Source organism: Myotis nattereri (genome assembly GCF_964212035.1).
Source record: "Myotis nattereri genome assembly, chromosome: 16".
Classification (NCBI taxonomy): Eukaryota; Metazoa; Chordata; class Mammalia; order Chiroptera; family Vespertilionidae; genus Myotis; species Myotis nattereri.
Window position 1 is genome coordinate 28,132,246 of NC_138091.1, and position 576,716 is coordinate 28,708,961.

The 576,716-nt window shown below is 43.2% G+C and overlaps 1 protein-coding gene and 2 pseudogenes across 3 annotated transcripts; all 3 read right to left on the reverse strand.

Moving 5' to 3' along the window:
- Positions 1-100,928: 100,928 nt before the first annotated feature.
- CA10 (carbonic anhydrase 10) lies at positions 100,929-470,484 on the reverse strand. Its single transcript, XM_081110646.1, has 10 exons — positions 469,854-470,484; positions 468,279-468,915; positions 396,249-396,323; positions 319,855-319,997; positions 179,691-179,876; positions 122,144-122,239; positions 118,460-118,532; positions 106,692-106,846; positions 104,331-104,505; positions 100,929-102,201 (listed from the first exon to the last, which is right to left on the reverse strand). Exons 2-10 carry the CDS (start codon positions 468,337-468,339, stop codon positions 102,179-102,181), a joined length of 987 nt encoding a protein of 328 aa, XP_080966772.1. The 5' UTR covers positions 468,340-468,915; positions 469,854-470,484; the 3' UTR covers positions 100,929-102,178.
- Positions 243,341-244,047, reverse strand: LOC308532571 (kunitz-type protease inhibitor 2-like; annotated as a pseudogene). Its single transcript has one exon. The product of its transcript is annotated as a kunitz-type protease inhibitor 2-like (transcript).
- Positions 260,147-260,796, reverse strand: LOC308532572 (kunitz-type protease inhibitor 2-like; annotated as a pseudogene). The gene has a single exon. The product of its transcript is annotated as a kunitz-type protease inhibitor 2-like (transcript).
- Positions 470,485-576,716: the final 106,232 nt, after the last annotated feature.

The window sequence follows — 576,716 nt, forward strand, 5'->3', positions numbered from 1 at the left end:
CTCTCTCTCTCTCTCTCTCTCTCTCTCTCTCTCTCTCTCTCCCCCCCTCTCCCTTCCTCTTTCTAAAATCAATAAAAACATATCTTCAGGTGAGAATAAAAAAATTATGGAACTCATGAAAGGTGACATAGTACCTGATTATGAAGATTTTATTGGACAACTTATTGGTGTTCAGCTAAACTCAAAAAGATTTATTGTACCACATGCAAGGGAAATTTTCTAAAATCATTAAACTGGTTTCTTTAATGCTGATGTTCTCTACAGATTGGCACAGAAGAGCTGTAAAAGCATTGCTTGGTTCCCAGAGAGTATTTGAACCTTTATTTCCAAAGCACCCCTTTGGATGTGCACATCCCCTTTATTAACTCTGTTTCTGGCTGAAAAGGTTTCCTCTGGGCCCATTTGAATGCAAGTATCCTAAGGGCAGGACTCTGTCTTGTTCACTCAGGAAGGGGTGAGTGTAGGAAGCAGAGAATAAGGAGCACTTTTCCTGGGTGTGGCTGGGGGGGAGGGGGGGGGCTGTCATCAGCCTGGGGCAAGGGAATTGCTTGGGATCAAGCTGCACTCTGGAGTTGAAGTTCACATCATGCAGCTGGGGCCTGACTCTGATGCTGAAAACCACCTGCTCTCATCACCATGCAGACCCTGGTGGAGAGAGGCATTCATTTACAAGAAGGGTGCCAAACAGCAGGTGTGTGTCAACAGGGACTTTGGACTCAGGAGAGGAAACAAATCTCGTTTTGGAATTAATGTCATGACTGACTTTAGAGCATATAAACTTGTTAGTAATGAATCTCCTAGCAGAGTGAGGCTGTGATGAGCAGGTACACTTGACATTTTTCGCTACCTTCTCTCCCCCATCTCACCCTCTTCTCCCCACCTGGGGATGACCGGCCTGAGATAGGAACCAGTCTGTTTTGTGTGTGTGTGTGTGTGTGTGTGTGTGTGTGTGATTCCAGAGAGGAAGAGGGAGAGAGAGAGATAGAAACATCAATGATGAGAGAGAATCATTGATTGGTTGTCTCCTGTAACCTGGACATGTGCCCTGATGGGGAATTGAACTGTCATAGGTCTGATGCTCAACCACTGAGCTGTTTTTCTTTTTAATGCTGCCCGGGGAAAGGTATGCTAAAGTGACTTTGACTCCTCAGCCTACTGTTTTAACTGTTGTTCTAGCCGTACAGTTACACCCTAGGTCTGACTTGTATCCCTCATGCTGTGCTTAGGGACTGTTAGTTTCAGATGGCAGAGGACATGAACAGCAACAGGTCTACCCTTGTAAAGGCTCTGGTCGTGATTGTCTCGTGGTCTGTGCATCCCCAGGACACATTCACACCAATACCTGTCCCCTCTTCCTTGTGCCCTCCCTTCTCTCCACCACCATCCTTACCACCTCCCTGTTAAATCAGACCAGCGAGTGGTGACAGGAAACAGGATCCTGCTGGTGGGAAAGTGGTGTAAGCTGTGATGAGAAGCACGCCACTAAATTTTAAGAGTCTGAGTAGCCTGGCTTTGAAGTTCGGTCTGATTTATTTATGGGCTGGTCCCTGTCACCCAGAGTACAGCATTATATCAGCCAGCATGGTGAAGGTGCCCCCCGTGGTTTATGGCTGTGATAATGGAGTTGTTACTGGCCCCAGGTGAGCTGGAATTTATCAACGCCGGGTTCCTGACTCTGAGATATCACCTAACCTCTGTAAATACAACAACAGCAGCAACAACAACAATGAATAGCTCATGCCTGCTCAGCCTTTCCTATGTGCCCACTAAGCCTAATATTGGCACATATGTTACCACTGAACACATTAGTTCATGCTCCTCAAATTGTCTTGCAAGATGGACATCATTCAATCTCTAATTTCCAGGTGAGAAAACCGAGGCATGTTGAAGCCACGCAGTGTCCCCAAGGCCACGCTTGGTCAGATGTGAGCTGAGAATTCAAACCCAGACAGTGTGAGCCCAGAGCCTGGATTCTCACGGTTCTTCAGCAACCACAGGAAGAAGGGGACACTCTCACTTTGACATTGAGGGGCTTCTTGTCCTCAGTACACTCTGACTTCTGCGTGTATATGAGCGTGTGTGCGTGTGCATACATGTTTGCAAGGGCAGCTGCAGTCAGCTCGGGAACATCCCAGGGGAGGATGCTGGGTACCTGAACCTTGGCCTGTTCAATCCCACTTACTTGTTCTTTAGGGTGGGTTTCTGGAATCACTTTGCAGGGGGAAGTCAGAGGCAGCTTTCAGGGTCATCCCCTACCCACACTCCACGGCACCTTTCTCCTGGGTGCTAATCCCCACCTCCTATGGTTCCTCCTATGCAGGTTCCATCAGCTCTTCCGTGGGAACCCTGATCTACATCATACGAAGGGCTTCAATACACACACCTCGTTTAGCTCTCACAGCATGCTGTGAGGGAGGCCTGGGTTCACACAGGGGAGGCAGAAAGCGTGACTAATAAAAACAAGCCAAGGGATTTAAGAGACCCAGTGGTTCCCAGGCCAAGCTACAGTCAGATTGGTGGATATTAAAGTAGCTCAAGGAAGACTGGGTCCAACAGCAGGGGAACTGGTTAAATGAATTATGGCACACGCTTATAATGGGCTACCAGGCAACCATGAAATGAAGGATCAAGAAGAGTAATTGGCAACATGAAAAGTTGGCTGCTATACATCATTTAGTGAAGAAAACGTCACCAGAAAGTATATACAACATGATCCCATTCTTATAAAGGCACATGTTTATATATGTGTATGCACCTATATGTATATTTATATGTATACGTATTACCATGTATAGAAAAAAGGTTAGATGTTTGTATTCCAGAATATTGACTGTGGTTATTTTGGTGGTAGGACTGTGGATGATTTAGAATACTTTTCTTTAGTGTGTTAGAAGTTTTCTATAATGAATGTGTAGTTGGAATAAAAGAAACATGTATTAAAAGAAGAGAAGCCATTCAAAGGGAGGTATTTAGTGTCGAGACCAGAAAAATGGGGAATAAAAAGGTGCAATGTATAGCATTGTCCTGGCCATTGAGATCGGAATTTGAGGGCTTTGAGAAGTCCAGGCCCGATTGTGTCCAGAGATGGATCATGAGCTGGGCCTCACCTTGGCTTCCCAACTTCCCTGGCTCTGACTCCACACTCACTAGGATTTTTCCCCCATGAGGGAGTTTATTTACTTACAGCAAGTATAGGAGACAGGAGATTCATATCCAAAGCGCTGTCTCCTGGAGGGAGGCTTAGCCATTGCTCATATGCACTATTTGATCAATTACATATTGATGTCTTCTTTGCAGTTGCTTATCCTATTTACAGCTGGTCTGCAAAATACTGGGCCACATTTTCACATTTAGCAAGAATAGCATTTAGTGAGAACGGTCCATGCTGTGGTGATATAAGAGTTCTGCCACTACGCCTCCCATCGCATTCAAAACAGATTCTTTTAAGTTGGCCCTTATGCTCCCTCTATGTCTATGGACATCCCCCATCCCCGTGACTTACAAAGGTCCCTGCTTTCCTATTTATTTACTTTAAGGATCTGATGAAAGCTATGGACCCGGTCTTCCCTCCAAAATATATATGCATGTGTGTTCTGCATACAATTTCTTGGAGTTCATGAACTCTTTCAAGCCCATCTATAGATACTGTCACCCCTACCCCCAAAGTCAAGGACCCCGCATGTCTGGTGGACTGTTAGGGAGAAAAGAGGATGGTGTGTTCCTCACTGGGATTTTTAGTTTGAACTTGTCTGCCCTGACAGCAGGAAGGATTTTGTGCTGGTTTAGGGACTAGAGCATCCTAGTTACAAAAAAGAGGGACAATGTCCCCCATGAGAACCAGGCATTTTGGCATCTGGTTTATAACTGGTCCCTTGTGAGCTTGGTTAATGGGAGTCTATCCAGGAGCGATTGGTCTGTCAGGTCTTGGGCCTGCAAGGTGAGGACTGGACTCAGGGATGTGGTGGTGAGGCTGAGGCCATCTCTGGCCAGAGCTGGTCAGCTGGTCTTTCCCCCGCAACACTGCTGCCTGGGAGAGAGTGTGATATACTGGAAAGGGCCTGAACTTAGAACTGGGCGGACGTATAGTCAAAACCTAGCTCTGTCATGTCTTAGCAATGTGTGTTGAGCTGCTAGTTAACCTGTCTGAGACTTGCCTGTCTTGTCCGAAAGTGGGCATACTAATACATTACAGAGTTCCTCTGGAGATGAAATAAAATGGAATGCAAAGTCCCTGGCACCTGGCTGGCATGTATCAGTAGTTTGTTCTTGTTTGTCTGTAATATCGGGGAGGATAGGAGTAACAGACAGTATCCCTGCTATCCCCGAACTTGGATCCAGAGAGATGACGTGTTTTGCTCATGTTGACACAGTGTAACCATAGGGGAGGTAGGGAGCATGACGAATAAAAATCAGCCAAGGGATTAAGAGACCCGATGGTTCCCAGGCCAAAATCTAGTCAAATTGGTGGATATAAAAGTAATTAAAGGAAGAGTGAGTCCGAGAGTAGGGGAACTGGTTAAATGACCATGGCTCAGGTCTTCACCTTGCCTTCGGTGGCTTCCACTCCAATATGGCCTTGGGTCAGTCTAGAGTGGGAATTGGCAAATTATGGCCCACGGGTCCAACTCTGGCCCGCTACCTGCTTTTATAGGTAAAGTTTATTGGAGAACAGCCATGCTCATTCATTTATATATTGTCTACGGCTCAACAGCAGAGCTGAGCATGCATGGCCCACCAAACCTAACGTATGTACCATCTGGCCCTTTACAGAGAAAGTTTGCTGATCCCTGGTGTACAGTGTCGTTGCCTTCTTAGGTGGGAGGAATTTCAGAGTGGGGAATTGCAGAACCAGGAAAGTGAAGAAGGGAAGGATTTGGGAGGAAACACTGGCTTCTGGGGAACAAAGGGAGCAGAATCAAGGGAGCATATAATCCTTCAGCCGACCTGGTAATAGCCCCAAAAGACTAGCCAGGAAATACTAGGAAATCGATAAATCTGCTCCCTTTAATTCCTTAGTCTCTCCGGGGGATGCAAAGCCATTTGCAAAGATTATGAGAAAATAGTTGTTGAGTGCCTGGCAAAAGGCCAGGTCTCGAGATGGTCCTTCCGAAAGCCTGGCTGGCAACAGGGCTGTCATCTATTATTTGTCTTCCCTGCCTCTGGGCTCTGACTCCAGGAACTGGAACGTGATGTGTCTTGGAAATCCATCATTGTCTATAGCCAATTGGTCCCCAAACCCTGCCTACTCTAACTCTTTAAATATACATTTTCCCCTCTCGTTTCCATTGCCACAATCCTAGTTCAGGCCTCGTCGTCTCTCACTAGGATTATTGTAATAACATCTGCCTGCCCATCCATCCATCCATCCATCCATCCATCCAGTTGTACTAAGTACCTGCCATGTGCTATATACTGGCTCAGCCCTGGGGCACAAGGCTGAACACAACAGTCTTTGCCTTCAAGGATCACTACCTAATGGTCTTTAATAACTGATTTCCACGTCCAGCCTCACCTCCACCCAGGTTCTTCTTCTTCCCTGTTTGCTGGGTGTTCTTTTGAAAGCACACATTCAATCCTGCTGTTCCTCCAATTAAAACCCTTTAGTAACTTCCCATTACCCATAGGACAACGTCCAAAGTCATTAGTGAGGCATTTAGGCCTTTGCAAATCGACCCCCACTTATATTTTCAGCCTTTCCCCCACAAATACAAGTTTTAGCAAATAACTTCTAGTTTTAATTCAAGCCCAACATGAAGTTTCATTCTATATTAGTCAGGGGAAGTAATGCTATGCTCTGCCGAGGTAACAAATAAACCTCGAAATCTCACGGCCTTAACACAATAAAATTTTATATGTTGATTATATATACTTGGATGTGATATTTCTGGTTGGGTGGCTTTCCTAGTCAGCTCTCTTGCAAGCAACGATGCAGAGATTCAGGTTCTTTCCATCTCTAAAAGTGATTGCAAGTTCATTCTGGAGTCATCCAGCCAGCAGATGAGAGGATCAAAGTGCTAGGAGTGTTAGGAATCAGACCTTATATCACTCTGGCTCCATTTCATTGGCTAGAACTCAATCCTGTGGCCACAGTTAACTGCAGAGCAGTCTGGGAAAGGTAGTTTAGCTGTGTGCTCAAGAAGATAAAGAAATGAATGGATTTGATGAACAGATAGCATTGTTTCTGTAATTCAAATTTTGTGTCTTTGAACTTTCTATTTCTTCTGCTTAGACTCGCCTTCCCCTGCTTCTTTGGGCATGTGAGCATCTCCTTATTCTTCCGTCACTACTCCTGGGAAGCCTTTCCTAGTTCCACACAAGTCCCAGTCCCTCTCTTTGGTCCCACAGCACTTAGTCTATTGTTAACATTGATCAGGTTTTTCTATGTGCCAGACCCTGTTCTGAACTCTTCATATCCATAACCCTTATGATCTTACACAAACTCTATGAAGTAGTTACTACTAGTATAAGTAGTATTTACTATAAGTAGACAATAATCCACATTTCAAACGAGGAACCCGTGGCTTACCAGAAAAAGCAAATGTCTAAGGGCTTTATTATGGTATCACAGTTCATTGTACTGACTCATTTTCCAGTCTGTTACTCCTCTGGGACCATGAACCCCTTACATGCAGGAGCCTAGCTTTATGCATCTTCTTTGCCTGAAAATGACATGTCCTCAGGAACTATTTATTGCATGAAGACATGTCGCATTCAATACATTCATATATTTATTGATCACTAAATTTACTTTCTATGGATTCATAATGGGGATCATTATTTATTTATTGCCTGGTTGGTTTAAGAACTGAGTCATCAGTCAGTGATGGATGGCTCATTCTTTCAGAAGGAGCACATGACCAGCTGGACCCTTCAGTGGTATCTGCAGATGCCGCAGCAGAAATCTGCTCCTGACACAGCACTTGCCTTGCAAGCTGTTCTCTCGTGGCCATTGTGAGCTTCGCGGGATGATCTTCAAACAGCTGGGCTGCACTGTGACCCTTCATGTGTCAAGCTCAGATATGTTTGCTCCTGACCCCAAGATTTGAGACAAATCAGATGCCACACACCTTTAATTTCACCTTTAGGAAAGCTTTGATACCATCATTTTAGTGGGTGGACAACAGCACTTTTTTTTTTTTTTTTGGCTCAGAGAATGAACAGTGCAGTTAAGCTGATCCAAATGAATTAAGCCTGAATTATGTCCTGGGAAACAAGAGTCTGGATGATACAATCTCTCACATAACTCTTAGTTTTCACCTTTCCTGAGGGGCTCTATTCTTTCAGAAGTCTCAGAGCAATGGTAGCATCCCAATGCAATGAGGTCAATCCCCTACCACAAATCCATAGCTTCCTCTTGAAATGGGATCTTGAGACAATGCGTCGGAGAAACTTGGGTACGGAGTACCTGTGCACATCTGAAGATAGTTTCTCCAACAACACTGACCAAAATGTATTTCAGGGAACACTAGGCCTGTGAAATGATCTGTGAAGTAAGTTTGGGAAATGCATTTCCTATCTCCCCTTAGAGATGCCCAGTGTATAACAGCAAGTAAAAGATTTGTGATCTGGAGCTGAACAAGGTTATAATGATTAACACAAATCCTCCAGGAATGAAATGAACACCCATGGAGTCACCCATCAAAGACCTCCATGCACAGGTATGAGCAAGGACCGAGGGAAGGATGTGTTGTTTACTTTCCCCACTAAGGGTAGGCATTGCTCTCCAAGGAGTAGGGTCTTTATGAGTACTTATCAGAATTAAAAAATCATTTGGTAGTAAGGATGTGGTCAGGGGATGGAATGGTGGCAAAGGAAGGTTGTGGGATCAATAAGGACTGTACCCAGTATGAGGCTGCCGGCTTTACTGAAGGGACCCAACAAAAATCCTCTTTCTCGATAGCAGTGTAAGTGGCAATGGCACCTTGGACATTGAATTTTTGCAGCCAAGCTTCTGCTAGCAAACAGTGAGTAAGAGCCTTTTTCTGTTTCCACAGGGTTGAAAAAAAGATCAAATCTTAGGTTGGGCAAAAACATCCTTTAACTGAAGGATGTTGAAGAGGGGTGAGGGCATGTGCATTTTCACTTGACCAAATTGCTCTTATAATTTCAGAGAAATGTCAACTACAAAGCCTTTCTTTGCTGTGGCCCATCCAACCACCAGCAAACTGCCTACAGTGCACCAGTGAAACTACCTAACTACCTAAGTGTACCTGTGTAACTACCTATATTGCATTAGTCTGATGGTCTACAATGTACCAGTGTAACTGCCTACAGTGTGCCGGGGTCTGTGGTAACTCCTGGAGATTTGGGGATGAATAAGACATGGCCTTCCCAGGAGGATCTCAGAACCCAGGATATTTAGGAAATGGAGTAAGAGCTTTTTCTAACAACACTTGGGTGTTAGAAGGACAAGATGGGGGCATGTAACCTACCCTGGGAGTGTCAGGGGAGGTTTCCTGAGGGAGGTGCTGCCTGACCTGGGCTTTGAAGGCTGTGTAGCATTAGCCAGACGAACATGTTGGCAGATGAGCAAGGAGAGCATTATGGGCACAGCTGAGAACAACAGCACTGAAGGGTGAAACAGTTGAGTGGGTGACAAGAAGCCCGACAGTGTTGCTGGGAGGAAATGTGTTCCATCCTAAGGAACTAGGACTGCCATTTGCCTAAGGCAGTGTTTTTCAAAGTTTGATCCTCATACTCTGCATCTTAGGTGCTTGTTTAAGATTCAGGGTCTACAGAGCTTTGGGGGAGGCACCCAGAAAATGCATTTTAAAGAAGCTCTCAGGTGATTCTGGTGTACACGAAAGCTGACAGCTGTCACTTTAGGGGACAAGAGTCACTGAAGAGTTCCAAGTGGTAACAGATGACTGTGGTTTAGAGAACTCTCCCTGGAGTGGAGTGTATGGTAGATTAGATAAAAGCAGGGAGACCACATAGGCATCTCTTGAAATAATTCTGGTGGAAGTTGAGTGCAACCTGAACACAGGAGGGGTGGCCAGGATGCAGAGGCAGGCTGATGTGGTCACAGAGGCAGGAGTACAGGTAAGCACGGGACACTCAGCCACTGTTTCTATAGTTTCTGCACTAATTTACTCACCTGGGGCCTAAATGGCCAGTCCTGGTTTAGAAAAAGACCAAGTGTGGACTCACCTAGTTGATGGGGGTCATGAGTAGGGTCAAATGAATTGGGAGTAATGGTCTTTGGAAGATGTGGTAGGCGGTAAAGGGATTCTAAGTTGATAGAACCCGGAAGCCAGACTCAATTTCAGTGTCCAGGTTAAATATGATAATACTTTAGGATGGTGCACGTAGATGGCGGGGTCTGAGAATCACCTGCTAGCAGGATGCATGTGCACGGAAGTGTGCACTAGGCGGCAGAGGACGTCATCTTCACGTGTAAAAGGAAAGGTGTTCAATGTTTGTGGAAAAGGCCAAAGACTTCTGCACAGAGTGGGGGAAATCAGAATGAGCCTGATGCAGACGTTTGCAAAAGGTGGGATTTGAGTTCTCTTTCTCCGGGAAGGTATCTACTGTTAACAGTTTGGTGTTTAACCTTTCAGACCTTCTTCTGTGCATGTATATATGTATTTCTTTGGAAATACATGGTTTCATTTTGCATGTGCATGTGGTTTTGTATGGTCAATGGAAGGGTTTTCTTTTTTTAAGTGTTATTGGGATATAATTGACATATAACATTGTATTCGTTTAAGGTGCCCAACATAATGATTTGGGCTCTGAATATGCACATCATATTTGGTACATTCTCATTGAAACCGAGTGTTCCTATTTCTATTTCTTTACCACTTACTTTCTTATAAGTCCAAGGATCTGGCAACCGAGAAAAGCCATTTATTGGAGAGAGAGCCCACTGGGAGAAAGAAGAAAAGCACTTGATAAAGAATTTCATGATTTAGAAAGAATATAGTTATCATTTCAGCCCTTGAAAGAGATGTGAAGGTTACAGCAGATTTGTCCCAACCACATCTCTTCACGCAGGCATCAACACAGGTTACTTGTAACAATACCAGCCAAGGAGATGAGATGCTGGCTAAAAAATAATTGGAAGGTCTAAGCGAACCATGAAACGAGGTCATTGAGGCATCTCTGGCTTCTCCACCCACGTGCTGATGGGAGAGTTGTGTGGAGGTTTATTTAATTGAAGGAGTCAGGGTGGAAACCACTGAAAACCTGCTGCTTCTATTTATTCTCTGGGTTTCTATGGGGAGATGAGCTCTGAGTGGTGATCCTTTTAACGAAGGACATATGAGGAAAATAGCTCCCTGGTGGTCAGGGAGGAACTGGGGAAATAGGAAATAGTTGTGTGGTGATCAGGGAGGAACTGGGCTTGGGTGGAGTAGGTGGCAGCATTTGAAGGATGACAGTCCAAGGATGACAATCCCCGCCATTGGTGACCTGTCTCATCTTTAACTCCACCAACCTGTCATCTGGTTCTCTCTCTTGTCACTTGTTGAAGTGGAAATTTGTTTTGGGGCCACTCAGGCCCATTTCTGGTTTTTTTTTGTTTTTTTGTGTGTTTTTTTTTTGGTAACAGCACCAGAATTTCCTTCTGGTGCCACCTCCTCCCTCCCTCTCAGGCCACAGCTTTGGATGGAGGTGGCTTCATTGCTGGCTTTGGGTGGATCATGTCAGCACACCTGGCCAATCAGAGCACGGAATTCTTCTAGCCACAGTGATTGGCTCAGGGGTGGGCACACCCCAGGATTTAATGGGCACCACAAGGAAAAGAGGCACCCTCTGCTGTCTTGGACCTCAGTGATGGAAGGATGGGATACTAGACTACAGGAGCCACTTTGCCCAGCGAGGGGATATGGAATTCTCAAAAAAAGGCTTAAATGAAGAGAATTTACTGTCAGGACTATTTACCAAGAGGCGGGGGAGATTAAGGGACCTGAGAAACCATGGTGAAGTGCCCAGGAACTAGTAACAGTGGGATTAAGGGACCTGAGAAACCATGGTGAAGTGCCCAGGAACTAGTAACAGTGGGATACTCTTGGTACCCTTAGTCTTGAAAGGGTGGGGGGAGGGAACAATGATACCAGAGCCTGGCAAGGGGTGGAGCCATGGAAGAGGACTGCAGCCACTGCCAGATTGACAGGGCGAGGGGCCGTGGTGATGGGTTAGCGGGAAGTGAATACTCTGCCCACCCCTCCCCATGCCTTCCAATCTTCTGCTGGTACCTGCATTGGCTGGAGACAATCCAAGTCACAGGTCAGACTCCCAGATGCAGACTCGGGTAGAGAAGGGCAGAGAATGAATCAGTGGAGAAAACCAGTACAAGCTGCCTGATACCCTACTACATTGGTCAGTTAGGAGAGCCAATAATCCTCCTTATGGCTTAAGCCAGTTTGGGGTGGCTGTACTATGATTTGTACTGTGAGAGTCCTCTTTAAAACATCAGTCTCATTAGCTAGCTCTTCTTGTAGTTAATGCCTATGCCTCATCTTCCCTGCTAGATGTGAACTCTTCGAGGGCGGGGCCAGTCCGTTTTACTGAAGTCTCAGTTAGGTGTCTGGCACAAGTAGATGCACAGTAAATGCTTCTGAAGTGAATTGAGCTGAATCCCAGCCAGGGGGAATAGCTCATGCAAAGACACCGGGCACCCACACCACAGCCGACCGTGATGTGGGTGTTGAAATGGGTGCACTCACTTCATTGCAAGGTGGTAGGACATCCTGGCTGCTTCACCTTCACCCCTGCTGTGAAAGCAGAGAAGACTCCAGCTCCCTGAAGAGGAACTTGGGCAAGTGTCTGGGAGGGTGAGAGAGATCAGAGGGAAGGGCATCTGTGTTCTAGGCCATGGGGAATAATTCAGCACCGTGGACTGGGGGGGCAGTACAGCCACCGTGGGATTTCGAGGGGCAATGAGGGGTTCAGCAAGAAAAACTGGAGCAGAACCTGTGTTAAAAGAGCCAATAGAAATCATCTGGCAGAATCCCCAACATGTGAAACTGTAAATGTAGGGTTGGGGTGGGAGGGCAGGATGGATGAATCTAAAGTACCAGCATAAAGTTGATGATCCAGTATAACATGCTAATACCTCAAGAGATAAAGAAATTGCAAGCCAGAGGAGGGTTCTGATTGGCCTGTCTGGGTCTGATGTCCATCCCTTCCACCAATCACAGAGGTCTCGTGCTTCTTTGCGCACCAGTTACCAGAAGAGGTCAGGGAGAGGCTACTGGGAAGACAGAAAGTCTGTATTTTGATATTTCTAACCATATCAGTCAGTCTGAAGCCAGTGTCTCTATCTTATTTTTCACAGATAGCATTGCAAAGATTGCATACCGGAGGGGTAGTCTGGGGTTCTAATTGGCCATAAATTGCTACAGGCAAGAAAGGTGTGGGATATTATTAAACAGTTGACTGGAAAAACAGAAGGAATCCAGTCAAACTCTGACTGCATTCTGAGCATCCCAGTTACTATGCCTTAAGGCAGCGTTTCTCAAAGTGTGGTCTAGAGATCCCTGGAGGACTCTGCAATCCTTTCAGAGGCTCCTCAAGGTCAAAACTATTTTCCAATTAATACAGGATGTTATTTGCTTATGTCATGCTCATTGTCTCATGACTGCACTGTGGAGAAGGAGAGCGAAATGGTCCAGAGACTGTCTGGCATGTGATCATGCTACAGACTGAATGCAGAAGCAGGTGTGAGAACCCAGCTCTTCTGTGAAGCCGGACATCGAAGAGGTCTGCAAAAATGTCAAACAGTGCCATCTTCTCACTATAGTGTTTTTTTTTTTGAAAGTAGTTATTTCACATAAGAACAAATCGTTTATGTTGACCATGCAATGGTTTTACTGTTCTTTTGGAGATTACTTAATATATAAATATTTAAACATTTCTCAGTTTTATTTTCTAATATGGTAAATATGAATAGATAAAACCTACATAAGTAAAAGCTCTTTGGAGTCCTCATTAATTTTGAAAATTGTAAAGGGGTCCTGGGACCAAAGTTTGAGAATTGCTGCCTTGAGTTTGAGTTAAATCCCCAGCAACGAACAGGGGAAGAGTTCATATTTTGCAGCTTGTGTTTTCGTTGCCGGCTGTCTGTTTTTATACTAAGGTTATACCCAATGAGCGATAGCACTGCCTATCCTGTGGAGATAGCCCCATGCAGTGAGTAGTGGAAAGATCATGCATGGAATTTAGTGAGACTGTCCTGTCTTTAACTCCCAGCTCCTTTGGGCAAGGATCATGATCAAATTACTTACTGTTTCTGAACTGCAATTTCTCATTGCTAAAATGTAGATGGTAACAGCGCCCCATCTCACCAGAACTTCACAAAGATTAAGTGAGCTGTTTGTGAAAGCATCTAACCCTTCGGCAGGGGCTCCATAAGCCTCTGTCTCCTTTCCTCTAAGATCTCTCAAAGGATTGGTCCCTTCAGATTCTCTAACAAGAGTTCTTGTCTGAAGTGGTTCTCTGAGATAGCTCTGCCTGATCTCTGGCATTTTCTGGTCCCATAGTCTCTTGCCCCCGAAGAATCAATTTACCAGATCATGGCGTCCCCCCACCCCCCCTTTTTTTATATAATATCAGTGTCATAGAATGATATTTCCCGAACTTGCTTATTCATGGTGGATATACTAGTAGTGAAGCCACAAGGGGAGTTTTATATATAGAAATATCTTCAGTGAATTTTTTATAAACACCCCTCCTTTTCCTTTGGGATCAGTATTGGCTTAGTGGGGAGGGGAAAAGGCCCCAGTTGGAGAGTTACCTAGCAACTGTTGGAATTCAGGTGACATCTGCTAATTAGATTGGTATGGAGTTGCCTAGCAACCAGCAGTCTCCTGGACCTCACTGCAGATTTTGGTGGAGGGCATCTCTATCGCCTCCAGAGGGTTCCCCTAAAGTTGCTTGTTCACGAAAATTTCCAACCAAATTTATCCATCCTGATGGTCGCTTGCTATCTCTCTCTGTCCCTCCTTCCCTGTTTTCTCTGTTTCTCCACATTAATCAATCAACCTGGCAGCTAAAAGTTGAACTTTTTTGTAAAAGAATATGTTTTTATTGGTTTTAGAGAAGAAAGGAGAGGGAGAGAGAAACATTGATGTGAGAAACACTGATTGGCTGCTTCTTGTGCGCCCCCTACTGGGGATTGACCCTGCAACCTGGGCATGTGCCCTGATGGGGAATTGAACCAGCAAACTTTCAGTGCACAGGATGCCACCCAACCAACTGAGCCACACTGGCCAGGGCAAAAAAGTTGAACTTTTTAAAATATCTGAGAGGAAGGGAGAGGGAGAGATAGAAACATCAATGATGAGAGAGAATCATTGATCGGCTGCCTCCTGCCCACCCCTTACTGGGGATGGAGCCCAGGCATGTGCCCTTGACTGGAATTGAATCAGGGACCCTTCAGTCTGCAGGCCGACGCTCTATCCACTGAGCAAAAGTTGAACTGTTAAAGGAAGTAGCAAGACCTAGTGGAAAGAGCATGAGTTCTGGAGCCAAATAAATATGGATTTCAAATCCATTCTGCCACTTACTGGTTCTGTGAGTTACATAAGTTATCTCATCTCTCTGAGTCAATTTCTTCATCTGTGAACCGTGAGATAATAGAGCCAACCTCAGAAGGCTATTGTGAGGTTTAAATTAAATACGCCCCAGAGAGCCTGGCACATGGCCACACTCACTGAACATTATTTCATTTCACTCCTCTTTGCAAATTAGATATTCCCAATTCTGTGAGGAATCAACCACAAGGATTAAAATATTAGAAAATCTAGAGTATATTATAGTTTTTTAATACAGAATACCATATTACATAAATCTATGGGGAACCACTTCTGCCACCGGTTCTTCAAAACTAGACATTTAGAAATGGAAAAAGAGAACAAGATATGTTTGAACATCGGTGAAGGTTTCTTTCTTTCTTTCTTTTTTTTGGTGCCAGTTTTTCCATAGAAGATGCTGTCGGATCATGAATCTGTTTTTTACATCAGAAACATTAGGATGCTGTGGTAGATGGAATAGTAGTTCCTTAAAGATGTCCATATCCGAATCCCCAGAATCTGTGAATAATCCTCTTTATACGTGACAAAAGGGATTTTACAGATGTGAGTAAGTTAAGGATCTTGAGAGGAGGCAATTACCTTGGATTGTCATGGGCATCCTCATGAGGGACAAAGGGAGGCAGGAGAGGAGAGGATGGAGGCAGAGGTCAGGGGGGGAGGGAAAGTTGAAGATGCCACACTACTGGCTCTGAAGCAGGAAGAGTCACAAGTCAAGGGAAGCCATGGTGCCTTCTTAGAAGGTGGGCAAGGCAAGGGAACCAATTCTCCCCTAGAGCCTCAGAAGGAATCCACTACTGCTGACACCTCGATTTTAGCCCCGTGAGATTCATTCCTGACTTCGCATCCCCAGAATTGTAAGATAATAAATGTATTGTTCTTAAGCTACTAGGTTTATGATCATTTATCCCAGTGGCAATAGGAGGCTAATACAAATGCTTTGAGATCTGGGGGGCAGGAGAACTTAGACACCTGGAAACGGAAGCCCCCCTGCTCCCCTGGCTGCTCTTAGTGGAGACATGTTGATTGTTTCCCTGAACTCATTTTCCTCACCTGTTTATTCAAGTGACTGTCTAAACCAGGATCTCTCTTGGGGCCCTACCAGTGTGACTTTTTAAAATACATAATTTTTTTTTTTATTTCAGAGAGGAAGGGAGAGGGAGAGAGAGATAGAAACATCAATGATGAGAGAGAATCATTGATCAGCTGCCTCCTGCACACCCCACATTGAGGATCAAGCCTGCAACCCGGGCATGTGCCCGACCGGGAATCGAACCATCACCTCCTGGTTCATAGGTCGATGCTCAACTACTGAGCCAGCTGGTCAGGCCCTGTGTGACCTCTGTATGACTCTGCTCCAGGACTGTCTAGTGTAGACAGTTGGAGTGAGTCGCTAAACGTGTCGCTAGGTTCTTTGGAGGGTTTGTGTTCATTCAACAAACTGGTACTTAATAGGTGCCAGGTGCTGTGCTAATTACTGGGGATACACAGACAAATAAGCTATTTGTGCTCCTACAGAAATCGTGGTCCAGGGGGAGAGGGAGACACAGTGCTGGGCCAGGGCATTCACGGTGTGGTGGGGTAGGGCCAAGGCTCCTGACTGGTGTGAAGGCAACATCAACACTTCCAGAAGAGGTGAGGATGAGGAGTGCTTAGCAGGAGGAGAAATGAGTGAGAGGGGTTACATCTGCAGAGCCTGTGTAACCCGGACAAGCAATGGGTCTGTGCTGCCTGTCACTACTTGAGCCAATGAGGCAGAGACAGGGTTGAATCCTATATGAGCATTTATTCCCATACTGCTGGCAGTATGGGAGAGCAGCAGGTTATCCACAAAAATCTGCTCTGCAGCCCACCATAAGCCAGCTGCTTATATAGCACAAGGGCAGTTTACAGATAGGCAAAAGGATTAGGGGTCTTCAAAGGGCTTAGTGATCTGCAAGGGCTGGGGTTGCATGGGGAAATAGCCAAAGGGAGTGCTAAAATTGACAGGGAGGCAGGCTGGAGGTTTGCAAGGGCCTGCAGGTATGCAAAAAGGGCTGTGGCCTTCAAAGGGCTGGCCATTCTGGTTTCTGTAACAAATCTTTGTTCATCTTTCCATGATAATAGGCAGCTCCAAATGGGGAGGAAGGGCTGCATCTCCAGGTCAGCTCCAGCCAGGGTAGAATGTGCCTTCTTTAATCAGAATAAAACAATCATGGTTAACAGAGCGTGATTAATATGTCTTATACTAGCTGGTTCCCCAACATTCTATTTCTGCCCCTTTTCACCTGTGCAAAGGCCGGGACACACCGGGGCTGGCCACCTGGGTTACACCAAAGAGGAAATGTAGCTGCATGAATGAATGGAAGAGGGAGCCATGGGCTCAGGCAGGAGTCAGAGCCTGGAGGGCCTCCCAAGTCACACCACAGGCAGCAGGGAGCCCCAGAAAGGGTTACCATGGGGCACTACAGGATAGACAAGATAATCCTACAGGCGCTGTGATTATTTTTCACTCTGGTATTTTAAAAATAGAAAGACTATGAGGTAAAGAGACTTGCCAACAACATGTGGATATTAAAAAAAAAGCAAAGGCCTAGAGAAAAATGGGTCAAAGCCTTAACTCTGGAGCTAAAATGTCTGGGTTTAAATCTTGGTTCTCTCGCTTGAAGCTGTGTGACTTTGGGCAGATCGCTCAAGCCTCTGGTGCCTCTGCCTTCTCTGTAAAATGGGGTAATAGCAGAACTGTATCAGAATTGAGTGAATATAATAAAATGCCTAGAACACTGTCTAGAATACAGCAAACGCTTTGAAGTCTTTGCTGTTATAATTCCTTATAAGCTCCCACACATTAGAGTCCTTTCGAACAGGACCCTCCAAAACGCACAGCTTGGTGTGAGGGAGGCAGGTCTCTTAGGCCATGTCCAAGGGGCCTCATTACTGCATGGGGTAAGGTTACCAACTTGTTAAAATACCAGTTCTCTGTTAACTGTTTGGCAACAGACTCCCAAGAGACCATTAAAGTGGCACTCTGGTGTACTTCAAGAGTGTTGTCTGTATACAGCTGTGCCCAACTGGCTAGGCCTGGAAGGGTAACCCAAGGCAAAACTTGTGGGGGCCATACTTATCTTTGGCTTCCTCTACTCTCCTTTGAGCGGCTCTGCTAGGCTGTTTGACCTTAGACAAGGTGCTGGCTTCTTTGAGCCTTAAGTTCCTCACCCATAAACGGAGGATAATGACAATGCTCTCTTCATCTAACTCAAAGAACTGTTCATTCACTGTGTTCATTACTTAGTGCTGCAATAACAAATTATACCAAAACTTAGTGGCTTAAAGCACCTAATCTTCATTATCTCTGGATTTCTATTAGTCAGGAATCTGGGCCTGGCTTAACTGGGTGTAGGACTTTGGGTCTCTCATGAGGTTGTCCTCATGCTGTAGGCCAAGGCTGTAGTCATCTCAAGGTTCAGCCGGGGCTGGAGAATCCACTTTCAACACCACCCACAGGCCCTTGGATCCCATCTAAGTCTGCCAGGGCTGCTGTGACAAAACACCACAGGCTGGGTGGCTCATATAACAGGAGTCTGTTTTCTCAGAGTTCTGCAGACTGGAAGTTCAAGATCAAGGTGCTGGCAGGTCTGGTTTCCCTTGAGGCCTCTCCCCTTGGCTTGCAGATGGCAGCCTTCTGTGTCCTCACATGGCCTTTTCTTTGTGCATCCTTGGTGTCCCTATGTCTCTTTATAAGGATAGCAGTCATAGTGGGTTAAGGTTTCATTTAACTTCCATGACCTCTTTAAGGCCCTATCTTCAAATACAGGAATAATTGGGGTTAGGGCTTCAACACATGAGTTTTGGGGGACACAATTTAGTCCATAAGAGTTCTTTACAACCTGCGCTTCTCCATAAATTGTCTCAGTGTCCTCACTACATGGCAACTGGTAATCCTAAAGGGAGTCAGTCTGCATTCCCCAAACACTGTCTTTTGTAACCTAACCTTGAGATTGACTTTTTGTCACTTCCGTCATATCCTATTGGTTAGAACTGAGCCACTCAGTCCAGCCCACAGTCAAGGAGGGAAAACTGCATAAGGGCACGCATACCAGGGGGAGGGGCCATGGATCCCACCTCAGAGGTACCTATCACAGTTACTCATACAACAAGACTGTGCTGAGTGCCTACTGTGTGCCCCTGGTGAGGCAAAAGCAAATAAGATCAACAGGACTGTGTATGTCCTAGAGCTTGCGTTCTGGTAGGAGAGGTAGGCTGAACTGTGGCTTCACTTTCCAAAGTTTTCATGCAGTGGTCCGAAAATATTTCATGGCAATTCCAGAAATAAAGAACCTGTACGTTTGAAATTGCAGTGTTTTTCTGACCATCGAGATGACATTTCACACCGTCCTGCCTGGAACTGAAGCATCCCTTTGTCCAGTGTGTCCACACCCATTAGTCACTTAGTAGCCATCTCAGTTATCAGCTGTCACAGTGCCGCAGTGCTTGTGTGGAAGTCACCCTTATTTTACTCAAATAATGGTCCCAAGCGCAAGAGTAGCGACGCTGGCAATTCGGATGTGCCAAAGAGAAACCGTAAAATGCCTCCTCTAAGTGAAAAGGTGGGTGCATGTAATAAAGTATTTTGAGAGAGACCACGTTTGCATTTATTACAATATATTGTTATAATTGTTCTATTTTATAATTAGTTGTGTTAATCTCCTCCTATGCCCAATTAAACTTTACCATAGGTATGTATGTATAGGAAAAGTCATAGCGTATTTAGGGTTCGCTGCTACCTGTGGCCTCAGGCATCCATTGGGGTCTTAGAATGTATCCTCTGCAGCTAAGGCTGGTATTAATAATGCCAGCCACATAGCATGGTCAGATTTCATCTGTCTCATCCCCCTCCACCCCCCCCCCCCAAAAAAAAAAACACACCAAACAAACACCAACTAGGAACAGAGACTGGGCATGATAATAATAATAATAATAATACACACAGTGCATGCTTATATAGCACTTTTTTCTGTTCTAGATACTGTCTGGAGTGCTTTATAAATGAACTCACTTAGTCCTCACACCCACCTTACCTGGTAGGATACTAATATTACCTCCACTTTACAAACCAGGAATTGAGGCACGGAGCCGTTAAATAACTTGCTCAAGGCCCCCTGAAGCACTTGCTAGGCCCTGATGATTTCTGAGGGAGAGAAGGCTGGGCAGACGGCCAGCATCGCACAGGCACCGCAGAATTCATGTTTTCTCTGCATCCTCCCCTGGTCTCGGGGAAGGTGCTGCGGCTGCGGTTGGGAGGGAGGCAGCTTCATCAGTAGGCATGGGCTGTAGCCGGTGCTCCTGGATTTGTTCATGAAGTGAAATTTCGTTGCGTTTATTGCAAACAGGCAGCTCGGTTTCCTGTTAGCTTGACTCCTTCCCATTAAGTTACTGAACTTCGAGGCTTGGGGAAGATGAGCAGGGAGGGAGGTGAACAGGGTTAAAACAAGACTGTCTTCAGCAAGTACTGAATCCCCGGCAGCTTTTCCCACTTAGTCTGGGCGCACTGATAGGATGGGAAGATGGGCTTCGTGGCTTTGTCCTGCTCGCAGCTTGGGAGATGAGGGCTGGCTCTCCGGTTGGGGAGCTGGCTCGGGGAGCAGCCATCTGCTGCTGAGGCCAGAGGGGAGGCTGGCAGAGCTCTAGGCACAGGCCGGCTCAGCCAAGAGCGATGGAGCGAAGCCACATGGGGTGTAAACTTGGGTTTGAACAAGGAGTCTGGTCAAAGAGTGGGAGGGATTCCCCCTCACTGAGGTCCTCCCCTTCGACTCACTTAGACAGCGGGGAAGGAGCGACCACACATGCAGGGCCTGGTGGGGGAGGCATGGTGACAGGCCCCATCAAGCCTTCTCTCATTTGATCTGCATGCCAACCCTCCAGCATGATTTTATTATTTTACTTTATAGAAAGGAAACTGAAGCCCGGGGAGATGAGGCGAATCTTGGAACAACACACCGCAGAACCAGGATTCAAACCCAAATCTGCTTGACTCTAAGACCATTCAGAGACCCTCGGTCCCCAAGGCCTGGATTGCTGGCATTCTTCATCCTTTTCCATATCTGCCATATTCTCTTTGCAACCCCAGGAGATAATTTGATTATTGATCATAACTAGCATGGTTGTAGCCATTTCTGTTGGTGGCCCAATACTGACCCTGGCTCGATCCCTCCCGAGCCAGCACAGAATTCCCACGCTGTCCCCAGCCTCTGTTCTTGGCGCACACCTAGAAAGAGATCTTTCCTTCTTTCTGTTGGTACACAGTCAAAACGTCATTCCCTCTTCCCTCTGCATTTCCAACTACCTGTTTGAATGTGAGGCAGCCAGCCCTGGGGACCCAGGCCTTTGAGGCTTTGAGGCAGCCGCTGGCTTTGATGTGAGCACTTGGGGACTTCCGATCAGCTGGTAACAACACCTGCAGAGCGTGTCTAACCACACGTCGCAATGATCCTCTCCAGACTTGCACTGTCTTTCCTTAGAATCTCCCCCCTGGCCCCCTCCATCTCCCCGCCTCCCCCTCCCCCCTGCACCCGTAGCACTGTGGCTTCCACCTGGGAGCTCATTGCCTCCTTAGTTCCTTTCTGCATCGCAGACGCCGGTCCCCTCAGACCTGTGCCCTTGGCAGGTAGAGATTCTTGATCCATTCAAGCGTGTCTTCCAGAAAAGACTTCAACTTTTAAAAGACATCCTGTGTCTATGGATGCGGATTTTCACGACCAGCTTCCAGGGGCCCTCCTTGACTGCTTTTACCCGAGGGAAATTTCTAGACCTTACGCTATGCATGCCTGCCTCTCTGACAGCTTACCTGCACCCACCCCCAAATTGTAAGGTTGATCTCCAAAGAGTTCCATAACTTCCTTCTGATGTTTGGGAGATATTCCTAGGACGATATTCCAAACGGAGAGGAAAAAGGCAGGTGGGGTGGACAGTGAGTCTGAAAGTGGGGCGGATGATACCCTTGAAGGTCGAACTTTACCTCCTGATCACCCCATGGCCTGAAGCTAAGTTTGGGGCCCCTTGGATCAGTTGATTGAACCATAGTGTCTGTGCAGTGAAAGGAACATGTTTTGTCAGAGGTAGGAAGAAACCCCTCTACAGGCAATTAAACAACGAGGATGTCCCCATAGGTGAGTTAGAAACTCACCCTTTATCTAGACTCATTTTTAGAAGCCCAGAATGTGGGTCAGTGCTCTGTGGAATTCGGGGAGCTAGCCCTTCCACACTGGGGCGCCATCTGGAGAAGTATGTGGATGCTTCAGCTATGCAACCTATTTTGGGGTCCCCAGTATGTCACCATAAGGATGAGATCCAGAGAACATGACCTTTAGTAGAACAGAGTTCATGAATTCTCAAATATACAAAAGTAAATGTGAGGAGGGTCTTAGGAGGTATAGAAAGTTCAAGAACCTGACTGGAGTCTGGAACCTGTTCCAGAGAAAGGTGGTAAGAATGCCTGGGGGTGGAAGGATACAGGGGAGAGAAAAGGATTTCAAAGAATGGGGATTTTTACTATTAAATTGCAAGCAGTTTTTCTTTGAAATAAATCCCCACCTGTTGCACCAAACCTTCAGTAAATTCTTCTAGACACATGGCTGGAGGTGCGGCTTTGGGCAAGGTCATGAAAAAGAACTCTATTGCCCAATAGAATTGGTGAAGGTAGAGGAAAGAAAAGCTGGGGAAGGGAATTCATAAATGAGGCAGAGAATTTGGTAAGAGTAGGGATTGAAAGTCAGCAGGGGTCAGTCATGACAACATTCATCTTTGGGGAGTCATAGAAATCTTGGGGAGGGCATCAGACTTCCACAGGATGTGGGTTAGGCACTGGGGCCCATTTAATTTAAATATGTTTTTTTAAAATTGATTTCAGAGAGAGAAAGGGAGAGGGAGAGAGAGATAGAAACATCAATGATGAGAGAGAATCACTGATGGACTGCCTCCTGCATGCCCCCTACTGGGGATCGATCCCACAACTCAGGCATGTGCCCTGACTGGGAATGGAACCCTGACCTCCTGGTTCATGGGTTGATGCTCAACCATTGAGCCATACTGGCTTGGTTTACTTAAATCCGATAGCTTAGAAAAACCTCTTCTCATCCCTGTGTATGCTTGGATGCACATAGATAAGAAATAGGCCATAACAGCCCAAACTGTTTACATCTGGGGAGCATTACTTTATATGAGTGACTGGGAAGTTGAGGGAACCTTCACTTTTTTCTCTAAACTTCAGCATTATTTCAATTAAAAACATATAAATCATAATATACCATTTTATAATTTAAAAATGAAAAAGGTACAAATTACCCACAATATCACTGTCTAGATGTGATAACTTTTATCATTTGGTATTTATTCTTCCTGATGTGCTTCTGGTCATATGTAAACACATATGTGGATGTGTAAAACATGAGATTATACTATTCTTGATGTGTAGACTGCTTTTGAAGCATAATAAATCTTAGACTTCTTTCCATGTCCTCAAAATATAGATATGCACCACCATCTTTTCATAGATGCATGATATTCCATTGTATATATGTCCTATAGTTGATATAACTGACATTAAGACATTAAGATTGTTTCCATTATTTTCCTGCTATACAGGACTCTGCATCGAATATCTACGTAGATGCATCTTTTCATATTTTTAAATTATGTTCATAGGAAACATTCTGAGAGGTGGAATTACTGGATCGAAGAGCAATCATGCTAAAAATGTTGTTACATATCCAACAGTTCTCCAGAATGCACCAATCCACTTCCACCAGCTATCAGCACTCACATATATTTTGGGCATTTACTCCAGACAAATACACATTATTTTGCCCTGAGGGGGTTTACATTCTATTAGATGGCTTGTTAACACACACTAAGACTCTCTATTTATTTAATAAGCACTTACACAACTGCTTACCATGTGGCAGATAGTTTTCTAAGGACCTTAAAATATTAAGTCATTTAATCCTCACGACAACCCTATAAGTCAGTACTATTACTGCTCCCATTTTACAAATGAGGAAGCTGAAGCACAGAAGTTAAGTAACTTGCTCAATCAAGGTCGTACTTGTGATAAGTGGCAAAGCCAGGAGCTGAAGCTAAGAAGCACCCTCGCTCCGGAATCCGTGTTCTTAATCCTGTACACAACAGGCAATAAACCTCTCAGCACTGAGATGATGAACCAGAGCTTGGAAAACCCACATTCAATCATAGGAGCTGGGAAGGAGATGGGCTCCCGTCTGCCCATGCACCCCCCCCCCCTCCCCGCCCTTTAGAGCTAGGATGGAAGGGGCCTCCAGGGGTTGAGAATAGAACAGAGGAGTGAGGATCAGGGGATATTTTCCCTGGAATTTTTCATCCTAAGGCTATCATGGGAGGAAACACAGGGATGGGTCAACTAGTTGAGGCTTTATGGCTGACACATGAAGATAGAACTTTTTGGAGGTTTGAGCTGTGCATTGATTCTGAGGAAGGAGGGAGGCTAGAGAATGAAGAAAGAGGAGGGGAGAGGGAAAAGACGAGAGAGAGAGAGAGAGAGAGAGAGAGAGAGAGAGAGAGAGAGAGACAGACTCCAGCTTGAACAAAGATGACCAAGCTGCAGGTGGGTTCAGTGGGAGACAGGAAAGGCAGCTGATTTAAAATCGTGGGAAGCTCTGAGTCCAGGCAAGAAGCTGGTCTGAAGACAATGGGAAGCCATTTGTTGTCCAGTTACCAGCTGGCTACAAACGAACACGCCATGTATCAATCTGCTTTTATTATTATGCTTCTAATGGTGGTTAGCAAGACAGGAAGTAGGAAGAATGATGGCATAAGCTGAAGAACCCAGTAAACCTATCAAATGGCCTGGCCTTGCCGATTCTCCCAACCTGCTTTGGTGGGTTTCATCTCATGGTGGCGGAGCCCCCAAGGAGGTAGTGGAGTCAGCTCCCTTAAGCGCTCCAGCCAAAGCCTAACTCTTCCCCAAAAGTACCCAGCTCCGCCTTGTTCCCACAGTGCCCTTTCTGTCCCAGATGCCAATTGCATTTAATTAATCCACAGGTGAAGTGTCCACACAGAATTCCATTTTAATGAGCATACTACAACTCTTTGTGTAAATGTGCTCTGAGGAGTCCCATTGCCACCACGTGGAGATGCTAATGACAGGGCCCCTCGATGTTTTCCCAATAGCTTTTAGCTGCAAAAGCGTTTGGGCAGAATGTCCTGAGCATCCTGCTCAGCTGTATTCCCGGGGAGCACCTCATGGGCTAGAATTGATCCTCTTGTAACTTTTCTGAGTTTCTTTACATTTACTCTTGAACCCCAGATGCTGTGAAAAGCTAGCAGTGTCTGGAATGAAAACAAGACTTACGCTATGAACTATTTTCTTTCCTCTGGGCTATGAAATTTCAGACTTTAAGATTATTTTGTCTAGCTGGCTCATTTTATAGGTGGGAAATTTATTATTTTTTTTTTTTAGCTTGAACTAGGACCAGAATCACCACTAAGGGCCTCATTAGCGGTTCCTAATGCTAGAAACCCATTAGAATCACCTGGGAGCTTTAAAAAAGTACTAATGTCAGGTCACCCGGACCAACTAAATCAGATTTTTGGTGGGCCTCCAGCATTGATAATTTTTTCAAAGCTCCCTGTTATGAGTGGAAGTTGTCCCCCTCTAAACTCAGATGTTGAAGTTCTAAACTCTGATACCAAAGCATGCAACTGTCTTGGGAAGGAAGGGGGGCCTTTAAAAAGGTAATTAAGTGAAAATGAGGCCATAAGGGTGAGCCCTGATCCAGTATGAACAGTGTCCTTATAAGAAGAGGAGATTAAGTCATGGGTCATGGGCCATCCAGACCTTGTGAAGACAGCAGCATAAGAAGGCCATCTACAAGCCAAGGACAGAGCCTCAGAAGGAACCGATACTCCCAACACCTCGACCTCAGGCTTCTAAGACCCAGAATTGGGTGAAAATGACACTCTGTTGTTCAAGCCACCAGTCTGTGGCACTTTGTTATGTGGCCAGAGTTAACTAATACACTTTCCAAGGAATTTGAATGTGCGGTGAAGGTTGAGCACCAGTGGGCTAGTCCAGAACCTAGTCCTTAACAGAAGCTGATTAATTGGATTTTTAAAGAAAGGATTGGGTTTTCTAATTCTTTCCAGTGCTCTTGCCGCATCAGGCCCACAAACATCTACATCTACTGGAATAATGTACAAATAGTGTCATTTTTCAGTATTACATTTCCCCCCTTTCTCTGCTCAAGGCAAGGGGTTTCCTCACTGTTCTGAACACTGTTAAGTATTCCTGCCTCTGGGCATCTTTTCTTCTTGCTAGCTCTCATTTTAGCTTCCTTCTCTACCCTACTCGAGCTGTCCTTCCCCACTCGGTCTCCTATAGCTGTTATCAACTGTGGGATTAACTTGGCATTGAAATAAGCACTGCCCTTGATATTTATTCTATTGTCCTCTTACCACCCTCACTGGGTAGACCCTGCCCGACATCTTTCTGTTGTTAGATTCTCAAGGTCAATTAGCTGCCAAGTGTCTTCATTTGCACAACAGAAACAACATGTACTAAATTCAATTTATCATCTCAGTCCCCAATGTCTCTCTCCATCTTTCCATATTTCCTGTGTCTGGTAAGGACATCTCCATTTCCTAATAGAGGACTTCCACACTCCTCTGACTGGGACCCAGAGGAAGAAACACATCTTATATCATAACTGACAAAAGCTGCAAGAAATATTACTTGCCTGTGATGCATTCTCATCTATTCTGTTTTATTACCTTCGTTTTTTCTTTATTTGAATAACGGCCAAAGAAGAAGTGTTTTGGATTCAGATTGATCATTCCTTCATTTATGCAGCTAATGTTTATGGAAAGCCTGGATGTACCTGGTATTTAGATGCTGGTGTGACAATGGGGGGGAGGGGAGGGGGAGGGGAGAAGGGCCAGGAAAGAAGACACAATTCCTTGAGTTTACTTTATCAAGGAGACAGGCCTTGAACTTGTAGTTTCAAGATGACTTGCAACAGTGTGGTGATTGCGGCGGGGGGTGGAGGAGGGAAGGTGCAGGGGAGTGGAGGGAGGTAGAAGAGGACATAGAGGGGATACATGGTGGTGGGAAAAATAAAATAAATTTTAAAAAGATGAGTTGGTCCAATCCAGCAAGTCAGGGGAAAGGAGAGAGTCGTCTAGAAATCATATCCACTGAGCCACACCAGCCAGGGCTCAGCTTAACCATTCTAAGTGGACAGTTCAGTTGTGTTAAATATAGTCACATGGTTGCATAACATGTCCCCAGAACCTTTTCATCTTATAAGATTGAAACTCCATATATCCCTTCTAGTTTTGAACTCCAGAAAATGCAAGGAAAATATGCCCTGAAGGGGATGAGCTAAGTGTGCAAACTGTGTGTCTTACCAAAGGGGCAGAAAGGAGGAAATGAACTAAATTCATATTCGTGGAGCACCTCCCAGGTGCCAGTTCCTGCCCCACTATCTATCCAGGTACTCTGCAGTTCTGAGGCCCCACACTTAACATGTTCGCTGATCTTGTTGACATGAGGATGCTACAGAGGGCTGCAATTTTTGTATGTTTTTGGCTAAAGCCTGACTCCCTAAAGCTGCTATCTGTGGCACTTGCCAGTTTTTTCCCAGGGTTCTGAGCTCCAGTTCTGCCCACCAGTCCAGTTCCCCAGACCCACGGAGAGAGGAGCAGGGGGTGTGGTGGCGGCTGAGAACCAGGACTCATCATCCTTAGCAGCCGTGCTGATGGAAGCAGAAGTACTGCATTCAGTCCTGCGTATCAGACTTTTGACTTACTTATTCTTTGCTCCATGTCAACAAAGCACTTGGACGTGACATGAGAAACAGATACTAATCAACAGTTTAAATAACTGATAAGGAAATTTGGACAGAGGGGAGAAGAAGGCAAGGCGATAAGAAGATGGAGCTGAGTAAGGATGCTGGCCATACATCCCGTGTACAGTTCTCTGGCTCCAGGGAGTTCATTTTGTTTGCTTACTTATTTATTTTTATTGATTTCAGAGATGAAGGGAGAGGGAGAGACAGATCAATATCAAATAATGAGAGACATTCATTGATCGGCTGCCTCCTGCATGCCCCCTACTGGGGATCGAGCCTGACACCCAGGCATGTGCCCTGATCGGGAATGGAACCATGACCTCCTGATTCATGGGTTGACACTCAACCACTGAGCCACACCAGCTGATCTCCATTTAAATCTCCGAACTTCAGCGCTGTCATTTATAAATTGGGAACCAAACGACTTACCTCAAAAGGTCATGAGAATCACATTATGAAAGCACTATATCAATGAATTGTTGTTATCCTAACAGAGATTCCTTCTTAAAAAACCCAATCTAACCAGCTTCCGTTAACAATGAATTAGATAGACAAGATTTTCAGGCAAGCAGGCACTGACTCAGCCTTTTTGAGTTGTGACTGCTTCTTCCCAGTGGGTTACTGGGAATATCAGCAGGACAGGATGTACACTCTTTTGACAAATCATACAAAGGAACTGAGGGCCAGTTTTAAATATCCAGGCCTCCAGGTATCACTTTTCCAATATTTCCGAAAATTGTTTTATGAAAGCTCTCTGGGTGTCTCTGTAGGAAGGAAATCTGTGCTTCAGTGGGAAAGTATACATTGTTTGGAGCATCCCCTTTTAGGTTATTTTACTCTGATTCTATGGCGGCTTCGAAGCCTGTTCTCAGTTGAATTGTGTACCCCACCCCCAATTCATATGTTGAAGCCCTAATCCCCAGGGACCTCAGAATGTGACCTTATTTAGACAGAATCTTTATATTGTTATTATTTATTTTTAATTAGTTAAGATGAGGTCATACTGGAGGAGGGTGGGCCCTTGGTCCAGTGTGACCGGTGTCTTTACACAAAGGGAAATTTGGACAAAGACACTCACAGGGAGGACACCATGTGAACACGAAGACAGAGATCAGGGCTGTCTCGCCCAGTCCCGACCGAGGCAGGCTGGCCGGGGGGAGGGACCGCGGGAGGTTGGCAGCTGGGGGAGCCGACAGTAAGCTGGGTTGAGTTGAGGGGGAGGTGGGCTGGCGGTAGGGAACTCTGCTCTCCCTCTCTGAGCCTCAGTTTTGGCATCTAGAATATGGGCATGGCGACCCAGTTGCTGGCTCCTGTCAACCCAGGTGCTCCAGGAAGCAGAGCCCCAGGCTGGACTCATTAGAGGGAAGGCCTGGGAGGTAAGGGCGGGGCTGGGGAGTGCCCTGCATCATCCGGCAGCTGGGGGTTCGGCAAGGCTGCGAGGAGTCCCTGAGCCACGTAGCCTGCACTTCCCACCAAGCAGCCTGCCCTGGTGTGCCCACTGCACTGTCACTGCCGAGGACCCCCCGGGGCGGGGCGGGGGAGGGGGCGGGAGACAGGCCGAGGCACAGGCATGGGGAGAATCTCCCTGTGAGCTCTGCAGTGAGAGGTCTAGGGGGTCTCCCCTGCCAGATCACAGGGCTCTGCTGTCCCCAGAACCCGGTCAAAGCCCCAAAAGGAGGGGCAAGGAGGGGTGTATTTTCTGAGGCTGCCGCTCCGATGACTGCAGACTGGCCTAAACAAGCAGGAACATGTGCTCTCCCCGTTCTGGGGCCAGAATCTGAAATCAGGGTGTCTGGGGCTGTGCTCCCTCCAAGGGCTCCATGGGAGGGTCCTTCCTACCTTTTTATCTTCTGGGAACTCCTGGCCCCATCACTGCAATCTTCAGTTGACCTGCCTCCTTGTTCACATGCCCACTCCCGGTTGATCACGTGGCCCTGCCCCCTTAATCACGTGCCCATTTCTGTTGAACACTTGACTCCGCCCCTTGTTCAAGTGCCTGGTCTCGGGTGATCCTGTGGCCCCACCCCCTTGAGACCTTGGATGGTCTCTGTTTCGGGGTGCCGCCTCCCTGGTTGGCTGTCTGCCCCTGCTCTCACACCGGTCAACAGTCCCTTTACCAAAGTTTTTCCAGAAAATCGTCTCTGTGCCAGCTCTTCCCTGCTGGGATTGTGACAGCTGGGATTGAAAAGGAGGCAGGAGAGCAGTGACCCACCCAGAGTCCATGCAAGAGGTCCAGAGGCCTGTGCAGTCCCTGGAAGGCTGGGGGAGGGAAGGGTGTTGAGGCGGGGCGGGGGTTCTGACTAGGAAGCAAAAAGCCCTCAGGGCAAGTGGGGCGCACACACAATTACCCCACACTCCAGTGAGGAGCAGCTGTGGCCCCTTGTACAGGTGACGCTACTGCAGCACAGAGAGGGTGAGCAACTTCCTCAAAGGCACACAGCAGTAAAATGGCAGAGCTAAAAATGGAGCCCTGGGCTGCCCACAGCCTGGGTCTCCTTCACGTTTGTCCTCTGGGTAGGCAGCCCCTCACCCTGTGGCCATTTGCTCTGATGGACTTCCCCTTCCCCACAACCCCCTCCACTCCCAGCAGACAGGGGTCCTGTTGTTGCACCAGTGCCTCTGGGCGGCGGCTCTCCTTGTCCCACGGTTTCTCCCAGCCGGTAACCTTGGCGGACTGCATTGGAGCATAGTATGGAGAACGCCCCGCCTCCCCTTGCCGTCTGTGGCTTAGAGCACAAAGTACCATTAGTTTTCCTGTGTCTGGCTTCCGCCACCTACCTCCCCTGGCAGGTTTTGTTTTACCTCAAAAAGAAATTGATTTGGGGTCTGAAAACTGGCTGACTTCCTGCATTCGCTTTGTGAGACCTGGCTCTGCCCCGGTGCCGCCTGGTCCAAGTCCCTGGTGCCACCCCACCTTCGTGGCAGCATCTCTCATCTCCCAGCCCCCATCCAGTGCCCAGCACCCTCAGCGCTCCCCTGCAGCTCCAGGGACCTGCTGAGCCAGGGCCCCAGCCTGTCACCAGTCCCCCAATCCTGCCTGCAGCCCCAGGGTCCTCAAACCAGTTTGGGAGGGGCCGGTGGGTTGACCCCTTGACAGAGGGGTGCAGACACCAGGTGTGCCCTTCGGCCCCCCCCCCCCCCCCCCCCCCAGCCCTCCCGCCCTGGAAACGATGTAAGCATCGACTCTGTGCTGACGTCCAGCTCCTGGAGGGCTCGGCCTATGCAGTGCGGCCACCAGAGGGGACCCATCTGCAGAGCGGCAGGCGGAACAGGCCTCCCAGGGCGGCGGGATGCCCACCTGGCCCCAAAGGCATCCTTACCCCTTCTGAAGGGTAACCAGGTGTGGTTTCCGCCCAGCCCAGCTGCCTCCCTTGGGTGGCGGCGAGGCTGTCGCCCTCTGCTGGCCCATTCCTGTTACTGCAGAAGAAGGCGCGCGTCACCCCTGCCGCCCAGCACATCATTCCCATTTCACAGGCCAGAACCAGGGCTCGGTGCTACCCTCAGCCTGGATTGGGAATCAGGATGGTCTCTGCAGCTGATGTGCATGGTCCCCGTTTTCACAAACCCAGGAGGCTCCAGGGCCCTCGGTGCCTTTGTCACTGTGGCTATGTCGCTGTATTACCAGAGGTCTCTCCAGGGCACAGGCTGGGACGCGGTGGCCAGGACTTGTACGCAGCCTCTAGGATCCGAGCCTCTGCTCTTTCCTCCACATGCTGCAGGGATGTCCTGCCGGGCGCTCCGCTCAGAAATAAGAGGGTAGCACATGTCCGCCCGCCGCCTGCCTCCTGTCCTGAACATGGTGTGGGCTCAAGTTGGGTCACTTTCTTCTCCTCTGGTCACTCAGGCTCAACGGGGCTCCCCTCAGGTTCAATGTGCCTCTCACCTCAATTCCCGCTGGGCCCACACATCAGTCTTTTTTTTTTTATTAAAGTTTTAAATATTTATTAGAGAGAGAGACAATTGGGGCAATGCTCTAACCGACTGAGCTACTCAGCCAGGGCTGGATTGTCTTTTGGTGGGATGCTAAATCATGGCTTAAGGATAAAGGCTGGCTGGAAGTTTTAGGTCTCTTATAGTCATGAGGATCAGTAATTCAAGAAGTAAACACAGACAGTAACATCCTCTCCCCTACCTCTTTCCTTGCTCCCGCCGTTAGCCCTCTCTTGCCGTAGCTAAACAACTTGAAATCCTTCTCCATTCTTCTCTCGTCCTATTTCCAGCTTCTCAGTCATCCCCGCCCCCCTTTGATCTTGAGGTGTCTCTTTTGAGGGAGTGGTTCTGCTTTCTCTGCATTAGCTTAGCGTCACCTGCCTGCCCCCCAGGTGGAGGCAGGCTGGAACATTTAGAGCAGCGGTTCTCAGCCTGTGGGTTGAGACCCCTTTGGCGATCGAACGGCCCTTTCACAGGGGTCGCCTAAGACCATCCTGCATATCAGATATTTACATTACGGTTCATAACAGTAGCAACATGACAGTTATGAAGTAGCAACGAAAATAATTTTATGGTTGGGTCACAACATGAGGAACTGTATTTAAAGGGCCAGAAGGTTGAGAACCACTGATTTAGAGTCTTTGTCCTCTGGGCCTGGGCTTGAGGCTCTAGTGTGCAGACTGTGTTTGACAAAGATGTCAAGATGTCACTGGTAAGTGGCTGAGAGTCACGGTGGATGGGGTGTTACTACCTGTCGCACTGTCTGGGGCTGCAATCTAGCAAAGCGCGGAGGGTATAATTAATGCCGCATGTGTACTGTCTAATGGCATCGTAAATCTGCCTGTGAGGGCTTCTTACGGGCGTTTTCTGACTCTTGGTCCTAGCTTCACGGGTCCCCATGCCTGCTTTCCAGGCATGTCATCACTTGGCAGGTTATCATTTGCAAAGTGAGAGAGACACCTATTAGCACGGAGCCCGGTGAGGTTACATCAGCGACTTCATTATACACCGTGCATCTCACAGGTTTGTAATTACGCAGTGAAAAAAAATAAAAAACAAATTGCCAAAGGCAGCCACTTGACATAGATATATAGTTCCAGTCTGTAAGAATTATTGATATAATTTTGTTTTGCCTTCTTTGATTAAAAAAAGTAGATTAAAAAAAAATCAGTGAGCTTTGTGTACATGGAAATCCCAATACAGTTTCAATGCCTGATGTTTATCAGTGTAAAGTTGTATCTTGGATCATAAAAAAAATATTAATTTGCTGCTCTTGCAGCAATGGAAGTAGAAACTCCCCCCCGCCCCCCACCTGCCCGCGTTCATTTATTCTTGGGGATCTTTATTCTTCTAGGATGCTGTGGCTATAGATTGCGTTGTGAATTCAGAAGATGATGGTAAGATCTGAACTTGCTCAGGAGCAGGCAGCTGGATCTGTGTCCCCACTGGGGGCAGGTGTGGACCCTGTTATCTAAATCCCGGCTTCTAAGTTTGAGTCAAGCAGGACAGGACCCCAGATTGCTAGCATGCCATCAACTCAACCAGAAAGTCATGTCTCTCAGCCACCTACAGGTCCATGGCCAGGGCCAGCCCAGCAGAGTCCAGTGACCAGTGGGAAGTCTGTTTTAAGTCTTCAGGGCCGGCACCCCCTCCTTCCCTCTCTCCTCTAACTCCTTCCTAGAAACGGAGGCCCATCAAGTCCCAGTCCCTGGATATCCTCCCTCGATTTACTGTTTATGTCAGCATGTCCCATTACACCTCGGTTACAATGAGGACAGTCCCTTAGAGGTTTCTTTTCGTAAGAGATGTATCTATTAAATATTTTCTTGTGACTTCTGGCTTATCCATCAACCCCAGCAAAATTGCTGGCTAAAGATACTCACACTTTAAAATCTTCATTTTCTCTTTCTAAAAAAGGTAGTGTGCAACTTTATAAATCATGTATACCAAAAGGAATCATTTTCACACCTTATGAAGATCTAAAAATAAATTATTATGTCTCTTCCCTCTTGCAATCTGAGTATGTATTTATCTCCTCAGGAGCCATGGTCTGAAAAGTCCAGAGTCAATGGAATTCTCATCACTGATGTTTTATTTCACCATTGTTTACACAGTCATCTCTGAGCTTAGATTTTAGCTAATTTCTCTCTCATGGTCATTGAGTGAGAGCTCTGAATGCTCTGCTCTCAGGTTTCACTGTCAAATAATTATTAACCTGCAGGCCAGCCCTTCAGTTGACTAAATGCTTGCTATTTTCTATGTAAAACAAATTTCAATGAGACACCCCCTCACACCAGTTAGGATGGCTATTATCACAAAGACAAGAGATACTGAGGATGTGAAGGAAAGGGGACCCTCGTGCACTGTTAGTGGGATAACAATATGGGGGTTCCTCCAAATTAAAACTAGAACTATCATATGATCCAATAATTCCACTTCTGGGTATGTATCCAAAGGAAATAAAATCACTATCTCAAGGAGATATCTGCACCCTCATGTTCATTGCAGCATTATTTACAATAGCCAAGACATGGAAAAACCCAAGTCTCTGTTGATGGAGAAATAGAAAATGCAAATGTAACACACACACACACACACACACACACACACACACACACGAATGTTATTCAGCCATAAAAAAGAAGGAAGTCCTGCCATTTGCAATAACAGAGGTGAAACTTAAGAGCATTATGCGCTAAAACCGGTTTGGCTCAGTGGATAGAGCGTCAGCCTGGGGACTGGAAGGTCCCAGGTTCGATTCCGGTCAGGGGCATGTACCTGGGTTGCGGGCACATCCCCAGTGGGAGATGTGCAGGAGGCAGCTGATCAATGTTTCTCTCTCATCGATGTTTCTAACTCTCTATCCCTCTCCCTTCCTCTCTGTAAAAAATCAATAATATATATATATATATATTAAAAAAAAGAGCATTATGCTAAGTGAAATAGGTCTGACAGAGAAATGCAAATATAGTATAATTTTAATTATATGTGGAAACTGAAAAAAAACCAAACTCATAGGAACAGCTAGTAGATTGGTGGTTGCCAGGGACTAGTAAGAGGTGTGGAGGAAATGGGTGATGGTGGTCAAAGGTGGACAAACTTCCAGTTTTAAGATAAGTTCTGGGGGTGTCATGGATAGCATGGGACTACAGTTAACAACTATATTGTACTAGTATATTGAAAGTAACTAAAAGATCAGATTTAAATGTTTTCACCACACACACAAAAAGAAACTGTGAGGTGATAGATGTATTAACTAACCTTATTATGGCGATCATTTTGCTGTATCTATATATATATAAAAGCCTAAGCGACTGAACAACTGAACGACCGATCAACCAGTTGCTATGATGTGCACTGACCACCAGGGGGCAGATGCTCAATGCAGGAGCTTCCTCCTGGTGGTCAGTGTGCTCCCACAGTCAACCTCCTGTGGCCAACCAACCTCCTGTGGTCCCTCCCCCCAGCCGGCCGGACCCAATTAGCCACCATTGGGATTGGGTGAGACAGCCCCAATTGGCCCCGATTGCTGGCCAGGCCAAGGGACCCCACTTGTGCATGAGTTCGTGCACTGGGCCCAGCAACCAAAGGGCAGAATGATCAGAATGACTGGTCAACCAGTCGCTATGATGCACACCTACCACCAGGCGTCAGGACTGGGCAAGGGGCCGATCCTGCGATTGGAGGATGATGGGGGTCAACGCCTGAGGGCTCCCAGTATGTGAGAGGGGGCAGGCTGGGCTGAGGGACACTCCCCCCGCCTCCACACCCAGTGCACGAATTTCGTGCACCGGGCCCCTAGTATCTTAATAAAGCTGTATAAAGGGGGGGGGATAGAAGACAAGGGTACTGACAAAGGTACAGTGAATAGATTCAATAAGGGTGGCTGAGAGACCCAACACCCAATGCTGACATGGCTATGGAACATTTGAAGTTGTAGCAGGTGTTGGAATTCAGGGCCCCGGCCAAAGTTGGTGGGCTTGAGATGGGGGAATGAGAAGCAAAAGCTGGAATCTTAGGTGAATGCAGGAACTCAGGGCTAACCCCCAGCATGCTCCTCCGCCAGGGCCAGGGCAGAGATGGTCAACTTGATGTTACAGTACAGGGAGGGTCTGGGGAATGCTGGGGCTGTCCCCAGTCTTGACAAGGATTTTATAGCCTTTGATGTCCCGGGAACGTGTGCACATAAAGCCCAGGATCCGCCTGACTTGCAAACATCCTGCAGTGCAGCCAGCTGGACGCTGTTATTAAGTCTTACCCTGAGAGAGCTGGCAGATAATCTGGCAATTAAAATAATAAGAAAATTAACACGGGCATGAAGAAAACATCTCTTCTGAAAAATACAGGAAGCAGGCCAACATTTGTTAAGTGAACTTGAAAATAAAAACATTAAAAGGTCTGCCTGCACATTTGCATCATAGAAGCGGTGCGTGAAGCAGTTTATTTGAAGACAATGGCTTTTAAATACACCTCTTCTGTCCATTAGCATTTAAAACAGACAAACAAACAAGCAACCGAACAAAAATCCTGCACCTGGACACACCCCAAGGGTTCTAATTTAATTGGTTTGTGATGGAGCTTGACCATTGGAATTTTTTTTTTAAAACTTTCCAGATAGGGCTGATGCATACTAGGATTGAGAATCTTGCCGAGAGTTACTGGGCTCTGAAAATAGTGGTTAGTTCTGGCAAGGGCTGGAGTTAATTATATGACAAAAAGAAGGTATTAAATGACATCAGTGGCCACCAGAATATGGCAAGGGATCTATTTGCAGTACAGCCAGACTTATTAGCATGGACAGCTGTATTTTGTTCTTCCACCAGTAGGCTGAGTGGTGGGAGAGGAGGTTGTGAAACACCCATCCCAGGTCATGCTACCGGGGAGTCACTACAATATAGCTCCTCTCCCCTGTCTCTCCTTCTCGTTCCAAGCTAACATTTAATCATCTGCTTTTTTATTTTAATTTTATTTTTTTTAAAATATATTTTATTGATTTTTCACAGAGAGGAAGGGAGAGAGACAGAGAGTCAGAAACATCGATGAGAGTAACATCGATCAGCTGCCTCCTGCACATCCCCCACTGGGATATGCCCGCAACCCAGGTACATGCCCTTGACTGGAATCGAACCCGGGACCCTTCAGTCCGCAGGCTGACGCTCCATCCACTGAGCCAAACCGGTTTCGGCTCATCTGCTTTTTTAAACAGTACTTTATTGAGGAAAAATTTACATACCCAAACTGCACACATTTTAAGCACGCAGCTAAATGCATTTTTACCACGTGATCATCACCTAGATCACGATATGTTGCAGAATTTGCCAGGTGACCGGAACACTCACAACGGGGACTCAGAAGATTCAGGAAAAAAAAAGAAACCTTTATTCAAAGCAGCGCTGCTGGCTCAGGAGATCTGAAAATCCACAGCCTGAACCCCCTATACAATGAGATTACTCCTTATATATATTCCTAACTTCTTTGTTTCCTAACTTCCGGGCTTTTGTGGTGGACTTTTGCAGTCCTCCCCTCTGGCTAAGCTGTTAAATTCTTGGTCTGTGGCCCTTGTGAACTGGGAATATTTAGGAAAACAGATTATTGCCTATGGAAGGGACAGTGACTTAATTATAGGCTAACCAGAATGTTCACTGGGATACTGGTTACTGGCACAGATTCAGATTGCTACCCACTCTCCCCCCGAGGTTGCCCTCTATCTATATTCCTCCTCAGATATAGAATATTTCCATCACGCCATAAAGTTCCCTTTTGTCTCTTTCCAGGTGATACCAGTCCAGAAGGGACCATTCTTCTGATGAAAAATATGCTGTCACTTGAGGTTTTCCCCTGTCGACAAGGTATTGCTTTTTTTGTTGGTCTTTGGTTTTCAGCAGGTTAATTATGATGTGTCTTAGAGTGGATTTCTTAGGGTTTATTCTCTTTGGGACTCACTCAACTTTTTGAATCTGTAGACTTATGTCCCCTGAAGAATCTGGGAAGTTTCTTTAAGCACTTTTTCAGCCCTGCCTTCTTTCTCTTCTCTGTCCAGGACTCCAATGACATGCGGGTTAAATCTTTTGTTAGAGTCCCACAGGTTCCTGAGGTTCTGCTCATGTTTTCTCAGTCTATTTTTCTGTTATTTAGATTGTGTAATTTCTATGGTTCTATCTTTCTCTTCATTGATTTTTAAAAGTTCTCTCTATTCTGCTGTTGCTGCCATTGGCTGAGCGTTAGTTATATTTTCATTGTTATGTTCTTCAATTCTAAAGTTTCCATCAGGGTCTTCTTTATGTCTACTGTTTCTTTAATGAGACTTTCTTTTAAAAAAGATTTTTATTGATTTCAGAGAGGAAGGGAGAGGGAGAGAAAGGTAGAAATATTAATGATGAGAGAGAGTCATTGATCGACTGCCTCCTGCATGCCCCACACTGGGGATCAAGCCGACAACCCGGGCATGTGCCGGGATCAGGAATCAAACCATGACCTCCTGATTCATAGATCAACATTCAACCGCTAAGCCACGCTGGCCGGGCTGCTAAGACGTTCTATATGTTTGCTAAGGCTTTCCTCCCCCCATTACTCCCTCTTAGTTTTGAAATGTGCATAATTGCTTGTTGATAGTATTTTTTAATCATGGTGCATTAAAATCATTGTCAGGTTATATTCTAACATCTATCATTTCAACATTAAAATTTATTGTTGCTTAAAAAAATTCTGTTTGAGGTAGTTCTTGTTCTTGGTCTGACGGGTAATTTTTCTATTAAAACATGGACATGCCCTAACTTGTTTGGCTGAGTGGATAGAGCGTCGGCCTGCGGACTCAAGGGTCCCAGGTTCGATTCCGGTCAAGGGCATGTACCTTGGTTGTGGGCACATCCCCAGTGGGGAGTATGCAGGAGGCAGCTGATCGATGTTTCTCTCTCATCGATGTTTCTAACTCTATGTCCCTCTCCCTTCCTCTCTGTAAAAAATCAATAAAAATATAAAAAAAATGTTAAAAAAAACCCTGTGGACATTTATATACTATGTTCTAAGACTCTGGGTCTTATTTAAACCCTGTATTTTAACTGCCTTTCTCTGATACTGCCTGGACTGGGAAAGGGGAGGTGCCATCTCATATGAACAGGTGGAAGTATAGTGCTGAGTTCCACACTTAACCTTTGTTGACATCTGATGGGCAAGCTCTTTGTTACTGCTGAGTAGGGATGGAAGTCCAAGCTGACCTATCCTGGCAGGGGCATTGGAGTGTTTTGTTAGTCTCATGAGGGTGGGAATCTAGGCTCTCCACCGGGCCTTTTCTGTTGTGGGTGGGTGGGGCCACAGATGTTTTTCTGTGGTGTTGGTTGAAGTAGAAGGGTAATTATCTACAAGGTTTCTCTATGCGAGGAGGTCCCTTTCTTCTTCCTTTGGGCAGAGGTCAGGCTTTTGCTAGGGTTTGTGTTGTTGGTGCCTGTGGACGTTTCTGCGTTGCCGGTTATTTGGTTCTAAGTCTGAGACACACGAGGCAAAAAGAGAAAACAGGGAACTCATCACTGTGTGGTTCCTCGGGTCTTGAGATCCCTAGATAGTCAGGCCTTTTTCCACCTTTCAGAACCTTTTATTTATTTGACATAATGCATATTATTTTTAGATATATGTAGCAGGAGAAATAGGGGAAATATGGCTACTCGATCATCTTGGAAGTAGAAATTTCGTTTTTCATTCATTTGTGAAGCATATTTTTGCTGTATGTAGTTCAAAGTTTTTTGTTTGTTTGTTTTATGCATTTAAAATATGTAATTCCATTGTTCTCTGGCTTCCACTGTTCCTAATGAGAAGTAGTTCATGGTTTTCATTACTTCCCTGAAACACGTCCTTCACTTTCTACTTAAGATAACATTAAAGAACCATCTGAATTTGGCAACAGTGCATTTTCAGCTTTCTATGCATGAGATCTCTCTCTTTGAAATGATCTGTTTGCAGAATCTGCACAGGGCTGGAGAGCACCCTAGCCCAGTCCACTTTGTGAGGGGCACAAAGAAGGAGGGAAGTCTACCACCAAGCTCTGCTGACACAACCCAGCCCCTCTGCCTCCTCCTTCTTTTTCTCCTTCATGTAATCTGCCTGTTTTATACCAAAGGTGATTGGCAAGGATGACATCCAACTGCTGCTCTTCCTTTCTCTTTTTGGGTAACTGAGAGTTGGTATTTCTAAATTCCCTAACAGAGATTTTATAAATTAACAAGTTCAAAAAAGAAAGCCTATGGCTCTCACAGGGATCTATTCACTGTTCCATTGTAATTTGTAGGTATTAACTAGCCTTTTGGTTTTCTAGTGAATGTTTACCAAGTTCACAGAGGGAAGACATACTGTCTTGTGACAAAGAGCCAAGAGTTCATCAAGGGCTCCTGTGTTGCAATTAACTACTGTCTGAATCTTTACTAGATGTTAAGTTCCTTGAAGGCAGGGACTGTGTTTGGTTCACTCTTATATTCCCTGTGTTTGGCACAGAGTAGGACTCAGTAAATATTTATTGAGTAAATGAATTGGCAAGAGACGAATTTTACCAGCCAGGAATAGCAATGCATATGAAACAGAGTTGTAAACAGTTGTTTAAAACATGCCAAGTTAAAGACCCAGACTGAGGGGGAAGCCGAAAGAATGGACCAAGAGGCTGTGTCCTCCAATCATTATTGTGCATGGATTTTTTTTTCTCACTTGAGGACTTAATTCTACGCACAGGCATCTTTCAAAAAAGATAAAACCGCCAAGATAATGACTCGCACATTATGGGAATATTTGATAAGCCATTATGTTTCTAGGAAATTATCCATGGTAACTGGAGAACCAGATAGGAATCTGAACGAATTTGGCCCCAAAGCAGGCAAGAACCAGAAGGACAATTGTGTGGTCCTAGGAGACATCTTGGGCGCCGGTTCACTAAAAACAGTTTTGAACATATCAGATGTTCTGGATGAGAGCAAAAAGGAAGTGGGATAAAAATTTGGAGGCCAGAATTCCCTTTTGTAACCGAATCAAGAATGATGTGGCCAAAGAGAGTCAGCTTATGATCTTGACAAGACAGCTGCTTACCTCGATGCCCCTCTGCGGGCCCTTGGTTCCTTTTCTAAGCCTTGGTGGCACAGGGATTGGCGAGGGGCATACAAGTGATTAAAAAGCTATCGTCTGTTACTTCCCCCCTTTTTATACTGTGATATTTATTAATTTATTATTAGTAATTTTACGCAAATGGAATTCAACAGAAGAAACTTATGGCTGTCTGCATTTGCTTGGCCATTACTTTTATTTATCTTATTTTATGAGTATTCTGGAAATAAGTTTTTGTCTAGACTCAGGAAGGGGGGTGTTTATAAACTAATCTTCCCCAGGTGCCAAATATGCTAAATGGAACCAGTGAGTCTCAGCCCAGTGGGAAATAGTGAAAAGGAGGAAAAGGTTTCCTCTGGAGAGAGATGAAAATCTATGCCATTTGGTGGGTCTCAGAGAATTAAGGTTAGCTCATCAAGTTTTCGGATTCTACCTTCCCCAGGTAATAACACATGTATGTGTACACAAATCGTAGATGGCCGATAATTTACAAAGGTGTGCTTTTCAAGATGATGAAGAACTACACTCTTTATTTTCTGAGGACTTAATGCAAAAAGAAAAAAGTATTAAGCAAGCAAATGAAATGATTGGATAGTCATTGTTACTTCTGGGAACTCTTCTTTGTTGTTAGCCAGGGAGTGTCAGGACATACATTTTCCTGCCTCAAGAGGGAACTCCAGGCAGGAAGAGACTGCCCACCAAGGGACTATCCTCCCTGTTGTGAAGTGAATGTTTGTATTTTCTCCAAATTCGTATGTTAAATCCCTAATCCCCAGTGATAAGGTATTTGGAGGTGGAGCTGTGGGGAGGTGATCAGATCATGAGGGTGGAGCCCTCATGAGTGAGATTAGTGCCCTTATAAACAGAGAACTGAGAGAGAGGACTTTCCTGTGTAGAGGAAGGAGAGTGTTAGTAAATAATCTGTCAGGATGCAGCAAGAGGACAGCTGTCTACAAGCCAGGAAGAAAGCTCTCACCAAAGTGCAACCATGCTGGCACCCTGATCTTAGACTTTGTTCTTTAAGGTATTTGTTATAGAAGCCTGGGTGAACCAGGACACCCATCACCTGAGTAAATGAGGGTGATCACTGGCAAGAGCGACATCAACACAGAGTCCTCAGGTCAGAGAGACTGAGAACTGCCACATGGCAGACATGGCCACCACATGGCAGAGCAGGCTGGGAAACCAAAACGGTTTGCAGCTGCCAGTTGAAGGCCGACTAGACTTGATGTTTGAGATATGTTTTTGCCATTCAAGGTATGTCTCAAGAGCAACAAGAACCCCCGCCATTATAGCATATACTTTTCCCCATAAGTATAACTGAACAATTTAAGTGACTCTTATGAAAATGATTGATTGCTCACTCAATGAGCAATTTTTACTCTGGCTATAACACATCCTGGAGCACTTTTACAAATTGTCTGTATTGTTTTTATATAGAAGGCATGATGGAATCCTTTAGTTTATAGATCCTGGCAAACTTGACATTCTACCCTAATGTATGTAGTGTTTCGATTCTCTGGTAAGAACCATTATTTTCTCAGACATTCCTCACTTTTTCTTCATTTTTATCGTCAGTACCAGTAGCTGACTTCCTTTTGGGAGCCACTTTTCATACAGGAATAAAACTTTCATTTTTTCATATAAGTTTTGGTGGCTAAGACAACAAAGAAGAGAGTGACCGAATCGTGTTGAGATGTTGATACAGGGGTTTCATTAGCGTTATTCACTAGCTAAGCTGGTAACTTGGTCCAGACCACTGATCCTGCAGAGTATAGGACTGAGATTGATGTCTTAAAGGTACTACAAAATAGTACATGCCATGGACCTTCTGTACCAGTCATGGTTGGTCAAAACTGTCAATACTAAATCCTAAAGGCTTGTAGGTGACAAAAGTCTTCTGAACTTAAAAATTGTACTATATTGAATGGCTGCAAAGGAAGAAGATAAATAAGAGGCAGCATTTATCAAGAGCAACCTGAAGCATAAACAAAGGACAGATAGGGACGCCCCCCGGGGCCTGCTGGTTGACGGTGACCACTGGCTTCGAAGTGCATAGGACATGAAAGCTCAGGAGAGCCCCCTGCATGTCCTCTGTCATTCGTTGTGTATTGACAAGCAGTTCCTCCTATGGAGGAAGAACCTAGGCATTCTCAAGAAATTATTTTGTCACTTTCACAAAATTTCAAGTTAAAAACAATCTCTTTAGGTATTTTATGTAGATAACCAAGCTGAGTGAATAAAAAAAAAAAGATTATTCTAGTCAAGACTCCTATCCCCATAAAAAACAAATTAGAGGACCTCCATCCCCTCACAGAAGTCTGCTTCAGTGAGTTTTTAAAAATCTTTCCTGTCTGGGAGCCCTCCCCATGAGACGGTACAAACCCTGGAAGCTTTTTATGGGTGTATGTGTTTGACTTGCTTCAAGAAATCCAAAAATCCAGAGGTTGAAAGTTACACACAGTCCAAAGAGTATTTACATTGCAAGAGGTTCCTTTGAAAATCATTGCTCAGAGGGTGGGTGTAAGGGGGAGAGATCAACCAAAGGACGTGTATGCATGCATATAAGCCCAACTAATGGACACAGACAACAGGGGGGTGAGGGCATGAGCAGGGTGGGGGGCAAAGAGGCGATAAGGACACATATGTAATACCTTAATCAACAAAGAAAAGAAAGAAAGGAAGGAAGGAAGGAAGGAAGGAAGGAAGAAAGAAAAGAAAAGAAAAGAAAAGAAAAGAAAGAAAGAAAGAAAGAAAGAAAGAAAGAAAGAAAGAACAACTCAACAGAAGCTTTGGCTAACCACAAATCAGTTTTCGAGCAGCTTTCCGGTGGCAAACCTCGTGTGTTGGGTCCAGCACCTGTTTATTCAATGCCCAGCTTGTCCTGGATCACAGGCTGGTGCTCTCCACTCACTTCACTGTGGTCCATATGGGCTTTGGCACTCAGTCCACTCATGATGACAGTGATGCCAGCTGCCTCTTCAGCAACTCTGTCCCCCTGTGTGACTCAGTAGCCTCAACAACGCTCTTCCTGTTCAAGAGTGAGATCGCAGGGGCTCCGTAAAAGTTTCCCTCCTCTGTGCCCTGGTGCCCAGGGGACTCCTCTTGGCAGACTTCCGAGCCTGCCTGTGGCATCTGGATCTCTAAGCCTCGATGCTGTGCTGGCCTCTCTGCTTGCTTCCTTACAACTGTTGACTCGGAAGGTTCCATGCTTCCAAGTGTCCTTGGCATGCCTTCCACTTCCTTTTGTTCTACAGTTCACACACCACGTGGATCCACCTTGCTCCCTCACTCATCAGCATGCTCCTGCCATCCCAGCCTGATTGGGGGCCCCGTTTGCCCAGGCACAGGGTTAGAGGCGCTGACCTCCAGATGACCGTCCAGATGCTTGTGGGTTCCAATGACATGGGCCTTTTCCAAGCGGACACAAGACCACTCATGAGCATGCAGTTGAGGGAGTGATGGAGCAGCTGCTCATCTGAATTCTCCTCAGGAATGCTGACCAGGTCGCTGGCAACACTTGCTTCCCTCTCTCATCCAGATACGGACGCTGATGGACATGATGAAGTGAATGGAATTCTGCACCAGGGAGAACGTCCATTCTCACTTCATTCACATTTGGCTGCTAGTTGTCGTTAAGGCTTGGTATGAAGTCCCTCTGCAAGTATTAGGAGCACTACTGCCTGTTAGTGAGATTGTATTTTGGAGTTTTCTTCCCTATGTTGGAGATATGTTCTCTCCCATACTGAATTGTCATACCTTTGTCCTGGCTGCAAAGAACACTGGGAGAGCAAGGGTCACACTCCTCCCTGGGGGAAGTGTTGGTTCTAGGCCGAAGCTTTCCTAAACTCAGGGAGACTATTCAAACAGCACTGGGTGCCAGAAATTACAAAATGTATCCTTGGTACTGACTATTCAGGCTATGGGAGTCTGTTCTGTGCTTCAATAACACCTTGGAAATAGTGATAATGCCTTCTACTCCTCATTAGTGCCTTAGACGCTCGTCATCTCACGTAATGTATTATTTAAAAAATTACTAGATGGAAGAAAAAGAGCCTACAAAGAAGTCCTGCTTTTTTAAAACTATGTTTTTATTGGTTTTTTAGAGAGAGAGGAAGGGAGAGGGATACAGGGATGGAAACATCAATGAGAGAAAAATATCGATTGGCTGCCTCCTGCACGCCTCCTACTGGCGATTGAGCCTGCAACCCAGGCATGTGCCCTGACTGGGAGTTGAACTAGGGGCCTCTTGGTTCATGGGTTGATGCTCAACCACTGACCCACACCAGTCAGGCAAGAAATCCTACTTTTTAACAGATTATTTTTATTTCTGTTAAAAGTGTGCATGTGTATAATTTTGAAAAGTCAAGTAGCACTAAAAGACTTATTTTTAAAATACCCAGCTTTCCCTTGCTTAACAGCTCTCCTCCATCTATCCAGAAGCAATCCCTCTTCACTTTAATCTTTTTTATCCTGATATTTGCTTCCATATTTATAAATAATATAAATATACTCTTCTCTGTTGATTAGTTACCTTTAGACATTATTTATTGTATTCTTATTATGGGGAGATGAGAATTTAAAAACTCTACTACTGCTTTCTCTCTCTTTATATGTACAATATAATTCGAGAATTACATAACTATAGTGAAGTCATTATTTACTTTTTTAAGTATAATTATTTGATATTGTCCACTCTTGAATTGAGTGTGCTATTTTATTTTCTACTTGAACAAGTTGTTTTTCCTAGAATTAATAATTATCTTATTTATTTTTATTTCTTTTACTTCCTAGAATTTCTGGCTAAATCTTCCCACATCTTCCCTATAAAATTGCACTCAGTTCAATTTTCTGCACACACTTGTCAGATAACCTATCAGTTAATATTGAATCTTTCTTGGAGTCTGCTCTCCTAGAGTTCTCCTTCCCTTGTTTTAGTCATAACTATTTGGTCCCCGGATGGATTCCCACACTGAACATTCCCTCTGCTTATCTTTCATGTTGAGTCTCCTATTTCTGGATCCCATGTACTTTTTTTTCTTAGTTAACTCCATCATTTTGGTGGAGCACATTCTCATGTCGTATTCTGAGAAAAGTAAGCATGAAAGATTATTGTCTGAGATCCTGTCAGTCTTATTCTACTTTCAAAATTGATTGGTAGTTTAAATGGATATAGAATTTTATGTGGAAACCATTGCACTCATTTGGAAGGTATTGCTCTATTTTCTTATAGCTTTTAGTACTGCTGTTTCAAAATCGGATACTATTCTCACTTCTGAGTTTTTGTATGTGACTTTTTTTTTCTCTCTGAAAGCTTTTAACATCTTCTGAGATCTTTTTTTATCCATGGTATTCTGAAATTTCATGGTATTATAAAAACACAAGTGATGTGTTTCTATTCACTGAGTGTTGTATACTTGGGTCCTTTTAAGCTAACCACTGTGTCCTTTAGACCTAGGACATTTACTTGTAGTATTTCTTGGAAAAAATTTTTCCTCATCATTTTCTTTTCTTGTTCTCTCTTTTTGGAATTCCTATTAGGCAGATATTAGGGCTCTTGGATTGATTCTCTACTTTTATTATCTTTCCTTTCTTAATGTCCATCTCTTTTTTTGTTAAATAATTTAAGAAAACGACACAATGCTTACATGTTAAGAGCTTATTATCATTCTCTAATTGTTCTCTTTGAGATGTCAGCCTTCTCTGCATAATTTACCAAAATGTAGTTGAAGAAATCCATTTTGTAGTTTCCAATGATGTAGGTCCCCGTGACAAATGTTCCCTGAATTTAGTGCCAAGAAGTTTGTCTCTCCACATGACATTTATATGCTTTCTGACGTAGGCACCATGAACTATATTGTCAAGAGGTTTTGTTTGTTTAGACTTATTTATGTTTTGCCTTCCATGAAGCTCAGAGCCAAATGCTAAGTTGCTATAATGCTTTTTTCTCTTTTTTGTACATTTATATATTTCCTAATTCCAAGTAATCTCCAATTTTTCTTTTATGTCTCAATTAGTTAGGGCTAATGCTAGCTGTTAAAAAATAAATCCCCCCAAACATTAGGGGCTTAACCACAGTGGACATATCTCTTTCTCATATAAAGTTCACAGGTATTCCTGATTCCAAATCTTAAATGGTGATTTAGGAGCCCAGAACTCCTCCCTCTTGAGATTCTACCCTCTTGTTGGCCTAGGAGTCCTCTCAATTCTAGCAGCAGATGGGGAAAGACCTGGAGGATAGTGTATGGGCTAGACCAGGAAGTGGCACACTTAATTCTGCTCACATTTCATTGGCTAGACTTCAATCACCTACTGCACTTCCACCTGACAACAGGAAGCTAGGAAATGTAGACAAATAGTGGATTGGGGGGAAAAGGAAACATTACTTGGTGAAAAGCTAGTCAATATTTGCTGTTATGGACTGAATGTTTGTGTCCTCCCAAAATTCATATGTTAAAGCTTTACCTCTCAATGTGATAGTATTAGGAGGAGCCTCTGGGAAGTAATTAGGTTGACATGAGATCATGAGAGTGGGATTTGTGTTCTTATAAGAAGAGACCAGAGCCTTCTCTCTCCCCCCCCCACTCCTTTACCATGTGAGGATACAGTAGGAAGATGGAGCTGTGCAACCCCGGAAGAGAGCTTTCCACCAGGAAAACCAACTCGGTCTGCACCTTGATCTTGGACTTGCCAGTTGGTCCAGAACTGTGAGAAGTACATTTCTGTTGTTTAAGCCACCCATGTTATGGTATTAGGCTGTAGGAGCCCAAGCTGACCAAGACAGGAGCCATATCTTTCCTCTGGTTACCAAGGACCATTTAGTTCTTCCCACAAATCAAAGACTCTTTCTTTCTTTCTTTTTTTTTTTTTTTGGCATAGGAAAAGATGGAAGTTTATTGAGAAACAAGCACAGACTCCCACGTGGGGAGGGGGAGAGAGTCCCACTAAGTCCCTTTTTTTCTAAGATTTATAAAGGCTGCAGTTCTTTGTGAAAGACACTTTCTTCACGGGAGGCCACCCAAAGCCTCAAACATTCATGTCTTCAGGTTGCAAGTGCAGGAGCTCTGGCTGATGAAGGTATTTCTCTCCACCAGGTCTGGACATGGCTCCTGTGGCCCACAATGATGAACTAAAAGGATGATCATCATGAGCCCTTCTAACTCCCAAATGCAGTGCACAGCAGGGACCAGGTAATGCACAAACTCTCCCATTTAGAAAAGGGAAATATGGGAACTACCCGTAGCGAGTGCAGAGCAACAAGGATATTTATCAGGAAGGTGGTGTGAGGTCCCCATGTCTTCGAGCAAGGGGAGTTCCTTGCATTAACCTGCTCTGCTTTGGATGAAGAATGTCCCTGTCCATTGCGCTCTGTGACCCTCCTCTGCCCTCCATGATTCTACCTTGTCCCCTTTCCTGCACAGCCCTGTGAAGTGGGCTTTGAGAGGATGCCCCTTCTTGGGGTCTGTAGAGCTTTCCTCTCCTGGTATCTGGTCACACAAATCTGGATAGTCCTAGGCTACTTTGGGCCAAAAACTCAGTTCTCTTCTGATTCCTCTGATTTCAGGAAGCCCCAAAGACCAGGAACCATGCTCCAATTCCTTTCCTAGCCACAATTCTCAAATCTGGTTTATTTCTTTGCATCCTGGTGCCAATTTGATGCCATCTGCAACAATAAGCTCTGGGAGCAAGGCCTCCTCTTAATCTAATCTTTGTCCTAGGGTGGGGTCTTGCTGGGTCATTTTCCTTTAAAATTTCCTTCATTCTTATCTATTACTGTCTGGGCCCTCCAGAGGCCCCGAATTCAATCTCTTTCTTTCTACTCCCTCCCTCTCTCTTCTCATTAAAAGCAGGAAAAAATCTGGGTCTTTTTTCAACCACTTGCCTAGAGCTGCAGGCTCAGTGGGCAAATGATCTGCCTGCCAAGTTATGGCAGGTGGCAGTTCTAATGTTTTGCTGTGGAATATTATGGACCTCACAGATTCCTCTTATCCTGCCATTTGATTGCTAAGCCAATGCTGGGTCTTTTATTATGTTTGTATTCCTCTTCAAGTTACCAACTTCTGTATTAAGTAGAGCAATGCTGGCTGCTCTGAGAAAGAAGCCTTCAAATCTCAGTGGCTCATCACAATAGGAATTCCTTTCTTTCTCATGTAAAGTAGGTATGGAAATGGATATTCTTAATCATCAGGAGGTTCTCACTCCAGCCAGGTCAGGAACCCAGAGTCATGCCCCTTGGGGGCTTCAGAGTCCTCTGGGTATACCCAGAAGATGAAGAAGGAGTGGGGATGGTTATGCCTGGTGTTCATGAGTCAGTCTGAGAAATGGCATCTATGCCTGCTCACATTTTATGGGCTAGAACTCAGGCATTCCTATTTTGCATGAGAGGTCAGTCCTAATTGCAAGAGAGGCTGGGAAATGTGGTCTAGTTTATGCCCAGGAAGTAGAGGAAATGGGTTTGATGAAGAGAGAGCCAGATTTGGGCAAGCATCTTTACTTAACTACCTTGTGCATGTAATTGAATATTGCGACTTACCCTAAAACCGCGGCTTGAGAGCCACATGCGGCTCTTTGGCCCTTTCAGTGTGGCTCTTCCACAAAATACCACGTGGGGGCGCGCACATACAGTGCGATTGAAACTTCGTGGCCCATGCACAGAAGTCGGTATTTTGTGGAAGAGCCACACTCAAGGGGCCAAAGGGCCGCATGTGGCTCGCGAGCTGCGGTTTGCCGAGCCCCAGTTTGCCGACCACTGCCCTAAACCCTTTTGGAAAAAGTCATGTTATAAATTAATTTAAAAAGACACACAACCTGCGCCCATACCAGTGATAATGAATGATCAGACCATCAAAAGGCTTCTTTTTAAAAATTATTAATTTTTAATTTTTTTTTATTTCAGAGAGGAATGGAGAAGGAGAGAGGTAGAAACATCAATGATGAGAGAAGATCGTTGACTGGCTGCCTTCTGCACGCCGCCCACTGGGGATGGAGCCTGCAGCCCAGGCATGTGCCCTTGACTAGAATCGAACCCAGGACCCTTCAGTCCACAGGCCGACGCTCTATCCACTGAGCCAAACGAGCCAGAGCTCAAAAGACTTCTGAGCATCTAATTCCAGTCTAGAGAATTTCTACAGGGACAACTTTCTTCTTCCTTTGCAAGTGCCTCATTCTTCTGCATCTCCTTCATCAGTGATCAACCTCTCATCTAGCTTGGCTTGCATTCAGGGGCAAGGCTTTGGTCTACAGACTTTCATTTGGATTCAGCACTGTTTCTTGCAGTTTCTTCTTGGACTCACACTTTGTATCTGGTCAGCACCGTCCCTCTGTTCCTACTTATGTGGGGTAGGAGATTTTAAAGGCTCTGGACTTCCGAGATGATCAGCCCTTGGCACAGCCTTTGGCAGGTGGATTTCGGTGGATGGCAAGATTCTTGTTCTGAGCTCATGTCATCCATCCTCCCCCACGTCCTGTCCCTTGGTCTGGCTGCCCTTGCAGCACTCAGGGGCTACCCAACTGTCTCCTGATGGGCCATCTGTAGGCACATTTGCTTCTTGGCAAACTTCTTTGCATAAGCAGCTTTTAAGCATGATTTGTGTAGTTCACCCAGGTTCCTGGTTTTCAAATCATATCTGGCTATTTACTGTTCCTCTTTGATTCGCTATTTTCTCCACAATTGAAATCCTTTTATTCCCTTGTCAATATACTCTTCTGAGCCTTTTACATAATAAAAAGCTTGGGTTTCAGCATTAATCATTGTGATTAATGTGATTCCACTAATAACTTTTTCTACTTGGGAAGGCTCCAATTATGACTATATTTTGAGTTTGGCCTTGGGCCAGTTTCTAACCCGATGATCCAGGTGTTCACTGGTTCCATGATTCAGAGGCATGGACTTGAACCTCTCCTGTGTGCACTTTCTCCTGCAGATTTCGGGCAGAGCCAGTCCTCCAGACCTTCTGCTGCTCCACCCTTGGATGAAATGAGGATGTCTGCCTGGGGAGAGGTCTGCCTCTCTCACACTGTCTGTTTGCTCAGACACTGCCTAGTCAATGACTCTTGATGTTTTCCCCGAAGGTGAAGTCACGCCACATTCAGACTCCGTAATTCTCTGCTTATCATTCACCCTTATAATTATTAATGGAACTTTGCCAGAAAAAAATATATTTTTTAAAGAATGTTCTTCCAAGAGAATAAATTCTCCACAAACTGAGTATAAGCTCTTCACAAACTCTGGACCACTTTCAGACACAGTAGAAGAAATAGGTTAGCTCTTCAGGGAGGTAATAGGATATAGGGGAAAGAACAGGCTCTTCAAGGTCAAGATTAGTTGTGTGACCTTGAGAAAATTATTTAATTTCTATGAGTGTCAATTTCCTCATTTGTGAGCAGGAACTATGATGATCTATCTTGCTGGAATGGGATGAGGATTAAATTGAATTATATATCTAATGTGGTTCCATTTCTAGTAATATAATAGTACCAGTAGTCTAAAAACCTTCCCATTAGAAAATACCTAGAAATGTTAAATAGAATATGACAACTCTAGGCAGCTACTGAAAATCTCTATTGGCCAGTAACTCTGATGCAGTGACAGGGTGGGTAGGCAGAGCCAAAAGAGAGAGGTAGGGGGTAAAATTTCTCTGCATTGAACAGGGTTTGCCCACAGTGATGTAGCTAGTAAAACAGGGCGCTGATGCAGAGGGGAGCAGGTCCCTCTTGCACACCACAAATAGAACACTCTTCCTTTTTCCAGTTTGTTGGAAAGCGGGGTTAGCTAAGTGAGGATGAAGTTCCTGGATGGGGAGAGTGGGAGGAAAGAAAACACCATAGTGTTGTATATCTGAGCAAGACTACACATGTTTCTCTAAGCTTTTCTAACTCTTCCTTTCTCCTCACGTTTCTTTTTGTCTACTTTCAGAAGCTCTCCCTGCAGCAGTGGAGGCAGAAGTTGCTCCTGTCTTTCTTGTTCCTCTTGGAGATCATTTCACCTTTGATTCTTGGGGGACCTCTCACCTTAGACACAGCTGTGCTGGTCATGCACAGCCTAGGAACACCATGACCTTCCAACCTTGTCTTTATAGGGGATGGAAGAAGCTATTTTTATTTCTCCAAAGCAATATGATTCTTGGAGCAATGCTGCTCATGGGTTCTCGGTAAAAGACCACTACAGGAATGCATCCTTGTCTGCCAAGAACTAAGGGTGGGGAACGGGGTCCTGGAAAGCATTAGCGTGTAACTTGGACATACACCAGGTAAGGCTGAAAGTGGAAGTATAACTTGCCAAGATCTTTGCAATGATTGATTTAAGCTCTCTCATTTTACTGATGAGAAGCAGAAGTAAATGACTTAGTTGCCCAAGGTCACGGAGCTAGTGGCAGAGCCAGAACTTGACCCCAGGACTTTTGACTTGAATTCATTTGCTCTAATGATACATCATGCATGACCGGCCTCTTAAAACTCCAGCTGCCTGATGGTTGCCATAGAAATGCCAGACCTTCTAGGTGTGTTGGATGGGGAGGGGAGATTATGGGTGCTTACTCAATGTCCATTCTCCATTATTAACAGAACTCCAGCTAAAGGGTAGTGGTATGTCCATTAAAAGGCCACATTTTCCAGGTACTTTGCAGATAGGATGACATGTACAGTTCTGGCCAGTGAGCTATAAAAGGATGTCACTGGAGAGAGCCTCTAAGGAATTTCCCTTATAGCAGGGAAGACCGAACTAATGTGTCGTTTCCCCTTTACACTCCTCTTTCTGTCTAGCATTTAAATGCCAACATTAGAGGTATCTCATCACTGTGAGATGACCCTTAGACCAAGAGAACTGCATGGACTTTGGCTTTGACACACTTGAGCTGCTGAACCAGTCAGCAACCACCTACTTTCTGACTTGATTACGTCACTATAAACTGATCTTTCTGTTAGTTGCTGTCAGATATAGTTCTCTAACACTGTCCAGAAAGGAATCTATATAGTTATGTACTCAAATTCCCCAGAAAATAGCCTTTTGCATTATTAAGCAGCACTGAATATGTTAGCAAACAGATGACTAGAGGGTAAAATTATCCACATTACTAGAGGAATTTTCACATTACAAAAGGATCACAGGATCCCTTTCAATTGCATCTTTTTAAGTGTTTGTTTATAGACCATTTCATACTTGACAGAGGAGAAACTAAAAGCTGAGCTGTTCCATGATATTGCTGATTAAGAATCAATCAGAAACAAAGGTAAAACAACTCTGAAAGTATTATGATCAAAAGAGACATTCACATTACTAGTTAAACTCCTCTTCTTTTTTTTTTTAACCAGGCAGGAACTCAAATGCAGACGCCTGGCTATCCTAATAGAGTCGAATCAAACACATTTCTCATGAGGTGTCATTCATCCCATGAAACTTACTCTTCAAGTATTTCCTCCCCATTTCTATGGAAAGCCCCTGTGTCCCCCTGTGCATCCAGGCTTCCCATCACTATCATCTTTTCTCCCCCCACCTCAACATTTAATCTGTTGTCAAACCTTGGGTGGGTGGGGTAGGACATGGAGAAAAGGATCCCAAAGTGAATTTATCCAGTTGTTCTCTGAAACCTCAATCATACATGTTCTTTGGTATGGCCACTCATTAGCTGCCTGCATGAGAAGTATCAATCTGTGTGATGGTGACTTTGGAGGCTTACATGATTGCTATGATGTATTCGTTTTGGAGACCAAACATCGCAATTATAGCTAACAGTCGATTTTTAATTGGGACACAGAGGTAAAAGGACTTTCCGTTGCCATAGTTTCAGAGGCACAAATGTGGTCAGCTGCCTAAAGCTGGATTTATTTTCAGATGTAAGACATTACTGACAGCGAGCTCTGGTAACTAGGGGACATCTGCTGTTCCTGTAGGAGTGAGGGGTGATCTTGAAGCTCAGCTAAAATCAGGCTCTTAGGTGAAGCACATTCTGCAATGGTGTTTGTTTTAATGCCTTCAGTTTCATATCCTTCTATTGCGGGTACATGTCTGAAGAGGAAATATTAACCTATCATAACGAGTACTTTGCCAATAGACTATTGTTCTGAGTGGCAGGAAAAAAAAAGAAAGAAAGTAAGGAAGAAAAAAGGCAAGGGGCAGCCCTAGCCAGTTTGGCTCAGTGGATAGAGCATTAACCTGTGGACTGAAGGGTCCCGGGTTCAATTCCGGTCAGGGGCACGTACCTTGGTTTCAGGCTTGATCCCTGGTTGGGGTGCATGTGGGAGGCAACCAATTGATGTGTTTCTCTCACATCGATGTTTCTCTCTCTGTCTCTCCCCCTCCCATCCACTCTCGCTGAAAATGAATGGAAAAATGTCCTCAGGTGAAGATTAACAATAACAACAAAAGGCAAGGGGCGGTTCTAAACAAGTCAGTGATCACAGCCCCTGGGTCTTGTTCCCACCGTTGGAGAATCTCATGTCAATGGCTAAGAGGACAGAAGGAAGGAGAAACTTGCATTGAACACTAGGAAGGCCGACTGCCACTGTACATGTGGGGAAGCATAGACTTTCTGCTAAATAAGGGATCGAAAGAAGGACTGATTGGATTCACGACTCCTTTTATGCCTAACACCAGCTTTTCTGGGAGGTGAGTAGAAGAGACTTCATCAGAATTCAGTGACACCCCTTCATTCTGAGGGATGCCAGCTGGAGCCAAGGGTGGGCTGCCGGCAGTTGGAGAGTCAGCTGGATCCTGCAAGGAGAAACCCATTAGGTATCCTGTGCCAGGCTGGTACCTAATCACAGATTGCACTTGGCACAGATGTCTGTCAGGCAAAACACGGGGGCACTCCCCAGCCAACTCTTGGCGGCCACTCCGGCGCTGCAAAGAAAGAGGTAAACACAGAGATGAAACTTCTGCTGTGGTATCTCACAGCGCCAGCCTCCTCCCTCCGTGTCTGCCAGATCTCTGGGTCTCGGCAGTAAATCTGAAGTTCATCTCTCTTCCCTTCATCAGCGCGGAAAGACTGGTTAAAAACTGGGCTATAAAACTCTCTCAAATTCCAAAGGAAGGAAATCGCACAGGTCATATTCTCCCAGTACAACACCCTTCATAAATAAAAGTGGAAATAAAACTCAACCACTTGAAAATGAAAACAAAACAAGACAAACGCAAAACGTTCACCTAAGTAATTCTTAGGTCAAGGAGGATGTAAGAAGTACAATTAGAGTCTAATTAGCTAATTATGACATTGAGAACATTACATATCAAAACGTATAGGACGTGACTAAAATTGTACCCTGAGAAAATGCATAGCCTTAAATACCTTCTTTTATTTTTTAATACCTCACTTTTAAACAAGGAATAAACTGTATGCAAATATTAAATTCAATAATTAGGAAAACAGAATATACCTAATATAAAGCAAACAAAACTTATAGCAGAGCTTAATTTTGTAATATAATAGATGAGTTGCTAGCAGCTCCAATCAAGAATTAGGAGAAAACCTAAGCACACAAAATGAGAAATTAGAAAGAGGATATAATAACAGATATTAAAGGGGATATAACATCCCACTACATAGAAACAAATTTGAAATTCAAAGAACTATCTGATTTTCTGTGAGAATATAAATTATCATAATTGACTCAAGAAGCAGAAACTATCAATAGTCCATTAACCAGGGAAGAAGTTTTATTTTATTTTTAATTTTCCAGTTTTATTGCAATATTATTGACATATAATATACATAAGTTTAAGGTTTACAATGTGATGGTTAGATAAATGTATATACACAATAAGGATAGTCAACACTTTCATTCCCTCATGATGTGTGTGTGTGTGTGTGTGTGTGTATCCTTATTAAAGAGACTCCAGAGAGCTCCTTTGCCCCTTCTGACATGTTGAGGACACAGTGAGAAGACAGCTGTGTATGAACCAGAAAATGGGCTCTCACCAGACAGTGAATCTGCCCACATCTTCATCTTGAAATTTCCAACCTCCACAACTGTGAGAAATAAATTTCTGTCGATTAAGTCACATGATCTATAATATTTTTGTCACAGCAGCCAAATGGGCTAAGACAAGAACATTAGTGGTTACTAGTAACCTAACAATATCAGATGCTTATTTTTGACAAATGCACCCTGCTGATGTAGAAGGTTGACAACAGGAAAAACTGGGTGAGGGCTGTTCTAGAAATCTCTGTACTTTGTAACTTTTCTGTAAATCTAAAACTATTCTAAAAGCAAAAGTTTATTTACACAGAGATGTTATCAATGTTCACAGACATTGTGATGATGAAAGACAATACCATAAATAGAATACTCAGCACATAGCAGATAGCCAATAAAGAATATCTGTGATTCGCCCAGCTGGCATAGCTCAGTGGGTGAGCATCAACCTATGAACCAGGAGGTCACGGTTTGATTCTCAGTCAGGGTACATGCCCAGGTTATGGGCTTGATGCCCAGTAGGGAGCCTGCAGGAGTGATTCTCTCTCATCATTGATGTTTCCATCTCTCTCTCCCTCTCCCTTCCTCTCTGGAATGAATACAAATATATTTTAAAAATATACAAATCTGATTCTCCTCATGCCCCTGCTTAAAACCCAGGCATAGGCCCTGACCTGGAATTGAACTGGTTCATAGGTCGATGCTCAACCACTTAGCCACACTGGCCAGGATCTAGTCCTTTCTTCATCTGTTTCTTCAAGATCTTGGGCAAGTGGCTTTGTCTATCTAAGCCTCTGTTTTATTTGCACACCAAGACTCCTTTGAACCCTTCCAACATTTTCTAATTTTTCCACAAGTTTTGGAGGCAAGGATCCTTGCCCTATTGACAGGGAAGACTTGGTGTTCTATTAAATGGAGGCATTTATTTTGCTTTCTGGCTGGTTCTTAGTTCTACCCTCTTTTTCTTGCCGGGATGGATTTCTTGTCTCTCTGCTGGAATCACCTTCCATCTATTCCCCCTTCACTTCTCCCTTCTTTGTCCTCCGACTGAAAAATGATGGAGAAACAGGCCCGTGGTGGGAACCAAAACTCCCTGTGGCGGAAGGAGACTCTGCTCAAACCACCACACAGTTCTTCAACCGCGTGCCTGTGGAAGTATCGATTCTGATTTTATTTTCTCCTTTTGGTTAGGAATCTTAATTGAACTGTGGGTAGCCGCGATTACCACGGGCTCACCCCTATTAAGCCCCAGACACACTCCCCTGAATTTTCTGCTCAATCAATACCACCTTGTTTCAACGAGAAGAGAAAGGTTACAAATTTTATATATAAAGGTGGGTATTGAAAAATTCCTCTGGTTGGCTCCAGGTCAGCCTCCAATTCACAGCACGTTATGAGAGTAATTCTTTCAGAGCGAGATTTTTCCGTCTATGGAAGTGCCTTTCATGGGGTAGGGGGGCCATCTGGGAAGCCAGCAGGCAGACTCTCCTTTGTAGAAAAAGCTGATGGGGGTGGGAAGAGCAGCCAGACCTGTCTGTGTCCAGCTGGGTTTGGAGGGAAGAAGAGGCTGGTGGTGGTGTGGACACTCAGGCGGGGGCTGCCAGATGCCCGGAGGGAATCTGCTTTCTGTTTTCTCCCTGTTCTCTAACACACAGCAGGGAACAAGCCTTGGTTGAGTCCCTCCTAGCTAATGGTCATACAAACTCTATTTCATTTAATTCCCCCAACGACGGTTGAGCATCCACTCTAAGCCAGGTGAGGGGTGTCCGATGGCCATGCATCTGTGTCAGGAAGTTGAATTCCTAAAACAACCCTATACATTGGGTTTGCTCATCTCTAAGACTCCGATTGCTCTCTTGTTGTAGAGCTTGTAAGAACTTTGCTTCTGGAGTAAGATGTGTTAGCCTGGGTCCTCCAAAAAGCAGACACCAACATGAGTTAGACATGCAAGAGACTCACTGGGGAAACCCTGATGAGGGAAAATGGGAAGGGAGCCAGAGAAGGCTGAGAGAGCCATTAAACTGTGGTGACCCCTATGAGGAAGAGAGGGAAAGAATGAAGGAAGGAAGGACAGAAGGAAGGAAGGATGGAAGGAAAGAAGGAAGGAAGGAAGGGACAGTGGGGGAGAGGGAGGAAGGAAGGGAGGAAGAAGGCTGCAGTATAATCCTAAAAACATTTCAGCCAGACTGATGGGGAATCTCAAATCAAAGTCGCTCTGACAAGAGTCCTGCATGTCCCAGGACCAGGCCTGTCACACTCAGTCATTGACAAGGAACAGCCCAAGGCACATGTCACTTTGTGTGAAAGTGGGGATGGATTTCAGAGCACAGCATCCAGGCTATTGGTCAATTACCCGCCCAGGAGTAAGGGATCTGAGAGGTACTGCCACAGTTCAATTCTTATTCTGCCCCTCGCTATCTGGGTGACTATGGGCAAGTCAAGCCAGTTCTCTAAGCCTCATCTTTCCTCACCTCCAAAGCAAGATAATTCACATCTCATGGGAGTATAGGGAGCAATAGAGGAGATGATGCATATAAAAAGCATTTACACAGTGCTTGGTATGCAGTGAGCTCTTGATAAATATGAACGATTATTAGTTTTTATTATGTCAGTGGTTGAAGCTTTTTTTTAAAATGCAATGTTCCTTGAAACTGAAATATACAAAACAGATGGAACATTCTAGTTGAAGGGGGATGAGAAGCCATGTGCGCTGGGCCTTCCCCACACCTCTGCTCCAGCCCTTGGAACATTTCTGAGGAACCTTAGGATTGGAGACACAAAAGATCGACTCACATCACACACACACACACACACACACACACACACACGCGTGTGTATTGGAATTCTTTATGTTGATAGTTTAAAAAGTATTTAAAAGATTAATATACAGTCAGATCGATCTGTTGAGGTTCTGTGGGTTTTAATACACGAATAGATTTGTGTAACCACTACGATGAAGGAAAGACAGACCATTTTCCTCAGTTGCCCCTCCCCCACTCCTAACGCTTGGCCACCACTGTTCTGTTCTCTAGCGCCATAGTTTTGTCTTTCTGAGAAGGTCAGATAAATGGCATCATATAACATTCAATCTTTTAGGACTGGCTTCTTTTATTTAGCTCAATGCTTTTACGATTCATTCAAGTTGCTGTGTATCACTAGTTCATTGCTTTTATTGCTAAGTAATATTCCCATGTATGGATTCAGCACAGTTTGTTTATTTATCCTCCTGTTAAAGGAAATTTGGGTTGTTTCCAGTTTATGACAATTCCTGGCACAGAGTTGGGGGCAATCAATAAATGGTCGCCGCTATCATGGAGGCCGAGAATGGGGGCCCACATTTCTGTGACTGTAAGTGATCCCCATAGAGTGTCTTCTTTTTAAATAAACCCTACATTTTGGTTTTTAGCTACAATTATTTTCCTGCTTATATGTCACTGGATGCAATGAGTCAAAATTCATTTCCTTTGGGTCTGTGTGGCTAATTGGGGAGGCAGCCACTTGGTAACATTGTTTCTTTCTTAATTTCTCTCTAAGCATCTCTCCCCAAAGTCAGACCTCCCCCTCTCTCCCCAACCTCCCCAAGTCATAAGCAGTGGCTTCAGGACTAAATTGTATTATTGATGGTAGCTACATGCACACCTAGGACTGTAGCTCATAGCACTAATTTCTCTCCCAGATGCTTCTATTTCATATTCCTAAGTCACTCATCGGCACTGTGCCCTTTTATCCATCCCAGCTGACACTCTTCAAGCATTTTAGTGACTCTGACCTCATTCTTTATTTAGCAATTTCATCACTTCAGTCCCATGCCGGTAAAAATTCATCTTCACGAGTATCAACATCATTAGGATTTGTCTGAGTAATGAAGACACAAATGCTATTTAAAAAACTACAACTGGAAAAGTGGAGCTGGTTCAGCTGACGGCCTTCCCTCCCGTTGAGCCCCCGAGGGTTGGCTATTCAGTCCGTCTGGAGCAGAGTTAGTTGTTGGGAGCTGGAGAGAGGCTCTCCCTAACAGAGTGAAAAGAATTTGGAGTTTCCGGGAGCCATCCTATAGGGTGAGGACCAGGAGGAATCAGGGAAGGCTAAGTAAGCAACAGAGAAGAGCCTATGGCATGTGCTAGGCTTGGAAAAAAAGAGAGAAGCTCAGAGATGACCCCCTGTTCAATTCTGGACAATGGAAGAAGAAGTGATGAGCGACCAATCCTTAGGAATGGAATTTCACTCCTTGCCTTGTTTGCTCTGTGATACAGTAGTCACACCTTATTATAGGGCTGGAGATATAAACTAGTGAGGGACCACCCCTCCTGCCCTCTGGGCTCTAATTGGTTGAGAATAGATATCAGGAGTGCTAGGTAGTAAGGATGGTCTAAGAACAGGCTGTCTGGTGGTCAATGTGAAATTGTCCATAGAGACTGGTCCATCCCTTCTGTTCTTGCACTCCTTAGTAACATCTAACACACGTCCCAGGGACTTCTGAGAAGGACTTTATCCTGGAAAACACCAGGGCTGGCTCTCATCCCTCTGTCAACAGGCCCTGGGACAGAAGGTGTAGATGCTGGATGGAGACAAGATTAACACTTGGATTTTATTTGGTGAAAGTAGGAGTTTGGAGTCAAGAGGTGAAGTTCCCCTTCTTGCTCCCCACCATTTCTTTACCACCAAGAACCCACATCATGTTGAGGAGCGCTCTACACTCCAATTGGATGTGGAATGAGAGGTGTTATGGAATGAATTATGTCGTTCCCCCAATTTATATGCTAAAACCCTAACTCCCAGTACCTTAAAATGTGACTGTATTTGGACATAGTGCCTTTAAAGTGGTGATTAGGTTAAATGAGGTCACCTGGTAATTAAGGCCATTTGATAACAGAAGTATTTTCCTGTTTCTTTTTTCTAGTTTTATTAAGATATAATTGACATAGTACCACATATAAGTATATACAGGGTGTCTCAAAAAATGTATAAACTCTTTGAATACATATAAGGCCAGTGTTTATTAAATACAGCTTATTTTCAAGAAGTAATAGAATCAGCTATTAAAGTATGTATACATTTTTTGGGATATATATATATATATATATATATATATATATATATTACAGCTTAATGATTTGACTAACATATATTATGAAATTATTACCACAATAAGTTTAGTTAACATCGACCAACTAAGATAGACCTAAGAAAAGAATTGTTTTCCTGGTGATGAGAACTCTTAGGATTTACTCTGTTAATAACTTTCATACTGTCATACAGCGGTGTTAACTATAGTCATCCTGTTGGACATCACAGCCCCAGGACTTGTTTAACTTATAACCAGAAGTTTTCACCTTTTGATGACCTTCCTCCAATCCGCCCCCTGCTCCTCGGTACCCCGCCCCCCCCCCCCCCCCCCCAAGGAAAGGTATTTTCTCATCATGACCCTGTTCAGTGTGAGTGTTGCTGGGTTGTTGCACCTGGGCCAGCCAAGGCATACCAGAGGCCCCCTTGGTTGTTAGTAGGCGAGGTGGGCTTTCTGACACATTTTCCGAGAGCAAGAATTGCCCAGAATCGAGCAGGCGGTCGCCTCTGCGCCTCTCTCAGTTTTTCCGTCCTGTTTCTGCCCTCCATCATTTTCCTGGCCCAGAGCCTGGTTGCTCTTCCTTTTGCGCAACATGCGTCATTTCAATTTGCAATTTCAACATGGGATAAGGAATTTTCCAGTAAATCTGGCTTTAGTGAGACAAATTAAAATCCAATTAAAGAAATAAAAGAGTGAACGGCGAAGTGCTTATGAGAGGTTGTTGGGGTTTGGGGTGGGGATTGGTTTGAGCTCACAGAATAGCTGAAAATTACCCATGGGAGAGGAACTCCACAGTGAAGGCTTGGCAAAGCTGAGAACAAGGGGTAATTACAGGCGGGAGTCTGTGACCTGCTGGATAGAGAAGATGAGAGGAGCTGGTTGCAAGGGAAATGCATTCGATTAAAAAGCAGCTTAACCTCTCCACAAAGCCTGCTTTGGAAAAAAAAAAAAAAAGGAAAGAAACTATAAAGCTGCCGTGGAACTTACCAGGAGGCAAACGAGAGAGAAGGTGCAAGTGGATGTACTTGTTGTATATTCTCCCAGGAGCGCTTAGAGGAATGAAATTGAGTTTGACAACACTGCTTGAGACCCTGCCCTGTTCTAGGTACAATGAAATTAAATAAAAAAAGATATTTTTATTGATTTCAGAGTGGGAGAGGGGGTGAGAGATAGAAACTTCAATGATGAGAGAGAATCATTCATCAACTGCCTGGCGCCCCCCACTGGGGATTGAGCCTGCAACCCCGGCATGTGCCCTGACCGGGAATCCAACCGTAATCTCTTGGTTCATAGGCTGATGTTCAACCACTGAGTCATGCCAACAGGGTTGAAATTAAATTTAAAGGGGAGCCCTAAACCTCAGTAATTAAGATAAATGACATATTTAAATATTTAAAAACATAAAACAATCTATAATAATAAAAGCATAGTATGCTAATTAGACCAGTTGTCCTTCTGGACGTCCTTCCAGATGAAGCTGGGGCTGCGAGGGAAACCCGGGTCCCAGGTGCCTGCTGGTGGCCAGAGGAAAGCGTGGGTCCCGGGTGCCAGAGGGAAGCCAGTGCTGGCAGCCGCGGGAAGGAAGACCTACTCTTGACCAAATTTCATGCATTGGGTCTCTAGTGCAAAAAAAAAAAAAAAAAAAAAATATTAAAAAAGACAGGCTCAATATTCCTGATTTGTCCTTTTGCTTCAGGCTTTGAGGTGGCTTGGCCTGGCACTGTTACTGACCTTGCCTTTGTTTAAAATTTTGGTATTTTATTCATCTTGGTATTTTTTGCATTAATTTTGATTTTTTTTTTTAAAAAAATCAAATGCATTAAAACATTGTTTATCTCGATGACAGTTTTTTTGGTGCCTCCTTAAAGTTTGAGTTCAGGGCCAGTCCCAGCACCATGGGACAGAGAGATGGTGTTTGTCCTCAAGGTGGCCCCTTGGGCCCGTCCTGAGCCTTCTGGAATGAGAAGAGCTATCACTTCAAGGTGAAGGGACTGTTTTCTTTAAGTAAAATCTTGTGGGATTTGGGAAGCAGAGTAGCATCAGGCCCAGCGACGAAGTGTGACAGAGCTTTGGCCGAGGGGCATGTGTCCCCACTCTGGACCCTGGGTGACTCCGTGGGGTAGGGACTGAAGGGAACACAACCTGTGGACACTGGAGAGGTTGGCAGCTTTGGGAGTGTAGCCTCCTGGAAGCACCAGTGTCCATTGAGTGCAAGAATGAGTGCAATCTGTGGTACATACTGTGTGCTTGGTTCGACACCCTGGTTCCCCAGGAGGAGGTTTGGAAAAGATCTGGCTCACTGCAAAGACACGATATCTTCCAGCCCCTTTGGTTTGTTTTGGTAAAATATGCATAACATAAAATTCACCATTTTCGCCATCTTTAATTGTGCAGTTCTGTGGCATTAAGTACCTTCACATTACTATGCAACCATCACCACCATCCATCTTCAGAATTTTTTATCTTCCCCAAGTGAAACTGTGTTCTCACTAAACAACAATTCCACATTCTCCTCTTCCCAGCCCCTGGCCACCACCCTCTTCCTGTCTCTATGAATTTGACTATTCCACGTGCCTCATACAGGGGGATCAGGCAGTACTTGTCCTTTTGTGACTGGCTGACTTCACTTAGGATTGTTCATCCTTGTAGCATGTGTCACAATTTCCATTTATTTATTTATTTATTTATTTATTTATTTATCCTAGAGAGAGGAAGAGAGGGAAGGAGAGAGAGAGAGAGAGAGAGAGAGAGAGAGAGAGAGACATTGATGTGAGAGAGAAACAATGATTGGTCACCTCCGGAATGTACCCAGACCGAGGATTGAACCCACAAGCTGGGTATGTGCCCTGACTGGGAATTGAACCCACAACCCTTTGGTGTACGGGATGACACTCCGACCAACTGAGCCACACTGGCCAGGGCAGGATTTCCTCCTTTTATCAAGCTGAGCAATATCCACTGTATGTATATATCACATTCTGTTTATCCAGGCATCCCTTGGTGGACATTTGGTTTGCTTCATCCTTTTGGTGATTGTGAATAATGTGCTTTGAACAAGCTCCCCCACTTTTGCAGAAATAAGAAGGAACTAGGCCCTTGTGGGGCTGTACCTGTGTGGATTCTACTTGACTCTTCACCAGGCTTGGCTTCCTGGGTGGGGTCAGCACCCACCCCTCAGACCCTTAGAAGGACCTGTTGTGTTCTAGGCACTCGGTTTGGTGTTGCAGATACAAAATGCCCCTCCCCGCGAAGAACTCAGTGTAGTGCAGCGGGTGGGGCAGATTCATCAACAATTGATGTCACTTGGGTTTGGGCTCAGTCAGAGAAGCAGTGACTTCTGTTTATTCTTTTGGTCCTTGAATGAGTTGGTGACTCCTGTGAGGGGAGAAGGTTTAGCTAAAATGGGTTTTATAAGAAATGTGGACTTGCAGGGAATTTTGGAGTCTCAGTTAACACCCCTTTTGCATTTACAGACCATGCACGTTAGGTGGTCCCTCCAGGACAGTGAATAGACAGTTCTGACGCTGAGACTGCCGAGTTTGACGCTTCCTGCTCCTGAGTCAGAAAGACAAGGGGGCTACCTAGGAGGGGCCTTTGCCCAGGCATCATGCCCCCCATCTCACTGTAAACACACTGCACCCCGAAAGGAGAAGGGCTCCAGAAAGTCCTTGAAACTGAGGCTCTGTTGGCCAATTACATGGGAAAGCTTTAAGGCTGAAGGTAAGCCGTCCAGCCTATTTAAAGTCATATACCCTCTTTAATGTGGATGATAAAACCTTAATTAAAGCAGTGATTAGAAAACAGAGGCATAATGACCACTAATAAAGTAGTTTATAGGGATCGATAGCTTTACAAAGAGCAGCCGGTCTGGTTGCGGGTGAGCAGACAGCCCCGAGCGCGGGCTCTGGCAGGGTAGAAGGATTAGAGGAAGGGTTTGCTGGAATAGAGAGATAACATAAAAGGCAATTTATAATGTGTGACTCCGAGCAGTGAGCTAGGGAAAATGGAGAGCTGTGATGTGGATGGCATTCCTTGTACCTTTGCATTGTGAATGAGCTTTACAAGATTGCAGGCTAGAGCAAGGATTTGGCTACTTGTGTGCAAATGAGTGTTATCTGCATTATTTTTCTTCTTTGTTGTGGTCCATGTATCTCAAGGTGAAGGCGGCAGGATGAATAAAACCACGTCTGAGAAAGCCTTTGGCGATTGATGCCATGCTAATAACCACCATAGTAATAAAGGCCAGAGCAATAATAATAATAATAACAATAATAATAGAGTAAGAAGGAGCACCTAAGTGCCAACCCCCTTCATATTTCATCTTTAATCCCAATGACTCTCCTGCCAGGTATACAGTATCACTTTACCTTTACCAAGTGATGTAGAGGATGCTTACTGAGAAACAGGGAAGATTTTCTGGAACATGGATTTTTAGTTCAGGATCTGAAAGGCAGTAAAAGACTTGGTTCAAGCGCACCCCTCCCCCACCAATCTGTTCCATGACCTACAAGGCCCTAGAGCAGTGGTTCTCAACCTTGGCCGCACATTAGAATCACCTGGGAATCTTTTTAAAATCCTGATTTCTGGACCTCATCCTCCGGAAATTCTGTTTGTTTGTTATGGGGTGAGGCCACAACATTAGTAACAAAGAAACAGAATTTCCGGAGGATGAGGCCCAGAAATCAGGATTTTAAAAAGATTCCCAGGTGATTCTAATGTGCAGCCAAGGTTGAGAACTGCTGCCCTATAGCATCTGGCTCCTGCTGACCTCTCCAGTCTTACCTATCTCTATTTTGTCCTTATTCATCCACAGCGGCTTTCCTTCTGACCTTCAGACATGCCAAGTTCTTTCCTGCCTTCGTTTATTTATATTTGTCGTCCTCCTCCAGAATAATCTTCCCCTAGATCTTTTCACAGACCCCTTTCCCATCCTCAGCTCTTCACCCCCGTAGAGAGGCCTTTTCCATCAACCCTACCTAATCCCCTCTTTCTTCAATTTACCTTATTGCCCTATTTTGGTTTCTTCATTGCACTGAGCAGCTAAGAGTGTTTGATTTATTCACTTTCACTTATTTGGTATCTGCCTCCCTCCACTAAAATATGACCTTTTGTGAGTTGGTGTCCCCAGGTTCTGGAATAATTAATGAATGCCTTGCACATAGTAGGGGCTCAGTAAATGTTTGTGGAATGGATGAACAAAGGCTACTTGAGGAGCCTGTTTACCCTGTGATCCAATGTAAGACTCCTGTTCACCTTTAACTTATTCCCTTAACTCTCCATGCTTTTCCTGCCCCCCCCCCCTTAATTCACTGAATACAAATTTCACAAGGATTTGGACCACGATGCTGAAACACTAGGGACGAAACATTGCACAATCTAATGATTTTAAGAGTTCCCAAGTCCTAATTAGGGTGGTGCATGGCAGTGATGCTAAATGAAATGTACTAGTCTTATCAGGTCAAAGCCCAGCTTTGTAGGGCAGCCCCAAATAGAGGCTGCGCTCTTTTTTTCTTTAGCGGGACAGTCTAGGGCAGTGGTTCTCAACCTTCCTAATGCCGCGACCCTTTAATACAGTTCCTCATGTTGTGGTGACCCCCAACCATAAAATTATTTTCGTTGCTACTTCATAACTGTAATTTTGCTACTGTTATGAATTGTAATGTAAATATCTGATATGCAGGATGTATTTTCATTGTTACAAATTGAACATAATTAAAGCATAGTGATTAATCACAAAAACAATATGTAATTATATATGTGTTTTCCAATGGTCTTAGGCGACCCCTGTGAAAGGGTCGTTCGACCCCCAAAGGGGTCGCGACCCACAGGTTGAGAACCGCTGGTCTATGGCGTCTCCAAAGGTGTATCAAGGTTTAATAGACAAATAACATACTCCGTGGATTGTGCAACGAGAGAGATGCTTGCAGGCTCTCTGGGGTGTGGCTTCCGGATATTGAAGTTTCTAGCAGGTGCACTCGGGGCTTGGATGGATGGTTTCAATTAGAATTTAATTAGCATCAATCAAGGCAAACTCCAGGGGCTGCCAATTCATCTGAAGTGCCCCTGCCCCAACTCCCTCCCAGCTCTCCCCTCTCCCAGGGCAGCTCTGAAACAAAGCTCTCTGTATGCACAGGCATGAAAAGGAAGTGGCTTTCCACTCAGTTTGTCGTGGAGCTAGAAACTCTGAACCATCACATCCATGGCCATTGGGAGACCAGCTGGCCTGTCTCTCCCTGGCCGCCTTATCAGACTTTATTCTGATAGGTGGCTGGGCCTGCCCCAGGTCACACAGCCAGTTGCATGGAAACATGCACTTTCTAGCACCTTCTCGCCATTCACAGCCACGCTCCTGAACCACCTGTGACAACACATCCCACAGCGCCTTGCTGCCAGCCCTCTTGGCCTCTGAACTGGCTATTGCCTCATTCCTAGATTTAACTCAGAAATTGCCTCTTGTTGCTTTTGAGACCCAATGCTTTAGGTTTTTCTTTATTTAATCTTTAATAAAAAATTATAAGTTATAGCTTTTCTTTTGTGTGGATCACTCTTTCTGTGCGGTGTGGGCTTGAGAGAGAAGCCCCGTCCATCGGCGTCTGTGGTGATTTTGGCTCCCATGGGGCATGCTGCCAGGAGTACTGTTTACCTGGGGATTTCATAGACCTCTGGGATACTGGAGAAGAGTACTTTGAACATGATGCTTGAATCTTGGGAAACCAAAATCAAATTTCTCCAGCAGACAGAGGGAGACAAACTATATTATCTACCCCTGGGGGAAGTTCTTTTTTTTGGAGCAGGGGAAGTTCTTGAAATTGGTTAGAATTTCTCCTTGAGGGTGAGTTTCCTTCTGTCTTGAGATCAAATGGATTATTAACAGGGAGAGAGACTTTGGAAGTGGCATGGACAGTGACACTCAGATGCCCTCTGACCCAGCTTCAGAGGAAAACTTGGCTTGGGTTCCTTAGTGAAGGACAGACACAATGAGACCCCCTTCTTGGGAATAAAGTCGGCTACCCTGATGCAGTATAATGAAGACGCTGGGTGGGTGTGGGAGCCAGACAGACATGGGTTCAAGTCCTACCTCTACTGCTCACCAGCTGTATGAATTTGAGCAACTAAAATTTTGTTTTCTTCTCAGTCTCACTCCTAACACAAGGGTCAGAATTCTTTCCTCACAAGTCTATTGTGAAGATTAAATGAGAGAATAAATGTGACATACTTCCTATGGTGCCTGGCCCAGAAGGTCCTAAATAAATGGTTGTACTAAGGCTTATCTCTGCTGCCCAGGTGTTCTCCTGCATCCTGGACCATGGTCTGCTCTGGTACTGGCCTGGGTGCTTGTAATGTACCTTCTTTCTTGACCTTGGACTTTACCTTCTTGTTCTACCTGGATCTGCTCTATTGCCTGACTTTGATGTTTGATACATGGATTCATCTTTATTTCAGATCTGCAATGTCTTATATGTAGCCATTAGCTACCTATGGCTACTGAGCCCTTAAAATGTGATATTAGAGTAAACTAGACAGTGGTTTTCAAAGACTTTGTATGAAAAACGAATGGAAAATATCTCTGTGCCGAGCCGGCACGGCCATGGGTGAACCTGAGTGGGGGCAGTGAAGGATTTAGAAAAGACAGACAAGAGAAGAAAGCTGGGGCTGGGTGGGACGCTGTTCTCTCTGATGGAGAGGCAGCGCCGCAGCCTGCAAGCTGAGTCTTTATTTTATAGCCAGATTCCATGAGGCAAAGTAAGGGCGTGGTCAAGATGTTTACAGCATTCTCCCAGGTTTCCAATCTACTCAATTACATACACCTGATCAAGCTCTGTTTCCTTGCTGCACCTCCCGCAGCCTGTGTCACTCAGCCACGTCCAAACACTGTAATCGCTCTCCACATATCCCAATAATTTTCTTATATTGATTACATATTGAAATAATAATATTTGGAATGTGTTGTGTTAAATAAAGTATAGTATTAAAATTAACTTTACCTGTTCCTTTTTTTTGAAATGACAACAAAGAAACTAAGTTTATTGGGGACTTACTATGTGGTAGGCACTGGCTGGGCAGGCCACATTTGAGTCATTTAATCTTTACAACAATCCCTTGTGTTTCTATTACTCATTATTTAATAGTTAAGGAAACCGAGGCTCAAAGAGTTGATGATAATTCCTGAATCACCTGTTTCTTTTTACGTTTTAAAAGGGGACTCCAAGAAAAATTAAATTTACATGTGTGCCTCACCTTTTATTTCCATTTGATGGTGCAGCTCTAGACTGGAGGCTGGCAAACTGCTCTTGAGCCAGATCTGGTCCTCTACCTGGCTCTGTATGGTTTATGAGCTAAGAATGGGTTTTACATTTTAAATCACTGAAAAAAATCACAAGAAGAAGAATATTCTATGAAAAGTACACGAAATTCAAATTACAGTGTCCCTAAAAAAGGCTTTATTGGGACACAGCTATACTTACTCTTTACATATGTGTATGGCTGCTTTCATGATGCAACGGCAGAGTTAAATTGTGGTAACGGAGACCACATGGCTCATGTGTTATTTGGCCTTTTACAGAAAAAGCTTGCCAATCCCTGCTCTCTCTCATTCTCCTGATTTTGGATCTTTCTTACCTCCTGACCATGGGCCCTGGATTTTATCCTGAATCAGTCTTGCATTTCTATTCCTTATCCTGGATTCTAGATTTACCAAGCGCCCATAACTCAGCTTTTTGACTCTGTACCCACAAGCTGCATCCCCATGCAACCCCAGCCTGGACCGGATGTCGTTCTCTCCCAGTCACTTGCAGCTGCCCCACCAGCTCACGTTGAGTTGACGTATGTGATACGTGAGCCGTTCTGCTGTGGGGTTGTATCCTCCCTGTTGCCATCTTGGTGTTTCGCTGGGCGTGGATTGGGATTTGCCATAAAACAAGCGCACATGAATGGAAAACACCAGTTTCCGAGGATTGCAAATGGTTGCAGAAGACTGACAGATGGCAACGCTGCCATCGTGATGGGGGCGGCCATCTGCTGTCACCCGTGTGGAGGATGTCGCTGAGGGAGCAGAATGTGGGGAGTGGAATGACAACAGCTGTTTCCAAGCTTGAATGTGGTGCCTCCACGGAGCACAAGATGGTGACAGCTGACAGGAGAGGTTCTGCATCCCAGGAGAATCTTCACCAAGGGCCCCTTCTCACCTTGCAGCCCACCACCACCATAACCCCTCTTTCTGTAAGAAAACCTTATTATTATTTTACTGTAAAAGAAATACATAGTTATTGTTAAAAACCAACCAAACAGTCAAAAGAGGCATTGAGTCTTCCATCGGATTTACACACACTTTGGGCAGGGAGGTTGCTGGGGCTCCAGTTGGAGTTGAGTTTGAGATTATACCGACTCTCAAACTATCTCTTTTTTTTCAATAATCTAAGGATCCCTTACGAGTCTTGACCTTTTTCCTGGTTCTATTTCCTTTGGATACATTCTTTGTCAGGAGATTTTTTTTTTTTTTTTGATCTTCATTTAAAAAGCCTTCATGTGGGTCTTTGCCACCAGTTTGCTTCACTTGCCTGGGTTCTCTGAATCCCAGTGGGAGGCACAGATTAGGTTGAGGATTCTGGTGAGCTTGGCTGTAAGCTCTTTGGGGTCAGAAACTCCGCTGTTTTCAACATGTACAGTGCAAGCCTGTATGGCAGCACGTGTGGATATAGGGACCTCTTTCCCCCTCTAGACCCAGCCGATAACATGAAATTGCCCACGCCCGGTTTTGCTGTACGTTCCCTATCGTCCTTCTTTCTCCCTTATGCACTGGTTTCCACACTAACCTGCCCATAGTCTTAGGTGCCCTACTCATTCCTTCAGGAACCCCATTCAAGCACTGCTCCGGGCCTCAGGACCTGTCCCATGCACTCGTACCTCTCCCGTGTCCCATTTGTTCAGGGCTGAGGTCTTGGTGAAGGAAATGGAAAAACTACCAGGATCTAAGTTGCTGGTAGCCAAGAGATATTAAAATACAACCACAGGCCTCCTGAGCGACAGAAGCATAGCTGTGGTTTCCATCTCAATGAAGCCTTAGATTTCTAATTGTTGTGTTTACACTTAGAATAAAGTCCCCTTTCCTGGGGCATTTGCAAAGGGTTTGTTCCTTGCCACTGCATGTTGCTTGAGCAGAGCAATCAGCATTCTTCCAAATAGCACATCGTTAATTTCAGACACCCTCTGTGTTTTAAGGAGGTTTCACAGAGTCTGTTTCCTTAGGTACTAGGGAGCAGAGGGTCTTGTTACTAGTACTCTCTGGGTCAAAGAGAAGTCATCTAATATTTTTTTTTGTGATGCATCATCTCCACCGCTCAAGGCAAGCACATGAAGCTTCCGCCTTCTTCCTTGAGGAGAATGGGTGTCTCAGCATTTTTATCTGCATGGTTTTCCAGCTATCTAAATTATTTATCCATTCAATCTTTTATTCATTCAATAAACATCGATTGATATCACCTATCAGTTGACAAATGTGCTGGGACTAGGAAATCCGATTGAAAGATTCCAGTTCACGTGGACATCCTAGTGGATGATGACATAGTGTAATAAACTATAAGAAAAACATCATGTAGACCAGCGGTTCTCAACCTGTGGGTTACGACCCCTTTGGGGGTCGAACAACCCTTTCACAGGGGTCACCTAAGACCATCGGAAAACACATATATAATTACATATTGTTTTTGTGATTAATCACTATGCTTCAATTATGTTCAATTTGTAACAATGAAAATACACCCTGCATGTCAGATATTTACATTATGATTCATAACAGTAGCAAAATTACAGTTATGAAGTAGCAACGAAAATAACTTTATGGTTGGGGGTCACCACAACATGAGGAACTGTATTAAAGGGTCGCGGCATTAGGAAGGTTGAGAACCACTGATGTAGACAAAAAGCAATGCAGAGCCCTAGCTGGTTTGGCTCAGTGGGTAGAGCACCAGCCTGCGGACTGAAGGGTCCCGGGTTAGATTCCGGTCAAGGGCACATGCCCATGTTGCGGGCTCGATCCCCAGTAGGGGGCGTGCAGGAGGCAACTGATCAATGTTTCTCTCTCATCATTGATGTTTCTATCTCCTTCTCCCTCTCCCTCTCCCTTCCTCTCTGAAGAAAAAAAAAAAACCCACGCAGAGAATGAAAGCAGGGTAATGTAGTTAACAGGTAGCTATTTTGCATTGGATAGCCAGGGAAGGTCATCCTAAGAAGCCAATATCTGAATATCCAGAAGGGGTCAGTCATGAGGAGGTCGGGGAAATACAAGGGCCCTAAGATGGGATCAAGCATGGTATATTCAAAGGACAGAAAAGAGGCCACTGTGACTGGGGCACAACGAGAAGAGAAAAACTGGGAGATGATGAGGACAGAAATATGGGCAGGGCCACATCAGGTAGGACTTGGTAAACCAGAGGAAGAAGATTATTCTAAGTGTTATGGATACCCTAGGAGGCCCCTCTCTTTTAAAAAAATAGCTTTCGCCCTAACCGGTTTGGCTCAGGGGATAGAGCGTTGGCCTGCAGACTCAAGGGTCCCAGGTTTGATTCCCGTCAAGGGCATGTACCTTGGTTGTGGGCATCCCCAGTAGGGGACGTGCAAGAGGTAGCTGATCGATGTTTCTCTCTCACCGATGTTTCTAACTCTCTATCCCTCTCCTTTCCTCTCTGTAAAAAATCAATAAAATATATTTAAAAAAATAAAAAAATAGCTTTCTTAAAGTATAACTTGCACACTATAAAGTTCATTTGTAGTATGATTTGCATACCACAAAATACGTCCAAGTGTACAATGAAATGCTTTTTAGTAAATGTACAGAAGTATGCAGTCATCACAACAATCCAGTTTTAAAAGATTTTCATTTCCCAAAAAGTTCTCTCCAACTCCTCCACAGTCATTCCCCATGCCCATCCCTAGCTCTTGGCAAGTATTTATCTGCTTCTGTAGATTTGTCTTTACTGCATCTTCCATGTAAAAGGAATCACGTAATATGTGGTGTGTTGCATTTGGCTTCTTTCACAAGTTTTTGAGGTTCATCCATGTTGTAACCTGTATCAGTACTTCATTCTTCATTTCTTTTTCTTTTCTACTGCTGTTTGGTATTTATCCACTCACCAGTTGATGAACATCAGGGTTGTTTCTAGTACTTAGTTCTTATAAATAATAACAAATAACAAAAAACCTGAAGTTTTTTTAAAAAGTATTTTTATTGATTTCAAAGAGAAAGGGAGAGGAGATTGAGATAGAAACATCAACAATGAGAGAGAATCACTGGGCCAGTGGTTCTCAATGGGGAATGATTTTGCTTCTCCCCACCTGGGGCACATTTTTGATTGTCACAATTTGGAGGGAGTGTTACTGGCATCTAATGGGCAGAAGACAGAGTTGCCGATAAACACCCTCCAGTGCATAGAACCCACCCTCCACCCCCAATAAGAATTATTCAGCCTCATATGCCACCAAGGTTGGATTCAGAAGCTCTGTCTCAGATCTAGCAACCAATGATATCATTGTAATTTAAACCCTTGGCTGTCTCTTAACTTGCATTCATTTTCTGTCTCCCATAACTCCTGACTCTGAGGAGTCCCACTAAATGTAGCCCTAACCCCAGAACTCTACATGGTTTGGTCACTGTTCCCACTAACCTCAATCTTGTAAAAGAGACTTGGATAGGAATGGGGTGCACCAGAGCAATGCTGTCTTATTTTCCAAGCAAGCCCAGGGAGAAAGAGGCTAAGACAGAAGCTATTAGGATGAAACATAGGGTAGTCCTGTTTAAGTGATAGAGGTGAAAAAGGATCTTGTCTGCAGCAGGGAAAACTAGGAGGCCCATTATGTGAAAGGATTGGAGGTGGGGGAATGGCTGCGCAGCTGAACCACATAGGGTAATTGATATGAAGTAGCATGTAAGGAAACCAGTTAGAGTGGCTTTATAGAAGGTGGGATTAAGTGGCGACATTGCTCAACCTATAACATTGCACAGAGTGGAAGGTGGGGCAGAGGGGAGAACCAAGGAGACCAAGAGAGCAGAGGTGGCAGATGGACCTGCAGAGGCAATAGGGCTGTAGTATTTGCTATATTCCCTATTCTGTAATTTACATCCCCGTGACTATTTTGTAATTACCAATTTGTACTTCTTAATCCTTCACCTTTTTCATCCAGCTCCCAACCCCTTCCCATATGGCAACTCCATTTGCTTTATAATTTGTTTTCTCTTTCTCTTTTTCACACACACACACACACACACACACACACACACACACACACACACAATTTTTTCCCTGAACTCTTCAACACTAGTTTGCAGACATCATGCCCCTTTATTCTGAAACAGTTCAATGCTAAGAATAGGAATATTCTCTTACATGTCAACTTCAGTAATTTAACATCAATACAACATTTTATCTAATCTACCATGCATATTTCAATTTTGTCAATTGACTTGATAACGTTCTTGATAGCATTTCTTTTTCTTCCTCCAGTATAGGAACACATGTAGTTTCAAGTGTTTCATTTAGTTGTCACATCTCTTTAATCTCCTTTCATCTGGAGTATTTTGCAGCCTTTCTTTGTCATTTATGACACTTTTGAAGTACAATCCTGTTTTTGTGTTTAATAGATAGTTCCTCATTTCGGGGGTTTTCTGATGTTTCTTCATGGTTAGATTATGCATCCCAGCTTGAATACTAAGTGATACTGTGTCCCTCTCCAGAAATCACATCTGGAGGCACCTGATATCTATCTGCCCCTCATGGATGATGTGAGTTGACTATCCAGTCAAGAGGTTGTCTGATCTCTCATATGCACACATTCATCTATCTATCTATCTATCTATCTATCTATCTATCTATCTATCTATCTACACTAGAGGCCCAGTGCACAAAATTTGTGCAGGGGGGGAGTGGGGGGGTCCCTTAGCCCGGCCTGCACCCTCTCCAATCCAGGACCCCTTGGGGGATGTCCGACTGCCTCTCGCAATCCAGTACTGCTGGCTCTTAACCGCTCGCCTGCCTGCCTGCCTAATTGCCCCTAACCCCTCTGCCTGCCTGCCTGGTCGCCCCTAATTGCTCCCCTGCTGGCCTGATCTCCCCTAACTGCCTCTGCCTTGCCCTGCACCCGGGATCCAGGATTCCCTCCTCTGGCCAGTCGCAGGCACCGAGGACCCAGGACCCAGGCTTCCCTTCCTCTGGCTGGCTGCAGACACCCAGGACCCGGGCTGGCTTTGCCTGGGCTGGCTGCAGCTGCAGGAGACCATGGGTGGGTGGCTTCACCTGGGCCATAGCTCCAGGTGCCCAGGACCACGGGGTGGGTGGCTTGTTCCTCACCTGGGCCGCAGGCGCAGCCGCTGGTGCCTGGGGCCACGGAGATTTTGTGGCATGCGGATTGTCCCTCTTCTGGGCCAAAGGTGCAGCTGCTGGCATCCAGGACTGTTGGGCGTGTGGCTTGTCCCTCTCCCAGGCCATAGGCGCAGGCACAGCTGCTGACGCCCAGGACCACAGGGCAGGCGGCTTGTCCCTCTCCTGAACTGCAGCCTGGCTGTTCCCCATTCCTCTCTCGTGAGCTCATTTGTGCCCCATTCCTCTCCCCCCAGTGTTGAGTGTCTGAGCCATTACAGCATGATGGTGTGACGGCGTGAGGGTGTGATGACCATTTGCATATTAGCTTTTTATTATATAGGAAGCCTGGTCTAACCAATGGAGGATGATTAGCCACATAAAAGAGAAAGTAGGCTTTGCAGTCAGCAGGTGCATTCAACTGCCAGACATGCAAATGGTCATCTGGCCTCAGCTGGCCTGCACTTGACCACAAAAACATGAATGAACTCAACTGACACTGCAGCGGGTGCAGAGGAGCCATCCCAGCCGAGTCTTGCCCATATTTCCAACCCACAGAAATATCTCTGGGTCAAGAGGAGCTAGCACTTGAAACAACCTTGACCACGTTAGAACCTGATGCAGATCATGAGCTCATGGACTTTGAGCTGGACGCTATGACTAAATAAGACCTTGGGAGTCTTGGGAGGGAGCGTACTTAATGTACTTTGTGGGAATCACTGGGGCAAGAGGGAGGGCTGTAGTTGCTCCTTAGAATAGAGGCCCCCAATGGTTCACACCTCCTTGTCTCTTCCCTTAGCAGTGTGACGCTGTTGCCCGTCTCATCCAGAGACGGAATCTACTTAGCCATCTTCTCTGAATCTGTGTGGCCTTGTGACTAATTCTCACTAATAGAATGTGGCAGAAGTGACATTTTGAGACTCCTGAGGCCTGGACTTAAGGAGCCTGGCAGCTGCCACTGCCATTCTCATGCCATGCATCTGCCATCATGTAGAAGGCCAGGTACAATCACTGGGAGGAGAAAGGCCAAGCAGGGAGAGGCATGGAACATTGGCTGACAGCCCCAGGCATCTGCCAGATGTGTGAGTGAAGCCATCTGGACCAGCCAGCCACCAGACAACTGGCCAACTGACCACAAACAGAGAAGTAAGCCCAGCCGACACCACAAGGAACAGACACAAGCCATTCTTGTGGAGCCCTGCCAAGCTGCCAACTCACAGAATCTTGAGGGAGAAATGCAGCCAAATCCATGCATAGCTCTTAGTTTTGCTGAGTTTCTGTGTCCATGGCCTCTTAATGCCAAGCCAGGGAAACAAAGATGGCACCAATATGAAGTTTAAAGACCCTGCCTCCACCACTTCCAAGTTTACCTTCTGATTTTGGTCCAACCCTCGGTCCTTTCCTGTTCAATAGACCCATGAGGCTAGAACTGAGGGTCCTTTGGACATAGTTACAATGCAGAGTACTGGGCCTATTCAACTTCACCCCGAGGTTAAACCTACCACCAAACTGAAAGACGTATTACATAGAGTGAACGCCTATGGATGAAGGAAGACCCTGAGCAGGGCTTGGCATTTTGTATGAATTGGTAAATCCTGGCATCTCCTTGTAAAACTCAGAGTATGGGTAGGTTAGTCAAGAAACCCATGCTGTTCCTTTGCCTTTTGCTTCCCACATTAAAAGTCATGGACAAGATTTTATCTTAATTGAGATGGAAATACAAATTTTTATTCTCAATTCAAGAAGGGGACATCCATCAGAGATAGGCAAAAATGCGCCAGTCTCCAAGGAGCAGCAGTAATTTCAACTGGAAATATTTTTGCTTTGGGGAAGTTTAAAGAAAGGTTGCTTTGACATTTTCCTCTCTCCTTTTCTTTCCTCTGTGTCCATCATTAGATGTTTATATTGAAGGTTTCGGTAGAAGAGCACGTTTTAGGACAGCTTTCCTCACTTTTCTGAACATTTATCTTCCTTTGCAGAGGGGGGTAAACCCCATGAGTGCTTAATTTCAGATTTCCTGCCCTTCCCACTCTGTTTTCTTAACTTGTCTCCTGAGGATAGAAAAAGCTAGAGAAAAATGTTGGTTTCTGATGAGAATAATGCTGTGTGTGTGTGTGTGTGTGTGTGTGTGTGTGTGTGTGTGTGAAAAGTCTTTGTTGCATAAGGCAGCCGGTTTTGTTGCCAAGTTATGTTGGGAACCATCCAACTATTGATCCATTTATATCATTGTGTAGCTCCTCTAAACATGGCAGAGTTCCCCAGACCTCAAAAATACAAGTGCATTAACTGCTAGTACTAAACTTAAGTCGGAGAGAACTTCTCATTGCTAAAAGTCCTCTTGCTTTTAATGTGTGTGCATTTGGCTACTCCCGGATGGCTCCTCTCTGTGGTCTAGCTCAGCCAACAGAGTGGAGATTGAGATGAAGAATTTGCTTTTCAGGCAGAAGAAACAGCGTGCGTCCTCCCTGAAGATAACGGTGCTCTTGACAACCGAGTAGTGTGGTAAGACCAGAGTGTAGGATCTGTCTGCAGGGTGGACAGGGCCTGGGAACGAGGCTGGAAAGGCCAGCAGAGGCAAGGTTGTGAAGAACCTTTTGTTCTTTGCTGAATAGTTTGGAAAGAGTTCCATGGGTGAGGGAGCATCATTGCAGAATCGAAGAAGGATACGATCTGGCTTCATTTTGGAAAGCTTGCTATACTTGCATATTTTCTCTACCTCTTATGACCTGACTAGGCATCATTGGCCAGATCTATGGGGGCTGCCATTTGGAAGAACATCTTGTCTCCTTATCAGTGGACCAGATTCTCACCAGGCTTCCCTAGCGCCTGTTATGGAAGGAGATACATCAAGGACAGATAATGTCAGAGTCCAGATGGGGCTCTGTGGCTGGAGGACCCAGTCTTGAAAGGTATTTTTTATTTTATTGCTCTTGAGATTAGAAGGAAGGCTGCCTTTGCCTCAAATGTCAAGGCATTCTGTAGGTGAATTTTCTACTGGAGGTGAATCGATGCCAATTTGAATTTGTCCAGTAAACTCCGGAAAACAAAATTAAATGATTGGCCCTCTTTCCCCTGGCAGCGACAGTGAGCTGAATACTTTGCCTCATGCCCAGACACCTGGACGGACAGCTTCTGGGGCGAAAGAGAAGTGAACCGAGAAAAGGGATGAAACCCAGGCAGGATTCTAAGACCAAGCACAACACTCCTGGGGCAGAGATTTTAAAACAGAAGTGTAACTGACATCTGTAAAATTCTTGTCAGTTAGGAAGACACTGTCGGAACATGTAGCCAAAGGTACCATGCATGGTGGTCTTCAGTTACTGGTATTAGTGTGATTAAAAACCCTTAAAAAGTTACAGGTTGGGAATGTTTGAAAATTACTTCAAATTTGGTTTTGACTCCTTGATCTCCTTTTAGATGAAAAGTTTGAAGTTGTGGAGTAGCAAAGTTCTTGTAAGACCCTTTCCCCAGCCTGGCAAACGTGTCAGTTTGGTGGTAGAAGCCATGCGTGATGGGGGTTACAAGGCTTTAGTGCGCTTTGGAGTTAGACAGGCCTGGCTTAGACTCCCACAACGTTGTTCACATGGAGTGTCCTTGGGAAAGTTACTTCCTCTCTGTAAGCTTTAGTTTCCCATCTTTAAAGTGGAGTCAACACTAACCTCCTAGGACTGTTATAAGGATTGAATCAGAGTGATTACAAAGTGCTCACTATTATATTTGAGACGTAACAAACACTCAATAAAAGGCAGTCACGGTGATCGCTGTTGGTGTTTTTGAGGCTCAGGTTTCCCAGCACCAGTCCTGCATTGTCCTCATTTGCTGCCCACACCATCTCCTTACTGCTGACCTTGAAAAGGTCGTCTCTCCATTCTCACCTCTGCTAAGTGCTTCCAGGTCTGACACCAACTTGCTTGACCGGAGCACTCAACATGTACCCCAGTCTCCTGAGACTTGGATTTCAGCACATCTTTCTACCCTGACTTTACTGCTTGCAAATCCTGGTAATGACTCTCCCATCACCTCCCACCCACCTCCTGCTGTAGAAGATCCCGAGACCGCCTTTCAGGTGAATCACCTGTGATAGGCAGAGGGTTGTGTACTCTCCCATCCCCGAAGGTGTTCATGTTCTGATTTCCAGAACCTGTGACTATGTCGTGTTCCATGGGAAAGGGGAATTAAGGTTGCCAGTCAGCTGATCTTGGGGGGGGGGAATTTATCCTGGATTATCTGGGTGAACTCAATATAATCACAATGTCCTTATAAGGGAAAGAGGAAGGTAGGAGAGCAGGATCAGAGTGACAATGGCCACTGTTAGCTTTGAGGATGGAAGGGGCTATGAGCCAAGGAATGCAGGCAACCTCTAGAAGCCAGAAAGGGCAAAGGAACAGATTCTCCCCAAGAGCCTCCAGAAAAAAATCTTGATTTTAACCAGATGAGACCCTTTTCAGACTCCTTTTTTTTATTGCTTAAAGTATTACAAAGGGTATTACATATGTGTCCTTTTTTCCCCCCGCCCTTGACAGTCCCCTAGCCTCTCCTACCCCCCAGTGTCTTATGTCCATTGGTTATGCTTATATGCATGCATACAAGTCCTTTGGTTGACCTCTTACCCCCCTCCCTCCTGCCCCTCAACCCTCCCCGGCCTTCCCGCTGCAGTTTGACAATCTGTTTGAGGCAGCTCTGCCTCTGTATCTATTATTGTTCAAAAGTTTATAATGGTCTCTATTATCCATGAACGAGTGAGATCATGTGGTATTTTTCCTTCATTGACTGGCTTATTTCACTTAGCATAATGCTCAGACTTTTCAGACTTCTGACCTCCAAAACTGCAAGATAATAAATCTACATCCTTGCCCTAGCGAGTTTGGCTCAGTGTGCCCTGCTCAGCACCGCCAGGGGTGAACCTGAGAGAGGGCGGTGAAGGATTAAAGAAGACAGACAAGAGAATAAAGCTGGAGCTAGATGGGACGCCGCTCTTGGATGGAGAGACAGCGCCGCAGCCTGCAAGCTGAGTCTTTATTTTATAGTCAGATCCCACCAGGCAAAGTAAGGGCGTGGTCAAGATGTTCACAACGTTCTCGCGGGTTTCCAATCTACTCAATTACATGCATCTGATCAAGCTTTGTTTTGGCAGCACTTGCTGCACCTCCTGCAGCCCGTATCACTCAGCCACCTGGGACCACAGGTTCGGACCATAAGGTGAAGCTTACAACCATAGCCTCTGGCTACAATTGTGCTGGGAGGGTTTTGCCCTCCAAGCTGGGACTTGCACGTGGCTTTGCCACAAGAGGACAGTGCCCTCTCATTAGTCCGAGGCTTGAACCTGTCCAAACGCTGTAGCTGCTCTCCACAGCTCAGGGGATAGAGCATCGGCCTGTGGATTGAAGGGTCCCAAGTTTGATTTTGGTCAAGGGCACATACCCTGGTTGTGGGCTCATTCCCCGGAGGAGGCATGCAGGAGGCAGCCAATCAATGATTCCCTCTCATCATTGATGTTTCTATCTCTCTCTGCCTCTCCCTTCCTCTCTGAAATCAATAAAAAAATATATAAAAATAAATCTGCATTCTTTTAAGCCACCAAATTGGTGGTAATTTGTTATAGCAGGAAGTGAATGCTCTGCCTTTTTAGGCAAGCTATTTGCTTTCTGGTGGACCTGCCCAGAGTTGCAGACAGAAAAACAAGGTAACATGGATTTCAGAATAAACACTTCCAAAAAGACATGGTGCACAGGCAGTTTATTACAAATAGGATCAACCCAACAACCCCCAGGTATTTATTCCTATTATGAAGCGAGAAAACTTTTATCAGCTTTCATTATTCTCCATTAAATACAATATTTTAATAATTTAGCATTAATTAACCTACCATAGTCATCCATATTTTCCCTGCTGTCTTTGGAGTTTAACCTCCACTATTACGTTTTTATCAGACAAAAATGATTTAAAAAAAAATCTCTCAAGTAATAGAAGCATAGGATATTAATGGTTTTTAAAATAACATTTCATCTCCTTAAATAATGGGCCACTTTTATCACCTGAAATATGATATGACCACATGCTATATAAAACAGGTGATGGCAAATCGTTCAGGTAGAGGTGGGTTGCTGATGGGGAGAGGCAGGATCCCAATGGTTAGCCTCATTCTCTGTAGGCAGCCTCTGCAGCCTCTCATTGGAGCCCCGGAGAAAACATTGTTCCAGAGTTGAACTTTCCATTTGACAGATGGTTAAAGCTGGGAGGTGGGGCATAGTCATTTCAAGGGTACGTGGCCAGTTAACACCAGAGGGGAGACTTAAGCCTGGGCCTCCGGATTTGGCTTCCAGACTGTGGCTTTCCCCCATCCTACTACATTGGCTTAAAACTACATTTTTCTTTTGTTTGATTGTTTTTTTTCTTACAAATAAAGTGAGGGACACAGGCATTCTTTGGGGGTGGGTGGGTATTTTTTAATTAAAGAAGTTTGTATCAGGCTCAAACATGTATCGCCGCTAAAGTAATTTCTTCATTCAATTACAATGCTAGGTGAGGAAACGGAGCCCCAGAAAGGTAAAGTGACATACCTTCTATCCACTGTCAGCTCAGATCTCAACTAGCAAATGCTTCTTCCCATTCGAGGCAATGAGAACTCTCTTCCTTTGTTACAGGGTGGGGACTGTCGGAAAAATCAGAAGAAATATGAAGGTTTCTCATTGATAGGAACACACACAGACAGCCAACGTTTTGTGCTTGGCAGATTACATTAGAAGAAAGGCTGGCTTTCCATTGAAATCGATGAAAAAGAACTAAGTCCTTAGGGCAGTGGTTCTCAACCTTGGCTGCACATTAGAATCACCTGGGAATCTTTTTAAAAATCCTGACTTCTGGGCCTCATCCTCCGAAAACTCTTTCTTTGTTATGGGGTGAGGCCACAACATTAGTAACAAAGAAACAGAATTTCTGGAGGATGAGGCCCAGAAATCAGGATTTTAAAAAGATGCCCAGGTGATTCTAATGTGTAGCCAAGGTTGAGAACCACTGCATTAGAAGAAAGGCTGACTTTCCACTGAAATTGATTAAAAATAACTAAATCCTTAGGGGCTTCTCTTTGAGCAGGTGAGATTAGTAATTAGGCCCCTTAGTAAGAGGCCAACTTGGGAAAGGATGGAGGAGATAGCCAAAACCCGAAGGAAGAAGGATCCATCCCAGACCAGCACTGAGCCTGATCACCAGCCCTTCCTGAGAAGGAAGCGTAGACGTGGTATCAAATTCACGTCTCCTTCCACTCCACTTGCTACACCCGGACATAGGAAGTAGTTCTTATTCCAGAGCGAGGCTCCAGCCACTCTTCACAAACCCACCTGGGCAGTTCTGTGCCTATCAGGGTTCACACTCAGCTGGGACATACCTGTATGGCTCACCAGCAGGCACGTTCTGATTGGCTGGAACCCGTGCCATAGCTGTCAGTAGATATTCTGAATATTCCCTTGATATAAATATCAGGGCCAGTCAAGATTCTGGTGCCTTTAGTGAGCACGCTAAGCCAGCCTGATCAGTTGTAGAACTTCTTAGTAAAATGTATTTTGATATGGGTGTTCTAGTAAGCGATGGAGCCAGAATCCAAAGCCCTTCCTAACTGGCTTCTGCGGTGTTTCCAGTGATGAAAAGCATTTTTCAATTTGATGGGCTTCATCTGCATTTTATTAGTCTATTTCTGGGGGAAAAATACCATTTGTACATCATTTTGCTTGCCGACTTGTCTTTATTATTCCTTCCCCACCTCGTGCGGTGGGTCCAGGATTTGATTTTCTCTCGGCTCTTGGCACATTTCTCATCGTCTCTCAGAGCAATTTACCCTTCGTGACAGTCCATCTGTCTCTCCTGCCCCGCTTATGAATACTCTGCCTGCCCCGATTCCCTTATTTCCTTTTTAATATCATCCGTCTAGTCTTCCCTGACCTTTTCCAGCCCTTCAGCTGTCCCATGGCTCCCCATCAGCCCTGTTTGATTGGTCGGAACCCCACAGATGGCTCTGACAGCATTTCTCTTGTGACTTGACCCGTCACCTTCGTTTCACTGTCTCATTGACCTTTACTTGTAGTTTAGTGGTTTGTGTTTTTCTCTTATTAAAATGAAAGAAAGAAAGAAAACTACCAACATTCAATGTGAGGCCATTGTCTGAATGTTAGCATGTGAGAGTGGATCTGGGTGTGTGTGTATCTCCCCTGCTGGGGCTGGAGGGAGGGACTGTGTAGACTTCTGACCTTCAGGGCCACCTCTGCAGCTTCGATGCGTTGATGGTCATTGTTGATGAGCATCACCTGGGGTGAGGGTGGGGGATGTATACTTAGAGGTTTACAACAGCAGGTCAGCAAACTTTTTCTGTAAAGAATCAGCTAGTAAAATTGTCAGCTTCTCAGGCCAGACAGTCTCTTTGGCAACTGCTCACCTGTGCTGTTGTAGTGCAGAAGCAGCCAATGACAACACGTAAAGGAATGGGAAGGGCTGTGTTCCAATAAAACTTAATTGACAACACACAGGCAGGGGGCCAGATTTCGCCTGAGGATCTTAGTGTGTTAACCTTTGTTTTATTTTGCCTTCTAGCTTCTTATCTTTCTTTGCGTATTTGTGCATTTGTTGTTTACTTAACAGTGCTTTTTCAGAAATAAATTAGCCTTGTGAGGGAGACAGTGGCAGGGAAATGGGAGCTTAGTGCAAGAAGATATGTGCTGGGCATATTGCTTTTAAAATTGCTATTTTTCCATGTAATATATTATAAATACTCTTCTTGTCAGTGAATATTCATCTTAGCATCATTTGTAATACTGGAAACATTCTATTTTTATTGTTTATTTATTTATTTTTACTTACAGTTTTATTTTGTACTGGTTTCAGGTGTACAGCGTAGTGGTAGACAGTCATATACTTTGCATAGTGTTCCCCCAGATATTTCCAGTATTCCAACTGGCACCATTCACAGTTATTGCAATATTACTGAGTATATTCCCTAAGCTTTACTTACATCCCATGACTATTTTGTAACTACCAATTTGTACTTCTTAATCCCTTCGCCTCTTTCACCCCCTCAACCTTCCTCCCCTCTGGCAACCACCAGTTTGTTCTCTGTGTCTATGAGTCTGTCTACATTTTTTTTTAAATCCCATTTTTAGATACAGTATATTTTGTATACGGAAAGTGTAGTCATGCTTTTTACTATAAGACAATTATAGGACAGTTCATTACCCCATGAGCTGTGGACCTGACTTTGGTTGGAGGCAGGTGAGAATGGATAATGGGTGATTCAGAGCAATGGGTCAGAGTAGTGGGCTTCAGAGTTAGGCCGAGCTTGGCATTATTTCTGAGTCTGCCACTTACAAGCCATTTGATTTTAGGGGATTCATTTAACTTCATTTACTCCTAGTTTCAGCAGCAGTAAAATATGCATAATAACTTAAACTTCATAGTGTTGTTGTGAGGATTAAAGTATATGAAGTATGTAAAGACCTCAGCACAGGGCCTGACACAGAGCAGTTACACAGTCAAGAGTATGCACAATAAGCATTCATTAGTGCCATAAGATTTACTGAGTAGCTATAGAGTTTCAGTCACTGTGACAAATGCTTAGGCAAAGAAATGACAATATGGACTCACCCTCAGGAAGTTCACAGATAAGTGAAAACACAGCGGCAGAACAAGGCTGTAAATGCTGTAATATTGAGGAATGCACAAGGGACCAGGGGCCGGGGGGAGATGGTGCATAGACTTTCTGGATGGCTGTGTCCCATGAAGGACACAATCATCATGTACTCTTTTTCCTAGGAAACAGAAGAGGCCAGTGTCAGCTTCCCAAGTCCCTGTGTGCTTGCTCTGTGATTTAGAGCACACATCCTCCATTCCTTAATTCCTTATTGTGCCGCACCAGCACAGCCAAGGGTGAACCTGAGAGGGGGCGGTGAAGGATTTAGAAAAGACAGGCGAGAGAAGAAAGCTGGGTCTGGGTGGAATGCTGCCCTCTCTTATGGAGAGCTAGAGACAGCGCCACGGACTACAAGCAGTGTCTTTATTTTATAGCCAGATTCCATGAGGCAAAGTAAGGGCTTGGTCAAGATGTTTACCACATTCTCGTGAGTTTCAATCCTACTCAATTACATGCACCTGAACTCTATCAAGCCCACATCACTCAGGCACGTGGGGCCATGTGTTTGGACCATAGGTTCAAGCTTACAACTATAGCTGTTGGCTATAAGTGTGCTGGGAGGGCTCTGTCCTCCAAGCTGGGACTTGCACGTGGCCATGAGAGGACTGTGCCCTCTCATTAGTCCAAGGCTTGAACCTGTCCAAACACTGTAGCCGCTCTCCACACCTTATCTGCTGTAGACATTGTTCAAGGCAAAGAGAGACTCAGCCTTATGATACTGGGGCCAGCCCATGCCAGCCAATGGGCCATGCACAGACCTGACAGAACATTATTCATTGGATAGAAACTATTCTAATATGAAGGGACCTTTGGAGTTACATGTACATAGCATTGCGATTTGCATCAAAGAGATTCCCTTGGATAAACTCCATTTCTAGTTGAAAAGGAGAGAGAAGCCATTGCTTTTGATTGACAACCAAAGGTGAACTGACCCATCTGGTCCAGGAGGGATGTTGGGACAAGCCAAACAACAGAGCTGGAACATTACACCTGTGCAGCCATACCCGAAGGGAGACATGACCCTCTTCTAAAGAGTGAGGATTGGCCAAGGAACCTTGTACTGAGCTCTATTTTGTATTAGAAGCATAGGGCCGATCCAGGACGGGGACTGTTCCCTCGGTGTCTGCACTTAGGAGGAGCGCGGGGATATTTATCTAGAGGTCAAGGACTGAGGTGGGGAGGTTTCTTTGGACAAGGCCATCCTTAATCATACAGCACATGTGTCTTACAGCTGATGTGGTGAACAGGTTTACTCTCGTAGGCCAATTTTGGTCTGTTCAGATTTGCTACCAGGAGCATTGCATTCATTGGCAGAGATTCAAGGGCCATGCACAGGCTCAGTGGCACAGGAGCCCATGATTGGGCTCATTGAACATCTGCAATGAGTATCCTTATTCATATTTGTGCACGTGCATAAGTGTTTCTCCAGAACAAAATTTCGAATTGGAATTTCTGGGTTCAAGTATATGGTCATTTAGAATTACTCCTTGCAGAAATACTCATTACAGACACTCAGGTTGCTATTGGACGGCTTCTGCTTCCGCACTAGGGGCTGGCCCTGCCCCAGCACAAGTGCTGGGGGCATCTTGGCAGTTTCTATTATCATTCTAAATGGCGTTAGCTCTCTAGTCTACAGGGAGAAACCCAGGCAGGCCTTTCACATCAGATAAGGCACCTGGAAACCGCAACCAGGCAAGAGGATGCTGTGCCCTGAGCTTTCTCTATCCCTGTCCCAGAAAAAAGGAGTGTCCTGTAAAAAGTGGAGCTGAAGCATCACCTTCATAGTGAGGGCAGCACAGCTGTCAGACCCCTGACTCGGGATGTCTGCTTCAGTCCCGCACTTCCGAGTCCACCCTGACAGGCTTCGCAGCCTTTATCCCGAGCCACTCACCTGACCCGCTCACACTGACTCTCCAACCTGTGCCCAGTTGTCTTGATTTCCTGGCTTCTCATGCTAGGGTTTGTTTTCTGGCTCCCGCAACCTTTCACAACCTGCTGGGGAACAGAGGGAAGGCGGTGAGGGGCACAGAGGGTGGGGGGAGGTGGCCTGGAGAGATGCGTGGGGGCTGTGTGCAGTGTATATAAACTTGCGTTCAACATTTTTTTCTAGTGTGTACATCTGTGTTTGCAACTATAGTTTTCGTTCCTTGGGGATGGAACCAATTTCCGTTCCTCAGAGTGAACAGCACAGTGAAGACTGTAAATCTTTATTGAATGAAAACAGTGAGGTAAGAGGAGGGAGAGCTAGTGTGAAATCCCTTCACATATCTGGGTATCACTTGGATAATCTTAAAAAATAAAGGTTGAATGGTAAGTTCTCCAAAGCAGCAAAGTCTAAGGCCGGAGTCGGTAAACTTTTCCTGAACGCACCCAGGGAGTAAAAATATTTTAGGCTTTGCAGGGCAGATGGTCTCCGTGGCGACTGCTCAACTTGGCCTTGCGGCACCCTTAGCGGGCACAGAACAAGCCAAGGTGGCTGTGTTCCAGTGAAACTTTATTTACAAAAATTGGCAGCAGGCTGACCCTGCCACAGAGGAAGGGGCTTAGGTGTACATGGCCTTGACCCCCCCAGCGTGGACACCAACTGGTTGCCTTAGGTAAGTTAATTAATCTTCCCGATCCTGAGGTTGTTGAGCCATAAAACTCAGGATGATATTACTTACTTTGCAGGAATGGTGGTTGTGAGAATTAGATGAATATATATCAAGGACTCCTCCCAGGGCCTGGCATATGCGGAAACTGCAGATTTTATCATGCAGCTCTGTTATCCAAGGGGCCTCAGAGTCTAGGAGTTCTGCTGGTGTTTTTAGCTCAGGCTTTCCTGAGACACAAGCTCCTAGATGACATTTTCTCTGAGAAACAATAAACAATTAGTGGATTTCTTACCGGAATTTGCACCAGGAGGAAAGATAAAGGGACTCTTTGGGGACAGTGTGCTAAGTGGGTTGGAGAATTTTACTTTCTCAAATGCCTATTCTGGGCCCTGGCCTCTGGCAGTTTCCAGTGACTACAGTGTTTGGACAGGTTCAAGCCTTGGACTAATGAGAGGGCACAGTCCTCTCGTGGCAAAGCCACGTGCAAGACCCAGCTTGGAGGGCAGAGCTAATTATAGCCAACGGCTATACTTGTAAGCTTGAACCTATGGTCCAAACACATGGCCCCACGTGCCTGAGTGATGTGGGCTTGATAGAGTTCAGGTGCATGTAGTTGAGTAGGATTGAAACCCACAAGAATGTTGTAAACATCTTGATCACGCCCTTACTTTCCCTCGTGGCATCTGCTATAAAATAAAGACACGGCCTGTGGGCGCTAGCGCTGTCTCTCCATCAGAGAGGGCAGCGCCCACCGAGACCCAGCTTTCATCCTCTTGTCTGTCTTTTCTTAATCCTTCACGGCCCCCACTCAGGGTCACTGAACCAGGCTGAGCTGGCATGGCACATAAGGCGCCCTGGGGCTGAGTATGCCATGGCCGTGCCGGCTCACCACAGGCCCTCTCCACCAACACCCCTGCCCCAGCTCCTCCCTGGCCTCAGCAGGCCCACTTCGTGCCCTACATGTGCCACTCTGGCCCACACTTCTGCCTTAGGCATTCTTTCCCCAGGCCTCCATCGGAGGTCTTCTGGTCTGGCTTTTTGAGATCAGGTAGGGCATTGACTATAAGAGATCAGGTAGCATCATGTAATTCACGGCAAGAATGGGAAACTGAGCCAGGTCTGTGGGGACCTAGGAATGATGAGCTGATGGTGGTATTGGGAGGCTATCGTGTAGGGTTTGAACACCTCACTCTGAAGTCAAGTTCCCTGGGTACGAATCCTGGCTATCCCCCATTCACTGTGGGACCCTGAGCAAGCAATTGTTGGTAGAGGCTGTAATTGCCCTTATGATGCAAGACTGAGTGAAGATTAACTATGGCTACTTCTTCTATCCAAGAAGTGTGTGATTTTTGAAAAAGTGGGGACTTGGGGGGTGAGTAATATAGCAGCTAGCTTTAATTAACCTTACTCCTCCCAGTCACCGGCTAGATACCCCCTCATCTATACCTATTGATGATGTCCCACATGTGTGCCTCATTAGCTCTGAAATGGAGAAAAATATCTACTAGTATGTTAGTATGTGGGGGGAGATGTCCCTTCTCTTTTGGGGTTCCATTCTTAGGAAAAGATGGAAACAGCATTATTTATAGGCATTTTTAAAATATGCTCGGCATTAGAGACAGAGAAGCATTTGATCAGACTGTCAAACCCCAGAGGGAAGGTAGGGGAGGGTGAGGGTAAGAGGGAAAGATCAACCAAAGGACTTGTATGCATGCATATAAACCTAACTAATGGACACAGACAACAGGGGGGTGAGGGCATGAGTTGGGGAGGTCGTGGGGGGGGGGGAGGTTATGGTAGGATAAAGACACATATGTAATACCTTAAAAAATAATAAAAATAATATGCTAGGCATTTTCACACATGTTAATTCCCCCAATTCTCTCAAAATCATGATAGTGAGATATCATTTAGTATTCACTCTCCCTGATTTACATAACAAGACACTGTGGCTCAAAGAAGTGAAAGCTGCACAGCTGGGAGCCATCAATTTACTAATAATCTGGAGGAGAGAGGCAACCCACAGGTGCAACAATTTAAGACTTTCCAAATGGCATATGAAGAAGAACAAGGTCACGTGAAGAAAGGAAGAAAGACATGTCTGTTAATGCAGAGGCGACCCAGAGTGGAGGACTGAAAATTCAGACAGCCTCACCACGCTTTTCACCCTCTGCTTCATGTAGTCTCGGTGAAAAAAATGTTTTTAAGAGAATAAAGATGATACCTTGCCTTCTTTTAAAATGTTTAAATTTTTTTAAAATTACAGTTTACATTCAATATTATTTTGCATTAGTTTCAGGTGTACAGCATAGTAGTTAGATAATAATATACTTTAAAAAGTGTTCCCTGCTATTTCCAGTACCCCCCTGCCACCATACATATTATTGACTATATGTGACTATTTTGTAACTACCTATTTGTAGTTCTTAATCTCCACTCAGTCCCCTAAACCTGCTCCCCTCTGGCAACCATCAGTCTGTTCTCTGTATCTATGAGTCTGTATCAATTTTGTTTGTCATTTATTTTGTTTTCTAGATTCCATATGTCAGTGAAATCATATGGTATTTGTTTTTCTCTGGCTCACTTACTTCCCCCTTAGCATAATACCCTCTAGGTCCATCCATGCTGTTGTAAATGGTTAAGATTTCATTTTTTATGGCCAAGTAATATTCCTTTACATATATATACCACCACCTTTTTATCCACTTGTCTATTGATGGGCACCTGGATTGCTTCCATATCTTGGCTATTGTAGATAACGCTTCAATGGACACAGGAGTGCTTATATGCATTTGATTCAGTGCTTTGGGTACCCAGATTTCTTAGATGAGAAGGCTGAGGCTCACAGAGGTGAAGTGCCATGCCCAGGTCATGTGACCAGTAAGATGGAGTTCTGGGATGGCACCCATGAAAAAGCCCACACTCTTTTTCTTCTACTGATAGTTGAAGTTCCCTTAGAAAGTGGCCAATCTCTAGTCAGAACGTCTAGAATCATTCCTGCTCAATTTTTTAACTAACCCATGATGTAGCCATCCACAGAAGTGTGTGTGTGTGGCACTAATTATTTCTTGAGGTTTCTGGTGCCCAGAGTCACCAGATTTCTCCTCTTTTCCATCAAATTCTACAATCATTTTACCTTTCTTAGTGTCATCAATTCTCCCCAATGCTGGATTTTCTAGGAAACCTGGGTTGTGTCCACTTGAGTGAAGATTAAGCTGTCTGAGTTCTGGGAATTGGCCATTTCTGCCGCTCTCTCCTTGTTAGTGCCCAGCTTCCTCTTGAAAAGATTTATTATCCACTTTTCATCCTTGGCCTCAGCATGAGCATTTGAAAGATCCTCAGTTATTTCCATGCTTTCAGACACCGCAGGAAGGAGTGGGTTCTCTCAGATGCCATGCTTCTCCTTATAATTGGTTTGCATCTGTGTCATACACACTCCTCTTCTGAATGATTCTGTAGCAAGAGTATAAAATGGTTTGACAGTGTTTTCCCCTTCCAAATTTACAGGAAACAAAACAACTGCTCTGGGCTCCAATGACTTCTGTCCATATCTGGGAAAGAAAATTGGAAATGGCATGGCCGAGCTGCCTACTCCTGGTTCAATCTGCTCTCAGGCAGGGAGCCCTCGTACACACTGCTGGTGAGAGAATAAGCTCACTTCTCTTTGGTGGGGAGCTTATTTTCCCACCACCAGAAGGACGGAGACAAGCTGGGGGGAAAGTCTTGCTGGATGTCTCCAGGAGCGATCTTGTCAGCCCTAGAGTAACCCTGGCGTGCGGAGGGACTCTGAAGCTTCAGGGACAGAAGGATGGAGTATAATAAGGTGTAGTGTTGAACAGCCGGAGTGACCTGGGTTTGAATCCTGGCTCCACCACTTACTTAAAGTAGGCTATGGGGCAAGTTGCTCAAAGGTTCCGAGCCTCTCTGTTTGGCTCACTGTGCTTGGGGACAATCCATGTTTTCATCACAGAAGACTGTGGGAGGATCAGATAAAAGAATGCCAGTAACGTGCTTAGCACAATGCCTGGGAAGTATTGATGGGGAACATAAGAAATTAAAAAAATGTAGCTTTAGCTATATAGTTAATAGGCTTGGTAATTAATGCCTGTAGAAAGCTATTGTTCCAGGGACTGGAATGTGTGACGGGGCCTGCCCTGGCTTCAGGAGACAGGCAAGCCGTTTGACTTTTGTGCCCCAGGAGGGCTGCAGTGACTGCAAGTGCTCCAGAGAATGAATCACCCGTCAGCAGATGAAGGGATGCTGGGAAAAATCACCGAATGCAGCTTTTATCTGATTGACCATTTTCCCTGAATTCCAAACCCCTTACCTACAATTTCCTCCCTATTAAAAAGGGTTAGCTCCACGCAAGTGGGTGCCGCTATCCCTAACCTTGCCTATTCTGAGCCATGGTTACTTATTATTTTCAGGTTGAAGTGAAATTCACATAACAATAAGTTAACCATTTCAAAGTGAACAGTTCCATGGCATTTAGTGCATGTACAACATTGTACAATCACCACACTACCACCTCTCTCTAGTTCCAAAATATTTAAAAAAAATCCTCACCTGAGGACATACTTAGAGAGAGGAAGGAGAGAGAGAGAGAGAGAGAGAGAGAGAGAGAGAGAGAGAGAGAGAGAGATCGGTTGCCTTCTATACTCTCCCTGACTGGGGATCAAACCCATAACCCAGGCATGTGCCCTGACTGGGAATTGAATGGGCAATCCTTAGGTGCACTGGACAATGCTCAATCCTTTGGTGCACTGAGCCACTCAGGCCAGACCCCAAACCTTTTGATTACCCCAAAAGAAAACCCCATACCTGTTAAGCAGTTGCTCCCTATTCCCCCAACCCCCAGCCCCTCATAGCCACAAATCTGTTTTCTGCCTCTATAGATTTTACTTATTCCAGACATTTCGTATAAATGAAATCAGACAATATATAGCCTTTCGTGGGCTACATATGTAGGCTCTTTCACTTAGCATAGTGTTTTTGAGGTTTCTCTACATGGTAGCATGTACAGTACTGCATTCCTTTTCATGAATACATAATATTCCATTGTATGGAGTTACCACATTTTGTTTATCCATTTACCCATTGATGGGCAATTGGACTGTATCCACCTTTGGGCTATTGTGAATAGTGCTGCCGTGAACATGGGTGTACATGTTTAGGTCTGTTTTCAGTTCTTCTGGGTAAATACTGGTTACTTTCACTCATCTCTGCTGCGTGTTTCTTACTGATATGGGTTGTGTAAGGTACCATGTACCATGACAGAGAGACGAGGCCTGAGGGCTCTGGTGCCAGGCTCTCTCCTCTGTTACTAGTTGAGTGATGTTGGGCAAGGGGCTTGACCTCCCTGTACCTCTGTTTTCCCTTCTGTAAAATGGTGTCCGTGACAACAGTTCCTACCTTATAGGAGAACTAGGGTCCCTAGACCTGCCCGGCGATCAGGGCTGATCAGGGCCTTCCGGCTGCCGGCTAGGGCCTTCCTTTGTTCTGCACTGCCCCCTGGTGGTCAGCGCACATCATAGCAAGCGATCAAACTCTTGGTCTTTGGGTCAAACTCCCAGGGGGACAATTTGCATATTAGGCCTATCTATCTATCTATCTATCTATCTATCTATCTATCTATCATCTATCTATCTGTCTCTATCTCTATCTCTATCTCTATCTCTATCTCTATCTCTATCTCTATCATCTATCTATATATATATTGTGATAATGAAATGGATTGGTCCCTGTAAGGCACAAACACTGTGCTTAGTGAACATTAGCAACCACCGTTACCTTCTTCCTCCTGGAAGCTCCTTCTCTATTATTTTTTTTAATTTAAAAAAATGATTTCAGAGAGGAAGGGAGAGGGAGAGAGATAGAAACATCACTGATGAGAGAGAATCACTGATGAGAGAGAATCACTGATTGGCTGCTTCCTACACACCCTCTACTGGGGATCGAGCCTGCAACCCTGGCATGTGCCCTGACTGGGAATCCAACCATGACCTCTTGGTCAGAGGTTGACACCAAACCACTGAGCCATGCCAGCCGGGCTCCTATGTTTTTTTTTTTTTTTAAATTTTGTTTTATTGCTTGAAGTATCACAAAGAGTATTACATATGTCTCCTTCCCGCCCCCCCCCCCTCACTTGACATACCCCCGGCCTCCCCTACTCCCCAGTGTCTTATGTCCATTGGTTATGCTTATATGCATGCATACAAGTCCTTCAGTTGATCTCTTACCCGCCCCCCCCAACCCTCCCCAGCCTTCTCGCTGTAGTTTGACAGTCTGTTCGATGCTACTCTGCCTCTGTATCTATTTTTTTTCCATCAGTTTATAATGGTCTTTATTATCCATAAATGAGTGAGATCACGTGGTATTTTTCTTTCAATGACTGGCTTATTTCACTTAGCATAATGCTCTCCATTTTTATGGGTGAGGAATCTTAGACTCAGAGGCACAAGGGTCACCAGCGAGTACATTGCAGAGCTTAGGTTTGGCCATGCTAGCCAGACCCAGAGCACTTTCTTCTTTTGGTTTGTACATTGCCACCTCCTCTGGCCTCCTACCACCAAACCCAGCTGATTTTTCCTTCCTTCATTTTCATCGGATCTGTACGAAGCCTCATCACGTCTACAGAACCCGCCAGGCTGCTCTGGCCCCGGATCTTAGCCCCAGCTGTTCTGCTTATCTGGACTACCATCCTGCCTCCCACCTTCCAATCCTGCCTCCTGGCAGGCCTGGTTCCAACCCTCTTCCTTTACGAAAGCTCCCCACTGCGCCTTTCAATCAAGCGGTGGTACTTCATTTCTGACTCCCTATCATTCTCAAAGTTGTCTTCTGGCCCCAGCGAGCAAAAGCATTGTCTGTGTGTGAATTGCAAGAAGGCATTCATTCTCTCCAGGCCGATGAATTGCAAAAAGATGGCCCCAGTCATCCTCTCAGCTGGGCACTTCCGTGCAGTGCGCAGACTGTGCACCCAGACTTGGCCAACCTGCCTGTCTGACAGTTTTGAAAATAGTCTTCTGAGTGTAAAACGTCCGAAGCCACATAGATTGCATGAGTCCCGTGTTCATTCGTTGTTTCCCTCAGCTAGACTTTACGCTTCTTGAGGGCAGGAACCACAATATGCACTCGTGTTCCCCACTTTTCTCTGCCCAGAGCTGAGACCTCAGTGTCCTGCTAATGAAGGGACTTGGGGCACGTGCTGTGCCAGCCCGGGCTCTGAAGAGGCCCAGCAGAACTCGGGCAGGTGAGGTTTAACATCCACAGGAGACCTTGGGGCTCTATCCCATCCCAGGCACAATGACCACCTCATGGATTTGGGAAGCCACCCAGCACCCCTGTCCCCCAGGCTGCTTCCTCTCTGGAAGGCTGGCTCCTGCCCTATTCTCCCGACCACACTTGGTGCTTCATCAAGTGGCTCAAATGCCACTTCCCTGGGGAAGCTTTCTTTTCCAGAAGCCTCTGTCGGAATCAATTTCTCCCTCCTACGATTCTCTAGATGGTCTTTCCCTTCTAACCACGATCCCTGACTCTCACAAATGTTATTTTAAATTGATTTTAGAGAGGAAGGGAGTGGGGGGGGGAGAGAGAGAGAGAGAGAGAGAGAGATATCAATGAGAGAGAAGACTTATCAATGGGCTGCCTCCTAAAAGTCCCCTACTGGGGATGGAGCCCATAACCCGGGCAGGTGCCCTGACCAGGAATCAAACCAGTAACCTCTTAGTTCATGGGGCGATGCTCAACCACTGAGCAACACCAGCTGGACTCTCACAAATACAGGCCAAGTTTTCATCTCTAAAATCTGTGTGCATCAGGGAGCTGTATTCCAAACTACACTGGGCCTCCTCTCCCCTTATACTAGGTTCTTTGAGGACAGGGTTTAGGCTTGGCACACAGTAGGCTCTCACTCATTCAATGGCTGTTGAATCGAAGTCAGCCAGGGTCCCTCGCTGCACCCATTTTTCTGCTGGGCGTTGTTATGCACTGCAGTGGAAGCATTTGCATCCATTCTATTAGCCGTACCTCACACTGTTTAACACCTTCCCGAGCGTTTTCTCACCTCTCTCTGGTTTTGTTCTCACAACTTCTAGAATATGAGAAAAGAAATGATTATATCTATTTCACTCAGAAGGCACCTTAGGTCCAGGAGGCAGACATCTTATCTCACTGGTGACAGGGACCCGGCCGCCACTCACTCAGGTGTCCTGAGCTCCATGCACCACGAGGGCACCTCGGCATTTTGGCTCTAGTTTCATCCTCTGACATCTTGCCTGAAGTGAAGCGCTCATTATCCTGAATTCCCACGGAGTGTGAGCCCTGAGGTCCCGGGCCGACTGGGTGTGAGGTTTGAGTATCCTTGTCAATTCTAACGTTCCATGAGCACAAATCTCTGGATTCATGTGTCAGGACCCAGTCCTAAAGGCATCATTCTTTCCTCTCATCGACTCTCCATTCTACCTTCTATTTGAGTATCTCTTCCAGGGGCAGGCTCCAAGGTAGCCTCTATGTATTTGGGACCATTCGGCAAATATCTTGGGATGGAACAGTGGGTCTCTGCCTTCGTTGACATTAGATTCACCTGGGGACTTTATTTATTTATTTATTTATTTATTTATTTATTTATTTATTTAAATCCTCACTGGAGGGTATTTTTCCCCCCATTGATTTCTAGAGAGAGTGGAGGGGGAAAGGGAAGGAGGCAGAGGGAGAGGGAGAGGGAGAGAGAAACATTGACATGAGAAAGACACATTAATTGGTTGTCCCTACCCGGGCTGGGGAACCTGCAATTGAGGTACATGCTCTTGACCAGGAATTGAACCAGAGACTCTTTGGTCCCTCTAAGCACTGAGCCAAACTGGCCAAGGCCACCTGGGAACTTTTAGAACTACCAATGCTCGGTGCCTTTATAACAGTGGTTCTCAACCTTCTGGCCCTTTAAATACAGTTCCTCATGTTGTGACCCAACCATAAAATTATTTTCATTGCTACTTCATGACTGTAATGTTGCTACTGTTATGAATCGTAATGTAAATATCTGATATGCAGGATGGTCTTAGGCGACCCCTGTGGAAGGGTCGTTCGACCGCCAAAGGGGTCACGACCCACAGGTTGAGAACCGCTGCTTTATAAGCTCCCCTGGGTAACTCCATGGGCAGTACATTTTGAGAATGGTTCTCTGGGCTGATGACAGAGCAGAATCACCTGTGGCTTTAAAAAGTCTGTTGGCCTGGACTCGTACTCAGAGACTCTAATTTAATTGGCCTGGAGTCGGGAAGGGCAGCCTGTACCTGGGGCCCACTCTAAAGAACAGGACAAAATGACCACAGCCTCCGGGGGCGGAGCCCTTTCATTCCAGCAGCGGCTAAGAGCACATCCACCCGAGGCTTCTCTAGTATCAGCCTCTTTTGTAACTTTCTGGCTGATGCTCAACAACTGTGTGATCTTGGGTAAGTTTATTCACCTCTCAGATTAACTTCTTTATGTATAATATTAAGCCAGGAACTACTTGGCAGAACTGCTGTGAGCACCAAATAAAAAAGGTGTGGCCCTAGTTGGTTTGGCTCAGTGGACAGAGTGTGGGCCTGTGGACTGAAGGGTCCTGGGTTCAATTCTGGCGGGCACATTCCTGGGTGGTGGGCTCGGGAGTGCAGGAGGCAGCCAATCAATGATTCTCATCATTGATGTTTCTATCTCTCTCTCCCTCTCCCTTCCTCTCTGAGATCAATAAAGAAATATATTTTTTAAAAAAGTGTGTAAGCCAAGGCTGGGTAGCTCAGTTCATTGGAGCGTCATCCCCATGCACCAAGGCTGCAAGATCTGTCCCTGGTCAGGGCACATACATGAACCAACCACTGAATGCAGAAATAAGTGGAACAACAAATTGATGTTTCTCTCTCTCTCCCTTCCTCTCTCTCAAATCAATAAATTAAAAAAAGTACATGTAGAAAATGTATAAAAGAACCCAGGACCATGCCTAATATCTACCTGATACAGAGAAGGTACTCAACAACTCTGAATTGAAAAGAATTAAATCCTCCCTCCCATAGGAAAATTCTATGTATCCCCAAACTTTTTTTGAATACCCACTATCAGAAAAGCATTCTGATATGTTTCTGTTCTTCTTTCTGTGCATAGGAGGGAGAGATACAACAATAGATGCGGAAATCATCTGTCTTAGGGGAATTCTTTCCGCACTGCTCCAGAAGGCTGTTTCTCTAGCAAGTCCATGGAGTGCCGCCCCTTCAGATGATCTGCTTAGCTTTGCTTTTTGGTCTCTCCCACAGAAAATGTCTCAGATTTACCCTCACCCACTCCCTAGCCCAGCCTAAAATTCCTCCAATCACTTAAAAAATATTTTAACATTGATTTCAGAGAGAGGAAGGGAGAGGGAGAAAGAGATAGAAACATCAATGGTGAGAGAGAATTATTGATTGGCTGACTCCTGCACGCCCCCTACTGGGGATTGAGCCCACAACCCAGGCATGTGCCCTGAGCAGGAATATAACTGTGATCTGGTTTATGGGTGGGCGCTCAACCACTGAGCAACGCTTGTTGGTCCCTCCAATCACTTATAAGGGTGGGCTCAAATTGCCCTTATCTGAGAGCAGAGGCTGGGTACTTTAGCCCTCTTGAGGTCTGTCTCTAATCTGGAGACTGGAGGCCGGAGGACCTGTTGGCTGGATATTGCTATGGTATAGGCCTGAGATAATGAGGGCAGGGACCAGGGCTTGTCACAGGGCTGTTGGGTTGGGGGAGGGAGCACCGCCTGGAAGAGACACCATGAAGTTAGAACTGACAGGGCTATAATTTGCCTGTAACTTTTAATTGCGAACAGAGCTTATCTTTCTGAACTTCTGGTCTCCTAACTCATAGCTTTTTTTCCATTTGTTCTTAATGATCTGAAGTCTTGGAAACATTACAATCTGAGTAATTAGGCACGATGACCTGGGGTGGGTTTTGGAATGTTGGTGCCAAGTCATCACTTCAAATACAAATGCTTCTTGTATTTAAAAAAAGCAAGATTTGTTATTCCAAGCCTGGACTGTTAATGGAAGATCTGGGGAAGGAGAAAGCAGCCGGGGAACACTCAGAGACCACCTCAGATTGTTACTATGTCCAGAGATAGGGATGTGATTCTGAAAAGGCAAGACCTGTTGGATAACGCTGGTCTCCTGGCTCCCATGGATCCATCTTACAGGTGAGCCCTCCTCGGAGAAGGGCCTTCAGACAAAGATGTGGTTCCCAACTGGGCTGCACATGGGGATCACCTGGGGATTCTTATAAAACACCGACACTTGGCTGCCACCCGACATTCTGACTTCAGTGGTTGAGGTCCAGCCTGGCACTGGGCAAAGTTTGGGAACGAACGAGCAGTTGATTTGCAGTGGTTCTCACGTGGACTCACCTGGAGGACTTGCTAAAACACGGCTAGCTGGACTCCACCCCGGGAGCACCAGTAGGTCCTTGGTGCACTCTAAGAATTTGCATTTCTACCCAGTTTCCCAGTGATGCTGGTAGTCAGGGCCACACTTTGAGAACCATCGGCTTAAAAGAGCTGGGTCTGGCTTTACTACTTATGAGCCATGTGACCCTTAAGTATGACACTTCATCCTAACAAGTCCAGCTTCTGCAATTATAACATGGGGCAGCAATGGTGATGACCTCCTTGGTCGCTGTGTGGGTCAAAGGAGATGGTATTTGTAAGTTGCTTGGCACGGGGTTTGACCCATAGGGAATGTGCAACCCATGGTGGACTTTATTCATACGATTCCTCAGCTGGGGTCTTGGCAGATCTGTCCTTATGTTCAATGTGCTAGTTGGTGAATGATGTTATAGTGTGTTTTTGCTCCTGGACATCCTACTTGTAGGCTTTCTGGGACAGGAACGGGGATACCCTCATGAGCTACAAGTGCTCCGGGGTCCAGCAGAGTAGGGGCCCAGCCTGGAGGTGTTGGCTCTTGTTCATTGACGATCATCGGTCAGACTCTTCACCCGACAGCGGTGGCTGTGGGCTGGGACTGAGTGTGCGCTTCTGCCCAAACTCCACGCCACTCTCACAATTCAGACACATTTAGTGCAGTGAGTTGTAGTTGTCCTGATGTCGCCTTGGCAACCAAACTGCTACCAAGGGAAGTGGGAACAAGGCCCCAGGTCGTCTTGGAAACCACAAGTTGTGTCTTTGCGAGGGGGGTTGTGCATCTCCACACACTGTCTTCTTTTTCTCATGTAATTTGCCCAGAACCCTCTTCAGTGTGTAGTTACCTCCCTCCCCCCTTTCACTGAGGAGGGAAGTGAGGCTCAGCGTGTATGTCCCCTCTCGGTCTCATTATCCTTCCCTGGTGATGGGATGCCCACGGGTGCCTGCGACTATAAAGGCAAAACCAGCCGGACTGCACACACTGCAGAACCCAGCGACACAGCTGCCCGCCCCTCCCCAGCACCCACTGACTTGAAATGTATGACTATTTCTTGTTCCTTGATGGCTCCACTCACTCTCAGGGGCTTTTGGGTGCCTGTTTAGAGTACACAAATCTACCTGATCTTTTCCATGTCCACGTAGTTTGAGGGCAAAGTGCCCTACTTCCATGGAACAGTTGGGAGAGCCAGTGAGTGGGGAGAAGGGACATTTGGGATTGGCCCAGGAGGTGGGGAACAGGCCGGTTTCCTCCATTTCAAGTTCTGTTCAGAGTGAAATTCTGCCTATTCCCAGGAACCCCCAGGTGGAGCCTGGGTTTTCTTTTTTCCTCCCTGGATGGAGAACCGAGTGAGACGGGGAAGGATGGTGTGGAGAGGCCGGGGAGGTCATGTCCAGGTCATTTCTAGATAAGACACTGGCCCAGGTCAGAGAGGATGCTGGTGAAACAACAGAGCCCAGAAACCCAGTCCCCTCCCTCCATCCTTGCTAGCATGCCTTCCTCTCTGCCCTGACGCACACAGGCATTTACCTGTGTGCTGTCTGCGGGTACCCTGTTGCTTTCGTCTGATATTAATCTGATGCCCCTGTTGTGATGGGTGCTAGCCCCTCCTTCTGAGGGAGGTACGGTATGGCCCAGTCCAGATAACTCGTGATAGGCAGGCCATACACATGCCCTATAGGCACCATATATAGAATATTTAACCGCTTTACGTAGCCATAGAGCATTTCGGCCTCACAATTCGTGCAGGCAGTTATTAGCATCCCCGATATACCAGTAGATCAGAGAAGTAAAGCAACTTGCCTAGGATCACACAGCCAACAGGTAAGTGGCAGAGTAAAGATCTGAAGCCAGGCCTAGTTGACTTACCAGCCATGTGCTCCAGCCATTATATTATATGACTGCCTGCCCTTGCAGGTAAGAAAGATTCAGACTCAGAGAGGAAGCAGCAAGCCACACAAAGAAAGACTGCTAGCTGCCCAGCCTACACCTTTGCAAACAGATTTGGTTTTCTGGAAAAATACGATTGCTCAGAAAAAAGCGCATATGTCATCATGGCCAAGCCCATCGTCTAATATTGGTGAAAAATGTAAAAAAAAAACCCAAAACCCACACACACAAAAAACGGACCCAGTGTCTATTTCAAATAAGAATTTTCTGGCTATTGATTTTTTTTCATTGTCAATATACCTACTCACTTGGCTGAAGTTTGTCATATGCTTGTGAATGTTTCCATTTGCACAGACCCTGCATACCCATGCTTTCCCTCTTGTGCTAAAAAGGAGAGATGAAAGTTATTTTTAATTCGGCCACCGAGGAACACCCAAGCCTTCCCTTCCAGCAGTTAAGCCTATATGTTTTCTCAACAGGGTGTTAATTACCTGGCTCTGGGAGAGACCGGACAGGCGGTTCTGGCGGCTCTGGCTGCCCTGCCGGCCACAATGCAATTGCTTAGGAACGTAGCAGGACTCCGGGGCCTCAGCGGGGAGCATCCTTTGATAAACTCAGACATGGGTCCTGGGTAACTTGTTAAACACATTTATTGATTTCTTGACAGTAACCAAACACAGTGAGTGACCATTATAAACAAGGAAAGAAAGGCATTCGTTTGTACTTTGTGAGACCCAGCTGCACCCGGAGAGAAAAGACACCCCTTCCCCAGGAATTTACAAGGCAAAGTGCATTCCTTCAAGGGAGCATCACAGGGGGCGGGGGATGGCAGTTTTAGAACGCAAGGAATCCGTAGCCTGCTAGCTCAGGCTGGAGCTCCCCTCGTATGAATGATGGAGCCACGGAGGGTAATTAAAGTTATACTTGCTTAGCAAATGCATTCCTGATTGCCACAAACTCAGTAAAAAACGGGCTGCAAATGAACAAAACACGTAGATGAAGGAACAAGTGAAACCAAAGAATGCAGCTGCATGGGGCCAGGGCTTAGCCTGTAAGGAGGGAGAACAGACCAAAGCCAGAAAAATAAAATTAAGTCGTTAAAACCCATTTATTGAGCTGTTAACAATAACCAAACACAATGTATGATCTTTGGAAAACAAGAAACAGCAAATGGATCTGATCTTGGCAAATCCTACTACAGATATGTGACAAAGGGGAAATAATTCAATTTCTTTATAGTCTGCGGTGATATATATATACAATGTGTATCTCTTCAATGTCTGTCCTTTTTTTTTTTCTTTTTAAATGGTTGAGTAAACAGAAGAATCAGAATCTAGAAATAAGTGTCCTTGGCCACCTCTGTCCTGGCTCACCTGCCACCAGCACCCTCCAAGGATCCTAGGACACTATCTGAGATTACTCGATGCAAAGCACAAAGTCTGCTTGATGCTGTCAGAGCCATATTTCCTCCTCTCTGTTTTGGAAGAATTCTGTATGTACAAAGGCTGAAAAGTCTCATTGGGTAGATTTATTAGTTCAGGAAAACAGTATCAAAATTGTAATCAGGTTAACTGGTTATTTTCTTCTAAGACCTCTTATGAATGAACCTTTTGTTTCTGAAAACTTGACTTCTCATCTTGAAGGCTGTGCATGTATGTGTGTAGATATGTTTGCAGGTGTGTGCATATGTATGTGTGTGTGTGTGCGTGTGTGTCTTCTGCCATGGTTTTGCAGACACTTTTCATGAAGATGGGGCCAATCCAAAGAGTGAATGAGGCTTGAGAAAAGGGAAGGAGCGAGAAGAAAGAAGGGGACATTCCAGGTTACGTCAGTTCACAGTTGTAGCATTTCGCTGAGATGGAATTCTTCTTGGGCTAGTTCCCTACTTGAGGAGCCATTCATTTACTGGAAAGAGAGAGAAAGAAACACACACACACACACACACACACACACAATGTAAAAACAAGGCATAGTTGAACTAGTTGGCACAGAATTTGGGGGACTTACTACAAAGGAGAAGGAACAGGTCTGTAAATGCCTGCTTACTTTTATGTATCCCTAGAACTCCTCTACTTCCCCAGGAACCTCTATTCAAAATTATTGCCCCCATACCCGTCACATGCAGCTACCATAAATTTAAATTAATGAAAAATTAAATAAAAAATTTAGTTGCCTCACTCTACTAGTCACACTTCAACTGTTCAATAGCTACATGTGGCTAGTAGCTACCCTGTTGAACAATGCAGATATAGAACATGTTTATCATCACAGAAAGTTTTGCTCTAGACCACGGTTGGGCAAATGACAGCCAACAGGTCAAATCCAGCCCAGTTTTTATAAATGAAGTTTTATTGGAATACAGCCACACCATTTATTTACATATTACCTATGGCCTCTTTCACACTATAACAGCAGAGTGTGGCAGAAAATTCCACATTCAAATAGGTTTGTGAAATGCTACATATCCTATTGCTTCCTCTTGAAGACTGGCATAATTATTATCATTATAAAGGCTTGGGAAGTCTCCCAGTGATAAAATCTATTTAACCCTTTTTAAATCCAGATTTTTCAAACATAGTTGACCAACATCTCTTTTACTCAACTTGCTTTCTGAACATTATCGCTGTAGAGCATTTTGAGAACTAACCCTGCTGGTTCTTTCTCAGACAGGTCGATAATTCTACAATCAGTTCATACTAAGCCTTTCCAGATGATGATTATTTAAACATAGATGTAATGAGATGAATTGTATACCCCCCAAATTTATAACCTAACCCCTAATACCTCAGAATGCAACCTTACTTGGAAATAAGGTAATTACAGATATAATTAGCTAAGATGAGGTTACAGGGGTGGGCCCTAATCCAATATGACTGGTGTATGTCTCAAAAAGTCTACACCCTGCTGTAGACTATATGTGCTGGATGGATGGGGTCATGTCTGTCTGTATCACACTGCATCATCGTCACCAAGCTAAGTGCCTGGCACATAGTAGATGCACAATAAATAGGGGTTGAGTAAAGAGAAGGCTTAATCAATGGGTTGAGTATTTATTTGTCAGCAGCTGTGGCTTGAAGGGAACAGAAAATTATAGTTTTGGCACTCTACAGGTGTCTGAGAAAAAAGAAAGAGGAAAATGTGGGGAAGTAGGAGAGATGAAGTGGGAGGCCAAGGGCAGTGGTGATAGCTGCTTCGAGAAGCTGTCGAGAAGCCCCATATTTGAGCAGCACGTTATTCCTACAAAGGGCCTCACCATCCAGGCTCTCGTTCATTCCTCACAACAAGTCGTGAGGCAGATGGTATAGGGACTATCATAAAAAAGTGAGGTCTACTGGGTAAATGATTTGGCTGGGTTTGCATAATTTGTTAGTGACAGAACCATGTCCGGAACTTGGGTGTCCTGACTCTGGGTCAAAGGCGTCTCCACAACACCATTCTGCCTTCATCGTCCTTCCATGTTGAGAGCTGAACACCATGATCAAACACATACTTAGTGTGCAGAAGGAAAGAGCGAGGGCTGGTATGGACCAGAGGGTTACAGGAGGTGGGAGTTGTTTTGAATGTCTCCCATAGTAGGAATAATTGTCACTTCTAGGGACATAGCACCAGAAAAGGATGCATTCACACACATTACCTCCTTGTATCCCAACGGCCTGGCATCCTGAGCATTCGCTCACCTTTTAGCAGAAAGGGGCTCATCATGCACATAAATAAAAGCTCCAATGCTTCTAGCTGTCTGTTCTAACACATGACCTTGAACAAAATCAGCCTCTCTGGCTCTTCTGTACAATGGCAATGAAAAGGCTGTTTTGCTGAACCAGAAGCAAAACAGAGGAATTTAAAGTTTGATCTCTATCTCTAATATATAGGTTTTATCAACAGGAGAGCGCCATGCACATGGAAGGTGGTGGTCTATATTATAATTTATAATCATGATTCTGATAATGGGAGAAAACGCCAGGCCTTCAAGGACAGGTGTAAGCTGGAGGACTGAGTTCTGGCCTGGCCCAGTGCCCTCTGAGCCATGTACTAACCTCTATACTGAAGCTTCTGGGCCCGGTTATTGGGACAGTCCTTCCCCTGTAAACTGAAGTTGATGTTGGTGCGGATACAGCGGTTGTTGAGGGGCTGGACGGGCCTGAAGTTGTCACTCATGCTCAGAAAGATCTGAGATGGCTGATTCTGGCTGAGCAGGCGTAAGGAATGCATCTGAGGAGAGAGGAACAGCTGTGAGATCCACCCATCCTATTAAATACACCAGGGAAGAAGACTGTGTAGACTGGCCACGCCAGGCTAGGGCCATGTGAGCCCCTTGGAGACCCTGGCTGTGTGGATTCAGCTGAGCTGGGGGCCCACGGATGCTGCCATGTGTGGAGTGAGCCTCGCTTGTAGCTCAGTAGCTCATGGATGCCTCTGAACAAGTCGATTACTCTGTTTTATCCTCAAACACACTCTCTGTCAAAGGAGGAAATCCAACTAGCTGTTCTCCAGGGTCTCTTTCTCTTATACCCCATGGTTCAATAATTCTCAACAATTCAGGGAATTATTCCCGCACATGGGTATTATCCAAACTACAGTGACTGGTCCAGGGGCCAGAGCGAAACTAAGCTGGATTAGTTTGGTTCCTTTTCTGTGAAATCAAAGAGCTGGACTGAAATGTTTGCAGCCAAGTTCCACCCCAGGACTGAGAAGCAAAGTTTTGAGCAGGAGAGAAGAATGAAGCGAATGGGTGGCAGGAAGCAGAAGAGAACAGAGATAAAGGGTGTCTGGGGTTCTAATCCCAGCGAGTTCCTGACATCACTTTCTGATATTAAATTCCTTAAGATGCCCAGTATCTCCTGAACAAACACTTTCTCTGAGTTTATCTGGAGCAGGTTGCTTGTCACCAAGAGTCCTAACCAATACAGACAGGGTCAGGGAGTTCAAACTGTTCACACTGTTTTTGGGCTGTAAGTATAGTTTATCCTTGAGCAATGTGGGGGTTAGGGGTATGACCCTCTGTGCAGTTGAAAATCTGCATATAACTTTTGACTTCCCCCAAAACATAGTTGTCCCTTGGTATCCATCAGGGATTGCTTATAGAGACACCCCTGCCGCACCCCCCCCCCCGCCCTCCCCCCTAATACCAAAATCCACAAATGCTCAAGTCCCCTGTATAAAATGGCATAGAACAATGCATAGAGTCAGCTCTCTGTATCCGTGGACTCCCAACCACAAGCATTTATTTTAAAAAATCTGCATATAGGTGGACAAGTTATTCAAAGGTCAACTGGACATATCCTGTAAAAGAGAATGGAGTCTGCCTCCTTTGCTCATCTTTCCTCTGAGCTGTCAGAGGATCCCAGAATCAGAGCATGTCAGAGCTGGAACAGACTTGTGTAATTTACCCCCGCATCATAAAGAGCAGTATTTATTTCACAGGAGGGGGCGACAGCCCTAGGAACACATAATGAGTGCATAATGAACCAAAGCTTGCCTCAGAGGCCAGAGCTCCTGGTTCCCGTCCAGTTCTGAAGGATCCAAGCCAGGGTTACGAGAAATACTATGAGATGCTCTGAAGAACTCCACATTCAAATATGTTTGTGAAATGCTACATAACCTATCGCTTCCTCTTGGAGACTGACATAATTATTATCATTTTAAAGGTCTGGGAAGTCTCCCAACAGTGAAATCTATTTAATTCTTTATTAATCCAGCATTTTCAAACATATTTGACCATATCATCCATTTTGCTCATTTTCTTTCTGAACACTATTGCTGTAGAGCACTTTGGGAACTAACTCTGCTGTTCTTTCTCAGACAAGTGGATGCTTCTACAATCAGTTCATGCTAAGCCTTTTTAGATGCTGATTCTTTAAATACAGGTGTGATTAATTAAATTGTGTACCCCCAAAATTCATAAGTTAAAGTCCTAATCCCCAATACCTCAGAATGCAACCTTATTTAGAAATAAGGTCATTTTGGATGTAATTAGATAAGATGAGGTTATTGGGGTGGCCCTAATGCAATATGACTGGTGTCCTTATAAAAAAGGGGGACTTGGACAAAGAGACACAGACATAGGGAGAACACCATGTGAAGATGAAGACAGAGTGGGGGTGTTGCTTCTGCAAGTCAAGGAATACCAAAGATTGCCAGAAAGCACCAGAAACCAGAGAAGAGGCATGCAACAGATTCCTCCTCACTCCCTCAGAAGGAACCAATCCTACTGACACCTCGATCTTGGATTTATAGCCTGTAGAACTGTGAGACAATACATTTCTGCTCTTTAAGCCACCAAGTTTGCAGTGCTTTATTAAAGCATTTCTAGCCAACTAATACAATAGGTATTTCCCAAACACAGCCAGTCTTCACATCATCTTCCTCATTCGCTAAAAGTGCACAGAGAAGCTCACCTGCATCCTTGTTATATAGACAGGCTTGTTCATTATTATCCAACTTGCCGTCTCATAGCAGGGTGGGATAGTCATTGACCCATCGTAAGTAATGAAACTAGAGGTCTCTGGATACAGTTCTTCTATATTAAGTCCCTGTAGTAAATATGCATCATCTAGAGAAGGAAATAAGAAAGACTTAAGAATTAGGTTTCTTGAGAAAGTGCTGGTATTGCTGATTATTTTTCCCTTTTCCGATTCCAGAAGACTGCATCTGTCAGGATAGGCTGCAGTAACAAACAGTCCCCCAAATCTCAATCATTTTAAACCACAAAGGTTTATTTCTTGCTGACATACATGTCCATTCTAGGTTGGCTGAGGGCTTCCTCCATGTCATGGTTGTCTAAACTCTTAGGATAGGTGCCATCTGGACGCTGGTGAGTTGCAATGATAGGAGGAGAAGCGCCCATCTCAGAAGTGGTGCATGTTACTCCTGTGCACATTTTGGTAGCCAAAAAAAATCACACGCCCAAGGTTGACATCAGAAATGCGAGGAAGCACATTCTTCCCGCAGGATGCAACACTGAATATTGATGAAAATAAATGTGGTCTATGACAAGGACACAAAGGAGAGCCAAATATTTGGTTATGGTCCCTGACTCCTGGGATCATAGTATTATAGTCACAATGAAATGCCCATTTGAAGGCTTCAGGTTCTATGGAAAGATTGGCTGGTCACCATTCTTGTTCCTGAACATCGCTTAATGAAAAGAACATTAAGAACTACTTTTAGAAAGAAAAGTAATCAGGCCAAATCCAATGACAAGACTTAAAAATTTAAGTTCAACAACTGAGAGAGAGAGAGATTGGTCAAGCTGCATTTGGAGACCAACTCTAGGAGAAAGGACTTCCTTTGTCTTTCCATTTAAACGTTTCTGCCTTTCCATCAGAACGTCAGAGATTCAGGACAAGTTCAAGAGAGACACAGCGACTGGTACACGGCTGGGCTGGTCTGCACCCTGGCTCGAGTGATATGCTTCCATGACAAAGTCATGATGCCTAGAGCACCACACACTGATGTGATGGACCTTGGCAGTTAGATCAGGTACCAACACAGCAAGCTCATGTGAGTGTCCATCACTTGGCTCTGTTTCTTGAGCCCCTTGTACGTGTCAGGCTGGGTGTCGGAGAGCAGGATGTAATTAAGTGAAGGCATCAAGGAGCAGCAGACACAGTGATGCGTATCTGCACTGAGTACATTGAGAAGCTGTCAGTTCTGCCTGGGGGTGGGACTCAGGAGAGGATTAGCTGAGGAGGCTCACCTGCACAGCATCTTGAATGACAGGAGCTAATCAGTGTGTGGCTGGCAGGGGGTGGCTGTCAAGGGCACTGTAGACAGTCATGCTGGAGAAAGAGGTAAGGACATACAGAGCAGTGCACACCCAGGGACAGCCAGCATGTAGATGCGATGCAGGGGGAAGGGAGTTGTGGGAAATGGGGCTGGAGGGTCAGCAGGGGCCACACCTGAAGGTCCTTCTCTGTGCTGCCGGGAGTTTGGGCTTCATTCCGTAGGCAATGCAGAGCCACTGAAGGGTTTTAAGCAGGGGGGCAGCGCGATCAGATGTGCACTTAATGATGCTTGCTCTGACAGTGCTTTGGCTGAAGATTTACATACTGAATGAGAGAAGGAAGCATTTGGCACATCTTTATTAAAGGTCAATGTGATTTGTTTAACCAAGCTTGCCCTCGGAGCATATTGGGACTCAAGCATGCTGCCATTATTTTATTTTATTCGTGGTGGTGGGAACGAGGGAAGGAAGGAGGCAGTAGAATGAGGGGCACTCGAGGCATGACTGGAGGAAAAAAAAGAACATTTATGTTTCTCTGAAACCACAACCAGGCTGTGTTGCATCCACATTTGAGGGAAGGATTGGTGTGTGTGTGTGGAGGGGAGGATGAGGGGGGGTGGGGTGGGGTGGGGCGGAGAAAGGTGTAAAAGCACAATGAGGCATGTTCATGGATTTAACCCACAAAGCAAGGTAACAATGCTTCCAAAGCAGCGTAATGATGGTATTCCAGACTACCCACTGTGGTCCCACCAGGAGCTTCCTCTTTGTCCAGATCCCCTTAGAGAAATGCCACAGTCATCAGAGAAGGTAGGCAGCTTCTGCCCCCACACCACCCTCATTCACCAACTTTGTTTTTTCCACGAATCTCCCCAATTCTCATACTTTACCTTTTGCCCTATTTATTTCCTCACACTACAGAACTTGGAAAGACCCAGGGTGAAGAGTGTGAGCTCTAGACTCAGACCTGAGTGTGAGAGATGACTTTGCTGTTTACCATCCAAGCGACCATGGATATGCAGACAACTTCTGAGCCTGTTTCCACATCTGTAGTACGCAGATGGTTGGGATAGGCAGTGGACTGAATGTTTGTGTCCTCCCCACCCAAATTCATATGTTGAAGTCCTAACCGCCAATTGTGATGGTATTTGGAGGTAGAGCCTTTGGAAGGTGGAGCCCCCATGAATGGGATTAGTGCCCTCATGAAAGCAACTCCAGAGAGCTCTCTCATCTTTTTCTACCATGTGAGCATGCAACAAGAATTCTGCAACCCAGAAGAGGTTTCTCACCAGATTCCTCACATGCTGGTGCCCTGATCTTGGACTTTTAGCCTCTAGAACTGTGTGAAGTGAATTTCTGTTGTGTATATGGTACTTTGTTACAGCACTCAGAACTGACGAAGACAGAGCACTTGCCTCACAGAGCTGTCTGAGGAACGAATGAGATCACGTTTTTCAAGTACTTGGCACAGGGCCTGGCCCATGGAAAGTACTCAGCGATGCTGGGTAGCAGTGATGTCACTCCTTCCTTCCTGGGCTGTTCTCACCCACCTTCTCCAGAATAACCACTGCTTGGCCTTTCTGAGGCCTCCTGATTCTCCCCAGCTGGGGTAGTGCCTTCCATTTCCACCGTATTTGCTGAATTTGCTTGCCAATAGTTACTTACTGTCCCCACTAAGCTGTGAGCCTTTGGGAGAAGGGCTTCCATCTTTTATCTCTAATCCCAAGCCTCAGTATGGGGTCCACTGCGTAGTGGGTGCTCAACAAACATTGGTTGAATGAATGAACAAATAAATGAAATGGTTTCTGCCCAGCAGCTCCATCTGCTGGTGGTGCTAGTCATAAACTAAGGGAGGAAGAGGCAACATCATCTGCCAGATGATGGGAAAAATTCTGAGGCTCCAGTCTATACCATTAACTTAAGTATGTGCTGCCCAGCCCTCTCATTACATATCACATCCTAAGATATCCGGGTGAGACAGAGACTGTTGTCTTACCATGTTTCCACACCAAACATGCCCGAACCGCATATTTGCATTGCTGAAATTAGTGTGCATGTAACATGCAATGCTTGTCTACTTCACTCACCATGTTGCCTCAAAGGCTGACACTAAATCAGTGTTCTCTCTTTTAGAAATTGGAATTTGAGGACTATAGGCTACCCTTTCGTCTCTTCTTCTCTCCCCACAGAGACTTGCTTGGTGTATTTGGCAGGACACAGGCAATTCAACCCGAGAAAAGAACATGAGCACACCCAGCAGTTTTCAGCCCTAGTGTCAAGGAACACTGGGACGCCTTCCACTGCTGACCTGGCCAAGAACTAATTATTATCACCCACAGGCGATCGCATCCATGCAGCAGCCCGCAGAAAAACTCAATCTGTGCCTGTCAGTGTTATCCTCTGGGCATCGGAGACCAAAGGAGCCTAAGAACTAATGCACTGAAAGTGGCTTCTGGTCCTCAGCCTCTCACGGCTCTATTCATTAGTAAGAGTGGCAAAGATCTAGAGGTCAGAGTTGCTTATGAGCAGAGAGACACAAATGTGCGGTGTCTCCGAGGCCAGTGGGGTGACCATGCATGCCCCTGCTTGCTTTAAGGATATTTGCTGAGAAGTGTTGGCAGGAGTTCAAATAAATTTTCATGGATAGTTTCATAGAGGGGTTTTCTTTCTTTCTTTACTTATTTATTTCATCTATCTATCTACCTTACCTCTCTATCACCAATCTGTCTGTCTATCATCATCACCATCTATCTATCTTAGGAGAATATAGCTTATATGGGACAAGCTCTGGACTTCAAGCAGGAGTCTTAATTCAAGTTTAAGTTCTAATTGTGTGCTTTGTCAGTAACTTATTTTTCCTTCATGGCTAAGTATTGTAATCTCTTACTTGGGGGAAATATCCAGATTATTCTGGACATTACTAAAGTCATTTTCAATTAAAAAAGAATTCTATAGACTTCAAAATGTCATTCAACAGAAACAATTTGCATAGATACCTATCTTAAGTAGGTCAAATTTTTGGTATGACAATGTTGTAATTTTTTAGTATTGTCTACATCTTTGTAGTACAGGGAGACCCCTTGCATAATCAATAGGTATAAAATATTTATGCACAGTTCATAGCCCAGTGTTATTCTTCCAAATTACTGTAGAAGTTGGTGGCTGTACTTCTGATTTTATGACATGCTCTTGACAAGTCTATCATTTATGTTATGCTGAGTTCTTAGTCATTGACACAATTCCCAAGTTGACTTTTTTTCTTTTTCTTTTCCTAAGAGAAGCACCAATGATGAAAACACCTGGAAATGCACAGTGGGGGAATCTTGCCTTAGTCTGAGCAACAGTGCAGCCTCTGTTAAATGCACTGTGTTTATTTATGTGGACCACTGATGAGATTTAACATCACCTGCCTTCCAGATTATGAAGTTCCCATTCAAAGAGAATGATGCCAGCCCGGCCAGCATGGTTCAGTGGTGGAGCATTGACCTATGAACCAGAAGGTCACATTTTGATTTCCGGTCGGGGCACATGTCTGGGTTGTGGGTTTGATCCCCAGTGTGGGGCGTGCAAGAGGCAGCCGATCAATGACTCTCTCTCATCACTGATGTTTGTATCTTCCTCTCCCTCTCCCTTCCTCTCTGAAATCAATAAAATTATATGTAAATAGAATAAAAAACCCCAAAGAGAACAATGCCAATGAAAAAGATTTGGCAGTCCCAGAGATCAATAGTGGACTCCCTTCTGATCAGTATGGAACTATTCGGCAATTTTTTCATATGGAATGACAGTTCCTCTTGTAATCTGAGGCACATTCAACTGAAATGAAAAAAGGCAATTACTAAAGCATAACATAATATGATTTTTTTGTTCTACACAAACAACAAATGAAAGAAGGAGCCTCTGAGAATTGGATTCATGGAGGTAAGCTGCTCCTTCTCCGTTCCTCACCGACTTGAGTTACTACTTAGATTGCAACACGGATGGATATGTTGCATTTCGTATTCTGCGAAAACCTTCCCAAAGCTGTTCTTTGAGATGAAAGTACAAGTTCAATTAAGTACTGAGAAAGGCACAAGGAACAATATGCTTAAATTCTCTGGTGACATTTCATCACATTTAACACCCTGTCCCTCTGAGGAGCGGGCTCACAAAACATTTCCCGAGGAACACAGGGGTCCTCAAACTACAGCCCACAGGCCACATGCAAATACAAATATTGTATTTGTTCCCGTTTTGTTTTTTTACTTCAAAATAAGATATGTGCAGTGTGCATAGGAATTTGTTCATAGTTTTTTTTTTAACTATAGTCCGGCCCCCTAATGGTCTGAGGGACAGTGAACTGGTCCCCTGTTTAAAAAGTTTGAGGACCCCTGAACTAAGACATATAAGGCGGTTACAAGCTGGTCTCCCCTTGCCTAAACATTCATCTTTTAGCTGGGTTGGGGCTGGGGGCTAAAGCAAAGTTATAAACAGGCAAGACTGAAAAAGATGTTTTAAGGGACTTGTATGGTGTGTCAAAACACCATGCTTAAAAATCTCTCCCTTAAACGCCTTCAGTTCTGTCTTTATTTCCTTGTTGCAAATACATTAAGACAACAGCCAGACACTTTCAAATTTGGGATCTGTGATCTTTTGGATTCTTTTGGACTAAAGTTCACCATTGTATTTACAGTACTGTGTATGAAATGAATGGAGAGTGTGTAACTGAATGAGAATGAAGCTACCAAAATGCTAAACTGTCCTAGGACATTGGAATAGTTCATTTATACGTAATGTCCTAATAACGACTCCCTCTTACCCACTTAAGAAGGCTCTTTGCACTCCATTAGTCACTAATTTCACCACTTTAAAATGCCATAAAATTAAGAAAAAATGCTAGCTTGATGAAGTCACGTGTATATTAAAACGATAGGAATGTTACGTTTTACATAATTGGGGCACTGTGCCTGCTAATTAATTAACACAAGGAAAACGGAGGGATACGGGCATCTTTCCAAAATACCACATTAAAAAAATTACAATACTTTGAGTAAATGACCAATATCTCCTCCAGAAAATCCATTCAGGAAGTCTACTTTTCAATGTCACGATTTCAGTCTTGACCCCCAATCTGTTGAAGGGGAATTTAACTTTAATAAAATGGATTTCATTCAGAAGGCTGTCTAAATTCAGCCTGAAATTAATTCAGGCTGGTCTTTCCCATTGTTGGTCCGGGTTAGGGAGAGTGTTTTGTAAGATTTGCTCAGATATATGAAATCCAGACTTCCAAGGAAAGTGGAGGATCCTCACTAGGCCATTACCATCAACTGCATGGGTTCACCCATGGGAACTGTGAACTTGAAACTTCATTTAGGTATTGTCTGTGTGCCCTGTATTGTGTTAAACATATTTTTTAGTTGGCATCATAGTGACCTACCTCCCACTCTTCAGGAAGCTGGCTTTAATGACCATGCAGTTTAGGACAATTTAGAAACATACAAAATTATGCACTTATACTAGTCATTATCCAGGTGATTGACTCGTGACCTTGCTTAATCCTCACCCCAACCCTCTCAATATCAGTATTAATATACTCATTTTACCAATGATGAAATTGTTATCTCAGAGATGTTAAGAAACTTGCCTGAAGCCACACAGCAATGGAAATGGTAGAGCTAAGAGCCTAAGTCTGCTAGTTTCATCTCTCTTCAGTAGAACACATCCTATATAATAAAAGCCTAATATGCTAAGTGTCTGGTCACCCAGTCATCTGGTCATCCAGTCATCCGTTCAACCAATCAGAGTGTAATATGCTAATGATATGCTAAAGCTGCTCAACTGCTCACTATGACGTGCACTGACCACCAGGGGACAGATGCTCAATGCGGGAGCTGCCCCCTGGTGATCAGTGTGCTCCCACAGGGGGAGTGCTGCTCAGCCAGAAGCCAGCTCATGGCTGGCGAGCGCAGCGGTGGTGGCGGGAGCCTCTCCTGCCTCAGCAGCAGTGCTAAGGATGTCCAACTGCCAGCTTAGGCCTGCTTCCTGTGGGGAGCAAGCCATCAGTAGGACATCCTCCAAGGGCTCCTAGACTGTGAGAGGGCACAGGCCGGGCTGAGGGGTCCCCTCCCCGCCAAGTGAACAAATTTTGTGCACTGGGCCTCTAGTTTTTCTCATGAGTATGGTGACTTTCACCAGCTTGATACCTGGCTTCTAAAATTCCCAGTTCTTTGACAAGATTCTCTTTCTTTCCTCTTTTTTAAATGGATTGCCTGGCATTGATTTTCTTAACTGGCTCAATAGGATGATTTTGCACAATTCCTTTTTTACTCCTACTCATTTAATCTATGATGAAACCAAGCAAATGGATGGTGTCCCTATTGGCTGCCATTTTGTGGTGACTTCACCACATGCTTCCATGGTGTTCTAGCCTCCTCACACCTCCTCAGCTAGCTGATGAGACAGACACACAAGAGCCTCTTTGAGGGTGGGATTTAAAAGATATTTTTAGAAATGATTTGCAATCCCTGGTCATGAGGATTTGAGCTGCTCTTTTAAAAGTGAGGACATGTCCGCCTCTCTTCTCTATCTATTCTCACTCCCATGATTTCACCTAGTTAAAATGCCATCTGGAGCCCAATGATTTTCACATTTATATCTTCAGTTCTGTCTCCTGAAATCTAGACTCATATATTCAACTGCCTACTCCATAGCTCTTATTGGTAGACATCTCAAGCTTAACATGCTTGAAACTTCTAGTTCCCTTCCCACTCACTACTCATATGTTTCATCAACAATCTTCCCATCTCACTTGATGGAAACATCTTCTTCCCAGTTGCTCAGCCTAAAAACCTTAGTCATCCTTGACTCTTCTTGTTCATATCACACATCTGATTTATCAAGAAATGTCTTCAAAATATACCCAATCATTTCTCTCCACCTCCTCCACATTAGCCTGGTCATGATCTACAATGTCTCATCATTTGGATTGCTGCAATCATCTCCCAACATTTCTCCTTGCTCCTCTCTAGTCTATTCCCAATCAGGCAAACAGAGTGATCCCTTTGTCAGCAGATCATACCACTCTCTGCTCAAAGTCTTAGGTTGACTTCTCATTACAATGGTCTCTAAGGGAAGACCGATAAGGAAGACTGACCCCATGACTTATGTGGTTACTACATGTGACAATAATGGCAGTGCCGCTATGTCCTTCAGTATGACACTGATTTCCACTGGTCGTTCCATGCCAGTGGACAGGCAGGAGTTGCAGAGAGCTTAGGATGGTATGAGCTTGAACTTTCAAATTTCCCCCAAGTTCTGTGTTAGCTTATGCCCCTTCCAAGTGGAAACAAATGCAAAAAGCAAAGAGATGGCTCTTCAAACTGAACCCAAGTTGGAATTAAGAGACCCCCCCCCCCATGCATTTCATAGAATGTGAAAGAATCAGCATTGTAGTTACTTTGCAAGCAGAGTATTCTGAGAGGTGCCCCTGAGCAGGTGGCGTTGTCTCCATCTTGACTGGAATTCATGGGCTGGCGCCAGCATCACCTGCTGCCTCCTGCTGAGTCTCTGGAGAGACTTTCAGGCTTGTGTTTCCCACTCACCGGCTATGTCCTCGTGAATGACTTGTTTCAGACACTCCCCTGCTTGCTTCACAGGCTGGCTGCCTCAGGGAGTTTAGCTGGAGGGAAGCGTGCTGGCGCTTTCCTGCTGAGCAAATCAATCCCTGAAGCCAGAGTTCTGGGCATAGCGTGTCTAGGCCATTCCCACGGGTCAGGCCATCATTATCCCTGGGGTTCCAACCTTCAGGTGCATGATAAATGTGCTACCGGGAACACCTCCATTATTCCCCAATGAATGTTGGAGCACCAAATACCTGTGATTAGGGGGCTTGACGCAGTTACCTCTCCCCATGGGTCTCTTTATCTTCCTTAGTTCTCCTTTCTTTTTCTTGGCTCTGACAGCTAGATTATGAAGGACAGAGGAGAAGGGGCTCCTGCTCTCTTCTATTTGCATTTCTAGAAGGGAGTCTGAAGAGGTGCTGAGGGCATTTCTTCAAATACATCTTCTGCATACATTCCTCAGCCTGGAATCAAGACCATTCAAGATCTGGCTCCCAACCATCCTTCCTGCCACTCACTCCCTGTCACTGCTATGTCAGGGGGCCTTCATTCCTCCATTAATTCAGATCATCACCAATGTTTATAGGGTTTACTGTTAGAGATGAAGAGCTGATGAGGACAGAGATCCTCCCTTTGAACTCTTCATCATCTTTTTAAAATATACATTTTTTATTCATTTCAGAGAGGAAGGGAGAGGGAGAGAGAGAGAATCATTGATCGGTTGCCTCCTGCATGCCCCACCTTGGGGATGGAGTCCACAACCCGGCATATGCCCTGACTAGGAATTGATCTATGACCTCTTGGTTCATAGATCCATCCTCAACCACTGAGCCACACCGGCTGGGCTTCATTGTCCTTTTAACGCTCTCTTTGCTGCAGATGCTGCTCTTCCGGCTTAGAATGTGCCACCTTCCTCCATTCTCCCCCCCCCCGCCCTCCCCCAGCCCACTCTCTCTCTTCCTCCCTCTCTTTCCTTCTCTTTTCTCTTTCCCCAGCCAATAGTTATTCATCTATTCAGTCCGTATTTGAATGGCACCTGCTTTGTGCAACCTTGTCATGTAATTCCGCGCAGATCTTCTACGATTTGAAAGCATTCTTTTCATATTTTTAACACTGACCTTGCTACACAAATCTTTGTCAGACACTATGAGAGTCTGTCTCCCCAACTAAATAGTGAAGACCTCGTGGACAGACATGTCCTTTATATATTTTTTTTCAGACATGTCCTTTATATTGATCTCTCTATATCTTGGCACTCAGGAGCCACTCCATAGATATGTGCGGAGTGAGTGAGTGAACAAATGAATCAAGGTCTTGGGTTTTAACATCGCTATGCACGTCAGCTATTGCCAAAGTGTGTCCTTCTCAGTTCCGGCAGGCCGGATGGGGGTGGCAGTCAGCAGGGACGCCTCATCTGAAGCAGAAGTCTCCCTCAGCCATGAAACAGCCATCCATCATGGGTCCCAACAAGACCCGTCACCTTGGCTCTCCAGTCCCTATTTGTACCAGAATCGATACACCGCCCCATAGCGCACACCCACATAGATACTTCCTTCTTCAGCTGCAGCCACATCGCTCAAAATTAATCAGACCGGTGCCGGGGTGCGGCGGGGAGGAAAGTCTCACTAATGATTGATTCTGTACTGGCAATCTGTTAGATTGTGTGTTGGGGCTTCGTGTGTGATTTCACGGCTTTTCACGGTCTCTAAACTGCAAAGTCAAGATTATTGGAAAACATTTTATTTAATTTTCATGCTTTTTTAATCAAAAAAGTTAAAAGACTAATAAAATCTTTTATGGGCAGTTATCAAGTGTGCTATTTCCACACAAGTCAGCCTCCCCTTCCTTAGCTTAGAGAGGACTCCGCTGGGGTGCTGATGAGGTAGGCGGGATGGCTATGGAGACAACGCCATTCATTCTTCTAGGTGATGTCCAAGGGGAAGTGGCATGTTAGAATGTTTGCATGCTGCTTTTAACTTCTGTGAAAATCATTATTTACCTATTGCTTGATTCAGAATCCCAGAAGAGCCTCAGACACCTGAAATTCAACTTCTTCACTTTAGTGATGAGGAAACAGACTCAAAATGAGAGAGCTCCTTGCTTCAGGACAAAGTCAGGACTTAATCCCGCTTCAGGTAAGATATATATTTTTTGTCCTGACTTCTTTCATCTCTTGATGTGCACTATTTCATATGTTTTCCCAAATCCAGCAATTTCTGTGGACAACAGTAGCACCATTTCCCTCTTCTCCTTCCAATGCTGTACCGTTCTCTCTTTTCTGCATAAAGGTTCTAGGGACCGAACACCCTGGAAACCCAAGGAAACTGGACAGAGTCCCCTAGATCAGTGGGTCATACATGAGAAGAAGGAAGAGGCCACCTCGCCTCTCCCTGAAAGGGAGACCCAGCGACACAGAGAGGAAGACTCGGCCCCACCGCCGGGCTCTGTAAGCGCTGAGGCTGGATGCAAACTACCATGTGAACGCTTTTCCCATCACATAATTGGCAAAGCCCCAAATATGACTAGCTGCCGTGCTGGAGTTTGTCAGCTAATAGAGTGCCCCGGTTCATTACCAATCCATGGGTTAACGTTAGATGACCATCTTCATAATAATCATTATTGCCTTAGACAGGTGTGGATGACAAAGACCCTCCAGGGAATTTTTTTTTTTTTTGAAATGGGCTGTTTCTTAGCCAACTGTGACTCTCCAGAGTCGCTTTCTACAGAACCCAAGGATCATGAAGCTAAAAAGGGCCCTTGGAGATCATCGATTCTGGCTTTCTGTCTTCAGATGGAACTAACCTTTATAGAATAGCTGTTGTATGAGAAATTGAACCAAACTTACTTTTATATGTTATTCTTGTGATAGTATCTCTGTTGAGCATTCGATTAAGAAATGGGTTTGATGAATCAGAAACCTAGGGTAGAAAAGAAAAGTTTAATGAGTGGATAGTGCTGTCTCAGGATAAACATTGCTTCCATGAATTCACTTGTTCATTCACATTTCTTGAGTGCCTACCATATGCCAATCACTATGACGGCTGAAAATTCAGAGATAAAATATACTCTATTTCCCAGAAACCCCCGTCTAGAGAAAGAAGACAGATAAGTAAATAAATGGCTATAATATTGTATGAACAGTGCTAGGAGAAAATCACCCACCTGGGGAATCTGGGGAGCTAAGACCTGAACTGAGTCTTGAAGGATGGGTGGAAATTAACAAAATGTTTTGGTGGTAAAGTGTGGAAACAAGGAAGGGCAAGGAAACACATTACTTACAGAGGACCTGTTCATACATGGACACGGGAGAACTAGCCATGTTAAAGCATGTACTTCGGTATAGACGGAGCTGAGAGTATGGGAGGTGAGACTAGAGGAGTAGGCAAAGGCTAGCTCATACCAGGCTTTGAAAATCATGTTAGAGAATTTAAACTAGGGATGGGGAACCATCAAAGGGTTTTAAGCAAGAGGCAGGGAGTGACATGTTAGGAAGGAGATAGTAATCTCAGTAGAGAGTGAGAAAGAGTACACAGAACAGAGGAGTCAGGAGATGAAAGCAAATCTCTAAGAGTAATAGAGAACCTTATTATGTAACTGCTCTTTATTGCATAAGTTGAATATATCACACACTATGCCATTCAATCATCCATCCATGCATAATCCATTCATCCATCTATCCAGGCACCCATCCATCCATGTATCCATCCATGCACCCATCCATGCATCCATGCATCCATGCATCCATCCATCCATCCATCCATCCATCCATCCATCCATCCAACCATCTATGCATCTATGCATTCACATATTCAATAAAAATTTACCAAGCATCCATTATGGGCCAAACATTGTACCAGATGTTTAGGAATCAGTTGCCCATACCTTTAGGTCTCCAAATTCCTTCTTTGGGAGAAAAAGCAAGGTTCAAGGAGCTTGATCCAGGGGACCACCATTTGGACACTGTTTTCTTAGCACCCACTTTTTACTCAGTTTTTCCGAGGTGCACTGTTCATCCTAATAGTTTATCTCCTACCTCGCTTGGCTCAGCTCTGCTCTGTAATTTACGCCTCAGCTACTAATTGGATGTTGTGACACATCAACATTTTAAATCTGCTTTATTCTGAGGGTTGGAAAAATTCAGCAGGTGATTATTATTACTAGATAAACAACAGGTAATTTGTAGTTTGGAAATAGCACAGACTGTTTATTTTCCCGCCATCTGTCTCTCATTTCCCACTGTTCCTGGGTGTGTTGTGTTGAGACTCACACCAAGGGGAGCTTGGTGAGTGACAATGCTCAATGGTGTTTGTAAAAGCCCACCCACAAACAGAGAAAAGTCCCAAATTAGACACTGCTGTACCCCAGAAGCGTTAGGACCAAACCCAACTGCTGCTTTGCCATCCTCTGTGGCCATTGAAAAGATAGCCTGAAGCCACCGGTGTGGGCGGATGCACCCTCTGAAGGAGGAGAGCCCACTGTAATGTCATGGCGGGAAATGAATGTGCCATGGCCCACAGTCAGGCGCCGTGGGCTCCTGGTACCTGGTGAGTCTGGGTAGTGCTAACATTGGGACTGGACCCTTTAGAGCTGATTAAAAGTAACTGAAAAATTTCCAAAGTGCACACAGATGATTTGTGGGCTCTAGTGTGTTGGCTGCGTGGGTGAGAGGATAAAATATGTACTTGGTATAAGTGAGCTTAAGTGGGAAGTTAATGGTGTGTGATTGAGTAGCAATTACAGCCAAATCTTAGCTCCCTGTGGTCACGGGAAGGATGGGGGATGAGGAGGGGACGGAGATAAGTAAAACCCACAGATAAACAAGGCTCTTATTTTTAGCCAACAACTCCAACCCTTCTACGGCTCAGCTTTTGGGCACAGTGACATCTCTAGGGCTCAGCTGACCTAGATGCGGGGCCTCTCATTTTCCTTCCTGCCTACCCTGCAGGGAGCTGGGAAGGAGAGGCGGAAAGATCAGAAGGAGGGGAGGCCTAGTAACGTGGTGTGCCCTTAGAGACCGAGGGCTTTATTTCTGTTTCTAGCGCCGAGCACAGGGCTGGCCCCTGTCCCACACTCCATCCGTGCATTGGGGCGAGTGAATGACTAGTCCCAGCTGGGATAACTCATGGAACATCTGGAAGTTGATTATAATGAACGAAGATAGGGATGCTGTGGCTTACTTTAAGGTCTAACCAGAAAGCTTCAGGTTTGCTCAGGGGAAGAATGGAAGCTCCCTAAGGGCTAAACTGGCCCGAACAGACACAGGAGCTAGTGCCCCTCTGTCACTGGCCTCAGGGGCGGGCGCACAAGTTCCTCCCAATGCCCCACAGCGAAGCAGCCAGGACTTGCATCAGTAATCTCGGTGGATCTGAGACATAACGCAAAGGGTGGTGTGTGTGCCCAAGAAACCCGCGGCTGGCCATTTTACATCCATGAGATTGATGAAGGCCAAAGGATTTTCAGCAGGGGGTAGGGAGTGGTTTGCTGTCAATCACCCAGGAAGGGAGGGAGGGGAATTAAGGGGAGGGGAGGCAAGGAGTCTTGAGAAGGAGGACCAGGCAGGTGAAGTGCCTGCTGCAGAGGGTGATGCTTTCAGGGGGCGCGAGGGAGTGGTACCTGGGGCGCCCCCATGCCCATTCTTCCGAGCAATGCTATGTCCTCACCAGAACTCTGTTCAGAGCCCAGAGCAGCAAACGCTGAATCACCTTCGTCAGATTCCCAGTTCAGATTGGGGCACCTCCTCTAACGATCTGGCCAAAACTTCCCAAGGGGTTGGCCCAGTGATGGCCAACTTTTGGAAATGCCACACATTGCTTTTTCCCACCAACTGGAAAGACAATTTCTTTTTTTCTTTCTTCCTTTAAATTTGCATACCTGTTTTCTCTCTCCATCTGTCAAAAATGTTCATGGTAATTACCTTTTAACAAATTAGAACGGGCTTGGTAGGAGATTTGCTGTTGTTGTTGACTGCTAGGAGGATGTGGCACCTCCCGAGAGTGTCAGAAAGTCAGCGCTGGTGATCTTTGCTTGTGAGGGCCGGGGGGAGGGAGGGAGGGAGGGGGGTGGGAGGGAGGGGGGGGAGGGAGGGAGGAAGACGATGCCCAGAGCTATAGTGAGGAAACTGGAGGGAGCTGTTTAGTGCAGCGCCCAAGGGGAGGGACATCTCACATGCACCTCTTTTTCCAAAGGATGGGCAGGGCTTTTACCCTGTGGGGTGTCAGTGAGCTACCCCTTCCCCTCCTATTACTTGGCTCTGATTTTTCTGCATAACGTGGGACCTGGACCCAGCACTGATTTGGTTCTCTAGGACAGGCCCCGGTGCTGTGAAATGGAACCCATCATGTTGTGTCTCGCTGAGAGGGATCTCATTCTTCATAAATCTCGTGGATGTCAAATCACCACCCTGCAGGTTTTCTTGGGCACACACACCACCCATTGTGCTAGGTCTAACATCCAGCAGGACTGTGGAAAGATATCCTGATTGCGGTGGGAATGGCAAGAGGGGAAGAATAAAGGAATGCAAGCCACTTACTTTTATAAATATAGAAACTACCACCAATCCATTTGGGCTCTTTGCAGCTTCTGTGACATTTGTATACAACTCATGGTTATAGTGGATGAGCTGCACCTGGAAGGAGGGAGAAACAATAATAAGAACAACAGTGTAGCATTAAAATGTGTGAGGCACAGCATATCCACCCAACATAAGGGAAAACTGTAAAGTATATTGTAGAACTGGAAAGACAATATTGTAACTGAAGGGATTTCGAGGAGAGGTGTGTGGGTAAAATGCATGCACACACACATATGCACACACATACAAAAATACCCATCTATATTTGCAAATGTTTTCTGGTAACAATCATGCCTTCCATCAGCTCAATGCCCATCTGGCTCTGGCTCCATCTCAGGACATTTCCCCTAAAGTGCGTATAAAGTGAATTTCCCTTATGAGGAGCGGAACTGCCCTGCAGGGGCCCACGTCCTGCACCGACAGCTGCCACTGGCAGCGAGTAAATCCTCCTCAGGCTGCTGGGCGAGCAGGGAGCTGCCAGGTCCTGAAGGAGACAGAGCTGATGGCTTAGGCTCCCAATGCACCAGCCATCCCAGGTCATCCGACTGTGCGGGACTCAACTGCTTCCTGCTTCCGAGAAGATCAGCAATGTGCGTGCTGGGGCCTTGTGCGACAGCAGTCTGGGGGCAAAAGGAGTTCTGGAACTGTGTTCCAGCAAAACAGGTTTCCCTCTGTTACCTAATACTTTTTTAAACCTCTCCTTTAAAAAATTGTGTAACAAAGCATAGATATATAGTCACATGAATTGCTCCCCGCCCCCCCAATTTTGAGCCACATGACTAATATCCCACCTCCGTGGGACTCACTTGTTTCCTCTGACTCATCTTAGGGCTGTGGTTTTATTTTTTTATTAACATTTTTTTATTAATCCTCACCCAAGGATATTTTTCCATTGACTCTTTAGGGAGAGTGGAGGAGAGAGGGAAAGACAGAGAGAAACATGTGAGAGAAATACATCGACTGGTTGCCTCCTGCATAAGCCCCAAACAGGGCCCAGGCCGGGGAAGAGCCTGCAACCAACGTACATGCCCTTGACCAGAATCGAACTTGGGACCCTTTGGTCTGCAGGCCGACACTCTATCCACTGAGCCAAACTGGCTAGGGCAGGGCTGTGGTTTTAAAATAGATTTTTGAACAGTACAGAAGTATAATTTTTATAACAAAATAAAAAATAGAGAAGAAAAAAAAGTGATAGGCCCCCTCCTCTACCTTTGTCTAATCCTAACTCAAACAATATGACTTTTAACAGTTTAGAATTTATTTTTCTAGATTTTTGTGTGCTTTTAAATTACACATACATACACCTGTAGGGCTTAAAATATTTGGGTAAGTTCCTAGAAATGTATAACCTACCTAGACTGAGTCAAGAAAAAATAGAATCATGAACAAACGAACACAAATATGGAGATTGAAGTAGTCATAACAAAAACTTCCAATAAAGAAAAGCTGGACCAGATAGCTCCATAGGTGGCTTTTACCAAACATTCAAAGAAGAATTCATACCAATCCTCCTTAAACTCTTCAAAAAAAAAAAAAAGAAGAAGAAGAAGAGGGAACACTTCCAAACTCATTTTATGAGGCCAGCATCATCCTGATATCAAAGCCAGACAAAGACACTTCAAGAAAAGAAAACTATAGGCCAACATCCCTAATGAACACAGACACAACAATCTTCAATAAAATACTAGCAACCCAAATTCAACAGCACATTAAAAGGATTATACACCATGGCCAAGTGGGATTTTTTCCTGGGATGCAAGGATGGTTCAATATATACAAAACAATGTGATACACCATATTAACAGAATAATGATAAAAAATACATAACCTCAAAAATCATTTGACAAAACTCACTATTTATTCACGATAAAAACTATTTTTAAAAGGCACAGAGGAACTTAACACGATAAAGGTAATACCTGAAAAACCCACAGCTATCATCATAATCAATGGGGAAGAACTGAAAAAGTTTCCTCCAAGATCCAGGACAAGGCAAGGATACCCACTGTTGCCACTTCTATTCGATAAAGTCCTAGAAGTCACAGCCAGAAAAATTAGACCGAAAACAAAATAAAAGGCATCCAAATTGGGGGGAAAGAAGCAAAATTATCCAGAAGACTCCGGAAGGCAGCGTGGTCATGGCCAGACTTCTGGTTCCCACCTGTCAGAACACAACTTTGGCATCAAAGGCAAGATGGAAAGATGCTTGAGGACTTGCACCAGTTCAAGCAGCACTAGCTGGGCATCACTGTGAGAAGGTGCTGCTTCCCCTCCACCTATCTCCCAGGTCTTTGTCGGGGCAACCACACTTCCTGTAGCTGTTGCCTTGTCCTGTTCAGACATGTACATTCTAGGCACTGGATGAGGCCAGAGCTTGTAGAGAGAAACACATCCTTATAATTCACAAGGCAGCAAGCTTTTCTGTAAAGACTCTGATAGTACATACAGGGTGTCCCCCACCCCCAAAGTATGCACACTTCGAATTATTATAAAGTCAGTGTTTATTAACATGTAGTTCATTTTCAAAATTTAAAAGAATCTACAGAAACGAATAATTCTTTTTGTCAACACTTGTTTTCAAACTGATAACTGTTCTGGTCCAGGCACTGCTACCATAATAACGTGAAGCAATGGAATCGCAAACATCAGAAATCATTTCGTTCAGTATTTGTGTGCCTTCAGTTCATCGACTGTTGCCAGTTTTGTACCGTAAACTTTATCTTTTATGTATCCTCATAAAAAAAAAGTCCAGTGGCACTTTAGGATAAATTTTCTTTGTTCCAAGCGTAGTCTGGCTTCACCCATTATTTCAAATCAGCTAAATCTGACAAGGAGTGACAATTAAGTGGATTATCAGCTGTTAAAGTGTGTATACATTTTTTTTGGGACACCCCATATTTTCAGCCTTGTGGGCTATCTGTATGGTCTCTGTCACACCTCTTCAATTCTGCTTGTGTATGAAAGCAGCCATAGACAAAATAAAAAAGAATGGGTGTGGCTGGGTTCCAATAAAACTTTATTTACAAAAACAGGTGGCAGTCCGTAGTTAGCCAACACTGCTAGTTTAAATTTGAGAGATGAATAAAAAACTTCAGGGCCATTCATTTTCTAGAATGTCTTCTAAAGTGATAGGAAGAAGCACATGTTGAAAGGATCTAGGTATTAACCTCTTCTTTCGTTTAAATGATAGTGATTACAATTTCACATTTCTACAGCCCTTTCAACCTTGCAAGGCATAGCCAACTCAAGTGAGTTTATTTCCAGTCAACACACAAGTCCCAAGTGCCCATCATGTGCCAGAACCCAGGAGCCCAGAGACAAATGCTGCATAGTTCGTGTCCTTGAGGAGCTCACCCATATTACCCCATTTGTCCCTGCAATAGGCAAAGGGCAAAAGGAAGGCACAGAGAGTCTAAGCAACTCTTACTAGGTCACACAGCCAAACAGGGAGCCTGACCCACTTTGCTTTCCTGTGTACAAACGTTTTCTTTCCACAAGAAAGTAAAGAGAAAAGTAAAGGTGTTTTACATTTGAGGGGAGGACACATTTCAGCAGCTGTTGCTGGAACAATAATTATAAGCTAGAACTTATTTATAGAAAGTCATTAACAAGTTTGTCTTTAAGAGCAAGAGCACACAGAGAGTTCTGCAGAGAAGAACTCGGTTTGACATGTACTAACCACCACGTTGTCAGGCTAAGGTTTGGCAATTATCACTGGTCTGCCTGGTGACTGATGAGTTCCTGCATTTTAAGACATGGAATGCAATTGTGGTTTAAAATAAAGAAGTGCCTATAATTGCATTGACTGAAGACCCCCAAATGTGGTCCAGCTATCACAGCAACCTAGAAAACCAGAGTGAAATATGGTATTTCCCCCCGTCCCCAGAAGATGAAACTTGGATTTTAACGCATGGCGCTTTTCACGGGGGTGCACGGTGGTTTGTACATGTGTGGAGTGATGAGTTTAGGTGCAGGATGACGCTGGGAATGGCAAGGCTCTGAGCCTAGTCTCTTCTGTCCAAGTAACCTCAGGCTAGCTGCTTAGCCCCTCTGTGCCTCAGTCTCTTCATCTGTAAAGTGGGGATGAATCTAAGGATCGTCTGGGGATGAAATGAAATGATCCATCACACAATCTTCCAGGAACTAGGCAGGGTACAATCAAGCAAGTGCAATAGATGGGGTGACATGACCACACATATAAAAGGCAGACACCAAATGTTCCTTATATTTCCTTCTCTGGTGTAAAGATTGGATGTATTTCCTCCTTATCCATTTCTGGACTTGAAAAATTTTCATAAAACAAACCATAGGCCAAGAATCTTCTAGAGAGTTCTCTCCTCTAAGGAAACATATTTCTCACACCTTTATTAAGAACTACTGAGTAAGGATGTCCCCAGATGTGTTTTTCTTTTTTTCTGGAACATTTTGAAATAGATGCTTCTAGAAGTCTAACTTTCCTCCTATGATCCTGCTGAAAACCAGAGCAGGACATGCCCCCTGCAATGAGGCTTGATTCTCCTAGGTGTGACTTCTGAACAGTGGCTGCTAACTGCCAGGATTTAAAGGGGAGCTCTGTGCACACTTAAAAAAATAAAAATATATATTTAAATATGTTTTTTATTAATTTCAGAGAGAGGAAGGGAGAGGGAGAGAGAGATAGAAACAGCAATGATGAGTGAGAATCATCGATCAGCTGCTACCTGCTTGCCCTTACTGGGGACCTAACCTGCAACCCAGGCATGTGCCCTGCCTGGGGATCCAACTGTGACCTCCTGGTTCATGAGTTGATGCTCAACCATTGAGCTATGACGGCTGGGAATCTGTGGGCACTTTTTGAACCCTGGCGACTTTAATTAACTCTCTGCCTCACTGGCATCCTGCAACCCAGGCAGGTCATTGCTCCTGCCTTCTTTCTCCGCATTCACCCACTTCCTCCCCACACGCCCATGACCTCAAACTCCTCCCTGTGAAGGGCACGAATGGAGATCCTTCACTGGCTCTGCAGCCAAATGTCCTGGGTTATTGAGTCTCTTAGAGCCTCGATTTCTTCATATGCAGAATTGTGACTCCGACATAATCATCAAAGCCTTGCTGGAGTGATTAAAAGAGCTAAGGCATAGAAATGAGCTGAAGTGCATAAATAAGATGAAGCAGGATTCAGACGCAGTGCCTGGCACAGAGCAAGCACTTGTTAAGTGGCCGTGGTGATTATTACTATTAGGGATGTCTGGCTGCTGGGGCTCAGATAAAGGAAATGAGAGGATGAGCAGCTTGTTCTGTTCCCAGGGTAACAGCAGAGCCAGGCGGAAGCACTTCCTGATCGTATTTCTTGAGGACAGGGTCAGTTTACCACTCACTGTTGTATCTTACTTTACCTTATTGTCTGGATGGCCAAGGAGATTTTTCCGGTCTTTTCTCTCTGTAGTTCCTGCTACGGAAACAGGAGATATACAGAACACATGGTCTCAAACGACCTGTGCACTGTCTATCCTTGTCTCATGATCACCCCTCTGGGTGAAAACCACTGTTCTGCTGTGTTCAGGTCACTTTTGTTAAATGCTCTTTGAATAAGTATTTCAGAGCCCATGTAAGTAGTATTAAGGAAGCCTCACTTTGTTCTAAATCATTGCAGAGGTGTAATGCAATACCGTGCCTTTGGTGAAGGCAAGAATCTTTTCCCTACTTCTACTACCCACAAAGAAGCTTGGTCACGATGGATTTATTAGTATGTTCCAGAAGACTTTTAAGGGGCAGCTAGGCCAATGTCTCTTAAATCGTATATCCAAGAAGCCCAAGTGAATTGAGCTAATGAAAAATAACACGATTGCTGTTAAAAGTTATTTTTTATTACTTTATTATTTATTATTGTATATATTTTTGTTTTTATTATTTTATGACAATTAAGTAGAGTTCATATCAGGAATCAAGAGTAAGTCAACATTGCCAGCACCGGTTTGGCTCAGTGGATAGAGCGTCGGCCTGCGGACTCAGGGGTCCCGGGTTCGATTCCGGTCAAGGGCATGTACCTTGGTTGTGGGCACATCCCCATTGGGACATGTGCAGGAGGCAGCTGATCGATGTTTCTCTCTTATCGACGTTTCTAACTCTCTATCCCTCTCCCTTTCTCTATGTGAAAAATCAATAAAATATATTAAAAAAAAAAGAGTAAGTCAACATTGAAAAGAAATCTTCTACTATGATTTAGTTGAAAGAAGTGGGGAAAAAGAACCATTAACTTCTCCGAAGGGACCACCCATACTTAAGTTACATCTATACCCAGTTCATGCCCATTTCAGTGGAATTACTTCTTACTTCAGCCGGAGAACACGGCTTTCACATCTGACTTCACTGAGTTGATGGCTACCTCTTGCATCTCTTAGACTCATTGGAAACTGTTAGTAAGTTACTTCCGTTTTATGATTCAGGTTTAAATGACTTCTGTTTTGAATTGTACTTAGAAGGAAAAAATCCAATGCTTCAATATGACACTTGGGATGTCTGTGCCTGAGGTCTGATCTATGCCATGAACAAGGAAAATAGCCTCCAAATGATCATGTGATAATCTGGACCCAAGCATGTCCATGAGAGGCTGAGAAAGGTCCTGAACACTTCATTCTCCATCGCTAGAGGCTGGCACCCACAGTGCAATGTGGATCTCAGAGTGCAACATGAATGACATTTCAGGGGACCACGTAGGTTTTTATCCCTTTACAGTCATTTGTAAATAAACTGAAGAGATATGTGATTTGTCAAATATCCAGGGGCAGTGGCCATTAATAGGTACCCTGCAGTCAGTGAAAGTCAAAGGCCGACTGAGAAAGCTTTTCTTTGCTTCAGTGCATAGTCGGTCCCAGGATTAGCTAAACTCAAATCAGAGAAACAGAGTAGAAACCCAACTCCTCTTTTAAGAAGAAGCAGCTGTGTGGTACTGAATTGTTTGAGGGTCTTAGAAACTCAAGTTCTAGTACTGAGTCCAAGCCCTGATCCTTGTTTGTTTAGTGAACTTAGGTAATCACCTAGCATCTTTCAGTTTCCTGATCTGAAACATGAGGCCAACCACTTGTACCTTCTAGGCTTTGGGAAGGATTTGAAAAGATAGTGGATATACATCGGGTTATATTTTCACCATACAACTCGATGCCTGGCATATTCCAAGTACTTAAATACTTGGATGAACAAAGGCATGCATAAAACTCTTTGTAAACTGTAATGCTATATATGTATAATAAAAAAAATATATTTTCTTCTTCTTTTTTTTTTTTTTTTTACTTAAAATTGGCATACTCAATACTCAGTTTTTTGGGAACTCCAACAAATAATTCCTACAGGTATTCTGGTGGGAGTAGCTACTTGGGGTGGGGTGGGGGGCTACTTGGGTGATCTCTTTAGAAGAAAAAAAACTCCTCTGAAGAATAGTGAGACCCCTTTGGAGGGAATAACAGAGGTTAAATTAGGCAAATTCCAGAGGCAGAACCTGTCACTGCAGGTTCTCAGACCAGAACAGAGGAACAACTGGACCAAGAGTAACAACCCTCATTTTTCTTAGACTCCAACTCTATAAGCAAGAAACTCTATTATGACTTTTAGAATGTATTATTCCATCATGTCTGCTTTCTGCAGAGGCCATCAACACCCACCATGGAGGAAGGAAAGATTAAATTCTCACACACCCCATATTCAGTTGCTAAAGCCCCATATTCAGTGGTTGCTAATTCAGAAGGGTCACTCTTGACGAGTACCCTTCAAACTGTCATATTAATGGAAATATAAACACAGCATCTATTAGGTAAGAGATGAGGGCTTTCTGTCCTCTTGTAAATCAAGCTGCAGAGCAATTTGGATAAAACGTTTATAGAACCAGGCTTGATTCTGCACACATTAATTGCCTAAAGTGTGATAGTTAATGACTAGAAATACATACTTTCAAAGCCATTAAATATACACAAACACCATCCATGGTGGATTGACTCTGGGGAAGAGGAGTAGAAAGAGCACCAAGCTGTCAGTCAAAGAGACTGGATTTTAAGGGACAGTTCTGCCTGGATAGTTGAGTGAGGCTCTCCCTACTCCCTTTCAGACCTAGAAGTCTTCGTCTGGAAAACATGAGATTTGAAGGGCAGGGTTTTGTGATTCTTCTAAAAAATAAACACACACTGGTGGGGGGTATATAAGGTATTGCCTCCTGAGTTTCCATCAAAGTCACTTGAATTGCCTTGAATTGAAACCAAATATTTAAATGAAAGTTTCAGTGGACAGGATGTTTAAGCCTGGGGTTGCAAATGGAATGACAACAGGGGCTGGGCAGGTTGTGTAGATGAGAGAAGGTGGCTAGGCAGGGATCAAGGCCAAAGAATACATGTGTGTAGCTTAGCGTATGGGCATCCTGGCTGCCAGTTTGTGATCCCTGTTTTCTCCATTTGACAGTGTTTAGGCCAAACCAAATCAAACCCAAACAAAACAAATATTCCAAACCTGAGACTCGACTCCCATGTCTTCATTCATTTATTCTTTCAATAAGCACTTATTTGTGCCTCCCATGCTCCAGGCACTGTACTGGGCATGAGGTGATGAAAAGAGGGAAGATCTTAGAGCAGTGGTTCTCAACCTTCCTAAGGCCGTGACCCTTTAATACAGTTCCTCATGTTGTGGTGACCCCCAACCATAAAATTATTTTTGTTGCTACTTCATAACTGTAATTTTGCTACTGTTATGAATTGTAATGTAAATATCTGATATACAGGATGTATTTTCATTGTTCGCGACCCACAGGTTGAGAACCGCTGCTGGAGACTCTTTACCAGAGCACATTTGCTCACTGTGATGTCTGACTCTTCCAGAAATCACAATGCCAGCTGCCTGCCAACTTCCTCTTAGTATTGCCCTTCCTGTAACTGCCCAGGTTCTCAGTGAGCCACGGATTGCAAACCCTGGGACCAGATCACTCAAATTCAATAACGTATCTCATGTTATGGTGTTTAACAAATACTTGAATATCTGCCTATAAATTTTATTATAAAAGGCACTACAAATTACTTAGTGATTTTGTTTCTTTAAAAAAAGAAAATAAAAAACGACATATCAATCCAGAATACAGGGAATGGGGGACCCTCAAACAGGCTTCAAAAAAAAAATCAGAAAAAGTCTTCAGGAAGATTATAAAAGATGAATAGAGTGCAAAACAACTTTTGGCAAACATAGAAAAGTATTAGCTTATTCCAAGAAATTAGATACAGGTCACCCAACGATTGGAAACTAAAGGGAAAAAAAAATGACAAGAAAGGCCCTAATACTTATGTGGAAAAGAACAAAAGTAATATGTCAAGAACTAATCTGAATGACCCAGGAATGGCCACATCGGTTCTGGCCTATTACTGCAAGTCAAACTGAAGCCAGAGGTCAATGCCAGAGGACAATGGGATCTGGTTCAGGGTTCTTACATGCCCCAGGGGAGAGGGGGAGCCACAAAGACACCACACTGAAGAAGCAGGAAGAGATGATGAATGCCAATGAATGGGCTTCCTTATTTTTCCACTTGTTCAATTTGTTAGCAAAGGAATATATAAATTAATGCATGTAAAATACATAGGCACAGGCCAGATATGTACTATGAACTCAAGAATCTTAGTTTACCCCTCTCCCCCACTTTTATTACCTCTTCCCCCAAACACACATACCCTTATACACACACACACGACCAACACCATCACCACCGACACGAAGAAGATGGCTCGATGCCTAGTGTTTGTGGGATCATGGCGTGTGGGAGCTGTACAGTCCATTAGCAGCCCATTGTTTAAGTCATTGTTTTACAATGTTTTTACCTACAGGGGTAACTACCACCTGGGTTGGGGGACTGGTGCCCTCACTATGGTAACAGAGCTAACATTTATTGGTTTCTTACTACATGCCATGCAATTATCTTCTTTGTGTTTTATCAGCATTATCTTCTTTGATCCCCCCAATGGATGCCCTATGAAGTCAGGTGACAACGTTTTCATCGTCCCCCTTTCTAGAGGCCTGGGGAAGCAAGACTTAAAGAAGTGAAGTAGCTTGCCCAATCTCTCTCTCTGCTAATGAGCTGAACAGCTAGAATTTGAACCCAAGAGCCCAATTCCAGAACCTGGCTCTTGACGAGAAGCCAAAATGAAAGTGGACCCCAGATATCCTGCAGGAAACCAGATAAAGCTCATGTCCCGATTCCCACGTCAGAGCTATTTTCTGCCCAGTGGAGCTGAACTGAGCAGAAATGAATTCCACCAGGCCAGAAGCCTTGCCCTCCCACCTTGTCCCTCAATAGCTAAAGTGAGTTCCCAAGGGCTGGCTCTTTTCAGGGGGTGGAGGAGGGGAGAGTTCCGTGAACTCTGCAGGCGAGGGGGCCTGGGGAGTGGGTGGGGGGACTCCAACCACCTCAGTTGTCCGGAGGCATGTCCTATGCCTGTCCCAGAGACAGAGACTCTTTAATTCCATCTTGGGCTGACACAAAACACACACCTCTCTTGCTGCTCATTCTGAGTTGAACAGGTCATGGCCTTAAGGCCTGTGGAATTGGATGGATGCCCAAAAGGGCCATTCTTGGCTTTCTAGGTCCCCACATGGAGAGCAGGAAAGAGCAGCGAGGAACAAACGCAGCCTCTGAGTCCCAGCCCCGGAGCCTCTCGTGCTCATTTGCCTTCTTTGGCAGTTGGAGAGCAGGTCTCGGAAGTCCCAGATGGCAGAGGTACAGCGCTGACCCGAGGCAATGCCACGCGGCCGCCCCACTGTCTGTGGCCAATCGCTGTGTCTAGGCAAGGGAGACGAGCCCTCACAGGGAATTTTACGCTTCAAATCTCAGCCTATCCCAAGCCACACTTGTGATCCCACCACCTTAACTTCCCTCAGAGCTGGTCCTCTGGCATCCCCTCCAACAATGTCATCATCTGCACGGCACTGCATTTGTAAGCACAGGCACCTAGGAAGACTCTTGTCTCCTTTATTCCTGGGATCCCATCAGCCATTAAGCCCTGTGGATTTCAGTCATCTTTCTGACGGTTCCAGCAACTGTCCCCTCCCTCTTCATTCCCAGAGCCACGACTTCAGTTCAGGGCCTTGCTTAATCTTACCTGGATTATGTCACAGCTTTTTAACTGGCCCTGCTGCTTCCAGCCTCCTGTCCCGCCAGCCCAGCCTCCACACATCGGTCTGTGTGATGACTCCAAGCTTTGTAAACCATAAGGTAAACAGAGATACTTTAAAATGGAGCCAGAGCTGCCATGCCAAGGAGCTGCCTGGTATGCTATACAACTCAAATCTTGGAATGTCAAGAACAGGGCAAAATAGCCTAAGCAACCTTGTTCCCCAAATAACTGTGTACAAAGATAACAAGAAATCAGATATGGCTACAGGACTGAAACTTAAACGCATTGGTGAGAATTAGCATCACTATGTTATGTTATCTGCTCCACTAAAAATACCTTTCTTCTATTGATGTAATTGTTCCCCTTCCCCTTATCAGAAATATCCATTGCTTTTGGTCGCCTAATAGAAATGTTATTTGGACTTCTGCCTGAATTAATGACTCCGGAATAGCTATTCTTATTGATCTCAATAAATGCTTGTTGCCGCTCACTTCGAAAGACCTTTCATTTTTAGGTTAGCAGTTTAAACATTTCACTCCCCTGCTTAGGGAACACTCCTGTGGCACCCCACTCTCCTTCGGGAAACGTCCCGGCTCTTTCTTATCACCTGAGAGCCCTTCATGACCTCCCCCTCCCCCTTTCACTTTCCCATCATGCCAGCCATGCCAAGTCACTGCTACTTCCTGTACAGACCTGACTGTTTGCACCTATGTACCTTTGAATATGCCTTTCCCTCTACCTGAAACGTCCTTTACCCCTGGGTCCAACAGGCAAACTCCTACTCATCCTTCAAAACCCTACTTAGTCTTTACCCACCAGGTGGAAGCGCTCATGTGTTCCTGTGCGCCACCATCATAGCTACAACATACCTCTATGAAGGTCTTTATGGCTCCACGTTACAATTATTGCTCACAGGAGCACCTCCGCCTAGAATGAGAGCGGCTGAAGGCAGGACTGTGGCTTAGAGAAATTGTTTCCTAGGGTCTAGCCTCGCCTCTGTCACATCATAGGCACTAACTGCCCTTTGTGGATATGGATGACTTTGCAGAATTGATCACAGGGAAGAAAAAGTGTCCTCTTACTCAGGAAAGAAATGACTCGACATGCCTGGAAAACCCTTGTACAAGCACTTTTCTCCTTCTGTTGTAGTTTCTTTATTACTGTGTGGCTGTAGTCCGGAGAAGTTGCCTGAGTTTTATTCATTTTCCAAACTCTGATCGTTATCTGGGGGAGGGGTGGTGTGGGATGAAACAACAAACAGTATAATTGTAGCTTTTTTTTCTCTCTTTCCCAGGGACAGAGATCGAGCAGCCTCTGAAGAAGTGTTAATATTGGGAAAGATGCTATTATCTGCATTTTATTAATTAATCCATACATCTCCCTGTCATTCTTCCTTCTCTATGGCCTTCCTCACAGCGGTGGGGCACACTTCTGCTGTTGGTAAATTGCCACAATAAATCTGCCGGGACCACCTCTATTTCCAGCAGTTCACTTAACATTTTCTCACATGGCTCTGGTCTCAGGATTGAAGTCGGTTAAAAAGATTAATACCATTTAATACTCCCCAGAAGGAAGACGCCAGAAATCTGCTTAAGGTCCCGTTATTCATGTCTTCATTTCCTTTGTGCGTGTATTGTGATAAGCATAACCATCCTTTTCAGGCTGTGGCTAATAACTACTTAAAATGATTAAGGTAACTCGTTATTTCCTGTAAGAAAATTGCTCTGCTGTCATTAACGTGGAATTAACACGACTCCCGTTTCATCTTCAACTCACAGCCTTTTGGGCCCCCAGTTCCCTTAAGTAAGCAGACAGCCACCTGGAGGAGGCTGCGGGTTCCTTCACAAAAGATGTGCTCTGGAGAGGTAAGGAGGTGAGGAAGGTAGCTTTGCAGAGGTCACTGCTGTGAAGGCAGCTGCTGGGAGGGAATCCCTGGCTTCCTTCCCGGGTGTAAGCACAGTCCGCCTGACCTCCCACGGGGTTTGCAGGAATAATTAGCATGATTGTTATGATTCTTGCGCGGCCGAGCAATGCGAGTGGGATCTATAACTCTTTAAATCTCCCAACTGTCTGGAGCAGTGGTTCTAAAATTTTCTTTCATGACATTCACACGTGATACACACACCTCTGGGAATACTCTGCTTTTTTAGAAGGATCCACAGGTGTCTCGTAGGGACATAAAACACTGGGATCATTTGGAGCTGCCCTACGTAGTAATGGTAAGTTGGTGATGGCTGGTTAGTGGGCGTTTCAGCACAAATAAGATTGACCAGGGCCATAAAAGAGGGGTTTATGAACACGTGTGCACAAGTGTCTGTTGGAGTACCTATTTTCTTTTTCTTTAAAAAAATATATTTTATTGATTTTTTACAGAGAAGAAGGGAGAGGGATAGAGAGTTAGAAACATCGATGAAAGAGATCGATCAGCTGCCTCCTGCACGCCCCCCACTGGGGATGTGCCTGCAACCAGGGTACATGCCCTTGACCGGAATCGAAGCCTGGACCCTTGAGTCCGCAGGCCAACGCTCTATCCACTGAGCCAAACCGGTTCGGCAGTACCTATTTTCAGTTCTGTTGGGTATACACGAAGGAGCGTAATTGCTGGGTAGTATGGTAATTGTTTAACCTTTGGAGGCACCGCCAAGCTGTTTTCCTGCGTGTTAAATTGAGCACTTACCTGTGCCCAGCACTGAGTTAAAGAGTTCCCAGGACAGAGCACATCTAGACGATGCACATCTAGAGACAGGAGACCAGAGGGGCCAAAGTTGTCCATGCCGTGTTTATGGACCGATTCTAGTTGTCTTTCTCGCTCTGTGTCTCTCCCACCTCCTACACGCCCCCCACTGGGGCTTGAGCCCCAAACCCGGGCATGTGCCCTGACTGGGAATCAAACCGGCAACCTTTAGGTGCATGGGGCGATGCCCAACCAGCTGAGTTATAACAACCAGGGCGGTTATACATTTTTTAAATGAAAAAAAATCTATTTGATGCCATCTGAGAATGATATAAAATTTTAGTGTCCAGAAATAATGTTTCACTGGAACACAGACATACCCATTCCTTTCATATTATCTATGACTGACTTCTCACTACAGAGGTGGAGTTGAGCTGTTGAAAGTGGAATCACATAGCCAGCAAAACCTAAAATATTTATCCTCTGACCCTTTACAGGAGAAACTTGTCTACCCCTGGTATAAAATAATAAGGGTTTTCAGGAGAGGAAGAGAGATCACCTCCTGCTGGTTAATCAGGGGAGATCTCATGGCGGAAGGGGGTGTCTTGACCAGTGGGTAGGCAATGAACGACAGCCACTGGGGGAGAAGGAAACGCAATAGGTATAAAGTCTTGGAAGTGGGAACGACCTGGGATGTGAATGCATATTTTAGGTTTAAAACCACGAACAAAACTGGCCGGTGCCTGGAATGTCCAGAGAGAAGCCTCCTCAAAGCTTCCCTCTGAATGGGAAATGGCCCCACACAAAGAAGCACTGCTCCCAGCTCTGGATGAAACCAGCTGGGCGTGTGGATGGCGAACCAGCTATGTATCTCTGAGCAACGCCGAAGCCCAGGCATCACATTAATTAAATGTGACTGAGGGCTGGGGACCCACTGGTTCTCAAAGTTGGGGAGCGACACTGTGCCCCAGGGAGTGTTTGGACACGTATCAGGCTGGGTTGCCACAATGAATGAGAGCATACGCTGGGATTTACTATTCAGGGGCCAAGGCTGTTAAAAGGATTTGCAGGGAGAAGCAGAGGACCGTAGTTCTGGGCTATATCAAATGCCTTCTCCTCAAAGCCAGTAGCACCCCCATTAATGCCAGGCTGGGGACTCCTATGTGGTACAGAATGAGCATACGCTGAGGAATGAGAGGCTGGATGAAGGGATTGCACCTGCTTAGATACTGATAAACGGAGAGCAGGCAGGAGGGTATATTGATGCTAATGCATGACAGACTAAAAGGCTTCTTTCTACCACCGCCCTCCTCCCCTCTCCTTCCTCTTACCCCCCTGATTCCAGGAGAGCCAGAATGCCAGGGTAACATGCAAATCCAAAGAGAATCTATGTTTCCGGAGATATTTAGGGTGCCCATGAAAGATATGATTTGGGGGTGGACAAAGGCCCATCACTATGCTTTGCCCACAGCCACTCTTTAGCCTGAATCTGCAGGGTGGTTGGCTGGCTGGCTTTGGAGTCAGGAAGGGCTGGTATGGCTCTGGCTTTGTCTCTTCCTGGCAATGGATTTAAATGTTCTTAACCTCAGTTTCCTGATCTGTGAAATGGGTATGGTGAGGGATTTTTCCGTAAGGGTTGATCAAGATAATCTGTGCCTAGCACAATATTGGGGCCCTTAGCGGTGCCCAGTAGAAGTGTGTTTCCTTCTCTCTCTGCTTCGATGAGACAAGCTGATTTCTGCTATTATAGGCCCGTGGGCAATTAGAGGAGAACCAATCTTGGCCAAGCATGGCACATGGCAGTACTGACATTTGGGGCTGCGTAATTCTTTGTTGTGGGGCAGCCGTGTACACTGTAGAATGTTTAGCAGCATCCCTGGCATCTACCTACATCCTAGATGCCAGCAGCAATCCCGGGTCATGACAACCAAAGCTGTCTCCTGGAAGGGAAAATTGCCCTTGGTTGAGGGGAAGAGAAAAATAAATGGCAGTTGTTTCCGATGAAGGGAGAAATGTGGGATTTTTTGCCTACGCAAAAAGTCGGACCATAAACCTCCCAACGCTATCGCCTATTCATGCCACAATAGACCATGTTTTAACTCAGGGCGCTGAACTGGTCCTGGGGACAGACAGGAACAAGGCATCCCCTGTTCTCCAGGGGTGGACAACCGTTTCTATAGAGTCCCATCTGGGGAAGAAGGTTCTAGAAACTCTGGCCACCAAGCGGCCATTCATTTCCCAGGCAGGGCCTCCATTGGGTCTCTGGAAACCACGTGGTGGGACAACTGGACTGAGAAGGTGAGAGCTGGGTGGTTTACGCCAGTGTTCACGCTGCAAGCCGGGCCCAGGCCCGGACCCAGGCAGAACCCGCTGGTGAAACAGAAGCTCCCCTTCCCATTGCGGGGAGACTGGATTCATCTCAGGGGATGTGGGCTGGTGACAAGACTGATGATGTGGGGTGTATTGTTTATCTGTGTGTAATGCACGCAGAGCTCAAGGCAGAAGGTGGGTTTTATAAATCAGCAGCTAAGTAAAATAAATGCATTGGGCTAGTTATTCCTGCTCACTGCATAAAGGTGGAAGGGGGTGGTGAAACAGTTATTCAAAGGAATTCAATAAACTTAGTGGATTCTCCCCTTGCCTGATCACTTACTGCCACCGCCCAAAGGCGTTACCGCCCCCACCCCCACCCACCCAGGGCCATATTCTCGATGATAAAGCTCTGGAATTTTGTCATTGGAAACAGAACTTGCCTTCTTAACACCAATAATCAAAAGTAAAGAAATGACAGACAGAACGCCTTCTGATGAGGGTGGGAGAAGAGAGGTAACCCAACGTTTATAAAGGGCCGCTCTGGGCCAGGCGCTTGATACATACGTCACCTCCTTTCGTTCACACAAAATCCTGTGGACCAATGCTCTCCACACTTCCTGCTTAGAAGAACCACCAGGCCTGCTTATTACAAACCCAGAGTTTTGAGTCCCACCCTTAGACCTTCTGCACTGATTCTCTGGGGAAACAGGACAATCTATATTGTTAACGGTCACCTCAGGGGGTTCTAAAGATCAGGCTAGTTTGGAAAACACAGTGGTAAACTATCATGGACCATCTCTAAGTTACAGATGTGGAAACTGGGCTTTGTCTGACCCCTAATTCTAAACCCTTGTCATGGCTTCATGCTGCCTCTTTAGAAATGACAATCCGATTAAGACTCGATGGGCTTACCACGAGTCTCTGCTTTGCATATCAGCTGCTTGGAGCTTTGAGAGTCAGTGTGGTGGAGAGGACAAAACCTCTGATGGGAGTCCAAGGACTTGCATTACACACTGGAGTTTATTAGCTCAGTGACCTTGGGTGAGTTACTAACACTCTCCTGGCCACAGTTTTTTCATCTGTAAAATGGTGATAAAAGAAATAATACTAGTTCCAACTGCCTCCGGACTCACTGGGAGGAGCGAATGAGATAATGGATGTGAAAGAGTTTAGCAAATGGAAAAGCCGTCTGTTCGGTGTTAATATTGCGGAGTCCTGATTAAGTCGATGCCCAATTATCTGTGTAACCAGTTCCTATTCTGTGTAGGTCTTTTGTCAAGGTCTAAACTTTCTTTCTCACCTTTGGATCACTTCCCATTGTGTGGTCAACGTCAGACCAAGACATCCACACTTACTGGCAGGTGAAATAAGGCCTGGATAGTGCGCTCTATCAAAGGCTGCTACTCCATGCAGGCTCCCTCAACGGCATCTGTACGTGTGCTCTGGAACTCCTGACATCGCAGCATTTGGATAACTGAATTAACCAGGCCACCACTGTAGCAGATAATGGAGTGTTGCCTGCATTGTGAGGTCGCCCTCTAGTGGCTGAGGCTGTCAGTGTACCTTTAGACACCTAAACATTTGTCCCCCGCGGTCACAAGTAGCATAATGGCCCCCAAAGATGTCTGTGTTCTGATCTCTGGAGTCTGCAAATATGTTACCTTACAAAAAGGGACTCTGCAGATGCGATTAAGGGAAGGATCCTGAGATGAGCACATTAACTTGGGTTCTCTGGGTGAGCTCAATGGAATCACATGGTTCTTGTAAATGAAGGAGGGAGGAGAATAGAGAAGCAGATGTGATGCCGGAGGCAGAGACTGGAGTGATCCAGTGTGAGCAAGACTTGGCAGGCCGTTTGCTGGCTTTGAAGATGGATTCTTCCCTAGGTCTCCAGAAGGGGCATAGCCCTCCCCCAACCTCCGTTTTATGTATGTATGTATGTATTTACTTATTTATCTAATTTTACTTTATTTTTAAATATATTTTGATTGATTTCGGAGAGGAAGGGAGAGCGAGAGAGAGAGAGAGAATCATTGAGAATCCTGCACACCTCCTACTGGGGATCAAGCCTGCAACCCCAGGTATCTGTCCTGACTGGGAAGCGAACCTCGACTTCCCGGTTCATAGGTCGATGCTCAACCACCAAGCCACACTGGCCAGGCCTGACCTTCGGAAAATCCATTTTGGACTTCTGACCACTAGAACTGTAAGATAGTAAATGAGTGTTGTTGTAAGCCAGTAAGTTTGTGGTTATGTGTTAGAGCAGCCGCAGGCAGCTAACACACCCCTTCTCTCCATGTTTATCTGTGGGGTGCTGTTGACATGTGAGTGGTCCCAAGCATCGCAGAGCATCTAGCGTCCTGCAGGAGCTAAATGCCTGCCTCCCTCCCTAGTCACTGTGACCACCCCAGTACCTGCCCACTCATTCCCAGAGGCCCTGGGGTGGGGGATGGCGTTGCCCAGGCTGAACAGAAGAGTCTCTATGGTGGGCATCAGGGGAGGAAAGGAGCTGGGGGAGCAGACTTCAGAAAAGCAGTACGTAAATGCTACCTTTAAAGCTCCATGGTCCTCATTAGCTTTATTGGCTCCTCACTGGACTGGAAACTCATTCCTGCTTATGCATCCCCTGCACATCAGGGCTCACCACCTGACCCAGAACAGGTGCTCTCCAAGTATTTGTGAAGAAAAGAAATAGGTTCTTTAGTTAATTATTTCTCAGGTCTCCCAGAAGGATGTATGATGCCTTAACATATAAAAAATGATAAGCTGAAAATAATGAAATAAAATCTCATTAAGAGGAGCAGAAACAAAGATTCCCAGGCACCAGGGATGGGAGGTGGGAGGGATGAGGGGGTTGGGGTCTTTTTTCTGACTCGCCACCATGAGCCTTTAATTCCTGACTGCAAAAGTTAGACAGGCAACGCCCCCTTCAACATCCTTTTAGGTCTCACGTGCAGGTCAAAGGTGAATCACAGAGGGTGTCAGGCATAACAAGTTATTTACCAGGTAGGACTGCATGGAGGCTTGCAAGCTGGAAATGCAAATATATGTTTGATCTCCAGAAACATCCTTTACAATTAGGCCAGGGATGGTTGGACAACGCCGTCAGCTTGATTAGAGATAGCCGGAGGCGTGCTGGTAGGAGCAGTTTATTAAATTATTGAGATTTCTGGAGGCTACGGATGCCAGGGAGGGTGACGTGAGAAGGTAGAGCTGGAGTCTGCAAATCACTGGAGACGCTCTGAGTGTGGGTGTCAGGATAGAAGGGGAAGCCCTGAGTGGGGAGAGGGGAGGAGGGTGAGCTAGGGTCACAGTATCTCCCAGGCAAGGACCCCCCCTCCTCCCAAACCATGTCCCTCCTGTCTCTTTCTGTCTCTGCGAAGCCACATTATTGATGCTAATAACCCCCTAATGGCCCTGTAAGAAGGATTTCAAATCTGCAAATGACAGCTTTTGCAGGCACCACAAATCACTGAGCTCTGCAATCAAACGCAGAGGGGCCCAGATCATTGAAGGACTTGGGATAATGGGTGATAAAATGCAGTTTAATGCGGACAAATGTGGAATAATATGTCTTGGAACAAACACTCAGAAGGAGGAACAGCTGCTAAATGAATTGGTTTGCATTGCACTGACCAGGGAATAGAAACAGCCCTGAGCAGCAGCCAAAGAGCCGACAGAGAGGCTGGGGAAGCTGGTCTCCAGTGCTGGGAAAGCTCCCCAGACAAGTCAGAGGGAGGAGATGGTCCGGTTAGCACCTGCCTTACAGGCACCCGATGCGCCACAGAGGGAAGGAAGAGTGGCCTGATGTCCCTGCTAGGAGTCAGGAGCTGGCTGCTGCTTCTCAGGCTCCTTTCCTGCCACTCCAAACTCGAGGGTGCCTCAGGGTTAGGGGGAGCCCCAGGGCTTGGACCTTGGCCTTCACTTCTCCAGTTTCACCGACTCTCCAGAGAATCTCAATCAGTCCCTTGGCTCTAAGTCAGTGGTTCTCAACCTTCCTAATGCTGCGACCCTTTAATACAGTTCCTCATGTTGTGGTGACACCCAATTTCACTGTTACAAATTGAACATAATTAAAGCACAGTGATTAATCACAAAAGCAGTATGTAATTATATATGTGTTTTCCCATGGTCTTGGGCGACCCCTGTGAAAGGGTCGTTCGACTCCCAAAGGGGTCGCGACCCACAGGTTGAGAACCGCTGCTCTAAGTTATCAGCTATACCCTGATGACACCCAAAGTTAAATCTCCAGCAGAACTTTCCCTAGAAATCAGCAGGTCTCAAAGTTTCCTACACATTAGACTGATCTGTGGGACATTAAAAAAAAAGTCCCTATACACAGACCATACCATAGACCAGTTAGTCAGCATCTCTGGGGGTGGGACCCAGAGATCAGTCTGAACTCGACAGGTGATTCCAACATGCAGCCACGTTTGAGAACCACTGCTCCAGACTTCTTTACCCAATTTCCTACTTAACCTCTCCCCTGGATGTGCACTTGGTGCCTCAAACTTAAAGACGGCCAAACGAACTTGAATATTCCCTCCACGTCACACTGGGCCCTTGCCAGTCTTCTGCTCAAGCCCCACATCTAAGCTTTATTCTTGTTTTTCCCTCCTTTCTCAGTACCTACATCTAATCCGCAGCAAATTCATCAAGAGTAACTTGGAAATATCCAGCATCACCCTACCATCAAGTCTAGCCTGGACCATCGCAAATCTTTGCTTACATTTGGCTTCTCTCTAATCCATTCCCCCTCCCTCTGGTAGCCAAAGCGATCTTAAAATTAAAATCAGGCTGTGTCACACCCCTGCTTAAAAAACTCTGATGGCTTCCATCCCAGGTGGAATAAAATCCAAGCTAATTATCCTGACTTCTGAAGCCCTGCCCTCACATTGAATAGGGTTGAACTGTGAAATTAACAGGATATTGAGTAAATGACAGTGTGTGACTTCTGAGTCTACAAGATAAAATACCACAGCTTCCTCTCAGGCCACTCTTGAGTCACTCGCCTTGGGGAGAAAGCTGCGATGTCTCGAGGACACTCAAGAAGCTCTATGGAGGAGGGTGTGTGGTGAGAAACTGAGGCCTCCAGCCATCAGCTAGCACCAACTCATCATCCATATGAGTGCATCATCTTGGAACTGGATTCCCTACCCCAGTCGAGCCTGCAGAACAACCCAGCTAAGCCACTCCCCAGGTTCCTGGCCCATGGACACTCTGTGAGATAATGAATGTTTATTATTTTAACCCACTACATTTTGGGATAATTTGCTATGCAGAAATGGATATCTAATACATTGATTCATACAAATCCAAGAGTCTGGAGACCTTTGCATTGCTCTAAACTATTTTGAACCATGGTAACCATGGTTTGTATCACTGACCTGTTTTAGCACTAAACCTCTCAAAGCTTTACTTTCTTGTCTGTAAAATGGGAATAATATGCATTGTTACCTCTTAGGTTGCTGTGAAGATTAAATGAAAAGTATTATTAATAGTAATGTATGATATTGGTTATCATTATTCTTATTTCGTATTGTTTTTTATGGGCTGTTTCACGCCTTCATGAATTTGCAGTACTGCTTTCTCTGCTTGGACCTACCTCCTTTCCCCCCATCAACCTGCAGAAATGTTCCTTCCAGACCTAGAACAAGGATCCCATCCTCTTGGTCACCTTTCCTGGCCATCCTAGAAGGGCCTGCCCACTGCCCAGTCCCACGGCTGGGTGCTGCCGCTGCTCTGCCATCAGCTCTGCTGCCGCTGTGTTCTCCCTTGAACCGGAACAAATGCTCCTCTTCCCTGCCCTCTGTTTCAACGGTTCACCAGGACCCTGAAGCAAAACAGCTGGTGCCCCTCTAAGTCTGTCAAGGTTGCCGGGCAGAACAGTCCCTTTCAGTTTTGTTTTTAAATTAAAATTTTTTTTTTTTCAGTTGTAGTTACATTCAATGCTGTTTTGTATCAGGTTCAGGGGTGCAGCATAGTGGGTAGACAACCATCTACTCTACAAAGCGTTCCCCCTGATATCCTTTTCAGCTTTTACTTAGCACCAGCACCTGATGAAGAGACACCAACCTGCTCGCCACTCTCTTTGCTCCAAGATTGCTTTGAACCAACCTTCCCCATCTTCCTTCAACCAGACACATGCCCGCCCCCTGCCTCCCAATCCATGCAAATGCCGTCTGCTAGCAGGTGACAAATCTTAGCTTCAGTCAGCGTCCTCCAGAGCATCAGAAACAAAACCAGCCATCCTTAGAAAGACACGTGAAAAGCAGCATTCTAGAAGAATCCAATGCCGCAAATTACTGTGTGTTGCTAGGTTGCTGTCCCCTCCGAAGGTCCAGTTCTGCATGACGAGGCTACTTCCACACCCCCATTGCTGACCTTGTTACAATGAAACCTATGACGTGGAAAATGCTCCCCAGCAGATGTGTTCACCAGTCCCATCCCCACGTGGGGACCATCCCTTCATGAAGATGCTGTTTGGTGGTATTTATAGGCTAATGGTTGCAGGGTGAGGAGGGGTGACTGTTATTAGTATTAATTACAATCGCATGCATTTAGCTAGTGCTTTATGCTTTTTCGGAAATGCTTCCACAGCTGTTCCTCCATCTAATTCTTGCAGCATCCCTCTGAGGTAGACATTAGAGTTGAGGGCAATGAAGCCCAGGAGGGCATATAGGGTCTTCCTTTACTTCTCTGAAATGTCTCAGAGTGAGTTTGCAGCAGGCTGTGGCTAGTGGCCTGGCTTGCATGTGGGTGGTGGGTCTGCAGGCTGTACAATGTGGAGGAGAGACCCGGACCAAGAATCCTGCTCTGTTCCCTCCCCAGCAGGTGTCCTGAGGAAGGTCCCCATCAAGGAAGTGCTCTTAGCTGGTTTGCTGCTGTTGCCCCTGAAACAGGTCTCTTTGCTTCTGTCCTTGTCCTGCTTCCATGTTTTCAGTGCAGCAGCCAAAGCAAGCAGTTTAAATCCTATTTCAGACCATGTACTGACCTCTCAAAACACTCCCACAGCTCCCAAGTTTTGGCGATGGATAGAATGGCCGGCATGGCCTCCCAGGGTCCGGCCTCACTAACCTTCCTGCTCTCCTCCCTGCTGCTTGCTCACATTCCTACCACATTGGCCTTCTAGGTGTCCCTCCAACAGGACACACTCCACCCAGGGCCTCCATATCCCTGCTTCCTTGCCTGCTATATTCTTCCCCTTATCTCTGCTTGGCTCTCTCTCCTCCTCCCTTCAAATTTTGCTCAAATGTCCTTCTTGATGATGCCTGTCCCAATTTCTCCAGACCTCCCTTGCCTGCCCACCCTCCTTCTTCCTTCCTTATCCTTCTCTCCCTGTTCTGTGTATGCCTTTTCTCAGTAGCACTTACCATCTTCTGATATGATGTGTTAGTTTCCCAAGGCTGCCTAAAACGGCGGTTCTCAACCTGTGGGTCGCGACCCCTTCGGGGGTCGAATGACACTTTCACAGGGGTCGCCTAAGACCATCGGAAAACACATATATAATTACATACTGCTTTTGTGATTAATCACTGTGCTTTAATTATGTTCAATTTGTAACAATGAAATTGGGGGTCACCACCACATGAGGAACTGTATTAAAGGGTCGCGGCATGAGGAAGGTTTAGAACCACTTGCCTAAAACAACAGAAATGGACTCCCTCACAGTTCCGGTGGCTACAAGTCCAAAATCAAGGTGTGGCAGGGTTAGTGCCTTCTGGGGATTCTCAGGGACAATCTGTCCCAGGCCTCTCCCCGGGCTCCTGGGGGCTCTCGGTGACCTGTGGCGTCCCCTGGGCTTGTGGCAGCATACCTCCGATCTGCCTCTGTCTTCCCACGGCCATCTTCCGTCTGTGTCAGTGACCAAATTTCCCTCTTCCTCTGAGGAGGCCAGTCATTGGCTCAGGGCCCACCCTAGTGGTCTCATCTTACCTTGATTGGTTACATCGGCAAAGACCTTATTTCCAAATAAGGGCTCATTTACAGGGATCAGGGTTTAGGTCCTAAACCCAGTGATGGCGAACCGTTTGAGCTCGGCGTGTCAGCATTTTGAAAAACCCTAACTTAATTCTGGTGCCGTGTCACATAGAGAAATTTTTTGATCTTTGCAGCCATAGTAAAACAAAGACTTATATTTTTGATATTTATTTTATATATTTAAATGCCATTTGACAAAGAAAAATCAACCAAAAAAATGGGTTCGCGTGTCACCTCTGACACGCGTGCCATAGGTTCTCCATCACTGGTTTAGGACTTAAATATATATATTTGGAAGACATAATCCAATCCACAACAGTATATAATTTATTTGTTTTTATCATGTTCCTTGTTTGTTGTTTTCTTCTGCTAGACAATCTGTGTGAGGACTGGGACTTTTGCTACATGCACTGGTTGGATCCCAAGACATTCACCAAATGTCAGCTTCCTTCCTTCAAGTTCTGCATCCTTTTGCTATTATTTATATACCCAAATGGAAGTCTCATAATAGCTAATTCTCAATTATCCACCCATATTTGAGAAGTAATTTCATACTCGTTTCTAATGTACTGCCAGAAGAATCCTAATTTGACAAATTGGATGTTCTATCAAGGTTTCCAGCTTATATTCAAATTCCTTTCCCAGAGGCTGCTGCAGTCTGCAGACTTGATGGAATTCTGGGATGTGCGATCTCCACTCAGGGCTCCTTCTTTCTGCAGACCTTGCAGTCAGCATGCTGACCTCCAAGCTTTCAACCTGTCCTATTTCTTGCCCTCGGTTTGGTACCTTGCCCAGATGTCACGAGTTCTTACTCACAACCTGACAACCAGTCTAGAGAATCAGACCCCTATCTCCTGAGAGCCAGACAGGCTCTTAGAAATTATTCATTCATTCATTCATTCATTCATTCACTCCGTAATATGTTTGGGTACCTACAAAGTGCCAGGCATTATGAGTTTCCCTTTATATCTCCATTTAAACTCACAGCATCCTGTAAGGAGGGTATTATGGTTCATTTTTTTCTTTTTCTTTATCCTTACCCAAGGACATGTTTATTGATTTTAGAGAGAAAGGAAAGGAGAGAGAGAGAGAAACATTGATGTGGGAAGGATTGATTGGTTGCTACCTGAGTGTGCCCCAACCAGTGATTGAACCTGCAACCAAGGTACGTGTCCTTGACCAGAATCGAACTTGGGACCCTTTGGTCCACAGGCCGATGCTCTATCCACTGAACCAAACTGGCTAGCGCTGCAGATCCTTCTTTTAGATCGCTCTCATCCCCTTCTTAGTGGCACACTAAATCTCATCCCCTTCTGGTGACAGCTCTTTCTCCCTCAATGGACTCATTTCATCAGGTCACTTCGGTGCAAGTAGGGCTAGTGGTTTCCACCTGTACATCCTGACTCCCTCTCTACTCTTCTCCACTCAGCCTGGGAGACTGTGTGCTCTGCCTTGACTGGCCCTGTGCCCTCTGGTAGCCCTGGGAGGAAGTTGGAGAGAGGAGGCCGGGGAGATCAGGTCCTTATGCCCCTGGTTCTTGCCCTGTGAGCTTGTCTCGAGTGGACTGTATCTCAAAGGTAACTGCCCCTTTCAGGACTGCCAACCCTCAGGAATCTCTCTCATGCCAGCTTTTGGTGACTGCTCCCTGCCTTTGTCCCTTTGGACCTCGGGGTAGTAACAGATAGAATGTTCTATCCTGGGGTTAGTGTATTATCCCCAATGGCTTCCTCACACTCACGCTGTTACGAATGGTCCCTTTGCACACACTTCCCTCAGTGTTTCCAATTTGAGTGTGCCATCTGCATCCTACTGGGGATTTATTGTATACAAACTGCAGTGTCCATATGGTGGGGGAGGAGACCAAGGGTTAAATGCTGTTCTCCAGATCATGTGTGGTTGAGAAAGTGGTTGGCCAGGGGCTGGAATGACGTCCCAAGTTTAGTGCTCTGAGGGCAAAGAGGAATATCCAATTGGGCTGAGATAAGCCTCTGGTTAGGTACCCTGTATACAGTAGGTGATCAATAAATGTTGGCTGATGACATGTAAATTTTCTCTGTTGATCAATTACCACGATCACATTCTAAATAAGAACAGGTAGGAAGTCAGCCCATTGGAAATATAATTATCAGGGCACGCCCCTAGTATATCTGAGTCCAAATATTGACCCTGGGATAGGCAAGCCCATTAGACCCTATGGTCTTACTCTCCTAGGCTGTAAATTAAAACAAGGCCCCATTCTCCAGTATTTTCATGAGTATTAATGAGAGGATATTTGTCAAGGATATATATTGACAGTAGCCCCAAGCTACTTTCTGAGACCCCATACTCACTGTCATTTGAGATAATATTTCTGAGTATTTAATTCAGTCCTCCCTTAAAGGGGTGTGGGCTTCACAGGAGTAGTGGGGTGAGAAAGGATGAGCTCCTGAGGAAGCACTTACTTTTAATGGTACTTTCTGCCATTAAAAGAGACAAATCTTTATAGTGACCTAATTACAGTTTTTAAAATTCAATTTGGACAGTTAGCAAGCCAGGCTCCTTTCCAGGAGGAATCAGAAGTCAGTGCAATGACCCAAGTGTTCCTGGGCTGCTTGCCATCCCAAACAACTGGAGTGGGTTTATCAGCTTCTCTCAGGAACCCGTGCTGCCCAGGCACAGGCTTGAGTAAGGAAGGGTGTCCTATGGGGTCACACTCATGTCATGGCCCAGGAGTGGTTGACATGACTAAAGGGCATGCTTTTGGGGATGGAAGGTCATGAAGTGGTTCATACTAAGGGAAAAAGGATTTCTCTTTCAACTGTTGCTATGGAAGTTTACGGAGTCTAAAAGAAAGAGCATCTTTCCAAATCCACTCATCCATCTGTCCTTTCATACTTCCATATGTCCACCCATCCACCCATCCACCCACCCATCCACCCACCCACCCACCACTCTCTCAATCCATCCATCATATGCTGAGTACTTACTTCTATCGAACGTTGGAGATACAATAGTAACTATGACACAACTAGTACTTTGATAGAGCTCAGCCTTCATGGAAATACAGATAACTAACACCATGGACAGCAGCCCCAGGGTCTAAGTTAGGAGGCAGGCCTAAGTTTGAGTGCTGACTCTGTAATTTAACTGGCCATATGTTCTTGGGCAAGTCATCTTTCTCTATGGCAATTTTCTCATCCATAAAATAATGCAGCTAGAGTGGGGAAATGCTCTCTCAGATCTCTTGCAGGTCAGACATGCTAAGATTCCATGTCCAGCAAATTCAGTGTAAACTAGATCACCTTGTGACTGCAGATACTGCAATACTGTAGTACGTGGTCTCCTCTGTCCATCTTGCCCCTCCAATGTACCTCCTATAATTATAGGCAGTTCATGGTCCTTTCCTGGTCCTTCCTAAAGCACATCTAACACGTTCTTCTTTTCATTTTTCCCTCCTAAGATGGATTCCTGTCCCTCTTAGGTTAGAGATCAACATTTAAATTTTTTTTTTTTTAAAATTGATTTCAGAGAGGAAGGGAGAGGGAGAGATAGAAACATCAATGATGAGAGAGAAACATTGATGGGCTGCCTCCTGCACATCCCACACTGGGCATCGAGCCCACAACCCAGGCATGTGCCCTGACTGGGAATTGAACTGTGACCTATTGGTTCTCTCAGGTCGACGCTCAACCACTGAGCACACCGGCTGGGTGAGATCAATATTCTTATGGAGGGATTTATGGCTTGGCCTAATTCTTCACCTCATTTTGCATCAAGCCTTGACTTTCCTTCTTTTCCCCTTAAAGTCATCATAGTTCCTTCTGTTCAAAGGGTTCTTTCTGGACCACTTGTTTTTCCCCCAGGGAGAATCATTCATCCTTCAGGCAGCAGCCTACTGACCTTTAAGGCACAAATCCTACCCCTGTCCTAAACACTAACAATGGGGTCCTTTGGTTTAGTGTCTGGCTCCCCCATCAGACTATCAGCCTCATAAGAGTAGGAACTGGGTCTAGTTTGCTCAGAGCTGCATTCCCGAGGCAGTGCCTTGCACATAGGGGGTGCTCAATACCTATTTTTCTGAATAATAAGGAACATATAGTTAGTGTCACAGGCTGACAAATATGAATTCCCCCGTGCCTGGAAATGAGGCCAGGAAATGGTATCCACATTGGGTTAATTCACCTGAAAAAAAATTTGCCTCAACAGAAAGTCACCCATATGTTGTAAAACTATTGCAGGTAAGAGCAAGTTACTGTCCAAATCCCTTCAAATGATTAAGGGTGTCTCTCAAATCTCAAGAGAGAGGACTCCTCTGAACCAGATTGGGTATCCCGGGAGCTGGGATTATGAAACCTGTGACCCATCACTAGCTATAAAGCCACTGCTGAGTTGCTGAAAGAGGGTAGAAAAGGATGCACACAGAGGAACAGTCAGAATATGACCAGGGGTCTCCACCACTGGCCAAGGTGGGGGTGTTCTCGGTCCAGAAAACTGATTCAATAGTTTCAAAAGCCTTAGAGGAAGATGAGCAATTCATAGTTTTCTTGAACTTGGTTCAAAACTATTTTGAATGTGATTCTGGGTAGCAAGCACAGTGGTTGAGAGCATGAGTCTGGTAGCCAGATAGGCCTGGCTGGAGTTGTGGTCCCAGCACTGGGCAAGTCGCTCTGCTCCAAGCCTCAATGTCCTCATCTGTGAGGACAATGGTATGTTTATCCCTGGTTGTTGGAAGAGGAGATGGAGTTACATAGGCTCAGCAGGGCCTGGCAGAGATTAGGTGCTCTGGGAATGGAAGCTGTTAGCAATGAGATCAATTACTCCCTTCATCATGATTCTGTGCTCACTATGGGTCCATCTGGTCTGCATTTGATTCCTGAGTGGACCCAATTGCTAGAAATGGGCTCCCCTTTCTGGCCCCAAACTTTGACTCCTCTCCTCTTCACAGCACACCAAGTCCCTCAGCTATGAGTTGGCCCTACTTTCAACATGTAACCAGAATCCAACTCTTTCTCTCCTCTTCCACTGCTACTACTCTGGTCTAAGCTGCCAGCATCTCTCACCCAGATGATCGCAGCAGCCTCTGAACTGGTCTCCCTGCCTATGCCTGTCTCCCCTCCTGTCTTTTCCTGGCACAACAGCCCAAACTAGCCTGTTAAAACCTAGATTGGATCCTGCCACTCCTCTGTTTGAAAACCTCTCATGGGCCCCATCACACTTAGAACAAAACCCAAATCCAGATCTCACTTTCAAACCTTCATGATGGATCCCAGCCAACCTTCTGGTCCTCTCCGCTCTCCCCTAACACATCGTTTCCAGCTGCAGTGGCCTCCCTGCCGCACACCAGGCACATCCCACCTGGAAGCTCTCTACCTGGGAATGCAAGCTGGCCTCCCCATCCTCTTAGGTTTTTGTTCACATGTCACATTCTCAGTAAGGTCTTCCCTGGCCACCTTACTTATTATTGCAATCCCATCCCATACCAAGCACTTTCCCTATAACCCACCTCACTTTATTTCCCCCACAGCTCTGGTCACCATTTGGTGACCACATATTTCACACGTTCGTCTATTGCCTGTCTTCTCTACTAAGTTCCATTACAAAGGAGCTTTCATTCTTTTTTGTTCCATGTTGTAGCCTCAGTAGTTAGATCCTCATAGAAGCAATACCCTAGGTGCTTCATGAATATTTATTGTATGAACATATAGGGTATGGATGCCTTCTGTGTACACTTAATATTTTTTTTTATATATATTTTATTGATTTTCCACAGTGAGGAAGGGAGAGGGATAGAGAGTCAGAAACATTGATGAGAGAGAAGCATCGATCAGCTGCCTACTGCACCCCCCTCCCCCCCCTCCCCCCCCCCCCCCCCCCACTGGGGATGTGCCTGCAACCAAAGCACATGCCCTTGACCGGAATCGAACCTGGGACCCTTCAGTCCCCAGGCCGACGCTCTATCCAGTGAGCCAAACTGGCCAGGGCTATACTTAATATTTTAAAATAATATTTTTACTGATTTCAGAGACGAAGGGAGAGAGAGATAGAAACATCAATGATGAAAGAGAATCATTGCTTGGCTGCCTCCTGCATGCCCCCTCTTGGGGATCAAGCCATAGTTCTAGAACTGGACCCCTGAAGGACATAGGAAAAAAGGGTTCATGCAGAGGAATCCAGGGAGGCAGGGAGGATGGTAGGGAGGAAACCCCAGGCATCCACTTCTTCAGCGCCGTCAAACAGCAAACTAACCTTAACTGCAGCATTCCTCTGGTGATCAGCAGCTGCCTGTTTTCCCGGGGTGATCCATCTATGAAAAGTTTCCAAACTGTGTTAAAACTGCCAGTTTCTCTGCAAACAGCACAGAGTGTACTTTCCAGGGAGAGAAGTTCAATAATTAAAATGAGTCAGCACTGAAGAACTGGAGGGCGGTTTGATCTAGTTTAGCAGCCGACATTTTCTTAGCAGAGAAATGCAATATCCATAATACATTATGTTGTGCCGAACGGAAGTCAACTAGAACAGAATCGTCTCAGGAGAGACCCAGGGCAGCTTGCCAGAAAAGCTTTCTGAAGGCAACAGGAAACCTGGTCTTCAAAAACCAAAGTTGGGGAGTGGTCTTGGGGCCAGGTCTCAGGGATCTGCAGGCCTGGGCATGCCCCAGAGCTGTCTCCACATGCCTGTCCCCTCTGGCTCCCCGTGGGGGCGCTCTAAAGGGCAGATAAACACAGTCAAGGGGCTGTCTGAACGCCTGGAATGTAGAAGTCCAGCTTCCATCCTCCCCACCAGCGGAAAGACCTCTTCAATGTTGGGCAGCTCCTGTCCTAGAGCTTAGGTTTGCTTTGGCCTGGGGTGTTACTGCAGGAAGTGGGAGATTGGCGGTGAATTTTTGCTTTTCTGGGAAAAGCAGTGCTGTTAAGAGAGAAAATTGCTTTCTCTGGGTGGCAAGTGTCCCTGCAAAACATCCCCCCACTGAGCTTCCATGAAAAGTGAAATCTGCCAAACCTGAAAGCGCTCTGGCTTGAAGTCAGAGTCCTGGTGAGAGGTTGTAAGACTCTGCTCCCTGCGCCTGCTGCCTGCTCTCCCTTCCAGGGGCTGGCTCTCCCACTTCAAAGGAAACAGAAATTGGCTCCATTCTGTCCCCCTGAAGTTTTTGCAATTATAGGCTGAACTAAATTTGTGTTAGATTATGCCAAAGATGAAACACCGTTTTGCTTTATTTATTATTTTTTGCTTCACTGACAATAGTCTATGAGAGAAAGCCTTCAATTAGGGTAGCAGAAAATACTGATTAGAATCAATCAACACCTCTAGAAGTTTAAACACTTAAGTTAATTAAATGGTTCAGTAAACTTGAAGCTAAATTCGCAAACAGAAATCGCAATGTATAAAAGGATGCTTAGATTAAAAAAAAAACAGCCAGATAATTATCCAACAAACTCACCATCAACCCTCACCAAAGGCTCCGTGGAAACGATCAGGCAGCGCATTCATTTTCAATGCAGCTCACACTTAACACCATTACTCAAAAAAGCAAAAGCTCATGACTCCTATCTGTGAATATGATGTTCTCACAAAGAACCGGTTTAGAGATAGACTAGGGGGAAATTGGCAATGACCTTGTGGGTTTTTTAAATAGTCCTGAGTATTGTGAGACCATTGTTTCTTTACCCTGAATATAAATAAAACCATGCAAATTTGCTGATTTTATTTAATGTTAGAGTCCCAAAATCTGAATGAGTGAAAAAAGTATACAGGTTTTTTTGTTTGTTTTTTTTCAAAGACCACTATTTTGTAACACTTCTGCTACAAAATAAAGTCAAACTAAATGTGTTTGGTTGCATTCCCTTAGACAAAGCCTGAGATCAAGAGTCTAGTTCAAGTGACTTACTGAGGATGTGTTCCCCAGACAGAGGAAGAGAGGAAAGCAGGACAGAGCAGGAGCAAATATCTAAGCAAGGATGCTGACTCAGCTGGAGATTGCTTCAGTTTGAACCCTTAGGGAAAGGCTGGAGTACAAATTACGTATCAAAATTAGTCCCTCGTGGGGCAAGGAGGTTAGTCCGTTATGTCCACCCACCTTGTACATATCAGTCGTTGGCTGTGGGCTTCTGCTGGGGATGGTGAGAGTGTTTGGGGCATAGTCTCCTGAGCATAGCTGGAGGCAATTCCCCAGGTAGAAGGTGTGCCATGACAAAGCCCCAGCCCCTGGGGAATGGGTATAGCAGCTACCAGGTGGGATCTGGGCAGGGTGTCTACTCTACTGGACCAAGGAACTTGGGATCTGAGCAGGATGTCTATTCTACTGGACCAAGAAACTTCTGCCTCATAGAGATCATTGGATGATCCTAGGTAAGGGCAAGCCCTTTCTGAAGAGTGAGCTACTCCAGGCTTCAGATACTGTCTTGTTCACCCCTGAACATATGAATGAGTCAGTCAACAAATATCTGTTAAATTAATGGTGAACAGATCACTTACAGTATCAACGGGACATGGAGCTGATTCCATGCTCTTTCCAAACATTTCATAAATACCCATTGGCGATAAAACAATAAAATGCTACTGAAGGTTCCATTTCATCAGGACACATGGGTTGGAGCCGTAGGATAGCTTCTCATTAGGTACGTGGCACTGAACCTCAGCTGTCCAATCTTTAAAGTAGGAAAAATGCAGATCCACAGGACTCTGATAAGGATTAAGAGAAATGGTACATAAAAATGCTTAGTAATTTGGCTGTTTCTCCCAAAATGTGTTTATTTGGCAGAAAGGCTAGAGATCAGGACTAGAGATACTTAAAGCAAAGGAATAAGAAGCCTCTAATAATAAAAATGTATTCTATAAAGATAAAGTGATACTGAAACCATGCTGTAAGTCAATAGGCACCATGAGTTGATATTGATCTATAAAACACACTTTAAGGAATGAAGCTACTACATAAAAGTGACGCAGAACTAGAACAAACATCTCATTGTTTTATTTCCCAACATAGTTTGAAGCTCAGGCTCTGAACTCTTAACTAGAGAAATTGTGAATTGTAAGCAAAGCATGAGGTTTCCTGTGTATCGGCCATTTGCAAGGTCTCCATGCACAACACTTGCTACTCCCTCTCTGACAATGTGGGTTGACTTCTCCTTTTTGGGTTTTGCCAAAAACAAACACTACCTACCACTTGCCAAGAAAGCAAAGGGAAAATGAATGTACTTGTCAGGACAGGACACAGTCCTGCAGGCCCTCTGGTATTCCAGCTGTCTGGTGATCTATCTTGGCCTCCACAGACTCTCCTTTCCTGTCCCTGTTGGGCAGCTGTTCATAGGTCCAGAACAGAAGATCATTATAGGACTCAGCCAAACAATAAATCAGAAATAGGGTTTTAATTATTTGAAAACAAGAGGACTACACTTGTCCAACTAGATGACTACTCAAGAAAGTGTTTTACTCTTTTAGAGTTGTTATTATTTTACGATTTTAGGGAAGTGCCACTCAAAATGACCTTTTCTTAGGCCCATTGAATGGTCTGAACATTGTTCATCATTGACTAAGGGATTGGACTAATGGTTGGACTTCAGGCATGGCCAGAAGAAGGAAAGAGCCTATGCTTGGCTATTATTTGACTTGGTCATGACCAAAGTGAGGGTATAGGTGGCTAATAGACAGTTATGAGGACAATTAGAATCTTGTATTGTCTGAACCCATCAAACGATAAAGCCATCAAAAGACAGGGACAAGGGAGAGCCCCCGAGGGCACTGGTGATGGTAAGTCATATGAGAAGAGTAGGGTCTGAAAAAAACAATGTAAAAATGGCTATCATTTTTTCTCCCTTGTTCCTCACCCGGGGAAAGGTCCCTCGGTCACTTCACTCAGGGGCTCTCCCTCAAGATTTGATTCAGCAAATCATGCTGAGTAACACATGATAGGCCCCTTGAAAAAGAACTTGGTTGGGAGGAGGGGAGAGTCCCTGGCCTGGAGGTGACAAGGTCAGGGAATTGAATTAGTGTATTTTGGGGAGAAGAAATTTACCTGGGGTAAGAAACCATTCCCCAACCAAAGATGTATAAAATGTTTACAGTTCCTTTTTTTATGCCCCCTCAAAAAGGGACATTTATTCAGAAGAAAAAGAAAACAACAATAATGTCAAGATGTCCATCCCTTGGCTCCTTTCTCTGTCCTCCCCTCCTTCCCCGCTCAGCCCTCTAGGATTGAACCCTGGTTGGAGTAAACAGCAGGATTGCCCCCATAGGTGAGTAAGAACCGTGGTTTAAGTACTGTCTCACCACTTACTAAATGAACTTGGGAACCTCATTTTGCCTCTCTTCGCACGAATCATATGCTTGCCTCCTCCACTGAATTGTCGGCCTCAATAAATGTTGAATTTAATATAAATATAAAACCCTTTCCCTTATACATCCTTCGGCCTTCAGGCCTGCTGCTAAGGAACTGGTTTTGCATCTGACAGAAAGCCCACGGTTCACCAGGCTCCCGGTGGGCTCAGCATCTGCTCATCAAGTTATGGTCGTTCAAGCTCTGACTATGCAGGCAAGGAGATCTTAAGTAGGGTGCAGACATGGATAAATGAATTACAGTGTTACTTGAGTAACGTATGAAACAGGTTGCTACCATCTTTGGAAACCTACCTTGGTGAGGAAGTCTTCTGTACCTCCGTTTCTTCCATGGCATTGTAAATTGAAACAGTGGGCGCTTCCCCCAAATGATCACACCTTTGTCCAGTCTCCTATTCCCTTCTGAGAGCTCATCTGAGCCTGCCACATGTCAGCATGTGTGCAAAACAACATTATGGAGAAAAGGGATCGGATGAATCATAAAATCTCACGTGGCACTGGAAAAAGCCCAGGATAAATGGGCTTTGAATAAAATAAATGCCACCAAAACCCCCACACAAATGAGGCACGACATTGCCTGCAAACTGATGATCCTGTACCCTGCTAGAGATGTTAAACGCCCAGATGGCTCCCCCTCTGTTTCTTTTCAGCTGATCCTCACAAAACTTGTGCAACAGCGACTTCGCTCACCATTGAACTCAGGTGACACCTGAACTCAGCCTATTGCTGCAAAGTAGACCGGGAAGTTGAGTCCCTGGGGACTTGAAGGCCCCTGGTATGTTTGCCCCGGTAGCCCTAGCACCTAGTAGGTCTCAGTAAGTGTTTTTGGCATGTTTCTAAATGGGGAAGGAGAGCTGTTTCTGACTAAGAGAGGCTAAGACCCATCAGCAGGCATCTTTCCTTCATGGTTTAAGGGGTTAGGTATGTGCCGATGAAGATGAACTTGGGTTTCCCAGGCTTTTAAGGGGGCAATGAAGTGGGCTTGGAAACCGGACAGGCTGGAGTCTGGTTCTCAGCTCTGGAATATAATCAGCATGTGATCTCTGAGCCCTGGTTTTCCATCATTGAGATGATTATAATAATACTAATATCTATAGTAACAAGAATAATAATGATAACCAATTGCACCTTCTTGGCATTATTTCAAAGACTGAACGAATAATAATGCACCCCAGGTGACCAGAATACAGCAGACACTATACAAATGTTTCTTCTCGCTCATTTTCTTCCCAACTCTTTCAGTGACTGTTCTGATTCTACTAGTCCAACTTTTTGCTCCAACATCAAGGTCCACTGGGGCAAAGGTAGGTTTACAGTTGTTCTTATGGAAAATAATACAAAAAAAGAATAAGTAATCATACAAGATTAAACTCCATTTCCTATACTCACAACTGTAAACCTACTTTTGCCTACCCCTGCTTATTGTGTCTCTGGGGAAGTTTTTTGAAACCCAGTCTGTTCATCTTCCCTTTGATGTGAGAAAAGCAGAATCAGACAGAAACCTTTTTTTTTTTTTTTTTTTTAGCCTACTTGCCATTCATCCGGGGTGTTTGCTGACCCTTTTATCTTTTGTTGAAATCAAAATCTTTTATGTCTGATGAGTATGCTGGTGCAATGCTATCTGGGCTTTGGTTGTGAGGCTGTGTCTCCCCCCCCTCCCCCAACTCTCGTGCCTCCTTCCCCCATCTGTCTTCACATTTCTAAGTACCGATAAAAAACCTGGCACTTGTTAGCTGGGCACCACTGCAGCCAGCCAGCCAGTGTTTACTGGGTGCCCACAGGGTGACGGCATCGCCCTGGGCACCCCTGCCCTAATCCTGGCTGCGTGGCCTGGGGCACAAGCACTGAGATGGACAGGCCTGGTGAATAGTTCCCAGGAGCATGAAGTGGCCTGGAGTTTAGAATTTGAAGGGGGCTGGAGAGGAATGAGGTTTTGGTGGGTATACTGTGAAAGGAGGAGAGGTTGCATAAACAGCTGCTCTAAATGCAAGAAAGAGCTTCCAATAAGTGCAGTCTATACTGTCGTCCTAGCTGCGTGGCAGGCACACCCACTCTCATGCATTCTGTAATTGATATGCGATGAAAGAATATTGCCATAATAAACCACACCCCTAGGGTGGGGGATGTGTTGAGATTATCTGTCCCTGCCTACTTACTTTCTACTTTAGGAAACTGTTGCCCATATACAGGGTGTCCACCCCCCTCCCCACCAAAAAAAAAAATGTATACACACTTTAACAGCTGATAGCTCAATTTTGAAAATGAAATGGATTTGAACAAACACTGCCTTTATAATTATTCAAAATGTGTGTATACAATTTTTGGGGGACACCCTATAGTATATGCTCAGGAGGGTCTAGGTAAGGTATGCACTTTTATTTTTATTTTTTTATTGCTTAAAGTATTACAAAGAGTATTACATATTAATCCTTTTTTTTTCTCCTCTTGACCTTCCCCTGGCCTCCCCTACCACCCAGTGTCTTGTGTCCATTGGTTATGCTTACATGCATGCATACAAGTCCTTAGGTTGATCTCTTACACCACCCCCCCCACCCCACCCCCCGCAACCCTCCCCGGACTTCCCACTGCAGTTTCACAGTCTGTTGGATGTTGCTCTGCCTCTGTATCTATTTTTGTTCATCAGTTTATAATGCTCTTAATTATCTGTAAATGAGTGAGATCATGTGGTATTTTTCTTTCATTGACTGGCTTATTTCACTTAGCATAATGCTCTCCAGTTCCATCCATGCTGTTGCAAATGGTAAGAATTCCTTCTTTTGTACAGCAGCATAGTATTCCATTGTGTAGATGTACCACAGATTTCTAATCCATTCATCTGCTGATGGGCGCTTAGGCTGTTTCCAGATGCACTTTTAAATAACGTGAACACAGGGAATGAAGTTTTCTCTGTCAACAATGGCTATTGCCAACAAGACAGACTAAAATCCCCACTGTTTGGATGAGATACAAAAGGCCCATTGCGTCTGGATTAAGCGCCATTCCCCAATTCTGTCTTTGCCTAATGAAATTTCACTCACCCTGAACCTGGGAAATCAAGACAGGTTTGAAGTGTTGGGGTCAAGGATTGTGGGTGAATTTTTCCCTTCCTTTTGTTTCCCCAGAATATTATTATGACGTCTGTGTAAGGCTGACAAACAATCACCTCCTCTCTCCAAGAATGAAGGCTTGCCATTGAAAAGACAATGTCAGGGAGAATATGGGCGGGGCTAGAGTAGGGTTACAGTTGTAAATACGTGAAGCACAGAGTTTATTCTTGTATTACTATTTATTAATTATTGCATTATTTTCCATATGAACAGAGGTAAAACTACTTTTGCCCCACGCTGTCCCTTCTTCATTTGAGAATCAAAGTAAATATGCCTATCTCTGAAGACCCAGAGAGAATTCCATCTCCTCCATGAAATTCCTGTTAAACATCTCTGTGCCTCCTCAGTGCCTGGCACACAGGTATAAGCCTACTGGTCACCCAGTAAATATTATTTGAAGATAAACGGCATAGGAATAGCTGGTAATAACTATAACCATTTCCACTGTTGAGTGTCTACCAGGAGCCAGCACTGGGGGGGGGGGGGGGGAGGAACAGTTTTAGGCATCATCTCGGATCCTCCTGACAACCCAACTAGGAAGGGCTTATATCCCATTTTACAGATGGTCAGGCTGAGGCTCAAACAGATGAAGTCCTTCACTTCACACAGTTAGGAAGGCCACACAGTAAGTGAGAGACAGGAATGGAACTCGATTCCAGGTTCCCTGGCCCCCAAGAGCCCTGCTCCATGTGGGGGTCACCGTGGCTTCTGCGGGGGGCGGGGTGCACGTGGCCAGCGATGTGCTCCTCTGTGTTTCCACCCAGACAGGCCGAGGGTTCACGCGCACGCCAGGGCCCCTTGGAAAAGAGTCTTTGAACAACGCACGAGAAAGCACCAGTCAGTCTAGTTTATTAGGTTTCCCTTTGCTCTGGGGAATGCATTAATTGAATGCACATCTTCCCCCTTCTGAGCTTCACCAAATGTCAAGGTTTCATCGGCATGAGCTCTGCTTTTTCAGGGAGGGACATGTGCACTGCTGTGCAGCACATCAACAAGGTGGGGGAGTGCTTTCTCAGGAGCCCCCCACGCAAGGCCAGAAGCGCAGCCCTTCTGGGTGTGTCCATGCAAGTGGGAGTACACTCGTGGGAGGTACCCAGTAGGCGCTCGCTGGGATGAAGAATGACTTTTGTTTTCTCTCTCCTTCCCTAGCATCAAAGAGGATATGTTTGCTCATCGGGAGGGATCCTTTCTCTCTTGCACTTTCTCTATCGTTTCTCCCTATTCATTCTGCATGCCTGTCCCTTAGGTTTGAGTTGAAGGAAGATGCTGATGGTCAGCTAGCTGTATCTGGTTCAGAGTTTGCTTCTACAGTCTTTCTTCATGTACCTGTTCATTCATTCATTGGTTTGTTTTTTCGCTAATTCATTATTTATAGCGTGCCTACCTTTTGCTGGGCACTATGTCCTTTACTGAAGAGAGATAGAAAAAGACAGGGATCTTAAAACAATTCTGGGATGAGTATAAAAAAACAACATGATGTGCAGGAAGGACACAATGGCACCTTCTGTGGGAGCCCCCCAAGGCGGCTTTAACCCTGTGTGGGAGGGGAAGTGGTGATGCTGGTGGGACAGGGGGCACAGAGGAGTCTTCAGAGATGAGGTGGCATCTGAAATGCATCTTAAAGGAGAAGCAGGATTGGATAGGCAGACAAGCAGGCCAAGGGGATTCGAGTGAGCTGCTATGCAAAGGCCCAAAGATACAAAGGAACATGTTGTTTGCAGAGAGTGGCTGGCAAGCTCCTCTTTTGGTTTCTGTTTATGTAAACCCGATGCATCCTTTAAGGTCCAACACAAGTCCACTTTATGGAAGAGGCTGTCCTAGACCTCTCCACAACACCCTGGCCTCCTCTGGAAAGAACCCTAAAGGCTTATTTGTCTACATGTAAACAAACATCTGGTGCCTGGTAGTGTTACTTAGCTTTCCAATGTATGCCTGTGCTTTTCCTAACTATACTGCTAGCTCCTGGAAAGCATGGAGCACACCCTACGTGTATTCTGTTCCCTTACGATGACAAGCATAGCACAGAGTACTGAGAAATATTTACTATGTACCAGGAACGAGCCAGAAAAAGACTTAGTGATTTTCCAGAGAGCTGCCCTCGTTTGACAGATGAGAGGCCCAGAAAGAGGAAACGAATCGGCCATATTTATGAAACCATTTGGTGCGATTAGAACCCGGGTCTTGTTGAATATATGGGTGGTGGATGGGTGGATAGGTATCATGGGTGTGTGACATATGCCAATTGCAGCCTTCTCTCAATGTCATCCCCTCTTCAGCCATTGGCGAGACCTCTTCACCCTTCTCTCTGGTGCCCCCACACTCTTTAGGCGGAGGGGGGCTTTTATTTCTAGAAGCTGAGACTCATTCTAAATGGACTATCTTCCAACAGAGCCTGCAAAGGACACCTCTCACAGAGCAGCTGGCATCTGGGAGAAGGGGAGGTAGGGGAGGGGAGGGCACATCATCCCCTGCTTTCACTTTCAATTCTCCAGAAGGACAGGTCTTCCCCTTGTCTTTGGCAAGTGTTTTCAGAGTAATAATCAGCTGTGGAGGAGGAGGAGTATCCTACACGTTTTTAATGAACCCAAATTAATGAGATGTCACAATGATAATGATTTTTTTTAAAACTTTCAAATGAAGTTTCTCTTGTCTCACAGCCTTTGAGTTGGAAAATCGTCACGAACGTGGTTGGCGGCAGGTGATGCCCAGGACTGGCCTGATCGCGTACTGTGGTTTCTAAGCTGTTACTTTTTGCAGCTATGCCCCAGGAAGTGGGCAGTCTTTCCTCACTTTAAAAGTCAAAATGAGATGATAATCCCTAATATTTGTAAAGAGCTACTTGCAAAGTACTTTGCACTTGGAAAACACTATGTTTGCTACATTTATTTCTAAGCTGTCTTTATTGAGTTGACAACGTGTCTATCTTATTTACTTATTGAATAATGTTTATTGAGCTCCTATTACCATTCTAAAGATAGAGGTACAGCAGTGAAAAAGAAGACAATGTCCCTGATATTGCAGAGTTTGCGTAAATTTTTTTTTAAATTTTGTAATAATTTCAGAAGCATTGGAAAGATAGTACAGGGTGTTTAGACGTTTCATCTATCTTCATTTAGTGAAAACATCTTATAAACTGTGGTACTTTTGTCAACACTGAACATTTATCATTAACACAACACTGTTAACTAAATGAGAGACTATACTGAGATTCTATCCATTTTTCTGCTGTGGATCTTTCTCTGTCCCAGGCAGGATCCCATATTCATTTACTTGTTCTCTCCGCAGTCTCCTCTAATCTGTGGTAGTTCTTCAGTCTTTCCTGATCATTTTTTTTTCCTCAATAGAAAATTCTGAGAAACTGCAAGCCACTTTTCAATTTTTAGTAGTAACTAATGTCCGAACCAATTTCGCTGATATTTTCAAAGAACTAGCTCTTAGTTTCATTGATCTTCTCTATTGTCTATTTCCTTGTTGTTGTTGTTGTGTTTTTGTGTGTGTGTGTGTGTGTGTGTGTGTGTGTGTGTTAATCTTAACACCTTTGAAGGGCGCTTCTCAGACATTTTGTACAATGTCCCTCGATTTGGGTTTGTCTGGTATTCTCACAATGGTAGGACTATGGATTTTTGGATGCATATTACAAAGGTAAAGTGACCCTCTCATTATATCATATTTGGGTACCTAATTAATACCCACATGATATCCCTGGTGATATTAACCTTGATCACTTGGCTCAGGTTTCTCCTCTCTCGAGTTACCATTTCCCTTTTCCATCCTCTATTCTTTGGAAGCAAGTCACCAAGTCCTGCTCACACCCAAGAGAAGAGGAATTAGTGGAGTTGCTTTTTAATGAAAAGGCATAGACCATATTTCTAGTTAATAATAAACAAGAAAAATGATCAGTGAGTGATAAATGCTGAGCAGAGAATTAAAACAGGGTGATGTGATTGTGAATGACTGGGTGGTTAGGGACACTGTCAGCGAAGATCTGAGTAACAAGGAGTCAGACGTGAAAGGGCCAAGGGGAAGGGAGAACAGCTTCTAATGCGGGAACAAGCTTGTCATCATCACACCATGTCCCTCCCTTCCAATGACTCCTCCTCCAGCCAGGAAGCCAAAGTCCTCATTCTGGCCCTGCAAACCAGCAAGATCTGTCCTTCCCCACCCTGCCTCTGACCTCACGCCCCTTCTGATCCAACCCACTGACCACTGCCGACCTCAAATGCAAACTTCCTACTCAGGCCTTGGCACTGGCTGCTCCTTCTGGGGAAATTCTCTTCTTCCACCTCCCTTCAGGGCCAGCTCCCTCACCTTCTTTCCGTTTTGCTCAAATGCCATCTTTTCAGTGATGTCTACCTTGACCTTCTTGTTAAAAATAGCAGCATGCTCTCACTGCTGGTACCTTCAAGTTGCTTAACCTGCTCTCTTTTTCTGCATTAAGTTTAACTACACACACACACACACACACACACACACACACACACACACACACACACCAGACCCAGTGAGTAATTAGGTGCCCCATCAATAAGAATGTCAACATCCTGAGTAGAGGGAAGTCCCTGGTGTGTAATCATGACTTAGGCATTTTTTTTTTTTAACCTAACTAGGCCTGCATGACAAGCCAATAGGCAACTGCGTGTGACTCTGGTTTCCACCTCCTTACTGCTGCTTTCCACCCCCTTTTTCTGATTGACAGTTATCACTGCCAAGTTTACCAAGCAATCAACCCTCTTTCCTTGCTTCAGGCACTGCCACCTACAGTTCAGGCAAGAGTGAATTCTCATGCTCTGTCTTCATTTGCTGGGGACTGAAGAGGCATCTGCCTCATGCCTCCACCAGCCTATGCATGAGAAAACTATTTGGAGGAGTGGAAGTTTCTGGTATTTCTAAAATAAATATAATTCAGGATTTCTAGCACTTCCTTTAGAGTCAACACGTTGGTCCACCTCTTGCTTACCCACCAACTCTCCAGCCCCCTGCAGGCCTCTCTGGGGGCATTCCAGTGGGACAGACAAACCTGACCTGTCAGTCACCATGCAGCGATAGTAGAGACGGATGCCAGACCAGAAAGGAGAATGGAGAACTGCAGTTGGCATGTGTTGGTCTGTATCATATCATTTCTGCTAAGTCTCATAAATGTCTGTCTTCTCCAAATATGTGGATACTGAGGTGATATTTCTTTTCAGAAAACACCTTTAAGGAGAAATAAATCTTGACTAGACATACCTCTCAAGTGCCAAATAATCAGGACAGGAGATGTATCAATGAGCCATAAGTTGGTACATTATTATTTCCATTTTATGGATGAGGAAACTGAGGCAGAGATGGGTCAATAACTTGCCCAAGGCTAGTGCCAGTAGTAGAGCCAAGAGTTAAGTCCATGTGGTCTGGGTGCGCTCATAATCCCATGCTAGCAGCATTAGTGCAGAGACTGCGTCTCCCTCCTGGAATAGAAGCTCCCTGAGGACATACTGTGCATTACTCATATTTGAACCTAAAAGCTGGCAAAGCAATCTGCACAGCAGAAACTCAACTCTGTATCTATGAAGAATAAACAGAATTCATTAAACAGAGTTGGGAGATTATTCACTATTTTGGATTAGTCATTCTTCTGTTATTAGACACACTGGGGAAGTTATCAGACACACTGGGTAGACTTTGTCAAGCCTTCTGATGGGAGGATATATTCTCCTGAGTCAGATTCTCTTTCTGAACTTGTTGGTCATTATTTCCTAGTAGAAATGTTTTGTAAATCTGGCCAGAAAACCAACAGGGACTTAAGCAAGGTTAAAGGGATTAATGTGTATTTGCAATGAAGCGAATCACACTATACCTAAGGAAATGGTGGTTTTATAAATTTAACCCTGATCCCCAGCTCTTATCTCAAGCAAACATTCCTTTTCCTTTTAAAAAAGACATTGGATACATGCCAGTATGGAAAAAAATGCATCTTCAATATTAAAGGTCCACTGTTACTGAACTTTACTTATCATTAAAACGAGCACCAAAATTAAATAATATAACCTGCAATGTTGATCAAGCTCAGCCTCTGCCCCAGAAAGCTGTGTGTTTCTAACCTGTTGGCATTTTCAAAACATTAATAATGAGAACTACTCCAGTGGGACTATCCCAGACTTTGATATTCAAAAGGTTTTTGGAGAGTGCCCTACATCTGAGATTCTGAAAAACTTAAGTCAACACAAGGACAGAATAAGTCTTTGGGGTGTTGCAGTGCCTTGGAAAGGTGGTCCTAGGACCTAGACTGACCACCTGTGCTCACAGGAGATGCTCTCTGGCTGACACTAGGGAGCCGGCGGGATTGGCCGCACAGGATGGCTCACACCAACAGGTTTAATACTGAGAAAGCAACAATGGCGCCTAGTCAGTGAGTGATCATGAACAACAGAAACAATTCTTTTTCTTTGCTCTGAGATCTAGAACTTGACAGTGAGACAAGAGGTGGGGACATCTCTAAAGGCCCAATGATGATGTTAGGAATGTTCCCCTTTTTTGCAGGAGTCTTTTTCTAACTATTCTATCCCAATGCTAGATCACATCTACCTCCAGGTTCACATATTTTATGTGTGTCCGTCATCTTATTAGCCTGTGACTGGAGGAGAAAACAGATGGAGAGGAAAGGGGCTGGAAGCAAACATTCTTGACATCCTTTTTGCCAGACATGGTGCTAAAATTCTCAACCTCTCATTGTATCCAAACAACAGCCCTCTGAGGTTGATATTGTTATCACCATTTTTCTCATTTGTTAGAGACCACACAACAAGTGGCACTGCTGGCATTTTAATGCATTTTCTTGGTGCCAACCCCTAAGCGAGTTATCTGAGCCCACCCTGTGGTTTATGCATGGCAGAAAGGAGGGGGTGCGCAGTGCCAGAAGCCAGGAAGATGAATGCCAAGATTGAGATGTGCCACTTGATGTTCCCGCGATGAATAGGGTGGTTGTGACAATCACAAGATGCTAAATACTTTGAGTGCACATTATGGATTGACTACAGTTATTCTTTCTATTAACAAGTGATATTTCTATTTGTCTTGGATACTCTCATCCTATTCCCATCATGTTCATATTTTTCTTTCAAGATCCTGCTCATGTCAGAAAGCCTTCTGCAACATTGAGCCAAATGTACCAACAGCACTGAAGCTTGTAGATTTTGTCAGGCTAACCAGAAAAGAACTACCCATCTTCCCCAACATGGCAGACATTTTTTTGAGGTGTTCACGAGACAACGCCTTGCCTTCTCCCCTATGACTGCTCTCTTCACCATAGGAAAAGGTCCCCTAAGACCTGTTTATCTCTACAACCCCAGCCACATGCATAGTTGATTGGGTCAGAGAGGACATCAGATCTTGGTTGGAAAAAAATCAAATCTCCTTTTTGGAGAATTTGGAATGGGATAAAGAGCCAGCCGGCCTCTCAGTCCAGAAGGATCTTGATCCACATGGACACAAACTGGAGAGCCTGAGAGGGGCTGCTTATGCCCTCCATGTGCACAGAGCCAGAAGGTCAGCTATGGAGTGAGGGAGGATGAAGCCGCCTTGTAGAGACAGGAAACGGAGCAGAACTACTTCCTGGGGTCGTGACCTTGTTTCAGTTCTGGCTTCTGGCCCCTTTGCTGGCCCAGTCTCCCATGAGTCCTGTAACATATCCCAGAGGCCTTGCAGTAAATTCCCCTTGTAGCTTAACCTAGCTTGAATGAGTTTCTTTTATTTGCACCCAAAACCAATATACCGAAGATGCCCTGGGGAACTCAAGCTCCTTGAAGACCATGGCTGGATCTGTTTATCTGTGCAGCCCTCAGCCCCACGATTCTTGGCTTAATTCCATGAATTTTTGTTGAATAGTACTCACTGAATACAGCTTTTCTGTCGGAGAGATAGAGATAACACTCCCCGATCCACCCCCCAGTTGTCATATGCTCCAGGAAATTAAATGAATTAAAACCAAGGGCTGGCTGATTCCACTGAAAGACAGGCCATGCTTTGCTGTCATTCCATCTCATCTCCGGTTTGACAAGGCAGGTGTGGTGAAAAGCTGACAGGCACTCAGAAGAGAGAGGCCAGCAGGAGGGGGTGACAAGCTAGACAGGGGATAAAAGGGGCTTGTTTCGTTCTGTGTGCTTTGGAATCAACTTGCTCTTTAATTAAAGGGAAAATCACCCTCCAGCTAGTAAAAACACCCCTAAGAAAATTAAAATAATGCAAATCAAGCTAAATGAATACTCCAGAAGCAGCGCTAGGGCTTAGTGGGACTGAGTGGATGCCCCCAAGGTTTTCAAAGCAAAGCCTGCAACTGATTTTTGGAGCCAAAACACTCTCCCTTTTGTTTGATGGCAAAGGAGGCTAAATGCCCACACACCAAGAGGGATTTATGGAGGAGTTTAAGGTGACAGATTCATCTTGCCATTCTGGCTCTCTGAAGACCAGAACTGAAACAAAGCCTAGGTGGATAATGATGATAATTCCTGGGGTTTCTTCCTAGGGGTGCTGAGTGTACAGAAATCACTCACATTGTAATTAAAATGTACAAAGCAAAATGGTTCGAGGGGAACCAGAGTTTCTAGTATAACACCTAACTAACCACAGGAGCATTTTACCTGGGAAGTAGCTGAAGGAGGGATGGAGATAGGATGCATGCCTGTGTGTGTGCCTGTAGTGTGCTGGTGGTGGCGGGGCATGAGCAGGAAGTGCAATATTTTAAGCATAACAAGCCAGAGTCGTCTACCCAAAGTGAGCAGAGCAATCTGAGCTTAAATTTGTGGCACCACATCAAAGGATGTACTTTCCCAAGCTTTCATCCTAGAGGAGGTAGGATGGTGGCTATTTATAAGTATACTAGAGGCCCAGTGCATGAATTCATGCACTGGTGGGGTCCCTCGGCCTGGCCTTCGTCCTCTTGCAATCCGGGACCCCTCGGGGAATGTTGAAGAGCTGGTTTCACCCTGATCCCTGCAAGCCAGGCCAAAGAACCCCACTGGTGCATGAATCTGTGCACCAGGCCTCTGGTATGCATATAAGATCTTTGGTTAATCTCTTCCTGCCCTCTCCCCTCCCCTCTTCCCTTTGAGATTCATCAATCTGTTCCATGATTCCATGCCTGTGGCTTCCACTCCTACATTGAACATCTGCCCCCTGCTGGTCAGTGTGTATCATAGCTACCAATTGGTCACTTAGGCCAGTGGTGGGCAAACTCATTAGTCAACAGAGCCAAATATAACAATACAACGATTGAAATTTCTTTTGAGAGCCAAATTTTTTAAACTTAAACTATATAGGTAGGTACATTGTTATTAACTTAATTAGGGTACTCCTAAGGCTTAGGAAGAGCCACACTCAAGGGGCCAAAGAGCCGCATGTGGCTCGCGAGCCGCGGTTTGCCGACCACTGGCTTAGGCTTTTATATATATAGATACTTCATCATTGGGGCACCTCTTCAATATAACAAAAAAAAGATTTCCTTGCAGATAAATGTTTTTGACTCTTCTGATATAGCACAGTGACCCCCAACCAATGTTCATCTGTGATGATAAAATTATGCAGAAAATATTTTACTTCCATGGGCCTCTTGGTGCTAAAAGGGCCCTCACTGAGCTACTCCAATCCTTTCATTTTTTTTTTTTTCCTGGATGAGGGGAAGGAGATCCAGAGAGCTTACATTGTTTGCTTAAGGTCATCTGGACCTAGTACAGTGATGGCGAACCTATGACACACGTGCCAGAGGTGATACACGAACTCATTTTTTGGTTGATTTTTCTTTGTTAAACGGCATTTAAATATATAAAATAAATATCAAAAATATAAATCTTTGTTTTACTATTGTTGCAAATATTAAAAATTTCTATATGTGACACGGCACCAGAGTTAAGTTAGGGTTTTTCAAAATGTTGACACACCGAGCTCAAAAGGTTCGCCATCACTGACCTAGTATGACCATATGATTCACTGTGCCAATGAGGGCACTTTTGAGAGTAAAAGGAGGTGCCCTTTCAATGACATCTGGACCAACAGGTCCAACCTGGATTGTCCCAGGGAAACTGGAGCATGTGAGCATCCTATTCAGACAGCTCAAGGCTTTGCCCAGACTCACGGGGACTTAGGAAATGCTCTACTTGCTGATGCCCTGGGGACTGGAGGGTGCTCCCCGGAGGCCAGGAAGGGGAGTGAACTTCCTTGTATGTGCTCAAGCTGATGGATTTCTCCACAGTTTTAGGCGGTGTCAGTGCTTCTGTAATTAAAAGAGGTGCCATTCTGAGGAGGACAAACACTCTGACCAGTGGATGGTGCCTTTTGCAAACAAAAAGGACTCTTCCTCCAGGCAGCCCTACTCCAGGGAGTATTGACAATAATAAGAAAGTGACCACCAGAAAAGGGCCCCAGGCTCATCTTTGTAGAGTAAAGATATTTGGAATCAACTCACAGTGGCTAGTGGGATGTATAAGAATGTCACCCCTTGCATAGATGCCACTCTGGATTCGTGTTTGCTGTGGATGGAGGACTGCAATGCTGACCCTGGAAGAGGGAGCTGGAAGATGCACGCTGCTACTGGGAGAGCTGCCATGTTCTGAGCACTTTGCATGTATTGGTCCTCTTAACCCTCAAAACAGCCCAGGCGGGGAACCATCCTGTATCCTCATTGCTATGACAGTTATGCAAATCTGTACATGTGTTATACGTTCAGAGAACCATATGCCAAAGGAGAAAAGTTATAATGTGTGATAATTTAATAGATAAAGTAAAAAAAAAAAAGACTACATACTGTAGGAGTCCATTGATTGAAATTCAACAAAAAGCAAAACTATAGTGATAGCAGGTCGGTGGTTGCCAGGGGTCAGGTTGGGGGCACTGACTACTGAGGGACACAGGGGTACTTTTCAGGGTGATGAAAGTGTCCTAGGTCATGGTTCTAGAGGTGGTTACCTGATTATATATTTATGAAAACAGTTAAAATTGCTGAATTTTACTATATAGAAACTTTTTCTCAATAAAGCTGAGGAAAATGGCCTGATAGCATGGGCATCCCTGTTAGTCTCATCCTATTGTTACCGGGAGACGCCTGGTTGGGCTCGGGCTCCCTGTCTCTGTGTCCAATAAATGAAGGCAGAGTTGAATCATATAAGGCGTTTATTGAGAAGGCTAGCCAACCAAGAAGACAGGGCGCTTTACACTATGAATGAGGAAACGGAGACACAAGCAGGTAGAGTAACGTGCTCAAGGACACAGCCGATAAGTGATGGAGCCAGGATGCAAATATAGGAATAAGTAACGAGCTATCTTAACCTCTGCAATTAACCACTGCTCTTGCTGGTGAGTCCCAGCTCCTCACCTGGGCAGGGGGACATATCAGCCCTAGCGGGGCAGGTGCAATAGGCAGGAAATTCGTGATCCCCACAGAGGACCTCACAGAAACAGCAGTTGTCTAGGGGCGCCATTTGGGTCCATCACGGGTCTTTCCTGAAGCAGACACAATTATTTGATCTGAAAAAGAAACTGGTGCAGGGATTGAGTCTTGACACAGAGGTCTGGTGATCTCTGGGCCTGCCCTCTTTTCCCGGCTGGCAGTGTGATTTAAAACCTCCCGGCTCAGCTCATTTTGCCAAATAGCTCCTGCAGGATTCATTTTTCAAGGCTCAATCCAAAAATTTCTAGCTCAGCAAATAGACCCAGAGCAAGAAATGTATTCACCCAAGTTACCTCTGAGCTAAGGTAAATGGTTCCTCATGCTTTGCAGAGGGAAACAGAGGTGCTCATACGCAAGCAAATGTACAGCTATACCATACCTTGCTTATGACACTTCAAAGAAGTAACAGAAAAAGCAGCTGGGTATGTAACTTCCATCTGAGAGGAAAAGGTCCGTGAAGCTGCAGTCCTCAGCAGGCACACACTGCCATCGGTCACATTCATTAGGTTCATGCAGAACTGGGAGGGAATGGACTTACCCATTCTAAGCAGATGCTTAGAGGCAGAACCAGAGAGGTCAGGCGACTTACCTAAGGTCACTCAGCACTTAGCTGGAGTCAGAGACCTGGGTGCAAATCCTAGCTCTTCCCCATACCAACCCTGTGACTAACGGCTTATTCTTTAGCTTCTCCAAGTTCCTTTTCCTCACATGTAAAATGGTACTAATTAGTTTTAGCTCATAAGATTTCTATTAATATTGGGTGTGAGGCACTGATCACAATGCCTGAGACATAGCACATGCTCAATAAATGAGAGCTGATGGTAGTAACCATTTTAGTATACTGTGATTATCTTTACATGTATGAGCCGACTTTGGACTAGATGAACTCCAAGGTTTAGGCTGACTAGTAACGGACTTGTCCAGCACTTTATAGCTCAAAAAAGCCCAATCACAGGAGCATTTTCTTTGCACAATCACCCTATCACATACATAAGTTGGCATTATTAGTCCCATGTCAGTTTCAAAGCATTAGGAGGGCTTATCCAATTCTGCCCTCATGAGATCACATTGGTCTTACTGAGATCACACAGCCAGCAAGAGACAGAACCGGGTCTTGAAGTCAGATCTTCTAAGTCAAAATGTTGATCCCTGCCCAGTGGCCGAGTGGTTGACTCTTAGGCCAATATCCAATCCCTGTGATGTGCTTGTCTCTATTTCCCTGCAGTCCTCTTCCAGGCCAACCCAACTACTGCTCTTGGAGATTGCCTCTAAGAAGCTGATCCAATGAATAACCATGAGAGCTGTCCTAGAGTTGCCCTTTAACTGCTGAAATGGGCATAGATTTATAGAGGCCAACTCTGGCTGGTATTTGGGAACGGATAATTACCTTCACTTACTATATCCTAGGCTGCTTCAGCTAAATATTTACTGCCCAGAATTCTGCCCTTTCCGACGAATTCTGAACACGAGCATGCCACAGGCAACTAAGTGGCATAATTCATTTGGGGCGATCATAAATCTCAGGCTTCCACTAGAAATGATGCAAAAAAATTAATGGAACATGAAATCAAGTAAATGGAATTGAGTACAGTAATTAGTTCATATTTTAATCCTCAGGTCTGTTTATTATCCGTCAACTGGCGAGCAATTAAGCCGGCACCATTGAGATGATTAGCTTTGTTTCAGCAGAAGTTTATCGATATGTCAGAGCAAATGAATCTGGGTGTTTTAAATGGCTTTATTTTGAATTGTACAGCAGCACATCCATGGAGCGGCTAGACATCTAATGACTTAATTTTGTGATATTATTATCTAGATTACTTATATTTAATATTACTGAGCTGTTCTAGATGATTATTGGGGAGAGTGATGGGGGGAGGGAGTCAAACTATAGAAAAGGAGCTTATAATATTAGATCCTTAATACAATAGTATAATTTTGCCTTTTCATATTGAGAGCAAATAAAGGATCTTTAAGGCATTTCACTTTCTACCTTAGTCTTCCAATTGTTAATTTCCATATTTGTTGCAATCAGGCACTATTATGGTTCTTTCATTGGTGATATCTTTGATTGGGGGCACTTTGGTGACTTCTAAGTCCACTTCCCCATGGATGCTCATCAGTGCCCATGTGTGTAAAATACTGTATCAATGTCTTTTAGTTTTTTGAGGCTATATAAACACCCTTGTGATGGTGCTCTGCCCACAAAGGCAGGAAATCTGAATATCTGGCTACACCTGTTTTACCAGGCAACTAGAACAGGTGACCTAAAACGGCCTTCTGAATCTTGGAATTTGATATAATTTAAAATTTTTATTTGAAAAATTAAACATTCCAAACTAAAAGTCAGGAAAGTTGGGTTCTGGTCCTAAATCTGCCACTGAATCTCGGTGACTCTGGGCAGGTCTCTTGCCTTTTCTGGAGTCTGATTTTTCCTCTTGTACAGTACGTGGGTTGGAAGAGATGACCTCAGTGGGGCCTCCGACACTGACACTTTAGATGGAGGCTTCAAGCAGCCTTGTTTTTTCCAATTGCAGGTCTATTTCTTGAAGTGGGAGATGTGGTCTTTGGAGGAACCTCTACAAATTTTACTGAACTGCTGACATTGGCCAGAGTAATAGTGAGTGGATTATTCTTACTTCACACCTTCTTTTCCAATTTGATTTTATTCCAGTGGCTTTGGAAATGGATTAAAAATAAAGTACAGCTAGCTCACAGAAGTGTTAGAAGCCGTACCTAACTGCAGTGTCATTGGTTACTAAATAAAGGAAGACCCCTTCAACACCTGTAAAGCTGTAACAGTGATGGTCTCCATGGTAACAGTTAGGTTCTAGGATGAGCCTTGATCAAGTTCCAGTTAATGCCTGTCTTTAATTCTGTCTGTAATATAACACCTCCTTCCCTGCTTTGGGTGAGCACTAGGAGCAGGTCAGAGTCAAGTGGAGGAGGATGGCGCTGGTCATAACGCCATCCTGGTGGGACCAGGTCAGCACTACGATGCAGGTTAGGATGAAGTCAGCGGGATAATGAGCTGACCTCAGCAAGCTGTCTTCTCTCTTCGGCTGCCCCACGGTGTCCATCTAAAACTGGCAATGCACGAAGCTGCTGACTTGATCGGCAGTCCTTCTCCAGAAGTAATTATAAAAATGTCCAAAGGGAACACTTCCTATCCTTAGGTCAGAGTCATCACCTGCTCACTGGTATCGTCATAATCTGCCCTACCACCATCTGGGCTTCTGACTTGTTTGCTTTGCTTCTGGAAGGCCACTTTGCTTACTCTGGGGAGGACTGGCTTCCGGAATCCGGAACTTTGGCTCTTTGCGTTGGCAAAGACCAGGTCCCTGGTCTGACCCTTGGAGTCATTCCAGGAAATGAGGAATCTAAATGAATTTTTCTAGTTCACTTGCTATCAATTGTTGCATTGCTCCTCCCAGCTACCTTGAAGAATTTGCTTAACTGTATTTGTAAATAATTTAACATAACATGCCTAGGACTTCTGTTAATATCGACATTAACTTGATTAGGTTTGCCATTATGACAACATAATTTAATTATTGATATACTAGACATAATTTAGGCACTCTAAAAGTTACAGTCTTTCAAAACTATCTCCCCTTACTCATTCAATCTCTTTGTTCAACCAAGTGCGTAAAACATGTATATACCAAGTGCGTAAAACATGTATGGAAAAGTATTAAAAAGCACAGCCTACTCTGTGACTATAGGGAGTTACCAGTCTGGGCTGACAGGATCCTCTGCTAGATTGTTGACTCCTTAAAGGCAGGCTCCAGGAGCTACAGGTCTTTATTTCCCCATTGGGCTAGGGCCCAGCATAGGTGAACAGTCATTATTAAGGGGTTTGTGGATAAACCTTGGCCTATGTTAAGCAAAGTTGTGAATCTGAAGACCTGAGATAAGTCCAACCTCAAATATTTATTGTCTGGATGGTCTTGGGCCTCAGTTTCCCCAGGTAAGAAGAAGACAATATTAAGGGCAACCTCACTGATCTAGTGTTTACTGATTAACTGGGAGAATATATATCATTGTTTTTTAGATTTCATTCAGGGTAAAAGCCAAGTCCATACAAAGTCCATGATCTGCAGCAGCCCTGGCCCCAGTCACCTCTGACCTCTCACACCCTATTGCTACAGATGTGTTCTTGCTGCTCCTGCTTTTCCTAGAATGCTCACAGCTCTTTCCCATTTCAAAGCCATGGTCCTTGCTGTTGCTTCTGCCGGCAATATCTTCCCCCTAGACATCCCCATGACAGCCCCACAAGTGTCATCCTCTCATTGAGATTAAAACCAACCATCCCATTTACACTTGTAACTTACTACCTCCATTTCTCATCCTCTGATACCCTCTACTCTGACCTATTTCTTTTCCCATAGCAGTTATCCTATTCTAACTGACCGTATCATTTATCATGTCTGTTATTTGTCTACCCACACTGGCCTGAAAGTACCTGACAGGCAGACTTTTCCTTATTTTATTCACTGCACAGCATGTGGTAGGCACTCAACTAGTGTTTGTTAACTGAATGGGTAAATGAATGAAAGTTGCAAAGCATGGAAACTGGCCAGGCTGTCTATTTCCTGTATAGTGGATGCTTCTCTGGGCAGGAGCTGGGATGTGGAGCTTAGCACATGGCAGAAGCACAACTGTCATGTGAAGAGTGGATCACATAAACAGCGGGCTCAGGCCACAGGTACCCCATGAAGTGGCTGGTGCAGTTCTCAGTGCCCCTCCTTAGTCCTTTGAAAAGAAGAACTTAAGGGAGGTTTTAAAAATGAATATTTCCAATTTCCCCCAAATAAGAAAGATTCTTCTTGTCTGGCCTCACTACTGCAACTTAATCCATGGGCATGATTCTTTTCAAATATTATCTTCTGCCTGGTTAATGTATTTGTTTCTTTTCATAAACACCCTACTTTATACTGGACATTAATCTAACCACTTAGACATGATTAGCAAGCTAAGGGTCTTACTTATTAAAAACAGTTAATTTTCCCTTCTTAAAAACATTGAGACATTTGAATCCCTGAATATGCTCATTAATCACCAACCCCCAACAAGGCATTCAGGAGTTCTCCATGTAGGACATGAATAATTTTTATAAAAACGCAGTTGCTGACTGTGTCGTACATCCACGCAGCTTTATAAAACAAAGCAAATGATTACCATCAATTACAATAACCTCACTAGACAAGACGGCAATTAATCTAAGCTCTTCAGATAACGACTGTTGCACTGTGCCAAGGAAAATGCCGGAGTTAATGGACTTATCACGATCAGCAATGATAGATGGGGCAGATGGCAATGTGATTATTCATTGTCAACAAAATAAACACATACTTTGTTGCTTGAAGGGTTTACCTGGGTCCTCTCAGTGGATAGCCAAAAACAAAGGCCAAAGGTGGCCATGAAGATAGCACAAAATACAAATACAATGTTAACCTACAGGATGGGATATATTTACTTTAACTGGGGCTAATCATCAGTGGAACTGGATTGGAGAACATTTTCTTTAAGGAAATCATGGACTGTGTAGAATGTCAGCATCAGAAGGCGCATTAAAGCTAAAAGGATGTGAGTCACTTTTATGAAGTTCTCAAATTCCGTTCCATGCTTAATAATTCCGGTGATGGGAATTCGCTAGTGTCAGAGGTAAACTCATTCCATTGATTGATAGTCCTTATACTTAGAACATATATTCAGCCAAATCCATTTTCCTGGAATTTTCACCCATTGACTCTAGTTCTTTTCCTCATACCACAAAGAATATGCCAAACGCTTCTTAGACATGACAGCCCTTTAGATCTCTCAAAGGCCAAATGCCTATCCAACTGCTTTCCATAGGACATTGTTTTGGTTCTTCCAACATCCTGCTTTCTGGCACCTAAACCGACACCAGTTTACAGACCAGCCATACACAGACCACTCATACTGAATGGAGGGGCTCGGAAAGAAATGGGATACAGCCGATGGCGGTCAACCGAGGGCAAGGTCTAATTGTACTTCTGCTGAGGCTGGTGCTCAAGGCTGCCTTGGATCAATGGATGTGTGCGTGGCTACCATGATCGGGAAGCAGTTCTCCAAATCCCACCAGTCTAGACAGCACACAGCTTTGCTGTTTCCAGAGGGCAGTTACCTCTGGGCACTCCTTTTTCATTTTTTTGTGCTGTATGGCTTTCTTAAGTCCTCATTGTTTACAAAACTGGGACAATTTAGATGGAGCCTGAGCTGAAATTGGCACAGTGGTCACTAACCGAAATCTCTTGGGAGAATTTGTACAAATGTGCACACCTGGACCCCACTCCTGGAGACTGATTCAGGTGCTGTGCGAGAAGAACTCAAATGTAAATATTTGGACAATGATTCCCAGTTAATGCTGATTTGCAAATGCTTTCTTCATTGAGAAAGCTTAAGAACGCACTATTGAGGGAGTGCTTCACAAATCTCATTATCAGACTCTCCTGGGAACTTTTAAAATACAATTCCCTGGAGTGTCTGATACCTGTGGTCTGGAGTAGGTCTAGGAAAATGAACACATTGACAGATCAAATTGTTATATGCTTTCCTTAAGGATTTTGTAAGCGTTCATTTACTCCAAAATTGTAGTTCCTATATCAATTACGGAGCCCTCTTATTATATATTGAAGAAACAAGCTACTCTAAGTATTTCTACAATGTAAAGATTTTAGCCAAGTAAACATCTATATTTTTTCATTCATTCTTTGAATAAATTCTTTAATAAATTCATTTTTACTCTGAGGCAATCTTGTGATAGGCACTGGAATGTAACAGCACAGTGAGGGAGGAAAAAAAAGAAACAACAGCAAACAAATGAGCAAGTAACTCAACAAATAAAATGATCAGAACCCTTAAAATAACATGTGTTTTTAAAAGGATGAGTTTATCTAAATTTGAATATTTTGTAATTCAGATTGGCAGTCTGCAGTCATTCTTAATTCATGAGTTGTTGCCCTACTCTACTTTAGGATCTGCAACTAGGGATTTTTGCATTACAGTGCCTTTGGCAGACATCTCTAATCAATCCTAGAATTTCTGCTACACATTCTGGAAGGAGACCCATATTCCTGCTCAACCCTGTCCTCTATGCAGCCATTACTAACTGAAGATGTATGAAATCTATGCATACCTTCCTCAATACTCAGTGCTCTGACTCATCTGGTGCCTTTGTTGTCCCTCATTTCTTGCTTTATCTTTGTTGTCTATCAACCTTTGAGTACCCGTGCTCCTCACATTTGGAATCCCTGTTAATTTTCAAAGTAACCTGGAGACCTATCTAAGCCAGCCTTAGAAAGATCAAATAGCCATGTCAAGATCACACAATTAGTGTGTATCAAAGCAGGAGGTACAAACTCAGGTTCTGTGACTCCAAACAAGATGCTTTTAAAATTGTTCTGCATTGCTCTTCTTCTCAGCCCAGTTTAAAGGTGAGGCGTCGTCTGATCCCTTCAAGTAAAATTTGCCAATTCTTCTTTGAGTTGGCCAGAGCCATTGTACATCTCCATTACAGCATGATATTATACTGGAATGACTTGAATATAGCACCCTTTGAGCTCCTCCGTGATAGGAACTCTGTGGTTTTATTTGTTTTAATCTCTGTATTCCTGGTAATAAGCAGAATGCTTAGGAAGGTTCTCAGTTGATACATTTTGAACAATTATTAAATTCTGGCCACTGGACTCATTAAGGTGGTGCATTTCTTTCTCAGTGTATGGCCTTACGATATCAAAAGTAATGCCAGGTTTAAACATGATCTTGATTAAAACCACTTAAACAGACCAAGTTGATAATGAGATATGTACTTTTGTTATTTCAGAGCCGTCTTGACATCAGTTACTGAGGACGCGTAAACAGAAACCTCGTTACAGGATATTGAGCAGGTAAAACCCCTGGCCCCTTGTTGATAACCACCCTCAAGTGCAAGAGAGGTCAAAGAGGTCAAATAAAACACACCCTGCTTGTCAAGTGTCATAACACAGATGCCATCTGCTTAAACTGTAGCTCTCATCCTATAATTGAGGCTGTGGTTTGGCTCACTGCTGTGGCTTGAGTTTTGTCTGGGTTGATGGTGACATACAGTGACACTCACCATTAATGGTGACTATTTAGTTGCCTGCCATTTATTTCACAGTAAATTATAGTTTTGTGCAAATTAGAGCCATTCTCCCAGAATGGAGAATTATGGAATCTATGTTATCATATGTGACATATGGGAGACTGAATACCCAGATAGAAGAAAACGAAGATGCGCTTGAAAGGTAAGGGCTTGGGGTTGAAATAATGCTCTGGAGATAACTTAGGGCATGAGTCACAAGACAGGTGCGCCCAAGTTTTGGAAGGAAATATTCTGTTTCATTGTGGCCTTCCCTGGTAAACACTGGAAGCTCATTACAGACGTCCACATCAACTTGCAAAAGACAGAGGGAGAAAGAAGGTACTGACCTTCTTGTTTCATAGATTCAAGAGAAATCTTTCCACCTGTCATCCCACCATGGATATAAATAGGCACCAAATCTTATTAAGTTGCACTTAACCTTAGTTCCCCAACAGCCCCACCTACCTCCCCAGAGAAGGCTTGTCCGTTGAGGAGGTGCTCTGACCCTTGGCTATCTTCACTCCCAAAGTGTAGCCGGATCTCCTCCAGCCGGTGGCTGTATGTCATGGGCCCTCCTGATATGTTGACCAAGTGCTCCTTGTCCAGGCGCAGGGACACGTGTCTTCCAGTATTGTACATGGTCCCACTGACCTGCAAGGCAATAGGCAACAGGTCAAGCAAGGCTCTCCTCCTTCCATTTCTCACCAAACCTACCATGGTGCTTAGATCTATGACTTTTGCTTCCCTCTAATGGGAGGACATTAGGTTGAATCCACATGTGGAATGGGGAGCAGCAGGCTCCCCAGAGGGCGTTCCTGCACTACCTGGCTTCTATGGTACTTTCTGTGCAGCATAAACTACATTATCATTTAGGAATTTGAGGTAGAAACTGAAAGGAGACCTCATCAACTATGACTAATATTTTGGACATTGCGCCTTAGAAAGCATTTACTTGTCTTCTTACCATAAATACTTGGGATGTAGAAATGCTGCAAAAGTTCAAGTCTCAGGTGTGAGAAATTGGAGAAAGCAGTTAGTAGGGGTGAGATGCTACAAAGGCCAAATGAGAGACAAGGAAGCCAAAATGGATGAAGAGGAACAAAACCTAGTGGGAGGCTGAAGGCATAGGTCTGCAAGCTCAAGTGTCCAGTCCAGTGTGTCTTGGTTAGGTCCCTCTCTCACCTCTGCAACCAGATGTTGCACAGAATGAGAGCTCTGATCCTTCCTTAAAGCTGGTGGCCTCAGTGCGAAGCTAAAGAGATTCATACAAGCTTCCCCTTTTCAAAGATTCCTGGACTTACTCCTTACTCCCAAGTCCATCTTGCTGCAGCCCCTGCAGAAGGCTAGCCTTACTGCTTGTGGCCCTATTACTTCTTTCCTTTTGGAATTTGATGTTCAGCTTTATTTTCCTATTACCTTAGCACCTCTTAACACTTGGTTCTAGAACACTGATTCTTCCCTTTGATGTTAGTCTTCTGGGTTGACTTGGCTCTAGGAGCGACCAAAAACTTCAGGAAGACTTTGAGTGGGTCTGGATGGAATGTTCTAGGCTATTGGATGCAGAGCTACTTGCATTTTCTCCCTGTTTACTCTGGCTCCTTTGGGCCAGCCCTATGGATTCCTTAAGAGCTTCACATAACTTTTGATACCTTTATAGCACTAGCCTTACCTGCTCTTCCACTTTTCTTACACTAGTCTTTTAAATGATCGGTTAGTTTAGTTCTGTACAATGCTTACTGTGGCAGAGACAGTGATGCTTGCCAAATACTCCATTGACTCATTATGCTACCATCTTGCCATAAGGTGGAGGCCATGGTGTTGGTCATGGGCTATGAAGGGACATGACAAGTGTCACTTCCAGGCTGAAACAATGAAAAGCTTATGCACGATTCTCCAGTCTCTCTCTTTCCCTGCTGCATCAGTCAAGTGGGTGATGTAGAAATATGTAAATGTGGTGCAGCTACAGGATGAAGCCTGTGCCAGCCTGGGTCCCTGGCAGATTATGTGCAGATTATAAAATGGCCAGAACTCTTCCCCTCCCCACAGCTGCACTCCTTACGTGTGACTCTGTAGCTGTTCCCATGAAGATAGGGGTCTATTTCTTCACCCCTTGAATCTAGGCTAGCTTTGTCACTTGCCTTGACCAACCACATGTAGTGGATGTAACATGCTACTTCTGAGAGTAATAGATCCTTACATGCTTTCTCCCTCCTTCTTAGAAACTTGAGACCCCATGCAAACAAGTCTGAGCTAGCCTGCTGGAGGCTGACACCATAGTGAGGAGAGCCACCCCAGGAGAAGCCATTCTAGACTGGCCATTCTATGGATTATCCACCAGCTGACTGGCCTGGCCAAATCAGCTGAGGCTGGTCCAGACCAGAACACAGGCCCACAGACCTGTAGCCTTGGGAGTGAAATCATTGGTTGTTGAAAGTCCCTAAGTTTTGGGGGTCGTTTGTTAAGTAGCAAAAGTTAATGGATACACACTATGTCAACCATCTTCTCTCCTGTGATCTGGAATTATCAACAGAGACTCTGGATGGTCTCTGCTGAGTTCTGAACTGGAAAGGCACACGGGGACCAGACAGTCAATCCACTAAGCAGTTGGAGTCAGATCTGAGAGAGAGAAAAGAAAAGCAGACGTGCCAACAGTGACAGAGGAAACCATGCAGAGAGAGAAAGGGAAGTGGAGAGAATAACTGCCCGACCTTCAGAAACTCTTGGCACCTCCTTATTCCAGCTCCTTCTTGAGACCCGAGCTGTACTTTCTCAGATAATTTACCAATAAATTATTCTTTTTCGTAGGTTATCTATTCCTTGCAACCAAATGATCCCTGTCAAGCACCCCATTCCTGTTCTCCAGTCTCAGATAAATACATATTTAGTCAGTATGACATAATGAGAATTTATATACAGGCCTTATGGTTAGAGCAGCTAAAAAAAAAATAAAAATCATCCAGAACCATTTACCCAATAAGCACCACTAATATTTTAGTATATGTACTCTTCACATTCATAACTCTATATACCCATATTTTAATGAAAATATTTTATGTGTGTATAGAGAAATTATTTCTCACATATATGATTCTCTATATAAATACATACAATTATATATAATGTATTAATGTAATATTAATATATAGCATAAATATATTATATATTATTTTTACTAACATGAATATTTCTGGTTATTAACTGTTCTTCTGTAATAACATTTTGCAATAACTGTATAATATGCTTCTATAAAAATATATAACTTATTGTTGAATCTTTCCATTCTCTCCATTTTTTTCACTATTGTACAAAAATAATGCGATGAGCATCCTTATAAATAATAGTTTTACTAAAACAGGGCTATTTCATTAGGCAAATTCTGGGTGTAATGGTATACACATCATCACTGTGCTTACTATCCACTGCCACATCCATCTGCTGTGGAGAGTACATCCCACAGAACAGGGCTGGATCTCTCTAATTCTCTTCAAACGACATGAAGAACAGAACCATAGGATTCAACCTGTAACATCCATGGGCACCTCTGGTCTGCAAGGCAGCATAAGAGGAGCTGCTCTGAATTCTTGTAGGACATGTGCTCTGTCCCACTGTGCAGATATCTTGGGCTTCCCTGCACTTCTAGCGGTGCCTTCATCTGTGTCTGTTTCATGTTCCTAAGAAAACTGTTGTCCATTGAATCAAGCCAGTGACAATGTCGTACGCTTGTCTGCATTTTTGCAGTACTTAGGAACACCCATTGGCAAATATTCGATGGAAGAATCAAGGACTCTTAAAAGATTCCAAATTTGTCTCTCAGTGACCTTTCAGTGAATTATTTTATTTATTATTATTATTTTTTTAATTCTCACCTGAGGATATGCTTAGAGAGAGAGAGGAAGTGGGGGGGGGGGGAGACAGAGAGAGAGAGAGAGGCATCAATCAGTTGCCTTCTGTATGTGCCCCAACTGGGGATTGAATTTGCAGCCCAGATATGTGATCTGACCGGGAATAAAAGTGGTGACCTTTCGGTGCATAGAACGATGGATGCTCAGCCAACTGAACCACTCTGCAGCTTCAGTTTCCTTAACTGTGAGGTAGAGATAAGAAAATTTCCCCCATGAAAACAAAGGATAAAAAAGGTATGAGGCATGCAGAAAACAAATGTCAAAATAATAGAAGTAAATCTCGCCTTATCAGTAATTACTTTACATGTAAATGATTCCACTTATATGAGGTAACTAGAGTAGTTGAAATCATAGCGATAGGGAGTAGATGGTGGTTGCCAGAGGCTGAAGGTAGGGAAAAATAGGGAATTATGGCTTAATAGGCTTAAATATTCAGTTTTGCAAGATGAAGAGTTCTGGAGATGGATGGTTGCACAACAACCTGAATGTATGTAATACCGCTAAAGTGTACACATAAAAATGGTTAGGATGGTACATTTTATATGTGTACTTTATCACCATATAAAACCGGGAAAAAGGTCAAAATGAGGTTGTGGTGAGAATTAAATAAATAAGACGTGTTATCTTCATTCTCCCTCTTCCCTTAATTTTGACGTGTTGCATGGGTGCCTAGCTGATGTTGAAGGACCCATGTTGATCTCCCATACTTCCTGGAGCCTGGTGGGATCCAGTGCTGCTTGCTAAGCATCGCAATGAAGCACTTTAATTGGCCTCTGCATTGTGATGAGTCACTTGTCGCCCATTTAGGATTTTAAAGCTCTAGGCGTGAGATGCATTCAAGATCATTTTGCAGGCCATGAAGCAAACACAAAACCAGGGTCACCAGGAATAAAACACTGCACCTTCTAGTTCTCAATGCCACTTCTTAGACCCCTTCTACTTACATGACTCTATATTCATTCATTCATTCATTCATTCATTCATTCATTCATTCATTATATTGTCAGCAATTCATACAATATTCAATATATGTGACTATGCACTAGGAGCTAGGAATTGTGTGGAGTAAAACCAGGCATGCTCCCTGCACTCATGGAGCTCACCAGAGTGGGGGAAGGAAGTGATGGGGAATCCATCTAAAATTCCACCACTTGCCTATGTGTTCTTATAATTAGATGCAACACCCCCTTGTCCCCACCCTTTCCCCAGACACCAAAATAACATTAATTTGTATTAATCAAAAAAAGCTGTGTAGCTTGGGTATGGTTTGTTGCACTTTAATTTAAAAATAAAGGCTTGACAACATTATGTATGATATCTAACGGTGCATCTGCATTGTAGTAATTAACACTGCAGCAGTGTCATTTCATCTGTGATGCTAATTACTGTGTTTCCAATGAACTATGTTGGTGCACAGCACGTTGAGAAAGTTGTATGATGCAGATCAGGAAACAGAGTGAATGGAGAAGTTGATGCTACAGCAGATCTCCAGGTGGCCTCTGGCTGCCTCCCAGTTCTCCTTTGTGTTGTATTTCAATCCACTGTGAAATGAGGAGAGAGGTGTATGGGATGCCCATTTTACAAACGAGGGAAGTAAGTGTGGTTGGTGAATGAATGCTCAGCGACTTTTCCCGGATCACACAGTTGGCAGTGAGGCAAACCCAGGTCGACTGATTCTACATCTAACGAGCCTGATATAAGCAAATGCAAGTATCTCAGCTCATTTCAGATGGAAACTATGTCAGGGGTTTTCATTTCTTCTCCAGTCTGGAGATTCAGGGCAGAGGGAACAGAATCCCAATTGTGTAAAAGGAAGAGGTGGCCATCTGACTTGCACAAGAGCTACCTGCATTCTCAATACAGTTGGGTAGGAAAGGCAGGGTGGAGGGCACCCACAGATTCTGAGGACTCACTATGTGTCAGCGTGTCACTTTATAGGTCAGGAAACTAGGTACACATAGGCTAAGAACTCTACTCAAAGGGGAGCAGGTGACGAGACTGACACTCAAAAGAAGTCTTTGTGAGCCAAAGTTCATGGTCTTCCACTGTCTCAGAGAGCAACTTCAAAGCCACCAGAGAGAGGCTGCATTCCATTTCTCAGTGACTGTAAATTCAGACATTGAGTAATGGTCTTTTTATTTATTTTTCTATATAGAGTTGGCAAAGGCCTTGCTCACTTGTAACACAAGAGTGCTGGCATTCTTGCCTTTAGGATACAGTCTTATTTAGCAGATTGTCTTTGACTATAATTTGAGGGAACACAATGGGCTGACATCCACAAGAGTAGCAGTGATTGTGATGTATTCCAGGCCTTGTACTTAGCAGCTTCATTTAATACTTGCACTGCCCATGTGAGAAAGGGATTATTATTCATATTCTACAGGGAAACATGAGGCTCAAAGAGATTAAATGACTCTACACGAAGCTCCAGTTAGAAGTCAGCAGAATCAGAATTCCAGCCTAAGCCTGTCAGATTCCACATTCTACAGCTCTTGAAAGAGAAGTCAGAATTAGGCAGAGAGTGTTAGGGAAATCACATAGTTCATAAGGAATTTCTGGGGTTGGGGCTAAACTCTTAAAGCCCATGGGTGTACTAGTTTGGGTTAAATTTGGCCAGGCCTGGCCACAATACTCTTGGGGGTTTCAAGATCCAGGACAGCAAGAGGAATCCAGTCCCCACTTGTTGGAGTTGAGAGATGGATCATACATACCTGCCTCTCCTAGTGCTGGCTTAGCAACTGGGTGGCTGAGCCCATAATGTTGGCTCAGTGCCTAGAGGAGTTAGTGAGGAAGGTCCGACAACCATGTCATATAAATTAGGGGTCCTTTCTTTGCAACCGAGGTTTCCTATTATGTGTCTCTGACTGCTCTGCTGAGGTGTGTAATAGGCCTTCTTTGAATGTAATTAGTGAGCCTAAGAGATTTAAGAGCAGCACTTAGTCTGGTCTCCTGCAGAGCAGCTCAAGATGCCAAGGTGTTGACTTGTAAAGGCTGAATGCAAGGAGGCAGAGGGCTGCCTGCTCCCATGGGCACTCCAGAGGCATCACTGCCAGGAGAAACAACTGGAGTCAAATGATTGGCCTCACAGCAGCATAGCATATACATGGATTGACAACATTAGAGTAGTGTGGATTCTAGAGCTAAAAGGACTTCAGAGAGAACGAAGCCCAATCTCTTAATAAACCAGGAAATGGACACCCAGAGAGATAGAGAGACTTGTCTAGGATTGTACAACAAGTAAGTGGCAGACCCAAGACTAGAAATCACATTTCCCCTTTCTCTTATCCCCCCCCCTTTAAATTATTGTATGTTGAGGGTACAGAGCAGACTGACATGGGAATTAGAACTGCTCTAGTACTAAGGGTGTGTATATGTGAATGCCATAACCCATAGAAAAGTAGAATAAAATTCAGCCTGACATCTGGACATAGCATTTACATGATATGATTCATTTGGGTCTGGGGCTCTTCTCAGCACTCACCCAGATGTTCATGCTATGGAAATTTCAGAGCAATGATTAGACATGGAGGGGATTGGATGTTGAAGAGAGAGATGGGGGTAAAGGATGTGGAGCAGTGGGAGAAGGCATTTTTGTAATGCAGCTTTCAAAGAAAGCAGAAGATAAATATTTGGAGCTCTTGGGTTGCAGCTGTTAGGAAGAAAGTGGCTGAGACGAGGATAAGGAAGAAAATAAAACCCACCAGAGTGATTTGCTTTGAGTTGCCATAGATGGAGTTGTGTAGGAGGGTTGAAGAAGTACTTCCAAGATCTCACCCACCACTCTTAACCCTGGAGGGCGGATAGAGGTCTCTTCCTTGGCAATGCCAAGTTTATTTTAGTCTTTCTCTAACCCATCAGTATGAGTCAGTCTGCTTTTCTTATGCAAAGAGACTAAGATTTTGGAGTCAACATTGAAAAAGCAGATGAAATGATCACATGGGCTGCTTATTTTGACATTAATCCTATGATTATGAAGATAAAATTGAACCTATGTATGGCAATACTGACTCTTCGAACAACAAATAATTTCTTTGCAAACTCTACAGGGATGCTAGGCAGTACCACTGTAGTGAAGCATCTCTTGCCATGATTGGTGCTAGTGGTTATGACCAGAGGAATGAAGAAGATCAGGTATGAAAGAAATGGCCTGGTCCACAAAGGTGTGGGCTACGTGAAGAGAATCTCTTCATCCTCCATCTTCCTCAAGGGGACAGTGGGCAGGTGGCTGCCATTAAGTTGGGCATGCTCTTACCAAACGTAATTGTTGGTACTGAGCCCTTTACCTATACCTCAGCCTCGCCCAATCTCTGGCCAGGGTGTGGGGGTGGGAACCCCAGAGAAAAGTGTCTGGAATGAGTTTTGCCCTTATAGTCCTGGATTATGGGTTTCCAGGAGTGAGTCTCATGAACTACTTGTCTATTAAGCCATCGCTACCAACCAATGATTTTTACTATTAATTTAATAGTCTATAATAATAAAAGCATAATATGCTAATTAGACAGAACATCCTTCCAGACATCCTTCCAGATGAACTTCCAGATGAAGCCAGGACTGCAAGGAAAGCCTGGGTCCCGGATGCCTGCCAGCAGCCAGAGGGAAGCCCAGGTCCCGGGTGCCAGCAGCTGGAGGGAAGTCCAAGTCTCGGGTGCCAGAGGGAAGCCGGTGCCCGTAGCCAGGGGGAAGGAAGGCCTACTCTTGCACAAATTTTGTGCATCGGGCCTCTAGTATTTAAATAATTTAATATTTAAGTAAAATGTAATAATTTGTCTTGTGTCTCCTTAGGTGCTTTGTGAACATTTACAATCCCTACACAAAATCTGCAAGGTAGGCGTGATCTTCACGTTTTCCAGCTGAGATAATGGGCGGCACACAGAGGATTATGTGACACCCCAGTGACTGTGCAACTGAGATTTCACATTGTTGTCTGCTTTTCACCCTGTGCATGTCTCAGAGGCCCTCCAGCGTAATGAACATTTCCTCTGCCCTGGAAGGAAGGCTCAGGGTCTTAAACGGATAAATATCATTCGCAACCTAAATCCAAACAGGACCCCCACCTCTGATACACTTATCGTTTTGGATTCACCATGGCGGCCATTCAATACTACAGCCCTTAACAAGCGATGGGTGACTGTGAAAAAAGACACTTACTTATAGAAACAGCATGGATCCTTTCTCGAAGCAAGCAACCAAGGGAATTACATTTTCTGAGTAGAGGTCACATCTAAGTATACTGCTGCTGCTACCACGTTGACATCACTAGCCTCTATTGTACTCCATGTGCCTGCTGCTGTGCATGCATTAGCAACTCGATCCTCGCCACTGCCCGGGAAGCAGATAGCTTTATTGCCAGCATTCCGATGAGGAAACTGAGACTCAGTGAGAGTACACAGGTCACAGAGCTATAAGTGTCAGAGACCATAGACAGGAAAGAGCCTGTGTGGACTGCGGACTGGGCTGCTCTGTTGGCTTTGAGGAGGGAGAGATGAATTCTATTCAGGAGCACTAATGATGTTTCCCCAAAGGGGCTGGCATTGGACATGGGCCTTGGAGAAGGTGGGATGCAGATGTCCAGAGATGCTTAGATTAGAGAGTAGCCTCAGCAAAGACCTGGGGATGGGAAAATGCAAGGTGTGTAAAGGAAATGATAGAAGTGACTAGGCAGTGTCCCTGGAATAATTCAAACATGAGCAACCAAGGGTGGGGTGGCACAGGTAACTGAGACGGTAGGTACTGGACTCTCTGATGGTGCTTTACATAGCTCATCTCATGTACTTTTCAGCAAAACCTGTGAGGTAGGGCGTATTGCTATTTCTGTGTTACAAATGAACACGGCGCTCTGAGAGGTTAAATAACTTACCTAGGTCATACCTGTCCCACTCTTTCCACTATAATATTAGAAAAGGACACTATTCCCCCCCAAATAACTTCCTGTTGGCATGCTCTGCCCTACCACACCGATTCTCCTCATTTTCCACAGTTCAATATCAGAGAGCGCCCCCACCGGCAAACCTCCTCTTATTGCCTATCATCACCACCTCCACCGTCACTACCCACATCAACCCTTTTCTCCCTCCTCTTCAGTCTTTAATAATAGGAACAAACTCAAAAAATCAGCAACCAACAAAAGCCCAACACAATGAGTAAGTAGCTGACAGCATCAACTAGAATCTCACCTTGGGGATGAGAAGATAAATACCACAATAACCCAAATCTCAGAAATACATGGCTCAGTTTTATGCAACTGATATTCCATTTCATGGATCCAAAACAACATTTACATCAGCCAATTTATGACCTTAATATAGTAAAATGCCTACTGAGGGAAGGTAGGGGAGCCTGTGTGCTGTGGGGATGCTTTGCTGAGGTTCCTACAATCAGCTTTCTGGGGGTCCAGTATGGGGTAGCAGATGGTACTCTTCCCTTCCATCCATGACAAAAGTATTGAGTGGCTGCAGAGTTGTTTGTCCAATTGATTCAGCTGATATTATGAGAACATACATGCCAGATAAATCAGAGCAAATTAAATGCACTGCTGTGCTCCTGTTTCCTGCAAGTAGTAGACAATCTTAAACCCAGAGGGTCCAAAAAACCATCTAATCCAGCGGTCGCCAACCGGTGGTCCGTGGACCACTGGTGATCCCTGAAGTCGGAAAGGTTAGATTCTAATCCTTTCATACACCCTGCTCTTGTCCTAATTCCATCATTCTAGCCCAGTGGTCGGCAAACTGCGGCCCCTTGAGTGTGGCTCTTCCACAAAATACCACGTGTGGGCACGCACGTACAGTGCGATTGAAACTTCATGGCCACACTGAAGGGGCCAAAGAGCCGCATGTGGCTCGTGAGCTGCGGTTTGCCAACCACGGTTCTAGCCCATTGAAAACCTGGACAGATTTTGTTTTTTATATACAATGAAGTGTTCTCATGGCACCTTTTGGCTATGTCAACCCCCTCCCCTGCATTTTTCATGGTCAAAGAATTTAAAATACAGCAAAACCTGTTTTTACTACTTTCTTGATTTTTTTTCTCTCTCTCTTCATACACACACACACACACACACACACACACACACATTCACAGAAACTCTCTTCTTCGTCTCTGACATATAATCATTCGACAATTATAAAAATGCCACCACCTAAAAGCCTCTATAATGTGTCCCCTTCTCTCTGTCTCCACAACCAGTACTTAATCTTATTCTGCCCTGTTATTTTATGTTGTCCTCTCCTCTCCATCCCCCAGCCACTGACTAATTTAAGCCCTTATATTATTGCATCTCCTCAAATCCCAGGTGCCATAGACTGTCAAATGGGCAGACTTTGTCCCACCAGAGAGAGAAAATGCTACCAATAAAATGATGATACAGCATTTTTTGTAGGAGGCATCCTCAAGAGATGTTAAAACATAAAAGGAAACTGTGCATCTTAAACATTGATGGTACACAGTATCTCAACGAAACCCTTGTAATCGTCTCTCCCACAATCTTGAAGGGGCATAGCAGGGCCTTTGCAATTGGGCCCTATCCTATAGCTCCTTTTCCTCCGCTTGGAAATCCCTTCTCACCCTTGCAGACCGCCTTCTCAAAGTCCTTTGGGACCCCACAGGTGTGGTGACGATGCTTCCCTGTGCTCCCCTGGCATTCTGAACGTTCTCACGTAGAATAATACCTACATATTACTTTGTGATTATCTGCCTATGTGTTTTTCCCTCCAAGGGCTATGAGGAATTTGAGGACAGGCTACACGCCTCCTTCACTTCAATATCTCTGTCCCTGGTCTATAGCAAGTCCTCAATGAGATTCAGGGGTGGGGAACCTTTTTTCCGCCAAGGGCCATTTGGATCTTTATAACATCATTTGAGGGCCATACAAAATTATCAACTTATAAATTAGCCTGCTACCTTTGGTAAAACATTTAATTACCTCACTATGAACGCCTTGGCAGGGCCAGACCAAATCATTTTGTGGGCCGTATATGGCCCGTGGGCCAGACGTTCCCCACCCGTGATAGATACTCCTGAACACAGCTGAAGACTGCATGATGCTCATAGCTTCTGAGCACAGCCACTAGAGGGCAGTGCGGAACCATTCCGTGGCCAGAGCGGCTGTTTCCCAGGAATCTAGGTTGCAGAGGCTGAAGGAAGCCCGGCCTCCTGTGGGCAAACTGGCTGAGAGCCTAGGAGGCTCCAAGGATGCCAGTACCATTCTGCAGATTCTATGTTGAGGATGCTCCTTGAATCCCCGTACCCCTTGCCAGCCCCTACCACTAGGTGCTTTCGGGTGGCTCTTTCATAAGAGCCGAACGCTCTTCCCAGCTTTCTATCCTGAGCAGAAGGGGGAAGCTGTGGTGAGGGAAAGAAATATCTCCGGAACATTCTCATTTCTAATAAACACAGGCTTGCCATGAAGGGCCTGCAGTATAATTGCTCCACTTTGAAGAACAACAGGTAGCAGCATCAATATTTGATTTTTAAAAGGTTGTGCGAACGGTTTTAAATATTAAAGATAAAGGCAAAGTCTCAGATCGTCTTTTGATCTCAGCAGTTGAAGCATTTTAAACGGAAAACGGTGCTAATGAGTGGAATAAGACCGTGTACCCATCAAATGGCATCGGGTTGCAATGAAGCACAATAATTTTGAGGTGGGGGCGGGGTCGGGGTGGGGAGCCATAGCTGCACCAGGGAAGTTTTCTGCTCATTATCTCTGTAATGAGAGAAAAATAACGCAACCACCAGAGTAACTTCCTCCCATCTCATCGCGGGCTGTTTAGTTCCCTCTATGAGTGGTCTGGGACAGGCTCCGAGAAAACCTCATAAATTAACTATCCAACTTCCTGCCTAATGAGCCCAATATGTCAATTTTCAGGGATCAAAATGATGCAATTCAATAAAGCACAGTTCATTTTGTAAGGAAATACACTTTTAATAGGGAGAACGGCAGGGTCACGGGCCTCCTGAGATAATTATGGGCCAGAGGAATTAGCGGTGTGGAGCTGAACTCACTGCCTGGAGACTCCCCATGGGGTTAGTGTGGCAGATATTGTCTTTCAGGGACAATAAATTCCTTCATTATATTTCCATTCCTGCATTAATGCAGCGATCTCCGATTTACTTGTAACCAAGAAGGCGGGTTATTCCTGCAACTTGGCATTTAATGCTAATGAATGCTAGCAAGTCAGGCAGCTCTGTGTGTGTGTGTGTGTGTGTGTGTGTGTGTGTGTGTGTGTGTGAGAGAGAGAGAGAGAGAGAGAGAGAGGTTCGGGCAATCCAACAGGGCAGTCAGGGACCTGAGAGATCACTGGGGTAGGGTCTGGAGAACTGAGATGGCTCAGGCCAGCCAGCCAGATGGATGAATATCTGGAAACGTCGGGAGTAGATAGCCTGAGAGCCCTGAAATCACAGCTGAAAAGAGAAGATGAGCTGACTAGCAGGGAAGCAGTACCAAGTGGAAATCCAGACCGAAAAGGCAAGGGGTCCTTTGGTAAAGCAGATAGGACTCAGTTGAAAAAATGAGAGTTCTGGGCAGCAGAAACATGTAGGACCCAGTCTCAGAAGCAAGAAAGGGTGATGGGAACTCATGCTGATTCAGGGTTGCCTATGCAGCATTGGGGCCCAAGGGCAGCCAGCCCATGGGTGTCTCTTTAAGAGGCTGCACCTTGAGACACCTCCTGTAAGACCAAGGACTCCATAGTCAGGCTTGTTGGAATTGCTTGATTCTATAATCTGCCCCAAGAGTGAAAGGTACCTTTTGTTTTTAATGGCAGAGGTAGATGGGATGAATGTCACAAGTGTCCATGCGGGAACAGGTGATCCTCTAATATGTTACCCAGTCATGATGGGAAGCTCTGCTTTGGAGGGAAAAAACAAACAGGGAAGACGAGGTCCCCTGTCATTCTTCAACTTGACTCTAGAGTAGTGGATAGGCAATGCAGCAGGGGGGAGGACAGCTCCTGGAGTCTGTCTGGTTCCGGTTCTGACCCCTCCGCTCTTTGCTGGGTGGTGCTGGGCAGGTTGCTTAACTCTCTGAGCTGCAGTTTCCTTAACTGACATTTAATTTGCCTGGCAATCTATCTATTTCAAGAGAGATGGGAAGATAAGTAAATATGTCAGTTTGCTTACTTTTGCTTATTTTTGATTTCTCTAACATCAGAGATAAGAGGAATAAGTTTCAAACAGTATCAGGATTCTCTCCCTTAAAGCAATTCTTATCTAAAGTGGGACTTAGCTACAAAAGTAAGGTTCTGCTAATTTGAGTAACTTGGCAATACATTTGTGAAAAGAGGATTCTCCCATGAGTCAGAGGGCTGAGAGGATAATGCATTAATTAGGGAGTGCCTACTTAAGGTGAGACAGGGGTGGTGCCAAGTTCAACCTTCTGCAAACTGAGGTCCCTGATGGGCAATGGCAGGCAATGCTCGTCTGTTTGGCCTGTCCTTGAAATGAGACGCCTGGTGGCCCAGGAGTTGTAAGAGGTATCTTGGCAAGGATTTTCCACTATTTTTTTAAAAAATTTTCTTTATTGATTAAGGTATTACATATGTGTCCTTATACCCCCATTGCCCCCCCCCCCCCGCCCCCACTCATGCCCTCACCCTCCCGGTGTCTGTGTCCATTGGTTAGGCTTATATGCGTGCATTAAAAACTCTCTTCTTTGGCTTTTGACACTTACTTTGTCTTGGCTTTTGACTAAATTCAACTAATGCGCATAGAACATTTACTACCTGCAAATGCATTTTTATATATTCTGTCATTTAATCATATTCATAATTGCATGAAGAGGGTTTAATTATGCTGGTTTTTAGAGATGGGACAACTAAGGTTCAGGTAGGTTAAGAACTTAACCACAGGGGCAGCTAATAGGAGAGGGAGCCCATCCTTTGAATGGGTTTCACGCCCCCCATTCTTTTTAGTACTTCATGTCTCATCCTCAGTGACCTACGGGTTTGATCTCAAATATTTTACATAAAATTTATACTTTGAAATAATTTTAGGTTTACAGAAAAATTGCAAAGCTAGTCCAGGAATTGCCTGTATCCCCCTCACCCAGCTTCCCCTAATGTTACCATCCTACACAACCGCCGTACGTCTATCACAACTAAGAATTAACACTCGTACATCACTCTCAACTAAACTTATGGACTTGATTTGGATTTCATCTATTTTTCTACTTGTGTCCCTTTCTGTTCCAGGGTCCAGTTCGGGCGACTACACTACATTTAGTGGCTCACAATTTTGACCTGATATTTGTGGCAAGTTCATTTGAGAAAAGGTTGCCATAGGGATCAAGGTTAAAGGCTCACATTCTGTTGGCTGTATGCACTTATAAAGAGAGACTCGTTATTTGTCTTTGTGTTTGTTTGTAGTTGAATTCGCTCTTGATAGAAGCAATGCTTAACACTCATTTCAGGGGCCACTTCCCTATTGGCTGGGAATCCTGGCTTGCTCGCACCGGAGCTGGGTGGGTTTGGGATTGAGACTCAGCCTTCAATAGCAACAGTCCATCACTGTCTTCTCCCAAGGACAGGAAGTTTCAAATCAACTCCTGGCTTTAGCATTCACTGCACCCAACACTCCTGAAGTTTCCACATTTGCCAATAAGTAAGACATTCTATCATCTTTAAGGTGTCAAATCTTCTGATAAATTGAATTTCATAAAATATTGCTCTACTGATCTCAGGGCTCAGCTTTGAATAAGGCGCGCCAGCCAGAATTGCTGGTGGGGACTTTTCTGCAAGGAGGATGTGGTGTGCTCACACGCGTAGGGACATGTATGAGGTCAGGGTCCCTGACTCTGAGTCTCAGTTCCTGGCACCGCATCACACCCAGACTGGTCAGATGTCCTTCTCTTATTGCTGCTGCCTCGGCTTCATAGGAAGATGTCACTCAGCGCATTAGCACCTGGCCAGGGGAGCCCGTGAACCCACACTGTAGCTAGTCCTGGGCGCAGGGGTGTGGAATCTGTCTTACTGCTCCCTTTCCTCCCAGAACAAAAGATCAACCTTGTCTCAGAGCTCAGTTTGGAGAGCTTATCATGTTTGCAGAAAGGAAAGGACCACCGACGAAAACTGAAGAGATGGCCAGACTGAAGAGGAACAAGTCGAAGCGCAGTGCTTCCCCGACACCAGCTTTCCCAGGGCTGCTCTTCAAACAGTCTGCAGGGATGTGCGGGTTCCTTTTCAACATTAAAAGAAAACCCGCAAATAAGATCTCCATACTTTTATAATGACAACATATCTTGAATGCCATCTGTTCTTGCCATTTGTTCAGGTAACTCAATGAGAAAATAGTATTTGGAGGACTACTGTTTAGCCCAGCCATGGGTAAACTACAGCCCGCGGGCCGGATCCTGCCGTTTGAAATGAATAAAAAAAAAAAAAAAAAAAGGACCGTACCCTTTTATGTAATGATGTTTACTTTGAATTTATATTAGTTCACACAAACACTCCATCCATGCTTTTGTTCCGGCCCTCCGGTCCAGTTTAAGAACCCATTGTGGCCCTCCAGTCAAAAAGTTTGCCCACCCTTGGTTTAGCCTGTTCATAGTCTTTTAAATGGTTGGATGGCTTCTCTTGAGATAACATCTCAGGACCCAAGGCAGGCCCACTTCTCCCTCTCAAACTCACCAATCAGAGAAGCCTGCCCCCTCTGCTTTGGGGAGGAGAGAAGAGGGGACACAGGGACCAGAAGTGTTTGATCTGGGAGGAGTCCCTCCTCCTGAGTCTGGGCATGGGAAATAAGGGTGCCCCCAAGGCCTAGAATCTGCCTGTGTATCAGTCAGAGCATAGAAATGAAACCATCGTAGGCAGGTCAGGTGAACCAGGGTATGTGTAAGTGCTATGAAAACATAAGCTATTTTTTTTTTTTAAAGGAAGGCAGACTGCCACGTGCAGCGCCTCATTTGGATGTGTCTGGAGTCTTGGAAGCTTGACTACCCTACGTTCTCCTACAAATGGACCTTGAGAGCTTGTTTGGAGGTTCTAGCAGGGGAGCGCAGCTACTCGTATACCCTTGACCGAAGACCGGTCCTCTCCTGGGGGGGGGGGGGGAAGGTCGTCCTCTTCGACCGAGCGCGCAGCTTCGGGAGGGACGCACATGGATCGGTGAGGGAGGAGGGGGACACCCGCCTAGCCAGCCAGATCAGCCGAATCAACCCTGGCGATCAATGGGGTGACAGATGTCGCAGCCAGATCGCCCTCACATCCGAAAACATAAGCTATTATTAAGAACCCTCACACACACCTAGACTAGCTGGCACCCGACTTTCTTTCCTGCCTTTCTTTAAAAGAACAAATTATTCATTGTCTGAGAAACCTGAGCTCCGGCTCCTGGCCGTGAACCCAGAGGTTAGCCTTGAGTGAAGGGAGCTTTCTACCCGCCCCCTCCCAGCAGCCCAGTGGTATATTGCCACCCCGCTCAACAGAATGGAATAGCCAAATGTTGATTCCCAGGCTGGAGGGGGAAAAAACTGCAATTAAAAAATGTGCTAACGTCCTTTGAAAATTCATAAGCAACAACCAAGGACCCAGTGTGGTGCTTATGTTCCGACAGTCTGACAGCTTCATTGGTTGACGCTTTTGAAACAGTAACTCTCAAACTTGCAGAAATTGCACCTTTTGTATTTTAAGTCACACAGGCACGACAACATGATTATTCATGACTTTGGAGAATGTTCTTGACAACAAGAGGACATGAATATCCCCAGCCCTGTACCAGATTAATTAGACACCCCAAGAATCAAAGAGAACAGCCAAGCAGAGCCCCTTCTCCCCAGGAGGAGAGTGAGGTCTGTGCTTTGCCACGTGCGGGGCCTGGGGTGTCACTCCTGAGAAGACAGGTGTGGGTTTCTGGCTAGTGGCTGATAAGTATGCTCAGGCAGAGGCTGCTGCAGAGACGGGTCTCTGCTGGCAACCAAGAGGGCTTTGATTTGCTTTGTGTTGCAAGTAGCAATTGGGCTTCTGAGCTTTCTGAAATGAGGAAGAAAAAGTATCCAAGATGCCAGTAACATACAAATGGAAAACCCAGCAGAATAAAATGGAGACACAGCCTTAAAATGACAGCTCCAGTTCCAAGAGGGTGTATTACGTGTCCAATGCAGTGTGGAAGCAGGTGACATGGGATCCTGAGGAAGGTACTGTCATCCTGATGTGATAGAGGGAGAAACTGAGGCATGGGAAGACTCAACAGCATTCCCACCATTACACTGACTATCAGGTGCAGAACCAGGATTGAGACCCAAGCAGCCTGGCTCCAGAGACCCAGTGGGCTCCTCCCAAGAGGCACCCTCTGCAGAAATCTAGCGACTTCTTTGTGGGGCTGTGCGTATGGCTTCGCTCTGAATGTCTGCTTCATTCTTCTACCGGCTTCTCAGGCAGAAGATGGCCAGCCCACAGTTCCTGAGTTTGCATCCCTTTATCTAAATGACTGGCCCAGAGCGAATCTCCTAGATCAGCGGTTCTCAACCTTCCTAGTGCCGCGACCCTTTAATACAGTTCCTCATGTTGTGGTGACCCCCAACCATAAAATTATTTTCGATGCTACTTCATAACTGTAATTTTGCTACTGTTATGAATCATAATGTAAATATCTGATATGCAGGATGTATTTTCATTGTTACAAATTGAACATCATTAAAGCATAGTGATGAATCACAAAAACAATATGTAATTATATATGTGTTTTCCGATGGTCTTAGGCGACCTCTGTGAAAGTGTCGTTTGACCCCCAGGTTGAGAACCACTGTCCTAGATGGATTCCCAAAGTAGTAAGAAAGGCATCTGAACCCCACCCCCACTGCTAGCTTCAGTAAAGTATCTAGACTTATCCAATCACCACCGGTGTCCGGGGGCTCAGGGGGGTTTGTAGCTCAGACCTGGCTCCCAGGGGGTGCTGTACATTGAGGACAGTCCCAGGGGCTCTGGCTCTACTTTGGTACAAAAGTAGCCTTTGCTTATGGAAGTCCTTGCCTCCTCCCCAATCTGGCACATTGCAGAATCTCTCCCCTCCCCCAGGCCATTCAATAGACAATGTACAAGGTCATAGGTCAAGCACTGTGCAACCACAGCACTGGCCCTGCCTTCAGGGAACTTACAGCTGATTGCATAGATAGGTCAGGTGTGCGAGTGTGTGTGTGTGTGTGTGCGCGCGCCGTGTGCGTGAGCGTGTGTGTAAATGAGAGTTCCAGAGAGGGAGGAAATCACAAGCCACTCCCCTGTGAAGCTCCCCAGATTATGACATTGTTGTTGGCAAGGTAGAAAAAGCATGGGCTTTGGAGTAATATCTCTGTGTTAAAATTCCATTCTGTGACCTGGACAAGTTACCTCTTGGCATCTCCATGTCCTCATTTGAAAAATGGGGATAATACCTGTTATCCCATGTGACAGTGATTAAAATTAAATTTTGGGATTGTGTTAATGGGTCCAATAGAAAGGAATGACTTCCCTTTTTCCCTCATCTCCTCCTCCCTGCCCCTCTGATTTAGTTCTCGCCTCATTTGAACCTGCTCACCTGCGTCTGTGCCTACCTCTTTGTCTTTCCTATTTGTGAATTTCTTAAGGATTTAGTCCATATTTTAGTTCCCCTTGGAGCCTTAATTATTGAAACATGAACATTTAGAACTGTGTATCAAAAACAACCAACCTCAGGAAACTTTATTTTATATCACTTTTTTACGCCATGTCACTCAACACTTTCATTTTATAAGCAAGCGCTTATACTCATTTGCATGTATTTGCATATTTCTTTATGTGGTTTTTATTTGTTGTGTGAGCATCATAGTAGTAGCAGTTAATAGTAATACTAGAACCAAGTATCAGTAGTAACTAACTACTAGTACCTGAAGAGTGTTAAGTAATTACAATATCAGACACTCTTCTAAGTATTTTTCACATGTATCACCTTACTACACATGCCCTGAATCACCTGGCCTTCCCAACAATGGGTTCATCTTTATGCTCTGACAGACACATAAGCAGATTCTAGGTCTTGAGGGCACCCTTGTTTCCCACGCCCAGACTCAGGAGGAGGGACTCCTCCCAGATCAAACACTTCTGGTCCCTCTGTCCACCCCTCTCTCCTCCCCAAAGAAGAGGGGGCAGACTTCTCTGGTTGGTGAGTTTGAGAGGGAGAAGTGGGCCTGCCAAGCTCAGTGCCTTGCTCTCAGCTCAAAACAACTGCCCACTGAGGGGGTACTGGTTGGTTTTCTTGGCCATGCTGGGATCTCCATGGTAAAGATTTGTCCCCTCTAAGGTCAGGCCTATGGTTTAGAAGGTTAAGTTCCATATCGGACAATGGGGTGGGCAATGTTCTTAAATTCACTTTGTGACACACCTGAGCCACATCCTTTAACAGTTTTCATTACTAAGAAAGCTGACATGTTAATCTCCAGCTACCTGGCACCTGCCTGTGCTGGGGTGAAGTTAATTCTGGCAACTAGAGGAAGCCCAGGTGGCTGGTAGTTGGGTGGCCATTGCACCTTGATGTAAAGTCCAAGCGGATCAAGGCAAGGATGAATCTGCTACAAAAGGACTGAGGTTGGAAACAGTTCATAGGCTGTGCAAAATGAGGAGAGAGGAAGAAATCAAGTATGATTTGTAGTTCTTGGCTTACAGTTGTGTGGGTAGCAGTAGCATTTATTGAGGTAGGGAAGATGAGAGGAGGCCTTGGTTTGGGAATAAAACCATCGATTTTGTTTCAAACATTTGAGTTTGAAATTCCCGGGAAATATCCAGGTGGAGATGTTGGGGGAGCTTTGGGATACATTAGCTGAGAGACCAAGGAAGATGAGAGGACAGTGAACGATAGTTCAGCACTCGAGTAACAGAAACAGCATATAATGGTAATGATCAGATATATATGTAAAGTCACCTTAAATATTATAAAACAGCTCTGGGCTGAGCACAAGATGGAACATGGCTAAAATTGCAGATTTTAACATTTTTAGAATATGGCCATTGGTGGGGGTGTCATTTTTTGTGGGGCAGGATTGGTTCATGCAGCTCCTCAGCTGGGGCAGAAAAAAATCCTTCAGGAATGCACATTCACCTTGGCCTTGAGTTCAGGCTCTTTGCGCATCTTTTCTGGCAAATGACAGTGGACAGAGCTGTCTTGGGTAAAGGACACCGTCAATGGAAAAAGCACCCCCATTCTAAATACTAACAGCAGGCTTCAGAGTTACACTGCCTTCCGGGTGGGTATCTGTTTGCCTTGGGCCAGTCTCCCCAGGACCCATCAACTCTGAGTGTCCTGGTCCATGGGGCACACCCAGTGCTAGGCACACAGGTGGCTCTCCCAAGACTCAACGATAGACCCAAGGCAGACCAGTGGCATAGATGGCAAGTCCCTCAGATTCGCATGTTTTGGAAGTGAAGCTTGGCTAGCTGGCAGGTGTGATTTTGGCTGGTTCGGGGGCATGATCATTGCACAGGTGCCCTGCAGTCAGGGCCACTCTAGGTGGTCCAGATGGTGAGGTTTTACCGGATTTCACACTTTGTTAGGAGCCTCTGTTCCATCAGCTTAGATGAGATTGCAGAAAACACGCTTTTACCAGGTGGGAATAGCCCTGGTAGATATAAAATCCCACCTTTACACAGAGGAAATAATCCAGTGTTTAATCACTTATTCAACTTGAAGTTGTAAAGTGCTCACATTTTCCAGGTCGTACGCTCGGAGAGGCCCCAGAGCAGGGCACTGTTTCTGCTCCCACTAGGAGGGAGAGTCAATACGTAGACAGTCAGGGTAGAGTGTGCTAGAAGGTATGATGGAGGGGATCACAGAAATGAGGCATCTAGCTCAGGTGGAGCAGGGAGGAGAGACAGGTAAGTTTTCCTGGAGAAAGTCACCTCTGCAGTGAAACTGTTGAGGGAACAGGAGCACTGAAGCCCACATTCTCAGTTAAAGTTATGGACTCAGTTTCTGGCCCCTGGAAGGCTCTGCCACACAAAGGTGGTTGGACTGGACATCTTTTGATCCACAGCAAGATCCAGAGAGAGCTTGGGGCGGAAAGGGCAGGACCTGGAGTTGAGGGAAACTGAAGACCTGTGAGTGGTCAGAGCCTGGGAGGAGGGGGGTTGTATGGAAGCCACGGCACAGGTGCTTGGGGGCTGGTAGGTTACAGGCAATGTTTCCCTTTTCCCACGCACGGGAAAAGATAAGTGGGTAGAGTAGTGGCTAGAGTGAGAGCCCTGCTGTGCGGTGGGCATGGCAACTCGGAGCTCCGTGCCTGTGTAGCAATCCCGTTCTGCCCTCCACCTCCCCAGACAGGATCCTGGCCTGCAGATGAACACTGGATGCTTTAAAAATTAATCATATTCCCCCTTAGAACAATTCATTATAAATTCTATGTCCATGAGATGCATTAATATTGATTAAGAAACAGGTGCTCTCAGATTCAATTAGCAAAACTGCAATTATTCACAGAGGGTTATGCTGGGAAATTGAGGAAAACATGCAGGTGTGCAAATGAGTCCTACCCGGAGGCACCTCAGCAAGCCTGGAAGAATGCCTCCCACCAGCAAGCACTTTCCAAAGTTACCCTTTGCTTGGCTGACAAATGGAGTTCCTATTTCACCCAAACAGTGATGAACCCCTGTGGCTTAGTGTAAGGTTTGATCAAATAATTGAATTGATACCCCTCCCTTGGGAACTGACCTTTAGGCCACTTCACAGTGGTCATTCCCTTTTGCTCAGACCACATCCCACTTGCTAAGACCACACACCACTTGCTAAGACCATTATCTCTCCACTCTGGACCTTCCCAGGATCCAGACCTGCACAGAGAATTCTCCCTCCAGAAAAAGCTTGCCAAAAGTCCTTTAAAACCTGACTCCCCATCCCTGGGTGCTGGTGCCATTTTGGGGCTCAGCCCATCTGGTCTCCAGATGACCTAATCCTATCTAATAAAAGAGAAACATGGTAATTAGCCGTATGTCTGCTACCCTTCCCATTGGCTAATCAGGGCAATATGCAAATTAACTGCCAGCCAAAATGGCGGCCGGCAGCCAGGCAGCTTGAAATTAACATGAGGCTTGCTTGCTTCAGTGACGGAGAACTCCAACGTTCCCTGCCTGCTGCTGCCGGCCTCTGAGCCTGCAGTTTGAAACATTGTTACAAATATAGAAGCTAAACAAAACCCCAGAAACCTGCTTTCAGCCAGCTGGGATCTCAGAGCTGGAGTTGAAACTGTTTCGATTATAGAACCCAAACAAACCAGATACCTGCTTTCAGAAGCTGAGGCCTAGGAGCTGGAGCCAAGCCTCAGAGCTAAAGCTGGCCCAGAATAAAAAAAAGAAAGAAAAATAGGAGCGGTTGGGAGCTTCAGTCACCTGCCAGCCTGAAAACAGCCCTCAGCCCCTCACCCAGACTGGCCAGGCATCCCAGTGGGGACCCCCACCGTGAATGGTGTGTGACCAGCTGCAAACAGCCATCAGCCCCTCACCCAGGCTGGCCAGGCACCCCAGTGGGGACCCCCACCCTGATCCAGGACACCCTTCAGGGCAAATCAGCCGGCCCCCACCCGTGCACCAGGCCTCTATCCTATATAGTAAAAGGGTAGTATGCCTCTCAGTACCGGGATCAGTGGAGCCGCGAGGCCTCCTGGCACTGGGATCAGCATGATGGGGCAGCGCCCAAACCCCCTGATCGGCCTGCAACTGTGTGTGACAGGGGGCAGGGCCACAACCTCCCTATCCACCCTGCTTTGTTCGTGACAGGGGAAGGTGCTCCAACCCCCTGATCAGCCCTGCTCTGTGCCTGATAGGGGGGAGCTCCCCAACCCCCTGATGGCCCTGCGGCTCTGTGTCTGACAGGGTGCGGCGCCCCAATCCCCCCACAGGCCCTGCTCTGTGTGTGACAGGGTAAAGTGCCCCCCCCCCCCCCCCACAGGCCCTGCTCTGTGTGTGACGGGGTGGAGCCATAACATCCCCATTGGCCCTGCCCTGAGTGTGACAGTGGTGGCGCCCCAACCCCCTGATTGGCCCTGCTCTGTGGGTGATAGAGGGCGGCGCCCCAACCTCCCCCCCCCCCCGCCCTACCACGGGCCCTGCTCTGTGTGTGATGGGGTAGAGCCATAACCTCCCCATCAGCCCTGCCCTGAGTGTGACAGGGTGCGGCGCCACAACCCCCTGATCTGCCCTGCTTTGTGTGTGACAGGAGGCGGTGCCCCAATTCCCCTATCGGCCCTACTCTGTGCATGACAGGGGGGAGCTCCCCAACCCCCTGATGGGCCCTGCTCTGTGCATGACAGGGTACAGAGACCCAAACCCCCTGATGGGCCCTGCTCTGTGCGTGACAGGGGGCAGCGCCCCAATCCCCTGATTAGCCCTGCTCTGTGTGTGACGGGGTGGCGCTGCAACCTCCCCATCGACCCTGCCTTGAGTGTGACAGGGAGCGGTGCCCCAACCCCCCAATCAGTCCTACCCTGAGCGTGACTGAGGGTGGCATCGCAACCTCCCGATCCGCCCTGCTCTGTGCATGACAGGGGGCAGCACCCCAACTCCCCAATCGGCCCTGCTCTGAGCCCAACCAGGGGCTGCACCTAGGGATTGGGCCTGCCCTCTGCCACCTGGGAGCAGGCCTAAGCCAGCAGGTCGTTATCTCCTGAGGGGTCCCAGACTGCGAGAGGGCACAGGCCGGGCTGAGAGACGCCCCCTGAGTGCACAAATTTTTGTGCACCGGGCCTCTAGTCTATATATATAAAAGCCTAAGTGAGCATCTGACCGACCAACTGATAGCTATGATGCGCAATGACCACCAGGAGGCAGATGCTCCGACCAGTAACTATGACACACATTGACCATCGGGGGCAGACGGTTAACGCAGGAGCTGCGAAACTGCAGTGACTTGGCAGCTGCAGTTCTCAGGTGTGTCACCCGAGAACCACCCTCTCGCAATCTGGGACCCCTTGGGGGATGTCAGAGAGCCAGTTTCAGCCTGATCCCCAAAGGCCAGACTGAGGAACCCCAAAGGTGCATGAATCCGTGCCTCTAGTAAATTTACAATCCCTTACCACTTTGGCCTTGTGATACTTCCTTTGGTGACCCTTACATTTAGGAGCCGGCAGAACTTCACACTTGGAATCAGACTCCTAAGTTAGGTTCCCAAACTTGCCTGTTCGATTGTAGAGATCCTTTGGCCCCACTCCCTCTGATACCAGTAAAATGTTAGCTGCTATTGCTCCACAAACAGGACACGTTTCCAGATGGGCCTGTGTAATTAGCATGGGTGGAGAATACACTCAACGAGTAAGGTGCCTTGTTTTCTCCAGCAGATTAACAAGGAGAGACGCTGTTTGGCCATAAGTCTAGGGGAGAAGTCTCCTATGGGATCTCTCCCTGAAGGCTCTAGGTTAAATGGTCTCTTATTTTCTGGCCTTATACATATGAATCCTAATGGGAAGCTGTTTGTTAGCTCCCTCTGCCAGACTGTGAGCTTCTTGCAAGTGGACAACTCATCTCTGAGACACAGGACCTGGCACACAGCAGAATGCAATGTTCCATGAAGATGACTTTGTGTCCGTTGCTCTTTCTGTGTGTGGCACCTTCTTTCTTTTCTCTTTAAGTCCCACTTCATGCTTATGCCATGGAGACCTTTGCTCTTATAACAAAGATGATGTATAATATATCTGAATTCTTATTATGTGCCAGGCTGTATCCTTAACACTTTTTGTACATAATTTCATATCTTGTATAATATGAGTAGGTGTTATATAACACTATTATGTAACAGTGAGGTAGGTATTATTATGAGTCCTACTTTACAGATGGGGGAAACCAGTGCTCAGAATACTTGCTCCAAATTTTGCAGCTTGTAAGTGGCAGGACTGGGATTTGAACCAGGCTTGTCTGATCCCAAAGCCTGAGGCTGTGCCACAGGATGACACGCAGTGCTCCTGCACCATCTTCTGAGGTTCCAGGTGACTCCATGTATGTCAGTTTCTTTCCCCAACCAGATTGTGCTTTTGATAATTTTTTCTTTCAATTCCTGATCTAATGTCGAAAAGCTGACATTTATGAAATACTTGGAGACTTAACTTGCAAAGACCTTTGTCCCATGGTCACCTGGATTGTTCCAAAGAATGCACTGCTAACTCGTTCTGGCCTTTGGGAATTACTGCTCCTTTGACATCTGGCAAGAATGGAAATATTTTTTCTGTTTATATGCTAAGCAGCATTATAACAGCTGCCTGCAAATACAGGCCTGCCATCCATCACACAAGCACCTGGATGCTGTAATCACCGATGACAGGACAGCTCAGAAGTGCATTCTCTCTGCAGAGCATTAGTAGAGACACTTTCTCAATTAAATGGAAATCGAGGCACATTGAACTGGAATTCTCCCTTTAACAATAGTAAGTGGTATCAAGTATGGTACATTCTTCTCTGATAAGAAAAGGCTGTGCTTACTTTTTTTTTTTTAATCTCTCTATTCTCCACGGGATCAGGACAAAATCTACCATGGAGCATTTCCATGGAACCCCGTTTCTCCTCCTCCAGGAAGCTTGCCCTGATCACTTCAACAGGGCTTAGAAGTCAAGACTCAGGTTCAAGTCCTGACTCTGCTGCCAATTATCTGTATGATTCTGGGCAAGTTACTATACCTCCCTAAGCTTATTTCCTCTTGGGATAAAAAGCCTACCTCATGTATTAATACCTCTAGAGAGATTATACAATTGCAGAATAGCTAAATAAGTTTAGTTTCCCACCTTCTTTCCCCTGAAATTCAATGGCATTTATAGTATTTGTCATATAATTTGGTTCCCAGCTACAGTTTGCTAATTAAAGACTTTTCCCATAGTGCTATGTTCACTTGTAATTCACTTTATGCTAACAGACTATGACCTGTAGTTTAAAGGAGTAATTCGGTTTGTTTGCCATTAGTTTCTTCAATGCAGACAGGCCCTGGCATACACCTATCCCCTGGATTCTGGCCTTGCATGGAATATACCTGCCACATGGCATGATTTAAAGCTCCCTGAGCTCCTGTCTTCTGCCTCTGAGTATGTTGGTATAGGACTGCCTGTGTATGAGCGCTCAGCATGAGAAAGAGGCATAGGGAGCCATTACAGGCTGGGGGTCAGGCAAGACTTTCCCATGGAAGCGTAGGGAAACACAAGGTGGAAGAGGAGTGGGGATGGGCAAGCGTAGGCAGAGCAGCTGGTTTCCGAGCAGAGAAAACAACATGCATGATGTGTGGGGCTGGGAAGGGAGAAGAGAGAAATAAAGATAAAAGGAAAGGTGCTACGGTATACCTACTTGTGGGTATTATGCCAAGTGCTTGATACATATCATGGATGCCTCTCATCTGAGAGACAGGGATGGCTTGCCCAAGTTTAGCAAAAAGAAAAACAGGCACAGAGAGTGAGTTAAGCAACGTGTTCCCACTGATGAAGATAGGAAACAGTGGAGCTGGAAATAGAGACCAAGTCTATGTAGTTTCAAAGCCTGTTCTTCCACTTGACCAGGTCCCTGCTAATGCTTTGCACATGACGCAAGCTCGGTAATTGTCCAACTGTGACCTGACAAACCCAATAACAGAGAGGGTATGTGGTCGTAGCTAAACAATCAAATCCAACTTAACGGCTTCAAAATACTTGAGTAGTAGAAGGTGGGCAACAGCGCATGTTTGCGGGATAACTGCATTATGAGAAACCAGTGCACCGAAATAGGAAGCAAAGATTGAATTAGTGGATGAAGCTCAGTGTAGAAGCTCAGCCTCAAAAGGACATGAGCAAGGCCATCTTTATAGCATGCTGTTAATTACGATCAAATCAAAAGCAAATTGACTGGTAGCTATTAATTATGTTTTTATGCATCTGGAAAAAATAGGAAAATAAGCACCAGGACCTCGAAGACGAGGCTGGTCTGGATTATGTAGATAGGAGCCATAAATCATGTGTGAGTAAACGTTGGGAACGATCCATGTCTCTCCCAACCATTATTATGACAACTAAAACAATATCTTATGTGGAGGCAGCTCTTTGTAGTTGAAACATAACCTCGAACTCCCTCCTCAGTGTTAATCCAAACATTCTATGGTTTGTGTTGTCACCCCTATTTCACAGTGACCAAGCAGCGCAGGGTTTAAGCACCTTGCCCAAGGTTGCCCATAGCTAATAGAAAAGCAAAGAAGAGAATGCAGACATTCAAGGAACTGCTTTTCTTCCAAAGGTTTGCTGTACATAATGAGGTCCCTGGAGAGAAATTGATTACTGCAGTCACTTTATTCCTATCTTAGGCTGTTCCAACTTCCTTCCTCTCCATGACCCATGCTGCTGAGGACCCGGCATACCTTACATCTGAGCCCACCTGAGTTGGAGCAACAGGAAATGCTGTTTCATGGTTTAAAATAAACTTGGGGTAGAGGGGAGGGCAGAGAGAATTTTGGACCATGAACTTCCACCAGAGCCAGGATTTTCTAACAACTTCCTTTGGATCCTTGGCCATTGGGGGCAGGGGGATGACTCAAAGGAACAAAAACCAACATGTCTGTTATGGAAACCACGTGGTTGTGGCTTCATGTGATTGAGTGGGTCTAAGACTATTTGCCTGCCCCCATTGGTTAGCCACGTGACACATACAAACAGTCCAGAAATCACTGCTGACTGAAAAAATAAAAGAAAAAACTACCGACTGCAACAAAACGGAATAATGGGCCCAGGCTGGAATCTTGGTATAATTCTTGGTAATCTTCACTTTGGTCAAAGTTTATTGCAATAGCCCTTGGGAGGCTGGTTATCCCAAAGCAGCCAGCTTTTGCCTTGAGTTGAAATGATTGGCCTAGATGCAAAGATGAAACCAATGGTTTTTAACTAGCAGTAGGGCTTGGGGAAATTTGCTGTAAGTTGGTAATAAACTTGTCTCTTGTACAATGGACAGTGGAAATGCCGAACAGCTGCTGGTGGGTAAATTAGTATACAGGTCCACACGGTATCTGTGGAGGAAAGACAATTTCTTTTCCCCTTTGCGCCCTTTAGACAGATGTTTGGTGTTCCTTGTACCTTCTTTCCTTACCATGTCATTCCTGACCGTTCTTTGCCAACTGTCCGTTAGTGTAGAGCTATCATTTATCCACCTGCTGCGCCTCCATCTGCCTAGGAACGCCTGTGCAGGCTCCGATTCTGGACATCCGATGCAACCTGATGGGGATTTGCTTTTCAGAGTCCCGTTCTCTTTGTCCATGATACATCAAACAACAAACGGTGACCGTGGGACCCACCTCTGCAAAGTCAACAGATGCTGGGGAGCTGTTTGGAAGGAGGCCGAATGGAACTAGGCAGTACAGATATTTGCAAATTAAAACAGCTGCTTTTCTGTCAGGGTTTCTGTTGGGTCTTGCAAGGCCCAAGGAGTGACGTTAATTACACCAGTCACCTTGAATTTCCTCACGATCACAAGAGGAAAAAGGAGTATTTTTAGTTTGTTTCTGGTTCCATTGCTAACAAAAGTGAGCATGTAAACAGGGCATTGGGCTGCCTGGGCACGCACGTGTGTAGATGTGGTGTAAGAGCTAAAGGACACTGAGGTGAGAGAGGTTACATGCGGGGGTCAAGGTCAGGTAGCTAATTGGTGACAGAGGTGGAAGTGGAGCTGAGGTAATTTTACCCCAGGTTCGGCAGGTGTCATCCTGCTATGTTATATTAATTTTAATTTCTAGACATCATTTCCTATTCAGGCAGGGTTCTTTTTTCTACCTTAATTTCAATTTCGTGATACTTAAAAATTGATACCAAACAAATAAAACCAAGTCAGTATCATGTACAATGTATATACTAAATATAATACACAGGGTAATAAATTTCCTCATTCTTTCAACTAATATTTAATTAGGACCTTTGGGCAAACACTGGAATAGAGACTGAGTTTCAATGACACATAAAAGAAATGTATAACAGAGTGAAAAAGTAGAGGAAAAATTGGGGGAGAAAAAAGAAGAGAGTACAACACAGGCGATGTATTCATTACTGCAAAATGAAGGATATATCTACGAATATAAGGCAAGATACTTGATACTTAAAAAAAAACCACATCTAAAAATCCTCTCTTTGAATAGCATTTATAGTGAAAACTTGGTTAACTAGAAGGGAATTCTCTGGGACTCTCAGTGACTCAGACCTTCATGGCTGGTTCTGTTTTGGGAGAAAGAGACAAACCACGAAGAATATAGGGCATATCGGGCAGGATGGCATTTGGAAAGAGTCTGGGTCCCGATTCACGTTTCCCAGAAGCCTCAGCATTTCTACCACTCAGTTTCATCTCCTGTGGCTCCTGTGGGGCCTCACTCTGTGGATAGGATGACATCATGCATGTGGAGTGCCCAGCCCAGCGTCTGCACTCGGCACCTGCTCAGTGAATGTCCCTGGTCCTCCTGGGGACCTTCCTGGGTGTGATCCTGATCCAGCGCCGTGTCTTCCTCATCAGGTGGAAGAGTGAGGATGAACGTTCGGAATGATGCGAGGGGGCCCCAGGGGAGCGCAGCCACGCTCACTGATGGGCTCCGGTCTCTTGAAATATAATGCCACTTACCAAAGGAGAAAAATGGAATTCGACATTTTGGAAAGACTCTTGGCCATCGGAAAGGACAGAGAGATGACTTTTCACCATCGGAAAAGTCAACCGGCAAAGTCAACTACTCAGAACATGGCTGCTACATGACTGTGGATGATTGAGGTTCTGTTTCCTATTAACCTCACGAAGGTGCCTTTGGAGGCAGCTCTGTGCTGGTTGGCATCAGCTTCCTCCAGGAGGTAAAGGACCTGAGTGCCCTATCTAAAAATAGCCTCTCCTGGATGTGACCAGTGCTGACAGAGCTCAGGGCTGACCCCGGAGAGGCACGGTGTCCTCCGCAAGGCCACACTCGTGGTGGCCACAGGGCAGGGCTGTGCTGGGCAGATGTAACAAGGCACAGGTGAGCATATATGCAGATACTTCTGAATGTGTCAAATCCCCCCTGCTTCTCCAAACTGGATTTGGAGGGTAGGTGGGAGTGTGTGTGTGTGTGTGTGTGGGGGGGGGGGGGGGGCGGGGCCGGGGCAGATGGAATTCAAAGCACAAGGAAATCTTGGCATAAAAAAGTCCTAGAAAGAAGCCAATTTGAAAAGGCTACACAGTCTATGACATTCCAACTATAGGGCATTCTAAAAAAGGTAAAATTATGGAGACAGCAAAAAGATTAGTGGTCGGCAGGGGTGGAGTGGAGACAAGAGAGATGAATGGGCAGAACACCGAATTTTTAGGGCAGTGAAATAGTCTGTATGATATTATCATGATGGATACATGTCATCATACATTTGTCCAAACCCAAAGAATATGTGACACCAAACCTTTGAGTTAACCCTAATGTAAACTATGGACTTTGGGTGATAATAGTGTGTCCATATAGACAGATTCATCAATAGAAACAAATGCTCCCCCAGTAGGGCATGCTGATAGTGGGGAAGGCTATGTATGTGTGAGGGCAGGGGAAATATGGGAAATTCTGTACCTTCCTCTCAATTTTGCTGTGAACCTAAAACTTCCCCCCACCCCTATATGACCTAGAAGCCAGAGGGATTTATCTAGAAACTTCATTCTATAGAATGAGAAGCTGCAGTCTTGAAAGGCATAGAGGGTTCTAGTAAAATGGCAGCAGTGGGACCAGGATTTCTAATTTTTCATTCAGGTTCTTCCCACCATCCCTCTGATGACCTGGTTCTTGACTTTCTTTCCTAGGGCCATGCATGGACCACTGACATGGAGTTGGATGTTACAGATGAAGGCATCCTATAAACTTCTTGTTCCAATTCTACTCGTTTTTGGAGGAGGAGACTGAGGCCTAGAAAGGGAATGTGCTGTGCCCAGGATTTTATGGAAATTAGTGAGAGAGCCTGACCAGAGCTCACCTCCCCTATCACTGGCCCAATGCCATTTCTACGGATAGCCAGACTTCAAAGAGGACCAACAGGCTCTCATCATTCCCAGGAACCGCAAGTTCAAGTGCAGTGTCTGCACTGTCCTGGGGACATTCTAGGGCACCAGTCAGAGAAAACTATATCCTTTGGGGTGTAGGAGACTAGAAGGAGATTGAGTCAACAGAATTGATAAGAAGACCCACTATCCCCTGGTTTAAATCTTTTTAGATAATTCAAGCAAAACTCATGAATCCTGGATTAAAGCTAAATTCACAATAGTCATAAACCTGGGTGGCTCTGGGCTTTCCCCTACCTGTTGCCTGGAACACTTCAGATCAGGGAAGCTGCCCCTAATTACAATGTAGCATCTGTCATTCCATCTCCTTCTGCTCCAACTCCCCGAAGTCTTGTCCTTTGCCAAGGCCTCCAGCATCTGTGCCAAGAGCACTAATGCTTCCCCCCGAGCCACCAAGGCTTGGGAAGGTCGCTGAAAAGCCAGCTTCCACAGCTGTCAGGGACACTGGTGCTAATTTTTCTATAAAACATAGAATGAGTGTGTCTTTAAAGACGAGGATAGTAACCTCACTAAATTATTCAGTCGTTATCCTCATCTTTAAAGACATCTTTCCCCCATCACCCCCAGAAGCATCCCAGGTACACAGGTTCCTAACCACAGACCATCTGCCAGCTGTGTCTGCTAGAACAGCTGCCCATCAGGTGGAGGATGGACCCAGAGAGCCTCTGCACAGCTCCGGAGAGCATCTCCAGCATCAGGGAGCAGGCAAGCCTGTCACCAACGGCCCCAGCTGCTGGTGGCTGACACAACCAACCTGGGCATGGGATAGCTTCTGAGAGCATTCAGGCAGCATGGAAATAAACTTGTATTTGCCCACACTGTGCAAAGTGCTGCTGTTACTGTGGATTTCCAAGGCTCAAGCTGCAAACTCTACTCTGTCCTAATTCACAGTGTGTGCGTGCACATGAACACTGACCCATGCAGTGGTGGTACTGAAAGCGATCATTCAATCCAGTGGTTCCTATAACTTGACCATGACTTTAGACCATACTAATCACCTTGGGAGCTTGTTTCTTTAAACTAGGTTTTTTAAATTTATTTTTTTAGAGAGAGAGGAAGGGAGAGGGATGGAACTGAATCTGTGACCTTTTGGTTTATGGGTCGACGCTCAACCACTGAGCCACACCAGCTGGGTATATATGGGGAGCGTTTAAAAATCATGGATTCCTGTGTCCCACCTATCCCCTAACCCCATGAATCACAATATCTAGAGCAGCGGTTCTCAACCTGTGGGTCACAAGCAACCCTTTTGGCGGTCAAATGACCCTTTCACAGGGGTCGCCTAAGACCATCCTGCCTATCAGATATTTACATTATGATTCATCACAGTAGCAACATTACAGTTATGAAGTAGCAACGAAAATAATTTTATGGTTGGGTCACAACATGAGGAACTGTATTTAAAGGGCCAGAAGGTTAAGAACCATTGTTCTAGAGGTAAAGCTAATGAAAAACATCTGTATTTGAACAAGCTTGCCAGATGATTTAGATGTAGCCAGCCCAGCATGTAGCCACCGATTAGCATTTGGGTAGCCACTGATTATAGTTCAAATACCCTTTCTTCACCCTGAAATTTTTATTGAAGAGGACACAGTAGCCCTGGGAGAGAAAGTGACTGCTTTGAACCCATGGCAAATCCCTGACAGAGAAAGTTCTAGAAGCAAATGACCTTTTTTATGTCTTTCTCCTTCCTACAATGACACCACCCTGGCCCTTATTAATGGCTAAACCTGCCTTCCTCTTTTTCTCATGTTCGCCTGTACAACACACACATACACTTGTCGAGGCAACCACACCTATTGACCAGAGAATATTTCATCTCACCCTGCCACCCTTTAGAAGCTCACATTCCCTCTACACTAGACATCTAGGCCAGGTCCGCAAGGCTGTTGAAAGACCCTGAGGCTTTAGAGCTGAGCCTCGGAAAATGTAGGAATATCATCACAAACACACATCTGTGCTTTGTTTTTTTGGAAGAGGGTTCATAGCTTTCATCAGATTTTCAGAGGCATCACCTATATCCTTAAAATGGCTAAAACCTCTGGTTTATAGTATTCCTGATAAGAGCTTGTTGGCCTACCATTTTGAAGGAGATGACTGAGAACTTAAAACACACACACACACACACACACACACACACACAGAATAGAGAAAAAAATAAGTCTACTTTACAGATTCTATTTAACAATCTGGTTTTGGGCACATCACGCTGTGCTGAGCACAGTGAAAGCGTTTGATAAAGTGTCAACAGGGAAGACATGATCATAAAAGCAAATGTGACTTGAGAATTTTTTTTAAGTTGGCTTCAAGCTACACTGTCACTAATGTGAAGCCAAAGTATGGCCAAACCAAATGTTCCAGGATAGGCGAGAGAAGCCAGAGAAGGTTTAAGACCCAGACTTGGACGGAAAATAAACCATTTTATCAGGGCAGAACTTGGGAGGAATAGGAGGCAGTAACTTTTAATTAAAGTTATGCTAGTGCACTAATTTGGGCAACCAAGATTCATAATTAAAATTTTGTGCTAACTCTGCGCATCACCAAACATTTTTAATGGCTCCAGGAAGAACATGGTGTGGGTACACGATACACTGCAGTGAACATCAAGGGGGCCAGTCAAATGCACCAGGTGGGGAAATTGGTGGGAATAGCAGGGAAGCTTTGTCACTCAGGCTCTCGAAGCTTCCTTCTTCTGCAACACAGGCAGTGATAGCTACACGGTCAAGGGACCATCCAAATGTCTTTTTCAGCACAGACTGAACTGTATTATCACTCTCTGGTACTTTTCTGCTTTCCCTAATTCAACATGGTGCCCTGAGTGCAGGGACTGTGTCTTTCCTCTTTGATCTTTAGTACTCAACATCCTGTCTTATATCAGTTACCTAGTCCCATAATATAGCTGCAAAACAATCACAAACCCTCACTGGCAGATAACAATAAACATTTATTTAGTTCATGCATCTTTGGGGTTCTGGTGATCTGGGCTGGATTTGCTCGTGTGTCTGTGATGAGCTGCAAGTCGTCTAGCCCAGTGGTCGGCAAACTCATTAGTCTACAGAGCCAAATATCAACAGTACAATGATTGAAATTTCTTTTGAGAGCCAAATTTTTTAAACTTAAACTATGTAGGTAGGTACACTGTTATTAACTTAATTAGGGTACCCCTAAGGCTTAGGAAGAGCCACACTCAAGGGGCCAAAGAGCTGCATGTGGTTCGCGAGCTGCAGTTTGCTGACCATGGGTCTAGACCAGTGGTTGCCAACCTTTCAGACCTCACGGACCACCAGTGGTCCACAGGCCACCGGTTGGCGAACGCTGATCTAGACAGTTCTGTGAAACTTGCTGGGTTTGCTCACATGTTTGAGAGTTGCTTGACTCTAGGCTGACCTAGGATAGTCTTGGTTGGATGATGAAGTGACTCAGCCCTGCACCACATAGCTCATCCTCCAGCAGGCTAGCTTGGGCACCATCTCCTAACATCTCACTGGACAAAGCAAGTCATGATGCTAAGTTCCGACTCTGAGTGAGAGAGCACTACCAGGTTACTTGGCAAAGCATAGAGATACAGAGAGGAGTGAAGAATTGGGGCCATTAATGCAATCAGTCTCCCATATGCCTGGAATATGGTAAAGGCTCAATAGAACTCATGGATACGGACAATAGTGTTGTCATCTCAAGGGGTGGGGGGCGCAGGTGGGAGGTGGAGATGGAAGAGTGTAGAGGGGGATAAATGGTAATGGGAAAATACATAAATTAAATAATTAAAAAGAAAAGTTTGTGGCAAAAAGTGAATTGAATATTCTCCAAAGAAGATATATAAATGGCTAGTAAGCAGAATGGAAAGATGCTTAACATTAGTCATCAGGGAAGTACAAATCAAACCCACAATGAAATGTCCCTTCAAGCCTACTGGGATGGCTAGCACCCAAAAGTCAGAGAATTACAAGTTGTCAAGGCTGTGGAGAAATTGGAACCCTCAGATACTGCTTGCAGAAATATGTTGGTGCAGCCATTTTGGAAAATAACCTGGAAGTTCCTCAAGGAGTTCAACACAGAGTTACCATTTGACACAGCAATTTCATTACTGGGCATATACTCAAGAGAAATAAAAGCATGTCCACCAAAAAGCTTGTACACAAATGTCCATAGCATCATTATTCAGAAGAGGCAAAGGGTGGTAACAATCCAGGAGTCCATCAACTGCTGAGTGGATAAATAAAATGTAGTACACCCCTACAATGGAATAACTCATCCATAAAAAGGAATAAAGGACTGCTACCATATTACAACATGGATGAACCTGAAAGAATCCAGACACAAAGGGCCACACATAATATGATTTCATTTATATGAAATGTCCAGAACAGGCAAATCTATAGGGCTAGAAAGTAGGTTAGCAGTTACCTAAGGCTGGATGGATTGGGATGAAATGCTGTTGAATGATAGAAACGTTCTAAAATTGATTATGGTGATGATTGCACAACTCTGTGAATATACAAAAACACTGAATTTTACACTTTACATTGTATGGCATCTCAAAAAAGCTTCTACAAAAAGTAAATTAAATAACTCCTATAAAGGTACCTAGCATTGTACTTGGCCATGTCAATCATACTCTATGCAATCAATGATGCTGTAGATTGTAAGACGCACCTTTATTTTATGTACCATCAAGAAAGAAAAAAACACCTGCCAAGTAAACTATGATAGATCAATGATAAGATATATTCTAATTTCAGAGAAGTTAAAATGTGGGAAAATGTGTGTCTTAGAACCAATGAAATATGGCGTATGTTGAAGAAATATTAGTAGCATCTGAAATCTATTCAACAGAAAGATCATTCTGTCTTCAGATTCAAATTTTAGGCTTACACGTCTTTGCTAGATTAATTTTTTTTGAGTATCCATTCTTGACTCTTGGTCTCCATCAGATTTAGCAGGTATGTCCACGTGAAGTGCCCACTCTCTCTTATTGGTCCAACTAGCCCTGTCATTGCCACCGCCCTAGAAGCCCCTGGTCTGCCTGAGTATCTCTTGGCCCTCTGCAGGGAGGGAGGCCTGGGCATAGAATGAGTCTGTCTTTCCCTCAGGGACTGCAGGCCATTTCTTCCTCTGAAGCTCTTCAGGCATCTTCTCTCTTCCCCATGATGGGATGTGACTGGGATAAACAAGGAAAGTGTTTTGTTGTGGTGAGAGACATCTGGCCTCCCGTGGCAGCTTCCACTGAGGAGGGAGTGAAAACCACACACGTTCACTTTTGTTTGGGTGATGAGCAGTCAGAGCTGTTGACTGATGGCCAATGGAATGAATAAAAGCACCACCCATCTATCTTTCGGTTGTCAGCAAATCTGTAATCCCCCTTGGGGACTGGGGGGAGTTCTTTCTCCTTCTTGCAATTTACGAGTCTCATCTAGGATGGAGAGGAGAATAACTCCATCATTGGCAGGCTGGGTCTCATGCACTTTCTTAACAGCATGAATATATTTTCTAATGGTCACACCGGAGGGGGAAAGAAACAAACTCTTCAGTCCTATCTTCCGTATACATGAACCTTGCATGAGCTCTGAATGTTCTTCTAGGGAAAGGCAACTAAGAAAAATCAGTGATCAGAAGCCACCTTTCTCAGAAATGAAATCTAGAAAGAGAGTGGCGAGAAGCACTGTGGATGCCTTGTTTCCTCTGTGACAGTTCTCCCAGGCTGTCATTTTGTTCTGTATGACTCCAGGTTCAAGGTATAACGTCAGAAAAATTACAGCGAGATAAGAAGAAGGTATTCTAGTGCATGATGACTCATGCTTTATGACAGGTATCTAACCTGGTGACACCACGAAGCCTTTGATCATGGTGTGTGAGGTATGTCATTCTCAGAGCAGGGCTTGTACTTGAAGTATGTGAGTCTGTTGTTCTAAAGTCTTAATTTCAGCCCTACTGCTCAGGGAACAACCCAGGTAGACCACAATCACTGAAGCTTCATGGGGGGAAGGATTGAAAGGTGTAGTCCACGGGGTCTGGATGCCTAACTATTGGGTATCACAACTCAGGGATGGCAAATAGCTTCATTTTTCATCAGGATTCCAAGTAATGGGAAGTGGCTGCTTGGCATGGCATGCTGAGGGAGATTCAGAGGCTGCTTCAGAATTTCGATAGGAAAAAGTGTACTATTATTGATCACGCCTGTCTGTGCTCTTGGCAGGGGCAGGAGGTAGGGCTGGGTCTGTCTCTCACAATGCACCTCATCAGTTTCCCTCTGGGAGACAGCACACCTGTTTCCAGCCCTGGTTTTGCCTTTTGTCACACGACAGTGGGACAGCTTATTTAATCTCCCCGAAGCTCCATCTTCTCATTTGCAAATGGGAGTGACAAGAACAATCGTGGTCTCTTGTATCTTGTTCGCTTGGTGCAGAGCGCTGTTTGAAAGGGCTTTCTTTGCACATGGGAACTCGTGTGGTCCTAAAAGTGCCTAGCACCAGCAACCGCTGGCCTTGTAGAGGGAAGAGTCAGACAGCAATCCTGGCTGCCTTCTCAGTCTTCCAATAAGAGGCATCCTTCCAGCATTAGATGTAAATGTGCTGCTTGCTTGGTAATCCACTTACCACAACCTAATTAACAGGTAAAGACTCCTTGGCCTCCAGAAGAGTTCAAGTCATTTCTGACTGGCAGACTTGACCTTTGCCAACCTATTTGCCCTCTGAATGGATTTAGCCTATAATTTATTCATCTTCAAGAAAGGTATCTTTTTGCTCCCTTCGAGAAATTGGATGGATATCACAAACCCATCAAACTTGTATGTATACAACATCAACACTTGATTTGTTTCGTTCTTAACAAACTACAGGCCAGGGTTTCTCAGGCTATTCTTTTTCTTGAGGAGCAAGTAAGCTTTATCTGGGCAAAGTTAATCTTCTGTTGATAGTTGCTACACTTGTTATTATTGGTGGAAAACTTTTCAAAAACAACACAAAACCTCTGTACCTTTCACTCACCTTTAGTTGGCCTCCAGCTTGGTCTGGTGTAGGTGTAGTTTAGCTATAGTTTCCTAGTTAATGACACAGACAAATCTGCATCGCAATTTCATTTCCATTTCATCGCAATTTCATTCCCATTTCATCGCAATTTCAAAGGAGGTCATTGCGTGTCCTCCTTTGAGAAATCAGATCATTATATTTAGTAACAAAGGGCTATAGTGGGGAACCTCTTCTTGACTTACATATTTATGATGGTAAATAGCTTTGCGGTCATCTGCATGCGAACTCCTCAGGCACAGAAATTAGAAGCATCATCTTCTATGATGTTACAAACCGGGAGTTGCTGAAACTAATCAATGGTTTTGCTACATAAATCTTTGCACGGATGATTGCTTGACTATCAACTATCTTAAAAGTTAAATTCCCTCTTGGTCACAGACATCCTCCAAAATAGAACTAGATTGCTTTCATCAACTCTGCTCAACAGATCACTTTGTCATTAGCTACCTTTTTTGCTCTCCTTCTGAATTTTCAGCCCAAGTGATCTGTAGTAACAAGAACTCACACAACGCATGTTTTTAAGGCAGGAAATTGGGTACCACAAGGCAACCGCACATGCAGGAAAGAAAGGCAGCTACTCTCTTGCTGAGCTCTGGCAAGTTCTCTCCCATTTTGCTTACCTCATGCTATTTCCCTGGGATCCCTCCAGCCGTAGACTCTCAATTCTGTCTACTCAGCCCTCTCCTTTGAGTCTGTCCCTGCAGCCTGTTCATGGTTAACTTCTGACCTCAGGTTGGACATTGTGGTTTCTCCTTATGGAAATAAGCCTGCTTCTACCTGCCCTCTCCGTCTTCCCCAAGATTTAGCCTTAGTTCACTCTTCCAACTTGGATGGAACACCAAGGAGAAAAAATAAATTTGCCCTCCTAGGAGAATGTGTGCAACAATGCAAAATAAAGTTACACACATCTACCTGGATACGGAGGAAAGAGAGCCTTAAAACCTTCTAGCCCAGTTTTATGAATTAAATATGAACGCAATGCCATTTATATTTTACTGCTTAGTAATCTGTCTGTTGTTTAATCTTAGCGAATGCAAAAAACTCCATAAGGTTTATAGGTGAGAGCACTTTATTTAATTTTTTATTTATTTTTTGCCATAGGTTTCTTTCCTCCGCCCCTCCAGCTTTATTGAGATACCAGAGGCCTGATGCATGAAATTCATGCAAGGGTAGGCCTTCCTTCCCCCGGCTGCCAGCACCAGCTTCCCTCTGGCACCCAGGACCCGGGCTTCCCTCACAGCCCCGGCTTTGTCTGGAAGGTCGTCCGGAAGGATGTCCGGTCTAATTAGCATATTACACTTTTATTATTATAGATAATTGACATATTACAATGTATAACATCAAAGTGTACAATATAGTGGTTTTATATATGTATAAACTGCAAAATGATAACCATAGGTTAGCTAACACATCCATTACCTCACTTAGTTACAATTTTTTTGTGTGTGGTGGGAAGTTTATAAATCTACTCTTTTAACAACTTTAAATATGCAATACAGTATTGTTAACTGTATTATATAGTCACCATATTATGCTTTATATCACAAGCACTTTTTAATCTTATAACTAGAAGTTTATACCCTTTGATCACTTCACCCATTTCTCCCACCCCTCACCTGCTGCCCCTCTAACCACCAGTCTGTTCTTCATTCCTATGCGTTTGGATTTTTAGATTCCACATATGAGTGAGGTCATATAGTATCTGTCTTTCTCTGTCTGACTCATTTTTACTTAGCACAACACCCTCAAGGTCCATATATTCTGTCCTAAATGGCAGGATTTCCATCATTCTATTATTAATGGCCCAACAATATTCTATTGTGTCTATCTTTCACATTTTCTCTACCCATGCATCTGCCAACGGAGACTGAATTTGTTTCCATGTCTTGGCTACTGTGAATAATGCTGCAATGAACATGGGAGTGCAGATATCTCTTTGAGATAGTGACATAGGTCTTAAAACCCTCAATTACAAAATTTCCTACTCTGAGGGTATAGACTTAGGAAGGAGAGAGATGATATTTTCTCTGAACTCCCCATTCTGTATTTCTGGGCTTCCTAACAGAATGCCTCTATTTCCTGTGTCTGGGGTCTTTCCTCATTACTCTGCAGGGTTAAGTGCCCATCTCATTGGAACCTTGGTCTCCGGGGTTCCTCTGAGCACTGGCTGGCTGAATGAGTCTCACAGCACGTCTTGGTTCCAGCTATACATCTGCCATTCTGGGCAGCTCTTTGGTAAACATGCCATGTTAACAAACTGTGCTCTTTCGTGTTTCTGTGCCTTAGCAAGGGTGTTCCCTCTATCCTCTACTTTTCTATTAAACTATTTAATAAACATACACTAAGCAGCTCTTACGTGCTAGACGCTGGAGATTCAAAGGTGATCCAGCACAAGTCCCTCCCTTAAGGGAGCTTCTATTACACGTGACTAGGACAATGCTCAAGTAAACCCTGAGTAAATAAGATAAGCACAGTGCTATGGAGGCAATAAGCTGGGCGGTGACATAGAGCAGTGCCTCCGAGTCGTGGCTGCACGTCAGAATCGCCAGGAGAGCTTTAAATATCTACAGGAGCTGAGACCCTATCCCCAGGTCAATTAAATCACCATTTCTGGGAGTGGGGTCCACATACGAGTATTTTAAAAAAGCTCCCCAGGTGATGTTTAAAAATAGTTTTATTGAAGTATAATTTGCATCCCATAAGTTCACCTTTGCAAGTGTACGCTTCAATGATATTTAGTAAACGATGGAGTTGCGCATTCCATCCCTACAGTTCCGTTTTAGAGCATTCCCATCACCTGAGAGGATCCCTCCTGCCCATTTGGAGTAACTCGCTATTCCCGCTCCAGCCCTAGGCAGCCCCTGACCTATTTCCCATAGGCTTGCCTTTCCTACATGTTTCATTCCCAGGTGGCTTTAATATGCAGCCTGAATGGAGAAACTCGAAGACGGAGTCAATGAGGGGAGTGAGTGGCTAAGCTAGACCCAAAGGATGAGAATCAACCAACCATGCAAGGAGTGTGGGGAGGAGCATGCTTTCAGAGGGAACAGCAAAGGAAAAGGCTCAGAGGAGAAGAGCTTGGCTTGGCCCAGGAGCCAAAAGGAGGCCACTACGCATACGCATAATGGGGAGCCAGGATCCAGAACATTCCAGGCTTTATGGCCTGGGGGGGGGGGCTTGGCTTTTCCTCTGAGAGCAACGGGAGGTCGCTGAGGGTTTTAGGTAGCAGTGTGGCATGCTGTGATTCTCCTTTGAAAGATTCCTAGTAGCTTTGCAGAGACGAGATCAGAGAGGCGCACAAGATGGAAGCAGGGAGTTGGTTGGGAGGCTACTTCTGCGCGGCGCACTTCTCATCTTTTACAGCCTGAACGTGACCCACTCTGGGAGGCTCTCGCTTTGGGTGGAGAAACACTAAGACAGTAAATGAGTGTTCCACGCTTCCATTAAAAACCAATTACAAGGGATTGTTAATATCTGTTTACTTGTCGGTCTTCCCTGTAGGCTCTGAACGCCTTTGGTGGATCTCATGGGGGGAGAAAATCTCACCAAATAAATTAATAAAATATAACAAACAAATAAAAACGAGAAAAAAGAGAATCATGTGTTATTTATCCTTCCATTCCTAGCGCCTGGCGCTTTGCCTGGTGCAGTAACAGGTGTTCGGGAAATAAATGTTTGTTGAAGTGAACGATACATTCTTCAAGGGCCGAAACCATGCCTCGCGTTTTGAATCCGCTCAGCAAGCAGCATGATTTAGTGCACAAGATCGGCAATGCATAACTTCACATGGCATAAACAAATCTGCCTCGAGGTTGGTTCCATCAGCACATGGAATACAATGTGTGATAATAATGAAAGCTAACGTTTGTATAATAATGTGTAGTTTTCAAAGTAATTTCATTCATATAGAAAATAGTTGCTGAGCACGTACTGTGTACCAGGCACCGTGTTGGGTGTTGGTGGGTGATATAGGTTTGAAGAAGACAGCAAGGGTCTCCTTGCATGGAGCTGTGTGGTCTTATTGGAGGAAACTGAAGACCATGGTATCTTACAATAGGTAATGCTGGGAGGCAGACAAACCTCATTATCCCATTTTACAGATGAGGAAGCCAAGGCAGATTGAAGTACACAACTAAGATATCAGCTGAGATTCAAGCCTGTGCCATCTGCCTCTAAGTCCCTTTGCTGAACGGCCACATCCGGGACACTTGGGCATTTCCCAATGGAAAGCAATGATTGTCTCTGAGATGCAGACCAGGTTAGACTCTTCTGAAACATGGAATTGACAGAATGGAACTCAGGGAGCATTTGGTTCGACTGATCTATTTTACAGGTAAGGAAAGGGAGGCCCAGAATAATGAGATGACTTTCCCTCAGGTTACACAGGTATTTAGTCAGAAAGCCATGAACTTTCAGCGTGAAAAGTCTTCATTCATTTTCTTGTTGCGAGAACTTAGAACCAGAGACATGAAATGATTGAAGTGATACAACTAGGAAATGGCGGAGCTCCAAGAAGAACTCAGGTCCTGTAGCTCTTGCTTTACTGTTCCTGCTACTAATCTGTAAAACACCTGAAAGCTTATATCTGTTGTTTGCAGAGGAAGACATATAAAAATGTCCATAGCACCTTTCATCATGATAGCCAAAAGGAAATAACAAAAATGTCCACTGGTGAATTTTGCAAGCCGGTTGTTAAACATATCACTATTAATAATTACATTATATAAACTTTCAATTAAATACATTTGGTTATATTGAAACAATAGTAATGCCTCCTGAAAACACATTACCTTCCTAATTCTTTTATTGCATTTTACTATTATCTCTGCTCTGTGGATGATTAGCATTTATCTGTATGGTGGAAACAGTAAAATATGATATGTTGCTGTGCAGCTCTTTCCATCTCCATGTTTAGTGATGTCCTGTTGTTAGCTAGAATTTTCCAGCATGGAAGAATTTGCACCATAGAAACTGGCAAACTACAAATCAAGGCTTCTTTCCTTCTTCCAGCTAGCTGGTAAACCAGCATACCACTCTTACCCTAATTAACAAATCTTGCGGCCATGCACTGAGGCATAACAGCAGACAGGAGATCAGTGGGAAATGACTGAATGGCTACTTCAGATTGGGCCTTTGTGCTGAGGTGACAATCTGAGGCTGATATCTGAATGAACAGATAACCTGTCTCAGATTTTAGCTTCATTATCTAGTTAGGAATCCATTTCCCTTACAAGGCTGTAAGATCATGTAATTCAAGAACTATTTAGGTGACAAGAAAGCTGACAGAGAAAGAAATTGATTATCTGAATTTTTCCTCTACCTTCTAATATGAAAAATATAAAGCTTTGGGTTTCCTTTGCCTAAGGAGGCCTACCTTTAGGCACAAGATATCCCTTCCTGATTCTCTTTACACCATCCTGGGTCTGATTTCTGGCCTTTGGCTTGACTCTCAGGAAAGGCAGGAAATAGCTCCGGGGAGTCCTGTTGGCCTCAGAGCACTGGTAAGAGCCGTTGGGATAAGAGGACTTTGCTGAGCCATCTCCCAAGTAACTCATCATTCTCAACTAAGAATAACACGACGTGTGCCTTAAATTTATTTCAGGGGTAGCTTAGAAATAAAGATAAAAAACGTTTATTTACTTTAAAAACTTTTCAATCAGCATGGATTCACTTAGACTAAATCAGATCATAGAAAAGGACGGGGTGTGTAGAAAAGATGAAAAAGAGAGTCATACATAACAGATTAAAAATTACACCGCTGGGAGAGGAACAAGAGCACGATGCTCCGAAGGAAGAAGCTTCCTCCAATGATACTATCTGGCACCTTAATAGTCCAGGCAATTAATGGCCGTAAAACACTTCAGAAGCATAAAGCACTGCATCAATGTTGAGACATAATTGTGCCATTATACCAGGACATGGAGCTTCATTACGCGCGCTCACAATGGGATTCTTAAATGCGAGATGTTAGCACTACAGTCTTGACGTAAATCCATTGGCTTTTATCAGGTACTGACCTGTCCTATACCCACACCACTCACCCAGATAGCCCAGGGGAGGGCTGGAGATGTGTGAGATGGTAGGCCTATGCTTACATGTGAAGTGGGAGGCCATCCCCCCAGTCCAAGTCCCACCTCTGGCATGGAACCCTTATAGATCACTAGGCCCTCTCAGAACCACAGTCACCCTACCCCACGGGTCACCCTCAGGTCACTGTTGTACTGCATGGTCATTGGCATGTTTCACCTGGGTCATGCCTCTTGTTCCTGTTGCCCCTGCATATGCCTGCCCATCACAGAATTGTACGTAGGGGATTCTCCATAAAGCTGTTTGCGATTGCATGGTCTGAGGGGAAGCTTTCTCCTCTCACTGGCCTCCTCCCCCACACTATAGCCCTGCTACACCGATCCCGATACCCCATGGAATATTCCAATTCTTCCATCTGCTCTGGAAGGCAGGTGTTACATAAAACCCTCACTTTGTAGACTGGGGAGAACAAAGGTTCAAAAAGGCCAGGGAGATGGCAGAAGAGAACAAGCCTACTTCCAACTCAGCCTAGCACTCTTTCCCCATTACTTCCAAATGTTGGTTGGCTCATGACAGACTTCCTACAACAGTCAAAATAATAACCAGCCAACACAAAAGCCACGGACACTGCAGACAGGGCTTTCCTGAGCTCAGAGTGCTTCTGTATTGGGCAGCTCAATGAATCTGTGCTGAGGTTCCATTTCTAGCCACGCAACCTTGGGCAAGACCTTAACCTCTCGGGGCCTCCGTTACTTCAATTATCACATTCATCATCTCAACATCTAAATGAGACAAGATTTTATCACTAGTAAATTATTAATAAATATGCATTAGTAATGGTCTCTTAAACTTTTATAACTCTTCAGAGTTTACAAAGCACTTTCTCAAGCATTCTCTCCCAATGGTCTGCAAGGTCGGTGAGGCCGACAGCATGGCCCTGATGTGAGAGTGAAGACACTGGGACCTGAAGAGACTCCAGCAGCATTTTATAAAATGCATTCTGGGAGCGTATTAGCCCCTGTCAATTCTCTGTGAAAAAAAAAATTGCATGGGAAATTCAGCAGGCCACATTCCCTATTTTGAAGTGAAAATTGCATGGCACATTAAAGGCGCTGATAAGTGCTGCAGTAAGTCAATTTGCTTAAGTTTGTTTAAACTCTATGTGCTGGAACGCACATAACCATTATGAAGGCAAGCACCAAACCACTGCAGCATTAGTGCTACCTGTGACTGCTTTTCCAATAGAAATCAGAGGTATTTTCACATCGCATTGCAATTGTTATGTCAATATCTCAAAATATCATTTGGCTCATCACTACTTTGTAATTGTAGTAGTTATCAGAGTGACTCCTAGGTCTGAATTTAATAATACACTAATAAAATAGCACACACCTTACTATATGATAGTTTGGTTTTTATTTTAATATTTTGATAACTATTTCAAATTGGTTTCCTTTTTAATTGTATGCATTATATTTTATTCAGTTACAAACATTCTTCAGAGACGGGTCCATAGGCTGCACCGGGCTGCTAAAGGGGTTCATGGCACAAAAGGTTCGGACCCACTGCGCTCGCTCTGAATGGATCAGAACCTTCCCTCCCACTGCGGGGCCCTGCCAACCCACATTAGGCCACAGTATCAGCAAGGAATACACCTTTCTTGTGTGGAACCTCTGAGATTGGGGGATGTTTGTTACAGCTGTTCTGACCCACACTGATTAACCCTTCCAACTGCTCTAAATCTGGCTTCCAAACTTCTCAGAAAGAATCACATCTGCTCCCAGGATGGCTGGGAGGAATGACGGGGAGAAAGTGCATGGAATGTGCCACAGATGGAGGGCTTATATGAATCACCAAGTAAGACGGTTTTTCCCTAAGCCAGGGGTCAGCAAATGACGACCCACCTGTGTTTGTAAGTACTGTCTTACTAGAATACAGGCCACCTGTTAGTTTCTGTATTACCTGTGGCTGCTATCATGGGGGATGTGCATATTTGAACCTCTGGCTTGCAAGACTAACATAAACTCTGTAAGAAGAAGTTTGCCAACCTCTGCCGTGGGCCTGCTTTTCCCATTTAGGCGATGGTGGGAGAGAAGAGTTTCAGGCTCCTTGTTAGGATAAAAAGCCTGAGAAGATGCTATCCTCTTTAGATCCAATTGGGAGGTTGGGTTGGGGCACCGGGACCCACACACAGCATGCCCACTCTCTAAGGGCACTGAATGGATTCCAAGCCAGAACTGGTGGCTCCTCTGGAATTGATTTGAACTGGTTCAATATATAGAAGCATACATGTAGCTGTGTCCTTTGGTGTCCTCTTAGCTGAAAGACAGGCATGGGGCAGAGAGCTGGGGGGGGGGCACTTCCATATCCTTTCAGTGGTATAACTTTCTACCTGATCTGTAAGGAGCAGTGAAGATATGATCCCAACCACTTTACAGATGAAGAAACTGAGTCACGAGAGGGGAAGGGAGCATGAGAAGGGAACTACCATTTATTCATGTATATAAAGTCCCTGGCCTACAGGAAGATGCGATCAATGCTCACTTGACCTCAGCCATTGTTGTAACTACCACATAAGTGCCTGCCATCATAATATACTGTTCCTTAAAACCCTACTACAAAGAAGCAGGCATGGGGGGGGGGGGCAGGAGAGTCCCAGGGTTTGCCCAAGATGATGCAATTACTAAGTGGCAGAGCTGGGATTAAAAAATGTGTTATTAACTTTATTGGGGTGACATTGGTTAATAAAATTATAGCAGTTTCAAGCATACAGTTCTATACTACGTCACCTGTATATTTATTGCATTGTGTGTTTACCATCTGGGCTGAGATTTTAATCCAGATTGGTTCCATGCCCAGCACAGTGTACACTGCCCAACACTACATTCTACCATCATTTTCACTGCCATCATTTCATCGTTTCACTAACACTGTCATCAACGAACTTTTGTGCCGTGTATGTGGTTACTGAGTATGAGGCCTCTGCCATAATCCAGCCCAGAGTGGCCTTTCACCTGACACCAGGTCAACTCTTGTTTGTCATCTGCTATTGAGTTTCTATGTGACCCCAAGTAAGTCAGTTAACCTCTCTGAGCCTCAGTCCATTCAACTGTCAAAACAGAATGACAATCTTTATCCTACCTCACTGGGGAGTTTAGCTTTCATTTAAGGAAGGAAGCAAATAAATTCGTGTGGTAGATTTTCCTCTTTTTAGTGTCAGCACTGAAAAAAAATGTTTTTCTTGGAAAGACTCACAAGACTGACAGCTGCCAAAATTAGCATCTGTCTCTATTCCTTTTATTTAAAATAAATCTTATTTGATTGCATTTCTTTGGCACATCATAGAATGACATAAGAGATCTTTCTAAAACCAACCCCCCATTCGCTGTTGAGGAAACAGGGGTCCTGGGAGGCTGAGTGATTTGCTTTGAGTTGCCCGGCAAGTGTGAGCTGAGGTTGCAGCTCTGGTCTTTGATTCCTAGGGACCTGTGTCCCTCATATTATGTTGTTGACTCTTGAAGCAGGAACCTGCTCAGAGCCTCCAGTTTCTTGATGATGGTTATTTAAGCTCAGAAGTCACCGTGCATGTGTTCCTTTCGTTGGGGGGAAGGTGCGCATTGCTAAACCCATCAGCTTTGGCTTGAAGCTGTGGGTTTGAATGGGGCCTCAGGCATTGACAAACTTGGGCTCCTTTCTTGCCCTTCCTGCAGAGATTTGCTTCCTTGCCTGGAAAGCAGGGGTAAAATAGTACCTATTTCACGGGGTATTGAGAGGTTAAATAAGATGATATAGACAACGAATGTATAATAAAGTCCCTGGTGTACAGTAAGACGCGATCAATGCTAACTATTTCAGTCATTGTTCTAGCAGCCCCGGGTAAGGACCCTCCATGAGGCACCTCCTAGTGTCATCTCTCATGGGGCAGGAAAGAGGCGGTGATGTGTCATCGTGAGGCCCGTGAAAAGGATGCAAAGAAACAGGGCATTAGCGGCCATGGCTATCTGCCCAGTTTTATGACGGAGAATCATTGCATTCTAGAAAATCACTGTGAGTTTAGGCCTCTCACTCAATATCACTAAATGGGAGTTTAAGTACATATTTATTTCACGTTCGGGTGTCAGTGAGTGTGAGTCCCGAGGAAATCACCCATAAACAACTTGAACCTCCGAAGGTCAATCTCCTGGGGGAATTTCCTTTCCAGCCAAGTGCACCCTGGGTCTTTGATTTAATTTGCACATGGGATCGCCATGGTGGCAGCCTCCTTCTGATCGCAGCGCTGGTTTTGGTGGCTTTGGATCCAGGGCCTCCACAAACCCTTACCAATGTCTTTAAGAATGAAGCTTTGATAAGGTTGATGCCCAGGAAGCAGGCCTTGTAGCCACTGACCGAGGTCACAGGCTGGCTTGTTTACACACAGCCACACTCTCAGCAGAGCCCTGTGGAGGTGGGAGCTTCTTGGGGCTAATGAGCCTCATTACAAAACTGCTATCGAGCTAGTAGAACTGATACGTTGCCACTAATCCTGGCCTAAAATATTCTTTTTGCAAGGTATGCACATGGCTTGCTCCTTCACTTTCTTTGGGCCTTAGGCCATAGGTCATATTAAAAACCCCATTCTTGATCGCTCTACTGGTATATAAGATAACACCCTTACTCTCCCATTATCATTATTGTCTTGCATAATTTGTCTCCAGAGGATTTAATGCTACCGCTCATACTATATTCAATTGTTTAGGTGTTTATTGTGTTTCACCCATAGAAGGGAAGCTCCATGATGGTTTGTTGGTTCGCTGATGTTTTGCTAATATATGCCTGGCACAAAGTAGGCACCCAATAAATATAAAAGGGTAGTGTGTAAAGGGTGGCACATCAGAAACACAGAGAAGGGATATCGCACAGGACTTGGGAGAGCAGAAGGAGGGCTCACAAGTCCCGTTTGGAGAAGGTGCCACTTGCCCTGAGTTGGGAAGAATTGGAAGGTATTGGCTAGGTAGAAAGGGGCTTGGGGGAAAGAATGCATTCACTGGAGGATCCAAACATTACATGCAAAGACCCGAAGGAATGAGAGTATGATGCATTTGGGGCACTTTAAGTGGTTCTAGATGGGAAGCAGTCTAGAATCCTTCTATAGTGGCGTAGGAAGAGATTCAGCTCCACTCCCCCTCCCCTACCCCATCTTCTTTTATTCCATAATAATTCTCTAGAGCAGTGGTTCTCAACCTTCCTAATGCCACGACCCTTTAATACAGTTCCTCATGTTGTGGTGACCCCCAATTTCATTGTTACAAATTGAACATAATTAAAGCATAGTGATTAATTACAAAAACAATACGTAATTATATATATTTTCTGATGGTCTCAGGTGACCCCTGTGAAAGGGTCGTTCGACCCCCAGGTTGAGAACCGCTGCTCTAGAGGTTTTCTTAACTGAGATTTTTAAAAACCCTTTCCTGAGCCCTAATCTTTCCAACCTGGGCAGCACTTTATTTTCTTTACTTCTGCTTTCCTTGTTTTTGTTTTTGTTTTTTTTAGTATTTTTTTAAACAGGCATAAAAAGTCCAGGTGAAGAAAAGAAAACTTTCATTTCTTTCTTTACATGCTGCTTTGCTGGAACCCAACCACCATGAAATGAGTTGGTGAAATGCCAGGACGGTCACATCCAGAGTGTTGGCAAAGGGCCATGTAGGCCAGGCCGGATCAGCCGACCTGCCAGAAGTTGGGTGAATGGGTTCCAGACCCTGGAGTGGGCCCTCCAGCTCCAGCCAATGGCAACGGCTTTGATGATGTTTTCTGCCCATGTTAGGATGTACAAAAAGGAATCATGTTCACTTTGGTGTACCAGGGACCGAGGGGTTGTTTTCTGGTTTACTCATCCTTTTTACTTCGGCAGCACACCTGGTCTTTCTCTCTGTTCTCTCTGTAAGGAACAGGGTGAAGCCAAAGTGTGCTCCCTATGGAGGGAGGAGCAAGTGAAACTTTTCCCAATAATTGCATCTTCTGAGCCTCAGGACCAGAGACCTCCATGCTCCCAGAGCTGAACCAGATAATAAAGATGCTGTTAACATTTTAATGCTATGACCATGCACGTAGTGGTAGAATTGTCCAACATCCTGAAGTCTCAGCTTCAAAGGTGGATGTATAGCCATGACCATGGGCTCAACCTGCCTCTCCAAACTTATCTTTTTCTACTTGAGTGAGATAAACAACAATCACTTATTAAGGCACTGGATTCTTAGGCACTGTGCTACACTTTAGAGACAATTATCTCCTTTATTTATTTCAGTAACCCTTTCTAAGCTAGTCCCTTCTCTTTCTTCCCCTTCTGCTGCCATCACTCTAAGTCACCCTTCACCTGCTTTATGTTTTTTCTAAGTACTTACCACCATTGTGCTAGAGGTTATTATGTATTTATTTTTATTGGGCATTACTCTCCCAAAGTAAAATGAAATGTCAGAAGAGCAGAAACTTCTGTTTTGTTTTCATGACTGCTCTATCTCTTACACCTCAAGCACATAATAGGTGCTCAATAAATATTTGTTGGTGGATAAACAAGCAGATCCATGAGTTAGGGTTGACTACCCTTTTACTGAGGAAGAAACCAAGCATTTAAAGGGAAAGTAAATTACCTAAGGCAGTGGTTCTCAACCTTGGCTGCACATTAGAATCACCTGGGACTCTTTTTAAAATCCTGATTTCTGGGCCTCATCCTCCGGAAATTCTGTTTCTTTGTTACTAATGTCGTGGCTCCACCCCATAACAAAGAAACAGAATTTCCGGAGGATGAGGCCCAGAAAGCAGGATTTTAAAAAGATTCCCAGGTGATTCTAATGTGCAGCCAAGGTTGAGAACCACTGACCTAAAGCAACATATTCAGGATGAGGCAGAGGGTCAACCTGAGCCAGGATTTGATCCCAGGCCAGGTGATTTCAAAGACATGTCTTTTAATGCATTCTTTCCTTGCACCTACACTCTAGTAGGGCTGGGATTGGGGCGAGGCAAGTGTTGTACCTATCCCTGCAAAATTTAAGGGGGGGGGGCACAAGAAAACCAGCAATCAAAATAAATAATATTTTAATGCACTATTTAAAAAAAATAAAAAATTTAACGTCAAAAAGCCATGGTGAACAAAACTCCAAAGTTAAACATAAAGGAGCAGGATTAGTGCTTTTTTCCTTCTGCCTCAGGCTCCCACGTGGTGCAGCCCAGGACTGATCCATCTTAATTTAAAATGTTGATGTTCTCCCGACCCCTGCCTGAGCTCTAGTCACAGTTCTGTGCTGAATCACTTATTCTTCAGGCATGTTTTTCCTCTGGGCCTTTGTGCACCTGCTCCCGGACCTGGGGGTATTTGTCTCTGGACCCATTTGCACTTTTGTGTGTTTGACAGGTCTCTGTTAATGCCGGGAGCTGGTCCATCCTTGCTGTTTCAAAGGACCTGGCATATATGGCATACTGTTCTTAATATGTTTGCTCACCTTCTTGGCACTATGTGTTTTAACCAAGGTCTCCTCTCTGAGAAAGGTTGTTTCCCCAGGTAGGGATTTTCCCCTGAAGTTAGGGAGGGAATAAAACCCCTCACCTAAGTGCCAGTTGGGTAATTAATCACTTTAACTATGAACAATCATGCTTAAGCTACATAATCTTTACTCCCTGGAATGGAGATAAGAAACGCCCTAACCTTTGTAATAGAGATTGATAGGATTGAATCAACTGGTATAAATACAGATGTAACAAGACAGCAAGACACAGAACTTAGAAGACAGAACTTAGAAGACAGAACCTACACAGAACCTAGAGACAGAAGAATTTTGCTGGAGAGAACATGGCAAAAGATCCTGGACAGAAACTGGCAACAGAACCTAGAGACAGAACCTAGCGAGAGAATCTGGCTGAAGAACCTAGAGACAGAACCTGGCTACAGAACCTGGATAGAACATGGCAAGAGAACCTGACTAGAACCTGGTGACTGAACCTGGCTGGAGAACCTGGACAGAACCTGGCTGGAGAACCTAGTGAGGGAACATGGCTACAGAACCTGGCTGGAGATCCTAAACAGAACTTCGCTGGAGATCCAGACCAGAACTTGGCTGGAGATCCTGGCTAGAGATCCTGGCTAGGCTGCTGACCAACTGAATGCTGTCTCTGTGTCATTCCTTCTTCGCCAACTCCATCCACACCTTTGGGGACCCCTGGACCTGCTGGGGTTGGACCCCAGCATGTTAAGCCACGGTAGATGGGTCACGTACCACCGTGTGGCATCTCTCACGCATGATCTGACTCCACAGATCCCGACTTCCCCATCTCGCTGAACAATGGCCAGAGGGAAGCGGGTGTTGGCATCACTCCAGCCACCAGGACCGTGTGTCAGAACCACTGTCCACATGGCCACGCTCTTCAATTATTGCACCATTTCGTTGCCTTTCCCTTGTTATTTTGTGAACGTCAGTGGAAAGCAGAAAAATGAAAGAGCTGAGTCTAGAAGTGTAAGTCTTACAATCTAATTGGACTGAATCAGAAATGGAAACCATTAGACATGCCAAAAGCATGCTTCCTCAGCCTCCACCAGAGGCTTGCTGCCCCTGTCTACCCACAGCATGTCCACATGTGGAAGAACAGGATTAGAGAATGTGTGAAAAATGCTAAAGACATATTATCAAAGAGTGTGCCAAAAGGCGGTTTACTCAGGTTTTGATGCTTCTTAATTGTTTTTTTTTTTTGGTTCTGAGAACGTCTTTGTAATGTCATTATAATTATTAATCTAGAATCGACTCAATGCCAGGCTCTTTACATTTGGAACTCGTATAATCCTCATAACAATTCTAGGAGCGCTTATATTACCTGTCTTGTCTATTACATGCGAGGAAACTGAGGCACAGAGAAGCCTAGTAAACTTGCCCAGGGTCACAAAATTAGCTAGCGAGTGTCAGATACAGAATGTGAACCCAGAGAGTCTGACTCCAGCATCCCAGCTTTTTGTATACCAAACCTCTTACATGTAGTCTATTGGACTTCATGTATTTTCACATTTGCACATATTCACTTATTTTTGTTCTTAATTCCATAGCATTACATCCAGAAGTAGTGCCTTGCCCAGGAGCCTCTTGCACCTTTGTTGGCCCCAATCCTAGCCTTTGCCAAGGCCCAGAGGAAAAGCGACCTTTCCACGTTGCCTTCATGGACAGCCACCAGCACTCCTTCCCGGAACAAACCCCAGCATTTCTCTCTCCATCTCTGAAAGCACTTGATTGTCCTTTCGCTCTAACACATGGGATCTCCCTTAATCGACTGTGTGGATTCCCTCTTTGCATGAGCAGAACAGACAGTAGCGCGTGCAGGCTGAAGGGGGGACAGAGGAGTGGGGTCTTCCTGGGACGGGTGGCCTCACAGCTCCTGGGAGACCTAAGGATGCTGCGGGTTTCCCATGGCCTCCCCGTACAGTGGATGGGAAGCAGCATAAAGTGCTGTATACACATGGAGGAAGTGAAGGCACTACCTCCTGAAGAGCATAGCAGGAAGTGACTGACCAGAGAGTCCTGTTGCAGAGCTGACCCTTTGGGGACACCAACAAGGCGTGTCATTCACATGGTGGGATGAGCACCAGGTTAGTTCCAAGAAATTTCACCTTCAAGTCTCAACCAGACCTAGGAAGCCTGGAGGTGGGGAAGGCAGCTTTGTATGTAACTGTATGTAAAATATGGACGACGACTCATGGGGTTGTTGAGACAGCGGATGAAAGGAGGTATGAAAAGGCTTCATGAGCTCTAAAGCAGTGAGGGGCAAGGAGGTGAGCGCACTTTCCCTGGGTGGGTTTCCTCATGCCAATCCGTGTCTCGCATCCTTCAAAGCCCCACTGTGTTGGACGCTCTGCTTTACCGGTAGGTCCTGCCTCCATCCTTTTCCACCTGCCTCTGCTCTGTGAGGCTGACCCTTATGCTCATCGTCAGCTTCCCTGCTCTGGCCTCTGGTTGGGTGTAATCAGTAGGGGTCCCTGGCAGGAGGCTGGAGCAAGGAAGAGGCATGAGGTCTGGGAATTTATCCCATCATCTCCCACTCTCACTTCCAGGGTCACTGTGTCCCTCAACTGAGGTGACTCCTCCCCTGAAGGCAGTCCTCTGTACCTGGCACTGTCCTTCACTTGTCCCCGTAGGTCTAAGGACAGCGACAGCCAGTGCTGGGCACTGCACTCTCCCTGTGCTTTCTCTCCACCCTGCGCACCCCTACATACACAGCCCCTCCACTAGACTCTCCCCAAGATACCCTAATGTGTGCTGTCATTTCCTACTGGGACCCTTGTGGATTCACCTGTTTAAGGGCTTACCTTGTGCATGAACGACACAGGAGAATGTGTGTCTAGGTGTTCAGTGCCTCACTCAGCTTAGGAGTTCAGTGGCTGCTGTTTCCCCTGCACCTCCTCCTATCAGCTCTGTTCTACTGGGCCAGGAATCCAATGATTGCTTTTAATGAACAAAATTGCAGACTCAGAGCACAGTACAAGCTCTGTGCCAGTACCAGCTGGCGGGGGCCCAATAGAAAAGGCTGTAGCAGCCCCCTAGTTAGAGAGCCTTGATGGCACAGGTCCCAGGAGGGCTCCCGGATCCTATCACGTGGCCCAACAAGCCCCCTTTCAAGAACTGCTCTGCAGCGCTTCTTGGTTCTTCCAGATTCTCCTGACACACGGAGCCCTGCTGGAGGGTCTAAGTGATTTCTCAGCAATGAAGACTGTAGGCAGGAGAGATTCGTGTTATTCATAGGCTGCCCCCCACGGATGTGTTCTGAATCCTCCGAACAGCCCATTGCAGCCTCCCTGCAGTTGGCTCTTTAATTTTTAAAGCGTTTGAATTCTTTACCAAGTTTATAGCTTCGGTGTCTGCACACATTCGTTATATACATGATTGCTGAAGCCTCAATTTCTGCTCCCAAGAAACTCCAGCTCTGTTTGTGTGGGGCTGACTGTCAGGGGCTGGGCTGGGAAGAGCAGTGAGGTGCTGAGGTGGTTGATATTCGGGGAGGGGGGCGGGGGGCGGTCGGTCGAAGGATTCTTCTTGAGACGTCTTGCAAAATCAGCTCCATGCAAATAAAGGCAGTAGCCAGGAGCTCTGTTTAAATGTTTGATGCTAATAACACTTAGGAAAAGGAGTCATGAGGGAGACACATGCAATTGCAAACCAGTGCAACCCCAGAAGGACCACACGGGACGGAAGGAGAAGAGAACTAGCAACTGATCAGGTACCTACTGGGTACAAGGCTTTGTGCTAGATCAGTGGTTCTCAACCTGTGGGTCGCGACCCCTTTGGGGGTCGAACGACCCTTTCACAGGAGTCGCTTAAGACCATTGGAAAACACATATATAATTACATATTGTTTTTGTGATTCATCACTATGCTTAATTATGTTCAATTTGTAACAATGAAAATACATCCTGTATATCAGATATTTACATTACGATTCATAACAGTAGCAAAACTACAGTTATGAAGTAGCAACGAAAATTATTTTATGGTTGGGGGACACCACAACACGAGGAACTGTATTAAAGGGTCGCGGCATTAGGAAGGTTGAGAACCACTGTGCTAGATGCTTTCATTAGCAGGTTGGCATTCCCATTCTCACAGCGGCCCAATGAAGTCATTGCCATTATCACTCCAACTTCACTAGGGACAGCATTTCCTGGCAGATTCTGGTTCCATTTCCAAGGACATTTGTAAAATCTGCATTGATAGACAGTCTTCCTGACAATGACCATGAGACAACCAACCTTACATCTCACTTACATTTTTAGGCTCCAGAGATGGAAAACAAGGATCCTATCACTGGAGAGAAGTTTTGAACAACTGAAGGAAGAAGATGCAGTGTGAGCTACGCAACAGTGGAATGCGTGGCGTCGGTGAGAAGTGAGTTTCCTGCCGCTAGAGGTAATCAAGCAGTACGGGTCTTCTCTAGCAATGACTCGTGCTCTGGACAGAGGCTGGATGATTCCGTTCTGAGATCCAAGATTTTGTGAGCGATAGTGGCAGAGCAACCAGCCTCTGGGGAGGTTCTGGGGTAGTAACAATCTACCCTCCCACAGGGAGAGCTGCTGAACTCAGGCAATCTGGAGTCAAACAGGTTTGATTCCTCTTCCCCTCCATTAGCGTTTCTACTGGAAGGTGCCATGAAGTGTTTTGGGTTTCCCGCTCTCCACTTTGGCATTAGCAGGCTGCCCATTCTCACTGGTGGGTCCCAGTGATGCCGACGCCCTGGAGGTCAGGAGAAACCAAGGCACCCAGGCCTCCTCCTACCAACACCCTTCCCCTCCAACATGACGCAGAGTAAGAGCTTAGCTTTCAACAGCCTTTGATGTGTCGTTAAGCCTTTACCCTCAGGATTACTTCTTGTTCTTCCTCTCTTTTTTGTTCTCCCAACTTTCAACCAGCTGATTAAAATTCCAGTTCAATTGAAATACTCTTTCAAATCGGGCCATTCAGAATGAAGCAAAAAGCACTGGATTCACTAGAGGTCTAGCACTTTTGATTAATCTTTAATTAATACGTCACTTTAATTTTCAATGCTACTTTTAAGACACAGAGCTATGTTGAAACCTCAAACTCATTATCTTATCATTTTCAAAGGCAGGACTGTCTGCCAGAGAATAAAATAAGAGTGCCGGGCAGTCATTGCTTCCTGGAAGTCGACTTTGTAAAAATCTGCCCTGACAAATAGTGGTATATACATTTCCCCCCAAAATGTATATACACTTAAACAGCTGTTAAACAACTGTTAAAGTGTATATACATACACTTAACTCAATTTTGAAAATGAAATTAATTTTAATAAAAACTGCCTTTATAATTATTCTAAGTGTGTATACACTTTTTGAGGAATATATATATATATATATATATCCTCAAACGCTTAGAAAAAATATATATATTTTCTAAATATTCTAAAAAGATAAAATAAATAAAAGATCTAACAAGAATCAGCTGGGAGAACATTATTGTAATACAAGATAAAATAATATTGTGCCATGCTAACAGTAATTTATCTTTGTTATTTATCCTAATCATTTTATGTTTTTATTGGTGTGCTACATTGCCGAAAATGTGGTTTCTAATTCAATTTCCACCGCCGAGCACAGAGAAGCCACTGGAGGCACCACAATGATGAAGGAAGAGCCACGGTAAGACCACAGAAAAGGATGCAAAGATGATTTATGTAACTTTCTTCTTCTGTTTGCAGTTCATTAAGTCACTGTCTTCTCGCAGTGGCCAAGTGAAAATTAAAGTACTTCAGAGGAGAGCTTGGGGTTCGGCATCATTAGAGGAAGAGAAATGGGTGCCTCGATGAACTTGACTGCAGAAATCTATAGAGCACAGCTTAATCAGCCTCCACATTGATCCCAGATGCTCAGAGGCAGGCTTCAGACTGAACACATCTTTTCAATGCACACTCTTTCCCTTTGAAACACAGCATAGAATGCATGAGAACGACTTAGAGGTGATCCCAGACTTCGATTTCATAGTGTGAGATTGCACGTAGCACTTTCCAGGTTTTCATGGAAAAAGGGGAAGAGAACAGATTCTCCTCCCGGAGCTGCCTCCTTCCTCGGATGCTCTGCTCATGCTCCGGAAAAGCCCCATCGGTGCAGTAACGATCATTCAGAAGAAAGGGATCCTGCTTGCTGTCCAGATGATCATTATACAGTTGGGCCATGCATGTGTCACTTCCTTTTCAAGTGCAGGTTCAGAGAGACTAGCAGCATCTATGTCCATGGGCTGGCCAGAAGCTGTGAGCAGCATCCTTTCCTGTAGCCATACATCATCTCCCATCCTCATGGGGGGAGGGGTAGCTGCTCACGAGGCAGGTAGCCAAGGCCCAAAGGCTTTGGTGTCACACAAACTGGGCCTGGAATCCTTGCTTCTCTGATTACTGTGAGTCCCTGAGCAAGTTACTTTAAATTAGCTGAGCTCCAGACTCCTCAACTGCTAAAAGGGGCTGATGAAACGTATCTCATATGTTTTTCCAGGAAATTAAAGGTCGTCGTTGTTGGGACAGAAGGTAATGGCAGGCATCTCACTGTCCTGCAAAAGCTTCAATTGGGGAAATTCACAAGCAGAAATTTACTAACAAGACTAGTCCCCCATTCTCTCCTCTGCCACAGAGCGCCGTCCGGGGCCACGTTGGCTGGACACAGTGTGAGGCTCTGCTCTGGGAATGGGTCCCACCCCTCTGATACCCTATCCTTTTATAGGCAAAGTGTGAGAGAGGTCTCAACACAGTGGCAAAAACAATGTGGTCTTGTGCCGCAGTGGCTCAAGAGAGTTGTAGATAAGCATCGTGCAGCTGGACATGAGGTTCTCAGGGGGTGTTTATTCCTGGGATGATGTCAGCTCCAACTTGCGTGGAGTCTAAGCCCCTCCCCCGGGAAGAGAAAACAGTCAATCACCCGGAGTAACGTGCTGGAGACATAGAGGCTCTTGGAAGAGAAGGTGGCGAGGTTGAACCTGGGTTGAGGCTGTGCCTTGGACTACATGGTCGAGAGGAGAGGTCACTTCCCTTTGATGATCTATTTTGTGAGTCAAGGTTTACCTCGGGTCCCCTCAGAAGTGGAACTGTGGCCTACCCCTTCCAACCTGCTCCCAGGCTCCCTCCTCTGCCACACCAGGAGTCCAGGACCAGCACTGAAATCAAACTAACACGAGGCAAGATGTGATTAGGTTCCTGAGGAAGGTGTTTTTGTTGTCGTTATCTTTCAATTCAATAAAATAAGCATTCACTTTGTACCTCCTAGGCGCCAGGGAATGTAACAGTGGGAGGGGGTTATCCACAACAATAACTCCTAATAGTTATTGAGTTTTACTGCCTACAGGCAGTACTCTAAGTACTTTATGAATTTTATATAAAAATATATCAAACATATAATACCTGCCTTGGAGTTGGGTGGGGAATCGGCCACTTAGCCAACTGAATGGGCAGTGCTAGCATTAAGTGCATAAGGGTGTAAAAGACAGAATGCTACTGGAGCATAGAGAAGGGCTGTGAGGCAGGTAAGAGGGGACATTGGAGCTACAAGGGTCAGGATTAGCCAGGTAGAAGAGGGATGGGAGGAAGAGCACATACAAAGCCATGATACTTTGAGAATGATGGTGATCAAACCCAAGGAGGAAGAAAAAGAGGAGGCATAAAAAGGAAAAAAGTGAAATAAGATGTAAAAGACTTAGATTCCCAGGCACCATCAACACAACTCTCATGCAAGTTTTCAACACATATATTTCAGTTACTGACTTAAAAGGGATGCGAGAAGCAAACAAACAGGAACACGACAGACTTGGTTGGCGTTGCCAAAAAGCAAGGCATCCTTTCTCCAGCCTGCAGGTTGGCTTTCCTTCTCTCCCTGTCATTCCTGCTTGCCAAGGTAAACATACCATAAAGGTAAAATGCCTTTCTGTTTGCCCAAGATCTTACAACCCCTTCGTACATCCAGTGAGATGCTCTACGCATAAGCACCTTGAAAAAGGTACCAGAATCTAGCACACCGGCAAAGCTGATGCTGTAAAGAAGTCGGGTCCCTTGGGTTCCTTCTTTGCAGTCAGAGCTCACAGGATGGAGACCGACATGGGCAGGTGGTTGGAGGGCAGAGATGAGGGAGCACAAAGACAGGGCACATGCCACATGAGTGACTCAGGTCTTTTCCACACGAGCCCGCAGATGCCAAGAACAGAGTACCCCTTCCCAGTAGTTGGTGAAACTCTCAGAATGGAGAAAAATACATTGGTTCAGTTCGTTCATCATGTGCAGTGCCTGTGGGCACCGTGGTCAAGGATCTGCCGCTGTATCAGGAACATGTTCTTGCAAAGAATAACAGTATATTATGTGTGCGGGATGGTATGAAAGTGTGGGGACACAAAGCAGTGAGACAACCTGTGGGGTGAGGATTGACAGGGAGAGTTACAGGTGCAGGAAATCCTCCCCAAAGGTGAGTATGCGAGAGAAGGAGGAGCCGTTTTATGTTTTCATTCTCATTATGTATATTTAGTTCCTTCCATTGGAGGGTGTTACCCAGGGAGTAAAATACCCCGGGTAATGAAGGAAGGAAGGGGGATGTGAGGCTGGGAGAAGAGGTGGGAAGTGAAATATTATGTGAACACATTTATGATGTCATAAGAAATGGAACAGAGCCCTGGCCAGTGTGGCTCAGGGCATTGTCCCATGCACCAAGAGATTGCAGGTTTAATACCCAGTCAGGGCACATGCCTTGCTGTGAGCTGGTCCCCTGCAGTGGGTGTGCAGGAGGCAGCTGGTCAATGTTCCTCTCACATCGATGTTTCCCTCTCTCCCTCTTCCTCTCTCTTTCTTAAAAATAAAGAAATGAAACAATTCTGGCTTGAAGTCAGATGTCTCTCTCTCTCTCTCTCTCTCTCTCTCTCTCTCTCTCTCTCTCACACACACACACACACACACACACACACACACACTTAGGGAGAAAGTCAGTGAAAAGATTCAGGTTAGAGCTGTATGAGGTCTAAGCCCTCAGGAAAATTCTTCAAGGAAGAATCATTGAAAGCAGAATAGGGTGAGAAGACCTTAGTAAAACTTTTCTTTGCAAGTTGGTTTTCTAGAAAATATGTGTCCTCTTTTAGCATTATCATAGCACCTGACATGGAGAGGACCTTTCTCTATAAAGTCAACTGGAGTGAGGACAGGAACACAAACATTGGGCAGATGCTATGTATATGTAAAATTTCATTTATTTATTATGACAGCCTATATGTTCAGTATGAAAGGCTAGATCCAGTTTACCATTGACTGCAAAATATATATTTTGATTTTAGAGAGAAAGGAAAAGGGAGAGAGAGATAGAAACATCAATGATGAGAGAGAATCATTGGTTGGCTGCCTCCTGCGTGCCCCCTACTGGGGATCAAGCTTGAAACCTGTGCATGAGCCCTTGACTGGAATTGAACCGTGACCTCCTGGTTCAGTGATGGCGAACCTATGACACGCGTGTCAGAGGTGACACGCAAACTCATTTTTTTTGGTTGATTTTTCTTTGTTAAATGGCATTTAAATATATAAAATAAATATCAAAAATATAAGTCTTTGTTTTACTATGGTTGCAAATATCAAAAAATTTCTATATGTGACACGGAACCAGAGTTAAGTTAGGGTTTTTCAAAATGCTGACACGCCGAGCTCAAAAGGTTCCCCATCACTGTCCTGGTTCATAGGTTGACGCTCAGCCAATGAGCCAAGAGGACTGGACAGTGGTTTGGACTTTTAAAATATTTTGCCTAAGGTCATGCAACTGATATAAGTCAGTCCTCTTGGTTCCAATGTGTAAGTTTTGCCCACTATAGAATGCTGCCCTGAAAGCATTAGCCAACACCATTACTTTAACAGGATTAAGACTGTCATTATTTCATTGTTATTGAAGGCTTTCCATTGTTTACAACTTCCAATTTTTTTTTTTGAGTGTAGTCCATAGGAGGCTAGATTTTTGGAGATCCTAGCCAGCTAATTATCTAACAGACATGCAATATAACACCTGCTCTTCAAGTTATTATTTCTGCTCTCCTGGTCAAGGACTAATTTGGATGATTAAAGAATATGTATATTCTCAGACGCTGAAACCCTTCAAGAGATATTTACCACCACTGACTTAAAAATTGAAATGCAAGTTTCTTGAAGCATCTTATCTTATCAAAATAGAATGAATCACTGTGCTTAAAACGTGTATGAAGTAGCTGCTGCAGGTATTACCATCTTCATCTTACATCCATTCATTCACTCATTCATTCATTCATTTTACAAATAGTTATTCACAGATTTTAAAATTCTAAGCCCCAGAGAGATAGTTGATCAACCTCCAAGTCTTCTAGGTTAATGAAAGGCTAGAATCAGGGCTTCTGGGATCTGAATTTGGGCATTTTCTCACCAAATTGTCTTGCCTGCATCTCACTTGTAGTCTAGGCCCTTTGGATACACATTCTTGATGTACTGGCTGATTTATTCTATTGTAGGAAAGATCTTGGTAGAACCAGTACCTCTTAAATCAACTCCCACTTGCCTCCAAACCCCCCATGGAAATGTGGCTGTTAGAAATCTGTCACTTCAGAACTCCTGAGAACTGCCACCAAGTGGCTTGTGCACTAACTCAGTGACAGGGGATGGGGCTGCTTAATTGCCAGGAGGAGCTGAATGCATTTATTGCTCAGAGACAAAGAGGCTTGTTTCTTATTTTCTTTAAAGGCTGACAATAACTTTCTGGAATGACTTGATGCATCATCAAAACTTTCATGGAAATTCAATGAAGCATTCCGTAACAGAGCAAGTCACCCCCTATCTTTAGACAGAGAACATTTCTACAGACACACCCTGTACTTCTCAGACAGAAAATGGTTGGAAAACACAATTCTGCTCAAGCCAGTCTATGGACGAGCTCTCTGGCACCTTCTTTGGCCCTGCTCCTGCCTGACCCTTCTCCACTTTCCCCATCAAAGACGGGATCCCTCTTGCCCATCCATCACTATTGTGCCCTGTATAGACCTCTATGAATAATAAAGTTATCTTGTTTTCATGTCTTGATTTTTTCAGCCCCTACTAAATTTTGTGCTTTCTAAAGGCAGAGCTCTTTTTATATTAACATTTGGAACCTTGATACCCAACACAGTGCCTGGCACAACAGCAGGCATTCAAAAACCGTTTGTTGGAGGAAGACGCAATGTATGAAATCAGGGATTCACAGTCCTTGGTTAATTATGCATTCATTGTTTTTGTTCTGTTAAATTTTAAAAGGGGACACCCTTTTTATTAAATGTCTATACTTTACTCTCTTCCTTTCAGAATTCTAACTAAAAAAACCACAAACTTCTGTTTCTGCTTATGTACAAAACAAAGAAAACTATTAAAGCATCACTTTTGTGATAGGAAAGAAGGGGGAAAGTTTCACCATAAATAAAGGAAACTGTACCTGGAGGAAAGAAATCAAAGGGGCACTCACTCTGGTCTGGGGCCAGGCCATCCCAACATGAACCCGAGCCCTTCTTGGGGAGGGTTTCCAAAGCGAACCTGCCTGGGGGACCCAGAAAGCAGCCTTCTTAACTGCTGAAGTAACAAACAGAGCGAAAGCCCTAATGATTGCAACATAAATCAATCTATTTTAAACACCATTTGGGCTTTCTGCAGCTATCTCTCTACTCCCTCCCCAGATTCTCTTTATCAAGAGGGGGTTCTCATCGTCCATGGAGCTGAAGGTGAGGTCCAACTGCGTTCACCCCATCACGACCAGGTAGAGCAGCACATAACCCACCAAGAGGGTGAGGATCACCTCTATCAGCTCCGACAGGTCCTTGACGATGCTGTGGGGGCCGGACCGGGTAGGACCACTGGTCAAGGCAGCAGCTCAGGCAAGCCTCCTCCAGAGGTAGTTGTTTTTATTGCCCCAGCACCCTCCATAGATAAATCGATCACAGGAGTTGTTCTTGGCATCAAAGTACCAGAGTGGGAAGGATGTGGGGCAAAGCCGGATGGCCACCTTGGCAGTGCAGTATTCTTCGTAGTTGAAAATATCGCTGGAGGGGCCATCAAAACCCTCCCTTCTGGGGACACTTGGGCCAGAGGAATCTGCCAGGTTGCTGCTGGTGGCCGCATCGTCCATGGCGTGCCCTGGGATATGAGCACACTTCTGCAGACACTTCTCGGTCAGGTAGTTATTGCCGCTCCTTCCGAAGCCTCCATGTACAAACTGCTGGCAGGATCGGCAGGTGGCATTGTCCCACCACCTGTGGAGGGAAGCCTGGCATCTCCCCACCACCTTTGGAACTCGGCAAAAGTCGTGGATGTCGCGCTCTCCATTGGCCGCCTTGGCCCCAAAGAGGAGCAGAGATGCCGGCAGGGCGAGGAGCACCCTGCATAGTCTTGGCCCACAGAGCAGCGCCATGATGGGCTGGACTCCGTCTCAAGTTCAGGTGCGGATGGATGCTCGCTTCCAAGTCTCCAAAAGCCCCTCTGGTGCCTGGACTCTGCCTCCTCCGCCCACAATGCGGGAGAATGGCCTCACTGACCCCTTTGCCCCCAGTGACTCTCAGTGACTCTCCACCATTCAGAATGGAGCCAAGCGCCTCACCCAATCAATGCTCAGTGGGGGCTGGAGCCAGTGGCTGCCTGGGAGGAGCTAGCACAGGTGGCAGTTACCCTCTGGGGAGGGGGCGGGGCCCACAGAGAGCAGGCGCCTGGATCACTATTGACTAAAAGAAGCAACAAGCAACGGGCTTTACATATAACCAGTGTTTTCCTCCCACAAACAGAGCTCTGTGGACAAAAGGCTCTACCTGACAGAAGCGGTAAGGAGACATTTCAGTGATGTGAAAGAAAGGCATGGGAAGGCTCATCAGATATTAGGTCAGTCCCCAGGCGGGTCCAAGCACTAGCTGATGACTAGGTATGAAAGGAAGGACAGGGTCCTGGAGGAACTTAGCAGATTGGCAGGAAGAGGCTGGCCTGCTATTAGGTAACTAAAGAAAACCAAGGGCCAAATCAACAAACGACAAGTGCTGGCGAGGATGTGGAGAAAAAGGAACACGTGTGCACTGCTGGTGGGAATGCAGACTAGTGCAGCCACTGTGGAGCACAGTATGGAGTTTCCTCAAAAAACTAAAAATGGAACTCCCATTTGACCCAGTGATCCCACTCCTAGGACTATATCCCAAGAAAGTAGAAACACCAATCAGAAAGGATATATGCACCCCTATGTTCATAGCAGCACAATTTACAATAGCTAAGATTTGGAAGCAGCCTAAGTGCCCATCAGCAGATGAGTGGATTAAAAAAACTGTGGTACATCTACACAATGGGATACTATGCTGCTATAAAAAAGAAAGAACTTTTAACATTTGCAACAACATGGATGGAACTGGAGAACATTATGCTAAGTGAAATAAGCCAGTCGGAGAAAGATAAATATCACATGATCTCACTCATATGTGGGATATGATGATCAACATAATTTGATGAGCAAGAATAGATTGATCTAAAGACAAATGGTAGGGGAGGGGGAGTTAGAGAGCAACCAAAGGACCTGTATGCATGCATATTAGCATAATCAATGGACACAGACACTGGGGCAGTGGGAGCTTGCCCGGGGTGTGAATGGCTGGGGCGGGGCGGGGGGGAGGGGGAGGTCAATTGGGGAAAAAGGAGACATATGTAAAACTTTAGACAATAAAAGAAAATGAGAGAAAGTAAAAAAAAAAAAAAAAAAAAAAAGAAAGAAAACAACCAAGGGCCTAAATGGAAAGGAAGACTGAAACTCAGAAAACTTTGAAAAAATGTATACAAATACAACTCTGATAGAGGAATCCACATGCAAATCAATTCTGGGAATTAGCAACACAAGCACTGGATGAGCAGTGGGGTCCTTAACATGTAGATGAAGTGTTCTGGTCAGACGAGGTGGGAGGGGACTGGCCTCTACTGGGTAACTTATTCCTCACACTGACCCCAGAAAGTAAGCACTGGCCTCCTTGTACAGATACCAACTTGGGACCTAGGGGATAACCAGCAGCTTTGGCATCTGACAGAGATGGATCTGGGGTCCATTACTTAACTGTGTGGCCTTGGACAAATTGTGGCAAGCCTCCGGGTTTTCACCTGTAATCAGGGCGAATGACAGCACTCACCTCACTGGTGAGGCTGGGAAGGCACTAACTAGCAGGACAGTGTTCAACATAGAACCCACGAAGGGTTGACTGTTTCTTTAGTTCAAGACCACACAGCAAGGGCCAAGGCAGGCTTTCACCACCACCCCTACCCCTAGCCCCCTCCCTCCAGTCCTCTTCATTCCAAAGCTCATGCTCTTACACGCTCTCTGCCTTTCTGGGAAAAATGAGTGATTTGACATTAACTGGGTAGCTGATATGGGCCAAAAGGCAGGATACAACTCTTATAATCACATTATTTGGGCATCTCTGTCCCAACTTGAACTGTGAACCCAATCTTATTTATCTATCTATCTCTCTATATCTCTATATTTATATGTATATCCTATCTAATAAAAGACAAAAAGGGCAATTGACCGTACCTTCACTATGCTTCCCATTGGCTAATCAGGGTGATATGCAAATTAACTGCCAACAAAGATGGCGGTTAATTTGCATACGTAGGCTCCAAGCGGTGGAGCGAAGCTAGACTTACCCAAAGCCGGCTGAGCAGTGAGGCCTCACGCCCCCGGATCAGCAGAGCCACGAGGCCTCACCGCCCTGGGATCAGCGGAGCCGCGAAGCCTGACGGCTGGTGGTGGGGGGAGGGGTTTCTGGCCAGAGCCCGGCCGGAGCGAAGGCCTGGGTCCCGGGTGCCAGAGGAAAACTGGTGTCAGCAGCCAGGGGAAGGGAAAGCCTGTTGCACAAATCTCTTCGTGCAACGGGCCTCTAGTATTTACATAAATATAAATAAAATAATTCCTTGTGGCTATAATAATAAAAACGAATAACGAGCTAGTAGCTGACAGATAAAGGGAGGAATAAATTAGAGCTCTTTCCTATGTTTTTGCGTTGGAGAGTAATTCTACAACTGAAGACAGGCGGATGACTTCAGTTTGGGCCCTGCTGTGCCGGAGTTCCTGGAGATCATACAAGTGGAGGAATCTACCAATAGGACAGACCTCACACAGGCATCGGCAACAGGAACAGACCACAGTCGGGACAAGGCAGGAGTTTTTGTGCAAGGAGGCAAAGCATCAGTACCACAGTGCAAAAATGTATGGCGATGACTCCAGATTCCTTAAACAACACAGATCAACACCGAAACAAAGCAGCAGCAGAGGCAGGCCTTGGAGAGAATGAACTCACAGTTTATGTCAAGAAACAGAATGCAAAACAGGGCTGGGCCCACTTCACGAGACCCATGTGGCTGCTTGGAAGCAGAGCTGAAGTCATGTTGGAAGGCCTCAGTGAGAGCAGTAGAGACAGATGGTAATGGCCTTCACTCTCAGCAGCCAGGCTCCTGCTCACGTGGAGAGGACCAGGTTCTATGTAACACAGAGAGCCCTTGGCTGCCCTCAGGAAGGACATGCTCTTGGTTTCTCCCTCCCCTTTTCCTGGAGCTGCCTAAGCCAAGGCTTCACCCTCCCACCCCAGCCCCAAGTCTTCAGTCACGTGTCATTTATATTTGCCTCCATGTGACTTATCCGTGTGGGTAAAAGTAGGCTTACAGTTGTGAGTATGAGAAACACAGAGTTTATTCTTCTATTATTATTTAGTTATTAATGACTAGAGGCCCGGTGTACAAAATCTGTGCATGGATGGGGTCCCTAGGCCTGGCCAGCAATCAGGACCCATCAGGTTCCCCGTCTCCCCACCTCCTCCTTCCCTCGCTCCCTCAGCACCCCACTGCTGCCAACCCCTGGTGGTCAGCACACATCATAGCGATCAATCAAACTCCTGGTCTCCCAGTCAAACTCCTGAGGGGACACTTTGCATATTAGCAAATATATATATATATTATATTTATTGGTATTATTTATTGGTATTTTTTGTCTTCTTATCTTTATTATTATTATTCTTTCATCTCCTTACTTATGATGTATCTTTTAGGTAATGGTGGCTGGTAATTTAACCAACGACCCACCTGCAGGTCGTTTTCCATACAAACAACCAAGAAACATGCCTTTGCCTACCTCTCTCTATATATATATACCAACAGTTGTATTTCACGGCCCCCTTTCGGGTTTCATGGCCTCCACACATACCCACGTGGCTGTTATTGTCTCTAAGTCTGGCTGCCTATTTTCTAAGCCACCAATGTGCACAAGAAAGCACCTTCTCTGCTGGTAAACACTTTGCTGAATGGTGCCCCTGGTACTGCTTCTGGTGCAGATCTGCCTCCTCTGGAGGGGAACTTCTAATGTGAGTGTGAGAGCACTCATCCACAAAGAAGCCCACGTAAAGAGGCTAAAGAGCAGGATGTGTATACAAGGTTTCGTGGGGAATTGGATGAGGCTGTGGTTCATTCCACTGTGAAGAGTGGGCGCCTTGGCTAGTCTTGAAAATCACCAGGTAAATAAGGGCAGAAGCTCCCTCCAAGCAAAGGACACAGCATGGGACGATTTATTATTTTGGCTACTATGTCAAAACACTTTGGCAGCAAGTAGCAGAAAACCTGGACTCGACCAGCTTAAACGTAAGGAGATTTGTTATCTCACAGCGCAAGCTGTCCATGGGTAGGCAAGGCTCCAGGCAGGGTACAGCAGGGCTCTGACCCCACCTATCTTCCTTTGTAAGGTTTTGCTTCATCAGCAGTTATAGACATCACAGGCAGGCATGCCCGTGACTAGGGAAAGAGAAGGGACTACCCCTTTTTAGCGGCAAGGGAACATTTCCCTTCAGTGCCCTAAGAATTTCTCATCTCACTGGCCTGAATAGGGCCATGTGTCTGGCTCTAAGCCAGTCACCTTTAAGGGGTGGGAGATGACCATGGTGGGCTTACACTCCTTAGGACCCGCCCCCCTGGTTCCCGAGAGAGGCTACATGAATAAATTCAGTGCTGCATCATCGAAGAGGCAGAGAGCAGATTTTACGTGAGCAGTCAACAGAGCCTGCTACCGCCACTCCCTGCATATAAGATTTTTTATTTTCAAAGAGAAAGAACCAGAATGAAAACAAAGCATGCTATTACTTGTGCAATAGGACCAGGCTCAGAAAGAGGACGGTTTCTGGGCAAGGAACTTTGGTTACGGCCGGAGTGACACAGTTATACAGAAAATCTGGAGATTTCAAGAGCTGGCTGCCCATGGGCTAGCAGCTGCAGAAATATCAAAACATCTCCGTGCAGTCATTAGACATGACTGGCGTGACTGAGTCCTGCCACGTCACATAACTCTGTGCTACTCTCGGAGTGTGTGCAGTGTCAGAGATGACAGTCACTGTCTGCGCTACGTGTGGTTTTGAAGGGTTGGTGAGCGGCTCCTAGATTTCCTTGTTGGAAACACATCCCTGTAAAAGATACGGCACCATCGGCTTGAAACTCTCACATACGCACTTACAAAGAGAGCTAATCACTTATTTTTCATGCATCTGAAACCATTTTTGTTTTTAGTAAAAATTACATCAATAAATCAATAAGTAATTAAAATTTAAGCATTCAGTCTGAGAAGAATAACAGTGTATGAAACCCTATAACCCAAAACCCTGTCTTCGACTGGCTTTCTGATTTTACACACAGACCTATGGGAGACAAACAAAAATGCATTTCTGTTGCAGAAAAATGAGCAGAGTGGGGGGTGCCAATGGGTTATCTCCAGAGATTAAGCCGGAGGAATGCTTATACACAGCTTTGTTAAGTTACATACAAAGAGTAAGTGCTATGACTGTATCCACTGCTGAATACTCATCGTTTCTGCACTGAAGCTGGGACTGATGGGAATACTGATGTGGGCAGCCAAATTCACCCAGAGAAAAGTGAAGGTATAAGACCAGCTGCAGAAGAAAGAAGCCATGGAGACATCTGTCGCAGCAGTCTGTTCCCTGAAGTCATTGGGTAACTCTGAGTATTTAGCACATTCCTAGTGGATAGATTGCAAGTGGAGTGAGTTGCTATGGGAAGGAGTCATTCACTTAAAGTGAGGTGGACAGGTTATGATGTGTGTGGGCCCCTAACACTGGGCTCAGGAAACTTCACTAACTGATAACCCTCTAACCACAGAGCCTTTGACTAACCTATTGCATTTGCAAGACAAGACAGACTCTTATTTATTTAGTCCCTCCAATTGCCTTCAACACTGGTTCAAGACTTCATCTGGAAGGGACTTCTATTTTATACTAGAGGCTCGATGCATGAAATTTGTGCAACAGTAGGCCTTCCTTCTCCCAGCACCAGCTTCCCTCTGGCACCCGGGACCCAGGCTTCCCTTGCAGCCCCAGCTTCGTCTGGAAGGTTGTCTGGAAGGACGTCTGGTTTCATTAGCATATTATGCTTTTATTATTATAGATTTGTAGGTTTAAAAATATTTTATTATGGTAAGGACCCTTGACATGAGATCTATCCTCTTAACACATGTTAAGTGTACAATACATTATTGTTAACTATAGATACTGTGTATAGGTTTTGTTTGAACACCTACTTTCAATTATTTTGGATATATACCTAGGAATGGAATGACTGGATCATATGGTAATTTTACGTTTAATTATTTTGAGAACCTACCAAACTTTTCCACATTGGCTGCATCATTTTTACATTCCCACCAGCCAGGCAGGAGGGTGTCAATTTTTCCCTGTCTTTCCAACACTTACTATTTTCCATTTTTCTGGATAGCAGTCATCCTAATGGGTGTGAAGTGCCATCTTATTGTGTTGCCTTTGTTTTTATTTTTTATTTTAAATCTTTATTGTTGGGATTGTTATAGATGTCTTCCCCCCCCCCGCCCCGCCCCCTTTTTGGAAGGGACTTTTAAAGGACAAATTCCAGATCTGTGCTCCGGGGAAGGTTAAATGAGAATCATGCAACACTGGCTTACTTTCTTCCCATATGAAGTCTCTTAGGAGCCAAGGCACCATCCTTTGTCCCCGTTATCTGAGACATGTGGGCCCATCTTCAATAAAAAAGTTCCTGTTGCAACTCAGGCCTAGAAACATTCTTCAGCTGTATACATCATCCTTTCCCTACTCAATACACTGAAGTGATTCTACCAATGTTATTTAACTTTTTACAGTGCTGCTTTAAAAAAGATGAAAAGATCTCAATGGTATCTTTAGCAGGATGGGGGTAGGGTTGTAGAAAAATGAAAAAGTCAGAGAGTCCTGATTATCTGGGTTTTCATGACTGGAGTCTCCACAGAGTGGCCAGGTTTGAGAGAGAAGTGAATTCCCAATTGTACCAACATACTCATTACTGAATTGACCACTTAGAAAAATCAGTCCCCATTCAAAATCAGGCCCCACTTAATGCTAGCATCTTTGTCAACATCATTGCAAATCTCTAGTGGATTCTTGTAAAATGCAGTCTTATAAATATACTTTGTAAGTTGATTATAAAATAAATTTTTAAATTTTCCAAAAAATGGAAGATTTTACGAACTTTTTTAAAAAAAGAGCTGTTGAAAAACTACTGAATCACATGCAGAATTATTGGTAAACTAGAGGCCCAATGCACGAAAATTCATGCTAGAGTAGGCCTTCCTTACCCCAGCTACCAGCACCGGCTTCCCTCCAGCACCCGGGACCCAGCTGGCTTCCCATGGGCATCAGTTTTGTCATAAAGGATGTCCGGATGTCCAGAAGGTCTTTAGGCTGTCCAGTCTAATTACCATATTACCCTTTTATTATTACAGACAGTCCTTGGGTTACATCGGACTCGACATATGTAGTTTTATGGTTACATCGCCATCTCCCATTTATTTATTTATTTTTAAAAAGTTCCATCATTCTGACATATGTACATATGTGCTTTATGTTTTTTATTATTTATTTGCCCTAATAAAGGTCAGGAATTGTTATCTTTCTTTTAAATTTTTTTTACTGTTTCACTTCATTATTGCTGTGTATGTGCTCCATGTGAATGATGTAGGTGCTTATGTGGGTGGGTTCCGACTTTCGGCGAAAATCGTGTTACGTCCTGCCATAGGAATGGATCTCTGATGTAACCCGAGGACCTACTGTATAGACGATGATGTGGCAGAAACATAACTAGGCTATTTGAGGGAGAAGAAATCCTTATGGATTTTGGTTTAGGCATTACAGAAGAAATGCCATGCATACCAAAGGTCTCAAGGAATATTGATAAAAACCCCTGAATTTGGCAAAAATAACCCTCTTCATTATTATGCTGAAAAGTCAAACTAAATGTGAGGTATGCTCTGAAATCATGTGATTTTGTTGGAAAAATTAAACCAGGGGGCGGGGGGCAGCGGGGGGGGAGGGCGCAAAACACAATTCATTCTTCATTTAAGAACTAGTGCAGTCATATTTAAAACCTATATTTTTCAAATTTAAGTAAGCCTCACTTATTTTCATAATAAAATCTAAGCCAAAATATTTTAAAAGAAATTTGGTCCCCACTTTAAGAGAATTCACGGAAATGGCCAGGTATCTCTGATGTTAAATAAGATGGAACTTCTGTAAATGTTCTCTTTTCACTGGACCACATGATCGCATATGAGACTGGAAGTGCCCAGCAGAAAGCATATGGTAGGGAAGCACAGCGTGGTCCTTGTGGTGGTGTTAAAATATGTCCACACATTTCTGAGTGCTCCTCTCTTCAAAAGACAAAGCCTAATTCATCTCTTCTTGAGTGTGGGTGGACTTCTAACAAGTAAATAAAACAGAAGTGATAATGGGTGTACTGGGTGGAATATATCTTCCTCTAAAGAGAAAATTCATGTCCACCAAGAACCTCAGAACCTGACCTTATTTGGAAATGGGAACTCTGCAGATACAATTAGTTAAGGTAAGGTAATTGTGGATTAGGGTGGGTCCTAATGCAATGACTGGTGTCCTAAGAAAACGGGGAAGATAGCTGTGTTCAGATGGAGGCAGAGCCTGGAGTGGTGCATCTGTAAGCCAAGGCATGCCAAGGGTTGCTGGCAGCTACCAAAATCTAGGAAGAGGCAAGGAAGGAGTCCTCTCCTAGAGTCTTCAGGCCCTGATGACACCTTGACTTTGACCTTCTCACCTCCAGGAGTATGAGATAATACTTTTCTATAGTTTTAGGCACCCAATTTGTGGTACTTTGTTATGGCAACTCTAGAAGACCAGATTGGGATGACTTTAGAGACTATGTTATAAAAGGCACTACAGCTTCCTCTTGGCTCATTCTTGCTTGGGATCTCTCACTCTAGGGGAAGTTAGCTGCCATGTCATGAAGATATGCAATAGCCTATAGGGAGGCCCCCATGGTGACAACTGGCCAAATGTCTGACCCACAGAAACTGTGTGATAATAAATATTCATTGTGTTAAGCCACTGAGCTGTGGCATGATTTATTATTATTATTGTTTTTAAAAAATGTTTTTATTTGATTTCAGAGAGAGGAAGGAAGAGGGAGAGAGAGAGAAAAACATCGATGAGAGAGAGTCATTGATGGGCTGCCTCCTGCATGCCCCCTACTGGGGAGTGAGCTGTGCATGTGCCCTGACCTGGAATTGAACTGTGACCTTCTGGTTCATAGGTCAATGCTCAACCACTGAGCCATGCTGGCTTAGCTGGCATGATGATTTTATGCAGCAGCAAACAACAAATTCCTTTGTTCCCTCATATCTAATATCCCCACCTCCAAAGTTCCTGGAGATCCAACTGCAATCGAAACACATTTAGAATTGAACTGAAATTTCTTCTCCCAAGGCTATTAAAATTCTCCATAACTTCATTTCCACTGCTTATCCACCAGTTATTTCTAGTAGATTCAAACGTGAGTTTCTTTTCTTCCATTGAACGCTCTCACTCACAAATCTCTATCATCTCTGGGATGTAAGCTTCTACATAAAGGGTGGTTGCCATTTTCATAAATGAGATTTATTAGTTTTATTACCTTAGATATTTAAAAAATGACCCGAAGCTTCTCCTAACCCCTTGGAAAATGCCCTTGGGTGCAGATTCCAATACTGGCATCCTATCCAGGAAGATTCAGAGGATGTTCAAAGGGTGCATGTCTCTGGCCTCCCCGATTCCCATCAAGACCAATGAGGGCAGCTCTGCTGCTCCAGCAGCTTTGCCAGTGAGCAGAATAAGGAGGGAGGAAGTCCCTGAGAAAAGAGCAGACAGAAAAGAACTACCACCAGGATGGGACACAAAGAGCCAGGCTCTGGTCATTGCCTGATTTAACAGCTTTATGCAGGACTTGCAGTGCACGGAGGTAGGCACCAGGCTCAGAATGAGAGGTCCTGGGCAGAGAAAGAAGAATAAGGTAAGGACCCATCATTGTCCATCAGGTAGACAAAGCCATGATAAGATCATTACAATAATGGGAATATGTATAACGTCCAACAAAAACCAAGAGGAGATGAGGTGAACTTGCCAGATGTTTGTTTGTTTATTATTTATTTATTTTTATTTCTAGAATCTGTTTGCCTGCAGGTTTCTTTGCCATGGAACTTGTATAAGAACCACCTTCAAGGTGATGATGGCAGCTTTCAATGTTGAAGGAGGAGGAGAAGGGACAGAGGACGAGAGGCAAATCCACACTCATTTAGGGCTCAGTACTACAGTTTCCTGCCCCCAGGGTGAATGAACAGGCTCGGATGAACACCTGTGTGTGAAAATCCTGCCCCGGGGCTGTCTGCGATGGGAAATGCCAGCTAATCTTGTATGCCAGCTGCGGCGCAATGTTCCGAGTGCTTTACAAATATCACTCATTAAACTCTCATAACAACTTAAAGGGGCAGGTACTGTTATTTTCCCCATTTCATAAACAAAGGAACTGAGGCACAAGAAGAGGCAGAGCTGGATTCAAACCCGGGCAATCTGTCTCCAGGCTATGCTTCTCCATAATAACCCCTCACCTGTCCCGAACGTCAGCAACAAGGATACTTATTCTTCACTCCAGCTGATTCAGAATTCTGATAAAATAGAGCAGAATTTCCAGCCTTTTAAGCAAACCGTACAGTTCTAATGCCGGTGAACTTGCTATTACAACACAACTTGTGTCTGTGCTTGGTCGATATGTTAAAAACAAGGCAATCAGGGGGAGGCAGACTTAGATATTTTTAAGTCGAAATAAATTTTAATATAATAGTTTGGAATGCAGTACATTAGGTGTGCTCCTAATTGCTGGGGGCGGGAGGAGGGGGAAGGGGGGATAGGGAGGGGAGGCAGACCAGTTGATTGTGCGATGGCATGGACCATTCAGTGTTATGTAATACACCTGGGACCGTTCTACCAGGCTCTGCACATCCTCGAGGGAATCTGTGCAGCCCATCACAGGTTCACTTTAAATGTCAGCTGCTAAGAAAAGGAGAGATTCGGAGTCTCACATCAGCTGGACTGGACCAGCCCTTCCCTCTGTAATCTGGGGCTCCAGATAATTGTGTAGGTAGAGAAAATTCTTAACCCATATAAGAACGAGAGAACCAGGCAATGGATACTGCAATCTTTTCTCTCTCAGGGAAATCTCTGCAGGGTGCAAATGAAGCAGGAGGCTTCCTAGGGACCCTCTGTCTTTCCATGAGTTGCATGTTTGCCTTGTGGAGGGAGTGGCACAGCTTTCAATGAGCTGAGGGTAGTGAATGGACGACTGAATATTCAGAGACACACAGAACACTACAGTCCTTTTACATCTATCATGGGGGTACAGCCTCCCATGGAGTTTCCCCAGCCTATTTTCAATGCCATGGTCACTGGGGTTATGATCACAATGTATTTTGATCCCATTTTAAGAGGCATCATTCCCCGGCCTCCCCTCCTCATAAAATCTCTGAAGTTGGTATGTGTCTTCAATTGTTAGCACCTTCCAGTTGCTGTCATCTTGGTGGTACATGAAATAAGTGTTTCTGATAAGGGATGGGACCTTGGGAGTCAGTGAATAGGGTGTTTGTGAAGCACACCAGGGTACACACATGAGGTGGCTTGGCTGGAGGCAGCCAGTCTGGGGCTCGTGTGTCCTGGTCACACCCGTGATTCCCTTGTGACACTAGGAAGGTAGGGTTGCCTCCTCCAATCTCAGCCACCCTGTCTGCAAACAGTGGTCCCGACATCACCTTTCTGAGGAGACGCTTTTGTGGGCTGTCTGTGAGTTATGCCCATAAAGCCCTCCCTATATAGGATGACAGCAGAGAATCGTAGTCACTGCTGTTGGTTTTACGGGGCCAGGGCTTGGGGGAGGCGAGGGAGGCATTTATTTACCTTGGTCACAAACTTAAGGGGCATCCGAATCTCAGTGATCAGGACACATAACACTTCCATGCAATATTTTTAAGAAGTCAAAATGAATGACAAAAGAATCCAGGAAGACAAAAGGAAACATTTTAAACAAAGACAGGATCTGGCCTTTCATCTTACCCTCCTCTCTGCCCTGCGGATCCCGTCTTGATTTTCTTCAAATATTGCATTAAAAATATATCTTCTTTCTCAGTTTTTTGGTGTCCCCTTAAATTTTGCACCCGAGGCTAGCACTTCACTTTCTTCATCCTCGTCCTGACTCTGCTTATGTTTCTGATTCTGTGCTGATGGTAGCGCTCCTTTCATGCCTGCACTCATTCACGCGGCCAGCCCCGATCTGGGCCGGGTGCTGTGCCCGCCTCTGAGGAAACAGTGATGAGACACAGCACTGGCCTGTGGAGAACAATGGCACACAGACAGGTGCCCTATATATTCCTTAGGGGTGTTGCAAACGCATCCATTCATTGATTCATTCCACAATGGACCTCCTCTGTCTTATTCAGATACACGATATGCACCAGGTACAAAGGAAATTCAGGAAGACAAGAGTCACTCCTAGGTGGGTCACTATTTCCCCCAAACACTCATTTGCAGTGGCCTACCAGGAGGAGGTAATGAGAAATCCTTTAGGAATTCCCAAATAGCAACGGCTATGTCAAACACAGTGCCTAGCACAGTGCCTGCACCCTAACATTGTGGACCGGTAGTTTTATTGCTAGCTTTACCCAGTGGCCAGATAAGTTTATACTGAACGAATATGAAAAACATTTTCCATAAATGTTAAAGGCACGCCTTAAAATTAAATACCCATTGCATTTTGAAGTTATTTATTACATGTTCTTACAAGCTAATATCTTTTTAAAGTACGATACTTTGTAAAACACTGTGTAATATGAAAACACGAGGATTCTCGTGATCCGTCCGCAATGTGTTAAGACACACTCACTAAGTGATTGTGAAATGACTATTCAAACTGATAAATTCCTATAAGTAAGATGAAGATGAATAACTTATACTCTGCCCATATGGACTCTCCCCTTATTTGCCCTGGGTGCTTGGCTTAGTGCAATGGAAGAATCAGATTTTGCAGTTGGCAGATCTGAGCTTTAAACTTGGCGCCACCACTTATTATCTGTGCGATCTCGGTCAATTTGCTTGATCTTTCGGAAACTGCCACCTGAAAAAGGTTAATAGCGCTAAACCTGCAGATCCACAGTGAGTCTGGCTCATAGGAGACACTCTGTAGAGTATTTCTTTCCTTCCCGCTTTGTTTTGGAACTTGCTGGAGGTGCAGGTCAGAGGCCAAGTCGACCCCAGGCAAAGAAAACCATCTGGGAAGGGAGCAGCATGGCTGCTTTCATGCCCAGGGCTCTGACCACACCGAGAATGGAACCAGTCTGTTTCTCTGCGTTGATACCTTGTAAGCACGTTGGCTGTGGGTTCTGAATAATTCAAGTTCATTTCCACAAGACGGTCACACATGCATTGGCTTCTCCAGGAGAGATGCCAACCTGGGGCCTGGAGAAGCGTGGGCCTGAGACCTGCTTCAGGGACAGGGAAACACGTGTGTGAGCGGGGAAGTCCTGAGCGCTACAGCAGAGATGCAAATTGGGGCTGTGTCATGAAAACAAAAGTTAAACCATAAAAATGTCACTTCATATGCAATTTAAGAGAGATCGATGAGAAATAAACTTTAGGAAACTGCTCACATATATCAGTGCATTACAGGTGCCTGGCAAAACATTTCTACGAAAATATGCAGTGCAGTGTATGTATAAATCTGCCTTGAGTTTTATGGTTCCATATACACAGTTATAATGTACATAAAGTAGAGGAACATGGAGAACCAGTTTGTTGCTTTAACCCACGGTGGTCAAGTGGACTTGGAATAATCCATCAAGGTTACACAGCCTCAAACAAGTACAATCACCATCTCTCAAGGATCCAAGTGGCAAGGGCAGGTCTGGTCACATTCATTTTACAGGATGGTAGGCAGGTGGGGAACAGGCTGAGGTTTTTTAAAAATATATTTTTATTGATTTCAGAGAGGAAGGGAGAGGGTAGAGAGAGAGAGAAATATCAATGATGAGAGAGAATCATTGATTGGCTGCCTTCTGCTGCCCCATACTGGGGATCAAGCCTGCAACCTGGGCATGTGCCCTGACCAGGAATCGAACCGTGACCTCCTGGTTCATAGGCTGATGCTCAACCACTGAGCCACACCAGCCGGGCCAGACTAAGATTACTGGACCATGTGCAATGGACCAGGTTTCTGTTAAGCACATTACATCCATTATCTCACTTCAGCCTCACCCCACACCCCAATTCTATGAGACAGGTACCACTGTCCCCATTTCACAGATGGGAGAACTGAAGACCCATCTGTGAGTTACATAAGCAAGGACACATAGGCAGCAGACACTGCACCAGAATGGAAGCCTCACACAAACATGGGCCTTGTACACCACTCTCAGCTCTTAGAAGAGCGCCTGGCACATAGTGAGTGCTCAATAAATATCTGTTGAGCAAGTGAGTGGAGATGGAAAACCCAGGTTCAGCTGAGTCTGTCTGGCACAGGGTCTTTGCAGTGATGAGAGGAATGAATGGAGCAACTCACCTGTGCAGTGGAGAGGACCCATGGGTGCAATGAGAGCTGCAGCCTCTGAGAGGGCAGGTTATGGAGACCTCTCGGGAAATCCCCCACTTTGAGGAGCACGCTGCCTATCCTCGGCAGTGCCTGCCCAGACCTTTCCTCTAGCCCAGGCTCTACTAAATGGTCCTACTTTGTACTCCCACAGTAGCCCAGAGCAGCAACGTGGAGGCGCCACTGAACCTAGAATAAGCATGATGCTCAGAGGCACCAGTTCCAAGTCTCGGCCCTGCCACTTACTAGAGATAAGACCTTGGAGATGACCCTGACACCCTCCAAACCTCAATCCCTTGTCTCTGAAAATAGTACATTAACCCCCATCCTGTTATCTTCCAGGCTGCCCACGGCTCTGCACAAGTCCACACCCTGTAACCCACAATGTGGCAACACAGCAGTCTTCGTCCTGGATGAAGCGCAGGAGAAAGAAGCCACACAGGGAGCCGGAAACACCTGTGTTCAAGTCAGCTCTGCCACCTGCAGGCTGTGCGTGGTCTTGCCTCAGTGTCCTCACGTGTAAATGGGAACAAAAGGAATATGTACTGTTAGGGTTCTCCCGAGGCTGAAATGAGTGAATACATGCAAAGCACTTAGAAGGCATGTGGGAAGTGTTTTATTGTTATATTAGGTTAGTTTACCATTTTTTATTCTGTATTAAACCAACCTATTTTAGGGTCAGTTTTCCTTACTAGATTGGAAGCTTCTAGAAGGCAAGGATTATGCCCACTTACCTATCTATCACTATTCTCCCATGGTAGGGCCAATACTGACTCTTGATAAATATTTGTTGAACTGAACTGAGCCAGCAGTGGACCAAATAAAATGCCGAGGCTCCAATCTGAAAGGACTTTTTAATTGCTGCTCTCCTTTGGGTCATACAATTAAGTAGAAGAAATACAGAGGCTACACTGTCTACCCAAGACCCAGTATAACGCAGCCTTTAAACCTTCCAGGGACAGAGTTAGAATCCGGGTCATGGAGCAACATGCTTGTCGGTGATGGCAAGACAGGATGGGGATGGGTGGGGTGGGTGCATTTTTGTTCTTTTTAACATTAAAAGGGGACACACTTTTTATTAAACTTCTACACTTTACTCTCTTCCAAATTCTAAAAAAAAACTTTTGTTTCTGCTTATGTACAAAACAAAGAAAATGATTAAAGCATCAGTTTTGTGATAGGAAAGAAGGGGAAAAGTTTCACCATAAACAAAGGAAACTGTACCTGGAGGAAAGAAATCAAAGGGGCACTGACTCTGGTCTGGAGCCAGGCCATCCCAACGTGAACCCGAGCCCTTCTTGGGGAGGGTTTCCAAGGCGAACCTGCCTGGGGGGAGAGGAAGCAGCCTTCTTAACTGCTGGTAACAAACAGAGCGAAAGCCCTAATGATCCCAACAACATAAACAGCGTGTGGGCTTTCTGCAGCCGTCTATCCACCCCTTCTCCAGGTTCTCTTCCTCAAGAGAGGGGCCTCATCGTCCCTGGAGCTGCAGAAGGTGAGGTCAAACTTCTGCTTCATATATGACATCACGGTCAGGGAGAGCAGCAGGGAAAATGGCGTGATGACGATGATCGCCAGTAACCTTGACCGTGACGATGCTGTGGGGGCCGGGCCGGGTAGGACCACTGGCCAAGGCAGCGGCTCAGGCAAGCCTCCTCCAGAGGTAGTTGTTTTTATTGCCCCAGCACCCTCCATAGATAAATCGATCACAGGAGTTGTTCTTGGCATCAAAGTACCAGCGTGGGAAGGATGCAGGGCAACGCCCGGTGGCCACCTTGGCAGCGCAGTATTCTTCATAGTTGAAAATATTGCTGGAGGGGCCATCAAAACCCTGCCTTCTGGGGACACTCAGGCCAGAGGAATCTGCCGGGCTGCTGCTGGTGGCCGCATCGTCCATGGCGTGCCCTGGGATATGAGCACACTTCTACAGACACTTCTCCTTGGTCAGGTAGTTATTGCCGCTCCTTCCGCAGCCTCCATATACAAACTGCTGGCAGGATCAGCAGGTGGCATTGTCCCACCACCTGTGGAGGGAGGCCAGGCATCTCCCCACCACCTTTGGAACTCGGGAAAAGTCGTGGATGTCGCGTTCTCCATTGGCCGCCTTGGCCCCAAAGAGGAGCAGAGATGCCGGCAGGGCGAGGAGCACCCTGCACAGTCTTGGCCCACAGAGCAGCGCCATGACGGGCTGGACTCCGTCTCAAGTTCAGGTGCAGATGGATGCTCGCTTCCAAGTCTCCAAAAGCCCCTCTGGTGCCTGGACTCTGCCTCCTCTGCCCACAATGCGGGAGAATGGCCTCACTGGCCGCTTTGTCCCCAGTGACTCTCAGTGACTCTCCACCATTCAGAATGGAGCCAAGGGCCCCACCCAATCAATGCTCAGTGGGGGCTGGAGCCAGTGGCTGCCTGGGAGGAGCTAGCACAGGTGGCGGTTACCCTCTGGGGAGGGGGCGGGGCGCACAGAGAGCAGGTGCCTGGATCACTATTGACTAAAAGAAGCAACAAGCCACAGGCTTTACATATAACCAGTGTTTTCCTCCCACGCACAGAGCTCTGTGGACAAAAGGCTCTACCTGACAGAAGCGGTAAGGAGACATTTCAGTGATGTGAAAGAAAGGCATGGGATGGCTCATCAGATATTAGGTCAGTCCCCAGGCTGGTCCAAGCACTAGCTGATGACTAGGTATGAAAGGAAGGACAGGGTCCTGGAGGAACTTAGCAGATGGGCAGGAAGAGGCTGGCCTGCTATTAGGTAACTAAAGAAAACCAAGGGCCTAAATGGAAAGAAAGACTGACACTCAGAAAACTTCCAAACAAAATTGTATACAAATAGAACTCTGGTAGAGGGATCCACATGCAAGTCAGTTCTGGGAATTAGCAACACAAGCACTGGATGAGCAGTGGGGTCCTTAACATGTAGGTGAAGTGTTTTGGTCAGACGGGGTGGGAGGGGCCTGGCCTCTACTGGGTAACTTATTCCTCACACTGACCCAGAAAGTAAGCCCTGGCCTCCTTTACAGATACCAACTTGGGACCGAGGAGATAACCAGCAGCTTTGGCATCTGGCAGAGATGGATCTGGGGTCCATTACTTAACTGTGTGGCCTTGGACAAATCATGGCAAGCCTCAGGGTTTCCACCCGTCATCGGGGCCAAGGACAGCACCCACCTCACTGGTGAGGCTGGGAAGGCACTAACTAGCAGCACAGTGTTCAACATAGAACCCACGAAGGGTTGACTGTTTCTTTAGTTCAAGACCACACAGTAAGGCCAAGGCCCTCAGTCCAGCTCCTCCAGAGGATTCCAGTGTCACTGAATCAGAGGATTGGAGGCCAGGTTTGTCCGTGGTCTTCCCACTATAGTGGTGAGTGGAGGTGACTGATTGCCCAAGAAGCTTCAAACACAAAAACTCTATTGATTTTCTCAATTATTTAGAAATTTGGGTACTATTTTAAAGTACGATGTACCAGTTATAGTACTATTATACTGGACATTTGCCTATGTTTTATTTAATTTAGGCATCACAGAAATTCAGGTTGGGATAATGAACTTCCAGATTATAGACTGAGAGAGGTCAAGTAAGTTGCCTGAAGTCACACAGCTGAAATTTAAATGCAGGTCTGAGTTTAAATACTGTGTGCAGGGTTAAGCATTTGGGCTCCAGAGTTGGAAGGATCTAGATTTAAATGCTAGGCCTGCCTCTGAAGAGCTATACTGTTCCACCCCATGTAAAATGAGAATAATAGTTGTATTCATCTCACAGAGGAGTTGTGAAGGTAAATTGAGATAAGGCATCTGATTGACTTGCACAAAGTAGCTGTTTCTTCAAGTTTAGTTGCTCATTACTACTTTTTACATGTACTACTCCTACATCACGCCATTTACATAATTCAGATGTTCCCCATTTCCCTCATTTTTAAGAGAACAATGGCACTGCGCATTTTTAATCTAGACATTCTAATCTGTTTCACCTGTTTTATTTCAGCAAGGAAGTATCCTATTTAGAAAAAGGGGGACTTTATCCTATGTCCTTGGAAAAATGGAAAGGGGGTACATAGATAGATAGCTCCATAGAGCTGGAGACTCCTGCCAGACATTAGCCTGAATACTAATATATTAGTTGTTTAATAAAAAGGAGAATATTAAAAAGGTCCCGGTGATATTTAACTATACAATAAAACCCATAGAAACTGCTGGATGGAGAGCGGGAGATGAAATACTGCCCTAATCTAACGATGCTGGAAGCCACGGTGCCGCCACCCGGAGCTGGGGCCCCTCAGGCTGTGCTGTGTCAGTCAGGGGCATGGCTGGGAGGCCAGATGCCATCCCCTGCTTTAGTGAGTAGCCCCACTCCCTGTGTCTGAGTGCTGCTCTTTGCAGTGCCTGCCCCACTGAGCCCTTTAAGCCAGTGGTTCTCAACCTGTGGGTTGCGACCCCTTTGGCGGTTGAACGACCTTTTCACAGGGGTCGCCTAAGACCATTCTGCATGTCAGATATTTATATTACGATTCATAACAGTAGCAACATTACAGTTATGAAGTAGCAACGAAAATAATTTTATGGTTGGGTCACAACGTGAGGAACTGTATTTAAAGGGCCAGAAGGTTGAGAACCACTGCTTTAAGCGGATGTGCCTGCCCACAGGGGAATGCCTCCATACCCTACCCCAGGCCCTTGCCCTTGACTTTCCTTGGCCCCGGTCACCACCGGCACGTTTACTCCAGCCAGAGCTCCTCTCCACTCCCCGTCCCCAGGTTCATTCCCGCTGGCTCTGTGTCCACTCCTGGCTTCCCCGCTTTGGTGATCCGTCATACAAATGTGTTCTCTGACTCAGTCTGCCCCTGCCTCCAGGCTCACTTCAGATATTTTCCCTCCGGTCCCGGCACTTGCCTGGGATGAGAGGCACCCTCTCCCCATCAGGATTCCGGGGGGACGTTCTGCTTGCTCCGTGGTGCTTGCCTTTCATCGTCCGCCTGAAGGAAGTCAGTTTGGCCAACTTACATTCCAGAATGAGAAGCCGAGGCCCAGGGACATGAGCTCACAGTGCCGGGGGCGGGGGGCTGGGGAGGGGGAGGGGCAGTAGCTTCACCTGCTGGGCACGGTTCCTTTGCAGTGAGGTCAGCCTCTCTCTGGCCACTCAGGAGATGCAGGATTAGGACTGGGCAGCAGAAGTGTGCGCTGTGGCTGGAAAATGTCTCTCTGGGGGAGAGTGGATGCATTTCTGTGCTGTTTTTATACAGGCAGCAGGCGATACACCTCTTGGGTTTATCAGTCTGGTGTGTGTGGTGTCCGGGGGCTGGTCTTGTGGGAACGTCCCGTTTGCTGGGGAACTTGGGTGAACGGAAGAGCTAGCTGAGAAGTCACTTCCTAGAGACACTGGCCCGAGAGGAAGGCAAGCTCTGCCCAGGCCTGTAGAGAGCAGTCCGGGAGGGCAGAGGCATCAAGTCCCTCGTTCCCCTCCTGCTTTCTTAGAAGAGGGTACAGGGTGCAGGGCATCCCAGAGGCTTCTGAGTACCTAGCTCATGCCATGAGAGAAGGAATGGAAGCCATAGCTAAGCTCCAGACGATGCCCACAGGGGATTCAGCAAACCAGGGAAAGACACAGTCACTCATTCACCGAGCCTGCGGTGCACGCGAGTCCGTGTCGCAGGTGCCGATGGGAGGTGCAATTCTCATCCCATTTTACAGAGGAGAAAACAGGCACAGGAAGGTTGTGGAACCTGCCCAAGGCCACTTGACAGTCTGTGTTCTTATGCTCCCTCCTCCCTCCAGTTCGGCTCCATGGGAGACTGAGAGCAGAGCTCAAGGAGGAGCGGAGGAAAGAGCATCACTTAGGATTTATACCGCCCTGGGTGCGGCTGGGACTCTGCACCCTGCTGCTTGTGACATTCACAAAATCACTCTATTTTGGTTTCCTCCTCTATGAAATGGGGATATGCCCTTTTGAGGAGTTATTATGACGAGGGGATTAAACAGTGTGACCCATCAAGCCTCCATTAGCTCTTATTATTATGGGGAAAGTACTTTGAACTCTCAGATACTTTTTAACTCCACCATGGCGAGATTGTAATACACACCATCATTTTAAAAAAGAAAAAAAAATGGTGACTATGAAACGATGCCACACCATTGACTATAAGACCCATCTCAAATTCAGTGATGCTAACATGCTCAATATCCTGTCGCATACCTACATACAAACAACCGAAGGAGACCCTAGGGCCCCCTCCCCTCAGCCACCACTACAGCATGGATGGAGAGCAATGCAAAGAGACGAAGACAGAGCAATTGGTTTTAGGAGGAGTGACGAGCCCAGACCACAGGGAACCGGGGGCCACACCCAGGGGTCCACCTGGGCAGGCTTTCTGCTGGTCAGCAGTGCATGAAGGCCATGAGGCCTGGCTAGTCTCTCCATCATTTGAGCTGCAGGGTTTAAAAAGGGCTAAATCTGGCTCTACCTCAAAGTGACAAGGAGGTGTGATTCCTTCTTTTGGTGGGCCCTTAAAATGCCAGAATTTGGACAATGTGAGTAACCCACGGATGGGAAGAGACCACAGAAGGCAGAAGAGGAAAAAGCAGTGAACTCAGAGCCTGCAGACTCTTGCCCTGGCTCCAGCTTTCCTGCCTTAATTAGCTACAGGACTGGGGCTGCTTGGTCCACCTTTGGACCCCGGTGACTCTGGCTACCAACGAGGGGATGAAGTCTGTGTCTACACACTCAGGGCAAATGCGCAAGGGTTAGTATTAGGGACCTGGACTTCGCAGTGCGTTCAGCATTTCCAGCCTGGCCCCGGGAAAGCCCGGCCTGGCCCTTCACTGCTTGCGCTTTCTCCCTGAAAAGGGACGAACACGCTGGCGGGAACCATCTTCCTAAAGCAGAGCCAACTCAAATGTAGTGGAGATTTGTCTTTCATCCCCCACAGCAGCAGTGGGAGAGGCGCTGCATTCTAAACTCTTGTTTTAGTTTGTTTTCCAGTGGAGAGTCTGGTTATGTAAGGGGTCACCCCTACAAAAACAGATGAGAGACATGTCGACAAAACAACTACGACGACTCCCCAAAGCCCCGAATGCTTACCGTAAGACGACAAAGAGCGTAGAGAGGATCCGCATAAAAGGACCGATAGCTGTAAAGTGAGTGGCCACCGAGGAGCATGAAAATCATGACATGATACACAAATCCCCAATAAACAACCAGAAAATTCAGATCAGGACACTGGGGCCCTGAGAAGGAACATAATCTGCATATTGTGGCAGAGGGAGGACCACAGAAAAGACTGTCAGACTCTAAGCAGTGGTTCTCAACCTTCCTAATGCCGCGACCCTTAACACAGTTCCTCATGTTGTGGGGACCCCTAACCATAAAATTATTTTCGTTGCTACTTCATAACTGTAATGTTGCTACTGTTATGAATCATAATGGAAATATCTGATATGCTATATGTGTTTTCCGATGGTCGCGACCCACAGGTTGAGAACCGCTGCGAGTCTAAAGGCTGCTTTTCCCCACGTGCAGTATACACCTTTCACCATGTGCTACTGGTTTTTTAAAAACATATTTGTATTGATTTCAGAGAGGAAGGGGAAAGGAGAGAGGGATAGAAACATCAATGATGAGAGAGAATCATCGATCGGCTGCCTCCAGCACGCCCCCCACTGGGGATCGAGTCCGCTACCCGGGCATGTGCTCTGACTGGGAATTGAATCATGACCAACTGCCTGGTTCATAGGTCGACACTCAATCACTGAGCCACGCTGGCCAAGCATGTGCTACTGATTTCATCAGACAAAATACGACCCTGTATTTTAGCAGAAAGAGCCTTCGTTAGCCGAGAAGCACCATCATTAGCCTAACAAGTTTCACTCTTAGGAATCCCAAGAGCTACGCCATCAGGCACTCCGGAGGAAAGTGGTCCCGGTGCCGATACTCGCTGAATTTACCTGCCATGCTATGGCCGGGCCACGCATGACTTCACCTTCTTCTATTCTAACACCAAACTGCTGTCGGGTTTGGAGGACGAGCAACACCCCCACGTTCTGTTCTGTTGCCATAGCCGTCTCCATAGGAAAGGGCTGAAACTAGAAGAGCCTGTCTTTATGGCTGGAATGATAGAAGGGACAGTGGATGACACAGGCACCATAGTCTGCTTCCGTAATTTGACGATTTCTGGTCTAGTCTGCAGGAGCAAGCACAGTAACAATCATTCTGATTCTGTGAGTGTCTCCCCTTAAAAAATACTCATTGTTCGCAGTTAGGGTTGCGAGGGGATGAGAAACCGGGGACTTCCTCTTTAGCGCCCATCCCTCGCCCTGCCCAGGGCCCACGCCCTGGAAGTTGGGGAATGTCTCAGTAACCTCAGAGTGTTCTTTTTCGAATAGTCATAACTCTGCTCCTGGAACTCTAACTATATTATTATGTAAATCACAAACCGGAGGAGGAAAGGAAGGAGTCCTCAAAAATCTCTCTGGGAACCTCTATCAGATATGCAAACCAGAGAAGTTTCTGGATTGTAGGTAGGCAGAGAGAAAACCATCCTTCCCACCTCAATAAGCAAGAGCAAAGGGATATGAGCATTAAAAGCAGAAGAAGAGCGTGCAGACTAGAGCCTCGCTTTATACTGAGGAGGCCAGGTGCGACGTACCTGGAGCTCTTACCCTGTCTGGATCTGTGCAGGCCATTCCCTCTGGGAGGATGCAGAACATGTGCCCTGTGCAGAGACGGGCATCCCTACAGCCTACCTCTGCGACCAATTCTGTGTTTTCCTGAACCGAGTTCCAGCTACAAAATACTCAGCTGCGGTGTAATCGCTCTGCTTACAGCTGACAACGTTAGTCATTTCATTATACACACTGGAGAGGGGGTATATAAAAGTTGTTTACAAGGGCAGAGCGGCACTTCCAAAAGCTGGCTTGAGGGGCTCCTTCCACCTTGCCATGTTTTAATTCTTCGAACCTGCAGCAACAGTTCCGTTTTTATAACTGCCAGTACAGGAAGTTATTAAAGCACTTGGCTCTAATGTGTCTTGGTCCCTGCCTCTGCTGGATGCTGTAAACGGTTACAGCTAGATCATTTGTGCAATCCTATGAAGAGAAACGTCATATTGGAATAATTTCTGTGGCTGGTGGGGAGTTAACGACAGACTGTGCGTCCAGGCCAGGGGTGGGCAAACTTTTTGACTCGAGGGCCACAATGGGTTCTTAAACTGGACCGGAGGCCGGAACAAAAGCATGGATGGAGTGTTTGTGTGAACTAATATAAATTCAAAGTAAACATCATTACATAAAAGGGTACGGTCTTTTTTTTTTTTTTTTTTTTTAGTTTTATTCATTTCAAACGGGCCGGATCCGGCCCGCGGGCCGTAGTTTGCCCACGGCTGGTCTAGGCCATATGATGCAGTGATTGACAGCATGGGTGCTGGAGTCAGCTTGAATCCTAGAGCTGCCTTTTGAAACCCTGTGTCTCAAAGTCTCAGTGTTCCCATCTGTGAAATGGAAACAATAGTAGTACCTGCCATAGAGGATGTGGTTGGAATTAATGAGGCATGTAAAGCACAGAGTAAGTGAACAATAAAAGTCACTGTTCTTGAATTAATATCATTAGTTCTGCATCAGAGCAGGGTTCTGGAATTGGTGGCAGAATTAAATTTCATGACCATATCCCCCTGTTGTAATCACTTGCTTATTTTTTAACAACTTTATTGAAATATATTTGACATGTAAAATTGTATATGCTTAAGGTATACAACTTGATGTTTTGATGCATGCATTGAGAAAATCACCATAATCAAGCTAAACAATTTATCCATCATCTCTACAAAGTTGTTTTTTATGTGTATTATGTGTGGTTTGCAAAGATTGAGGATGCATCCTCTTAGCATATTTTAAGTGTGTAATATAGTATCATTAACTATTGTCTATGCTATAGACTTAACTATTGTACCCTTTGACCAACATCTCCTCATTTCCCCCCTCCTGTTGTCTCTCCTCCCTTGCCCCTGGAAACTGTCATTCTAACCCCTGCGTCTACCAGTTTGACTGTTTTTAGATTCCACATCTAAGTGAGATCGTGCAGTACTCATCTTTCTGCGTCTGGCTTATTTCACTTAGCAATGCCCTCCAGGTTCATCCTTGTTCCTGCAAATGGGAGGGTTTCCTTCTATTTTAAGGCTGAATAATATTCCAATCAGTCTCTCCTCTCTCTCTCTCTCTCTCTCTCTCTCTCTCTCTCTCTCTCTCTCTCCCCCCACCCCCTTCTCTCTCTGACATTTTCTTTATCCACTAGGCCAGTGGTCGGCAAACTCATTAGTCAACAGAGCCAAATATCAACAGTACAACGATTGAAATTTCTTTTGAGAGCCAAATTTTTTAAACTTAAACTCTATAGGTAGGTACATTGTTATTAACTTAATTAGGGTACTCCTAAGGCTTAGGAAGAGCCACACTCAAGGGGCCAAAGAGCCGCATGTGGCTCGCGAGCCGCGGTTTGCCAACCCCTGCGCTCGTCCATAAACAGACGCTTGGGTTGTTCCCATAGCTCGGCCCTTGTGAACAATGCTGCAACAAGCATGAGGGCGCAGTTACCTCTGCGAGATCCAGATTCATTTCCTCAGGATACGTACCCAGAAGTGGGACTGCTGGATCACATGGTAGTTCTCTTTTAAATATTCCCAGGAACCTCCACACTCTTTTCCTTAATGTCTGTAATCATTTTCGTATGGGAACTGAAGGGGAACAATCATCAACTCCATCTTTTTCTCCCGTGATCAAAGGGTTGCAGACAGTGGCAAGACTGAACTCCTCCCTGGCCTCATTGTGAATGTGTGAAGGCCTGGTACACAATGGTCAGCATCCCGCACTAGAATGTTAGCACCTCCCCAGTCACCATGTTTGCTATCTTCTTCCCTCGGACTGGCATTATCGGGCCTAGAAGGGTGTCCGAGATCATTCTCTTGGCTGGGTCTGCAAGTGACCTCGGGGGACCCACCCACCCAGTGAGACCATGAGCCTTTGTGCCACGTTTCTCAGGCCACTTGAGAAGCTATGAATATTGGAGTTAAAAGAGCTGGGTTCGAGTTCCAGCTCTGCTCTCTATAATGACTGGACAAGTTACAGAAACTCCCTAAGCCTCAGTTTTCTCATCTGAAAAATGGGAAAAGAATACTTCACAGAGTTTTTGCTAAGACTAGAGGACATAACACAAAAGCATTATAAATTGTAAAGAACTTCATAAACGTTACTTATTACTTTTGGTAAGCAGAGCCGTCATCGTCTGACTGGCTCCTTACGTTAAGAATTCTGAGGGTTTCTGTGGTTGAAGATTGCCACAAATCACATTCAAATACATGTTGTAATTTTTAAAAAATACATATTTTTTTATTGATGTCAGAGAGGAAGAGGGAGGGAGAGAGAAACATCAATGATGAGAAAGAATCATTGATTGGCTGTCTCCTGCACGCCCCCTCCTGGGGATCGAGCCCGGAACCTGGGCATGTGCCCTGATTGTGAACCAAACTGTGACCTCCTGGCTCATAGGCCGACACTCAACCACTGAGCCACACTGGTTGGGCAAATGTTGTATTTCTTACTTAAAGGTCAGAAGCAGTGGAGTCGGATAAAGATAGAGTACAATGGTGAGAGGCAAGGGATCTGGTGCAGGCCACACTGGACTGCGTGGCTGTTGAAAGGGGAGTAAGGCAGGGAGGGGGCAAGGTTGACTGACGTCTGATGTATTAGAATTAAACTTCACAATTTTCTTCATTCCTCCCAGACATACCCCATTTCATCCTCATGCTCTTTCCAAATCCCATTCCCGGAAACCCTTTCTCTTCTGATCTCTTGAGACACTTTGGAATTTAGCAGTCATCGAGCATTAATTTTTAAGTGGTAGATGCTTTTAAAGGGCCCGGCACTGACCCCATAAAATTATTCCTTCCTATTTAGAACCATCCAATTACGGAGAGGCTCGAGCGCAGCCAGATCTGCAATTCTCTCTGCCTGGCCAGTCCCAGAGACCTCGTTTGCAACAGTCTCACGTTCTCTTTCCCCGAAACACCTGGCAAATTGAGCAGCTGGACGTCTGACTACCAGCAATGGCAAGGAGAGTGGGCCAAATGCGTGATGTACGTTTTGATGTCATGGAGGCCATGGGCCCGCCATGTCATTCTGCAGATCTGCACGGACAACCATCTGAGGAAAGGACGGACTGGTGGGGATAGCTGGCCACTGGCCACACTCACTGCTTTGAGAGAATCCAGAGGATGAATGCTTCCCCCAACGCTAGCTGCACAGTCATTCCCCGTGATCCTGACTTTGAGTGTCCAGCAGGAAGCAGGTTTCCTCTGCTTCCTAACTTTCATCCATGGGGCAGAAAGACGCCATGCCCTTTAATGACATATGTGCTCATGACAACATAGCAGCTATTGATTTCTTTCCCTTATTAAAATATCACTGAAGGGTATTCACGGATGGGCTGAGATTTGGAAGGAAAAGGAAAGAAACAGACTGGGACCAAGAGATATTGCACTAAGTACTAGATTCACTCCTCCTCCCCACTTGCCACTGCTTGTGAGCTGTGTTGCTCCTTCTGAGCCAAGAACAGACACTATACTCTTTGAAATTTTAACACAGAACACCTCCCGTGCCATATATGAAGCTATTGCCTCTCAGCTCCAAATCCAGCTTCCCACACTTTGTTTTGTGATGCTGGGGCTCTGTGCTGGAGCCAGGACAGGTTCTGCCAGTAGGGGGTGCCAGAGGAGACTGGGAGGCCAGACAAGGGGAGCGACTGCTACCCTTCAGGTTCGCTTTGTATTCTTGGCAACATGTTGCTGGCATCGTTGCTTTTTCATGCCAGCAGCAGCCATTCCTTCTTGTAAGAGCAACTTTAATCAGCGGTTTTCCTAACATTGCAGAACCAGCGTCACGGAGACCCCTCCGAGACATCGGCACCATCTGAGGCTCCGTAGGGGTTTGGGTCCTCTCAGCTGAGGGACAACAGCGCTGGCCAAACAAGACCCATTTCTCAGAGGCCTGAGTTCCAGCTACCTTGCCGGTGCTTGTAGGTTTTACCATTTACTCCTCTAGCTTTCCCTGCCCTCGAAGTGGTATCTGCTCCCTGCACCTGTTGCCTCTATGATAACTTTGCCTTGGCAGGAATCTCATACCTCGTTAACCATGCTTTCTTTATACTAACTAACTTCCCTTGGTTAAAATACCTGGTGTGGTTTTTGTCTCCGGACTGGACTCTCTGACAGACGTACCACATCTGTGCTCTGACGTGCCTGGCAGTGAGAACCAGTAGTATTATGTTTTAATCAAAGACACAACTGCATGCTCTAAGCAGCGGTTCTCAACCTGTGGGTCGCGACCCCTTTGGCGGTCGAACGACCCTTTCACAGGGGTCGCCTAAGACCATCCTGCATGTCAGATATTTACATTACGATTCACAACAGTAGCAACATTACAGTTATGAAGTAGCAACGAAAATAATTTTATGGTTGGGTTACAACATAAGGAACTGTATTTAAAGGGCCAGAAGGTTGAGAACCACTGCAAGGAATATCTGTTGAAAGTCCAGAAGAAACAGCTGATATTTGAGAGAGATAATCAAGGAACCATAGTAACTATTCAGACCTAAAAATTCTTCATATTTTATTAAACCAAATCACCTGAAAGCCACATGTTGGGATTGTGGAGGTACATGCCTAACTCCTAGAGCTACTGGGAATATCAACTTAGAAAACTAGCAAGTTATAACTGCTCAAAAATACTGGGTAATTGTGTGTGTGTGTGTGTGTGTGTGTGTGTGTGTTTATGTGAATACTTTTTTTTTTTTTAAAAGCAGGAAAGTGAATGTGTTATTTCTTGCAAAGTTGTTCTAGAGAGGAGTAGCACTGTATTTGGAGATTTAGGAAAACAACATTGGAAGCTGTATCCCTTTCCTGGTTTTGCTATACAGAATTAGCAAAATAGAAAGGAGACATTCCTCGTAGCCCAAGGAGAGAGGCCTTAAAGGGACAATAGGGAACAACTTAAGTCTCTAGTTATCTTCAGAGAGGTGAGGTCGATGAGAAGAAATAAGGCATATTTTATTTGGCCCAGGAGGTCAAATGAGGGCTGACAGAATGAAAAGAATAATTTTTGCTTAAGATAAACAGGACTTTTATAAAAGTAAGAAATATACAAAGGCATACAGCCTAGGAAGCAGTGAGTTCCCCATTAGGTGGGGTGAGCAATCAGAGGCAGGTATCTGCTGGGCTAAAGTAGAATGTCTTTGAGCAGCAATGGAGGTTATTAAAGTTCCTTTCAAACCCAAGGCTATTTAATTCTCTGATTTCAATCTACATTTCCTAATTCACAGATTAAAATTGCAAAGTTGGAAAAATAAGGAGGATGTGAGGAAGAAAAAAAGTTGGACAGATGCAGAATATAAGGTTAGAAAGGCATTAGGAAAAGCTATACTTATGAAGAAGACTCTGTGCTCCGCCTCCCACCCCATTATATTTTAAACCGCTGAGCTGGAAAAATGAGAACTAGGTCATGATATGAGCTTTCTTTTAAAAAATGAGATGATTTGGGTCAACTTTCTATATACCAACTTTACGTGGTATTATTTCAAAGGCGATTCCTGGCATAACAACGAGAGAACATAATAAAAAATTCATGAAAAAAAGTTGCAATCAATGTAGACTAAGTCTTTGAAAATTAGCCAATTAATCTGGCTTTGCTCTGTTTCTTCATATCAGGGGACTTGATTTCCATAAAAGAAGCCTAGTGTGAACAATGAACACATACGCAGAAAATAAAAGTTGAATAGAAGATGACTTATGTGTACGACTAGACACTTCAAAGGGTCATGGTGAAAGATGAATCACTAAAGGCTATCTCTGAAAAGAACCAGAACCACAACTTTCTTCAAACAAGTTGTAATGGATTCCGCAAGGCCCAAGTAGAAGAGCACAACTTCTTGTAGAGTCTGCCATAGACAACAGTTGCTCTCTTGTTATGGACCCCATTTCTGCCTTAATTCTCACAGACAGAGCCAAGATCAATGAATGCAAAACACACAGAGGTACATTGTATTATTTTGTTTAAAAAATATATTTGTATTTATTTCAGAAAGGAAGGAAGAGGGAGAGGGAGAGAGAGATAGAAACATCAATGATGAGAGAGAATCAATGATCGGCTGCCTCCTGCACATTGGGAACCTAGCCCGCAACCTGGGTTGTTCCCTGTCCAGGAATTGAACCATGCATGACTGCTTCATTCATTGGTCGACGCTCAACCACCAAGCCACACCGGCCGGGCCAGAGATACATTTTAACTCTTTGAAGAAATGTTCAGATGGTCTGATCTGCATGAAGGAAGCATCATCTACCAGGAAAGGTAGTCAAGCTTCAGCTGGAGGACCACCTGACTCTACAGTGGTTCTCAACCTTCTGGCTCTTTATATACAGTTCCTCATGTTGTGACCCAACCATAAAATTATTTTCATTGCTACTTCATAACTGTAATGTTGCTACTGTTATGAATCATAATGTAAATATCTGACATGCAGGATGGTCTTAGGTGACCCCTGTGGAAGGGTCGTTCGACCGCCAAAGGGGTCGCGACCCACAGGTTGAGAACCACTGCTCTAGAATCAGATGGGGAGATGCCTTCTTTGCACAGAGATTCTTAGGATTCTTTGTTGACAAGTTCAGTAACCACGAAAGGACTACAATACATTGTATTCATAGTTCTATTCATTCAGATAAGAGAGATTTTAGACAGAACCAGCACTTAACAGAACTCTATTATTTTGGGGGGGACTTAAGCCCTAAGACATTCCCACCTCCAGGTGTGCCACTGCACTCTAGAGGAGACAGGATGCCATGTGCTGATAGTAACTTTCAGAACTGAAGAGCTCTTTCCAAATGAAATTCAGTGCAATCATTATGTACAAGAGTTCTGGGTCCAGACACTGTCTTAGTTAACTTGGGCCACCATAACAAAATACCATTGCCTGGGAGACTTAAACAATAGACATTTACTTTCTCACAGCTGTGGAAGCTACGTGGTTGGATTCAATCTCCAGTCCCCTTCCCTCCCCAGGACTGGGCTGACATTTGGTGGATCAAAGCCCCTATCCTCTGATCACAGGGCCGGTTTTTCTGGCATGGCCAGCTCCTTACCATTAACTGCCAGGGGCAGGTGTGTGGTCCAACGGGTCTACTATGAATAACAAGACATTCCTATCACCAGGAAATTCCAAGGGTTTAGTGGTTACCTCCAGGAACCAGGGGCAAAGGTCAGACAAATGTTTTATTACACAGAGATTACGCATCCTGTGTGCTTAGAAGAGTATATGATAGGTGGTCAATAAGTATTTGCTGAATAAATAATGGAATGAGTAATAGAAGTCAAAACAAGGCTATTGTTTTAGCCACATGGAAAGAGGATATGTTTATTTCTGGCATGGGGAGCCCCCACATCCCTTATTCTATTTCCTTCTGTACTTTCTTCTATTTTCACTGAGCTTTTCCCACTCTCCTTATTTCTTACTACAGTGAAACAGACTTTGAGTTCCTTCTTAATGCCCTGCCTTTGCCTTTCACACCTTTTCTATGGGATTTCACAGCACTGAGAGCTAAGGAAGTGAGACGGAAAACACTGCGTAAGAAAATCATATTCTTCTCTCAGTATCAGAGGTGCCTTAATGCATGGGAGCATTTTAATCCTGGTGTTCATTCCTCTCCGCGTTATATTAATGTCACTTCAGTTGCCACTCCATTACTTTTCATTAGTCGAATCAATAAGCAACCCGCAGGCTTGGTGCTCACTGCTTGTCACACTGAGGCATGTGGGCGGAGCTGTGAATGCTGAGATCTCAGGTGTCCAGGGGCACTCTGGCTCCGGAGACAGGTCTGAGGGGTGCAGTTTGGCTCAAACAACAATGATTAAGGGCCTACTATGTGCCAGATGCTGTGCCGAGGAGACCATACCAGTACTGAAAAGGCCCAGTTTCCTCCTGCAGAAACCTAGTGGCTAAGGGACAAGGAGACGGGGGATGGGGAGCTTGTATCTTTCCTCTTCGGTTCTTTCTCCCCAACAGAAATTCCCCAGGGCCCCTATGTCATCCTCTGAGGTGTGACTTGCCTATTGAAGATCCCAGTTATTCCACCGCACCCTGGTACTCCTCGTCTCACCCCCCTGCTGCATTTTTCTCCACGGCATTTGGCACCATCTGACACATTCTACAAGATAATCTGCTCATTTTTTTTTTTTTTTTAGCTTCTTCCTCCCTCTAGAATGTAAGCTCCACAAGGACAAGGAATTTTATCTATTTTAATTCATGGCTCTGTCTCTAGAGGCAACACCAGGAGGCCACCCACTTTGGCTCGTTTATTTCTCAGCTCCTATCATACTACCATCAGGACATCCAGCCAGACAGTCAGGGGATCTCCAGGATGTCTTTTAACGTCGTTCCATGGCGATGCTGTTTACTTGTGAAAGCTTCGCAGAAATGTAGCTCCATTCAATGGGTTTTCATCCCCATGAGAAAACACGGAAAATATTTTATATGCAAGCTAGACAGCTATTAATAGAAAAGCTAAAGAGAGAGTTGGAAGATAATGGCACAGCTCCTCAGAAATAGTCCCCTTGTCTGTGAAGTTAAAACTCAGAAGCACCTGGATTGTATTCAGCGGATGAATCCCCAGTATGAGAAATGACTACAATGGTTTATTTCTGTTTGTTTGGCAATCAGATTGACATATTTCCTTGGCTCCCTGGTGCTATTAGAAAGAGAGCCTCTAAAAGGGAGACTATTGCCCATTTCAGTAAGAAATGAGGCCACATGTCAATAGAATATAGGTAACTAGACATTTATAACACTGGGCAGTGATGCAGAATTGATTAGCAGGTGTAATTGCAGTAAGTAAGATGCTCTCTGCTCCCGGTAATGATGACTCGTGGCATATTGAGAGGAAAAAGCACGATTTGCAAGGAAATGAGATGCCCCATGTTAAGACTGGGTCTAAAAGCACCCAAATAGAATTGGAAATAACTTAACTATTGAAGGAGACTGTGGGGTGTAATGGGTAAGAGCATGGGCCGCACACAAAGATGGAGCTGACTTCAAAGATCAATGTTAACATGCATTTGATTTTTGACATGTGCAGCAAGTTCTTTAAGCAAAGTCTTGGTGTCCTCTACTATACAATGGGGATGCTGACAGTGTTTACTTCTCCGGGTGACTGTGAGAATTAAAACAACAACAATGCAAGCAAAGCAAAGTCTGTGTCTCACACAGCAAGTGCTCAAAGAGGAGAAAGAAAGAAAGAAAGAAAGAAAGAAAGAAAGAAAGAAAGAAAGAAAGAGGCTACCTACATTGTTTTATTAGTTCACTAGAAACCCCAGTTACTGGAAGGCAACCACCCAGCGATCTAAGTCAGCCTGCATACGAGATGCACTTTTGTAACTGATTAGATTCAGACCAGTGGCAATCTGCGGTCCCCCAGGGCAGAGTCTGAGGTTCTGGCTCGTGAACCGAGGCCAGAAGCAGAGGGGAAAATCTTCCCAGAATGGCAAATGTGAAAGGGAAGTGCCAAAGGTGACTACTTATTTCCAACCAATTCTAAACGCCTCTCAACTCCAAGTTGGCATAAATGCAAATCTAAACTGCTGAAGGATGATCCACAGTTTCTACATCATTCAGTCTTTTAAACAGAAAGAAACCTGAGTTTTCCTTAAGCAATTCCATCAAGGTTCAACTGAAGCAGGTGTAAGAGGCAAAGCAAAACACCAACAAAAAGTCATCGCAAGCGAGTCTCCTTTGGCTTTCTGTTGTACCTGGGAAACCATTCATCTTATCTGCTGCTCTCTCCCTCTCTCTCTTTTTTAGTAAACATTAATCCGCACAGATGGTGAACCATGGCAATCTCTGCCACCAGCTGCAGAGAGGAATTTTTAATGAAATGGGAATTTAAAGGTTTTTACACAAAGCACCAGGATCTCTGCTACTTTTTCTCATAATGCTCAAATTATTTTTACTGCCGTGGGTTATAAGTGCATCATTGCGGCACTGCCTCTGGAAGAAACTGACTTACTGTTCAGAAGGCGCTTGCTGCTTCCAGCATGCTGTCTCCTGCCCCACCTGAGTTTGAGGGTGCCAAGCAGGTTTCAGAACCCTGGACAGAGCCAAGCAAAAGGCACTCAGCGGCTAAGATGACAACATTTACCCTGATTGACCTTATTCCAGACAGCGAACCTTGCCCAACCTCTGTCTGCCTTTTGCTGGTATGTCTCCTGATCTTCTGGCCTCCCTTTTAATAAACTCCACACAGCGTTGTGGCTTTGACTTAACTGCTTCTCTAATCCCCAACTGAAAAATTTATTTCCTTCCCCAGCCCCCTGCACTGATCTCACTGACCACCTGGCATTTTGACTTTTCCTGCTTGGCCTTACGACCCTCCTTTACAAACCACACCCATGAGCACCCCGGCTGGACATGGCCAAGTGTCTACACAGTCACTCACCCTCCCAGTTCTTGTCCAAGAGGGTCGCTGGACACTTACGATCTTTTTTCAAAGAAATCTTATTGGAAGGAATGCTAAGTTAGTTAGAAAGCCTAAAAATCCTTGCAAAAAAAGTTTTATGAAAAGTTACACACACACACATACATGCATACATGTGTAAAAAATTGAAAGCCAAAATACTGTTTAATCTAGGTTATGTTAATCATTTTTAATAGGAACATTTTCCTCTAAAAAAGATTTGTGCACCTCTAAAGACATTCAAAATATAGTGATATACGATGATTTTGATGCTTATAATAGTTTTTAAACATAAAATACAATGGGGGAAAAGCAATAAAGAAACTCTAATAAAAAAGGAGAACTACTGTCTGCTAATTAAGGCTGGACACAAAATCATAATATAATCTTAAGAAGTTTATCTCCATTGAAACTAAATTGTGAAAAATTTCCATCTTGAGCATTTAAGTCTTATGTGTACCCCTCTGATCACCACAAACCCAACCACACACCATTTCAAATGCACTGGGAGAATATTCAAAGATGAAGGGAGAAGATGACAGGGAACCCATTGTCATGCGTCAAGATCAGGAAGCCTGGGATCTGCTCTTGACTCTGCCAGGAACTGACTTTGTTCAGAGGCCTCTTTGGGCCTCAGTGACCTGATGTGTGAATTGACTTGTGGTTCTTAGGTCCAAGTAATATAAGAGATCAAAGGAAGCAAAGCAAAACTCATCTGGAACTTGAAAAGGAGTCCCTCTTCCAGATCCTTGATACTATTCACAAGGGTCATGTAGGAGGCAGGTTTCAGAACCCTGAACAGAGCTAGTCCGATGTGGGCAGGAGGAAAAGCAGCTTTTATGACGGAGTAGAAAAAAGACAGGAGATAAGAAACAGTTGGAATGTCGAAGCTTGGGGGGAAGACTGGCCTCGATGACGCCAGATAGAGTTTGTCGTACTCTTTATAAAGGTGTCTCTTAGAACCATGTCAACATCCTAGGCAAGGTCATACGCTTCTTAAAGCAGAGCTCCTTGAGGGTTAGTGCTCACCTGAGCCCTCTATTTACAAATTCCCGAATCTAGAAATGTGTATTTTTCCCAGCCCAGCTGGTGATTCTGCCAGGCACTCAGGCTGGAGAGGTTTAAAAGGCAAAGACCAGGTCTTATTAAGTGCCTGGCACATACCAGACTGCCAAGAAAGCATGCTAAAAGAATGCATGTGCCCAGTGAACTAATGTACTTCAGATCTTGCAATCCAGCACAAACAATGACCCACCTTTATTGGACAGGTTACTCTGGACATCAGGCAAACTTCCATAGATTGCCGTTCTACCAAAGATGCTTTTAAATAAAGCCAGCTGAGATGATCGGAGGTGACACCATGGTGAGAAGGATAGAAGGGGACACAACTACAAATAATATTATTTGCCCTAGGGTGCAAGATGATCCCCTGTAGGCAGGTAAGAACCTACAGCAACACAAAGAGGAGGATGTAAACATTGGCCTTTAGGTGAGGTATCTCCAAGACTGAGAAAGAAGAAGAGGTCAGGTGTTATCCAAAATCAAGCCTCAGACCTTCCTGCCCAAAGCATTCTTTAATGAGTATTTATTAAGACCAACCCACTGGTGCATGGTCCTCTAGTCTGACCTATAGTTCCTCTGCTCTGTCTCACAGTCTCCCTGTGAGAAAGTTATAAGGCAGAAGGAAAGACTCACATGGAGTGGAAGCCAATGATACAATCTGGCAATGACTGATGATGCTTACACAGTTGGCAGCCCTCCTAGGAGATTGCCCTACTGACTCGGGAATCACTGATAGCTTTTCTTGGGCCATGGCCTTATAGGGCACGCTATGCAATTTTGCCCATCATGAAAGGGCTGGCAGTCCACAAATCACCTGAGGGCAGGATCACTCTGAAGTGACTTCAGAAAATGATTTGTGTAAGTTAATGTGCACTTCCTATGGCCCTGCTGTCATCAAAACACTGGGTCAAATCAAATAAGTCCATCAAGATGCTATCAAATATGCATGCAAAGAGAATGGATGTGATGTTGTTGAGAATAATAAAGCAGTCCATAAATGCTACAAGGTAAATCAGCTGTTCTTTCAGGCATGGAATACCAAACACCACATCCATCCATATATATTATATAGGCTGTAAGCCCACATATACTATACATCAGCAGTTATTGACACACTTGGGGAAACACAAAATGATTAAGGTGTTTGCTTCATAGTAGCATGTACTATCATGAAGGCATGGGCACATGGGCAGAACAATGCCTTAGTGTCTAATCAATGGCTTTGCCAAGGATAATCTCCCTGGTGAATATTTTGCATGAGGAGCATGTGTATCCCTAGAAAGGTTGCAACATAAATAGAAAATACTACACTAATAATAGGGAGACTACACTAATGCCACAAAGGAAGGATCTCAGGTAGGTAACTCTAAGATGTTCTGAAGGGATTCTTTGCCATCATCATGTTTCTAATCTCAGGTCATGGGGGAAAATGCACCCCCAACCTTCAAGGGGAATAATGAATGAGTTGGGAGGAAGAGACCTCTTGTTCACAGCCTCCTTCCTTCCTTTCCTCTCTCCCTTTTATCCTCCTTCCTCTCTAACTCCCTCCCTCTGTATTTCTGGAAAGCGCCTTCCAACAGCAGGGGCCCCTCTGCACACTGTATTTAGCAATGCCAGCATTCCTTGGGGTGCATCTGCATGCGACAAGACCTTTGCTATGGACCAGACATGCAGAGTTACAGACATGAATGAGCTACCCCTCTCCTTTCACCATCGACTGTCAGATAACCATGTGTAGGCAATTAATGATAATGCCAATAAGAACAAAGTATTTACTTTAAAAGAGAATATAGCCCAGCTCAGTGGTTGAGCGTGGACCCAAGAACCAAGAGGTCACCGGTTCAATTCCTGGTCAGGGTTGCAGGCTCAGTCCCCAGTGGGGGGCATGCAGGAGGCAGCTGATCAATGCTAATTCTCTCTCATTGATGTTTCTATCTCTCTCCCTTCCTCTCTTTCTAAAAATCAATAAAAACATATTTAAAAAATAAAAGAGAATATAAGGAAAGAATGACTGTAGAGATTGTCAAGTACCTCATACAAGATAACATCTGCACTTTGATTGAGAAATAGGATTTTCATTCCCTGAAATGCCAGACCACTGTTCCAAGTTCATTTGTATACCGTATATCCTCAAAGGCTGATAAACAAGGTTACAAGACTGTGGCCTTCATGGACAGAACTGTACGGTAGTTGCTGACCTTGGGAAATAAGACCATGCCCTTTGAAAACTGATAGAAGAGGGAATTGCTTAAAAAAGTTTTCCATGAGATCCAAGAATCAGTGCTGTATTCATTTATGACTATTCCTAGGGGAAGTAGTGTCAAACCCCCAATATAATCTTGTTGATTTAATTTTTAAAAATTGCCACCTGAGCATCTATTCTTGGAGTGCTTATTTTTTAAAACATATATTTTTATTGATTTCAGAGAGGAACGGAGAGGGAGAGAGATATAGAAATATCAGCGATGAGAGAAAAATCACTGACTGGCTGCCTCCCGCATGCCCCCAACTGGGGATTGAGCCAGCAACTCAACCATTGAGTCAAGCCAGCCAGGTGGAGTGCTTATTTTAAAAAACCCACAAAACCCCAAACTTCGTTCTCCTTTTTTCTGCTCTTTTATTCAAGTCCTTTTCAAGTTGTTTCCTAAGCAATAGTAACTGTTCCAGTGATTAAAATGTCAGGAGGTGGGCAGATCTGATTAGAGTAGTCTCTGACTACACGTATCAAGATAGCCATGTGTATATGTGTGTGTAAGAGAGAAAGATAGAGATAGAAAGAGAGAGAGAGAGAGCGCACTAAATTCTTGGATATGACCTCATTATTAACATGGTTTATAATGTTAACCTTGTTCCAAATGTGAAATGTGCTGAAAACATTGATACTCAGCTCTTTCTGGTTTTGTTTCTGGCACCTCGGGCAACTGCTCCCTACTAGAGCTAAAAACTGCAAGTGTATTACAAAATGAAGGCCTGGAAAAATGAAATGTATGTGTGAGTTGAAATAACACTCTAACAAGAAACTCAGTGTCCGCTTCTATCACTCCTTGAGGATGTCTGCTTTGTCTAAGGATATTGCATCTTGGCGGCCTCAACCCTTGGTGGCATGTCTCTGCACTTATCCTTGGGAGTCCTGTAGGCAGAGGGGTGTAGGGCAGTGAAAGCGGGGAGAGCGGTTTCAGTCAGTGTCTGGATTTGTGTTCACAGATAAACAGAGAGCCACGGTACTTACTGGAGGTCACAGTTGGATTCCAGGTAAGGGCCCATGCCTAGGTTGCAAGCTACTGATGCTCAGTAGGGGGCATGCAGGAAGCAGCTGATCAATGATCCTCTCTCATCCTTGATGTTTCTATCTCTCTCCCTCTCCCTTCCTCTCTGAAATCAATAAAATCCTTCTATATATATTTTTTTCACAAAATATATTTTATTAAATAAAGCACTCTAAAGTAATTTCAATCTACATTTTCTTTTTTTAATCAGTGTGAATGGCTCAGCAATCCCAGTTTCTGAATTTATTATTTTTTTATGTTCAAGAAATTTTATGCTTAAGATACATTTTGTAGTTCTATCATTAATTTTTACTTTGTCTTTAAATTATACATTTATATTTTCGCTCTGTCTTATATATTCTTTATTGTTGAAAGTATTACAAATCCTCCCTTTGTTGTTGTCTTTTTCCCATTGATCCCCTTCACTCCTCACTAGCCCCTCCCAGGCCTTCATCACTCTATTGTCTGTGTCCATATCTATATAATAAAAGCCTAAACGACCCTTAAGGCGGAACAACCAGAACGACTGGTTGCTATGATGCACACTGACCACCAGGGGGCAGACATTCAATGCAGGAGCTACCCCCTGGAGGTCAGTGCAGTCCCACAGGGGGAGTGCTGCTCAGCCAGAAGTCGGGCTCATGGCTGGCGAGCGCAGCAGAAGCGCTAAGGCGCAGCGAGCTGAGCGGTAAGGTGCAGTGAACAGGTGGGCGGTAAGGAGCAAGGGGTCCCGGACTGCGAGAGGGTACAGGCCGGGCTGAGGGATGCCTCCCCGCCCAGTGCATGAATTTCGTGCACCAGGCCTCTAGTATGCATATGAATTCTTGGTTAATTATGCCCCACCCATCCCCCACCCCCTCCTTCCCTCTAAAATCTGTCAGTCTGTTCCATGCTTCTATGTCTCTGGATTAATTTTGTTCATCAGTTGTTCATTAGATTCCACATATGAGTGAGATCATGTGATACTTTTCTCTGACTGGCTTATTTCGCTTAGCATAATACTCTCCAGGTCCCTCATGCTGTTGCAAATGGTAGGTCCTTGATTTTAAAATAAGGAACAATAATACAATACTATGGCAGATAGTAGTGCAGATCACCAATGTTTCCAGTTCTGTGACTCTCTCATCATTTGACAAAATGTCATCTCCTGCCTTCATTAAGTTGTACTTGACTATAGAATTGCCTTGGCCAAAGGTGGAAGGGAGGTGGGTCACTTCAGGGTGGACACATAGAAGAGCTGATGTACTCTTCTCTGTCTGCCCTTCTCCCAGCTTTGGCAACCAGTTACATTCCAGATGGTGGGCACTTCATCAGCCATTGTCCTTGGGTGAGAATGTCATGGAGGAAAGTCCTCTGCCAAACGTCAAGTGGACATAAGGTATGAGCAGGAAATAAACCTCTGTCATTTTAAACCGCAGGTATTATGGGCTTGTTTGCTACACATCATATCTGGCCTCTCTAGACCAAAAGAAATTCCAATGTGATAGGCTCACTGAGAGCATTTATGAGATCAATGTAATTAATGCATTTAGCACAGTTCTTGGCTCAAAATACACGCTTGGTAAATGGTTGCTATTATAACCATTTACTTTCCCCTGATCATCCTGCCCCATGGTGATTCTTCTGTGTGTATACTCACAGCTTTTGCTCTCTGTAAAGCATGGACAAAACTACTTTAGCTCCTTCAAGGCATCCCAAAAAGACAGAGTGAAGCAAGCATGCATTTCGTTGGCCACTGAGGTGTGCTGGCTCACCATTTAGAGTTCAAGGACGAAGCATCACTGTGATGTCACAAACATATTCTTTCAAATGACAATAAACAATATCAAGTCATTTTCAAAGCTGTCTCCTCTAAGTCATTGTATGTTTTGAAGGTCTTTTATCAGTTAGCTAAGCTTTTCACATTTTCTGTCTTCTTGCCCATTTCCCAAGATTACAAAGAGAGGCAAAGAGGTATGAAAACACAATGATTCCCAAAGTTGATGTTGCACCAGAATTACCTGCAGAAACTGGAAAATTCTGATTCAAAGGCCGAATCCCCCTGAAATTCTAAAGCGATAGATCCAGGGTGAGGCCTAGGACTTAACATATTTTTTAAGAGTTCCCTACATAATTCTGATTAGGAGACAAGTTTGGGAGCCACTACATTAGTTGCAGAGGGCAGGAAGAGTGACCCTGAGAATCCTGGTAAGACTCAGATATTTTTGTAACTCCTGAAATCATCCTAGCTATTTAGAAATGCCAACCATCCACACTACTCACCGGGCAGAACTGCAAGCTGCCATAGGACTTTTTTCATGTTATTGCCCAATATTGAAATGTACCCCTGGCTCGTCTTTAATCTGGCAGAAACCTTTGGCAGAAAACTTAGCTCTCTCTGGGCACCAGCGTTCATATCTCTTATATATGTAAGAAAAAAAGTCTTTGATCCACTATTTTCTAAAATCCAAACATTTATGTTGATTACCTAACTTGATTGTTGCATGAGTGGAGGGCCCTCTGCTTGGGCCAGAATTTTATTTTTGATATGGGGCCAACCAACATTTTTCAAATTTATAACTGTCCATTCACTGATAAACAGGATGTCGTGCCTGAGTGAAGGCCTCGTCAGTTCAAGTTTTTGTTTTTAAAATAATATTTTTTATCATTCCAAATATAACATATGTTCATTATATAGTATATGAAGCAAGCACAAATACATAACCATAAAATTTCATAATTTGACATTCCCAAAATACCCACTGTTAATATTTTATTTTTAAGATAAAATATACCATCTATAGCTCTGTAACCTTTAAAATTTTTCTCCATAACATGAGAATTTCTCATGATTGACTGTTATTAAAAATGGAACTTTAAATACCTGCCTAGTATTTCATTGGATAGTTATCATACTTATGTGACCATTCTTCTACTGTCAGACATTTTAGGTAGTTTCCAATTATTTTCCATTAAACATCATGTTATGATGAATATTCTTCATACATATATTCTTATGTATGTAGCTCTGCTCATTTCTTTAGGATAAACCACCAGAATTGGAATTAATGGGGAGTCAAAGACTATGAAGAGTTTCACAGCCTTCTAAATGGTCTCCCTATCTCCATTCTTTCCCTCCTCTACATATGTTCCTTACTACTGTCAAGACTACCATTGTCACACACAGACTTTGTCCCCTCCATCTCGCCCGGTTAACTAAACCTATGATGGGATCCCTGTTCTAGATGGTGGTACTCAGCACACTTTACCTTCCCTCAACCTCCCAATATTATTAAAATGAGCAAAAGGATATAAAGGGAAGAATTAAATCAGTTAAAGCTCTGGAAAATAGGAATGAACAGTAACTTTAAGAAATTTCTGAATAATAAAAGAAGAACTAAGATTTGACAGGAAGTGCAGACTCCCGGAGAGAGAGACCCAAAGCCTTTCAAAGAAAGACTCCCTCAGAGAGGAGCACCAATGGCTCCCAGCAGAATCCTGCAGAAATTCCACACGGGTGTTGGACATTAACAAGTATGAGGAGCAGGACTGGAATGCAAAGAAGCTCCCAAATCCATATGAAAGAGGGGAATTCTTTTATAAAGGGAAGGCAGCAAAACATGTCCAGGCATGAAATTCACGGACAAGTGGCACTACTTTAATAGAGGCGGATTAATTATGGCTTTTCTACTTGGTATCCTGAAGCTCTGATATCTGATCTGGAGGGACTAGGCCCTCTCAAGGTCAGCCAATTTCTCAACAGTTAACAACTTGCCTACGACTATGCTTTTTGCATATAAAACCAAACATCCAGAGTCCACACCTCTACCACCTTCCTTATCGGGCTCTCACACACAGAGCCACTGTTTTTCTGTCCTGATTACCCTGGGGCCACGTACCAGTTGACTCTGGACAGCTCCTAAATCCCAGAGCCTGCTCAAATTATTTGAACTAGCTAATTTTAAATCAGGTTACCCTGCCTCCCTGTTCCTTTCCATGGAAACCATAATAAAGGCTTTTGCTACAGTTTCCTCCTTCCACGGCCTCCAGACAGACCCTGGTGCTTCCCACTGTGGTCCCCATGAGGTGGTATGCCTCCTCCCCTTGGGAACCAAACTATCTTTTCAATGGCCATCATCTCCTGATGGGCTGGCCTTACTGTATCCTCATGTATTTTAATTAATATACAATATTTTAGGACAGAAGTCTTTTCTACTGTGTGTTTCCAAACTGACTGCCAACTCCATGCCCAGGCTTCCATAGGAAATCTTGCCCACCCCCCTCCTTTTTTTTTTTTTTTTTTTTGGTAATCCTCACATGAGAATATTTTTCTATTGATTATTTTTAGAGAGAGTGGATGGGAAGGTGAGAGACAGAGAGAAACACTGATGTGAGCGAGACATCGATTAGTTGCCTCCTGCATGTGCACCGACCTGGGCTGGGGATCGAGCCTGCAACAGAGCTATGTGCCCTTGACCAGAATCGAACCCAGGACCCTTCAGTCCTCGGGCTGACGCTCTATCCACTGAGCCAAACTGACTAGGGCTCTAATAGGTTTTGATAATATTATCTTTAGCTAGTTATTAATAATAGGAAAGGAGCAAGGGGGGAAGGCATGTCATTTGGGCAGCTTCACCAGGAAGCTGCAATTCCACACTCCACAGGGGACCACAGGCCCTTTCCCTGCCAGTCACTGGGGGAAGGGGTCCAACAAAGGGGAGATGAAGGTATGCGCAGTGAGTCAGCATGACTAGGGAAGATGCCTGTCAGTCAAACCTGGAAACAGAGATAACTGGTCAAAATATTCAGGGACTCTGCAAGCCTAAGAAAATTTGGGGACACATAATCCCGCAAACAAAGGAGTTCACTCTCTCGCATTCACCTGTGTGGCTCACGGCCATGTGGACTGAACTCTGCTTCAACATGGAAAGGAAACTCTGGATGCTGGCTCTGATTCTAGCCCTACTGTAGCCACAGCTACGCTTCTTCCTTAGGGGTGGTGGTGGTGAGGGGAAAGGACCGTGGACACTATGGAATGTAATTCCACAGAAACAAGCTTTCTACAATACCTCCTCCTCTTGTGAGAGTCTCATAAAATTCCCTTCCATGGACTATTGCAAGAAATCCATTTCCACCAGCAGCAGGTGGGGATGAGGGCCTCTCCCCACTGGTAAGAGTTTCAGAAATAATATGATAATAAGTAGATAAAATCCCTACCAAGAAGCAGGATAAAAATACTGTTAGGTGTGAAAGCATGTAGAACAGCGGTTCTCAACCTGTGGGTCGCGACCCCTTTGGGGGTCGAACGACCCTTTCACAGGGGTCACCTAAGACCATTGGAAAACACATAATTACATATTGTTTTTGTGATTCATCACTATGCTTTAATTATGTTCAATTTGTAACAATGAAAATACATCTTGCATATCAGATATTTACATTACGATTCATAACAGTAGCAAAATTATAGTTATGAAGTAGCAACGAAAATAATTTTATGGTTGGGGGTCACCACAACATGAGGAACTGTATTAAAGGGTCGTGGCATTAGGAAGGTTGAGAACCACTGATGTAGAATAAGATGGCAACAATTAAACCTTGTGGTATTGGCAAATGAGTAGGTGAAGAGAGGCACCAAAAAAGAAAGCATGCAACAGATCCATGCACATGTAGGAACTTAGCTGCATCTCAGATTTGTGGTGATGGATGATTTATTCTAGAAATTGAATAACTGGAAAACATGAGGTAGATTTTTTTTTAATCAAAAATAGACTAAAATAATTTTGGGATGAATCCTAGACATACATTTTTTTTTTTTTAAAAAAAATCCTACAGTGATTACATTAATAAGATCATGTTTTTATAATCTTATGCTAAAAGAGGCTTTCTCAAGCAAGGGCAAAACTCAGAAACCACAAAGAAAAAAATGTACAGAATTTATATCTTAAAAACCGAAGTTACTGCACACCAGCAAGAGTCACTATAAACACATTTAAAAGACTAACAGAAAAGATATCTGCACCACCTAAAACAGAAAAATGGTTAATATTCATAATGTAGAACAAACTCATAAAAATCAATATAAAGAAGACAGCCTATCTAAGAGAAAAAAAAGAGCAAGGGCTATGAATAGACAATTTACATAAAAATACAAAAGGCAAATAAACATATGAAAACGTGATGGACTGCATTTGCAATCAGGGAAATGCAAATGCAGTCAACAATGAGAAAGCAGTTTTCACATATCAGATTGGCAAAAATTTTAAAGACTGGCAATATCCAGAGTTGGTGAAGATAAGGGGGAAGAGGAGCAACTTACATTATTGGGGGGTGGAGGGAGGAGAGAGAGAGAGAGAGAGAGAGAGAGAGAGAGAGAGAGAGAGAGAGAATGCTTTGTGGAGGACAATTTGGTGGAAATGATTAAAATGACAAGTTCATAAATTTTTGTCCTGGCAATTCCACTTCTAGAAACATCCTACTGGAATGCTTGCTCAGATGCATAAAGGCACGTGTGTGAAATGTTAGGTGCAGTATTGTTTGATTTCCCCCGTTATCCTCTCAGGGACTAAAACAGTGCCCAGGTAGGATGCACCCATAAAGACGCAGAGACTGAAAGCTCCCCAGGATGAAGAGGAAAAGGCCAAATCACTGGATGCAGTGTTCACACTCTTGGACAATCTGCCCCTTAAGTTTTCATTCTGAGCTCTCGTCACCTCCCTCCGTGTCCCTCATTTCTACCCAAGTGAACCCCTGGCCCTTCCTCAAATAAATGCTTCTACTACTTCCCGTAACTGCTCTTCCTTTCCCCTCTCCTAAAAATATGCTCTTTCTCTACTTCCAAACACACCTCACTCTGTTAACGTCATATGCATCTTCTGAGATCAGCTCAGTTTTCGCCTCCTTGAAACCTGCCCTGAGCCCACATGCAGTTAACAGCCTCTTTCTCTGGGTCCTCCCCGTTGTTCTGGTTTGCTCATTAGAAATCTTCTCATCTTATCACGTGAATGTCTATCATGACAACCCTGACCTTCCCATTAAACTGGGAAACCCTTCAAGAAGGGGCCAGTGCTTTCCTTATCTTTCCTTCACATCAGCCTCCAAAACCCACGCAGTGCTGGGACTGTGGTAGCTGCGTACTGAATACCCGTTGACAGAACGAAGGAACTAGAACAGAGTTGCAGCCCGGGCAGTGTGGCTCAGTGGTTGAGTGTGGACCCATGAACCAAGAGGTCATGGTGGTTCGATTCCCGAGAAGGGGGCTGGATCCCCAGTAGGGGGTGTGCAGGAGGCAGCTGACCAATGATTCTCTCTCATCATTGATGTTTCTATTTCTCCCTCCCTCTCCCTTCTTCTCTTTGAAATCAATAAAAACATATTAAAGATGATAAAACAAAGTTGCAATTTTGGCCCATGGCCCCAGGGTATTTGGGCTACAGAGCCAGCACTGAGTAGAGTGGGAAAGATGAGGTTCCTCGTTTTTTTTTTTTTTTTAGTCACTAAGTACCTTCCAGGAAAGTCCTCAGTCATGGGCAGAGTACAGGGATCAGAAGAGGAACACTCAAAATAGACTGTGCGAGAGGCCAAAAAGGGACGTTGTCTCTCCACACTGTCTACCGGCCATGGCCAGCCAGTAAGTGGGAGTAGGGGGTAGAGTCTTCCCTCAGCCACCTGCTTTGGCCCTAAAGCCCCATCCCTTAGAGCCATTTCCAGAGGTATTTTGAGCCTGTGGGTGAATTTAGCAGTGTGGTCTTAGACTTCGATGAGCCTGAGTGGCTATAAAACTTGCAGCTGCCAACTATGAAAATGCCCTGGAGTAACAATCCCGTCGCCCAAAGTAACTCAAAAGTGCAATTGATCTGTCTGGTCTTTAGGCAATGTTCCACGTAGTTCAGAACTATTCCGCTAGAATCCCTTGAGTGCTTTTAGAAAATCTAATTCCTAGATGAGGTCTCATCTAAGATCCCCTTGAATCAGATCGTGGGGTGGGGCCCTCGAACCTGCATTGTCAATGAGGCCCTCAAGAAAATATGACCCACACAAAAGTTTAACGATTTCTATCTTAAAGGAACCCACCTTCTAAATCTATCCACATGAGCTAACGTGGTCAACCCTATTCTTGATAAAGCTGGAGAGAGAAAAGAGTGAAGCAGATAGAAAGGCTCTGGATGAGGTTGGGTCCTTTCTAAATATTCTCCTGCCTCCACATAGAACTATTCTTAGAGGGCAGGCACCCAGTATGAAGGCTGTGGGCGGAGGCAAGCAGGCCTACAGGGCTGGGCCATGGAATGGAAGAGACAGCAGTTGTTGAGAGCTTGTTAGCAATCACACCCAAAGACAGACAAGAATTCTGAGATCAGGAGTCATTTTGTCTATTTTTTAGCAGTTCCTAGAACTAGATATAGATTTCAGATGCAGGTTGGTATAATGAAAATAGAAGGCATTTGGCGTGAGAGAGAAAAAGGCATTAATTCCTGCCTGACCAGTTATTTCTGGCTAAGTAAATTTGGGCAAGTTATTAAATGCATGTTGGTCTTAGTTCCTCCATCTGCACAATGGACAGAGCATCACCACTTGGGCTGGCCTGTTGTGAAGAGTAAATGAAATAAAGTGTCTGAGATCACCTAGCATGATACTTGAAATAAGACTTTTTCTAGATTCATTTCCCTTGTCTGAGTCAGAGATAATCGAAGTTGGCAATGATTTAGAAAGAGGAGGAGGAAAAGGAGAAGAAGGAGGAGGAGGAGGAGGAGGAGGAGGAGGAGGAGGAGGAGGAGGAGGAGAGAAAAAAAGGATAAAAGGGAGGAAAGGAGGAATAAAATAAGGAGAAGATAAAAAATAAAAAAAAGAGAAAGAAAGAAAAAAATATACTAAGAGAAAAGAAAATTAGCTTAGTTTGGCAGCTATAAGAAGTTTCGTGCCTGTGAATGTTTCACTGCACATTTCAATTATAATCTTTAGAGGATACATCATGCCATTGTAGATTGCTTCAAATAGCTAGACAGTAGAAAAAAGACCATTGTCTGTAGCTCAGAGTGAAATAATATGAAAGTAAACATTGGAAAGCTTTTAAAGCATCTTAAATTGTTTCTTCTTCCTTCAAATGTCAAAATATCTGTCTCAATAGATATTCTAAAATTGCATTCCTGTTTTTTTCAAAATCCTTCCATTCTACTACCTCACTTAGGAATGAAAGAAATAACTAAGTTTGAAACAGTATAATTTGGGGGTGAGGTGGGAGGGGAGTTTAGGTAAATTTCAATTTGACCATCTTCTAGATCTTGGTGGATGTTGATTATATTTTTACCACTGAATTTTGTGGAAAGTGGAGAGGAAAATCATCTTTGGATGTTTCCTATGCTCCAACTGTCTATTGCTACATAAGAAATCATCTGAAAAGTCAGTGGCTTAAAATAATAATTTATTATCACTATAGATTGACTGGGCTCAGCTGGGTGCCTCTCACTTGGGGTCTATCATAATCTGAAGGGCTCCCGGGGTCACTCCCTAGATTGGGAGCTGATTTTAGAAGTCACCTGGGAGCTCAGCAGGGACAGTCCACCAGTGCACCTACACATAGCCTCTCCAGCTGGCTTTGGCTTCCTGGGCATGATGGCTGGATTCTGAGAAGGAAAGCTCCAAGACACCAAGGAGGAGGCTGCAAGGCTTCTTATCACCTGGCCTTGGAAGTCACGCACCATCACTTCTACTGCATTACACTGGGCCAGTGAAGAATCAAGAGCATCAGTACCTGAGTACAAAGGAGTGTGACTCCTAGGAAGCATCCTTTGCTCGGGGGCCACACCGACTCACCTTCTAGTTACCTGTCCTTGCTCACAGGAGCATTTCTACATTTATAAGACCATTAATGGGGTCACTTACCATTTAATTGTAAATTTCAAATGGAAGTTTACCTGCATGTATGAGAACAAGGTTACCATCAAAGGTAACAAAATGCGTGACCACTCATTGTTTGCTAAAGCTTCTACGAAAGCCCTTTTACTAGATGGGGTCCACTAGAAACAGCCATTCTTTGAGAATTTCTGATCTCAATCCCTGGACAGAAAGGGAGTTGAAATCTCCCAGCTGCTAAACAATCCTGGGGGAATAAGCTGGTAGAGATAGACCATTACACTGAGTATCTTGGGCAACTCACTTCCCCTAGTTTCTTCATCTGAAATAGAAGAAGGAGGAAGACTAGACGATTTTTAGCGTCTCTTCCCTCCTGACTTTACTATGCTAGTGAATTAAGATTTTGCAGTGAACTTCACTGAATAGAACATTTTAGTTAATTTAGGGTTGTTGTAATGCATTTTCCAAAACCTTCCATCTCTTTCTTGCTTTTTGGTTCATTCATTAGAATAGAGCAGGTAGGGTGAGTAGAGTCCTAGCTCTATCACAGTGCAAAGCAGAGTAGAGTAGACCATGGAATCAGTAGATGCCGGTTTTGAAATGTGGGCTATAAAATTCACCAGGGTGAGACCTGTCCCTACTTAAATATATATATATATATATATATATATATATATATATATATATAGATTTCAGAGTGGAAGGGAGAGGGAATGAGAGCTAGAAATATCAATGATGAGAGAGAATCACCGACCTGCTGCCTCCTGCATGCCCCACTCTGGGGATCCAGCTTGCAATCCAGGCATGTGCCCTGACCAGGAATCGAACCATGACTGCCTGGTTCATATGTCGATGCTCAATCACTGAGCCACACCGACTGGGCTGCTCAACCTCTTTGATCACTGGCTTTTTCATTTGCAAAAAATATGAAACATATAGTTCATTTGGGAGGAATAAATGAGCTGAGCCTTAAGGTCTTGCCCTAGGTCAGTGATGACGAACCTTTTGAGCTTGGCGTGTCAGCATTTTGAAAAACCCTAACTTAACTCTGGTTCCGTGTCACATATAGAAATTTTTTGATATTTGAAACCATAGTAAAACAAAGATTTATATTTTTGATATTTATTTTACATACTTAAATGCCATTTAACAAAGAAAAATCAACCAAAAAAAATGAGTTCGCGTGTCACCTCTGACACGCGTGTCAGAGGTTCGCCATCACTGGCCTAGGTCTTTCTATCAATGGGACATTTTTGTTGTTTGAGTTTTTGTCTTTTTAACCTCACTTGAAGGACTTAATGGTTATGGTGTACCTGTAGCTTTTAGTTTCGGCAAATCTGTTTGAGAAGTAGTCAGGGTATGAATAATACTCGTAAATAATACATGAGTGCACAGTATTCCAAAGCAAAGTAACACTTTTTAAAAATTTGGACTCAAACCACAACTTTACATCAATCAAAAATATTTACTGGGTCACCAGAATTTGGGTTCCGTAGAGAACAAGATTCATATTTAGTCAAAGCTGCTTTCAGCCTACTTACCCAGAGATTGCTGAATTTGGAGCTGGGTGACAGTTATGCCAGCAACACAGATCAATCTGCGTGCCAGCAGAGAACTGAAAGCTTGCTTCTCAGTGCAGAGCAGACGGCTTGCAAAGAGCCTTGCAAACCACGTACTGCAAACAAGGGCACGGCTCCTCCTTCCAGGTTTTCCTAAGTAGGTCAAGAACAGTTCAGGAAAGATGTTCTTCTGAATAGAAAAACAGTTTCCATTGACAAAGATTCAAAAGGCAGTGAAGACAAAGAAGAGATGCCCACATAATCCCATGTACGAACCCAACCATTATCCTAGGGTCCTGAGGACCCACCTGGGCAAGATGCTGTGTGGGGATTGAAGTGGGTGTTTGTGTGTGCTTCCGTGTGTGTGCAAGGGATGGATGAATAACACAAGGCTTTTAGGAGCTCCCAAAAGAGGGGATGAGATGGGTACCCAAGTAGCTATATTTCAAGGGGGAAAGTGCTAAGGTTGTAAAAGCTCAAAGTCCTAAGGCAGGGGTCCTCAAACTTTTTAAACAGGGGGCCAGTTCACTGTCCCTCAGACCGTTGGAGGGCCGGACTATAGTTTAAAAAAAAAAACTATGAACAAATTCCTACGCACACTGCACATACCTTATTTTGAAGTAAAAAAACAAAACGGGAACAAATACAATATTTGTATTTGCATGTGGCCCGCGGGTCGTAGTTTGAGGACCCCTGTCCTAAGGAATGAGAAACACCACCAGTCAGGTAACATAAGGAGGACTTGTTGGAAGGAGAGGTCATTCTTCAGCTTAGCCTTCAAGTAGAGGTGGCAACAGTAAGCAATTTGGTTTAGATGAATCACAGAGTCTCGGAATGGAAGAGGTAGAAGAAAAGTCTCTATGGAAAGAAGGGTGAAGAGTCTCCAGAGCATTTTCAATACTGACCCATAGGGTTTACATTTTACAGAAAAACGTAACAGACAGTGGTTCAAATGAGAGGGGAATCTGTTAGGGTTAAGCTTGGACCTGCATTAGGGTTAGGGTTAGGGTTAGGGAAGAGAAGTCCGGGAAGAGGCACTTCAGAGTCCATCGGGTAGCTCAACAAGGCCATGGGAGGCCCGCGCTCTTGCCATGTTCTCTGCCCTGTCATCTTCACAAGTTGCGTTTGTCCTTATGTTTTCATCATCAATATTATTGTTATTGTCAGAGGTAGATAACATAGCTGGATGTTGACTTACAGATGAGAAGACTGTAGTCAAAATACTACAGGAACAAATATGCAATATCCCCATGAAAAGAAGGAAACAAAGTCACTACAAAGGACTAACACTAACATAAAACCATGTGATTCTGCAGAGGTGGAAACTCTCTATACAGATGTGGGGAAAATCTAGGCTCTAAGCTCAAATCCAGGATTAAAGGGCTCTGTATCCAGATGCAGGAACAGAGCAGACATGGAGGGGGTGGAGGGAGGTAGCCTCTCTCCAGGAGAATTCCGAGCGACGGCTACAAAATTAGTGTTCCTGCTCTGGAAGAGGGATTCCGCAGCTCTGACTTCAATTTAGTGTTCATGGGGATAGAGAGAAATCAAACTAGCAAAGAGAGACTGTGGTTTCTGGTAAGGAATTCAGAAATCAGGGAAGCCAAGTCTATGGAAATGAATTCTCTGACCTTCAGAGAATTCTTTAGATAACTACTGAATGAGGTAGAGGCTTACTCTATAGTGTATTTTAAAAATTCAAATTTGCATGAATCTAAAGTACAAAATTAAGTCCTATGAACAATAGATACCAAGAACAGAAAGGCTATGGAAAACAACAATGACAAAAAACTCCAGTGTATACCATAGCCCTAGGCATATATGGGTTTGCCAAATAAGCAAATGATCAAATGAGTCATACAAGGTCATGCAGACAAAATCAGAGATTCTACATTCATGAGGTCAGTAGATCAAAATTTCTACCACACTCTACCACCTACCTATATCATTATTACTTATTTACACATTTTCAAAAATATTTGTTACATTTTACAGAAATATGTAAATAGCAACAGACTAAACAACTGAGAAAAGAATACTGCACTTCAAGATGGCTGACTATGTGTCTCTCCTGTCTCACATGCCATTAAGTCACATACTGTAAGTACAAAATTATAACACTGCTGGAGAAGAAATGGACTTTATGAAGAAAGCAAAGAGCTTGGTATGGTAGGGAGAGTAACAGCCCTTCCAAAGATGCCCATACTGAATCCTTAAAAACAGTGACTATGTTACCTTACATGGCAAAAGGGACGTTGCAGATGTGATTAAATTAAGGATCTTGAGATGATGTCCTGGATTATTCAGTGGGCTCATTGCAATCACAAGACCCCTTCTAGAAAGAGGGAGGCAAGAGTATCAAAGTCAGAGAGAGATTTAAAGATGCTATGCTGTTAACTTTGAGGATAAAGAAAGGGGCCACAAGCCAAGGAATGCCGGTGGCTTCTGGAAGCTGAAAAAAGGATGAAAAAGGATGGGCTTGTCCCCTAGAGCCTCCATAATGACTGTCATCCTGCCGAACCTTGATGTTAGCCCAGTGAAGCCCATTTCAATGCAGACCTCCACAGTTATAAAATAATACATTTTTTTTAAGCCACTAAGTTTGTGATAATTTGTTACAGCAGCGTTAGGGAACTGATACACTGTGGAGAGCAGATTCAGCAGCCCCAACAGCTGTGGAGGAAGGGAGTTCAGAAGGAAAGAAAGGTATGTGGATGGAGGGTGGGATGTACCCAATAAATAAAAGAAGGAATTGCTCTGAGCTGAAAAGGAACTTGAGTTTTCAGAGAGAGAAAAAAGTCCAACTGAGTCATTTATGGCAAAATTATTAAAAAAAATTTGGGATCCTCAAGGACAAAGAAAAATCCTACAAGCTTCCAGACAGGAGAACAAATATATAAAAGGCTGATAAAGAAACTTTTTCTCATCACTGAGTTCATTATTTGTTTGTGCTTAGTATTTTACTTTAATCTTCGCTACACAAGGGCCCTTACCATCCCGTGAGGAAAGAGCCACACTGAAGTTAAGTAGTTATACAGGTAGTAGGTTGTAGACAGGGACTGAAAATTCAGGTTGCCTGTTTCTGAAACTCATGACCTTAATTGCTAGCATTGAACTTCTCTCCCGCAATCCAGAGAGCAGGAAGGCGATGGACCGGTGCCTCCAAAAAGCTAAGGAAATAACATTTGGAGTCTCAAGTCCTGCCATTAAAGTGTGGGGCAGAAGGTGATGACATTTTTACATTTACAAAAGCTCAGAATGTTTACTGTCCACATAACCTTTTCAGAAAACAAAACATCAAAAAAGATAAAAATTCTGGTGCCTTTCAGAAAAATAAAGCCAAGAAACAGAAATACATAGCATCCCAATAAAATGAGCAACGGCATCAGTAAAGCTTACAGTTAATACTAAGTAATTGTTGAAAATACGGCAGTGAAATTTCATGGAATTGCTAAGTGGGTACTCATAAAATAGGAAAGGCACAACGTAAAAAATTAACAATCTGAAACCAAAATTCAAGATAATTTTAACAGTACAGAGGAGGTAGAAGGAAGAACTAAAGGGAAGATATAAAATACCTGATGAGACAACTCCTATTTTAAGTGAGGTGGATGCAGGTATAGCTTCCTTTTTATGGAGAAAAGAAAATAATTTGGTTGTGAAGAGTTTAAGGATAACCACTAGAATAAAAATATAAGGTGGAATTTTTAAACTACTAAAAGGCAGTAAATGTAAAATAAAAAATATGAAATCTGAAACACATGATGTAAAAAACAAAAATATCAGACATTATAAATGAATGACCATTAATTGAATTTTAAAAAATATATATTTTTATTGATTTTTTTTTTTAAGGGAAAGAAAGGGAGAGATAGCAACATCAATGAGAGAAACATCCATTGGTTGCTTCCTGCACACCCCCTACTGGGGACTGAGCCCAGTAACCTGGCTTAGTAACCTGACCAGGAATGGAACCAGGAACCTCTTGGTTCATGGGTTGACACTCAACCACTGAACCACACTGGCCAGGTGAAATTTTTTTTTCTTAAATGATTCTCAGTTTGGAGTGGGGGAAACAAACAAAACAATGTCACTATATTTGTTTTAGGAGAAACACCCAAAATAAAACCACATAAAGAAGTTGAAAGTAAAGGAATGAACAAAGATTTATGAAGCCAATGCCAGTACAACAACAGTCTGGGCGTTATCGACAAAGTAGAACTCAAGACAAAAAGCATTATAAAAAAAAGAGTATAATTTATATTGATAAAAAGCATATGTTCTAATAATACTTTAAAATAGCTGTGAATCTTTCTACTCAGAACAATAGGTCATTTAAGATATATATATATATATATATATATATATATATACACACTCTTGGGTATTTAGCAAATACTGATTTACACAATATATACATATATTGATTTCAGAGAAAAACAGAAAGGGAGAGACAGAAACATCAATGATGAGAGAATCATTGATTGGCTGCCTCCTGCATGCCCCCAACTGGGGCCCGAGCCCACAACCTGGGCATGTGCCCTCAACTAGAATCGAACCCAGAACCCTTCAGTCCTCAGGCTGATGCTCTATCCACTGAGCCAAACTGGCCAGAGTGGTCATTTTTTTAAAATGATGAAAGGTGAATTTTATTTAAAAATATCATACTAGAAAATTTCTGAATTGAATTAAGTAGACATAAAATTTAGGATATATATAAAGGACTTGAACAACATAGTTAACATTCTAGAAGGAACAAGAGAGAGAAGGAGGGAGAGGAGAAGGAAAAGAGAAAGAAGAGATAGAGATAAGGGACATAGGGGGAAGGGAAGAAGGGTTGAAGAAAGGAAAAAAAGAAGGAAGGGGAGAAATTAACTTTTATTCCGGAAAAGAATCCAGACTGCATTATTTTTGTTTGACTATGAGCTATTTACCAAAATTGACGCTGTACTAGGCCACAAAGGAACTCTCAACAGAAATACGAAAGCTCAAGCCCTCCACGTCACAGTGTCTGACTCACTGTCATGAAGCCGGATACTAAAATCAAAGGTTTAACAACAATAAGTAAAGGGCAATCAAAACTCTCGGGTATTTAGCAAATCCTGATTTACACAACATTTTGTTTAAAGAGAAAGTTAGAACTGACCTGGCAAAGTCCTTAGAAAGGGGGAAGTATGAGAACACTACATAGAACCCGAGAAATAAAAGTCACAAAGAATGTCAGGTTTGGTAACAAAAAAATGAAACATTTCACATAGAAAACGTCACTGATTGGTTAAAAATGGAGAACAGTCCATTTACTAATAGTTTAGCACCCATAACACACAAAGAGAACCTGTAAATTAAAGATAAGAAACAGGCCAATAGAGAAATGGGTAAAGGACAGAAGCTGGACACTCACCCAGGAAGAAACAGAAATGGCCAATAAATAGCAACAGATATTCTCACTGGTGATGAGGAAAAGGCATATCGCAACAAAATGCAGTTGCTGTCCATTAGTGTGGAAAAAAATTTCTAAATCTGCTAATAACCAGTTTGGCTAGGATGTGGGGAAAGAAGCATTTTTATACTTTTTGGCTCATGTTTAAAATGGTTCAACTGGTTGCCAAAGGGAAGGGGGTGGGTGCTATTATCCATACCATTATAAATCTCAGACAAAATGAGCTCTCACCCATATGTATCATATAAAAGGTCTCACTGCCTAGTAAGGTTTAGGTAACACAGTTTATGTTTGTCAATTCCGAGTCCTCTTTCTCTCCTCTCTCATTAGCACTCTTTCTCTATTTTTTCAAGTCAAAAATCGACAATGTCCAATGAAGAGTAGACCTTTCGGCCAGTAGATTCTTTATCAGGCGCCAAATAAAAGCCAGGTAAAAGCAGACCTTCAATGGAAAGTTCTCATACTTTTTATGAACTTGGTCTTAGACTGCTTTCCACAACCGGAGCTACTCTTTATCCCTCCCCAGTTACTCATGTCTTTTTATTATCTCACCCTTAAGATTGCACACTTGGTACCTCTTCCCAGGCTACAATCTCAGTTCCTCTCCTTGGCCGTAACTGATGTTGTCTCATGCATGCTACCTTGGGTCACTTAGGGAAGGAGGCGGAAGAGGGAGGAGGAATGAGAGTGATGATGATAACAGGGCTATGTCTCTGCACCAGGCATTGTGCGGAGAGCTTCCCCTATGTGATAGCTACAAATCCTCACAACCCTGGGAGGAAAGTGCTGCTATTGTCACCATCATCGACATCAACAAATGAAGCTTGGGAAGGTTAAGTCACACACTGAAGACCAGACAGCTAAAAGGCAACAGAACTGGGATGCCCTGTGAACCCAGAGCCCATGTGCTTAACCACTGGCATGGTACCTTCCTGCATACCTTTCTGTTTTTGTCTGGCCCCTAACACCTCCTCTTCTGGGCCCAATAGTCTTGCAGGACCCAGGCAGGAAGGAGCCATCCAGGTGCCATTGTGCATGAACATAGGATGAGTGCCCAGCCCAGAGTCAGCTTCTATTTGCTTAGAAATGATCATGAAAAGAAAGCAAAGGTCAATGAAAGGCAGATAAATGCTCTAAGCTACAAACGGCAGCAGACATGACTATGAGCACTAAGAACTTGGTATATTCTCACAGGTTTTCTGAGATCCCAGCTCTAACACGCATGCACATTACTTGAGTCCAGTACAGAAAGACTAAAGAAGAAAAGGAGCCCAGCTGGTGGGGCTCAGAGGTTGAGCGTTAACCCAGGAACCAAGAGGTCACTGGTTTGATTCCTGGTCAGGGCACATGCGGGGTTGCAGGCTCGATCCCCAGTGAGGGTGTGCAGGAGGCAGCTGCGCGATGGTTTCTCTCTCATCAATGTTTCTATTTCTCTATCCCTCTCCCTTTCTCTCTCTCTAAAAAAATCAATGAAACTTTTTTTTTAAAGAGGAAAAGGAATTAATAGGTATTATTTTATTTCTTATAAAAATTATGTTCTTTGCTTTGGGGGAGGTTCGAAATAATCATGACAACTACTTAGCAATTTGGAGAAGCTTATGAAGGAAAGAATTAACAGTACAGAACTTACTCCCAATACCCAAATATTCAGAAACACTCTACACGTTCAAAATAAGAGAACATTAAGTAAACTATGGCAATATTGATGATAATGATGTCATTATTGATAATGGCAGCAGTTAGTATTTATTGGGTCCTCATTAGAAATCACTTCAAATAGATTCACTCTTTCATTTCATCTTCACAACATCTTATGAAGCTGAGGTATATAGTCAGTATAAGATGATGTTACTGGGAGTTTATGATAAAGTGGAAAAATAAAAAAAGTAAGATATAAAATTTTATCTTTTACAAGAGAAAAACTACTTATTGAAAAACTACTGGAAAGAAATATAGCGAAATATTAACACTGGTTGATTCTCAAAGGTCGGACTATGTGTATTCTTTCTTCCTTCTTTTCTTTATTTCTTGTGTGCGTCTTATAAGCTTTTACAATGAGAAAACATACCAACTTTATTTAAAATAAATGAGCAATGTGGAGTTCCTCTCCTAGAGATGGGTAACTGGGCAATACTTGTTCTCCAAGGGTCTTTGGGGGGCTCCAGGAAACCTGGGTTAGATTTTGATCATCAAGTAGAAAAGCATGCCCTACTGTCCTTTCTTGGATGTGTGAATCAGAATTCAACAAACGGGAAGCATAGTTACAGGCTTGTCAGAAATGCAAAGATGCCTCTGGCGAACCAGAGAAAGGAAATAAGTCACCTTTGGTGTCCTTGGTGTTTTACACTTTTCTCAGTGACTTTATTTTTATCTTTTTTCCCACCTGTTCCTCACAAGAGTCCTAAGAGATGAGGACATCAGGCATTACTAATGTCCATGTTACAGACAATTAAAACGAGAATACTTACCTGCCAACACCAAGCAAGGAGCTGGTAAAAATCCGAGAACGGAACGTGACCTCAGCTCTGCATTTAGTATTGATAGTTCTTTTCAATAACAATGACTATCGCTGCAGAGTCCCAGCCACTCTTGGCAGGAAAGATAAGCTTATCAGGCTATAAGTGATCTAAAGCATTGATGGGTGAAGGTGCTGTGTAATTCCTGCTGTCCATGCAGTATATTACAACTCTAAGTAAAATCAAAGTAATACCAATTGCATCACAGCCTTTTATGCAGCCATTCATACAACTCTCATTCACTGCATGCCCAGCACTGTGAGAGTGCTGGGAGCTCGGTGATGGTTGCCTGCAGGGAGCTGACAGAAAGGGAGCAGGTAGACAGGAGCGTGCTAAAGTGGCACGGGTCCTGTGAAGGAGACACGGGGCATGCTCCTCCTCATTCATTCAACTCACTGAGTGCCTTCTTGTTGCCATGCTTTGTGCTGGGTTCTGAGGATCACAGGGAAGACATGTGGTCTTTATGCTCAAGGATTACCATCTAATGGAGAAGACAGAGTTAATGAGATGATTATACAGACCTAAATTACGTAAAAAAAAAAAAAAAGAATAAATGTGACAAAGGATAATCACTGCTGCAAAAGCATGTGATCTGTAATTCTGATTCGAGAAAGAGTTTCTTGGCCACCCTCCACTAGAAAAGGAGAAATTCAGTATACTCTCAAAGGACGGAACTTTCACAGGACAGTCTTCAAGTGCTGGTTGGAAGCAGCCTACTCAATAGTGCTATTAAAATAATTTCATAGATTTGCTACTTCTTATCACACCGCTGCTTCCTTCTCCCCCTCCCCATGACTGCATATAGCAAATGCTTATCCTCTTGTCCTCAGTTCATGGATGGAATGTTAAGTTGGACCATTTCTCTCTTCCCAATAAGCCAGGCACACACTCCTGGAGAGAAAATGGCAATCACATCCACATTAATCTCAGTAAAGCATTAGCTGCTAACCTGAAGCCTCCTCCATGGAGGGTAACAGATGGCACTGGGTCACCTATGCTAGAAGAAATGAAAACCTGATTATACTCTTCCTAATTTTTCCCCCCTCCTATGTGAAGCATGCTACAGCCACCTCGCAAAATATGGTCATGTGTCAAAGCTTAATTAGCCCGCACTTGTATGCCATCTACTTTATGTTGGAAACTACGTTTCCCAGAGCAGGAGAAAACAGCTCAAAATATTCTGGCGCAAAAGAAAACAGCTCAAAATATTCTGGCAGGAAGATGATTCTTAGAACACAAAGAAGAGAGAATAATGCAATAAGCTAGTTTATATTACCAAGGCCTTAATGATTTCCTTGATAAGCAGAAGCAGGAGAAAATGTCTTGGTTCCCTAACTGCAGTAGGGTTGGTCTACCTTCTATGAAAAACAGAAAACGCATGGCCTGGCATGAATGTATGTACTCATGAGGGGACCAGGAGTGCGTCTATTTGAAAGAAGTACAGTTCCTATGTATCCGGAATGCATCACAGGCTGACAAACCATCCTGCTTTGCCTGGGACTCAGGGGGTGTCCGGGATGCAGGAATTTCAATGCTAAAACGGAGCATGTCCCAGACAAACTGGGACGTGTTCCTCACCTTCCATGCATGTAAACTGTGCTTGTAAGAAAATCTTTTATATAAACTTAGAAGATCAAGTTGACCAAGCCAGTGCTGTTTCCTCTGCTCTCTCCTTCAACCACCGTGAAGGGAGCAGGCTGACTGTTCAGCGGAACATCAGAGGAGATCCTGTTCCTACACAGGCTCAGCTGTCCAGATTCCCCGCTCCTCCCTCACTCTCTTCTCCTCTGGCCCAGCTCCTCGCACCTCCGCTGTCACCCTCACTGCTTTGTGGCTGAACACACTCACTCGTTCCCTGCAGCATGGGACGGGTCTCTCAGGCAGGCCCAGAGCTCCTTTTACATGTCCCAGGGATGTTTAACCAGGATACAGAAAACAATGGGATAAACTTTCAAAGTGATAAGAAGGCTCCACAAATCTCACAATAAAAATCTACTCTTGGAATTCTCTAACACATGCACGGAGCAGTTTCCTTATTTACTAACTGCATGCCTGAGAGAGTCAGTCCCACCTCCAACCTATCCCCAACCCCTCTCTGCTTCTGATGTGCAGGCTTGACGAAGAGGCTGCTACCCTCGGCTCCTCCCACTTCTCATGGCCATAGGAGACAGCGAATGTAACAGGAACCACATGGATTTTGGAGTTCTCTGTTCACAGCTGGTTTCAGATCCTGGCTCTGGCACTTTTTAGTTGAATATGCTTGGATGAATTACTTAATGACTCTAAATCTCAGTTTACTCATTATGTTGTCACAGAGACTGAAAAAAACATTAAAGAGTTATATTTACATGTTCCTAACTGCTTTGTTTGCTCACATGTTCAGCGTGATAGGTAATTATGAGGCCCAAGAATCTCAACAAAGAATGATGCAAGCCAGTTCTCTATATTTTCTTCATTAAGGCAAGTAAGTGGTTGAAGATTTGCTCCAAAATTGGAAATCAAAAGGGTTATCCATCAGTGTCCCAGAAATTGCAGTTGACTCTCCCCTGTGGCACTGAGACAGCTGTAGAAGTGGAAAATGGGGCTTAGACACTGAGCTAAAGGTATCTGAGCAAATAGTATGCACCAAGTCCCAGGTGGGGTAATCCCTCCTGACCTCACTGACTTGTGAGAATTAGTTGAGAATGGATCTAAAATCATGGAGGGCACAGAGTAAGCTCTCAATAACTATTGGATAAGTTGGGCAAACTCTCCCCCCCCTTTTGATAAAGAAAATCAAAGGGTCACCTGGCTAGTCAGTAGTGTTTCTATCATTCCCATGCTTCCCTTCTTGCCTGCTTAGAATCCATGGTTCATCAACACGGTCAGTCTACCCTCCCACAACTCAACTCCTTTCATCAAACTCACCTGCCACAACCTGTAGCTGGTTGGAAGTAGCTGTTTGCCTACCTTGTTCCTGCCCCCATCCACAGAATGAATTTGGATAAAAGCATACACTTACGATATATTTGCATTCATAGCCATAACTCTCAAGTATGTCCTTGCTACTCCCGAGCAATTCTACTCATTGCTCTAGTCAAGTCACGATCCCATCCTTTGGGGATACCGCTTTTTTGCTTTCTCCTCACCCTCCTCAAATTCCCTGTTGCCAGCCTTCACTCCCAACTGATGACCTGGATTATTTGAGAACATAAGGCAATCAGACTCAGACTGCTTCATCTTCCCATAAGCAAACCTTCTTCGCTAGCTCCATCCACACCCAGACCCGCCACATCCCTCCAGTGATGGGGGTGAGCTGTCCGTTCACCTACCTAGGGCCAGCATCTCCTCTTTTGCACTGGATCCCATCTTCTCTTACCTAAAGGAGGGCTTGACACCTACAGGTAACTTGTGTTTCCTTAGCACAGTGGTCGGCAAACTCATTAGTCAACAGAGCCAAATATCAACAGTACAACGATTGAAATTTCTTTTGAGAGCCAAATTTTTATACTTAAACTATATAGGTAGGTACATTGTTATTAACTTAATTAGGGTACTCCTAAGCTGGCCTTTGCTAAAAACGTCCTCAATCTTATTGAGGTACGTTCGCTGAGGTCGACCCCTTCCAATTCTCCCATCCACACTCGTCTTGTATACTTGTTTCAGATAGACGAGTGTGGATGGGAGAGTTGGAAGGGGTTGACCTCAGCGAAGGTACCTCAAAACAATGTACCTCCTCCGCGCTGCATATCCCGCGGCCCGCCTGTGCTGCATCTCCTGTCGCCCGACTGACCTACACGCCCCACTTCTTCTAACACCACTTCTTCAAAATAGACTCACCCAGGCCGAAAACCGACTTTTGCGCATGGGCCATGAAGTTGCAATCGCACTGTACATGCATGCCCGCATGTGGTATTTTGTGGAAGAGCCACACTCAAGGGGCCAAAGAGCCGCATGTGGCTTGCGAGCCGCGGTTTGCCGACCACTGCCTTAGCATTATCAGTGAATTGAATTATTCCCATCAGCATACAAATATGTCCCAAATCTCCCATCTAAAAAACACACACACCTTATGTATATCCCCATTTCTCTCTAACTACTAAGTGTGTGTGTGTGTGTGTGTGTGTGTGTGTGCGCGCGTGTGTGGGTGTGTTTACTATCTGCTGACCTGGTCTCCATTCAAGGCTGCAGGAGTTATACAGCCAAATGCTATGAGCGTTGCAACTGGAAGACCTCGGCAGGCAGCCCTCTCCCACAATTGCTTTTAGCTGGTAAGAGCCTCCTGCCCAAGATCATGTCCTCTTCCCAGATAACCCACAGTCAATGACTGCCCTATGCACCAGGCTAAAGGTGAAGGCCCCTTCCCCACAATGGGGGACCATTCTGAAAGGCCGTTCCAACTTCAGAGCTTACCATGGAGTCCCTGCACCCACTGTTGAAATGGCCTCACAGACAAGCTTTTAGCCTGTGGGCAGTCTTTCTTCCTTCCTTCCCCCACAGGAGTTAAGCTGGAAAGTCTTCACCAATAAACTTCTTGCACACAAATGTCCCTCTCAGAGTCTTTTCCTGGGAACCCAACCTATAACACCTCCATTAACACGCAAGCTGCACCAGTGCTGGGACCTCATCTGTCTGGTTGTCAGCTGCATGCCCAGAGCCTCGAACAGGGCCTGGCACATAGTAGGTGTTCAATAAATAGTTCTGCACGATTTCAAAGCTAGTGCTCTCTGCCTCACAAACACTACCACGCAGACGTTCCTAACCTATAACTCTGCGATCCAGTTCAATTTGAAGTTCTGCCCTAGCTGCTGCATGCACCTGGTAGCAGCTGAAACGTGCAGCTAGATTAATTGAAGGAACTCATTCTCACAAATGGTGAACCTGGGGGAACTCATGCGAGGCAGTGTAATTACTTTGGTGGCATCGACACAGGAGAAGGCCCCTGGAGAGCCCAGCACTGGGCTCAGCCGCAGAGTTCCCATCTTAACTTTGGATTTCCTTGGACCTCTGTCACTTGAAGTCAAACAACATCATTTTAACAAGTTTTGAGTATGTGAGTAATTTCTCCTTTTCTTCGGCCCTGCTATGTAAACCGATATTAAAGACTAGAATATTTATCACGTTGACAGCTCCTGCCTGGTAGATTAGATTTTGTTAGGAAGCGGAGTTTTCCTCTGAGAGCATTCAACTCCGTATCTTCCTATTCTTGACTTCCACTCGAGACACTTTTTGGTATTAGCTCGCTCTACACCACAGTAAAATGGGAGGCAGCCAATAGAAATAGTTGAGTATGTGGGCCACCTTCATTGGAGTCTCTTGGGGAAACACAAATGCAGTTACAAAGTAAAAAGCCCATCTGTTCAGGAATGATGCTGGGTGATTGGGAGACACATCATCACAGCTCATATTCCAGTGATGTGTCTACCACCATACTTTACCAAATCACTAGGAAGGCTATGTCCTGGGACATCTATCCAAATGCAGAGAGAATCAAAGTCTGACTCTGCTAATCTGATATCAATGCAAGGACATTAGTGAAAATAGGATGCTCTCACTGAATGAATTGTCCTTGGCTTTCATTACTGATTTGTTTAAAATATTTATTGATTTCAGAGAGGAAGGGAGAGGGAGAGAGAGACAGAAACATTAATGTGAGCGAGAATCATTGATCGGCTGCCTTCTGCACACCCCACACTGGGGATCAAGCCCACAACCCTGGCATATGCCCTGACCAGGAATCAAACCATAACCTCGTGGTTCATAGGTCGATGCTCGACCACTGAGCCATGCCGGCTGGGCTCATCACCAGATGATTTCTTGACTTCATCTGGTTCTTTGCAAAAGCCAGAGACACAGCTGCCTGTATACTGCAGGTAAGACCATAACTCAAGGGAACAAGTGCATCAGCACACACGATGTTACAGAGCAGCCACGCTGTCTTGCACACCATCAGTGTAACTGTGCAGCCATTTCCTGGTCACAGGTGCGACAGAAGGTGAAAGGTACACGGAGACAGCTCTTTCCTGGCCTCTGCTAAAGACAAACATTCATTTCCCCAGTTAAAGCAACTAGTAAGACCAGATGCCATCTCTGTTTCTGGGAAATTACAGTGAAGGAGAGCTCAGAGGTCTCTGGGACTGGACGTTAGGCTGCAGAATTAGTCAGTTTTATCTACAGACCAAGCCCAGAGTTTCCTAACATGGTTTCAGGAAATGAAAGCCACACACGGCAGGTAAACTTCAGAAGTAAACACTAGCAGTTTGAAAGAGAGAAACATGGTGTCCTCCACTCTTCCTATTGTAGGAATTATCTTGAGACCTGGTTAGACTCTGCAGCAACATGGAAAATATCAGAAATGAAAAGCAACCCCTTTTATGAGAGCAAAATTACAGTGTTGACATGAGAATGAACCTGTCCGTTTCCAATCATCCATTCAATGGACAAAGAGCCCATTTCAGGGAATCATCTACAGATGTTCTTTTAATAGCTTTTGCTTTAACAGTCAACTGGGGGCTCAGCTTTTTATAATTTGGTTTCCCAGAAAAAGCATCCTCTTCTCTTAAGAGACTATTCAGTACCTCTGTGATCTGCAGAATTCACTCTGGCACAATGTACTCATCTCATGGATGCTAATTAACCCCGGAAAGCAGAGAGTGTGGAGAAAGGCCCCTTTCCAGAATAGCCTACAGGCCAACTCATAGCCCCTCCCTCTGTTTCCACTGCACTGGGTCTTTGAAAACACCGCAAATTCTTCCAGGCTCTGTGCAGCTGGGAACACTTCCCACTTCGATTTTTGAACTTGTAGACATGTAATAAAGTGTTGCTAGGTATTGTTGACTGAAGCCATTGCACTCAGACCAGCTATTCAGAAGCAGGGTGACAGGAATTAAGAGCAGAAGGGGAAGCCCATGCCCTTTTGTGGGTTCAAGATGGAGGATGGGGAGGGGAGAGGCTTAGAAAGGGGGATGGTGTGAGTGGGGAGACTTTGAAACAACGCATTAAATCCCCTTTGATCCTGCCCTTAAGCTCTTTAGAAAACCTAATCTCCATAGACTTAGTTTCATTTTGATTACAAATAAAATATTTTTCAACCAATGATAATTAATGAAGAGGAGAAAGCAGAGAAACAGCCCAGCTGATTCCTCTCTTCATAATTAGGTACCCTGACAGCGCACCATTTCATTTAAATATTTGTTTTGTTCTCCCTTCCAACTGCCTTGTTCCACAAAAGACTTAATATGGCTTACAGTAAAAAATTTTTCTATATAACATTATGTATAACAAAAAAGAAATCAAAGCAGGATCCAGAGAGTAAGTCAGTGTGTTATAATGTCCCACTGATTTTATTACAGGTAGAAATTTGGCTCTGAAGGTCTTGACCCTCAAAGGAAAATGGACAACACAGTTACACTGTTCTATTAGGGGAGTGGGGCGGGGGGCGGGGGGCAGAGGGGAGTACATCAATTATGCAGAGGAAGCCAGGTTTTTTCTAGCACTTAGTGTTCAAGAAATTTCTTACCTAGGGCTTCCTTCAGCAACACCTAATGACACAATGTCCTTTAAAAATGCCAGCAGTAATTTAAAGGGTAGATCCCTCCCTCCAAACTGCTCATAAATTTGAGTTTTATAAAGCAAAATGGATCTTAAAAGTGTTTGAATTGGTGGGAGAGGAAAAATTTTGGCCTGTAAGTTATCACCTTTCAATTGATCATTCTGTTAACTTTGGATTGTTTTATGTGAAATTTTCTCAGATAAAGGCCAATGTGCGTAGTGGAGAGAACGTGGTGGAAGCCACAGATGGCCATGCAATGTGGCCAATGAAATATGGATGGAAGTGACATTGGCCAGTTTTGTACCTAAGGCTCATGTGACATTGTGTGCCTCTGCTTGCTCTTCTGGGAGCTTCTGATCTCAGCCAGAAGGACACGCTTTAGGAAGTTGCTACCACCTTCAGCTTGGGCCACAGAACACACCTGACCTTGACTTGAAGCTTGAATGAGACCTGCCCCAGCAGACCAGAACACCTTACATCACAAACTGTAGACTCTACTATAACTTTCACCACATTATTTTATTTTTTTCCCTTCAAGTTTCAACTTTTATTTCATTTTATTATTTTTTAAATTAAATGTATTGGTATGACATTGGTTATTAGGTTCATTTAAGCTCCATTTTACATTTCCTGGATACAAGATCTGTATATTGCACTGTGTGCCCACCACCCAAAGTCAGACCATCTTCCATCACCATGTATTAGATCCCCTCCAACCTACCATATATCTCACCACATTCTATGCAGCACCATTGACCTATGTTGACTAAAAGTACAATACTACTGATGGCATAAAACACTGAGATTATTATTACATGGGTTGCCTCTGTTAACATAATTCCCAGGGTCAGCTATTTCTTTTATTCCTTTTTAAATTTATTAGGGGTAACCTGTTAATAGCATCATGCAAGTTTCAGGTGTATAATTCTATAATACATCATCTGTGGATTGCCATAGTATGCTTACCACCCAAAGTCCAAGTCCATCACCATATATTTCAGGGTTAGCTATTTCTCTGTTAAATTAAAATTAAATTGTAGAAACACTATGTGCTGGGCACAGTCATATGAGCCTGCCAATAAACGAATTCTTGCCACAATTCTTTTAAAAATATATATTTTTATTGATTTTTGAGAAAGAGTAAGAGAGAGAGAGAGAGAGAGAGAGAGAGAGAGAGAGAGAGAGAGAAACATCAATGTGAGAGAAAACCATCAACTGACTGCCTCCCATACGCACTCCTACTGGGGATTGAACCCACAACCTGGGTATGTGCCCTGACCAGGAATTGAACCTGGTGACTTTTGGGTGCATGGGATGATGCTCAACCAACTAAGCCACACCAGCCAGAGCCACAGTCTATATACATAAAAGCCTAAGCGACCATCTGACCATTTGAACGTTGGACCGGCAGCTATGACACACACTGACCACCAGGGGGCAGATGCTCGACGCACAGCATGGAAACATGAAACAGACTGATGAATCTCAGAGGGAAGAGGGAAGTGGGGAGGGTGAGAAGAGATTAACCAAAGATCTTATATGCATACTAGAGGCCTGGTGCACAGATTTGTGCACTGGTGGGGTACCTCAACCTGGCCTGCAGGGATCGGGCCAAAACCCGCAGTCCGACATCCCCCAAGGGGTCCCGGATTGCAAGAGGGCACAGGCCAGGCTGAGGGACCCCACCGGTGCACGTGCACCGGTCCTCTAGTTTTTTAATATTAAATCCCCTTTAAGATCAGAAAGCACGCTGGAGAAGATAAAATAACTTGTATAAGGACTGCCGGAGTCCAAGTGCGTTCCCTTTCTCTATGCAACCTGCTACTTTCATAGTTTATTTACTGTGCTCCATATGGTGTAGTCACTATAAAGCAAATGGCAATTGGGGGGAAAAATAACTTGCCTGCCATTTCTCTTCTTCATAGCTAGAGAAAGAGTTTACTAACATCAGTGTCAATGATCATAAAGTGAAAACGTCCTGGGCCTTAAATTTGCTTTTCAAATACCAGTATTTCAGAGGCAGATTACCTGACTCCAATAATATGCCTCAAACCTGGCACTGTGTGTGCAACGGAGAGGGAATATTTTCATCCATTATAAGAGGCTGTCAGAGGAAAACATTTTCCTGAGATCCTACCCAAGAGAACAGCATGTGAAGCAACATTATCATATTTTACTGAACTTTCATATACTCCATGCAGGAAAATATATATTTTATCTTTTGAAAAGCCTTGGTAACAAAAGGATAAAATATCCATCTAAAACTCCAAGTACATTCTAATAATGCTGCATTCCTGTTAATAACATTAAAGAAAATTCACGGGCTCGGCAGCCCATCTGACTGTGCTAGGAATGACTGTCCTCCAGTTGCAGGGGGAAAGCTCAACCCTCCCTTTCCAGGAGGGTGCAGGTGGCAGCTGAGGGGCCCAGGGGGAGGGCATCCATTTAGAAAATCTCCCTCCCAATGAACAAGAGGTGGGGAGAAATTCCTTATGCAAGGCGAGCTAAGTACAAGCTTAGTTTCATTTGCATGTTCCTGTAGAATGACAAGGGTATAAATTCTAGCCTCTCAGAGCCCATTTACATAAAGGTTTCAGGGCACTCTCAGGAAACACTAAAAGGGACTTCGGAACTGACAGTGATTCTGGTTCTTAAGAATCTCAAGAAACGTGAGGAGAGGAAATGTACCAACCGTTGGTCGTTGGGTGAATTACTCTGAGGAACGGAGTTCTAAAGGCCTATGTCTTGAGCGAGGCAGCCTCTTGTTGGTGACTCAGAGCATCTCTGCTGATTCCCATCGGGCGTGGTTACTTAACCTGCGTGGCTTCCGGATGGATCCCCAGGGATCTTGCTTTAAGGGGCTCCTACGAACCTGGAAAAGCCATACTATCTTCTGGGGCAGTGGTCGGCAAACTCATTAGTCAACAGAGCCAAATATCAACAGGACAACGATTGAAATTTCTTTTGAGAGCCAAATTTTTAAAACGTAAACTATATAGGTAGGTACATTGTTATTAACTTAATTAGGGTACTCCTAAGGCTTAGGAAGAGCCACACTCAAGGGGCCAAAGAGCCGCATGTGGCTCGCGAGCCGCAGTTTGCCGACCATGGTTCTGGGGAAATGCAAAAGAAGGCTGGAGTCCCTTCAAGGTCAGACCATTTGGGCTTGGAGAAACTCCAGCGCCAGGATGGGGCCACAGTGCCATGTTTCGGCAGTGCCAGTGAGAGCAGGGTAGAGTCCTGGGGGTGGGAGAAGCTGGAGTGACACTAGCTCCATAGACACTGGCCTCCCAGGAAGCATGCGCCACCCAAGACCATGCAGAAGGGAGAGGCCCAGGAGGCTGGGAGCGGCTCCCAACAATGGTCGTGAGCTAAATACCGTTGCCATTGCAAGCCTTCGATTTGATTGCCCTATTCTTGGTGTGACGAGACCTGAAGGTCACCTTTGAATTCTTTTCAGCCTTAGCGCTGGATGTGGAGAAGAACAAACTTAAAATGTCCATCCATTACCATCCTTATTATCCACAGAGAAGAACGGGCAGGCTGAGACATGAATGGCAGGGATGTGGCAGCTTCGCCCTGTTAAATTATGCACAGCCTAGGAAATGACTTAAAGGATGAGTGCCTAGGAGACACTGGCCGTTTACGCTGGCCAGTCCTTCGAGGCGCATGCCTTCAGAAGTTGTGCTTGATTTGCTCTGAGCCCAGGAGGACCTGGACATGTGCCTACGGGGGTTTCATGTTCTCTGGGGGAATAACCCAGAGGCAGGCACTCCAAGGTGTGTCCTCATCACACACGAGGAGAGAGCGAGCAGGCAGGAGAGAGAGAGAGAGAACAGGTGACAGAGATTCCACTTCCTCCCTCTATACCGAGAGAAAGCACACGTGTTTGTGTCCTAGAAATTAAAGCTGTATGTCTTTCTCTCGACCCCACAGCTGCCAGATCTGGTGTTTGAGGCCAATAACTATCTTGGACATTTTATGTGTTCCTTTTTTTTTTTTAAATGAAGGAAGTAGGGAAATTAACCGCCATTCGGAAACGACATTCAGTGTGTGCTTTGCCACCTTGCCAGGGAAGAGAGTGGCAGCCAGACCTGGGGCACCACCTCTAAGGATAAAGCATAGATGATGCCAGAGCGAAAAAAACAGCCCGCAGAGATGGAAACAACAGGCTGAGCCCGGTGCAAGCCTGGCACAGGGCACCGCCGTTCCTCCTTCTTGTAAATTATGCCAAAGAGAAGAAAACCGGCGGAAGGTCAGGGCTCTTCTGATCCCATTCCCTACTCTTCCTAAACCCTGATATAGATGGGAAATATTCCTCCCTCATCTTCAGCTCCCCTGCAATGTTCTGGGAAGGAACCCAGCGTTGCGGTCAGACAACGTGAGGTTGAAACTCAGGTCTTCTCCTTCTCGTCTCTGCAAACTGTAGGCGCATTATTTAACAACTGCACATTTCACTCTCCCGGTGTGTGAAACTGACCATCTCAGGTTGTTTGGGCAATAAAATGGGATAAAATATATATGTGTAAATGGAGGTAGTAGGTACTCAATATGTTTAGTTCCTTTCTCTTCCATCTATTTGTGATTTCAGGATCTGGGGCATTTGTTCACTCATCTATTTATCATTTCACTCAATAAACCTTTATCGAGCACTTTCTTTATGCCATGCACTTTGCTGCAAACCAGCAGCTGTCAGCCAGAGCCATAAAAATCAGAGGGCCAAAGGAGCCCAGACTGCAGGGCGAAAGGGGCCACCATTATTCAAGATCCGGTGCCTCGTATCTGTTGATGCTTTAATCGCGCAGTCCGTGTGTGTGTGTGTGTGTGTGTGTGTGTGTGTGTGTGTGTGTGTGTGTAGGGGGGCGGGGGGCATGCTAGACCCATGGTAACTGGCAAAGACAATATGTCCATCCAAATAGATTTCGTTGCTCCCACTTGAATCATCATCAAGGGACTCTGGGTATTGTTAATTCACCTCTGAAAGGTGATAAATGTATACACTTTCTCTTCGGCTATACGGGTCCCAGTCTATGAAAAGGCAAATTAAAGGCCTCACCAAACGTGTCATTATGGGTGTTGGTGTAACATTTGACCTTCTTGTGTCTTCGCAATCCTTTTAATTTTCCATTTTAATCACAGTGTGTAGCGATCTGGGACACACAGAACCGTTGACTACCCAGTATGAGTGAAGTTCCTTATTTATCTATTGTACGTGATCACTTACTTCTTCCCATTACATTCTTCCAAGTGGGTAACTTACAGTTATTAACTTTCAGGAAGCCCTTATATATCATAGCATCATACCATTAAGCCTTTTGGAAATTCATCACAAATCAGTATACAGATGACATTGATGTCTTATTGCGATTCATTCCTCCTGGGCCGTTTTCGGCAGTTCATTTTTTATATCCCTGCAGAGCTGAAATATGGCTCACTCCAGTATCTGTCCTTTTTGTAATCGCAAAAGGAAAGCTTGGCAGTTGCCGTATATTATACTCTTGAGAAAAATGCTAGTAATACTTGGAATTGATTGAATAGCATGGACTCAGGACTTCCTGGCACAGGCTATTTCCTCATTCCTATTTAGATATTTTTTTTTTCCTCCCCTGATTCTTACCTTTTGGATCCAGAGACTGCAAAGAGCATCATTAAAAGGCAATGGGTTGAAGAAGGATCACTTACTTGGAAAAACCTAAAAGCTCCTCCCTATCTTCTCCCTTCAGATTCTCAAACATGTTGATAGTGTGTGTTTACAGTGTTGTAGGCTATGCCGCTGAAAACAGTATCATTGACAAGAGGCTGGTGGAGGGGCTGGAGGTGGAAAAGGGACAAGGGCATCCCTGGTTCTGGGCTAGTGGTGACTTAAACTGGAGAAGTTGAAAATTTGTGACTATCAAGGCATACTCTGTACCCATCCTACAACCTTGCCTTTGCAAATATGTGATTAGAAGGAATTCAGGCTTACAAGAGGCAAGCATGTAAAGGAGATGTATTAAAGAGGAATTCAGGTGATGGGAAGGCAAGTCTGAGTCCCATATAATCACTTCTGTGCTCCGGCTCGTCCCCAGTTAGTGGAAACTGGGCTTGCGGAGGGCAGAATATAGGGCACAGTCAGTTCAGTCCCAATGACACCTCAGGAGACCAAACCACGGTCCATATGAATATTTGTGAAACTTCCTTTTCAACACCAGGTGTAATAGGTCTGTTGAGGGTCCCATCTGGACTCCCTCTTCTGGGCTAGTGGACCACGGGCCTCCCAGCTGCTATGAGCGTTGGCTACAATCAACTCACCCTCCTCGTGGGAACTGCCCTTGGCCTGTAAGAACTGTGGTGGTAAATGCTTATCAACCAACTTTCCAGGAAAAAAAAAAATAAAGCCCTAATGGACAGATTTCACTGGTGTAAACACTCCTACCTTCAAGTTACCAACCTAATAAATGCAGAGTTTCAGGAAAGAGATTCATAAATGGGCTCTTGAAAGCCAGTGTGAGGGACTTCTCCAGGGTCGCAAAGCATAAGAGGTGCCTTGTCTGGGAATGCCAGGGAGGATATATCCCTGTGGCGTCAGGCTCCAGGTGGACCCTGCTTGAACCCACATCGTTGCTGAACAGCACCCCTGGCCTGCTTCCCCCATTACTTCGAGGCCTACCTTTGGCCACACTTCCTCAGCAAGTCATCTGCACAAGATTTTCCGTCTCAGGCTCTAAACCTGGGCTTGAAGAGCAGCAGATCCCGAAAGGTTCTTAATGATCTACTCTGTCCCACAAATACACGTGAAGTTTTATGGACCATTTGCATCCCAAAGCTTCAGTGTAAATGGACCCTAATGAGCTCCAAATGGGTAAGAATAACATATCTGTGAACATTTCATATCGGTTACCCAAGAAAAACCAGCACCACAGCCACATATTTAGATGGCAAAAATGCTATCTCTACTATTTGCTTTCATCACACACAGGTAGAGCCAGAACATGTAACATTTAAAGGCCCTCCTGCCAACATAATTTCATTCTACCTACTTTTCCTTGGTAGCCCATATTCTAGCACCTCTGTAAAGCCTGGTTCAACCAACCCAACTTCTTACCCCCTTAAAATTAATGCCAGATTGATCGATCTTCTAATTAATCATTTCACTGCTTCCTTAGTATCTATTCTACTCTTCTTTCAAACAGTTATTTAAGTGGATTATTGCCACTTAGTTTTGTGTCTCTATGCTTTCTCCCCTAATATAACATAAAACCTCACTCGGAAAAGGTTTCAGAACATACTTAGGAATTGCAAAGATTTATTGTGGTCAACTAAATTCTGCTGTCAGGTTCATGGGAAAACTTACAAATAGAGAAGTGGTAAAAATTTTAAGCCACAAACCAATTCACAGGTCTTATTTTTTCCAGCTTCGTATTTCAGCCACACTGTAGGAAAAGTGTCTAGTGTAGGATCCTGGTTTCTAGTGGCAGATTCTGTTGACAGTGAACTTACTTTTCTCACCATGGGGCTTTCCTATATTTTTCCCACTTAAGCCAATGCCACTTTGACTAATTCTACAAAACCCTCTCCTTGTAACCAAGGGTAATCAAGGGTAATCTTGGTTCAACTCAAATCAACCAGCATGATCATAGATAACTCCAGGGATATAAAATAAAAATAAAAAAGCACATTTATTTTGAGGAGCTCAAAGACAGAGGGAAAGAAGGCAAGTAAGACTATAGGCCAAGTTCCAGATCCTAAAAGAAATATAAACAAGGAACTTAAGATTTTATCTATAAAAGTTCTATGTATCAGGTAGGAACTGGATAAAAAATACTTTCCTTTATGAAAATACAAACACAAGCTTAAAACCTACCATTGGATATAAGGTAAACGAAATCTCACTGCTCAAGTGAAATGAATATCCTCTATTATACCCAAGGCACAACCTGTTTTGATGCTCATGTGACTCCTATTACTCTTTGTATTCTTGTGTTCAGGTTGAATTTCGCCCCTCCCTCGTGCTAAGAAAAGCCCTCAGCTCATCATCCGAGCCTATGCCAGCCCAAACACGTTAAAACAAACTCAGTAATCCAGGGCACGGACCGTGGTGGAGCTGCTTCATGGGTCTGTAAGTAAGCGACATTTAAACACGGGCAGGAATAATGCTCACGCATAAAGATGCGACGTAAAACACATAATGACTGGGACGCATTTAACATGCCGATACCCACCTGATCGCAGACTTCCAAATGCTCAAGGTTTTTAAGCCTTTTGAGTCGGATTCACATTTCTTCACGGCAAAATGAAATTCAGAGCAGGGCTTTGAATTCCCACTTCCCAAATAAATCTTCAACTCATTAAAAATCACCTTTTAGACGGCTCGCCAGCACGTTTTCGCTACTGTCTATTGGGTTTAGGCATTTCATTTACCAGCTTTTTCCTCCTCCTAACCTTCTGTGTGTGTTTTTTCCACCTTTCACAAATGCAAAGGGACCCATCAGACAGTTCTCAGCTCTTCAAACAGCTGACAACACAAATCATGCCAGATATAAATATTTACATCGTCAAAAGTAAATGTTTCCAAAATTCCAAACTCCAATGCATTTGAAAATTGACTTGGATCAGGCACACTTTTCGGAATCGAGAATTTTTTAAAAATCACTTGTCAACAACAACAACAAAACACACCAAAAAAAGCCCTAAGAGTAATTTTTACCACCAGGCTCTCTCTCAGTCCCTTCTTTCCCTATGAATTTTAGGGGAAAGTTATCTTGAAATGAGGTCCCCCCTCTCTTTCACAACATTTCCCTCTAAGATGGTGTATTGAAAAGTGAAAATTACATTCCCATTATTTGTGTTAGCTTTCCACCTTTCCATCCCACTCTCAATGTACCCTTTATGCAAAAACACTTTAAATGCTTGCCATAACTCTTAGGAAAAAGACCCAGGTCCTTCGCACAGCCTCAGGATCTGGCATCTGCCTTCCCCCTCCATCCACAAGTCCCCACTACCTCCTCTCTGGTCTCTGTCCTTCCGCCTTTCTGGTCATCTTTCAGATAATTTCTGGACATCCGTTACCAACCCTCATTCTACTTTGGGCTTGTCCCTTTGCCTAGAATACAGCTATTCCCTCCATCACCCTCTCTACGAAAGAAAGATAATTGAGGATTTAGTTAACGCGGCCACTTGTCCTTCTTAAACACTGGTCAGTGACCTTATCCATCCTCATGACTTGACTGGAATGAATCCCCTTTTTAGAGAGAGAAGTACATAGAACCCACAACAAGTTCCTTTCGGGGTTTGTAAAAATAAAACTGAACATGGAACAACAATTAGGCTAGGTTAGTTTTCTATGAAACCAGAGAAAAAACTATGCCAACTGCATAGAACCCTGCTACAGAAATGCTTCCCAAGTTATATTTAAAACAGCACACAAATACTATATGGCTAAATAGTCTTAGCCACATGCAAGGTCTGTTATAACTTGCCTTGTGACCGAAGTCAAGGATACTAACAACACTTTGATTAGTCATTAGCGTTTCTTTTTTTTTTTTTTAGTGACAGTTATGCATTAGAAAAAGAAATTCCAATATCATAAGGGAAAAAATTACTTACAAAGTCTGTGGTAAGTAAGGTGCGTACACTGCATAAATGGAGAAGAGTAGAGCCCTAGGAGCCCAAGCCCTAGAGAACCAGCCGCCCGCAGTAACAAAAGGTGTCCATAATTGTAAGCCCAATCAATGTCTTGCTCACAAATGATCTCCCATTCCTCTTGACTGCCCAACAGCTAAATGACCTTCAAACACAATTTTCTCTATGGATGTGTGTTTCCACCTTCAACAATCTACTCAACAGTACAAGGTTGCCGAGTAGAAATGAATCAGCAAGAGGAATGCTAGATTCCAGCGCTGAGAAGACCCCATGGGCATAACTACATGCCCTTTCACAAGTTAAGGAGGAGCCAGTCATAGGGGGAGGAGGGAGAAGGAGAGGGATGCAGAGTGAGATGCATACAGCACAGCTCAGCATTTCTGTGCAGGAGCTAGGATTCTTAGCCAGCAAGATGCTTCGAGGAAGATGAATTATTGATTTTCTTATAAATCATCTAGGGTGAAATTTGGTTTGTTTTTTCCTTTTAAAATGATAAATGTCTGATTTTACTTTTGTGAAAAATTTTATTTTCACCTTGTTCAGGTAAAAAGACGCTCCAGTAAAGAGGTTTCTGGGAAAAAGGATTTTCCCGGCATGATATACAGAGGAGGCAACTCTGTGTTCTGACCTTCATGGGGTACCAAGGGCTAGAACCTCAGGCAACCTCCAGAGGTTACAAAGTAATTAGAAACATGAGGGCTTCACTAGCTAGGGAGAAAAAAACACACACAGTTTAGACATAATTAGATGTGCTGGCAGTAGGCCTGAGGTCTAGGTGAGAAGGCAAACTCATCGCAGAGATCCAGCCTTGGAGGGTTGGCTTTCAGAATCAGCATCACTCCATACCCCTCCTCAATGTCACCATTGAAGCAACATGGCTGCTTACCTTCCTGCCCCCAGTATTGATGCGAAGCGGTGTCAGAAAGGGGTCGAAGATCATGTGGCTGGTCTCTATGTTGACTGGCGACTGCCGTTTCCCCACGGAGCAAAGATTCCAAGCCGAGTTCACCAATCCCCAGAAAGAAGGAACTGGAAACAAAAAGAAATTGTAGAATCAGGCTGGGTGGAGGGTTGGGGAAACAACGTAGAAAGAGCTATGGTACTAAAGTGGTAAAATCAAAGAGTCATCCACAGAGATCCTTGGGTGTTGCTATGGTATTTTTCTGAATTTTAGTCAATTTCTCTAAGTCCTACCTTCATGACCTTTAAGGTCAGATTTTCTTATTGCAGACCCATTCATCCTATGGCCTCTTTGGTAGTACAGTTGGCATTAATGCCTCAGGAGGAAGGTGGCATAGTCCAACCACATCATACTTGCAACATCTCTGAGGCTCATCAAATATTTAGCAATTCCCAAGTTGATGCTCTGCTTTCCCATTTGGCAGGAATCATGTGAGCATCGACTTTATCCTATATAGCAGAACATGGCATTTGATATATACAAGGTGATATTCTCGGAGTTGTCAAGATCAAACTGAGGGAATGAATGTTTTTTATGACCCTCAGTCAATGCCAGACAGGAGCTTGGCAACTTGACTTTGTTTAGTCCCAAGCTGTGCCATTAACCTAATGCATCAGCAGCTGACGAGCTGGTTCCTTGGATAGGCAGAAAATAATGACACTGAGTGCTGAGTGCTAATCTCCAAAGGGAAAATGTCTACTCGTCTTCCATGTCACATTAAAACATCTATTAAAATAAACTTCAATGGCAACTTCCAGCCCTACTTTATTTTGTTTTAAAAAGTTAAACAGAGCAGGGCTAAGCCAACCTACTAATTTTATGTCAGTGAACATCAAAGACCATATCCACGGGCTTTTCCAGCCCCTCTCAGGATCTCCATTGAGGCCCTGGATCCATATGTTCTCTATATGTCCCCGAGGTTATATAACTATCATTCACTCAACCATCCACAGCATCCGTCAGCAGTATAGTTAACTCGCATCGTGTGCCCAGCCCCGGGTTATGCCGAATTGTGAGGAGGGCAGATACAGCTAAGAACAATGCCCACACTGTGGGGAGAGTGTGATGCTAAGTGGAGTGTTTAATGACACTCTATAGGAGGGGCACCAAACCCTACAGCTGTGGAAATGGAGCCAGGAAGTGATTCCTCCAGAAGAGGAGCCCAACAGTCAAACCACAAGCCTCTCAAAGGTACCTGTCCCTCTCAGGAACTCAGATGGAATAAGGCTTTCCATTTACAGCAGCTACCTTTCCTGCCCATGTCATGGGTGGAGAAAACTAAGGCAAGAGAGGAAGCTGGCAAACACTGGCTAAGGATACTCTATAAGAGACCCATAATTCACGAAAAGAATCTCATCTAAATCCAAAATTCTATGGCCCTTTTAGTGGTTGCAAGCAACCGTTGGGCAGAAGGGGGAGGAAAATTCAAAACCAATCGCCCGGATTCTTAGGAGAATGTTTCTATGCCATACTCTGGGCTTCACTGTGAAATATGGCAAACACCTGACTTGGTTCAACCCATTCCCATAAGCTTCTGGTGGCTTCATCCCCTTCAGCGTAAAGACCTTGAACTGGATTTTCGGTCACAACTGATTTTCAAAATGGCAGCAGTGGCCAGAGTTCCGGAGGGAGAAAGAACAAGGAGTGGAAGGAAGAGCGGAGCGAACACACACGTGTTCCCTTGGCATTCTCAGTTCCCATCATTGCTTACGCTCTGTTACCGCTGCAAGTCACTTAACATCTTCAGAAGTCACATAACAGCTTTAGGAGGTACCAAACCCTGGAAAAATTCATAAAAATTAAGAAAATTTCTGCATTAAAATTTTATTCCAGAAAATAGATAAAGGTCTGTCCTCTCTAAGCTGCTTTACTAAAATCATTGACTTAATTCTACACATATACACATATTCCTCAATAATTTCAAGTTTATTATGAAAATAAAGCATCCATCAGGGCATGCTTCAATCCCTGATTGTCAGGGATGCTTATAAAGATGACAAATGTGAGGATGCCAGGGGATGAATCCAGTCATGGCACTGCCACACTGTGTGACTTTAGCTGAGTCATGGGTCTCTTAGGCCTTGGATAAATCATGACTTTAGATAAGTCATGGCTCTCTACAGCCCCTGGGGTCACCTGAACAACAGTTCCCCTTCAAAGTTGCCCACTTCCTAACCCCAGAACCTGTGAAGGTTACCTTAGTAGTAAAAGGTACTTTGCAGAAATGATTACACTAGGGATCTTGAGATGAGTAGATTATTCTGGATTATTTGGGTCGGTCCAATATTATCACAAGGATCTTTTTTTTAAAGGATGATGAAGGAGGTTGGAGATCGACAGAAAATATTTAAGGGTAAAGAGGAGGACAGAAGGTGGTGGGTTTGAAGATGGATGAAGGGAACACGAGGCAAGGAATGCAGGTGGCCACTAGAACCTGCAATGGGCAAAGCAGCTAATTCTCCTAGAGCTTCCACTGATTTTTAACCCCACGAGGCACATTTCTCATGTCTCACCTCTAAGTTGTAAGAGGAGAAATATGTGTTGTGTTAAGCCACTAAGTTGATATAGCCAGAATAGGAAACTAACACAACCCCTTTATCTTTAAAAGCCTGTGAGACAATACTCTCTTTGGCAAGCAGGCCATCTATGATGTCTGCGGGGCCTTCCCTGGAAGACAGCTGCATGATAAACGAAGTTACAGCTGGGTGCACATTGCCTTTCATCTACACCCATGAAAATCATTAGCAAAAATAATCCCAACCCTATAAATGGATTGCGAGACTGTTACATGGCAATTCGGGTAGGCCCATACTGCTGTGCCTCCCTAATAAACTTCACACCCCCAAAGCACCCCCATGAAAACACAAACCACAAAAACTTTATGTGAACATCTGCCTGGGCTTTTATTGGGCATGACTCTGTGACAAGCAGATTCCAGTTTTATAACCCCACTCCACTAGCAAGGCCCGTGTCTAAACACCTGCTCGGCCAATTCAGGAACAACTGAGAAACATGCACCCCTGCTCAGCTGTGTCCTTATTATTCCATTCCTGAAGGAGTTATCTAAGTTCATTTTCCATTGGATTTCTGGTTTTAAATATGCCATAAGTTAATAGTTTTTCAGAAATAGATGCCACCTCAGAGATCATCTGATCTAAATGAATACATGAAATTGAGGCCATCAAGGCAGAGGATCCAGTCCTCAGTCAGGGCACATACAAGAATCAACCAATAAATGCATAAATGGGTGGAACAATAAATCAATGTCTTCCTCTCTCTAGTGTTTCTTTCTCCCTTCCCCCCCCGCTCTCTCAAATCAATTAAATTTTTTTAAAAAAGAAACACACCCTTTGAATTTGTGCAGAACTCCTGGTTATCCCAGGGTTCTGATACTTACCTCTCCTCCACATGATCATGATTGATCCTTCGGGTTATAAACACCCCACGGCTCCTCTGGGACCGCACGTGCCATTTACAGAATGCTATGGTACTGCTTCTATTTCCACTTTTAGACAATGAGTGTTGAATTAATTTTCTCTTAGTTTCCATGACTGTCCCAATAAATCAAAATTTTAAACCTTGTCATTTTTTAAAGCAACATGATATTGCAGCTTATCAGCTAATGCTGTGTCTGTTTCTATCTTGACTGATACAGCTTACTGTTGAGCAAAAAAACAAATGTAAAGTAAAATTGAGTGAGAATCACTCTAATTAGTGGGCACCTGGTCTGAAAATGTTTGAAAGGGTTCATCCCTGGCATCCTTTTCACACAATCTCCTAATTTACATATAAACCAGAACATACAACAGACCTGGATGTTTTTGCAAATTAATTTTCACTGAACCTAAACAATGGGACTTAATGGCTGAATCACAGCTATGCATTCTCATGCCAAAACATTTCCCCACGACCGTGTTGTCAATCTAAATCCCACATGGTCTGTTGGCCCTGGGTCCAGTGAACTGCAAAAGAGGCTCAGTGACTGTGATTTCAGCTGCTTAAAACAGGAGCCTTGGAAAACCCAAAGCAAAACCGATCAGCTGCTTGTTTAAAACCAAACAAAGGAGCTCAGTTGTTTTTTTTTTAATATTTTATTGATGTTTTACAGAGAGGAAGGGAGAGGGATAGAGAGTTAGAAACATCGATGAGAGAGAAACATCGATCAGCTGCCTCCTGCACGCCCCCCACTGGGGATGTGCCCGCAACCAAGGTGCATGCCCTTGACCAGAATCGAACCTGGGACCCCTCAGTCCACAGGCCGACGCTCTACCCACTGAGCCAAACCGGTTATGGCAGGAGCTCAGTTTTATTAACAGTTCGTGGTTACCCCCAAAGACAAAAAAAGTTCTCACCAAAACAAGAAATAGGTCAGGAGAGCAAGGGACCAGAAGAATGAAGTCTGATACTGAGAGTTAAAATTTGCCTCGATGATATTTTCACCCTGACAAGATGCTCCAAAGTCAGTGTAGGCCTTTAGGCATCCTCCTTATTCATTTGTCCTGAATTGTCATTTGTGGACAGGAAGTTCAGCACTTGGAACCAATTTATGCAGCTTATGTGAATTTGCTAAATTCTATGGGAACAAAATAAACTCAATGAAAAAGTGTTTACTGACAGCCTATGACGGGCCAGGCATTTGGCTTGACACTGACAATTCACTTCGGCAAATATTTACTGAGGACCTACTATGGGCCAGACGCTGGCATCAGTTCTGGATACTCAGTAATGAATGAAGCACATATGGTTCCTGCTCTCCTGGATCTTGCAGTCTAGTGGGGAATATGGGAGATACTGTTTATCTCCAAGTTTACAGATGTATATCTATGTAATTAGGACTTTTTGGTAAGCATGCAGTAGAGACAATTAAGATGGATTCAATTAAGATGAATTACAGAATAAAGCATGGATGGGGACATAACCCAGGAAGAATGGTTGAGGATAATTTGTCTGGAAGTGACATCTGGTAAACCCTGGAAGGACTGAGAGTAGTTTCTCCTGAGTAGTGGCAGGGGAAGAGATGTCTAAGGCAGAACTGAGGAGCAGTTCTTGGCAGAGAAGAGCTTAATATGTTCCAAGGAACTGAGAAGAAGCCAGTTAATGTGAACGTGATGAATCATATGTGGGAAGGAAAGTGAGATGAGATGAGGTTGGCCAGGTAAACCAAGGACAGATGTTCAGGGCTCGGCTGACCACAGTAAGCGGTTTGCATTTTACTCTAATGTGCTAGAAAGGACTGACAGTTTTAGGCAAGGAAGTATCATGGTCTGATTTATGAATTAAAAGCATGTATCTGCTTTGGCTGGAATACAGCCAAGAGTCAGTGTGATTATCCTTGGAGTAGTTTGAGTGGGAAAAGAATTGGTTCCCGAGCAACAGTTAGATTTTTACATGAATTTAATCCTATTGCTTTGGGTTTGTTTAAATTCTATCTCAAAGGCAGAACTAATTGAATGTTTTAAAAACTATTCTCTTTCACATGTGTGCCAATAAAATAGCATTTTTTCCTAGGATCCAACTAGGGCTTTATAAGTCATCATTTGAAGCAAAGAATATTTTCGTGACAACACAGCTAAGGCAATCTATTCTTGCTTTCAAGCAATAAACTAACTCCCTAACTTTTGGCCAAAGGAAAGCAAATGAAAGTTGGGAAATGAATACTGGCATAAAAGACATCTTCAGTGAATTTAGTCCTACAAATGAAGCCTTCCACTTCAATACAGCAATCTCTACTTTAGGGTTATAAAGCATATGAATATATTTTAAATAAGAACTCATATCTTTCCCTTGCTCTTTTCCTCACCGATGCTGGTTTACTGTCTCCTTCCTTTTTCTCAGCAGTAATAAACCCCTCACTTTGAGGCACTGTTAATGAGCGTGTTTAAAATACCCACGGCTGCAGGTGTTGGGCCATGGACGATTCCAGATTTATTTCACAGGGGGACGTGGCTCAGAGTAACTCCTTTTGCTGCTGGATTCTACTTGCATTGCTAACTAGGCTCCTCCCCCTCTCATTTGGACATTTAAGGGGTTACATATATCCTATTTAACACATCACCATTCATTTGTACATTTCTCTAAAAAATTAAAAGAATATCTCAAATAAACCATATCAAAATGGCCCCACTCTTCAGAACTCTCCATATATTGGGAAGATGGGCAAGCTAACAAATAGTTATAACAAAACATGGCAAATGTTATAATTAAGGTGTATGCATCTTAAAGCTTAAATGCAGAGAGGGGAGTAAACTGACCCCGATCCTCTTCTTAAGTTCAATTGTAAGTCTTCCTAGTAGAGGAGACATTCGAGTTCATCCTGAAAGCATGACCACAGATTGCAAGCTGTAAAAGTTTTATAACCAGTTAAAGGGTTATAAAGTCCTCCTCAACATGGAGAGACAAGCAGTTCCTAGCAACCGAGACCAGTCACTACTGGGATTTGAATAACTGTTATGCAGGGAGAGTTTAAGCTACTGGGATCTTCTGGCATCTCCAACTTGGAGAGTGATTATTGTATAAGCAAAAGACCCTGAGCTATCCTGTTTGCCCCTTGGGTGGGTGGCTAAACTTCCATAGCCTTATTTTCTCCATTTGTAAAATGGGGAGGATGGTTACTTCACAGAGTTGTTAGGAAGATTAAGTGAGAACATGTTTATAATATCATTTCTATAATAAGTATTCAATGAATGTTGCAGAGGGAGTTGAGTGAGGGGACCCTGGGGAATGGTGTGGCCACCGTACTGTGTGGTTCCACCACTGTCCCATTCCAGAGAGGAAAAGGGTGAATGATCCAGGCAGGAGGGGAGGACAGCAGCTTTCAGATGCCCACACAACCTGGATTCAGAGCAGGGAGCAGTCTAGGTCATTGGATTGCCCACTTAATTTCATACTTTTAATGAGCCACGTGCAATTACTTCTTGGTTCATGACTCCCAATGTCTGAATGAGTGGAGGGAGTGAGCCCAATATTTAAACAAATGACAAAAAAACAACAACTTATAAGTGGTAAAATCAGGATTCAAGACTCAGACTGTCTAGCCCAGATCCTTGATCTTGATGCCTGTCTACTACTTCCTTTCTGTCCTGGTACAATGACTTGAGCCTAACACATATTCTCTTGAGCTTCAGTGAAATCAAGATCATAAGAAGATACACTTCCCTGGATACCTGCGTCCAACTAAGTGACAGTAAAAATTAAAAGGACAAAACTAGCAACAACTATCACAGCCAATTCCATTTACTGACGAGTCATGGATTATGCCACTGGAGGTAGACCGGAAATTATTCATAACTGTAGTCCTCAAAGATGGGCATTATTTGTCCCATTGTACAGAGGTAGAACTGAAACTCAGAATGTTGAGTAACTTCCCAAGGATATTTAAAATGTACATAGCTGGGCTGCTGACTTGAACCCGGGTCTGGCTCCCATCCTCATCCTGCTCATCCATTCTCATATCCAGCAACAGATCTGAGCTGAACTAAGCTGCCAACATGACTTTCTCCTCGATATTTTGCTTTCTCAGAATTCATTTGCCAGTGAATCAGGATGACTCGTTTTTTTGGTGAACACAGGAAGTCATAAAACAGTCTGGATTATGTAGGCATTACACCCTGTGTGTGCTTTATGTTTCAGATTTAGCCCAAAAGTTGTGTTACCAGTAAGCATTATCCGATTGTACTGGGGGGGGGGGGTTGGGCATTGTCTCAACGCATGCCAATAAACCAGCCCATTCATTACTTCCACCTACCCAACTTTGAAAAAAATGACCAGGCTGATGCCTCTGGTTAACCACAGCATCGGCCTGAATTTTATACCAAAGCTGCATCCACTTGGTTTCAAGAAGCACATATCAGTAGTGATGGAACCAGCTGGGGCATGAGAACCGAACACTTGGTAAAGAGCATTTAGCCACTGAAACTAGGTGATCTGCTTTAGCCTCAGGGAATTTTGAAAAATTCACCACACAGTACCAGGCAACAGTTTCCTACAAATTCAAACACCTGGTGAAGCATTTTAAAATCCTGCAAAACCCCTGCATATCTTTAAATACACTGTCCTTTATCTAGTTGAATATGTAAATACTATTTCTCTTCCCCTAATTCTCAACACCTCTGTGTGCACAAAATTATCCCCTTCTACAAATGTTAAAAGTAGGCAAATGATGAAAGCTCTGTTCCCCAGACGCATGTGGAGATACACTGAGCACTAGCCTCACAGCCCATCCCAGTGGTGGGTATCTCAGCCTTTTGCAACTTCTCACTGTGTTCACATTTGTATAATCCTACAGAAAGCTCCAGCTGTTCCAGTCTGTCTTGAGTTTGACAGGTATTTAGGGCATTTTCTTTATCATTTGCCAAAATAACAGGTCTCAGTTATCTTCATGATACATTAGGAGAAATAATCTTCCTCTGATCATGGAGTCTTGGGGCCCAAACACAACAGAATCAGTCACTAAACAGAGAACAAAAACACGATCTGTTTAGTCTCTTCCCGATTTTGTATGAGGATGGATTGTCCAATAACTCTGCGGTGCACAGCCTACGGAGATGCTAAATTTAGCTTCTATGTAATATGGTGACTTCACCATGACATTCAACTTCTCCTAACTTTCCTATTTGAGTTTTGCATCAACATGCTTCCTATTAGCAGGTGAGAAAATATACAGGCATCTCACTAGCTGTCAATCTCTTTCATCCCCCACATCTCATCAACAATCAAATCTGGGTGAGTTCTTTGCTAAGAAATACTCCTGTCCAGCGTAGTTGCCATTAGCCTAGTCCAGATTCCCACTTCTACACACCTTCATTTCTGCAACAGTTCCTTAAATAAGTGCCCCGCCTCCAGGGTCAGGTCCACATCATGAATGACATGAGAGCTTGGCAGACAAGGATGAGTAAGGGCTGGAAGTTGGGTTGGATCCGTGGTCCACAGCAGAATTCAGTGCACAGCAAGGGTCAGGATTAGGTTACTCTAGGCCTTTGTAGCCCTAGAGTTCTGATTTGATGTCACCATTATATCCCCAGTTCCCATTCCTGTGTGGCACAGAGTAGGCATTTAACAACTATTTATCCAATAGTTAAATGGATATATGGATAGATGGATGAGAGAGAGCATACTCTGTTTTCCCCATTACTGTCTTTCAATACAACTTGGGGGATGAATGTACATCTTTCTGTTTTATTTTCATACCTTCAACAACACAGTGTATTCATGCATACTCCTATGCTTCTTTCCTCCCTAGATTCATTGAGGTATGACTGACAAATAAAATTTTTATATATTTATGCTGTGCATCAAGATTTTTAAAGGTGTACAATGTGATGATTTAATATACATTACCACAACCATTAATCATCATTAATTAACACATCTACTTAATTAACTTTTTGTTTTGTGGTGGGAACACTTAAGATCTAATTTCTTAGCGAATTTCAAGATAAAATAGAGTATTATTAACTATAATCACCATGCTGTACATTGGATCCACAGAACTACTGCAAATGTGGACCCTTTGACTAATGTGACCTCATTTCCCCACTCTCCAGCACATGGCAACCACCTTTCTACTCTTTGGTTCTCCGAATCTGAATTTTTAGATTTCACATTTTCTTGTTTTCTCTTGACCATTCCCTAGTCAGACCCTACACATCCGATAATTTCTAACTTAAATTCCAGTCCCTCCATTAAGTTATCCTCTACTATTTCTAGAGAAACTGGTTAGAAGCCAGACCATTTCATACTTAATTATGCATGGGCACCTTGTTCAGTGCTTTGCAAATGCATTACATAATTTTCTAAGTAGAAGCCAGCACCTCAAGATCAAGAATTTGAACATAACACAGAACACGATTACAAGGCTTAGGCCTATAAAAAATGATTCATAAAGTGATTGACCAAGATTAAATCTCTCTAAGGGGCTTTTAAAGAACAGCATTTGTATCTGAAAAGACATCAGCAGTGAAATGGATTTGGTGATACTTTGATACTCCTCACCACCCAGCACCCACACGTGTGCCCAGCCCTATCAAGTTCCTTACAGTTCCACTAACATGCCTTCCCTGCCATGGTTCCACTGCCCACAGTGCCATTCCCAACTGCCCCTGCAGAGAGCTCATCCTCATCTTTCAGGATGTAGGTCAAGAGACCACTCTAAGAAGCTTTACTCATCTGCTATTCCCTCTACTCTCCACTCTTCCTGATGGAGTCACATGCTCCATCCCCGTGCAACTTGGGCACTCCTCTACTCGAATACTCACATCTTGTTGACATTTTGTACTTTCCTGTCTGCCCAGCTATGATGGGCAGTTTGTGAAAATAGACTGCTGTCTCTATATCATCATTGTTAAGCACAATGCCCAGTAGATAGTAAATTTATAGGCAATGTTGTTGGAATCTAAAGTAGTCAAGACCATATATGCACTAGTGGAGGAAGAGACAAAGGATGAAGAGTGGGGAGGACTGTCATTTTATTGAACATCTACTTTCTGACAGGCCCAGTAATAGGCATTTACTCAGGATGCTTATTTGATGCCTGATTACTCTGCCCAAATAAAGAGATAAGCCCTGATCTCAGGGACAGGATTTTATTTATCTAGGTTGTAAAGCATGAACACCAGCCACAGTGGAGATTTAATGGCATTCTTACCAAGGCAAAAATCCAAAGTTGGATTATCAAATGAAATAAAGGAAAAAGAATGATTCAAGATCAAAATCAAAGGAAGAAAAGTAGATGGAGGAGATCTGCAGTGGGCAGTAGGAAGGGGAAAAAAGGAATCTCTTAAGCCAAACAGTAAGGAGACAGAGAAGCATTTCATTCATTTCTATCTCCATGAACATGGTATGCTCTGAACTTCCCTGATCAATCCTTCTGGTAATCATCAAAGGTAGATAGTAGGTTGCATCAAATGATCACATTGGAAAAAGAAGTAAAATGGTATCACCCCAGGAGACCCTGACATTGGTAAAAGTGGCTTCAGAACATAAAAGAATGCTACCTATGCTGGTAGTCATGTTTCCCCTTTTAAAGACATTCTTACTTCCCCACAGCCCTGTATGAAGATTCAATAATGAATGAATGTAAAAGTGCTTTGCAAACTGTCACACAGTCTTAATTATTTGTATTTACTTTACAATTTGCTTACAAATGACCAGCACCCTCTTGGTCAGCTGGGGCTCAGCATTTCAGTACCATTTCGCTCTCCTGGCAGAACAACTCAAGTTCATGTGCTAAAAACAAGAAATAGATCTTTGCTGTGATGCTTGCTTAGAGACCATGGATGTTTGCCTTTTTCCTTTATTGCTGTTTCCTAAGGAAAAAGTGAGGTAATTAATAAATCATACTCCAACTGGCAGCCTCCCAGGAGAACTGTGGCAATGCAGCAGCAGAAATTCATGTGGATCTAAGGGAAGCTTTCTTTTAGAGACTAATCCAGCTTAGAAGACTCTCTCACATCAATAGTTTGGGACATTAAAGTTTGACATCTTCTGTCTGAAACAGCGAGAATCTGAAGTATCCTCATTATAGTTGGCGGCTCCCTGGTCATAGCTGAGAAGAAGTCAAAGTGCCCCGAGGAAACACCAGTTCATGGTGACAAGAGATTAAAAGAGCATCTGAGTTTTAAATATCTGGATGCCTCGGAGAGTCAGCAGAGACAGCTCAGAAATAAAATCAGCACTGAATACATTCTTATAAGTTTCCTCTGTAAGTGGCTTGAGCCTCAGCACCCAGTTCATCATAAGGCTTTCTGTCTTTGCCTATGCATCGGGAAAGCAGAAAAATCAGCAAAGCCATGGCTTTTCCAACTCTTTAAGGTTCATAAAGCATGTTTTCAAAACCTGTAGTTCATGACCCCCTAATGTAGCAGTACAGTATTTAATCAACAATTTGGCAGTTTATTTTTTAAAATAAAAATTTAAAAGTATTGTTATTGATTTCAGAGAGGAAGGGAGAGGGAGAGAGAGATGAAAACATCAATGAGGAGAGAGAATTGTTGATCAGCTGCTTCCTGCATGTCCCCTACTGGGGATCGAGTCTGCAACTGGACATGTGCCTTGACCAGAAATTGAACTGTGACCTCCTGGTTCATAGGTCAACGCTCAGCTACTGAGCTACACTGGTGGGCAGGATTTCATCAACAATTTGGCAGTTCAATAAAAAACCCCTTGTGCAAATGTCTGGGTCACCAACACGAGCATGTATACACTCTTCTCTCAGAAAGAAGTGACTCGTAGGGGAGGCCAGGGGATTGTCAAGGGCGGGGGGAGGGGGGGCGGGGAGGACACATATGTAATACCCTTTGTAATACTTTAAGCAATAAAAAAAAGAGAAAGAAGTGACTCTTAAAATCTCTCTCTGATCTTCTCGAAAGCATAGAGCAAAACCCTAGTCCAGAAGCAATCAGAGGTGATGGACTACTGATCACTCCAAACAGTTATGAATAGAGCCTTAGTGTAGTGAGGAAGCATTAATTGTGGGCACAGCAATAAGCTATGAGCATAGAAAACACTCAGTTACTATTGGTGCAGTGAGGAATAAAGAGTAGATTAATGTTGAAAAGAAAGCGAAACAGAAAAAGCTGGTTAAAGAATCAATGGTCTTGGTAGGATGCAAAGAGTTGGCCTAATGCTGTGGTTGAATAATTAACTTTTTTGAAGAGCTAATTCCATTCTAGGCCCTGTTTTAGGGTCATATAGGCATTAATGCCTTTAATCCTCACAACATCCTATCATAGGGCTACAACGATTATCCCCGCTTAACAAGTGAGACAACTGAAGCAGAAGGGAGATTGAGTTTCCAACACAATAAGTAGTTGGGCCAATATTCAAAGCCAGGAAGTCTGGCTCCAGAACCTCTATCCCTTAAACACTATGTGATCTTATCTTGATTCTTAATCTTGAAGGATACACAACAACCAGTTCTTATTAAATAAATCTATTGTGGGATCCAGGGATTTGCATAGACCATCATAATGGAAAACACCAGCTGATAAAATTAACATATATTGGCAGAAGGTTGGTGTCTGAGATTCACAAGGTGAGCAATGTGACCTGAACAGTGACAGACCTCAGAAGAAAAGCATATGAACTAAAGGGTCCATTAGAAAGAATAAAACAGAGAAACAAACATCCACATTTTGCTTCCAGCCCTGCCACAGGAGAAAGGCACTGAAAGTTGTTAATTGGTGAGGATGGTAATAGTTCACTAAGATTTACCATAGCCCTTAACTGTGCATTTATCTCCTCTTGTTCTAATTCCTTGTCCACCAAAATCCTCGGATAAACATCCCAGAGTGTTCTAATCGCAAGATAGAAAAAAAGTCATTTTAGATAATAGACCAAAATAGTTCTACTGTGGTTGGGGGACATTTCCCCATTTCCTCATCATAGAAGCAACTTGTCATGATGGCTGATGTATCGACTGTCCTGTGCTATTAGAATGAGCACCAACCAGCCCCAAAGGCCTGATCAGCTGTGGATATACCTAGAATATCCTGTTTCTGGGGTTGCAAATCTGCACATCAGACATTGGGTCATAGGTTCTGGCCCACATGTGGCCTCAGACAGGAACTGCCAGCAACCAGCCCATACCTCTCAATGGCTTGTCTCTGTAGTAGACCCCACCTTCCACACCCCCAACTCATCAGAAGAGAACTCACATTCATCATTATTTTAGAAACCATAAACTGCATTTGAAAACAAAAAATGATCTGTTCACCAGAATGTAATTATAATAATGCAGCACCAAAAACCATCTAAGTGTGCAACAACAGAATGATTTAGTAAATTAGGTACAGCCATATAAAGTCCTTATAAATTTTAACTATAGAGCAAATTTTTATATCAAATATTGTCTCAACTATACAAAACAAGCGTACTGGAGGGGAAAAAAATTAACCAAAATGTGGACAACAGGTATCTCTGGATAGCAGAATCACAGGTGAATATTAATGTATATGCAAGTGTGTTTGCACATCCAAGCTTTCTACAATGAGCAGGTAGTACTTTCATAATGGAAAAAAACACTGCCTATTTGGGTCAACTTTAACCCTTCAAAAATTATATTCTGTTAACCTGAGATTAATTTTCTTATCACGCCTGAAGGAAAACTGTCAACCTCCCAGTATTCACTTTCCAAATTGATGGGCTGATGGAGATGATGTGGTCACACCCAGGAATAAAATGCAGGAGATAAGAAAGCAGAGAAACTTGTGGGCACATGTAGCGATTGCCAAACAGGACACACGAAAAACCTCCATCTACTGAGCAGGAATTACTCCTTTCATCCCTGGCCTTGGACATGAGGAGTTAATAGGGGTGTTGTTAATTGGCTGGTTTTCATCCTAATTGGCTAATGAGTCCAGTCCAATCTCAAGAAAATCCAAAGAGGAGGAAACAGATAACAGGGGGTTCAGCTGCTGACTGATGCTTCAAAGAGGCTGCTTTTTTAAGTGTCAGAAGGGCCCAGGTCCTGAGGCTCAGTGCAGTAGCTCCCCGGAGAGTGGAGAGTGGGGGCTCCATTAGGTGAAGTCCCTGCTGGGGCACAACTGGCCTTCCTGTCTCTTGGAAGGAAAATACAGGAAACTGGCTGCACACATTTGAGTTTGTCAGGTAATACTGGGTGAAGCTTAAGCAAATGCAGGCTCATTCTGGGCTGTGGACAGAAGACTCGGCAGGGCCTTCTGGAAGGGGTGAGTTAAACCCATCAAAGCTGAGTTTGCTCATTCTTTCCCCACACCAATTCGTGCTGCCGTTTAACACAGGGATTCGCATGCTCGTTTCCTGGGACTCTCATCAAAGGATCACGTAGTGGCTAGGCTTCTGCAAAATGTTGAAGTCAGCTAAATGGGTTTTCCACATCTTTTCACTTGCCTTTGAAGCCTCCTTCCTGCCCTATTCCCTTCCCAGTTAGTCTGGGTTCCCTTCCTCACTCCCTTTCGGTCTACCTCTCCTGCTCCTGACAACAGGTATTACATGTGTCATATAATAGCCCATTTCTGCTTCTAAAATTCTGTTGTATCCAATGTTTCCCTTCTGCCACTTCTTATACTATAATAGCTCTTATAAATAGTGGCAGACAGCACATTTTTTTATGTCCTAGTACTCCTTATAGCTTGTGGTAGATAATGGAATATCAATTGTTTTATGAATGAATGAGGAATTCAATCACAAACTCCCAGTGAATGGTACCACACTGATGGGGCTTTCTCTTTGGTTTGCTCACTTCCTCTTTCATATGCACATTACACACACACACACACACACACACACAGTGAGAACAATTCATATATCTTAATTGAAAACACAAAAGAATGATAAGCAGACGGAAAAATAGAGTAAGACTAACGATGAAATAAGACCGGTCTTTTCCTATGTGGCCTTTAGAATGTAATTATTTACAAATTTCTGTATGTAGAATCCACCTTGTTCCACAGAGGCCTGTGGACACTTTCTATAGTGCGAAATCTTGATTTTTGGATGCATTGTCACAAGGCAAAAAACAAGCACAGACTTTGTCTAGACTTCTGAACCGCCTTTACCTGTGTGGAGGTGAAAGACAATTTGAAATTTCTGTAATGGTAAACAGGAGGGCTAATGAAGTCCCATAGAGGTTCACCTCCCTGAGATTTGTAAACAGAGTGTATGATCTCGTTGGGGTAGATAGGACCTTGTGGGTCTCTCTGCAGACTAAATTAGCGCTGTGCAAATATTCCTACTCAATTGTAAAGGTACATTATACTCAGGGAAATTATTCTCCCAGCAAACAGACAGATATTTAACTTCACTTAATATGACACTATAGTCTGAATTCTTAATGTGAGACAGGGGTCCCTTTCTGAGCTGGAGTAAATGGTGTATGCCACATTTGAACAATGTGGCGGCGCTCTGTAGTGCCGATTAAGTCATCCTCTCTTTCTGACCCAAAACTTTCTCCTCTTTTATTCAGGGCACGGTGCCCCTAGGAGACCTTGACAATCACTAGACGATGCAGGAGGTGTCTGTGATGATATTTATCAGCCTCTCAGAACTTTTAAACACGTCTACTTGCAAATCCCTGCAGAATAACACAGCATAACTTATTTCCAATTGAAGGAGTCTGCTCCCCAAGAAATCTGAAACACACCTTTTCCAAAGACACTAGGAAGGCTTAGGAAACTCAAGGAAAAGTAAAAGGGTGGGTGGGGTTAGATCAAACAGACTTATCTAGATTCATTCTTGGGGGCTTTGACTCACAATGAACGGACCCATCTGTATGCTAGTGGTGAGGGATAACTGTCCTTCAGAACTTCAAGTAGAAGGGGCCCAGGAAATGTAGCTACATCTGAGTTTAGACACAGTGGAATGTCCTTTAATGCTGCAGTTAAACCCCAACAATGCTGGCACTCAACATGGGGACCAACACCCCTGTGAGGCTGTCACAGCCTCTAATCTACACTCTGCCCTTCCCCGCTCTACCTGTATGCTGCTGCCCCTGGGCCTCAACAGCCACATTTGTGCTTTATCAGTTCACTTCTGCAGGCTCCGCCTACAGGGAAAAGTAGAAATTAAGGACCTGCCCCTTCCTGTTTATATCCTGTTCCTATTGGCCATGGGGCTCCACTCTGGCAGTAGCATTTGGTTCCACTTTGCAAGTGTTGACTCCCATGCTCCCCAAACCAGCTTCATCACACCCCATCTGAGTTCCCAACACCAACCAGCTGGCCGAGGTCCCCAGAGGTCTGTGTGTCCCTCTGCAGGGGCCTCCCGAGACTCCAGAACCCTCAGCAGCAGACCTGCTCTGAGCTCCCAGTTCTGGCGCGTCCTCCCCTAGGCATCTGAATTCTCATTCCAGTCTCTGTTTGTTCCCCTGGCCCTGGGGAGGTAGCTGATTGCTTTTAATATGCCACCTATGATACACTGGGGTCCCTTATTTCCCCTTTCCAATCCTCTGATTAAACAATTACTTTATATTCAATTATCTCTGCTTTAAAATAATTACGTGGTTTCTATTTTCTTGACTGAGCCCTAATTGATATAATTTACTACCTGTAATGGAGCTATAAACTTTTAAAATACTGTTGATATTATGTTTATATTTTGAAAGGTGTATTCATGTGCTACAAATGTAAAAATGTTTGTGTTGGTTAAAAACTGATAAGTCAATATTACTGTCCTAAAATATATCCATGACATATTGCGTAATAAAAGCAAATGTTTGTATAAGTGGCAAGCATGTGCTTTACAATTAGAGAAAACTCAAGGAAATGGTTAAGAGGTATAAACTAACAGGATACTTCATTATTGCTGTTAACATAACTCTTAAAATATCTTTGATATATGTAATCAGGACAGTATGATTTTTTTAGGACATATTTAGCTGGAATTGCAATAACTATAAAACAATTAAGATGCAATTTTTTGATGCTTTTCCTGCAATTTGAAGCCAAAACCATTTATATAATAAGCATAATTCAAAGGCATACATGCTACTGCATCTAAAAGTTAACATTTTAGCTAAATATAGCTAAAACCAACTCACATTAAAGTCCACAGCTGGGAAGAAGAATTAGCAAAAACTTCAATTAGGGTCTCATTTACACTTCTATTTTCAAGCCCATTCATGAATTAATTTTAACTCTCTGCCTCTGCCTTCAATCAAGCTGTAAGTACCTGTCAGAAAATGACAGTGTTTGAGTATCTGCACACATGTTGGAAATTTCCACACCTCGATTCCTTTGTCAAAATTTCCACTTAGAGACATGCGAGTGAGGTTCCAAGGCAGAGGCAACAAGGCTGGTCTCTGAATGTGGCCAAGATCGAACGTTCTCTGGTGAAGCCAAATTTGGAGACAGTTGACCTACAACATGTGATGAAGCAGGAGGGGAGCATGAAGTAGGGAAGCAAGTGTTGAACAGAAAATTTAAGAGACTTGAGTTCAGGGCCCTGTTCTACAGTGTTGCCTTGGGCTAATCTTACTCTGTGAAATGGGCTGTGGACCAGTAGAGCTTTGTTGTCTCTGTGCAACCTTGCCCTATAATAAGATCACTCACCTGCAACATGTCAGAGCAACTCAGTCTGAGACAAGTGGTCGCCAAAATTTTGGAAGGGAAAGCCCTGTCAGTGAAAAAATAAAGTGAAGCTCCCATAAAAAAATTTATTCATAAGTTAGAGATGTATGCTGTTGTAGTATCTAGTATTGGGTACCTTCTAAGATTGACTATCAGCCAGCATCCTCTCCCATTGACTTGCAGCCACACTGACCTCCTTAGGGACCCTTGACCTTGCCAAGCATGTTCCTACCCCACAGTCTCTGCCCTTGATGGCTCTCCAGCTAGCCACTTGGTTTGTACTCTGACTTTCTTCAAGTCTTTGCTCAAATGTCACTTCTTTTCAGAAGGCCTTCCCTGACAAGCCATATTAATAATTAAAATCCTTCCCCGTGATGCCCCTTGCCCGCCCTCTCCCCTTCTTGCTTTACTTCTCCCAGAGCATTTGGACTGGGTGTTCTCCATTTACCTAGGGATCCCTCTCCCCAAAAGTATAGACTTGACTTTGTCCCTATTCATAACAGGAGAAAAATCACTCAACATCTTGTTTCCCAGCTTGCTTACTTCATTTGCATACAATGCCCCGTTATTTAATTAACATAACTTCTAGGATTTAGTTGCCCAGATCAGACTTAATTGTGTTTAGTAACAATACCCTTTATAGCAAGAATAGCTAATTAAACAGCAAGTTTTTAAAGATCAGAAACACATATAAATCTTTTTTTTTGTCCTTCAGTGTACAAATGTGGGTGATTGCTGCTCACTGAATTACCTTATGCCCATCAAACATGCCCAGTACTCCCCTTTGAGATAAATAAGATCATTTTTCACACGCCTGAGTTTTTTTTTCTCCGCATTAATCAATAAATGCAGCTGGGTGCTAAGAGTGGCTACTGTACTGAATAGAACCTGATCTTCAAGACAACCTCCTGAGTCTGCTGAACTTGCGCTGGGGGAGAACATTAGTGGCAAGAAACTGCTGAATCCTACATCCAGGGGGAAACATTTTGTAAACACAGCCACTTCCACGTGCATGTGGCTCCATTTCTAAATGCCGAGCTCATCTCTGGCTATATATAGTGGCATGACTAAGAGTTTTCTCGTGTGGGTTTTACATTTCTCGAGCTGCAAGTCAAAACATTGTGATGTTCAAACAGTCTTGGGGAAGAAGAGGAAATTAACTGCCAATGTTATTAAAAGGGAACTCTGCTGTCGATGACAACCACAGTGGATTCGCTTGCACACATCGTTACATATAAAGAAAGATGAAAATTGTATTCATTTGCTGGGGATGTCGTAACCAGGACCACCAGCTGGTTGGCTTAAACAACAGAAATTATTGGCTCAGGGTTCTGAAGGCTGGAAGCCCGAGACCAAGGTGTCAGCAAAGTTGGTTCCCTCTGAGGGCTGTGAGGGAGAATTTTTTCCATGTTGCTCTCCCAGATTCTGGTAGTTTTGGTAGTTTCCTGGAAATCTGGTGTTTGTGTTGCTTGGCTTCATACACCATCCCTAGCTCTGCTTTTACCTTTTTATGGTGCTCTCCTAGTGTGTGGTGTGTGTGTATGTGTGTGTGTGTCTCTGTCCAAATTTCCCCTTTTTAGTTGGACACCAGGTGTCCAGGATTAAAGACCCCCCCACTCCAGTATGACCTGATCCTACCATAACTAATTCCATGTACAATAATCCCATTTCCAAACAAGGTCACATTCTGAGGTAAGGGCTTCAACCTGAGTAATTTTGGGGGTGACGGAGGGGGAGACACACAATATAACCCATAAAAATGGTAAAAACAAACAAAACATTTGTTCTCAAGAAGATGCTAAGAGACCACTTTATTCAACCCCTTTGTGTTTTGGTGAGAATGAGAAAGAGCAAGTGACTTGTCCAGGGCAGGCTTCCTGGTAGAGTTGGTAACACAGACTCAGAACACAGACCCTGAGCTTCCTGCTCAGGTCCTGAGCACAGGACACTACCTCCAGTGTTATTCCACCTGAAGCTGAGACTGGCTTTGCATTTACAGAGGGGGGAGCAGCAGGGACCTGGCACATCTGGAAAACCCGCCCAGACAGAAGCAGGGTGTCTACGTCAGCCGGCTTTGTGAGGGTCATTCGCATGGGAGGATTCAGGGCGGGAAAGCTAGGTGTGAACACTGCAAGACAAATCCAACTGAGTGCCAGACATAGTTCCTGGCTCTCGCTCTGTGTCCTGAGAAAGTTTGAATGAATAAGTTAAACTGATTTTAGCAGCGAAAAGAAGCACTCACGAGCATTCAGTGCTTCTATGGCATAAAGTGTTTTCCAATCCATTATCTCATTTGTTTCCTGCAAACTCTGAGAGACAAGCATTTCTATTTGACAGAAAGAGAAACTCAGGTTCAAAGAAAAGTGATTTTTTTTTTAAACTAAAGTGTTAAAGTGTCTTTGTAACTAAAGACTTGATAAAGCTTGTATGTGATCTCAAATTTTGATTCAAATTCCAGTCCTCTCTCCCTACTGAATTCTTAGTGTTCTGAGCAAAATGAAAGTTAAACATTTAAAAAAATATGAATTTATTACATTGACTAGGATGACATTATTCAAGATGAACAAAGAGGTTTCAGGTGTGGGATTCTATGTTACAAGATCGGTATACAGCACCGTGTGTCCACCACCCAGAGTCAAATCTTCTCCTGTCACCTCATATTAGGGCTCCCTTCTCTGCCGCCTCACAATTTAAACATTTTAAAAGTTCATAAGTGTCTTGGCAGGTACTTTCAAGTTTTTTCTATTTTTCCCTGAAATGTAAATGTGGGAGAGCTGCTCACAGGCCAGCCGCCTCTCTCTAATAATTCCTGCAAGTACTCGAGGCCCCCACTGCTTTGCATTCAGCAGATGGTTGTGAAATGTGGGTAAGTGATGGGAGTTGTATGTTCAGACCTCAGCGAGTCGCCGAGTCACAGAAGCTTAGGATTTGGGTGGGCATAGAGGGGTTGCATATAATAGCCTCTGTTTTACACACATGGAAGCTAAGGCCCTGGTCTTAGAGCAAGTTCAAAACCCTGTACCCTGACTGTTATCCCAGTGTTCCAATGATTACAGGATGATCAGCTGAAAAAAATCCTGATCAGACTGCTTTTATCCCCCTTTCTTGGAAGGCAAGAAAGGTCATTAACGGTGCATGGGAGGGAGCGCCACAGGGATATTCCAAATTATGAAATTGGTGGCCCAGAGCCCGTGGCAGGCATAAAGCTGCTCCTCTCTGTGGGAACGAAAAGCGGTTGCATGCTGCAGATAAGGCTTCTTTCCTCAGAGCCCCTATTACAGCTCCAGAGGAACGGACATGAATTCCTTCCAGGGAGTCTGTGTGAAAGATAATGTATGATTCTTTTCTGATTCACAAAAGAGATAGGAAGTTTGAGGCTCTATTATTGATGACCTTCCCACAGAATATGCTGCCTCTCATTTTTTAAAATAGCCTCACTCCTAGGTGAAGTATTTGACGGTCTTCGTAAAGAAATGGAAGGTTTTTTAAAATAAATATATCTTATTGATTTCAGAGAAGAAGGGAGAGGGAGATAGGAACATCAATGATGAGAGAGAAGCACCGATCGGCTTCCTTCTGCATGGGGGAATCAAGCCGTGACCTTCTGGTTCGCAGGTGGATGCTCAACCACTGAGCCGTGCTGGCCGGGCGACAAATGGAACATTTTGATCAAAGTCTTGAAAGGAATACAGAAGGCAAAAGAGAGAGGCGAAGAAGAAGCATAGAAGGCCAGCACTGCTCCTGGATCTTTCTGGATCTCTAAGGAGTCATCTTTTTGACCTCAGGGCCTCATCACCTCTGTCGGTTTTCTAGATGGTCTCAAGTCACCTCGGCCATTGTCCACACCGCTGAACCGGTTGGGTATTGCTGTCACTCATGGGAACCTTTGTCATCCCACGTTGTAAAGTCTGCCTTGCCCAGATCCACAGGCCAGGTCCTGGGAGACCCAGCCTCTGCTCACCTCGTTTCCTGCTCCACTGCTCCAGGTGACTCCTCTGTCAGCCACGCTTGGCCACTTGCCACTCCTCAGACACATCACTTGTTGCCACTGCCTTGTGCATGCCCTTTCTTCTTTCCGTCCTTAATCAAAATTCTCCCTCAGAACCGAGGCTCAGCTCAGAAGCTCTCTTTTCGGAGAAATCTTCTGGGTCAGAATAAATCACTCCCCCAGCCCAGCTCTTTCTCTGGGGCTCAGCTCACAGCCTCCTACTCTAAGCTTTGGTTCTTTTGATTAGACCTAAAAACAAAGCCATTTGTAAACTGATGCCAGATCTAAATTTTTTTAAAAAAACTTTGTTTTGGTCTAATTTTAGAGTTAGAGAGAAGGTGCATAGATAGTATAGAGGGGTCCCACCTAGTAACGTTTAGAATCATGAAATATTTCATAGAAACATATATAAAGAATGACATTATATCCTCATTATATCATCTTTATCAAATCTAAACATGTTGCTCCAGATTTTTCTTTGAAGGCATAAACCATTACTGTTATTTTTAAAGTCCTCTGTGTACTTCTCTCTGATCTTTCTCAGAATTAATCACTCTCCTTCTTTGGTATTTATCATTCATTGGCATGCTTTTTATATGCCATATACATACACACATATTTACATATGTATGTATCCCAGAAGTTATACATGATTTTTTATACACAGAGCATCATTCAGTAGGTATCAATCAATTATGCATATTTGGATTTTTCATGTGTTTAAGTTTTTCTAGATCTCATTTTTTCATTTAATCCTCTGCACAGTATTGTATTATATGGATACACAACCACTTATTCTATTCGATTGCTAGGCATTTCAGATTCTCATTTATTTTTTAGTGTCCACAAAGAGAAACTTATAGCAATGCACAGTGCAGCACTGGTGTTATCAGCAAAACCAGGAAGTGGATCTGGACTGATCCAGGAACTCTTAAACTTTCCCACCCTAGGGCACCATTCGAGCTTTCATGGAAGATAAAAAAATAGAGACATCAAAATAATATATTTGTCTGTGGTGAGAGTTTTTATTTTTTGTCCCTTTTGCTTCATCAAAAATAATTTTCTTCTTAGATTTATAAAAAAGCGGAGGAATGGCCTACAAGCATTTTTTAAGGGAAATACACATAAAACAGAGGTTAGCCTCTGCCAAGCTCTTCCAAATATCCATAGTGGAGGTAGGAGATGTTATTTGTGCTATTATACAAAACAGAAGAAGTAAGTCCAAAGTGCGCCTGGAGTCTTGGCTCTCTAAATTCTGGCTTCCTTTATCCAGCACTTCCTTTATCCAGCTTGCGTTAATCACCCCCTGAAATAACAAACTCTTTTAAAAAATAACCCAGGTTACACAAGATATGATTACTTATCCCCAAAGAGTTTTAAAATATGCCTATAAATAATCCTACAGAAAAGAGGGGAGGGGTAGGCCAGCTCAACTATTTTGTGAGCTAATTAAAGCAGAACTTGGATTTTATTTCTTAATGATTCTATAAAAACTGCAAGGAAGGCAAGAAATGTGATTACAAGGTGTCCAGGCAGGAAAATGGATGGCTTATATCCCCTCAGAGTTCCCTCTGGCTCCACTGGGACATTTGCATTCACCACCCTTTTCTTCTGCTTATTATGAGAGCATCAATCTCAGAGCATGGTGAGAGGATGGGGATATTTGGATGAATAGCATAGTGTCTAGTCACTTCCTGAATATGTGAAAACCTAATGAGAGAGAGAAGAAGAGAGAGAGGAAGAGGGAGAGAGAGGGAGAGGGAGAGGGAGAGGGAGGGAGAGAGAGAGAGAGAGAGAGAGAGAGAGAGAGAGAGAGAGAGAGAGAGAGAGAGAATGGTCTCTTGGGGAAGCAGGAGATTGGGTGGCAGTGCTACAAAATAAGATAGGAAGTGCATTCCCTGTGGAGTGAGCATGTGAGCAAAGGCATGGAGTAATGACAGGTTATCACTGTCTCCAAGGACCACCTGCAATAGCACAGCTCATTGGGCCCTAAGCCCTGGTTTCCATAGTTTGGTCAATACCACTACTACCAAAACCATGACGCAGAATAAAATAGCGTGGGTCAAGAGAATAAAAACAACGTGGAGTGTATCACACACCAGCTACGTTGAACCACTGTCTGTCCCCCAAGAGGGCTCTGAATTTCCCAGCCTCCAAGCTTTTGTTACAATGCTTCTTTGCCTGACATTCTCTCAGTGCTCTACTTCGCTGTGGCCTCCTGCAACCTTAAAGCCCCCCTTAAGCATCACCTCTCTAGGAAACCTTTCTGGCTCCCCTGCGGAGGCCTGCAGCATCCCTGTGTGCTCCCAGAGAAGGCTGTTTCGGCCTCTGTGAAGTACAGCACTCAGCACAGTCTGAAACATAGCAACATAAGTTTGGGTGACTCTGTGTCCTCTACGCTGAGAAGACAGGGATTCATCTAATTTATCTTGTGGTCCCCTCAGTACCTGGAATAGTGCCAAGACATAGTATGTGTTCAATGTCAAGTTCATTGAATGACTTGCATAGCCAGGAAGGAAACTTAGCGTTGGAGTTGGGAGTAATCAATGGATCCCGGTTGTATAATTGCCTTAAAGCTAATGTAGATACGATTCTTTTGAAAATAACCATATTGACTTTTTAAATTTTTTTATTATGGGCATTTATTTCCTCAGCTCGCCCTAGAAGTTCAAGATTCAAAAGAAACTAAGCTGTATGTTTGAGTGGATGAATGAGAGTATTCCTCATTCATCTCTTTTACAAACTATGTTCAAAGGAGACCATTTCCTGCCAGATTCCTCACCGTTCCTAGATTGCATTTGCTGAAATGCTTATTTTTATTAAAGCCAGAAAAATAGTTCAAAATTATGCCTAGGAAAGAAAATTTAGAAGGCAAGAAGAAAAATTCTACAGATAGAATTTAAAAGGATATTATTTTCCGCTCAACTTTATGGTTTATTATATTTCTCGAAACAACTGTGACTAGCTTTTTCTTAGGAAATTTTTTCCCCATTTTGTATAGAAACTGTTTGGAAAAGAGAAAATGTTTTAGCAAGGAAGGCTGAGAAGAATTATTAAAACTCAAAGGCTGATAAATACACGATACAAAGCAAAGCAAAGAAACAAACAGATGAACAAAAGCAAAACAAGAACGAATACATGCGAGTACCAATAAAAGGAAAAGTAACACGTTTGATTCCAGTTCTGGCTGTGATAGAGTAAGTATATACCTCTCTACAGCTCCAACTGATTACTACTAGAAACATAAAGACATCTTTCTGAAGAGTCAGAAAAGTAAAAAATAGCAGGTCAATTAGGGAAAGAAATCAAAACTAAAGATGACCAATATGGCAGTGAGTTTACTGATATTTTCTTTTTTCTCCATAATCTTCCAGCTTGGACTCCAGGCCAGCCCGAATCTCAGAATGGCATATCAGGCACAAAGAGAAAAATTTCCAAGAGAGATTTATTCCCTATTTTTCTTTCCAGACGGCTGGGGAGGAAGAGCAGGTGAGGTGGGGGCTGTTGAGGAAAATCCCTTCCTATGTTTGTTTTTTGTTCTGCTCACCTGGCTTGGTCCCAGACAAACTGCAGTTATAGTAGTAAGTGCAGCAGTTCTGCATGTATTTAAAACTCTGAGAGAAACTCTCTTTGAGCAGAAGAACTAGGAAACCGGGTCCCTGTAACCACGGAGAGAAAGAGCATGCGTGTGTGTAAAAATCTTCATTAATTTCCTTCCTCCCTTCTCTCTCATTGCTTTTCTTTCAAGGTGAACCAAGTTACGGGAGTGTGAACTGGCCTAGGGAACCCCAAACTCCTATTTTTAAGACAGAAGACTTGGGAGAGCAACCCTGAAGGACTGGAGAATAAAGAAAAGTCATGGAGAAAAAGGTGGCAGAGAGAAAAGGTCCCTAAATCTGTGAATGAATTCCCAGACTCACCACTGAGTTGCACATGCATTGAAATGACCAGAGATAGCAGAGCAAGAACTGAACTCTGGTAACACAAAAGGTTCCCCTCTGGGTCACGTACGTATGAAGCAGACAGAATAGCACTACATATGCTTTGGAAACTACACTGACACAGGAACCACAGCTTACAGAAGGCAGGCGTGGCAAGAACCACACCAGGCTGAATACCTGTTAATACAAACAAAAACCAAAACCAAACCAAAGGAAAACATTCTCTATAGCATTTTAACAGGATCAGAGTTACATCCATAATTGTCAAAATGTCCAGGATACAATCCAAAATTACTATACATTAAAAAAAACTACGTAGGGGGCAGGGGGCCAGGGAGAGGTCAATAGGGGAAAAAGGAGACATATGTAATACTTTAAACAATAAAGAATTTAAATTAAAAAAATAAAAAACTAGAAAAATCTCACCAACTCTCCATACAAGAGACAATAAACTGAAACCGCTATCTGAGATGACTTATATGCTGAAATTATTGAGCAAAGCTTTTAAAATAGTTTTATAACTATGCTCCATGAAGCAAGAGGAAAAAAAATCTTTTGAAATAAATGGAGAGAGAGAAGTTCTAAGTCAAGATATAGAAACTATAAAGATGAACCAAACAAAAATTTTACTAATAAAGAATATAACTGAAAACTGTACTTAATGAACTCAAGAGCAGAGTGAAGAGGGCAGAAAGGAGTCGGTGAACTAGAAAATAAATTAATAGAAATGATCCTTTCTGAACAAGAGGGACAAAAATAAAAGTGAAAAAAAAATATGAGTAGCATCTCAGGGAGCTGTGGAATAGGCCTTGCATTTATGTCACTGGAATTCTAGGAGGAGAGGAAAAAGAGATTGGTGCAGAAAAAAATATATCTGAAAATTTCTCACATTTGGTGAAAGCCATAAATGTGCAGATATAAGAGTCTGAGAGAACCCTCAAAGGGGACATGCAGAGACATCATAATCAGACTGCTGAAATCCAAAGATAAAGAAAAAATCTTGAAAGCAGCACATAAATACTCCAGCATATTACATCTAGGAGAATGATTCAAATGACAGTCATAATTCCAAACTGAAAATATGACCATCAACAGAGCTGACAAACAGTGACATAGTCATACAATGGAATATTGTCCAGGTATACAAGGCAAAGAACAATTGGTACATGCAACAACACAGATGAATTTCAAAGACATTAAAGTCAAACAGAAAAGAGTGAATCCTAAATCACTCCACTGTGTGAAGTTCCAGAAGGGGCAAAACCAACCTATGATGAAAGGCATCAGAACACCGGTTCCTTCTGAGGCAGTGTGATGGATTGGGAAGGTACACAATGAGACTTTTTGGGGAATGAAAATGTTCTATATCTTGATGAGGGTGTGCTACATAAATGTTTACACTTGTCACAACTCACTGAACTTTATTGTTAAGGTATAAATATGCATTTTACTGTATATAGATTACAGAGTGGGGCAAAAGTAGGCATACAGTTGTTCATATGGCAAATAATACAATAATTAATAAATAACAATACAAAAATAAACTGTGTTTCGCATACTCACAACTGTAAGCCTACTCTTGCCTCCCCCTGTATATCTCAACTTTTTAAAGGGCTACACATGTGATTAGTCATGGAAGCCGATATTTGCTTCAGCCTGCCCCAGAACAGCATTTAGGTTCTTTTAATTTTTTTTCCTGTTGATTAGATACATATCAAATAATAATAATAAACCACCCCAACAGATTTTGACAATACTGAAATTGGTTTGCCACTGGGGATACATCTCTTTGACAAAATAACTGATCTAAGTGTTAAGAAGGAATGGGCTGAATTTAAAAAAATCAACTGAATTTATCTATCACCTCTTTTCCCTAAGATCCTCCACAGGTCATTGAACTTATGGCACACTTGGAAATGTGCCATTCAACTTTGCAAGAAGTTAAACAAATGCCAGAGGTAGAGCTAGATTCCCATTCATGAATTTTAACTTAAAATTTCACTGACTGGCTATGAAACTTCCTTTGAACTTTTCCTCTCTTACCTGTGACTCTGAGAAGTATAGTGGGTGGCTGGGTAAACACCAAGGAAAAACTCATGCATAAATAGCACAGGCATTGTGTCTTTCCGTGATGTTTTTTCCTAGTATTTAACAGTTGCCAGCCTGGCCATCGTACACACATCTCCCTTGGCATGGCTTTGAAGGCGAGTACGTAGGAAAGATCTGAATCACTATTCTCAGCAACGTGTTCAGCTTCTTGGATGACTTAGGTTGTGCGATCAGGGTCTATCCACTTATTCAGCTAGAGTCAGTCCAATGTCATGGTGCACTTTGCATCTATGAGTTAAAGGCGTCCAGGGAAGGACATTTAATGCCCTGCTTTATTCCAGTCTTCATGGATAACGCATTAAGAAGAAAATACACTAAAGGAGATTCTAGTTTCATATGTTCAACCTTCACTTGGACTGATTTATAACTGCCAAAGCCATTCCAAGCTATGCATGGATAGTACTCAAGACTCACTGGGCTCTTTCATCGCTTTTCCTTTATTTTTAATGCTCTTTCCCCATTTCCCTGCTGGTTAAGGTTGCACTTTTCACTCAAGGCTGTGCAAATACCAGAACCTCTCCTTTAGGTATTTTCGATGCATTTGCTCACATCTCTGTCTTTTTAACAGAATGGGGAACTCTTTGTAATGTTGATCTTTATGTCCTTGTGGTCTAGCTCACAGTAGGTGCTAAATGATTGTTTGATGAACGACCAAATGAACTATAGGAAGCAGAGATTTGGGAACACCATCACCTCTATAATTTGATTGGGTGTCAACTTCATCATGATAATTTCAGCTCAAGTTAATCAGTCAGTTTGGATTTTTTTTCTAATTGGGTCCTCTAGTAATATTGCTTTTTATCTCCAGCCTATTCTGGTTTCACGTCTATGAGTTGGCTTTCAATGTTGACATAGGAAATAATATATTTTTTTCTATTTTCTTGATTCCAAACTCTTTCATGCTTTATATCTGGTCACTCTTAGTAGAGTATGTCATTTATCCACCATGAAACTAACTGTCCAGATTACTCTTTGTTTAATGCTTCCTGTCAGCTTTCTGGGCATCAGGACACCTGAGCGCTTGTCCAGCTCTATTCCTCTCTAGGACATTCATAATAGAGTGCTTGTTGCCATCATGAATAACTTTTCTTTTTCTCCTAAACACAAATTAGGGATTAATGTACAGACACTCTCACATCAGGCTTTCTGATTTGTTTGATTGATTTCTTCCATTATACTGTGCAATATTAATAGTGGGAAGCTCAATGAATTATCAGCACGTAGTGTGACTTTTCTGTCTTTTGAATTTGCAATAATAAACTCTGCTTCACTAACTCCAAACAAATGGCAGACCTTGTTTGTTTTCATGGATCCTAGCTTCTCTAGTTTTTGCCAGATGAATGCATATGCATTTCACCTTTTGTTTACTTTTTATTGATTTAAAGTCTTATGCAAAAGAAAAAGAAAATAAGACACTGCTTCCTATCAAACATGTAAAGAATTGTATCTATATAATTTCATATATATAATTTCATATATAATATGAAAGGCTAAGTGACTGACCATCCATCCGTCTGACTGTCTGACCGGTCGGTACATATTATGCACACGGGTAATTTAAAAATAAATGTTGACTTGCACATGTGCGATACATATAAAGCTCTCACTGGCGCCAATCACACACGTTTTAATTTTATAATACTATATTTTATATACTATTTTGACATGTAATTTTTTGCAGTAATGTAATTACCACATGAATCTTTCTTCTAATTAATTTCCTTTAAATGTGCACAAATTCGTGCATCAGGCCACTAGTAATTAGATAAAACTTTAGCAAAAAGAGATCCAACAATAGGAAGGTCTAGTTACTCAACAGTGGAAACAGAAGTTAATGACTATTTGTTATTCACTTATACCTTCATGATAATACACACACACACACACAGGCACGTGAGTGAGCACACATTTATATATATGTATATAGATACATTTTTTTTTTAAAGCTACGCCAACAAACAAAGAACATTTAAGAGTAGGATTACTGTCTGGGTGGCTTTCCATGCGTAAGGTCAAAAGAATGTTTTGCAGGACAATTTTCAGGGTGCATGTGCTGCTATGTTCCCTGGATTTTTGGGCAGGTTTGTCACGTGATCCCCCTATCACTGTAATGATAAGAGCTTTGTGGCTGGAATATGGTGAAGAATAATTTAAAAAAAGGGTATGTGGAGGTGAAGCAAAATATCACGTCTAGCAAAAATAAACTGGACTGATGGGGAAGGTGAAGAGGGAATTAATTATACCAAAAGCAGAAACAGCCCATTATTTAAGCCTAGGGTTCAGAGAGGGAGGAGCTTTCCTTGAAATCTGTTCTACTTGGCAAACACTCTCTACTTTAAGTCTCTAAGTGAGAGTTGACTATGATTAGTAGGAATATCATAGCTTTTGGCTTTCAATTCGTTTTCCCCATATTATTCCTACTCTAATACCTCTCAACTTTTAATGGATTCTGGATCAAGTAGATGACTAACTCTAAAAAGCACTGCACTGCCCTAGCTGGTTTTTCTCAGTGGTTAGAGCATCAGCCTATGGACTGAAGGGTCATGGGTTCCATTCTAGTCAAGGACACATACCTCGGTTGCAGGCTCAATCCCTGGCCTTGGTTGGGGTACATAGGAGAGGCAACCAATCGATGTGTCTCTTTCACATCAATGTCTTTCTCTCTCTCTCTTCCACTCTCTCTAAAAATCAATTAAAAAATATGGTTCGGTGAGGGTTAGCAAAAAAAAAAAAAAAAATCACTGTATCTTTCACCAAAAATATGCACATCTACCCATTTATGACTGTGTATACAACCTCAGGGAATAACACGATGGACAAAAATACACAAGGCAAAATGCAAACAAAAAGAAAGTCAACGTCACAATATGAAAAGCAAACCAAGTTGGATTTAAGGCAAAAAGCATTAAACTGAAAAGAGAAGATAATTTCATGGGTAAAGTCAAAATTGGAACCATGACTGTTCTGAACTTATATGTACTGAAGATTATTGAATTGAAATACCTGGAGCAAAATGATGGAGAAGACAGGGAAATTTTAGGGAGAAAGTTAAGAAAACCATATGGTAGAGAAGGATTTCATATTTCTTTCACAGTTTTTGACTGAGAAAAAAGACAAAACAAAGGAAGAAAGTGGAGGATCTAAATAACATAATTTTAAAAGTTGATCTAACATGTGTATGTGTTTGTGTGTAAATAGTTCTCTGTATCTGAATAATTCTCTGAAATAGCTTCTGATTACCCATGAAATATTTTTTAAAATATGCCATATATTTTTATTCAATAAATAAAAAATAATGTAGAATGGGTTAATGTAGAACAACAACAAACTATTTAGAATTAAATCCCTCTACTAATTCTTGTGTCAAAATTAAATAAAACTCTAATTAAAGAGCACCTATAAAATAACTAAAATATCACCCATTTGATCTACAAAGAAATTTAGAAAATTAATAATTCATAACCTAAAAAGACACAAAAAGAACAAAAATAGCATAAGGATTTACTTAAAAGTCTACTCAACAAATGTTTATTCAGATTCTTCAATGTGCCAGATAAAAGCAGAAAATAAGAAAATAGAAGATAGCCCTAACTGGTTTGACTCAGTGGATAGAGCATCAGCCTGCAGACTGAAGTGCCCCAGGTTCGATTCTGGTCAAGGGCATGTACCTTGGTTGCAAGCACATCCCCAGTAGGGAGTGTGCAGGAGGCAGCTGATCAATGTTTCTCTCTCATCAATGTTTCTAACTCTCTATCCCTCTCCCTTTCTCTCTGTGAAAAATCAATACAATATATTAAAAAAAGAAAAAGAAAATAGAAGACAGAAAAACTGCTAACCTGTGGACTAAATCTTACACTTTGTTCCATGGGGGCAAAAGTAACAGCAATAATAAAAACACAAGAATAGATGAAATGTTCGCCAAGCTAATTTAAAAGAAAAGTAAGTAAAGCATAGAGTCATAAAAGTTGAAATTAAAAATAAAAGTGGAGGGAATCTGTCGACAGCAGACCTATCTTGCAAGAAATATTACAAGAGGTTCTTTAGAAGAAGAAAAATGACATAAGTCATAAAGAAAGGAAGAACATTAATTGGGGAAAACATGAAGGTAAAATAAAATCTGTTATTTTTCTTATACTTGATCAATCTAACAGATAACAGATTAAAATAATAATAGCGATGATGTATTCAGTGATTTTAACTCATGGGTAAGTGAAATGAATGACAGCAACATTGTAAGGAGAGGGACAGAGGGATTGGGAATACTCTGAGGTACTTGCATTGCCCGTGAAGTGGTAGGTACAATGTTTGTTATTTGAAAGTGGACTTAGATTAATTGTAAATGTATTTTGTAAACTCTAGGGACAACCACTAAGAAGTAAAAAAAAAATCTGGGTAAGAGACAGAAATGAAGAATTGGATTTTAGATACATTAAATTAGAGAAAGTTTAAGCATGTAAGTCTATAGGTGGGGAAGATGAAGAGAAGTCAAGAAAGAAAATGAAGGAAAAGTAGTAAGAATGATACATAGCCAGCACCCAAAGCTTGTAAGTTAAATGAACATTAGAAAGGCTGGAATGACTGCAGTCCATTCTCTAATCTCAGGTATAGTGTTAAACCACATTAGGCATACTAGTAAGTCCTCCACAAATTTTCTCAAATAGGAAATTGACCATAACACGCAGGCAGTATTCATTAATCTTTGAAAAATCACGATGATCTCTTAGTTCTTTCAAGTGGCCCTGATTACCTGTCTGTACCACTTGTTCTCCAATACTTGACTCCAGAGAAGAATGGGACAAAATTCGGGTCCTGAAGTTCCTAAGCTGAACTAAAAGATGGACAGGTATTGGACAGATGCGCGCCCAATCTTCTGACATCCTCAATAGCCTTTCAAGATAAAAGCCGCCTTTTATTTGCTATAGCCTCACTTGCTGTCAGAAACTGAGATCTACATAATTCTACAATATTCAATTATTGAGATTTATAGACATCAAAAAAGCAGAACTTGCCACTTCAAATTATTTTTAATAAAATTCTATTTTGTTTACTTGACGCTAAATACCCGCCATCAAGGACGCGACTGGCAATCTTCCTTGTTTCCCCCCATACACTAATTAAACATTTTAGTGTAGAGATCAGCCTAACGAAAGAATTAGGAAACAATGAGCAGTGTTCAGGATAATTTGTAACATCAGTGCACTGACGCATTGGGTCCAGATAGCACCGTTTGATTGGCAGGACTTTATTAAGTTTTGGCAGCACTTAGGTAGGCTGGGAGCTCCTTTCTGAGGCTCCTGCACATTCATCCAGGCTCCCGTTCTCATTAATACTGATGAGTGAAGGCAGTTAATTGAATTATGTATGAAACTCTGCTGATTAAATAATATTTCACTCTCCACTACAGAATTAGCTCTGCTGGATTAGCATCCACCGCTGTCTCTGACACTGAATGTCACAAGGACCTCTTCTCAAGCATACATTTTGATTCGCTCCCATCTGTTCCAGAGATGGAGTGTCTCAGTCACCACTGGAACCTCCTTACCCTTCAGATCTGACCTGAGGTCACTTGGGAGAACCGAGAGCTATTTATTAGCATCTGTGTAACCAAGAACAAAACCTTCCCAAAGCCCCCACCGCTCTAAGAATATTATTCTTTAAATCCACTGTGGAAAGTTCAAAAAATCTAATAATAAGTGTATTCTGTAAAAGGTAATAGGGAGAGGAAATAACCCAGGGTCTTCCAAATCAGCCTTGAGAATGAAAGTGTATTTTGAGCTGGCTATATGGTGCTGCTTATATTTTCTGTACCTCCCTCTTCTCAGGTAATCCCAATGACTGCCCTGTAGAGAAAACGGAAGACTCTTCCTAGGGAAGATGCATTCAAGTTTCTTTTCTCTCCCCTGCCCTCCTTCTTTTGAGCCATCTCTTTTGTCATGTGTAATTACTAAGTGCCAGACGCTGTGATGGGTACTGGTATGCAGAGGTAAACAAACCATCCTTAAGTTTTAGAGGAGCTCTCATCTTCACAGGCAATAAAATATGTATGTAGGTATTTAATATCATGTGATAAGCACATAATAGCGATAGGAATGGGCCAGAAGTGGAAGCAACTAATCCTACCTGGAGAAGCTGAGAGAAACTTAGAAATTGGAAGCAACAAATGAGATGAATCTTGAAAGGTGAGTAGGAATGTTCCAGGTCCTGACTCCATCAGCAAGAAGAAAAAAAGCACAAGGTGAATTAAATGGCATGTAGACCTATCATCCGCTGAAGTGCTAGAGCAGGAATCAGACTAAAAACATTCGGGAGTTTTGTTTCCTCCTATGATTCAGATAAGATTTGTGGAATTGTTTCTTCACAAGGCCACATGCTGTAATGGGAGGAACTTATACTTGGGAAGAGGCCAAATTTGTAGTGGCCCTTGTCAACTCACTTCCCTAGGCTGCGCTTTAATTTTTTCCAACTGGTGTAAGGGGCTTGGTCAGGACACATTCTATTCGATGTTTGCAGATATGAGGTTGGTAGGCTGGAAGGCTATGTTGGTGAATTTACTATAGATCAGGGTCTAGCTAGCTTCTCACTTTCCAAGTCCAGAAACTTCCTCATATCAGTGCTACAGAGATCTGGGCTTGACTTACACAGACTCAATTTCTAAGAGATTGGCAGCCTACCTTAAACTTTTCTTTCTTTTTTTAAAAGATGTATTTATTGATTTTTTTTTAACAGAGAGGAAGGGAGAGGGATAGAGAGTAAGAAACAACCATGAGAGAGAAACATCGATCAGCTGCCTCCTGCACACCCCCTATTGGGGATGTGCCCGCAACCAAGGTACATGCCCTTGGCCGGAATCGAACCTGGGACCTTTCAGTCGGCAGGCTGACGCTCTATCCATTGAGCCAAACCAGATAGGGCAAACTTTTCTTATAGAAAAACTACAGGGAAAGATGTATTTTAACCAATGATTACTTAAGCATGGGCTCAAAGCTAAGGGCATTGAGTGTTTTAAATATTTCATGACATCAGATCCTGGAAGCACCTGTCTGAATGCACCCATTTCCATGTAGAGTCTGTCTGTCAAGGGGAATAGTCCTTGAGTAGTTTGGGCCAGGAATACCTCTCTAAAGACAGTGTTAAAGAGACACTACCAACTTTCACCTCCTAGAATTTTTCTTCTGAATTCTCATTATTCACCACTTTTTCTTTCCTACAGATCTCAGTAAATATGTACTGTCTACACTATTCATTCCTCAATAAAGTCCCCACTACGTTATGGGGCATTCCTTCTCCTTAAGATGGCTCATGAATTGATTTGGTAATTCAAGTTAGAGAGGACCATCTTATTTCTTAGGTAGCGAAGTTCTTAGAGATTCTTTGCTGGCACTTACCCACCTAGATATTCCAACTCTAGAATTCTAAGACATACAATCAATTATCTTCTCATGGTTTGCAAAACATTAGACCTACAGAAGATGCTTAAGTGGAAGTGAATGTGATAACAATCCAGAAATAAACAACAGGTAGATTCATGTAAAAAGAAATGGAATAAAGTTCATAACTGATACGCAAAACTATCTTAGAGGAGTAAAACCATGAAATACATTTTACGTCTCAAATATCAAATTCATAAAATGCTTGATACAAACAAAACAACCAAGAGAAGAACATAAAGCCCAACACTCAGCATTTGGATTATTAGAAAAAGGTCATTCTTTAATTAAAATTATTAATTGCTTTCATGCTGTGCTTCACTTATTGCAAATAAGTAAATATATTCAGAATATAAAATGCCTGAAACACAGTTGCTGAAATTTCAACTAAGAATTCTGTTTATATGTCTTAGCATTTCTTTAAAAAAAAAACACACCCAAAAACTTATAAAAATAATTATTTAACCAAATAATTGAGGAAGAAATCATTAGAAGACATTGTTCAACCATTTAAAAAAATTGAAACCCTCAACAGGTCAAATTAACATTTTCACTAAAGTTATGTTCAATCCTTACATTCTATGGCATTCCCTAACCGAGGGAATTGGGTCTAACAAAAAGAGTATATAAATGGAGAAAAGGGTAGCTGAGGTTAATACCAAAATTTCTTTAAAAAGTTATATGTTCTTCCTGCAAAGTCTCTCTGTCTATTCAGTGCCGAGGATGACCCAACTGAGATGGTTGGATTTTCAGAACTCATTTCCTGTGTTATTCTTGCTTTCAAACCTTTCCCATGGCCACCTTTTAGCAGAGCCAAACTAGGTCAGCTATTGTGTCCCCTCATATTACATTTCTTCTTCCCCTAGGAGCTGTCACTTTTCTTCTCCTTGAAATAAATTCACCTCAATCAGCTTCCCATCATCCTCTTTGAAGCCTTCAGAACTCACCGTTATACTGTCAAAGGCATGTCATCCTTGCTTTCACTAAAACATAACTACTGAAATCCTAATATTAGTAGTTATTATTTACTGAACTCCTCAAATAAAGCATTTTTGCCTTTGAGGAGCTCTCAGTCAACCAAAAGAGGCAAACGTAGGCATATGTTCATTGTAGAGAAAGATATATAAGACCACAGATGAGATAGCAATTCATTCAAAGAGGAGTGAGGTGATTCTCCCATGGCTCATTCATGGTAGGATCATTCATCATGTTCCCAACACTTTGTCATACCCATTTTCTCTTTTACCTTTTCACATCAAATGGTGATTTCTATTCCCAAAATATCTCCAACATTTATTCTCACTGCCAATGAACTGGGCCTTCAACTCTTGCCTGAACAATTTAATAAACTCATTGCCACTACTCTCTTCACTCCAAAAAAAGCACTACTTATTAATCTTAAGCAGCATTATTCAAATTTGCCATTGGCTCTGACTTGTCCACAGATCAAGTTCAATCTCCTCAACATGGCCCATCCATATACTTTCCACAGTCTGGTCTTCACATACTTCTCCAGACTCATGTCCCTTCTTGTCATTCTTTTAGGCTACACCTAACTTTTTTGATTCCCGCAATAAGCCATGTTCTTTTAACTGTCTGCAATTTTGATTGTACCCTTTTCTATGCTTGGCAAACCTTTCTTTCTGACTCCATCTTCCTAGGAAAAAATTCTTATCCAGTAGATACAAAATCATAGCCACTTGGCCTTTTAAGCACCCAGCTTGCAAAGAACTACCAGGTGGCCACCCAAACAACTGCAGGCCATTTCATATGAGGGCAAAAACTTGACTTTTAAATACAGCGGAGGACCACACTTTAGCCAAACACAAAACATTCACATATGGTAAAATTGTCACTGAGAGAGCTGTTATAATGTACTGAATTATTTTCTATGGATTTAAAGATGTTTATACATTTCTCAAAATATCTAACTTTCTCACAGCCAACAAGTGCACTATACTGTAAACTTCCCGTCTTCCAATCTCTCTGTATAGTTGGCTTTTGTTCATCTTTCAAATTTTGGCTTATATTCAAACTCTTTAAGGAATCTTTCTAGCCCTAGCTGGGTAGTTCAGTTGGTTGGAACATCATCCCAATGTGCCAAGGCTGTGGGTTTGATCCCCAGTCAGGGCACATATAAGAATCAACCAATGGATGCATAAATAAGTGGAACAACAAATTGATGTCTCTCTCCTTCTCTCTCCCCCCCTCTCTCGTTCTTCCTCTCTCTCTCTCCCTGATCCATTCTCTCTCAAATCAATAATAATAAAAAAAGACAAAAGAAATCTCTCTATATGTCACTCCCAGGACAATCCTTGCTATCATCTTTCTCATATAATCTGGTTCTTTTCTTCTAATTTATCATTGTATATTTATTATTTGTTTATTGTCCTTTTCTGCCCAATTTTGTAAAGACCACAATGATAGGGGCCACGTTTGTTTTATTCATCTATACCTAAGCAGCGCTAGCCCAGCACAGAGTGAGTCCCAATAAATATGTTGAGCGACTACAATTCCATGTCCTCTTATACTAGATAACATAAAAGCAAAAACAAACAAACAAAAAAAAAACCCAGTAGATAATATGTCCACTGAAGTTATAGTCTGATTGCTGGGGAAATCAATTATTGATGAGGATCTACACATATAAGGATTTCTAGGTGGTTTTCAAGAGTTTTGTCTGTTAGAAGACCCACAAAGAAGTCATGATCCCCAGTGTGGGATGTGTACGAGGCAATCAATGATTCTCGCTCATAATTAATGTTTCTCTCTTCCTCTCTCTCTTCCTCTCCCTCTCTTCCTTCCTCTCTGAAATCAATAATCTATAATCATAAAAGAGTAATATGCTAATTAGACTGGATGTATTTCTGGATGACCTTCCGGACAAAGCCAGGGCTGCAAGGGAAGCCTGGGTCCCAGGTGCCTGTCAGTGGCCGGAGGAAAGCCAGTGCCGGCAGCCTGGGGAAGGAAGGCCTACTCTTGCACGAATTTTGTGCATTCGGCCTCTAGTAAAACTATATTTTGAAAAAAATAAAATAAAATAGCATGCTCTGAGAAAATCTAGGTAGAGGGCAAAACTCAAAGGATCATCAATGGGCCACCACTGAGGAAATAATCTCACCTCATTCCCTGTGAGAGGAGCACTCAGAGAAATAGAAGGGAGACAGTATAAGCTATTGTAACAATGTCAGCCTTCAATGGCAAACCCAAGGTCACCTTCCCAGTGGGAGTCACGAGGACAGAAGAATCTGGAAATTATGGCCACTAAATAGCAAACCGGGAGAACAGCATGTTAACAAGGTAACAGACAGGTTGCTCTGGTCAGTCATCCTGGGGAAGAAGGCCAAGGGAGATGTTGAGAAGGGCTCAGTTATTCCTCTCAGTGGGGACCCAGGTCAAAGCCCATGTTCTATACAGGGGCCAACGCCACCCATGTCTTTTGTTCATTCATGCTACATGGCTGTATCCTTCAGAACAAGGATTAAAAAGACATACCATGTGAGCCCGGCAATCAGACTATAACTCCAGTGGACATGCTATCTACGTTTTGTGTGTGTGTGTGTGTGTGTGTTTTGCTTTTATGTTATCTAGTGTAAGGCGACATGGAATGTAGTCGCTCAACATATTTATTGGGACTCACTCTGTGCCAGGTTAGTGCTGCTTAGGTATAGATGAGTATGGCTCAATGGTTGAGCACTGACCTATGAACCAAGAGATCCCAGTTTGATTCCCAGTCAAGGGACATGCCTGGTTGCAGACTCGACCCCCGCCCCAGTGTGAGGCGTGCAGGAGGCAACCAATCAATGATTCGCTCTCATCATTGATATTTCTATCTCTCTCTCTCCCTTCTTCTCTGAAATCAATAAAAATATATTTTAAAAAAAGACATACCATGTGAGAAAATTAAGAAACAATAAAAGTAGTGAAATAATTTTGTGCTCAACTACATGTACAGACCCTAGGAACTACGGATATTTAGAGACGAGAGAAAGAGCATTTAGAAAAAGATGGGATACAAATATTTGCCCTCCTGCAATCCATCATGCAGGGAGTCAGCCAAGGATACATTTAACTCTACTTTCTTTTAATGCTTTTCCCTGGGAATTCCCTATCCCATAAAACACCAACCTCATAAAATTACAGCACCAGCCCATCTTCTTCTGATGTATTTCTCTCCCCTCCTACTTCTTTTTATCAATTAAAAGACGCTTGCTCTCAACTCTGACAGTACTTCCTTTCACTGTGGGCTCCCCCAGGCCCAATTTCTTTAGAGCTCATCAATTTATTTATTTGTTCTAATATCTATATTTTTCAATTGGTTTCTATTGTGCAACACACCACAGGGAAAGATCCTGGTATTAAAATCACACTGTGGTAGTTTAATCTCACTTCAGTGGCAGGACTCTGGTTTTAATCAACTTATTTTGGTCACAGAATAGTTCTCCCTAATCATCCAGTGGAGTTCAACAGGCTATGAGCTGAGAGTAATCAAATGAATCTCTCCTCCCCTTTCCTGTCTCTTCCATATGGAATAGCACATTTCTTCCACTCCACATACACTGGATCTAAAGCCAGGTTTAAATTGGTCTGATGAAACTGTCTCTGACACTCCATTTACCCTCCTAGTAATGGGAATTAATGGAGTGGATAATCTGAAATAATGGCTGGATCCAATTCAATCATATTTGTCTTGTACAATGCAATATGTTTTTACCTCTTCAAAAGATTTATCTTTTGCTATCATTACCCACTTTTCTTAGGAAGAAATAAGCACAAAGTATATAAATGACTTGATCAAGGTCATATGGCTACCAAGTACTTGCATGGACCAATAGAATAAGGACCAATAACCTGATACACTGAAATAATGATAAATCTGGTATGTATGAAGCACATGTGACATGGTAGCCATTGTCTCTATACATATTAGCTTATTTAATCTTCATCAAGAAACAAGCAAAAACCCCATAAAAGCAATAATATTATCCCTTGTTTTGAGATTAGGAAACTGAGACTTAAAGATTAAGAGAGGCTAAAATATCTGCTTTATGTAACATAGCAGGTAAATGGTAAATGGGAACTGAAGTTCAGACAGCAGATAACTAAGGGGCTGAGGGTGGAGTGGGGATGGTGTTCCCATCTTCAGATTCTCAATAGTGGATCCATGTCATCCATTTCTCATAATGTTGCTCCCAGGACTGAACAAGCTAATATTAAATAAGATGCTTACACCATACCTGACATGTCAGAGAACTCCTTTTTGTTAACTGTCTCATCCACTAGGCCAGTGGTTCTCAACCTTCTGGCCCTTTAAATACAGTTCCTCATGTTGTGACCCAACCATAAAATTATTTTCGTTGCTACTTCATAACTGTAATGTTGCTACTGTTATGAATCGTAATGTAAATATCTGATATGCAGGATGGTCTTAGGCGACCCCTGTGAAAGGGTCGTTTGACCGCCAAAGGGGTCGTGACCCACAGGTTGAGAACCGCTGCACTGGGCCATGCTGAGACTAAGTAATGCTGGTTCTCTTATGGCTTATGCCAGGGATTAGGAAACAATGTCCTCTGGTCCAAATTCAGATTGACACCTATCTGTACGGCACAGAAAAATTGTTTTTAAAGGGTCTTAAAGGGTTGCAAAAAAGAAAACAAGAATGTGCAGCAAAGAACAATGTGGCTCCTTTAATATATATACAGATTTCAGAAAGGAAGGGAGAGGGAGAGAGAGATAGAAACATCAATGATGAGAGAGAATCATTGACCAGCTGCCTCCTGCAGGCCCCACACTGGGGATTGAGCCCGCAACCCGGGCATGTGCCCAGACCAAGAATCGAACTGTGACTTCCTGGTTCATAGGTCCATGATCAACCACTGAGGCATGTCATCCAGGCAATGTGGCTCCTTTTTAAAAAATCCCTGAATATATATACTTCCTTTAACCTGTGGACCATGGTACATGCCACTCCCCTTGTAGGCATATCCTTACCTATTCTTTATATCTTTCAAGATTCAGCTTGAGTGTCACCTCCTCCTGGAAGTCTTTTCTCACCACCTTTTTTACTGGGGCAACCATGCTGGACCCCGAAGGATGCCGTTCTGGTTACATGTCTGACCTGTGGGTTCCCATGTGCCTTGTCCTCTCTCTATCAAGCACACAGACACTACAAGGTGACACCCAGTTTAGAGAATTGCTTCTCTCACTTTACTGTAACCTCCTTGAAAGCAGGGCTTGCATTTTGACCATTCTGTTGCCTCAGACTCTAGTATAGTCCCTGATCTATATGTGGCCAGTTAGTGTCTGTTAAAGGAATAAGTAGATGAAACCTTTTGTTTCCCCATTTAATAATTTTTAGGGCACAGTTTTGGGTAGTAGCTGATGAAGGAAACACACACATGTGTTCTCATTCTTTTCCCAATGGCACAGGGGTAAGAGAAGCTGAAGACAGAGGGTTTGATATGGGCCTTTGCAGCTCAGTTAGACAATAACACAAGCAGAGTTTGCTCATAGGGGAAACGGGCAAATCTGGATGCAATGACTTTAAGGAAAAGGCAGAGAAAGCAATCTTCCAACCGCCCTGTTGAATTTTATCAGCTTTGAACTATGTGTTGACACTAAGCCCATCAAATTGGCATCTATTCCCACTTTCATGTGCAAGGAACCTTCTTTCTAAGGGAGTGAACTCTTCCCTAAAAATATGCAGAGTTGTTACACACAGGAAAAGAAAACAGTAACAACACATAAATAAGTTAACTGTCTCTTACCAGGACAACCACCAAAAATAACAGGCCCATCCAAGGGGCTGCTTCCTGGTTATATTAGTAAATCAAAATACCTACTTATAATGATTTATTCGTGGATCTTGATGCTGAAAACTCATTTATCATTTGCAATGCAATTTACCTATCTCTACAAATCATAAAAATTCATTGAATTATGCTTCTTCTTAAGGTATAATTTAATATCTTGGTTTCAGTACCAGAATAAATCCCCATGGTAAGTATATAATTTCCTTCTGTTATCCTTTAGACAGTCAATTGCAAACAATGCATTTTATCTATGCACATGCATTTTTTAAAAATATATTTTATTGATTTTCTACAGAGAGGAAGGGAAGGGGATAGTTAGAAACATCGATGAGAGAGAAACATCGATCAGCTGCCTCCTGCACAACCCCTATTGGGGATGTGCCTGCACCAAGGTACATGCCCTTGACGGGAATCGAACCTGAGACCCTTAGTCCACAGGCCGAAGCTCTAGCCACTGAGCCAAACCGGTTAGGGCAATGCACATGCATTTTAAGAGTTAATGAAATGCATTTCTCATAATCTCTTAAACCAAAAGGAACAAAGGGAAGTATCTAACTTATTAGGAATCTGAACAACAAAACTACCCAGTTAATAAGAGAGCCAGCTGTATATTTTGGTAGTAAGTGTCATATCTTGCTGATTCCAGCAAATCAGTGATTTATAACCAACACTGTGGAAAAGACACATGTACATGGTTTCTTAGAAGTTGACAACAGAGATTTTTACTACAGCCTTTCTGTGCTTCAGACTTTAACAAGAGAGTTGTGGCTACTAAAATGAGGTAACAACCAAGACCTGGAATAAAGTGATACATTTTGCATTAATTGATATGCCACCATGTTATGTTATTTTCACACTATTTCTTCTAAGAAATTCAGGTATTTCAATAATTAGCAAGAACTTTCCAAAAATTTCAGAGAAACTGAGGCACGAAAAAGTTCAAATAAATAAGAATGAAGTAGTGATAGATAGCAGTCAACCAGTCTGGTTCTTGTTTTACAAAGTAACAGATAAGTCACATCCTTTAATAATAAAAAAAAATCTATTTTTAGTATAAAATTATCAAAATACCAACTTATTTTTAGCCTCTTTCTTGATCAAACTCTGGCCCATCATATGAGCAATACTAGGAAATCATGTTCTCATTTCTGATCTCTGTTACTTAGTCAATAGGTAGATTCTTGTAGCTCTTATGGTTCTTCTATTCCTGAATTTACTAATTGTTTTCAAACATCCCAAAACCCGGGCAAAAATAAGGCTCTTAGTTTTCTTATTCAAACTTGTCTAAAACAAAACAAAACAAAACAAAGCCTTAAGAGTCTCAAATACTTAAATGCTTTTGAACTTCACTGGTATATTAGCAATTTATTCTGAAGTATATAACAAGAAACATTAAAATCTGGACCTTCATAAGCCCCCAAAGTTGTGACTATCACGGTAGGATATCATTCCCCCCATAAAATGTAGTAAAATATAACGTAATAGTTTAGTTGACCCTTTAGAACCTTAATGATTCCATAAATACATGAATAAAATAATTTATAAAGCCATAAAAATAAATTCGGCTTCCAAAATAAACTCTACACTTGATTATGCTTCCATGCTACTGTTGTAATGTTAATTGTGAATTTACTAGAATCTTAAAAAAAAAAAACTTGTAATGTCCATTAGGACCTACCTTTTGAGAGTTATTCTCTAAGCAATGATAATTCCAAGGTTCACTGAAATGAACAGGTGGGCAGCCCACTGGGCCACTCCCAGCCAAGTGATTGGCTTCACTACCAGCCACACACTGTGTGTTTCTGGCATTATATTCATAAAACATTATGGCTCTTTAGGGCACATGGCTAATAGCAAACAAGATGAATGTTCCATCTGGTCTGGGAGAGCTCTACTTCACTGGCTTTGAGAGCACTCTGTCAAAGTCATTTCACAGATGGAAACTCTTAACCAGAATTTCATGTACAAAGTAGCTCTACTGGGGGTGGGGGTGGGGATTTGATTTGCAATTTTGATGTAATGACAAGCTTTTCAAATAGATCCTATCATATCCTCCAAAATTCTTGGTTTTGGAGAATTTTTCCTAAAATATATGGCTCTCTTGACTCTACTGACCCATACTAACTAGTCACATGAGAAACAACCAGGAACTGGAAAATGGTGAGTCCATATACCGGTTTACTTTGAACATCTGGATATAGAAGGAGAAGAGTGACAAATGAGATGATAAAGATGAGGGGAAACTGAGGTAAGGGCTCCAGGTGAAAAGAGGATGCAAAAAAACTGCACTAAGTATAAACCTCTTCATCCCACAAAGAGCTCCCACGGGTCTTAGAGGTAATGCCAGATTGCAACTTCCATCGCCTGATGATTTCTGTGAAGTAATGAGTCCCAGAGAGAAAAAGATGCAGAAGGCACATACTCCAAAATCCCTGATCAATAGCAAAATGATCAGAGATTCTGGTCTTTGTCTCTCTAGAACAGTGGTTCTCAACCTTCCTAATGCAGCGACCCTTTAATACAGTTCCTCATGTTGTGGTGACCCCAACCATAAAATTATTTTCATTGCTACTTCATAACTGTAATTTTGCTACTGTTATGAATCATAATGTAAATATCTGATATGCAGGATGTATTTTCATTGTTACAAATTGAACATAATTAAAGCATAGTGATTAATCACAAAAACAATATGTAATTATATATGTGTTTACCGATGGTCATAGGTGACCCCTGTGAAAGGGTCGTTTAACCCCCAAAGGGGTCGTGACCCACAGGTTGAGAACCGCTGCTCTAGAAGGAAGTAGCCCCTAATATAATTTCTGCTTTCACCTAAACCTAAAATTCCATGTGGACAGAGCTTGGATGCTACAGTATTAAACCAAGCAGCTCCCTATAGCAGAAAAGATGAAGTCACAATATACAACTTACTCTATTCTCTGACCCTTAAATCCCAACCAACTAAACCCCAAGAGGGATGGACATACTTGTGCCAAAATTATGAATTATTGCAATAAAATATTAGCAAAAATACAGAGAATAATATAAAAATGCCATGTACCTCCCTTCCCCTCCCCCCCCCCCCACACACACACCCTGATTTAAAAATGGTTAACATATGCTATTCTTGCAATGGATCTTTTTATGAAAAAACAGTGGAAGATCCATTTTCATCATTTTTAAGCCTACTTTTCTCTCAGTAGATGTAATTGATTTTCTTTATGATCATTGCTTTTATATTTCACAGATATAACCACACAACACAGTGTTTGTTGAGTTGTAATCATATAGTATTTACTCTGCAACTTGCTTATTCACACAAGATGGGTTGATATTTATCAGTGTTGAAATGGGCATATCTAGTTCATTTATTTTAAGTACAGTAAGTTTTCAGGCATATATATTTTTTCTAAAAATGCCATGGCGATTTTTGGATCCTCTTGGAATTTTGATTAAGCTATTAATAAATTGATTAATCTGGGGGGAATGAACCTCTTTTCTCTTGCTACTGATGTACATAGTGATTCTTTCCCTTTCCCCCAGTATTTCAGATCCTTCAATTATAAGTAGTAATTTTTTTGGTTGTTGTTGTTAAAGAACTTTCACACATATTTTACACATACTATAGGTTCCTTGTAGTCATTATTATGAATGGTACCTTTTCCCCCTCTATTTTATTCTAGCTGATGTATAAACATACTTACGTTACTTTTATACATTAATCTTATATCCAGTAAACTTGTGAAATACTCTAACAATTTGGATCTAAATCTCTTTTAAATTTCTATATAGGTAATCACATCACATTTAAATAGTAACAATTATTTTTTTCTTGTTTTGTAATTCTTCTGCAGTTTATTTACTTTTCTTGTCTTTTTGTGGTTGAGACCTCCAGTAACAAATTCAAATGCTAGCAGTGGCCCTGAGTACTTATCACATATCTGTTCTTATGGAAAATATTATTTACATTTCATCCATAAATAAGGTGTTTGATATGGGGTTTTGGTGGATAACTTTCAATAGATTAAAGACATTTTATTTGATTCCTAGTTAAAAAATAATTTCATTACGAATAATGCTAAAATTCAAAAATATTTTTTCTGCTTCCATTGAGATAACAATGTAATTTTCCCTTAATCAAGTAGAAAATTATAATAATGAATTTTTATTGTAAAAATCCATTGTAACTTTTCTGGAAAAACTACTTAAAAAGGAGATTTTTAATATTCTGTTTTATTTAATTTGCTAGTGTTTTATTTACATATTTTTTGCATATGGGCTCATATAGGAGAACAGCTTATACTTTTTTTTGTTTTTATCTGATTTGGGTGTTAACACTATAGTGGCCTCAGATAATATGTTGAATAACTTTCCTTATTCTCTGATACAGTTTACATTATATGGGCACATTACTCATAAATCAATTTATATCTATAGTTGTCCATGGAAAATATTTCTATAATGGTTACTGATTCATTTTTTTCAAGCATTTTCAATTATTTATACATTTTTAGGAAATTATCTTATCTCCTAAAATTTTAAATAACTGATCTGACTAGTATTAAACTTCTTTTATTGATCACCATATCTAGAGTCATATTACTTTTTCCATCACTTATAGCATTTATTTGTGTAATCTCTCTTATTTCTTAATCATTCTACTTATTTACTTTGTAATACAATTTGGTTTGTTTATTTTTCAAAGGGCCAGTTTTGATTATCTCTTATTTGTTTGTTTCCTATTTCATTACTGCTTCTTTCCAAAGGCTTCCTTTGCAAACAAGATTCCAAAACCCTAGAGGAAAGCTATTGCAAAGGAATTCAATAAAATCAACAATTAAGATCTGAATACACTCTGGATGGAATGAAAATAATAGAGGAAATTAAAAATAAATTTAAGATGAGCATGTTCAGAATCCTTGATTAGATAAAATATCATACAAACTACTTTTTTATTGAAAAGATGAGGCAAAAATTATTTGGAAGTTGGGAGTGCCAAAAGTGTCTAATGCATAACTGTCTCTTGGAGGGAACATGGTAGAGACACTAAACAATTTACACTTTAAGTATGTTAAAAATTTAGGGAGAACGCTCATGTCTCTAATGTCTCTTTTTAGTTTTTTTTTTTGTTACTGCCATGTGTTTGAAGCAGAAGAAGGCTCAAAATAGGAACGTACAGTGTCATCCTGACTAGAAATCAGAAGTTTCCGATCTTCTAGTACCTTCCTCTTAAAGGATTTTTGAAGAAACTCTCATCACATGGCTCATTAGAATTTATATATATTAAGCTCTTTGAACTTACTAAATTAAAAAAAAAGAATTTAAACATGAAGGTAGTGGCCTTCCTGTCTGAACTTATTTCTCTTCTTTATCTCCTTTTTCAATTTATTTACTTTTTTAGAGAGAGAGGAAAAGAGAGAGAGCGAGACTTAGGCATTCATTGGTTGCTTCTTGTATATGCCCTGACCAGGGATCAAAGCCATAACCTTGGCATATTGGGACTAGGTTCTAACTACCTGAGCTACCCGGCCATCTGAGCCTATTTCTTACTCCTGCTTTGGCATAGCCTTCCCTTCTCTAAAGACTAGTTGATGCCTCTTTTCTAGCCTTTGTCCACACTCTTTCACCTTTTCCTCAGTCCCCCACCTGAACATCAAACTAAGGGAGCCTAGAAGACAGGAAGTACCTCTTTTGATTTAGCACTCAGTACAGTGTCTGGCACAAGAGTACTCGACAAAGGTTTCTGCCACTAATATCCATCTAGCTCATCTCTTGTTGTTGTTGTTTTTTTTTTTTTAATAATATGTTTTTATTGATTTCAGAGAGGCAGAGAGAGGGCGAGAGAGATAGAAACCTCAATGATGAGAGAGAATCATAGATTGGTTGCCTCCTGCACGTCCCCCACTGGGGATCAAGCCCACAACCCAGGCATGTGCCCTTGACTGGAATCGAACCTGGGACCCTTCAGTCCACAGGCCGATGCCCTATACACTGAGCAAAACCAGCCAGGGCTCCTCTTGTTTTTATAAGACTATAAAACTCTCTTAGACTAGGATCTGTTTAATTTCTGTCTTAAACAAAGCAGATTATAAAGATGGACTGGGTATTTGCTGCTAAATAAATAGTTTAAAGCATAAGAATACACTTAAAAAAGGAATTTTCCTCTTATTCGCTCTTTAGTCACTACGTTCACCAGGCCTTCATGAAGGTGCCTACACTATGGTTTTAAAATATCACTTAGGGAAATGTCCTATGGGCATCAAATGTTGTTTTCCTTCCTTTCAAAGCAGAATCGACTCTGCCACAGGGGATCTCTGAAGCAATGGTCCATTGTGGTCTCTGAGAGCATTTCTCTTCTGAATTTACAAGTATGAGATGTTTAATATGAAAGGGATAAGGAACATTTGTGACTCAAAATTCATATTTTAAAGCAAAACGTTAAGCCACCTATATGATTTTTTATGTTTGTTCAAGGAGCACTTATTCATATTTTTATTTCAGAAAAATGCGTGTTGTTTTGTTTCAATTTGATTTAGCAAAGCTGATGTCACCAAATGGAAGTGCTAACTTCATTCTACCATTCGATATGTAATTAAAGCTTCAATTCTCTGATCAGGGAATAAGGTCAAGTTTCAGTAAATTTGCTGTAGAAAGGGATGAGCAGCAGCAGGCAGAGAGGAATGCTACAAATGAACAAGAGGTGGGCCAAGAAGATCAAATTTTCTGTCCAGCCCTGGAAGGTCACTTAGCCTTTCCGAGCCTTGCTTTCCGTGTCTGAAATTTGGGAATTGTAATCCAGACCTTGCAGAATATTAGTGAAGGTTAGAGGAAAAGTAGCACGGCTCCTGATACTGTAATATGCACCTATACCATAGATTCTATGGTATAATTTGTGGTCATTTATCATGACCATTGGTCATTATATTTACATGATGATGATGATGATGATGATAGTGATGATGATGAGCGTTTTTCATTAAGTCAGCGATGTCTCCTGGGCTTAAAGGCTATAGGAGCAGCTCTGTAAATTTAGACTTGAATTTCTTCTTTGATCAGGTCAAAGGAAGTAGTTTGTCCTCGGGGTCATGAACATGGCAGTATGCTCTGGTTCATATACTTTGGGCAGTTTCAAAAATTACATTCTCAATAGCTTAGGCATTTATCTTTTATAGCTGATTTTGATCAAGTGGAATAGTTCATCATAACAGGAAGACAATGCTAAAAAATGTTATTCAGTTATATTAACCAATATATAAAACATGAGACATTTTATTAAAGCAAATGAGGAAAAAATGTCTACCTTGCAAAGTATTTAGATATTTTTCTCTCTTATTCTCTTGCACCTACTCTCTTCCCCCTTTTTTCTTCTTCCTCTTTTTCTTCATGCAATGGTCAAAGGAAGTAGTTTGTCCTCGGGGTCATGAACATGGCAGATTCATGCAATGGTCTATAATATAGGGTGGCTGGTTTCACACTTTATAATGGAAATGTATATGAAATAGCTAAGGTACTTAAATATTTAGGCGTAGACTACTACACTGATTAAATTTTGGTTTGGTTAATTCGTGTGTACATGGTGCAAGTTTGAGGATGACTATTAAATGAATATAAATAGAATTTTAGGAAAGTAGAGGAAGCAAAGATAAAACATAATAAAAATATGAGAGAAGGCAATAGAAGTTTTACCATATATATGACCACATAATAAATGAAGATAGAATTAAACTCCATGTTATAAAAAAGTAGAAAATTCTTTTAAAAAATCAACATCATACATTTTAAATTAATGAAATAGCAACTCCTAAATGTATGAAAGAGTAAAGGGCTAAGACAAGTTGAGAAGTATAAGGAATGATGACTCATTATGCCAGATATTGGGACTTAATTCAAATATAAGCTATAGACAACTAGACCAAGGTGACAGAGGAAATGGTCACAACCACATGTATGCACATACTGGAAGTTTGAAGTGATGGAAGTGGCATTAAAAATCAGCACAGACTGAAGAGTTGACTACTTAATAAACAGTACTGAGTCAACTGACTGTATGAAAATATTAGATTCCTATCTTACACCAAAAATAGACAAAATACCCAAGTGTGAAAAGCAAAATTATAAAATCTGGGGAGAGGCATAGAGTATTTTTATAACGTTAAAATAGGGGAGTATTTATAAACTAAGACACAAGATATACAAGCTACAAAGGAAAAGTTTGATGAATGAATAAATGTGACATTAAAATTTTAAACTCTCTCTATAAACAAAACTAAAAAAATCCTAGACTGAGAGAAGATACTGACTGGCCACATAACTGACATGGCATAATGTTAGCATCTAGAACCCTTACAAATCAATAACATTCTTCAGAAGGCAATGTTCTCCTTCTGGTTATTAATGCTCTTGGCTTCTGAGGTCTTGGCAACCTTGGTCACTCTATGATGCCTTCTGATATATTTTAAAAATAGTTTTTGTATGTTATCTAAATCTTAGCAAAAGGACTGATGTGGTATAAGTGAATCTTCAATAGCTAGAAGAACACTCCCTTCTGAGGTGATATTTCTTATACTGTACTAATCCCAGTTGTAAACTGAACACACAATCTGTTTGGTCTTACTTACACATAGTCACCATGTGAAATGGGAGCCAACTTTAAGGCATCAAGAGAGCAAGGAATTCTTACCATTTGCAACAGCATGGATGGAACTGGACAGCATTATGCTAAGTGAAATAAGCCAGTAAATGAAGGAAAAATACTACATGATCTCACTCATTCATGGATAATAGAGACCATTATAAACTGATGAACAAAAATAGATACAGAGGCAGAGCAGCATCGAACAGACTGTCAAACTACAGCCGGAAGGCCAGGAAGGGTTGGGGGCGGGGAGGGTAAGAGATCAACCGAAGGACTTGTATGCATGCATATAAGCATAACCAATGGACACAAGACACTGGAGGGTAGGGGAGGCTGGGAGAAGGTCAAGGGGGGGAAAAAAGGAGACATATGTAATACTCGTTGTAATGCTTTAAGCAATAAAACAAAATTAAACAAAATTTTTAAGAAATAAAATTAAGTCTTCTGCCATTCTAGTCTTTAGTTGCTTTAGGCTCTAGAACACTGTGACCCTCACTGTACACCCCTGGGAATTAGAGGGGCTGCCAAATCCCCAGCTGAGGTCAGATGTGACAAAGCCACTGCCTGAAATCCTGAACCAAAGAGAAGCAGAGGAAGTGAACCAGGTCAAAGGAGAAGCAGAGTGATGTATGGGAAGATACCCCAAAGCACTCTGGGGCCCTTTCAAACCTCTTTCTCCTGCACAGATAATGGTCAGGCCTCCCTCAAAAAGCAGACAACTTTCCGTCTCTAAGTTTCAGGTTTCTTTAAATGATGAAATTTATGCATAATTATTTTATAGGCTTGTCGTGATTGGAAATAATAAATATGCAGAGTGTTCAGAACAGTGTCTTGTTCATAGGAAATTGCTTAATAAGTCAGAGCTGTGAGAATGGTGATGGTGATAATGACGATGATTGTACTGAAGGTATTGGTGACTGTGATGACGATCATGAAAATGATTATCATTATTGTCAGAAAGAAGTCAAAGGATATCAGAGCATGCAGTCCTGACATGTTACAACTGACTTTCTGTGTTTGTTTATGATAAAAAGGAAGTCTAGTATTCACTGCTTTTAAAAATATTTGTTTTACCTAAAGTGGCCATGCTCCTTAGGCTCCATCTGATAGAACAGGGGGACCAATACCCCAAACAGATTCAACGGGACACATGACATGTCACAACCATGGTCTGGTCTTGTGCCACTGTCCCTCATAACTAACAGTACCGGGGAGGGAATAAAGCTAACTCACTCACTGTCACGGAGCTTGAAGGATTCAATGTCAGTGTATATGGCTCAGAATTTCACAATGATTAATAAGCAAGGTCTCAAAGGAGAAACAGCACATACTTCAGAATGGACACATTCCTCATCGTGGCTCTTGCTGAAAAATATTGATAATAGAAAGCAATTTCATAAGGCTCATTCTCAGGGGCCTAGATGGTTTTTTTGCTCCGAACACACTGCATTTTTAAAAGGGGATAATTTTTAAAAAATACATAACTGCCATTTAAACCAAATGGATAAGGCACCAGGATGGGAGTAGACAAAGACAGGACACTGCCATTTCTATTCATGAACACCTTTCCTGTCCTCATTTATCTTAAAATATTTTTGATTGCCCAGAAGTGAAACATGGATAAAATATCAGCCTTTTTGGAATGTGACAGGCCACTCTGTTGAGACAAATGGATTTGAAGATTGCTTTTCAAGCTGTGGGTGAAAAAGAGGATGATGATGACAGAGGAGGGAATGAGACACACACACAGAAGCAACAGAAAACAAAAATATACATACCATGTAAAAATAAATATTTTACCCGCTATATGTAAAGTGTATATATATAAAATACATCTTAAATTGAGAATACATCTTTCTCCAATTTGCCCAAGGTTAGGGTTTTGGCAGATATGGGCTCTCATTCATGAATGCACTAAGCAGTCTTGGAAATATAAAGGATCTTCTACAGGAGGAGACGAGAGTCATGAAAATTCGGTGACCACCAGGAGGTGAAAATCCTGCTTCACAAAGTGGGGTGTGCAATAAATGAGCAATTCCACCCAATCATCTCTGAGCCTTTTCCATACCACCACCATCGTTTCCAACTTGGGAAACCTTACCTTCCTCTCCCACACAATGCCCGGAGTCCTCTACTCAACGACACCTACAGCTGTCAGTTTTTTCTCGTTTAGCCTCCCAATGACATCATTTTCATAAATAAAGGCAGGTGACAGAGGAGAACCTCCTTAAGAAAATGCAGCTAACTGGCTTTCTTCTTAGAAATTCCTCACTGGACCCCCAGTTTTTCCATCTCTAGAAGGAGGAGCTTGAACTATAATTATCCAAAGGGAAGCAAAGAAATTTAAAAGCACGAGCCATTGAACCCGGATCATAAATATTTCTAAAAATCTTACAACTCCTTAGCCATAGGTTCCATTTCCTATCCAAGTACAATAAAGCCACATGACCAAACTAAAAAGTGGATTTATTCTATAATTTATTGTACCATAATAGTGTATGTGTATTTATCTCACACATTTTATATGTATACTCTTGAAGAGAAAGACTTTTTTGAAAATCAGTAATTTTTTTAAAAAAATATATTTTTATTGATTCCATAGAGGAAGGGAGGGAGAGAAAGAAACATCAATGATGAGAGATAATCAATGATCGGCTGCCTCCTTCACACTGCTCACTGGGGATTGAGCCGGCAATCCGGGCATGTGCCCTGCCTGGGAATCATATCGTGACCTCCTGGTTCATAGATCAACACTTAACCACTGAGCCATGCCAGCTGGGCACAAGTCTAGAATTTTTATGTCAAGCAAGGGCTCCTGCTCATTTGCACAGAGGGCACACTCTCTGTTGCAAAGTACAGAAAGATGAATGACTTGCTCTTCACACCCTAAAATCGAGTCCACCAAGAATGGAAACAGGCTTGGGGTGACAGGCTTGTGTCCAGCTGAGCAGTAAGTCCTAGCTGGCCCTGGTGATTGCAGGGACTGGCTCCTAGTAATAATTTTGATGTCGTTACCCTCTCCCAGAAATGCATGAGTGATTCCAGCCTTTAAAAAGAGAGTTAAGAGGATGCACTTATCTTGACATTATCAGCCTCTAAAAGATCATGCAGTAGGGCCTGTTGACCTTTCTGTCATAAGGATGAGCTGCAAAACTGTTGGATAACATTCATGGAATGAAGTGAGACAGGAGTGTATACTCAGAGCAGTCCCCAGGGAGGGGAAGAGGTGAGAAAAATTGTTCAGGATGACACAGGAAACTTTGTTAATCCTATGGGACCAGAGGAGTCACATGGGAGCAAAGGACTGATTCCATTTCTCTGTCTACTCCATATGTAGTCCCTGGGTGTATATGAAGGCACGAACCAAGAAAATAATAAAATATTTGGCTTACAATGAGGTGGCTGACAATGACTTCAATTCTTGGACATGGAAAGCACAAACACATCTACTTAACTGCACCTAATAATGTAAATTTCTACACTTTAAAGAAATGCATAATGGTCACCAATTCACTATGGTATGTTGGGAATTGCACTGGATTCGGTCACTAATCATATGATGCTTTGTTGCAAATCACCTCCATTCTCCAGTAGTGAGTTTCACAAAATAAAAAACCAAGGATTTCTCTCATCTTAAGGACCGAGGACAATAATAATTGCAAAGTTCTTCACACAGATCCTCGGTCATAGCATGGGTTCAATACATGCTCCTATTTTTCCTCTAACCCTAGAATCCTCTACTCAAAGGTATCTACAGCTCTCCATTTTTTTTCCTAGTTTATCCTCCCAATGACATCATTTTCATAAATGTCTCCCTTTCTAATTCTTTTGCTTGGTTCGCAATCAATGATGGATATAACTGATAAAGTTGATGAAAATGAAAAATTGAGAGTGTCTGACTCCCTTGGAATCTTGGAGATGTTACTGCCATGAACACATTTTCAGTGCAACATAGAGTTTTAATAAAGGGGGCAGAAATTTCAAATTGGAAGCAGTCTGAAAACTACAGGAGCCGCCATGGGCGCGGCAAGCATGTCTAATCTCATACACACAAATAAAAAAAGGATTAAGTTAAAAGCACTGACTGTTCTGCCTTCTAAACCCAACAGGGAGGTCATCTCAATGCACAAACTCAAATGCACAATGATACGCACACCCACTACAGCTACAGCCCAGTAAATGCTTTAAATCCCAGATATGGTGAAGGAATATAACCGGGTATGTGATTTTCTATTAAGCCTAATACAATGAAAAATGAACAACACACCAAACAGGAGCAGGTGAACTAGTATTTCTGCTATCAATATCACATTATTATTATTATTATTATTATTATTATTATTATTATTTTCACTTTGCAGGGCACCTTCTTTGAAGAGCAACCCCCTTTCTGCATGGTTCTACTTGATAGCTCCACAAATAATTTGAATCCATAAGCCTTTTATCTCCTCTCACATGCTGGCAACACCATGGCTTATTCTAATTATCTCATGAAACTCAACTCATAAATAGCACCTGAGTGAGAGCATAAAGCAGCCCTCTTCTTTGACTTCAGTGATTGACTTCTTGGTGCCTTCCTCTCGGCAGAGGACTAGTATGGAGACAGGATAAGCCTGCTGCAGAGAAAGGGGTCTTTGCACTTGTCCCTGGCAAGAGGAGGTGGGTTTGGGCCAAGTCAGGCTCCATTTTAGAAAATAAAATCTGAGTGGCTGAAAACCATCCCTCTGGATGACAAAGGAGTAACTGGCCAAAACGAATATTTCGAATATTTATTGAGCAACTACTGGCACTTGGGTGAAGAAACCAGGGGTCTAGGAGACCTCAGATTTGCAAGGGGAGAAAACGGGCACACATGGGAGGTCAACAAACTGTAACAAAGGCCATTATGGAGTTAACATCAAGGCCACCACTGTCCAAACTGGGTCACTTTTGAGAACGAAAGGGGCACTCTTCCTACTTATTGAAGGCGACTGACATAAATAAACATTCCTCTAGTTAGGATATAAATGCTGGGGAATGAACAAGAGAAAGCAGCAAAATGCATTTGGGGAAGGGGGGGCCACCAGGGGTTTCAGAGGAATTTCTGATTTGAGTCATGAAGGAAAATAGATGGTGCTAAATGGAGAAACAGGAAAACATTCCCGGCAAAATGGCAAGCACCAAGAGAAGCGTAAAACTGCATTGTGGGGTTCATACCCATGTGAACCCGAAGAAAACAAGCAGGGGATGCCACTTCAGCCTCATCATACGGAGAAAATGCAGAGGCCTGATAACACCCGGTGTTGGGAAGGATATGGGTTAGCACCGCACATATGGTTACTATCAGTTTGGAAAGCACTGCAGAAGTACCTAGTAAAATGGAAGAGGTGTATACCCTGGAACCCAGGAATGACATTCCTGGTTTACTAAGACCAATCTCAGAAACATGTTGTGTGTAAAAGAGAAGTTGCAGAAGGGTATGTAATGTAGGATGCCATACCAGTAAAGATTGACAGCATGAAAATGTACTATAAATTGCTTAAAGGATACATATCAATCGATATAGTAAATGTATATGGTAAAAACTTTGCATATATATAGTATGTTATACATATATAAAATTTGGCCAGTGTTTGCTTTAGGTAGGAAAGAAAAGAAAGATTAGGGAGAGGTTCACAGATGCCTTTAACTGTAATTGTAGCTTTATTTCTTAGAAGAAAAAGAGATAAAACAAATATGGCAGCATTTTCAGATGTGGCAGACATTTGGTTACATGGGAGTCCATCATATCTTAGTGTGGTGACCAGTGGGGTCTGAAGCTAGACTGTCTGCATCCAGTGCAATCCTGCTCTCCCATTTCACCAGTGTGCCCTTAGGAAAATGACTTGACCTTTCCAAATCTCAATCCCTCACCTGCAAAATATAGCTAATCACAGCACCTGCATCGTGAGGTTTCTATGAGGATTGAATGAATTAGTGTTTGAAAAGGACTTCAATGCAAAGTAAGAACTATATTTTGCTAAATAAAAGCGATTAGTCTAGGGCACAGCTCAAATCAGTAGAGAACAGGATAGCTGGGATGGGGCTGGAGAGGTACTTAAAAGCCTGTAGCCCTCCCTTGAAGCCAGAGGAATGAGGGTGAATATAAATGACAAAAGAGTAGTCTGGACTCAGAACATTCTTGGGAGAACTGAAATTCAATCTATTGGTGAACATTGCACTGGGAAACCATGAGTCCCTGAGACATAACTGTTGCTCAGAACAAAACAAAGCATTCCTTTGCTTTATACTTGTCTCGTCTAAAATGTTCCAGAGGTAAACAGGCTCCTTTAGAGTCCTGCCCATCAGGATCGTGACTAATACCAGGCTTAAAGGATGGTTATGTCCTATTACGTATGAGGTGGGTGAAGAAGGCATGATTGTAGCCATGACTTTTCTATGCAATCAATATATATATTACAATTCTCCAAGTAGAAAATAGACCTGGAAGTTATCAAAATGACCCTGCTGATTACTTGCCTGTCTCAGCTTTAAGACCCTCCCGCCCCATTTCTTTTTAATATATATATATTATTGATTTTTTTACAGAGCGGAAGAGAGAGGGATAGAGAGTTAGAAACATTGATGAGAGAGAAACATCGATCAACTGCCTCCTGCACACCTCCTACTAGGGATGTGCCCACAACCAAGGTACATGCCCTTGACCGGAATCGAAACTGGGACCTTTAGTCCGCAGGCCGACGCTCTATCCACTGAGCCAAACCGGTTAGGGCTCTCCCTCCCCATTTCTATTCTCTGTTCTGGCTTCATGTTAGGTTCTGCTAATGAAAGGCATCAGTAGGAAACTGGAAGTTGGAAGGAGGGAGAAGGAGGCTCCTTTCCAGCTTTAGCCTCTGTCAACTTCACTGCAGCAGCAACAACAAACAGCTATGATTCCACCTTCCAGCTTTCCCCAGCAATCCCAGGACCAGCCTGCAGGGCCCTACACTCCTCAGCAGAGTTCCAGCCCAGTGCAGTCTTCAGCTGTAGGAATGCATTGCCCCAAGTATCCTAGTTCCTGCTGGGCCACAGCTTCTTTGATAGCCCAAGCACTTACAGGGCCACGATCCTTTATTAGTCCAAGAAACCATAAGGCTGTGCCCCACTTGGCCATCCAAATAGCAGGCACAGGGCAATGCCTTCTTAGCTTATCATGCTGTCCTCTTTGGTTTGAGTTATAGTCCTTCTGGATGCACCTCCCAATTCCCAAATTCTTGCTTGCGGCCTCTTCCTTATTGCTCTCCGGGTTTTAACATTGGAGTTTCTCTCTGGTTGTATTCATGCCAACTTGCCTTGGCTCTCCCTTTCTGCCCAGGACTAAATATCTGTGCACCTTTACCTTTCACATATCTGTGAACCCCAGTTTCCTGTATTAAATTCCCCTTATTTGAGATACCTGGCATGGTTGAGGTTTTTTTTTTCTCTAACTAGACCCTGACTTATATAGCAACCTTACTCCAAAGTCATTTTTCAGGATGAGAAAGCTGAACTTTGGAGAGTAGAAATAAGTTACATTACAGCAAGGTAGGACCACGTGGTCCAGAACCCAAGTCTGCTGACTGGCAGTCCTTTATCAATCAGGGATATAATAATAATAATAATAAATAAATAAATAAATAAATAAATAAATAAATAAATAAAATCAGGGCTATCACACTGGACTCACTGCTGAGGAAGCGTAGAACTGAAAATGCCCACAGTGATCCTATCATGCAGCCGAGACACTGTCAAAACTTTTCAGTACAAAACAGGCCTCAGGTGGGATATGAGCCCCGGGTCATCGTGTTTAACCCCTAGTCTAGCGGCTCTCAAATAGGGCCAGGCATCAGCATCACCAGGAGGGCTTGCTGCAAACGGAGGCTGCTGGACCCCACTCCCAGAGATGCCGGTTCAGCAGATCGGGGCAGAGCTGGAGAATTTCCATTCCCACAAGTCCCCAGGTGATGCTGATGCTGATATACATTTGAGGAGCCACTGCTCCGATCCAACTGCTTTATTTTATACACGAGAAGAAAAATGCCAGGAAAACTGACTCAATTTCCTACACAAGGTCACATAGCCAGTGACAGAGGGAATTGGGGCTTCAATCAAAAACTTATTCTAAAATTACGTAGGAAGTTCTGACTAAATCCAGGGTGCTGTGCTAGTTTCTGGATAGAAAAAGATCAATGTGACATGGGCTAGCGGTCTAGTAGAAGAAAACTGGATAATAGATGATAGAGTGCGTATGAATCCTAAGAGACTGGGAAGCAGTGGGACCACAGAGAAGACGTCTTGAAGGAGATGACACCTGAGGCATCTCAAGGCATAAAGAGTAGTCAATCAGTCAAAATAAACAGGTGGGAAGAGGAAATCCCGGGCAGGGGAACAGCTTGTGTAAGGCATGTGGCAAGCAGCATAGCATCATGCCTCACAGCAGGCATTCTGGCCCTGGCTCTTATTAAATGCAAGCCTGGGTAAGTTATTTAACCCCCAAACCTCAATGTCCTCTTGCAAAGACAGGGACACTAAAAGGACCTGCCGCATAGGGCTGATGCATGGGTTACATAAGATAATACATACAAAGTGCTTTGGCATAGTGCCTGAAACACAGCCAGCCTTTCATGAACATGAGCAATTGTTATTAGCATTGGGACAATTGGGTGTCAGAGCAGAATAGGTTCATAGTCATGAACAGACCTGCAATATGAGGTGTGGGTGAAGATAATGTGACAGGCAAGGCCGGACAATGAAGAAGTGTCTTCAATAGGCTCTTTGAGTGAAAAACTAGCATTTGCATTATGATGGAGGAAGGGAGAATGATAGAGATGGAGGATATGGTAAATCAAGAAGGAGGGGCAGATTCTGAAAAAAAGATGATGAGGTCAGTTTGAGAAATAAGTAGGATATCTAAGTGAAACTGCCTATAGCTCAAGCAAGGTCTTGGCTATGTGAATTTGGGATCTCCCAGTTGGCAGTTGAGGATCCATAGAAGTGAATCACATGACCCAGTGATATTCTGTAGAGAGAAGAGGGTGTACACCAATGCCCATACAGTCAGCATTGAGAAGTGGAAGAGAAGACTTGTGAGATATTATCCTCGCAATTAAGAGAGGAGAGTTTCAAGGAGATACAGTCAATAATATAGATACTTCAAAGATCAAGCAAGATAGGGATCATTGAGTGACACCTGACTTTAAAACCAGGATATGCAATTTTAAAATCTGCTTAATTCTAAGTGGACTGCATCAGACATTTCATACACCACCAATGATTTGCATAGAAGAAGGTAAAGGTGATAGGCAGTAATTAGTCAAAGAACCAACATGTTTTCCCAAAAACAAGCAAATAGAAAACTCGCCTCCTGAGACTCTAAGGCAGTGGTTCTCAACCTTGGCTGCACATTAGAATCACCTGGAATCTTTTTAAAATCCTGATTTCTGGGCCTCATCCTCCGGAAATTCTGTTTCTTTGTTACTAATGTTGTGGCCTCACCCCATAACAAAGAAACAGAATTTCTGGAGGATGAGGCCCAGAAATCAGAATTTTAAAAAGATTCCAGGTGATTCTAATGTGCAGCCAAGGTTGAGAACCACTGCTCTAAGGAATAGTGATTTGAATTCTTTACTCTCACTTTATGCCCAGGGAACTGCCCTCCATGATATGGCTTTAGGTGACACTAGTCCATGCTCCCTTCCCAGACATCCTTCCATGAAGACTGTCTGAGCCATGCTGATGGCCTGTATTTCCCCATATATACCATGACTTTTCAAACCTCTATGCCCTTGGTCATTCTGTTCCCTCAGTCTAGAATTCCTTTATCTTTCTCGAAAAATTATCATATTTTAAGCTTAATTTCTGTGCTATGCCACACTCTCTGACTTTGTTCACATACCATTATCCTCTGCTCCTGTTTCCTTCCTTCCTCCCTCCCTCCCTCCCTTTCCTTTCCCTTCTTTCCTTTTCCTTCTTTCCTTCCAGAGAGGAAGGGAGAGGGAGAGAGAGATAGAAACATCAATGATGAGAGAGAATCATTGATCAGCTGCCTCCTGAAAGCCCCCCACTGGGGATTGAGCCTGCAACCAGGGCTTGTGCCCTGAGTGGGAATCAAACCACGACCTCCTGGTTCATAGGCTGATGCTCCACCACTGAGCATTGCCAGCCGGGCACTGTTTATTTTCTTCACAGGACTTTTTCCCAAGTTATACTTCATTTGTTTACTTACCTGTTTAATCCCTGCCTCTACTCTGGAATGCAAGCATCACAAGGTGAAGGGCCACACTTGTCTAGGTCTATATTCTATCCATTTGTACCTATTGCATCTAAGTGCTTGGTATATAGAAGGCACTCAATCAATAGCCATTGAATGGATAGTGGGAACAAGGTGTCATGCTTAAAAAGAATTTTTAAAATAATTTAGACACATACAAGAAAGTTCTTAAAGGAGTAATACGTTATGCTGGAGAGTTCAAGGCAATAAACAGAACTGAAGTTTGGGGAGACCAAGTAAGGAAAGAAAAGAAGTCACCAAGTACCCACTAGACCAGGGGTGGGCAAACTTTTTGACTAGAGGGCCACAATGGGTTCTTAAACTGGACCGGAGGGCCGGAACAAAAGCATGGATGGAGTGTTTGTGTGAACTAATATAAATTCAAAGTAAACATCATTACATAAAAGGGTATGGTCTTTTTTTTTCCAATAGTTTTATTCATTTCAAACGGGCCGGATCCGGCCCGCGGGCTGTAGTTTGCCCACGGCTGCACTAGACACATTCCTTGTCAGTCATCTTATCCTCATGCAAACATTGTGAAGTAGGTGTTATGATTCCCAGTTCATGAATGAGCCCACAGAAGCTTGGAGAGGCTACTCATGTGTTGCCAAATCACACAGCTAATAAGTGGCAGCGCTGCGGTGAGTCTGATTCTGTGTGATGCCACGTTGCTTTCATGAATTAGAATGCCCAAGAGTAGAGCGAATTAAATGTGAAGCAGTTGTGAACAGAGACTCGGTGTCCATTAATTGATCTAGTAAAGGGCAACGGAACTACTGATGCAAGAGCAGGTAAACTTGTAATTAAAAGGGTGCATCATAATCACTGTGTGGAGAGAAATCGTGCAGTGAACACAACCCTGAACAATGTTTAATAGCCTCGACTTTGACCGTGATTCTGCAAACTGATAGCTGAGTTACTCTGTTCAAGTCACTCACCCACTTTGAGCCTTTGGGTCCTCAGGAGACGAAATCAGATCTGTCCTGCCTACTTACTTCAGGGGGCAAAGCATTCAACACATTTTGAAAGCGTTCTGAAAATTGAGACAGGCTCCACATACTAAGGGATAATTAATTCTAGTCGTCCTGACTGCTTCCCCGCCCTACACTCTTTGAGACATTTTTCTTACAAATTTTTGCTTATCCTTTTCTTTTTGTCTTAATCATACTAATGTGCTTGCAATTAAGCCCATGGTGTTCCTCTGAACCCTATTTAGAATTAATTTTAAAAAGAGATGATGTCTTTCAAGAAACATTCCAAATACTATAGTAGAATTTTGGCTGCGGTTGGGGGGTGAGAGGTTCAGAAGGCCTGTTGGGCCACAAAACATCTATGTGGTCATATGCAAATACTTTTCCTTCTCTTAGTCTCACTTTCTTCACCTCTAAAATGAATTAAATTAAATGATTTCTAAAATTGCTCCCAACTCCCGCATTTTATGATTACTATGTAATCAATTTGATGTGTGAAATGTGGTTTAATCATTCCCCCTTTTTCCATCTTGGTTCTTAAGAATCTGGAGAAATATTTATTTTCCTGCCCCTGAAATGATTCTGAGGTTGAACATACCTGTAGACCACTTCTCTGTCCGTAAGTATCCTTATTACAGCATTAAAGCCCAGGATGAGCAACTTTCTCCTCTAAATATTAGATTGATTCTACATTCTCACTGTTGATAGGGATTTAAAAAATACTTCTATTCCTTATAGCCGGCACCCGATAGGAAATTTCAGAGGAGAAGTGATCATCTTAAACAATAGGCACTTGCTTTAATTCAGGGAACGAAAGTTACACTGATATTTTAATCTGATATCAGCACAAACGTTCACCCAAAGTTCAGACAGATGGATGAACCATGGCTTTCTGTGATTACCTGTGCAACCCATACATCAATGGGGTGAGAAATAAATGTGTTTTATATTACCTGTGGTTCAGCTAGACCTAGAAATTAAATCTCTCCACATTACCAAAAACCTTAATACCAGTTTACACTGCATTAACAGAAGTCTAGTTAAGTGCCATGGGAAACAATTGACCTATTCACTCTGTATTTAGAATATTTATTTCTGGCAATCACATTTGAGTGTAAAAGTAACACATTAGAGTTTCTCTAAAGAATAATGACTAGTTTGGTGAGAGGGTCTGAAAGCCATGCTCTATAAAAAAATCAGAGGATTTTAATCCTGATAAAAAAGACTTGACGGGAACCTCATAATAGTTGTCAATTACTTAAATGCCATATATTCTAGGTGATTCAGCGGGACAAAGCAGATAAATAGGAGGGAGATAAAGAAAGAGATATTTGGCTGAACAGTACAGAGAAGGTTCTCAGTAATCAGGCTCTCCTTTATTAGAACAGGTCCCCCCAGAGGTGGCACTGACTGGACACAGAACATGTGTGAGCAGAGTGTGGGTGGTCACCTATCAGAGATACTATGGTTGGGAAATAACAAAGATTCCTTACAGCATTAAGATGAACACCCTACCCCCCTCTTTTTGAGTTATTCTTGAGTGACCTTCTAAATCAGCCGTGGGCAAACTACGGCCCGCGGGCTGGATACGGCCCGTTTGAAATGAATAAAACTAAAAAAAAAAAAAGACCGTACCCTTTTATGTAATGATGTTTACTTTGAATTTATATTAGTTCACACAAACACTCCATCCATGCTTTTGTTCCGGCCCTCCGGTCCAGTTTAAGAACCCATTGTGGCCCTCTAGTCAAAAAGTTTGCCCACCCCTGTTCTAAATCAACAGCTTAGAAAAATTACATCCCTGTTGGAGAGAAAGTGTGGCTTTCATTGCTCAATTATAACTATGGAGCTCTAAATCCAAGTCAATATTAGGTTATCAATACTGGTCTATGTATCAGTCCTAATTTTTGTTTTGCACTAATGATGTTTTCTATGTTAGAGGTACTTGGACTCTCAGATCCTCTTCCATCATCATAAGTTGCTCTTCAGTTTGCTTTTAAGTACTTCTCTGCATTCTATAGATGTTGAGTGCAGGTCTCAAAATAGAGATTATCTGAAGAAACTTTCACTTCTGGCCATATTAGGAATGGGTCTCCCTAATCCCAGGTGAGACCACAGGATGCTAAGAAGTACTGAGGCAGAATACTAGAGCCAGACTATCTGGGTTAGAGTTCTGGCTCTATCATTTACTATGTGACACTGAGTAAAACACAACTTTCACATGCCTCCATTTCTCTTTTTAATTGGGGCTAATAATCATAACCACTTCATGGGATGGTTGTGAGGAATAAATGAATTAACATTTGCCAAATGCTTGGAATCATGCCTGGCACGAAGTTAAGCGTGGTATGAGTGTTTGTTAACTCCAACAAATGCTTACGTGGTCCCCTGTTAACGTGAGTTGTCATAGTCGGTAAACTTCCTCCTGCTCTGCCCATCTCCTAAAACAGGGGTCCTCAAACTACGGCCCGCGGGCCACATGCAAATACAAATATTGTATTTGTTCTCGTTTTGAATTTTTACTTCAAAATAAGATATGTGCAGTGTGCATAGGAATTTGGTCATAGTTTTTTTTTTTTTTTTTTTAACTATAGTCTAGCCCTCCAATGGTCTGAGGGACAGTGAACTGGCCTCCTATTTAAAAAGTCTGAGGACCCCTGTCCTAAAATGTTCGCTTTTCTTGGTTTCTAATCTATTTGTGAGCTATATTTTCTCTTTAGGCAATCTCATTCACTCAGTGGTTTTTTGTTTTTTGTTTTTTTGTTTTTAAAGAGGAAAGTCTATTTAAGAATTTTTAATAGAGATATATAAAGGGCAGAAACAGCATTTGAAGTTCTATGTTTAAATTACAGCTTTGTCCCTTTCTGGTGGTATGGTGATGGGAAAGACTGTCAGTCACCCAGAGCCTCAGTTTCTAGATCTAGAACAAGGTGTTAATGATGCCTTCTTGACAAGATTGTCCTCAGAGTTAAAAATAAATACAGAAAATGCCAACGGTGTTCAAAGTGGTGACTATTATTTGGGAATCATCCTTTTGATATGCATGATACTTATTAGACCTATGTTAAAATTAAGTGAAAGATTAACATCTTCAGTGTTTTTTGAATGTAAGAAAATTTAGGATATTGATAATAAACATAGTAGGAATCTTAAACTTTGGTAATGGAGTAAAATTAAATCAACCTGGATAATCTTCAACATTTTTAAATAATTTTAAAATTTTCCAATTACAGTTGCATTCAATATTACAATAGTTTTAGGTGTACAACATAGTGATTAGATATTTATGCAACTTATGAAGTGATCACCCCAATAAGTGGTCAGTGGTTTTAAATGCTGTTTGTATGTGGGCAGGAGGCCAACGTACATATCCTGTTAGACCTCTCTTGCCACCATCTTGCCTCCTCTTGAATGTTTCACAGGCATGTTAAAGTAAACATGGCGAAGACAGAATATTGGACTCTCTCCACTCCAAACCCATACTTGTCACAGTTCACCAATCCAGATAATGGCACCATAATCACTGAGTTATTCAAACACAAATTTCAAGAAAAAGTAGCTGCCCTAACAAAAAATGCATAATTAAAAATTGGGAAGTATAAATATGCTGTGATACTGATATACTATAAAATGACATATATAATGAATAATAATTATATTATGTACATATTTTCATATTGATGGGATAAAAGTATAAGTTTTTCTGATCAACCTGGGTAGCATTTTTCCCAGGAAAAATAAATGCAAGGAAGGCATGATCTACAGTGAGTGGCCAGATTATTATGACCACCTGATGTTTGTAGGCAAATTAGCCATACACTGCATCGTATGGGATATGGAAGCCAAGGGCCTGTTCGAAAACCTTTGCTGTCTGCAGTTACCAAGATAAAACGTCTCCAATTCGCACAGGAACACAAGGATTGGACAGTGGAGCATTGGAAAAAAGTCATGTGGTCTGATGAATCACGTTTCCAGTTGCATCATGCAGATGGCAGAGTGAGAATTTGGCGGAAACAGCATGAAAGCATGCACCCCACATGCATGAGTACAACCCTTCAAGCTATTGGGGGCAGTGTTATGGTTTGGGGCATCTTTTCCTGGCATGATTTGGGCTCTTTAATTCATGTGGAACAACATCTGAATAGCACAACATACCAAAGTATAGTTGCTGATCAAGTTCATCCTATCACGTTGATGGCGTATCCTAATGGAGATGGCTTCTTCCAACAAAACAATGTGCCATGCCACGGTGCTGGTATTGTGCAGGAGTGGTTTCAAGAACATGAGGGAGACTTTACCTTGCTTAGGTGGCCCCCGCAATCACCAGATCTCAATCCAATTGAACACTTGAAGGATGAAGTGAAAAGAGCCATCAGGCAGCTGGTTCCACAACCATCAAATCTCACAGAACTGGACAGTGCTATTCATCAGGCATGGTGTCAGATTCCTCGCATCACCTTTCAACATCTCGTGGAGTCAATGCCAAGAAGAACTGCCGCAGTATTGAAGGCAAAAGGTGGCCCAACGAAGTACTGATGGGGTGGTCATAATAATCTGGCATATATATATATGAAATATGCTAATTAACCAGGATGCCATAACAGGTCGACCAGACAGGAGGAGGTTGCCTGCACAGCGTCGGGGGCGGGATGGCAGGGGCCTCTGCGTGCCTGCGCCGGGGGAGGGCCTGATCAGCAGGGCTGTGGTTGCTTCAAGGGCTGGAGAGGGAGGCAGGGCCGGACTGGCGACTCAGGCGACTTGAGGGTGGGCGGCGCTGCGTGATTTTGAATTGCACGCTGGGCTCCTAGTTTAAATATAGAACACTCTAAAATGAGTCATAATTCTGGGCAACTGCTACCGTGTTAGAAAGATCATTCTGGAGAGAAAAAAAGTCAAATCTCCAGGAGTGCCAGCCAGCATAGCTCAGTGGTTGAGCATCCACCTATGAACCAGGAGGTCATGGGTTGGGGTACAAGTCCGGGTTGTGGGCTCAATCTCCATTAGGGGGCATGAAGGAGGCAGCCAACCAAAGATTCTCTCTCATCATTGATATTTCTATCTCTCTCTCCCTCTCCCTTCCTCTCTCTAAAATCAATTAAATTTTTTTTTTTAAAGGAAAACCATTGACAATTGGAGCCCCAGCTGAAAAGGAGCCAATGGTTTGGCACTTGGCAGGAAAAGGTGATCTAGTTCTATTCCCTGAGGGGAGAGGACAGGTTGAAGGGCAATTTGGAGTTGGAATGCAAAAATCATCACAGCTGTCATGGGGGCCAATCATAAGGAGGCATGGAATGGGTTGGGGGTGGGGGAAAGGAGGTCCGCCTTCCAGCCCTTATCAATACACTGGGACCCTGAAATCCAGTCTGGAATGGGAGGGGGGAGTTGGCTCCTTCCTTTTGCCAAATCTGCAAAGTTAAAAGCATCCCATGCTGGATACTTGCTGCACAAAGCTTTTGCTATGTAGTCTGTCTTTTTGTGAATGTTATAGAAGCTAACATTCTGGAACAAAGACCGCAGGCACCTCCTGTCATCCTCTTGTAGATGTAAGACATAGGATCCCTGGTTGGGGGTTATAGTCTTGCTGCCTTTGATTATCTTCCACCTGACAAGGAATGTATCACCGGAGTGTGACGCATCCTGCTGGCAATTTTGCAAACACCCCATTATCACACAACAACTCAATGAGCAGTATTTACCCTGACAGGGTACCTCCCAACAGCTCACCAAGCTACTTTTCAAAGAACTTGTCTCTGTGGCCTGTGAAGGTAACTGAGGCATGTCTTTCAAATGGGAAGCTGTGCCAGGAGGAGGGGAGAACGGGTTTTAAGCTAGCTAGGAAGCCAGGAGATAATGAGGCCAATGCCACGGATGTTAACTCAGTTAGCATCACTCAGAGAAACCCGGTGTTTCTCTGCCAGAAGGCAGCCGTGAACTCTGCTGTTGGGTTTCCCACCCCTTGGATGGCTTTTCTGTGATTGTGAAGTTACTAAACCTAAGGCTGTATACAGTGGCATACCTCAAGTATTTGACTCAGGAGTAGATCGTTTGTTTCAATGCCCCCTCTCTCAAAAAACAATTATTTTCAATAATAACCCCACACAACATTCGATAACAACTATTTTTCTTTAGTTTGAAGACAAACAACAACTTTAAAATTTCAAGGATAAAAGCATTCTTTTTCAGGTTCAATCAAATATTGCATGGGTGAGTTGATAACTGCCGTTAGGAAACAAAAATATTCTGCCTTGCAGTTCACTTTCTGCTTCAGGGTTCTAAATTTTAAGTACAAATGAAAACTCCAAATAGTCCCCCAGAATGACATAATTGAAGTGATTCACTTTTTGGGTCTTTGTGTGTACAATCACAGTGCTGGCGTCATTTATTTTGTATCAACTGTTTAAATTCAGGAAGGAATACATGCTACTATGGGATGGTGACAGGGTCTGCCCTACAGTGAACTCCACCAATTCTGGACCCTTAGCATTGTCCTCTGGGAACAAATGCATGTAGATGAGTCCCTGTGTGCTAGAAGCTAATAGAATAACTGAGAATCCCTCTAATTAACTTCTTTGTAGACACAGTGCTTATTAAAGGATAAGTAACAAAAATGCACTCATTTAAAGATTACACACTTATTATTAAAACACAACAGCAACCACAGGCATTGTTTAGAGCTCAGACCAATACAATTTTTATTTTTTCACAGAGAGGTTATTTTATCACTGGCATTCTTCGAATTTCTAGCACATAGGAGGGTTAATAAAAAGCAGCTCAAACATTTGGTGGGTTTCAGTATTGTTATTAAATTCTCTACAGCTGATGTGTTCCCTTCTGCCTGTACCCAGAGTGGACCCCTGCCAATGAGCCTCCCTTGGTACACCTCTGACTGGCTAGGTCTAGAAGTTTCCCAAGAGGTGGACTGGCTAGAGATACTTGTGGTGATTGGACCAGGGATTAGCGTGTGGTACTAGGAGAGCCATGTACCTCTGGAAAGGTTTGGTGTAAAAGCCCACCCAACAGGAGTGCTCCCCATTGGATGGCTGCAACCTGACAACAAACAGACCTTCTTTGGAGTGGAGCCTATGGGAGGCTTCATGTGTACCTGTGCTCAAGTTGCATCTTTGTGTACAATGTGCTATTGTTAACACACCATTAAAAGGTCTCCAGGGCGTCCTTGGATTAGAGGGAGGTACCAGGACCTCAGAGTAGTGGTATAACGAAGCAAGTCTCTTCCTGGCAACCTTAAGTAGCCCAATGCAACATTATGCTAACAAAAATAGCAATACCTTTGTGTACTCTCAAGAGTCCATAAGGCACATCTAAGTCTAGTACATAACTTCATTTTTACAAAAAAATTTCTGATATAGGTTTTACTATCCTTATTTTACAAATGAGTCAACCAAGGTTCTGAAAAGGTAGGTGATTTGCCAACAACATACAGTCGGTGCATGATGGGGTGGGACACAAAAGCATGATATTCTGAGCCCAGTGCACTCTCTACCACACACCTCTAGAGTTTGGTAATAGTAGGCACTGCCATAGATGAGATGATAAATAGGAGTGCCTCCTGCTTACAAGAAGTTTACAATCTGTTATTTAGCAGATCAGATTCCATTACATTTAATCTGCCAGGTATGTCCTTTTCCATCTTGTTCACCTAACATATACTTACATATTTTTTAAGACCTATTTTCCTTGGCCGGTGTTGCTAAGTGGTTAGAGCATTAGCCTATGCACTGAAGGGTCACTGATTTGATTCCCAGTCAAGGGCAAGTCTCTCTCTCTCTCTCTCTCTCTCTCTCTCTCTCTCTCTCTCTCTGTCTTTCTCTCTCTCTCTCTCTTCCTTCCCTCCCTCCTTTATACTCTCTCTAAAAATCAATGAAAAACATACCCTTGGGTGAGGATTAACAACAACAACAATAACAACAACAACAACAACAACAAAAGAGACCTATCTCAAGAGAAGTTTTCATCTGTGAAGGCTTCTCTGATCCCAAAGGCAGAGTTCATTGTTTTCTCCTGTCTCCCCACTCTCATCTCACATCCCTGACCAGGTAAATGGTAATTTCTGATTGGCCCATCTGTCTCTAAACTTGTCAAGGCTCTCTTTAAGATCAGGAGCATTAATTTATTCCCATTTGGATCCCCAATGTCTAGCAGGGTGTTTGGCATCTATAAGGCTCTGAGTAAATTTTAATCTCCACACATCCCAATTTCTGGGAAACATTATACCTAAGATACTTATAATTGAGGGTGATGAGTCAGTGTAACATCACCCTCCTATACTGAAGTGAATGTCTCCATTATATTCTACTTGCTTTCTCTTAGAGAAGAGAGATCAGAAATCTGGAGAGACACACTTACATCACTGACTCCATTTCCAAACACTGATATTGAGAATATAACACAATTATCCTGTGAATAAAATCAATATTCTATTTCTTAATGCTGCTAAATATATCTCCCAAACCAATCATGTATCGCATTAGCAAACTCTCAGAGAATATTGGAGCCAGAATGGGTCTTTGAAAAATGTCACTCAACATCCTGATTTTATAAGTGGGGAAATCAAGACACTTAGATACTAAGTGACTTGCCTAAGATTTCATGGAATAGTCAAGCCAGCGTGCACTTGCTGATATTCCTTGCTGGTTCCATGACCAAAGGAGGAAGAAGATTGGTAATGACAAAAGCAAAGTTCAGGGACGGAGACTGGGGTGTGCACCCACTGACTCCCTGCTCAAGGGAATTCAGCAGAAAACAAGAACTTACACAATAAGAACTGACTGGCTCCCACAGCAGAGGGTATTCCCTTGACCAAACAATATACCACAGGACTCTGTCAAATGCAAGTTTTCTCTCTTAGAGAAATTAAAATTAAATGCTATAACCAAACAAGGCTTGTATATATTTTTGTAGCAGAGAAATTGATGTCATAAAGTGGGGTATTAAGATGTGCTTGATATTAGAACATCTGGCCTCTAGAATTATAGATATACTAGAAGCCCAGTGCATGAAAATTCATGTACTGGAGGGGGGTCCCTCAGCCCGGCCTGCCCCCTCTCACAGTCCAGGAGCCCTCAGGGGCAGAAGGCCACACAGTGATCAGGAGAAGGCGACACTCCCATCACACCTCTGCTGATGCCACTGCCGGCAGCGCAAGCCTCGACTGGCCCTGGTTACCTGAGCCTCGGGCAGCCCTGCACGGCTGGGCAGCCACCATACAAGGCTTGCCTGCGCCTTGGGCCAGCCCTGCATGGGCCCGGCCTTGCCACACACCTGGGGGTGGGCCCAGCCTTGCTGCACGCCTGCCACCCCAGCAGGGCTGAGAGGACTGGGCACTGTCATCTTGTGGCTGTGGGCGCCACCATCTTTGAGGCCATGGCAGTCAATTAGCATATTCTCTCCTATGGGCTGTGAGCACCGCCATCTTTGCTATGGCATGATGGTCAATTAGCATATTCCCTATATATATATATATATATATATATCTTTATATGTAAGACAAATGTGTGTTGTTTTGAGCCCCTATTTGTGTTAATTTGTACAGCAACCACAGGAAACCAATGGAATGATTTTACATAGCTCTCAACTGGGATGTATTGAAGGATGCTGGAGGATAGGTAAGCTTGGCTATCGGACCTTCTTCCCTTTAGAGGAAGAGTGAGTGGGGGTTGGGGTGACCACATAGTGAATATCTGAGGGGAGAGAACCTATGTCCTGTGCTTCACTTGATACCACGGTCAACAGAACCTGTGGGTCAAAGATGGAGTAGGAGGTCGGGAACAGGGCGGGAAGCAAACCCTGAGCCTGAGCCAGAGGCCAAAAGGCAAGGTCACTAAACACAAGGACGTGGGCCCTAGTGGGGAGACACATGAGAAGCTAGGTTCTAGGGCAGCCGTGGGCAAACTACGGCCCGCAGGCCGGATCCGGCCCGTTTGAAATGAATAAAACTAAAAAAAAAGACCGTACCCTTTTATGTAATGATGTTTACTTTGAATTTATATTAGTTCACACACACACTCCATCCATGCTTTTGCTCCAGCCCTCCGGTCCAGTTTAAGAACCCATTGTGGCCCTCGAGTCAAAAAGTTTGCCCACCCCTGCTCTAGGGCCAGAGGGTAAAAGAGCCCGGGAGCGGAGGGCAGGGGGAAAAGTTGGAAGAGCAATTTGGGGTGACTTCTGGATGGGCCCCTGAGTGCTGCTGTCCACAGGAGTCTCTATATACCCTGTCCTGCCCACTTGACTGAATGGTTTCTGCATCTCAACAATGGACTACAGCATCACTCTTTAACACAGCGGTTCTCAACCTGCGGGTGGTGACCCCTTTGGGGGTTGAATGACCCTTTCACAGGGGTCACCTAAGACCATCGGAAAACACACATATAATTACATATTGTTTCCAGTAGCAAAATTACAGTTATGAAGTAGCAACGAAAATAATTTTATGGCTGGGGGTCACCACAACATGAGGAACTGTATTAAAGGGTCGCGGCATTAGGAAGGTTGAGAACCACTGCTCTAACACATTGAAAGAAGCCTGGGAGTCATGTATTAAATCCCCCCTTCTCCCTCACCCTCTACATCTGTTGTAAATCTGAGAAAAGTGGCCGAGAAATCTGAGGTGGGGTCGGGGAAGCCGCTCTGGTTTTCTCTTGAGGATATTCTTCATCTAAAGGCAGCACAAGCAACATCCCACCCAAAGAACATTATTACTTACTTCTCAATTTGAAGACATTAGGCTAGAACCATGGTCGGCAAACTGCGGCTTGCGAGCCACATGTGGCTCTTTGGCCCCTTGAGCGTAGCTCTTCCTAAGCCTTAGGAGGACCCTAATTAAGTTAATAACAATGTACCTACCTATATAGTTTAAAAAATTTGGCTCTCGAAAGAAATTTCAATCGTCGTACAGTTGATATTTTGCTCTGTTGACTAATGAGTTTGCCAACCACTGGGCTAGAACAATGTCTACTCATATTGGAAGGTCACAATGGTGTACACACCTCCATCTGAGCGGGGGTGGGATTTAGGAAACGCTGGGATTTCAACCCTGTGAGTAGGTCACATTTTGCAGATGTAAATGAGGTCCCCAAAGGTGACGCTGAGTTGATCAAAAGAGAGATTACTCTGGGTAGGCCTAACTTTAAAAAGAGAGACAAGGCCTTCCCAGAAAGGAAGGGAAAGATTTGAGGCAGGGCACTTTGCTGTTGGCCTTGAAGAAACCATCAGCCATGTTGTGAACTACCCATGGAGAGTGGACAGCTTGTAGGGCCTAGGGCCACTGTCCTATAACCCCCAAGGAATTGAATCCTGTTAAGGACCAGCAAAAGCTCGGCCCCAGATGAGAATACAGCCGCACTGACACCGTTGGCAGCACTGTGAGTCCCTGAGCAGAGGACCAGTGAAGCCAGTAGGAATGGTTGGACTTCCTGACCCAGGAATCTGTGGGGCAATCAATGTGTGTCGATTTCAGCTATTAAATCTGTGGCCACTTGTTATACAGCAATAGAGAAGTAATATTTAGTTTTCTAACTAGTAGGCACCATTTACTATGTGGAGGAATGAGAGTCATGCATGACCCCAGGCCAGCCATCCTAGACAGCAAGCATCCCCTACTGGGAGAACTGCTGGGAGAAAAGTGAGCTCTTGTTTGTCTTACCAGTGTCTAATATAAGTCTTTCTTAAGCAAAGAAAATTGGCCACTTTGAACAACACAGGTAATTAGGCATTACTGCTAAACCACAGGTGGCTGCCAACAGGTGTAATTATCCTCATCTTCTAACAATCTTAAGCTTTTAAAGCTGCCCAACAAGGAAGGGTTGGAAATTGCATGTTGAACGAGCTGATTAGCCTGGGCCAACCATTCCTACTCGATTTTAAAGAACACACCAGAGGATGGCGCCATTGAGTCAAAGCACCCTTCTGCCATCCTGGTCAGAAATGAAGCTATGAATTCCTCTATTCATCATTCAGACACTTAGAAACTCAGTGTCATGATCCCATGGTGTTTGTCATATCTCCGAGGAAGAGTAAATTTCTTAGAACTGTTTTATTGTCCTCCCATTATTCCTAGGATGTCTATGCGGACACTTGAACTGTGGCCATCTCTTTTTGAAATCCTTGCTCCTAGCATAGTGCCTCCACTAAAGGGAATGCCCAATCTCCCTACTGTTTTGGATAAGCGAAATGTGAATAGATAGTATTTGGCACACATTTTTCTGAAATGTGTTAAATGTGTGTATATATTTATGCTAAATTATAAATGTGTTATGTACATGTGTGAGAAAGAGATATATACTTTAAATGCTATTAAACAAATCCCACAATTAACCCATTTTTGTTTCTGTTTTTTGTTTTGTTTTCTTTTGTTTTGTTTCACAGTCTTGGTATAGGTGCTTACCATCTGTTGCCTGGATGATTAAAAAAAAAAAACGAAAAAATAAAAAAAAACAGGAAAAGAAAAAACCCCAAAAACCTCATGATGCCCCACACTGGGGATCGAGCCCAAAACCTGAGCATGTGCCCTGACCAGAATCGAACCATCACTTCCTGGTTCATAGGTCAACACTCAACCACTGCACCATGCTGGTTGGGTCAATACCTCTATTTTGAAAGGGATTGTATCTTAGCTCTTGTAATTGGAACACAGAGAGTTTCATGGTCTGGCCTCTAAGGACTTTGCTGGTCTTCTCACACATCCGGCTCCACTGTGTACCCTGCCCTTTAGATACTCAGAAGTACCCACCATCCCTCAAGTGCATTATCAATCTTCTTTGCCAGTGCTGTTCACTCTGACATTCCCTACCCTCTCCTCCTTCTCCACTTGGAATAATCCTAAACATTGTCAGGACCCAGTTCCAGCTTCCTTCCTCCCACGGTGTCCTGAGAAACCTGAACCTGGAGGAGTGCATTGGGTTGCAAGTGACAGAAAGCCTGATTCAAAGTGGCTCCAACAATAAGAGGTTTGTTTTATCACTTAAGAAAATCAATGCTGAGGCAATGCTGTGGTAACTCAATGCTCAACGGGCCATAAAAGACGAGGGTTCTTTCCAACTTTCTGTTCTGCCATCACTGGTGTGGCTTTTGTCCCCAAGTTTGATCAGCAGGCTTTCCCTCACAAGCCATGGACAGCACTGTTGATCATATGTTCATGTCACAAGTGAGAAAAGGGACGCGAAGAGAAGCTTGGTAACTTGCTTAGCTCTGCACCGCGAATGTAGTGAACTCTACAGAAGAACAGGAGAAGATGACATCACATCGATCATGTGGGTGAGCCAGGTGACCTGGGGCACTGCTCTTTCCACTTGCCATCAATTACAAAGACCCCAACTGACACCTGAGGTCATCTGTTCTCAGTGCCTGAGCGAGGACCCCACGTTGGCTCCTCTTGAAAGCTTTCTTTTTCACCCTCTCATATATAAGCAGTTAAAATACTTTGAAATATCTCACCTGCCTTCCCTTCCAGCCTTCTCTTGAACATTCTTGCTCTTCCCCTTGCTTCTCTCCTCACTAAAGTCTTCATTAACGCCCCAGAGGGATGGGGACCACGACTAGAATAAGAGGAGTGGGGAAAGGCAGGGACCCTCCACCTTGCTTCTAAAGTCACAGTACTTTACTGCCTCCAACCTGTCTCCAGTTCCCTCTCCCCACACTGACAGCATCTTCTTTGCCTGTTATTTTTAGCTGGTGCTTGGCCCAATCTGCTAAGAGCTGACCACGGATGCTCCTGGAGTGACATCAATGACAGCATGCATCCCAGCAGGCCACATGGCCATGGCCATCCTCTCCAGACTCCCTGATTCACTAATGTTAAGAAACGGCTCTCTCTCATGTCACCAAATCCCAGCAGACACAGCTTCAACCCTCAGTCCTCCATCACCCTCTCCTTGACAGAGCCACCTGCAGGTGGAAGGACCTTGGGATGGAGGCTCAGATGGAAAAAGGCGGTCTTGGTTAAATTGCCACTCGCTCCATACACTTTCTCCTGATGGGGTATTCATCTAACACGTAAGTCAGAGTATGCTGCCTTTTGCAATACAGTCCATGCCATGTAGCAAATGCAAAACTCTGGAAATAATACCGTATTTCATTCAGATCCTGTTCTTATAAATGAGAGTAAATGTTTTACCTGGAACAAAGCTTCCCTGGACCACCTCCTTGTACGCCCACCAGCCTTCATGGATTTTTGGTGAATTCTGTTGAGCTAAAGGAAAAACAAGAGAGAGTAAGATAATAGCAGAGAAGTACTGTGTCCTGGCTGTCAAAGCAAGAAGTGTGAATATACATAAAATAATACTTTTCTCCCCAAAAGTCCTACCAACAGCAACCTTCTCCCTCCTTCTGTTCAATTAGATCATTATCCTGTAAATATGTTGTCATGGAGTATTATATAAAGCACTCAAGATATTTCTATTTAATAGAAATAGAGTATAATTATATATGTAAGCCTATTTGAATTCCCCTGTCATTCATCTCTACCTCCAACTCACCCCTTTTCTTCTTCTGTTCCCTTCACACACACACACACGCACACACACACACACCCTCCGCTGGAATTGAGAGGAGGCTGATTCCATCCACAAGCCAGGCAAAAATCCTGTATATGCACAGAACTCTTAGGAATAGAGAGGTAGGGAGTTTGATGAAAGAGCTAAAATAGAAGTAGGAAGGGTGCAATCAGCTAGCTCTCCTCAGTTCCAAGAAGAATGAAGATAAGAATGTAAATAACATGGTGAGGGCTTTGGACATCATAGGGAGAAAGAGCAGAAATCCCAAGAAACTGGAACATCTCAGAGGGATCTGTGAGCTCATACTGACATGGCCTCAGAATAATCTGACATTTATGACAGTTGATGGGTGAACTGGGGCTATACCATTTCATATGGGGATACACCCCAAAGTACGGTGACACATACACTTGTGCTGAACCCTTCACCAATTAAACCGCACTCACATTTCAGCTTTTAGTCCCATTGGAGGAAAACAATGTAATTTCAGATCATAATTATAATTTGTCTAGTATGTAGTAAATGTTAAAACTCTGCTTGAATGTCCTTTCTTTAAATCTTGTTCTTTTTTCAGTCTCCTTGTTCAGACTCCTCATTCAGGGTCAGAGAAAACATACAAAACAATGGGTCTGAAAGCAATGCTTTGTATAGTGAGAGGATCTGCTGAGTTCCTTTAGCTTCCATATGAGCTGCAATTGCTTAGCCCCAAGTATCTTCCCTTGTACAGAGGAGATACTTTTTTCTGCCTATGACAATAAGACCCCGGAGGCTTGTAGCTCTGTCATGAAGGCGGGTTTATGACATAGGACAAGTAAAAGAGAAGCCCACTTCTCCTGGAGCTGACAGTGGGGATAGGAGATTTTAGAAACAAATAGAAGAGGAACAAATATCCTATTTAAGACTCTGGAAAAGACATCACATTTCAAGGTGCATCAAAGTAGAGTGAATTTGCCAGTACTTTGACTTCCCACATGGCATGGATGGAGGCCAGATGTTCCCATAGCCCTTGAGGAAGATCCTGCAGGCAGCTGAGTTGAAAGCCAGTGCATCTGTTCTGGGGCAGAAGACAAAGGGAGAAGTGACTTCAAGCAAAGGCTGGAGGGATTCTGCCCAGCGAGGGAGCCAAGAAAAAGAGTCCATAGAGACTCCAGGTATCAGCAGCACCAGGGAAAGACGAGGAGATGTGAAGGTAGCCAAGGAGACCATTCAGTATGACCAAGCCGAGATACCAGATCAAAGTAATATGCTTGCAAAGTTCACCAAGTAGGTGGGCAAAGGACATTTCTCTACAGTTCAGAATGATTTTGATTCTCCCACTGACCTTGCCACTGCATATAATTCACCCTCCTATTACTTCCCGACTCACTGGGAGGTCCTCATAGGAGCTAGAGGGGAATCTCAAGGGCTAAGAAATCTGTGAGATCAGGTGTCCCCTAATGCATTCAAACACAGTGGCCCTGTTTTGAAGCAAGCACCCTGTAATACACACCTGGATGATAATTAAATTCATAGACAGTACATCCCACTGGGGGGGGTGGGGGGAGAGAACTGATATTTCAGCATAGCTCTGCTAGTCATGGAGCATGTCTCAGGCCTGGAAAAGATACACATGTCTGAAAGCTCAAAAGCACTGAATGTGGACATCGCCTAATGGCTTTGCATCACAGTTTAGTCAGGATGGATTTCCTTATCAAAAAGGAACTTCTGAATTTCATCACAAATCACCAAATTTTACCCCATCAGGATCTTTGCCTGTCATTTGAACAAATGAAACCATAAACAGCCTTCTCTTGCATTCTCAGAGCCAGCTGTTGGAGAAGCTACATTCTCTTGCATACATTTAATCATTCCAAGAAAAGATCTACAAAGCACTCAAAAATTATTGTTTTACATTAATTTTTTTAACCAAGTAGTTTTATTTAAGATTTTTAACTGATTTTTTTAAAGAGAGAGGAAGGGAGAGGGAGAGAGAGTAAAACTTTGGTCAGCTGACGCCTGCACCCCCCCCCCGCCCCCACCCCCGCAAGGAAATGAGCATGCAAACCAGGCATGTGCCCTACCTGGGAATCAAACCATCAACCCTTTGGTGCACTGGATAATGCCCAACCAATTGAGACACATCAGCTAGGGCTAGCAAGTAGTTTCACAAAAATTGTTGTTTACAGTATTTACACATATTCATTTTGAAAAATAAACACAGTGCTTTAATTGTAAAATATAAAGGAGAACTAAAGGAACTATAATCGATGATATGTGTTTCAATATGTAAATGCTTTAGCATGAGGCACTAGAAGAGAAATGGCAAACTATCGTTAGCTGGCCAAAGATGTCCCACTAATTGTTTTTGATCTGCTCAGGCGCTGAGAATGGCTTTATATTTTTAAATAGTTGAGAAAAAAAATCAAAGAATAATAATTCTTGTGACATGTAAAAATCATACTAAAAGCATATTTTAGTGTCCATAAATCAAATTTTATCGACACACAGACATGCCCATTTATTTATATAATGTCCGTGGCTGCTTTCCCACTACAACAAAGTTGAGTGGTTGCAACAGAGACCATTTGGCCACAATGTCTAAAATATTTCCTACATGGCTCTTTACTGAAAAGTTTGACTGCTAACTTACACATGTAATTTCAAATATATATATATATATATATATATATATATATATATAACATAATGCTTTAACTATGATATAAAGGATAAATGCAGAGATAAATTACAATAAAATATGTATTTCAATTTGTAAATACTTGGGTATGATGGGAGATAAATGAAGCAGTTGGATGTTTGGTTGAAACAGGTGAGAATAATGAGATTGTATTGTACTGGAGATTCCAGGACCCACAAACAGCACTCTCTCAGTGGTGTGATTTTCCAAAATAGTGAACCAACTCTTGGCAAAGTTTGGAACAAGATGAAATACCACCCTCCCTTGATTTACATAGTTTTTGCATTGCTGAAGAACTGATATATCAAAGCTATGTAAGAGATGCTTTATGTTCAGATGCAAAATGAAGTGCAACTGTAGGCTCAGATAGAGAATATAGTTTTCACTCACTTGAATGTTGGCGGGGACATGGGACAATTTATCATTGCTTGGAACTGTCAACTGTACTGCAGAGTATAGTCTCTGTGACCCCTGGGTTGGAGCTACTTGGATCCTCTTTCATTGAAACAATTTCAAGTTGCCTCACCCATTTCCAAATATTCCTCTGGGAACAGTGGCACCCCTCTTGACAATCACTGACCTACAGGGGCTATATATAGCACTATTTCTACATGCTAAATGAGATAGAGTTAAACACTAATCAGAAGATAATGTTTTAATTAAATGGATAAAAGACACATCTTTCCCTATGTATCTGAATTGCAGTGCCGCGTGCACCCCACTACATATTCAAAATTTTTTTTTCTACTTTTTCATGCCATTTGACTGTATCCTAAAGAAGCTGTCCTTTCCACCAAAGGTTAAAGCAATGAGGAAAAAGCAAAAGCAAGGGGAGGGTAGAGGGGGGATAAATGATGACTGAAGGAGGCTTGACTGGTGGTGAACACTCAATACAATATACAGGTGATAGATTACAGAGTTGTACCCCTGAAACCTATGTAATTTTATTAACCAATGTCACCCCAATAAATTTAATAAAATGGAATAAATAAATACTTTGAGTAAATGGAAAAGAAAAAGAAAAAGCAAAGATGCTTACTCTTAAGATGGCATAAAAGGGAAAGCTAATTCTAATGCAACTAAGATGACTAAATTTTCAGATTTTAAGATACATTCATATTCTCTCTCCCGTGTGTGTGTGTGTGTGTGTGTGTGTGTGTGTGTGTGCACGCGCGTTTGCTTACGCACACAGACAGACTGACAGGCACACACACACCCCTATAAGGAAGCGTCCACTTAAGAGGCATCATTTAAAAGGACGAAAATGAAGTCATTGGATCATTAAGAGGATGGCAAGTAACAAAAGTATCCCCCCAAACCTCTGTCCCATCCAGAAAGTTGCAGAACACTTTGCTCCGTTCATCTCCAATCATCGCCTCTTCAGCTACCATTGAGAAGTGGGCGGATGTAAGGCATTAGCAGGCGGCTGGACAGTCAGACCATCTGAATCAAGTGTGTTAGGATGATAGGACTGCAGTTTTCCTTAGCCTCCTTCAACATGCATGGTGAGGGGCCCAACTTCATCTCCCCAAATCAGTCAACCCGAGCAGGGCCCAATGTCTATCAGGACAACATATGCTCACTGCAGCCTTCAGTTGAAGAAAATAAAGGCATTTTATGTAATATGTTTTCCAAGGCCCAGTCTAGCTTTATACTCTTCACTCAGTTGAAGGGCAGAACAGCACACAGAAAAGGTGCCTCCTTTCAGGTTCTGCGATGTGCTGGGAGCAGCTTGTTTGAGACAGAGCACCAAAGAAGAGCTGGATTTCCACTTTAATTCATGGCCAGGCCCTCACGAGTCATCTTGTTTACATCTAACTTGCAGCGAGTGGGGAGCTGCTTGAGAATTCTTCCAAGCAAACAGGTGAACAGGAAATAGCCTTAGCTTCCGCGGGGCTCTCTGCTTCTCTTTGCTTAATGGATCGGGATTTCTTCACTTCACATGCAGCCAGCCCCTGGGGAACCTCTAGGTGTCTAATCAAAGACATTTTGCTGCCAATAAAAGTTGTCATCACTGCCAGATGAGGCGATGCACATGGCAAGGGCCCCTCTCCTGATAGTAAAGAAAACCCATTTCCATTTAATTCTCCTTCTCATTGGAGCAATTTGAGAACTTGTGAGCTTTGAAAGGAAACTCAGAATATCAGGATTTTGAAAGAGATACAGAATTTGTTGCTCCAGTCTCTTCCTGTGCAGATGAGGAAACTGAAGCAGAGAGAAGGAAGCCACTTAAAAAAGTATGGGGTATTAGGAGTCAGCAAACTTCTACTGTAAATGGCCAGATAGTTAATGTTGTAGGCTTTGAAGCCTATACTGTCCCTGTCCTGCCTACTCTGCAAATATAGCACAAAAGTAGCCATATGCAGTATATAAATGGATGAGTGTTGCTGTATGCCAATAAAACTTTATCCATAAACACAGACAGAGGACTGGATTTGGCCTGTGAGCCACCGTTTTCTGACTCCTGTCTTAGAGCAAGAGGGGATTTTGTCATCTAATTCTGCTTCTTACTCAAATATTTAGACGTGAGCTACTTTAGAGAAAATAAAAAAGAATGTAACTACATAGGTTTCCAATGACATGTAAGTGGTATCTGATCAGTAAACACTGTAGAAGGTATGTGCAATATGAAATATTTTCCAGACTTCCTGAAATTAGTCACTAAAGTCTACATAAAATTCAATAGGCCCTCCTCACCCCTCATTTCCATTGGGCTAAACCACCAAAGTTGGAGAGGTCTCATGCAAACATTGCCCACAATCCCATGCTGGGCTTTTCAAACTAACCATTAGGGACCTGACCTATTGCTGGAAGCTCTTTTATTCCTCCCACAAGTCCATAAAGCACATTTCTGGATGACTCCTGGGAATCTCACCTGTTTCCATGGATAAAGTAATTATATTTTCACCTGCTAGTTCTTTCACATTGTTTTGAGATAAACATTTACAACTCTCCTCTACTTATATATATATTTTCTATCCCTATCACAAGCTGCAAGATAGAGTTAACTAACTTAATTAACTTAGGTACGAAGAAAACACAACTGTGAAACATCTGCACGTGGACATTACAGTGATCTCTTGACCTGGGAAAGAACAAAACTCAACTGAACGCGCCCTGGTGTGGGAGGGAAGAAAATGGTGCACGAGGGAACAGAAGAGCCCTTGTGAAGGGACCAATAGGGGGAGGGACATTGCTTAATAAAAGTTCACCTTTAGTCCAAACACACCAAACTGTAAGCATACACATTGCAAAACGAGCTTCCAAACCTAGGTCCGTACAATCATACCTGTGCCAGGTGGTTTACCAGAAGGAACGATGGAGCCAAATATATGGGGGGAGAGGCAGAGCACATATGGTTACTTGGGTCTAACGTGACAGTAGGAGCCATGAGCAGTTGCTTCCCTATGAAACTGCATTTCTCACTGAAGAGGTAACTCAGGAAGGAGCACTGAGATGTTGCAAGGTGAAAAAGTCCTGCTTGCATGGGATACGGGATGCAAAGTATCATATCCCCTATCCCAAGGACTTCACTGTTTTCCCTTTAATGGCCAATTCTGCCCTCTCCATGGGAAGCAGGAACAGTGAGAAGAGCACGGCTCACCGTAGGGAACATGAATGACCCCCCAAGTGCACTATGTGGCACCATTGGACCTGCCAGGGATAACGCTCTTCTCCAAGTCCTTGACTTTGACACCACTGGGTAGGTCTCTCCCTCCTGAACCCCTGATCTTATGTTATCCTACATTTTAGCATTGAGATAGTGCCCCTCACTTACCTGTTTCCAAGTCATTCTTTCACACAAAACTGTAACTTTCTTGAGGTCAGAGAATGTGTCTTTTTTGGAAATCCCATTATTTATGCAAAGCTTGGTACCTAAGAGGTACCCAATCAAAGTTGGATGAGTGCATGAAAATGCGGTAGTGGAGTCATCCATGATATAAAACTGCAGTCCTCTGAACAGCCCTTGGGACATTTGAGTCTACATCCAAATACGTTGGTATGATGCCTGTGTTTGTAGTCAGTGGGAATGTGGACAAAAGTGTTGACAAGTTGGGTGATAGGCCCACACTGGCTTGACAGCTGGAAGAGTACCAGGAGTTGACACCCTGCCCGGGGAAACCAAAGTGATCAAAAATTCCTTTATTTCGCTTAATGTGTTTCATTTTAAAAGATGGGGGTGGGTGTTGGGGGGAAGAAATGCCATACTTGGTAGTATTTATATCTCTGCCCTTCTGAAATTTTTCTGAAGTTTTGAGACAAGGATGAAACTCATTTCTACCCAGTCCACCACTCTGTATGATCCCAATTTACCACTAACACTAGACAGAACATACAGATCATCAAGAATTGCACTGGCTAACTGAGAGACAAAGTGTTCCAAGCACTGAGGATGGATATAAGCTAGAATCACCATACACATTGGGCCAGACCCAGGCAAGTTGACATCAAAATTATATTTGTGTTGAAAGATAAAGAAAAAAATAGGTGGTACTGGATCCGCCTTTATTACTTTCACCTAAAAGGCTTTGAATGAGGGCATGGTTAAGAGTCTCAAGTTAGCTGGAGCTGAAAATCAACAGGAGGAAAAGTCCCTAACATGGCTCATTTTTGCCCTGTATTCTAGAATTTCTGCCGCTTGGATTTACCACTCCTTGAATCTCATTTCCCATAATCTTTACAAAATTGCAATTCTCCCTGTTGTCACCAAGTATACCATGTCTATTACTCTTTCCACAAATTTGCTCAGCCCTTTCCCCCCGGGAATTCCCTCTTTATCTACTTTCTCATGACTACTCTTACTCATTCTCAAAGCCTTACCAATTCCCACTCTTTTCAAGAAACTTCTGATCACTCCAGCCCCACTGTAATCCCTCCTTCTGTGAATTTCAGAATGTTACTGTCTATTCCTCATTTACCACTTTCATTAATTCAACAAACATTGATTGAGCACCTATGACTGTCAGGCATTATTCTGTACATTGAGAATACAAAGTTCCCGTTTCTTCCAAGAACTTAGATTCTACTGGAGACAGAAAAAGTAAATGGATTAAACTATAAGGAGAATATTAGATAGAGAAAAATTTTCTGCAGCATAATTTAACAGATGAAGTTATAGAGCAACTGGAAGGACACATTAGATGGTGTGACAGTGATGACCTTTGAGATTATGACACTTGATCTGAGATTTAAATGACAAAAAAGATCTGGCCTCATAAAGGTCAACAGTGATAGTATTTCAGAGGAGCTCAAAAATGTTAAGGTGGCAGAAAAGAGTTTGGCTTTTTCAAGAATAAAAGTGGCCACAGGGGATGCATGGGGAGAGGGGTTCCAGATAAGACTTGATGCTGTGGGTAGTGGTCCAGGAGAGAGATGGTGGTGGCTTTAACTGGGATAATAATGGTGAAAATAGAAGTGGCTGGACCCTACATATTTTTTAGAGGAAGAGTAAGTAGGCACAGTGATGGATCAGATGAGGGAAGTTAAAGACCATGGGTGAAGGATTACTCCCACCTTTTTTGGCCTGAGTGACTATGTTGACAGTCACTGAGATGACAAGGGAGACAGGAGAAGAGTAACTTTGGAGCATGAAGGTCTGTTTCCAATGGCTCATGAACTTTACGGGCGGTTGTCAAGTAGGCAGTTGGATCTAAAATGAGTTCTGAGAAAAGGTCAAGTGAGATACGTGTTTATGACTCTTGGCATATAAATGATATTTAAAACCATGAGCTTACAAGAGGTGATCAAGAATCATGGGAAAATGTGTACAGAGTCCAAAAGAGACATGGCATAGAGCGCATGGATGTGAACTTTATTCAGATTTTCTGTATTTAACCTAATGCCCTATTTCTGCTCCAAGGTCTCATCCAGAATCCCACATCACAGTTTGATGTTGTATCTCTTTAGTCTTCTCATGGTTGCAACAATTTCTTCATATACTTTTCATCTGTATTTTCCCATAGCCCTGTCTCCCTAACTATTTCAAGGAAGATGTCTACTATAAGGCGATACATGTAATAGGTGCATTAGGCACCGTGTTTAATACATGCTTAGTAAAGCTGGGAAGGGGAGAAAGCATAAGCTCCATTTAGAAATGTTATTTACAAGTTTTGTAAGAACACTCACCTTCAGACTCCTCTCTCCTTTTCCCCTGAAATAAGTTTAGTGATAGCCCTTAGATATTGAGAACCATGCAACTTACATAATAACAACAGAATACAAAAAAAGGGATAAAAAGATTATCTCTAATTTATGTAATTGTAAGAGTGTAGCTATAATTTTGTTTTCTGCTTCTTTTATCAAACATTACTTCCTGAGTTGTTTTCTCCATTCTTATTTTTAACATGTGCATAATAGCCCTTTTAGTAAACATGCCACAATTTTCCAATTATGCCCTTCCTATTGGCTGTCTGGTTGTTTGAATACAGAAATTAAGTTTTTCAAGCCTAGAATTTCTTTTGTTCCACCTCCTTTAGAATCTTTTTGTAGAGCAGCATAACAAAATCAGTGTGCAAGGACAAGGCATAACTGTATTTAAGTTACTTTGTAAAAAATGTAGATCAAGTCTGGCCAGTGTGGTTCAGTGGTTGAGCATCAACCTATGGACCGGGCGGTCACAGTTCCATTCCCTGTCAGGGAACATGCCCGGGTTGCAGGCTCGATTCCCTGGGGGGGGGGGGGGGGCGGCGGAACGGGACATGCAGGAGGCAGTTGATCAATGATTCTCTTTCATCATTGCTATTTCTTTCTCCTTCTCCCCCTTCCTCTCTGAAATCAATAAAACAATTTTTTAAAAAAGATCAATTTGCATTGCCATTTTAATGTGATTATTTTTTAAAAGGAAAATATTGGGGTAACCTTAAGATAAATAAATAATGACAGAATAATGCTAATTCATTAAAAATTCATTTTGACTTCTGAGAAATAGGCAACTAAACAAGAAGCATTGTAACTCTAATAATAAATGATTCTCTTTTGTCACAAATTCATGAGATGAACATTTCATCAAAGGACACATTTTGTATTTCATGTTTTTATTATTATTTATCATCTTGGAATCAGGTATAGACATATTGTACATGAATATTATAGATCAATTTGGTGGTAAAGTCTACTCATGTTTTAAAACAGAAGAATGAAACTTCAGACCCCCAAAATTCAAGTCCATGCCCAGGTTCACTCAGACTCTCATAGATCATAGTGATAAGGAGAATGTGTGTGTGTGTGTGTGTGCATGTGTGTGTGTTGTATGCAGAATACTAAAAGGGTCTTGATATAATACGTCAATTTTACATTATAGCTGATAAACTATTTCTAATTCCTAGAATCAATGAGTTAGTCAATTGTGGGATTAATCTCATTTTACACAAAACCTTCAATCACAAGTAGTAGCTATGAATGAGATAAAATCTCCTATCTTTTGTAAGCTTGAATTCAGCAAGGCTAAGTCAAATGATTAAAAAAGGAAACAAGTAGAACTGTCAGTATCTTTTGAGAGGCAGTGTAAAATAATGGAAAGTATATAGCAACCAGGGGTTGAATCCCAAATGTACTACTAAATTTTGTGGCACTCTGGGCAAATTATTTCAACTTTTAAATGCTCAGTTAAAATAAAAAACAACAAGACAAACCTCACTGTCTTTATCTGAGAATTGGGATTAACCCCTTTAAAGGACTGTCATTAAGGACTAAACGTGCTACTGTATATAATATTTTGTGCTCAATAAATAACATCCATTACTTTTATTATTTGTTGCTAGTGGTGTTGATACTGGGAAAATAGAGGGTACAAGAAGAGGCAGAAAGAAAATCTAGAAAAAAGTAGAAAATTGCCCAGAAAAAGAAACCAGAATCTATGATGCAATTTTACTTGAATCTGGTTGAAATGAAAAAAAAAATCATGCCCTAGCTGGTTTGGCTCAGTGGATAGAGCATAGGCCTGCGGACTGAAGGGTTCCAGTCAAAGGCACATTCCCGGGTTGCGGGCTCCATCCCCAGTAGGTGGCATGCAGGAGGCAGCCAATCAATGATTCTCTCTCATCATTGATGTTTCTATCTCCCTCTCCCTTCCTCTCTGAAATCAATAAAAATATATATTTTTTTAAAAATCACGGCCTGAAGCAGTGTAAACCTGCATACTCCCTCCCATCAATTCTGAGCCAACTCAGGGAAGGAAAAGCTAGCCCTGACTGACAAAGGGAGAGTGCTGGAGCCTCTGAGGACACTCATGATATTTGCAAGTCAAAGTTTAGTCACCAAGGAATCTGTGGAAATAGAACAGAAGACCTGGAGCCCAAAAACAAATGATTCCCACAACTCACAGAGGAAACCTCTGCTATTTGTTAGGACAAAGGCCAAACAAATCCCAAGGCCCAGGGGGGCTGTGGAAAAAGCAGACAAAGTGACCCATTGGAATCAATTAGCTATGCTGGGCCATAGGCAAGATGCTAGCCTGAGGCAAAGGCCATGTGGCTTAATTAATCAAGTAGTTAATTGTAAGCCTCACACAAGGATAGGTTTTTTTAAATTGAATTTCAGGGAGAAAGGACGAGAGAGAGAGAGAGAGAGAGAGAGAGAGAGAGAGAGAGAGAGAGAGAGAGAGAGAGAGAGAGAGAGAATATTGATAGGTTGCCTCCTGTAAGAGCTCCAATCAGAGATCAACCCACAACCTGTCTATGAGCCCTGACCTGCCAGGGAATCACTCCCACAACCTTTCAGTGTATGGGAGACTAACCCAGCCACCCTGCCAGGGCAATTTATTTTTTTTTATATACTATAAACTTAGCATCTTTTTTTTGGTCCTTCTTTCAGATTACGATGGACTCAGCATTTGCTGATCATGCACTACATGGCAGGGGCTGTCCCATAATTTACAAGCACTGCAGCCAGTGAATGACAAGCATAGCTGGGCTGTCCAGACAAGCCAAACTAGAGTCCCATTAGTTAAATCACAAAGATGAAAGTAAAGTTTGGAACTTGAATTATTGGGAGAGTTGAAACTGGAAACAGTTGATCATTAGAGCTATCTCAGTCTTATCAATGAGAATGACTCATAAATTTGTATTTCCTACCTGGCCTCTTCATTCAGAATCCATTCAAATTCTCCAGAGCCCACTCAATAGGGTATGACTATTTTTGAGGACTTGGTGATCACAATAATTGTCTTTTGCCCCTGTGGCAAAGATAGTGTTAATAATCTCCCAATATCCATTTTCCTCTTTTTCTTTTTAAATATTTTTATTGACTTCAGAGGGGAAGGGAGAGGGATAGTTAAATAGAAACATCAATGTTGAGAGAGAATCAATGATTGGCTGCCTCCTGCATGGCCCGTGGATCGAGCCTGCAACCCTACATGTGCCCTTGAGGGGAATCGAACCCTGGACCTTCTGGTCTGCAGGCTGACGCTCTATCCACTTAGCCAAACCAGCTAGGGCTCCTCTCTTTCTTTAACAAGAGAATCCCTAGCTTTTAGTAAGGCACATGACTTCTCATAATAACAACTACATCCCTTGTACCTACGTACGGACATGTGACTAGTTTCTTCCATTCTATGTACATTTTATTTCATATCAATCCAATTCAATATGATTCTATTCAATCCAGTCCAAAAAATACTCAGCATGTACTCACTGCATTTGAATACCAATTTGGGATTTCTATTTTGGAGAGGCTCACAGTTCAATGAGAAAGAAAGAAATGTGTTTACTATATTTGAAGCTAACATTTATACAATATATTAAGATAATGCTAGTGATGTTATCTGCTGTTAAGTGTAAACTCTAAAATCTCAATGACATAGTACAAGTTTATTTCTCACACATGCAAAACCCCATACTGCTCTTCTTGATTGTTGCACAGCTCTCTACTCCAGGACCCAGGCTCCTTCTGTCTTGTGGCTCTGCTATCTGCAATACATGAATTCAAAACCCCATGCCGTTCAACGCAGACGGGAAGACAGCATACAGACTCTCTGGTGAGTAATTGTCATGGCATTAAGCCTAGAAATAATACTCATTACATCTGCTCCCATTTCATTGATTAGAACATCGTCTCCTGAATATATCTACTAGTAAATGTAACAGAGGCCAGGGAAATGCCCAGCTGTGGAATTCGCAATGGGGGTTTACTGGAGAGAAGGAAGGTAAGTCCTGTAGAATCTTCCACATTCCACAGTGATACTTAAGAAAATGTAAAGCTTCCCATTTTCCTAGGATGGACCAAGAAGAGGAAGAAATGTGTTTTGAAGCATACATAGCCAGGGTGACTGTAACTTCGGATTTGCCCAGGATTTCCTAGTTTACCCTTGTTTAAATATAATTATAAATAGGACCCTCTTTTGCTCTCAAAGGTGCCCCAGTTGAAATGATAAATTACATTGCCATCTCTAGACACAGTCTTGGCCACATATAGCGATAGCCACTTTGAAGAACCTACCTGTAGGGTATATAGATTCATGTCAGATCATTCACATATTGATAACTATTTCATCATGTATGTTATTTAACCTAATTCAAGAATAGTACCTTCTCCCTCCCCACCTATACTCCCTTTCTCTTCCTCCTGCTATTCTCATCACCATTTCCCAGCTGATAAATCAATAACAACAATTTATTTGACCACAGGGGGAAAAACCCAGTTACTAGCAACCTGATGACCCAGGTACTTTTCCTTTTAGTCAAATGTTAGATAAAAAGAGGCAAATTTCAATTAAATAAGCTACTGAAGTATGAAAGCCTTGGGTTACATGGGGGAAGGATCTCTCTTCTCTGAGTAACCTTTTTCCACCTGTAAATATTCAACATGACACCCAAAGCTTTCTTCACCTCCTTTCTATACAGTAAGCATGGCTACTGGAATAAGCTGCAGTATAAGATATTAATTATAATGAATTATAATTATGTAAACAAATTATCTAATCATATTTCATTTTCCCCTCAATATAGACTAGCCTGTTCAGAAAAATGAACATATGACATAGAATTACAGATGTGAAAGGGAGCTCCAAAATCCTATTTTCTGGCCCCTCATTTGTCAAGTGGAGAAACTGGGACCCAGAGGAATGAAAGCCTTCAGAAAAGTTACAGCAGGGAGCCCAAGCTGTACCTTAAGGCATCTGCTGATCAAACACTACTCTTCCAACTATATCGAAAAGAACTTTAAAATATATGTGTATATATATATATATATATATATATATATATATATATATATATATATATGATTTCAGAGAGGAAGGAAAAAGGAGAGAGAGAGAAAGAGAAAGAAACATCAGTGATGAGAGGGAATCCTTGATTGGCTGCCTCCTGTATGCCTCATATTGGAGATTGAGTCCACAACCCCTGATGGGGAATCCAATGGTGACCTCCTCCTGTTCCTGGGTAGACAATCAACCACTGAGGAACACTGGGCTAGAGAAGGATTTTTAAATGAGTTGTAAGGTAAAGGGTAGTTGTCAGTTGAACAGAACACCTGCCTTTAGGTACTTAGGATTCTCAGCTCAGTAGTCAGCCAAGTCCAGGCTTTCTAATGACATGTGTACTAATTACATCAAAGAACACTTTCAGGATGATTTTGACTTATTGGCCTGCAGAAGGGGTTCAGGAACAGAATGAACTGTCTCTGCCTCAGAAAACTGAGAGGAAGAACAGAGTTGGAAAGTTCCTGAGTTCTAAGTTCCAGAAAGCTTCTTTTGTTCTTTCATCATCCACCTCTAGAACTCAGTGTGATGCACTCTCAAGGTTTACTCACTTGTAAATCAAAGACAGACTGTTATGGATGAAAAGGGAGGATCTATGGGAGAGCCTGCTTTCTCTGAGATCCTCTTCAAAAATTAATTTCTAAAGGAACAAAGGCAAATGTACTTTTAAATGACTATTTTTTCTCAAACAATAGGTTTTTCTCAAATTTCTGGGAATGCCAAGAACATCCTATCTCAGTTATAAATGTCACACACAGCATATAATAATAAAACCAATAAATGAAAAGAAAGAAAATCCCTTGCAAACAAACACTTTTTTAATCACCCAACCAAGGCAGATGCCAGTCCTGAGAGCCACAGCACCTCTGGCTTTCAGAAGAAAAAAAAATCACCAAGCACATAAGTGGAAAAATACACGAAGGATTATATAGAGCTCAGTCAATAACATGTTTTCATCATCCTGGCCATATTTCCCCAGACCATATTTTGTTTAGAAAGTAAGCAAATGCTCTACAATCATTAGGTTAATGCTCTTCAATTCTCCACATCCACTTCTGCTGGAACATCCAGGGTCATGCAATCGTGAATTTCACAAGGTAGGCACAACCAGACACAGAAACAGTCTGTGTGCTCCTGGAGCAAACACTAAGCTCTCATGTTTAAGGTAAAAGAGATAGGATTGGAAGATCGCAGGAGTCTGCATGAAGTATACAGCATGGACCTTATATGAGTGTTTTTATAGTTCGTGTACATGTGTTTGTGTCACTAGTATACTCACACATGGCTGCTAGATGAAGAGATGTTGGCCTTGGTGAGTGTACAATACAAAGGTATGATCACAGGTCAGTATAAGCTGACATTAGGATTTGGAGCTTGAGTTCAATTCAAAGATGTTCTTAGCCAAGAGTCATGCAAGAGAAGAACTAATAGCCCGGCCAGTGTGGTTCAGTGGTTGAGCATCAACCTATGAATCGGGAGGTCAAAGTTTGACTCCTGGTAGCCGATCAATGATTCTCCCTCATCATTGATGTTTCTCTCTCTCTCTTCCTCTCCCTTCCTCACTGAAATTAATTAACATATAGTTTAAAAAGAGAAGAAATAGTAAATAATAACTAGTGGTCTGGTGCATGAATTCATGCACATTGAAAGGAAATTAATTAGAAGAAATATTTTAATATTGCTGTTTGCTCTTGCCCTATAATAGAAGTGTCAACCAAATTCACGATTGACAATGACAGATGGAAACACACACATGCAATTGGCACCAGAGAGAGCTTTATATGTTTCGCGCATACGTGAGTCATCTTAGCCTTTTATAGATATAGAATAAACTTGCTTAATTAGACCTGCTATGATTTAGCTAAACTTTTTCTAGCCCAGTGAAGCACCCCAACTTCTCTTTCAGGTATTTGCCAGCAACACAGCAATAAATATCAACACGAAGCAGATTATTATTGTAGATCATGCAGGGAGAACAAAGGGTAAAATATTTAATTGCAGCCGTGTTTGACTATATTCTGCGCAGTGAGAAACCTGAAGTCATTTTCAAGGTCCACCATTTCTTATTTCTTTTCAGTCGGGTCAAGTCTCTAAGCTTTCTAAATCTTTGTTCTCCAGCTAATGAAAAGAAAATAGGACTGCCCTGGCCGGTTTGGCTCAGTGGATAGAGCATCTGCCTGCAGACTCAAGGGTCCCAGGTTCGATTCCAGTCAAGGGCATGTGCCTTGGTTGCGGGCACATCCTCAGTGGGGAGTGTGCAGGAGGCAGCTGATCGATGTTTCTCTCTCATCGATGTTTCTAACTCTCTATCCGTCTCCCTTCCTCTCTGTAAAAAATCAATAAAGTATATTAAAAAAAAAAAAAGAAAATAGGACTCCACCAAGTCTCCTATCTACCTATGCCGGGACTTCTGTGAGGATAAAATGAGATGAGGAATGGGAAAAAGCTTCACAGACATTGGTTAAAGTGTGAAATGCTTCCATCTGGCTATAAAGCAAGTCGTGTTCCTGAAGAAACTGCAAGGAGGCTAGTTGGCGCTAGAGAGAGGAAGGTCAGCGTTGCTGTGTGACATCATTACCCGGATGGAGGGAAGGACACAGCATATTAGCCTTTTTAATATATAGAAGATAGCTACATTTAAATGGCTTTCCACATAGGCACCGCTAACCACTCTATGCATGTTGACTCATTAACCACACCAAGACCCTGTTTAGTGTTAATTTTATAGTCCCCATTGTATCGGTGAAGAAACCAAAGTTTAGGGATGGTAAGTAATTTGCCCAAGGTCTCCTTGGTAGGAAGGGGTGCAGCTGAGATTTACACATAGGCAGTCTGGCTCCCCAATCTGTGCTCTTAGTCACCATGTCTCTTTCTTCTCAGAAGTTGGAAGATAAACACAAGGTTTTTCTTTAGAGAACTGTAATTTTTAAAAAAAGATAAAAAAGGTCATCAAATGCCAATGGGGTAAAATGGGACTCGAGATAGCAATAGAGCGAAGAGGTCAAGTGACCAAGACTTGACAGTGTTAGAAAAGGGGCAGGTGGGAAGCAGGAGGACTCTAACAAATAGCTGAGGTTATCTTTAAAATAACTCCTCATGTAAAGACAGAGTTTCCGATGGGTTCTCAGAGAAAAGACCAAATCACCCCTCCACCACCACCGTTCTCCTACCAGAATATTCTATCACAACTATTTGGAAAACCACAAAGATATTCGTGTGAATCAAGCTTTACTGCAAGTGAGGCTCATTCCTTCAGATACATTTTAGAAGTGGAATTATTGGGGTGAAAGAGGAGAAATAAATCAATGGGCATTTCCATTCTAATCTGAAATAAGACAAGGCTGATTAAAATAATAACGAATAAATAAAAGCTGTCCTTTATTCAGTGATTTTTGCATGCCAGACACCTTTCTAGGCACCCCACACATACCATGTCACTCAATTGAAACAAACCCATAAAATAGAAAATATTGTGCAGATAGATTCAAAAACATTATATAACTTGTACATGGTCACAAGCTATTAAGAGGCAAATGCAGGATTTAAATGAAGTCTGTTGGATGCCAAAGCTTATGGACATAAATTTACTCTCTAGACTGCCTGAAAACTCTGAACAATCAATACAGGAGGGTTGGGAATTATAACTATAACAACTGAAAGAAGTCAGGAAAAATTATTTGCCTATCCTAGCTGTCAAATGAAACAAAAAATTCCAAATTGACTAAGAAATAAACAACAAAAAAGAAGACAAAAAGGGAGAAAATAATTCTGTAGAGTAAAGAATGGAGAAAGGAGAGAGGTAGAGAGAGACACACACAGAGCAGAAAGCGAAGGAGGGAGGGAGGTGTAAGGAAAACCATAGAGATAGAAAAAAAATATAATGGGAAAATACATTCAAATATATTAGTCATCACTATAAATGTAAATGGTTTGAATTCAACTATTATAAGGAACAGCCTCACATGTTAGACTTTTTAATAATGAAATAGTCTATATTTTAGCAATATGATTAAAATAAAATGGCACCAAAGGATTGAAAGTAAATAATTGAAACAATTTAAATATTCATCAGTGTAGGAATAGGTTGATTAACAGTCATGCTCACCTGTAGGAATGCTGTGTAGTAGTTAAAGGAATTTGATCTATAAGTATCAATTATAAGTAAAAATTATATTCAGGGAAAAAGCAATTTATAAAACACTGATAATCTGAAATGTATATCTACACTAATAAAAGAGAAACATGCAAATTAACCACCACTCCGTCACTTCGCTACACCCAAAAGCCACACCCACCAGCCAATCAGGAGTGAGTATGCAAATTAACCCAACTAAGATGGCAGCAACCATGAAGCTGGAGCGAGCAGGAGGCTTGGGTTGCCCCCAGTAATGGAGGAAGCCAAGCTTTCCGCCTGCCCTGGCCGGTCCTGGGCTCTACTCAAGGCCACAAAGTTTCAATTATAGAAGATAAATAAATCCAAGATACCTGCTACCAGCCCGCTGAATTAAAACAAAAAGAGAGAGAAAAAAGAGAGGCTGGGAGCTTGGGTTACCGCTGGGGGGCTTGGCCATCCTGCAAACAGCCATCAGCCCCTCACCCAGCCTGGCCAGGCACCCCAGTAGGGACCCCCACCTGGAATGGGGTGTGGCCAACCTGAAAACAGCCCTCAGCCCCTCACCCAGGCGGGCCACACCATGGGGTGAGGGTCCCCACTAGAGGGCTGACCAGCCTGCAAACAGCCCTCAGCCCCTCACCAAGATTAGCCAGGCACCCCAGCGGGACCCCAACCCTGATCCGGGACACCCTTCAGGGCAAACCAGCTGGCCCCCACCCGTGCACCAGGACTCTATTCTATATAATAAAATGGTAATATGCAAATTGACCCTAACAGCAGAACGACTGGGAATGACTGGTTACTATGACACACTCTGACCATCAGGGGGCAGACACTCAATGCAGGAGCTGCCCCATGGTGGTCAGTGCGCTCCCACAGGGGGAGCTCTGCTCAGCCACAAGCCAGGCTGACAGCTGCCAGCACAGCGGCAGTGGCAGGAGCATCTTCTGCCTCCTCAGCAGCGCTAAGGATGTCTGACTGCAGCTTAGGCCTGCTCTGGCAAGTGGACATCCCCTGAGGGCTGCTGGGCTGCCAGAGGGATGTCTGAGTGCCAGCTTAGGCCTGATCCCCCGGGGAGCGGGCCTAAGCTGGCTCATGAACATCCCCCGAGGGGTCCCAGACTGTGAGAGGGCACAGGCTGGGCTGAGGAACCCCCCCCCCCGGGTGCACAAATTTTTGTGCACTGGGCCTCTAGTATGGTATATAATTATATATAGGATATTTATAATATGCATATCTTATAAAGCAAAATATCTACACTAATAAAAGAGAAACATGCAAATTAACCATCACTCTGCCACTCCACTACACCCACCAGCCAATCAGAGCGACTATGCAAATTAACCCAACAAAGATGGTGGTTAATTTGCATATGCAGGCGCAGAGCGAATACTGAAGACAACTGAAGATGGCAGTGGCCACGAAGCTGGAGTGAGCAGGAGGCTTGGGTTGCTCCCAGTGACGGAGAAAGCCAAGCTTCCCACTGGCCCTGGACTCCCCTCAAGGAGTGGCTGGGGGCCTGGGTCGCCAGGGGCAACCCACGCTTCCAGTCCGCCCTGGGCTCCACTCAAGGAGGGGATGGGGGCCTGGGTCGCGGGGGTGACCCAGGCTTCCAGCCAGCCCTGGCCTCAGCTCGAGGAGTTGGGGGGGAAAAAAAAAGGAGGGGCTGGGAGCAGCCGGAGCAGAGAAGTCAACTCTCACTGCTGCGGCCGGACCAAAGGCCTGGGTTCCGGGTGCCAGAGGAAAACCGGTGCCAACAGCCAGGGGAAGGAAGGCCTATTGTGTGAATCTTTGTGCAACGGGCCACTAGTAGTTATATATAACTATATATCACGAATAGATTATATGTAATATACATATCACAAAATAAAACTATAAAATTTATACACATATGCATACATAGTGAAGTTATGTAAAAATAGATACTACTATCTTAAAGAAAGTGATTATATATTGAGAGAAGAGAGAGTGGGGGTGGAATTAGAAAGGGGTACACAGATTACTACAAATTTTATCAATTTAAAATATCCAAAGCAAATATGGCAAAATGTTAATATTTGCTATTTTAGAGTAGTGGGGAGTTATTTGACATATTCTTTGTAGTTTTCTGGTAGGTTAAAAAGTCCATAATTTTAAAATAGGTATGGGGAAATAAGTATGGTTAAAAATAAACATGTTATTAGATAAACTTAAATACCTATTTTTGAAAATTAGCTGGGAAATAAACAACCTCAGAAGAGATGAATAAGATAGACAAGTCAGTAACATAGAGATCAGTAAGATCCTTTCATCATACAGAAGTTGAAGACTGATGCCAATTCTTCCTAAATGGATATATAGTTTTAGTGATAATCTAATTCAATAATCTAGAACTTAAACTGTTTCCAAAGTTTATATGGAAGAATAAACACATAAGACTTTAAAAAATATTGTTAGGGATCTACATGTTCATATATCAACACTTTATAAAGCTATAATAATATGCTGAGTTACTGATAAGCAACTGGCAGACAAAGCAATGAAATAGCATTGATGGTGCTGAAATATTCCCTAGCATATCTGTTAATAAGTTATAATAATGAAAATATCAAAATCTATGACAACGAAGTGGGCAATTTTCTAGGAAACTTGACTACTTATAACAAAAAATGGTTAAGATATGTTTGTCACAATGTAAATTCTTGATGGATTAAAAAGTTAAATATAAAATAAAATGTAAAAAATAAGAAAATAAAATTTTAAAATATTATTTTCTGGGTTAAAAATAAAATAACTTTAAGTGAATGTAGGTCATCTTCTTCCCCTAAACTTAAACATTGTTTTTGCATTCTAGGTACACCAGCAGCCTAACCTTCACAGAACATTCAGGGAAATGAAAACAAATGTTGGTCATGCCTCTATGTGAGATAATTGTAACTTGGTTTAAGCCTGGGGTAAAGATTTGTGTAGACTTATGATGGGCTGGGGTTTCCTGAAGGAAAGATAAAGGGGCCCCTTAGGGGGAAGATTACCATGAGCCAATGACAAGAAAGATTTATGTAAAACAAAAAGTGTTCTGCCTACATCCTTATTAATAAACTTACAAATAACCCAATGTTGTACAGAAGAGAATTAGGTAAATATATCATGCAACATTCATACAAGGTAGTATTAAACCATGCTTTTTGGAGATTATTTGAAGACAAAGAAAAATCCTCACCAAAAATACTATGCGAAAAAGCAGAATACAAATGTGGGTGGGGAGTGGGATGGGGTGGTGGTATATAAAATATGACCCCAACTTTGAGAAGGGACAGTAAAACCTGGGAGAAAATGCAACCAAATGTTGAGCAAGGCTATTCCAGGTGGTAAGATTATACAGTGGAGTTAATTTTCTAACTCTTATTTTTCTATCTTTTCCAGGATGCTGCAATATGTATTTTTATGATGAGAATATAAAAAGTTATTAAAAATGTAAAAGGCAAAACCTCCCACTGTGTGCTGAGCTTCCCAGCACCAGTGACTCAGACTTTAGTAAAGACCCTAACAACTTCTCTTCTTCGTGGTCAGAATGAGTCTCCCCAACATTAATATTTAATTTTCAGACCTACAGACGGGAACAAGAAAGCCCAAAGGACAATCATTGCTGAGCACAACTGCTCACCCTCACACGCTGGCCACTATGCTGCTGGCTAAACAACCGCACCCCCATTCTTAGTTACTCATTTTGACTTGTGCATAAAAAGATACATGTTAAATCGAGAAACCTCCTGAAGGGCGATTATTAACCAAGGCAGCCTGGAGTGTTATTTCAAGCCCTAAATTCAGAAACCATAACATCTTGGACTCAATTTCACTTTGCCCCCGTCAAGACAGGGGACCTCACTGTGGGGGGCTTCCTTGTTTATGCCAGCATTCAATTTACCAGAAAATCTTAAATAGTGTCAGCAAACCCAAAGACCATCTCCATGGCCAGAGGTCTTGCTAACAGGGCGGCAGCTGCACAGTGAAGTGTGGCCTGGAAGGGCCTGCTGCCTGTGCAGCTAATGAAGTTCCATGGGGCTTCCTGAGTAACAGGTGCAGACAGGAGAGGCGGGTAGGGCATAGAATAAATGTGACCTGTGAAAGGTGAACGCTGTGTTTGTGCTTCACGTTCTGGTGCTTCTAAAACTCTGCCCAAACCTCAACGTGCTGATGGATCTCTCTATGGCAGGGATGGATTAAAACAACCTTCTCTCTCTCCATCTGTCTCCTTTAGATTCTGTCTCTCTCTGTGTGTGTCTCTACGCTTCTATGACTTTGTCTCTCTGTGTACGGCTCTTTCTGTCTCTGTGTTTTCCTCAAATGTCCCTTTTGTCTCTTTCTCTGTACACCATTCCTTCTTCTTGTTCATGCAATTTAAACAAAAAAATTGGGGATGACTAATATAGCACCTACTTCCACTGGCATTATGTTTATTATTTTATATACATTGTTTCATGTACTGAAACCACTCAGCAACTCTCAGAGGAAATGGGCTCAGAGAAGGGTTTTGTCCAGAGTCTCAAGTAAGTGGTAGAGATGGGGTTTGGACCCCGTCTGTCTGCCCTGTCTACTCACAGAGGATGGAGATGGCGATTCGGTAGTGAGCCACTGTAGTTATTGTCTGCAGTAACACTGTTCTTGTTCTATGGTTACACTTGGAATAGGCACTTCCTCTGTGATAAAAGAGCTTATTCTTCCTAATCTACAGGCTGGAAAATCCATGCCCAGATTGTGAGCTGACCTACCCAAAGGTAAGCAACCGGCTCTCCCCCCCTCCCACCTCTCCTGCCTTCCCAGCAACTCTTTTTAAACTTCCTTCGATCTGACCTGGTCTTTGTTCCTAAAACAATCTAGCCTTACCTTTCCAAGAGTCTTCTAATACCCAAGATCAAGTGGCCACCACCGAGGCCGTACTGTACTTGCACTCTCTTAACTTGCTTTGTCCTTGCCTTCTGTAATATTGCATTCAACCACTTTCTATTTATTCTCTTTATAAAAATGTAAAATTATATAAACATAAGTATGAATATTTAATGTAGATACATTTATACACATATATACATTACTTAGTATATGTATTATTCTGTCTTTCTCTTTTTAAAGATATATGTGAGCACATAGTTGAGAAAACCAAACATCATAGAGCTTGGCACAAAGTAGATGCTCAATAAATAACTGTTGACTTAATGAATGAACCAACTCGCAGTATTATTTCCCAATCCTCATGTCAAATCCTCCACTCCAGCCAACTAGAAAAGTACCTCCCACACATGCCATGTGCCATGTGTTTTCTTGCTTCCATCAATAGACCCCATCCGAGATAATTCCTCGACCTTTACAAATGCTGTTCACATCCTGGCTAAATTATCACCAACAGAGTGAAAGGCTTCTGAAGACGGAGACAACTGCTCCTCTCTGAATATTCACAGAAATTTTTGTCTGGCGGTTTACCCTGTACTCTGCTGTGAATAATCTTTAATAAGTGCTTTAATTATCACTTAGCTTTTGCTTTGTTATTTCACGTTTCCCTTGTTTGTCTCTTCAGCTCCGTGGGCCTTAGTCTTTCTCTGTGTCTTTACTAGACTCCTCTAACAGGGCATCCTCAATACGTGTTTAATTTATTAATATTTTGAGTGCAAGAGACAAATACTCCTAAGTATTACTAACTTTTATGTGACAGAATGGGGAAAAGGTGATAAGTAAATTTGCAAAGCTGCTTCTGTGTGCTAGATTCTTTACATGCATATCTTGTTTAATTCTCACAATGAATTCATTAAGTAGGTCTTATCTCTTTTACTCATGAGGAAACTGAAGCTCAGAATTACTTAATCAGGGATATGCATCTGATAATAGGGAAGCTGGGACTTGAAACCATGATTCAACTAGAAAGTTCATGTGCTTAAAATTACTCCTCACAAAGCTTCTAGAAGAAGAGATATGAAGATATCTTCAGGATAGGCCAATATTTCATTAACAGGACACAAATAGCCCTAACCACTGGAGAAAAGAAAAGGTTGAGCTTCGTTAAAATCAAGAACTTCTGTTTTCTGAGGACATTAAAAGGGCTAAAAGGCGAGTCATGGATTAGGAGAAGATGCACGCAGACAAAAGATTTGTGTCCAGAATATATTAAATACTTTTATAAATTAACAGGGAAAAAGCAAACAACCCCCATTTTTAAAATGGGCAAAAAGACTTGAATAGGCCCTTTGAAAAGGGAGCATCCAATTGGCCAGGAAGCATATTGAAAGCTTGCTCCATGTCATACTCCTTAAGCAAATTAAAACCACAATGAAATAGCACTAGCAACCACTTGAATGGCTAAAATGAAAAGAACTGACAATATTAAGTACTGGCATGGCTGTGGAGCAACTGGAATTCTCATCTGCTGCTGCTGGGAGTCTAAATTGGCACAACCACTTTGAAAAATTGTTTGCAACATCTCCTAAAGTTAAAACTACAAAACCCACCTATACTCTACAAACCAGCAATTTCACTCCTGGGTGTATATACAAAAGACACGGGTGTTCATGTCTACCAAAAGACATGCACAAAATGTCTACAGAAACTTTATTCATGATAGGCAAAGACTGCAAACACCAACATGCCTTTGGACAGTCCAGTGAATAAATATGTTTTTGTATATTCATGCAATGGCATACTACACATCAATAAAGAATGAACAATGGTACGTGCATTAGCAGGGGTGAATCTCAGAACTGTTGAGTGAAAGCAGCCAGATACAAAGACTACATTCAGTACCATACTATTTATATCAAGTTTAAGGACAGGCAAAACAAGTCAATACTGAGAAAAGTCATAACAGTGGAGAAGTTGCTCATTGACTGGGACAGAGTAGGGGGGATCCTATTGAACCTACTAGGAAATGTTCTATATTTTGATGTCGGTGGTGGTTTCATGGAAATTCATGTAGATGTACAATTACTATTTGTGCATTTCATATGCTATATCTCAATAAAAAAGCAATGAACCAATGAACAAGCAAACAAAACATCTGTCTCCCAATGAGGAGAGCATGGGGGAGAGAAATACAATTGGAGCTACAATACTCTCCTGTCTAAGAGTTGATGTGACCTTCCCTTTTCCTCTCCAGTCACCTTGTCAAGCTTCAATTTATCAGACAATAAAACCATATATCCTTGCCTGTCTCACTTATGCCAGGAAGTACACTCTAATTCAATACTAAACTAATCCCTCTCCTGGCCTGGATTGTTAGGGTATTTATTTCCATTCCCCAGCCCCCAAACTCCAACCCCATTTTCATTTGGCAAATATCTACACTAATAAAAGAGAAACATGCAAGTTGGTGTCACTCCGCTACACCCACCAACCAATTAGAGCAACTATGCAAATTAACCCAACAAAGATGGCGGTTAATTTGCATAATAAGGCACAGAGCGAAGACTGAAGGCTCTGGCCGGAGTGAAGACTGAAGACTGAAGACTGAAGAGGCTTGGCTTCTCTGCTGCGGCCGGACCAAAGACCTGGGTTCCAGGTGCTGGAGGAAAACCGGTGCTGGCAGCCAGGGGAAGGAAGGCTTATTGTGCGAATCTTCATGCAACGGGCTTCTATATATAAGCCTACTGCCACCTCAAAACCACAATGGATGCAAGTAAGGACATAACACAAACAATGTACTAGATGAAGATGATGCTATGGACAGAACTGAAAGGTGGTAGAAAGAGGATAATATTCAGAGTCAAAACTTTTATTCGGGTCTATGCCTCCTTTGGTTACCTGTGTGAACTTAAGAAACCACTTACTGAAGCTTTTTGCCTCCTCACCTCTAAAACCAGGATGCCATTCACAGGTGTTGTGAATATCTCATGGGATAATGCAGGTGAAAAGTATAAGAAAGCATGGCCGTCCTGGCTGGTATGGCTCAGTGGTTGAGTGTCGACCTATGAACCAGGAGGTCACAATTGGAATACTGGTCAGGGCAAATGCCTGGGCTCAATCCCCAGTGGGGGGTGTGTAGGAGGCAGCCGATCAATGATTCTCTCTCATTATTGATGTTTCTATCTCTTTCTCCTTCTCCCTTCCTCTCTGAAATCAATAATATATATATATATATATATATATATATATATATATATATATATATATATATATATTTTAAAAGAAAGCATGGTGGTAAGGTTCACCTGGCTGTCCGTGAGCTGAGGTCAGTGAAGAAACAGGTCCAAGTGTCCCCACCACAGCTCGAGGACCTCATTGCTCTCCATCTGCCACATTTCCTCTGACCTACATTTCCTTTTGGGAACTGATGGGTGTCTCCCCTGATGAACACAGACCACATGCTACCAGGAACAGGGACTCAAGGAGAAGCCTGTGAATGCGACTGAGAAGGCTTGGCTGGATAATGACCATGGAACTCAGAGCCTCAGGTCTGTCTTCTTTTTCTACCCTTAGAGAAAAAGTTCCAGTATGCCCCGGCATGTCTGCTCACAGAAGAAAGAGATGGAAACCAGCTCAGAGAGAGTGAACAAGCTTCCAGCAGAAGCTAACTGATGCTCTTCTCCTCCACGCCCTCAACTTCCATGGCCATTGGTTCCTTTTCGTTTTTAAAATTCATGATGTGGTTAAAGATACCAAAAAGCTCAGGCAATAATATAATAGACACCAATGTCTCCACCCCTGTGTTGGAAGTGAAATGGACACTATGCTAAATGAGCTAGGATCCTTCTTCCAAAATAAAAGAATGAAACATTATAGGTAGAGCTGAAGTTCCACTCCCCATCCTTCCTCTTTATCTCCACGCCCCCCCCTCCCGCCCCCGAGCAAGAATCTCATGTCTGAAGTGGGTATAAATCATTGGCATACATCCTTTTGGTTTTCTATCCCTCATCCCCACATACCATTGTTTGGGGTATCATTAAATTAATTTAATGTATCCAGCCATATCCATCCTTTCAAACTTGCTTTTCTCATTATTTGCTCACATTGCAGACTCAATTTGCTCATTGTAACTGCTGTGTAGTATGTCATTGTATAAATTATCACTGATTTGTCCATTCCCCTACTAATAAATAGTTGGATTTCACGCCCCTCCCTTTTTAGATATTTCAAATTGTGCTACAGTACCTATCCTTGTGCAATCTTGCCTATGCACTAGGATATCGCATTTTTTTAAATCCAGAATGAAAGCCAAAAAGTAGAATTGCTGAATTACAGAGTATGCCTAACTTGAATTAAATTAGATCCTTCTAAAATGCTTGTAACAATTTAAAGCACCACATCCTGTGCCCACAGTTGGTGTAATCAGATTTTAAATGTGTGCCGACATGAGAGGTTGGAAATGGGATGCTACTGTGATTTTAATGCCCCCCGAATCCCAGTGAGGCTGAGCAAATTTTTCATACACTATGGCTATTTGAGTTTCTTAATCCATATGCAGGGTTGTTTACACAATTTGTACATAAAATGATTTATTAGGTTATTTTTAATAATTCTGATGCCAGGGAATTTGACTCCTCCCAGAGAAGCTCAATCCATTTTCTCACACCTCAAATTTTCAGAAATTTCTTTTTGAAGGTTGCACCAAAATACGTGTTGCTATTTCTATCCAGTACACTGGTTTTTGCATTCTGGGATGACACAGACTTAGTTTTCCCTTTCTGTCATATTTATTTATGTGTTCACTCCTTCATTCATGCATGCATTCATTCATTTATTTCAGTAAACATTAATTAACGACTCACCGAGGTCATGATTAAGACCTCAAGAAGATGTATTTAGTAGGGGAGACAGACATTGAATCAACTAATAACACAGTAGCACGGTGAGCCCGGTAAGAGTGGTATATACCAGAAACAACGGCATCCCAGAATAAGAATGATTTCAAGAGACATGTACTGTTTCTCCACACCATTTATTAAAACATTAAGACATTTGTATAAAATGTATCTGTTATAAACAGCTATTGCCACAAGCCCTTTGAGTATCTAACCCGCATACCTGGCCACGTTGGCACTTTCCAGGGACAGCCCCCCAACATCTAACTTAATTACAGGTGGGACACAGGTGGGCCTCTGCTACTGCAGGCCTCTGTTCCAGTTGGTGCCCCGGCCTGTTGCTCCATATTTTGACTATCTTCCCTAGGAGGAGCCTACCTTCACCTGTCACCAGGTTTTAGGTATTCCCACCACCCCAGTTCCACTCTTTTCTAGCTTATCATTATCACTCATAAGTTATAGCACCCAAAAGAACATGTAGAGGACATGGTCTAAGACCCGTGCATGTCAGACTTCAATGTGTGTATGAAACATCTAAAGATCTTGTTAAAATGCAGATGATGATTCAGAAGGTCTGGGATGGGGTCTGAGATTCTGTTTCTGACAACTGGCCAACTGATGACAAAGCTACTAGACGAAGGACCATATTTTGAGTAGCAACCGTCTGAACAGCTTGCAATACGATGGGACTAACACCCCCTAATCCTGGCAGAACACTGCTAACAACCCAGCCCAACGTCACATCAACTTTTTGGCCAATGTCATGCCAAGGACACATACAGACCTAAGTCTCCTAAGTCCCTTTAGGCAGGGCTGCGGTTAAAGTCAACTCTTCTCACCTTGCGGTTGTGCCAGTCTGTGTTTGTACAACCCTATAACTTTGCATCCACGGTGAGTTGGAGGCTGGTGAGTCTGCAACCTGGTTGCTATTCAATCAGATCAGTTTATTGAGAAGTTTACCCAAAGTGCTCCTGACAGTGCACCTGAGGCTCTGCTAGCCTGTCTGCAGTTCCACTGCTAAAATAAAGCAATTCTCGCGTGAGCTAAGGTTCGCAGACACACCTTCATGATGTTTCCTTCACTCCTTTGATAAGGAGTGTGGAGCACTCAATCACTGTTTTAGTTACCTAGAAAAGCCCCCTTTTCTCATGGAGCTTCCATTCTGCTGGGGCCACATATGCTTAAAAACAAAAACAAAACACCCGAATTAAAACATCATCAGCAACAAAAAAACACAAGGAGAATGTCATATGCCAAGAATAACAGCGAGAGGTGAGAGTGTGACATTTCACTTAAAGTGCTGTGGCTTTGGGCCAATGACCACACTTCCCTGAGATTCCATTTGCTATCTATAAAATGGAGATAATAATAAAATAATACCTGTCTCAGGAGGCTAATGGAATTAAAGAAGATGACATTAGGCCCATATGTTAGGCACTTAGAACTTGCTCATTCCTCCTTTGGCTCCCCTTATAAAAGAGGGCAGAGAACACATCACCTGCCCTGCCTTCCTTTTATCTTCCTCAAACAAGAAGACAAACGGCAATAATTACTGGGAGAGCTTTGTCAAAATACCCATTGCCCCGCCTCTAGATCCAACCCTTTTTAAAAATATCTCAATTTATCTCCCCTCTCTCCCTCTCTTAGTGACGTCCCTGAATGTCTCCAAGGTGGTAGGCCCAGGTGAGGCAAGGGAGGTGTCCAGGGTTATACAATTGCTCACTGTCAATCCTGAGATCATGCACCTCCTTAAGTTGGGCTCCCTAAGCACCAGCCTTGGCCTGCTGGGGATTTCATTCCCTCAGTTCACCATATGCTGCACTGGTGAAGGACAGCCATTTCCTTCCTCCCAGTAGTGTAGATGTACTTTAGATTAATTAACAGTAGAACTCAGGCAATTTTTCTCACTGGTGTGAATGTGAAAAATACAGGTTCCTGCCCTAGCCAGTTTGGCTCGGTGGATAGAGCACCGGCCTGTAGACTGAAGGGTCCCAGGTTTGATTCTGGTCAAGGGCACCTACCTCGGTTGGAGGCTCGATCCCCGGCCCTGGTCAGGGGGTGCATGCAGGAGGCAACCAATTGATGTGTCTTTCTCACATTGATGTTTCTCTATTTCTGTCTCCCCGCCCCCCCCTCCCCCCACCCCCCGCCCTTCCCTTCCACTCTCTCTAAAAATCAATGGGAAAAATATCCTCGGGTGAGGGTTAACAACAACAACAAAGAACTACAGGTACCTGAGGGGCCCCCCCTCCCCCCACACACACCCAAGACCCTTGAAAGTAGTTCACCACCCTGGCTGCAGAGGAGACTCACCTGAAACCTAGCCTCCAGGGTTTCTGGTTCCATTGATCTGGGGTGGGGACAAATGGGTCATTAAAAACAAAACAAAACACCTTTCCAGGTGATGTTTGTTAGTGACAAGGTCAAATCTCTAGAATGGGGTCAAGAAATCTCTTCCCAGGTAATTCTCACACTCCCTACTGGCTTCCTTGAAGTTCTTCAGCTCTGGAGTCAGACCCAAGTTCACATCTTTACTCTTGCACTTGCTACCATTTTACCTTGAGTGAGGAGCTTCACCACTCCCTCACCTATTAATGACATTAACAACAGTAGCTACTGCAGCCGTGTTTATGGGAATTCAGTAAGATGAAAATCAATTAGCATAACATGTGGCACATAGCAAGGCTCATGAAGTGGTAGCTATTATTACTAGCAGTTTAAGCATTCATTTGGCTCTTATTGTGGGCAAGCATTGCACATTCATATACACAAATGACATAGTCTTCAGCCAAATACTTAGCCCCCTTGTGCATAGGAGATTCCCAACAGCATCAATGGACTAAATATGTCTTGAGGATTCAATGAAATATTGTGTTTAGTAGAGACTTGGTACATAAGTAAATGTTTAATAAATGCCAGATATTAGAACTACACATAATAGGATTTCAATAAAGGTGGATATTCCCTTAGGATTGCTAATACAATTATTATCCAAGAAAATGGTTCAACTTGGCTCCTTAAATGAGACTAAATGTCTTACTTGAACGTATTTGTTTCTCCAGCTTTTACCACTGTGGCTGGCACACATCAGGGGTTCAAGAACGCTTCCCCAATGTGTGAATGAAGGAACTACCAGGAGATTTGTATTTGCCTTGGCGCTCACATTGATTTTGCCCATGTCTCAAGATTGTGAAAACCTCACTGGCCACGGGGCCATTCATTCTGTTTCCAAATGCTGCCAACCTGTCCAGGGCTCTAATCAAGAGCAGCCCTGATTTATGCTGCCCCTGGCGTGCGCCAGGGATGTGGAATCCTCCACTGCTGATTTGTTTATCACTGAGTCCTTGAAAATTGAATAGGGAGGGAGAGGGAGGGATGAAGAATGAATTAAGAGCTGCTCCCCATCACATTTGATATGAGGTCCTTTCACTCTAGCAGAGAGTAGCTTTTTGTTGTAGTTAATATGAAATTCTACGAATGTTACCGACGTGCATGGCAAGTCCCATGCCTGGGTCTTCTACCTGATGACCTCCAGAACCCCGATAGTGAGGGAGGAGTAAGCTGTCTGGATTTCAGGGGCTTAACTATTGAACTGTTATAGGCTGTGTGCTATAACTCTGTAATACTCCAGTGAACGGTGAATGACTACAGTATATAAAGCAAAATGTGTTTCCCCCGTTAGTGGGTATTGATTAAAGGGTTTATTTTAAAGCATGTAGGCTAACTTGGTTCTTTATTTTGTTTATTCATAGCCATACATTAATTGAAAGCCCAACAGCTCAAAAAAGATTGTATTAACATGATCGCCCTCTACTGGCCATAAAGATGGAGTATAAACCTGGTGTGGACCATGTCCTACTAAAACTAACACTATTTTTTAGAAAGTATTGGGCTTTTAAAATCCAAAATACTTTCTAGAGGTTAATTGTATAATAGAGAGACCCATGGGTACTGAATCTCCAACTGTCTCCTTATTTTTGCATTTTCTGCTTCCTGAAAGGAGATCATCTGGTTTCATACATATGGTGATTTATGAAGAAACACAGCCAGGAGAAAGGAGACCTGAGTTCACATGGACCTGTTTCTCATCGTTGAAAAGAGAGGGCTTAGTAAGGCAGACCCCAGGGTCCTTCTCAGTCTCTCCAACTGCTGTGTAGATCCTCTACCCCAGGTTAGGAGCCCAGTGCTAGTCCTAGCTCTGACTTTTACTCTTGCTATAAAGTAAACAAGGAGGGAATGCAACTTCTAAGGTTCTTTTGAATTCTAAAACGCTATGACCTAAGACATACTAAGCCTGAGCACACATATAAATGCAGGGAAAAACATTCTTACAAGAATGATTCCAGCCGAAACCGGTTTGGCTCAGTGGATAGAGCATCGGCCTGCGGACTGAGGGGTCCCGGGTTCGATTCCGGTCAAGGGCATGTACCTGGGTTGCAGGCACATCCCCGGTGGGGGATGTGCAAGAGGCAGCTGATGGATGTTTCTCTCTCGTCGATGTTTCTAACTCTCTCTATCTCTCTCCCTTCCTCTCTGTGAAAAATCAATAAAATATATTTAAAAAAAAAAGAATGATTCCAGTTAAAAGCTTTTACATGTGATTTCTGCCCCCCCCCCCCCCCTTGAAAATTATCTAGAAAACTAGAGGCCCGGTGCACAAATTCATGCATGGGTGGGGTCCGGCTAGCCTGCCCTGATGGGGGCTGATCGGTCTGGGCTGGTGGGCGGAGGGGCGGGGGGAGGGCGACCAGGGGCTGAGCTGGCCGGGGGGAGGGGCCGTGGGCGGTTGGCCACCCCCTCCCCCCATCCCCCAGGATTGGGCTGGTTGGCCGGCCACAGTGCGCGTCATAGTGACTGGTCATTCTGGTGGTTCTGGAGTTCTGGTGATTTGGCTTTTATATCTATAGATTCCCTTACATAGCTATTCATCCTTGCAACAAGGTATAACCTCCAAACAGACAGTCTGAATAAATCCTAACATTTTCATTGTCTAGAAAATAGGATATAAAAATATCCAGCACTAGACTCTAGAGGTGGGTTCTTACAATTTGAGAAAATGAAGTCATGAGGCCTTTCAAGTCCAAGGAAGGACAGCAGCCTCAGAGAGCCTACATAGAAACATTCAGAAAAACGCTAGACAACTTCCCTCTACAAAGCAGATTTGCAATGTCATCAGAGACCTTTGCTTCCATCAGTGAGTGCCGGACTCCCCACTCCCTGGTCACAGTTCAAAGGAGACATTAGCTCAGGCAAGGTGAGCACAGTGCGATCTTCCATCCTTGCAACAAGTGCTGAGCGCATTTAAGAAAGTCGGAGCAAGGCAATGCTTCTGTACCACAGGGGAAACGGAAAATGCCACATAAATCATAAAGTGAATTGACCTAGCAACGATCTGGCCCAGTGAAAATTCACCAAGTGACAAGAGTTAAAAACAAAAATAATAACTTCCTTACATTTAAGTAGCCATGTATTCTACCAGACATTGTCAAATGCATACTTTCATTGGTGTCTTTTTATATACACATGTATTTCTTTATTGATTTCAGAGATGAAGGGAGAAGGAGAGAGAGATAGAAACATCAATGATGAGAGGGAATCATTGATCGGCTGCCTCCTGCACACCACCTACTGGGGATTGAGCCCACAACCCAGGCATGTGCCCTAGGCCAGAATCGAACCTGGGACCCTTCAGTCCGCAGGCTGATGCTCTACCCACTGAGCCAAGCTTGCTAGGGCTCATTGATGTCTTAAAACGACACTGGGAAGGGGTTGATAGGAGCATCAGTAGGCCTACTTTGTAGGTGCAACTGAAGAAATTATGTACTAGTACCTTGCCTTTAAAAACCAAAACACCCAGGTAATCGGTACTGTTCCCAGATATTTAAAATCATGTTCTAATGGATTTTCTGAGAAAAACATGCAAGTCCTTCTAAGGATGTTAATATTGTATGTATGTACGTATGTATGTATGTCTCTCCTTTCCAAGGACAGAAAAAGAGAAATAAACCATGAGTTACTGGGGGAAAACCAGAGCATCAGAGCTGGGAAAAGAAACCTTTGAGTTGGATTCTATCCTAACTTCTCCAAAACAAAAGTTCTACTCAATGTGACGATCACCCAGAATGTGGGTAGGCACCTAGAATGCACTGTACCGGAAGCACCACAGGAAGCCACAATCCCTTCCCAATCCTTGCCTCATTGGGAGTGGGCTATGCAGATGAATGCAGATTAAATTCTATTCTCTATGAGGCCTGTGGATAGACTGGCAGCTATTCGTTCCTGGGGGTTAGAAAATAATGAAGAGGAAGCTTCATGCAGGTCACATCCAATCCCATGAGCAAGTCTAAAAAAATCTATCAGCTCTAGTTCAAAGTATGTCCCAAATCTCATCATTCTTTCCATCTCTGCTATCACCATCCTACACTAGTGGTCCAAAAGGTCCATTGAAGGTATGTTTTATGACCTTCAGAGAAGGTCAGCTTCAGAGAAGGGCATGTCAAAGAGGGGTCCTCTGCCTAGCTGACTGTTGAAGAATTTGAGACCCTGTTCCTGTTGTCTCTGGAATCAGGAGGCAACACAGCCCATGGCCCCTCCTTACCATGCTCACAGGCTTTATCTGCAACAAGCCTATGTAGGAGTTCATAAGACATAACAATGTGTGCTCATACCTCCTCCATCTCACCCACACGACTACTCTGCAAGTACAAAGCTTAAAATACACCAGACTAGACACCAGCGTGAGTCCAGCTGGAAAAATGGAGAGCTCAGCACAGTGTCTGTGTAAGCATGTGATAAAATCTCTACAGTCACGCTTTTCAACTGGATGTGAGCACTCCCTCCTCTGAATGCCCATAGCCTTTCTTGCATCTCTCTGATCATAGCTTTGCATTTGCTCTCTCCACCTATCGCACTATAAGCTCCTGTGAGTAGGGAGCATGTATGGTCATGTGTCTTACTCAGCTAAGGCAGTTGGGTAGAATGAGGGCTATGGAGTCCAACAAACCTGTCCTGGAAAGTTAGCTCTACTAACTGTGGGACTTTGATTCTCTAATTAGCCTCTCTGAGCCTCAGTTTCAACAGTGAAACAGTTACTGTACAGAACAAATGAGATAATACATGTAGATTGCTTAGCCAATGCCTTGCTCCTAGTAATGGATGCAATAAGTGATGGAGCGCTGTGTCTAAAGTTGGGCTCTTCAGAGGTAAAATCTGAGATAAGTTTATGAAGGCCTGTGGTTTCATTGTAGAAGAGGTCTCAGAAATGAGGGAGTGAGGGAAGCAAGATAGGGCAGGAGGAGGAGCTAAACTGAAATCTAGCTTCAGCCTGAATCCCACAGTGAGCTCTGGAGTGCAAATTGCACCAGAGTTGGTTGCATCTTGGAATGGATTCATCTGTTGTACCCTCCTGCCCATCCAACCCCTCCATATCAGTCTATTGGCTATAGACTAACCCCTACTGGGGGCGGGGTGGTGAGGAGGACATCCTCCATGGCCAAGTAGCTCCCATTTAACTAAGGACAATTCTCTGGAGAAGAGGGCAGCTGTGAGCTGACAACAGCCAATTTTTATAGCAACCGCGTCAGGGAGCTCTGGGCAGGGCACCAACATCACCCACTACACTATTATTATATTTACAAATCCCATGTCTAGATCTGGTCATTTGCTATGACAGGGATTCAATTAAATTAAAGGATCCCAATTATGGAGTGTACGTCACTAGCGTGAGCAGCTCCAGTCTCAGCCACAGGTCCAAAATCTCTGGAGGCAGCGCTCTCATTTCTCCCGTTCACTGGCCCTCATAATTACTAAGACGACACACGGCTGCGGCATATCCCTAAACTCCTTGGCACACCGATTATGTCTGAGGCTAACTTAACAGTGAATTTCCTTGCTTCCCTTGTTTCAGAGATTTTTTCTGGCGTTAATTACACCTACGCTTACATCCAAATATTTCATTGTGATGCAGATTACACTTGCAAGTGCATGAATTATTCTTCGAAGGCAAAAAGAATTAATAATGTTTCACCACGCACTGTGACATGTTTCCAAGCACGTAAGTGACAGATGCACTTTTCAATGATGTACTTTTTCTTCTCCTTAACATGCGAGGACCCAGATTTAAAGAGATAGAAGATGTAAAGGCGTTACCTTCTGGATCTACTGATGTCATGCTTGGATTTCCATCTCCATCAGCAAAAGCATAAATAAGTCATGGGCTCAGGTCCCGGTACCTGCTCACATTATATTGTATCAGCAGACTTACACTCTGAAACACCATTAAGACAAATCCCCAGGCACCCAGCGAAGGGGCTGGTCACTAACAGGAGTGGGAAAAGGCACTTTGTAAATTGTAAGGTGCTTTACAAAGGTCAATTATTAGTACTAATATGAATTCTTCTAGCATCAACCTTATGTTCAACGTTCTCCAAATCTCCTGACCCTCACACCTCCTTCTGAACTAATCAGCCCCTTCTAGAGATTTTGCTCCTGTTCTTGCGACTGGGACAAACACAAAGGAGCCCAACCAGGCTGAGCGGCCAGCTCATTTCTTGCATTTTCATCTGAAACTCTCCCTATCGGTAGGGACCAAATTGAATTCGGAAAATGAATCCCAGCAGGTGCTAGAAGACCCTTAAGAGTGAGTGGCCTCTGGCATCATACAAAAAGGGAATACGGATTCTGGACCCCAGCTCCACCCCCATGAGGTCAAGGAAATAAATGTTTGGCAACCAGTTTTCTTCGGAAAGATTCGGGTATGTGCAACAAATGCGTCTGTTGCCCTAATTCATCGCATTTCAATTTAGTTCTAGCAGGCCCACAAGGTAATTGAGAAAGGAAGAAAAAGAAAAACAGCAATAGCCCTTCTTTGGTATGGATAATCCACAAAATAATTGATCTCTCGCATGGATATTCACAGTCATGGGAAAGAGGAGGGGGGCAGCCTCTAACTTTGGAAGAGCAGGCAGTTGAGCGCTAGAGTTGGGGCTGGCAAGGCATGGGCCAAAACAGGCCCTTTGTCTGTTTTTTAAATAGGATGTATTGGAACACAGCCATGCCCATCATTTACATATCCTCTGTGACTGCTTTTATGCTACAGTAGCAGAGCTGAGTAGGGGAGACAGAGATCATCTTGGCCCACAAGGTCAAAAACATTTGCTATCTCGCCCTTTACTGAAAATGTTTGCTGATCTCTGCTCTACAGTCAGACTCCGTGGGATTAAATACTGGCTCTATCACTTATTCTGTTACTTTGAGGAAGTTCTTTAGTATCATTATCATGAGGACACTAATACTCCCTACCAATAGAGTTGATGTGAAGATCGAGTGAGTTATCATCTTCAAAGCACCTAGAAGTGTTTGGAATATATTAATGAATCAATAACTGTTAGCCATCATTATTATAAACAGCAAGATGAAACCTCCTCCCTCTCCCCACATACATCAGTGGCCCTTGGGCCCACAGGAGACAGGACCACCAGACACCTTCCTGTCCCCTCCCGTATGTAAATTGGGAATGTCTTTCAGACATAACTTACTGTGAATGCAGACAGAGCACTTTCTAGGGAATCCATAGCACCCATGCGAGGGGAAACGTTCTTTTCCTTTCCTCACTTTACGCCTGGAAGAGGACTTCAGTCAAAACCTCACACAGAGACTTCAAACCTCCTTCCCCTGACTCCTACTAGGACATTCAATGGCCAGCCTAACAACTCTGACAAAATAATGAGTTTGTTTTCCCAACTAACAGTGCTTTCTCACCCTTAAAATCAATTAGGGGCTTTGATCGTATGATCCAGGGATGGTGGTTTAAAACACCAACCCTGAATGCCTAAGAGGGCTTATTAGTGTGTACAGATGAGCTGCTCAAGAGGCACAGAGGGCCCAGCCTCTGTGAGGCAGGAATGTAAGGTAGGCAGGACCAGCCCTCGAAAGACACAGATGGACAGGTAGGTTCCTCTCTCTCTCTCTTTCTCTCTCTCTCTCTCTCTCTCTCTCTCTCTCTCTCTCTCTCTCTCTCTTTTTCTCTCTCTTCCTCTCTCCTTCCTTCCCTCCCTCTTTTTCTCTCTCTTCCTCTCTCCTTCCTTCCCTCCCTCCTGCCCACCTGGCTTCTCTTCCTAGCAGGGTTCAATAATAAAAGGTAAGTGTCATGAGCAAAAAAAATAATTATATTAATACCAATATGTGCAAGCAGGGCCCTGGGAACCATGGGAAAAAACCTATAAGATACAATTCCTGTCCTAGGGAGTTAATAAACCACCTGGGACTACAAGACAAGTCCATGAAAAGTTAAACAGCAAGTTAATGAGTTCAATGACTTTCCAAGACAACAATGGGAAAGATACCACCATGTAGTAATTAGTTGCTCAAGGCTTTCTTCAGATAGTTAGCATTATAGGACTTCCAGAGAATAAGACCCACAGGACATGTGCATCGGTTAACCAAAACACAGGAGGAGAAAATGGCCCTCCTACTTTCTCTTGCTGAAGGAAGATAAACCACCAAAGTTAAATATATATTTACATTTCAAGTGAGTAATTGAAGGTGTTTTGGTCTAAAATAAACATGAATTTACTAGCCTCCCAGGCTAACCATGTGCATTAACCAGCCACTGAACATTGTTGTCTAACTTCAGTTGCAATGTTTTTGAAGGAATTGTGCAGGTTGGACCAAGAGATTTCGATGGAAACCAGGACACGTGGTTGGGGGAGGCCCTGGAAAAGAGGACAGCTCCCACAGCCAAAGCATGAGGAGGGGGTGGGGTCCTGAGTGGCGTCCAAGGACCCCAAAGCTGATGGAACATAGCAGAACTCAGACTCAGCAGGAAGGAGCAGGATTGGCTGAATTCTAGAATGTTCTGGAAAGACCAAGCTGAAACACTTGTGGATGAGTCTCCTGAATGAAGCTTCTCCATCACCTGCACCAGTTCACTTCACTGTAAGGCATCCTTATTTTCGAGATGCTTGGGGAAGAGTTTTATTCCCACACATGTCACCAAATGCCAGTTGAACCATAGGCCCAGATGTCTCTTCCTTTTGGACCCCTGGAGCTCTAACTCTGGTGCTGTGACGACCTGCTTATAGAAACTCCATAGCACAGCGGTGAAGACTGTGGCTCCAAGATCAACCTGCCTGAGTTCAAGTCCTACTTCTGTCTCTGATCTGGAGCAAGTTACTTATCCCAGTGGGGAGGATAATACTGAATTCATAGTGCTGTATTAGGGCCAAATGGGAGACTTTTAAAAGCATCCCTGGTACATAGCACCAAATGAGCGTAAGTTGTCACATCCGGTCCTTGCATTTCTCTATTACTTAACCTGTCATCTACAGGGACAGCCTTGTCTCCTCCTCTGAGACCAGCATTGGCCCTACAGAAAAAGAGATAACAAGTCCGAGTGTACTTATTTGCAAGTCTTGTGTCTGGTCCTGTGTGTATCCTCTCCAGCCCTGGTTCCACCCAGAGGACCTTATTTTAATAACTTGGTTCGAACTTTCTCCTTCTACCTATCAGGTCCTGGCTTCAAAGTACCTCAGATTTCTTCTTTGTGTTGACCCATGTCAGTCATTCTGAGAACTAGATCAGTATTTGCACCCCAGGCCCTTCTCACCTCTGAGATCCTCTAACACTAGCTCTGCCCCCATCATGGGCTCTTGTCTATGACATGACTGCTCAGGTGATGACCGCATGTCTACCTGGATATCTTCCCTTGTCCTGTTGAGACCTTCTCCCATCGCCGCCTGTGCCTCCTAGAATCTGACTGGCTTCTACTTGTTTGCGTTTGTGGTTTGGCACCTAATCCACTCAAGTACTGTGAGAGTTTCCCTTGGAGCAGGTAGCCTCAAAACGCCGGACCACAGACTATTCTGCAGCACTGTGGCAAATGCACCGAGTTTCTCAGGAGCATTCTCCAAGGATTCACCTTCTCTGAATCACCTCGAGGTTGGTTGGTTTAACAAAATGAAAACACAAGGAAGACATTCAGAGGTGGTCCTGTTTCTGCTATTTTTGGCAAAACTGTTCATCAGCATTAATAGGGAGAGGGTGTAAATGATGTGGGATATTGCTTCAAGAAATATGACTGCTGCTTAGCACACAAACGAACGCACAGTGTGTACCCGGAACCAAGCTGCCCAATGGCTCTTCCACAGACCACTCCCATAGGCGTAGGAATGGGGAGCCATGAACCCATTCCAGAATTTTCACTAGAAAGAGGCCTTCATAGACAAGGAAAGGGAATTGCAGCCTCCCAATAAACATCCCCAGCAATCACATAAAAGGAGAAAAAAATTGAGTGCATTCCAGTCTATCTTACTTACACACACATGTCAAGGCAAAATAAAATGCGGGCTATTCATCTCCAATCCCTGTTAAGAAGGCACCAGGCCTATCACAACAACTTGCAGCTAGGAACTCAACTAAGCATGAGTTTTGTTACAAAAAGAAAGCCCATCTGTCTCCCAAACCACAGGCCTGCCTCTGTGCCCACCTGTGCTGCCCTCCCATCTAACCACCTCCAGGAACCTGCAGGCAAGAGCTGGTCATTAGCAGCCCTGACCGACTCATGCCTCCCCCAGTTCTGGCGCAGAAGGTAGCGATTATTATCCTAGTACTGGGATCAGCACACCAAAACCTCTTCCACAAAAACGCACTTCCCACTGCCTTTTATTCTATAGCGAAAACCCCTTTACAGATATGATACTTCCATCAGAACTACCCAAACAGACGTTAACACAGCTTGGAAAGGGCGAAGAGTTACAAAAAAAAAACACAAAAAAACACAAAACAGAAAAATGGCTACAGAGTCAAATACTCGTAAAGAACCCGTAGATGCTGGGATTACGGTGATGGGAGGGAGGCAAAATTTAAGGTGTGCCCCCAAATTCAGCAAAACAGGTGGTTAACATTTTAACACACTATTTTTAAAAATCCAAGTGAATGCATATCCATTTCTGTTTACAAAACAACCACTGTAAGCAAAATATCAGAATTTTAAATAACAAAATTTGACCGTGCTGTGATGAACCATCTGGGAACCTAAGAGAAAAGGCAAAAATCAGTATTAGTGATTCTGCCTTTATTAAAAATATAGATATTCTGTTCACCATGAGGTTTTTTTCACACTATTTTGATTTCTTAAAAATATTTCATTAAAATATGACTTATCTCAATTGATGAGGTTTTTGGCTCACCTTAGTTTTGCACCAGAGGCAAGTGCCTCATTTATCTCACCCTTGTCCTTGCCCCTCTCCAAATGATTGAGCATCCTTGTATATAACTGGAAAGACTATTGGCTTCTGATAGAGTGTTCCAGAATACTGCTACCCACTTTATTAAAAAAGAAAAAAAGCCCCGCAATTAGTATAGTGGAATGGGGGCTGGTTTTTAGTTAAGCGTTATTAAACAAGTTAAATATCCCCTTGGGTTCAAAAGCCATGGCTTTTATTCAACAGAAATTGAAATTGGAAAGCCCCAAATTTAACATTAATTTCTCCGTTTCTGTTTCATGAGGGGTTGTGTTTGAAAAACAAGGTCATTTTTAATCAGTAATACCCAATCTTTGCACTACCAAAGACATTATGTCTCCCCACCTCTAACCAGACCCTACATTTGGAAAATCTTGGTGCCATCTCTCACCATGATAGGTCCTTCGTGACTGACTCTCCCAATGTCACCCCTGATTTTTTTTTCGTTGATACATTTCCTGTCTGTCCCAGAAAGGGTCCATGAAGAGAGTCTATGATTCAGATTCTCCTGGATTTTCTTTATGGGAGATGCCTCCCCATATTTGCTGTCACAACTCTATACAGGTTTGGAATGATTGGTATTATGGAAAGAATGCTGAACTAGAAGCTAGCTCAGTCTCAGGTCTGTCTTTCCTCCCTCCCTCCCTTCTTCCCTTCCCTCCCTTCCTTCCTTCCTTCCTTCCTTCCTTCCTTCCTTCCTTCCTTCCTTCCTTCCTCTCAATAGCTATTTGTGGAGTACTCCTATCTGTATTCTAAGTGCTATTCTAGACAATGAAGAGAATAGGCAAAGCCCAGTCCTTAATAAAAATTTCCTTCTAGTAAGACTCATGTCAGAACAAAAAAGATACACATATAATGTAATGTATATTAATGATACATACCATGAGGAAAAACAGTGGCTATGCTATTGCCTGTGCCATCCTGGACAAACCTAAGACATCTGCCTGCAACTCAATGTTGTAGTTTGTAAAATGGTGTTAACAATATCAGCTCTAAATAACCAGCCAGGTTTCTACAAGGTTCAGGTATGCAGGAATATGAATGTGCTTTTGAATACATACCAATATGGCTATTATTATTATTTTAATTTGGATGTAATGTAGTCTCTATTTACCTCTTCCAAGAGCCGATAAGTGAATCTGAAAAGTCCATCAGTCATTTAGACATTTGAAAATGAACAAATGTATGGCTGTCAGCTTGAGTCTTCATCTGAATGTTTGGCCAACATATCTGCATGGTTGGAAGAGTCATGAGTTCACGCTGTGCACTTGAAAGCATCAGTCTTTGGGACCATTCTTTTTTCTTATACTATTATGATCATGGCAATTTTCCTGTCTAAATGTACATTTAAAATGGGCATTTTCATGTCGATTTGTAAAAAAACACACCCACAAAACAAGCTAAAGAGGGCTGTCCATCTCACATAAATGTTATTTATATTTCCACATAGCTCATTTTTATTTAGAACATATTGCATGCCAGCAATGTGTGGGAGAACATTAAATCATTCTCCATGAAATTTAGGAACCAAATTTAATTGTGCAACTGTTTGCAAAATTTTTAAAAATGGCAACATACTTTTTTTAAAACTAGCTCAGCTCAGAAAGGGTTAGTACGTTAAAATAAACTAAGCCACAACTTTTCTCTACTGCATTTGCTAAAGAACTTAATGGCGGCCATTTTGAAATGTGCCTAGGAGTGAGGTGAACATATGGCTAATGGGAGTGAACACTTCAGGCTTCTTTATTTTACTTACGCACTTGTTTTTTGCAATTATACAATAAAATATGAACACATCTTCACAGTAATTCTGACAGTATTTGTAGGGCTCAAGTTCCTCTTAGCTTCTCACCTCCCTGATCATAATTTCACTCCCCCTAGTAGGTAATCACTGTTACTAATTTAGTGTGCATCCTTCTAGACTTCTTCACATGGAATCACAAACATCCATATGTATTTTTATATAAATAGAACTCTACACATATTGTCCAGGAAGTTTATTTCTTAACTTATGTTCTGGAGACCCCGCTACATAGGACAAAGAGCTCTTCCCCAAACTTGGTCACGATTGCATAGTATTGTATGATGTAGATCCATGGTTTCTTAGTTCATCACAGTTTATCCCATTTTGGCAGATGGAGATTTGGGTGATGCCCAATGTCTTTATGCTCAAGCCATGCCACACAGAGAATCTTATACCTGTTTCCTATTGCACATATGTGCACATGTATGCATATTTCTCCATAGTACACACTGAGAGGAATAACTGTGGCCTCAGGGGCATTTACATTGTTTCTTTATTTAAATTTTTTATTGATTGATTGATTTTTAGAGAGAGAGAGAGAAAAGAAACCATCGATTTGTTGTTCCACTTATTTATGCATTCATTGGTTGATTCTTGTGTGTACCCTGACTGGGGATTCGCTGGGAGCTGGTCCATCCTTGCTGTTTCAAGGGACCTGGCATATATGGCATACTGTTCTTAATATGTTTGCTCACCTTCTTGGCACTATGTGTTTTAACCAAGGTCACCTCTCTGAGAAAGGTTGTTTCCCCAGGTAGGGATTTTCCCCTGAAGTTAGGGAGGGAATAAAACCCCTTAACTGAGTGCCAGGCGGGTAATTAATCACTTTAACTATGAACAATCATGCTTAAGCTACATAATCTTTACTCCCTGGAATGGAGATAAGAAACGCCCTAACCTTTGGAATAGAGATTGATAGGATTGGAATCAACTGGTATAAATACAGATGTAACAAGACAACAGGACACAGAACCTAGACACAGAACCTACACAGAACCTAGAGACAGAAGAACTTCGCTGGAGAGAACATGGCAAAAGATCCTGGACAGAAACTGGACACAGAACCTAGAGACAGAACCTAGAGACAGAACCTGGCTGAAGAACCTAGAGACAGAACCTGGCTACAGAACCTGGATAGAACATGGCAAGAGAACCTGACTAGAACCTGGTGACTGAACCTGGCTGGAGAACCTGGACAGAACTTAGAGATAGAACCTAGCAAGAAAACATGGACACAGAACCTGGCTGGAGATCCTAACCAGAACTTTGCCGGAGATCCTGACCAGAACTTGGCTAGAGATCCTGGGTAGGCTGCTGATCAACTGAACACTGCCTCTGTGTCGTTCCTTCTTTGCCAACTCCGTCCACACCTTTGGGGACTCCTGGACCTGCTGGGGTTGGACCCCAGCAGGGACTGAACCTGCAGCCTCAGTGTACAGGACAACACTTCAATCAACTGAGTTATTATGCCAGGGCCTCTATTTAGATTTTAATCGACGCTAGAGACTTGCTGTCTGATAAAGGAACACCAATGTACACTTTCACCAGCCAGTTCCACTCCAGTTAGGAGGCATCTCTGTGCTATTCAGGGAGAAAGTGGGTGGGGAAGGAGAAGCTGGCGCCTTCTAGCTCCCTGGGAGTTATGTACATACATTCAGACGCTAAATTCTGAAAGAGTGGAAGGAGCTCAGCCTGGCAATAATTCTCTCTTTTCTATTACACTAAAGTTAATTCCCTCTCTGTGCTACTAAGCCCTTTTCTTCCATTTTAAGCTGACCCTCAATCTCTGCTATCAGATATCCGCTGGACCTACATTTCCCTGGGATATGACCCTAATGAAATAGTCCACTGGAATTAATAGCAACTATCATTTATTAAGTGGCACACACTTTGCATGTAGTATCTCAGTTAGTCCTAGAAATAGCTCTGTTAGATAGGCACCACTTTGATCCACGCTTTACAGTTGAGGATACAGTCAAAGACATTACATGTACCTGCCCAGGATCACAACATCTGTCAAGTGGTGGAGCAGAAATCTGGACACGGGCTAGGGACTCCGTGGTCGGCAAACTGCGGCTCGCGAGCCACATGTGGCTCTTTGGCCCCTTGAGTGTGGCTCTTCCTAAGCCTTAGGAGTACCCTAATTAAGTTAATAACAATGTACCTACCTATATAGTTTAAGTTTAAAAAATTTGGCTCTCAAAAGAAATTTCAATCGTTGTACTGTTGATATTCGGCTCTGCTGACTAATGAGTTTGCCGACCACTGGGTGATTCCAATGCCGGCTCTGGGGCTGTGAGTCACCCGGCTCCATTACAGCAATCATTCCCTTCTCTGCCCTCCTGAGGCTCTTGATCTCTGCCCCTTTTATATAAGGTGCTGCTTTCTACCTTGTGTTAGTTATTTGTGAATAGGATTTATCTTGTCTTTTAGACTGTTGGCTTCTCAACTGAAAGATGCATGGCCGAGTCACCTCTGTCTCCATCACAGTATTTCCAACACAACAAAAACTTAATAAATATTTTTGAAAGAAAGACATAGTCACCATTCAATCTCATAAAATTTCTTCCCATATAAGCCAAGATCACTGAGTGTCCCCCAAGCTGAACCTGACAATGGCCTTCATGGGTCACCTACTGTGGTGTTTGTCCTGGGGCTGATTCCCACATCAGAACCTCTAGACTTGGATCTCTTCTAAACCCATCTCTGTCATTAGGAACCATTTGCCTTATGGCCAATTCCCCTAGGACTCCACTGATGCAAGATCTGATGCCTTAATTTGAGTTAATTCATCTGATGCCTCAATTAGAATTTATTTGCCTTAATTTATCCATTGAAGCCCTTCCCAGCTTGCTCCTCTCCATCCCCATGCTCTGTTTTCCATCGTTCATTCCAAGCCCTCTTCTCCTAGCATTTATCACCAGTTTCCAATATTTGGGGTCAATGCCTTTATTTTGCCTTCCAACTCAGCTGCTCAGCGGAAGCTTGATTTGGCTGTCCAGCTTCCAGGCCCTTTCAACTGCTGGGCATCATCTCTTGAATCACCTTCCATTCCATGCTCTGTTACCCAAGGGAAAATCACACTCTATTCCCACGACTAATGCAAGCCCCTAAATTTCAGCTTAGACCTAGAATCCTGGGCTTTGTTTATTTGGCTGGAAATTTGGCTAACAAACACTATAAGAAGGACCATCAGTGCTCTTATTAAAGGAAGCAGCCCCCATGTCAAGAACACTGAGCCAACACTTCCCCCTCTGCCTCTCCCCAGCCTACTCAGCCTCAAAGCCATGGTCAAGTCCCTACTCCATGTTGCCTTTACCAATTTTCCCCAAGAATTACTGAGAACCTTATTAAACTTCTGATATTCATTACCCAGACTCATATTTAATTATATATGGTCTTATTTTGTTTTGTGTGATTTAAGGTCTGCCTCATTAGACTAAATGCTTGTTGAAACAGGGACAATACTGCCATGTTCTCCTTAACCCTGCTCATCAACATCATCAGAGCAAATGGTTATTTAACACTTACTGTGTAGAGTTATGATGCTCTACAAGACGTAAGTCATTTAATCTGTATAAGAGCCCTATTAAGTAGGTACTATTATTATCCCCCTTTTGCAGATGAGAATACTGAGGCATCCAGAGGATAAGTAACTTGCACAAGATCACTTGGATACTATGTGGTGACACAAGTATTCAAGTTTATGCAGTTCTAGGATCTCTGGGCGTCACCATTGAGACCTCTTCTTCCATGCAATCTCTCTCTATATAAAAGGCTAAGTGACCATCCCACTGTTTGACCATCTGGTAGGTATGAAGTGCACTGGCCCCCAGGGGGCAGATGCTCAAAGCAGGAGCTGCCGATCTGCTGTGGTGGTTCTAGGTGGTTCTCGGGTGACACACCCTGGAACCAGAGAGGAGGGAGCTCTCCCACTCTGGGACCCCTCGGGGGATGTCAGAGAGCTGTTTTGGCCTGATCCCCGCAGGCCAAGGGACCCCACCTGCCAAGGGACCCGGCTCACTATGCAGACACCCTTCAAGCTGCGGTGCCACCCCAGGTGAGGCAGGCCAGGGAAGGGCCATGGGATGGTGGCTCCAGGGTGTGTCCAGCCCATCTCGCCCAGTCCCGCCTCACCGGCCACCTTCTAATTAATTTCCTTTCAATGTGCACGAATCTCTGCACCAGACCACTAGTCCCTTTATAATACTGGGAACAGCTGAGCACAGAAATATTACACAATAAATATTCATTGGCTGTTTGGTATACAATTTGACACTAATAGTCCTTTCAGAATCCTTACGTCCATTCTAGGATCATTTTGAGATTCAGCTGCACACATGGTCCAATTACTTAATTGGCCACTTTCCAATTACCGAAGAAGGGACCAGACTGGAACAAGAGTTGCCCACGAGAGCTATGGAAGCATTGAAGAAGCAGACCCAGAGCAAGAGGCTACTAAAAGCTGGTTTGTCTGGAAAAGCTCTGAGCATGACAATAAGAGGACATGTTCCAGTCGAGGCAGACAGTGAAGTGGACTCTGGTTCAGAAAAGGGCTTTGGAGCAAGGCTGCCTGAGCTGCAGTCCCAGCACCTTGGAATACCCTTCTCATGGAGCCACTATGAAGCTGTGTGCACTAATTACCGAGTGCTTAGCACAGAGATGGGCAGAGTAGGTGCATGTTAATGGATATGTTATCTATACCAATAAAAGGGTAATATGCTAATTAGACTGGGAGACCTTTTGGGAGACTGGCCAGGGAGGGCACTTGGGGGCCATGATTCCAGCAGGGGAGGTCAGTTGGGGGCAAGCAGGCCTGTGGGGGGGGGGGGCAGTTGGGAGCAAGCAGGACATCAGGCAGAGTGGTTAGGGGCGATTGGGCAGGCAGGCAGGTGAGCGGTTAGGAGCCAGTGGTCCCAGAATGGAGAGGGTGCAGGCCCGGGCTGAGGGACACCCCCCCTACACAAATTTTGTGCACCAGGCCACTAGTCCTATATAATAAAAGGCTAATATGCAAATTGTCCCCACGGATGGGAGTTCAACCAACTGGGAGTTAGATGTACGCTGACCACCAGGGGGCAGCGTGGAACATGGTGGGCGTTGGCAACGCGGCACTGGCAGCGGGCGGCAGTGGAGGTGCTGCCAGCCCTGATGGGCCCTGATGAGAGTGGGACTGGGGCGGGATGGTGGAGCAGATGAGCAGGCGGCGCCAGGACAAGGCGGGTGTGAGCAGGGACCCCAATCACCCCGCCGGTTGCCCGACAGATCGGCCCTGATCACTTGCCAGGTCTAGGGAACCTACCAGTGCACAAATTTTGTGCACCAGGCCTCTAATTCAGAATAATTAGGATGAGCAACAACAGCTGATATCTGGGCTCCTGACCTGTATATGGGGTGCAGCCATGGGGAATGAAGGCACACTGTATATACAGAATTCGCATCTTTTCCTGGGCTCCCACAACCTGAGTCCAGTGGATTCTAGCGAGCTTAGTCAGTGGGTAGTAGAACCAAATTAGGGAGAACGTTGTGCCCGAAGCCTAGAGATTCCAATGTCCCTGTATGATGCCTGCAGAAAGAAAGGCACTAGGTATAGGGAGAGTCAGTTGCATGTAGTCCAATTATTCAACAGAACCAAGCAACAAACTGGGGATCTGGTCCCAGACGCTGGTGAAATCTTATGACTCAGCTGAGGCACAGGACCAGAGCAAGACAACAGCAAGTGTACCTTGGAACAGAGTCCAATACACAGGGTAAGATGGCCTGAATCAGCCCTAGCTCCGCTCTGGAGTGGCCCTGAGAACCATGGTCAGGCTGAATATGCAGGTAAGCATCATGTGACATCAAAGATGAAAAAACAACAACAAAAAAGCCGGGAGTCAGGCTGGACCTGATCCATATGGCATGAGGCTGCCTCACTCCCTGTCCAGGCCTCACCCTGTTGGTGAGCAAGCAATCTGGTGCCCTGCCCTTTGCTGAAGGCAGGCACACGGCAGGTGACTGACCCCGGGAGCAAACATCAAGCTGTCAGTGTGTACAGCCCATGGTGCACACCTCTATGCAAGCCTCCCAGCCTCCAGGGCCCCAGCAGTGGGGCACACGTCCTCTGGGCAGGGAACGTCAATTCACACAGCAGGATAGCCATAACCTAGCGGGAGACCCACAGAAGGCTTTTAAATGTCTATTTTTTAAAGTGGTTAGCGAAGCAGGGGAGAAATTGTCAGAGAGCCACAATGAAGAGTTTAATCGAGAGTCAGCAAAGGGGTGAAAGGAAGCAGAAGAGAAGACAGTGAGGGAAGAGGCCTTGGGATTTGGGGAGAGAAATGCAAAGGAGGGTAACACACTGAAAAATAACAGTCACATCACAGAGACAGTGCAGGCTGGTATTTGTGGAACACTGTTTTCCTATACCTGCTGCTTTTTTAGGCACATGTTGTCAACCTTGACAGAAAAGCCCTACTCCTCCACACATCTGACAATTTCCACTTGTTCCTACCCCTAGCTCAATGTCCACCTCCTTTAGATAGAGCCACACCCTCCTCTGGTCTCATTTTATACCACCCAACGTGTGTATTTCAAAGTATAACACAATGATTTATGAACTCAATGTATTATAGCCACCCATGAGCTCCTTGAGGATTTTTATCTTCATGTCCCCAAGACCTTCAAGACTTAGTATAGTTCACAGGGTGCTCAACTTATGAACACTGAATAAATAAGTGAAAAAAGGAAGGAATACAGGGGGAAAGGAAGGAAGAAAACATAGAAGGAAAAGAAGCAGTGAGGGAGAGAAAGTCCTTTATGGCTGGAGTGTAGGGCACACACAGAGGGGAGGCAGGGAGGGAATTTATAAAGGTCATGAGAGTCACGTGGGCCAAGCTAAGCATTTATCTCACTAGCAAAGTAACATCATCAAAGGTTATAAGCAGAATGTTGTTTCAGAAAGCTACCTCCAATGCCCTCTTCACCCTACATGTTATTAATCCCATTTATTTGCTCCCTACTTCAAACTAATGTCCTTGCACGCAGATATTTGGCATAGACCGCCTCATGCAAAACCAGCGGACCTCAACTGCTCCAAGAAATATCCCTACAACAACCTCTTTTGTTATCTCAGCACTTTATTCTTAATGTTCATCACCCTCACCCTGCACCCATTTATTTGCCCCTTGGGTGACAGTTTTCACTAGGAGTTATGAGTATATTCTTTAGAGCCAGGCAAACTTGGGTTCAACTCAGAGCTCAGCCACTTGCTAGTTCCAGCTAAATTACTTAATATCTCTGAGCTTCAGTCTGTCCAGCTCTACAGGGGCAATGAATGATACCTATCAAGGTGGTTTTTGTAAGAATTGAAGACTAGTTAAGATTTAGACATTTTCTAAGCAATCAATCGTAATGGCGGTATTGCCAGTACTAGTTAAAGGTAATAGTAATAGCAGGTTTGCTTGTTCTTATACCACGGTAAACTCTGGTAGAGGAGACTGTGTTCTCTTTCTTTCATTAGTATCTCCTTTTCTCCTGCTCCCCAACTCTACACATCTCCTTCTTCCTTTCATGGTGGCCTGAAATTCTCTGGGACTCAATGCAGAGTGAATGCTATGCATGATGGCTCCCCTCTTCCATTGTGACCTAGATCCATGAACGACACTGCCATCCACACAGTTCCTCAGCCAAAAACTTGGGTCTTGTTCTGACCCACCCTTCTCCCTCATTCCTACCATATGCAATTTTTTAAACTCCATGTCCTAAACAGCTCCTGACTTTTCCATAGCTCTCCATATCCAACACCACCTTCGTCAGCTTACCTCCATCTCCAACTTAGACTGCCAGAGTCTCCTGATGGCTTCTTTCAAGGTCACCTGTCTTCCTCACCCTACTTCATTCCCAGTTAATTCTCCAATCTGTGGCCAAAGAGGTCTTCTTAAGCCTCAAATGTGATCATGTGAACCCTCCCCCCCCCGCCTCCCCCCCCCCCCTCCTCGCCAGCTTAAGGCCCTCTTGTGGCTTCCCATCGCTCTTAAGATAAATACAGAACTTATTAACATCATTGTTCTGTAGTCACACTTGCTATCTGTGCTGAAGCCACACTGGGTTATAACAGCGCCCCCTCTTATCCTCCAACAAGCGCTCAAAGGAATAAGCTTTGCAAAATCCTGCCTCAAAAACAAAGGTAAGCCCTGAACACTGGACTAGGAAGGGCTCTTTTTGGTTCAGGATATGGTACATAACTGATATAAAACACTGTGTGGAGACAAGTCTCAGAGAAAAGAGTCAAGCTTGTATAGTATAAGAGAAAGTGATGGGTGGAGTAGCTGGGTGCCTGAAACCACTCCATTTCACTCTTCTAAATGTGCCCTGTCAACGTGAAGGGAATAGACCCAGTAAGGCTTGAGTTAGTGGATGCACAATGAAGTAGAATATTTATCTTCACGCTTTTGAGCTGCAGACCATCCAGCATTGGAAAACACCACCGAGTCTATTTCCCAACATGCCTGGGGCCCTTGGAATGAAGAGGATCCTGATTTAATGAGCAAGGCACACCATCTGTCAACAGGACTGCTGAGCAGTAACTCAGCAAAGCAGCAGCTCCCAGAACCTAGGGAACAGAACACATGGGCGTCATTTGGGTAAGACGGAGCTCCTGGCTCAGTGGGCAAGAGGCCTTACACAGCCTACCTACTCAGCCTGGGAGTGATAAGTGGTATCTGTGTGTCCTCGCTATAGTTCTGCCCAGACTCAGCATTTTCTGTGGGTGCTGATGGGCCACTGCAGAGGGGAGGCACCCACCTAAGATCCTTATACTTTCTGAAAATAGGCTTCAAGGGGTATGAATGTAAACAATACCATTGATCAAAGTGCTGACCTGAGCTTATAGCTACAGGTGAATGGAAAGAGACAGGAGAGAGTATAATTATATATATATATATATATATATATATATATATATATATATATTCCTTATGTAATATTATTTTAAAATTGACATAATCTAGAATGTATTTTGTGCCTAATTTGGTCAAAGAAACATAGGGGCTTCTTCTCCTTCAGTTGTAAACTAATAAGATCTTTAACTAAATGCCCCAGAAATTGTATATACAAATGAGGGTTTTCCCTTTTAAAATCAGTCAACTTGGAAAGCTATGTAATTCTTTGTTTGCATTCTCATAGCTTATTTTATTTTATCTACTGAACTTTGAGATTCACTTATTTGGGGATCTTGACGTGAATCCCTAGCCCCTAACTCAGTGCTTGGCACACAAGCAGGCAAGCCACGAAACACGTATCCAGGTGTCAAAAGACCTGAGGCTTAAATCCTGCTCTGTTACCTAGCAATGTGAATTTGATCTTATTTTCTATGGCTCAGTTTCCTCATATGTAAAATGGGAATAATAATTGTTCATACCTCATGGGGTTGATGTGACAATTATATGAAAACTGGAGGCCTGATGCATGAAATTCGTGCAAGAGTAGGCCTTCCTTCCCCCGGCTGCCAGCACCGGCTTCCCTCTGGCACCCAGGACCTGGGCTTCCCTCAAGCTGCTGGCAGGCACTTGGGACCTGGGCTTCCCTCGCAGCCCTGGCTTCAGAAGGACATCCGGTATAATTAGCATATTAAGCTTTTATTATTATAGATAAAGCACACAAACTGCTTACGCACTCAATAAGGGTTGGCTACTACTATAATAGACATTCAGTTGAAACATAGTTATCCCAGTTATAATGCCTTTATATATAAATTGTTAGGGCTCTTCTTCTGGAAAGATCTGGACAGCCTAACTCCTATTCTTCCAAACCACCCTAACATGGATTTTTGGTGGGACTTGATATATACAGACAACTGGAAATCGGTTCAATCTAAACCCAGTGTCTCTGAACTTCCTGACTGTTAGCTCTAAGTCTTATTCTCTGATTTTCCTTTGTAACCATAGGATATTTCCCAGTGCTTGGCACTTAACTCCAGTAAATATTTATTTAATGAGTAAACCATTTGTTGAATAAAACATGGAATGAATAAAGTAGGTGCACAAGCTGAATAATCAAAAGCAACTTCCTCAGTGTGTTCATCCAATCTGGCTCCAGGATTATATTAGAATGCTCTCAGAGTGAGGGGATGAAACCCTATGCGAACTGAACGTGGGAAACAATTTGATTTTTCTAGGTTTCCTTCGATGCTGCTCTAATGACATTGGTCATGCTTTCTGGCTTCCCATCACACTTTGAAATGCTTTTCCTATGTGTATTAGTTTCTTATTGCTCCTGTAACATATTATTACAAATGTACTGGCTTTAAACAACACACATTTATTATCTTCATAATTCTGGGATTCAGAAGTCTGAAATGAGTCTCAGGGGGCTACGATCAAGGTGCCTGGAGGCCTGTGTTCCTTCCTGAGATTCTAGGGGAGAATCATTACTTCGTCTTTTTTAGCTACTAGAGAACTTCTGCATTGCTTAGCTCACAGGCTCCTTATTCCATCCTCAAAGCACATCACTTCAGCCTCAGCTTCTGACCTCTACTTTCTCTGGTTCTGATCTTCCTCTTATAAGGATCCTTGTGATTATATTGGGCCTAATCCTAATCTCCCATCTCAAGACCCTTAATTTAATCACACCTGCAAAGCCCCTTTTAACATATTCCCAGAATGCTAATATTAGGACTTGGACATTTTAGGGGGCCATTATTCAGCCATCCCACTATGTTTGGAGTATTATTTCCTGCCTTCTGCATTCAATCCCAACCAGGTAGAACCCTGAACTTGACTTTTCAGAGGGCACAGAACGTGGCTGAAATTGGCCATCCTCACATGCCTGAGACTTCAGTTCTGAGTGAACAACATGAGGAAGTAGGTCCTGACATGGAATCCGTTTTCCGGTAAGTTTGGAGGAGAATTGTCCAGTTTTCTGGACACCAGGGGTGTCTAGTGACCCATCTACATCAGTGATGGGATTCGGCGGTCTCTCCTCAGCAGAGGCAGAAGGAGGGGTCTTCTCTAGAACAATCCCACAGCACGTTCTTATAAGCATAGTCTTCAATTCTGATTCCTTGGCCCACCCGCAGATGCAGTAAGCACCTCTGACGCTTTAATGAATTTCTTCTCTGTGGACACTAGTCTTGAAGGGGCTCTGTTATATATAACTAAGGACTCCAGTGGACATAACCTCCTGACCTGGGTAAATAAGAAAAGCCTGCAGAAAGGCTGATGGGGTGCTCCTAGAAAGTTAGAACAACCAATACTATTTTGGGGTACCTTTTAGGTGCCAAGTGCTTAGTAAAAAGGCCCTGAAGAAATGCAGTTTACCGGTAGTCATTCAAACTAGGGGTTGGCAAGCGGCACCTTCCTTTGTAATAGCAGGTGTGAAGAGGAGGAGGAGGAGGAGGAGGGAAAGAGACACCCTAAGTGGCTCTCCTCTCAGACTTTGATTTTTGCTTTCTGCTCACTCTAAACAAATCAGGGTAGATATAACGTTTTTGAAGAGATAAGAAGAGAGACTTTGATTATTGATGCTGGTCAGCATGGATGTACCCCTCAGGCTTTTTCGAAGCACTTTACTGCCATTAGTTGCTTATATTAAATAAATAGTCTTGGAATATCCATTAGTTCAGAAAGCAAAAGGATATCTGGCTCAAGACTGCTTCCACCCACTGCCATCCTCCCCCCCCCCCCGCCCCCGGCATTAGCTACGGCTTGTTCACCCATAGCTCTCTGTAGGGCAGGGTGATTTTTCAAACTAATGTTTTTCAATTGCTCTTTGTGTTGTGCCTTCTGCTTTCAGTGAGGAGTTCAAATCCTGGCTGGCAATTAGTAGCTGTGTGACATGGACCAGTCGCTTAACCTCTCTGAGATTCCTTCTTCTATAAAATGTTGCTACTTCATCCCCAAGCAGGCTTGGAGAGAAAACTGGGTAAGCGAGTGGCATGCTCATGCTCTGGGTTTAGATATACTATCAGAGTTCAAATCTTAGGTTACATCTTATCAGCTGTGTACCCTTCACAAGTTAACCTGGGTGTCTCGGTCTCCTCTTAATAAAACGGAAGATGGATAAGAATTCCCTTATAAGGTTAAACGATTAAATAAGATAATAAAAAGAGAGCTCTTGGCATAGTACCTGTCAGCAACTAATATTACAAACAGTTAAGTGGCTGTTTAGAGTAAATTAAGAAATTATCAAATGAAAGAATAAAATCATTTTCCCACATTCCCACTGCTACTCTTCTTTAACATAAGTCTCTAGTGGTCCAAAATGCTCAAGAAACAAACATTTAAAAGCTGCTACTATTGACTGAGAGCCTATCTTTGGTTGCCTGAATTCAAGGATGGGAGAACTAATCGTAACGGTGGGGAATTGTAACAAACCCCACCATTCTTTTGACATTGTTCCTGTAAGTGCTGATTCTGACTAATAGGTAGCTTATAGATAAACAGCATGTTTGTATAAAAATTCTAGGAACTAACTTTCGAGGGTACAAATTCCAACCTGCAGTCATCCCAGGTCTAGGAGATTTGCTGACCTTCAACCATAGAACCAGGATGATGCACATCAGACTATCACTTGAACAGTTTCGAGATCATTATCAAAATGGGATCGTGTTGGCCTGGACGTAGAGAACTTTTCAACCCCCTCCCATTGATTTGTTTGTTCTGCTTTCTATCTCCCTCCTTGTAAAAACCTCTGCCTACACCGAGATAGGGAGATAGACTTTGGACAAGAGTCCCCCATCTTTTCAGGTTGCCTGCAGGTGAATAAACCTCTTTCCTGTTTTTTCACCACCACCTGTCTCATAAGTTTGGCTTTCAAGGTGGCAGGCAGTCGAACCTTGGGTTTCAGTTTCAAAATGACTATGCAGAGCACAAGAAAATTAAAGGGATGATGGAAATGTTCTGTATCTTGATGGTGATGGTGGTGGTGGTTACATGGTTGTATACTTTTCCCAAACCCATTAAACAGTAGTTTTAAAATGAGTGTGTTTTTTTATATATTATAGTTCAAGAAATTGATTTTAATTATTATATTACATGCACTCTGGAGCCAGGGTTAGCAAATATATTTTTTTGTGAAGGACCAGCGAGTAAATATTTTAGGCTTTGCCAGCCAGAGGCTCTGTTAAGACAACTCAGCTTCAGCTGTTGTAATGTAAATACAGCCAACAGAAAATACATAAATGAATGGATGTGGTTGTGTGTCAATAAAATTTTATGTATGGACCAAAATTTGGTTTCATATAATTTTCATGTGTCATGAAATATTCTTCTTCTTTTGAGTTCTTCCTCCCATTTAAAAATGTAAAAATTGTTCTTAGCTCCCGGCCTTGGCTTTATAAAAACAATTTGCTTGCCAAGCCCTGCTCTGGAGTTCAGAAGAGCCTCCATCAAGCAGCATTCTGAAATCTGCTTTAGGGGCTTCTCACTGCAAATGCAGTGTCTAAAAGGGCTGGAAATCAGCTCCTGTGAGTCCTGCGGTGTCCGCGACAGACCCCATGTCCACTGTGGCCAGGGTAAGCTACTGCCTCTCCGACTTCAATTTCCTCATCTGTCCAGGGCGGCCAGCAACCAGCTCCCAGAGCTCCGCCATGCTTATTCAGCTTGATCTGGGAGGAAACGGATCCAAGTGCAGAAACTGATCACGGCTCGGGTTATGTCTGGCCTGTCTCAATCACCGGGGGGAAAGGTTTGATTTTTCAGGTTGTCATTCCTAAAACTGCTCGTCTTTCCAGGTGACGTTCTTATTTCTGAATGTGGTCTGACCTTCATATTCCTAAACGCAGAGGTTATTTTTTCAAAGTGCTGGCAGCAGAACTGTTCTCTCAGAAAGCTTGCTCCTTCCCTGCCAAGCTGCCATCCCCAGCACAAATCATCCCTTAGGGGAGGGTGGCTTCCCCCAGAACGTTGTCTGGGCAAGGCCAGAGCTGTGCCAAGCTCCTCTGACAGCGAAGGGAGCTTTAGAAATCCAAACCAGCACAAACAAAGATTTCTTTTTCAGTTTCTGACAGTGAGAGGTACACAAGGAACCCCCTTTGGGCCAGTAAAAACTGGCAAGATAGCCACAACAGTCAAGATAATTCTGAAGTTCTCAAAGCCTTAACGCTTAAAAACACTTCAAAAAAAATCATCACCTGAGGATATATTTTCCATTGATTTTAAGTCAGAGTGGAAGAGAGAGGAGGGCAGAGAGAGAGAAACATGGATTGGTTGCCTTTTGCATGCCTCCCGACTGGGCTGTGGATGGAACCTGAAATTGAGGTACATGCCCTTGACCAGGAATTGAACCTGCTACCCTTTGGTTCACTGGCCGATGTTCTAACCCAGTGATGGTGAACCTATGACACGCGTGTCAGAGGTGACACGCGAACTCATTTTTTGGTTGATTTTTCTTTGTTAAATAGCATTTAAATATATAAAATAAATATCAAAAATATAAGTCCTTGTTTTACTATGGTTGCAAATATAAAAAAATTTCTATATGTGACACGGCACCAGAGTTAAGTTAGGGTTTTTCAAAATGCTGACACGCCGAGCTCAAAAGATTCGCCATCACTGCTCTAACCACTGAGAAAAGCTGGCCAGGGCTAAAAACACTTAAAAATATTTCACCTAAAATTTAGACAATATTCCATTGAAGAAATGGATTATCCAGGAACGCAGTTTATCACCCTACCTCGTGGAAGCATCCAAATCAATCATTTGCATTAAGGATTGCAAAATTTTTCTGCAAAGGACCAGACAGTAAATATTTTAAGCAGTTCAGGCAATTCTGTCTCTGTTGCAACTATTCAGCTCTGTTGCTGTGGCACAGAAGCAGCCATAGACAATACAGAAATGAATGAACTTGGCTGGGTTCCAAAAAACTTTCTTTACAGAAGTAGGTAGCTGGCTAGATTTGGCCAATGGGCTGTTACTCACTGAGCCCTGACCTGAGAGCTGCTGTAGTATCTCTAAGAGGGGGTAGGTGGTTTGAGGAATAGGAAATAACTCAAATTAACAAATACTACTTGGAAGATCTGCAGTTAATCTTGTAATTATCATTATAAATTGCAGAGTAAAACCCAACCAATCAGCATGTTGTGATAAGAGTGGGAACAGCATAGACTCACTAGATGAATCTTGATCACAGTGAGTTTTCCATCTGATGGAAAAAGAAAGACTGGTCAGTGATGAACAGCTCTGGAGACAGGAAGAGTCCACAGGTGTAGAGAACCAAGAGACCCAGGCTAACTGGACTGATGACCCCAGCATTCACAGAGAAGGAGCCCGCTGGCTGAACTTGTGAGATGGGTGTGAAAGCCAGGTGGAGAAACACAACACAAACAAAGGCACAGGTATATATGTGCAAGGTGTTCACAGAGGAGTGAGTTGGCAAATTGGAGCCAAGTCAAAAAGGTGCTTCCAGGGTATCATAGAAGACTTTACCACACCAGTGTTGATAGGGTGAACTCTTTTTGTAGAGTCAGAGGGAGGTACTGAAGGTTTCTGAGCTTCTAGGACAATGTTCCCTACAAAAGCAAGCAACTCAGAGGATGCTCGTCCTTTACAAATAGGATGCTGGCTGCATCTTACATGTTATGAATATAGTGTTATTGGTGGGTCACATTTATTAAGCCACTATTGTCTGCCTGGCAATATCATACTAAGTGCCTTACTTTCACATGTCATTGAACACATAAAAAATTACTGAGGTGGTTCTATTTTATCCCCATTTTGCAGATTAGAAACCAGAGATGCAGAAGCTCACTTACCTAAAGCCATCCAGCGTGGAAGAGGCAGAGAGAGGGTTTAAACCTAGACCTGCCTCTGTGTACGCTTTTAATCGCTCACCTAAATTGCTTCTCAGTACATATAAACATATTTCTGTGTTTTAATAGTTAAATGAAACTTTTAAAAATCCTTTCTAAATTGTCTCTTTCAGTGTTTCTTCTACTAAAAAACCTCCAATACTATTATTACATTTCTTATCTTTCTTATCTTCCTACTAATTACTTTTTTCAAGAGCAATATTTTCATAATTAAAGATTTAGACATTTCAATTCTGTTCAAATTTCATCCAATTTGAGCTCACTAATTTGGCATAAAATTGTGATTTTCATCAATGCCATAGCTACCCATCTATGTATATAATTATTTTCACATTGTTTTTGTCTACATTTTAGGTGGGTCTTGCTTTACTGCACACAAACCATATATTTATCTCACATGACTTTTTGTCCAAACAGAATAGTGGAATGCAACTTCAAATGAATAAAAACGCTTCCAATAAAAACCTAGAGGGAACAAACTCTTAACAACAGTTGCATTCAGGTTATGTGATTCCTTTTCTCTTTTTCTCTCAATGACTTTAAATTGGGTTATAATAGTATTATAATTTTTTAATGTAATCATGTGAAAATGTTCGCCTTTAAAAAAAGACTGTGAAACAACACATTGGGATCGAATCTAATAAGCAACGAATAAAAGAATTCCCTAATGCAGAAAGCGACTGTGTTCCATGAAAGTTCCATCACTCTTGGTTACATGAACTTAGAGCTATTAGGTCTCATTAACTCACTGGGATCTATTATCAGGCTAGCTGGTGTGGGTCTATCTTCTGCTTCTCTAAATTCAATCAATTTCAGAGAAACAGGAGTAGGGGTGAGGTGGATTAGTCACAACAGGCCATTAATCTCTGCATTCTCAGTTGTAATCCAGCCTCCACCAATGTGACTGGGGGAGGGAAATCCGATAAAAATACCAAACATTCAGGAAAGCTCCACAGCTGGCTCCCTAGAGACCAACACACTTAGGTCACAGTTTGCTTGTCTTTACTTAACATCAATACATACAGCATTTGTCATCTGTCCTGTTTCTTGTTGGTTTTCCTTTTATGTCTTTTGCTGAAGTTCTCAGATCAGACGTATTTGAAAAGGAATCATGTTGCAATCTCAGGAATAGCCTCACATTTAATTACCATTTTAAAAATCATTCTCTCAAGCGAATATGAAACATAAATCAAAACTATCTTTTCATGTTGAGAATTTGTTGGGGAAAAAAAAACATGGTTGAGGTTGCCATGTGTATAAATCAGTGCTTTGGGGAAGCTGGCAAGACTGAATAATGAAAAAAAAAATAGAATAACCAAATTCCTGTAAAAACAAGCAAGTGACAGTTTTAAAACATGTAAATACTATAGCTTTACCATAAACGAATTGGGTCATAATGCCTCATTCCTTTATTGTTCTAAAAAATAAACCAACATTTACTAATGTGTATCAATCAGGGAAAACATTAAATGAAGGGTTTTGTTTATGCCACCATTGTCAAAGCCAAGCTCTTACTGGGCCACATGAGACCATACACCTATAGTAGAGGCCTTGATAAGTCTAAACCGCAGCTGTAAAATGAAAATATGTGCTATTAAATGTTTTTTAATTATTAAAAAATGTGGGGCAGGCCCAGGAAATTGACTCTGAAGATCATTTTATGAAAAAGACATGATTGTCTTCTTTCTTATTACCTTTAAAATATTCCCCAGACATCCTAGCTTCCCCCAGTGAGTCAGATTCAACCAACCTCAAATGATTATGTGTTATGTGCAGGCATTGTGCTAGACACTTGGCCATGAATTGGCTCATTTAACCCCCATGTTTTACATGATACTGCCAAGTTCCTTCTTAATTTTGCCCAACACGTCTTTTGTTCTTTTAGCTTCAGTCATAACAATGCAAAACTCCCCATTTATCAAGTCCATTCTGTGTGCTGAGTGCTATGCTGCATTTCTAAATTTCAGTCTCCCTTGACTCCAAAGATAGGTATTATCACCTCCAGTTTATGAGAGAATACGAAGGATTAGACATTTTAAGTAACTTCCCAAGGTCACACAACAACTAACAGTAGAGTTGAGATTAAATTCTAAGACTCTAATATACAGACCCCAAGGTTTTCAGTAAATGCTTGATAGGGCAGTCAATGATGACCCCCAGAATCTTTCCCAGAATCTTACTAGAGAGCTACGGACAAGGTCATCATTCCACAAACAGTCTGGGTTATTCTCTCTTCATGCCTTAGCTTATGCTTGCCTATTTCAAAAGTCACTTGCCACTTTTCTGCTCACTCAGTCTTGAACGTTCGTCCTGTTATTTAATCTTGCTGCCTCCACATTTCAAAAACTGGAGTTTAGCATCAACAGCAAATTTAGATAATTTTTTGTAAAAGTCTCTTAACAGTATAAAGTGTCCAAATTGGAAAGGGTTCTAGATATTATTTCATTCAATATCCCTGTTTAGAAGGAAAAAAATGGGCCTCGCCGATGTGGCTCAGTGGTTGAGTGTTCTTGACCTATGAACCAGGAAGTCATTATTGGATTGCCCACCAGAGCGCATGCCTGGGTTGTGGGCTCCATCTCCAGGAGGGGGCGTGCAGGAGGCAGCCAATAGTTGATTCTCTCTCATCATTAATGTTTCTATCTCTCTTCCACTCCCTTCCTCTCTGAAAAATAAATAAGTAAATAAATAAAAATAAGCTAGCCCCTGACAAGAAGTAAATAAAATAAAAGGAGAAAACAGGAACCCAAACCAGTGAAATGACTTCCTCCATGCCACTGAGCTAGCAGTGACTAGCAGCATGGGGGAATACTTAAGACATAATGTAAAGTTTTCTTTAAAAAGTACAGATTTAAGGTTGAAAAAGTTATAACTGCAAACTTGGTAAAAAAAAAAATTAGTCTGTTTTCCCAAATTTTCTTGGATACTGTTGTTACAGCATTGTTAGCATTAAAATGAATTCAGTGGCTCGTCATTCATGTTTGTGACACTAAACACTTGCAAATACAGTCTCTGGCCTGCAAGAAGCTCTGATCAATGAGGAATGTTTCACTTGAACACATGATTGGTCTCAAGGTCAAATGCATAAACAAAACTCTCATTCGTTAATTTTTTCAAACTATCTTGCCTTGAGGTGGCACATGACAAGACTTTACCTGGCTCAGTCAAGCTCTAATTTCAGCAGCTCTAAAAGTAGGAATGGGGAGGGGGCGCTGCACCAAGTCCTACACTCAAAATTGCATAGGACTCTCATTTGGCAGCACCAAATGAAAGGCCACAAAGAACTTCACCACAGTGGAAAGCAGGATAGTGCTTGTCATGGACACAAAAATAATGACTCCACCACTTTATATTTCATTCTACAGGGATTTGAGCCACTGCAACTTAAAGCTGGTATCATGAGGGTGCATTATAGGACTTAGAAAGTGACATACTGCTATTCACATCCAGGCCACACAATAGAAAGGTAATTACTCACAGATACCTCACTTTTAACCATCAGTATAATCTCCATTTACCTGCGAACAGGTTAATAATAGGAGCCTTTGTTCTGTAACCTCCCCTCTGCGATTATATTAACAAGCAAACAAACATCAGACCACCCAACTGACCATTTCCTCACAGCTGTTAAGATCAACTAGACAGAATGCACAGATATTACAGACAGAAGGCACCGCCAAGAACTGCCAATTCACTATGTTCTTTCCATTTCCGGGTGCCTGGCTCTCCTCTCTGGTAAGAACTAGTAGAGCTACAACACAGTTTTGTTACAAACAGCTGGAGGGTGAAGTCGTTCTCAAACACAAGACTGAAACACCTTGGAGACCAGAGCCATTCCCTGTATTGCTTGTGCACCAACATGAAAGGGTGGGGTAGGCTCTCCCCTAAAGCCCTCTAGTCTAGTTCAATACTTAACTACCGAGCAGTGAGCTTTCTCTTGTGCTGGTTCTCCCCAAGCTGGATCCCAATATGAAAACACCTTATCCTAAGCAATCGCCTTTAACAGGAACAGAGATGACATGGAGAAAAGAACAAGGATGCATCCATTGATCCTTAACTCTCCTAGTTCAAGGCTTTTAGTATGGCATCATAGAACACAAAGTGGCTGAACTACATTCTAAAACAACTGTTAGGTGCCCCCAAATAACACTGGTTGGCCAAATGCAGATATGAGTTAAGTCTGAGAAGGAAATAGAAAATCATCGACTATGTTGCTCCCTGGGAAGGTTTCAGTTCTGACTCTTTGCGTGCTCCAAGACCCCCATGCAGTAGAAGCAAGAGGGCAGCTAACAGAGAGGTCTTCATCTCCACTCCCTCCTACTCTCAGATTTTGTCTCCCAGTCTCCTGCTAAGGAAGGAAAGCCATTCTAAATCACTCCTTGTCATTCATTTACATAGTAATCCAATCATTCATTATTGAGCATCTACTGAATGCTAGGTACTGGGCTGGGCAATGGAAAAAGAAACCAATATCTGTGTATCACTAAGTATACATTCTATAAGGGCAAAGATCATGGTTGTTTTGCTCCCTATATTTTATCTTCTGCCTGGCCATTGCCTCCATCATTGGAGGTATTCAATAGCATTTTGGGGATTAATGAGCCAACACATTAAGCCCTTTGGGGATGGGAGAGAAGCCTTCTGTAGATATGTACCTTTATTAGTTCAAGAGTCCTAGGTGGTTATTTACTTTTCTTCCCACCTCATGGAGGAGGAATGGCCTTTGTTCACTCAGTAAGTGCTGCTGTCAAAACTGTTTTCCTTGAGGATGACAGGTAAGTCTGTGTGTGGTAGAAGAGGGGACCACAGAACGGGAATATGTCTATTCATATCCTTCAGTGAATGGGTTCGTTCCAACTCTGGCATTGCTGCCAACTGCTATGAAGCCAGCAGGACTTGGCTCTGGAAAACTCACCTGAAAGTCACAGGCTTCATTTCCTATCCCAGCCCCTTCAGCCACTGGGCATGAAGTATTGGACGAAGTTAAAGATGAGTTCTGCATTTACTGTGACAAAGGTCCCACCTCTCCCTGATCATCTCTCCGCTGCCATCCTGATGGCACCTTCATGCGCATGCAACCAAACTCAAACACTAGCTGGACCATTACCAGTCCAATCTCGCTAATAATGATGGCTTTGTTACAAAGGTAATTCCCATACCATTTCTTACCATCTGCAGCTCCCCACCCCAAACCCTGCATGCTAGAAATCCTTTAAAGTTTTGTTTAAGGTTACATGAGATGAAACTGCAAAGAGCTGTGGGAAAGATTCAATTATCCAGCAGAATGAGATGACAATTGACACATTGCAAAATCCAGCGCCAACCAATAGGGTCCTGGCTCCTTCTCCTAGGGCGAGAAGAGGTCAATTCTGTCATATGTATCTGGGTTATCTCTAAAGCTCCTGAGAAGCCACCTGGAACTAGAGATGACACTGGAAAATACCTAGTGATTTGGGCCAAATGGAGCATAGCTGGACCAGAGCCAAAAGCTTTAACCCTGACTGTTCTGTTCCTAACAAATAAAAAAGGAGAAACTAGACCTACCCCTTGGGTCTTAAAAGGGTGCCTTCCCTGCACAAAGAGGCAAAAGGGTGGTTTTTACTGACTATGATTAGATGCAGGGGTCCTCAAACTACGGCCCGCGGGCCACATGCAAATACAAATATTGTATTTGTTCCCGTTTTGTTTTTTTACTTAAAAATAAGATATGTGCAGTGTGCATAGGAATTTGTTCATAGTTTTTTTTTTAAACTATAGTCCGGCCCTCCAATGGTCTGAGGGACAGTGAACTGCCCCCTGTTAAAAAACTTTGAGGACCTCTGATTAGATGTATGGTATTACTCTTATTGGGATCACATTCTGTAAATGCTCAGCCTCATCCATCACACTCTACTCTAGTAGTTGCCATATTGACCTCTTGACAGTCCCCTAAATTCATCATGTCCTATCTGATCTTCCTGTCTTTGTAAATGTTGTTTCCTATGATCATCCCTCCCCAATCACACTCCCCCTGGTCAATCAGCCAAAATCTTCCAAGCCCAGACTTTAATATCCTTCCAGAGACAGCCTAAACCCCTTCTAACTAACGCTACTTCCTCTCCTTTCTCTACTCTGCCCACCCCCAGAACGAGTCAGATGTCCCTTCTCTGTGCTACTCAAACACTGTTTGTCTCTACTTTCATTACAATACAGTGGGGCCTTGACTTAGTTCGTTCCATGACGGAGCTCGTAACTCAAATTACTCGTATGTCAACTCAAAAGTGAATGAGTGAGACACGTGATGCTGGGCTGATGTTGTGGCGTTCACTGTGACGTTCGCTGTGCCAACTAGCGGTGGGGTATCTGAAGCTGGCTCGTAACCCGAATTTTAGCTCGCAACTCAAAGCAAAAAATCGGCTGAGAGACAGCTCGTATCTCGAAAAACTCGTTAGTCGGGACACTCGTAAGCCAAGGCCCCACTGTACTTATCACATTCTAGTGCAACTAAGTCTAGATTATGAATTCCAGGAGGGAAAGAGCAATGTCTTAATTATTCCTGCTGGATCCCCAGTACCTTCGCCATGGGGCACTCTCCATAAATGTTAAATGGTTAAGTGGACAAAGGGCATAATACGTGTAGTCTTGTAAATACTAAGGACCAGGTATTGTTCATTTCTGTGATTCTTCTGCCTGGTACATAGTTAGCTGGCAATTTGTTGAACACAGAAGAAATGACTGAATAACTTATTTGAATTTGCAATAACAGGTTCAAAGTGTCAACAACAAGCACTTTTATTGATGACAACGATGATAATTTTCTGGGCAGCTCCCCTTCACTGAGTGACTACTGTAAGCCAGGCACTGTGGCAGGATCTTATGTGCATTTTCTCCATCCTCATTTTACAGAATTTACGGAGGCTCAGAGAACTTAAAGGACTTCCCAAGCCCACACAGAGAGTGCATGTAGAAGGCAAGATTCACATGTTGGCCTATCTTAGTGGCAAGGCGCAGGCTTACTCTCATATGCTATGTGTAATTTGGTCAGTGGTTACTGAATTCCAGACACCATGCCAGGCATTTTTAAAAATAGTGTTTTGTTCTTTACGATTACCCTGTAGGATCAACAACGTTGGGAAGTGTCACCTTCATTCTACAGAGGAGAAGGCTGAAGCCTCTTCAAATCTCAACTGTCTACAATCCCAAATAGGGTACAATCTATGAAAAGTACAACAGCAGTTGGAGACATGCCACAGAAGTTTAAGATCAAAAGAAATATTAGAATCTCAAACATATTTTAACCAAGTTCAGTCCATATGATCAATGCAAAGATCCATAATAAGAAAAATAAAAACCACCAAGAGATTAAATATATTAGGATGTTGCATATCTTCTCAGTTCAACAGGTCCCCGAGTGAGCTCATTCCAATTTTCCAGCATCTCCCAAAGTGAACCTTTCTTCCAATAGGGACAGTCCCCACTACATATCTCACACATTCCTATTCCTCTCTCTTTGATAATATGGTCCCCTCCATCTCTCCTACCCCCAATCTCCAAAATTTATCAAAATTCTCCATTTTCCTCTGTTCTGTAGCATTTATGCCCTTTACCAAACCATTAGTTATTACTCTTACTGTTTTATCTCATGATACATTTTGTGCATTACAACTTTGCTTTTATAACTACATCTAACAAGCCTTATTCATTCTATTTTATGAATAATATAAGACTATTGTGTGTCCATACCTCAACTTTGATTTTAAAACTATATCTTAAGCTGAGTTAATTTTCATTTTACAGATGAGGAAACTGAGATACTAAGAGGCTAAGAGAATTACCCAAAGTCATCTAGATAATTAAGGGAGACTTCATGAGCAAGTAGAGTCTTCTAACTTCCATACTGTTTCTACAATGGCTTGCTGCCATACACTTTTATGGTGCCTAGATCGTTTCTTGACTTAAACTCCAGGCCCAAATATATAATGCTTAGTTAAGGTGAAAAGTCGAGATGTTAGGCACTGATGACCTAGGGTAGCAGGCCATCCCCAGGGACCTTCTATTACTCAGGAAGACTCATCTCATCTCACTGCCAAGAGAGTCTCATCGATGATGATGGCACCTGTCAGTGACTGGGCTAGGTGATGTCACGTGGGAAACTCGATGTAAAGAAACCATATTGCTAACAGCATCATCAGGTGGGTATTCTTTGTTTGGCGTGACCCTTTTTTGCATTTAATGGAATGTTCTATTGCAAGCCACATTGACAACATCTGCAGTTCGCCATTTTGGAAGCCCTTGAAAGTTGAGTTCTATACCGAGTCATAATTTACAAGCAGAAAGGACAATTCTGCTGCCCCCCTGGGTAATAAGCACTACCTTGTTCCCAGGTGACCTATTCAACTTTCCAAGCCCCACCTTCATATCAGGCTCCCAGGGATACAGGGGGTGCCACTCATGACTAGCACCCATACCTAACGCTGCCAGTCTCATCTGCCTGAGAAACAAAACGAAGAGACATTTCAAAGCTGTTAAGTCAAGGCCTTCTTAAAAGGAGGGCTCAAGCTCAATCAATAAAATGCGATTGCTGATGATTCTGTTTTTGCTTTTACACAAGTGGGAGGGAAGGAAACTAAAGGCTCTGTTCTATCTTGGCCTCACAAACCTGTGCAATGTCAGATTTGTAGGGAAAAAAATATTTACATGACTGCAAGCACACTATTGCTAGCCTCAGACCCTGTGCCAAAATCACTGAATACATTATCTCATCTCATCCTCATAACAAATGTGTGGGGTATGTACTGTTATATTATCCCCTTTCTACATGTAAAGAAGCTGAAGGGAAACCATTTGAATTTTCAGATAAGGAAAAGAATGTAGGACACATTCTTGGCTTAAGGGGTTGCTTATCATAAGGCATTGTGTGGAGGGGAGCAAACTTGGATAAGTCTCATCGGTTTGATTGACAGTCATGTACCACTCAAATGCTACCTTAATTCTAGCTCTAGACTATATAATCCCCCTAATTTCCACTTTCAAATTCTCTACGACTTACATCCATTTAACACAATTTAGTCTTTCAATTGAAAACATAAAAAAATAGCCGAAACCGGTTTGGCTCAGTGGATAGAGCGTCGGCCTGCAGACTGAAAGGTCCCAGGTTCTATTCCGGTCAAGGGCATGTACCTGGGTTGCGGGCACATTCCCGGTGGGGGACGTGCAGGAGGCGGCTGATCGATGTTTCTCTCTCATCGATGTTTCTGACTCTCTATCTCTCTCCCTTCCTCTCTGTAAAAAATCAATAAAATATATTTTAAAAAAAAAGAAAACATAAAAAAATATATACTGAATAACAACATTAAAAAAAAAAACCTTGAACCAAAACATAAATGATATACTGGATTTTGACTCAGTTAGACCTGGCTGTGAATCCTTCAGGCTGACCCTCTGTGGGCTCTGGTTGCCTTATATATAAAATTACTCTAAGAATAGATGAATTAAAATATGTGCAATATTATGCCATATATGTGAAAGCACCACATAATTATAATTGTCATTGCTGTTATTATCGTGAATAAGCTGCCTAAGTAAAGTTACATATAGGGAAGTGGGGTGCATTGCGTAAATTAAATCAGACAACTGTTTTTGGACCAGGAAATTCTCTCCCGGTGCTGCTAAGCATTCATTCTTGCAGATGTGAACTGCTTTTGTAAGGATGGAATTGTGCTCTTGCTAGCACCGGGAAAATCACCTCTCCCTCTCTCTCCTGCCTTCCCTCCCTCCCTCTCATCTCTTCAGAGATCTTGGCTGCCTTACATTTTCAGTAAAATGAGATCTGAGCTGAATGAGGAGCCCCAAGAACTTCCAGGCATGGTATTCCCTCTCCAGCCTGGCTGAGTTGTCCTTAAGTAGCCAAAACTGACACAATCTCTCACATGGAAAGCACACATGGTACTCCCTCAGCAGCTAGTTAGCTGAGCCTGGCCAAGCAGACCTGCACCCAGTCCCATTTGTGGCCAGCGCTGACTGCATTCTGGACACCACACTAGGCATTTTATAAAGAGTGTTTTGTTCCTTCCAATGACCCTGTAGGGTCAACAACCTTGGGAAATAGTAGTATCACAGCTTCATCAGAAACCAGATGACTAGTGCAGAGCCATCAAATCTACCAAGAGCAGGTCTCTGTATTTCAAGCGTTCTATACACGCAGGCCTAGGGAAAAAGCTCCTTGTATATACTTTTAATTTGGGGGATAGGATGGGGTGAGGGAGGGTAGGCACCTTTGATTAGCGAAACACTAAGCTACAAAGCACCAGCATATTCCTGAAAGCTAGGGCTACTGACTGAAATTCAGTCAATATGCCTTCTACAGGCCAGATCTACTCCCCAAATTTTCCTTCTGCAAAATGTTTACAGCGCAGACTTTTGCTGGCCTTGCCTAGTTTGGTATTCCTCAGTAATGATGCCAAGCCTAGTACTGCATCAATTAGCGATGCCCTGGTAACTCTGTAAGAATCAGTACCCATTTCCTGGGCAGGGCAATTCATCCCAAGATAGTAGAGAGGTGTTTTGTTTTATTTTTTTTTTAACTCTTTTAAGACTTAGTAGGTTTTATAATCAAGGGTTATGTTCCTTTTGGTAAAGTTCAGTCGTGAGTAAATTAAAACTGCAAATCATGGAAACAGAAATGAAAGACCTACTAAATGCTCCTGAGACAATTACTCAACCTTAGTACATTGCGTGCTTGCACCTGTTAAAGCTGCCAGATGGGAAAAATAAACAAAACAAAACAAACAAACAAACAACCCACAAAAACAAAGTCCCCTGAACTGTGAGTCATAATTAAGTTCCTAATCAGACCTGTGACATACAGGGACATCACTGACTGAGTAGCTCTGTTTATGGAGGGCGAAAACCACCTGGACCCTGGAAGAAATAGCCTTTTGAAGTTAAGTGTATGGATGTGTAAATACAGAGTCCATAATGGTGCATCTCTGCCTAAATGTCTTCATAAAGGGCAAATTAGTGCAGATCCTAAGGAGGCATTTGCAACGCTAACCTAGTTTTCTGTGTTTAGCTAATAGCTAGCAATTTCACTTACACTTTTATCCCCTCATTACTTAGCAATGACGATTACTTAGTAAACACATGTGAAAGGCCTTGTACTCCATGGCACCCCTCCTGGGTTGGAAATAACCTCCTCCTAATGCTTCTATTTATATAATGTAGTTGCTGATACACCAAACCAAGTATAGCTGTGACAGGTATCTCATTAATGGGAGGCTAAGAACAGACCCATTCTCAGCTGGGTCTGCTGCGATGGCCTGACCAAATGCAGGGACTGGAAATAAAGGATGCTGGGGGTGGAGTGGGGGTGGAGCCTCAATGATGTTAACCCTTTGTAAATCTTAAAGGGACTCAGATGGCGCGTCTCATATGCAAATTATTTATGATGCTGGAGAGAGGTAGCGAAAGGGCATTTCATAACCAGTGGAATATGGAATGAGAATGAGAGAGAGAGAGAGAGAGAGAGAGAGAGAGAGAGAGAGAGAGAGAGAGGTTGAAATAGACATGTAGAAGAGAAAGATGCAAAATGTGGCCTTGTGAGATGCTACCCAGTTCATTCCTGGATATGTGACTGATATAAACCTTTACAAGTCACCTAACCTAGGAATTTTCCCTTAGATGTAGGATGGGGTAAAAGAGGTCCCACTAGAGGATTGCAGGGCACTGTTTATTATCTGCCAGGCCCACAGTATATCTCTAATTTCTTAATAGGGTGGCCAAGCCCCAAAGGGAATAATTTTGAATAAAAGATTTCCCATTCCTGTTCTATGAAGAGAACATTGAAACTGAATAACGGTCTTTGGATCTGGGTCCAGTGTAACGGCAGACAAGGGTTTTTAATATCCAGAATCAGAGGGTGGGGATTGGCTGGACTGAAGGAAGGTGCAGGAAGCATGTCCCTGTCCCCCAATGATGCTCAAATGTGCCTGCTCAGAGGGGCAGGGTTCCTGCTCTCCTCTTCTGGTGACTTCATGGGAAGTTGGCTGAGTCCCCAATTCTGCAGAGGGAATGCAGGCAGAGGGGAGCGCTGCAAATGGGCCTTACCCTGGGCACCTAAATGACAGGTGTGAATGGAAATGAGGTGAACACTGTCAATGGGAGGAGGCACTAAATTGGGGAACACTGCTGATGCTGAGGCTTTTCTCACAGGTCCCCTCCAAACCTCCGACGCCCTGCACCAACGAAGACATTGCTTGGAATTCAGAATCCCTTCCAACACAGAGACACACAGGTGCAGGCAGGCACTAGCCCTACCTCATTCCCCTGCACTGGCTTGTCATCCGCTGCTAAAACCAAAGACCAGCACAAGTAGCCTGAGGTCAGTGAGTCTGAGCCAGCACACCCCTGCCACTGGGCATTCCAAAGGACCACAATTTAAAGTGGCATTTATGATGCTGTATTGTTTCCGATGGGGTTTGCTTTTATTTTCGGGGAGTGGGGGGCGCGGGCTAGGATGTTTCAGACCATCACCACTGGGCCTGATGGGTTTGGGGAAGGAATGGAGGACCTCCACATCCCTCTGGTCCCTGATGAATATTCTCCACTCCCGCATCTGCCCGCAGTCTCTTGAAAGTGCTCAGATACCCAGGGCAGGGCTCCGCGTCCATTTTGCCAGCCAGAACCACCAAGTTTGGGAACTTTGAAAGCCTGGGGTTGGGGGTGGGGGTTGCTAAGGCTCAGATTTCGGCGCCAGAGTTCTCAGCCAGAAAGCCTTGAAAATCAACACCCATCTGCCTCTCCTTTCTCATCCCCCACCCCTTGTAGGTTCCAGAACTCCACACGGATACTACCCCAAGGGACAACACACACACACACACACACACACACACACACACACACACACACCTATCCTTGGGTTCAGAAGGTTTTTAATTCGGAAGGCAGCAAACCCGCAGAGCTGAGCAGGTCTCTGCCACCACCCTCCCCGCATCCCACCCCGAGAGGCCACCTGAGTGTCTTGCACAGGATACGACCCCATACATTCCAAACACGACACAACACCAACCCGCCCGCGACTCCGGCGCGCCCCATACCTGATATGCAGACGATGAAATTGGCTTGAAGAAGAAAAAGCACCTCCCAGACTATTTCCATCCTCTGATTCTCATTCCAAGTGCATCACTCGACGGGAAAACGGGGGGCTGGGGGGAGCCCGACACGGCACACACACATCCACACACTCACACACTTCTGGGCGAGTGCACACTCGCACTCCCACCGGACAGCCGGTCAAGGGACAGTCACCCCCAAGATCAATATCGCCCGTTGACTTGTTCCGGCAAAAATCCCCTCGGGCTCAATGGATGCGCGCCCCAGGTGTGCTGACACATGTCCGATGTCTCGCTGCCCCGGAGGTGTCCCCGCTCAAAGGTCTCTGCTCCTGGCCCGAGCGGCGGAAGCAACCCCAGCAGAGGCGGCGGCAGCCACCTGAAGCCACCAGCGCTGGGCTCCGTCTGCAAAAACCAGATCCCGATCCGCCGGGCGCCCCAAGAAGGCATAGACGAGAGCCCCCCTCCGGGCCGCGCTGCTCCTCGGCTTTCGGGGCCCCGGCAGCTCGCAGCTCGCCGGCCGAGCCCAGGCAGTCGGCGCCAAGTTGCCCTCGAAGTCCGCCCCGCTCACCAGGGCATGGTCAGAGGGCGGCTGCTGCTCCGCTTCGGGGCCGGTCCTCTCCTGCTTCCGGGGGGCGGAGGGAGGAGCAGACGCGGCAGACGGGAGACCGGGAGAGAGAGAGGCAGGGATTAGTGCCCGAACCCGCCGGCCGCCGGCAGCCTCCGCCGACCCTCCCTGCTCCCAGGTCCGCGCGCAGCCCGCCGCCTCCGAGCCCGACCCAGGCGGCGCGTCCAGGGCGCCGATCGCGAAGGGCGAGGAGCCGGGGACCCTGGCGCGTCGGGGGCCCGCGGGCTTCCCACGCCGCGCGCGCGCTTTCCGATCCTCGGCTATGCTCCGGGGCTCCCCAGAACCCTGGCTTCCAGCGCCCGCAACGAGCGCCGCCGCCGCCGCCGAGGTTTCAGCACTGCAACTGCAGGGGTCGTTATTTCCTCGCCTACGGAGCCGGGCGCTGCCCGGCGAGGAGGGGAGGAGAGCAGGTGGGGGCGAGAGGAGGAGGGAGGGGGGCGGAGGGGGAGGTCCGACCAGGTGAGCATCCTCGCGGCCACCGGGAGACCCCACAGTCCTGGGACCCTCCGCTCCCGGGGGCGGAGGCGGGAGGCCGGGGCCGGGAGGGGAGGCTCCGCGCGGCCCCCAGGAGGACCCGGCGCTGGGAACCGGAGCTGCGGGCCACCGCGGCCGCCGCCTGGGCCCGAGCCCCGCTCCGACTCAGACTCCGCCCCGCTCGCCTTGGTCACCCTCCGAGATTTGGGGAGTTTCTCTTCTCCTTAAAGAGAACTTCGAGCCCCCCCCCCCCCCCCAGTTCGGCACGGGAGCCCCGGGAGGGACTCCTCCTGGGAGTGCTGCTGCGCTCCCCCTCTGCGGTGGAATATTGGGGATTTTTTTTCTTTTTTGCATAATCCGTTCCTTGCCCCCTACCTCCCCCCGCTTCTCGTTCCGCTCCTGCCCCTTCCTCCTCCTCCCCCTTCCCCTTCCCGCTCCAGGGCCAGAACGCGACTTACCCCCGAGTTCTCTCTGCAGGTTCCTAGAGCAGGTGCAACTCCTGCCTGCAAGTCCCTCACCTCCCTCCTCCGGAAAGTAGAAAAAGCCTCCGTCCCACTCCGCGGCCAACTGCGCCCCTGCCCGGCTCCAGGGGGACCCGAGACTACGGGCAACCCGGGCTGTAGGGGCACGGGCTTCCCTTCTTTGCTTTCAATCGCTTTTCTTTCGGAAGCTCAAGCGCTCTGGGGGCTGTGGCCGGGGTCCCGCAGACTCCCTGCCCCGACACTCAGCGGCTTCCGGGGAAGGTCTTCCCACCGAGTCGGCGGGCACGCACTGCACTCACGCCCGGCGCGGCGGGCGCAGGCCCCGCGGAAGGTGGGAGCGGCCGCCGCGCCGCCCGCCGCCCCGGCCGAAGTGGAGCTGGGGGTCAGCTGGTCTCCCGGCGAGCGGGCTGCCCGAGGCCAGGGAAGCACCAGCGCCTGGCCGGCCGCTGGCGCGGTAGCTGCGCGGGGACTGGGAAGAAGCCCCGCGCTCGGGACTGCGCGCCCGAGAAGAGGGCTGGGCGCGGGGGAGAGGGAAACGCAGCGGCCGCCTCTCCTCTACCGCTGCCGCGGGGGTGGGAGGACGCTCCGGACCTACCTCTTGGGGAGTGACTGGAGCGGGGGAGGCAGGGTAGGGGAATCCCGGGGAAGATCTCGGCTGTCTGGGCGCGCTCGTCCGGAATGGAATGCAAACTGTGACGTTTGGAGATGTTTGCACAAGCGCGGATGGACACACGCACCACACTGCACAACACAACGCACACGCACGCACACAACCCACAGGGGATTTTTTTGCACATTTTTATTTGCGATGTTTAGAAGCCTTCGCAGTGTGAGCCTCGGTCTGATAAGGGCACCTAAAGGGTGGATGAGCGGAGAGGAAGCGGGAGGAGGGAAGAGGGAACGGTTCATCCGCACTGAGTCAGTTTAGCGAGTCTTCCAGGCTGTGGCATCGGAGGGTGCGGTGTGGGAGCCGAAGGAGTCACACTGCAGCGCTCCCGGGATTCTTGAACGGACTCCAATGGCCAGGAGTCTGGCGGTCCGTGGGCTGAGTGGCGGGGGCGGCGGGGGGTGGAGGGGATGTGGGAGGGAGCCGACGCAACAGCGGGAGCTTCCTAGGCTGGGCTCACTCGGGGAGCGGGGCTGCTTAGTCCTGCTGCCCCCAGAGATTCTAGAAAAGAACCCGTGGCTGGCTGCCTACTATTTCAAAAGGAGGTGTGGCCCAGGGATCTGCTCTCTGCCGTGACAGCCAAGGACTCCAGGTGATCGACGCATTAAAAATCTAGGCCCAGATGAAGAAAGCCCAGGATTCTTAGCTCCAGGCTCAGCAGGAAAGATATTGAGACCTCATAACATTAAAAGAATCTCAGGTAGTGAGAATGAGCCCATTTGGGAAACATGGCGGGGGGGGGGGGGGGCGGGGAAGGGGGTTGCAGAGGGGTTGTTTGTCTCCAAGCCCTGAAAGTCCACTGCACGAAAGGACTTTTTGAAAGGAGAAAAAAAAGCAGTTTGCCAAAGATGAACGGATTCCATCCTAGGGAGGGTTTGATACCAAGGACAGTGACCTACCTTCTGCATTTGGGAGCCCAATGTTTGGCTAGTAAGTAAGATCTCTCTGGAAGCAGAAGCAGGGTGCCTGGATTTTTATACCACGACCTATTTACTTATGAATGAGTTATGCAAATATTAAGGGCGTGCATGATATGTGTCAAGCCCTGTAGCAAGATGCTGGAGTTTTATAATTGAAAATCCATAATCCTTGTTTTCAAAAAGCCTAAAGACCATATTCTCTCCATTTGCTTTAAGAGCTAAAGCCAGTAAAATTACACTTAATTTTTCCCCTTTTCAGTCTGTAGCTCGCCTTCAAGCCCTCTCAAAAATATTTAGTCTATTATCTGCTGCCAAGTACTTTTACTTTAAAAAAAATACAAAAATAAACAAAACCCATTCATGATAGTATTTGTTTAAGTAAAAATAATTGCATGCATTGTTTCCTATGTACTACATATTGCCAAATCCTTTACATGAATTACCTTATTTCATCATCAGAACATCCATATAAGAGAAATATTATTACTTCCATTTTACAGATGATAAGACAGAGGCCCAGAAAAGCCATTTGCGGTCTCAGGGCTACTAATTAGTATTGCAGAAACCACAAGCAGGCATTCCAAACCCAGAGGCCATGCTGTACCACCTCCCCTCGTGCTCTGTGAAATTCAAAGTCTCATCTTGGAGGGGTCCTTTTGTGCTTCGTTAGAACCAAAATCCACACATGTCGCAGCTAGACATCAGTTAAAGCCAGGATGGAATGTAACAGTACAATATGCAACTTATAATTTAACTACAGTAGAAATGGGAGAAAGAACGGATCACTGGGAATTAGGGGTAATCAAAGGCATTTCTGATGAAAATCTGAGTGCCTGCTAAGTGCCAATTCTCTCCTTGAAATACAGCACTGAACACAACAGTCCCTCAACTTTGACTTTCTACATTAGCATGTTCTAGAAGAGTGGTTCTCAGCCTTGGCTGCACATTAGAATCACCTGGGAACCTTCTTAAAATCCTGATTTCTAGGCCTCATCCTCCGGAAATTCTGTTTGTTACTAATGTGGTGGCCCCACCCCATAACAAAGAAACAGATTTTCTGGAGGATAAGGCCCAGAAATCAGGATTTTAAAAAGATCCCCAGGTGATTCTAATGTGCAGCCAAGGTTGAGAACCACTGTTCTAGAACCTCATGCTATACCTTCCTTCTTTTCATTACAGTTCATCTCTCTCTCTCAAATATCTGGCTTCCTCCTGAACTCAAGATTTTACAAATGGGACACTTATTTACAACAGATAAATTGCAGGCACTCTGTAAATGATTGCTGAAAAAATGAATAGGTTTACTTGCTTATTTAAAGAACTCCAATCTTTTGGGTATGTGGTACATGTCACATAGTACATTTCAGGTGCACATTAATATAATTTCAGACCAAATTTACTCTAAATCCCTTAATTTTGAGGTGAGAAGATGGAGGATTAAGGTGAGTTTAAGTGATATGTCTAAGTTCAAATACAGACAGAAGTAGAGACAGTGGCAGAATTTGACTGCAGCCTTCCTAATTATTTATTTTAAAATCTTCGCTGGTTCCCAAACTGACCTCTGTACATGGAGAGCAAGAAGACATCTAGAAAAGAGGAAGACTGCTCTAGAGTGGTAGATGGTGCTTTTAATAAGCAAGGGAACTTGCATATGAACTTGGGTGATCACAAGACAAGTAGATCTCCGCATCTGACTGCCAAATCCTAAAATGAAATTACTGAGTTCAGTAATATCTATATATATATAAAATCTAGAATTCAGTGGTTCTCAACCTTCTGGCCCTTTAAATACAGTTCCTCATGTTGTGACCCAACCATAAACTTATTTTCGTTGCTACTTCATAACTGTAATGTTGCTACTGTTATGAATCGTAATGTAAATGTCTGATATGCAGGATGGTCTTAGGCGACCCCTGTGAAAGGGTCGTTCAACCGCCAAAGGGGTTGTGAGTCACAGGTTGAGAACCGCTGATATAGATGGTCTCAACAACACCTCCCTCTCTCAAGGCTATGTCCTTACAGTGAATCCTAGGCGGAGGATGGTGGGCAGAACTTACATTCCAAGGAGGTGGAGGGATTGAGGAAACTGACTTCCCAGGTCCTGTTCCTGGGTCAACCAGCTGTTTCATCCTCTTGATGACCTACCTCCTCCAACAACCTTCCATCTCTGTCATTCTTTTTGTTGTTGTTACCAAATAACACATTGCAGCAGCTAAACACGGAAAATATGTTATCTAAATCCATACAAATTAGTGGAAGATGTTTTCCCAGATTTTTTTTGCTTTCTATCCAATTCACTTTCATCTTAATCTTACTATTTGTGTGTGTGTGCCATTTGTGTGTGTGTGTGTGTGTGTGTGTGTGAGAGAGAGAGAGAGAGAGAGAGAGAGAGAGAGAGAGAGAGTATTTGTGGTTTTGTGGTGTAGATTTCTTCTACATTAAACCTTTCTCAGAGAAGTTTTGTATGAGCAAGAATCCTCTTCTTACACCAGCTGCAGTACCTTCAGGTAGCAGTCATAGATCAATATAGTGGATTTTAGCTCCATAATGGTTCTCCGGTTTAAAGAAAGGCTTTAATTAGGACAACAGCCTGCTCCCATCTCACCCTGTATAATTTCAGAGTTAGCAACTAATGCATTAGGTTTTTAAATTATTTGCCAGGAATTTTTTTCACATTACCTCCCCAATGATTAGCATTAAAATCACAAGTGTTAAGTCTTGCTTTTTCTTTTGCCCCTGAAAAACACATTCTGGTTGACTACTCAGCATTTGCTACATACTGAGTTAGAGAGTCATATGTCCCATTTACTAGGAAGATCTTCACACAGGGATTGTGGCAGACAGACCCACTCTGAATATTTGGAAGCCCAGGTCAAAAGGCCAAAACCTGATGAAGTCTTTCTTTCCCAAACTCATGGACCTTCCTCATTCCCTGCCCAGCCTTGACACTGCCTGGCACTGCCAAAGGTCTCATGTGGGGTCTTTCATGCTGGTGTGACATGCCTCAAGCTCCAGCGCCCATGGTTTTCCCCCACACACTTATTGAAAGAGTGATTTCTTGGCCATACTCTCAGTCCTAGGTGCACACTCGCCAGCATTGCTGCCTACCTCGGGAAAACAGTACCTGGCCCCTCCCTCAGCCCAAGGGTAGTAAACATCAAATGCTTGTATGGAATAACTTTGCTTTCATTCAAAGCATTGGAGATGTTCAATAAGCAAGGAATGTTGTAACTCAGAGGCTCTAAAACAGTGGTTCTCAACCTTCTGGCCCTTTAAAAACAGTTCCTCATGTTGTGACCCAACCATAAACTTATTTTCGTTGCTACTGCATAACTGTCATGTTGCTACTGTTATGAATCGTAATGTAAATATCTGATATGCAGGATGGTCTTAGGCGACCCCTGTGAAAGGGTCATTCAACCGCCAAAGGGGTCGCGACCCACAGGTTGAGAACCGCTGGTCTAAAAGAAATCCCATTCAATCATCACAAAGGATGGACCCTGCTGTAGAGGTCTCCACATCTAGCTTATTTTCTTCTCCTGAACATGGAATTTCCAGATTTTTATCCAACTTCAAATAGCAGAATTTTTCTCCCTGGTACGACCCTGTGGATTTAATAAAGCAGAAGGAGTTGAGTTACCATGGTAAGAAACCAAAAAAGTTCTGAATCTGTTCTCTGATTGCTGCTAGACCAGTGGTTCTCAACCTGTGGGTCGCGACCCCTTTGGCGGTCGAACGACCCTTTCACAGGGGTCGCCTAAGACCATCCTGCGTATCAGATATTTACATTACGATTCATAACAGTAGCAACATTACAGTTATGAAGTAGCAACGAAAATAAGTTTATGGTTGGGTCACAAATGAGGAACTGTATTTAAGGGGCCAGAAGGTTGAGAACCACTGGGCTAGACAGAGGAGAACACATTAAATCAAGGAGAACCTCCTGCCAGGTAGATAGATCAGGACAGGAATGAGTAGCCACAACCTGGTGACAGAGTCAACAGCAGCTGAGACCAAAAGGAGGTGGTATGACTTGCACTTTTGTTAAAAAATAGAAACATGCCATTGTCAGGGACTATAACATATCACACAAAATGAAGTGATGGTTTTCATCTCATTTGTTCCATTACCTTCTCATACTGAATCTATAAAACCCTTGTGAGCTGATACTACTTTATGCTGAGTTCCCTCTTGGGAGATGGTGGACATAAATATTACATGGAAACATATTTTAATTTCCCATAAATTATTATTTAGGAAAAATGGTTTTTTAAATGGCTCTGAAAAAATCTTAAATATATTCTAAAGAATCAACTATTAAAAAAGGAGTATTTTTTTTTTCATTTCAAATCACTAATTTCTCTCATGATAAAATAAGAGTTCCTGGTGGCTGTTTCTCCCTATCCTTGCCATGAAATGGGAAACAGACTGGCATCCTTCCCTCTTCACTTCAGGTTTTTCATTTGAAAGAAAATGAGCAGAACAACCTCTATTTTCTCCTTTTGTATCAATGAATTTCAGAAGGAGGTGGTAGTAATTGCAAAGGTGTTGCCCTAATAATTTTTAGACTCTTGGATTTAGCTCAATCAATAACTTCTTGAGTTAGTTTGTTCAATAGTCGTCATTAACCAAAAAAATGGAATAAAGCTCCTTATCAAGCAGAATGTGAGTGCTACTCCCAAAGATTTCACATTTACCTTCGGGAGTTTTATAACATTTTCCAAAATAAATTTGTTTTAATATACATGAATTACAATGACTCTTAAGAAGGTATAGAGTGACAGTGTTACACAATCAAATGATGGAAAACTTGGATAGGCTCATTGGTATAAGGAAGTGGGATCTACAATGGTTCAGTGCCTGATTTTAATCTGAACCATTTGGCCACTGAATTCTTATATCAGCAGAACCTCCTCTCATCACCTGCTTCCAGCTATCTACGTTAAAGCAGCAGGGTGTGATGTTGAGGCAGCCTGGATATGCCTATCCCTGTGGAGAAGCAATTTCCAAATTTAAAGTGAAGGGGACTAGAGGTAAGGGGACTTGAGAACCTCCGCCTCACCATTCCCCATGTAGGGGAAGAGGTTTCTGGCAACTCTAATGGAAACTCAAACTAGATAGTGCAGACCCAGTCAACTAATCATGGTCCTGTCAGGAACACAAAACCAATAGTTATTTAATCATTATTTTTTTACAAAAATTAATGTAAAGAAAGGGTTACACAGGGCTCAGAGGCCAGCAGGAAACACTAAGTTAACACTGAGCGAGTAACCGAAGCAGCTACCACCATTATGACCTGGGAGACAAAGCAAGGGCATTGGGGAAGGGGGTCCCCAATGATCTGGAGCCAGACCTGTCAAGGGAAGGTGTTTCCCATTGGTACTAACACCTTAGAACAGTGGTTCTCAACTTTGGCTGCACATTAGAATCACCTGGGAATCTTTTTAAAATCCTGATTTCTGGGCCTCATCCTCCAGAAATTCTGTTTCTTTGTTACTAATGTTGTGGCCCCACCCCATAACAAAGAAACAGAATTTCTGGAGGATGAAGCCCAGAAATCAGGATTTTAAAAAGATCCCCAGGTGATTCTAATGTGCAGCCAAGGTTGAGAACCACTGCCTTAGAAGCTCAGAGGAGCGGCTGTAACTCAGACCCCTCTGAGGAAGGTGTCTTGTTCAGCTGGTACTGTTGTCTCCGATTCAGGGCAGTGAAGGCTGGTTCTGAGACTTCTGGAAGAATCTGGAAAGTGGACCAACTGCCGCTTGCTGAAGCAAGAGCTGCTGTGGAGGAGACAGAGAAATTGGATGCAAAACTGAATGGATTGAGTCCTTTCTCCAGCTTCTGGCCTTCTCATCAATCTCTAGCACCCCCTGTTGGCAAAGCACAACATCACAGAGCAGAGTATGAAAATATTTGGGGCTAAAATAGGAGAGGAACAACACACCTACTTAATTCCAACAATGACAGGCCTTCGATGGGGGCAGATTTGCCTCTAATGCTGAAAGCTTCCTCGGTTGTTACAGCCCAGGGTTTTGGAATTGAAGTTGTTGCTTCTCAGCTGGTTTTTGCAGTGCTTGATGAGACTGAGCAGGACTTTTCTCTCTGAATCACCAGCAGTTCTGATATCTTACCTACTACTTTATATATAGTAGATCTTCCTAAATAGGTTTTTGGGCTCATCTCTCACTGTCCTATGAAACAAAGTAGCCTGCCCCACAGTCCTTTTTCCTACCTTTGAATTGGGCACCTCATCCCTAGCCTTGGCTGACTCCACCATAGTCAAAGGCCAAGCATTTCTCATAATCATGCCTGGAACTAGCTCCTAAATGACCAGCAGCATCAATGATGATGCCTTACTTCCATGTCCCTAGATCAGTGATGGCGAACCTTTTGAGCTCGGCGTGTCAGCATTTTGAAAAACCCTAACTTAACTCTGGTGCTGTGTCACATATAGAAATTTTTTGATATTTGCAACCATAGTAAAACAGACTTATATTTTTGATATTTATTTTATACATTTAAATGCCACTTAATAAAGAAAAATCAACCAAAAAAATGAGTTTGCATGTCACCTCTGACACGTGTGTCATAGGTTCGCCATCACTGACCTAGAGCCTGCCTGATAATAATGGAAATGCAAAAAGACAAGAGATGTCTTCTGGTCTGGAGACTTGATCCTGAGTTAGACTTGATCTAGAGAGGCAATACAGCTGATCCTCAGGCAGGGAAACCATTATGGGAACTCAGAAAGGGAATGTCCAATATGAACCATAAGAGTTGGGCAAAGCTTGATGGCAGAGGTGAGTCCCTCTAACTTTAAAGGAGTGCTAACCATAGGCACTGTCGGCCATGCAGTGGAATAAGAGGCGCTGGACTTGGAATCAAAAGGCTGGTGTTTGAATGGGAAGTCTCCCATTTACCAGCTTTGGGATTTCAAAAGTACTTAAGCCCTTTAAGCCAGAATTTCTTTTGCAAAAGCAGGATAAAACATCTTCCCTGTAGAATGATTGAGATAATTACATATAATAGTATACCAAAAGTATTGAATATATTATGGGTACTTAATAATTATTAATTAATCTAACTCGATGTGGAACTGTAATTGGAAAATGCTGATGTGTTTTACACAACCAAGAGGTTTTTTTTAAAAAAAAAATATATTTTATTGATTTTTTACAGAGAGGAAGGGAGAGAGATAGAGAGTTAGAAACATCGATGAGAGAGAAACATCGATCAGCTGCCTCCTGCACATCTCCTACTGGGGATATGCCCGCAACCCAGGTACATGCCCTTGACCGGAATCGAACCTGGGACCTTTCAGTCCGCAGGCCGATGCTCCATCCACTGAGCCAAACTGGTTTCGGCACAACCAAGAGTTTTAAAACATCATATTCCAGACACTTAGTGTATATATGCCAAGTTATGGTTCTTATGCTTCCGGTTCTATATTCCTTCCCTCATAGCCAAGGCAATGATCTCTGATTGGTGGATGGAATTGGAGCTTAGGAAGTTGGAGTTAAAGGGGAATAGACAATTATACAAACAGATATTTCTATTTTAAGTAATATTTATTTGATATTCACTAACTAGACCCCCCCCTTTTTTTTTCTCATTCTCATCAGGGAGGAAATGACATCATGAAGATGAGATCTGAAGAACTCAAATAGAAATCAGAAGACATGAGTCGAAGTTACTGCTCTGCCATTTAGAGGTTATGTGGGCAAGTTACTTAACTTTTCCAGCCTGAGTTTTAGTTGTTGCTTTGTTTTTTGACTCTGTAATATTTTTTTTCTTTCCTATAAGAGGTGGATTAACCTACCCTACTGGGCTGTTTTGAGGAATAAATGATATAATGCATGCAAAGTGCTTGGTGTGGAATAAGCCCTAAATACATGGGGCCATTATGTTAGCTCCTGGACACTCAGTGTTTGCGGACAGGTCAGTGAGATACTGGCTGGAGGCCGAGCTTTGCCACCCGCCGTGTGATCTTGGGTAATGCCTTTAAAATCTCCAGGCCTCAGTTTCTTCCTCCTTAAAACTCAGAGGCTACACTGAGTTTCCCTATTTCACAGGTAGAGAATGTGACGGGAAAAATCAGTGTTAAAACATTTTTATATGTGTGTATACATATATATGTAGGTATGTGTGTATATATGCATATTTGTATGCATGACTCTGTATATGTAGGCATGCATGTATGTATGTGTATACACACATGTATACCATGGTACACACATAGAACTTGATTTAGAAGGCCTCTTAATATTACATAATCTACCTATGTAGCCCATCGATAGGAATTTACTGATGCAGCGGTTCTCAACCTGTGGGTCGCGACCATCAGAAAACACATATAGCATGTCAGATATTTCCATGACGATTCATAACAGTAGCAACATGACAGTTATGAAGTAGCAACGAAAATAATTTTATGGTTGGGGGTCACCACAACATGAGGAACTGTATTAAAGGGTCGCGGCATTAGGAAGGTTGAGAACCACATTAAGGCAAAGACAGACCATCAAAGCCCAGGCTATCCTGTGACAATTGAGGGCAGCAAAGGTAGCCTCTCATTTGTTACAGATAAACATTAATATCTTTATTCGTTAATAATTAATTGCCCCAGACTCTGATTCCGGTATAATTGTACCTTATGAAATCCCACAGCAGAGAAATACTGTGCAAAATGCAAAACACCAATTTTATCATGAGTAATAAAAATTCAATTAAGTTGAGAATAAATGTGCAAGTTAGCAACCCAAGCTTAACATAAAACCATGGAATGTAAATAGATTTGGGAAAACAAAATAACAAGGGTATGACAATTTATAAAGTGCACGGAAAATCCATCATTGCCTTCCACACACTGGCAAGAAAAGGCCCACGTTATGGGAGAGGAGACTAATCTTTGACATTTTTTACTGTGCTTTATAGCCGGAACAGTCCAAACAAGGAGGCTGAATAGGAGGTTTCTCATACAGTCAGAGGGTACATGTAAACTGCCCCGAATTACTTCTTCTGTGTACCTTTGGTGGGGCCTGGAATTCTACAGTGTTGTTGAAGGTTTCACTCCAGAAGAGCATGAGTGAAAAATATGAGTTCATGAGTGAACCTGATATCAGATAATTTTGGCCTTGGTCTGCACTTTGTCCTTTACTTTCTATGTAACTATGGACAACACACTTAACTTCCCTGATCTTCAATAACAGAGGCACTAATAATGTTATTGTTATGAACTATGTTATGAGAGATATTTAATTAGAGCACTCTGCATATATTACAGAGGTTAATGAATGTTATATAAGAAGCGAGATTACAAAGTAATTCGATGATCTTAGGATCTTTCTGTGGTTTTTATTCACACAGCAAAGTCTACATGTTCAAATAATTTTGTCCTTCCAAGGAAGATCCTCAGAAAAGAATTTTTCAACAATTCTATTCTTTCTCAAAATAGTATTGGGATTCTTATCTGAAAATGGATTTCAAAAGTCATACCAAAATAAAATGGCTATATTACTGTCACAACCATTTTGTAAAAAAATAGAAAATGTACCAACAAGCTATTTTCTTCAGTGGACTTGAACTTGTCATTAATAAGTACATTCTAAGGCAGTGATGACGAACCTTTCGAGCTCGCCGTGTCAGCATTTTGAAAAACCCTAACTTAACTCTGGTGCCGTGTCACATATAGAAATTTTTTGATATTTGCAACCATAGTAAAACAAAGATTTATATTTTTGATATTTGTTTTATATATTTAGATGCCATTTAACAAAGAAAAATCAACCAAAAAAAATGAGTTCATAGGTTCGCCATCACTGTTCTAAGGAATGAGTCACAGATTTTGAAAGCAATTTGTAGGTAAGGCTCAGAAGTGTTCTGAACAGTGATCGCATGGGTGGGACACCTATTAGAGCACCTTGGGGTTGTAGGGGCCACTCAGACCGTTTCCTGCAGCTACCTGTCTAATGCTGAAACCCTTTCTATAGCTGTTTCCATTCATGGTTGTCCTGTCTGTGCTTGTCCCCTGGCGAGCCTGTGAATGTTTTGGCTTCCCAGTGTATCAGCTGAAAGTCCAACTCAGTTCCCTAGTGAATCAGATGCGAGCTGAATGTCCCGTTCTATTTGCTCCCGTCCTTAACGAACTAGTTGCCTTCACTAACAGGCCCAAAGGAAGTTTCATTGACATGTGAAAATTAATATCGTGACATATCCCATGGGCACATTACCAGTGGTAATGTAACCAATGCAACACTGGACTAAGAACGCACACTTTCCTGAACCTTGTCACTTAGAATTTGGCCTTGAGCAAGACATTTTCCATCTCTGAGTACCTCATTTTAAGTAAAAAATTTACAAGTAAAAAATTAAAGAATATATTAGATATTCTCTAAACGTTCATTTACTTCATTTATAAGGCTTAAACACAACCTTTATTTGCTAATAGATATTGAGCCCATTAGTGACATTGCTGGAGACTTCGCTTCACAGGGGCCCGGGAAGGAAGTATTTCTCAAGGGAAACGTGTATGGAATTTCCTTCGGAATGTAACCAATGAATTGACATGTCATTTCAGGCTTTCACTGAGTCCCATTTTGATGGCCTGACCTAATAAAACAGAGCTGAATAAACAGAAATTTGCCTCACTAATGCCTTGGGCAGAGGGAAGAGGCTCAATCTAGTTATTACACACCACTATGTGTTTGACAATGTCTCCAGTTATTCAGCCAAAAGATTAATCTAAAAAGTCAGCAAATGTTTGTTCAGTGGGGAGAGAAATGCATGATGATTGAATTACATATTATAGCTGCATTGATTGACAGCAAAAATACTGAAATATTTGGCCTGGTAAATGGAAGCTCTGTTGCACAGGAATTTTAAAAAAAGGAGGAAACTTTGTGTAATCAGAGCATGTTCACACACTGTTATCATTTCAAACATGTGTTTTCTCCCTTTCACAAAAAGAAAAAAATCGGTAAAAGAGTGTTGGTTTGTTTTTACAGAAGCTCGTATAGGCCAGGATCACGAAATATAAATAGGAAAGCCACAATAGCTAAAGATGGAAGAATGGTAGAAATGGGAAACATGGGGGCAACGTGAGAGAAAATTCCAGAGCAGGAACGATGGCAAATTTGAACACTATACTACCCTCTTCTATTTTGGTATTCTGAGTTAGTGAGAGAGAGAGGGAATAGGGAAAAAATTCTTCTATGCGCGTTGTCAGATTCTCCTTATTAACTCTTCAACTCTTTCTGCACAGAGAAAAAGCTTATTTGCAAGCTGTCCTTTTAAAATCACCCAAAGAGATGAGAAGGGAATTCATTTTAGTGATGCCTTTCCATTCCCCTTCAGACCAGTGGTTCTCAAGTGGTAATGACCATAGGAATCACCTGTGAGGCTTGCTGAGCACGTGGAGGCCGGGACTCCATCCCCCTAAAGACTCCGACTCCGCTCCTGAGGTGGAAACCGCCAGCCTCCCGTTTTAGCAAGTGTCCCAGGTGACTCTGAGGCAATGGTCCGGAGACCACATCTGAATACCCTTTCATTAATAGGCAACAGAGTATGTAGGTAGGCTCTCCCCTTTTATTGTATCATAGCTGAGCTGAAAAGGATAGTTTTTCTGGTTCAGGGGCCTTTATCCCCACTGTAATTCTATAGGCAGAGAACTATCCCTCACATCAAACTTGCTAGCGGAATAAAACGCAAAGTTGCCTGCTATGCTGCGTAAGAGACCTGCGCCAGGAGAAGGAGGGCGGGCGTAGGTGAAACTGTTCATCCCGGCTCAGCAGAACTCAAGGTAAGAAACATTACGTGGATAAACGCTGGCTGTTTTATAGTACTGAAAGCACAGTCTCCCATAAAGAGACGACAATTGTGAACATTTAGGCACCAATTAATAAAACACCAAAGATATTAAAATGTAACTTTTCATAAAGGAAAACTTTTTAAAAATTGTGAGAGGTTTTAATACAATTATAAATTATATAATTGAAACAGTCTAGTAGCTGATTGTATCCAGTTGCCTCTGTACTTAATTTCTATTAAAGGCAACATAAACCTTTTTACTAAGACTTCAAGTTAATCAATAGCATATAATAGCATTCTAAGCGAGAGTGGATTTCAGCAGACCTGACGGTAGACATAAAGGGCAGTTTTTAATTTATCTAAATGGACTTTTAATGGGTTGACTCTTTCTCTCCCTTCAAATGTAATCGTGTCTATGTTTATCCACCACAAATTCATGAAGTGTGTGTGTGTGTCTGTGTGTTACTCTAATGGGGGAAAAAACTAATATAAACACAAAACTGTGAGTAATAAAACAGCATTTCTATTTGCTTGCAGAATATGTTAGTAAGTAAAAAAGGAATGTAATTTTTGGTAACTTCCTTGCTTTCTGGTATAATGAGATGTTAAAGGCTCCTCTTATACAAATGCTGTCCATGAATTAGAATTAACCATTTCTCAGAGGCCTGGCAGTTAAGACCATAATCTGAATAGTAGGGGTGCTCATTGCTCCTGGGTTGGTCATTGTTTCTAGGTCTTTTCAGTGGACAGAATAAAGGTTGGGGGAGATATATGTATATATGTATATCATATACACATTGTTGTATGTGCACTTTTTAAAAATGATACATCATAGAAAGCCCTCCATAGCAGTACATAGAGGATATATTGTATTTCTTGCACTGAGTATTATAAAGTAATTTCATACCTATAACACAAAGCAATCTCAAAATTAGAAGATGATTTAAATCAGGGACTCTGACCTTGGTGTGCCCTCCCCCCCCCCCCCCCCCCGCCAGTATTCTGTAATTAGTAAATGAAACTGCATTTGAATGGCTGGAGTTCTGTACTGAAATTCATACCAAAAAATCCAGTTCTGTTGGCTCTTTGATGGAGTTTCCTGCTCAGTACACGCACTTTATTTTTTTTGAATGAATAATGTTTATTGAGAGCTTCATGCCAGTGTTGGGTATACCAAGTTTTATGAAAGCTGCTTTCTGGCTTCAAATAGTTCCAATGCCAGCAGAGAAAACATCCCTCTGGGCACATGGTGTGGAAAGTGCTGGGCACCTGGCATAAGCCCCTCTCCATCTCTCTTCCCTTTGCTGCTCCCCTTGACCAAATTGGTGATGGTGACGAGTGTGGAAGGCAAGTTAGGAGACTTCAGGGGCGTTTGATTGGGCCGTAAAGCTGGCTTAAAAGGTACAGGGACAAACACACAGTAGACGTTTAATAAATATTAACGTTTCTCTTCTTCCCTCTCCCTTCCCCAAAGAATTTCCTTCCTGTGGAGCTAAGTGTTATTTCATCTTCTGACTCACCGTTGGTATAACAGTCACACGCTCTGCATTAAATACAGTCTTCCCAGGCTGTCACCCCATTTCTATTACTTTCCCTCTCCTTCAGACACCTCTCCCCTTCCTCCCACCTCCTTTCCTTTTCTTAATGCTTCTGTTTTATAGCTTTCCAGTGCATCCCCACTGTTTACTCTCTCATTCTGATGTAACCAATCCCACTCGTACAAACCCAATTCATGCCAAAAGGAGACTTAATGTGCCATAAAACTAACAGGGAGATTGCTCTCAAGGTGGGCGAGAAGCTGACACAGCACACAGGTAATATTTATTCGACAATACGACTGCGAGGAACACCAGCCACTGCACCGCTTGCAAATCACAGAGTAATTATCCGCTTTAGGTCCTTAATCACTGGAGCAAAGCCCTTCATAAGCAAACACACATAGTGAACAGGAAGCTGGATGCTAAAGGAAAATGAGACAAGGGAGAGGCAACTTATGGGGGTGAGATGGGGCGGGGTGGAGAGGCCTCCTCCTTGCAGGCTTTATGAAGGCAATGGATTACAGTGGTCAACATCAGGGTCTCTGATCTCAGACACAGGTTTCCACTGTGAATTAAGCACAATTAGACATTAACAATAACTAATAATAAAGTAGAACAATTATAACCATATGCTATAATAAAAATTACATGAATGTGGTCTCTCTCTCGCCCTCAAAATAACTTATTATACTGTACTCACCCTTGTGATGATGTGAGGTGATACAAGGCCCAGGTGATGAGATGAAGTGAGGTGAATGGTGCAGGCCTTGTGATGTATCATCAAGCTACCATTGACCTTCTGAGGACACCTCAGAAGGAGCGCCATCTGCTTTGGGTAATTCTGGGTCATTGAGCCATGATGATGTCCCTGGTTGAATGTCAGGAGCAGAATGTCCATGGCTGGGGAAATTTAACATTTTTGGACCATAGTTGATCTTGGGTAACTGAACAGAAAGTGAAACCATGGATAAAAGGGTACTACTGAATTAATTTTGCGTAGACAACTGTTTAACTTTTTGCGGAACTTTCAAATTGTTTACCAAAGTGATGGCATCATTTTAAGTTCCCACCAGTAATGTATGAAGGTTACAATTTCTCCATATTCTCATCAACACTTGTTAGTTTCCTTTTAAAAAATTATAACTGTTCTAGGAGGAATGAAGTAGTATCTCATGATTTTGGTTTGCATTTTCCCAATGAGTAATGATGGTGAGCATTTTTCATGTGCTTATTGACCATTTGTATATCATGTTCAGAGACCTTTGTGCTTAAATCCTGTACCTATTTAAAAATTGGGTTATTTGTCTTTTTATTGTTGAGAAATATTTATATATTATGAAGACTAGATACTTATCAGATATATGATTAGCAAATATGACCTGTCATTTTGTGAGATTTCACTTTCTTTCTTTCTTTTTTTTTTAAATATATTTTATTGATTTTTTTACAGAGAGGAAGGGAGAGAGACAGAGAGCTAGAAACATCGATGAGAGAGAAACATCGATCAGCCACCTCTTGCACATCTCCCACTGGGGATGTGCCTGCAACCAACGTACATGCCCTTGACCGGAATCGAACCTGGGACCCTTCAGTCCACAGGCCGACGCTCTATCCACTGAGCCAAACCGGTTTCAGCGAGATTTCACTTTCTTGATTGTGTCCTTTGAAGTTTTAATTTTGGTGAAATCCAATTTATATTTTTTTCTTTGTTTGCTATGCTTTTGGTATCATAGCTAAGAAAACCATTGCCTAAATCTAAGGTCACAAAGAACTGTGATATCCTACCAAATATATGGTAAGTCTTGCTTCTACACTCAGAGCCCCTTAATTTCTCTTCCATATATTTTGTCCTTTAATTTTTCTGTTTCATAATGAGTAATTTCCTCCTGTGTATTTTCCAGGTCTCTGCAGTTGTATTTAATTTATTATTTAACCCATTTGTGGAGTTTTAATGTAAATGATCAGTGTTTGTTTGTTCTTTTATTTCTAGAATTGTTATGTGGTTGTTTCTCAAATATATTTGTTCTTTGTTCATAGACTACATTTTTGTTCTAATGCCTTCTTTTATATTATTAATCATCTTAAATACAATAATTTATAATTCTAGATTATTTCACAAAATGATTTTCTTGATAGCCTAAGTGTGTGTGTGTGTGTGTGTGTGTGTGTGTGTGCGCGCGCGCGCACGCACGTGTGCTGATTCTTGCTCATGGTGGGTTAACTCATGTGCTTATATTTTTTAATGTGTGAGCTTCCTTAGATAGCTTTCCCTGTGGAAATCCTGTATGACCTGGCTAACAGGCATTTCTCTCAGGTGGTTTTAAATTTTCTTCTGCCTGGAGCTTGGAGGTATTACCAAATGGGATCAATTTTAACATTCTCTTCTTTGTTTAATGTCCACACACTATGCAGGTGGTATAAATTCACCCCCAAATTCATATGTGCCAGTTTCGTAATTATGAATTTTTAAGAAAAACCTGTTTCTCATTCAAATACTATGCAGACAGAAAGTCTTTTTGATATATTTAACTAATCCATCTGTCAAGGGTCTGAGCTCTGTGCAGGAGTCAGTTCCATTTCCCTGTTTCCCATCAGCCCCAGGTTTCATCGACTGTGGTAATAAAATATAACCATATAAAACAGATCATTGAGGCTGACAGTATCTCCGAGGGCAGTTGAAACTTCTCCTCACCTACATATATTTGAATTTTCATTTTCTTTTTTATATTTGGTCCCTAAGAATTTCCCTTACTTTCTCACAATTTTAGTTCTGAGTTTAAAGGATATTCAATATATTTGTCTGGACTTTCTCAGTGTGTTTAATGAGGACGTTTCCTGGTTATGTAGTCTATTATTTTGGCAGAAGTGGAAGTCTGGGACATGAGCTGAAGACTCAATTGTGTATGCAAGAATATTTGGGGATCGGACTAGTTACTATACAAATGTATTCTAGTTGTTCTTACATGAAAACAAAGTTCATTGGTTTCTAATCCTTCAGGGGAAATCACCCAAGCTGAAAAGCTTACCATAGAATATAGCTTATGGGATGCCAGTGTTTTACCCAAGCACTGACTTGTTCTTTTCTTTTTGATAGAGAGGGTGTCTCCAAAATATGTATACACACACTTTGAATAATTATAAGGCAGTATTTATTAAAATGCATTTCATTTTCAAAATTGAGCTATCAGCTGTTAAAGTGTGTATACATATTTTGGGGGATATACTCTATATGTCTTAAAAGCATGCAATGAACTACTTGCAAATAATTTCAGACTTTTTTTTAGTCCTTTAAGGAAAATGGATGGACATTAACTTGTTGTTTCCTGTTAGGATTAAGCCTGGAGTTCTATTCTCTGTGACCACTACTAGTCTCTAGGAATCAAATAGCTCCTAGGAGAGAGAGTGTATCACAAGGTGAAGTCCATTGAGATTGTTGCCCCTAATAACTTTATTTAGTCTTTTAACTAGGATATTAGAACCTTACTATTTTCAATGGCAGCATTGTAGATAATCTGTCTGTATGTCCTTGCAATGTCTTAAGAAAGAAAGTGAGTTTGTTGAATTTAGAATTATAATTAAGAAAATAATTATAAAAGGAGTGTCAAGACTACACTCCTGAGCTCCAGGTGGTTTTCTCTCTTCGGTTCTGAGCAGGTGCATTGGATTTGGAAAAACAGACTTGGCTGTCACCACCTTGTGAGGCAGAATTTTCTGGTGATGGTTCTCCGAGAATAACAATAGTTATGGCAACACACAAATCTTTATAATACAAAATTTGTCTCATCTCATCCTCCCAACAACGTGGAAGAGTCATTTTTTAAAATCTATTTACCTTTTTATTTATCTCACGTACTACAGGTAATATGTAAGAAAAAAAATACCCCAAAGGGAATCAAAGTTGGCGGTACATTTTTCTACCTTTATCTAATGCCATTTAGATGGTATTGATGGTACTTTATGGCTGTAAGCCTCATTTTATAGATGAAGATACTGAGGCTAATAAAGGTTATTTGGTTCCCAAAGTCATATTCTATGAAACATCTAATTTGAGTTGAATGAAGATCATCTGATTCCAAATTCTGGGCTGTTTTTGTTACACAACACAACACCCACTACCACTCCATGCTACTTTACTCTAAAGTTGCTGCCAATTCACGACACTTCTGAAGGTTGAGATTGTAAAATACATTTCTGGAAGCCATGTCCTAAATGACAGCTCCCCAAAGGGACCCTGATGGTGAGACAATAAAGAAGGTGATGAAAAAAAAAATCCCACTCCTCCATTGCTGGTTGCTTCCTTACCTCCCACAATCCACAATTAGATACTGCATTAAGGAAGGCCCTTGTCATCAGATCACACCTGAATTATGGGTTGAAATAAAAAGTGCATTAGCAAAGGCACATTCAACAGTGCACACATCTGGCCTCAGGAGGTCACAGCTGGCAATAGATTTAAATCTACTCCTGGTGTAGGAACAGGACAGTGGCTTGAAGGTTAAAGAGTCGGGTGCAAGTTCTGTCTATGCCACTTTTTAGTTCTGATTTACCAGACAAATAAATCACTGAAGTTCTGCATTCTCTTCTATTAACAGAGACATCAATATTCTTGCTTCAAAGAGTTTTTGTTAGGGTCAATTAAGCTAAGGGCATATGTTTCGTAAACTGCTACCTTATATAGTTTTCTGTAGGCTGTGCATTAGTCTTGTCTTGCCAGCAAGACTGTAAGACTTGGAGCTTATGTTTCATATATATTTTTGTTCCTCCTCCAAGAATGCTGAGTATATGCTAGGCTCTCAAGAAGTACTTATTAAAATCAGAGGACTAAAATTTGTGATCTATTATTAATTCATTATGTGCTTGTTTACTGTCTGCCTTCCCCACCAGAATATCTATTCCATAAGGAGCCATTTGTTTTTGTTCTTTGCTGAATCACAAACACCTAGAATAGTGCCTGGCACATATGGGCAGGAATGAAATATTTAATGAAGAATCAATGAATGAATGAACGATGTTCACTGAGCTAGGAGTTTTGGAGTAGGGAATCCAATATTATTTCTTTTCTATATTTTCAGTATCAAGTTCTTTTTCTGGACTATTAGGCACTTACAATTTTGAGACCCTCACACATTATGACTCTTTTTGCTGCCTGTCTGCCTGTTCTCACTGCCTTCACTCCTGTTCCGGTACAAATTATATCACCCTCAAACTATTGTTATTTGCTTTAAGATTTTTTTACTGATTTTTAGAGAGAGAAGAAGGGAGAGGAAGAGAGAAGAACATCGATGTGAGAAAGAAACATCGATGTGAGAGCAAAACAGTAATCGGCTGCCTCCCACAAACTTCCTATCAGGGATCAAGCCCACAACCTAGATATGTACCCTGACTGGGAATCTAAATGGCAACCTTTTGGTATACGGAAAAATGCCCAACCAACTGAGACACACTGGCCAGGGCTCAGATTATTATTATATATATACTAGAGGCCCAATGCACGAAAACTTGTGCAAGAGTAGGCCTTCCTTCCCTCGGCTGCCAGCACCAGCTTCCCTTCGGCACTCTGGACCCAGGCTTCCTTCCTCCATCCGCTGGCAGGCACTCGGGACTGGGGGGGGGGGGTGGCTTCTCTCGGGCCACCTGCAGGCACCCGGGACCCAGGCTGGCTTCTCTGGGCCCCGGCTTCGTCGGGAAGGATGTCCAGAATGACATCCGGTCTAATTAGCATATTACCCTTTTATTATTATAGATTTATAAAGGGAGCGAGAAAGGGAGAGAGAGAGAGAGAGATAGAGAGAGAGAGAGAGAGATCAATGAATCATTTATTGGCTGCCTTCTGCATGCCCCGGAGTGGGGATGGAGCCCACAACCCAGACATGTGCCCTGACTGGGAATTTTTATAGTCTCATATTTCCTGTCTCCAGTCATTCCTCTGTAATTTGTAGTGTCCTATACAGCCAGAAAAATTTACTTAACACATATATTTCAACTTGTTACCTGGCCTGGAAATCTTCAATGGTTTCATATCACAAAATACCCCATTCCTACATTTAAAATGCTCTAAGTAAATCCATCTGACTTTTCATTCTTTCCCATTACAATTCTCTCCCATATCTGAAACTGCTAGTCCAGAATGTCTAGGCTTGCATATGTCCTGTATTTTTTTTCACTCTCATTCCTTTGATGACGTTCATTAGTTACTACTTGAAAGGCCCTTCCTCCACCTCTAACACATCTATTAAACCCAGCAACCTTTACACCTGCATTTTCTCTTCAAATCGTAAGATACTTACCCATAGTCTCTTTCAGTTCAACTTAATCTATTTTTTTTCAATAAGATTCTGGAGGATGGCAAACAAATCTTGCTACTGTTTATTTATTTAGCTCATTTACTTATAAATATGTAATTTCCTTCTGAGTGTTATGGAAAGTCATTGGAGTGTTTAAGCAGAAGAGTGACATGATATAACCTATGTCTTAAAGCAGGGTTTCTCAGCATCAGCCTTATTGACATTTGCTGTGGGGAGGATTCCTGTGCCTTGTAGGATGTTTAGTGGCATCTATGGCTTCTACCTGTCGGATGCCAGTAGCTCCCCCACCCCGCATTGTGACAATACAAAATATTTCCAGACATGCCAAAGGTCTCTTGGAGGGCCCCCTGTTGAGAAGCTTTGTTTTAAAGAATCCCCTTGGCTGCATTGTGGAGAAGAACAGGGGAGAGAAGCCACTGTGCAGACACGCCCACTGTCTCTGTTCCCTCTGACCTTGGATGTGAGGCTCAGAGGAGAGAAAAGATGTCCATACGCTTTACAGCTGCAGCCTCCCTGTGATCTGAGCAGAGATAAATAATACATCAGTGACGGTCTCTTCTCTGAAAGGGAAAGAAGAAAAATATAGCAGGTCCAAAAATGTCATTAGGAGGTTTGTGCTAGCATGTTAGACCTAATTGTATACAGATGCCATGCTATGATCTGAAAATAGAAAGAATTTATTTTGACGGGTATTTATTTTCTAGTGCGAGAATTCACATTTGTCCCTCTCTGGGATCAGGCTGAGGCTTGGGAAGCAGGTTTCAGAGTTTAACTGAGAATAAAATACTAATGTACATCCAAGAAACACTGTAATATTCATGATTTAAAAGGTTTTATTTTTCATTGTTTTTGAGAGATTTCTTCCGGAAACCAAATGTGAAACATAAATATTTAGTAACAGATGTTAGGAACATCAGCTCTCTCTTCCTGTAGCCTCTGATGAGGGTGGTTATTGCTAGTTAATTCTAGCCTGTAACCCCGGACTACCTGACTCCAAAACCAATCCTGGTTCCAGGCAGGGGTGATAGAAAGAGCTCCATGTCATTTCCTTTTTGGCTCAGCTTTGAGTAAGTATTCCTTCCAGTTCTAAGCCACCTTTGCAATCAGCTTCCCAATGATCTGGTTCCTAATTTGTTTTTTTTATCTCCCCTAATGCTTGGATTTAATGTGTTGTAAACCAATTCTCCTCATCTTGTTGAAATCGTTGCCACTATTTTTCTGAGACTGGTTATTGGGCTACAATCTACTTTTTATATCTCTTTTTTCACTTTAAGAATTTATTTTCTATAATAACTAAGCCTTTGCAACCACAAATAAGTTTTTGAATTTTTCATTGGGAAAAAGTGAGGACATGAATGTTTATTAGATAAAAACACAAGCATTTTTCAATTTCTGGAGTTTAGGTCTGAGCAGAGAACTCTTATCTACAGCTGTAATATTGATGTAGCAATCATCATCATCACCATCATCATCACAACAGCAACAAGAATGTGGTAGGACATATTTTCTCTTCCATTCATCCTTTTCTTCCCTTTCTTATTCCTCATAGAATTGCAGGTGTTTAGTAAGAAAAAAAATAATGAAACAGAGACAGTGTTTGTATGATAATAATAATACATTCAAGTGATGCTCTTGGAGGAAGGCGATACAGTGTAGAGAAGGGTTTGTCTTAATAAGATTTTCTTTTTTTGCAGAAGGAACTATATTCACTAACCAGAATTACAAAAGAGGTCTGTTACCTCTCGTCTAGGATGAATCTCTGAACTTGGGGGGAAGAGTAGAGGGGCAGAAAGAAGGAGGGATGGCAAAGACAAGAGACCAGTGACTAAAGGGACTCCGGGTTGAGCCCTTGTATGAAGTAGTAGGTGATTAAAGAGGAAGTAAAGGAACATCTTGTTCTACCTTTGTTCTCTGTGAGAGCATGATTGCCTCATAGAATTTTTTGTTCCTGGTAACAGCCAGAACTTACCTTCCCTCCCGTGTCACAAGAACAGCCCACATGAATGGAAGACTTACTCATGCCACTGTCTTGATAAGTCCCTCACCAGCCCTTCCTCTGTGCCCTCAGAATACCGGATCTTTCTGCAGGCTTCCTTCTCAATGAATCGGGAAAGCCAGTGCCAGCTGCAAGTTCAGAAATACCTTGGAGACACTGTTGCTGGCTGAGTACACAGAGCAGGCACCAAAACAGGGCAGACTATTTTCTCCTAGGAGTCTGACTGCCCCAGGGGCTGCCTGATCCGCCTAAAGCTGCTTTGTTCATTTCTCAGTGACAAGGGCCTGGTGGCTGTCAGGACAAGATCCCTGGAAGCCCAGAGGGAAATCAGAAGGCAGCTTTCCCTTTGTAGGCTCCGAGTTGCTCTCTGAGGATCTCTCTCAAACTCACCCTGAGAGCGGACCACTGGGCTGTGTGATTGTGATCACCCAGCCTTGTCCCCAGCGTGGAATTGCACTTGGTGGCTCACCAGGGGGCAGGGTAGAAGGGGGGCTGACGACACCTTGAAAACCTGGCCTGCAGGTGCGTTCAGCTGGCCTTGGAGACGCTTCCTCTTCCTGAGCTGGCACTGCACACACTCCTCTCCCCATTACCACTAATCACCCCCTTGAAATGTTATGACTTCACAGCGCTACATCTGAAGGCAGCTAAATCCTCAAAGTGAGGGCAGTTTGTCAGCTCAGAATTAAAACAAAGTGTGAGAAGGAACACTTCAGCCAGAGCCAAGCTCGCTAACCTTTCAACAGTAACTGTATTTAATTTGAGCTGAATCAGGGAGCCTGTTTGGATGTCTTATGTATTTATAAGCGTTGTGTGCAGGCTTTATCTTGCCCCAGAGGCTGCCTGGAATCCCGTTCCTCTGCAGAAACATCTTCTTGAGCTGGGAGCTGAATTCTGAGTCTTGGACCACTGTCTGGCGTACTCGTGGGCTGTTTTCTGAATAGCATTCTGCCTTCTGTTTTCTTATCCCTTCCACACCCTTCCCGCCCCATCCAAAAGGAGGCTGCTGCCTCTATCTCAAAAATGGGGATTTCCCGGCAACATTTCCAGTGGCCTTCCCGTTTCCAGTTTCCACCTCTCTTGCTGAAAATCAATACAGGCTGTTCTCTGCATAGTTGTCAAAGTGACCTTTCACAAATATGTCAGACTGCTCTCCTGCTTAAAACTTCTATGGCTCCTTATTGCCAAGTCCATGCGCTTTTAATGGAGTCCCTGGTTGTTCTCTCTCTCCGTCCACAGTCGTGCTGCTTCAGAGCTTCCACACCTTCCACGCCGCTGGCTGGAATGCCTCTTCCTCTTCCTCTCCTGGCTGGGGAAGGCCCGTCCATCCTTCAGATCCCATGGAAGAAGTCATCTCTTTGTGAAAGCCCCCTCTGACATCTGTCTGTGTGTTTAATCAGTTCCTCCCGAGGCCTCGTCAGCACCATTCCCTGGAGCTCCCCAGGGAAAGGAACCTTGGTTGCCCACAGCGGGAACCTGCTTAATCCTGAACCCTACACTCCCTTCCTCTTCTTCTCATCTCATTTCCTCACTTCTCTCTTGGTGCGTCCTTGTATCAACTCCCAAATAAACTTGCCCCAAAAATCAAATCTCAAAGTCTGCTTCCACGGGAACCCAATATAAGACATCCCTCCTTAAAGTCTAAACTATTCTGCAGTTGGACATATTGCCTCCCCACTGTCCTCAAAGACGTATGCTTCTCCCATTCAGGGCTCATTCTTCCTCCCTGAGTGCAATGATGTCATCCCGTTTGCTTCAGAGACCTAGCAGAAGCACCCCATTCTCTCTTTTGTTCTGTTGTTCTCTCTTTCCACTCCTTTCTCAGAGCTAGAGTCTTAACTGTGTGACAAAAAATGACCCCACGGCTTTGGGAAGTTTTCTTTCTATTCCAGTCAATAGTCTTAAAAAGCATAGACTCCTCTGGCTATGTTCTATTTCCTCACCTCCCACTCACTTCTCAGCCCAAGGCAGCCTGGCTTCTACTCTTACTACTTGACTGAAACTCTTTTTCCCCCCCCAAAGGTCAAAGGTCACTAATGATTGGCTTGTGGTGAAATTCAGTTGTAAAGGTTCAGCTCTTATATTTCTTTCTTTTTTTTAAAAAAAAAAAAAATATATTTTATTGATTTTTTACAGAGAGGAAGGGAGAGAGATAGAGAGTTAGAAACATTGATGAGAGAGAAACATCGATCAGCTGCCTCCTGCACACCTCCCACTGGGGATGTGCCCGCAACCAACGTACATGCCCTTGACCGGAATCGAACCTGGGACCTTTCAGTCCACAGGCCGACGCTCTATCCACTGAGCCAAACCGGTTCGGCACAGCTCTTATTTTTCATAACCTGTTCACAATCATTAACAACGCAGAGATGAAAAGCAATGTTGCATATATTATAAGTGCTAAATAATGTCATCTATTATTACTAAGATCATCATTGTCTGCTTTCTAACTTCTTGAGACCTATCCCAAGGCATTCTGGAAACAATTTCCATTTGTTTGCTCGCTTTTCTCCTACCCATCTGATTTCTCTTACTTAATTTTCTGTGCTGGATCTTATGCATTTACGCCCTCTTTGAATGTTTGTGTTCCTCTAGAGTTCTAGCTCTTCTTTTCTGTCTCTATACATGTCCCAGTGAGATTCTATTTACTGCCATAACTGCAGAAATTCATTTCTCTAGACCAGAATTATTCATTGAATTACAAGTTTTTATTTCCAATTATTTTATGAACATTTCCATCTTGAAGTTCTAAAAGACTACCAAACTCAATGTATGCAGGATAGAATTTATTTCATTTGTTATGCCATTCTATGCCTCTCTACCTCTCCTTCAGAGTTTCCTAACATAAATGGCACTACCATCTCCTTAGAAGCCCAAGCCAGAAACTTCCACATAATCCTGTTTTCTTCCTTCCCAGGCAACAACCACCCAACTGTGTCTAAATGCCTATGATAGCCCTAGACGTTAAGAGTTCAATATCTCTCTAATCTGCTTCCTCCTACCCAATCCACAGACATTACTTGAATTTTTGGTCTTATGATCTCTTGCTAGAAAGATTGTCCCAGTATTCTTGCTCCCTGTGTACAGTTTTGTTTATTTCCAGCTTGCTGCTTGATGCCGAAGAGTATTTAAAAATATAATTCTACATGTAATATGACCATGCTTGAAATCTGTCTTAACCACCCACATAAATACAAAGCTTCAGGAGCTACAAAAATCTTTAGGATCTAGACCTGGTTAGTTTGGAAGCCCCCAAATCACCATTCCCCGAAATGTGCACAGCCATACGAGACTGCTTAATGACATGCTCTATGTTTGTTTCCTTGTCACTTTTCTTCACCCACCCCTTATCCCCACTTACCCCAAAGTAAGAATTAGTATTTCTATACCACAATAAGTATACATCCTCTGTGGCCACTCTGTATTATATTCAGAATAACTTATGTTCATGATGCTCGTGTTTGTCTTTTCTAGTGGCCTAATGAGATCCTCAAAATAGGATATTTCATACTATTCATCTTTAAAACCACAGGGTTTATCATGGTGCCTTAATCCATTCCAGACAAACATAAATCCCTGTTTGTCATCTCCTAAAGACTGATTAACAGAAGCCTCTTCACGGATTGTTAAAAATGTAATAACTACGTGAAGACAAGAACGTGACTTCCAACATGAGCAAAGTAGGGCCAACTGGGAATTGGAGTCAGAGGCTAAGGGTTTAAATCATAAATTCTACCACATTCTTTTTCTGTGAGTTTAGAAAAGTTTAAACCCTTTGAGATTCAACTGGATCAGCTGTAATTGGCTCACAGTTTTAGCCTTACCAACTTGTTGAGATCATATGTGGCAAAACAACCTTGTAAACTGGAAAAATGCTAAAAAACAATTCTGAGATATTTCAGATAAGTGGTTTATCAGATGTCAAAATGACTATTTCTCTATTATTTGTAATGATTTCAATTGCGAAACAAAACAAAACAAAACACCCAGGAAAATAGTGGCCTAAGAAATCAAAGCCCATTTTTCTCATCCACGAGAAATATGGAGGTAAATTGTTGGTTCAGCTGGTTCAATAATGCTGTCAGAGACTCGGGGTCTGTCTCTATTTCGAATCCATCATTGTTAGCACATTATGCTTGTTGACTCAAAGACCGCTATAGCAGTTGCAGACATCACAGCAGTATCCAAAGCAGAAAGAAGGGAGGTAAGGGAGGAGGAACAAGCCTTATTCGTTCTTTTCACTAGGAGAGCAGTAGCTTTTTAAGAAACCCCCATCTGACCTCTGTTCCCTTCTCACTGTCTGGAACTCACTCGACCACTTTGAGCTGCATGGAAGGCTGGGGAAATATTCCGCTTTCTCGGCCTTTGCAATAGAGGTGGGCAAGAAGAAGGAGCTTGAGAATGGAGGTGAGGTCCGCCAGCCGCCAGTGTTTGCAAAGATCTCTTGTTGAACATCTCAGTTTTCAATCAGTTGTTGAGCAGTTGAGCACATCATTGTGCTCCCAGAGCTGCTTCCAGTGGGGGCAGATCCCTCATTAAAGTTGGTTGAGAGTCAGCGTATCTTTTCAGATGAGTGGTCTTCCTTCAGATGTCAATGAACTTGCTGTAAATATCACAGAGCTCTGCCTTTGGTGGAAGAGAAGGTCACGCTAGCTCTTCACCTTGCCTTCAGAAAACTCACTCTTTGGGAGCTGATCAGAAATATTAGGGGAGAAGGGGCTCTTTGAAAAATATCTTTCCCACACAGTTTCCAATAAAGTACAGAGTAGAAGGACTATAGATGAAGAAGATTTAGAAACAAGAAAGAGGTGATAGAAAAAAGCAAAACAACCAAAAAGACAAGCAAAACAAAATGAGCAAGCAAAATTAAACTAGATGTTAAGGCCATCATTTCTCTCTCTCTACTCAAGTCTCAACATAGCATTTACCTTATAAAAAGCAAAGCAATCTTGCTGCCCACCCCCACCCTAGTCGCACCTGCTAGCTGGAAAAAACTTTAGTGAAACCCAGGAAATCATTAAGATTACTAGTGAGCTCACTGGAGGTATTTATATCATCTAGATCTGGAAGTATCCTCTTTCTTTTCCTTAGTTCTGTAAAATAGAGAGAGGAGGCATCTTAACTAAGCATCTATGTATGTGGCTTGGAAGCACATGGGGCTGTGGCTCTGCCCAAGGATCAGTCTGGTCAAGGAGCACCTTGGGCTGTGTCTACTGCACTGAACGAAGCACTTTAGAGTAGGATAATTCTATGGCCCCAGCAGATGGCTACTTTCTGTTTTTAGAAATGCCGACTTGGAATGTCTTCTGCTTTTAATCTTGTTGAAAGGTGCTCTAAAAACTCAGAGCCTGTCCATGGCTCTTCATCTTTCTCATTCAAGCTAGAGCAAAAATGCATTAAAATTAATTTATTATTTAAAATGGTGGGAATGGAATGTGTAATACCCTTCAAAGAAATGTAGGAATTAATTCCAGCGATAAATCTCAGACCAGACTGCAAAGTCATGGGGAACTATTCTCACCGTCTGCACCCACCATCATGTGAAAAATTACCTAGTGGAAGCAGTCCATTATGTATTTCTCTCCACCCCCTCCCTCCCTCTCTTCTTTCTTCTCTGTCTTCTATGTAGCCCATAACTGAGGCCACAAAGGCAGTGAGATGGGTGACTTTGTAACAGCTGTCTGCCTGGAACATTCAATGGCCTCCTTACTTTAAGGTCTATGGATTTTTTACTGCATTTCCTTTGGCTAATTTTGCCGCTGCCTTTTGTGAAGGACAAGACTAAATCCAGTCTCCATTTTCTCATTCAAATAATCTAATGGCATTTTTTTGTGTGGTTAAAATCAAGACACCCTTCCTTACACGGAATTATGCTGAACGTCCATTTCGAGCTGAAGACAAGAATTGGACTCTTTTGCTATGTGCACTTTTTCATATTCACTGGTCGCCAGGCTTCCAATGGATTTCAGTGGCCAACTTCAAATTTTCTAATTGCTGTTCTTTCAAGTTGTGTGCAAGTGAAAGAAGTTGACTAAGTTGGGATATTCAGGCAGGTGGAGACCTTTTCTTTAAAAGTAAATTAGAAATTATATTCTTTCTTATGGCTGCTTTGCAAACGGTAGTGTTGAAAATGCAGAAGGAGGGTGCACTTTAAAGTGTTGGATAGACCTCAGAGCTAGGGGAGTTAGAAGAGAGTTTAATTTTTCATTTTGAACCCTCACTGCCACCCCCCAATCTTCAATCTCTTTTTACAAGTGAGGGCATTTTCCCAGGCAAGTGAAGGACTTCCCAAGGTCACATGATCTCAAATCTCCTTTCTGATCAATGCTTGCTCTGCTAAAATTGCTTCTCAATATGACAAGTATTATTAAAATATTTTGAATGTGCATTCAAACCCAACTCAATTGGAAAGAAAAAGCTCATGTTTAATTGATTGTATTAAAAACCCCAAAAAGGAAAATCACATCATAATGAATCATCCTTTTTCAACATTTCTCGGTGGAATGTAGTGCATGATACACATGCTCAGGAGTTAGACAGGCTTGAGTTTCATCTCAGCCCTGCGTTCTGACCTTGAATAAGTTGCTTATCTCTTCTGAGGATAAGAATACTGAATTTGCAATGTTGTGAAAATTAGCAGTACTGTATGTGAAATGCCTAACATAGTACCTGGGATAGGATAGGTACTAAAATAAAATAGCAGCTTCTATCATGTAACATTGAAGCTAGCTTTTATATAAAGGATGGTGAGGGTTACATAATTTTAGGGACATAGAGAAAATGTGTACTGTGCAGGTGTCTGCGTAAAGAGACTAATGAAATGAGTCTTGGTAAATATAGCATGCTCAGAAATATCAGTTCCTGCCTGCTTTGACATGAGTCAGCTCAGATACTGAAGGCTATTTCAATTACAGGCACACTTTGCCTAGGTCTTGGCCAAATGTGAGCAAGATAGGGGTCAGGGACTCACACTTACAAACTCAGAGACTCCAGGTGATGGAGCCTGGGAATATTCCTTCTGTCCTGCAACATATTAGACGACCTGCTTGAGAGACCCATCCCCATGCTTTTACTGTTTTTCTCCTTATCATTAGTTTGTCCTGCATTAGGCCTGAACTGTTGCCTTGGTGTCCTGATTTGCATGTTGGTTCCTCTAGGGAGCCCAAGACACTTTGCTGAAACTCTGACATCTTGTCCAGTTCTTAACAGTCACCTTTTTCAGAGATGGGCACTGTCACTTGAAGCCTCTAATGCTGCCTGGGGTCCTGCTCCACGTGGACATTACATTTGATACCAGAGAGCTTCCATTAACTGTAGACACAGAGCAAAAGAGTCAGAATAAGCTCAAGGTCACCACAGCCTCTGAATATTGTGATTGGACTGTGATTCACCATTGTCAGGTGCTGATTCTCCATATTAGTTCATATATCCACTTAGATTGTATACCAGTGGTTCTCAACTTGTGGGTCGCGACCCCTTTGGGGGTCGAACGACCCTTTCATAGGGGTCGCCTAAGACCATTGGAAAACACATATATAATTACATATTGTTTTTGTGATTAATCACTATACGTTAATTATGTTCAATTTGTAACAATGAAATTGGGGGTCACCACAACATGAGGAACTGTATTAAAGGGTCGCCACGGCAATAGGAAGGTTGAGAACCACTGTTCTATACCAAGCTAGCTTCTTTCTTTTCTCCCACTAATGAATTTCCATAGTTTCTTCTCCAGTAATTCCTGAGCTAAGAAGTCTTTAGGAGATCTGTAGGTAAAAGAGCAGGTTGATGTAGATATCATGAATGAGGCTGATCTCTGTTGTTGTCTGATGCAAAGCCATGGATAAGTTCTCGGAGACTTATTGTGAAGTGTTAGAGATACAGCTCTTTCTTTCTCAGGAGTTTGGGTAAAGTAGGGACTCATCTAGGTAACACAGGTCATGACTAAAAGTCAGGCCTGCCTTCTTTTGTTGAGCAATGGTTCTTGGACAAGGTTTATGCACCTCAAACTTTCTCCTTTGTTATTCATTCCATCGACCAAATAGACTTCCAGATATGTTTGCCAATGCCTTCAATAGCAGCAAACTGATTAGGAAAACTTAGAGAAACTTGATGTAATAATAAAAAATAAGACCAGTTTTAATTTTGGCCTTTATTTTACACAAATGATAACAGAACCTTAAAGAGGTGTTGAGTGCAATGTCTGGGTGTTGAGGGACACTTGGCTGAGAATGAATGGAACACAGGGGATTAGGTTGCTGTGCACTACTGCCCACATTTAATGTGTGCTTTCTCACAGGCAACAGCAATTGCTCTGGCCTCTGTGGGCTATAGAAGCAGAAACTCTGATGGAGAATTTTCCCCCCAATAAAAGGGGACTATGTTACCCTTAGGCTTGTATTTGGGATGCCTGTTACTACTTGGAGTTATTTTTAAATTAGAAAATAAACCAGGCAGTCCATCCTATCCCTCAAAAAAAATTAGATGTACAAAGATTGTATTTTAGCGCCACCATGGATAAAATGCATGCTTGTTGTTGTTACTCCAGAAGTAGGGGTACATTTCTGCCCCAAACTCTTACTCTTTTTCTGAGTTCCAAGTATGACCAATGACATTACTGACAGGTGCCAAGAGTATCATCTGGAATCATGAGCCACAATAAATGAGATGGGTTAAAGGACCGAAGTGCACAGATGCAGCTTAGATCACTGCAGAGCCACCTCTATTTGTTAAGATTCTTTTGGTCACATGCAACCTAAAATATCCCTGGGAAGATTAAGCACATAAAAAAACAACAATTTTATTGTGACCATAATGTGATTCTTACAGAATTGAACCAAGAGATTAATAACCGAGGCTCACAGGGAAAGGAATGAAGACAGCATGGACACCTTATCTACAGAAATTTGGGGCCTTTTCCTTGAGGTAGCAACAAATCAGTTCTGAGTGTTCTCAGTTTCTGAATGTCGGCATTCCAAATATCAACATCTCACTGCATCATTTGGGGCTAGGTGTCTGTCTTTGAATTAAACTGTAATGGTCAGAGAGGTGAGGTTATACGTGGACAAGGCTCCTGGGACATACCCCTATGGCCTGGGGTCAGTCTCAGAAAAGGGGTATTTGTTGTGAAATGAGGAGCCCCCCAACATTGTATGCTACACACCTCATATTTCAACATTCTCACAATTAAAACATTTGCAAGTGATTAAGTACAGATTGCATGGGAAATGAACCACACACACACACACACACACACACACACACACACACACACACACACACATATATATGTGAGGGTGAAAAAATTAAAGCAATTTGATGCTTTTGTAGCAAAGATGATAAAGTTTTGTTGCTGATGAAAACATTTGTTCTTCAGCTTATAGGATGTTGATTTTGGGTTGGACTGGGTATCCCCCAGATTCATATGCTGAAGTCCTAACACCTAGTATCGGAGAACATGATTTTATTTGGAGATAAAGTATTTACAAAGGTACTCAATTTAAAATGAGGTGATTAGGGTGGGATCTAATGGAATATGACAGGTATCCATATAAAAAGGGGAAATTTGGCCCTAGCTGGTTTGGCTCAGTGGATAGAGCATCAGCCTGCAGACTGAAAGGTCCCGGGTTTGATTCCGGTCAAGGGCACATGCTTGGGTTGCGGGCTCGATCCCCAGTAGGGGACATGCAGGAGGCAGCCGATCAATGATTCTCTCTCATCACTGATGTTTCTATCTCTCTCTCCCTCTCCCTTCCTCTCTGAAATCAATAAAAATAATAAAAAACTGAGTGAAGAATTAAAAAAAATAAAAAGGGGAAATTTGGAGACAGTTGACACAACCCTACCTTCATCTCCTTCTTCTAGCCACCAGAACTGTGAGAGGATACTTTTTTTTTTTTATTGAAGCTACTCAGTTTGTGGGACTTTTTTTTTTTTTATAGCAGCCCTAGCAAACTAATACAATGTTGGCAAAACGTAAAGGGGTTATACACTTAAAAATGACTCCATTAAAATTTGAGTGGTCACAGAAAAAGATGATCTCATCAGCATCTATATTAGATTGTTGAGTTACTTTTGTATGGAAGCCAACTTTTACCTTCATCCCTGGAGTATGACATGGGGACACTGAGTTGAATTCTCAATGTATCATAGACCAAATAAGATAAAGTATGCTGTTAAAGTAAATGGTCTAGTAGTCACATATAGAGAGATGGCCTTGGATTCTCAGGTTATTAGGGAAATGTTCTGATGTTAAGCTATTCTTTTCTCAATTTTGGAACAATTAGAACTTGAGCTAAACAGTCACTGCAAAGCATTAAAGGAATAGATTCTGTTGCATTTTTAGGTCAACAGTGGACTTTTTCTCTCTGTAATAACTAACATTAGCTCAACCATCTGTCCTTTCACCAGTGGACCCATACACTTCACAGACTCCAGCTGAGAAAAGCCTGACTTTCTCTTCAGCAAAATATAATGACTTCCAGTAATTTATAAATGTTTGAAATAGCAAAAAAATTCTTGCAGATATTACAATGGTTTGTGTTGAGGCTACGCTACTCAAAATTCACTGACAGAGGTATGAGAAGGAGAATGTAGTTCTACTATTTAAAACAGGTAACTTCCACAGTTGCTTGGTTAGGACGATGGCGATGAGCTCAATCTGAAATCTTTGTAACTCAGTGCCAGTGAGTTGTGGCTCTTTAGCATAGTATTGCAATAGCACTTATCATAACCTGTAATGATCTCTTTTACATGTTTAATAGTCATCTCCCCAATAGATTTTAATCTCCATGAAGACCAGGACTATATTTGTCTTGATCAACATCATGCCCCATAAATCTAGCAGCACTTGGATTTTAGTAAATTTTTGTTAAATAAAAAGATGATTAAGTATGAAAAGTAAGTGATTAATCAGTGATTATTGCAAGGTATAAGCAAAATATTATCAGGTTTGATACAGAATGTAGATAGCTTATAAACACATGTACTTCAGGACATGAGTCTATACTTCTCCTTCCTTTTTATTTAACAAATTATAATTTTTTTTTTAGTTTGCCAACTTGGATATGTCATATCCTTTCTTTAAAATTTTTAGTTTTCCATTTCTTATAGTACAAAGCTCAAAATGTACAGCAGAAGAATTCTTTTTAAAATATGGCTTCAACCCTGACTGGTTTGGCTCAGTGGATAGAACATCGGCCTGTGGACTCAAGGGTCCCGGGTTCGATTCCGGTCAAGGGCATGTACCTCGGTTGCGGGCACATCCCCAGTAGGGGATGTGCAGGAGGCAGCTGATCGATGTTTCTCTCTCATCAATGTTTCTAACTCTCTATCCGTCTCCCTTCCTCTCTGTAAAAAATCAATAAAATATATTTTAAAAAAATATATGGCTTCAATAAACACAACAACCTTTTTCTTACTTTTCCCTCCCAATATGTTCCTTATAAGCTAGCCAGACAGAGCTGCTCTCAACCCCACGTTCCATGTACTTTCAGAACCATATGATGGTGTTCTTACCCAGAACTGTGTCCCCTTCATCTCTGTCTGCCGACATTTTATTAAACTTGGAAGACTCACCTCAGTGCGTCTGTGGAAACTCCCATAAATCAGTTTTCTCTTCTCACAAAATTAACCAATTCCTCCTCAATACCCGCCAAGACAATGTTTACATAGCAAATAAATTATATTTCTTTGATTGTCTGTGTGTCTTTAGTGTTTGAGAATCTCTTTAGTAAATTTATTTGTGCCTCAATTCCCTGAACCTCTCTCTGTGTGTAGAACATAGTTGGTGCTCAATTAAAGTCAAGTTGATCCTTTCTTGTTTTTCTCAAAATTCTTATTTTTAAATTCATCCTTTCAAAACATATGTGGACATTTGGTTCTGTCCCCATAAATATGCTTAACCTACATGGTGGTGCTTTGCTCATTTGACCAGAGATGACCTAATGTTTTATAGGCCAATATAAGACTCAGACTATTGGACACTCACATTCTCTTTTCAGCTGATTTAAGAAATCAACTCCTAATGGCTCAAAACAGCCTGGTATACATGGCCCATCTCAATACTCTGGGACTATTGAAATTTTAAATTTCTTTCTCTCTATTTTTACAAAATAATCAAGCAAGTAAAATAATGCAGCTTTTCATTCCTATTGTACCCTTAGTTTAATTGACTTGGATTCTCCAGAGTCAATTAAAACTGAATATGTTATCCCATTCAGTCACAGGAAATAGATCCATCTCTCTATTTTCTTTGTAGGTTTATGTCATCTTCTGTGGGGGAATGCCCAAGGCTGTGAATCTAGAAACACACTCCATTTTGGAAAGAATTTTGTTGAACTTAGGCAGTGGGAGTCCTGTGGATCAGTTGGGCAGCTGCTTTACAATTACCACTGGGATGTTCCCAGATTGTTCCCAACATACTGTTAGGGAGTGAGCTCAGCAAACTCCTGGGGCACAGGGGAGCCTTCACCTCTGGCTATGCCAGTTGCCCAGAGAAGTGGCCAATTAACCAAGAAAATGTGAATGAAGAGCTGAGTGCATCCATCACCCTGTAACTGAGTTTTCATGTAGAGTACATGGTTTGGATTGGTGTCATTGATAGGGAACAAAATCTTCTGCATGTTTACTGGCCTTTTAATTGAGAAAATTGCTCCTTTAAAGAACATTCTAACACAGGAAAAATTGTTATAAAAGTGGGAAAAATCCAACAGTATGGCACGCTATTAGAGCAACAAGTATTCATTTCTTTGATGAAGTGGGTCTTCTCACTGTGGATCCAGAGAAATCTCTGGTTCTTCTGCCAAGGAACATATATATCCTTGTTTAGAGAAAATTTCAAATTTTTATCTCAAGTATTAATCAGCTAGTGCTTTAATCCTATATAACAGGGGTGGGCAACCCCTGGCACGCGTGCCAAACATGGCATGTCGGTAACTTTTGCTGGCACGCGAAACTCTCTCTTATAACCTGCCATTTACAATTTTTTTCTTAATATTGACTTTTTTATTTTTCAGATAAATTCAGTGTAGGTTCATCTTAGATAAATAAATAATTTTACATAACAAGTTATCTTAAAGACCATAGACATGGATTGATGAGAGAGGGGAAGAGCAATTTCTATGCCTCTGCCTTAACTCTCCCTGCCTTCCTAGATCCAACCAGTGTTTTGGTTTCAGCCTCAGATGCAACGGGTTTTCATTGACAAGACAACCGCTTCACCTACTTATTCAAAATTTTACTCTATAAAAATGAAACCTTCTCTCTCGCTTTGCCCACCGGTACTAATGAAAGGGGAATAAATTTCTATGTTTCTCTCGGCAGCAAAAGTCCCACTGGTAATATCAAATGGAGTCATAAAGTTTTCTGTCGGACTATCAGTGCACATGTATACATTAAAAAATAAATGTATTTTTCATCATCATATACTGTGTTTTTGTCGCTTGAATGAATTTTATTATTTCTTCAAGGTTCTTCACATACGTACACCTTAAGAGATATCAAGTAGGCGTAACATGTTCTCAAAAAATTAGGGTTGGCACGCAGAATTTTGAGTCAGAGATTTTGCTGGTTTTGGCACACACTCACAAAAAGGTTGCCCACCCCTGCTATATAATAAAGGCCTAATATGCTAAGGGTCTGACAGTCCATTCGACTGTTCAACCAGTCACTATGACGTGCACTGACCACTAGGGAGCAGATGCTCCAACCAGTAGGTTAGCTTGCTGCTGGGATTCAGCAGATTGGGACTGCGTGAGATGGGCCTGCCATGCTCTAGAGCCCTCCTGAGGTCCCTCTCCTGCCTGATCATGCACGAGTGGGGTCCTCCAGCCTGGCCTGTGCCCTCTCTCAATCTAGGACCCTGTCTGAGAGCCAGTTTCAGCCCAATTCCTGCAGGCCAGGCCGAGGGACCCCACCAGTGCATGAATCTGTGCACCAGGCTTCCAGTTATTATTATAACACTTAACATTTGTATATTGCAATGCAGTTTACCAAAATGGTTTTCTATATATTATTTCTGTAGGTTTTCATTTGATTCTATCATTTGGATATCATTTAGAATGGCATAACATAAAGGTTTTGAGAGATACAATTTATTTAAGACCACATAATTACTGTATGGTATTTTCGTTAGTGAAACCTAAGTCTTCTGAGTTCCAAGCCCATACCTTTTCATTAAATAGTATGATATACAGTTAATAATTATACAGCAGGAGCACACACACATCTATAACTATGACTTGAGAGAAACTGAAGAAGATCTATTATAAAACTATTTTTCCTAGTGGCCTTCAAAAGACATGAACATTCTAACAATGGAAAAGCATTATGGTACCTAAAAAAGTCTCAGGCTAAGCAGCTAGAATAATAGCATCAATAGCAACCACCTTGTTGGAGGCATAAAAGATAACCATAATTGAAAGCACTGGAAAAAAGAACTTAAAGGAAAACTGCCCCTTACTTTTACCATTTACATAATCGAGGTGTTTGGAATTTTAATGTTTAGAATTTAAATGAGAAAGACATTTAAGGTTTGACTACAGGTGCTTAAACTGCAATTAAAAAGATTTAGAATTCTGACCAAAGAGAAAGGATGTGCCTTTAAAATTGAGACCCTTTATAACTGGAAATCAATCAGTTACCACTCAGATTTTTATGGGTCCAAAGTGAGTTGCACTTTTCCTAGTTTCCCCTTTATTCTAAACTATACCCATTAAATGAGTCCAAAATAGTATCTAAACAGATGGCTATTTGCATAATTAAAAAAGAAACACCATTGTACATGTCACAGTTGACCTAGTATTTCCCCTGGGGTCCTGTGGTCTCTGAATGAAATGATCAAAATGACTGAGAGGTCCTCTTCCTGATTAGGGTACAAAGTGCAGGACAGAATCAGTGGAGAAGATTAAAAATCTAAATTGATTCCAGTTTAGATTTCAGCTAAAGTATTTATAGGTAGATTTTGTTCATTTACTTAACATTTACTGATCATCTATTCTGTGACATGCACTGCATTAGACCTTGAAGAGTCAGAAATAATCAGAGCAGATATGTCCTTGCCCTTAGGGAATTTAGTCTTCCTGGGAAAGAGAAGAGACACTCCCTAAGCCCAAGACGTCCTGCTCATATACTGGTAGATACCAATCTAAGGTTAATTTGTGATCTAAAGAGTTTTCAATTTTCTTTTAAGACAGTGGTGTCAAACTGGCTTCGTAGCATGAACTGAGTTTTAACAAATAAAGAGGTATTCCATGGGTCCAGAATATTCTGGGCAGAAAGACAAATACCATATGATTTCACTTATATTTGGAATCTTAAAGAACAAGATAAACAAACAAACCAAACACAGACAGACTCATAGATACAGACAGCAGACTCATGGTTGCCAGAGGGTAAAGCAGTTGGGGGCCTGGGTGAGAAAGGTGAAGGGATTAAGAAGTACAAATTGGTAGCTACAAAATAGTCACAGGGATGTCAAGTACAGCATAGGGAATATAGTCAATCTTATTGTAATAACTATACTGTATATGGTGCCAGGTCAGAACTGGACTTACCGAGGGGAACACTGTAGCATATGCTTGTCTAACCACTGTGCTGTACACCTGAAACTAATACAAAATAATATTGAATGTAAACTGTCATTGAAAAATAAAATTTTAAAACTGTGAGAGAAAAGAGTATTCTGGCAGAGGGAGATTGAGCAGGATGTATTCAGTGACCTGGAGGGTATTGGGTATGACTGGGGCATAGGATTCAGGTGGGGATGGGAGAAGGAGCTGGGAGGGAAGATATAGGACTGGAGGGATAGGAGGAGCCAGATCATGGAGGGCTTTGCACGCTGTGCTTAAACACTGAGACATTATCCCGGAGGCTTTAAGGGACCATGGAAATGCTATTTTCATTGTTGACTCTTGGTTCTTGAGTCTGGCAAAGAAAGAATTCAGAGCCAGGAACTCTGGCACAAGAGGTTCATTTAAACTTTTAGAAAGAAAGACACAGGGTAAGAAAAAGTGAGCCAGCTGGGCTGCATGGGTTCAGGAAACAAGTCACAGAGGCAAAAGAAGGGCCCTTGGAGCTTAGGAGAAAGAAAGCGAAGGATATGCACCTGAGAAGGGGGGGAAATTGTGTGTGTGTGTGTGTGTGTGAGAGAGAGAGAGAGAGAGAGAGAGAGAGAGAGAGAGAGAGAGAGAGAAAGTTCACACAAATATGCCCTGGGTCCTTTGTCTGAAGGGTTTTTATCTGTTTTCTAAAGGCAGGAATTTTAGGGGAGATTTCAGGGGAGGATCTCAATAGAATATTAATCAGCTTTCCAGGTATGTCCTTTCAGGGTCCTGGTCCCTACTGATTGGTTGGTGCTAGGGTAGGGGGTCATTAGTCATTACATCTGGTCCTGTGTCTGGTTTTTCTGATTTTCTGGGCCTGGAGGTAAAACACAACTGAGACCTAGACGTTATCTCTAATTTGACCAAAATTCTGATTCTGCTAATCAGAACCTCATTGTCCTGAGGGCTCAATGCTTAACGGTGTGGTCATGCAGGGAAGAAGGAGGGGTGAGTCAGGGTGCTGGATGAGGCCAGTTTGAATCTGCCACCTGCCTCAGTTTCCCTATTCCAGTTGTCAAGTGATTTTCCTGGCCTCCTACTATTCTGCCTCAGAAAGATGTAAATAGCCAGGTGCCAATCAGCTTTGACATTGAAGGAGATGACTCTGGCAGGCTTCTGATGAAGGACTGGAAGGCGTAAGCCTAGTGGCAGTGGGACATTTCAGGAGACTTTAGGAGGAGTCCACTGTAAAGATATCGAAGGTCTGTGCTAAAAGCTTGCATTTTTTAATTGTTTCTAAACATTCTCTCTTTTTAGGTATTCCATGAGATGTGCCGCACTCCTTGACTATCTTTCATATCAGCTACCCAGGCAGATGAGTAAAAAGCAGGAGATATGTTTTGTCCAAGTCACCAGAACAGAATGGTACATAGAGACCCACTTCTAGCGCCCCCTCCCCAACCCACCCCCAGCCCTCAGAGTCAGGGACCTGAGGAAGCATTGAGCAAAGAAAGACATTGCAATTAGGTTTTTCATTAGTGGGGGCCCAAAGAAATAGCTGAGACTAGAGGTAATGTTCAGTCGGTGAAGCAAATGAGAGCGAGCTAGAGAAGAAAGAAAATGCTGAGGAATCCAGACACATGACCCTTACAAGCCCCAGCATATGAGTGAGAGCGAGACAGGAGAGGAGAGAGGGAGTGGGGTTTGGAATCCTCACTTTTATTTTAGGAAATCTAAAATGGTTGGGTGAGAGACACTGGCAAAATTTAAAAAGTCCAATTGTTCCGCTGAGAAAAACAGGAACACCCAAGTAGAACAAATTCAGCCCTATACCCCCTTTCTTTCTTCCCGTAGAAGGAAAGGACCTTTACATGGGTTCTGATAGGTGTCTGTGAAATTAAGATAAAAAGGAACAAGGAAATGAGAGGTAGGACCTACTTTGAAGCAGTGGGAAGATGTTGCCGCTGTGCTTAAGGACATCATTCTCCTGCAGGGACGCGAGGAGGGCTGATGATGATGAGTTCAATGTTCTGGAGACGGGCTAATGTGAAGTAGAGCGCTGGTGAGGCATCTGCAAAGATGAAAAATTTTTGTTTAAAACACCTAAGGCCAGATTCCCCTGTGGCTCATATGGTGTGTAACTTAGATTTCCAATTTCGTGCCCCGCCCCCCGCCACCCCCCAAGTTCACTTAATGTATTGAAAAGGTGTTAAGACATGCACACTGGGAAGTGTCTGCTAGAGCAAAAGATATATGTACAAAGCACTTGAGAGCAGAAAGTCGTGGTAGGTCTTAGAGATGAAATGCAGTGGGTTCAATTAACTGTATTAAAAATAAATAAAATGCAGAAGTGGATTTAACAACTCACTCACATTTTAAAAGGCAGTGTGTTCCAAATAGGAGAGGGGAGCTCCATTATGATCTAGGGACATCAAAGAGTTCTTTTTTGTTGAATTTACTGGGGTGACATTGGTTCATAAAATTATATAGGTTTCTGGTGCACAATTCTATAATACATCATCTGTGTATTGTACTGTATGTTCACCACCCCAAGTCAAGTCTCCTTCCAGGTCCAAGTTTTGTACCTTATCAATGAAGAGGTTGAAGAGAATGAGGAGATACTCGGTATTTAAAAGTCAGCAGCACGGGGCTTTGATTCTGCCTCATTTCTCCGCATCATTAGGGATTTTTGTCCCTTACTTATCTCTAGTGCATTGCTAGCTGAATCCTCTCTTGTAAATCCTGGAATATTAGAACTGGAAAGGACCTTAGAGACCATCTGGAAAGTCTCTATAAATGGGGAAACAGAAGCCCAGGGAAAAATGGCTAATTTTCAGAGTTTGATGACTGTCCTGGTAATAGGACATTTATGGACTCTAGATTCAGAATTTCTCAGGTTGGGGAATCGGGAGGGGAGGAGCGGATATATTGTTTTCCGGGTGCCTCTTCCAAAGCAGCAGTTACAGGGAAAGTCTGTTCTATAAATTTCCCCGGTTATCAGAATAAGAGTGGAGCCATAGACAGCAAAAGGACAGTCTCCCCGTTTGCAACCCTGAGACCGTTAACTTTCCAAGTTCAAAGAGGATGTAGCTTTGCTCTCTTGCTGGCATCCATGAAAAATAGACAGGCAGCGAAAACTTTATTCATGCAGTCAGAGGCCAGAATAGTGCTTAGGGGATAAGAATCTGTCCCTTAAGGTTATGGAGATGAAGCAATACAATCCAAACCCCAAAATAAAGTAATTAATTAAATTAAAAGACAAGGGAAGAAAATAATCTCCTTCAAATCTCTTGTTTTCGTTTTCCTAATAAAATATGGATGAGGATAAGTTATGAATTATTTTGCTTTCTTATCTCCCCTCTAACTCCTAGTGTTTGTTACCTCAGCCAAAACTTTCCCAAATTATCTCAGCACTGTGATTTTTTTTTTTTTAAGAAATGGTAAAACCATTGCCATTCTAAGTTAAATTATTCCTGCTATTGACATGCAACTGAAATTTTATCTTGTCATTGATGAAATCTGTCACTACCATGATCCACTCAAGCTCTCAATGTTGCCTTCTTGCTTGCTATGTAATGATTTGGCTTTGCTGAAAAGTTGGGAATCTTGGCTCATTTATGCAGAGTCCCATGTTAGTAGTCAGTTGACCACATGGATAAGTCAAGGTAGAAGAGAGGCTCCCTTTCTTTAAATGTAAAAGTTTAGCTATATCTTCCTTGTCCCATTCACTTATTTAACAAATGTTAACTGAGCTGACTGTGTACCATACTTACTGTTTGCTCAGCCTGAGTTGCTTCCTCCTATGCTGTCCATAATCTTCTGAAAGCACACATATGACTCTGTCACTCCCTTGCTCAAAAGTCTTCAGTGTCTTTTCTTTGTCTATAAAAAAACCCTCTAAAGTTCTTAGCATCCTTTTCTAGGATTTGACCCCTACTTAAGTCTTCAATCTCATCTTCTACCAATTCTGTTTTCTACACTCTTGTCATGCCATCGTATTGACTATTCTCATTGAATATACTGATATTGCCACTCTCATCCACCCAGGGAATCTTATCTCATGTCTGAGAACAAAATCCAATATCTCAGCTTCTAGGCAGACTTTTCTTCTCGTTCTACCACTATACCAAGTGCGTTCTTTCACTCAGTCAACAAGTATTTTCTGAGAGCTGCCTATATGTTAACTTCATTCTAGGTATGACTAACAGTCCTTGTGGTCAGAGAGTCATGGGGGAGACAAACCATTATTAATGAATTACAATCATGGTACATGCAGGATTCTTCACGAACATAAAGCTAGGAAAGCAGGCCCACTATTGGGGGTGTTGGTGTCCTATTATAGCACCTATTAAACTCTAGTACAACTGTCAACTTATTTCCCTCTGTCACCTATACACATGAGTTCCTTAGGGTTAGGGATTCCTCTTACCAGTGCCTGACAGAGTGGCAAACACATGTTAGGAACTCAGAATATGCTTTCAAATTCAATAACTTATGTAAGTGGCCAGACCTCAAATTTTGCCTTCCTATCTGGAAAAATGCATTATTTACCCTATGAAGTAGGTTTGATTATGCCCAATTAATAGGTGACAGACTGGAACTTTAAGATGTTAAAAATTTTCCCCAAGTTTTTATATTCCCAAAATACCTAGAGCTCTTACAAGTTGATACATTTAAGTGAAAACAGGAACACAGGAACGATATAAGCATTTTAATCAAAGAGGAAGAAATATGATGGGCTGATGGTCATAGAAAAGATGCCCTAACCCAATACTGATGAAGAGATGCTACTTAAAATGAGATGGTAATATTACATTGCATTCTTTGCTAATTACAACCCAACGTCTTTTAAGAATTGGGCTCACAGGATGCTTTCTTCTATTTGATTCTGACTTTGATTTCCATGCTTGTTCTTATCATGATAGTTTATTTTTTGATAGTTATGACCCTAGATGGAGGCTCTTTCCTCTCTTTTTCTGTCTTGTTATGCTTTAAAGGTATATTTAATTTATTATCTCTTGGTCAGCAATTTGCAGTAAGTCAAATAAGCTAATTGTATCTATTAAGAACCATGAAGTTTCCAATGTAAAATAAATAGCCTCCCCCTCTCTTTCCAAATCTGATACCTTTGCTTATGTACTATGTGTTCCCTATTAAAAAGATTTTGATTTGATTCCTTTTTGTTTATAAAAATGGATCTATTCTTTTGTAGTTTGTTTTAATCTAAAGCATCCTTTGAACACTCTTCCAAGTCAATACAATTAAATCTACATTTGCTCTCATAACTCTTAGTATTTTATTTTATTTTTTTTTTTATTTATTTTTTTAAATATATTTTATTGATTTTTTACAGAGAGGAAGGGAGAGAGATAGAGAGTTAGAAACATCAATGAGAGAGAAACATAGACCAGCTGCCTCCTGCACATCCCCCACTGGGGATATGCCCGCAACCCAGGTACATGCCCTTGACCGGAATCGAACCCGGGACCCCTCAGTCCGCAGGCCGACGCTCTATCCACTGAGCCAAACCGGTCTCGGCAGTATTTTATTTTTTAATATTTTTTTTATAGTTAATAATGTTACTGATATCTCCCCTCCCTCCCTTTTTACCATCCTCCTCCCAACCCCTTCCCCCGAGGTCCTCACTACCCTATTGCTGTGTCCATGGGCTATGCATATAAGTGTATAAGTTTCCTAGTTGATATAACTATATATTCCAGGGGATATGAAATATTGTTTATATTGTGTTATCATCATAATTATGTATTATAATGAAAACATAACCTAAGTCTTGGAAATGCAGATTGGTACCAGTGTTCTTATACCTGCTATTCCTTCTACTTAAAATATTCTTCCTTCTCTTTCCTGCAGGAACCTCCTCCATTCATTTCTCAGGATTTATTTTCAGCATTTCTTTAATGGTTCTCCAAGCACATGGCATACACTGGGCATTGCTCTGGAGCAAGCATGTCAAACTCACGGCCCGCGGGCAGCATGCCTCCTTTACTTGGCCTGTGTTAACCTTTGAGTTTGGCATGCTTGCTTTGAAGTGATGCCCACTCTCCTATATGAGGGCCCCCTTCCCAGTCCCCCATGGCTATGTCTACTTCTTCTTGTAGGAAAAGTATCTTTTCACTGTTGTTGCCCTGCCCCTATGAGGCCTTGCCTGGAATTGGTGTTTGAAAACTGTTGCCAAATGGGTATTGCCTCTTCCCCCTTCCCTCTTCCCACAGCCACAGAGGCACGGCTGCTTTGTGGACTGATTGATGGGGCTGCCAGGATCTTCCATTAGGAGTTTCTCCAGCTGCAACTTAGCCTCTCTCAGAGCCCACAGTTCAGTTTCTGCTAGTACCTGTGCAGCTGGTGATTGTAAGGAATTTCTATTCCAAGTTTGTGGGACACCAGGCCATACAGCACGAGAGGCAGAGGAAGCTGTTTGTTGAGACATTCACAAAACTCCTTGCTCCTCTCTCCCTGAGTGATGCAGACAGAGGCTGCTTTGCTCTCTGACCTCTCATTAAGGCGCTGTTTGTAAGCAAAGGACGGCCAGTGCTCAGCAGAGCTCTTATCGGCACTTGCACAGCCTCCCCACACCAGGGATCACTTTGTTCCCCTGCCTGGTGGAGAGGCCTGGGATCCCCCCTCCTGGCTAAGATACTTTTATGAAGTAAAAATGGCATTTTATCATCTCTGGAAATGGGAAACTATAATCACTAATGAGATTTATAAAAAGTATGGCCCACGCCAACCTGGGCTTTCATAATAAAACCTGCGCCTTGGCCTGCCCACATAGTACATAGGCATAGTGAAAACCTCTGGATGATAGAGGTTGTCCTCTTTGAATTATGGATTGATTAAAAGGGGCACAATGTGTTATCTGAAGGTTGTGTGGAGGCTAAATAATCCCATCTGTGTAAGACAGGCTATGATATTTTATACTGTCTGTGGAGATTTGTCCAATTACGTTTTATGGTCTGGACTCAAAGATTCCAGCTTCTTATTTTATTTAACTCTGCAGGTGATTGTTCAGCAGAACATCCACTCCCCAGGGGTAAAGAAAATCTGGAGGTCATAATTTAGTTTCAAATACAGGTGGTTTTATGGGGCAAGGAGCTCCCTTTGAATTCTCCCACTGTGCCAAGTAAGAAAGAGAAGGTTGGGTCCAGAGGCTGATCTGATCGTGGAGCTGGTGATCCAATCCCATGATGCCATGAAGGAGCTCATTTCCATATCACAACAAACCTGACTCATATTGGTGATGAGATGTGTGGTCAAATATATTCTGTTTTTAGGGCCTTAAAAGAGCTGGTGTCAGGTGAGACTTCTACCTTGAAACACTTCCAGAAATTGTCTTTCTTAATGCCACCCATGTTTCTGTTGGCCATTGTTTCCAGATATTTCAGCTCATTGAGGTCCTCTATTCATCTGGCTGTGATTTGATTATTTCCTAGTAGGAAGTTCAGAATCATAAATTACTAGAGGCCCAGTGCACGAACTCATGCACCTGTGGGGATTGGGCCAAAATGGCTCTCCAACATTCCCCGAGGGCTTCTGGATTGCGAGAGGGCACAGATCAGGTTGAGGAACCCTACCGGTACACGACTGGGGATGGGGAGGGACCTTGGGAGAGCTCCAGGACATGTCCAACCCATCCCGCCCAGTCCCAATCGGCTGAACCCCAGCAGCAAGCTAACCTACTGGTCTGAGCGTCTGCCCCCTGGTGGTCAGTGCATGTCATAGTGACTGGTTGAATGATCGAACGGTCAGACACTTAACATATTAAGTTTTTATTATGTAGGATATTTAAACAAATGAATTAATGCCTGATTTCTGCAAATTCATTTTAAGTCTCTCTTCCCCTCCGCCCAAAAAAAAAGGCAGGAAAGGTGAGAAGGGCTAGGTTTGTCCTCTATGTTATCTATAGCCAAGCGTGCTAGCCTTTATATAGTTTAAGATGGGAAGAATGCTTTCTGATATATGGGTTCCGAGAAGCAGAATAAACAGTATTAAACTTCCCAAAGTGCTGTAGTCAGCCTTCTGGAGCAAGTAATGTGCTTGGTTTCCAATGTAAATTATTGAATGAATAATTAAATGGGAATTACTATCTTCTTAGAGATCCTCAGCCACACTAGGCCTGAGCTCTTCTCCAGGTGAATTTGGAGAAAAGAACAAACCCAGGTCCGCTGGGAAGGTGAGGTTGAGTGATGAGAGGTTTAGAAGCTGTTGTATTTGGATCCTCCACCTTGCGGAGAAAACTTCAAAGGACTGAAGCTGGCCTGGAAGGAAAGAGAGGCCTCAGTCTCCTTTTTCTTGGAGATTAGTCTTATTCATGACATTCCTTTTTTATGTAAATAAATCCCCACCCCTATTTTTTTTTTAACCTAAGCTCACCAAGGTCTGTTTCTGTCACCTTCAAGACCCAGCTTCCATCACCAACATCACAATGGAATCGTCTGCCATTCTTAGCAAAGCCTCTTCCAATTGCCCTCAAAGTTTATAAATCAATTTAGTGAATCTTTTTATATTTTCCATCCATCTTTCTCTGAGATCTGTAGTCTACTTTCTCAGCACGAGGATGTCCCAAATCAAACTTATCCCATATCAAAAAAGGAGTCATATTTTTATAGTGCTTGTTCTAGATCCGTAAGAATTTCCCAACTTTTTCCCTGTGAGTGTTCATATTAACAGTTACTAGGACACACCCTTGTTAAAACTACAGAGGATGATTTCAGCTTTCTTCTTTGATAGGGGTATAAGTTAGATAAGGGCTTCTGAAATGTAAACACCAAAATAAAATGAGTGCAGTTACTCCAACATGCTATTCTTTCCCTCCTCCCCTCTCTCTCACCCCCTCCTTCTCTCTCTCTCTTTCTCTCTCTCCCCCTCTCTCCCTCTCTCCTTCCCTCCCTCCCTCCCTTCCTCCCTCCCTCCATCCCTCCCTCCTTCACAGCAGACCAGAAATCTATGGGCTGTCAGAATGGCAGCTTCACTCCATTAGCAACCCAAGTTCCTTCTCTTTGCTGCTCCACCATTCCTTAGAGTGCGGGCTGACCTCATTCATCAGCAAGTACCCTTTCCAGCTCAGGGGAAAGGGAAAAAGCTCACAGAGAGGGCAAGACATTTTTACTTAAGGAAGGGATGTGGAAGTTGCACACATTATTTCTACCCCACTGATGAGCATTGTCATATGAATGTTAAATGCAGCCACAGCAGGGGAAACTGGGATGTGAGTATCTAGCTGGGCAGCCATGGGTTTTGCTAACAGACAGCATGGTAGAGGAGCTTATTACTAAAAGGAAGAAGGAGAGAATGGGTATTGTGGGAAAATGATATCCTCCCATGCATTGCTAGATTGTTACTATAAGGCAATGAATGTGCTATAAGGAAATGAATGTGCTTTCTCGCTAACAGGTCACTTGAATTTCCCATGTGCTAAGACACATAAATATCACTCCGCGATCCCTTCAAACGTCTGCCCTCCCTCTTTGATTTCATTCACCACCAAAGTTCTATAAAAAAGAAATCTACACTCAGGGCACCAGCATTCCTAGCACCTGCCTCCTGTGCCACCCATTGCAATCTGGCTTCTGTGCCTGTCTTTTATGAAAAAGCTTCCTCGTGAGTGAGAAAAGGCCTCTTATCCCTCCCTTTCCGGCTCCCAGGCGCTTCACCCTCTCACCTGCTCAGTGGCTGTTGAAGGGTTATTCCCGTCTAGAAGGGCACTCATTAATTTCTGTGACTCAGCGCTATCCTGCTCCTTCCGCTTCTCTAACCAAGCCCCCTCTGTCTTTTCTGTGCCCATCTCATTCCTCTCATGTTATAAATGTGGCATTGTCTGTGGGTATACATTCTTGAATTCTTTGCCTCTCTTCCGGCAGTTCCCCCAGTGGCTTTAGCTAACACCCAGGTTGACCGCAATTCCACGCCCACACTCACTTTGTCTTATATTCAGTGACGCTTCAAAAAGGCGCCTGATACCAACCCAAGCGCAGTTCCCTATTAGCTTCCAGTGACGAATGTATTCTGTGGCATCTCTGGGGTGTCACAGCGCCTTTGATTCCCAGGAACAGACTCTGCCTGTCTGCTGTAAGTGCAAGGATAGGATTCTGGGGCATTCTGGGGATATGCAGAAGGGTGGTGATACCAGCAACCGACTGCAGAGGGGCCAGAGCTCCTGGAAGAACCAAGCCCTAGCTTCCCTCTTGCTGTGCATATGCTTCTCCAGGTCATGGTGGGACATAGCTACTCACAGCTCCCCAGGTGATGCATTCTCAATGTCAGTTACCCAGGGTGAGACTTCCCTTTCTTCTCTCACTCTCTGTTTCCAAAATCCATGGAAGCAATTCCAGGGGAGTTGGGTTGAAGGAAGTGCTCAGAGAAAACCTGTTCCATAGAAGAAGACATTTGGGAGAAGCCACTCTAGTAGATATCTATCTACCCGACAATGTGAGTCATCTCTTACATGCAAGTGCTAATGTACATAAAAGCTGTGACGGGGTGGAAACAACATCACAGCTGGCATTGAGAAATCGGCCTTTGAGTCCCCAGGCCTGCCACTGTATTAGCTGCATGATTTGGCAAGTTTAAGAGTGCCAATATCGCCGAGGCCGGTTTGGCTCAGTGGATAGAGCGTCGGCCTGCGGACTGGGAGGTCCCAGGTTCGATTCCGGTCGGGGGCGTGTGCCTGGGTTGTGGGCATATCCCCAGTGGGAGATGTGCAGGAGGCAGCTGATCGATTATTCTCTCTCATCGATGTTTCTAACTCTCTATCTCTCTCCCTTCCTCTCTGTAAAAAATCAATAAAATATATATTTTTTTTAAAAAAGAGTGCCAATATCTTCATCCCAAAGGGACCCTTACATCCTGTCTTTGTTGTGATAACCCAATGCCATGATATGCAACTGACTAGTTTAGCTCCTGGCAGGTATTGGACACTCAGTAAATGCTAGCTGAATATCGTTGGCCAGGATGTCCGTAAGAGAAAAAAGGCATTGGTCTGGAGAATTCGGGCAACCACTTTCCTCAGGGCTGGAAAGTAACATAAAAGCCCTCTTTCCCAGTAATTATCTACAAAAGCGAGAGTATGAATGCATCTGTCTGCTCTTCGGTGGGTTCGTTGGCTACAGATATTCAGCGCAGTGCTTCATTGGCCTGGCCAGTTCCTCAGGAACTGGGGAGCAGCGTCCCGACCTCCCAAAGGAAGATGGATTGTGGGCTCCTTCCTCACATAATAGCAAGCTGCACATCAGCTGAAAAGTGCACAAAGCCAAGGTCCCTGGCTTTGTCTGGGCAGGAGAAATATTTTGGTTCAATTCAAAGCAAACTTGTGGCCTCGTTGCAGTATTATGCTGGGTATAATTCTGGAGACAATGGGGGTATCTGGAACATTGGGAAGGGGTGAGAAAGAATACATCCTCCAACCTGAAGGTATTGATTGTGTTTGTCTGGGAATGAAAGGAGCAAGGACCTATTACTTTGGACTTTGTTTTTCTGAGGCTTCGGGTTCACAAAGCAATGGCTGTTTGGATGGTTTCAGTTTTTTACTTCTCCTAAACCCGCTTCTGAACGCTGCTGAAGGCCTGGGTGCATTGAGATGACACCGAGGTCTGGTAATGTGCCACGTGGAAAGAACTGAGGGAAGATGAGCTGACCCCTTCCTCAAAGCCAGCGGGAGTTCCCCGTGCTCTTGGGAACAGCAAGACAGGGGGCTTGCCCACCTTTGTTCATAAAATTCTTACAGGCTCCCAGCTTGTTATGAGGGGATTAAGGACAGTTAATCACCGAGGTTCACCGAGTGCTCACCTTTTACTAGTACTTATCAGATAAAGCAGACCAAGATCTTTCACATTCTGGTAGAGTAAAATCTGACATATTTAAAAATATATATTTTTATTGATTTCAGAGGAAGAGAGAGAGAGAGAGAGAGAGAGAGAGAGAGAGAGAGAGAGAAACATCAATGATGAGAGAGAATCATTGATTGGCTGCTTCCTGCACGCCCCACACTGGGGGTCCAGCCTGCAACACCAGCATGTGCCCTGACTGGAATCGAACCATGACCTCCTGGTTCATAGGTCGACGTATTGGGCTTAAATAATTTTCATGAGAGTCTCTTTTTATTTTTTATTTTTGAAGGTGGCAAACTTTGAGCTGGTTCTTTATTTTATTTTATTTTTTTAGTTAAGTTCTTTATTGTTTAAATTATTATATATGTCTCCTTTGCCCCCATTGATCTCTACCTGGCCATTCCCTCCCCCTAGCACATGCCCTCAACCCCCTACTGTCCATGATCTCTTTTGATCCACAATGAAGTCATTGTTGAACACAGACACATACTCAGGCGCGCGCACACACACACATACACATAGACATATAGATATATGCATATATATAATATTTTTACACAAAATATATACAATATTTTTACACATGTATGTATGTATGTATAAAATTACCTAGGGAAATCTGAAATCTATAGGGAGTTAAAGCTACAGGCCAGAGGTGGAATTTCTCCTTCCTTAGGAAAGCCTTAGCTTTGCTTTTAAGGTCTTTCAATGGACTTAGCTGCCACTGAAGCTCACTGAGTGCTCACCCTATCATGATTGCAGATAACCTGCCAACTCAGGTTATCTAGAATCATCTCCCTTCCTTCAAGCGAACTGATTATAGACTTTATCACATCCATCTTTGCACTTCCACAGCAACACCAAGATTTGTGTTTGATTAAATAACTGGTGATTGTAGTCTAGCCAAGTTGACACATCGAAAGACTTCACAGAACTTGAATCAATAAATTAAATGTATAAATTGCGGTAAAGAAGCAATTAATTCTATCCTAACTATATTAATGTTTACATGTAATGTTCAAATTACATAATATTTTGTTTCAGTAAACAGGTAGTATTACTTCCATTTAACCATTGTGTTTCTTAATATATTTAGATAACAAAAAATATAACTATGTTCGACATGTCAGACAAATCTTTCCCTTTATTGTATTTGAATTAGCTAGGTGCATTATCCTGTAGATTATTTTTGCAACTGCCTTTGCATTAAAAAAGTAGTAATTATTGGATTGTTTGGGAGATTTTACATATGATATCATTAAATATTCCTAAGAAGCTTGTGAGATGGGGATTACCATCTTGTTATTCCCATTTTGTAGTTGAAGAAACCAAGGCTCATAGAGGTTAAATAACTTGTTCAAGGTCACAGAATGAGCAGATGAATATGTTCAAGATTTGAATGGGGTCTGGTGGTTCCAAGGTTTGAGTTTACCTCCAATGAACCACCTTTGCCTATTATTATCATTTCACATTGATGAGCATCAGGCTTATCGTGCCCTAGGAATTGTAGCAAATGATCAAGTCTAATATTGATTAGTCTTCTTTGCTTTTCAATGTCAATATAATCTAAGTTTAGAATTAGATTGAATTAATAAAACAGAATAAGTATGTGCTAAAGGCAAGTTTATCCCCCATCCCCCACAGTCAGTTAACTGGCCTCAGGGAGGGATAGGGAGGAGGAGAGCAGATTGAAACTGACCAGATTGAAGTTGACCAGAGATTGAATGGAGAGAAGGGAAGAATGAACAATAAGAATTTAAGATTAGCTTTAGGAATTTAATTAGCTTCTTTCAGGAATTCTCTTGGGGGAGTGGGGGTGAGACTATTACCAGGGGTGTTTGCCAGACTTAGAAGCATCCTGGAAGAATGGTGACCTCAAAAAGCAGAGTCCTGGAGAAGTCCCAGTTCTGAATTTGTTCCTGATTATTTGCTCAACGTTGGACAAATCACTTCCCTTCACCTTCACTTCCTCTCTTACAAAATGATGCCCATTTTATGCAACTGGCTCTAAATAGTCTCTAACAGGAGATGGGGGGATCAAATAATTGGAAAGTTGTGAATGCTCTGCAGAAAATGTCCTTTATTTGAAAGTGCTATGCAAATATGATATGTAGTTATGCAGGGAGGGTATTGCCTTCATTTCTTTTGGGTTGGGTCATTTATGTCCACATCATCCGATTTCATTTGTGACCCTTCTTCTGTGTCCCTAGGCTGATCCATGACTTGGGACTTTGAGCTTTCCCGGGATCACTGCAGCCAGCGTGCCTGCTTTGTAGCTTGATGCTTGCGGCTGGGGTAAGTTTATAAGCAGCTCCCTTGAAACTAGAGCCTGGCGCTCACTGTCTCAAATATCTTCTTTATCATCACATCCAGGAGAGAGCAGATCCGCCAGGGGATAGCATATACAATGATTTTTCCCCCTGAACAACTGCATTCTTCAAAAGAGATGCTTTCTGATTCCCTCCTCTCACTCCCCCCAACTAGTAGCTCTCTGTTGCACTATTATTAGGATCTGCTGCAGATAAAACATTCAAGGAGTGCCTTTCTTCCACTTGTGTATTATTCTTATAATCTTCCCAACAAGCTCAACCTTGATCTGTTTGAACTAAAGATTTTTGCATATATATATATATATATATATATATATATATATATATATCCCAATTACCATTAGAAACAACGTTAGGGATGGATGGGGCTTGATAACTACAATTGTCAAGCTGCAAAAAATTCAGTATCATTGAATTATGATTCTGAAGTGTGTTCCATGAGTTTTTTCTCTCTCCAGTACTTTGCAATGATAGTTAATACGGGGTGAGGCAACTTTAAAGAATTTTATATTCCCAAACTACCTACTAGTGGATTCTTGCAAGTTGGCTCTTGAATGTCCTAGATTTTCGACTGGTGCCAAATTACAGAATTTTCAAATGTACATGGTCTATTGAGATTCTGGATGAAACATGTCCTAACTACTGACTAATGAGAGACCCATTAACTTGGAAAGCCGAGGAAGAGATAATAGCATGAAAGTTAAAATATGCACTTTGTATTCTTGCCCGAATGTGAGGCCATGATGCCTGAGCACAGAGGTTTCTGCTATTAAACCAGGAGTTTCTTCAGGAATAAATTTCAGATATGCCCCAGAACTTGGCTGAGACTAGTCTCAAGAATTACATTTTGTATCTGTTATAAAACTGTGCCTGCATTCACTGCATGTTATGCCACTCAAAATCTCCTATAAAATATCCCAAAGAGACAGTTTTTGCAGGAAATTTAGCAGGAAGTAACATTCATCACACACACACACACACACACACACACACACACACAAGAATTTAAAAAGGAGTAACTAACTCACTTTTATTCAACTTCCTTTTCCATTTTTTTTGGGAAAAGTCTCTTTTCCCAACTGCATCCTCCACCATTCATTAATTGTGGCCACAAAAATCCTAAGTAATGTTTCTGTGGAGCAAAGAAAGAATGGCAATGAGTCAGCCATCATGGTATGTGCCTGGTAATGATGATAGCCAAGATACACGCTGAATTTATAGAAATAGTTAGAGCCAGAATGTCTGTCAGGAAAACCAGTGGGCAAATATTTGACTATATCTTAATCAATGATATTAACACATCTAAAAAAAAGAATGTGTCAAACAAGGAGGGAGAGGCTATAATACCTTGCAAAAATACCCACTATTGTTGAAGCAATTTCTACATTCATGCTCTTTGCAGTGTAACTTTGTACCCCTCTTTAATACATAAATCCTTGAATAAAAACTTAACTTGTAATTTGCTTCGGCCAATAGAATACAATAGAAGTCACGGTGTGTCACTTCTGATCTTAATGTTGCTTTCTTGGAACCCTGACCTATGAGCAAGAGCAGGCTAGCTTTCTGGAGGAAGAGAAGCATATGGTTCAGCTCCATGCATCATCCCAACTTCCAGCCAACTGTTCAAGAACGTGAGTCAGATCATTGTAGACATGCCAATCTCCAGCCACCATGCCAGTTGATACACATGTAAGAGCAAGCCCAGTCAAGATCAGCTGAGTCTTACCCACATCAGCAGAGGTACCTAGTTGACCTGTAACCTTGTGAGCCTTAATGGTTGTTGTTTAGCTCACTGTCTTAGCATGGTTTTATGCAACAAAAGATGTCTCACACAGAGGACATTATTAAAAAAAAAATAAAACAGGAACAAGAAAAATCAATTTTATCAGTATGAATACAGGCTAGCCTAAGGATCTGGAATATCAAAAACAGACCAGCCACTGGGCTTTCTCAGAGCTTAGTTGAGATATCCCTCAAATTCTAACTCCTGCCCAGGATAGGCAATAAGCCTTTCAGATTCTAAGAAGTTATAGCCTTGTTGTTAATATACTCTTGGATTCTTGACATCTGTCTTTCAGTCTGATGCGAGCTTGGCTGGTCATCTTGAATGGGCTATACTGTGAAGGTGGAGTTTTCCTTCATGTGGAAACTTGCTTGAGAGGGTGCCCCCGATTTCCAGGCTAGCACCAACATCCTCATTGGTGACCCCAAACACAGAGTCCCACTGATCCCTACAGACTCTTTAAGTGTTAGAGATATTACACAAAGGCATTGCTTTATTTTTAGGGTAAATATCAGTAACAATGGACACTTTACCAGGACCATTTATCCTGTGGGTATTTGCTTGGAATGAATATTTAGCCTCCTGTTGCACTATGATGAGGAAACAGGAATTTTTAGGGGTGAAAAAGACAGGGTTAGGAAATTTTAGAAATTCAGGGGACCATGGAAGAAGCACAGGGCCGCAGAGCAGCAGAAGGTATATTTCCATAGAATAGAGGAGCTGAAAAGTTGCAACAGGTAAATTTCCATAAGATGAGGGAGCTGGGAACAGCAAAAGGTCTATATTTACAAATTAAAGGGAAGGAAGCCCTTTATGCAGAAGGAAAAGAAGAAAGCCCAAAGGGAATAGGAAAACAATAAGGAAGGAGGGGAGGAAACCTCACATGTCCCACCTTTGAGCTCACAAGTTACTAAAGTAACCAGTCCAAGGGAATAGTGACCAATCAGAGGGGACATCAAGGCACAAACATCTGCAGCCTTTATAAACCGTGGAAACAGGAACTCAGTGGGACTCTTCCCCCTGCCCACATGGGAATCTGTACTTGTTCTTTAATAAATTTCCACCTTTGCTATACCACCTTACATCCATGGATTCATTCTTCGACTCTTCTGGACCAAGAGCCTGGGAACCATCCTGCCTGGGGGAACATGCATGTTCCAGTCCAAAAATTCTGTTTCAGTGACAAGACACGGAGCCTGATTCCTTTGAACATAAATATAAATTTTAAAATAGTGAAGAGGTTTTGAATTACATTCTTATAGATTATGAAAATATGGCATTTTCCATTAGTGGATCGTTCCTAGTCTTGGCAGTGTTATTAGAGCACAGATTTTGAAGGAATGGTACTATGCATTACTGTTGGTATTAAATATTACCAGTTGATTAGCATATATTAAGTTTTTTGGTTCTCATGTATAGAATTAAAGGCTAATGCAAGTCAACGGAGACAACAGTCTTATGTGACTTTGAACACATTTCCCCATACGATAAAAAGGAGAATAGCAGTTTTCCATGTAGCGGTGGCTATGCCTGAAGTCTTAACTGCATGAAACAATGAGTTCCACCTGAGGCTGGGGAGAACTTCCAGAGGAGTGACATCCACCTTGGTTACTGAGTATGATGAGGAAGAGTCTGAGGACAGAAAAGAGAAAGGAGCCTCCAGTAAGTGCTACCAGCATATTCCAAGGGCAGAAGCATGCAAGAGAAAGCCTGGTTGCACTAGGAGCTACAGTACTGTGTACACGAGCAGTTGTATGCGTACACGCATGTGTGCATGTACACACAAGTGGATATTTATTTAAAGCAAAAATATGCGTAGGGACTAATGCAGCAGGGATGATCCATTAGCAATGAGAATTTTAAATGAAAAAAATTATGTTAGCTAACGAAGCCAATACATATATTATCTTGACCAGGACTCCAGTCAAGAGTTCAGGGCTTTGTCCATTCAGGGCTTTGGACAAAGCCTTTCCTAACCCCACGCACAGAAAACATCTAGTAGTATGAACTAAAGGACTCATTGCCAGATATTGCTTTTCACTCTTTTTAAGGAATCAGACATATTATTAGACCAGAGAGTGCCAGCGCGTTAGTATTATTATTTAATGATGTGAATTATGGGAATTTAATTCCCTCACTCTGAATGACCATATATTATTATTCCATTTGGGGTTGGGCATTCACACTCTGACCTTAATAGCTGCAAACAGACTCCAGATCCAGCTCGGTGCACTTCCCTGGGGAATGGCAACCAGCCCATTAAAAGCCCTGCCTTCTAGTTCTTCAACACATGGAGTCAGGCAGTGGGCCTCGAGTCAGGGAAAGCCAGGAAGCAGAAAGCAAACTGCTTTTGTTGCTTTTTCTTAAAATCTTTTATCTCATGCTATTGTGTACCTCGGTCAGTCTCAGCCTTTGGTAGGGGACCTGTAATTGGCTTGTTGTAAACCGGTTGTCTGTTTTGCCTGGCCTCACTGTAGATTAAATAATGACCTGAAATGCTAGTGTAGTTGCCTGGATTTTGACATTTGCGGTGTGGGATTTCCATGTGTTATTGTCAGTAACTGAAGCCGGAGAGAAAGGTATGAAATTTAGAGTAAAATCAGCTGAACTGGTTATCCATTGTCAATTTTCTCTTTCCAAAGGGGAAGTTCAGGTAGGGTGGACCCAGGGAGTCTGACTCCTTTGGGGCTAGGATTGGGGTAAGAAAGGTACCAGAACCATTTATTGAAAAGGGGGATAACTATTAGGCATGTTCAAAGGTGAACTTCAGTGTTGAGTCAGAGAGGAAAGTCAGAGGCAAATAGCCCTTGAAGAAAGAATCAGGCACTGAGGTGGAGAGCTGGGATGATGAGAATGGAGTCACCCGAGTGAGAAGAGGTGGAGGTCCACTTCAGATGCATTGGCAACAAAGGCAAGATTCCTACAAGAAACTTTTATAAACGTTCAGCATTTTTGCCCATCCGAACCCATTTCAAAGAAAGTCAGGACCTCTAAAAAATGACAAATAATAAATCAAATCTCTGAACTATCCCACCCTGGAAACATGCCTTTTAGGAAATGTCTCCATAGTCTCCAAGGGGAAGAGGCAGGTTATTTTGAGTATAATGACTCATAGTGTACGCTCTGGCCACAGAGAGTCTAAGGCTCAAATCTTGATGTTTCCATTTACTAGCTGTGGGACCCTGGCCAAGTTCTTAGTTATTCTGAGACTTATTTTTCTCCGTCTGTTAAATGGGACATAAAAATAGTGCCTACCTCATCATATTTTTTTCTTTTTTAAAATATTTTTATTGATTTCAGAGAGGAAGTACTGCATCCATTTACAGCTAGGGTTCAGAATCTGAAGCAGGGGCCATGCACAAATGAAAACACTAGACAAGAAATATGAATTTAGAAGGCATGACGGTCAAGTGGAAACCTCTCTCTGATGGAGAAGCTCCCTGAAACCCTGGACCTGTCAGCTTGTATTCACTTGAATATACATTTGCCCTTTAGGAATGCATACAGGCATATCAAAGATAAAGTTTGGTAAACAGTGAAAGGATTATCAAGTTAGGGGATTGCCTTGAGCCATTTGGCCAATGGCAGGGCAATATTATGCTGATTTTTAGCCCTGCTGAATATCAAAGTCCATTGGCCTTCCAGTGGGACTTTTTGCATTAATATGCTAATGACGGTTGGTCTTTGCCTCCAGCAAGGAAGGGAGATAAAGAGAGAGAGAAACATCAATGATGAGAGAGAATCAGATTGGCTGCCTCCTGCATGCCTCACCCTGGGGATCCAGCACTGCAACCTGGGTATGTGTCCTGACTGGGAATTGAACTGTGACTTCCTGGTTCATAGGTTGATGCTCAACCACTGAGCAATGCTGGCTGGGCTGTATTTTTGTATTTATTGAGGTAAATCCTATAAAATGCTTAGCAAAATGACTTGTTATAAATGTTGCATATTTATTAACAGTTATTGTGATTATGGTGGTAGTAGTGATGATGTTGATAATGAAAAATTAGTATTCATGGAAACAAATTAGATAGTTAAGTTAAAGCACACACCTATATAGTGCCAAGTTTTTGAGGTGTGGATTTGCCTGGTTCAAGACCCTCCATTTCTTTTATAGCAGATCCAGATCTCACAGCATAATTATTCTTACAAAGGAGTCCCTGCTCTGGGTCTTTTTCTGTGGGTTTGAAATCGATCAGCAGAGACGTAAGTAGTTTGTAGGCAAAGTGTTTCCCGGGCCTCTTGTTAGCAGCCGGTGCTACCTCCTCAGGCAGGATGGAGACTGGCTGATGCTCTGAATTCTCAGATGCCTGTCAGTACATACATACAACATCTTACACACAGATTTCCTCTTCTATCAGTTTAATAGGTAAATGGCCACGTGCCAAAGACAGTTTTCTTGTGCAAAACCTGTCACTCCTTCTCCATAGAGATCTAAGCCGATGTCAGGCAGGCCGAGGGAAGGCGGGAGAGACAATGGCTCCTGAATAATTCCTTTTGAGCTTTGAGAATAAATTTAGGAACCAAAGGAGAAAGGTATGAGCTTACAGTTTTCACTTTTTGCAGACATTATTTCCAGACCTTCCTGATATTGATCCCTATAGCTTTTAGGGCCAGCTCAGCAAAGTTAAACGTTTTTTAAAAATGAGAATTTTAATTGTAATATTTGTGATGTGATTATTTTCTTCCTGGTGCATTGGGTCCCAGGCTTCCTCCTCATAAAGACAGGTGTTATTACTCACTTGTGTGCAAACATATCTATTAGGCATGTTCATCATACTTATACTTACGGCACAGGGATCTCTGTCTCCTGAATAGCCTCATTCCCTGATAATGTTCCTCTGCAACAAATTGGATTTATATTAAGTCTTCAGCCTTATCTCTCATTTCCCCAATACATCCACCTTCTATTTGAACCAGCTCAGCTTCCTTTGCCTGTAGCAGGGGGACTCTGAGATTTGGGCCACGGGTCCGGTGCTGACCCATTCCTGAGTTAGTTCTGCCTGAGTAAAGGAATGTGCTGAGGGCCCCATCTCTCCCCATTCGTTTGGCATCCAGGAGCTGCTTCCCAGGTTTGGAGTCTGGCAACCTGCAGAATTACCTTGGGTCCCCACATTTCATTGAATTGTAGCTTAACCACCATCATGTTTATTTTGTCCAGATCTGGACCTTCGACTCTCACATGGTCAAGTAGCATGGTATTGTTAAATCATTCAAGTGAGTTGCCAACATTGAGTGGTGTGGTGTGTGTGTGTGTGTGTTGAAAAGATTTAAGATCTATCCTAGCAAATTTTAAGTTTATAGCACTATATTGTTAACTATTGTCACCATGCTGTACATTAATTCTCAGAACTCATTCATGTTGTCTAGCTGAATTTTTGTACCCTTTGACCAACATCTCTTCATTTCTCCCTCCACTCTCCCCTCCCTGGCCTCTGAAAACCATCATTCTACTCTCTGCTTCTATCACTTTGACTACTTTAGATTTTGCATGTAATTGAGACCATGCAGCTATTTTCTTTCTGTGGCTTATTTCAGTTTGCATAATGTCCTCCGGGTCTTGTTTGTTTGTTTGCTTGGCCATAAACACCTAGCATGTCTCCTGCTGTAGACAGGCTTCGGGGAGGGGATAAGGATGACTTTTCCAGGAGCAGAGGGACCCTTCCTCTTCACATCCACCTTTCCTCTCTTCACCAAGACCCTCCCTGGAGGTCTGGGCCGATGGGATTCTTCTTCTGATTATTCCTCTCTTGCTTTTCTGGGCTGTGGTTTCTTCCAGTTTGTTTTGATTATCAATATGCTTCCATCTATTTTTTTTTTAACATTGTTAAGGCTTATTGAGATATAATTGATCTGTAAAATTTATACATAACTAATATACACATTGTGATGAGTTTGGATGTCTACATACACCCGTGATATACTTTCATTTCTTTTGATATAAAAAGATCTGTTTCAATCTCTCCTCTGCTAATGTGCCCCTTGTGTTCTTTTTGTTCCTCTGATTTTATTTCCCTTTATTACTGTATCATAATTTTAGCTGGAACTCAGAAGAGAGGGAGGAAAACACTGTATGCTCAGTTGATCATCTGGAACCAGTAGTCTTTTAATAAATGTATGGATATTTAATTTAATGTAAAATTACTCTACAACATTTAAACAAAACACCACATAATATAAATAATTCTAATAAAAAGTGACATTTCAAAAAGAGGGTTTGTTTTGTTTTTTTGTTTTTTTAAAAAAAAGCACTTAAAACACTAATGCCTCAGTGAACCACAAGGGCAAAGAAATAAACTGACAAAATTCAAATAATGAATAAATATGTGGGAATATTTTAAAACTCCTTAATCATCAAACGAATGCAAATTTATCTAACAATAAAGCATTCTTTTTCATGTATTAGAATTGGATTTTAAAATATTTTACTTTACTTAATACTGGGAGCGCACCATGAGATAGCCCCTTCACAGACTGCCAGAAGGCATGCGCATTTGCAGCTCTTTTGGGAACCAATTAAGCAAGATGTATCAAGGACACTTTACAATATTTCTTCTTCCAATCAGATGATCCACTTCTAGGCATCTCAATTATAAGTCTAATAACAAATGTGGGTAAGTCATTGTACCATTACTAATCCAATAGAGAAAAAAAAATGAAACAATCTCTATAACCAACAGAGAACTTAAAAATAAACCATAACAAATACATGTGCTGATTATTATGTAGTCATTAAAAGAATAGTTCAGCCTTGGTTGGTGTGCTCAGTGGTTGGAGTGGCACCTCACTAACTGAAGGGTCACAGTTTGATTCCAGCCAAGGGTACTGGGTTACATGTTTGATCCCTGGCCCCGGTCAGGATGTGTGCAGGAGGCAACCAATTGATGTATCTCTCTCCCATCTATGTTTCTCTCTCTCTCTTTGTCTCTCCCACTCCTTTCCACTCTCTCTGAAAATCAATGGGGAAAAAAATATCCTCGGGTGAGGATTAACAAAAATAATATTTCAAAAAATACTTAATCTCATGAGAAACTGCATGATAAGTTAGAGTTTTAAAAGTTATTTAGGCCGAAACCGGTTTGGCTCAGTGGATAGAGCGTCAGCCTGCGGACTGAGAGGTCCCAGGTTCGATTCCGGTCAAGGGTATGTACCTGGGTTGCGGGCATATCCCCAGTAGGAGATGTGCAGGAGGCAGCTGATCGATGATTCTCTCTCATCGATGTTTCTAACTCTCTATCTCTCTCCCTTCCTCTCTGTAAAAAATCAATAAAATATATTAAAAAAAAAGTTATTTAGGATTCAAGTTATATAAAAATTAAGCTTTTCACCTTGGGGAAAAATGCATAATAGAGAAATCTCCCTATTCCTATCTAAGGCAATGTCCAGCCTTTATGTTTCCTTAGCATTGCATATGTAGAATTGGTTATACTTTCCACTATAGCATGTTTGCCTTGGTTGACCAAGAGCTCTTTGATAGACAGGTATGCTACATTTTTCTTTATATTTGTGATCCTCAAGGGGCCTGATATGTAATAGATGTTCCATCTATATTTGTTGAATTATTAATTTGATTGATGAATGAATGAATGAGTAATATAAGGCTAAAAATACAGATCTAGTCTGGTAATGGTGGTCTAGTGTAGAAAGAATAAGGAGGTAAAAAGAAAGAGATGGAAGGAACAGGAGTGAAGGTATGTCTTTGGCCAGAGGGACAATACAAGGAAATTCAATTACATAGGATTATACAGAGAAATAAATAAAGGCAAATATAGCAAGGAAGGATAATAGAAATATATCATGATATTGTGGAACATTTATGGGCTTTTAAATCAGAAATATCTGGGCTTAAATATTAAGTTAATTTTTTATTGGCTATGCAATCCTAGACATTCCATAGAAAAATAGACATAAGAGTTCTTTTCATAGTGGAGAATATTTTTGGTACTGCATAAGCTCATGATAAAGAAAATGGAGGACAAATTTAAGGCGACAAAGTGAAAAAGAAACAAAACTCATTTTTGATGAGATGAAATACTAACAAAGTATTGGAAGTATAGAGTATTATTACAGGAGGGAGTTAGATGTCAAGGCCGCTGTCGAAAATAACAAGGAAGCATGCATTTTTGCTGCCGTGGAATCCTGTGTTCAACACCCTACCATTGCTTGCCAGATTGCACCTAAAGCATATCGGCAACACTAGGTAAAAATCAACCTTCACAAAGATTCAGGTCTAGAAAATAATAAAATACTTTTAAACTAGGTTTCATTTCCTGTCATAGTATCTACTCAAATTATACCTTTTTTAAAAAAATATATTTTATTGATTTTTTACAGAGAGCAAGGGAGAGGGAGAGTGATAGAGGGTTAGAAACATCGATGAGAGAGAAACATCGATCAGCTGCTCCCTGCACACTCCCCACTGGGGATGTGCCTGCAACCAAGGTACATGCCCTTGACCGGAATCGAACCTGGGACCCTTGAGTCCGCAGGCCGACGCTCCATCCGCTGAGCCAAACCGGTCAGGGCCCAAATTATATCTTATTGGAGTTCAAGAAAAGTATTAAAATTATTTATGGTTCTTGATTTTTTTTATGGGAGTAGGGGATGTCATGTGTCTTCTGATGGATGCTAGGAACAGTGGAATGGAGAGGTAGACATTTTTTTGAGACCCACCTACTGTTAAAATCTGTATCTTAGAGTCATCCCCACATCCTTGCATCCTTGTCAATGAGGCAGTTTGGTTGAGCCTGGGCTTTGAAGACAGATGGTTCTGGGTTCAAATTTCAATTCCAGCTTTTACCAGTCCAGTGACCTTGGGACTGACTGTTAAGCTGATGGAGAAAATAAGACATTTTGGGGGCTAGCAATCTGAATCTGTGCCGGTAACCTAATGCCCATTCTTGACAGCCTGTAATTAAGTCACTGCCCCTTTCCCCACAATCTGGTCTTGCACGACCTGTTTACCTAAGTTCTCCCATTTTACAGAGGCCATAAACCATGAACAGTGCACAACCCCCGGAGGGAGTTATCAGCGCTGGTGCCAGGCCAGGCCTTTAGGTGTGGTCTCACGGCCCCCATCCCAACACACGGGGCTTTTGGCAAAGCCCACGAAAGGTCCGAAGTCCCATCCATATTTGGGGGACAAAGAAACCAAAGGGTACAAAGGGAGAGCTTTCTCCATATGGGTTTGCTCAGGATTTGGAAAGAGTCTCCCCTGAGTCACTGTACTAGTACATGTGAAACATCTGAAAATAGATGGTTTTTTTCTGTGTCTCCAAGTACTCCTGTGTATTTTTTGGTCACCTGGTAAATTCTGTAACAAAGCCATGGAGTCACATTGCTTTCATCTGGGAAGGTAATTCATGTTAGTAATTTCTTAGGATATTGTAAGAATTACTGAATGTTTCTAGCATTTCCAACACTGCTTGGCTCTAGTGAGAATTCTAGGATTCATAGATTCTTTGGGAGTTTGGGTGGCTAGCAGGCATTTGAAGAGAGAGTGTGTAAAAATGCTTGTCCATGTATCACTGCAATTGATGCATTTCCCAGATTTTGATCTGGATTTCTCGGGGCCCGCCTGCAACGGACCTTTGCCTATTTCCTTGGGGTTTATGATGACGGTCCTGCTCTCTTGTTATCTAGTTGTGCCAGGGGTTGTCAGGAAATACGTCACCAGTGTGGAAAGATGAGTCCCCAATTCTGACAACCAGCAGTTCCCTTCTCCCAGCACATCTTTTGGACATAAACAGAAGAGTTAGAGAAGTACATACATCTCATTCATCACAGCTTTGGAGAAGCAGAGTTTATCATTCCAGAATCAAAAATGAGCATTCGACGCGAGGAGAAAGAAAGAAATCAATTATACTGGTGGCACTAAAGCATCTTAACAAAGAAACTGAAAAGCACGGAATGAGATCTTATATTTTCCTTAAGTTGAAGAAGCCAAGCTTCCATTTTTTATACTTGGAAAGAACATCAATGAGATTGATTGGGTAAAGCTAGTAGAATGTTAAAATTATACCGTATTTTGGCAGCTCGACTGTAATTTGTGCACACAATGGACTATTACCTATGCATTGTTCTATGGAAGAAAAAAAAATTGCTTCTTCCCTTCCCTCCTTCTTCCTATAAACCTTATCAGTGATTTATCTTTAAACTTATTGCAATGAGCAGTTTCATTATCATTTTTAAATTTTTAATTGTTTTCTTTAGGGAAGGAGATAAAAAATTAACAAAGAAGTTATTTGTTTCCAAAGTGCCTGTTGGACATGGCCACTGCTGATCTGCATATCCATCGAATGCGCTGTACCAGCCCTGGAGCACACCTTAAGACCCAGCCTGAGCAGGGGAGGAAGCTTGCACCGCACCCAACTGCTGAGCAAAACCTCCAGTGAGGCCCATTTCAGACACTGGGCTGCCTTGGAGCGCAGCCTATGGTACCGCCCAGCCATGGTCGAGTCAAGATTACTAACCTTCCCAGCAGCTGAGCCCAGTATAAAGCCCTGCCCCATGGCTGAATACAACCTATGGCCTAACCTAGCCAGGGAGCCGAGCCAGCAACCTTGCCCAACAGCTGAATATAGGTAAAGTTCTACCCAATCATAAGCCTAGCCCAGCCGTGGGCAAACTACGGCCCGCGGGCCGGATCCGGCCCCTTTGAAATGAATAAAACTAAAAAAAAAGAAAGACCGTACCCTTTTATGTAATGATGTTTACTTTGAATGTATATTAGTTCACACAAACACTCCATCCATGCTTTTGTTCTGGCCCTCCGGTCCAGTTTAAGAACCCATTGTGGCCCTCGAGTCAAAAAGTTTGCCCACCCCTGGCCTAGCCTGTAGCCCCACCCTGCCATTTGCACAAGTTGGATGAATCTTGAGGGCATGATGCTAAGTGAAATAAGTCAGACAGAGAAAGATGAATACTATATAATCTCACTTATATGTGGAATCTTGTCACACTTGCTTGTTTTTTTCCTGGAATTTTATGCTGTTCCATTGATCTATGTGTCTGTTTTTGTGCCAATATCATACTATTTTGGTAACCCTGAATTTGTAATATAGTTTGAAATCAGGAAGTGTGATACCTCCAGTTTTGTTCTTCTTGCTCTAGATTACTTTGGCTTTTTGGTCCCATATGAATTTTAGGATTGATTTTTTTTCTATTTCTGTGGAAAATACTATTGGAATTTTAATGGGGATTGTATTGAATCTGCAGATTGCTTTGGGTGGTATGGACATTTTAACAATATTAATTCTTTCAATCCATGAATATCATTCTATTGATTTATCTTTTCTTGCATTTCTTTCAACAGTGCATACATACACATAGGGAAAGCCAATAGTAGACACTATTACATTCTGTGTTCAATATTGAATTAAAATGCATCACGTAAAATGCATGAAAAAGAGTAAGCATAAAGTACCTGGTTTTGCCAATCGTCACCTTCTGGGAAGTCACATTGCTTCACTGGACCTTAAGTTTGTGTTTGTTCGCTGATTTCTATGTTTGTTTGTTCATTTGATCTCTAAAATGGTAATGCTATCTGATCCCCCCACACACTGCTGGGTTTTGACAATCATTTCAACAAAAACAAATTTTGCCCTAACCAGTTTGGCTCAGTGGATAGAGCATCGGCTTGTGGACTGAAAGGTCCCAGGTTTGATTCTGGTCAAGGGCATGTACCTTGGTTGCGGGCACATCCCCAGTAGAGGGTGTGCAGGAGGCAGCTGATTGATGTTTCTCTCTCATCGATGTTTCTAACCCTCCATCCCTCTCCCTTCCTCTCTGTAAAAAATCAATAAAATATATGTAAAAAAACACAAAACAAATTTTAAATACACAAACACACACATAGAGTGCATGCAAAGCTTTTATACCACAATGATAGAGATAATTTTGCTTTTACTGATTTCTGGTGCTAAGTATTGAGAGACTTTTTCTTAACTCAGCCTTTTTGTTTTACCTTTGGCTGTCTGATCTGATGACAGAGTTAGCTCTAGGAAGCCACGGTGGATGTGAGAGGATAGATTACATGCAGTGTTTCGTCTACCAGAAGCTCCTTTTCTTGAACAAGAGAACCTGTTCCCCTAAAACTGAATTTTGGGGCAAAAGTACTCATGTTTCCCAAATGAATCTGTGTGGGAAGTAATTACTGGCCTCCTATTTGCCAGCCAGTTCATCTCCATAACTCAGAAACCTCTGGCACCGTTAGCATCATTCATTTGTGCCAATAAAGTCCAGTATGTCCCACCACAGACTTCTTCCAGGTATCATAAAGGGACTTAGGTACCTGTGGATACCATATGCTGGCGATAAGTCTAGCCTAATAGCGAAGTCCATGGTCCCCTCATTGCTTTTAAGTCATTCCTCGGCATCACAGTAACCCCCAAAACACAACCATTTAGCTGTCACCCATGTCAGCAGGTGGAAGCTCAGGGATGATAAATAATGGCATTACCCAAAACAACATGGGCCAGTCTGCTCCCTGCCAATGCTCTTTCGCTGAAAGTGCAGATCTTACGTTACATTAAGATGGTGAAGCCAAAGGCAATGCTGTCAATCAAACTGCCCAAGCAGACCTTTTCTCTTTTTCAAGATCAAGTCCTGCTTGGCTCAGAGGACAGGGATGTGAGTCTTCTTGAAGACAGGATGACAGGAAAGATTTAGGAGACAGCAGCCAGTCAATGGCCTGGCAATTAGTAAAGGGAAGCCAGACTCTCCTGGGAAATCCCTTTTTGTAAAATGGCCTGAGATGGGCTTGCTGCCCTTGCTGGTTTCCATTCATCAAGAAAAATTAGCCTGATGTTGCTGGGCATGCCCCACACTTTAAGCCGAGATGTTTCATGATCTTTTGACCTAAAAGACACTTTCTCTGTTGCTTTGAGCTCCGTTAGGCCTGTGACCTCATCTCATCCCACTCACTTTTATTCAGCCACCACCAACCTGCTCTTGCCCTGGGTTCTCAGCTACTGCTCCCTCTTGGCTATCTTTCTGGTTGAAATGCTCTTCTTCCAGATATTGGCAAGATTTCCTTTTGGTCCTTGGCTTGTTAAAGTATCAGAGACACTATCCTATCTTCTATTTTCCTGTTTTCTATTCCTACAGAGGAGTCATCACTGTTCACTTATGTTATGTATAATACATAACATCGAAGGCAATGAAATCCTTTCCTTAAGACTCCAATTAAAATGCTCTCTACTGGCTGGCCGGTGTGGCTCAGTAGTTGAGCATTGGCCCATGAGCCAGGATGTCATGGTTTGATTCCTGGTCAGGGCACGTGCCTGGTTGTTGGCTCAATTCCCAGGAGGGGGCATGCAGGAGGCAGCCAATCAATGATTCTCTCTCATTGATGTTTCTATCTCTCTCTTCCTCTCTCTGAAATCAATAAAAACATACAAAAATATTTTTTTAAATGCCCTCTACTCTATTAAATCACCTCTGGTCCCCAACCTCTATTTTTTGTTTTCTCCTTTGTTCCTCTGCTTTTTATTACACTTTATAAGGTAGTAAACATGTTTTACCTGACCATGTAGTTGTTCTAGGTATAGTAGCTATTAACATTTCATCTCCCTTATTAGACTATAAGCTCCTCAGGGATGTGGGTAGATTGAATATGCTGTGATTGTCTTATGCACTTATAAGACCCATTATTTATCTTGAAATAGAAAAATAACAGGTTTATGCCAGTGCTTAGGAGGAAGTAAAGACTGGGCGGAAGTCCTCCACATGTGGGTCACAGTGACAGGCACTGGTGATGGCAAAAGGCAGATGGTCTGTCCTTGCCTCAAGGGCTTCCCATGTTTCCAGGGAAGTGAGGCTTACTCTAAGGTGAGGTGTGTACCCACTGCTACACAGGAGAGAGTGGCCATCAGAGGCTGCCTTCGGCTCCTGATTTGTTTTCTACCCTTTTTTAAAAAAATATATATTTTATTGATTTTTCACAGAGAGGAAGGGAGAGGGATAGAGAGCCAGAAACATCAATGAGAGAGAAACATTGATCAGCTGCCTCCTGCATGCCCCCCACTGGGGACGTACCCGCAACCAAGATACATGACCTTGACTGGAATCCAACCCGGGACCCTGGAGTCCGCAGGCGGACACTCTATCCACTGAGCCAAACCGGTTCTGGTGTTTTCTACCCGTTTGCTGCTTTTAGAGTTTGCCGGTGAGTAGTAGAGTCAACCCTACCTTATCCATCAGATAGGCTGTTTGTTAGGGGCCTGGACAAGGTTACATCGCCCACTTTTTGGATGTCCTGGCCAAGCCATGATCTCTGGCCCCCACATACCTTTCCACCTCTTTATGTTTTATCTGAATATACCACTGACAACCTGACCCAGACTCCACTGTTAAATAAGTCATGGCTAGATACATGCCCCACTGTAGCTCTCCCTGCCCCCTGGTTGAGTTCATGCCTACAGATTGGCTCTTTATCCCTTTACGTCCATAGATTACTCTCTTTTCTACAGCAGATTTCCAATTGTATTCTAGAATGGAGGTTTCTACTGTGTACTTGGTTGGAATTCTAATGCCCAGTTTAACACTCTCCCCGCCCCCCTCCCTGAATGTTACACTCAGTATTCCATGCTCTTGGCACATCTTCTGGTCCCCTGACATATATGGGCAAATCATTCATAAGACACACTAATACTGGACTCTGAAATTTGTGATGCACCTTCATCTTTGGAGTTTTTTCCTGATATGATGATCCAGCCATCTACTCCACTCTGACCTCGTTGAGCATTCTGAGATTGTCATACAATCATCCTGTTTCCTTAGATTATAGCTCCAAAGCCCTTTCTATCGCCAAGTAGACTTCTTGGATCTGGATTGTCTAGATTCTTCTTTATTGCTCCTCCCCACAAGTTAAGGGCTTAGGAAGGCAGTGGCTAGTGAGATAGAGGACTGAGGCTGTGGATAAGAAATTAAAAGGAAAAAAGAGGAAGTGGAAAGATACCCTGGACATCCCTACGCATTTGAGATTACCAGTAAATAGTCAGTGATTTCTGTTTTTCACTTCATCTCAGCACATCCAAACAGCAGGACTCCAGTCTTCCTGGGAGAGAGAGGATCTGAAGGCTTTAAAGAGGCTCTTTTTATGTGCGGGAGACAGCCCTGCTGTGCGACCACCGCATTTCCTGGTGACAGAATGAAAAACAGTCCTTGCGGGGCTGGAGCTAGGCAAGGGGATGATTCTGAGCATCAGTGTGATGATGTTGTGCCGTATAAAAAGGCTGAATGCTGATTCTTTAGATCAGCCATTGTTTACCTCTTCAACATGCAGCGTTGAAACTCTCTGTCAAAGGAAACCTCATGTAGAAAACTCACGTGGAAAACATACAAAGCAGAATTGCTTGGGTTGAAGCCATTGTGCGGGCCGGAGCCCCAGCCACCGGCGTTTCTCTCTGGTCCTCTGGGGGCACCAAGGCTGGCAAAGCTCTCAGTGTGGGGTCCTCAGAGCGGAGGCTACAGACTGGCACCTGAGGCTGGATCTGCCGCATAGATGTGCCTGGTTTGGACCTTTCAACATTTTATTCCAACTTGAGTCAATATTTTGAAAATGAGGTAATGCACATTAAACATTTTTGTTTTCTATCTTCTCTTGAATAATGTTAATTTCATTCATGACAGGAGCTAATTCTCACACAGTAACATTTGTTTAGAAAAGAAGAGCAGTCAGAGTTCTCCATTGAAACAGAACCACTAGGATGGGTATATCTACATCCATATCTATATAGCTATACTCTATATATCTATATCTATACCTATATCTATATCTATATCTATACCTATATCTATGTCTATGTCTTTGTCTATATCTATGTCTATCTATGCCTATATTTGTTCTATATCTATATATCATTATATCTATAGCTATCACTCTACTTATCTATGCATATAGCTATAAATTATGCACACACACAGATGGAGCAAGAGAGTGAGAGTTATAAGCCCCAATGTGAATGTGGCTCAAGAATGAACCGAAGCAGCTGTAGATATTTGAAATCTATGCCTTTGTGTGAGGTGCACCACATTTTGTGTATTTCTACATCAAGGGGCTTCACTGAGCATGGATTTCTGCACTCACCCGTTTTCCCAGATACAATCATGCACAAGCGAATATGACATTCGAGGTATACTTACATTGTTCCTTAATGTATCAGTCATATTGGAATGAATTCTTGTTTTTCCAACAAGTGTTACAGCAAAACCAGCTACAAGATGAATCTAATAAATCTGATTTTACTTGATTTGGATAATTTAGCTTATTTTGGGGTAAAGAGTTGCAAAACAAGAATCTTAGAGTGGTGATGGGATCAGGTGAAATACTTCCCAAGAGCACAATAATGTCCATTAACAGAGGAGACTCCTGGAATAGTGGACATCTCCCCTCCCCTTTTTGTCTCAGTACTTTTCCTGGAGCATTTTACACCCACAGTTACTCTTCCAAGGCTATCAATTCAAGAGGCAGAAAAATAAAAAAAATAAAAGTAGGGGAAGAGCAACCACATCAGAAATATTAGTGAATTTGTACCTAAAAGAATATACACTTACAAAGGGAGCTTCATGAAGAATTTACGTGATTGAAGGAACCATATGAGATGATGCACAGCTCTATACCTAAAGCCACTGACACAGACACAGCAGGTTAGCACAGTCATTTCCACAAATGCCCATAAGTAGCAATTTATCTAAATACAAAAGAAAGCAGTAGACTTTAATGATCCTCTGAGTTTTGATTTCTATACCCAACCTCTGAGAGTTTCCTGTCTCTCCTTTCCAGCTGATTTCTATAGCCCTGTCTTTTCTCAGGGCTTTTGACAAGTGATGAGACTCCCAATTCTTGACAGCCCTCAAGCTCAGATTTTACTGAGTAAAGCGAGGCTTCCGTTGAACAAGGGGATTTCATATTTAGAGCTTCCTCTTGTAGCGATGCCAGTTTAGGCAAAAAAAATCAGGGTCTAATTGTTCTTTCAGCACCTGACATCCATCCTTTTAAGACTTCAGCATTCCCCTGCAAAGGGAGAACACGTTTCATTCTAGCTTTAAGTTACAGTCCATCTTTGTGCTGGCTGATACAGCATTTTTTAAAAGCAGATGACTTATCTTTTAGACAAAAAGAGAGATCTATCAGCCTCTTGGCCAAAAGGGGAACTTTCAAAGAGCAGGCTGCGTGGGGAGAGGCACGGACCTGCTGTCTCATCCTATAATGCGCATTGTACCGTTAAAGATATCACTGGACATGTGTGCTCATTAAAGCGTTTGTCATAGGAAGAAAAGGTCTCATCAACTCTGGGAGCAAAGTGAATTTCTATCAAGAGATTAAGTTATTTTTATCCAATGAAATGATAGGTAACCATTTAAAGTTAAGTATTTCTTTACATAGAAAGAAGTTCAAAACATATCGTGGAAGAAGGAAAGAGGATGCAGAAATGCAGAAGAGTATCCAAATGAATAGGCGTGTGTGGGTGTACGTGTGTGCGTGCGCATGCAAGATGGGCCAGACGCGCCCTGGACGAATCCATGCACTGGCCGGTTTCAGCCTGATCCCCGAGGGCCAGGCTGAGGGACCCCACCAGTGCACGAATCCCTGCACTGGGCCTCTAGTACTAAATAAATGATAAAAACAAAGATTAAGAAATAAAAAAGCAAAACACCAGTGGTGATAACAGAAAGCCACTGAAACCTTAGTCCAGCGGTTCTCAACCTGTGGGTCGCAAACAATGAAAATACATCCTGCATATCAGATATTTACATTACGATTCATAACAGTAGCAACATTACAGTTATGAAGTGGCAACGAAAATAATTTTATGGTTGGGTCACAGCATGAAGAACTGTATTAAAGGGCCGCAGCATTAGGAAGGTTGAGAACCACTGCCTTAGTCCCTAAGATATAAAAAGTACCTGCAATACAATGATGTTTCTCTCAAATCAAGAGGGATATCATGAGTGTATTCCTGCCCTAACTGGTTTGGCTCAGTGAATAGAGTGTCAGCCTGCGGACTCAAGGGTCCCAGGTTCAATTCCGGTCAAGGGCATGTACCTTAGTTGCAGGCACATCCCCAGTAGGGAGTGTGCAGGAGGCATGTGATCAATGTTTGTCTCTCATCAATGTTTCCGACTCTCTATCCCTCTCCCTTCCTCTCTGTAAAAAATCAATTATATATATATATATATATATATATATATATATATATATATATTTTTTTTTTTTAAAGTGTATTCATACCTCTCCACATTTCAAACAGGGTGCTTATAACTCTGAAAGTTAAACTTTCTTGGGAGACCAAGTGACTAAACCACTTGAAATAATGTAGTGGTTCAAGGAGCCTGTGATTGCCAACTGCCAGATACTGTTCTAAGTGCTTTACATATACTAGTTCATTCACTCTTCTTACAGCCCCTTAAGGTAGATACTATTATAGACGAAGTAACATCCATGACACACAGAGGGGTGAGCCAACTCAAACAACAGACCCAGGCGAAGCTACGATGGAACTGAGGCAGTCTGACCCCGATGCTTATAATCCTACTAGAGGCTCAGTGCACAGATTTGTGCACCGGTGGGGCCCCTCAGCCTGGCCTGTGCCTTCTTGCAATGTGGAACCCCTCAGGGGATGTTGGATTGCTGGTTTTGGCCCAACTCCCCCCCCCCCCCCCCCCCCCCCCCGCAAGAAGTCTGACATCCCCCGAGGGATGTAATAGTGCGCGAAACGCAGGCGGCCAGGGAGGAGCCCAAGCCGGGGCTGGGCACCGCACTGCTCCCACTCATCCTGACCCCGCTGCACTTGCCACTGCTTGGTAGTGCTGCCACGAAGCAGGGGAGGCTTGCGCCACCACAGCTGCACTTGCCATCCATGAGCCCAGTGTCTGGCGCTCCTCAGTCATCTGTGCGGCACTCTCACTGTGAGAGCGCACTGACCACCAGGAAGCAGTTCCTGCATTGAGCGTCTGCCCCCCGGTGGTCAGTGCGCATCATAGCGACAGGTCGACCGGTTGTTCAGTCGCTATATATATATATATATATATATATATATATATATGAATATATTTTGGGAGGCCAAATACACATTTCAGATTGGTGGGAGAGGCCAAGATAAAGGAGAGCATATGCAGAACGACATCTTTGATCAGATCTTGATTTGATGAAAAAGAGATAGGAAAGTGGCAATGCTGTTGGTAGCTCCTGATGGTGGTGACTGAGCTCAACAGGCATGCATCATTTAATGTGTCATTAAAATGTCTTATGAGCCATGGACGTTCACTGATTCAAACAAATTCCCTTCCTGGCGGATAGCATGACCCAAGGAAGAGGGAACTCTGAGCCCTGAGAAGGAGTATCATCGCCCCATAGAGCGTGCTGCAGCTTGGATAAGAGTAATCCAAGACAACGAATCAGGAGTGAGGGACTGCCTGCCGGGACTTCCCCTACTGAATCCTCTTCTTGAGAAAAATAAACTACTCCCATTCAGAGAACAAACAAGAAGCACATTACCACAATAAAAAGGAGACCTAAAACTTAAAAGGCAAATGAAAAATGTGCATCTTAAGAAGAATTAATTGATAGAAGTACGTTTTAGATGACCACTCTCTTATAGTCTCAAACAAAGGAACATTAGCATTTTACAAATGACAAGCAATCAAAAAAAAAGGTTTTAAGTCTATAGAGGAGAATAGGTGAGCTGCCATATGTCAGAAGAGTAAAAAAAATAAGGTATTTTAGAAACACACTAAAATGTAGGCTTTTGAATAGATATTGACTAGATACGGGGGCGCGGCGAACTGTATTATAAAAATGACATAAAACAGAGGGGAGAGATAAAGGCAATTAGAGAAAGGCATAAATATTTGGAGGACATAGGAAATATATTCAACATATGGATAATTACCATCCTTGTTACTAAAACGGAGAAACCAGCACACAGCACAGTTACATATAGAAAAAATATATTCAGAAATTTAATACAAGAGAGCTTTCTTAAAATGAATAAACCCATAAATATGCAGATTTAAAGAACACTATGTGATCCAAGGGGAGAAACAACTACGGAAGGACAATCACTGAAACATACCTTGATGAAGTTACTGTCATTCCAGAATATAACAATGAACATGGCTGTATTCTGGGCAGAACAGAAATATCGAAGAAGACCAAAGAAATCAGATTGGCTTCACAAATTAACTCAGCAATGTTTCAACAGACAAGTACCTGAGAACAGTATTTTCAAAACTGTGAGAAGAAAAAAGTGAATACAAGAATTTCATACCCTACTAAGCTATTGTTTCTGTGAAATGGCATAGACAATCAGGTGTGTAATCTAAGGCCTTAGAGGAAAATGGCACTCAGATGGATTAATTGGATAAGTATCTTTTTGAATTCTAGCCAATCAGAAGAAAGAGGAGGAGGAGGAGGATCAAAATGAGTGATTCAGAGATTTGGAAGTTGAACAATAAAAGAAATAGTAGAGATTACTGAATTTATGTAAGTATAGAAAGTAGACTTTAGAATCCATATTGAATGGCTTGTAGAATATAATGCAAAGGGTATAAAACCTGACAATGTAAAAGATTATCCTGTGATAACTAATCAAAATCAAGAAAATAAAAACACACTAGGTGGGAGACATTTTAAATACAATATTATTCTTATTTTTTTTAGGATAAGGTATCAATAGGTACTGTCAACATTGCTAAATAAGTAAACAGAATATAGGTGTGTCATTTTACAGTGGTAAGATATTAAGGGATAACCACTGCAAGGTCTACAATTTTAATGCAAAGCTTTGATATCATCAAAAGGGGAAAAAGGCAAAAGATAGCAGAGAAGAAACCTTGATCACAAGGTAAACACTTAAAAGCAAAAACATACTAAAAGATAAATAATAATTCTCTTTCAATAAGTGATGAGGTCAATGAGTGAATTAAAAAAAAGTCAAAACATTCAGAGTCTTAAACACTTAACATTACCATAGTGAATGTTGTCGGTTGTAAACGATACATTCTGCCTTTTCATCTTCTTACTAGAAAATAGATTTTGCTCAGATATCTACCCTTCACATCCACAGCTCTCTTTCTCAAGCATTAATAGATAATAGATAAACAGAACTCTTTTTTTATTGTTTTATTGCTTAAAGTATTACAAAGGGTATTATTACGTATGTGTCCTTTTTTTTTTTTTTTGATAAACAGAACTCTTACTTGCTTTACTAGGGACTGGTTGAGGAACGGTCATGTGAACCAATTCTGGCTAATTCTGTGGGAAAAGAGGGAAATACAGACTTCTGGGAAATTCTTTCCTTGTTCTTGAGTGACCCAAAAATGCCAATTGTGAATGAGGAAACAGCTCTAAGTGCTATGGACACAAGGGGATTCCCTTTAACATACAGCCTCTACTGGGGATCACAGAGTAACCAAGGCCCTTGAGAACATCATGGAGTTGCCAATATATCAACCCTAAAGTCCATCTGACAAATGAGCTTCCTCCGATATGAGCTAATATAGCACTTCAGTCAATTTGAGCTTGTTTTTGTTTGTTTTTACATATCATGCATTTAATTGCACACTTAATAAATGATAGAGAATAACAAAAATTAGTCATCACTTATAGTCATGTGTTTCTTAATGACAGGGATATGTTCTGAGAAATGTGTCATTACATGATTCTGTCACTGTGCTAACATCATAGAGTATACTGACACAAACCTGGGCGCTATAGCCTATTACACACCAAGGCTATAGGGTATTCCACTACTGTATATGTGGTCAGTTGTTGACCAAAATGTTATGCAGCCCATGACTGTATTTCTGCAAACATTTATTAAGTAATTATTATGTATAGAAATAGAGAGTTTAGTAAATACATATGTAATATAATACTTATGTGTGTACATACACATATGTATACAAATGTACACTCATATATACACAAATATATATCAATAGATAGCAAAGGTATGCTTGCACACATATACATAGATGGAGAGAGTGTAGAAGAGAGAGGTGAAAGATGGGGAAGATCTCGAAGGATATATAACAAATTCTGACAGTGTATAACATTTCATACTAGTTGAGTTCTTTACAAGCATATATTACTTTAACGATAAAATGTTCTCTAAAATATTTGAAATTCTGTTTTCATTTTGACCATAAAGAAATCCCTGCTGTCTCTAGTATCTGCCCTTACAAAAACAATGTCCACCTTGTGTCTCAGGCTATCATCCACTGGGGAGAGGATCCCGGCAGGAATACAGCAGCATTCTGTAATGTTTAGTTGGGTTAGATTTCCTATTTCATCATCCAAAGAAATCATAGCACAAACTGTTTCAGTAGTCCAACATTTTTGGAACATTCATCTATGCAGAAGAAACTAAACATCATTTCCAAAAGAAAAGAGAAACGGCTATCTGAAGCAGCACATTCTGCAGAGCTATAGCTCTGGCACACATCGCACTGGCGATAGACAATCAAGATCTTGTTTATCAAGGACAACATGGTGCAATGTCTTGGGAATTAAAATCTGGTTTCAGCAACCCCTTTGCCCGGTTGCAGTAAATTAAATTTAATGCTGACACGAATAATATACATTAAACTCCGGAGCAATAAATGTAAGCACCAAATGAATGCAACTGAACTGAAAAGAAGGGTCTCAGAAGAACATTATGGACAGAGCCGGTGCCTTTAATGATGGTTCTTTTCATAATGGAGAAAACAAGATCTAAGAAGTAAAAATGCAAAACCAGCCGCATCTCAGAAGCCTCTGGGATTGCAGATGCTGGTTTGCCTGTCTCTGGTGAACAGAATTGCATCCATTCCCTCGCCTCTCATTTCATGAATATCTTGTTAGTCCTTTCCGATACAGCAGTACCCTCTTAAGAGAAGGATGAGCTGTCTGGGATCAATGAGAAGACAATGGGAACTTGTATTGAAAATTGGAAGGGAGATATTTCCTTAATAAGATGAAACATGTTCACTTTTTTGCTGAATCACAAGTATTAGCCATGTCACAGGTTAAGACTCGTTTTTATTTTTTTTTATTTTTAGAACAGTTTTTCCCCCCAAATAAATGCAGATCCTGGGTTTACAGGAGTTAAAAGTTCTACTGAAATGTCAAGATGATAGAGTAGTCAGAGGTGAAAATGATCTTTTTGCTATCCGATTGCAATAATTCCTCCATTTGATCATTGATATTCCTGTAACATCTCTTGTTCACTAGTTTAGCATCTGCATTGTCCTGTCAGGAATAGTGGGGACATTCCTAGGACCATGGAGGGAGGGTAGCTGAAGGAACTTCAGCAATAATGCCTCCAGACTCCTTGGTATGTGAGAGAAAACATCCCTGTGTTGTTTAAGACTTTTAAGGTATTTTTCTAATACTTAGAACAAAATTATCTTAACTTATAAAGGGAATCAAGCATCAGAGATTTATTCCATCGCTAAGTCAATGCTGTTGATTTAGTTCCTACTATACGTGAGCCAAATAGTCTCTCTCTCTCTCTCTCTTTCTCTCTCTCTCTCTCTCTCTCTCTCTCTCTCTCTCTCTCTCTTTTGTAGTCAACTTAGTGAGGATTTCAGACTTACAAGGCAAAAAGGATCCTGTTGAGTATAAAGAGCCAATCTAAAAAAAATGTTCCTATGACATAATTCTGATTATATGACATTTTGAAATAACTCAATCATAGAAATGGAGACTAGAGCAGTGATTGCCTGATGTTAGGGATAGGGGAGGTGAGTGTGGTTATAAACGGGTAGCACAGGGGGTTCTTATGATGATGGACTATTTCTGTATTACATGGTAAAGGTACACAGACTTACACACACACACACACACACACACACACACACACACACCCTCAAACACACACACACAAGTGAGAGCATTTAATACTGAGGTTGAATACGGTCTGTGTGAGGTACCCCTGTCAAATACCTGGTTCTAATATTTTACTAACTGTGAGAGGTGTTATCATTGAGGATAACTGAGTGAAGGGCACATGAAACCACTTGGTACATTTTTTTTTTTGCAATTTTCTATGAGTATCTAATTATTTCAAAATAAAAGAAAAAAGGAATTATAATCAAAATAATTCTTTGTTAGGATGATAGATTGATTGGATACATATACCTAATTTCTAATTCATCATTTGTCAAAAGCAACCTTAAAAACTACAGAAAAGGAGTTTTCTCCCTCAGGACTTAAATTCAGAATTACAGAGGTACAGAGCAAAGAGAGAAGACAATCAACGGTATTTTGGAACCTGGAAAAGAGATGAACCAGTTATAATGGGCTTAGTATACCAAAGAAAGGCAAAATCTGAGCAGCAATACAGCTGAAAACAACCCCTAAACGGTATACTGGCAATTCCAGGAACTTCTAGAATTAAAGGGAATGGGTGAGGCAGAGTATTATATATGTACAGGGGTAGGCAGAGTAGGTTTACAGTTGTGAGTATGCAAAACAGGGTTTATTCTTATATTATTTATTGTTGTATTATTTTCCATATGAGCAAAGGAAACCTACTGTTCCCCAATCCTTCATTATAGTATTAGATCACACATATTATATACTAAAAACTATATATAAAATATCTATATAATGTGTGTGTGTGTGTGTGTGTGTGTGTGTACCAGTAGCTTTGAACAACCAATTGCTGCATGTAAAAATGATTATCTGATCTAATATCAAGATCACACAGGATGTCACAATTATGGGAGACAACTAAGAATCCACAGTCTAGTCCTACTTTAAAGAGGAGGGGGGTTAAGTTTGGGGCTTGGAAGTCATTTACGTAAATGACACCCTTAGCAAAGGTGAAGTTAGGACCCCGGTCAACTGTTTTTAAACCGGCCCTTTCTATTATGCGGCACAGCAGAGGGAGAGATGTCGGAAGAATGATAATTCATATTACTTCTGTCCGCGGTCGCTGCTACTCTCTCCTATCAGTGGGCACCACCTGGAACAAAAGGCACAGGGCAGCCTCGTGCACAAGGCTTTTCCATTTTACCACCAGATTGCTCTCATGCTTTTGGGGAAAGAGTAACCTTAAAATGATAAATGTTTGTCCCATTGAAGGCTCCTCCAGCACAAGCATTATTGATAGTGTGCAAAAAGGCCATCCATTTTAGTGCAAATGAAAATTGAGATGGAGAGAACACCATGTCTTTTTTTCTAATATATCCTGCTGGCTCAGGAGCAAGGTGACTAGTGGCAGCTGGAAACAGCTGTCCAGAGTCCTTGCGACCTTCGCCTTCTTCCCACTGGTGATCACGGGGACACCGCATCCGAAAGCAAGCGCACTTTGGAACACCCATATAATAATGTCTTCAGCCTTCGGCAGGGCGTTCAAGGACTCTCACATCTGGTATCAATCTACTCCTTGGATTTATCTTCTATCACTTTCACTCTCAAAACAAAGGTATTAGTTATCTGAGAGAATTCTCATTATTATTCCTAGATTGCTGTGTGTTCTTCCAATCTCCTCTTGCATTGTTTTCTGTGCCCCCCTTTCTTTTTCTCTGGAAGGCTGGTTAACTCTCTTCTTTCACAGCCCAATCCGGTTTCCCCACTGAGTTCTTCTCCACACCTGCTGGTCCTCAAACCGTGTGAATGGTGGCACCATCAGGACGTTTCCATGATTGTTTAAATGTATCCAGGGTGTTCCTATTACATGGAATTATGGTCAGGCGTATGTCTGTCCTCTCATCTAGAGGGTGCATTTCCTGGGAAGAGTGACCCCGTGCATCTTTGCATCTCCCTTGGCCAGCACAATGCTTGAAAGATGGCAGGCAATTCAATCTTTGTCTAAAGCAGTGGTTCTCAACCTTGGCTGCACATTAGAATCACCTGGGAATCTTTTTAAAATCCTGATTTCTGGGCCTCATCCTCCGGAAATTCTGTTTCTTTGTTATGGGGTGGGGCCACAACATTAGTAACAAAGAAACAGAATTTCCGGAGGATGAGGCCCAGAAATCAGGATTTTAAAAAGATTCCCAGGTGATTTTAATGTGCAGCCAAGGTTGAGAACCACTGGTCTAAAGAAAGGAAACTATGAATGAGTGATGAATGACTGGTGAATGAATGGAGAGTGTGTGTGAGGTCAGAAAGCTTCACACTAATGGATCGTCCTTTTAGAAGGCTATAGAGGGGATAAATGATGATGAAAAAATAAAATAAAATAATAAAATATTTTTTTTTTAAAAAAGAGGCTGCCTCAGCTATAGACTCAATCTTAGCCACAATCAGTCCCAATGATCAGGAATTGGGAGCTTTCACCTGGGCAATCATCTCAGCTGCTAAGGCTTGTGTTGTCTGTATTTCACCCAACAATAACTTTTGAGGAGTAAGAGGTTCATATTTTTTTAAATATATTTTATTGATTTTTTACAGAGAGGAAGGGAGAGGGATAAAGAGTTAGAAACATCGATGAGAGAGAAACATTGATCAGCTGCTTCCTGCACACTCCCCACTGGGTTTGTGCCCGCAACCAGTGTACATGCCCTTGGCCAGAATCGAACCTGGGACCCTTAAGTCCGCAGGCCAACACTCTATCCACTGAGCCAAACTGGCTAGGGCTAAGAGGTTCATATTTTAAAATGAAGCAATCTTAGCTCTAGCCGAGTAACTCACTTGGTTAGAGAGTCACCCCGATACACCAAGGTTGCAGGTTCAATCCCCAGTTGGGGCACATACAAGAAGCAACTAATGAATGCATCAACAAGTAGAACAACCAACTGATTTCTTCCCCCTCTCTCTCCCTTCCCGTCTCCCTCTCAAATCAATTAAACATTAAATTAAAATGAAGCAATCTTTTTCAGTGACATGATAGAGCACTTGGGACCCTCTATGCTGTATAATTAACATCTGGGCATTCATCTTTCCACTTTGTCACTGGGTTTAAACCCTTTGTTGGTGATCATTTTCTCAGGATATGACAATTTCAAAGTAAACTGGCAGTTAATTCACCAGCACTTAAAAGTAATAAGAGAGCAAAGATGTCAGAATGAAATACATGTTTCTTTGAAAACTCAGGCAACTATTTTGAGATCTGCTTAAGCATACAAACCTGAAAAGGAGCAGGATGAAAGAGCTGCTGAATTGTGATTTAGTTCCGATAGGGAACCATTAGGAAGGCGGTACGGGAAAATGAAAAGAGGATTAGTTTTAGAGTCTTGAGGCCTGCATTTGCGATCCCAGCTCCACTTGTTTATAGCTGTGCCACCTTAGCTACGTCTCCATTTCTCTTGTCCATGAACTATACAGATTAATGTCTACATTGCAGCATTGTTGATGATGCAGCGAAATAATATATACATAAGCTCAGAATCTGGCATGCTGTTGGTGCTCAATGAATGTCCCTTCACTTCTCTTTCAAAAAAAAAAAATAACATTCTGACATAGCATTTATGATGTTTCTGTGCCTTTCCTGAATCATGGAAAGAACAGCTGATTTGGAAATGGGGAGGAAGAAGAATCGAACACGTGTACAGAGGTAAGATCACTCAGGGACTTCGGAAACCACTCCAGATACTCCAGGCTGTTCCTGTCCCTGGGATGTGAGAGAAATCAGAGGGTCTATTTGACCTTGCAATGCCCTGCTGGTGCTGCAGCTGAAACCTCTGGGTAGATCAAATGAATAGGGCATTTCTAATATTGAGTCAAAGCTCCTAGCTCATAATTTGGATTCACCATGGTAGAAAGATAAGGGGCTTTGGAGCCAACAAGTAACAGTTCAAATTCTGGCTCAGCCTCTTCCTAACTTCATGAGTCATAGTTATGTTGTTGGTAAAATGGTAGTACAGCACCGTATGTCGTTGGGTGGCTGTGAGTGTTAAATTTGATAATACATATCAGCAGTTAATATCGTAGGTTCATGACAATCCAGTTTTCTTCCTGTCTTGGATCTGAGTATTGCTTTACCCTGATAGACTGGGAATTAGTCAATAGAAAGTGATGTAGCAGAAAAGGCTCATAGGAATCAGCTCCCCCAGAATTTTCTTATGTTAAATAGGTCCCTAGGATTTCTCAGAGTTGTCCTCTATGCCACCTAAGTGGTGGCCAACTTATCCATTTTAGTTTGTTTTGTGTTTAACAGAAATAGTGATGCTACTAACAAGAAAAATTTATCAATAGAACAGATGTCTGCAAACCAGTGATTTGTCGCAAAGCCTCATTTTACATTTGAGTAAACTCAAGCCAATGAAAGCTTAGGGCTTTCCAGAAGTCATCCCACTGGGGAGACAAATGGTGGTTTATCAAATCCTTAACACGAAATTGGAACATGTCCTAATATCCATAATGTCATGTGAGAAAAACGAGTAGAAACTCTTCATGGGAGATAATTATTACCTCCTACCTATTGTGACTTTCCCCCCAAAGGCATCTCTCTCCAAAATCTCATAAGGTTGTATAAAATAACTCTGTTTACACACAGCAATTTGCAAAAAGAGATATTCAAGTATTTCCAGCATATGAATAAATAATAATAAAGGAAAGGAATAGGTGTCATGAAAGATATGCTGTAAAGGTGGGATGAGCATTTAGATCTGGGATGAGGGTGGAGAAATAATAAACTCAAGAGCAGCCTATCTAGGATGATTGCAGATGCTGTTCTATAACCTGGAATATGGTTGAATCAACTATCTGCAGAAATAAACACATGAACATAGAATGTACTTACATCCAGGTTTTGGAGCCAGAGTTCAGTTCTAATCCTGGCTTGGCCACTCACTTGCTATACACATATTCTACCCAGACTTACATGAGATAGATATTCCTTTAGAGATTGATAATGTATCTTTGATCATTTTCAGTTACAGATGACTTCTATTTTACTTTCTGGATGTCTGTGGGAAGTAAGAAGATCATGGAAGAGGATCAGTGTTTTCCTACTTTATGGATACCTAAAATAATTTATTAAAATCCTGACAGGGATCAAACCCCATAAAAAAAAGCAACCCAGAAATGAAAGGGATTGAGCTTATGGCTTGCAATCTCCTTGAATAGAGTAACCTCTGAACCCTTCAGAATTTCTGGAAGGTTCTAAATGATCTGTTGCTTTGTTCTTTCTCCATTTTGTCTGCAGCCCCTCTCCCTTTTACATGTACATTAGCTTTCTCTCTTGCAGACTGGAGGGCTTTGCATGGGCTGCTCCTTCTCTTTCACCTGGGATGTGTCTTCTCCTTCACCACATCACCATGACTAGTCAACCTCTAACCTTAGTCTCAGCTGCGTATAACTTTTTTAACAAGAAATTTGCCCTCTTCAAATTTAGTTCCACTATTCTCATTTTCCTTAAATCATATGCTTTTTCTTCATGGTACTTATTTTTTAGCTTTCATGTGATTATTTAAAATGCACCCCAGTCCTTTCAGAGTTATAAAAACCATGCTTATTTGGCTTTATCTGTAGTTCCTGTGCTCAGGACATAATGGAAACTCAAAGAATCTTCCTATGAATAAATATTTGCCCTTAATTTACCCATTTGTTCAACTACTGTACATCTTTGGGTCTGATAGGTACCAACTTACCAACAAACAAACAAACAAAACCACCCAGCAACTGATGAAAAGTAGAATTTTATAATAAATATTGATCATATTAATTTACATTAATATCATCTTCATTATTATGTTTCAGATGAATATTACTATCTCTTATTTAAGGATTATTTGGTCACAAAGATAAGGAATCCACTCAATGATGCCCAGTACAAAGTCTATCTGGGGATCTTGTAGAGCCAATTGCAGAAAACCGAACTGCACATCTTGAAACAGAAGTCTTCAGGCAGTCTCTCTACCACTCTGTTTTCTGGCTCTGTCATCTTTGCCTTATCCTGAACGTGGAAGGATTGTCTTTGTTTCAGAACGGTTTTCTCAGTGACTCTCCTGATTCCTTCCCCCCATAATGGTGGCTTGCACAGGCAGCAGCTTGTCATGAGCCTGACTTCACCTCTATGTCTGTGACCTTGTAATCCCAGTGCCCAGGATTGTCTTACTCAGACTCTGCCTGGCTCAGCTTGAACTCTCAAGAGGCAGACACTGTCATTGGTTGGAGCCTATTCATAAGGGGGTTTCCTGAGGACCTTGCTGTGTAAGGTTTTCACAAAGACCTGCAATCCAGAGCCCTGAAGCAAAGATTCATGCTCAGTATGCGGCCTTGAATAAGAAAAGAGAGAGGTAACAAATATTTAGAAATTTTTCTATTAAAGTATTTAATGAAAGAATTTTGATTTTGACTTTGCTGCATTATTATCCTATGGGGAATAATTTATTCCTCAGTGGCAAGAGGTAGCTGGGGTGTGATGAGTACTACATGATTATTATAAAACCAGAGGCAGAAGCAAGTCTTCATTCTTGGGTTCAACTTTGTTTTCACAGGGCAGGGACAGTGTTTATGATCAAAATCTGTCTGTATACTTTGTAGGTACTCAGTAAATGTTTAGACAGCTGGCCACTTGCAGAAGTGTGGATGTGCCCATATTTAATAGAGGACATTGTAGGTTGTACAAATGATGCCCATATTTCAGGCTTCTGAATATGAGTCATGCTAATAATAACCTCTCTAATAGGGTTTTGTGGGGTGGGATGCTGATAATTGGCATTCCCATTCTCCCTTCCTTAGTTCTGAATCAACTGAGATAGACAAAATATTAAGGAAGAAGGAGAGATGAACAATTTTATTACTTGTTAGAGCCAAAATAGAGAAGAAGACATAGTTGCCACATACAAAGGGCTTCCTAATAACCTTGCCTCCCTTTCCTGCCCCCCCCCCTTCTTTGAAGTACAGAATTGGACTAATGAAAGCACCAGCTCTAGACTGAAAACTTCAAGGAATTGCTAACTCCCATCTTATTCAAATTGCTCTCAAGATGAAAAAATGATGAAAAGCTACCTGACTTATTTTATGATGATAGTACGATTTTGATACTAAAACCAAAGGAGATTGTGAGTAAAGCTAATTATAGGCTAGTTTTATTTTCTAATATAAATAATAACGTTTTAAATAAATATTTATCAAACAGAATCTAGTTCATAAACAGAGGTGGGTTTACCAAGGGGATAATGAAATTTAAGCCTCAGAGTCTTTCTGTTATAAGAGCTCTTTCTAAGTCATATTGTTTGATTTTGGAATTTTGTTCTTAAGGAGTGCCTCCCACCCCCATATGTGTAAGTTTCACATCCTACAGAATCTGGATTGTCTCCGTACATATACATATACTTAAATCTATCACACAATATAAACACACCATGAGCAATTAGGGTAGTTTTTAAAAATGCTGTAATCTATTAACTACAATAATAGAAAAAAGGAAAATATCTGATCATCTGAAGCTATAGAGAAAAAAGCATTGAATAGATTTCAATATCTATTCTTGAAAACAGAATAGAATTTACACAATACAGGGTAACTACCAAGAACTGCCACCAAGCATTATGCTTTATTGCAAAATGCTAGAAGCATGTCCTTGAAAAAACAAGTCAAGGAGGAGACCCACTATTCACTCTTGCTACTTCTATTCTATACCAGCCTTGAGATCATAGGCAACCCATTAAGACAATATAAACAGATAGTATAAAAGAGGAAAAATAGGAAACAGATTTTATTTTAAGAGAAATAATTGCATTTATAGACATACCTAAAAGAATCGAATGATTAATGAATTAATAAAAGGTTCAGCAAGTTTATCTAACACAAATTTGAAAGTCCCAAATCAATGACCTACTGATGCACAAACAAAAACCTCATTAGAAATTTTACTATAAAAAGATGTCACTTACAAAATAAAACATTTGTTATAGATGAATGCACTCAATACGGTTCAACCGAAATCACATCACTGGTTGATAAATTAAGAAAATTCACATGGAAGGAGTAAGAATAATCAAAACAGGAAAAATAATAAGGAAGTGGCATTCACTATTGACATTGACCTATTCACTAGTGACATTGACCTATTATAAAGCTTTAGTAGTTAAGATCACCTAGTGGTGGTGCAAAAATAGCCAAGTAGACTAATAGAACACAATGTGAAGTCCAAACAGAGACCTCTATCAATAGGGAGGTCGGTGAGACAGCAGCATAAATCAGTGAGTAATTCAGGGGCTGTTCCATAAATGGTGCTGGGACAACTGGGTAAATTACTGGGAGGAAAAGGTCTTATCCCTTTCTCCTGTGAGACACTGTTAAGTCAAATCTAGGTGGCATACATATACAAATGCGATCAGCAAAACTTAAAAATTTTAGAAGAAAATATGGAAAAATATTATTATGACTTTAACATGGAGGAAGATTTCATAAATAAGCCACACAAAGCATAAGCCAAAGAAAAAGATACATCTGACAGACTCAAGAGGCAAATTTTTACATAACGAGACACATAGTAAAATAGAATTAGAAGAGGAGGCACTGACAGGAAATAGATATTTGCATCACATGTAGACAATAAATGATGAGTGAATGGACCTGAACCATGTCTGCACACCCTTCCTAATATTTGGTGAATTCCCTATGATGTGATTTACCATTCCCGCCAAGCAGAAACTAGCTAGGGCTTAGGCAGGGGGCTTAGGTATCAATGATCAGATATAATGGGGCCAGCCTTTGGTTAGGAAGCAAGACCCTGGCTTTAGGGGACAGCAGACAGTGTTTCCAGCCCTCAGTCTCGAGGCTCCTTGCTGGCACACTCAGTGTTGGGCCCAGCTGTGCAGCAGTGAGGCCTTTGCTGTGACAATCCTGCAGTGTGATCTGGACAAACCACAGGACCTCCCAGTCAACTCTCTGGTCCTTCCAGAGATTCCATTGCTTGCCCAACATCCTTTTAATAGATGCCATTTCTGCTTAAACTAGCTAGAGTGTGTTCTTCTGCTTGCAAATAAGAACAACGACTCATACAATTCATATCCAGAATACATAAACAGCACTTACAGAATCAATACAAGAATTTCAAAATGAACAGAAAATTCAGAGGAGAATGCCTGCGCAGAAGGGCTAATTAGTCTATGAAGATGTGCTCAACAACTCTACTAATCAGGGAAATGCAAAGTAAACAACCAAGTAATCCTTCACACTCACCATATAAGAGAACATTAAAAGTCTGTGAAGACCAACTGGAGGCAAGGATGTGGTCAAAGAGCGCCTATCACTATTGCTGATGAAATGGTAAACTGGTACAACCATGTGGGAGAGCACGCAGTATATCAAGCGGGAGCTGTGCATGCCCATGATAGCCACAATTGCCCTTGAAAAATCCATAGGAAAACCCCATGCTGGGGGAAGTTAGTCTCATTGAGGTTTAATTCATCTCACCTCCTGCCTTGGAACCATTTTTTTCCAGTTAAAAAATCATATAAGGTATAAAAACCATTTTTTTTCCTGTGTTTGGGGGTGAAGTTATACCAAAAACATGTATCTCTAAGTGTTATAACCATACTCAGGGAGGTGAGAAGTCTAGAAGCATGAGGAACCTGTGCTTAAGGGATGCCGTTGCCTCCATGTCAATGCTGCTGTTGGATGTGAACTCAATGGGATATCAGATAGAATCATGTGCTTTTTAAAAATCATTGTTTATCCCTGCTTTATAGACCAAGCTAACGCAACTGAATTTGCAGAATTAATTGAGAATATGATGTGACTCAACCTCAAGTAAAATTGTTTCACTGTTATAGAACAAATCATAATTAACAAAAGCATTCTAGAAATCTGTGGCTTTACCAACGCAACGTCCTTCAAACATGCTCATATTATTGTCTTCATACTCATTCGTTTATTGTGAGCCAATTCACAAGACAGTAACATTTTTCTAAAATGTTACCACTATACTTCATTTCTACCCACGGCTGCACCTGTACCTAAAAAATTCACAGTTTGTCCTAATTTTTCAGTGTATGTGCCGGCCACACAATATATTCCAACATGTTAACCCCAGGGAACAGGCATTCTTAAGATCATGGTACATACAAGATGTTGTCTATAGCCTTCTCTTTAGGTTTTTTATGCCAAATTGAAGGCAATCTTAACAAATTTCCAAATGGCAAGAGCCTCAGATATATAGAAAGTATTTTCAAATGCAAAGGGAGGGGGAGGGGGGGGAGAGAGAGAGAGAGAGAGAGAGAGAGAGAGAGAGAGAGAGAGAGAGAAAGATTTGACAATTTGGAATGATAAGATAAATAAAACAACATGGAATTTAAAAGAACTAAATATAAGGGACCTAAGATGAAAAAATCAGCTACTCAGATTGAAAATGGGGAAGATAGGTATCTGAAGCATTTGAAAAATAATTCAAAATTTTAATCAATAAGAAGGTCATTATGATAATGAGTTGCTTGAGACTTCATACTGACAAGTGAGAATTACATAAATTTAAGTCCAGGGGAGTTGATTTTGTAAGGCATTAAAATTATGCAAACATACTTTAATGATATTGCTTATGAGAGGCAATCTTTAATATGTTTATAAGGAGTCATTACAATTCACTTGAACTGGGCCAGTCAAATCTCAATAAAAATGCCAAGTAAGTATCCAGGTGACATCAGATTTCTGTTTTGCTGAAAACTGCCTCCTGCACAGTAGGCTTCCAACCTCTCCTCAGATGTGAGGGACAGAAACCTTATCTAAAACAAAGCAGGGAAGAGAAACAGAATTTGGTGTAGGAAATATGACAGGGCTGAATAGCTGGCCAGAGTTCTGGAAATGTGATTTGCCCCAGAATGATAAGAACAAAGTCATGATTATAGCAAGTCCCTCAAAGAATCTTAGATGTGGCAAAGTCGGGGATAAAATGAATGGATTTGTTTAGATGCATCCAGCGTAAGATAGGATGTCTTTCCACATTGATGGAACTGGAAGATGAAAAAGAAAATCACCCACCTGCTCTTGGATAGATGAGAGAATGAAATGATTAGAAGGCGACTAAGCCATTCTCAGGTAGTGTGTGCCCTAGAGAGATTTGACAGGGAGACAGCTGAAGTTAGAAGGCACCATGTGGGCCAATCCAAACCAGGAAGTCTCAAACTGATTAAAAGAACACCTTGTCTTAGGTTGTCTCCTAGAATTCATTTATATGTAGGCTGCTTTCTGTTCAGCCAATTTAAGAAATATATTATTTCCAACTGGGCAGGTAGGTATCTCTTGGGGCATTTGGGTGGAAAAAATTTTTACGCTTCCTATTCCAAAATACACAAATGATCTTTCTTAGTGCTGAGGGCAGGTCGATGCAGGCAGAGTAAACTGAACTTGCCCCTGCCTTTCTGTCCTCTTCAGGCCCTCAACATATTGGATGTTGACCACTCACATTGGATAGGGCCATCTGCTTTACTCGGTCCACTGATTCAAATGCTAGTCTCTTCAAGAAGCCCCACACAGACATACCCAGAGATAATGTTTAATGACTTATCTGGGCATCTCTTGGCCCAGCCAAGTTGACAAAAAAAAAATTAACCATTACAGCTGTTCTCCCACGTGTTTCCCAGGCATTTTTCCTCATAATACCCAACCAGCCTCCCCCACCACTATATATATATATATATATATATATATATATATATATATATAGTGAGGAATGGAGAGGGAGAGAAACATCAATGTGAGAACTCATCTGCTCGTTTGCCCTGACTGGGACGATGCCCAAACAACTGAGCCACATTGGCCAGTGCTCCCCAATCTTTGATATATATAGGCCATGCTATTACTTGCCTTAGTGATATTTTCCTAGCCAACTATTTTATTCATCTATCCAAATCCTATTTACTCTTTAAGAAACAACTTCTATTCCAATTCTTCTATGAAGCATTCTTGGTCTCTTCCAGGCCTTGCCAATAACCGATTCCCTGTGCTCAGTTTAGCGCTTCACTCTTTTCCCTTGTTTCATGTTAGATTTTTCTCCTTCATGTGTCTAAACAGCACTTAATCCAGGAATCAGTTTTGTGTTTTTTTTTGTGATTGTAGAATTCAACTCTACGTGCTTGTTTGTGTGTCTATGTGACTCATCTCGAATCTTGTACAGCACGTGTGACACTGATAGGCATATAGTGAATTCTAAACAAAATAACAATTTTTCCAGACTCATAAAATTGCAATGAGAAGACACCAAAAAGAGCTGTTTATTTCTGTAGCATATCTCTCCATGGACATTTTCTTGAATTCTTCCAGGTTGTCATTTTCATGGAATATTGTTAATAGCATATAATTTTTTTACAGGATTCCTAAAAAGCTTTAATATAGTGTACTTACTCTTATCATACACCTATATTAAGAAATTAATTAATCCCCAAATATTATCTAACACATTTATTCGATATTAAGTGAATGGGCTATATATAGACACCAGCAATTTCTGGGCAACTTTCGCCTCCAAAATCAATTCATCTTACCTTCTTGCAGAATTTGGAGTTTGCACATTAAAGTTTTCCTGAAGATTTAGATCTCTCCTGAACTTATTCAGCTGTTCTCTTGGGTATTTGTGCTTTGGCCAAGTTCAGGTATGAGCTTTCACCATATGATGACTCGTGCTATTATTTCAGGATGCTTCCATGTTTTTTTCTTCAACTTGCAGCTTCCTATCAATGAATTCTAGATTGCCCAGCAGAAGTGGCAAGGATCAAATCCACTTTGCAGGTGGCTGCCATATTTCTTTCTTCCTTTAAATCCTTTTTGTCTGTGGAAAGTTACTTTCTACGCCCATATGTTTTACCAAGAGGTACTCTGGCCCTTGGTTCCCTCATCCCCTTGTGGGTACGTTTCTAGAAAAAGCCCTGTAACTCTCATTTCCCTCTCAAACAAATATCTGACTATGAAGACTTAAACTGTCTATGCCTAGAGGTACACTCACCTAAAACTAGTTGAATTGCAAGAAAGTGATTCAGGATGTTTACAAGCGCCCCCTTTCGGTGCTATTTTAGTCTGTTTCACCTTTGTTAAACCACTAGAGCTGCTGGCTTCCCTAACATCTGCAGTGTCCGGCATATTTTCCAAGCAGCCTGACAATGATGGGAAGACATCTGAGACAGCCCCTCTCCTATGAGAATCTTGCCATTTGTGAGTGATAAACTGGGAGAAACACTTGAGGAAAATCCCGTTTTTAGGATCTGATTTGAATATCCCCAGCTGTCCGAGGAGGCAGGAAAGTCAGGATCTACTCCCAGCGCTGCCCTGATTCCCAGTGTGGCCGTGGGCAAGCCAATGAATCTCTCTAAGCTGCAGGTTCCTCATTTGTAAATCCCTAGAGTCGGGCCAGATGATTTCTGGGGCCCACTTGCAATCTTCTCTGCTGTAAGTTTTTTCATCATTGATATTCATTGTGATTTGCGAAGAGATGAGGATTTCGAGCAAAGCGTTTGATTTAAAGCCTGTGCTCAGAAGTGCTGTGTATCGGGTACAGTGAATACTAATGGGGGGATTTAGATGTTTTCCAGGATGAGCTTCAGTGACTTCCAGAATCTTCTCCAGAGCTCCAGATCCAACAATATTCTCTCCCAGATCCAAGATTCATTTTTCAGAGTGAACATGAATAACAACAGGAGCCAAAAAACCTTATTTATTTATTTAATTTTTTAGAAACGGAGAGCATGATATAGAGTAGCCTGGCCAATATGAATCACATGTTCATCGGTCCACCAGGGATGGTGTTCAGTCATCTTTCTGCCAGGGCCTGCCTGGAAAGGGAACAGTTAGCTTGCCACTTGTTTTTTTTTGTTGTTGTTTGTTTGTGTTTTTTTTTTTGCAATCTCTAAAATAAAAAAGATAGCAACAACTGAATACTGAATAGGATGTAGGCAAACCCATCTCTGGCCCAGAGAAAGCCCAGCTTGAGCCCTATTCTCACGAATCTTGACTTCTAGCCCTTACCAAGTTATCTATTTGTAAAGCAATGACTCTGGAGTTCTAGTGAGCATCAAAATCACCTGGAGAATTTGTGAAAACATGAATACCTGGCCCCAAATCCAGCCATTCTGATTCAATGGGCCATGGGTGGGGTCTAAACATTTGCATTTCCAACCAGTGCTCAGGGGCTGCCCCAGCCTTTCTGATGAGCCCACTCTGAGTCGGACTGTTCTCAGGCAGTACGGCATCACACACAGATGATGTTAAGTAAATGTTGACAAAATAAATAGGGTATGCAGTACACAAATGAATATTTTCTGTGATTAATGATTCATCTTTTACTCTGATTCTCAAGTTCCTAGTTCCTAACATAATTGGTTAGTGTACAAATAATAACACCCAGCTCTTGTGGTTTCTATGAAGATTCAATAAGATGATATATATGTAAGCACTTTCTAAAACGAGAAGTCTTACTCAGATGTGAGATGTGTTAGTGCTTATAGTACTAATGGCACTAGAACTCACTGAAATTTGATAGAACCGTAAGCTGAGCTTTTGAACAGGGAGGTGAGTCCTACACCTTGTCCAAGGGCTTATTAAGCTTCTGTAGGCTACACTGGAAACCTAACTGCCATATACAGTAGGGCGCCATGTTCACAATTGTTTCTACATCTGGGAAAATGCATCCCAAATTCCCAAGTTAATTTTTAGAACACCTATTTATGAATTGGAAAGATAATAGCAATAAAAATGCAGGTTGTATAGGCTCCTCCCCGATAGAGAATTTACACATAAGGGAGAAGAGAAGGCTAGAATAAACACTTTGGTACCAGGTGACAGTCAGAAACATTATGAGCTCATTTTTACAGACAGATAACTATAGATGGATAGGTATAGATACATGGATGTGTGCATGTGTGTGTGTGTGTGTGTGTGTGTGTGTGTGTGTTCTGTCTGCAGAAGGCACCTAGAAGCAAATGATACCTCAGTAGAAACAAGCACTCCTAGCATCTGAATCTTGGTTCCTAAACACTGTTCTCCAATCAAAGAAGTCAAAGGGCTTTAAAGAAATGACTGAGACTGGTGCTGTGGTGCAAAAGATACAGGATGACCCGGGAGTCTTACAGTGCCAGACTGTAGAAAATGCTAACAAAATAGATACAGACTCTATAGGCATTGAGTAATAACCCAAAGAATAGCATAAGCCAAACTGAATATACCTTTTAAAAATTAAAAAGAACAGCCGAACTCATTAATATCCTAAGGACTTCTCCAAGCTCTGGGTGTAAAGCACCTTTTCACATTATGTGAAGCATAAAGGATTTGAAGTCAGAAACCATTTCAAATTCGGTTCTGATGCTTATTGTGTGTCTTGCTGAGTTGTGTCACCCACGCCTTGATGTTCCAGTTTGCTAGATTCCTTTTCAGCATTGTCGGGAGCACCACATGAGATAATGCATGCAAAAGCACTGTGGGGCTATAAAGTGATATGAAAATATTAGTTATTATCTATTAGCTTTATTATCCTGCTGCAGTGATTTTTTTTTCAAAGCATGGTCTGGAACCCTGAGGGATTCTTAAAACCCTTTTTGTGAAGGTCTTTGAAGCCAAGTTATTTTCATCATAATTGTAAGATGTGAGTTGCTTTTTTCACTCTCATTCTCTCATGAACATAGGGTGAAGTTTCCCAGAGGCTGCATACCATGGGATGGCATCACCATTTTAGTGAGATGTGCATTGTTTTTCTTGTGTTTTAACAACATCTCAGTCTAAATTTGTAATATCATATCAATTGACATAACTCATAGAAATCAGAGAGCTCGGTGTATTTGAAATAGTTTTAAAAGGTAAAGGGTTTTGAGACTATGAGTTTGAGAACCACTATTTCATCTCATTATCATTATATATTCCAAAATGGTAATTAAAGCAGAATTTTAAAAAAGATTTTTTTACAATCTAGAATGTTAAAATGGAAGTTTCATGGGTGATATGTGAATAGAAGTCAAAACAGCAAGCATTGCCCTCGCTGGTTTGGCTCAGTGGATAGAGCATCGGCCTGTGGATCAGAGGGTCCTGAGTTCAAATCTGATCAAGAGCACGTACTTCCCTTACAGGTTCCTCCATGGCCCGGGCCCTGGTAGGGGCATGTGCAGGAGGCATCCAATCCATGAGCTTCTTTCACATCGGAATTTTTCTCTGTCTTTCCATCTCTCTCCCACTCTCTCTAAAAATAAATGGAAAATATCCTCGGGTGAGGATTAAAACACACACACACACAAACACACACACACACACACACACACACACACACACCCCAAAAACAGCAAGCATCTTGTTTGTCTTTTAAATGATTTTTTTTAACAGGAAAAGAAAGGAAGAAATAATAAAGGTACGTAATTTTTTTCAAGGCAGGTATATAGTACTCTTATATTGTTTATTATATTATTGTTCTTTTCATGGCCAGCTCAAGTGAGCCACACTTTGGTAGTTTGTCTGTTTTCCATATTTCAACTCATATTGTACTGAAGCTTTGACACTCTGTGTCTGTTATTTCTCAAGAACTTGACAATGACCAGAGGGTTTACAGTACAGGCAAAATCTGATGCATATTTCACATGCACTGTCTTGTGTTGGGAGAAAGAAGTTAATTATCCTTTGATGGCCAACTGACTGCATGCATATGAGGATGCTTTCCTCCTTTTCACACATTGTCTACACTTAATTATTCTCCTTATACCCCCAACGGGTTTTGTTTTCTGAGGTTGGATGATCATTCCATGTTCTTCACTCTTCTTTTGACTTAAATATTTCATTGCTCTCTTGGAATCAGTTGTGTCCAGGTTCCCAAACTCAATGACAATTTTATATCTTCAAAAATTCAACTATTCTGTAAGTCTAGCTACTCACAAATTGCAACCCTTTAAAGATTTTCAAATTGACAAAGAGAAGGGTGGCATTCAGGGTTTCAGAGACTTTAATTTTCATAAATACCTGTTTTGTAAATTTGGACAAGTATGATGATATTTAACAAAGGCCAAGATGTCAGTTTTTATAGAAAGCACATTTTTATGGCCTTTCATTCTAGATTAAATCATTACTAGTGATATGCTCTATGTTTTAATGAACAAAAATAGGTTCCAATATATATATACTAGTAGGTAAGTGCGGACATAATCACACACAGGATAATGGGCAATGTCAAGATCTTATTGAAGGAATTTCAGTTTCCCTTCTTTTCACATTGATCATCTGCTTGAATAACATAATTAAGGAGCACAGTGCCAAGGAGAAAACCAAGGACCTCTATGGGATCCCTGATCCTGAAAAATGCAACTCATTGATTTACAGATTGCTGTTGACAATTCAAAAACAAATGCTTTAATAAAGCAAGTTGTTTTTGAATGTTAACATAATAACTTTGATAGGAAGCTCTTTATAATCAGAGGCTAATCATTATTAATTCCTTTGACATTCAGTGCAGTGACATTAATTATAACAAACTCAGCAAACGTCGAATGCAGTCTAGAGCTTTTTGGCAAATGTGTTCCAACTTGGAAATCATTGTTGTACAGTCAGTGGGGCTACTTAATCCAACTTTGAGCATTTTCTTAATCAACTTTTTCTTACTCTTCTGGATATACATTTTTAATCCTGTTTTGGAAATATTTGATAATTATTGCCTATTTCTTTCTCTTGGATTTCGTGACTTTGAAATTGTTTGATCTAATAAAAACAGTTTCTACTTTCCATATTTAGATGTTTTCCTCCCCAGATCTCTTCTTTTGAGTTATGTACATTCTCATTATTTTCCTGGTCCATGAAAACTTTAAAAATTTTTACCCATTTATTATATTCTGCAAACTGGGAAGTAACTATGCGAATCATTTCTTCCCTTCTGAAATCTAGTTGTAGTAGAAAACAAAGTCACGGAAATCTAAATACTCCAAATAAATGCTACTTTATGTTGTCCCTGGAATATTGGTTTTGTTACATCATCATGCTTTTGTTGTTATTTTTCTCTAGTTTTTGTTGGTAATGTCTTACTTTAGGGACATGGCTGTGGTTGAAGGTATGCAGGCTTTATTGTTTATTTATTGCATGATCCTGAGAAAAAGACAATATACACTATAATGGGAGAATAATTTTAGGCATGTTGTAAGGATTAGTTATAATGTAGCTCAGAGCAATGGTAGATGCTCACTCATTTCATGAAGAGTCACCAGGGCTAACTTTTACTGATCACACATGTGTCAGGCCATGTGAAATTACACGTGTCATCTCTTCTAATCTTCAGAATAACCCAGGAAGGGGCTATTTAAAGATAAAGAAATTTAGACATATAGATCTTTAATATTTTGGTAGCTTTAAGTGAAGAAAGAATTAGTGGATTGGGGATTTGAACCCAGGACATCTGATCTTAGAGCCTGTCTTTACCCTGAGTTGTTTCTTCTATATTTTTGTTATCCAGCTATTACTCTTATTATTAGATAAATTTATGCCACAGAACTTAGTTATTAGGCAACAAAATTCCTTTTGGGAATTCTGAGACAAGATAAAAGTATTGGTCTAGGAATATTCCCCATCTGCAAGGTGTTTCGAGAAATTTTTGGCTAGGGGATCTTCTAGGTGCCATGGGTCAATAGTTTTTCTCTTTTTCCTTTCTCCTCTCTTCCTTTGCCTTCCCCTCCTTCTCTGCATTTTCTCTCTTTCTTTACACTCTCCCAGCCAGGCTTTGCCACTCAACACCTATGGGAACTTGAGCAAGAACCTTAACCTCTATGGGTGATAAGTGTTAGCACTTACTACTATAATGATAATAATTATTGAAGAATTTGTTCTCAGGAAAGATGGACTGTGAGGTTTCTCTGACTTTGGTTTAAAGACTAAATTTCCACTGTTTGATGACACTTATAATTAAACAGGTAGTTTCAAGGGTTTTTTAAAACAAAGTTTTGCTTTTAGATGAATGATAGCATGTCATTTGTTTGTATTTACTTAGGATGGGACTGGCATTTATTGTCATGTCTTTAACGCTATCTTGTTCAATCATTTGCTGAATCACTACTTGTTTATTAGGACTGATAAGGTTTCCCAAAATCCATGTCTAAAGGATATCAGGTATCTCACCTTTAAATAGAAATGCATGTACATACTTAGGTAAGTCTTTTTAGGTTTGGAAGGACACAGGGGGCATTTTGTAAATCAAACTGACTTAGCCAGGCAGTTAGGACGCCATTCAATGCTGAATAAAGACTCAACAATTGATATTTAGTACATACTTTAAAATGAATGAAATATGACCATCTTTATCTCCAAATCTGTCCTTTGCCCTAAATGACTATACTAACAATTTTTATCCAGTGCTCTAAGTCCCTCATATGGGCGAGTCTAGCCAAGATTTGACATCAGATTCACACTCAGAATGACTAAGAAACTTGTGATGTTCAAAGCATTATGTAAATACTGAATTCAATTAACAAACCTGCAGATTCAAAGTTAGGCTGTGGTATTTATTTATTTATTTATTTACTCACTCACTCGGGGGAGAGAGTGAGTGTGTATGTGAGAGAAACATGGATTTGTTGTGCACTTCTTTATGCATTAATTGTTTGATTCCTGTATGTGCCCTGAGGTGGGATAGAACCTGCAAGCTTGGCATATTGGGAGAACGATGCTCTAACCAACTGAGCTACCCAGCCAAGGCGAGAGAGGCTGTCTTTGAATCACAGGGCTGAATTCCTTGTGGTGTCCCCGGGTAGACAGAAGGGGTGTAGCAGATTAAGGGTTAAGCCTTGAAAGATTATACATATGAGGATGCCAACATGGATTTCTGTGATGGTAGGAAAAATGGAGAGGGGAGCAACCAGGAAAATAGCAAACCCTTGTCTTGTCTAACAGGATGCTGAGCCTTCTGTTCTATTTTCAACCTTCATTTCTTGCACAATCCTCAGTTCAGTCCCTGTCAGGCGTTCCTTGCATTTGGCTGAACCCAGATCTGCACATCAAAAGTTGATGAGTCCAGATGTTTAGTGGAAATTAGTTTGCTCATCACTCTGACTGTTTAACTCACAACGCCAGCAAACCCTGGCCACAAAGGTGATTTGGAACACGTTAAAGGAAAGCTAGCCTTGAGTGGGATCAGTTGTCATGGTGATATTGTGGGACGCTGAGATATCTACACTTGGACATACTATAGAAAAAATATATTCAAGGCTTAAGCAAACCTTTTCATTGTTTTGTGTTATTATTATTATCATCATCATCATCATCATCATCATCATATTCAATAAAGCATAGAAAGAGAAAGAGCACAGATTTGGGGGATTAAACATACTAGGACCTAAACCCAGCTCTGCCATTGACTAATCTGTGATTCTGGGCATAGTTAACTCGCTGTGTTTCAACTTCCACATTTGTAGGAAGGAGATAATAATGGTAAATTAGGTTATATATTTTAATAAGATAAATGCATAAAAAGCACCCCATATGGTGCTAACAAAGAAATGACTCCCTGTCTTTGTCCCTGTTAGATTTGAGATCATTAATAAAATGATCATTAGGCTCAGCATCTACCTATGAAGTATGGAGGCTTGTGCTGAGGTATGGAGTTGTCCGAGGAGAACTATGTGCATGTATGTGTGTGTGGGCATATACAGGTATATAGGCAAGGAGATGATATTTCCTTTGCTTTAAAACATATTTGAGCATATAATGCAGTGATTAGGTGGTTATCACAGTTTTAGTTATTTATTGTACATACATTTATTTATAATTTTCAAAATTTTTATGTTTATTATTGATCTTATAATAAGGAGAGCAGTGGTTTGCATTTTATAAAGAAAACAGAGTCTCAATGGTTTTTCCAAGTTTATCATTCAAAGAATTGATGGAGACAACTCACTCAGTCCATTTCTAACCCATGAGAATTGCTTCATACTGAGCTGTGAGATGAAGCATTGTTGTTTCAATTCAACCTAATTCAGGTCTCTCTCCTCCAAGGTTGTCTGGCAGGGCCCTGACAGCCATTTTTCAAAGTTGTGTTCCTATCCTCTGATTAAACAACTCTTGGGAAAGGGATGGGGTCTTTACTGTGGTGGTCACCACTGCCATGCTCTCTCTCCAGGCCTGAATGACCTCCTTGAGGGTGGGAAGCTCTTCTGGAGCATAATCCCCTCCTTCATGGGTTCAACCATGGGAGCCCTTGTCTGATCTCTGGAGTCCGGGCCTTCATGGCACCCTCACCACTCCCTGGCATATCTACTACTGGGGAACAAACTATACCAGTGGTTGGCAAACTGCGGCCCCTTGAGTGTGGCTCTTTCAGAAAATACCACGTGCGGGTGCACACGTACAGTGTGATTGAAACTTGTGGCCACACTCAAAGGGCCAAAGAGCCGCACGTGGCTCGCGAGCTGCAGTTTGCCGGCCACGGAACTATACCAACACTTGGGTCTGCTGAGATAACTCACATGGCTCAATATGGACAACTGGGCCTGGCCAGGGCTTTTCCTCTCCCCCTTCCTTTCCCCTTGTCATACCCCTGGGCTTTCTTTGGGGTTTTCACAGCAAGAGAGCTTCTGTCTCCCACAGTGTTCCCAGGGACAGGAGCTACTAAGGCCTGGGCCCAAAACCCGGCACAGCATCGCTTTCTGTTGGTGGCTAATGTCAGTGCAGCCCCGCACTCTTCCCAGACTCAAGAGAAGGGGGCATAGTCTACACTTCTAGGTGGGAGGCATGCCCCCAAATTTGAGACAGCCTTGAATTCACCACACCACATTTCTGAGATCCTTGCACCTACAGGGAACTACATTCCACTTGACCCAGATGTCCACTCACCCTGGAGGAGTTATCATTAAAACATGTTTATCCTTGAGATAAAATTCCCTCATTTCTAACCATAGGTCCTTTGTCTCCTGGCGAACGAGGTTGAATCGCTTATTGGGAAGGACCTGATAGTCATATAGCCAGGTCTCATTTCCTAAAACTGCAAAAATGTCTTCCCAATTCCTGGGGTCGGGATTGGCAGAGGGAGATATTTTTATTGTGTTGTAGTAAGTCAATTTTCGTTAAGAAACTAAATGATTCTTCAAAGTTAGGCACATATGGCTCATCCCAGCAAGCTCCAGTCTGAGTTATTATGTCTTGCCAATTTTAGTTCTCATTAAATCTTCCTGATATAAACAAATAAATTTCATGAGTATTGATGGACTTAATGAATGAGAACATGAGTAAATGAGAGAATACACAGTATTGAAGGGATGCATATCTGTCATTCCCACCAAGGAGAACCTTCATTAACAGCATCAGATACTAAGGCTACTTGTCTGTGTCAACATTCACACCTGTCCATAAGGGGCTTAGATTCTCATCCTTTCCTGATGTTGAAACAGAGTAATTCAGATTCAAGGTTCTCAGTCCATGGACTGCCAAGAAGTGGCAGCTGGCTTTGTTTACTCTCCTATGCTAAGACTTTCAACAGCTCACTGTGATAATGAAGTCATTGTTAATTCTTACGTGGGAGCCCCTCAGGCAAATCCCTTTAAAGCACTAATTTCCGAGATAACTCAAATCAGACATCAAATTGTACTTTTCATAAAAATTCAATGAAACATCAAGCCAAAGGCAGGACAGATGTTGCCCTGATGAGATGATCAGTGGATTGTTTTCTAAAAGTTCATTTATAGGTACATCATTCTGTGTAATATGCTTGTTAGTAATGTTCAGAATGTCTCGCTAATGAGCCATTTCAGTATTTTAAAGTCTGAAGTGGGACCCTGGCAGCTGCATTCTTAGCGAGCTCCTTAAGGGATTTTGGAACACACCAATGTTTGAGACTCTATTTGGTACACAGGTGCACACACATACATACAGGGTGTCCCCCAAAAATGTATGCACACACTTTGAAGTGTGCATAATTATAAAGGCAGTGTTTATTAAAATACATTTCATTTTCAAAATTGAGCTGTCAGCTGTTACAGTGTGTATACAGTTTTTGGGGGACATCCTGTATTTGCACAAATAAATAGATACTCGTGCCTTTTCCAAAAGCATAGAAGTAAAGAAGCCAAAAAGAATGAGTGAGATAGGGAGAGAGGAGAGAGGAGAGAGGAGAGAGGAGAGAGGAGAGAGAGAGAGAGAGAGAGAGAGAGAGAGAGAGAGAGAGAGAGAGAGAGAGAGATATGATAGCACAACTTGTAACTAATCTGGCTTTAATTTTATTTTATCTCCAGTTTATTCTCCATGATTCCAGGTTAGTTACTTTTCTAAACCACAAATCTAGTCATACCCTTTTGATTAAAAAAAAACCAACACAACAGAAATGTTGATTATTTCTCATTCCATGTGGAACAGACTCTAAACTACTGATCATGACTTTTGAGCCCCTTCCCATGTTCTCAGACCTATTGTTTCCATTGTCTCCTCATATTGACTCTAGCCATACTTGGCTACTTACCATTTGCTCCACAAAGCTTCTATTTCTACATTTCTTGAAGCTTTCTTCTTGGAATGCTCTTCTTCCAATCTGGATGAGAGATATTCATACTTTACCATGAAGCTAAATCTCAAGTTATTGACCTTTCCCGACACTATCTGACAGTTGAAGAGATAAGATTAAGAATATCTATCTCACCATGAAAGTGATTTGGGGGAGAGGGGTTGATGCGAGCTTATCATTTTATGAGGTTACTAGAAGGCAACATTATTGAAAACTATATACCTATATGAGCCACAATGGGATTTTTTTTTAACTACCGAATTTGTTAATGGTTAATATCTAAAATATATGCAACACAGATATTTCCTTCCTACTTTATGATGAAGATGTTTAGGCCTCAGAGTGTATATTCAGATTCTGAACAGGTACTTTTTTTTTTCCTGGAAAAAACATATAGTTCTACACCCCTGCAAACTACCTCCCATTATCAATGCTGACTGAATAAAAATCAGGACTTTCTACTTTCCTCCCAACATCTCATGATAAAAATTGTGAAGAATGTAAAAAAAGTTGAAAGAACTATATAGTGCACACCTATGAACCTACCCTCTAGATGCTGCCATTACTGTTTTGTTATATTTGTGTTATCACCTATCCACCCTTCTAGCTCTTCATCTGCCCATCCACTTATTCATTTTATTTGCCATGTTTCTCAATAAGCAAGTTGCAAACATCAGTGCACTTCTGATCCTTTCCCCTGTTAAGCAGAATGTTAAGACTTCCATGTGAAAGCTTGGCAGTTCAAGCTTATGCATTTCCCTTCAACCAATAACATAATATCTACACTATAATCTTAAACTGCATGTGGTCTAGTTCCTGTCAAAAGTATGATTAAACTGAGCAAGCTCGCCTATTTCTCTGGTTTCTCACAGAATTATCCCATCAGGTCACATTACCAGAAAGCAAAGAATTTTTTTATAATGACAGCTTAGGTATTGCATAAATTCCACGAGAAAAGTGATTTGATAATATGTGAGGTCAATATAAAAACTTGCTGGAGAGCCTATATTTTTTTTTCTGCTTTTGTAGAGTTATTATTAAAGACAATTTCCTAAATATGACTTATTATCTTTAACCTCGAAGTCAAGGGATACTGACTGGCTGAAATGAATAACTAACAAATGTGAAGAGACATACTCCTTGAAGTTACAGTTACTCAGGGGAGGAATGAGAATAGTGACACAGGAATGGGGGAAGAGAGGTGAGGGTATGGTTTGTAAGTTGATAAATCTAATGTTAGAATGTGATTTAGCACTGTAAAATGAACAGCCAGAAGCACTAATCCTGGAAATAGTAAAATATAGGAATCTTTTGAGAAGTGGACTGGTCAGGAGAGGGCTGTGAAAGGAAGGTGGTGATTTTGATCATAAGACCTTCTGCAAGCATCACCAGCATCATCTAAATGTTTATTAGCACCGAAACCGGTTGGGCTCAGTGGATAGAGCGTCGGCCTGCGGACTGAAAGGTCCCAGGTTCGATTCCGGTCAAGGGCATGTACATGGGTTGCGGGCATATCCCCAGTAGGAGATGTGCAGGAGGCAGCTGATCGATGTTTCTCTCTCATCGAGGTTTCTAACTCTCTATCTCTCTCCCTTCCTCTCTGAAAAAAATAAATAAAAATATATTTTAAAAAAATGTTTATTAGCATATATATATATATATATATATATATATATATATATATATATATATAAACTAGAGGCCTGATGCACGAAGATTTGTACAAGAATAGGCCTTCCTTTCCCTAGCTGCTGGCACCGCCTGCACCCCGGCCCAGAGCTGCCTTCGCATGCTGCCCAGAGGCCCAGCCTCCGCCATCTTTGTAATGTCAATTTGCATATTCCCTCCTTATTGGCTGTGGGCACTGCCATTTTGTCACAAAGTGATGGTCAATTTGCATATTCTGTCTTTATTATATAGGATATATATACATATATATGCATAAAAGCACATTATTACATGCCAAGAACTATTATAAACTCTTTATATTTATGTGTTTTAAAACTTTTTATTCAATTATCTTTTAATCATTATAAAAGTCCTAGGACAGATATTATTGTTGTAATTTTTTGCCGGGGTCCAACCCCAGCAGGTCCAGGGGTTCCCAAAGGCGTAGACGGAGTCGGCGAAGAAGGAATGACACGGAGACAGCGTTCAGTTGATCAGCAGCCTAGCCAGGATCTCCAGCCAAGTTCTGGTCTCGATCTCCAGAGAGGTTCTGCCTAGGATCTCCAGCCAGGTTCTGTGTCCATGTTCTCTTACTAGGTTCTCCAGCCAGGTTCTCCAGGTTCTCCAGCCAGGTTCTGTAGCCAAGTTCCCTCGCTAGGTTCTCCAGCCAGGTTCTGTCCAGGTTCTCCAGCCAGGTTCAGTCACCAGGTTCTAGTCAGGTTCTCTTGCCAATTTCTGTAGTCAGGTTCAGTCCAGGATCTTTTGCCATGTTCTCTCGCTAGGTTCTGTCTCTAGGTTCTGAGGCCAGTTTCTGTCCAGGATCTTTTGCCATGTTCTCTCCAGCGAAGTTCTTCTGTCTCTAGAGAACGTTCTGTGTAGGTTCTGTGCCAATTTCTGTCTCTCTTCTTTCTGTCTTCTTACATCTGTATTTATACCAGTTGATTCCAATCCTATCAATCTCTATTTCAAAGGTTAGGGCGTTTCTTATCTCCATTCCAGGGAGTAAAGATTATGTAGCTTAAGCATGATTGTTCGTAGTTAAAGTGATTAATTACCCACCTGGCACTTAGTTAAGAGGTTTTATTCCCTCCCTAACTTCAGGGGAAAATCCCTACCTGGGGAAACAACCTTTCTCAGAGACCTCGGTTAAAACACATGGTGCCTAGAAGGTGAGCAAACATATTAAGAACAGTATGCCATATATGCCAGGTCCCTTGAAACAGCAAGCATGGACCAGCTCCCGGCAATTTTTTAGATGTGGAAACTGAGTCTCAAAGCAAGACTTGAGGCTTTGAAGTCAAGTCCACGTTCTTTACTGTTGCATCTTTGATAACCTTTGTCAAAGAAGAAAATACCCAGGAGATACGTTATTTCCAGCCACGAGTGGCAGAAAAACTCTTTTTAAAAAATCTTTTTAAAAAAATATATTTTATTGATTTTTTACAGAGAGGAAGGGAGAGGGATAGAGAGTTAGAAACATCGATGAGAGAGAAACATCCATCAGCTGCCTCCTGCACACCTCCTACTGGGGATGTGCCCACAACCAAGATACATGCCCTTGACCAGAATCGAACCTGGGACCTTTCAGTCTGCAGGCTGATGCTCTATCCACTGAGCCAAACTGGTTACAGCTAAAAAACCTTGTAAGCGTACTTTTATTAGGTAATAAAACTCTGGTAAGTGCTGCAGAAAGCCCCCTCCCTGCTTGGTTTTGGAAGCACAGGCATCAATGTACTGCTTAAACATTACAATGATCCCACTCCTGTTTTGACTTCCCATCTTGCTTTTATTTTTAGCCTCAGTGTGTGTAGGTAGTCAAAATAGCCAAAGTAAATAAACACAGAAACAGACAAATGCAACAACAATACATGATGCCGTGTCTCACTTGTGTGCTTCTACCCTGATGATTTTACTTAACATTCTACACCTTTCCTCGTTCCTGGCACTGTTGTGACTTCTGTGAGAACGCTCCCTGAGGATTCAACATAACCGTCATGCCATCCCCCAATCAAAATTCATGTGGCGTTGAAAATGCAACATGAAAATCTTTACTCAGTTTACACAAGGAAATGGATACACCACTTGCTTTTCACTAATGAGAGGTTTTCAAAACTGGTAGATTCTGGGCAGAAAACCTGATGTTATCAAGTCAGTTTTTATGCCTGCAAAAGTATAGAGAGAAGATCACAGGACTTACATTTTCTCTGTGGGTTAATGCTTCCTAGTATAGAAGTACCCACATCATATCCTGACCCCATCATTTTTGAGCATTCATCCTTGAATGAATTTATTCGTCAACCTTCTGATGGGCTGCTGCTGGGCCTCCCAGGGGTTATCAGGATGTGAATCTGCTCACAGAGCACTGGACTTCTGGGCAAAGCTCTCCAGGAAGAGCACCTGGATTCTCCAGACTGAGATGCACACAGACCTAAGATGACCTAACTTTTCATTTCTAGTGTCAAGCAACTCTCATCTCAAAAGGGATCAATGTGTTAAAATAAGCTTTAAAAATCTTCTTAGGGGGTATATCCTGCCTTATGTTTAGTTCCTCTCCTTCCCTCTCAGGGATGATGGATATGTCAGTCTCTGGAACCAAGGTGAGCTAAGAAAGTGCTTGTATTCAAGCTAAAAAAGGGGTACTGCCAAAGAACATCACAGAGTTGCTGCCTGAATTTATCTCAAAACAATCAAAGGAGAAGTTCCCTGTTGTTGCCACAGTACCAGCGCCCCGTGGAATTGAAATGTAAGATGTGAGCAACTATGCCTGATTTCACGGGGTGTTTGTACCTTACCGAGGAATGCCATGCTGCTGTTCCCAGCATAATGAAAGGACAGGATCTTAGAACTGAAAATGTAGAAACAAACAAACTAAAAAAGAGTTTGAGATGATGTTGTTAAAGCCATCAATTGATGAATGAATGGGATTGTGTTAAAATAGAGAAGAGAGAAGATCAAAGAATTGGTTTGGTTACTGTGTAGAGAAGATACAGGGAGGGGCAGGAATGGGAGCAGAGCCCTCACTGAGATAAGGGGTGGGACGTATGGCCTGAGGGCCTTAGAAGGCCCAGGAAATCATGTGGTCTGGCCCTGCCAAGGCATTAGGGGTGAGTTAATGAAATGTTTGGCC

Coding starts and splice junctions, on each gene's coding strand:
- CA10 (XM_081110646.1), bottom strand. CDS start 468,339: ATGGAAATAGTCTGGGAGGTGCTTTTTCTTCTTCAAGCCAATTTCATC. Junction 118,533..122,143: donor TAGTTTCTATATTTATAAAA/GTAAGTGGCTTG, acceptor TTTCTACCCTAG/GTTTCTGATTCATCAAACCC. Junction 102,202..104,330: donor CCAGAAGCTTCAGTATAGAG/GTTAGTACATGG, acceptor CTCTCTTTCCAG/TAAATGAATGGCTCCTCAAG.